Consider the following 576,716-nt stretch of genomic DNA (forward strand, 5'->3'; position numbering starts at 1 on the left):
AGGCATAGCCATGCACCACTATTCACTTTGTTTTGAGGGGTCACCTGACCGAACTCCTGTGGCATACTACTTCTCAAAGAAACTTCCTGGCCTTGAACTTCACCCTCTAATGCTGTCAGTAATTAAACAAGTGGAGGATTGTAGTTTTGTAATAATGAGGTTAGTTACTGATAATCACAAAATTAATGCAAACATGATGAGACGATTGTCCGAAGGAAAAGCAATAAAGTCTAAAATGTGTAATCCGGAAGACCAAAGAAGATGTTCATTTTTAGCTTTCGACCAGTGACATATTAAGAGAATGTTAGAAACTTTCTTCTAGAGAAGATGATGACAGATGGACACGAAGGAATAACATGAAGGCATCTAGAAAACTTGTATTAACTGCAATCAAACCAGCAGTCATAACAAGCAGGTAAGTAAGCTGATTTGTAAAATAATGATTTGTTAACTTTCTTGAAAAAAAAAAAAAAATTCTTGCAAAATAACAGAAAGCCTTGAACATGTTGAGTACCTAAATGAAAATCTTAAAGTCAGAATACATTAACAGTTTAAGCTGCACGCAGCAGAAGGGAAGATAGCGAGGGACATCCTTGCAGCTCTTTGAGGTGAGTAGCGGAAGATTGTAACACTACTGCATGTATCGAGTTCCGGCTGAAGTGATGAGGTGTTATAAGCATACCAGATGGCAATGGAGTGCCAGAATTTACCGCTTTCTTTGTCTATATCAGAGGTGTTCACACTGGGTATTCTGTACCGCAGGTACCCAGCACTGTATGTGGGCAGGCGATGAGCGTATGCTTTTCAACCACAGTGATGTTGTGGCTGTCACAGGCTGTGAAAGTTGGGCATTCTCCCAGTCACTCTCGATCACTGGTGCAATACCTGAATTGAACTTATGTTCATTGCAGTTTATGTATTTTGACCAGATACAATCAAGAGTTAGGCCAACAATCTCAAATACTTTTATAATGTAAGTAATGAATTAACAGTTTTCACTATTAGATTTTAAGTGGTGCTTTAGAAACATTTCTAATACAATATGGAGTTAAGGTGGATAAGTTGTAGCTTGTGGTTGTTTGGGTTTAAATTATCTGATAAACTCGCCAACAATGCCATCATGCTTACTGGGAATAAAATCAGTGAGGTTATTTATTTGAAGACATACTGTATATCTTTCTGGTAAACAGATTTACGCTGTTATTGTACTTAAATCTTGGATAGTAAATATCCATGTCCTCACTCGGGATGAAACTCCCCCTCGCCATTTAGAGGCTAGCTATTATCACTGGACGCCTGTTAAATTTTAAATACTTTTAAAAATTTAGCGAACAGGGAAAGTCGCACAACACTACAACAATGCGCCAAATCATTGTCGCATAATGTAATTATATTACTTTTTGCTTAATGAATAACAGGAATTTTACTTGTTTTAAATGGAAATACTGTCATAACCATCCAAGGATACGTAAATTATAACTTGTACGCTTAAACCCTGTACTTTTGCAGATTGTAACACAAAAATTATAACGTGTTAGTTTTCTTTGAATGAATGTACGAAAATAAAACTGTCTGTTTCTGTCAAGCGCAGTATAAATTAAACCAGAATATCTTGAAAAAGTCTGTTTTTTGTTGCGATTATAGAGCTTTATTTTAAATAATGTACCCCAATCAACACTTCGCTGGGTAGAGGAGGAGACTTTTGTAATCACAACCGAACGTTAATGCTTCCTTGCAAAGTGTGTTCACTCTCTCGTTTCACCGTGATGTATGCTTGCTACGTAAACTGTCCGCACTTAAGTCTCGCCAGCCCGGCTGCACTGGGCTAGCCTCAACAGGCACCCAGCTGAGCACCTCTGGTCTATACCTATTAATGCACTTTCTCAGTCGCTTTTCAGGTATACTTGTTTGCAGTTTAGAAGAAGAGGAAAGTATACTGCCCATTAAAATCGTTTCGTCTTTACGACCTCTGTATGTTCCGGAAGATATAGTGGTGTTGAAGAACAATAGTTTACACGTATTACCCCTCTAGGTGAGGAGGATGTCTGTTGTAGGTTGTAAATACTGTAGCTGTGCTGTGGTACACACTATCAACCAACAACTTGGTTTGAAATTTCAAATTTGGCACTTCCGTTTACTTTCTTTGCTTAACGTTGCACAAATACGGACAAGTCATTTGGTGATGACGGGACAGGACAGGACTACGAACAGACAGCAAGCGACTGTGGCCTTAATTACGGTATAGCCCCAGTGTTTACCTTGTGCGAAAATGGGAAATCACTGAAAATTTTCTTCAGGGATACAGAACCTACTATCTCCTAAATGCAAGCTTACAGCTACGTGACTCAAGCCATGTAGTCAACTCACTTGGTGTTTGGCACATCAACTTACCTCATGCCAGGGTACCACTGGTCAGTAATGTATGAATCACAGATGTTCCTTCTATTCTGCACCATTTATTCACCAATTAATTAATTGTTCACATGTGTGTTAGTTCTGCAACCTTCTTGAAACTATGCATGTATGCATGTATGCATGAGAGAGTAGGAGGATTGCAGAAATAGTATTTAGGCTATGTTCAGGTTAAACAATGACCAAGTACGGCTGCTGCATTGTCAAGACGTTATTTATCACTTATTTTGTAATATCTGAAGCCATCTCTTTTCAGTTTCGACTCAGTCAATTTATAACTGTTAAGACTAACTTTGAGTAAATAAATGTATAAACTACCTGAAAGAGAAAACATATGGTAACAGTACTATACCTGCAAAAGAAACAACCTAAGTTAAACTTCATATTTTATGAGTGATTCACTATCAGAGATTATGTGCCACGAAACATAAAATTTGTAATACTACACCGAGACTATTTCGGGAAGAAAGGTTTAGTCCAACGGCCATGGTGGGTAATCTGTTATGAGGTTGCAGTGATCTATTTGAAATATACGGGGAAGTACAGTTTATAGTGACATTTCACTTTTTAATAGATAATAATGTATAAAGGATTTGTTTTGTAAGGAGCTTGATGCAAAGGGCAGTTCAGTGCCTGTTAACTTGACTATGATTCTTGGCAAATGACATATTTTACTTTCCTTGGTTCCATAGACTACATCCATATCAGAATAAAATATACGGGGAAGTACAGTTTATAGTGAGATTTCACTTTTTAATAGATAATAATGTATACGGGATTTGTTTTGTAAGGAGCTTGATGCAAAGGGCAGTTCAGTGCCTGTTAACTTGACTATGATTCTTGGCAAATGACATATTTTACTTTCCTTGGTTGCATAGACTACATCCATATCAGAATAACTTGCCCTGATCATCAACTAGAAGGGGTTTTATTATGTTCTCTTTACTGCCAAATAAGTACACGCAAGACACTACAAAGTAGCTTGTGAGTGTGTGTGTAGGTTTTTTCCCGTGGATTATCATCGCAGTAACTAAGAAAGATTTTCGGCTATGATGAGATAGGAAAAGGAAAGGACTGGGTAGGAAGCAGCCATGACCATAATAACAGCCCCAGAATTTGTCTGGTGTGAAAATGGGTAAACTAATGAAAAACCATCCTCAGGGCTGCCGATGAAGCTAATGTAGAATATTTCACACCTTTTTAAGATGCTTCTGCCGCAGTTCTACATTAAAACATCAGCATCTTCTGTTGGTTGGCAATGCAATGATGTGCTCTCCACACACATTTTCAGAACTTCACAAATTTGGTTTTTAACATGAGTTTTAGACAATATTATAAAATCAAGTACAGGTACATCAACTTAGAACTTTTTACTATATCTCCCACAAGATTTTATGGATTTTAAGGACTACGTTTCCAATTCTATTAATCATTCCACAACATTTGTGACACATTCTTCCTCTCGATGTTTAAAATGCAACATTTGAACATAAATTACTTTTATTATATACGAATGCAAGATTCACTATGTAATATTTAGATATTTTACATTTTGCTCTATTGTATAATCTAATGCAGCTGAAAATGGCCAAAATAGCCTGAAACATGTCCATCACAAATTTTGTAATGTTTTTGCAATTTTGAATTGTAAATAAACCATAACTGTATTGACTAGGTGGACAAGTAAACTTCTATTTTATTATACTGAAAATTCTTACAAACTTTACCATAGGTTAAAGTCTACAGACCTAGTGAATTACACTTCTATCAAGCTGGTCGCTGATGGCTGCGGTTGCCAGAACATGAATAAAACAATCATTGGTATGCTTTGCAAGTTCCTGGCTGAAGATGCTTCTCCTTCAATAAAATAGATAACTATCTTGTTTTCTGCAGTATGGGATTAATTTATACCCCCGATAGGATTTTTGGATGAATTGAGATTGAGATTAAGAAGCAAACAACACATTACTGGCCATGAATATGTTCACATCTTTGAATCTCTTGCAATTGTGATTTGATTGGGAGAGAGTTATCCTGTAATGGACTGGAAAAAGGCAGTGTCGCACGCATTAAAGAAACCTGGTATGTGGCATTTTAAACTCAAACCCTGCAAGAGAATAATACAACCAAGATCAGAATATTGTATTTTAAAATATTTTTTTGCTATGTGCTTTTTTTTTTTTCAAAATGGCGCCCGGTAATGACAACGTAGTGTTTTATTCTCCGAGTAAATTAACCGTAAAATGTGACGAAAAGTGCGGAAAATGTCGAAAATTAGTGAAAAATTGAATGTTGTGTGATTCATGTGATCGATGGTGGCATTATAAGTGCGGAAATTGCCCTAGAGACGTAAAAACTAATGAAAATGTTGACTGGATTTGTGAGCAGTGTGTTCGGAATGTTGTTGTTGGGGACGGCGTTGACGAAGCACCGAAAACAGTCGATGAGGAATATAAAAGTGCATTAGAAATTATAAACATTCTAAAAAAGGACAATGAGACTCTTAAAGTTGAAAATCAAGAATTAAAAGAAAGACTGCGATCGCTAGAATTTGAGACTGACCATTCTTCGAGTGATATACCGGTACAAGTAACAAACTCGAGCACGTGGTGTCAAGTAGTTCGTGGATGGCCGGCTAAGAAGAAATCTACAACTGAATTTCCGGAAATAAACATTAGAAATAGGTTTTCTGCCCTAAATAATTTAATCCTGGAAGAAAGTGATCGCGCGCGTGAAACCAAATCATCGCGATCCGTTGCCGTGCCGAGTTTAAAATTTAGGCCTAGAATTCAGATTCAAGACCCAGTTAGGCCTAAATCAGCGAAGGTAGCTGTGTTTGGTGATAGCCAAGGAAGGGGAATTGCGGGAGTGATTAACGACGAGAATATAGCAGCAACCGGAGAAATATATCTAGGAGCTTCTATCAGCAGTGTTGTGGAAAACGTAGAAGCAGCAACTAGGAACTTCGGGAGCGGCGATGCAGTGCTTATCATCGGTGGGACGAACGACGTAGCTCGCGACGACGCCAAGAATGTAAGATCACAACTTAAACATACACTAGGGAAGCTGACCCACACTAACGTTTTTGTAGTGAACGTGCCCCACAGGCATGATCTGAGTAGAGACTCGTGTGTGAACATTGAAGTGGACAAGGTCAATACAGATATTGTTAAAATTTGTAAACATTTTCGGAATACTCAGGTTATTGAATGCAGCAGTTTTGAGAGATACTGTTATACAAAACATGGCCTCCATCTAAACAATTCAGGTAAACGAAAGATAGCAAATATTGTTCTAGATTTTATTAATCTTAAGATATGTACTGTAAAACAGGCAACTCCCTTGAGTTATAATACAGACCAGGAAAACTAGTAGAAAGAGCCAGCTGTACTTCAAGCTGGCTCAGTCAACTAGAAAAAGAAACTCAGGATAGTAAGGAATTTCAAGTTACCCAATTGCAACAGTCTAGTTTTAGGGAGGAAGGGGGTCTGAGATTGCTCTTGGTAAACTGTCAAAGTGTAGTAAATAAACAATTAAAATTCGGTACATTGATGGAATCTTATGAGACTGATGTGGTGATAGGAGTGGAATCGTGGTTGAAAGAAGGGGTGGGTAATAGAGAAGTATTTCCAGAAGGGTACACAGTCTATCGTAGAGACCGAGGAGATAAAAAGGGAGGGGGGTGTTTATTCTGGTGAAGGAAACTTACTGTTCACATGAATGGTTTACCGATGAAGGGGATGAAATATTAGGGATAAAATTAATTTGTGATAATATGAAGGAGGTGGGAATTATAGGAACATACAGGCCTGGAAGAGAGGAAAGAGACATGGAAATCTTTGAAAAAATAATAGATTATACTCGTAAAAACAATAATAATGATATGGTAATAATTGGGGGAGATCTAAATTTGCCTGAAGTTGAATGGAAAGGAGCTGCAAGTGAAGCCCATGAACAGAAACTGGCAAATAAGTTAATTTGGGAGGGAGGATTTACACAAGTAGTACAAGAACCGACTCGTCTCAATAACTTACTAGATGTATTCTTGGTTAAACCATGGGAAATTGTTGATAAAACTGAGGTAATTGAAGGAATAGGAGACCATAAGGCTGTAATAATGGATGTAGGACTCGTACCAAAAAGGCTTAATAAGAGGGTTACACAAGACAAGAAATTGTACAGAAAAACTAAAGTTGATGAATTTGGGACTTACCTTAAATCACAATTCAGTTGTTGGATAAGTGAAGGGAGTAACGTGGATACATTTTGGGCTAAATTTAAAGGAATTATTTGGGAAGGAGAGAAGAGATTTGTACCTGTTAAGAAGGGTAAAATGACCTCAGACCCTGTTTATTATACAAGGGAAATAAGAAAATTAAAAAGAAAATGTAGAATAGTAAACAGGAAAATCAAAGAGGGTAGGGAGAGTAGAGAAACTAGAAAACAGCTAATGAGGGAACTGAATAGAGTAAAAAAGGAAGCAAAAGAGAATTATATGAATGGCATACTTCAAGAGGGTAATGACCACAAAGGGAAATGGAAAAAGCTGTATTCATATATCAGGAATCAAAAAGGAAAAGGAATCCAAATTCCTACAATGGTGGGAGAAGGGGGTGAACACTATTTAACAGATACTGAGAAAGCAAACCTATTTAGTAGGGAATTTAGAGATTCAGTAGATGATTGTCAAGAGTTGGAAACCGAAACAGAAGATAGAGAGGGAGAGAGACAGAGGGAAACAAGAAGCTTCTCATTCACAAACGAAGATATTTTCAGAGAAATTCAACTGCTTCAGCAAGGAAAAGCAGCAAGAAGTGATCAAATTACTGGGGAGGTATTAAAGACAATGGGGTGGTACATAGTGCCTTATTTAAAATTTCTCTTTGACTATGTCATAAATAATAGTGTAATACCAAAGGAATGGAAGGAATCTATAATAATACCAATTTATAAAGGAAAGGGTGATAAAAGGAAACCAGAGAACTACAGACCAATCAGCCTGACCAGTACAGTTTGTAAAATTCTGGAGAGTTTAATATCGAAGTACATCAGAGGGATATGTGATGATAAAAATTGGTTCATGAGGAGCCAGTATGGATTTAGAAAGAAATTTTCTTGTGAGGCACAACTGGTGGGATTTCAGCAGGACATATCAGATCAGTTGGATTCAGGAGGTCAGTTAGATTGCATAGCCATAGATCTTTCCAAAGCCTTTGATAGAGTGGAACATGGAATATTATTAAAGAAGTTGGAGGGAATAGGATTGGACGTAAGGGTTACACGTTGGATAAAAGCATTTCTAAATTCAAGGGTTCAGAAAGTCAAAGTAGGAAATAATGTATCTCAGGAAGAGAAAGTTTGGAAGGGAATTGCACAGGGTAGTATAATCGGTCCGTTACTTTTCTTAATATACGCAAATGATTTAGGGAACAATATAACATCAAAAATAAGATTGTATGCAGATGACATAATTGTTTATAGAGAAATAAACAACATTGAGGATTGTTCAGAATTACAAAGGGACCTTGAAAGTATCCAACAATGGGTTGAAGAAAATAATATGAAGGTTAATGGAGGCAAATCAACTGTTACAACTTTTACAAACAGGAGCTTTAAAACTGAATTTGAATATACTTTGGATGAGGTAGTTATCCCAAAAGATGGCAAGTGCAAATACTTAGGTGTGAGATTTGAAAGTAATTTGCACTGGAAGGGTCATATTGATGACATTGTTGGGAAAGCATACAGATTTATTACATGCCATAATGAGGCTACTTAAAGGATGCAACAAAGAATTAAAAGAAAAAAGTTACTTGAGTATGGTTCGTCCATTATTGGAAAATGCAAACAGTGTTTGGGATCCTCACCAAGAATACCTAATAAAAGAAATAGATAGTGTGCAGAGGAAAGCAGCAAGATTTGTAACAGGGGATTTCAGGAGAAAGAGTAGTGTATCAGAAATGTTAAAGGAACTTGGGTGGGAAACTTTAAGTAAGAGAAGGGAGAAAACTAGACTTATAGGATTATATAGAGCCTATACAGGAGAAGAAGCATGGGGAGATATCCATGAGAGGCTTCAGTTGGAAAATAATTATATCGGCAGGACTGACCACAAATATAAAATTAGAAGGAATTTTAGCAGAAGCGATTGGGGTAAATTTTCATTCATTGGGAAGGGTGTGAAGGAGTGGAACAGTTTACCAGGGGTAGTGTTTGATCCTTTTCCAAAATCTGTACAGATATTCAAGAAGAGAATAAACAGCAACAGAGAAAATAAATTAAGTGTTAGAGGGCATTCGACCAGTGCAGGTTATTGTAAATAAAAATATGTGTGTGAATAAATTAATTCCATCCCCTGGTCTAAGGAGTTTGGACAGCCAAAGTAGGGGACTGCCTGTAGGGGTGAAGTACAGTGGGGACTTCGAGGGCCCTGGGACCGCTACGGTAGCTGTGAAGGCCCTTCAGGAACTCTGAAAAGTGGTGGCAAAAGGGGCTCTGGTTAAGACGCAGCAGGTCGTTATGCTACTTAGGATCCAGAACGGTAAAAAAAAAAAAAAAGTAAATAAATAAATGCAATGTAAATATTAATGTTATACCAGTTGTATAGTATAATTTGAAGTAATTCCACATACTGTATATCAGTTGACTATATTTGTAAGTAGTACAGGAGATATTATAAGTAGAATTTTGTAAACAATATAAATTTATTAAGGATGAGCTGTGTGTTTAATAGAAAACATTGTTAGCGTAAATTGTATAATATTGTATTATAGGAAAAATTTTCTTCTCTTGTTAATTTAATATTTAGTGCTTGACAATAATGTATTTTAGTGTACCATTTGCCACCGAGGTAGACACCTCATTTGCAAATAAAGAGATTTTGATTTGATTTTGATTTTTTTACGTCGCACCGACACAGATAGATCTTATGGCGAAGATGGGATAGGAAAGGCCTAGGAATTGGAAGGAAGCGGCCGTGGCCTTAATTAAGGTACAGCCCCAGCTTTTGCCTGGTGTGAAAATGGGAAACCACGGAAAACCATCTTCAGGGCTGCCGACAGTGGGGTTCGAACCCACTATCTCCCGGATGCAAGCTCACAGCTGCGCACTCCTAACTGCACGGCCAACTCGCCCGGTAATATTGTATTTTAAGAGGGCAAGTGATTTACAGCAGTGATCTTGAAGCGAAAAACATTTTGAAACGTGGTAAAATGCTATGTATAATGTATAACAGTGAAAAAAAGTGATTCCTCTTAAGAAAGAAAACTCAAGGACCTGAATGCACTGCTGATGAAACATTATGGCAAAGACTGGATGAAAGACTAAAACCTAACCTCCTCCAAGACATTTTAGAAGTGAAGCTTCCATGGTGTGTGGAATTATTTAGTTCTTTTTTCCGGGATGAACTGTGTTGTTTTTTGTACAATCTGTACATTTTGCCAATATTTTGAATATATTGCAGTATTCTTTGTCAAGGCAAGTGAAATACCGCTACTTGATCCGAAACAATCAGTCTCCCAGGCAGCAATCACACTACAAGAGTGGTTCCTAACCTTGGCCTTATATATCCTACCCTTTCTGGCTGACGTTAGCCCCACGGCTGTCTCATGAGAATTCTGGAAAGTATGTGCCACAGCCAGATAGTGGGACTTGCCCACGCTGTTATGTAACTAGAGGTTCGTCCTGCGTGTTTATGTTGAGATCTGTATGACTTAATCTATGTATGATAGGCATCCAAGAATTGCTGATTTTATATCCTTCTTCTAAATTCATATTGTTTGGGTGTTTCTTGATTTCGATAGCCTCATGGATTTTCCTTTCCAGATTCCAAGGGATAGCTGCTAGGATTTTGGTCTTGTCCAATGATATTCTGTCTTGTTTCGTAACAAGAGAGGGTAGGATATATAAGGCCAAGGTCAGGAACTACTCTTCATAGTGTGATTGCTGCCTGGGAGACTAATTACCTCGGATCGAGTAGGGGTATTTCAGTCACCTTGACAAAGAATACTGCAATGTATTCAAAACGTCAGCAAACTGTATGGAATGTACAAAAAACAAGAACACGGCTCAACCTGGAGAAAGAACTAAATAATTCTTCAAGACATTGTTTGGACTAACAAGAAACTTTTAGAAGTGACATGCCAGACCATGACTCAGATGTGGGAGATTTCATTGGAGAATATCACTGTTCATTAATAAAATAGTGTTAACTAAGAAAAACTTGTTATAAACGTCTTGAAAGTCATTTAGTGATGTGAATATTAAATCAAAGAGTAGGGTCTAAATATCAATAGAGATTCATACGCTTTTCACTAATTTATTGACCTTCAGAAGTGCAATTCTTCTTATTTACATGCAATAAAATAACTGTCATAAAATGCACACATAATTACGAATACTGCTATAAAATCACCACTCATCTGCATTTAGGGCAGTCGCCCAGGTGGCAGATTCCCTATCTGTTGTTTTCCTAGCCTTTTCTTAAATGATTTCAAAGAAATTGGAAATTTATTGAACATCACCCATAGTAAGTTATTCCATTTCCTAACTCCTTCCTATAAAGAAAAATTTGCCCCAATTTGTCCTCCTGAATTCCAACTTTATCTTCATATTGTGATCCTTCCTACTTTTAAAGACACCACTCAAACTTATTCGTCTACAAATGTCATTCCACGCCATCTCTCCAATGACAGCTTGGACCATAACGCTTATTCGAGCAGCTTGTCTCCTTTCTTCCGAGTCTTCCCAGCCCGATTTTGGAATATTTTTGTAACGCCACTCTTTTCGTCGGAAATCACCCAGAACAAAGCGAGAGGCTTTTCTTTGAATTTCTTCCAGTTCTTTAATCACGTAATCCTGGTGAGGGTCCCCATACACTGGAACCATACTCTAGTTGGGGTCTTACAAGAGACTTATATGCCCTCTCCTTTACATCCTTGCTACAACCCCTAAATACCCTCATAACCATGTGCAGAGATCTGTAATCCTTATTTACAACCCCATTTATGTGAATACCCCAACGAAGATCTTTCCTTATATTAACACCTACGTACTTCCAATGATTCCCATAAAAAACTTCACCCCATCAACACAGTAATTAAAACTGAAAGGACTTTTCCTATTTGTGAAACTCACAACCTGACTTTTAACCCCATTTATCATCATACCATTGCGTACTGCCCATCTCACAACATTATCAAGGTTATTTTGCAGTTGCTCACAATCTTGTAACTTATTTATTACTCTATACAGAATAACATCATCCACAAAAAGCCTTATCTCTGATTCCACTTCTTTACTCATATCATTTATATATATAAGAAAACATAAAGGCCCAATAATACCCTGCTTGGAGGAATTCCCCTCTTAATTATTACAGGGTCAGATAAAGCTTTGCCTACTCCAATTCTCTGAAATCTATTTTCTAGAAATATAGCCACCCATTCAGTCACTCTTGTCTAGTCCAGTTGCACTCTTTTTTGCCAGTAGTCTCCCATGATCCACCCTATCAAATGCCTTAGACAGATCAATTGTGATACAATCAATTTGACCTCCTGAATCCAAGGTATCTGCTATATCTTGATGGAATCCTACAAATTGAGCTTCGTTGGTATAACCTTTAATAAAACCTGAACTGCCTTCTATCGAACCAGTTATATTAGACATGTTTGCAAAATTAATATCAGAAAGAATGCTTTCCCTAAGCTTACATGCAATGCATATCAAACTGACTGGCCTGTAATTTTCAGCTTTATGTCTATGACTCTTTCCTTTAACACAGGGGCTACTATAGAGACTCTCCATTTATTCAGTATAGCTCCTTCATGCAAACAATAATGAAGTAAGTACTTCAGGTATGGTACTATATTCCAACCCATTGTCTGTAGTATATCCCGAGAAATCTTATCAATTCCAGCCGCTTTTCTAATTTTCAACTTTTGTATCTTATTGTAAATGTCGTTATCATGGGTAAATTTTAATACTTCTTTAGTATTAGTCACCACCTCTATCTGGACATTATCCTTGTAACCAACTATCTTTACATACTGCTGACAGAATACTTCTGCCTTTTGAAGATCCTCACATACACACTCCCCTTGTTCATTAATGATTCCTGGAATGTCCTCCCTCGAACCTGTTTCTGCCTTAAAGTACCTACACATACCCTTCCATTTTTCACTAGAAAACACATTCTATCCAAGCATTTTTTGTAAATAACACTTGATTTAAAAGTGACATTTTTCTGAGATATCATAATTCGATAAAAAAAATTCACCAATTTATTTTTAAAAAAATCAAACATCTAGCTGTATTCCCGAACAAATGACAGTTTTTTGCCATTCCTGAAAATTCTGCTCACATAGACATAATGAGTTTCGCAAGTGAAGGACTCAATTTCTCTTTATTTCCTCAAGTTAAATTTCCTTTATACGTTAGCATAGGAAAATGAACTGAACGAAAATTGTTCTGATGGACTGCAAATCCATATGTTACTGGAAGGCGTGACAAGTCTCAAGAAAAATAATGGATTGTCAGACATGCGCTATTATTTCTTAAGCGACAATATATTTGTTATTGTTATTACCACATTAAACAGCTCTCTGAATAACAAAATTGTTTTATATATTATGATTATCGAAGAAACTTCAGCTTCTATAAAAATATTTGCTGTGTGGATTCACCAGGGATTAACCAGATCAGCAACATTCGACCTCAAATCCAATTTGTCTAATAGAATTTTAGTTAGATGAGTGACTCAGTGACATTCTGAACCAACGTCACCTTTAAGAAGGAACTTCAGACTTCGCGGGGTATTTTGCAAAACATTCAAAATAAAAGCCACACCGTTTCCTCTCAGATCCAGCATTGGTTTGGTACTGCAGGGAGAAATAAAAGTACAGCCTAAAACATTCACGGTATCAGGCAAAATTAATAAATATACAGATTCAAATTAAACTTCGAAATAGTTTGCCTTTGTTCTGTTACATAGCTTGTTCTGCAATATTTATCACCACAACAGATAGCATCGTGTGCAATCCAAGAAGCAAAAGGTGGCATTTCAGCTTTTCCAAAAAATTAAAATATGCCGCTTAAATAAATTTGAAATATAACTTAGTTAATGTCCTCAATTGAAGGGTCAGGGGAAAAAAGCAGGAGAGTCAATATTTGTACAACTTGAGAAAAAGCAACTTTTGTGCTTGACTTCCCTATTTCTTTCCACTAACAGCAAAACTTTGAGTGCTAATTTCTCCTGACTTGCCTGCTTTTTTTTTCATTTCCGACCTCTCAATAGATGCGCATGATCACTCTGAAGCGGACTAACAATATCTCAATTTCGATGAAAAAGTGACTTGCCTGGTTTTTTCCCCCGACCCTTCAATTTATATAAATTAATACTCCGTCACAATCAGCTTTCTTTTCTAACATAGTTTATCGGTATCAGTGAATCCACAACTTACAATAAAAATTATCCGAAAGAAAGACTTTAACCCCTTAAGTGGGTATGACATCTTTAAACGTTTTCGCGCTGGGCTCCTACAGTGGGTATGACGGCATTAGTCGATCGTAAAATTTATCGCATATTTATCTTGAGGGCGAGTCCGGCCCCGCAGTGAAGGGGACAATGCGTCCGCCTGTCACCTGGCGGCCCCGGGTTCAATTCCCGGCCCGGTCAGGGGTTTTAAATTGTAAATGATTAATATCCCTGGCCTGGGGACTGGGTGTTTGTGTCATCCTTAACGTTCCTTTCCTCACATTCAACACTTTACACTTCCGCAATTTGCAAATACACGCAGGTTCCTAACATATGGTGCAAGTAGGGGCAAAAGATCTTTCTAGGTCGACGCCCCAAACAAACAGCATTTAAAAAAAAAATCTTGAGGGTGAAGGCATATGGCATTGCCATGGAATCTATCGCATTAGTTGGTATGTTTTCCACGAGATCATGCTGTGTATTGTTTTTTTAGAGCTGTCACAGCTTTGTGAAATGTATTTGTTTTGGCACCTTGCACGAAGTTCCCGCGCAACCATTTATGTTGCGAAGCATGGCTTCCAAACGTAAAGTAGATCGGCTTGATTGTGCGGGTATTTCGACAGTTTTAGAAGCGGAGAGTGATGATGAGGTATCTTCGTTATCCATGATGATGAGTGGATTCATACTGACGAAGAGGACAGTGAAAGTGATCCTGAAAGTGAAAGTGAAGTTGTTCTAGACGAAACAAGTGACGCGGACGATGTTCAAAATGTAACTCAGCTGGCTCACTTCGTTGCAAATGGTGCCCCAAGACGAAGGTTTGCTTTTACAGGTGTAAATAAGATAAATACAGACTTTAATGACATGCACAATGTTGCAGAATACTTCAGCGCATTCGTAAGTGATGATATATTCCAGTTATTAGCCGAACAGACTAATTTGTATGGTAGCCAATTTTTAGCTGCTAACCCTAACCTAAAACCAAAATCCCGAGCGAGAAGCTGGAAAGACACAAATGCTGCTGAAATAAAAACTCTCCTTGGACTTCTCCTTCTACAGGGTGTTGTTCACAAACCAGAAAACGGTCTCAACTTCACAAAACTTGCAAGTATAGCTACCTCCTATTTCTCCAAAATTATGTCCGAAAAAAATTCCACCTGGTTTTGAAATTCCTTCACTTTGTAGATAATTCCAAGTTTGATCCTCAGATCCACAATAAGAAACTATACAAAATAAAGCCAATCCTTGACCATCACCTAAACAAATTTTCCCTCATCTATACTCCAGAATAAAATGTTTGTGTTGATCAATCCCTTCTCCTCTGCAGAGGACGACTAAGCTGGGTACAGTTCATACCCTCAAAATGCAGCAGATTTGGCATGAAACTCTACAAATTATATGAGTATAATTCAGGATATATTTGAAAATTTGCTGTGCATACTGGTAAGGATACTCTATATGGTTAGAACCATCCAGGAGAGAGTACAACTGCAAGAATGGTTCTTGAACGCAGTGATGAGTTACTAGACAAGGAATATTGTTTGTACCTTGATAACTGGTATACTAGCCCGACATTGGTAGATTAGCTTTGTGAAAGGAAAACTGATCTTGTAGGACCATGAGGACTAACAGAAAGGAGTTTCCAGACTTTGTGAAGAAGGCAAAATTACAGAAGGGCGAAAGAGTTTCAGGTCATCGAAAGAAACAGATGTTAATGAAGTGGAAAGATAAGAGTGATGTCACTCTTGTAAGCACTTTCCAGGATGATTCCATGGAGAAGATGAACTCGAGAAAGGGAGTTATTGTGAAACCAGTGGTATCCCTGGACTATAATAAGAATATGGGAGGAGTGGATAAGAATGACAGTCAACCTCACAGCTATAAAAGTGCTCGGGAACATCTCAAGAAGTATTACCAAAAGATGTTCCAATACTTGATTGATATGGTCTGCCTAAATGCCTACGTCCTCTACAAGAAACAAGGTGGGAAACTTCAGAGACTCGATTTCCAATTGACACTTGGTGAGATATTGTCATTGTCTGGAGGGGTTGGGCAGCCAACAATGTGTCGACCTTCTAAATCACCAAGGCCATCTCGTCTCCTCAGCCGCTGCTTCCCAGAAGATATTCCTAGCACAGCGTCAAGGAAAAAACCTCTCCAAATGTGTGCTGTGTGTTGGTCCCAAGGGAAGGGGAAGGAAACATCATACTGGTGTCCTGACTATGAAAAGGCTTTGTCTATAACACCTCATTTCCTCCTATATCACACAGATAACAATCTAAAAAACCTATAATCATCTGGTTTCAGAACAACGTAAATAGTGTACATAATGTTAGTATCGCACTACTGAAGAATAATAATTACTATTGTGTTAGATTAAACTAATTGTGTACACATTTATGAAGGAAATAAATATCACAAAATGGGGGAAAAGTACTTAGGGCAGGTTACGCATGTGGAGAATTTAGTACACAGTTAAGGGGTTAATTACTGCACAATTAAACACCACATTATCTATCTATATATATAAAATAACATGTCCTGACTGACTGATTCATCATCTTGCAATTGCAACATTCATTCATTGATTCATCATCGCCGAGCCAAAACTACTAGACATAAAGAAATTAAATTTTGGGGATACATTTATATTAGGGTGTAGGTGCTCACTAAGGGAGGATTTTTTGATATTCTGGCGCTAAAGGGGAGAAAAGGGGGTGAATTTTTAAAATGAGGATATCTATATCTCAAAAACTTAACAGTTTACAGACATAAAAATTGGTATTTGGAATCTCCTTTAAAAACAAAGAAACACTTTTTTTTTGTTTATGGAAAATCTCATTAAGGAGGGTGAAAAATGGGGGAAATGAGTTGAATACCTTTTATGAGGACACTTAATATTTCAAAAACTGAAGATGTTACAGACATGAAAATTGGTATTTGGGATCTCCTTTGAAAATAAAGATAGACAAATTTTTGCGGAGAAATCAACTTGGGGGCGGGGGCGGTGAAAAAGGAGTTTAATTCCTTTTTATGGGGATACATATATCTCAAAATTGAGGATGTTACCAGTCGTGATAATTGGCATTTGGAAGCTCCTTTATAAATAAAGAAACAAGTATTTTTGGTTTTCAGAAAATTCACTTAAGTGAAGAGGGTGAGAGGAAGTGAAAAATGTAATTCTTTATTTATGGAGAAACTCATATCTCAAAAACTTAAGGTTACACACGTGAAAATTTGTACTTGGAATCACCTTTAAAGATGAAGGAACACGCATTTTTAGAGGGGGATGGGAATCAACTTAACGGGCTGGGGTGAAAATGGAGTTGAATTCTTTTTATGAGGATACCTACATATAAAAAACTAAAGATGTTAGAGCCATGAACATTTGTATTTGGAATCTTCTTTTAAGGTAAAGAAACCCGTGTTCTTTTGTCTTTTGAAAATCCACTGAAGGGGGTGTGAATGAATTGAAAAATTATTTGAATTCTTTGTATTAGGATAATTATATCTCAAAAACTGAAGATGTTACAGACGTGAAAGTTGGTATTTGGAATCTCCTTTAAAAATAAAGAGACACGCATTTCTTTTTCGGAAAATAGACGTAAGGGGTGTGGGGTTGAAAATAAGTAAATATAACCCCATGGCACTACAGCCCTTGAAGGGCCTTGGCATACCAAGCGACCACTGCTCAGCCCGAAGACTTGCATATTACAAGGATCGTGTGGTCAGCACGACGACACCTCTCGGCAGTTTCTAGAATGAGGCCGCTACACCGTCAGATAGCTCCTCAATTCTAATCACATAGGCTTGGTGGACCTCGAACCAGCCCTCAGGTCCAGGTAAAAATCCCTGACCTGGCCGGGAATTGAACCCGGGGTCTCCGAGCAGGAGGCAGACGAAAATAAGTAAATAAGGAGTTGAAATACGTTCATGAGGATACTTTATCTTAAAAACTGAAGCTGTTAGAGACGTGAAAGCTGATATTTTATATTCCCTTTCAAAATAAAGAAACGCATATTTTGTGTTTTTCGGAAAGTCCACTTAATGCAGGAGAGGGGTGAAGAATAAGTTGAATTATTCTTATAAGTATACGTTTATCTCAAAAATTGAAGGTGTTAGAGACGTACAGATATGAAAACTGGTATTTCGAATCTCCTTTAAAAATAATGAAACACATATTTTTTTGTTTTCTGAAAATCCAGTTAAGTGGATGAAAAGCGGGTGAATTTTTAAAATGAGTACCGGTATATCTACATTATATGTCAAAAACTTCACACGTTATAGACAAGAAACTTGGTATTTGGAAAATCCTTTAAAAATATGGGAACATGTACCTTTTTGTTTTCGGAGAAGGCACTTAACAGGGGGTGAAAAGAAGCGGAAAATAGTTGAATTATTTTTTATGATACAGACGTGAATGTTGGTATTTGGAATCTCCTTTAAAAATAAAGAAGCCTGTGCTTTTGTTTTTGGAAAATACAGTTAAATGGGGGTGGGGGAAGGACTGATCAAGGTTTTGAATTCTCTTTATGGGAATACTTATGTACTGGGTATATCTCAAAAACTGAAGATGTTAACAGATGTGGGAATAGGTATTTGGAATCTCCTTTAAAAATAAAAGAAACATGTATTTATTTTTTCGACTTGAGAGAAGACAAGTTTCTCACATGTACAGTTCTATGTCGCATGGTCGTCTTAGTCCGCAAAGGTAATACCACAAACATGGTTTACAAAGAATTTCTGGGGTAAATGAAACTCAATTTTTGGGCGTGTTTTTATACTTTATACTTTGATCACATTACGAAATCCACGTGAGTGAAGCCGCGGGTAATTGCTAGCCTATATATATAAAAAATAACTTGTGCCAACTGACTGACTGACTCATCATCGCCAAGCCAAAACTACTGGACATAAAGAAATGAAATTTTGAGGATACATTTGTATTACAATTTAGGTGCTCACTAAGGGAGGATTTTTGGATATTACATCGCTGAGGGGGTGAAAATGGGGGTGAATTTTTAAAATGAGTGTATCTATATATCAAAACTTTAAAAGTTTATACATGTAAAAATTAGTATATAGAATCTCCTTTAAAAATAAAGAAACACTTATTTCTTTGTTTTCGGAAAATCCTACTAGGAGGGGTGAAAAAGGGTGCAAAAGGGGTTGAATGCCTTTAATGAGGATACTTATATCTCAGAAAATGAAGATATTACAGACCTGAAAATTGGTATTTTTAATATCTCTTAAAAATAAAGCAACACGTCTTTTTTGTTTCGGAAAAGGGACTGAAAAAGGGTTTGAATTCTCTTTACGAGGATATATATATCCTAAAAACTGAACAAATTACAGACATGAAAATTTTTATTTGGAATCTCCTTTACAAATAAACACGTATTCATTTGTTTTCGGAAAATCCAATTATGGGAGGGGGAAATGAATTGAAAAATTAGTTGAATTCTTTGTTTGAAGATACTTATATCTTGAAAACAAAGGATGATATGGACGAGAAAATTGGTAGCCTATTTGGAACCTCCTTTAAAAATAAGGACACACACATTTTGTGGCAGGGGCGGGAGGGGGGGGGGGGGGGGTGATTGAATAAACTTAAGTGGGTGTAAAAGGAGTAGAATTATTTTATAAGGATACAAATAAGAAGTGGACTTAAGGCGGCTACACACATTACTGTATAACTGTGTGATTTAACTGCACCAACCGAACTGTGGATGGTAAATCGTTGCAGTTATTTCTGCTTGCACAGTTCATCGGAGCAAGTTCATTTTTCTAACCAATAAAACTGTGTCGATTGCGTTTACACAGTTTTATCGCAACGTGTGGACCGTGGCGGCTGCCGATTGCTCAGTTCAAGTGAGTCACTCGTTAAGATATCACATGTCTCAGGAAGACCAAAGCGGATATCGTGAGCATTTAGAAGCTTTCATTGAATGCTATAGAAATGAATCTTGTCTCTGGCAGACGAAGAGTAAAGATTATCACAATCGGAACAGAAAAGACGACGCCTACAGTAAGTTGATTGAAAAATATAAATTAATTGACTGCAAAGCCAACAGAGACGTAAAAAAGATTAATAATCTTACGAGTTCTTACAAAAAGGAGTCGAACAAAGTTAAACAATCTAAAATAACGGGGTCAGGCACTGACGAGATATACACTCCACGTTTGTGGTACTTTCATAAATTGGACTTCTTATATGAACAACACATACTACATGTAACGCTAAGAATAATCTTCTCGTAAAATCAACGTTAAGGCGGCTACACACGTTACTGTATAACTGTGCAAAACCGATAACTGGAATATGTTATCTGCAGCTGTCTTGGAGTCTTTTCCCGGAAATATAAGATGCTTAAAGGAAATTCTGCAATATACTGTAAATTTCCATGTGACAGTTGTACTTCCAATGTTACGCCCTGCCAGGAATTGAACCCGGTACCCCTCTGACCAAAGGCCAGCATGCTAACCATTAGCCATGGAACCTGACCGAACAGGACTAAGGTGCTGTTATTCTGTGGTACGAAGCGTAACTCATTTAATAAATTTACGCGTGAATATTGCTTTCTCTGTAGTAGCCAACCTTTACACCACACGCTGCGTGTCTTCTTTTGCTTTTTCATTATACACACACATAGGCCCAACACCGCTAGTACGTCATCTTCGTCCGTCGATGACATGTTGCTTTGATAAATGTCTGATGAGGTGATGAGTACTGTCGATCGACGCAGTTATCTGTACCGTGTGGAGGCTATAGGGCTTTCAGTTTTACTGCGCAGTTCATCGTTGCAGTTAAATCGCAGTTAGACCGTAACGTGTGTAGCCGCCTTTAAAGCAGTAGACCCCTAAGGAGGTTTTGACTGGGGGGGGGAGGGGTGAGGAATGATGACAAAAATATGCATTTATATGAAACCGTTTGAATTATGAATTTAAAATGATATCCTAGGTGTTAAATAACAGAAGGTTTGAAAAAAATTCAGCCACTCAGAGTTAAATGGAGGTTAAGAACCAAAAACAAAAATGTATTCATTCCTTCCTTCGAAACTGTTTAACATATGAAGACAAAATTCCAAATAGTGGTATATATTTTAAATCCTAGGTATGAAATAGGAAACATTATTTAACGTTCCTCCCCTAGAACGTTACATGAGGTTAGCTCCGTAAACAAAATTATTAATCCATCCTAAACCGTTTGACGTACAAAGTTGTTATTTTATGAGAATGGCTTTCTTTTATGCCCTAGGTGTAAAATATTGTATACTTAAAAATATTTCTCCCTCAAAAACACTCCTACACTCAATCCATTCTTCCGAAACCGTTTCAGGCACGATCTTATTTTTTTTAATGAAGGGTGATCTTCTATACTCTAGATGTTAATAAATATTTGAAAACATTCAACCCTTAATAAATTATTCTTTCTTCCATTACTGTCCAACGTACAAAATCAAAATTTCACAGGTTGGTCGCTTTTACATCGTAGAAGTTAAATAAGCTAGGGTTTTAAACATTCAAATTTTTTCATATGAGGTTCAAATGAGAGTTAGACCAGAAAACAAATAATAATTTTCCCAAAACTGTTTGACGTACGAGCTGAGGGGGTATTTTACAGCCTCAGCTGACAGTGGACTCTCCAAAATGTAAAACTCTGAATAATAACTTTCAGTTTAAAACGGTAGCAAAGCACGGGTATCTTGCTAGACTAGCTATAAAAATACAGTGAGTAGCAAATGTCTTCAATAATAAAACTTGTTGAAGACAAGTACTTTGAGTAACTTAAAAATTCTTCCCACTCAAGTTTACGAGGCAAAATTTTATGCTAAATAGATTAGACAGGAAAGCTACAATATCTAAGAACAAGATGAATGAATGAATGAATGAATGAATGAATCAATCAATCAATCAATCAATTTGCATCTATGGCTCTTGCCCAGGGAGCAGATTTTCCCACCAATGTCTTTCTTAAACGATTTCAAAGAACTTGGAAATTTATTGAACATTTTCCGTAATAAATGCTTTCAATCCCTAATTCCCCTTCCTATAAACAAATATTTACCCCAATTTGTCCTGTTGAATACCGACTTTGATATTATATTTTTTACTACCTTTTAAAGCTACACTCAAATTTATTGGTCTACTAATGTCATTACATGTCATGACAGCTTGGTACGAACAACTTAGTTGAGCAGCTCGTCTCCTTACTTCCAAGTCGTCCCAGCCCACCCAAAGTTTGCAACATTTTTGTAACACTACAGGTAATTTAAAAAAAAAAAAAAAAAAAAAAAAAAAAAAAAAAGTGATCCATCAGGTAAGAATTATGTTCATTGCATGGTCCAAAATTTTGACACTACCTCTTACCACTAGACATTGTGTTCATGTTCATACCAGGAAAGTCACTATTTTAAATCTCTTCCCATTATTTATTATGTTAAAATGTCCAAGCTTATCAAAAGAAAGAAAGAAAGAAAGAAAGAAAGAAAGAAAGAAAGAAAGAAAGAAAGAATAAGGAATGAATGAAGGCAAACCAAAAGGAAGCTGAAAAACAAGTGCTCTAAAACACAAAACAACACAGAGAAAAGGAAAATAGAAAAATTAAAACTCTTATTACTTGCACAAAAATACAGAAAGAATAGTTTAAGACTGAATAAGCTCAATACTACAAGTTATTCAATGTTAGACAATAAAAAAGGAGAAATTTAAAGTGTCATATTTTATTGAGATTCAGCTGTGAAGTGACAGAAATGATAGACATTACAAGAATAGACATACACAAATATATAAATAAGTACATTGGGTTATACAAAATACAACCAAATGACATTGTTGAAGTTACATGAACAGGAAGTCTCTCCTTTCTTCCTTTTTCTCTCTTTTTTTTTTTTCATTCCTTTTTTCTTTTTTTTCTTTTATATGGTCTCTTGGTTATACAGGCTTTGGAATAATAAAGTGAACAGCACAGATAAACACTACATTCACTGTTACATATATACCATTTAACATAAATTTGAATGCAGTTTGAAGCCAACTCCCTGTTGTGGCCCATGTGCATACTGAAACTGTTCTGGTAGCCCCTTAACAAAAGGACAACAAATAGGATACAACATGACACAAATTTTAGGTGCTAATATAATTATCAATAATTGTATCATATGGAATATTCACAAAAATGCTACAGACCACCAGATACTTAGATAATCATAGCAAAACCAAACTAAAACCAAAGCAGGCATAAAATAAAAATATTTTGGAATTTTTGTATACATATATTCCCATAACCATCAATAATTCATTTTCAGACAGAAATGGAAAGATTATATCATGAATTAAGTAGCACAACTATGTCATATATTTACAATTTCATTCACAGAATATTGTTGCTATCAGCTCTGTAGATATGAAAGTCACATTTAACAATGTTTCATTATCCTCATCATCATCAGTCAGTAAGTTTCATTACCATCATATCGTAGTAAGAATTTTCCATCTTTGATATGTGGGCACTAGGAAGGAGTAGAACTACTCTCTCCAAAACTGCTTTTAGCGAGGGACTCCACTCCTCGTGTTTTTTCATATAATATTTTATGCAAAATCTATAGTGCATGTTACAAATCCTGTTTGAAACAGAAACAAAATATAGATAGATCACATCTCTAGCTAACCATCCATGTTAACAATGATGAATTTAAGTGTATATGTGACTGGATATAAAAATATTCCCATAAAAATGTAGACTTTCAATTAATAGTACACGTATTTAAGCACCATTTTGTAAAATTCTTGTTACAATGGTTGAATCCCAACCATGTCCACAAGTTCTCAGAAATATACTTTGTTCAATACACATATTTATATGAATTTAAAATTTAAGGCTTTAAAATGTTGTAACCTTTACAAATTGTTACAGTATTATTTTATTACACATCAAATGTATTGCAAAGGCATTGCAATACAGATACTGTATTATAATAGTAATAATAATTTGTTTCTAGAATTTGTTCTTATATGGTGTTGTATCAAAACTCCACAAAATATTATTATGATGTGTATAAATACTATTCTGAAACTAGGAGCTTCATGTATTTTTAAGAGCTAAACCACCCATCCCTTTCCATTAGAGTTTAATAAGAAATGACTATGCTCTTCTCCAAACATCTGTCACATTCAAACAGTATTAACCCTGCTTTATGATGTACTTTTACATTAATGAAACTTACTTCTCTTTTTTAATCTGAAAGTCATTCCCCATGATATTACAGTGCATACCATGCAACATATTATTGATTCCCTTATTCAATTACTACTATTTTGCATTTACTGCATATAATATATATATTTCTTTTCAATACATAAATTGTACACGTTCATGAAAAGGCATTGCCACTGCAATGGAGTCCAAAAAATATACCTACAACAGTAAAACCAGTTACCATCATAAGGTATTTGATTGTGGGGCTATAATGGAGGCTATAGTATTTGGTATTTAGTGATAAATATGTAACACATACTTTCCCCTCCCAATGAGAAGTGGAGGCAATTCCAATTACATGTACAACACATACATGTACAGCGTGTAACCATACCAACTACCACTCAATAAACACTGTATCACTAAAACTACATTTACTGAGGACAACAGACATAAACTGCTTCTGTCATTCTGCATCAAATAACTAGACACAATTTCATAAATACAAAATAAAGTTCACCATCAAAACTAAAATTCTGTACATTTCAATCACTAAGAACTAAACTGGGACCATGATTTCAACACTTAGATTTTGAGTGGTTGGTTACTGAAGACAGACAAAGAAGAGAGTCCATTCAATTCATTTTACATACAGAAATATTCAACTTCTACAAGACACTTCAGTCCAGTGTTCACACTGTAAGACTGACAGTGAATGGAGTGTGCCTGGAAGGGAAGAGAACAAGAAGAGTACATGACAGTCAATCAAGAAGCATCCACTCCACATAAAACTATGATGAAAACAGTTAATGCTTGGAATTTCACTGGTCTCATACCATTCTATAACATGTAAAAGCTTACTAAGTTTCAGTTCTGATACTGAAGCTAGAACCGACTACAGTCTCTCTAACAAAAATATCGCTTTTCTTTACCTTACGTGTTATATTCTTATAGCATCTGCACCATAATTAGCATTAATATTTATCCTAAAATAAATAACAAAATATACCGCATCACAAACCAAAGGCACTTGTTAGCTGCACTGTACTCATAAGTTTATAAATTCAATCCTTCAACACTGGAATGAACATGGTATATGGGACAGAGGATGCCTGGGATGTGCGTTGATCTGAAGTGGTGGGCACACACATTGAAACAACTATGATACGAAATAGCAGTCTCGATTGAGTAAATGAATTAATGACGACATATACAGTACCGGAAATCTAACATAATGTGCATTTGTACATTATTGTTCATGTGACATTTCATTATGCCAGAAAACAAATACACAGTCTTATTAATTCTTCTTCTTCCTCTTAAAATACGAATCTGCATAATGACCACCTAGACCCTGAGAGTGCTGACCAATATAATTCCCTTCAGGACTTGGTTCAGGAGAGGGCAAAAGCCGATTGTATTTCCTCTTCTGTCCCACTGGAGTGACAAGTCCAGATGGAGGAGAAGCAACCAGAATGGGACTACCAGGATGAGACCACAGGCCTGTTACAAATCCAGAACTAGCAAATGTTCCAAACTGTGGACTGTTGGAAGGGATGGCAGTAGGAGAAGGAAGGAAAGTTCCTGGACTTGGAGCCCAAGTGTTCTGGAATGGTGATTGCCGTAACTGGCCAGGTTTAACCTCCAGGAAGCTCATTGGCTTAGGGGCAGGGACAGGAACTGGGACAGGACTTCCCATTATTGGTCGGCCAGGGGCAACTGGTGTTGTAAGAATTGGACGAGCACTAGGGACAGGACTACCCAATATCGGTCGACCATTCTGTGCACTTGTCATTGTAACAACAGGCCTTGTAGTGGGAGATGGAGCAACTGACATTGCCCAAGTACTATCCTGTGGTGGAGGGGGGGCTTGTACATTTGGAAGTATGGTACCAGGCTGTCCCATGAAAGAAAACCCTAAAGCCCCTGATATTACCTGTCTTGGAGGTGGTATATTGGAACCAGTGCCATTCGTCTGGATAGCACTTGTTAATGAACCAAGAAGCTGATTTAGGTTTTGAGCATTGCTCAATATAGTGTTAATAGTTTGCTGCAAGTCTCCTGATACTGCATCAGGAAAATTAAGCAATGTACCATTCGGCTTTAGTGGGTGGTGGATCTTAGTACTACCTGAAGCAATCTGCTGAGCGAAATGTGCACCACTGGCTTTGTCATTAAGCATAGGACTCTTGGGTCCTCCTAACCCATGGTCCAAGTAGCTGCCTTTAGTTAGGAGATTTGGATCCAGAGGGGGTAAACTCAAAGGAGGTTGTGGTGGTTGCTGATTCTGCAGTTGGCCTAGCAACCCATTCCAAAAATTGGCTTGATCTTGAACTGGCACCTGGCCAGCTATAGAAGGAATGCCCATTACACCTGCACTTGATGCATCTTCTAAAGCAGGACTGGGAAACGGAGGGTGTGGAGCAACTTCTCCTGGAGGAGGACTGATGGTGGCTGATGGATTAGGCAAAAGTGGTACCTGAAAAGGAAAAAGAATATGTAGTACATTCTATGCAAATAAAACCATCCACTATATATGCAAACTTTACATACATATATAACATTACAATATATATATATATGTCTTTCAGTGTTTAGTTTAAAGCACATCCTTTAGAATTGCAGGCTCTTTAGCTTGCATTCTTATTCTTCTTACCCTCAACTATTAAAACCTAGGTTTTTTTTTTCTGCTTCTCTAATCCCTCATGGCCAAGTACAGTACATTAGACTTCCTAGGCCACTTGTCCTACCCTCTATTCATCTTGTATAAACCCATCACCAAACTCGTTCTTATGGGCAACTTAATTTAACATGTTCCATATTTGTAACACAGTACCCTTTATCTGTGATGCACAGATAAGTCATCATATCCCCCCCCCCCTTTTTTTTTTCACAGCAGACAATGTTTAAACCTCTTCTCCCAGATCACCATTTTCAACAACATCATCATCACATTTATTCGTAAACAGAATGTGGTTAGATGTAACTCTGCCACTTACAACTAACTAAAACTTGGTCCTCTCTCTATTATGATAATTTTCCATCGAAGTTCCCACATGTAAGCAATAGACATCGTACTAGCTAATTTTGGGCCTGTTACCTCCAATTATTTGAGAAAGATTCAGAATTCTTTCACAAAACCCATTGATACTGATGACAGTCCAAAAGCTAGTGAATATTTCTAAGAAGTCCCTGTTCTGTCAAATGTAATGTGGACTATCACTCCCATAGAACTGAGGCATGCAGGAAATATTACTAGATAAGAATATCTGAAGCAGGTAGGACCAAAGTTGCTTTCTCATAAGTAAAGGGAATATTTTCAAGATACCTGAACCTATTTCGCAATACTGATATGTTGACAGTCAGACCTTCAGAACTCCTAACTGGAGCACTGTGGAGTTCTCCATGATCCATGAACTAGAACATTCGATAAGGAAGTGCACCATGTATCACTTCTTGTATCTAAACCATTTGGGAATTGGTTAGCTTCTTGTCTGACTGGTTAATACGTTTGCATTCGGTCCAAGAGCTCCTGGGTTCAATTTAGAGTTGGGATGGAATTTTAACCTTAATATGCACTTCCTCCGGTTCGGGGACTGGGTATCTGCGATGTCTTCAACATTAGATTTCATCTTAAAGAGGGCCCCCATCCTCGCTGACATGCAGGTCACTCAAGGGCATCAACTCTAAAGAGCTGCACCAAGCCTCTCTGGAACCCATACGCCATTATATATTTGAGAATTCTTCACAATATTCACCTTGACAATTAATGTCCTTGTCACTTCTTTCTGTTATTTCCTGTGCCTACACTGACCTATCATCGCAGTTATTCTAATGTGTGTTTCTACCTAAGTTCCTGTCCTCTGTATACAATAATATTCCTCCTGAAATAACAAATAAGGTGACAAATGTCTGCCATTGTAATTTCAAAACAGATTAAATCAATCTTTAAAAAATGTTTTTTAATAAGTTGACAATCTAAACACTGTCTTTAAATCAATCAAACCAAGTCTACATATAATTCATTTATATACAATTCTGATCTGTTCCCACTTTAACACCGCAAATGCTGGGGCTGTACCTTAATTAAGGCCATGGCTGCTTTCTTCTCAATCCTAGCCCTTTCTCATCCTTACGTCACCGAAAATCATTAAACAACTAAGGCTCGGTTTATTCAACCTCAGTTAAAAAAACACTAACATACTGTTTGTTAATATAGCATTAAAAATTTAGCAGCATGTTAAGATTCTTGCGCTCATCCAAACATTTCCTGGGAACTGTCAGCTAACACGGTATTAACTCTCACAAGAGTCACCATCAGTGAGAAGCTAGAAGGCAGTGGCATAACCATATAGTTTTTGTGTGTGCTTTGATGGGCTTTTGTATGAATACAGCAGTAAAACAAGGTGCATGAAGTCAACATTTATTCAAATTTTTTGTCTTGACTGTGAATTTTCTGTTGCTGTTACCAATACAACAAAAAAGCCAAAAAGAGAATTTGTGGTTCAAATTTCTCTCATTTTGGAAATTATTTCCAAGTATATACCAAGTGTTCTCCCTAGGACCTTTTTAATAGATTTTACAGACCGCCTGTCTAACATAACCTAGATATGTGTTAGTTTCATAACTTTAATACATATTTGAATCAAATTAAAATGTAAATACTGCAAAACTGCTTATTTAAATGATAAATCATTACTGTTAGCACAACTGCATCAATTACGTCCGAGCTCAAATGTTCAGCTTGACTATCATGTATATCGTGCGCGTGCAGTGTCTGGATTAGCATGCAAGCACTAGATTCCGCATGGCACTCTACAGCAACCGAGAGGTAAGTTTCAGTGTTACATGATGATGAATGAGCAGTACAACATGAGACGTTCAAAATACCGTACTCATATGTCTTGTTCGTGATAACACGAAAATAGTTCAATTTTTCAGTTAATGTTTACCTGTCGAATATTACTGTTAATGCACTGAGGGGAAAAAACTGAAATTCATATTAATTTTTACGTAGTATTTCCTGCCTGACTGCTCATTCCTACCATCTGGCTGGCGAAAATTTCTGGGGAAAACTCTGAATTATCATGTTATAGAAAGTAAGCAAACTAATGGATCCGTGCTCAAAGCTAAAAGTGATGCTTGGAAGAAAATTTGTAGTGAATTCAATCTACATACTGATGTCAGTCAACGTACGATAAAGCAACTGAAGCAACTGTATGAAAATCATCTCTTTCATTTGTAACTCTTTCTGGAAAAGAGTATGATATTCCAGATATTCCGATATTCCAGATATTCAAGATATTCTGCACCTAATGCACCTGACATATTTTAGCTAATAGAGAATGTAACTGCTTGAACCTGGGCAGTTACTTTAACTGAGAGTTTAACAGATTGTTAGTGTTAACCAATATTGATTATGTGTTAATTTCGTTAAGTTCACTGTTAAATTATTTTAACAGGCAGTTAAATGTTAACTGAGGTTGAATAATCCAGGCCTAACAACAACAATTTTTAATCTGTACATCATATTTATTCATTTGTCATATATAATTAAATGAACATTTGCATAAGTGGATTTTCAATTGTGTAACTTGTGAGTATTTAACTTTTAGAACAAAGAAACTTTCATGAAAAATTAATGAATTGTATGTAGTCCTCACTTCCTTAAAATGTCAATGTGCATTTCCTGTCATTTCCACAACATTAGACAACACCAAAGAGAAAAGATGGCTTGTATCAGGCGGCAGCAGCTGGACTCCAGCTGTCAAGTAAGCAGTGGCTGTGTGACATCAAGGTAATGTGACTAAAAACACTTGAGAAGGGTTGCATGATATTAAAAAAAAAAAAAAAAAAAAAGCCCATCTTTATCCTGAACATGAGACACACACTGCCAGGATACTCAAAAAAGATAAACTTGAAAAGAAGATACTGATGTCATATATTTATCAGACAAATTTGACACAGTAGTATCAGCAGGCAAGGTGTATACAAACAGAAGCCCAGACACCAGTCTCTTAATTTGATCCTAGTTTCATTCCCAAAATTTTCCCAATCCTATTTCTCCACAGAAGGAGGCAAGAAATGCAATGTAATGCACAATGTCCTTAATAATAATAATAATAATAATAATAATAATAATAATAATAATAATAATAATAATAATACTTTATTAATGGTAATACCATTTTTCATAACAGTAGAGAAGAATAAACAAAACAAAACACACTAAAAAGAAAGTTCAATGGAGTATAAGTAGAAAAATATGTACAGATATACACACAGGTTATATTACAAGTAATCACAGGAAAGTAATAGTCAATTCTGTAGATTATGTAAGTGATTTCTAAATTTTGACAATGAGCAGTTAAATATATCAATATCCACTTTGTTTAGAGATCTTGACATTCGTTCAATTGGCCCACTGAATGCATAGTTAGTTCTACGCCAATTTGTTGACAATGTATTCTTGAACCTTGTGCGTCTGTCTGGTACATGTACGTTAATTTTTGCAAGGAGTTGTGGACAATTCACCAAGGAATGAAGCAGTTTTAAAATGAAGAGTGTATCCAATAATTCACGGTGCAGATTTAAGGACTGTTGTAGGGATGTATAATCAACATTATCATATGAGAATCCTGCTCGAAATGAATATAAACAAAGAAATCTATGTTGTACTGAATCTAATCTATGGATAGAGGTCTGATGAGAAGGGTTCCAAACGGGTGTACAGTATTCTAGTATAGGGCGCACCATAGACACATACAGCAATCAATAGGTAGAAAGTTTGAAAATTCTCTAGAATATGTAGTAATGCAACCCAATCTTTGATATGCTTACATACATACATACATTCATTATCATTATAGACTGTTATGACTTTCAGCGTTCAGTCTGCAAGCCTCTGAGAATTTACTAAACGTCGCCACAATCCTCGATTTGCAACTAGTGTTGTGGCCTCATTTAGTTCTATACCTCTTATCTTTAAATCGTTAGAAACCGAGTCTAACCATCGTCATCTTGGTCTCCCTCTACTTCTCTTACCCTCCATAACAGAGTCCATTATTCTCCTAGGTAACCTATCCTCCTCCATTCGCCTCACATGACCCCACCACCGAAGCCGGTTTATGCGTACAGCTTCATCCATCGAGTTCATTCCTAAATTAGCCTCTATCTCCTCATTCCGAGTACCCTCCTGCCATTGTTCCCACCTGTTTGTACCAGCAATCATTCTCGCTACTTTCATGTCTGTTACTTCTAACTTATGAATAAGATATCCTGAGTCCACCCAGCTTTCGCTCCCGTAAAGCAAAGTTGTCTGAAAACAGACCGATGTAAAGATAGTTTCGTCTGGGAGCTAACTTCCTTCTTAGAGAATACTGCTGATCGCAACTGCGAGCTCACTGCATTAGCTTTACTACACCTTGATTCAATCTCACTTACTATATTACCATCCTGGGAGAACACACAACCTAAATACTTGAAATTATCGACCTGTTCGAGCTTTGTATCACCAATCTGACATTCAATTCTGTTGAATTTCTTACCTACTGACATCAATTTAGTCTTCGAGAGGCTAATTTTCATACCATACACATTGCACCTATTTTTCAAGTTCCAAGATATTAGACTGTAGGCTTTCGGCACAGTCTGCCATTAAGACCAAGTCGTCAGCATAGGCCAAACTGCTTACTACCTTTCCACCTAACTGAATCCCTCCCTGCCATTTTATACCTTTCAGCAGATGATCCATGTAAACTACGAACAGCAAAGGTGAAAGATTACAGCCTTGTCTAACCCCTGTAAGTACCCTGAACCAAGAACTCATTCTACCATCGATTCTCACTGAAGCCCAATTGTCAACATAAATGCCTTTGATTGATTTTAATAATCTACCTTTAATTCCATAGTCCCCCAGTATGGCGAACATCTTTTCTCTCGGTACCCTGTCATATGCTTTCTCTAGATCTACGAAACATAAACACAACTGCCTATTCCTCTCGTAGCATTTTTCAATTACCTGGCGTATACTGAAAATCTGATCCTGACAGCCTCTCTGTGGTCTTAAACCACACTGGTTTTCATCCAACTTCCTCTCAACAACTGATCGCACCCTCCCTTCCAAAATGCCAGTGAATACTTTGCCTGGTATACTAATCAATGAGATACCTCAATAGTTGTTGCAATTCTTTCTGTTCCCTTGGTTGTAGATAGGTGCAATTACTGGTTTTGTCCAATCTGAAGGTACCTTACCAACACTCCACGCTAATTTTACTAGTCTATGAAGCCATTTCATCCCTGCCTTCCCACTGTACTTCACCATTTCAGGTCTAATTTCATCTATTCCTGCTGCCTTATGAAAATGGAGTTTATTTACTATCCTTTCCACTTCCTCAAGCATAATTTCACCAACATCATTTTCCTCCTCCCCATGAGCTTGGCTGTTTGCAACACCAACATGATGATTTCCTTTTACATTGAGAAAATGTTCAAAATATTCCCTCCACCTCTCCAGTGATTCCCTGGGATCTATTATGAGTTCACCTGAATTACTCAAAACACTGTTCATTTCCTTTTTCCCTCCCTTCCTAAGATTCTTTATTACTGTCCAGAAAGGTTTCCCTGCTGCTTGACCTAGCCTTTCCAGGTTATTACCAAAATCTTCCCACAACTTCTTTTTGGATTCAACAACTATTTGTTTCGCTCTGTTTCTTTCATCTACGTACCAATCCCTGTCTGCCTTGGCCATTGTTTGGAGCCATTTTTGATAAGCCTTCTTTTTTCGTTTGCAGGCTGCTCTCACTTCATCATTCCACCAAGATGTCCGCCTTTTCCCATCTTTACACACAGTTGTTCCTAGGCATTCCCTTGCTGTTTCTATTACAGCATCCCTGTATGCCACCCATTCACTTTCTATATCCTGAACCTGCTTCGAAACTTCTCACTAATCATATCCATGTACTTCTGTCTAATTTCCTCGTCCTGGAGACTTTCTACCCTTATTCGTTTGCAGACAGATTTCACTTTCTCTACCCTAGGCCTAGAGATACTTAGTTCACTACAGATCAGATAGTGGTCTGTATCATCGAAAAATTCGCGAAAAACTCGCACATTCCTAACAGATTTCTTGAATTCAAAGTCTGTTAAGATATAGTCTATTATGGATCTGGTACCCCTAGCCTCCCATGTGTAGCGGTGAATAGCCTTATGCTTGAAGAATGTATTCGTAACAGCTAAACCCATACTAGCACAGAAGTCCAGCAAACGTTTCCCATTCCCATTAGCTTCCATATCTTCCCCACATTTACCCATCACCCTTTCGTATCCTCCAGTTCTATTCCCAACTCTCGCATTGAAATCGCCCATTAGCACTATTCTATCCTTGCTGTTGACCCTGACCACGATGTCACTCAATGCTTCATAAAACTTGTCAACATCCTCATCTGCACCCTCACATGGTGAATACACGGACACAATTCTTGTCCTAATTCCTCCCACTGGCAAATCTACCCACATCATTTGCTCATTTACATGCCTAAAAGAAACTATATTGCGTGCAATGGTATTCCTGATAAAGAGCCCTACCCCAGACTCTGCCCTTCCCTTTCTAACACCCGTCACGTACACTTTATAATCTCCTATCTCTTCCTCATTATCTCCCCTTACCCGAATATCACTTACTCCTAGCACATCCAGATGCATCCTCTTTGCTGACTCGGCCAGTTCTACCTTCTTTCTTCCATAAGCCCCATTAATATTGATAGCTCCCCATCGAATTCCATTTCGTTCGGCAAGCTGTTTCCAAGGAGTCCCTCGCCTGTCAAATGGGAGTGGGACTCCATTACTCCCATAGGTCCGAGGCTTGCTTAAAGTGTTCTGAGCTCGGTAAATACATGAAGCAGGATGCTGCCCTACTTGCGCATAGTCCAAGTGAGGATCTCTCCTCTAACGGGTTATGGACCACCGGTGAATTGTATAGTCCTAGCCGCCTGAGGACAAGGAGGGCCACGACTCAGAATATGTCCGAGATGCCCACTCCCATTCCATAGCAACTGGTATCCCAACTCTCAGGACCACTTACTAGGCCACTCAGCCGTTGCCCATGGTTCACGAACTCGGACGTGACTACAGTAAACCACAAACATGCTTTCTTACAAATATTTTCAATATGTTCATTAAACGATAGGTTATAACTGAATAAAACACCAAGGTCATTAACTTGTGAAACAGGAGTCAGAATGATGTTATTACTAAATTTGTACCGGTACTGAAATGATATTTTCTTCTTGTTTTTAAAAAACGATATTATTTTACATTTCTCATGATTAAGTTTCAACCCGTTTTGAATACAGTACTTTTCCAGATGATGTAAATCTTCTTGAAGTTTTAAACACTCAAGTGGACAATTAATTTGCATAAAAAATTTGCATCATTGGCAAACAAAAGCAATTCAGAATTCTTAAGTATATTTTTAATGTCATTTATGTACAGAGTAAAAAGTAAGGGTGCAAGGTGAGACCCTTGAGGAACTCCACTGGTAACAATAATAGGCGCAGAAAAATGATTCCTTATTTTAACAATCTGCAGACGATTTTTAAGATACGATTCAAACCATGAGAGGAGAGGCCCATTAATTCCCGTAGCCTGTTAGTTTTCACAGCAAGATATCATGGTCGACAGTGTCAAAAGCTTTTGAGAAGTCTGTATAAATGCAGTCCACTTGCATCCAAGAGGAACTGATAGAATAAAAGAAGATTGCTACAGATTGACCGTCCTGAAAAGAATCCACGTTGCTCATCAATTATGAGTTTTCTAAAGAGAGGTGTGATTTTGTCAAGAATTATTGAGTGAAAAATTTTGGAAATATAAGAAGAAATTATAACTGGTCTATATTGTTTTACGTCAGTTTTATCACCATTTTTGAAAACTGGACTAACAAATTCTTCCTTCCATTCCACTGGAAAAACGCCTTGGTTTAATGATAAGTTGAACAGATAAACGAGTGCTTCACATAAAATAAATGAGCAGTACTTGAGCCGGTAAGTTGAAACACCATCAGGTCCTACAGTTTTCTTTAATTCCAGAGATAACAGTTTGTTGTAAATTTCTGCCTTACTAATGTTTATAACTGATAGATTGACAGAGAAAGGATAATCATATGACATACTACTACTATTCTGATAAGAAGAATAAACAGATGAAAAGTCGTTAGCAAAAAGATTGAGAATATTTTCTCCAGTATCTGCCGTAACTTCATTAAGATTCATTGCTGAAGGAATATTATGACATGACCTTTTAGAACTTAGATATTGCCAGAATTTCTGTGGATTGGAAGTAATACTTCCTTCACAGTTGGAGACATACATTGTATAGCAAGATTTAGATTCAGACTTGCATTCATTTCTTAATTTCGAGAAATGCTGATAATAACTATTGAGACCTGATATTTTGTATCGCTTGTGTGCTTTCTTCTTTTCAATAATCAGGGACTTCAATTTATGATTAAACCACTTTGGGAATTTGGGAGTCTTAAAATTCCGTATAGGGATGTAAAGTTCCATGCCATAATGTAGTACTGAATAGAAGGTTCCTACTGCTTTATCAGTTGATACATTTTGAAACATCACCTTCCAGATGAACTGTGACATAATAATTTAGTCCATTATCGTCACCATTTAAAAAGTCAAAATAAAAACTATCAGCAGGCAAGGAATTGTACAGCTCATTTATAGGTAAAGAAATCTCTAATGCTAGGTGGTGTCTATCGAGGGGGACAATGCTTTCATTACTAGATTTTACTTCAATGTAACTGGAGTTACTGAAATCCAAATCAAGAAAGTGATTCAGAAAATTTGGGATAGCATTAAACTTATTTAAAAAGAGATAAGAAAAAGTGTCTATAACTAAACTGGACTGCATAGTGTGGTTACCTACTGACATAAGGCCAGAAGATGTTTCTTCATTTACTATCCAATTAAGATGTGGTAGATTGTAGTCACCAACAATGAGCAATAAATGGCTGTCAAGATTTGACATAATTTTTTCAACAGCACTGCAATGTTCGAAATATTTTTGGACAGGAGACTTGGGTGGAATGTATACAGCACCAATGATTAATTTTGTGGTGTTAAAAGTCAGGGACACAAACAACTGTTCAACTGTGTTAATGCACGGTATCAGAGTAGGTTTAAACCTCTTGCTAATACAGATCATTACCCCCCCATGGGATGCCTTCATACTCGTTAAAAAAGACCTATCACATCTGAAAATTGAATACATTTTGAGGCCGAGTTCCATCACTAATTTCATCATTTAAGTTTGTTTCGGTTAATACCATGAAGTCATAGTCAGCTAAACATGAAGAAATTTTAAGTTCAGTTAGTTTACTTCGAAGTCCATTTACATTTTGATAGTATCCTCTAAAGTGTTCAACTAACCTTTGTATTGATGTCTTTGGTGCGTTCTTAGTATAGTGTATCTGATCTCTGTGAAATGATTCCCTATCTACATTGTGTATTGTATTCCTGATATAAGTTATACTTTCTAAATCATTTTCTGTATCACTTAAGTTTTTGCCATTAGGATTAGCATCCCCCCCTCATTTTCTTAATTAGTTTCCCGAGAGCATTCTACTAGATATTCTATTGAGAAGTTTACCAAACTTAGAGATTCCTTTTCTGTTAAGGTGTAGCCCATCTTTTCTAAAATCACTACCTCTAAGCCAACTATTACCATGGACAAAAAGGACATCTCCATTACGGCATAACCAGTCAAGAGTGGAGTTTACAGCCTCTATATAGTGATAATCAACATCATGCCGATATAAAACACCAATGAGGCAAAGCTTTGCCACTGGAAACCTCCTTTTTATCGCAGTAATAAGCCTATCAGTTTCGGCCATTATGTCACTAGGTGTTGAGAAATTATTAAGATCATTTGTGCCAATATGAACTATCAGGGCTTCAGGATTTTCTTGAATACTGTCACTGTTTACATGTTCAGCAAGTTGGAAATATTAATGTAAGAAGAAAGAGAGGATGAGAGGATGTGTTATATTTGATTTCTGAAACTGTCACAATACATTTATGAATTCTTGTAAGTTATGTTTTATTCTAAAATGTGATTCTGAACAAGTTCAAACTGTTACAAAAAAGAAATGATTTTAAAAATATGACCTATTTCAGAGAATTATCTTCCAAGATGTTTTAAAGCTAGCAATCAAATACTGTAACTGCACATATTCCTTTACCTTCTGAGGTTGGCCTGGTTTCAAGAAACCATTCTTGCAACCATTAGCGAGTGCTCCCTTCCTAGCCTCTGGAATTCCATTGTGGGTTGGCGGGAACTGGTAGTGAGGTGCTGCCGGAGGTCCCATCTGACCTGAGGTTTGTATGGGAAGAATGTTGCCAGGAGGTGGTATGGGAGCAGGTGGTGGTGGTCCTTGCTTTATCAAATTTTGTAGTGTTGCCAACATCTGAGGATTTCCCAGCAATGATGGATGAGTATTTCCCATCTGAGCTTGCATCTGAGCTGCAAGAAGGATAACCAAAGCTGCCTGTGCATTATCTCCAGGAGGTGGTGTACTATTTGGAGGAGTAGTACTTGCACTTCCACTACTGTTAGATCCAGGTACAGAACCAGTTGTACCAGGTTTTCCTTTACCAGAAGCAGAACTAGTTCCACCACTCTTCTTACCATTTTCTCCTCCATTCTGCAAATTCTGAATTTGTGTCCAGATAATGTTCTGGAGACTTTGTGCAACTGAAAATATAAAACATGATGATGTTATTCTTTTATAATCTTACATAGGAACAGTGATTGTGATGATCCTTGTTCTAACGGAAATTGCACCACTTGACAAGTAAATAACAATAAAGACAAATGTGTACAGTAAAGAAACTGACATATGCAAAGAGAAACCCCCTGGATAAATAAATATTTAGTAACACACAGAAGATCTAGCTCCGCAAAATTGGGGAAGGGTTGAAGAAAAGAAAAAAAGCAAACAACCAAGCAAGCAAGCAAACATAGGTTACCAAGTCTAGAAAATCAGGAAGACGAAGGTTTTATTTTGAAACAGAAACAACATTAGAGTGACTGTATTCTCCCCAAGCCATTTCTGACCATTCACATTGTTTCTTCTACCATTTTCTGATTTAAGTTCTATGCTGTTTATCTAAGGAAGGTGATGAAATAGCATATGGCTTTCATTGCCGGGAGTGTCCGAGGACAAGTTCAGCTCGCCAGATGCAGGTCTTTTGATTCAACGCCCGTAGGCTACCTGCGAGTCATGATGAGGATGAAATTATGATGAAGAGAACACGTACACCCAGCCTCCATGCCAGCGGAATTAACCAATTATGGTTAAAATTCCCGACCCTGCTGGGAATCGAACGCAGGACCCCTGTGAACAAAGGCCAGCACACTAACCATTTAGCCATGGAGCCGGACTCTGAGGGAGATAAGAACACACAAGATATATTTAACATATAATCGAACTAGAAACAAATTATATGCCTCTCATTTCACTCCTTCACTGAATTAAAGAAACTGAACAGGAAGAGTTTGGAGTCTGTATTCTATACTAGCTGTTACTCGCAGCTTCGCTCGTGTGGATTTTTAAATTTAATCATTGTAATCGTACCTCGTTACTGCACTGAGACATTATTTGAAAATCCGTAAAGTATAAAAACTCACTGAAAAATCGAGTTTCATTTACCCCAAAACCTCTTTATAAACCACATTTTGGTATTGCATTTTGGGGCTAAGATGACCCCAGGCTACTGACAGAGCTAGCATCTGTAACATGTTAGGTTCTTGAGATATAGTGTAGATATACTCATTTTAAAAATTTACCCACTTTTTCAATTCTTTTCACCCCCGTAAGTGGATTTTCCAAAGAAGGAGATTCTAAATACCAACTGTTAAGTTTGTGAGATACAGATATACTCATTTTAAAAATTCACCCCCTTTTCACTCCCCTTATTGATGGTTTATCCGAAAATCCTTCCTTAGTGAGCACCTACACTGTAATATAAATGCATACCTAAAATTTCATTTCTTTATGTCCAGTAGTCTTGGCTCAGCAATGTCAGTCAGTCAGTCAGTCAGTCAGTCAGGACATGTTATATTCTCTATATCAATAGCACTCACTTCATACCACAAGGAAATGATTTCCTAGTATATAAACACTAGAAGAGCAACCTCAGAGAGTATAACAGCAGCACTGTATTGAGTTTGTTAATAACGTCTCCAGTAAGAAAACTCTTGTTCACTTAAATCAATAAATACTTTCTCTGTTAATCAACTACATGCATAGTTTACTTATTCCAAGATGCTGGAATCGAGAATGTTTGACTTCTAAGAATTAGGAAAAAAAAATTAAATTTAGTTTGTTTCAATACATCATTTAAATTTACAGAAATTATAACCATGACATCTCGAAAAGGCTCACAATTGCGTCTTTAGGACAAGTATGGAAGATATACCATGGTCCAGTATGCCATGAGTAAAATGTACAGGGTTATTACAAATGATAGAAGCGATTTCATAAATTCACTGTAGCTCCATGAATTGACATATGGTGACGAAACTCAACAGTCGTGCAGAAAAACTGAAAAGGTTTTGGTCTGCTGAATTCGCACTTCAGATTTCTGCCACGAAAGTGCAGCAGCAGTGAGCAGTGAGAAAAGATGGCGACAGGAGCTGAGAAAGCGTTTGTTGTGCTTGAAATGCACTCACATTAGTCTGTCATAACAGTGCAGACGACACTTCAGGACGAAGTACCACAAAGATCCACCAACTGCTAACTCCATTCGGCGATGGTATGTGCAGGCTTCAGGATGCCTCTGTAAGGGGAAATCAATGGGTCAGCCTGCAGTGACTGAAGAAACAGCTGATCATGTGCGGACAAGTTTCACGCGTAGCCTACAGAAGTCGATGGAGAGAGCAAGCAGAGAGCTGAACATACCACAGCTGACCGTTTGGAAAATCTTATGGAAAGAACTAAAGCAGAAGCCTTACCGCTTACAATTGCTACAAGCCCTGACTCCCAATGACAAACGCCTTGAATTTTCAGCATGGTTGCAACAATGTATGGAAGAGGATGAGTTGAGATATAAGTTTCTCCAGAAAAAAAAATATATATATTTTTTTTACTTCCTTTCACACTCCCCACTCAAGTGAATTTTCCAAAAACAAACAGTACCCATTTCTTTAAAAATAGCTTCCAAATACCAATTATCACGACTGTAAAATCTTCAGTTCCTGAGATATATGTATCCTCGTAAAAGGAATTTCATCTCCGTTTTCATCCCCCTTACGAAGTTGATTCTCCCTCAAAATGCATGTTTCTTTATTTTTAAAGGAGATTCCAAATACCAGTTTTCAAATCTGTAATATGTTACGTGTCTGAGATAATTTGCAGATATAGTCTTTTTTAAAATTCACCCCGTTTGTCACTCCTGTTCACCCCCTATTCATCCAATTATCCAAAAATACATGTTCCTTTTTTTTTCAAAGGATATTCCAAATTTCAATTTTCATGTCTGTAACATCTTCAGTTTTGGAGATATAAGACTCCTCACAAAAAGTGTTCAACCCATTTCCCCCCACTTTTCATCTCCCTTCATGGGAATTTCAAAAAACAAAAAAAATACGCGTTTCTTTATTTTTAAAGGAGATTTGAAATACCAATTATTATGACTCTAAACCTTTAAGTTTTTGAGATATAGATATCCTCATTTTAAAAATTCACCCCCCTTTTCACCGCCTTAGCGATGGAATATCAAAAATCCTCCCTTAGCGAGCACCTACATGCTAATATGAATGTATCCCCAAAATTTCATTTCTCTATGTCTAGTAGTTTTGGTACGGGGATAATGTATCAATACCAATATAATGGTCCGTTATTGGACATTACAAATTTTCCAGCTAACTCACTCTTGGCTGCCCGCGTTTTGCCCTCGTGTGCTAAGTTAGGCTCATCAGTTGGGACTTAGCACACCTACCAAGACGCAAGGCTAGTGCACACCGTGGAGGCCACCGCACAGGCTACTTGAAGCCACCAGCAGTGCCAATGCACTATGAGAGCTATGTCTCATTTCCAAAATTTGATGCCTGCCTGGCCATCAGATAATACAGATGTTGATTCCCAAAGGGAATTTAAAATATTTGTCCCGAATGAGCATATTTACAATAGCTAACTCATTCTTGGCTGTAAATTTGCTCATTCGGGACAAATATTTTAAATTCCCTTTGGGAATCAACATCTGTATTAGATGATATATCAATCGGTCGGTCCGTCAGTCAGTCAGTCAGTCAGTCAGTCAGTCAGTCAGTCAGTCAGTCAGTCAGTCAGTCAGTCAGTCAGTCAGGACATGTCCTTTTATATAGACTTCCTCGCGTGGATTTTGTAATTTGATCAAAGTAATCATTCCTCAGCATTGTACTAAGGCATTATCTGAAAATTTCTAAAGTATAAAAACATGCCCAAAAACTGAGTTTCATTTACCCCAGAAATTCTTTGCAAACCATGTTTGTGTTATTACCTGTTAGGGCTAAGACGACCATGCAACATAGAACTGTACATGTGAGAAACAGTCTTCTCTCAAGTTGAAAAAATAAATACATGTAATACCTTCAGTTTTTGAGATAAACATAAGTATACCCATAAAAGAAATTCAACCCCTTGATCAGTATTTCCCCAACCCCTACCCCCATTTAAGTGTATTTTCTGAAAACAAAATTACATGTTCCTTTATTTTTAAAGGAGATTCCAAACACCAATTTTCACGCCCTTAACATCTTCAGTTTTTAAGATATAAGTATCCTCATAAAAAATAATTAAACTACTTTTCACTTCTTTTCACACCCCTTTAAGTGCCTCCTCCGAAAACAAAAAGGTACATGTTCCTGTATTTTTAAAGGACATTCCAAATACCAAGTTTCTTGTCTCCAACATGTTAAGTTTTTGACATATAATGTAGATATACTGGTACTCATTTTAAAAATTCACCCACTTTTCCAATTCCTTTTAGCACCTTAACTGGATTTTCCGAAAACAAAAAAAAATACGTGGTTAATTATTTTTGAAGGAGATTCCATATACCAGTTTTCATGTCTGTACGTCTGTAACACCTTCAGTTTTTGAGATAAATATATACTTATAAAAATAATTAAACTTCTTCTTCTTCTTCTTCACTTATTTCCACCCCTCTGCTGCCTTAAGTGGACTTTCCAAAAACAAAAAAATACGCGTTCATTTATTTTGAAAGGAAATTCCAAATACCAATGTTCATGTCTTTAACATCTTTAGTTTTTGAGATATAAATATCCCCATTCAAAGAATTAAACTTATTTTTCAATTCATTCACGCTCCTTAAGTGGATTTTCCGAAGACAAAAGAACAAGTTTTTTATTTTACTTTGAAAGAAGATTCCAAATACAAATGTTCATGCCTCTAACATCTTCAGTTTTTGAGATATAAGTATCCTCCAAAAACAGAATTCAATTCCTTTTTCACCCCAGGCCGTTAAGTTGATTCCCCCCCCCCCCCCAACTCCATTCCTCCAAAAATGTGTCTTTCTATATTTTTAAAGGAGATTTCAAATACAAATTTTCGCGTCTGCAATATGTTAAGTTTTTTAGATATACTGTAGATATGATAATTTTAAAAATTCACCCCTCTTTCAGTTCCCCATAAGTGGATTTTCAAAAAAAAACATTTGTGTTTCTTTACTTTTACAGGAAATTCCAAATACCAGTTTTGAAATCTGTAATATGTTACATGTCTGAAATAATTTGCAGATATAGTCTTTTTTTAAATTCACCCCGTTTGTCACTCCTGTTCACTCTTATTCATTGGATTATCCAAAAGCACAAAAATACGTATTTCTTTATTTTCAAAGCTGATGCCAAATACCAATTTTCATGTGTGTAATATCTTTAGTTTACGAGATGTACGTCTCCTCATAAAAGGTGTTCAACCGCTTTTCTTCCATTTCACCCCCCTTAATGGGATTTTCCAAAAACAAAAAAGTACATGTTTCTGTATTTTTAAAGGAGATTCCAACTACCAATTATTACAACTCTAAACCTTGAAGTTTTTGAGATATAGATATCCTCATTTTAAAAATTCACCCCCCTTTTCACCCCCTTAGTGCCGGAATATACAAAAATCCTCCCTTAGCGCACCTACATGCTAATATAAATGCATCCCCAAAATTTCATTTCTTTATGTCCAGTAGTTTTGGCTCGGCGATGATGAATCAGTCAAACAGGACAAGTTATTTTATATATAGATTATTATTATTATTATTATTATTATTATTATTATTATTATTATTATTATTATTATTATTAAAGTGACTTTATTGTGGTGATGTTAGGGCTCCTGGCCCTTTCTTAAACTTAACCGCTTCATGTATATAAATGAGTACTAATTTACAATTAATTTTTACAGTTTTTCAATGTAAGAATTTCAACAATTTTCATTATAATACAAGGTAACAGTATAAAAACTGAAATGACCTAATTTAAACATATTATATCTTTACAATCTAAAGTATAAACTAAACTAACTAATGTATCATTAACTAAAATGGAACACATTACAATGAACAACCATATTCACTCATTCATGCATCTCATTCACACTCAAGACTGGAAATTCTTGTAAGATGACGCTGGCAAAGGATTTTAAACTTTGTCTTAGATTTAGCTTCCCTGATGTCATTGGGGAGTTCATTCCATCAGCTTGTGGCAGCGATCGTGAATGATCTGTTGTAGGTTGTGGTTCAATGTACAGGAATTTCTAGCATACAGCCTGACCGGGTATTGAACAGGTGTAGTAAGACGCATGCATTTTGGGCACATTGCAGTCTCATGCCTTGCTCATTAGTGATATCAATAAAAACTTTATCACAGTATTCAAGAATTGGAAACAAAAGTGACTGACTGAGCTTTATTTTCAAGGACCAAGGAAATATATTTTTAAACCGCTTCAGGGGTTGGAGGCTTTGATATATCTTTTGGTACACTTTCGTCACATGTTGCGACCAGTTCAATGTTTTAATAGCCACACCGAAATTCATAACTGTTTCACAATATGGAATAATGGTACTGTTTAGTGCTACAGGAGGAATTTCGTATTGTTTTAAGATGTGTAAGTTTTTCGAAGTGCCATTGATACTTGTAACATCTTTTTTGCATCCAAACCAGTGTCTTCCAAGTTTTGCAAAAATGTCATCAGAAGGTCCTCAGCAGTAGCATGTCCTAAAAATGTGGATGTAAGATACCTTGTTTGAACTAAATTTCTATCCCAAAATCTAACAGCCATATCCATTTGAACCTTCTGAGCAACAAAATTGAAACTTTCATCAAAAGAAATGCAAAAGCAAGGACACTCTTTAACCAAGTTTGTCAATTCTTTTTGAAAGTATGGACCCAATCCATATGTAACTAAGTATCCAAGTTTATCCTTGTGCAACATGAACTTCTTCACAGTTTTGCTGTCAGGAAACATGATTTTTAAAATGCCAAAACTTCTAGCAGAAGAATGGATCACAATTGGAGTAGTAGCCCAGAACATTTCTGAAATAATAACTTCATCCTTGATGATAAAATTGTTAAGAGTGCTTCTATGCAACCACAAGTATGCTTATCATTAATAACTGACGTTAGCACTCCACAAAGTTCAGCTTTCACTGGAACAGAGTTTGTAGTTGATGGAGCAGCATTCACAGGAACAAAGTCTGTAGTTGCTTCTTGGCAGGTATCATGTGAAACAGTTTTTTGCTGGAACTCAATGTGCTTATTTGCCTTTGGCATAAGATCGAAATGAAAACACCCCAATGTTGCTAATATCAAAACTAGTCCTACACTAAGCTCTCCACTATCTGAAGCCCATTCCAATCTGAATTTATTGTTCTGTCCAACCAGTCATCTTTGAAAGAAGTATTTCCTCTTATTTTACTCATTGTCTCTGAAAATAAGTGCAACACTATTGTAAATAAATAAATAAATAAATACAGTAACAATGGATGAATTTATTATATGCATAATATAGGCTACTTGAAGTACCGTAAAATGGGGTGAATAGGATCATAAATTATTTTATTATTGAAAACGTGCACATGCTGTGCAGAATACCATTACATTACTTTTACATTACATTTACATTACATACACATTACTTTTCTTTGCTATAAGCTACGATGGATTTCTGTCTATTCCTGCATTTTACAATATGGTATCTATCACAGAATTCCAAGCACAACTCACACACACATTCGTTATTTGGTTCGTGAAATAATTTGTTACAGCACATCTTGTGGTGGAAACCATGGATCGCCAACCTCGTCGTCACGTGTCGCATATCATGATTAGCTTCCATCCAGGTCCTGTCTTGCATAGCAGATGTTGCACAGAAGTCCTCCGGTATATTGTTTTTCTTCTCATGAAGATCATGTATAAGCTGTTTGAAGCTGGTACTAGCTGGAAGTATGAGCTCGCATCTCAGATCCTCTATTAGGAAGGTCTCCCTGGTAAGCTCATACACTAGCCTCGATCTTGCATTCTGCGGGACTCCTAAAATTCTCTTCAGGTATCTAGCCTTTACTCGCTCCAATTCTTCCAGCTGTTTGTAGGTGAGGTATTCTCCCACTATTCTAGGCCATACGTCAGAACAGGTAGTATCTTTAACCTAAACAGGTCCATAGCTGTGCTAATCGATAGTTGTGTGATGTTTCTGATTTCATTCATAGCTCTAGTGGCCGCTACTGCTCTAGATCTTACATGTAAACTGAAACTCTTTCCCGTTGTTTGAATTGTGATACCTAGATATTTAAATTTGTTAGCCCTCTTGAGTAGTTTGCCATTGCATTTGATGTTCTCTGCTTCAGTGAGTCTTCCTCCTTTCCTAAATACTACCAATTCCGTCTTCTCTTCGTTTCTCTCCGCCCATTCACATAGTGTGTTTAGCGATACTTGCAGTTTATCTATATCTGTCGCTGCGATGGCCATGTCATCAGCGTACACGTATGTGCTTGTTCCTGCCATTCCTTTGGTAACATCGTTCGTGAGAACATTAAACAGGATAGGGCTGAGTGGATCCCCTTGGAGGACGCCGTTCGTCTGTGACAGCCAGTCAGATATGCTTATTCCATCATCTATCCGTATGTAGTTTTCTGCCAGTATGTTCGATATCAGGGTCATCGTGCTCGTTCTCCCAATTAGTTCCTCCAGTTTATCTATTAATACCTTTCTGTTGACCATATCGAAGGCTTTTGAGTACATATAGTTTTCCTTTTGGTCTTTCTATCGTCTGTTTTATTCGTTCCAACAGGTTTTCTACTGCCAGAGTCGTGGACCTTCCCTTTCTAAAACCAAACTGTTCCTCTGGTAGAAGGGGTTCTAGCTTCTCTTCCAGCCTTTTGGCGAGGATTCCTGTTAGGAGTTTCAGTAATGTAGATTCCAACGCTATTCCTCTATATGCATTTGGGTTCTCTGTGTCTCCTTTTCCCTTGTATAATAGCTTGATTGTTGACTTTCTCCATTCGTCTGGTATACTTCCTAATTCTAAACATTTATTTAGAAGGGAGGTACATATCAGCAGGTATTCTTGTGCTGTCTTCTTTAAGTGTTCACTTCTTATTCCATCTACTCCTGGTACTCTGTTTTTCCTCATTTTCTGTATCGCTTTTGCAATTTCATCCGTGGTGAAGATCTCGTCAGCTTGTGGAGTAATAGGTGTCTTAATCATGGGTCTTGTTTCTTTTGAGCATATTACTATTCTTATATGATCTATCCATGTTTCCATAGGTATGTTGGGCTGTATTTTCTGCCCTTTTGGCCTCAGAGCTCGATAGGGGTCTTCTTCTGCCTCCTCTACCATTTTCTTATGTTCTTCTTCCAGGTGTTGCTTTTTCTTCTTTTTTTATTAGGTCCTTGTATTTCTTTCGCTCTCGCTGGTATTCTTTGGTGGTTGCGCTTGCCATTTGTCCTCTAGTTTTATGTAGTGTTTTCAGTGTCAATTTTCTTTGTTCATAACATTCTCTGTCAAACCATGGCCTCGCCTTCCTATTTGAATCTTGTGTGGTGGCCCCACTTATTATAGTTGATTTCAGCCATGTAGCAGCCTTATCAATACTTCCTGCTCTTATTGCTCTTTCAACCTTATCTTTTTCTTTCATTTTCCCTTTAATTTTTTCCATGTCCAGGATCTTGCCAAATGTTATATTTCGTCTTTCATCTAATTTGCTACTTCTACCGTTTTCTATATTTAATTGTACTGGAATGTGTTTACGGATGACTGCTGCTTCTTTTTTCACTGTGGTGGCAAGGTGTTTTGATCTAAAGTCCTTTGTGATTATTAGGTCTATTGTGCTAGCTCCGTTATGCCCTATGTATGTCCAGTCCTCCTGTCTGTTGTGTATTGTAAAGCCTTCGTTTGTTAGATATTCCATTACTTCTTTGCATTTTCTATCGTGCCTATTTATTGCGCAATTCAGATCTCCCGCAATGATTACCTTATCCATACTTCTACTGTGATCCAAGGCCATCCCTAGTTTATCTATTATGTCTGTCGCGGTATGATCTGGATTAAAGTAAGACTGCTACTGTAACTCCAATTCTTGTCCTGACAACCAGCATGTTTTCTTCTCTTAATAGTAGTTTGAAGGGGGCCCAGTTGTGGTTTGATGATGCATAGCACACCGCCCGCTGGTCTTCCTCTTCTCATACACTGTATCGTGTAGAATTCTGGGATGTTCAGTTCTGTGTCCTCTTTTACCATTGCCTCTGTGAGTACTCCAATGTCATAATCAGCCATAATATTTCTCGGGAGCAGGCTCAAGACTCCCCTCAGGCCTTCTACATTCCATGTTATTATATTAGTCCCTGGTTGCTGGCCCCTGAACTTCCAGGGTTGCCGAAAGGGCCGACATATTACATCTTCTGGCCAGAAGTTTCCATCGTAGACTGTTTCTAGGTCTTGCATTGGAATGCCTATTTTGAAGGCTCTGCTTCCTATTTTGTCATTCACCAGGTTGCAGTATATTTTCCCTTTTACTCCGTTTTCCTTCAAATATTCTATGATAGCTTCCTCCGTCGTATCTTTGTCCAATTTTCCCACGCATAACCAGGCGTATCGTTCTGCTGCCTTGATTTTACTTTCCCCTTGTCTCATTCCCATTTTTCTTCCATTCACTTCTTTTCCTGTCTTGTTTCCCCGTTGTCTGTTCCTGCCTCTCACCGCTGTTGACCACTCCCTATCCTGGTTCTCTAGTTTAGTTTTATCATTTACTGGTGTTCTAGGTTGCCATGTTGCTCGCTTCCACTCGTCCTCTTCTATTATATTTATTTCGGCGTCGTTGGGTCGTTCTTGCTGGCCCCTGCGCTCTTGTCTTGTTACCTTTGTCTCTGTTACGCCATGTGTTTAAGCTGGTTCCTGTCTTTGTGTCACCATTATTTTCATTTCTTCTTTTATCATCATCTTTATATTATATGTTAGATTTTCAACCATGTATTTTATCTGTTGGTTCACCTTTTCTATTATTATTCCTTCTATATCTTCTTCCATTCGTGTTTGGTGTTGTGTATTTCTAGCCAGGTCAGGTGACTGACCATTACGTGTCACCACTTTGTCATCATTTCCCTTAGTCGGTCTTTGTTCATCACTACTAGTAACCTGCTGATCTCTTTGTATCTTGGAGATGTCGTCGTTGCTGTAACCGAGAGATGTCACTAGTTGTTTTGCTGTGAAACTATTGCTGCCAGTTGGTGGAGACCGTTCCATTGCCAGCTTACTACTTGGAGGTTCATAGGTGAGGCCGGGAGATGTCGCTAGTTGTCGCGCTACGAAACTAGCATTTGTCTCCTGACCTGCGTTTGTTACATTCATAACCTCTTCGACATTTATTTCTTGAACATTATTCTTATCTTCAAAGGCATGTTTAGTTGTTTGAAAGTACTCACGAATGATCCTCACGACTTCCTGCAGCTGTTGCTTCGTTTCCTTTTTCATGTATCCTCCTGCGTCCACTAAGTCTTCAACGCTTTTCAGAGCACTTTTAAACCGTCGTTCAGCTTTGTCCGCCATCTTGTGAGAAACAAAACCTCTGTTCATTAGGGCTCCCTCCCACATAATCAGCTGAAACATCATCTTCCGAATTCCCAAAGATTTCAAAACAAGTTGCTGTATGGTTATAGCAGTTGGCTGCTAAGAATTTCGGTACTTGCCGAACTGTCTCGTATTATTCTTTCTTCTATGATGTTCTCACGACCCTGAAGGCAACAGATTTCTTTCTGTGCATTTCCCATGTCTCTGCTTAATAGAATGTCTTGTCGCATTTGTAGCATGAGATGGGAGTTTCTCTTCTGTGTGGTGTTAAATGTCTTGTCGCATTTGACGCATAAAGTGAATGCTTCACCTCTGTGCGGTGATAGAATGTCTTGTTGCACTCTTGGCATGAGATTGGAGTTCCTCCTCTGTGTGTTCTGGAATGTCTAACCGCATCTGTTACAGGAGGTGGGAGATTTCCTAGTATGTTGTGCTAGAAAGTCTTGTCGCACTTGTAACAAGAGGTGGATATTTGCCTTCTCTGCAGCCTGCGTTGGCAGCGTTACGATCTAGCGGTTTCGCTGTTCAACACACCGGCATGTAGTTCCAGCGTCCAACTAACCTTTTTGAGGTTAGAAATCCGCCAGTCTTTCGGGTATTGATCTTCGCAATTTTCCCACACTTTCGGGATTATCGGTTTTTTTTTTTTTTTTTTTTTTTTTTTTTTTTTTTTTTTTTTTCCCCCGTCACTTTTCTTCTCTGTTGTTAACAGGCACTTCCTAAGTATGTAGGCTAGTCTTTTATCACTTTTAACACATACTTTTTTTACCGCATTTTCGGGACCGTCCGACGCACGAGTGTTCCTGAAGGAATTTTCACTGACTTCACTTTTCAAGAAGTAAATGACTTTCTTTTTAACAATTTCCAGGTATATACAATTATATGCTATGTTCTCCTTGGAATTCAGTAAATTTCATGTATGGGGGTTGCCTGCCATGACACCAGTACATTTTCCTGCCATTTGTGTCACTGTGACAATATCTGCGTGTGAAATAACTTTGTCTGAATCTCAGTAACTCTTAGATTCCCAGAAATCACATTGAGTATTTTGTATTCAAAATATATTTCAGAATAATGCGTGAAATAGGCAATATTGTGCATCTATTAGTTTTCTGGAATTCATGTTAACCTCCCTTTGTAATTTTTGAAGGGGTGTTGGGTTGAATAGGATCATCATGCCAAGAACTTACAAATGAGATCCACATGCAAGGGCTTACAAGAACTATGTTCCTGAGACCATAAAATTGGCTAAGGATGCAATTAATGTGTTAGCATAAGAGCTGGAAGTAAGCAGTTTGGGATACCGTATACTGTGCTGCAGAGACATTTGAAAACTAATGTGAAAAAACAAGGGGGTCAAACGGCACTAACAGCATCAGAAGTGGAAATGCTAGTTGAAAGACTAGTGCTGTGTGGTGAATGGGGTTATCCGTTAGATAATTATGGCCTGTGTTTGATTGTGAAAAGCTACTTGGACTCTTGTGGCAGAAGGGTTAAAAAATTTAAAGACAACATGCTCGGAGAGGATTTTGCTCTTAGCTTTTTGAAATGCCATCGAGATTCACTTTTGTTCAGACTGTGCCAGAATATAAAACGTTCACGGGCAGCAGTATCACCACAGATTCTGAATGAGTATTTTGACAACTTAGAAGAAACTTGAGGGAATTCCAGCCAGTCACATCCTGAATTATGATTAAACCTGCATCTGTAACGAACCAGGCAGAAAGAAAGTTGTTTTCAAAAGCAGAACAAAGTACCCTAAACGAATTATGAACAGCTCAAAATCTTCCACCTCAGTTATGTTTTCAGCGACTGGAAATGGTATTCTTTTGCCTTGTAATGTTGTTTACAAAGCCACGAATTTGTACACGACATGGACTGAAGGCGGCCCTAAGGGCACACGGTACAATCGAAGCAAGAGTGGCTGGTTTGACAGCTTCTCATTTGATGACTGCATTGCTTCGGTAATGATCCCTGTCTTCAAATACGTTGAAGGAAGAAAAGTTCTAATAGGGGACAGACAACCTCTCTTCGCACTTATCAGTGGACTCCACAAAAGCATGCTGGGATCATAACATATCATTTGCCTTCCTTCCCAGCGATTCCACACACTTGACACAACCTTTAGACGTAGCATTCTTTGGGCCCTTGAAAAGGATGTGGAGAAAGATTCTAACTTCTTGGAAACTAGGGCTCAGAAGATAGGAAACATCTGTCCCAAAGACTGTTTTCCCATGCCTCTTGAATAAATTAATTACAGTCATGCAAGAGAAGGCGGAAGTTAACATCAGGGCAGGCCTTTCTAAATCTGGAATAATTCCACTTGACAGGGAAAGAGTTTTAAAGATGTTGCCACTCGATGAGAGGGTAAATGATCCTGATCACGTCGGAGAAGCGTTGGACTATTCTTTCAAGGCTTTCCTAAGGAGCATGTGATATGAAGAGAACTCAGTGCGGAAGCAAAAGAAGAAGCTAGATGTTGCTCCAGGCAAAAGTGTGGGACATATGTGAATTACTCAGGTAATAGGAAAACTGGATAATTCACATATAATGAGAAGGGGCCAATTTAAATTCCATGTGCACTCTCACACTCTGTCATCATAGAATGACATTCCTTGATTTAAAAAAAAAAGTTTCTCCTTCATATACGTTGTTGTCCGACTCGTTGGCTGAATTACAAGTAATAACTCTCATTATTTTTCCATATTGAAGATGACTTTAGGCATAGATATCAAGGATAATTTAATAAAAAACCACCTATTCAATACTTTCCACATTTAATGCGGTTATTATCTACATGATTTTATGTAGACTTATTTAGGTCAGGTACATGTTTCACCCATTATTTTGGGCATCTTCAGCCTGTATACAACCTTTAGGTCAAGGTTTGGGACCTTTTTAACCAATATAAACATACCAATATATACACTATATACAATATATACATTATATACAATATATACAAACATTAATGAACCAATAAGATGGGTAACACCGAGCTCGATAGCTGCAGTCGCTTAAGTGCGGCCAGTATCCAGTATTCGGGAGATAGTAGGTTTGAACCCCACTGTCGGCAGCCCTGAAAATGGTTTTCCGTGGTTTCCCATTTTCACACCAGGCAAATGCTGGGGCTGTACCTTAATTAAGGCCACGGCCGCTTCCTTCCCACTCCTAGGCTTTTCCTGTCCCATCGTCGCCATAAGACCTATCTGTGTCGGTGCGACGTAAAACAACTAGCAAAAAAGATGGGTAACATAAGTTAATACAGTTAAGTTTTTTGGTCCTAATCTATCTAATATGAAAAATGTCCAAAACTAAAATGGATCTTCTTTTTGGCAAAGAGGATTACATATCGGGGTTTATGTGACCCCTATATCATATCATGTTCTTGACGTACCGTGTCTGTTGACAGGATGTGTCGTCAACAATAAGTGGAGATTTGAAATGATTGATTGTAGGTTGGTCAAGATTGAAAATATAAATTTAAATTAAGTGTGTTTTAACTTGGCAGTTCTATTCTGGTTAACCCATTAGTGCATGAAGTTTCCTGGTTGCATTTTAGTTAATTTTCTTGTTTCTTCCTAACCATATGTAAGTACATTAAATATATATTATGCATAGAACACGGGATATTGCGTACTTTGGTAGGGAGGTGCGATCCGAAAAATCGGATCACATGCAAGGATAAAATACACTGAGGAAGAGGGAGAGGAAGAGAAGACTCAATAATAGAAGATCAGTACAACACAACGATAGTTTCTTTATTGTTGATTTTGTCAGAATATCAGTTACATATACACTCACATACAAAAAACATGCTCAAATGTTGATACAAACAATATTTTTTGCTCAAAATTCTGTACTTCTATCACACTTCTGTAGAGTTCTTCAAAGAAACTGCCTAAGTCATAATACCACCACTGTTTTCCTAGTATGAATGGTAGGCCTTGAAACATTTCGGGTGCAGGCCTACATCACATTTGTCGCACATGAATTTTGCTTTACCTGAACACTGGCGACATTTCTTTTACGTGCTCACGGAAATAATCCATTGGTTCCTTCCGTCGAAGCGACTATCTATGTTGGGATCACACGGTTGTTTTCGCCTTCTAGAAACAGTTCCATGCGTCTTCAGCAAACTAACGCATACATCCCTTCGATACTTCAGGAGACTTTGCGATTTATCATAATCCGGCAAGACTTTACGCATTATCAGCCATGCATTGACAATACAAACGTCCAGTAAGTAAACAAAGATTGGCCAGTACCACTTTTTTGAACGTATTCTGGTTCTGTATGTCGCCACTAACTGATCCATTACATCTACACCTCCCATTCCTTTATTATAGGAGCCAAAAAGTGTAGGCTGCTTGATTGTCACCTTTCCTTTCTTTTCCTTGGACCATCTAGAGCAGGTTCCTTCTCTGTTTTCACCGTGGTTTGTTGCTATGGTAACAACATTGTTATCCTTCCACCTGACGGCAAGTATTTCACCCGCAGAGCGGAAATCGCTGGATCCACGCGGCAGTTTCTTCATTTCTGCTGTGCTGATGAGAGGGCATTTCTCAGTACGGCCTTCTCGAATAGTTCTCATTGCACAGTAACCTTCATCAGACAGGTGTTTGAGCAATTTTATTGACGTGAAATAGTTATCAAAGTATAGCTTGAACCCTTTGTGTGGGGGTATATCTGCAGATTTTATTAGTGAGATAACTGTATCACCACCTAAGCCAAACTGCTTCTCATCATTTTCTTCCTTCCCTGTATAAATTTTGAAGGACACCATATAACCAGATGAAGAACAAAGTGCCCAGTTCTTGAATCCAAATCTTATTGGTTTACCTCTTATATATTGCTTAGCATAATGTTTCCCATAGTATGGTATCATACTTTCGTCTATAGACAAGTGCTCTTCAAGTCCACCATGGCTCCTGAAATTTTCGTTCAGTATATCGATGATAGGTCTCAACTTGTACAGACGATCGTTCGGGTCAATGTTGTCATTATCATTGAAATGCAGGTAGTGCAAAATACTTTCAAATCTATTACAGCGGATGCTGTTAGCTAAAAGCTTGGGAACATCTTCATCTGCTGACCAGTACATCCTTCTGTTGGGATATTTAGCATACCCTGATAAAAGCAGGCCTCCTATCAGTACCCAAAATTCCGACTCTGTTAGGCCGAGAATAAAATTTTTCTGAGTTGCATATTTATTGCTTTCCTCTACAATTTTCTGTACCAAATTCTTTGAAAAAAAAAAAACAACTGAAAAAACTGCAATGGTGTTTGGCATGTTTCTGCAGTCTCAGACACAGGTATTGGTTCGCACTGAGTTTTCAAGACAGGATGAGACTCTGATTTCCTCCACGTAAAATTTTGTTTTTCCCTCACAGGAACACGTTTCTTCTTTCGCGGGAGTCCACCATTTTCATCTATTTCAGATACCTGAGCAACTTTTGAACCAGACGCGATAGGTTCTGGTGTAAGTCCGAGAGAATTTTCGGTTTCTTCAAAGTCTGTGTCATTAGTCTATATTTCACACGAGCTAATTATCATCCTCCAACCAAGGTGGTTAAGGTTACCCTCATGTTCGTCATCTGTTTTATCACTGTCAATGTCTGTCTCCCTACCCTCAGCTGGAACTGCAGCGCATATTACATCCTCAGTGTCATCACTGTCTTCCTCGTCCTCTTCCTCAAGCATTTCAATTATCTTGGCCACAGGGAGGCTGAAACAAAATGAGAAACAAATATTGTACTCATTATGTTGAGATCAGAAACATCCTACAACAATTACAACATTTAGTTGGTATTGTATAAGGAGAACAATGTAAGACTGCTTTGCATGTGATCCGATTTTTCGGATCAACGAAAATAAACCACGTTATTTCCAAAACGTATGAACGTACTTGTCTAAAATACATATCAAACAAAAGCATGGATTCTCAACAATACTTCTACAACAAATAAGAGATCAGATATGTTATAAATAAGTGATATTTTTGCAAAATACTTACCACATGCTGTGAACAGTGCTCCTCTGAGATGCCATGTTGTCTTCTAATGAATATTGTATCAGTCTGGCCAACTGCACGCACTAACTAATGGTACTGACTTGTTCAGAAGGAATTACTGAACAGATATGAAAGTGGAAAGAAAAGGAAATCACAGAATTATGAAATTTAAAGCCTGAAATACCAAGATCCGATTTTTCGGAACATATGCACTAATGGGTTAACTTAAAATGTTCAAAATAAATGAAATGGATCTTCTTTTTTATCGTAAGTCTTGAGAAAGGGTGATATTAAAACTGGGGCTTATTTGACCCACGATTTTCATTTTCGTGTTCTTGACGTAACTGATGACAACACATGTAAATATTAAATAACAGTTTTAATATCACCCCGAGGGTCTTCTTCCACCTTCCTTCACGCAGTTGCCTGACAATGGACATGAAATTTGAATTATGAGGTTGGCAGTGATTACGGTGCCAGACTTCATAAATCAGTGTGGCTTCTCTCCTGTTGCCATCTGCTGCACCGTAGGCTAAGTGCATATCAAACATTTCTTCATTGGTGTACAGAAACAGAGCCATTCTCACCAATTTATACTGTAAACTTAGTAGCCAATATGGACAGAGCAAACTGTATACTGCCTCCTGGGGCTGGGAAGCGACTGCGCTAAATGTACGAGAAATTTGTGTATTCACACCCAGCATTATCTCTGTCTCGCCTACCATACATCCTACTTCCCTCTCCTTCTCTGAAGCACAGCAGTAGGCATCGATTTGTGCTCTGGCAGAGCAAGCATGGTGAGTCTGTCCATCTGAATCGCATGCCAGAAGTAAAAAATTAAACTAATTCTTTCAAAATGGAAAATTTTCTCCACCAATCTGATTGCACCATTGTTCTTTACATAATACGAAGAGCATCCCTGATTTTTTCTCGGTGTAATTAAAATGCATCCTGTACATTTGAGTGTGATTCGATAGAATGTGATTATTTTCTTTCAAGAACAAAACATGTCATTGTATTTTAATTAAGTTGTTTCTTTTTCAAGTATAATACTGTTACCACACGTTTTCCTTTTTCAGATAGTTTATAAATGTATTTATTAAAACTTAGTTTCAGCAGACTGAAGAACCTAACAGATATAAGTTGACTGAGTCAAAACTGAAAAGGGTTGGCTTCAGGTATCAGAAATATATATACAGGTAAACCCCATTATACACGGATTCGTTATCTGCGATTTCCCATACAGTAAAACCTGCCTTAACGGACACCTCTCACCGGCAGACACCTCTCCTAGGTCCGTAATTAAATACCATGTTGTGTATGAGTAATTTACCCCTCTTATACGGACACCCTTTATTACGGACACAGACACACCATAGCCAGGAGAAACTCCAATTAAACCTCTCCTAACAGACACTTTCTTATTTTACAAAATACTGTATTTGTGTCCTGTACAGTATGTATTCGCTTACTTATTGCACAGACGGTACTTCCAAGAATCGCAGACACCGTAACTTTTGGTCCAGGCTGTACACATTCTTGGAAGGCAACACTAAGCTATGCTATCACTTCCGGAAGTTGTGTGATCTGACATGCTCGACAGCGCTGGAATTCGTACCTTCACTGTCAGGCTACTTTTCATTGACTCATGGGCTTTTGATGTGTTCAGTTTTACGTTAGTAAGTTGGTGTAAATATGGTTCTGAGGAAGTTCTTAACTCTAAAAGAAAAGGTAGGCATAACAGACTATCATAAACGTGAGGAAGTGTGGTGTGCGTAAACTGTCCGAAGTGTTCAAGATTGGAAAGACACAGGCAGCTGAAATTGTGAAAAAGCAAGAGGAACTAGTGAAAGAATGGCATTTAAATGGCAACAAACAGCACATTAAACTGTCTCAAAGTGGTAGTGGAGCCCTCATTGACAAGGCAGTGCTAGAGTGGTTAGCTAAAATAAGAAGTCAGAATGTCCCTCTGTCAGGACCAATGATACAAGCAAAAACATTAGAATTTGCGGCAGCATTAGGTATTGGAGATTTCAAAGCCTCGAATGGCTGGCTAGAAAGATTCAGAAAGCGACATGGTATCAACTTCAGAGTGATTTGCGGAGAATCATCCAGTGTTAATATGGAGATTGTTGAAAACTTGCAAGAAAAAATACCTTCAATCATAGACGGGTATGCTGCGGAAAATATTTTGAATGCCGATGAAACTGGATTGTTTTTTCATGCTTTACCCGACAAAACTGTGTTTCAAAGGAAATTGTTGTCCAGGTGGAAAAGTTGTGAAAGAACGTCTTATGGTCTTGTTAAGTGCAAGTATGAGTGGAGAACAAGAGAAGCCCCTTATGATAGGAAAAGCTGCAAAACCAAGGTGTTTTTGAGTATGGACGTTGCAAAGTTTGGCATTGAATGGAAAGCATGGATGACCAGAGAAATAATGACAGAGTGGCTAGGACAATTGGACAGAAAAATGATTCGCCAGGAGCAAAAAGTGTTATTATTCCTCGATAATGCAGCATCGCATCTGGACACAATTAAGTAGCAAAATGTGAAGATCGTCTTTTTCCCACCAAATGTAACATCAGTTTCTCAGCCGCTTGACCAAGGAGTGATCCAGAACTTCAAGGTTATGTACAGACAGTTAATGATGAAGCACATAGTATAAGAACTTAACGGGAATGAAGTAACCCTTCAAACACTGACAAAGGGACTGAATGTTCTCCAAGCAATTTTGTGGATAACCAATGCATGGAAAAACGTTACAGCCTCAACAATTCGTAACTGCTTTTTGAAAGCTGGGTTTCCCGCTAGTGGTGGACATCCCGAAATAGAATCGGATACCCTTCCTGACAGCATGGAAACAACACAACAATTGATTAATGCAGCAGGTTACAGTGTACAAGTGAACACCTATATCGAAATTGTTTCAGATATTTCAACAGCGTGTGAGAGTGGGGACACGAAAACGATTCTTCAGTCAATCCCAGGGATGAAGGTCAAAAATGAAGCTTCTGATAAAAGCGGGAGTGAAGGTGATGCTAATGACGACTTTGAAGATTATATGGAAATTAATGTGCTGCCAATAACCTCGTACAGTGAGGCTCTCGGCTTTGTTAAGCGACTGAAAGAATTCTATTATAAACAAAACGATGAAAAGGGTGTAAATCTGACCCAGGATTTAATTGCACATAGTGAAAATATAATTGCTAAACCGAAATGGACAAAACAAACGAACATTAAGGATATTTTCAAGTGCTAATGTTTTACTGTACTGTGCTAGAGATTGCTACATCTACATACTGATTTAAAGTTTCAAAAACTCATATGTTCTTAATTTTAACATGGTGAACGGCAATAGTATACAATGTGCTCAATAGAGGTTTTCAAAAAAGTGTTTTTGTCTTTTTAATACAGTACATCGTAGCTGCAGCAGCCCATCTACAACTTTCTCATGTGAGTACAGTGCAGTATATTGTACAATACTGAATACAGTATACAATTAAAGGTACAGTTGCGAGAATTGTTAACACTTACAATACATGGGTTATTGTGCTCCAACATATGTTTAATGGTACCAGTTTCATAACCTCTCTTGGGCAGTCACCCCTTCATAACGGACATTTTTATCCGGTCCCGAAGGTGTCCGTTATAAAGAGGCTATACTGTATATACAATTCTAGTTCTTAAGTCCAGTACTGCCATCTGTTAACAGTACGTGGGAACTCCTTAAGGTGGGTACAGACACACGTTCCAGACTCTGTAACGTACACTACATTGCACGACAAGGTCAAACGTTGCAAGCCGACCTCTTTGCACATCTTCTGTCATGTTTGTCAAGACGTGAATATTCAGTTCTGATCAGTAGAGCTGTGAAGTTGCACTTGACGGGTTTCGCATTTAAAATACCGGGTAAAAGGAAAGAAACGTGTATGAAAGTTGTATTCGTTAGAAACAAAATAAGAAGTTCTGGATTGCTATGAGATAGGTAAGCGTATTATTGACATTGAGCGTGCTTTGGGACTTAGTGAATCCACTGCAAGAACTATTCATGACAATGCACAATCAACTCAAAAAACTGCTCAATCTACTAACATAAGTGTGACTAGAGTGACCAAACCACGCTCGGAAGCGATAGAAAGAGCAGAAAAAATGCTAAGGCATTGGATTGAACATCACAACCAACAGCATATGCCTCTCTCTGGAGCTGGTATTCAAGCTAACGCCAAGAGCTTGTATGCAGTTTAGTTTATTATTGTGTGTTTTATTGTTAAATCTTTAAGTGTATAAATTTTGCATTAAAATGAGTTTCAGAAACATGATAATGGTTATCGTTTGTAAAAATACTAAGAAACTCTGCTATTTTAAACTAACGCTATATTTTATATATAAAATGAATCAATTTATGCAAATTTGATATTCGCGGCAATTCCGCGGAACATAACTATCGCGTATACCAGGGTCTACCTGTACTGCTGAAAGAAAATATGCAACATCCTCAAGGACTGTGTTCTGAGGCACCAGGGTATAATATGTGCATACTGAGGGGTTGTTGTGTTACCAATTCATTTGTCACAGACATCAGCGATCAGATGGCTCTCAGGAGGCCTTGTCCATGCGCACTCTGTTTTGACTCTGCAGGTAGTACCTGTGCTGAGGTTAGAGGCGAGCAGCTTTTGCAACACTCATTCTAGAGTACAACCGTGAACCGCCGACGAGTACGTGCTCCTTTTGAACAACTGCAGCCATGTGAACGGGGTCGCATTGTGGGCCTGCAGGAAGATGGATGGACGTATCGACGGATTACAGCACACGTTGGGCACAATATATTGGTGGTGTGTGTGTCGCATCCCAGGGTCACCCCACAGTCGCACTCAGGACAGGAAAGGAGACGTCAGGTCTCGGAAGCCAAACACAGGACAGCTATTCTCTCCAAGAATCAAACCTATGGGTAGGAACGTAGGAGGAATAGTGTCTCTTAGTTAATATAGGTAATAGAATTAATATAAGGTAAGGAAATATAATAATTGGAATAATAAATTATATTCTGTATTGAGATGTATTGAGTTGTAGCAAGGCAGGGTGTAACCACAGAAGGAAGCAAACACGGAAAGTAAGAGTAGCAATGGAATGCACAAACAAGTACACTGTCCAGTATTTTGGCTGACAAATAGGAATATTACCAAAGTCACGAGTTATTGTGGTATACCGGGGCTGTTTGTGTAATCCAGCTCTGGAGCTTTCCACAAGGTTAGGATGTGGTGATTCTGAGATTATAAAAAGGACCGCAAGAGAAAAACAAGGGCCTTTGGCCAGCCATCTTCTGTCTGGAGAGCTCCGCCTCGAATCTCTGCCTGTTGAGGGGAGATAACGTCTTCATTACTAACATTCATAAGTCCAGTATTGGACTTAGTCAGAATAGGAGACTTGTAAATAGCCTAAGACTAACTTCATAGTTCTTTACTGCTGGTTACACCATAAACGATTCTTCGACTGTATATATTGCAATTAGCCAGCATTAAATATTTTGGGAGAGAATCTACGGTACTTCTTCACACATAGCTGAAATATCCAGACCTAGAGCACCATCCCTTATCGCTCAGGGAACCGACAACACTCTCAATTAAAGGTCGTGGGATCCATTCCGGGTCACGACATATGAGAAAACCCTTTGGTGTGCAGCTGTGGGGTTTGGATTGAATGCAGCCTCAGTGAAGAGAATGATTTTAAAAGCCCCACAGAAGAGGCTAGCTCAAGAAAGATGATCGACGCAGATTCCCGGTCCAGGAGTAGGTAGCCGCGATCAACGCAGAGTTCCGGTCCAGAACGAGGTAGCAGGCCAAGGAGCCAGTTCAGTTCGATTGGAGTGCCAGGAAGAAGAGATCCAGTTTATTTCGGGCAGGGGTAAGTACTCATAAGTAGTCTAAATCATGTCAGAGTTAAGTAATCAAACAGTTAGGACTACTGAGGATCAGTCAGATAATGTTTCTACTCCTGGTAGTGAAAATGAGGTTCAAGAAGGAGTGTTATATGTGTCAGTAACTGAAGGACACAGGTTAATAGCGCACGAGTTCGATGGAAGTAAACCTGATACGCTCCAAGAGTTTATAGCGAATGTAGACGCTGCACAAGGCATGATCAGAGAGGCAGATCAAGCACTTTTTTTTTTCAAGTATATTCTAACTAAAATTACAGGACCGGCTCGCGAGTAGTTATTAGCTCGGGGTGATATAGTTAACTGGAAGGCCGCTACAAAAGCACTATGGGAATACTACGGAAAGCAAGGCACTTTTGATTTGTACCTATTTCAAAATAGCCAGGGGCCCAAAGAAACAATAGCAAATTGGGCAAATAGAATAGAAGAAATAACAGTCATGTTTAGGAATGCTATATTGGAGGACGAATCTATGGAATGTAGATTCACTCAGCGCAGAGTACGGAGAAAAATCACGATAGCAGGTTTCATTCAGGGCCAACAAAGTACACAAATCCAAAGCAAAGTACAGTACAGGAACCCTAAGACATTTGAAGAGGCATTAATAAATTCACAAAGGGCGAGAGAGGCCCTAGTGAAACATCATTCAGTCGCACTGTGAAAAGGAAGCTGGACTAGTGCACCAGCTAGTAGGGCAAAAAACCAATGGCAGGGTAAGGTCGCTACGGTAAATCAGAAGTTTGCTGAGAATTCCCAGTTCAAGAGGGTTCTATTAATTTGTTGTAATTGTAATAAGGAAGGCCACATGGCTAAAGAATGTAAACAAGGAACTCGAAGGAAGGTCCTAAGGACACACAATTTCCCCCGAGGACAGAACTAGATGTAGTTATTGTGGAAAGTTTGGCCACTGGGCTAGACAGTGCAAGCGCAAACAGGCAGACAGAGAACGTAATAGGGAAAATGATAATGAGGTAAACGTACGATTTGCAAGTGCAACGGGGAGAACGTCGCCAAGACAATTGAAGGGCAGAAATCAGAGAGTGCTAACCTGTTACGAATGCAACACTAGGGGCACAAGAGGGCCGAGTGTCCGCAGCAGGACACAGAAGCCTGTACGATGTTACGCCTGTAATGAGCTTGGTCACATGAAATGGCAGTGTGAGCCAAGGCATTAGAGGGGATCAAGTAAGGTTCCAAGCGATAGGCGAGGTACTTGTGCCAATAGGGTAGCAGTGCACAAGAGAACGCAGTTCGAATTATGCAGTAAATGGTCGCACACTACCAAGGACTGCTGGTTTAATTTCAGAAAGGAGAATTTAAACTAGAGAGGGGCCGGACTAGAGGGAAGTCTGTGGCAACCCTAAAAGAAGAGGGTCCCAGTGAGGCTGAGAGCAGTAAGTGTGAGGATACCGTCTTAGTAGAAATAGCAGGCCAAAGAGACTCTCATAGACTGTTAATAGAAATGGGAAGTGATGTATCGTTATTGAAGGAAAGCGGTGTCCCACGAGGAGTGTGGATAAACCAGAAGCAAACTCTGCAGTTAAGAGGAATTAATAATGGAAGCATTTCAACCAAGGGTAAGGTGAAAATTCCTACTGGTGGAAGGCAGGCTGAATTCCACCTGGTAAGAAACAAATTCAATGTAAAACAGGATGGAATTATAGGAAAGGACGTATTGAGAGATAGCATCCTAAATTATAAGGATGGGTATGCTATAATAGCTGGGAAAAGATACCCAATGGTTGCTCCAGAAAATATGATCGTGAAACTCAAACAAACCCAGAACTAAAACTATTGTAGCGATAGAAGTGGATAAGGAGATGGCAGAAGGCCTTATCGAGAAACAGGAAATAAATACCGGCGTATACTTAGCGGCATGTCTAACAAGATCCAACGATTATATCGCTCTTGTTAGCATGCTAAATACCACAGATAAGAAATGGAGCTTGAGAAGTCCCGTTATTAGATTGGTGGACTTAGTGGATCAGTCGCCGGCTGTTGAAGAGACTAGGCTATCAGGAATCAATGGCCAGGTTCGAGACCAACTAGGGAGTAATAAAGCTCGGGGTGATAACAATCGAGTTGTTAAGCCGAGATCCCAGAGAGTAAGAGAACAGTTATGGGTGGACCATTTAGCACCGCAGGATCGTGAAAAGATATACGTGATCTGCAGGGCTTACGAAAATGTATTTCATTTATAATGGGATAGGTTGACACATACTGATATATTGCAACATGCTATCCCGACACCTGTTAACTAGCCGCCGATCAATCTCAGACAGTATAGATTGCCAGAAGCACGAAGAAATAGGGCATCGGATAAATAAAATGTTGCATGATGAAAAATAATAGCTCCTTCGACATCTCCACGGTCTAGTCCGATTCTCTTAATTCCGAAGAAAGTAGACTCGTCTGGTAAACAGAAATGGCGTGTTGTGGTCGATTTTTGTCATTTAAATTATATTACAGTTGGGACTGCGAAACCCAATCCCACTAATATCAGAACTGCTAAATGCCCTAGGGAAAGCAAAGTACTTTTCTACTATGGATATGGCCAGTGGGTATCAATGGAAATCTACAGCCTGTTTCCAGCCATTCAACAAGGTCAGGAATGGACTGAAGCCCCATCTAGCGGCGAGGATAGGAATTGTGCCGGCTGCCGAAGCCTGTCACACTCCTCTGAGGCAATGATTAGTGAATGACAGATGAAATGAAATTGTATTGGACAGTGTTGCTGGAATAAAATATGACAGGGAAAATCGGAGTACCCGGAGAAAAACCTGTCCCGCCTCCGCTTTGTCCAACACAAATCTCACATGGAGTGACTGGGATTTGAACCACGGAACGCAGCGGTGAGAGGCCGGCGCGCTTCCGCCTGAGCGACGGAGGCTCTCCAGTGGGTATCACCAGGTGTCATTGAGACCTGAAGGCAGAGAAAAAATGGTCTGCCTTAGGTAGGCATTATGAGTATGTGAGAATGCCAATGGGATTAAAAGACGCCCCAGCAACATTTACGCAATTGATGAAAACAATGTTAGCAGGTTTAGAGGTCATTAAATGCCTCTGTTACCTGGATGATATAATTACTTATGGAAGCTCTGCAGATGACCACAACCAGAAGCTTCAAGACGTAGTGCAGAGGCTGAGAGAAACCAATTTAAAATTGGGACCAGACAAATGTGAATTTTTAAGAACAGAAGTAGCTTTCTTGGGACACGTAATTACAGAAAATGGTGTCCAGCCAGACGAAAGGAAGGTCCAGGCAGTAACAGATTTTCCACAGCCTAAGAATACAAAGCAGCTTAAGGGTTTTCTAGGGCTATCAGGCTACTACTGTAGATTCATTCCAAACTACAGTAAAATAGCCAAACCCTGTATGAATTATTAAGGAAGGAGGTACCATACATGTGGACTGAAGCCCAGGAACATGCATTTCAAGTTCTGAAACAGAAATTCACCAAAAAGCCTGCCCTGCAGTAACCTGATTTTGAGAAACCCTTCATTTTGATGGTCGATGCTAGGGGTAAGGTGCTAAGTGTGATTCTATCACAGGGTCAAATAGGAAAGGGTCTGCCAGTAGCTTATGCAAGCAGAACACTTAACAAAGTAGAGAAGAATTACAGCACAATGGAGCGAGATGCTCTAGCTATAATCTTAGGTGTAAAGTACTTCTGTCCGTACCTGTTCGGACGACATTTCACAGTGGTGACCGATCATAAGCCGCTGAAGTGGGTTTTCAATGTGCAAGAACCACCTTCAAGACTGCTGAAGTTCTGGCTCAAATTAGCAGAATACGACTTTAAGATCGTATACAAGGAAGGCAAATGCAACTGTGACGTGGATGCCTTGAGTCTGATTCCGGTACTATACGAAGAGGAACCGGTAGAGCAAGGGGTATGATTAGTTGACAGTACCGCGAGTGCAGGTGACAAGGAGCAATCTCCAGCTCCGATCACAGGGTCAGAAGATATGCAAACAGAAGGACCCTGTCCTGAAACCGAGGACTTTTGGCAGAGGTGACAGAGTCTGGTAATGAGGAAGAAGAGTCGCCTGACACAAAGAAAATAGCAGGGAGAGAGCTAACAGAACAGGAGAAGCTGAACATAATTCAGGAATGTCATAATTCGCTTTTTGGAGGTCACCAATGCATAGCTACGACCTACGCGTGAATAAAGGATTACATCCAGTGGGATGGACTGCGAAAGGATGTGGAACGGTATATTCGTCCAATAACGGACCATTATATTGGTATTATATTTGTTCCTGTCAGTCATGTCAAAAGAACAAAATTACCGGACCCGAAGTAAGGGCTTCGATGGTAATCACAGACATGCCGAGCACAGTATTTGAAAAGGTCTCTTTAGATGTGGTAGGGCCAATGAATGTGACAGAGGCAGGCAGCAAATACATACTCACCTGTCAGGATCAGTTGTCAAAATACCTGGTCGTAAGTTCAATGCCAGATCAGAGTACAGATACGATAGTGAAAACTCTGATAAATAATGTAATCAGCATTTACGGGATACCTGGTACCATACTGATGGATCTAGGTGTCAATTTTAATAGCAGATTATAAATTTACTCATTCGTACAACTACGTATGCAGCTCGCAGGATGACTGGGATAAATTTTTGCCGATGACCATGTTTGTATACAACACTACTAAGCATACCAGTACAGGCTATACCCTGTTCCAACTGATTTTCGGACAAAAAGCGAATATCCCGGGTGTGCTTCAAAGGAAGCCAGAGCAGAACTACAATGAGTACCAGAACATAGTAGAGGAATTGACCAAACGTCTCCAGAAAACTCATGAAATAGCCAGAAACACCCTGATAGAAAGTAAAGAGAAGGAAAAGGAACGGTACGATAAAGAGAAAAATGAGGTTTCCTTTAAGGTTGGAGATTTGGTCTTGATGCGGAATGACGCCTTGAGACGAGGGTGCAGTGGGTCTAAATGACCCCCCCCCCCATATCAAGGTCCGTATAAGGTAACTGAAGTGTCAAGAGTGAACTGTACTCTATAGATGAACAAACGAGGAAAGCAAGTAAAAGTACACAAGAACAGATTGAAACTGTATATAAGTTAATGGGTCAGTGAAAGTAATGGGCTCTATTTTCGGCCGCGACAAGCTTAGACTTCCTCCTGTCTTGACGGCAATTAGAATGTTTCGATGACTGCTGATAAGAGTTAGTAGAAATACTCAGTCAGGTCACATGCAAAATCGAAGGAAGTAATGGAAATTTAAACCGAAAAGACTAAGGGCCTAGATTATTTTGGTACGGGACTACAACTGCTGTACGATCTTTAGTACCCCTCAGAGAGACCACAGGTAGTGAGGCTGTGAGTCCAGATGTCAACCCTCGCTATGCAGGAACCATACTTTTCAGAAGAGTAAAATTAGAATTTTAAAGAATCAGGTGCCACGTTAAGAATACTCTAGATTTATATATTGCACTGAATGGGAAGTTAGACGGAGCCAGTATTCCATTACACGTGAAAGGAGTCACGAACTAAGTACAGCCAAGTTCGACGACCAAGCTTGTAAAGATGAGTTGTGTGGGTTTGAAAAGTTCCGATAGTGCATTTAAGGCAACCTGAATGAAACGCCGTGAAATATGAGTAAGACACTACTTATCTGTACTATCCCAGTGTCTACACTCCATCAGCGAAGCAATGGATTAGTTATATCCAAGCAAATGCAGCACTCATCGTAATATATATTAACAGGATAGTTGAACTCATGGTTGTACTCCAAAGGAAGTTGACGAAGTCACTTGAAATAGATTGTTAGGATAGAAGAACCATTAGGCTGTATGTGAATGAATGAGACACACAGCTCAGTTGTGTTAGTAGATAACACTAAGCATCCGTCTTGGCTATGCAGAGGTAGGAAGGGTTAGTACAATGACAGTAATTTAAATTTAGAGCGAAGTGCTATGAGATAATGATAATAGCTATTTGCTATTGCAGGTGTACGAGTAAACCAAGCCGATAAGATGAATGGTTGGCTGTTAAGCACATTGACCCTTACGCTGATAACGCAATGGGCCATGAGTACGGGTCAATTGTTGTTGCTAGTGGCTTTACATCGCACCGACACAGATAGGTCTTATGGCGATGATGGGATAGGAAAGGCCTAGGAGTTGGAAGGAAGCGGCCATGGCCTTAATTAAGGTACAGCCCCGGCATTTGCCTGGTGTGAAAATGGGAAACCACGGAAAACCATCTTCAGGGCTGCCGAAAGTGGGAGTCGAACCCACTATCTCCCAGATGCAAGCTCACAGCCACGCGCCCATGACTGCATGGCTAACTCGCTGGTAGTACGGGTCAAATTCGACCAACGGATTTTAAGGTCGTGCAGTATGAAAATACAGGGTCATCCGTTTGGGATATCAGAAAAGTAAAACGCTATACACAAGAAACTATGCACATTTATTGCTTGTCAACGGTACATACATGTTAAGGAGAGTCTGGAGTTTGTGTTACAGCATATTAGCACTCAACATGTCCACCATTGCGCGTGTGGCACAAATGATACCTCGAATCCATGTTGTGCCATGTGGCACGCAGCATTTCTGGAGTGATTTGCTGAATGGCCGCTGTAATCTCCCTCCATAGGTCAGCCAGATTCTGTGGTCTTCGCGCGTACACTGTTGACTTGACGCAGCCCCATACAAAAAAAATCTGGAGGGGTTAAGTCGGGGCTATTAGGAGGCCATGGGATGGGTCCAACATGGCCGCGAACAGTCCCTTCCCCAAAAAAGAATGGTCCGTAGACTTTCTCAGACGTCACACCGCACCACACATTCACTCTCTTTCGAGTCCATATGAGACATATGGATTTTCTGTTCCCCAAATGATGCATTTATGCGTGTTGACTCGGCCACTCACATGGAATGTGGCTTCATCCGTGAACATCCATCATTTTAACCATTGATTGTCACCTTCCTGCTGCTCACACATCATCGTAACAAAATAGAGTCGAGCTCCGTAATTCAGCTGTGTCAATCTTCCTCCTTGTTGCTATCACACCACCTTCCACCTGTGTGAGGCATCTGCAATCCATTTTCCAAAAACATGTTGTACCACTTAACAATGTCCCGATGTGATGGGACATGCCTAACGTTGTACTGATGTCTGAAAGGTCGCTGGGTCTCCACTACACTCGAAAATCTGGCATACAATACGACACACTGAGCGTGTTGTTGTGGTGTAACAACCATCTTCACTCAACCCTGTATCAACACTGAGCACTAAGCGTGCGCGCTAACTTGTACCACCTCTGTACCTGACATCTGGTGATTGCACTATGAACTACACTGCTTCATTTTCTCGCAGAAGTCATTGTTGCAAAGAGAGTCATTGTTAACTCTCATCATTGCCACGTACATTACAGAAAATTGCATAGATATATATGCATTAACATAATAGCTATAACATTATACTTTTCTGGCATCCCAAATGGATGAACCTGTACACCTGGAGTGTACATTGACAACAAAGGAGAAACACAGTTATATTTGGCAAAATAGACATTGGTAACATGTAAATTTGAACCGTGTAGCAGATCTATGTACTATAGCCGAGAGAAATCTGCAGAAAACCCAAACACTATGTATCCAGATAGAAAAGGATATACATGTAGCTTGTGAACATGCTGTCCGACTAGTAGAACACCAGTTACAAAGAATTCAGGGAATGAAGGAATTAATTAAAAAGGTTACTAAAGTAGAGACCAGTTAAGTACAAAAAAAAACGTGGATTAATAAACATTGGCGGCACTATTGCCAAAACGTTATTTGGTACGTTAGATCAGGATGACGCCAATTATTATCAGGGCAAGATAAAAATGAGTTAGAACAAGAACAACTATCTATGATTAAGGTAGCCACAGAACAGATGACAGTAGTAAAATCCACATTACAATCAACTGAAATAATGTTAACACGCTTTATGATATGGCAAATGAATTGAAATTAGTGAGAATTTTGAGCAGATTAAGGCATACGTCCAAAATGAAACGGTAAGATAACGGAAGCCTTCAGGCAGTCCAAACTGCAGATAACTTTGAATAAATATTTCATTGAATTACAAGGGTTTCTAATGCAATTACACGAGCATTATCAGATAATTTTGGATAGTATTGTAAATGCCCAAATACGTATTGTAACTGTACAGATCTTAAGTCCTGTCGAATTAGTTAAAGCCTATAAAAAGGCACAGAGTGATTTTCCGAAAGGATATGACTTGCCGTTATGACCTAGTGGATACCTATGGGTACCTTATCTTCAAGATATCCATAGTGAGTGTATACATCACCAAGGATACATTGGTTTATGTATTGAAAGCACCATTGACAACAGGTGTAAAATATACCTTGTATCAGTGCATCCCTTTCCCAACCACTGCAAAGAACAATCCCAATCATTTTGTGTATATTTATGAAGACAAAAATTTTGTATTAATTGACCAAGAAAAACAGACTGATGTGCAATTAAATGATAAACAATTGCAAGAATCTAAGGTTATAGATGACAATCTTATGTTATGTAAACCAAGTTTTCCGATAAGAAGTGTAGTGTCACAAGGAAATTGTATTGTAAAATTGATAACAGGTAAGACTCACTTGCCTGAAGACTGTAAAAACACGTATTGCCCTATCCATGAATACCATGGATACCTGTTAATGAAAACAGATATATTTTTGTAACACCACAAGAAACAAAAGTGACATGTGTTTGTAAGGAAACTATGAGTGACATAAATTTAAGAGGTGTAGGCATAAGTTTTCAAGATTTATGTACTGTGTATAGCCCTACCAGTAAGATACAGGGCACAAAATCAGTGAACACCACAGCAAAGAGAGATTTAATTCCGGATGTAATGTTAGAATATCATTGTTGTTCACAAGTAGGCAGTGAGATAAAATTAGACCAAATACCTGAACTGAATAGGGTAACTATTGGTAATTTATTGAATCACATTAGTGACTTAAAATAGGCTAGTCAGAAAACTGAAGAAGTAGAACAGTTGGTGCAACAGCAAGAGTCAGATTTCAAACAAAAGTTAGCCCATCAGTACTCCAGTGTATGTCAGACTGTAACTGACAGTATTTTATTTTCATTACTATTTGTACTATGTTGTTGCTACTGTTATTGCTGTGGATGTTTTAGGAGGTATAAATATCTCCCTAAATGTATAAAGGATTCTAAGGAACGTTACCCCAAGTTATGCATTTACCAAAATGTGATAACCAATGATAACCGAGCTAAGGCATCAGATGAGGATGTTACGGTCCATTTTCAGCATCCAAGACTAGCTGGAAGGGCCCCCAGCCCGTCTGGATCACTATTAGAATTATAAAGGTCTGAACGCGCCTCCGGATTAAGGACGGCAGGTAGAGACTCATTGGTGAAATGTGCCCTTACTAAAGAGGACATAGCCTCAGGTAGACTATGAGATTAAAACGGAGAAATGAACGCAAATCGTGTATTGCGTTCATTTCTCCCAGGGGAGGGAGATGTTGCGTCCCAGAGTCGAACTCAGGAAGGGAAAGGAGATGCCAGGTCTCGGAAGCCTAAAACAGGACAGCTATTCCCTCCGAGAATCGAACCTATGGGTAAGAACGTAGGAGGAATAGTGTCTCCGAGTTCATATAGATAATAGAATTAATACAAGGTAAGGAAATATAATAACTGGAACAAGAAATTATATTCTGTATTGAGATGTATCGAATTGTAGCAAGACATGGTGTTACCACGGAAGGAAGTAAACACGGAAAGTAAGAGTAGCAATGGAATGCACAAACAAGTAGAAGGTCCAGTATTTCCCTGACAAATGGGAATATTACCAAAGTCATGAGTTATTGTGATATTACAAATACATTTCTTACATTCATTATTATTGTGTTATACCGGGGGCTGTTTGTGTAATCCAACTCTGGAGCTTTCCACAAGGTTAGGGTGTGGAAATACTGAGAGTATAAAAAGGACCGTAAGAGATAAACAAGGGCCTATTGCCAGCCATCTTTCGTCTAGAGCAGAGCCTCTCAAACACCCAAAATCTCATGCGAGCAACTTGAGGCACAGAGTTCCTGTGCACAGTGCATCGGCCCCACTTGGCTCGGCTCGGACCAATGCTTCGTCTCTGGGCTACTCGGCTAAGATTTGGAGCGCTACGGAGCAAGTGAGGAAGAGGGAGACAAGCGGAGTGAGCGAGACGGGCATGGGGAAAGAGAGAGACAGCGCTATTGCTCCAAATTGAGGAGTAGGGGTCTGCATTCTCGTCAACCAAGCAAAGTCGTCTTTTGCACCGTGCACAGTGCACGCACCCTGACAGGCCCTGGTCTACAGCGCTCCGCCTCGAATCTCTGCCTGTTGAGGGGAAATTACATTTTCATTACTAACATTCGTAAGCCCAGTATTGGACTTAGTCAGAATAGGAGGCTTGTACATAGCCTAAGACTAGCTTTGTGATTCTTCACTGCTGGTTACACCATAAACCAGTCTTCAACTGTATATATTGTAATTAGCCAGCATTAAATATTTTGGGAAAGAATCTACGGTACTACTTCACACATAGCTGAATTATCCAGACCCAGAGCACCATCCCTTACCGCTCGGGGAGCCAACTGACAACATTCTCGTTAAAAGGTTGTGGGATCCATTCCAGGTCACGACATGTGGTTGCTTTCAGCAGTGGTCTGTGGAACATTCCTGCACCCATAGACCAGGTTCCAGACGTCCACGTAGTACAGACACACGACAAAATAGACACATTGTGCGAGCAGCAGTGGCCGACCGAACATCATTCAGGAATGAAATCTGGTCACATGTTGCACCTGCCATGTCACCAAGGACCAGTGGGAATCATCTGCTTGCAGTAGGATCACGATCACGTGTGCCTCTGGCCAGGCCACCAGCTAAGCATGGCTACTCTCGTGTCTTGGAAGAGTAAACTGGAGAGGGAAATGGCGGTCTGTTGTCTTCAGTAACAAGAGTAGGTTCTGTCTGTATGTAAGTGATGGATGTACATGTGTACAGCGTAGACCTGGTGAGAGGCCTATTCGCCCATGACAGCCAGGTTCCACCCCAGGCTTCATGGTGTGTGTGGGGGGGATCAGTTACAACTCGCGGTAAAAGTTGTTGTTTCTGCAGGGTAATTAATATAAGTAGTGCCTGCTATATTGCACAAGTTGTTGTCCCCATGCTACTGCCAGGAAGGTGATAAGCTTTTTCAGTAGGACAATGCACATTCACATACAGCTGCTGCGACGCAACTTGCTCTACATCATGTAGTACAACTGCCCTGGCCAGCAAGATCATTGGATCTTTCGGAAACTGAACAAGTATGGGACGATGATGAAGTGGGAACTTACACGTTCTCCACAGCCTGCAAGAACCATTGCCGAATTGCACCACAAGTTGCAAGATGCTTGGGACAATCAATCGCAGGATGCCATTCGGCACCTTTGTGATCGTTTGCACGTGTGAATACACGCCTGCATTGCAGCCAGAGAGAGGAGAGTGAGGGGTACAGTGTGTATTCATGTGACTGTTTGGGCACCCTTTACTGTGACATGTTTTATTTGGTCTGTATTTGTAATGATTAACTACCTGCCTCAACACTTGTAAATAAAATGATCTTGTCCTTGAGGATGTTGCATGGTTTTTTTTCTTCAAGAGTGTATACATACATGAGAGTTGACAATGATTAAGAAAACTATAATGGAATGAAAGTAGAAATATGAAAACAATGCACAAGAAAGGAAACGATGTCTTCATACAGAGTATACAGCTCTTTATCAAAACAGCCTGCACTGCTCAGTGGTAAGGTCACCGAGATGCAGCAGGACAGCACTAGGCCTTCCACAGGAAACTATACCTATAACAAACTCCCCAAGACCTAAACTAGGAGCTGCTTCCTCATATCTCATATTTAATGAATACTAGAAGTCTATACTCTCCCTCAAAATCTGACAATAATCTGTTCTGTTTGCTGCAACATCATCTTTCTGGCATCATGTCTAATGGGCTCGGACTTATTGTTTTTCAACGAAGACACAAGAGTTTCTATGGAAAGCATAAAACAGTGTCCTTGATGATTGGAAAAGGTTAAGGTTGATAATTTGAAGACTTTTTTAACTGGCTATCTTTTACTGTGTGGCAGTTTACAACCTATTTAATCAAAGAAAAAATTCACAGGAGACTAATTCATATTCTTGATGAACTTGGTGATTAAACTATAGGATGGTGATATGATCAGGAGTGGTGTACGGTTCAGAAAATAAAAGTGAGAAAAAATAAAAGTACCAATTTTTTAAAGAAAAATGAGGAAAATTTGGGGTCCTGTACTGGAAAATAGAACATGGCAGAGAAGGCAGCAACCAACAATCCTGCAGAGACAGAAGAGCAGAAGAACCAGTGGAAAGGCCATCCAGTCCTCATTGCATGAAGAAAGACTGGTGAAGAAGGCACTCCAGGGGAAGCTAGACGCAAATTTTTTACAATTTGTTTCGTGTCGCACTGACACAGATAGGTCTTATGGCGACAATGGGACAGGAAAAGGCTAGGAGTGGGAAGGAAGCGACCATGGCCTTAATTCAGGTACAACCCCAGCATTTGCCTGGTGTGAAAATGGGAAACCATGGAAAACCATCTTCAGGGCTGTCGACAGTGGGGTTCGAACCCACTATCTCCCGGATCCAAGCTCACTGTTGCGCGCCCCTAACCGCATGGCCAACTCGCCCGGTGAAGCTAGATACCAGGAGCAACCTAATGACTACAACAATCCTGGATGGACAAACTGGTGAAAAGACCTGATAACCTAATGCCTTGATTATACTTGGATGAACTAGTCAGAGAGTAGAGGGGAATGGAAGCGGCTTGTGGAAGCAATAGGTGATCTGCAGCGCCTGTAATCACAGGTAGTGTATACTTTAAAATCCATGACAAGCAAAGTGAAATCAAAGTATTTTATGGCAGAATATTTGAACAGTGCCTCTAATATCATCAGTCATTTAGCCCTTTAATGCTGAGCTCTGAACATGAATGTTCTTATACTTTAGAGAGAAATAAATCCAGCTAAGATTAACTGTCCTAAGAAGGTTCATTGACTGGTTCCACTACTCAGGTTTTCCTGAACGTGAATCACCTACAGCTCAGCATGTACATGAAATGGCATATGGCTTTTAGTGCCGGGAGTGTCTGAGAACATGTTCGGCTCGCCAGGTGCAGGTCTTTAGATTTGACTCCCGTAGGCAACCTGCGCATCACAATGAGGATGAAATGATGATGGAGACAACACATACACCCCTACAGCCATGGAGCCAGACAGCACGTACATAAAATACAGTCTTTTCAAAGCAAATAACTTTTTTAAAGATCAACATGTATTTTGTAGTGTTAATAAAGTTTCACTTTAAAATTTCAGAGTATAAAAGTTAAAACTGATACCATAGTCAATTTAAAAGATAAAACTGCATGGAAAAGGCATTTGTTTTTAACAAGTCTTCAAATGAATTAAATAACATTTTAACAAAGTATGCAGGTTAATTGTTCTCAACAAATCTGCATAATTCAGATACAAAAGCATTAAGAAGAAAATGAAGTGGTAAGTGTTAAAATTGAAGTGTTAAAGGATTGTTGTTAAAACTTACAGACTGGATTTTGTTTTGCTAAATTCTGTAACTGTTGAAATACAGCTGGAGCTGGAGGATCTGGTAGCAAACCAACAGCCTTTCCCTTGTTGCCCTGATCAAAAAATATACAGCAAATTATTATTTTACATACCATTCAAATAATAATAATAATAATAATAATAATAATAATAATAATAATAATAATAATAATAATAATAATAATAATCATCATCATCATCATCAATTGGCTATTTGAAGCAAAATTTATTCTGCAATTCCTTCTTATCCTTTTTATATTATAATCAAGTAATCTTAACCATTAGACACACTATAGGCCTACATTTTTTTTTTTAAGTCATGAAAATGTTTCCTTTTGTCCTCTCTCTATTCCAAGTTCACACTTCACATCAAGTTTCATACAGTTGATTTAACATGAAAGAGCAGGAAAGCTGGTACTTGATAAGGAAATACCTACTTTTAAAAATTGCTTTGCCAACTAGTTACAGGTAATTGCACTTACCAACCTTCCTGCCCAACAGCAGAAACTGTACATAGCTGCATCAATTCATTCATTCATATTTCCAACTAGCAAGATACCTGTGCTTCGCTACGGTTTTAAAATGAAAGTTATTATTGAAAGTTTTACATTTTGGAGAGTCTACTGTCAGCTGAGCCTGTAAAATACGCCCTCAGTTCGTGCATCAACAAATTGTTTGGGGGAAATGATTATTTATTTTCTGATCTAACACTCATTTGAACCCCACATTGAAGAATTTGAAGGTTTTAAACCCTATCTTGTATAACCTCTAGGATGTAAAAGCGACCAATCCGTGAAATTTTGATTTTGTACGTTGAACAGTAATGAAGGAATGAATACCTTTTTAAGGGGTGAATGTTTTGAAATATTTATTAACATCTAGGATATTGTAACGGTTCCAATCCCGTTACAAAATGATATCTGTATTATTATTATTATTATTATTATTATTATTATTATTATTATTATTATTTCCATAGTATTATTATTTTATATGTAAAATTACTATTATATTATCATTCTTATTCAATTCGATTCTGCAATGCTTGCCGCTTGCATGATTGTAGTTAAATGTATGCATATATGTGTGTGTAGATTAACACCAAAGACATGTACAGTGAGAATTGTTATATATCAGATGTTGGATGTGACATTGTTACATTGTGCAATACTGCTGGTATTACTGTCAAGTCATCGCTACGTCATCGTGCGTATTTAGCACTGCGCTCACGGTCTTGGAGATACCTGGCCGCCCCAGGGGATTTCACCATTACATGTAATATTTGTTGAGAGGTGGGAGTAAATAATAACTATTTCTGGAGATTACGTAGGTACGTCAACTCAACGTCTATATAAGGTGGCTGCATCCTGTAGCGTCAGTCATTCTACTGGAAGAAGAGGCACAGTTGGCCATTAACTGAACGAGATGGAGAAGGCTCAGTGAACCATTAGTCTTTGGTCATTGAGAGAGTGAGGCTACAGTTGGTCGGTCACTTAGTTGAAGATACGGATGGGAAGGCTTACAACGAAGTCATAGAAGGATAGACCTGCAATGAGGTCATACAGTGCAGACGTACCAATAAGTCATATAATATGGAGAGGAAGCAGTCACAAGGATACATCACAAAATTAGGCGTGACATATCTACAGTAAACACCAGATCTAAGGAATACGTCGTAATTACACTCAAAGTGTTGAAGGTACAGTCAAGTGAAACAGTGAGGGGTACATTTCGTATAAGTTGTTAAATGTCCGGTCAAGAAGAATCCAAATTCATGTCTAGTTTCTTTCAGTTGCAATGTCATAATTTCATATTCTCACCTGTTTTAATCGCAGCAGTTCTCACTATACTATGTCACTTATTAGTGAGTGGTAGCTGGCGCCCTTCAAATAACGTATGTGTAAGTAAGCAGGTAAGAAGTAAGTGTGAGTACAGGGTTCGACGATTGTGTATTTTATTTAATGAATATTAATTTTCATATTTTCCATTTTAAAAGCAGATAATTTCATAATTTTCAATGAATATTAATTTTCATTTTTTCCATTTTAAAAGCAGATAATTTCATAATTTTCAAGTTAAATTCAGATTTATATATTTATAAAATTAGTAAGTCCACTAAATGGTATATTTCTCCGCTGACAGTCTTCTAATTCCGCCAAATTCAGCGGAAAATCCGCTAAGTTGGCAACACTGCAATGGACCATCATAGTATTTAGTCGCCTCTTACGACAGGCAGGGAACTCATAAATAACTGCGTGGAAGTAACGACTACGGCTACTTAGGAAGCTTGCTGTTGAATTGCTTGTGTGCAACTAATATAGTCAGTAGCAACAACTTGCTAGCTTGGGAAATCTTTAAAAATTCTGTGAAACCTGGACAGGAAGCATGATCATTTTATAAATATATACATAGACTAGCAATTACCCACGGCTTCGCTAGTGTGGATTTCGTAATTTTATCAGAGTAATTGTTCCTCGGCACTGTACTAAGAGACTATCTGAAAATTCCTAAAGTATAAAAACTCACCCAAAAATTGAGTTTCATTTACCCTAGAAATTCTTTGTAAACATGTTTGTGGTATTACCTTTGGGGCTAAGATAACCATGTGACATAGAACTGTACATGCGAGAAACAGTCTTCTCTCAAGTCAAAAATTAAATACATGTTTCATTATTTTTAAAGGAGATTCCAAATATCAATTTTCACGTCTGTAACATTTTCAGTTTTTAAGATATGACTATCCTCATAAAAATAAACTATTTTTCACTAATTTTCACCCCCTCTTAAGTGCTCTCTCCGAAAACGAAAAGGTACAGGTTCCTGTATTTTTAAAGGACTTCCCAAATACCAAGTTTCTTGTCTCTAGCATGTTATGTTTTTGACATATAATGTAAAATGAAATGGCGTATGGCTTTTAGTGCCGGGAGATCCCAGGACGGATTCAGCTCGCCAAGTGCAGGTCTTTTCATTTGACTCCCGTAGGCGACATGCGCGTCATGATGGGGATGAAATGATGTTGAAGATAACAAATACACCCAGCCCCCGTGCCAAGGAAATTAACCAATGATGGTTAAAATTCCCGACCCTGCCGGGAATCGAACCCGGGTCTCCTGTGACCAAAGGCCAGCACGCTAACCATTCAGCCATGGAGCCAGACAACATTTTTAATTTTTTGAGATATAACTATCCTCACACAAAGAATTCAACTAATTTTTCAATTCATTCACCCCCTTAAGTGGATTTTCCATAGATAAAAGATCACGTGTTTCTTTACTTTGAAAGAAGATTCCAAATATAAATGTCCATTCCTCTAACATCTTCAGTTTTTGAGATATAAGTATCCTCATAAAAAGAATTCAACTCCTTTTTCACCTCAGCCCGTTAAGTTGATTTCCTCCTCCCCTCCAAAAGTGCGTGTTACTTTATTTTTTAAAGTGATTCCAAGTAAAAGAATTTCACTTGTGCAACCTTAAGTTTTTGAGATATAAGTTTCTCCATAAAAAGAATTACATTTTTTCACTTCCTTTCATCCTCCCCCCTTAAGTGAATTTTCCAAAAACCAAAAACTTCTTTCTTTGTTTATAAAAGAGCTTCCAAATGACAATTATCCCGACTGTAACATCTTCAGTTTTGAGATATATGTATCCTCATAAAACGGAATTAAACTCCTCTTTCACCGCCCCCGCCCCAAGTTGATTTCCCCCCAATGCGCGTTTCTTTAATTTTAAAGGAGATTCCAAATACTAATTTTCACGTCTGTAACATCTTTAGTTTTTGAGATTTAAGTATCCTCATACAAAGTACTCAACTCATTTATAAAGTAATTCACCCCCCTTAAATGCATTTTCCAAAGACAAAAGATTGTGTTTTTTGTTTTTATTTTGAAAGAGAATTCCAATGCAAATTTTCATGTCTGCAATATCTCCAGTTTTTAGATATAAGTATCCTCATTAAAAGTATTCAACTCCTTTATCACTCCTCTCCCGACCGTTAAGTTGGTTTCCCCCCCCCACCCAAAAAATGCGTGTTTCTTTATTTTAAAAGGAGATTCCAAATACCTATTTCCACGCCTGCAACCTTCAGTTTTGAGATAAAAGTTTCTCCAGAAAAAGTATTCAATTTTTTTACTTCCTTTCACACTCCCCACTCAAGTGAATTTTCCAAAAACAAACAGTACCCATTTCTTTGAAAGAGCTTCCAAATACCAATTATCACGACTGTAACATCTTCAGTTTTTGAGGGTATGTATCCTTGTAAAAGGAATTCATCTCCGTTTTCATCCCCCTCCTACCAAGTTGATCCCCCCCGCAAATGCGTGTTTACGGGCTTCCTTATTTTTAAAGCAGATTCCAAATACCAGTTTTTGTTTTTAAAATCTTTAGATTTTTCAGTATGTATGTATGTATGTATACATTCTCATACAAATAATTCAACTAATATTCCAATCCTCCCACACACACCCCCCCCCCCCCCCCCCGTTAAGGGTATTTTCCGAAAGTTAAATAATATGTTTTTCCTTATTTTTAAAGGAGATTCCAAATACCAATTTTCACATCTGCAACATGTTCAGTTTTTGAGACATACTGTAGATACGCTAATTTTAAAAATTCACCCTCTTTTTCAGTTCTCCATAAGTGGATTTTCTGAAAAAAAATATTTGTTTCTTTACTTTTACAGGAAATTCCAAATACCAGTTTTTAAATCTAATATGTTACGTGTCCGAGTTAATTTGCAGGTATAGTCTTTTTAAAAATTCACCCCGTTTGTCACTCCCGTTCACCCCCTGTTAATCGGATTATCCAAAAACACAAAAATACGTGTTTATTTATTTTCAAAGGAGATTCCAAATTTCAATTTTCATGTCTGTAAAATCTTCAGTTTTTGACATATAAGTCTCCTCATAAAAGGTGTTCAGCCACTTTTCCCCCCATTTTTGCCCCCCTTAATAGGATTTTCCAAAAACAAAAAAATACGTATTTCTTTATTTTTAAAGGAGATTCCAAATACCAATTTTTACATCTGTAAACCTTTAAGTTTTTGAGATATAGATATCCTCATTTTTAAAATTCACCCCCTTAGTGACGGAATATCCAAAAATCCTCTCTTAGAGAGCACCTACATGTATCCCCAAAATCTCATTTCTTTATGTCCAGTAGTTTTGGCTTGGCGATGATGAATCAGTCAGTCAGTCAGTCAGTCAGTCAGTCAGTCAGTCAGGACAAGTAATTTTTATATATATATAGATTACATTATAACAACTTATTTTTTGTATTGTATCATGCAGATGTAGATTCATCTTGATATGTAGCTATCTTGATTCTTACAGTAGCATTCCTGATAGGAATAGGTAAGAGCGTTAACTGCCTCTCTAACTTCAGCATAGCTAAACTCAAGAATAGTCTCCTAGATTGCACATTAAGAAAAAGTCATAGTACACGTTTTCAACCAAACTCCCAGATAAATGTGCAAATGGCGACATAAATTTAAACCGCATTTTGATCTGGCTGTTGTACTACAGGCTCCAAGTAAATTTAATAACACATTTATTTTATCCATAATACTAACTGATCAACTGTTAAAATGAATTCAAACAAAATATGTTATCTCCTGAGTAAAAAATAGGTTTTCTTTGGTTTTTATGTTATTGGAGGATTTTAAAAAAAGCAATATCTCCTATTGTTTACAGCCTCAGAAAGCCACACCTTCACTCCAAGAGCTTACAGCAATTGCACAAGTAGGATACAACGCCAATCTCTTGCCTGCATTTTTGAAGGTCTTCCGTTATGAATCCAGTGTGACCTCCCTCTGTCAAACTCTATACCAACACTGATACTATTAAGGTTCCAAACTCTAGGTGTGTCTATCTTAATGGTATGTTTTTCCTTTCTCAAAATGATAGGAAATTTATAATTACTGGTAATTTGTTGGACAGTCATTATTACCAGATCCCTATCCTTGAATTTAAACCTCTTAAATATTTAGATCAGGTTTCCAGCATCATACTTTAATTCATAACAACATATAACACACACTACTGAGGATCTAATTCTGTATGGAGTTGTAGATCATGTACAGTATGCACCAAAATTATGCCAATCAGAATGTATCCAAAATCAATGATGTACCAATAAGAATGAATGAAACATTTCTAGATCATAAGAAGAAAGGAAGGAACAAGAAGGAGATTCTGACCTGTGTTTACCTTAAAAACCCTGTTAACTCTTAATATTTGACAACAAACCGGACTACTTTTGGTTTCATAACTTTTCCTGGCATTTAGTTAGTTCATTTGTGTCCTTGTCCAGATGTGGTACAGCTCCTTCCATGCAATTGACACACATTTTGGGGAGGCATAGCAGCAGCCCATAGAACAATTCAGCATATCCTACACACATTCATTGGGATTAGAGTCCAGATAATTTAGCAGTCGCAGCAGAGTGGAGAATTCATTGTCATGTTCTTCCAACCAGTCTTTAGAGACCTGAGTCAGGTGACATGATGCACTGTCCTGTTACAAGACATTCTTGTCAGGAAAGACTACCTGAAAATGTGGGTGTAGATTGCTAATAAGTTCCAGTAGTTTTCACCAGTCAATGTGTGTGGTACAATGACCAATGGCCCTAGGGTATGTCAGAAAACTGCTGCCCAGACCATGACACCACCTGCTGGGCACCAATAGTACAGGTGGGGAGGGTTGCCTCATGCTGTTTACGCCAGATGCAGACTTGACCGTCGGAACAGTGCAACAGGAAAAGGGACTTGCCGCTCCAGACAATCCTCTTCCATGCATCCAAGTTCACAGATGCATTACTTGGGCCCACATGAGGTACTGTTTCCAATGACGTGGCGTTGGTCTATGGCTCCGTAACCCAAGGTCCGCTGCATAGTCATTGCAGAAATAGGATGTACCTGCCCACTTTTGCACTGGTAGGTTAAATGCTCCACTGTGGAGCACCGCTGCTGTCATTTCAATCGTGACACCCAATGCTAGCCTCGCGCTTATCAATCACTCATGGCCAGCCGCACGTTTGATTTTCAGCTCGATGTATGTTCATGATTCCTCCAGTCTTGGTACATCCTCAATACTGTGGTAAGGGAACAGTCAACCAGAGCAGCTACTGTAGAGATACTGGCACCACAACTAGGGGCCCAATTACAGTATCTGCCCATGATCAAAGTCAATTATGTTGCCATGTTTACCCATCATGCCAAATGTTATCATCTGACATGCAGAGGAGAACTGCATGTTGTATGTGAGCTGCTCATGATGTCATCCTGTGGTATTGCATCATTGGTCACAAACTGTCACGTCCCACGTGTTCCTAATAAAGTGATCGTTAATTGTATTGCTGCCATACCAAAGCAACACATTACATCTTGTAATGGTTAGATATTAACATTAAATATTTAACATAATTTTAAATAAGAACCAAAACTTATATCAGGATCAAAAACTGATCAGTTATTATGAAGGTAGTTGAGGTAGAATTTTTCCAACAAAAAATATACAAATTATCTGCTCCTAAAGAATAAAGCCATTTGAAAATATAAAAATTAACATACAGCATGCGTAACTGTTCTGAAATTCCTCTAATGAACATCATAAAACTTACAGAATCATTTAGCAGCTTAAGGTAAAGATTAATCGCTCGAACACCTGGAATATAATAGCTGATTCTAATATTTTGTCCATGGAGACTGTAACCATTAAGGTTAACTTGCGTAATTTCTGCATCTTCACTAGAATTGAACTCAACCAAGCCCCAGTCTTGAGGACAGCCATTCTTCAAAGCAATCTGAAACAAATATAATTTTATAGAATGAAATATTTCCATTTCTACCAGATATCACCTTATATTACGTGGTATGTAGATTTTCCATTTACATATATTCAAGCACTACACTACTCCCTAGTTTCAACTTTCTCATATGCAACTCAAATAATTATGATTCTGCCAATGAGAATGTATCCACAATCAATGATGTACCAATAGGAATGAATGAAACATTTCTAGATCAAAAGAAGATAGGAAGGAACAAGAAAGATTCTGATCTGTGTGTACCTTAAAAACCCTGTTAACTCTTAATATTTGACAACAAACCGGACTACTTTTGGTTTCATAACTTTTCCTGGAATTTAGTTAGTTCATTTGTGTCCTTGTCCAGATGTGGTACAGCTCCTTCCAGGCACATCTACAGAGGTGAGATGCATGTACCATTTAACCACACACCAGTCCTCCTGCAAATCTTGAATATCTGGCAGTACCAGGAACTTAACCCAGCAACTAACAGCACTAATTGTTACACTGCAGAGGTGGACGTGTGAAGTATACATTTAGATCCACCTTTAAATATCTTCCTGTGCAGTTTTTATACAGTAGAACCTGCTCTAACGGACACCCTTATTCAGCAGACACCTCATTTTTCCACAGAACAGATTTTATTTTAGATAAGACACGTTAAAAAAAGCCTAATTTAAACGGACACCTCAAATTCCCGACAGTGGACATTGCCATTAGCCTCCCTCTTCCACTTTTCTTAAGTAGACACTTTACGCATTTGAGGACACTTTCCTTACACAGGACTAAGTCATTCTTTCTTTTAATATCATTCTGCAGACATACGGGAATTCCTTTTGAATAATTCTACTAATTCAAGTTCAAGGAAAAGAGAGATGAAACATACATAGGAACACTGAAGTAGCCATGAAGTTAATTGTTCTGTACAAGGCTCATTTCAAATCTTTCATTAGGTTTGTCTTGTGTTCAAATTAGTGTTCATTCTGAGATTTTTTTTTTTTTTACAAGTTGCTTCACGTTGCACCGACACAGATAGGTCTTATGGTGACGATGGGACATGAAAGGGCTATGAGTGGGGAGGAAGTGGCCGTGGTCTTAATTAAGGTACAGTCCCAGCCTTTGCCTGGTATGAAAATGGGAAACCAAGGAAAACCATCTTCAGGGCTGTCGACAGCGGGGTTCAAACCCACTATCCCCCGAATACTGGACACTAGCCGCATTTAAGCGGCTGCAGCTATCGAGCTCGGTCTGAGAATTTTAGTTGCCCGGGAATGCTACCAGTGACTGTTTACTCACAAGTTACCAAGACCTTCTTCATTACTTTTCACCCACCCCACCCCCTTAAGTGGATTTTCCGAAAGAAAAAAAAAAGTGGTTTTTTTAATTTTTAAAGAACATTCCAAAACACAAAAATGTTCATGTCTGAAACATCTTCAGTTTTTGAGATATAAGTATCCTCATAAAAATAATTCAATCCCTTTTTCATTCCTTTTTACAACCCCCTTAAGTGAATTTTCCAAACACAAAAAAATACGTGTTTATTTATTTTTAAAGAAGATTCCAAATACAAATTTTCATGTTTGTAACATCTTCAATTTTTGAGATATAAGTATCCTCATAATAAGAATTCAACCCCTTCCTCAGTCCTTTTTACAACCCCCATAAGTGAATTTTCTGAAAGAAAAAAATGTGATTTTTTAAAAAAGAGAGCATATACCAACTTTCACATCTGTAATATCTTCAGATTTGGAGAGATCAGTATCCTAATAAAATTAATTCAACCCACTTTCTCAGTACTTTTACACCCCCCCGCCCCCAACTAATTGTTTTTTTCGAAAACAAAAAAATACGTGTTAATTTATTTTTAAAAGAGATTAAAAATACCAATTTTGACGTTTGTTATATGTTAAGTTTTTGGGATATACTGTAGATAAGCTCATTTTAAAAATTCACCCCCTTTGACACTTCCCCTTAAGTGGATTTTGAGAAAATAAATTGTGTGTGTTCCTTTACCTTTACCGGAGACTCCAAATACCAATTTTCATGACTGTAACATCTTCAGTTTTTGAGATTTAAGTATCCTCATGAAACGTATGCGCGTGCGTAAGAGGATTTTTCAAAAACAAAAAAATACGTGTTTTCTTATTTTTAAAGAAGATTTCAAATACCAATTGTCACATCTTTAAACTGTTAAGTTTTTGAGATGGAGATACACACATTTTTAAAATTTACCCGCTTAGCAACAGAATATTCAAATATCCTCCCTTAGTGAGCACCTACATTGTAAAATAAATGTATCCTCAAAATTTCATTTCTTTATGTGCAGTAGTTTTGCCTCGGCGATGAAGAATCAGTTAGGCAGGAAGTCAGTCAGGACATTGTATATAGACTAGCAAGATACCCGTGCTTTGCTACAGCTTTAAACTGAAAATTATTATACAAAGTTTTACATTTTGAAGGGTCCACTGTCAGCTAAGCCTGTAAAATATGCCCTCACTTCGTACGTCAAACCTTTTCGGAGGGAATGATTATTTATTTTATGATCTAACACTCATTTGAACCCCGTACGGAAGAATTTGTGTGTTTTAAACCCTATCTTACTTAAAGTCTGGGATGTAAAAGCAACAGCCTGTGAAATTTTGATTTTGTATGTCGAACAGTAATAGAGGAATGAATACTTTTAAAGGGGTGAATGTTTTAAAATATTTATTAACATCTAGAGTACAGAAGACCAACTTTCATAAAGAAAACAAGTTAGTGCCTGAAAGGGTTTTGGAGGATCAACCACCATCTAAACCCCTTAGGGGAGAAATATTTTGAAGTATACGATATTTTACACCTAGGGCATAAAAGAACACCTTTCTAGTAAAATTACAACTTTGTACGTCAAGCAGCTTTGGAGCAAAGAATGATTTTGTTTACGGAGCTAACCTCATTTAACACTTTAGGGTTGGAACGTTAAAAACAATTTCCTATTTCATACCTAGGATTTCGAATTGGAATTTTGCCTTCGTATGTCAAACCATTTCGGAGGAAGAAATGAACATATCTGTTTTCGGATCTTAACCTCCATTTAACTCTCTGAGGAGCTAAATTTGTTTCAAACCTTCTGTTAATTAACGCCTAGGATATAATTTGGAATTTTAACTTCGTAATTCAAACGGTTTCATATAAATGCATATTTTTATCATTCTTCACCCCCCAGACAAAACCCCCTTAGTGGTGTATTGTTCTAAGTCCACTACTTATTTGTATCCTCATAAAAAATAATTCAAATTTAATTTGTGGGTTACTGTAGTCACGTCCTAGTTCGTGAACCATGGGCAACGGCTGAGTGGCCTAGTAAGTAGTCCTGAGAGTCGGGATACCAGTTGCTATGGAATGGGAGTGGGCGTCTCGGACATATTCTGAGTCGTGGCCCTCCTTGTGCTCAGGCGGCTAGGACTATACAATTCACCGATGGTCCATAACCTGTTAGAGGAGAGATCCTCGGTTGGACTATGTGCAAGTAGGGCAGCATCCTGCTTCATGAATTTACCGAGCTCAGAACACTTTAAGCAAGCCTCGGACCTATGGGAGTAATGGAGTCCCACTCCCATTTGACAGGCGAGGGACTCCTTGGAAACAGCTTGCCGAACGAAATGGAATTCGATGGGGAGCTATCAATATTAAGGGGCTTATGGAAGAAAGAAGGTAGAACTGGCTGAGTCAGCAAAGAGGATGCATCTGGATGTGCTAGGAGTAAGTGATATTCGGGTAAGGGGAGATAATGAGGAAGAGATAGGAGATTATAAAGTGTACGTGACGGGTGTTAGAAAGGGAAGGGCAGAGTCTGGGGTAGGGCTCTTTATCAGGAATACCATTGCACGCAACATAGTTTCTGTTAGGCACGTAAATGAGCAAATGATGTGGGTAGATTTGCCAGTGGGAGGAATTAGGACAAGAATTGTGTCCGTGTATTCACCATGTGAGGGTGCAGATGAGGATGAAGTTGACAAGTTTTATGAAGCATTGAGCGACATCGTGGTCAGGGTCAACAGCAAGGATAGAATAGTGCTAAAGGGCGATTTCAATGTGAGAGTTGGGAATAGAACTGAAGGATACGAAAGGGTGATGGGTAAATGTGGGGAAGATATGGAAGCTACTGGGAATGGAAAGCGTATGCTGGACTTCTGTGCTAGTATGGGTTTAGCTGTTACGAATACATTCTTCAAGCATAAGGCTATTCACCGCTACACATGGGAGGCTAGGGGTACCAGATCCATAATAGACTATATCTTAACAGACTTTGAATTCAGGAAATCTGTTAGGAATGTACGAGTTTTTCGCGGATTTTTCGATGATACAGACCACTATCTGATATGTAGTGAACTAAGTATCTCTAGGCCTAGGGTAGAGAAAGTGAAATCTGTCTGCAAACGAATAAGGGTAGAAAGTCTCCAGGACGAGGAAATTAGACAGAAGTACATGGATATGATTAGTGAGAAGTTTCGAAGCAGGTTCAGGATATAGACAGTGAATGGGTGGCATACAGGGATGCTGTAATAGAAACAGCAAGGGAATGCCTAGGAACAACTGTGTGTAAAGATGGGAAAAGGCGAACATCTTGGTGGAATGATGAAGTGAGAGCAGCCTGTAAACGTAAAAAGAAGGCTTATCAGAAATGGCTCCAAACAAGGGCCAAGGCAGACAGGGATTGGTACGTAGATGAAAGAAACAGAGCGAAACAAATAGTTGTTGAATCCAAAAAGAAGTCATGGGAAGATTTTGGTAATAACCTGGAAAGGCTAGGTCAAGCAGCAGGGAAACCTTTCTGGACAGTAATAAAGAATCTTAGGAAGGGAGGGAAAAAGGAAATGAACAGTGTTTTGAGTAATTCAGGTGAACTCATAATAGATCCCAGGGAATCACTGGAGAGGTGGAGGGAATATTTTGAACATCTTCTCAATATAAAAGGAAATCATCCTGGTGGTGTTGCAAACAGCCAAGCTCATGGGGAGGAGGAAAAGGATGTTGGTGAAATTATGCTTGAGGAAGTGGAAAGGATAGTAAAAAAACTCCATTGTCATAAGGCAGCAGGAATAGATGAAATTAGACCTGAAATGGTGAAGTACAGTGGGAAGGCAGGGATGAAATGGCTTCATAGAGTAGTAAAATTAGCGTGGAGTGTTGGGAAGGTACCTTCTGATTGGACAAAAGCAGTAATTGCACCTATCTATAAGCAAGGGAACAGGAAGGATGCAACAACTATCGAGGTATCTCATTCATTAGCATACCAGGCAAAGTATTCACTGGCATCCTGGAAGGGAGGGTGCGATCAGTCGTTGAGAGGAAGATGGATGAAAACCAGTGTGGTTTCAGACCACAGAGAGGCTGTCAGGATCAGATTTTCAGTATGCGCCAGGTAACTGAGAAATGCTTCGAAAGGAATAGGCAGTTGTGTTTATGTTTCGTAGATCTAGAGAAAGCATATGACAGGGTACCGAGGGAAAAGATGTTCGCCATACTGCGGGACTATGGAATTAAAGGTAGATTATTAAAATCAATCAAAAGGCATTTATGTTGACAATTGGGCTTCAGTGAGAATCGATGGTAGAATGAGTTCTTGGTTCAGGGTACTTACAAGATTTAGACAAGGCTGTAATATTTCACCTTTGCTGTTCGTAGTTTACATGGATCATCTGCTGAGAGGTATAAAATGGCAGGGAGGGATTCAGTTAGGTGGAAAGGTAGTAAGCAGTTTGGCCTACGCTGACGACTTGGTCTTAATGGCAGACTGTGCCGAAAGCCTGCAATCTAATATCTTGGAACTTGAAAATAGATGAAATGAGTATGGTATGAAAATTAGGCTTTCGAAGACTAAATTGATGTCAGTAGGTAAGAAATTCAACAGAATCAAATGTCAGATTGGTGATGCAAAGCTAGAACAGGTCGATAATTTCAAGTATTTAGGTTGTGTGTTCCCCCAGGATGGTAATATAGTAAGTGGGATTGAATCAAGGTGTAGTAAAGCTAAGGCAGTGAGCTCGCAGTTGCGATCAGCAGTATTCTGTAAGAAGGAAGTCAGCTCCCAGACGAAACTATCTTTACATCGGTCCGTTTTCAGACCAACTTTGCTTTACGGGAGCGAAAGCTGAGTGGACTCAGGATATCTTATTCATAAGTTAGAAGTAACAGACATGAAAGTAGCGAGAATGATTGCTGGTACAAACAGGTGGGAACAATGGCAGGAGGGTACTCAGAATGAGGAGATAAAGGCTAATTTAGGAATGAACTCGATGGATGAAGTTGTACGCATAAACCGGCTTCGGTGGTGTGGTCATGTGAGGTGAATGGAGGAGGATAGGTTACCTAGGAGAATAATGGGACACTGTTATGGAGGGTAAGAGAAGTAGAGGGAGACCAGAACGACGATGGTTAGACTCGGTTTCTAACGATTTAAAGATAAGAGGTATAGAACTAAACGAGGCCACAACACTAGTTGCAAATCGAGGATTGTGGCGACGTTTAGTAAATTCTCAGAGGCTTGCAGACAGAACACTGAAAGGCATAACAGTCTATAATGATAATGTATGTATGTATGTATATATGTATTTATGTATGTAAGTAATTAATTTAATTCAATAATTCCACACCCACTCCCGCACATACGTGTGTCTATATTTTTAAAGGAGATTCCAAATACAAATATTCTCGCCCATAACATCCTTAATTTTCGAGATATAAGTATCCTCAAACAAAGAATTCACCTCATTTTACAATTAATTTATCTCCCCCCACCTCCACTGGATTCTCCGATAACAAAAGAATGCGCGTTTCTTTTTTAAAAGGAGTTTCCAAATACAAATTTTCATGTCTGTGTCATCTTCAGTAATTGAGATATAAATATCCTCATAAAAAGAAATCATCCCCTTTTACAGTCCCAACCTCTTAAGTTTTTTTTCCGAAATAAAAACTACGTGTTACTTTATTTTTAAAAGAGATTAAAAATACCAATTTTAATGTCTGTAATATGTGGTAAGTTTTTTGATATACTGTAGATATGCTCATTTTAAAAATTCACCCTCTTTAACACTACCCATTTACTGGATTTTCAGAAAACAAATGATGCGTGTTCCTTTACTTTTACAGGAGATCCAATTACCAATTTTAATGTCTGTAACATCTTCAGTATTTGATATATAAGTATCCTCATAAAAATAATTCAGCACTTTCTTCATTTCTTTTCACCCACCCCACCCCCTTAAGTGCATTTTCCAAAAACAAAAGAATATGCGTTTCTTTATTTTTAAAGAAGATTCCAAATAAAAATTTTCATATCTGCAATATCTTCAATTTTTGAGATATAAGTATCCTCATAAAAAGATTTCTACTCGCTTTCCAATCCTTTTAACAACCCCCTTAAATGAATTTTCCTAAAACAAAAATGGAGGTTTCTTTGTTTTTAAAGGTTATTCCAAATACCAATGTTCACGTCTGTAATATTTCAGTTTTGGAGATACCAGTATCCTAATGAAAATAATTCAACCCCATTTTTCAGTCATTTTACCCCCCCGCCCAAGTGTTTTTTCTGAAGAAAAAAAAAAGCCTTACTTCATTTTTAAAAGAGATTGAAAATACCAATTTTCATGTCTGTAATATGTGGTAAGCTTTTTCGATATACTGTAGATATGCTCATTTTAAAAATTCATCCCCTTTAACACTTCACCTTAAGTGTATTTTCAGAAGACAAATTTTGCGTGTTCCTTTACTTGTACAGAAGATCCAAACACCAATTTTCACGTCTGTAACATCTTCAGTATTTGATATATAAGTATCCTCATAAAAATAATTTAACACTTTCCTCAGTTCTTTTCACCCACCCCAACCCCTTAAGTGGATTTTACGAAAACAAAAATACGCGTTTCTTTATTCTTCGAGGAGATTCCAAATACCAATTTTCACGTCTGTAACATGTTACGTTTTTTAGATATATCGTCGATACACTCATTTTAAAAATTCAACCCATTTGTGACTCCTGTTTACCCACTCTTAAGAAGATATTCCAAAACCAAACAAAAATAAGTGTTCCTTTATTTTTAAAGAAGATTTCAAATACCAATTTTCAAGTGTGTAACATCTTCAGTCTTTGAGATATAAGTATTCTCAGAAAAGGTACTCAACCCCTTTTTCACCTTTTTCTCACACCCCTTAAGAGGATTTTCCGAAAACAAAAAAATACAGGTTTCCTTATTTTTAAGGAAGATTCCAAATACCAGTTTTCACGTCTTTAAACTGTCAAGTTTTTGAGATATAGATACACTCTTTTTAAAAACTCACCCCGCTTTTCAACCCCTTAGCGATGGAATATATAAAAATCCTCCCTTAGTGAGAACCTACATTGTAATATAAATATATCCTCAAAATTTCATTTCCTTATGTTCAGTAGTTTTGGCTCGGCGATGATGAATCAGTCAGTCCGGACATGTTACTTTATATATATAAACTAGCAATATACCCGTGCTTCGCTACAGTATTATACTGAAATTTATAATTGAATGCTTAACGTTTTATAAATAATCCTCCGAAATTCGCGATCTGACTCGTTTTCTGAGAGATTACGGCAAAGTTCCTCACATCTTCAATCTTTCTTTTCAGCAATCGATATCGAAATTCCCGGGCTAGGTCCAGGTATTCCACGCGGTCCCTAAATCTTTGCCATCTTTTCCTATAAGCATTTTTAGTATGGATCAAATCCTGAAGGAGATCCGGTGTGGTGTCGTCTTGGGTGCCTTGGCGGTACTGAACCCGCGGCCGGACTGTATTCGTGGTCATTACCAGGCCAGGACCCGTTTCAAGCGCGGTCCGCACAATTTGATGACGGTCCAGAAAATTATTATTATTATTATTATTATTATTATTATTATTATTATTATTATTATTATTAGATGTTCTGGACCCCACAGCAAGATGCAAGACCGCTACTTGGCGGTAAATTACATCTGCTGCCATTGTCATTGTTGGCAATGTGACCAGCAGCAATGTCGCACGTAGGCAAGTGTGCAGGATTTCTGGCGATACGAATGACATACTTCCATGCATTATTGACCTTATTATAGAGGTGAACAATTTGACGGTCAATCTCATTCCTATCGTTTATTTCAAATGTGCTTAAATTATTATTTATATGCCAGGAGAGTCTACTGTTATCTAAGAACGTTCTCCCAAGGAAAAGATGGTTGCTGAAATCCAACGCAGGAAAGATAAAAACTGATAGGTTTATGATCAGAATAAGTACATCGAAAATCTACAGCCTGTTCCCAGTCATTCGACAGGGTCAGGAATTGAATGAATAAAGCCCCATCTAGCACTCCTCTGGGGCAATGGTCGATGAATGACAAATGAAATGAAATATTGGACAGTGTTGCTGGAATGAATGATGACAAGGAAAAACGGAGTATCTGGAGAAAAACCTGTCCCGCTTCCATTTTGTCCAGCACGAATGTCACACGGAGTGACCGGGATTTCAACCACGGAACCCAGCTGTGAGAGGCCGCCTGAGCAACGGAGGCTCCTTATAAGTACATTATGAACAGTAAAATCAATTGGTCTCACCTCCCTTTACACCCCACCGCCGTTAAGTTTATTTACTCCCCAACCGAAAAAAAATTAAAAGAAGGCGTGTTTCCTTTTTTTATAAAGGAGATTCCAAACACAAATGTTCACGTCTATTACCCTCAGTTTTGAGATATAAGAAACCTCATACGAATAATTCACTTTTTTCACTTCCTTTCACACTCCCCCCCCCCCAAGTGAATTTTCCGGCAAAAATTTACTTGTTTCTTTAATACTAAAGGATTTTCTAAATACCAATTATCACGACTCTAAGTTCTTCAGTTTCGATTTATGCGTCCCCGTGAAAGGAATTCAACTCTTTTTCACTCCCGCGCCGCAAGATGGTTCCCCCCCCCCCAAACCGCGTTTTTCTTTGTTATTAAAGGAAATCCAAATACCAATTTTCACGTCTGTTACAACTTCATTTTTATTAGATGTATGTATTCTCATACAATTAATTTTTCAATTCTTTCACCCCCCCCCCCCCCGCTTCATTGGATTTTCCGAAAATACGTGTTTCTTTACTTTTAAAGAAGATTCCAAATATCAAATTTCACGTCTGTAACATCTTCATTTTTGAGATATCAGTAGCCTAATTAAAAGAAATCAACACCATTTTCAGTCACTTTCACCCTCCCCCACTCCACCCAAGTGGTATTTCCGAAAACTAAGAATACACGTTCCTATATTTTTAATACAGATTTAAAAAATACCATTTTTCACTTCTGTATCATATTAAGTTTTTTGATATATACTGTAGAAATTCTCATTTTAAAATTTCACCCCTTTTTAATTCCCCTTAAGGAGAGTTTCCAAAAACAAATCACCTATGTTACTTTACATTTACAGGAAATTCCAAATACCCACTTTTTACGTCTGTAACATTTTACCTTTCTCAGATATTCTGTAGATATTGTCTTTCGAAAAATTCACCCCAATTTGTCACTCCTGTTTAACCGCCATTAACTGGATTATCCAAAAACAAAAAATACGTGTTTCTTTATTTTTAAAGGAGATCCCATATACAAATTATCAGTTCTTTAATATCTTCTGTTTCTGAGATATATGCATCCTCATTAAAGGCATTCAACCATTTTACACCCCTCCTATTGGGATTTACAGAAAACAAAAAATACCTGTTTCTTTATTTTTAAAGGAGATTCTAAATACCAGTTTTTACATCTGTAAAGTTTAACAGTTTTGAGATATAGATACACTCATTTTAAAAATTCACCCCCATTTCACCCCCCCCCCCAATGAATTGGATTTTCCAAAAACAAAAAAATACATGTTTCTTTATTTTTAAAGGAGATCCCAAACACCATTTTTCAGGATCTGAAATATAAGTAGCCTCATTAAAGTCATTCAACCCATTTTCACCCTTTTCCACCCTTCCTATTGGAATTTTCCAAAAACAAAAAATATGTGTTTCTTTATTTTTTAAGGAGATTCATAATACCAATTTTCACATCTGTAAACTTTTAAAATTTTAGGATGTAGAACACTCATTTTAAAATTTCACTCCCCTCTTCACCCCCCCCCCCATTATTTGGATTTTCCAAAAACGAAAAATGCCTGTTTCTTTATTATTTTAAAGTTGATCCCAAATATCAATTTTCAGGTCTGTAATATCTTAAGGTTCTGAAATATAATTAGCCTCATTAAAGGCATTCAACACATTTTCACCCTTTTCCACCCTTCCTATTGGGATTTTCCAAAAACAAAAAAATACATGTTTCTTTATTTTTAAAGGAGATCCAAAACACCAACTTTCAGGTCTGTAATTTATTCAGTTTCTGAGATCTAAGTATCCTCATTAAAAGCATTCAACCCATTTTTCACCCCTTTCCACCTTTCCTATTGGGATTTTCCGAAAACAAAAAAATAAGTGTTTCTTTATTTTTAATGAAGATTCTAAACACCAATTTTTACATCTGTAAACTTTCAAAGTTTTGAGATATAGATACACTGATTTTAAAAATTCAGCCCCCTTTTCACACTCCCATTAATTGGATTTTCCAAAAACAAAAAAAAATGTGTTTCTTTATTTTTAAAGGAGATCAAAAGTACCAATTTTCAGGTCTGTAATACCTTCAGTTTCTGAGATATAAGTACCGGTATCCTGATTAAAGGCATTCAACCACTTTTTCACCCCTCCTATTGGGATTTTCTGAAAACAAAAAAATACGTATTTCCTTATTTTTAAAGAAGATTCTAAATACCAATTTTTACATTTGTAAACTTTTAAAGTTTTGAGATATAGATTCACTCATTTTAAAATTTCACCCCCCTTTTCACCCCCTTAGCGACGGAATATCCAAAAATCCTCTCTTAGCGAGCACCTACATCTTAATATGAATGTATCCCCATAATTTCATTTCTTTATGTCCAGTAGTTTTGGCTGGGCGATGATGAATCAGTCAGTCAGTCAGGACAAGCTATTTTATATATATAGATGTCAGAAATTTATTTCCCTTCCACCTATTCAATACAACTCAATGTATTGAATTGTATATATACATACATACAGTATTTTCTTTTTAAAGAGATCACAGATACACTGGAATTTTCCGAGACAGGGAAATAGGTAGTGGAAAGAAGTCTGAAAACAATTATTCTTCCCTTTATGTTTTTTTCAGACTTTAGCCTCTTGTTCATTATATTAGTGATTCATGCATAAGAGATTTAAAAGGCTAACAATGTCAGACATCTGAATTATATACTTTGTTTGTGGTACCTTTCTTCATTTTTTATTCTGAGCTTATTTACATTATATTTCTTACATTCATCATAAAAATATTTAGAATGGGTTCACCAATGAAATTATTAAAATCTCTTCTTGATTAACTTGGATAAAGAAAGTTCATTCTTGAAGTTTATAAACGACAACATTAGTTAAGATCACATTGAAATAATTAGTCATTTTAAGTGAATAATGTTCATTCTTGAAGTTCATAAATAAATTAAGTTCACTTTGAAAACAAAGGTCATTCTTGATAATGGAACTAATGAAATTAATACAAGTTCCTTTCTGAAATGATCAATATGTGCGAGCAAATAAAGTTCAATCTTGATATGCCTATCAAATTTTGCGCTAAAGTTCATTCTTCAATTAGCTAACTAACATAATATGGAGGTAAACAAAGTTATAATTAGTAGAAATGTTGACGAAGTGGCTGAGTTTCAATGTTCCCACTCGTTAGCAAGTTCGCCGGTACAACTTGATATTACACTGGCTTTAAAAAGTAGCAAGTCATTTGAAAAATTGGAATGTATGAGTTCGAAATCATATAGAATGAGAGTTAAATTTGCTGGAAAGTTTTAAAGTGACTTGCTGAATTGAAAGTTACTTGATAAGACACAGTTCACACTATTCCTTAATGACACAGATGCATGTCACCTTACTGAAAAACTGGCTCCGTTTGACTGTGTCCTCACAGACTGTAGTACCATATCTACCATGGATCAGGAACACCATCACTACGTCCCTCGAAGTTACGACGTCCACCATAGATCAGGAACACCATCATCACATCCCTCGAAGTTACCACGTCCATCATAGATCAGGAACACCATTACCACGTATCCCTCGGAGTTACTATGTCTCCAACGGCAGTTCACATGACAATACGGGCGGTCGGAGTATGCACGGGGCGTTGGTTTACACACACCACTTTGAGTTATATTGCACTGTTCGTTCCAAGTAGGACGTCTAATATGCACAGTAATTTGCACCAAGTCCACTAATAAGGTGATTGACTTGTCATGAGACACTGAATTTACTAAGTTCCACTTGCCAGTTCAATGCAATTAAGTAAGTTTTAAACAAAGTTTATGCTAAGATAACTGAACCTTCACAGTACCCCGACTTCACTAAGTTCTGACTGTCAGGTTAATGCAGTCCAAACTGAGCTCGATAGCTGTAGTCGCTTAAGTGAGGCCAGTATCCAGTAATCAGGAGATAGTGGGTTTGAACCCCACTGTCGGCAGCCCTGAAAATGGTTTTCCATGGTTTCCCATTTTCACACCAGGCAAATGCTGGGGCTGTACCTTAATTAAGGCCACGGCCGATTCCTTCCCATTCCTAGGCCTTTCCTATCCCATCATCGCCATAAGACCTATCTGTGTCAGTGCGACGTAAAAAAAAAAATGCAGCTCAAGGAAACTGAAATAAAGTCTATTCATTCAACTTCACACGTGATCATAGTGTAGGATTCAGTCTATGTTCCCAATGTGTTGAGAAACAGTCTACTATCACTCTATCACCACAAAATACTAAATAGTTAATGGCACTGTCTTTATGTCTGACGATGAAGTATTAGGCATGTAGTTTCCACAAACAAAGTCCTGTAGTTTACACAAACAAAGTCCTAGCTGGTTAATTTACTCATAGAAGTGAACACGCAGACTCGTATTAATTTATACGTTAATCAACAGTCCTATCACACACAGTATTAACATGTCCAATGTCTAACACTTGTATATTATAAGTCACGTGAATGTTTAAGTATCTGAAAAAACTTAGAATGCAGGATTTACACCACTGTCGGAGTTTATGCTCGGCTGTATCTCGCAGGTACTTAGTTCAACGTTCGGACTCGACACTCGCACACAAAGTTGAACTTCACTGTCAGCACAACCTCGGGCAGCAGGTCTCTACTATGCTGTACTGTGCTGTACTGTGTCTATACTGTCCTCTCGCTCGTCTTATACACCCAGGCTTGACTCAGAGCATACAAGACATAGAAATTACTTGATATCTTGACGTCGCGATATATCCTTAAATAAGATAGTTATTAACATGATATTTGAACATGAGCTATCTGTTATTGTAAGCTACATGGTCCCATTGTCCGTTAGTCGACATCTCATCTGGAAGCAGAGATATAAAAAAGCTTCCAGATGTTTCTCTCTGAAGTGTGGGCCATGCGCTTTGTGACGTCGTAGTCATGTCTTAGCAGGCTGCCCTGAGCTCACTCGCCAGAAGCGTTGCATCATAGCCCACAATGTGCACAATTTGAATGGATGAAACAGACCGCGCAGTCACCAGTTCGATTACGGTCGGTTCCTGTTTCAATATATCAATGTATAGGAAACTGTGATATAATTAAATAGTTGTGATCATATGAATGGGATGTCAATTAAGCATGTGAGAATAACTGTACTGAAGTCCGAGTAAGAAGCATCTTTTGAGTTTCAAGCAGTTGTAATTGATTTCAAAGCATTTCTTGGAAGTAGACATATGTACAATTGCTGTTAATATTGATTTCATTCACATTAGATCCTTAGGACTTCCATCGATGGGTTGTTCTCTATTGTCAAAATATTATTGTATAATAATTTGTGTTGAGTTTTTCCATTACATCAACTTATGTTTCTCCTTTGAACTCTGAGTCTGGTTTTCTTCTGTAATTTACAGTATTCTATTTTTCTGAACCTAAAATTGAACTATAATCTATTTGTCCTGAACCTAGATCCATCAAGCCTTAATCAAGTTTTCAATTCAGTTTTGCAGAGGGAAACCAGGGTGGTGGATTATAATAACATACATTTGAACTGTTTGTACTAACGTAAGAATTCAACTCAACATTAACTTACATTCCTTACTCTGCAGAAATAGGATATTGTAACTAAAGAGTTGTGTCCCTCCCATATATTCATTAATTCTCCTGAAAATATTAAGCCATTACAAAATATCCATAGTGAATGCCATTTCTATACAGTACTGACAATTAAAATACGAGAACACATCCTTTTATTTTTCTACATAGTCTCCATTACATTCAATTAAATTAAATGGCGTATGGCTTTTAGTGTCAAAAGTGTTCGAGGACAAGTTCGGCTCGCCAGATGCAGCTCTTTTGATTTGACTCCCGTAGGCGACCTGCACGTCTTGATGAGGATGAAATGATGATGAAGACTACACATACACCCAGCCCCCGTGCCAGCGAAATTAACCTATTATGGTTAAAATTCCCGACCCTGTCGAGAATTGAACCCAGGATCCCTGTGACCAAAGACCAGCACGCTAACCATTTAGCCATGGAGCCGGACCATTACATCCAATACAAGTCCTCCAATTCTTACGAAGTTTATGGAGTTCTCTAGAAGAAAAAAAAAATCCTTTAGTTGTCTGTGCAGTCACTTGTGAGCCACCTTCATCTTTCGCCCAAACAGAATGTCTCTCCTCCCTGTGCCTCCCTGAGTGGCCCAAAAGTGGTAGTAAAATACCTAGGGTCGTGGTCTGGTGAATATGTTGGATGTGTTATTTTTTGTTTATTTCATATTTTTAAAGTCGTACCGACACAAGCAGGTCTTATGGTAATGATGTAATAGAACAGGGCTAGGATCTGGAAGGAAGATATAGTGGCCAATTAAAGAACAGTCTAGAATGAAAATGTGTAACCACTGAAAACAATTTTCAGGGCTTCCAACAGTGGGGTTGAACCCACTATCTCCAGAAAGCAAGTTAAGAGCTATGTGACCTGTCTGTGTAACCAACTTGCCTGGAAGTGGAAGACACTAAAAATGCAGCCCGTGGCTGGTTGCAACTGTTGCATGGGCAGTATAGGGCTAGGTATAGTCATGTTGCTGCTGTGAAAAATGAACATCACTATTATGAACAGACATCTGTCCATGAATTTCAATAGGATTTACACCTTCATTATTAAAATAACAAATAACAGACCGCTGTTCTTCTTTCATGTTTGTCTGAAGTGGGGCGGCCAATGTTACAAGGGATGGTCTCTGCTTGTCTGCAAGGTGCTGCTACCTCCAGGGCATTCATTAAAGTCTTTTTAACAGTACTGCCAGCGGACAGAACTGTCGCATGATATTTGGAATTTTTATTACATTTTTAAGGCTTTCATATGACTTGCCCTGGTAAAACATGTGCTATAAGGAATATGAAGCGCCTTTTCTTCTTTGTTATATGTCCCCTATCTGCATCCTCCAATTCAGCTGGGATTTCATACCTAGTTGCCAATGGCCATAGCCGTGTTGAAACACCGGATCCCGTGAGATCTCCGAAGTTAAGCAACATTGGGCGTGGTCAGGAGTTGGATGGGTTGCCATGCGCTGTTGGCGGGGGGTAAGGGAATGGAGGAGCGGAAAGGAACTGGCCACCCTACCGTACGTAAACTCCGGCTCAGGAACACCTCTGCGGAGGTTCGGACCTGCCTTCGGGCAGAATAACACTTACCTTACCTCATAGCTAGTACAGTATTTATGTAGTATTAAATTTATGTAGTATTAAATTTATGTAGTATTAAATAATAATTGTAATAGTTTCTCCTCACCTGGCAATATGGAGGATTGACTACAGAGGAAAAAACTTTCCTGAACTCCCCCATATCACGGAAATCCTTTGGTAATCTGTCCACATACAGGCACTTGGAATGGAGGGAATCAAATGTTACATGGCTTGAGTCAAGCCAATCGCAACAAAGAGTCCAATTTTCCACTTGTTTGCCATCTAGCATGTTTTTTGCCTGAAGAGCAGCTTCTTTGGTTGTGTACTCCACAAACCCATATCCTTTAGTGTCACCTTCAAGGAGAAAGAAACAAAAGAAAGTCAAATCAGAATAATATTTAATGTTCAAAAATATCTAGAGGTCAGAATTTACAAGAATCAAATCAGTGTTTTCTACATTGTTGGCAAGTAAGGTTTGGAAAAACTTCCATTAATAATCTAGAATTTGAAATACATACAGCTTTACTTGCAAATTAGTCCTTGGAATAAAATAGTATTCATTAAATCACAAAACAAAATGTGGCATCAATGGTAATTACACCTTTTACCTCCTCTCTAAATCGCTAGCATGACATTCATTCATTTACACAGATAACAAATGCGGGTATTTATCCAACCCACCTTCCATGCATTCCTTTAAATGTCAAACAGGTATATTCAACAGAGGAACAGAGTTAATAATAACAATTTAAAGCTGCAGCTCTTTCTACAATTGACCTATTTAAGGTATTTGATAGGGTGGATCATGGGAGACTACTGGCAAAAATGAGTGCAATTGGACTAGACAAAAGAGTGACTGAATGGGTTGCTATATTTCTAAAAAATAGATCTCAGAGAATTAGAGTAGGTGAAGCTTTATCTGATCCTGTAATAATTAAGAGGGGAATTCCTCAAGGCAGTATTATCGGACCTTTATGTTTTCTTATATATATAAATGACATGAGTAAAGGAGTGGAATCGGAGGTAAGGCTTTTCGCGGATGATGTTATTCTCTGTAGAGTGATAAATAAGTTACAAGATTGTGAGCAACTGCAACGTGACCTCAAAAATGTTGTGAGATGGACAGCAGGCAATGGTATGTTGATAAACGGGGTTAAAAGTCAGGTTGTGAGTTTCACAAATAGGAAAAGTCCTCTCAGTTTTAATTACGGTGTTGATGGGGTGAAAGTTCCTTTTGGGGATCATTGTAAGTATCTAGGTGTTAATATAAGGAAAGATCTTCATTGGGGTAATCACATAAATGGGATTGTAAATCAAGGGTACAGGTCTCTGCACATGGTTATGAGGGTGTTTAGGGGTTGTAGTAAGGATGTAAAGGAGAGTGCATATAAGTCTCTGGTAAGACCCCAACTAGAGTATGGTTCCAGTGTATGGGACCCTCACCAGGATTACCTGATTCAAGAACTGGAAAAAATCCAAAGAAAAGCAGCTCGATTTGTTCTGGGTGATTTCCGACAAAAGAGTAGCGTTACAAAAATGTTGCAATGTTTGGGTTGGGAAGAATTGAGAGAAAGAAGAAGAGCTGCTCAACTAAGTGGTATGTTCCGAGCTGTCAGTGGAGAGATGGCGTAGAATGACATTAGTAGACGAATAAGTTTGAATGGCGTTTATAAAAGTAGGAAAGATCACAATATGAAGATAAAGTTGGAATTCAAGAGGACAAACTGGGGCAAATATTCATTTATAGGAAGGGGAGTTAGGGATTGGAATAACTTACCAAGGGAGACGTTCAATAAATTTCCAATTTCTTTGAAATCATTTAGGAAAAGGCTAGGAAAGCAACAGATAGGGAATCTGCCACCTGGGCGACTGCCCTAAATGCAGATCAGTATTGATTGATTGATTGATTGATTGATTGATTGATTGATTGATTGATTGATTGATTGAAGGAAAGATCTTCATTGGGGTAATCACATAAATGGGATTGTAAATAAAGGGTACAGATCTCTGCGCATAGTTATGAGGGTGTTTAGGGGTTGTAGTAAGGATGTAAAGGAGAGGGCATATAAGTCTCTGGTAAGACCCCAACTAGAGTATGGTTCCAGTGTATGAGATCCTCACCAGGATTAACTGATTCATGAACTAGAAAAAATCCAAAGAAATGCAGTTCGTTTGCTCTGGGTGATTTCCGACAAAAGAGTAGCGTTACAAAAATGTTGCAAAGTTTGGGCTGAGAAGACTTGGGAGAAAGAAGACTAGCTGCTCAATTAAGTGGTTTGTTAGGCAAAAATATCTTAAAGATAATTTTATAAAACCACCTAATCAATACATACCATGTTTAATGTGGACTAAATCTACATTAATTTGTATAGACTTATCAGGTACATGTTTCACCCTTTTTTGGACATCTTCAGCCACAATAACACACAAAATTAATGGCATTTTAACACAAATTAAATCTTGTCAGTCCTATTCTAAGTTGTTACTTGTAAGTGGTATGTTCCGAGCTGTCAGCGGAGAGATGGTGTGGAATGACATTAGTAGACAAATAAGTCTAGGTGGTGTCTTTAAAAGTAGGAAAGATCACAATATGAAGATAAAAGTTGGAATTCAAGAGGACAAATTGGGGCAAATATTTGTTTATAGGAAGGGGAGTTAGGGATTGGAATAACTTACCAAAGGTGACCTTCAATAAATTTCAGATTTCTTTGAAATCATTTAAGAAAAGGCTAGGAAACAACAGATAGGGAATCTGCCACCTAGGCGACTGCTCTAAATGGAGATCAGTATTGATTGATTGATTGATTGATTGATTGATTCAATTGAATCACTATTAAGTGTTTCTGTGGTGGTTGGTAGTGTAGCGTGTTGTAAATATGAAGAGGAAAGTGTTAGGACAAACATACCCAGTCCCCAGGTCAGAGGAATTAATCAGAGGCAATTAAAATCCCTGACCTGGCCAGGAATCGAATCCGGGATCCTCTGAACCGAAGGCCTCAACGCTGACCAACTGAATGGGTGGCTGCCTTTCTGGAAAATAGAACTCAGAGAATTACAACAGGTGAAGCATTATCTGATCCTGTAATCATTAAGAGGGGAAATCCTCAACGCAGTATTATTGGACTTTCTTGTATATATCTATATGATATGAGTAAAGAACTGGAATCAGAGATAAGGCTTTTTGCGGATGATGCTATTCTGTGCAGAGCAATAAATAAGTTACAAGAATGTGAGCAACTGCAAAAAGACCTGGACAACAGGAAATGGTTGATAATAAACGGGGCTAAAAGTCAGGCTGTGAGTTTCACTAATGGGAAATGTTCTCTCAGTTTTAATTACTGCACCGATTAGATTAATGTTCCTTATGGGGATCACCGTAAGTACCTAGGTGTTAATATAAGGAAAGATCTTCATTGAGGTAATCACATAAATGGGATTGTAAATAAAGTGTACAGATCTCTGCATATGGTTATGAGGATATTTATGGGTTGTAGTATGGATTTAAATGAGAGGGCATATAAATCTCTGGTAAGACCCCAATTAGAGTATTAGAGTATACTTAGATGTTAGGCCCCTTTAAACAACAAACATTATCAAGCAGCATCTGGAGTATAGTTCCAGTGTATGAGACCCTCATCTGGATTACGGTACTTGATTCTAGAACTGGAAAAAATTCCAAAGAAAGGCAAGCTCGATTTGTTCTGGGTGATTTCCGACAAAATAGTAGCATTAGTTTAAAAATTTTACGAAAGTTAATTGAGATCAACCTATTCAATACAGTTGGGTTCTTAAAGTTAAGATTTACATCTTGTTATACTAAATTGACGGGACATGTTTCGTCCATTGTATGGGCATCATCAGCCGTATTCTCATGCTTAAAAAATAAAGATCAGGATCAGGTGAAGCATTATCTGATCCTGTAATCATTAAGAGGGGAAATCCTTTAACTTTAAAAACCCAACTGTATTTAATAGGTTGATCTCAATAAACTTTTGTAACATTTTTAAACTAATGTACATTTCAATACGGACCGATCATGAAATTTATAACATGTAAAATAGTAGCATTACGAAAATGATGCAATGGTTTGGCTTATAAGACTTGGGAGACACCTGCACAGCTAGGTGGTATGTTTTGAGCTGTCAGTGGAGAGATGACTTGAAATGACAGAAGACTAATAATTTTGAGTGGTGTTTTTAAAGTAGGAAAGATCACAATATGAAAATAAAGTTGGAATTCAAGAGGACAAATTGGGACAAATATTAGTTTACAGGAAGGAGAGTTAGGGATTGGAATAATTTACCAAGGAAGACTTTCAATAAATTTTGAAATACTTCGCAATTATTTAAGTAAAGACTAGGTAAACAACAGATAGGGTTCTGCCACCTGGGCGACTGCCCTAAATGCAGATCAGTGGTGACTGCTGATGATGTTATTTGCTTTTATGTCGCACTGACACAGATAGGTCTTATGTCAATGATGGGACAGGAAAGGCCTAGGAATGGGAAGGAAGCATCCGTGGCCTTAATTAAGGTACAGCCCCACCATTTGCCTGGTGTGAAAATGGGAAACCATGGAAAACCATCTTCAGGGCTGCCGACAGTGGGGTTCGAACCCACTGCCTCCCGAATACTGGATACTGGCTGCAGTTATGATGATGATGAAAGCAAACTGATACCGATTAAGGATTGTAAATACTATATCACAAAATTACCTACACAGAAATATTAAGTAGTTTCAAATCTATGGTCTACGTACAGTGTAAATTTTGGAAAACTGAACTGGATTAACCATTTATAGTGATTAATATCAGTGAGTAAGTAATTTTTTGATATTTACAATACAGTAGTTCAAAGGTTTCTACTGACTTTTGAATCTTGACTTGCCAAGATGCCCACTGCACAGCCTGCAGATATTATAGTTTAGTGTAGTCGGCATAACAACTTCCTCGGTCATACTGATTGGGTGCCTCTCATATCACACAGATCCTTAGTTGGTTTCACTGGGCTGACTGAACCCATACCAGTCCTCCTAAAATTAACATCCTTGGAAAAGCTGAGGATAGAACGTCTGGGTAGGAGGCAGATATGTAACCCCTTTACAATGGAGCTGGCAACTGTAATTAACCCTAATCACTTATTTTCTCAAGCAGAAACAGCTGGAAACTGCAGATGATGATGATGATGATGATGATTTATTTTCTAGAAGAAACTAGATATATATGCAGTATGGATTAACATACAATATTATATATTAAAAGCGATGAGAATCTAATTTTAATGGGAGACTGGAATGTAGTGGTGGGCCAAGGAAGAGAAGGTAATGTAGTAGAAAATTTCATATACAGACAAAAGAATGAAAGGGGAATTTGACTTTTAGAATTTTGCAGCAATCTTAATTTAGCCCTTGCTAATACTTGGTTCAAACACCACAAACAATGGCAGTTTACATGGACTGGAAGGTATCAAGTAGGTTTCATTATGATTATGCAGAGATTCAGAGACCAGGTGTTGGATTGAAAGACTTACTCAGCAACAGACGTGGACTCTGAACACAAATTGGTGGTTATGAAATGCCATCTGAAGTTGAATAAATTGAAGAACAGAAGGCTATTTGCTTTTTGTCGCACCGACACAGATAGGTCTTATGGCGACGAAGGGACAGGAAAGGCCTAGGAATGGGAAGGAAGCAGCCATGGCCTTAATTAAGAGCCCCAGCATTTGCCAGGTGTGAAAATGGGAAACCACGGAAAACCATCTTTAGAGCTGGCGACAGTGGGGTTTGAACCCATTATCTCCCAGATGCGAGCTCACAGCTGCGCGCCCCTAACCACATGGCCAACTCGCCCGGTAATAACAGAAGGAATGCAAGGAGATGGGAGCTAGGTAAGTTGAAGAAAAAGTGTGAGGGATTGTTTCAAGGAACAAGGACTAAATGAAAAGGCAGAAAGAAACACAATAGATGAAGAGCGGACAGTCGTGAAGTAAATAAGGCTGCTGAAGAAATGTTATGAAAAAAGACAAGATCAAGTACGTATCAGTGGATAACTCAAGAGAACTACACCTGATTGACGAATAGCAAGAGTATAAGATTGCAAGAAAAGAGGAGAGCAGAAAGGAATAGAGGTATTACAGGTACACAGAAAGGAATGTTACTGTAATGAGTGATCTGAATTTACCAAATGTTGACTGGGAAGGGAATGCAAAGGACAGAAAGCATGACCAACAAGATAAGATAAGGTAATACTGGATCCCATAATCTCTGAAATCATAGATCCTGGAAAGATTTTCTTACGTTTCGAAACATGCAGTTTGCAAAAGTTAATATCCTATAGCATAATTGGATAATATGCAGTAAAAGCACAAATTGTGTCTAGGTGTCTAGAAAACATAATTAACCCAAATTTTTAACATTTTTTTTTGCTAGTGGCTTTACGTCGCACCGACACAGATAGGCCTTATTGCGACGATGGGATAGGAAAGGCCTAGAAGTTGGAAGGAATCGGCCGTGGCCTTAAGGTACAGCCCCAGCATTTTCCTGGTGTGAAAACAGGAAACCACAGAAAACCATCTTCAGAGCTGCCGACAGTGGGATTCGAATTTAACATTTGTAAGTGGTTTAGAATATGAACAGAGAAGGAATGGAACTATTTTAATAACTTTATGTGTGAATTTTAATTTGAATTCACCTTAAAATTACAATAATTATAGCGAATCTGATTGCATATGGTTTTAATAATTTGATACAACAGACCCGCAATTCTTCGGCTTGTTGAGAAAGGAAGGACAAACACTATATCCTTTTAAATATACATTCATTTTAATTGTAATATTACAAGATTTTAATTTGTGATAATATTAATGTTGATAATATTTATATGATTGCCAGTTTTCCAATGCCTCTGTTCAGCTGATGACGACTCAGTATAGCATCGAAACAAATTCTGAATTGTAATTTACACAACAAACTGCAGAGTATTGAATAAGGTGGACCCTAAAACTTTTAAAAGCTTTGTAAACAAAAATTGGTAGAAAGGGTGGCAAAATTTCTAGAAAACAGAACTCTGAGAATTAGAGTAGGTGAAGTGTTATCTGATCCTCTAATGATTGACAGGGGAGTCCCACAAGGCAACATTACTGACCTTTATGTTTTCTATATGTATATAGTCATTTGGTATCACTCCTTTAAGCAAACAGTATTCAAAAATTATTTCAGATAGATATATATATGTAGTGTGATTCAGCCGCCCCTTCCAATGTAGTTATATGCAACCCACAATATTCATTCCATCCTGAAAACATCTGCCCTGCCGGCATGCTCAGACAATACAACTGGATATCTTGGTATTTACCACCTCTCCATGATAGGAGGCCGTAATGTTGTACTCGTATTAAACACTGGAAGACATGCATGAGCCTTCTAGATCATATGAACCTGACATGCTGGCAAAACACTAAATTGATATTGTGACCGCAGTAAACCTAATACTAGCTATAAGCTGCCCAGTATACTGTACGGAACCGTAGTGTAGTTGGTATAGTCGTGGTGGTGCGGGCTTGCATGTCCAGTGGGAGGTTCGAGTCCGAGGTGAAGATTACACATTTTTGAAATATTTGTTTAATACTTACCGCACGCAATGCAAGTTCAATACCCGCTTTCATGCAAAGTGTGTGTGAATGAATGTGTTTGTGGCTCTAAGAAGGGCCGAATAGTTAGCAGGCCGGACACATACAGACCGGAAAAAATAAGAACACAACTGCCCTGACAATGTATTATTGCAGCAAATTGCTCAATGTGATGACCGTTTTGGTTTATGCATATTCGGGCCCGGTCTCCAATAGATCATCTTGCGCGCTGAAGAATTCCAGGTGTAATTGCCCGGCAGGCGTCTGTGATGAGTTGTCGGAGCTGGTCAGGGTTTTCCGGCGCTTGAGTGTAAACTACGTTCTTTAAATGTCCCCACAAAAACAAATCCAAGAGCATTAAATCTGGTGATCTGGCGGGCCAAGAAAAAGGGCCTCCTTGTCCTATCCATTTCCCTGGCAGTTCCTCGTTCAGATGATTACGAACGGGTTAAGTTGAATGTGAGCGAGCTCCATCCTGTTGAACCCACATCGTGCAGTGAGATTTTCTGACGCAGAAAGTGCTGGTAGTGTGGGCCTGTCCGATGGCCCTCAAGGAAATATGGTCCAATAAGGTGATCCCCAAGATTCCACACCAAACATTCCCTCCTCATCATACTTGATGGGCCGCATGTCGCACCCAGTGAGGATTGTCTGGACTCCAATAGTGCATGCTGTGGCGATTCGACGTTCCCATTATTATAGAAGCACGATTCGTCCAACAAGATATGTGATATGAATGCTGCATTATTGTCCAGCCTGCCTAATAGCCACCGACAGAACTCCATTCGAGTTTCGAAATCCTGCCCATGGAGCTCTTTGTGTAGCTCAAGATGGTATGGGTGAATTTTATGATCATACAGTATTCGCCAGATGGACGGCCGACTGGTGTTCACCTTACAATGAATCAATAACAGTAAATTTCCACCTTTTTGATACTTATATTTGCATTAAGCAAATCAATCAACTGGTTTTTTTTTTTTTAATTTGCTTTACGTCGCACCGACACAGATAGGTCTTATGGCGACGATGGGACAGGGAAGGGCTAGGTGTGGGAAGGAAGCGGCCGTGGCCTTAAGGTACAGCCCCAGCATTTGCCTGGTGTGAAAATGGGAAACCACGGAAAACCATCTTCAGGGCTGCCGACAGTGGGGTTCGAACCCACGATCTCCCGAATACTGGATACTGGCCGCAATTAAGCGACTGCAGCTATCGAGCTCGGTCAATCAACTGTTGTCAACAACAAGATTTCGGGTAAGCTCTTTTAATAATAGCAAGATAGCAATCAGTTTCAGGCATCCTAAATTAATTGAATTCAAGAGACACTTTTATAAAATTAAAACAAACAACATTCGCCTTGGAAGGAGCAAACAAAGAGAACATTCTTGTAAAATACAGAACAGTGACAAAGGAAAATTATTTTTCAAAAACATTTTATTAGTAGACAAGCAGAATATCATATCATAGTGAAAAGTGCTGGGAACAAAAACATTTTTTAATAACATCTGTTCCAATGGATAGATATAGTTTTAAAATAGGCTAAAATTAGTAAATCCATTTCCCTCCCATTCAACCATCTACACAGATTTTTATTTATTTCAATTTTTTAAATTCACATAGATTTTAAGTTAAACAAGGTACTTATTAAGATGCTCTTATGTTCTGACGAAGATAAATACTTCGTAATTTCACCTAAGCGTTATAATACAGCGGAAGATGTTCCAAATGGAATGAAACATGTACTGTATACGATTGATTGATTTGCTTAATGCAAATATAAGTATCAAAAAGGTGGAAATTTACTGTTATGGATTCATTGTAAATATGATTTAATACGAGAAATGAAGCCGATTTCTTGAAATGGTGTTCACCTGTCGTGCAATCGCCCTTGTACTGATGAGTGGATTACTACAAGCTGCCTCCAGAACGGTTTCTCCTGTTTCACCCGATGTAACGGGCCTATTGCGGACTGGTGGCTGTTTGGAAATTTCGCCAGTTGTCCTTAGGCGTGTTTCAATACGGTGGAATGTCGTAGCAGCCGGGTGTCGCCGGGCGGGATACCGTTCCTGGTACAGACGTAGTGCCTCACACGCATTTTGTCTTGCTTCCCCATAAATGAGGAACATGTCAACATATCACTCTGTGAAAAATATGCCACATGACAGCAGAGATTACAGTACATTCAAGCTCTAACCAGCGGAGTATTCGCAGGCCACAAGATGAATAACTGCACCATTCTACTGTTTGGATGACGCAAACGTGGGCCTGTGTTTACGTATTCAAACATCATACTGATGCAAAAATATTTGAACAATGCAGGGTTCGAACCGCCGCTGGCACATTCCGTCGATTGTTAGGTGAAAGCCTAACCACATCCACTATGCTACACTGCTGAAAACATGATCGTAGTACGACAAGAGCAGAGTACATACACCATCCGGTTTGGTGTTTAAGACATATTACACCCGGTAACGAAGCATGACTCGTTAACATAGTTACATGGTAAAAGGACGTTGCTACACTATTTCAAGGCGTCATGTTTTGTGAACGGACGATAAAACATTTTTGCTAGAGTTCAGAATCATGTGCAAAATGTGCTCACTGAGCATTAGTACCATACAGTATGCCTGCAGCGGAATAGCACCCCTATAACCATGTGCAAAATAGCTGGGCTGCAGCAAACGTTACTGGAAGGGGCTGCTGAATCACGCTGTATACCTACACGTTCATAAAAACCAGAACACCTTGAAAGACTAGAGATAGGAAGTTTATATATTCACAGGACATATGCATTAGTATGTTCTGCAGAAATGATTAGCATTTGAACAATGTCGCCCTCAGGTTCATGGTCCACATCGATATCTCGGCGCACCACCAGCGACTGGTAAAATGTGCCTGCAGCTCTCGTTGTCACTATAAACCGAGGGAAATGGATCGGCGTGACTTGAGCAGACGTGCAGGATGCCTCGAAGACATATGCGAGAACCGTACTGTCAAATCGGTGAGATTGAAAGTGTGTGCACTATTGGCATGAGAAAACATGATGCTCCCATCCGGAAATTGTTGCTCGTGTGGGACAAAGTATGTCGGCAGTGCACCGGGTGTGCACAGAATGGTTCACAGAAGGCCGTAGAACACTACGAAATGGGTCTGGTCGCACGACCCAGACCAACCCCCCAAGAAAGAGACACCTCATGTGAATGGCATTGCAGAACAGATCTGTGTCCTCCTCGGTTCTGGCGCAACAGTGGAACAGTATAACACATCATACAATATCAGAAGTGACAGTCTGTCACTGTTTATTATGGTCTGGGTTACTGGTGCGCTGTCCACTTCTCCGCCTACCTTTGACTAATGTGCATAAACATGTTAGAATGCAATGGTGTATGGAACATCACTGGGGACAGGAATGGCAGCAGATAGTGTTTTTGGATGAATCCAGGTTCTGTTTGTTTGAAAATGATGGCCGCATTTTGGTTTGCCGCAGACAGCGGGGAGAGGCATCACATTGACTGCATTCGCACACGACATACAGTGCCAACTCAAGGCCTTATGAAGTGGGGTGCTATTGGGTACAACAACAAATCACAGTTGGTACGTGTCCAGGGCACTGACAAGTTTGGCCTGCGTGAATGACATCCTGCAACATGGCGACCCGTAGCCATACACTTTCTGCACGACACCCCAGATGCCATATTTCAGCAGGAAAATGCGTTACCACATGTTGCTGCACGAACACGTGCCTTCTTGTTATCACAGGATGTCAGAACGTTGCCCTGGCCCGCTCGATCACTGGACTTGTCGCCAGTCGAAAATGTGTGGGATATGGTGAAACGACGGGTGCGGCACTGTGACTCAATGCCAACCACCAAAGATGAACTGTGGAACCAGGTGAATGCAGCATTGATTGCTATACCCCAGTACACCATTTGTGCCGTATATGCGCCAATGCCATTACGCATGGAACAAGTTATCAGTGCCCATGGAGGACCCAGTGTCTAATAGGCAACAGGATACATGCTGAACCTAGGTGACAAATGCTAATCATTTCTGCAGAATATACTAATGAACACGTCTTTTGAATAAGAACTTCCTATCTGTAGTGTATCAAGGTGTTCTGTTTTTATGAACATTATTGTATATATGATATGAGTAAAGAACTGGAATCACAGACAAGGCTATTTGCTGATGATGTCAATCTGTATTGCGTAGTAAATAAATTACAGAATTGTGAGCAACTACAAAAAGATTTAGACAATGTTGTGAGTTGGACAGCAGACAAGGGTACGACAGTAAACGGCGCGAGATGTCAAGCTGTAAGTTTCAATAATAGGAAAAGTCCTCTCAGTTTTATTACTGTGTTGATGGGGTGAATGTTCCTTATGGGGATCACTGTTAGGTGTTAATGTAAGGAATGATCTTGATTTGAGCAATCACATTAACAAGGTTGTAGAGAAGGGTTACAGACCTCTTCACATGGTTATGAGGGTTTTTAGGGGTTGTAGTAAAGATGTAAATAGCCCAATTTCTGGGGGCTTTAAAATACTGGGACACCCTCTCTCCAGGGGTCAAATACGGAGGGCCCTTGCCCTGGGTTAAGACCTCAACGGCATCTACGGTGGAAAAGATGGACTTTCGGTAAGGTGGAGATGGTGGAAGCGTCTGTACTCAAGAGGCACCTGACTCCATCTTAGGGGTGGCCTAATTTGAACCTGGCAGAAGGTAATAAAATGCCTTTGGGAGTGGCCAACCCATCGTACAAACAGCCTATAAAATGAGTGCAAGTGAATAGAGGCCTTGGAAAATTCTAGGGCGTCACCCTGAAGTGACGCGCAGTTTCCGGTGCTCTGGGGGAACTGTGAGAAGTGAGCTACGAGGCACAACAAGAATCGGTATCATTAATATAATGACTTTGAATGGCAAGGTAGACGATGATGATTATGCTTGTTGTTTAAAGGGCCCTAACATCTAGGTCATCGGCCCCTAATGGTACCGAAATGGATGGGTGGGTGGATGGATGGGTCGGTGGGTAATGGATGGATGGATGGATGTAAATTTAAAACGATCAGTGGAACCGACCCACAGTGCCTCACACGCACAGAAGCTGGCATAGAACAATAGTATTACTGACCAAGGGACTGCTTCTATAGCACAATACTGAATCGATGATGCTTGCAGTCGAAAGGGGTCCAAAAACCAAGTCAGCGGCCCCTAACAATGGTACTTATCACTAGGAAAGTAGAACCATGGTAATTGTCATGATGCGGTACTACTCACAGGTAATGAAATTCGCACATGTATTACAGACCTACGATGTTTCGCACATTGCGGCGCCATATACAGGCAATGCAAACCTATGGTGTTCATCACATAAGTGTACTAACCACAGGGACTCTTACTATCCTGTGGTGTTCCTCATATAGTGGGTACTAATCATAGGCAAGCCAGAACCATGGGTTCCCTCATCCCATGGTGTCGCTCATATAGTGCTACTAATCACAGGTACCGGTACTGTAAAAGCCGTCGCGCTCTCGTTTGCTACTAATCGCAAACCTATTGGGTACCCAACATAGTGGTACTACGCGCAAGTAAAAGTGACCCATGGTGTTCCCCGCATGGTTTTACTATTCACAAGTGGTTTCATGGTTCTAATTTGATCATCCCTTGGTCACCCCTTTTAGTCGCCTCTTATGACAGGCAGGGGATACTGTAGGTGAATTCTTCGCCTGCGTCCCCCACTCACAGGGGGTTGTGCGTTTGGTCCACAAGAGGTATTTTATTTCCCTGAAGTCCGCCAGCAAGCCGGTTAAGACCCCGTTATCTGCTACCTGGGACGCGCCACATGGGAGTATCACCTCTCCCCCTGCTGCGCCAGCGTAGTAGGTTCATGAGCAAGGTAGAAGAACTGATAGAGTATATGGAGAAGAAAGACATAGTTATGACGGGAATAAATGAGACAAAATGGAAGGGGAAAGGTCAAAAAGAATTGAAGAAAGGATATAGATTATATTGGAGTAGAGGAAAGATGGCAACAAATGGTGGTGGTGTTATATTGAGAGAAGACCTAGCGTAATATGTGGTGAAAATTGACCAGATCAGTGACAGGATAATTAAAGTTTTACTTGGATTTGAGTGTGGAATCAGGGATTTTATGCATGTTTAAGCACCCCAATTGGGGAATGCAGATGAATGTTTAGAAGAGTTTCTAGAAGAACTGGAAGGTTGTATTGAAGACAAAGAGGTTATAATAATGGGAGACATGAATGCACATGTTGGAACAGACAGATAGGGGAAATAAGAGATAATTGGCCCCTATAGTTATGAAAACCAAGATGAAGAAGGAGATTTGGTAATAGATTTTTGTAAAAGGAATGGATTAATTATTGGCAATACGTGGTTTAGAAAAAATAACTCACAAAAAGTAACTAGATAATGTCTGGGGCGATATAAAGACAAAGACAATGACTGATCTTATTCTGGTGGAGAAGGAGAAACGTTGACAACTGGAAGATATGACAGCAATGCTAAGAGTAGATTTTGAAGGAGACCATAAAGTGGTCGTAGCCAAATTAACACACTGACTCCTGTAGGCGCCTTAAGGCGGATAACATTTCACCAGTGTATTCTCCCATATCTGCCTTAAGGCGTAAGATGGTAGTTAGATGAAAGTTCTGACCTTCATTAACATATGTCAAAACAGTAATTCCTTGCTATAATCACCCAGCAAAAAAAATTTATTTTCCGGCATATTCCAAGCCCCCGCTCTTGCCTCCAGTGTTGTTGTGCTAGTGCCACTAGCAAGACACAGTATGGTGAGCAATAAGTTTACATCTGTTGAGGAAGCTGTTGAAATGATGCCAGATTTTGATAGCGAGAGTGAAAGTGATTAGGACGAAACAACAGTGCGGGATAATGTTGAAATACCAGGCAGTGTTCCTCTATCTGACACCTCTTCAATCTATTCTCCCCCATTAGTAGAGTTTTTAGGATATGTGGGCCTAAATGTAGAGGTACCAAACTGTGAAGATAGAATGTGTTTTGTAAATATTACTTATCAATAACAGTTTTTTGCAAATGTTTGTGGGCAGACTAATTTATATGCACAGCAGGTTATCAGTAGAGCACTGCGTCCGTTCACTAAATATTCAATCTATCAAACTTGGAAACATGTTTCAATGGTCAAAATGAAACAGTTTATCGGTTTGATGTTAGTTATCGAAATTATAGAGAAGCCGGATCTAAAAATGTGCTGGACCAAAGTTCCCGTGTTTTCAATGCCTGTATTTACCAAGACTATGTCCATGAACAGATCTGAAAGAAATATCATGATGTTTTTTACATTTTAGCAAGAGTAGAAACTATATAAACAAAGCAGACAGGCTCTATAAAATCAGGCCAATATTGGAAAAACTTTCAGATCAGTTTTCGGTGGTTTACAGTCCCAACCAAAATATAGCTTTAGATGAGGGCATGCTTGCTTGGAGAGGCTGGTTAAGTTTTCGGGTTTACAATCTGTCTAAAATAACTATGTTATTATGGTTAGGATGGTGTGTGAATCAAAAATGGGGTATATTTGCAAATTACTTATCTATGAAGCAAGTGGAATGGCCTTAAATAGACTGTCCTCTAACTTCTCAGTCCATATTTAGGCCTAGGGTATTCTGTTTACATGGTTAATTACTACAACAGAGTTGCTCTTGCAAAAACCCTATGCGAACAGAATACTACCGTGTGTGGGACAATCAGTAAAAACAGGGGAGTACCAAAGGATCTTAAGGAGCAACAAATATCCTTGAAAAGAGGGGAAATGACACTGAAATGTAATGGGGAAATTCCTCTCTTCTCTTGAATGGACGAGAAAATAATCACAATGATTTCATGCATGCATTCTGCTGGAATGGTTTAAGCGACTTTAAAGTTCGGCAGAAAAACAATGAAGCCAGTATCCATTGCAGATAACAATCAGCACATGCATTAAACAGACACAGCTGACCAATACCTTGCTCTATATCCCTTCCTATACTAGACAATATCTCTTTATTTTCATTTTTATAGGCAATATTTCTTTCCTTTCATTTTCATTTTGCACAGAATAAGATATTTTATTTTTTATTTTCTTCCCATTATTCCGTAAATAGTGGGTAAGGAGTGCAAGTGTAGGAACTGTGGGTGTGGCCAGGCATTAAGGAGTATGAGGGAGGAGTTGGAGAGTTTGAAGGAGATAATTAGGATTCTCTCAGAAGACAGGAAGGAAAGTAGGCCTCCCTCAAATAATGTACAGGATACAGTAGGTGTAGAGGAGGGATGGGACGGAAATGGGGGAACTGTAGAAGACAGGTGGTCTAATGTTTTAAGGGGAAGGAGATTGCAGGCTAAGGGCTCTGTTCAGGATCAGAATTTAGGACAGGCGTCTGTGAGAAATCAGTACGAGTCACTGGAGGTAGAACAACCGAGGGAAGATGAGGAACAGGGAACTGTTGCTAAGATGTGTGGAAGTAGGAGGAAGGGAAAAGCTAGGAAAGAGAAATGTAGTGTAGTGGAAAGGAAAAGACAGGTGGAACAGGGTCATGGGAGGGAGAAAAGGGAGGAGTAAGTAGCTCCTGCAGCAGTGAGAGAAGATAGGGCTGACCAGGAGGGGAGGGGATCAAATGAGGTGGGTAGGGTTGAGGCTCTGGTCATGGGGGATTCCATTGTTAAACATGTGGGGAAAGGGTGTGGAGGAAAGGGAACCAGGGTAGAGTGTTATCCAGGAATTAGGTTGAGGCAGATGTTGAGGAAAGTAGAAGAGAGGGAGGAGGGGAAGGAGAAGGTGGTAGTGTTTCACGTTGGTACCAACAACGTAAGGCAAGCTGATATAAGTACCAACATAGTTGGAGATGTGTGGGATCTGGTAAATGCAGCACGGGTGAAGTTTAAGAAAGCGGAGATTGTTATTAGTGGAATACTGTGTAGGAGTGATACTGACTGGAAGGTGATTGGGGATTTAAATGAGACTATGGAGTGGGTATGTGGGAAACTGGGAGCGAGATTTCTAGATCCTAATGGGAGGGTAGGAGACAGGGATCTGCGCTCAGATGGCCTCCACTTAAACCGCAGTGGTACATGTAAGTTAGGAAACTTGTTTAGAAGTATTATATGCAGGTACATTCAGGGGAGCGGTGTTAAGCGAACAGGGAACTGGAAATAAAGTAGGGATGACATAAAAATGTTAGTGCTCAACTATAAAAGCATTTTAAACAAAGGAATTGAATTAAGTAACTTAATAGATATATACTTACCAGATATTGTAATAGGAGTTGAATCATGGCTGAGAAATGATATAATGGATGCAGAAATTTTCTCACGGAACTGGAGTGTGTATCGTAGAGATAGGATAGGAATGGTGGGAAGGGGAGAATTATTTCTGGTGAAAGAAGAATTTGTAAGCTACGAAAAAGTTAAGGATGAAAAACATGAAATTCTGGGTGTAAGGATCATCTCTAAAGATAATAGACAACTTGATGTCTTTGGAGTGTACAGACCGAGAAAGAGTAGCACTGATGCTGATTCAGAATTATTTGATAAGATGATCAGCTATGTTGGAAATGATATGGAAAGGAATGTGATAGTAGCAGGTGATCTCAATTTACCAAATGGCAATTGGGAAGGTAATGCGAACAACAGGAAGCATGAACAAAAAATGGCAAATAAGTTAATATGGGAAAGGCAGCTGATTCATAAAGTGATAGAACCAACTAGAGAGAAGAACATTTCGGATGTGGTGCTGATAAAACCAGATGAGCTCTATAGAGAAACCTAAGTAATAGATGGTATTAGTAATCACTAGGCTGTTTTTGTCGTAGTTAAAAATAAATCTGAAAGAAAGAAAGGTAATAAAATTAGGACTATTAGGCAGTACCATATGGGTGATAAAACAGGCATGAGGGAGTTTTTGAAAAGTAACTATGATCACTGGAAAATGGTAAATAAAATGTAAACAGACTCTGGGATGGGTTTAAAGCAATTGTTGAGGAATGTGAAAATAGGTTCTTTACCTTTAAAGGTGGTAAGGAATGGTAAAGATCCACTATATTATAACAGAGAAATAAAGAGACTAAGAAGGAGGTGCAGGTTGGAACTAAATAGAGTTAGAAATGGTTATGGAAGTTAGGAGAAATTGAAGGAACTTACTAGGAAATTGAATCTTGAAAAGAAGTCAGCTAAGGATACATGATGGCAAGCATAATTGGTGATCATACAAATTTTAGTGAAAAATGGAAGGGTATGTACAGGTACTTTAAGGCAAAACAGGTTCAAAGAAGGACATTCCAGGAATCATTAATGAACAAGGGGAGTGTGTATGCGAGGATCTTCAAGAGGCAGAAGTATTCAGTCCGCAGTATGTAAAGATTGTTGGTTACAAGGATAATGTCCAGATAGGGGAGGTGAGTAATACTAAAGTATTAAAATTTACCTATGATAACAATGACATTTACAGTAAGATACAAAAGTTGAAAACTAGAAAAGCAGCTGGAATTGATAAGATTTCTGGGGATATACTAAAGGCAGTGGGTTGGGATATAGTACCATATCTGAAATACTTATTTGATTATTGTTAGGTTCAAGGAGCTATACCAAATGAATGGAGAGTTGCTATAGTAGCCCTTGTGTATAAAGGAAAGGGTGATAGACATAAAGCTGAAAATTACAGGCCAGTCAGTTTGACATGCATTACATGTAAGCTTTGGGAAAAGGATTCTTTCTGATTATATTAGACATGTTTGCAAAAATTAATATCTGGTTTGACAGAATGCAGCTTGGGTTTGTGTGTTTGAGTCACCAATCTATAGACTGGTTTGATGCAGCTCTCCTTGCTACCCTATCCTGTGCTAACCTTATCATTTCTACGTAACTATTGCATCCTACATCTGCTCTAATCTGCTTGTCATATTCATACCTTGATCTACCCCTACCGTTCTTACCACCTACACTTCCTTCAAAAACCAAATGAAGAAGTCCTGAGTGTCCTAACATTCTATCCCTTCTCGCCAATTCGATTCAGTATATCTTCATTCGTGATTCGATCTATCCATCGCACCTCCAGCATTCTTCTGTAACACAACATTTCAAAAGCTTCTATTCTCTTTCTTTCTTTCTTTCTTTCTTTCTTTCTTTCTTTCTTTCTGAGTTAGTTATCCTCCATGTTTCACTTCCATACAATGCCACGTTCCACACGAAAGTCTTCAAAAACATCCTATATCAATGTTTGAAGTGAGCAAATTTCTTTTCTTAAGAAAGCTCTTCCTTGCTTGTGTTAATCTGAATTTTATGTCCTCCTTACTTCTGCCATCGTTAGTTATTTTACTAAGTTTGGGTTTAGGAAAGGTTATTCCACTGAAGCTCAGCTTGTAGGATTTCAGCAAGATATAGCAGATATCCTGGATTTAGGAGGCCAAATGGACTGCATTGCGATTGACCTATCTAAGGCATTTGATAGGGTAGATCATGGAACACTACTGGCAAAACTGAGTGCTATTGGACTAGAAAAAAGAGTGACTGAATGGGTGGCTACATTTCTAGAAAATAGAACTCTGAGAATTTGAGTAGGCGAAGCTTTATCTGACCCTGTAATAATTAAGAGGTGAATTCCTCAAGGCAGTATTAGTGGACCTTTATGTTTTCTTATATATATATCTATCAATGATATGTGTAAAGAAGTGGAATCGGAGATAAGGCTGTTTGCAGATGATTTTATTCTGTACAGAGTAATAAATAAGTTACAAGATAGTGAGCGGCTGCAGGGTGACCTCAATAGTGTTGCGAGATGGACGGTGGGCAATGGTATGATGATAAATGGGGTTAAAAGTCAGGTTGTGAGTTTCACAAATAGGAAAAGTCCTCTCAGTTTTAATTACTGTGTTGATGGGGTGAAAGTTCCTTTTGGGGATCATTGTAAGTACCTAGCTGTTAATATAAGAAAAGACCTTCATTGGGATAATCACATAAATATGATTGTTAATAAAGGGTACAGATCTCTGCACGTGATTATGAGGGTATTTAGGGGTTGTAGTAAGGATGTAAAGGAGAGGGCGTGTAAGTCTCTGGTAAGACCCCAGCTAGAGTATAGTTCCAGTGTATGGGACCCTCACCAGGATTACTTGATTCAAGAACTGGAAAAAATCCAAAGAAAAGCAGCTCGATTTGTTCTGGTTGATTTCCGACAAAAGAGTAGCGTTACAAATATGTTGCAAAGTTTGGGCTGGGAATACTTGGGAGAAAGGAAACGAGCTGCTCGATTAAGCGGTATGTTCTGAGCTGTCAGTGGAGAGATGGCGTAGGAGTACATCAGTAGACGAATAAGTTTGAGTGGTGTCTTTAAAAGTAGGAAAGATCACAATATGAAGACAAAGTTGGAATTCAAGAGGACAAATTGGGGCAAATATTCATTTATGGGAAGGGGAGTTAGGGATAGGAATAACTTACCAAGGGAAATGTTCAATAATTTTCCAATTTCTTTGCGATCATTTAAGGAAAGGCTAGGAAAACAACAGATAGGGGATCTGCCTCCTGGGCGACTGCCCTAAATGCAGATCAGTAGTGATTGATTCATGAGGAAAACTCGTAAATGGCTGAAAAAGCGTTTCTTCTACTTACTACAGTGCACCCTTCTCAATTCTTTCTGTCTCTTCCAGAAGTCCAATACCCAGACAAAAATTACCTATCTACAGTTCATACAGACAGTTTCCAGATACTATCTTGAAGGTCATAATCCTCCTGTCAGTGTCCCAGTCTCAGTCCCGACCCAAGTCAGAACAGCCTCTACAGCTCTCTCCAACACGTCATCACTAGCATCCACCCCACCGCATTCCATTCACCAGGCCACCCCACAACGAGCACCAACTAAAGATTCCTCATCAAGTCTGGATGGAAAAGTGAACGAACATGTTCAGCTCGAGTTTCCACCACTGAAAACTGACCCTTACCTGACAAGGTGTAGTTTTGCCTTCCTGTCCTTGGACTCTGATTTACTTTCCAATTTCCTCTTTCGTTTCCTGTATTGCCTGTTCTATATAAACATTGAAAGGAAGGGGTATCAAACTGCAGATTTGCCTTATTCCATTCTGCAGGCTGACTTTTGCACAGAATGTAGATAATCCTTTCTTGGTATCTAATCCTGATCACCTTAACAATCCCAAGCAGCTTGGTCCAATAAACATTGCTGAATACCTTTTCTAAATCTATGAATGCCATGTGTGTGGCCTTGTCCATCTTAATTTTAACACTCTAAAATCAGACAAAAGTCAGTATCATGAGATACTAAACTAATGGTATGGTAGTTTTCACACTTGTCTGCCCCTGAAATCATATGGCACTTCTTTTGTATATACAGTACATCTTACACACTGAATGGAATAATCTCACCATGCCAGTTTCCCATAAGGCAGTTGGTAATTCTGAGGGTACGTTATCAATTCTAGGTGCCTTGTTCCTATTTAGATCTCTCAAAGATCTCTTGAATTATTACCTCGAAATTGGGTCTCCCATTTTCCTGCCATAGTTCTGCCGTTATCTTCTTTCCCTAGAAGTGTTTTTACAATTTTTTTACGTTGCACCGACGTAGATAGGTCTTATTGTGCTAATGGGATAGGAGAGGCTGGGGAATGGGAAGGAAGTGGCAGTGTCATTTAAGAAAGATACTGCCCAGCATTTGCATGGTGTGAAAAATGGGAAACCATGGAAAACCATCTTCTTGGCTGCCGACAGTGGGGTTCGAATCTACCATCCCAGATGCAAGCTCACAACTGCACGGCCAACTCGCCCAATAGATATGTTTTATCTTCTGAGCTCATCATATTCATTCACCTAATTTTCCTTCCTACGAAGGTTTCCTCAGTTTTCCTCTGTACAGCATCTAACTTTCCTGCAGCCATACAACTTTCAACATCCTTGCACTTCCCTTTCAGCCGTTCTTCCTTTGCTGTCCTGCACTTTTTATCTACTTCATTCTTGCAATCAATCAATCAATCAATCAATCAATCAATCAATCAATCAATCAATCATCTGCAAACAGAGCTGTCACCCAGGTAGCAGATTCCCTTTCAGTTATTTTACCTAGACTTTTCTTAAATCTTTTCAAAGAATTTGGAAATTAATTGAACGTTTCCCATAATGAAATGATTCACTATTACAATCCCTTACTCCCCATCCTATAAATTAATATTTCCCCCAATTTGTCCTCTTGAATTCAACCTTTATATTATGATCTTTCCTACTTCTAAAAGCCTCAATCAAGCTTATTTGTCTGCTAATGTCATTCCACACCATCTCACCACTGACAGCTCAGAACATACCAGTTAGATGAGCATCTCATCTTCTTACTCCAAAGTCATCCCAACCCAAACTTTCCAATATTTTCATAACACTACTCCTTTGTCGGAAATCACCCAGAACAAGTCTAACTGCTTTCCCTTGGATCTTTTCCAGTTATCACACTGAGTAGTCCTGGTTTGGACTGCATACAGTGGAAACATACTCTAATTGGGGTCTTACCAGAGAATTATACACCCTCTCCTTTACATTGTTACTCATCATCATCATCTTCATTTCACGTTTCCAGCTTCCTCGGTCGGCTTATGAATCAAGGACCTTCATCGCTGCCTGTCTCTCCACTACTCTTCTCCTTTATTAAGTATATCTTCTGTTTTCCTCCCCTCTTCTCTATGAAATCGCACACTGAATCTGTCCACCTCTTTCAGGATCTTCCTCGTGGTTTCTTTCCTGTTAACTTTTATGAAAATGCCTCTTTTTTTTTCTTTTTTTTTTTTCACTCTCTCTTCTTCCATTCTCATCATATGCCCATACCACTTTAGCTTTGTTGTTTCTATCCTGTCTTGAAGTTTCAAGACTTCTGTCCTTTTCCTTATCTCTTCATTTCTAATTCTATCCTTTATGGTCTTGCCCTCGATACCTCGTAGGAATTTCATCTCTGCTGCCTGTACTCTATTCTCTTCTTGTTTTGTTGTAGTCCACGATCCAGCTGCATAGGTTAGTATGGGTTCATAATAGGTTGAATATAATACTTTCTTACATTTCTTCGGGACATCTTGGTTCCACAAAATACCCCTTACACTCTGATAGAAGCTGTTTGCTTGTTGTATTCTTTTTCCAATTTCCTCGATAATCTTTCCATCTTCTTTGATCACACTTCCCAAGTACTTGAAACTTTTAACCACTTCCAGAATGTTACCATTCAGTTTTGCCTTTCCTCTTCCTTCCTTCCTTCCTTCCTTCCTTCCTTCCTTCCTTCCTTTGTCATCACTATTGTTTTACTTTTCTCTGTGCTTACTTTCATCCCAAATTTTTCTATCTCTTGACTCCTTACATCTACTTGTTTTTGCACCTCCGTTTCATCCTCACCCCATATCACTATATCATCTGCAAGCAACATGGCTTTTGTTGCCTGTCTTCCCAATCTCTGTTTACTGTTCTTATGAATTTCATCCATGACTATGATGAATAGTATGGGGGATAGTACACTTCCCTGTTGGAGACCAGTTTCAATTTTAGACCATTTTGTTTTTCCTATACCAGTCTTCACATTACTAACACAATTTTTGTACATAGCTTTTATCATTTGCACTTCCACTCTGTTAACTTGTTTTTTTCCTTAATGTGTCTCATACCAACTGTCCGGGCACACTGTCATAAGCCTTCTCAATGTCAATGTCAATAAATGTCATCACTATGTCTTTTCCAAACTCCCATCTTTTCTCCATCATATGTCTTAATGTAAAGATCAGGTCAATGTTGATCTATCTTCCCTAAAACCATACTGTTCTTCTTCCATTTCTCCTTCCAGCTTCCTCCTCAGTCTTCCGTCCAATATTCTCTCAAACAGTGGTGGCGCGTGACTTACAGTAAGGGAAGCACATATCATAAGCTAAGAAGATACATACGGTAAAATAAATATAATAACTTGCATTGTCTTGTGCTATTTGAATGTTAATTCTATCCGCCTCTCCTTCTTGACGAATTCTTCTATGACAAGGCTGTAGAATTCTTCATTCTTTGATGACTTCAATTTTAGTAAGGTCTTCTCAATCGACAGTAGAGACAAGAATAACATATGAATAGTAACACAGTAAGGTTTCCACCTATTCAGTACTAATATATTATAGCATATTAGTACTGAATAGGTGGAAACCTTACTGTGTTACTATTCATATGTTATTCTCAGTTCAGTACGGACCAACAACATGAAATTCATAACCCTTGATGAGTAGAGACAAGTTCGAGAGTCTCTGTTGTCCCTGTGTGTTTCTAAAGTAGATGTGGATTCTCTGAAGTAACGAAAATGAACGTTCGGCACTAGCACTGGACACTGCAATAGTTGAAATCAACGCACATAACTTAAACAGTTCGGAAAAGGCAGAAAATGACAATCCACTAGTTTTTAAATAAAACAAAAGTTTTAGAACTCCCATCGTAAGATACTCATCGCAGAAATAAGCTACGCTGCGGTCGCTTTTGAGACGGGCGAGGTCAAAATGCTGACCATAACATTGTTTCAAAGAACAGAATGCTGCTTCAGGAAAACTTTTCTTCGTGTTCATTTGATCAACTAACTGTAAACATGTCAATTTCTCGAGTGCTTGCAACCAAACTTCTAGTTAGGTATGTATATTGTCATATATCTCGCAATATATGTTAGGGTAGTGTGAATTTATGTCGCAGGTTTCATTTTGACATAGCCTCTTCTTTTGGCAGCTCATAACTCTCTTGACATTTGTTCCATACTCTTTCAAATTCATTTCTTTTTTCTTGAATTATACTTTTTGTTTCCTCTACTTTGGCAATACAGAAATTTACATTCAGTGCTTTCGTTTGAAGAATTTCAAAGAGAGAATCGGTTAAGCAAAATATCTTGCTGAATACTAATAAAATGAAATTGAACTGGAATTCTGAGAGAACACTGTTAAAACCTCGAGCTTCGTGATACGTTTGACTATCCCATTGCTCTCAATTATCAAGTATATTCTCGAACAACTGAACTAATTCTTCTTTTTGTTCATGAACCGTTTCAACAAGTCTTACATTGTAATTCCATTGTGTTGGACACACTTTCGGAAATCTTCTCTTGACTTCTTTATCTAATGCAGCAGTTCTCTTCGTTGAATTAGAAAAGAAAGAGGCCAAGCTTTTTAGTCATGAAGAATATTTTACATTCCTTTATATTAGAAGTTGTCTGTGTAAGGACAAGGCTCAGTCTGTGAGCAAAACAATGTATGAATATAGCGTCAGGGTATTTGTCTTTCACTCTTTTCTGTAAACCACTGAGGCCTCCTTACATCACTGCGGCTCCATCATAACACTGAGAGACTAGTTTAGAACCACAGTGGAAATCGTCCATTACGTGAAACATGTGATCTGCAAGAGCAGGAGTACTGCGATCGGCGCTTACGTCGGTAAATCCAAGAAATCGCTCCTGTACTTCTCCATCAGCAGACGTGTACCTAACAATGGTTGAAAGTTGGGAATGGGCAGAAATATCAATAGTTTCATCAATAATAATCGTCATGAATGGTGACTGTGATATTTATTTATTTATTTATTTATTTATTTATTTATTTATTTCAGTCAATAACACACTGGCTACTCCGTCAATTAAATTGTTTTGTATTTAATGTGAAAGACCTGTGAACACCGTTGTTTCTGCAAATGATTTGCCAGTGTGTCGTCATACTCGTTCAGCAGCATTATGAGTTCTATTTAATTCCCACAATTTAAGGAACTTTAATCTTCTGCAAGCTCTCTGAAAGGAAGTTCTTGTCTTACAAAATACATTACAATGTCAATCAGTCGTTGGATCACCTTTCTATTCTGTTTTACCAACTCGTTATATTTCATTGTTTCTAGTTTACGCTGCTGATCGAATTGCAAATCTATTCTGGTCGTTCTGAAAGTTGTTAACAGAATTTCATCTCGGATATGTGTTTGTGATTGCTGATGACGCTGGGATGCTTTCAGCAAGTTATTCATGTCAACGAAGCCTACACTGTTCCACACCCCCTTTTCATTTGAAAATAGAACGCAAGGCCAGCAGTAGAGCTTTGATGTTTTGTTTTTTGACAACCACAAAACCAGCCTATTTTTCCATACTGCGCTGCATTAAAGTGTCGAACACAACGTTTCGTTTTAGTTTTTACACCCGGTAAATCAGGGATTGGTCTTCCACCAGAAATTATATTACTCTTCTCTTGAAAAGCCCTAGAACTCTCGCCCTGGATTAAGAGAGATTCTAATATGCATCCATACTCCCCTCAGCTCTCCTCACTCTCCCCGACAGTTGTCATGCTTTAGAGACTCAAAGCAGGAAATGAGCACTGTAAATGTGTTCCCTTCTAAGCTGGCAGAATCGCAGTAGTTCCTTTAATTTATATGTGTGCATGTAAATTTGGTGCAATTTTCACAAATAACACAAAGTAAATTAAAAAGTACGACTCACTGTATGATATTTCACTTCAGTTGAAAACACAAGCACAATTCAACATTTTTCTCACAAGTTTTATCACATACAAATACTCTTGAACGGAATGAGTAGTCAGATCAGTAGGGCAGAGCTTCCCGAACCCAAGTGAATAATTACAAAGGGACCAGAGTGAAGCCATGGTCGAGTTTGGCAAGCCACTTGCCTGACGAGCGGCTTTGATAGCACATCCTTGCATAGCTCTTGGAGACAAGACGTGTGTTTGCAACTCTCAACTGCCCATGCATCACTGTCATGTTAAAACAAAGTTAATTACACATTATATAAAACAACACAAAATTTAAGATAAGTACTGGCTGCAATAACATGCTTAAATATATTTTTTCTTTGTGTAATAATTTTTAAGGGAATGACTCATTCCCTTCATTCCATGGAATAACTGCCCCTGCTCTCAAATATCTTAGCTACATGGGTAATAAGGGTGATCCCTCTGTAGTTATTGCATTCATTTTTATCACCTCTTTTAAATATCAGGATAATTAAGCCCTTTCCCCACTCCTCTGGGATCTCTTCCATCCTCCAGATTATTCTAAATAATCTATACAGCCACTGTAGCCCTACTGGTCCTGCTGCTTTTACCATTTCCATAGTTACCTCATCCACTCCTGCTGCTTTACTGCTCTTCATCTTTTGTATGGCTTCCTCTATTTCTAAAATTGGTAACTCCTTTCCTTGTTCTTCTTCTTTCCCCATTGTTTCTTCTTGCTCCTTCTCATACACCAGTTTACTGTATTTAAAATTTAGCAATTCTGAGAAGTTTTCTTCCCACCTTTTTAGTATGTAATCTCTATGCATCAATATCGGCCCTGTTTCAGTTTTTACAAATTTTGTATCTTCTCTATTTTGTAAGCTATTCTTCACTAAACCATACGAAACCTTTTTACTTCCCTTTATATCCTCCTGTAAAGTTTCTGTGAAACTTTCCCAGCTCTTCTGTTCCTCTTCTTTTACTATTTTCTTACATACCTTACTGGCTTCTTTATATTTCTGCCAATTCTCTGTACTATTGCTGCCTATCTACTTCCTCCAGCCATTCATTTCTCTTTAATGGCTTTGTTTACCCTGCTGTTCCACCAACGAGTCCTTTTCCTTTTTCCTCCCTGATAATCTTCCACAGGTGTTTACTGCACACTTTACAAATCCATTTCTGAAACATGTCCATTCCTCTTCCACACTGTTCAAGTCATCTTTGGGAATTTCTTTCTTCAGATCCTCTTGAAACATTTCCCTTATTTCTTTCTCTTTTAACTTCCAACCCTTCATTTTTCATTCCCTTTTTTCTATTAACTTCATTATTTTACCAAGTCTTAATACTTTGACTACCAGGATGTAGCCAGGGCATTTAAACCTCCAGCCCAGCCATTTTTAAAAGTCCTTGCCTGCTAGTCCTGCCTTCTGCACTGTGGAACAAAAATATTTACTACTCCTATATTACTCTTTGAAATAATGTGAAAATTGGAACATATCTGGGGAAGGAATTGTAGTATGATTTCAAGGTGTGATATCTGGTGTCCCATGCTCCAGGGTGCAGAGGGACGTCACATTGTGGCGACAATGGGATAGGAAGGGGCTAGGAGCGGGAAAGAAGCAGTCATGGCCTTAATTAAGGTACAGCCCCAGCATTTGCTGGTGTGAAAAACTGGAAACCACAAAAGACCATCTTCAGAGCTGCCGACAGTGGGGTTCGAACCCACTATATCCCAGATGCAAGCTCACAGCTGCGCGCCCCAAACCGCACCGCCAATTCGCCTGGTATACATATGTTTTAGTTATCACATAATCTGTTTAATTTTTATTTGGCTAAAGATGGCCACTAAGTGGCTGAAACTAGTCCCAAGACTGATGTAATATCACTTACTTGATATATTGCACTGAAAAGGTGGACCCTCTTGTCAATTTATTTCTTATAATTGCACTTCAATACGGAACAAAAATGAAATTTATAGCTTATAATTAAGTGGTATGTTCCAAGCTGTTGGTTGAGAGATAGCATGGAATGACATTAGTAGATAAATAAGTGTGTGTGGTGTCTTTAAAAGTAGGAAAAATCACAATATGAAGATAAAGTTGGAATTCACGAGGACAAATTGGGGCAAATATTTGTTTATAGGAAGAGAAGTTTGGGATTAGAATAACCTACCACGGGAGATGTTCAATAAATTTCCAATTTCTTTGTAATCATTTAAGAAAAAGGCTAGGAAAACAACAGATAGGGAATCTGCCACCTGGGCGACTGCCCTAAATGCAGACCAATATTGACTGATTGAAAGTATTGGGTTTAGGAAACAAAGTCTTAAAGGAAGTAGACTAATATTGTTACTTGGGTAGTACAGTAAGTAACGATGGTAGAAGTGAGGAGGACACAAAATGCAGACTAGCAAAAGCAAAAGCAAAAGCAAAAGCAAAAGCAAAAGCAAGGTGGGACTTTCTTAAGAAGAGAAATTTGCCCACTTTGAACACTGATACAGGAATTAGAAAGACTTTCTTGAAGACTTTCGTCTGGAGTACGAAGTTGTACGGAAGTGAAATATGGACAGTAATAAGCTCAGAGAGGAAATTTTTTTAAATGTTATGTTACAGTAGAATGCTGAAGGTGAGATGGGTAAATCGAAACACAAATCAAGAGATAATGGATAAAATTGATGAGAGGAGAACGATTTGGTGAAATTTGACCAGGAGAAGAGATAGAATGATACGACACATCCTAAAGACTCCCAGAACTTGTTCAGTTAGTTTTTGAGGTAAGTGTAGACAGTAAGAACAGTAAAGGTAGACCAAAGCAAGAATATTACAAACAGATTAGAGTAGATGTAGGATGTAGTAGTAATGCAGGAATGAAAAGGTTAGCACAGGATGGAGTGGCATGAGAAACTGCATCAAACCAGTCTATGAACTGTTGACCCAAAGGAGGACAATAATAAACTAATTTGAAAGAACAGAAAATATTTTGGCAGCTTTCAACTAACTGAAAATCACTCTGCACCTTAGAGGCACTTCTACAGATACAAGAAGACAGTGACAATGCAAGGAGAGAACCATCGTTTTCACTAAATGACAGAGAAACCTATACTTAAACCACGAACCATCTGATGGATCTGTGTTCAAACCTAGGATCCAGTGATACAACAGTCACAGCAATAATCACGAAAACTTCTTCAAACTATAATCCCCATTTGCAAAAAGAAAAGAGATCATCAACCTTAGAAATGATTATGGGAAGAAAACTAACTTTTGTGTCTGAAAAAAAGGTGGTAAAAAGCAAGATTAATTATTCAGCTCTGTAGTCCGTCTCCACAGAAATGATTAAGATTTCAATTTTGCTACCTTTAATTCTATATATTACTTTCTTTGACTAAACCCTGGATGGAATGTAATTTTTTTCCTCCAATTCAAAATTCATTTGAAATATTCACCCATTACTATCAATGGCTTCCTCTTTGAACCATATGACTATGCCGCAGTAGGGAGGCTTGTGTGTCTCAATGAAGGAGCTAGCCAAGTTGTAGGTGCAACCATTACATGTGATACAAGTCATGCTAAGCCTGTATTGTCAATTTCGAACAATTTCATGTTATTATCAATAAAAAGTTTCACCTTTACAATACTCAAAAAGTTTAATTTTAAAACAAAGTTAAAAGAACATTTTTCATCCCTCCAGAGAGGGGCCATATCAGATGGGTATCTGTCGAGAGACCAGACTAATGAATGGTTTATCGAAAGCAGGGTAGCAGCCTTTCAGAAGTTGCAAGGGCGGCAGTCTGGATTATTGACTGATATGGCTTATAATAATATTCAGCATGGCTTCACTATGTTAATACTGTTATACAGTTGAAAACAAGGGGAAGCTACAGCCGTAACAAACAGAGGACATGCAGCTCTCTCTGCATGAATAAATGAATGATGTACTGATGATTGCTTCCTCCCAGGTCAAATATTCCACAGTTAAATAGTCCTCCATTCAGATCTCTGGGCAGGGCCAACATAAGAGGGGGATCAGGAAGATGAATCCCAACATTCTGCGAGTCGGAACATAGAATTTTAGAAGTTTAAATCCTTGTGGTAGGTTAGAGAATCTGAAAGTTAAATGGATAGATGAAAGTTAGATGTGGTTGGTATAAGTGAAGTACATTGGCAGGAAGAGCAGGATTTTTGGTCAGGTAACTACAGAATTATGAACAAAATCAAACAGCGGAAATGCAAGAGTTGGTTTATTAATGAACTAGCAATTACCTATGGCTTCGCTAGCGTAGATTTCGTACTTTGATAAAATAATCATTCCTCAGTGCTGTATTGAGACATTATCTGAAAATCCCTAAAGTATAAAAACTCGCCGAAAAAATGAGTTTCATTTACGCCAGAAACTCTTTGTAAACCACGTTTGTGGTATTGCCTTTCGAGGCATGAGATGACCATGTGACACAGAATTGTAGGCCCTACATGTGAAAAACAGTCTTCTCTCAAGTCGAAAAAAAACAAGTTTCTTTATTTTTAAGAGAGATTCCAAGTACCTATTTCCACGTCCGTAACATCTTCAGTTTTTGAGATATAAGCATCCTCGTAAAAAATAATTCAGCTCCTTATTCAGCCCCCACTTCCATTTAAGTTGATTACCCCCCTCCCCCAAGAAAATTTATGTTTCTTTATTTTTTTAAATACATTCCAAATGCCAATTTTCAAGTCTGTGACCTTCAGTTCTTGAGATATAAGTATCCCCATAAACAGAATTCAATTTTGTTTACTTCCTCCTCCCCCCCCCCCCCCCCACCGTCTAATTAAGTGAATTTTCCGAAAACAAACAAAAAATACGTGTTCAATTATTTATGAAGGAGTTACCAAATACCAATTACCAGTTTTGAGATATATGTATCCTCGTAAAAAGAATTAACGTAACATCAACAAATGCTAACCTGTTTTTTCACTAATCATGAGAAAACTACGTCTGATTTCTCCATATGTCCTAACGAGGGCTGTGAATTGGGCTTCGGTGTAAGTCAACGGAAGCCGCGCAACACATAACATCATTTCAGTAGGTGTAGGAGAAACTGGAACTCGCTGCCCACGTAACAAAAATACTCGATCACGATCCCAGTCTTCTAACATCTCTGGATCTTCCAGAAAGGCACGTGCTACACCGGAACCAGTGCCGCTCTGAAGTTGAACAGAATGCACCGGGAAATCCGAGAGTAGTTCTCGTATTTCCTAAAACAGAAAAAGAAATAATTCATATTATTAACAGCAATAAACCACAAATCATATTTTTCTACTCTTACATCAAGAATGGAATCATAATGAGCAAAACAATTTGAACATCTACTAATAGGTATTAGCAGTATAAAGCACTCTGTAATGTTGAAGATATCATTTTGGTATTCTTGCACATTACGCAATATTGAAGAGTACAAAATGTAATTAGGCAAGTATTTTATTTTTTTACAATTTGCTTTACGTCGCACCGACACAGATAGGTCTTATGGCGACCACGGGATAGGAAAGGGCTAGGAGTGGGAAGGAAGCGGCTGTGGCCTTAATTAAGGTACAGCCTCAGCATTTGTGTGCTGTGAAAATGGGAAACCACGGAAAACCATATCGAGGGCAGCCGACAGTGGAGTTCGAATCCACTATCTCCCAGATGCAAGTTCACAGCTGCGCATCTCTAACCGCACGATCAACTCGCCCGGTAGGCAAGTATTTCTGTACTTTCAGAAAATTACAGACTTTATTACAGAGAACATACTATCTTGCGATGTAACAATGACATAATTCCACACCTTTTCAATATTAACATCTCAACATCTATTTCTTCCGGTTGTTATCATCATTCAACGTTGCACTCTTATACCCAGCGGAGTGGCCACGTGTGTTTAAATGCGGCTATGGAGCCAACCTCTGCATTCGGGATAATTGTCTGTTCGAGCTCTACCGTCGGCTGTCCTGAAAATGGTTTTCTGTGTTTCCCCGTTTCACTTCCAGGCAAGGACAGTCCCTATTTATAGGCCACAGCCGATTCCTTGCACCTCCTTACCCAATTTCATTCACCATCATTTATTTATTTCTGTATTTATTGCTTCGCTTGTTTAACGTCGTACTAACACATCGAAGGTTTTCGGCGACGGAAGGATGGGAAAGGGCTAGATTTGGGAAGGAAGCAGCCGTGGCCTTAATTAAGGTACAGCATTTGCCTGGTGTGAAATGGGAAACCACAGAAAACCATCTTCAGGGCTGCCGATAGTGGGGTTCGAACGCACTATCTCCCGGATACGAGCTCACAGCTGCACGGCCATAACCGCATGGCCAATTCGCCCGGTAGAAGAAGAGAAGAAGAAGAAACAGCTTCAGTATTTTTATTACTAAGTTCTTACAACTGCAATCTTAAGTCTGGGCCACACATCATTTGCCTGCCTATGCTGCAATCTAACAGCACTAATCCGTTCCAGAAGCAATATGGCCCTTTGTCTAACTTAAAAACAAGTGTCTCAATGTGCATACAAAGAAAAGTATTTATGCCAGGGCATGACAAGGGATGGCTTTCATAAGAATAGCTGCAAGCCACATAAACAAGGAGATAATATGAAATAGCATCCTCTGACAATAGGCCTCATTATTCTCATTCTACGTATACACCAAAGGAATGTAGCGCACTAGCAGCAGCAGTAGTAGTAGTATAGTAATTGCCACGTAAGGAAATACCCCAAAAAGTAAATATCGCCGCCCGATGCTCTTCTTTTCTCTTTTTTGTAATGGCTGATCACTGCTGCTAACCTGCCTGGTTACATATTAAAATCATCAGACAGACATAACCATAACAAACTAACCTCAATGTAAACACCGATAATGAATGTTTCCCTACCCTAGTAAATGATAAAAGATAAGATGAAATAAATCAAGATAATTATGAATATCTCCTCAATGAGGAATTAAGGAAATAAACACACTTTCTCACTTAAATTATCTGTCTTTATTTTGATATACAGTAGGCGTACTATAACCATATTCTTGAAAAGAGGGACGTGTTAAACGATGCAATTTATTTAATAAGTCTTTGCAGTGTGATTTTCGAAAGTTCCAGACATCCAATGACTTCCCTTTCTTTTGCGCGAATATTTCCTTCTCTCTTCAATACCGGTAACCAGTAAGGAGAGAGATTATTGGGCATATTTTCAGCCTGCAGGCTGGTTATATCTTCAAGCTTATCAGGAAACATATAGGAATACTAATGTGCCAAGCTCCGTGAACGGAATTTAGGTCAGCTTTCGAGTTCACTGCGGATTTGAAAATAATAATGTTATAAGTTCTACTGCCAAAATTTCGTCCCGCAAGAGTTATTTCATGTACCGGTAGATCTAGACATGAGACTGACGTATTTGAGCACTTTCATCATTTCACACAAACTATGTTATTAAATGCATTATCCGAACATGCAACAATCCTACTTACCTGGTATTAGCCAAATAGATTTACAATCCCACAGAAAAAGAAAATATGCTTTAAATATTCTCGCAAATGTATCACTAGTGACTTTAACGGCGATGCGGTGGCAACACGCACTTCACGCTAGAGCAGTGATTGAACGTTGCCAACGTGCCAGATTAACGGTAAATGTAAGACGTCGTATCGGCAAGTAGGGTCCCTAAACTGTATGGTTACAGACACTGAAAAAGACCCAACAGCAAGAAAAGTAACCATAAATCAATATCTTAATATTACAGGGGAGAAAGGGTAAGGTTGCACCCTTAGGGTACGTCCTTACACGGAGTAGTAGTAGTAGTAGTAGTAGTAGTAGTAGTAGTACTTTCTTGTTGTTCGATTTGGTTTACGTCGCACCGACAGATAGGTCTTATGACGACGGTGGGATAGGAAAGGGGTTAGAGTGGGGAGGAAGCGACAGAGGCTTAATTAAGGTACAGCCCTAGCATTTGCCTGGTGTGAAAATGGAGAACGTGAACCATCAGAATTGATTGATTGATACTTGTTGTTTAAAGGGGCTTAACATCTAGGTCATCGGCCCCGAATGGTACGAAATGAAAGGACAAATTAAAAGCTCGAAAACATCCACTGAGCACAATTCAAAACGTGAGGATGGATTGGATTGGATGGATGGATGGATGGATGGATGGATGGATGGATGGATGGATGGATGGATGGCATGGCATGGCATGGAATGACATTAGTGGACGAATAAGCTTGAGTGGAGCTTCGAAAAGTAGGAAAGACCATTATACGAAAATAAAGTTGGAATTCAAGAGGATAAATTGGGGCAAATATTCACTTATAAGGTGAGGAGTAAGGGATTGGAATAATTAATCAAGGGAAATTTTCGATGAATTTCGAAATTCTTTGAAAACGTAAGAAAATTCTAGGTAATCCACTGATAGGGAATCTGCCATCTGAGCGACAGCCCTACATGCAGATCACTGATGATTGACTGAAATGAGACGGAAGGAATGGCTCAAACTGGAGAGCGACATAATAATAATAATAATAATAATAATAATAATAATAATAATAATAATAATAATAATAATAATAATAATAATAATGTGTGGAAAGCTGCATTTCTGGACATGGATCTTCCACTCAATGACCTCCAGAGACTCCAGAAGCCTGTACTCAGCACCAACATCATCTTCACATCCTGTGATGCAATTATTATATAAAATTACTATGCACTGTTATATGCACGTACTTCCGATAAACAGTAGTTCCAAGTATGCGCTTTTCACAAAGTTATTGTACGGTGAGCAAAGCTACGTATCACAAGGGAGTATGGGAAATATTGGGATTCCGATGTGTGAGTAGGTCTACTTGAAATACTTTTTTATTTGCATTAGTCCTAAACCTACTCGGTATGTCACATTCTTAACATCATAATCCTAACCGGGAGTAGCTTCGTGAAATTAGGTTACATTAAGAATCCTCTAAACTGACCATCATTGTCGTCCTTTGGTCTGCATAGTCGACAAGTTTATTTCCTTTTTCAAGGAAAAAGATACAGGTACATATGCCGGGCTGAGTGGCTCAGACGGTTGAGGCACTGGCTTTCTGACTCTAACTTGGCAGGTTCGATCCTGGCTCAGTCCGGTGGTATTTGAAGATGCTCAAATACGTCAGCCTCGTGTAGATTTACTGGCACGTAAAAGAACTCCTGCGGGACAAAATTCAGGCACCTCGGCGTCTCCGAAAACCGTAATAGTAGTTAGTGGGACGTAAAGCAAATAACATTATTATTATTATTATTATTATTATTATTATTATTATTATTTTTTTTTTTTTTGCTAGGGGTTTTACGTCGCACCGACACAGATAGGTCTTATGGCGACGATGGGATAGGAAAGACCTAGGAGTTGGAAGGAAGCGGCCGTGGCCTTAATTAAGGTACAGCCCCAGCATTTGCCTGGTGTGAAAATGGGAAACCACGGAAAACCATTTTCAGGGCTGCCGATAGTGGGATTCGAACCTACTATCTCCCGGATTATTATTATTAGTAGTAGTAGTAGTAGTAGTAGTTTTATAGCATTGCCAATATGGTGTTTGCAAACTAGTCCCAGAATAGTTTACAGATTACATTGCGTAGCTGATTTAGGCAGTCAGTAAGTCTGTTGGCACTGAAAAGTATAAAATCGAGAGATTTTTGCCAACAGGTTTACCGGCACGTTAATGAGACTCGTTTTAGAAGACATTTCCAACGCCCAGGCGTCTCAAAATCAAAAGCAATTTAAAGATCCTAAAATACATCACAATGTATGTAACCTAACAAAGCATCTGATGTACAGTTAACGCACCTGTATGAGTTAAAAGTGTAAGGAGCCAAGTAATAATGGCCGTTAAAGCGATCGTGGATTCAAATTGTCTACAACTGCGAGGATTAGGTCAAGACCCTTCAACAAATTCAACGCATTACTTTTGAAAACTATGGGCCGATTGCAGAAACGTTTTTTTTTTTCCTATTTGCTTTACGTCGCACCGACACAGATAGGTCTTGTGGCGACGATGGGATAGGAAAGGCCTAGGAATGCGAAGAAAGCGGCCGTGGCCTTAATTAAGGTACAGCCCCAGCATATGCCTGGTGTGAAAATGGGAAACCACGGAAAACCATCTTCAGGGTTGCCGACAGTGGGACTCGAACCCACTATCTCCCGATTACTGGATACTGGCCGCACTTAAGCGACTGCAGCTATCGAGCTCCGTGAAACGGTGTTTAGACGATGTCTACGGTTAAACAATGCCTAGGTATGGCTGTCGCACTGCAGAGACGTTATTTATCACTATGACACTGTCTAAAACCGATGTTCAACCGGTCATGTTTAAACACTGCCGAGAGCACTGTTTAACCTCAAATGAGAGGAGTGAATCACAATCTGGTTATGTACCATGCAACATGCAATTTGTATTATCATGTTGAGACGATTGCGGGAAGAAAGGTTAGTCCGACGGCCTCTCTGTGGGTCGCCCGCTGCTAAATCGCAGCAATTCATTTGACATGTACGGGTACATAGATCTTAAAATAAGGTTTCGCTTTTCAAGAGACGTGTTTCTTGAGACTGACAAAGGGACAGTCCGGTAAGTGTCAACTTGAATACAATTCTTGGCAACCGATATATTTTATTATATAAATGAGGTAATTTCCATGGAATTATAGGTCACTTCGACCACATACATATCCGAATTACGTGTCCCAATCGTCAGAGGGCTGTCACATACATCAGCCGGGAGGAATTCAGTTATATTTACTGCCAAGTAAGACACACATTATAATGATTTTTTTTTAATGCTATCTGCTTTACGTCGCACCGACACAGATAGGTCTCATGGCGACGATGGGATAGGAAAGGCCTAGGAGTGGGAAGGAAGCGGTCGTGGCCTTAAGATACAGCCCCAGTATTTGCCTGGTGTGAAAATGGGAAACCACGGAAAACCATCTTCAGGGCTGTCGACAGTGGGGTTCGAACCTACTATCCCCGAATACTGGATACTGGCCGCACTTAAGCGACGGCAGCTATCGAGCTCGGTATAGTAAAAACTAAAAAGTAGGTTGTATGTGGTTTATATATATATAATCGTATAAGTTGTTGGCAACTATCAGATAGGAAGTGGTGGTGATGGTGGTGATTATTGTTTAAAGAGGGGGGGCTGGGGAAGAAGAGCCGTGGCCATAACAGCCCTAGTATATGCCTGGTATAAAAATAGGGAAACTACGGAAAACAATTTTCACGGCTGCCGATGATGCGTTTCGAACCTACGACCTCTAGAATACAAGCTACATCTATATGGCCCTACAACACACTCTGTTACACATTACTATTGCTTCATCTTCTCTTCGTCGAAGCTACCGTATTTATAAGCAGATTACACTCACTGTAACGCCCGGCCCCATGGCTAAATGGTTAGCGTGCTGGCCTTTGGTCACAGGGATCCCGGATTCGATTCCCGGCAAGGTCGGGAATTTTAACCATCACTGGTTAATTTCGCTGGCACAGGGGCTGGGTGTATGTGTCGTCTTCATCATTATTTCATCCTCATCAGGACGCGCACGTCGCCTAGGAGAGTCAAATCAAAAGACCTGCACCTGGCGATCCGAACTTGTCCTCGGACACTCCCGGCACTAAAAGCCATACGCCATTTCATTTTTTTACTCACTGTAACAAAGCTATAATCAAAGCTACACTTCCCCGTACGGTGGCGTGTCGCTTTAGTGTCGATAATATTATGAGATTTAATTTCCACTGAAAGCGATACTCTTATCTGTGGGCAAGCCATGCTCATGTCTAGCCATATTTGAGTAATGTGTATGAAGACGAACAGCTGACTGGCGTTCGTCGCGCGCGCACCGACGAATGTCATTGGTTGCGACAAGCAAAGAGTTACATGAAAGATACTTCTATCTCCAATTTCAAACCAATATTGAAACTTTAAACGATTTCTAGTTAAACATCGGCTGAACATTGTTTATGCAATGGAAGATCGTGCTCGATTTAGACGTTGTTTAGGTAGACGTTGTCTAAGGTTTAAAACTAGTCATCGTTTCTGTAACCGGCCATATTCGTTTAAGAGAAACGATTGTCTGCATTTTGAAACATTAAATTACCTTAAAGTACCATACTGTTCAACCAGATTCCATACCACTAGTAGTGAAAACAGTTTTTAACCAATGGTAACGTTTTTAGCAAATCTGAGAATGAATACCAACGCCGCTCTAAATTGAATCGCTTGATGTTGAAAGAGGACTTCTGCAGGTTTTACGAAATATTCGTTTTTAATAATCATGTTATTTGCTTTAGGTCCCACTAACTACCTGTTTTACGGTTTTCGGAGACTCCGAGGTGCCGGAATTTAGTCCCACAGAAATTCTTTTACGTGCCTGTAAATCGACCGACACGAGGCTGACGTATTTGAGCATCTTCAAATACCACCGGACTGAGCCAGGATCGAACCTGCCAAGTTAGAGTCAGAAAGCCAGTGCCTCAACCGTCTGAGCCACTCAGCCCGGCATATGTACCTGTATCTTTTTCCTTGAAAAAGGAAATAAACTTGACTATGCAGACCAAAGGTCGACAATGATGGTCAGTTTAGAGGATTCTTAATGTAACCTAGACAGACCTTGCTGCTTGTTACTGTGTGGAGAGTTCTGTTTAGAGCTGGGAACGGTAGGAGCGGAGCGGAGCAGTTGTTTTGGCTCGTCCTCCGGAGACCTCCGGTAGTCCTCCGATTGAATTCACGGGCGGAAAATTCAAATGCTTTAATGTGGGCAATGTTGTAACGGTGATCTTAGGAGGAATTACAATTTAAATTTCATTACTAATTCCACAGATGCATGTGTTCCCCCAAGTTTGCCATTCAAATGCTGTAGTCGTTTCAAGATCGCCGCATTATTTGTTACGCTAAGAATAACAGATTTTGATCTGCTGACATTCAGTTTGCAATAGGTGCAGGTGGATAGAATACTGTAGATTGAATACTGGCACATATGATACCATTGCAAATGTATTTACAATATTATTAATAGTAAAACAGTTTAAGCAATAAGTATATTCCAGTGCATGTAAACACGTATTATATACGATGCTCTTACATCGTGTTATACGTGTAGCTCATTTATTACGGAAGAGCACGCCCGGCTCCATGACTAAATGGGTACCGTGCTGGCCTTTGGTCGCAGGGGTCCCAGGTTCGATTCCCGGCAGGATCGGGAATTTTAATTGGTTAATTTCGCTGGTACTGGAGCTGGGTGTATGTGTCGTCTTCATAATCATTTCATCCTCATCACGACGCGCAGGTCGCCTAAGAGTGTCAAATCAAAAGACCTACATCTGGTGAGCCGAACTTGTCCTCGGACACTCCCGGCACTAAAAGCCATACGCCATTTCATTTTTTAATGAAGAGTACGAACTGATTGGTATTGGTTATATGCTGTACCGGGCTGAGTAGTTCAGACGGTAAAGCTCTGGCCTTCTGAGCTCAAGTCTGCGGTTTCAATTCCGACTTTGCTCGGCGGTACTTGAAGATGCTGACATACGAGAGTCGCATGTCGGCAGGTGTACCGGCACATGAAAGAACTCCTGTGGGACAAAATACTGGCACCTTAACTTCGCAGAAAACCACGGAAGTGGTTATGGGAATACAATAATAATAATAATAATAATAATAATAATAATAATAATAATAATAATAATAATAATAATAATAATAATAATGTTACCGGCACAAGCCGAGCCTTCCTAAATTGATACAAATAATAATAATAATAATAATAATAATAATAATAATAATAATAATAATAATAATAATAATAATCTTTCTATCAATTTACCCTCCAGGGTTGGCTGTTCCCTCGTTCGCAGAGAGAATCCCACCTATATCGCCTCAAGGACAGTGTCCTGGAGCGTGAGACTTTCGGTCGGGGATACTTTTTTGTTTTGTTTTACGTCGCACCGACACAGATAGGTCTCATGGCGACGATGGGATAGGGAAGGTCTGGGAGTGGGAAGGAAGCGCCCGTGGCCTTAACTAAGGTACATCCCCAGCATATGCCTGGTGTGAAAATGGGAAAGCACAGAAAACCAACTTCAGGGTTGCCGACAGTGGGATTCGAACCCACTATCTCCCGGTTGAAAGTGGGTTCGGACCCCACTGTCGGCAGCCCTGAAGATGGTTTTACGTCGTTTTCCATTTTCACGTCTAGAAATTGCCCTCCTTAATAGTTCCTATCATATCGTCGCCATAAGACGGCATGACGTAAAGCAAATTGTTACAAAAGTAATCGACAAATGAAACACGAACGATAAATGAGAATGTATATATTTCATATATTCGCCTTCGTCACACGTATAAAGCAGTATTTACCATGTCGCTACCACGGATGGAATGGCAAGGGAGCACGCATTCAATACTGTTCCTCCGTCCTCCGCTCGCGACCGAACCAGCGATTGGTTTCCAAGCAACAGTGTACTACCAAAGAATACCGGAGGGAGCGCTGCACTCGCACTACCGATTGCAATCATAGGAGCAACTGCTCCGTTCCCAGCTCTACGTCGAATAACGAACCGATGCAATCTCAGATGAAACTGTGGAACATGATATAGCTAAGACGAAGACAGACTGCCTAGAGCTGAGAACAGTAGGAGCGGAGCGGAGCAATTGTTTTCGCTCTTCCTCTGGAGACCTCCGATAGTCCTCCGATTGAATTAACTGGCGGAAAATTCAAATACTTCAATGTGGGCAATGTAGTAATGGTGATCTTGGGTGGAATTACAATTTAGGCTACGGTATCAATTCCACAGATGCATGTGTCTTTCTACGTTTGTCATTCAAATGCTGCAGTCGTTTCAAGATTGCCTCATTATTTTGTTACGCTGTGAATAACAGATTTTGTTCTGTTGAAATTCAGTTTGCGTCCGCCTCTGTGGTGTAGTGGTTAGTGTGATTAGCTGCCACCCCCGGAGGCCCGGGTTCGATTCCCGGGTCTGCCACGAAATGTGAAAAGTGGTACGAGGGCTGGAACGGGGTCCGCTCAGCCTCGGGAGGTCAACTGAGTAGAGGTGGGTTCGATTCCCACCTCAGCCATGCTGGAGGTGGTTTTCCGTGGTTTCCCAGTTCGCCTCCAGGCAAATGCCGGGATGATACCTAACTTAAGGCCACGGCCGCTTCCTTCCCTTCCGATCTTCCCATCCCCCCGTAAGGCCCCTGTTTAGCATAGCAAGTGAGGCCGCCTGGCGAGGTACTGGTCATCCTCCCCAGTTGTATCCCCCGACCCAGAGTCTGAAGCTCCAGGACACTGCCCTTGAGGCGGTAGAGGTGGGATCCCTCGATGAGTCCGAGGGAAAAACCAACCCTGGAGGGTAAGCAGATTAAGAAAGAAAGAAAGCTCATTTATTACTGAAGAGAATGAAGTGATTGGAATTGTTTATATGTTGTACCGGGCTGAGTAGTTCAGACGGTAGAGCGCTGGCTAGTGGCTGGGACGGAGTGGTGCAGTTGTTGTGACGTCATCTTCCGGTTGTACCGAGTAAACTACCGAGTGAATGTACTGTAACGGCATGACAACGTAAAGGTATTTCACCCGTATATTCAATGCCCTTTTCTCACAACATAACTCTTTCACTTAATACAGCAATTTGCTGATGTTTATCATCGGTAATTTCAAAGAAATGCCATGCATCAGACGGCCTTCGTGGCATTTGTGGTACAAATTTCTGTACAAATTTATTAAATGCCTTTAAATATTCTAAAACACGAATGCCATCTAAAAACGGGATTAAATATCAAACCAATACCACGATTATTTTCTAATATACTTTGCATTACCTACACAACACAACAAGCAGAGGAAATATAGACGCAAATTTAATACGCACAGACTGAATACAGGTACAATACACTTACAAGGGGAGGCCATGACGTTCGGATCACGGACTACCTTCCAACTTTGTACACATTTAGTAGTCCATTAGGACAACATAATGTGCAAGTAGTACGGCGTACTACTAAGGCGTTCTCGAGAAAATCGCAAGATAACTTTTCGCGTCGAATATGTACCGGTGCTTTGGGTTCACTAACACGAAACGGCGGTGATCGAGTGGTTAGCGATCAAGCTACGAAAGCGCTGGTTCACTGGATCGAGTCCCGCTTCTCGCGGCGTTTTTCAACACTGCTTATTTTCTTAAAAATGCTATTGTTCGAGGCGTCGACAGGCACCATATTTTATGAACTTGCGTGTAATTGGAATGGCGGTAGTGTGGAATGTTGTGTGTGAGGAAAGGAAGATTAAGGACGTCACAAACACCCAGTCCCCAGGACTGGGATGGTATTCATTACAATTAACAAAACCCGGCCCGGCTGGGAATCGAACCCGTGGCCGCCGGACGACAGGCGGGCGCGTTGGCCCCAAGACCGCTGGGACGTACGAGAGTACGTATAGTCTATCATATATATTACACTTCAAAGGTAATATACTGAAAAAGGTCTATTCTATTTGCATGGACTTTTATCGGAAATATATATATATTATTAAACGTTAACGATAAATGCTAATGTATATGTTTCATATATTCGCCTTCTTCATACTTATAAAGCAGTATTTACTACGTCGCTACCACATCCGTTGCGCTCCACTACTGGAGGTGCAAGCGAGCACACATTCAGTACTGTTGCTCCGTCCTCCGCTCGCCGTCCGAAACCACCGATTGGTTTCCAAGCAACAGTTGACTACCGGAGAATACCGGAGGTAGCGCTGCACTCGCACTACCGATTGCAATCATAGGAGCAACAGCTCCGTTCCCAGCTCTAGTTCTGTTCTATGTACCACGTTGTTAACTCATGCAGCTTTGCGATTAAAAAGTGAACTGTCATAATGTCTTCGAGTGAAATTGATAGCTGTGGAAATGTGTCAAGTAGGAAGAGGAAGAAGGGAGTGGTTAATAATCATCTTTACCCTCGCAATATACGAAAGGAGGCTAGGCGTTCTGGGAAAGCCTTTCAAAACAGCAAAGGGGAATCTGTACCTGCCAAGTTCGTTGCTAGATCTCGTGGGTATGTTCGAGAAAATTTATTGTTTTTATTCCTACCCGATACAATTTGACTGCATTCAATAACGATAATAATATAGCATAATATAGCAATTTAGAGGCATAATGATAAACATTTCAGTAATAGAATTCTTCGTCCTTTGCTTCAGGTGCAAAACTTAACTGCCTCGACTTTTGAACAACATAAGAAAAAAGAAAGTATGCTTAATTTCTTCTCTGAACTGAAAACGAAAGATGAGCAAGACATATTTCTCCAAAAAAGTTGTGAGGTGGAAACTTCTAAAAGAAGATTGTCTTCAGACATTAACAAGCGTCCTAAAACAGTTTCCGTCAAGTGTTATATTTCGTATGGTGTGAAGAAAGCAGCTGTATGTAAGACAGGGTTTCTGGATGTGTATGGAATTACAAAGAAACGAATGGAAAGGATTTCAAAATTAACTGGATAATGATGTCCCACAAGATAAGAAGGGCAAAACTGCCTATAATTTCCTTCCAGCTAATTTGCTAGGTGATATGAATGCGCATATTGCTTCTTTTCCGTAAGAAATCGGGCACCATACCTCAAAAGAATACCGTTGGTTAAGTTCTTCATTGAACGTCAAAATCATGTTTGAACTCTTCAACAAAACATTTCCGCACCACAAAGGCAAAGTGTCGTATAGTAGTCATTATCTTTACTTCAAGGAAAATTTTGATTTAAAGTTTGGACAGCACCAGAAAGACGCCTGTTCAAAATGTAAGGAACTAGGGGTGAAAATGAACAGTGATGTGTTGGGTAATACTGCCAAGAAGGCTGCGTAAGCTGAACTTACGGTTCACAAACGACAAAGTAAGCGATTTTATACTGCTCTGAAACAATCTGAATCTGCGGATGGCCCATCACATGCAATATGCATCGATTTCATGTGGAATGTGTCTTTACCTGTCATACCTGTACAAGATTTGTACTATTTCAGGCAATTTACAGTCAACACCTTTGGAGTACATGACAAAATGACTTGCTGCGTTTACCATGAATGTGAGGGTGGGAATGGAGCTAACGATGTTTGCTCGCATATCCGACACTGTATCGATACCTTCATTCATCCCGACGTCAAACGACTTAAAATTTTTGCCGATAACTGCACTGGGCAAAACAAGAACCAGGCAATAAGTCTATTCATTATGGCACTGGTTGAACTCAAAATGTTTGAATCAGCGGAGATTATCTACCCTTTACGATGGCACTCTTTCATGCCATGTGACAGGGATTTTGTTGTCCTTAAGACAGCTCTGAGGCAAGTTGAGAGACTTTATACATTGGACGAGTACGTAGCTATTATTAAAGGAGCATCTACTAAGCGTAACAAATTTGTAATAATAACACCACATCATGACAGTGTGTTCGATTTCAGTAACTGGTACGGTCAGTATTAGAAGACCTGTCTAAGGCCCGGCTTCATCAACACATGTTAAATATATACTAACAAGTAGTTAGTTAATACGGAGTTAAAAATTTAACATCTTGTTAGGTTTCTTGTGTTTCATCAAACTTTTCTTTTGAAATGTTAACTAATCGACTGTTAACTCTCCTAATATTGCGAATTGGTGCGAATCAAGGAGGCGGTACGAACATGCTGTTTTACAGCGCGCTTCGATGCGCTTTTGTTCGAGTACAGCTGTAAAATATGGCGTGTGAAGTGAAACGGAATCGTAGTTCTATTTTTCCGCCTTCGAAAAAGAGTTGTCAATTGAATTAGTTAGTAAATATATATATATATATATATAAGTTATTGAGTGCAAGCGCACAGATGGCTTGACGATAAAAGAAAAGGACGAGGCGTGGGAGAAAGTCCGCGAGGGTTTCAATGGGGTTAACAGATACTTTCTTAGCGGGTATCCGCTGTCACCTAACAAAATCACTTCGTTCATTGTTCCCACTTCAAAATGTGCTCCGATATGCGAGTTATTAAATATTGTATTGTATTGTGCAGAACCAGACCACCTAGCAAGTATATCCCTGTGTTTCAATGATTGTTGCACTGATATTGTACTTCATTTTCATATTACTATTAAGTATTTATTCAGTGTTCATACTGAGAATTGCATTTATACATTTCAAAAGCAATAACAATGCATTTTGTAATTATGTTTTTTTTTTTTTTTTTTTTTTTTGGTAGATGGCATTCAAGCTTCACTCCATTTGATGTATCAAGGGGACTTCTGCAGTACTAACATGCCATTTTTTCATAATCTATGAACTGGATTTTGTATTTTCCTGCACTGAAGTGTGCATTACCTACAGGCGTCATGCACTGGCGGAAGCGTAAAACATAGATCGACACTTTCCATCATCTAGACAGTGTTTTCCTTCTCTTGTAAAATCTAGAAATTGTCAGAAGTCCCCTTTCTACATCAAGTGATTCAGTTTCAAACAGCCCTCCTTTCTTGGCTGGCTACAGTCAGTATTTAATGGGATATATTTACAAATACGTTTATTGCTGGAAAGTAACAATAATAAGCCAGTTCACATGTAATCTTCCTGAACTATCGAGAGGACTGAACAGCAGATTCTCAAGCATTAACACTGAACTCAAACCATGATGCCACCCTCAACACAGCCAAACTAGATTAAGATCGACTGCTCTCAGCCCGTATAATGAATATCTGTATTGTCTACTGGTGACAGTGGGTGATTTTACAGAAGCTCCAATTAAAATTGTGTTCGTGTTTCGAATTCCGGCCTAGCGAACCATTGAATACTAGCGGCTGCCGACTGAAAACGCCAAGCGACAAATAACTGGGACTAGCTGGACTGCGCCATACCTCACGAGCTTTCCGTAACTGAGCCGACTCACAAGAGCACCATATCACGCATGTCCATTCATGCTCCCCATCTGCGACAAGGTTCTATTAAACCTCCTGACCCGTAAACTTACAATATACCGACACGAGTTTCTCACATTTAGGCATAGCGGTGGGGATGGAGCGGAGCAATTGTGACGTCATCACCCGCTTGTACCGAGTAAACTACCACGTGAATGTACTGTAGCGGTACGTTTAAACACTCTATTGGTGTGACAACGTAAAGGTATTTCACTCTCCTATTCAATGCCCTTTTCTCACAACATAAGAACTGTAAATAGATGTATATATTCAATAGAACTGTTATATTCGTATGTGCTAGGAAGCAGGAGGTAGTATGTGGCGTAACTGTTAGTAACTCGTATAGTTAAATCATTCAAATAATAAAACAAACTACGATGCATGGATGAAAGAAAAGGTTTGTTAACAATGCAGATCGGTACTTAACGGAAAAGTATTAACAACATGTTCCGTAATTTCATGTGATACAAGTGTTGAGGAAAACAGCCTAAAAATGAAATGAAATGGCGTATGGCTTTTAGCGCCAGGAGTGTCCAAGGACATGTTCAGTTCGCCAGGTGCAGGTCTTTTGATCTGATGCCCATAGGCTACCTGCGCGTCGTGATGAGGATGAAATGATGATTAAAATTATTGACCATACCGGGAATCGAAGCCGGGACCCCTGTGACCAAAGGCCAGCACGCTAACCATTTAACCATGGAGCTGGACAGCCAAAGTATAAAGAATATCATCAAAAGGTAATGAACAAATATGAAGTAATTTCATCAACAAAATGGCAGAAGTAATTACGTTCATCGAAAGCTTTACTGAAATCTACCTCGTAGTAAATCTGATTAAATAACATTTTACAACGTAGTACTGCACGTCCTAATGCCAAACAGCTATCATTAGAATGCTTATATCTGTACAGTTATCACGATGTCACAAAAATAAAACAGATTAACGAAAGGGTTGTGCATTTTACTAATGATGCGATTAATATAACGCATTTCTTCGTAAAAGTAACAACAATAATTGAAATTAATAGGGGTCCTCCTATTCAATACAAAGACAAAGGGGGACCCCTATTAATTTCAATTATTGTAATTCCACTTCAATACGGATCATGATATTTCTAAATATCAATAAAAATAACAAGGTTTCGACCATTTTTGGTGACAGAGAATATCTTTTTCGGATATTACTTGGCCTGCGGCGGAGAGTACTTTCTCTGCTGGAACAGAAGTTGCCGGCACGCAGAGATAATAACCTAGAGCTAGTTCGCACAACGGATTTGCGGTACGTTCTGATCAATATTGGATTGGATCTGTTGATTGCGGCGCTGGCGGCATCTCAATATATTATATTGCCTCAGCAGTATAGCAGCCCCGGAGACTGGAGAAGACGCCTGTTTGTATTGTGCTACCATGTCGGACATGAAACAATACTGTACATCTGCTGCTTCATTGTTGCTTTGTGAAGGTGCGGGGGTAAGTTTCTCTGAAGATCTGGCTTGATGGCTTCCAGGCGTTTCAATGCGATCTTCAATTCACCTTCAATCTCTGTCAACACACTTCTCACAAAATTATCTGGTAAAAATAAATAACTTACAATGAGTTCTTAAATGACTTGCCTGTTGGCGTGCCCCTTCGGATTTTTCGGTTACCCGAAATGCGACTTTTTTTTTAGCGGGGGGGGGGGGGGTACATCGGATCCCAAAATATAGCAGCCCTGGTTGCCGACCCATCTACACATTTGATCAGCCTTTTGTTGACCGATTTCTTACAATTGATGTTGAAACACTACGGCGATTTCACTCTGGCGCTTTACTCCTGTAATCTGTAGAAAAAGTCCATGGACCAAGCTTACCATCGTAGATGATGTGACGTACTCCGTTCCCGAAAACATCACTGTAATTTTCTCAAGTAGGTTCAAAAGTCCTGCAACCTCTTTAAGAATGTGCCACTATTTCGCTGCAATTGATCACATTAATGAATCAGTTAACTATGAGAGCCTTTACCTGACTGGGTTCCCGGGGCGTTAACAAGCTCCGATTGAGCTATAATTAACTGGTCTTTAACATCCAGGAGCCGACAGATCAGCGTGCTATTCCAGCGAGTGGGACAACGTTGTAGAAGGCGCATTATTGATGTGCTCGCCAGTGTTTGCAACCTCTGCAGTGACGGTGTAAGTATCTCGAAAGCAAACATAATTTAGTGTGTTATGTATTAATTTCACCAAAACTAAATTTATTTTCTGCTGGAGAAGCCGACGTGCTCATTTCATCCTTGTAATGCCTCTTCATATGATCCCAGAAATTTGATATTGCCACCACTGTCACGTAAATACGGCCGCAAAATTTTCGTTTTGCTGATTTTTTATTATCACTTATTTCAAAGAACTGCTACGCATCAGACGGTTTTCGTGGCATTTGTGGTACAAGTTTCTGTAAAAAATGTCTTTAAATTCTTTTAAATATTCTTAAAATATGAATACTATCTAAAAATGGGATTAAATATGAAACCAACACTACAAATACACTGACTGACAGAGCAAATGCAACACCAAGAAGGAGTGGTTCGAAAGGGATGAAAGTTGGGGAAAAAACAGAGACGGCACGGACGAATAATTGATGTTTATTTCAAACCGATATGCAGGTTACACAATGCGCACGGCATCGACTCAGTAGGATGTAGGACCACCGCGAGCGGCGATGCACGCAGAAACACGTCGAGGTACAGAGTCAATAAGAGTGCGGATGGTGTCCTGAGGGATGGTTCTCCATTCTCTGTCAACCATTTGCCACAGTTGGTCGTCCGTACGAGGCTGGGGCAGAGTTTGCAAACGGCGTCCAATGAGATCCCACACGTGTTCGATTGGTGAGAGATCCGGAGAGTACGCTGGCCACAGAAGCATCTGTACACCTCGTAGAGCCTGTTGGGAGATGCGAGCAGTATGTGGGCGGGCATTATCCTGCTGAAACAGAGCATTGGGCAGCCCCTGAAGGTACGGGAGTGCCACCGGCCGCAGCACATGCTGCACGTAGCGGTGGGCATTTAACGTGCCTTGAATACGCACTAGAGGTGACGTGGAATCATACGCAATAGCGCCCCAAACCATGATGCCGCGTTGTCTAGCGGTAGGGCGCTCCACAGTTACTGCCGGATTTGACCTTTCTCCACGCCGACGCCACACTCGTCTGCGGTGACTATCACTGACAGAACAGAAGCGTGACTCATCGGAGAACACGACGTTCCGCCATTCCCTCATCCAAGTCGCTCTAGCCCGGCACCATGCCAGGCGTGTACGTCTATGCTGTGGAGTCAATGGTAGTCTTCTGAGTGGACGCCGGGAGTGCAGGCCTCCTTCAACCAATCGACGGGAAATTGTTCTGGTCGATATTGGAACAGCCAGGGTGTCTTGCACATGCTGAAGAATGGCGGTTGACGTGGCGTGCGGGGCTGCCACCGCTTGGCGGCCGATGCGCCGATCCTCGCGTGCTGACGTCACTCGGGCTGCGCCTGGACCCCTCGCACGTGCCACATGTCCCTGCGCCAACCATCTTCGCCACAGGCGCTGCACCGTGGACACATCCCTATGGGTATCGGCTGCGATTTGACGAAGCGACCAACCTGCCCTTCTCAGCCCGATCACCATACCCCTCGTAAAGTCGTCTGTCTGCTGGAAATGCCTCCGTTGACGGTGGCCTGGCATTCCAAGGCTCCTTTTATACTTACATGCCACATGCTACATGCCACATGCTTGAAGCCAGGCATGTGGCGTTCGCACTTGGAAAGGACCCTTTTATAGTTTCGTATCTGTCGAGCAGGTACAATGGCAGATTTTACATCTAAAGTATTCGCAGCTGCATACCTCTGCGAGATAATGGCAGTAAAAAAAGATGAAAAGGCATTTCAGTTTTCATCCTCTGAACATTCAAATATACAGTATATGATAGGAGCTTTCAAAACCCTTTACACTGACCTACGAGAGGACAAAACAATATTTTTAATTATTTTAGGATGACCCCAAAATCATTTAATGAATTATTTGGAAAAATAGAATGTCAGTTCCATATTACAAGAAAACACTTCCTGTCCATTCGTCCAATAGAGCGGTTCTGTGAAACTACAATCTACAGATACAAAGAACATTATATAAAATACCTTGTAAACAACTAAATGTAAATTATTTCTAACATTATGTTTGTAACTTTAGCTTTGAGTAACGTTAATGTCCTTTGTATATTGCTGACTAGTCATTTCACATTTAAAACTATTCAGAACTTGCTGATTTCCAAGAATGTGTAGATTCATCTAGGCAAATATGTGATGGCCGGCGTTGATGTGGATCATTATAGCAAATTTGGAATTGCCCTGGATCAGACAAAGATGTAGAAGGTTGGTTTGTGAGGACATCGCTCAATTGGGACTGACCCGAATCGGTTTGGTTTCGAGAGTGTGCATTATATGAATCTTTCTTCATACGTAGGGGTGATAACGCTGCAGATTTACTCCCACGCCTTATTCCGGAGATCTCGATTTTTGTAGTCTTCGTTACCTGGATCCCATAATACCGATCTACACTGCATTCGCTAATGAGCAGTTCCGTATCTAATCCAGCATCCATTGTCCTGGTTAGCACTAGACTACACCACAAACTGTACTGAACCGCCCGGCATGAAGCGTCAACTATAAACATTCCCATAAGATTTTGGTCCCACCCGCGCGGCGTGACATGTCAGGCGTGGCGGCCACCTGCTCGTCCCGACCCGCCTCAGTCACATGCCTGGCGGGAGGAAGCGACCGCGAGACGGGAGCAGGTAAGTATAAAATGGTCCCATTTAAACAATGTTAATTCACATGCTTGGCGTGTGGCGTGTAGCATGTGGCATGTAACTATAAAAGGAGCCTTAGCTATACACGTGTCCTGTGGCACACAACACGTTCTACAATGACTGTCGGCTGAGAAATCACGGTACGAAGTGGGCCATTCGCCAACGCCGTGTCCCACTTATCGTTCGCTGCGTGCGCAGCACAGCGGCGCATTTCACATCATGAGCATACCTCAGTGACGTCAGTCTACCCTGCAATTGGCATAAAGTTCTGACCACTCCTTCTTGGTGTTGCATTTGCTCTGTCAGTCAGTGTATAACATAATTTACTTTCTATTTTCTACAAAACACAACAAACGGAGGAAATAGAGAGGCAAATTTGATAAGCACAGAATAAATACAGGTACTTTCAAACCTGTGTTATGCGCAACACCAAAGGGAATGAGTACTTTCAGTTGTAAGCGGAGGGGATCGGTGGTGTGCACTCTACCGCTACAACCGGATTATTCATCGGTATTACTCGCTCCGCTCCCAGCTCAATTTAGACACTCATAATTGCCAATCATGGACAGAAAGTTGAGTACCTAACTAGCTGGATATGACTAACTAACAACAATAACGTTAGCTATTTTACGGTTTTCGGAGACGCCAAAGTGCCGGAATTTAGTCCCACAGGAAGATATTTTACGTGCCAGTAGACCTATCGAAACGAGGCTGACGTATATAAGCACCTCCAAATACCACCGGACTGAGCCAGGATCAAACCTGCCGAGTTGGGGTCAGAAGGCCAGCGCCTCAACATTCTAAGCCGCTCAACTAGGCATTAAATAACGAAGTATATACGTATGAGTAATCCAAAAGTCATGCATTAACGTGTTACCTCACATATCCCACCAGAACCTCGTTTTCTCCACTATTCGACAGAATTGAAGCCGAAGTGACTTCAAGAACGGCAAGGATCGGGAAGATATTGGAATAGTACTTTTTAATACATTGTAAGAGTTAAAATATGCATGTCTATTCTCACTGGAGTTTCCTTTCTGGAATCATGGCGGAGAAATGATATAATAGATGCAGAAATTTTCTCACGGAACTGGAGATTGTATCGTAGAGGTAGGATAGGAATGACAGGATGGGGAGTATTCATTCTGGTGAAAGAGGAATTTGTAAGCTACGAAAAAGTTAAAGATGACAAACATGAAATTCTAGGTGTAAGGCTCATCTCTAAAGATAATAGGCAACTTGATGTCTTTGGAGTGTACAGACGGGAAAATCAGCTGTGTGGGAAACGACATGGAAAGAAATGTGACTGTAGGTGGAGATCTGAATTTACCAAATGTCAATTGGGAAGGAAGTGCGAACGACAGGAAGCATGACGAACAAATGGCAAGTAAGTAAATTTGGGAAGGACTAGCTGATTCAGAAAGTGATGTAACCAACTAAAGGGAAAAATATCTTGGATGTGGTGCTGGTAAAACCAGATGAGCTCTATAGAGATACCGAAATAATAGATGGCATTAGTGATCATGAAGCTGTTTTGTCGTAGTTCAAATTAATGTGATAGAAAGGAAGGTCTTAAAAGTAGGACTATTAGGCAGTACCATATGGCTGATAAAGCAGACGTGTGGCAGTTTCTAAAAAGGAACTATGATCAGTGGAAAACGGCAACTAAAAATGTAAACAGACTCTGGGATGGGTTTTAAACCATTGTTGAGGAATGTGAAAGCAGGTTTGTACCTTCAAAGGTGATAAGGAATGGTAAAGACCCACCTTATTATAATACAGAAATAAAGAGACTAAGAAGAGGTGCAGATTGGAAAGAAATAGTTAGAAATGGCTGTGGAAGTAAGGAGAAACTGAAAGAACATACGAGGAAATTGAATCTAGCAAAGAAGGCAGCTAAGGATGACATGATGGCAAGGATAATTGGCAGTCATACAAACATTAGTGAAAAAGAGAAGGGTAAGTATAAGTTTTTAAAGGCAGAAACAGGGACCAACAAGGGCATTCCAGGAATAATTAATCAACAAGGGGAGTGTGTATGTGAGGATCTTCAAAAGGCAGACGTATTCAGTCAGGAGTATGTATGTAAAGATTGCTGGTTACAAGGATAATGTCCAGATAGAGGAGGAGACTAATGCTAAAGAAGTATTAAAATTTGCATATGATAACAATGACATTTACAATTAGATACAAAAGTTGAAAACTAGAAAAGCGGCTGGAATTGATAAGATTTCTGGGGATATACTAAAGACAACAGGTTGGGCTATAGTACCATATCTGAAGCACTTATTTGATTATTGTTTGGTTGAAGGAGCTATACCAAATGAATGGAGAGTTGCTATAGTAGCTCCTGTCAATAAAGGAAAGGGTGATAGACATAAAGCTGAAAATTACAGGCCAGTAAGTTTGACATGCGTTGCATGTAAGCTTTGGGAAGGCATTCTTTCCGATTATATTAGACATGTTTGCAAAATTAATAACTGGTTCGACAGAAGGCAGTTCGGTTTTAGGAAAGGTTATTCCACTGAAGCTCAACTTGTAGGATTCCAGCAAGGTATAGCAAATATCTTTGATTCAGGAGGTAAACTGGACTGTATCGCGATTGACCTGTCTCAAGCATTTGATAGCATTTGAGGGACAGGGAACTGTTGCTGGGATGCATGGAAGTAGGAGGAAGGGAAAAGGTAGGAAAGGGAAATGTAGAGTAGAGGATAGGAAAAGACAGGTGGAACAGGGTCATGGGAAGGAGAAAAGGGAGGAGGAAGTAGCTTCTGCAGCTATCAGGAAAGATAGGGCTGACCAGGAGGGGAGGGGATCAAATGAGGTGGGTAGGGTTGAGGCTCTGGTCATGGGGGATTCCATCGTTAGACACGTGGGGAAAGAGTGTGGAGGAAAGGGAACCAGGGTAGAATGTTATCCAGGAATTAGGTTGAGGCTGATGTTGAGGAAAGTAGAAGAGAGGGAGGAGGGGAAGGAGAAGGTGGTAGTGTTTCACGTTGGTACCAACAACGTAAGGCAAGCTGATATAAGTACCAACATAGTTGGAGATGTGTGGGATCTGGTAAATGCAGCACGGGTGAAGTTTAAGAATGCGGAGATTGTTATTAGTGGAATACTGTGTAGGAGGGATACTGACTGGAGGGTGATTGGGGATTTAAATGAGACTATGGAGTGGGTATGTGGGAAACTGGGAGTGAAATTTCTAGATCCTAATGGGTGGGTAGGAGATAGGGATCTGCGCTCGGATGGCCTTCATTTAAACCGCAGTAGTACGTGTAAGTTAGGAAATTTGTTTGGAAGGGTAATAGGGAGGTACATTCAGGGAAACGGGATGGCCTAGGGAGCGGTGATAAGGGAACAGGGAACTGGAAATCAAGTAAGGATGACATAAAATTGTTAGTGCTGAACTGTAGAAGTATTGTAAAGAAAGGAATAGAATTAAGTAATTTAATAGATATATATTTACCAGATATTGTAATAGGAGTTGAATCATGGCTGAGAAATGATATAATGGATGCAGAAATTTTCTCACGGCACTGGAGTGTGTATCGTAGAGATAGGATAGGAAAGGTGGGAGGGGGAGTTTTCATTCTGGTGAAAGAAGAATTTGTAAGCTACGGAAAAGTTAAAGATGAGACACATCAAATTCTAGGTGTAAGGCTCATTCCTAAAGATAATAGGCAACTTGATATATTTGGAGTGTACAGATCGGGAAAGGGTAGCACTGATGCGGATTCGGAATTATTTGATAGGATAGTCAGCTATGTGGGAAACGACATGGAAAGAAATGTGATTGTAGCGGGAGATCTGAATTTGCCAGATGTAAATTGGGAAGGAAATGCGAACGACAGGAAGCATGACCAACAAATGGCAAATAAGTTAATATGGGAAGGACAGCTGATTCAGAAAGTGATGGAACCAACCAGAGGGAAAAATATCCTGGATGTGGTGCTGATAAAACCAGATGAGCTCTATAGGGAAACTGAAGTAATAGATGGTATTAGTGATCATGAAGCTGTTTTTGTGGTAGTTAAAAATAAATGCGATAGAAAGGAAGGTCTTAAAAGTAGGACTGTTAGGCAGTACCATATGGCTGATAAAGCAGGTATGAGGCAGTTTCTAAAAAGTAACTATGATCGGTGGAAAATGGTAAATAAAAATGTAAACAGACTCTGGGATGGGTTTAAAGAAATTGTTGAGGAATGCGAAAACAGGTTTGTACCTTTAAGGGTGGTAAGGAATGGTAAAGACCCACCTTATTATAATAGAGAAATAAAGAGACTAAGAAGGAGGTGCAGACTGGAAAGAAATAGAGTTAGAAATGGCTGTGGAAGTAAGGAGAAATTGAAGGAACTTACTAGAAAATTGAATCTAGCAAAGAAGGCAGCTAAGGACAACATGATGGCAAGCATAATTGGTAGTCATACAAATTTTAGTGAAAAATTGAAGGGTATGTATAGGTATTTTAAGGCAGAAACAGGTTCCAAGAAGGACATTCCAGGAATAATTAATGAACAAGGGGAGTGTGTATGTGAGGATCTTCAAAAGGCAGAAGTATTCAGTCAGCAGTATGTAAAGATTGTTGGTTACAAGGATAATATCGAGATAGAGGAAGAGACTAAGGCCAAAGAAGTAATACAATTTACATATGATAACAATGACATTTACAATAAGATACAAAAGTTGAAAACTAGAAAAGCGGCTGGAATTGATCAGATTTCTGGGGATATACTAAAGACAATGGGTTGGAATGTAGTACCATATCTGAAGTACTTATTTGATTATTGTTTGGTCGAAGGAGCTATACCAGATGAATGGAGAGTTGCTATAGTAGCCCCTGTGTATAAAGGAAAGGGTGATAGACATAAAGCTGAAAATTACAGGCCAGTAAGTTTGACATGCATTGTATGTAAGCTTTGGGAAGGCATTCTTTCTGATTATATTAGACATGTTTGTGAAATTAATAACTGGTTCGATAAAAGGCAATTCGGTTTTAGGAAAGGTTATTCCACTGAAGCTCAACTTGTAGGATTCCAGCAAGATATAGCAGATATCTTGGATTCTGGAGGTCAAATGGACTGTATCGCGATTGACATGTCTAAAGCATTTGATAGGGTGGATCATGGGAGACTACTGGCAAAAATGAGTGCAATTGGACTAGACAAAAGAGTGACTGAATGGGTTGCTATATTTCTAGAAAATAGATCTCAGAGAGTTAGAGTAGGTGAAGCTTTGTCTGACCCTGTAATAGTTGAGAGGGGAGTTCCTCAGGGCAGTGTTATCGGACCTTTATGTTTTCTTATCTATATAAATGATATGAGTAAAGGAGTGGAATCGGAGGTAAGGCTTTTTGCGAATGATGTTATTCTCTATAGAGTGATAAATAAGTTACAAGATTGTGAGCAACTGCAACGTGACCTCGAAAATGTTGTGAGATGGACAGCAGGCAATGGTATGTTGATAAACGGGGCTAAAAGTCAGGTTGTGAGTTTCACAAATAGGAAAAGTCCTCTCAGTTTTAATTACTGCGTTGATGGGGTGAAAGTTCCTTTTGGGGATCATTGTAAGTATCTAGGTGTTATTATAAGGAAAGATCTTCACTGGGGTAATCACATAAATGGGATTGTAAATAAAGGGTACCGATCTCTACACATGGTTATGAGGGTGTTTAGGGGTTGTAGTAAGGATGTAAAGGAGAGTGCATATAAGTCTCTGGTAAGACCCCAACTAGAGTATGGTTCCAGTGTATGGGACCCTCACCAGGATTACCTGATTCAAGAACTGGAAAAAATCCAAAGAAAAGCAGCTCGATTTGTTCTGGGTGATTTCCGACAAAAGAGTAGCGTTACAAAAATGTTGCAATGTTTGGGTTGGGAAGAATTGAGAGAAAGAAGAAGAGCTGCTCGACTAAGTGGTATGTTCCGAGCTGTCAGCGGAGAGATGGCGTGGAATGACATTAGTAGACGAATAGGTTTGAATGGCGTTTATAAAAGTAGGAAAGATCACGATATGAAGATAAAGTTGGAATTCAAGAGGACAAACTGGGGCAAATATTCATTTATAGGAAGGGGAGTTAGGGATTGGAATAACTTACCACGGGAGATGTTCAATAAATTTCCAATTTCTTTGAAATCATTTCGGAAAAGGCTAGGAAAGCAACAGATAGGGAATCTGCCACCTGGGCGACTGCCCTAAATGCAGATCAGTATTGATTGATTGATTGATATTGATTGATCATGGGAGACTACTGGCAAAAATGAGTGCAATTTGACTAGACAAAAGAGTGACTGAATGGATTGCTATATTTCTAGAAAATAGATCTCAGAGAATTAGAGTAGGCGAAGCTTTATCTGTCCCTGTAATAATTAAGAGGGGAATTCCTCAAGGCAGAATTATTGGACCTTTATATTTTCTTACACATATCAATGATGAGTAAACAAGTGGAATCAGAGGTAAGGCTTTTTGCGGATGATTTTATTCTGTATAGAGTAATAAATAAGTTACAAGATTGTGAGCAACTGCAACGTGACATCGATAATGTTGTGAGATGGACAGCAGGCTGAGAGTGGGTTTGTGAGTTTCACAAATAGGAAAAGTCCTCTCAGTTTTAATTACTGCGTTGATGGGCTGAAAGTTCCATTTGGGGATCATTGAAAGTATCTAGGTGTCAATATAAGGAAAGATCTTCATTGGGGTAATCACATAAATGGAATTGTAAATAAAGGGTACAGATCTCTGCACATGGTTATGAGGGTGTTTAGGGGTTGTAGTAGGGATGTAAAAGAGAGGGCATATAAGTCTCTGGTAAGACCCCAACTAGAGTATGGTTCCAGTGTATGGGACCCTCACCAGGATTACTTGATTCAAGAACTGGAAAAAAAAAAAATGCAAAGAAAAGCAGCTCGATTTGTTCTGGGTGATTTGCGACAAAAGAGTAGCGTTACAATTTTTTTTTTTTTTTGCTAGGGGCTTTACGTCGCACCGACACAGATAGGTCTTACGGCGACGATGGGATAGGAAAGGCCAAGGAGTTGTAAGGAAGCGGCCGTGGCCTTAATTGAGGTACAACCCCGGCATTTGCCTGGTGTGAAAATGGGAAATCACGGAAAACCATTTTCAGGGCTGCCGATAGTGGGATTCGAACCTACTATCTCCCGGATGCAAGCTCACAGCCGCGCGCCTCTACACGCACGGCCAACTCGCCCGGTATGTTGCAAAGTTTGGACTGGGAAGAACTGAGACGAGCTGCTCGACTAAGTGGTACGTTCCGAGCTGTCAGCGGAGAGATGGCGTGGGAGGACATCAGTAGACGAATAAGTTTGAGTGGCGTCTTTAAAAGCCGGAAAGATCACAATATGAAGATAAAGTTGGAATTCAAGAGGACAAATTGGGGAAAATATTCATTTATAGGAAGGGGAGTTAGGGACTGGAATAATTTACCACGGGAGACGTTCAAGAAATTTCCAATTTCTTTGAAATCGTTTAAGAAAAGGCTAGGAAAACAACAGATATGGAATCTGCCACCTGGGCGACTGCCCTAAATGCAGATCAGTACTGATTGGACTTGCTTTACTTTGCACCAACACATAGGTCTTATGGCGACAACTGGATATGAAAGGGCTAGTCGTAGGAATTAAACAACCGTGGCCTTAATTAAGGTACAGCTTAGTGTTTGCCCAGTGTGAAAATGAGAAATCACATAAAACCATCTTCAAGGCTGCGGGCAGTGTGATTCGACCCCACTATCTTCCGAATGCAAGCTGACAACTACGTGACCCATACTCCGCAGCCACTCACTCGGTCACTGGAGTTATGGAGGAGCGTTATAAAGTAAACTTCAAAGATTAAACGTCCTAAATATAAACAAATGATAATTTCAGCCAGTCAGTTAAATATAAGTAGCCCTACAGGGTCACGCCTTGATCACTTCTCTCACTTACTAGACAATGAAAGACAAACTCTAATTTACGGCATCCTCACTTTGTAAGACAATCGTATAATTCTGCCTAAAATTCACAACATTGTACTTGTTCTATGTTTTAAGTCCATGATATATTTAATAGACGTGTTAAATTTGAGAAACTTCAACAATGAACCGACATCTCTTTTTCGCACACGGACAGCGAGTTTTGGGAGTCATAACGTGTTCTGTAGAGTAGCGTACAATGATAGTGGGGTTTCATTATGTCTCCTTGATGTTATTCAATTTTTAAAAAACTTATATTATTATTATTATTACTACTAGTATTATTATTATTATTATTATTATTATTATTATTATTATTATATTTGCCTTACGTCGCACCGATACAGATAGCTCTTATGGCAACGATGGGATAGTAAAGGGATAGGAATGGGAAGGAAGCACCCGTCGCCTTAATTAAGGTACAGCTCCAGCATTTGCCTGGTGTGAAAATGGGAAACCACAGAAAACCATCTTCAGGGCTGCCGACAGTGGGGTTCGAATCCACTATCTCCCGGATGCAAGCTCAAAGCTGCACGCCCTTAACCGCATGGCCAACTCGCCCAGTAAAACCTTGTTCTAATCACATCATATGACTTGTTTGCAACAGAGATCATTTTAATGATAAATTAGCGGGTCAGGAAGACAATGTGTTGCCGTAACATAACATCTATCATTCCACGGTGTACAAAACAGCACATTGAAATAGGAGACGTTGGGCCCAACGGGTCAGTCTTACGCCGAAGTTAGGAAGACAGGTATATTTCGGATACCTACTGTAGAATAACCAATACGCGACATTCCTACATAAGCACTTGTCTAACTTATATAATGACCCGAAAGTACCAACAAACTTCTGACTGCCGTCCGAGTTTCAGCTTAGCCTCAGGCAGGAGAATCCACAATACTTTCTTCAGCTTATACCAGTTATTTCTGGGGTCGCTGGAGCCACCCAGGCTCATTTTGGTTTTAACCGGGGATTTAAGGCCGAAAGCCCTTCCTGGAGCCACGTGATTCTTAAGATGAAAATCTCGACCCAGGATTGACCGAGATTCGAACCTCGGTCTTCTGGGTGGGAAGCCACTGAGCTAATCACGGCCCCGCAGGAGTGCCCACAATATAACATTTTATTACATACAACGTTACGACTAATCCTAGTACTCTATTGCATTAGGATGAATGAAGCGTGAATAAGGCGCATGGTAGGCCTGACAGTGATAAACTGCTTCATGAGTCAGCGATTCAGACGTTGCTTAGCAACCACTGCAATAACAGCCAGTGTGTCCACCAGTCGACTTTCAACTTGACAACCCTTAACAGAGCAACACATTCCCAGAGGTGTTGCACCTGTTACCAGAAAAGGAAATGGTAGCGATAGGTCAAATTCGCTTCAAAAACCAGCTAAGGATTTGGGTGTAAGATTTTCAGAAGCAATTCTAGTATTCATTTAGAGTGAAATAGCACTCTCTCTCTGTGCGTGTGTATAGTAAAACTAACCTTTATTATATTTAACCATAAGAATTGTTGCCGATTCCACTGTTTTTCAGATTGCTACTTACCAAGGTTAAGTCTCTAATTATTCGCACCTTCGACTGCATGTACCATTCTCTCATTCGTACCTTTCATTTTCTTTCTCTCACAAGCTTTATACAATTATCAATCATTTAGTTTCCCTGGCATTTTCCATTCTTTGATCATGATTTTAACAATAGTATGATATTCAGATTCCCTTTCAACTTTATTCCTTTCTTCTTTTTCTAAATATCCAACTCGTAATGTCCTTATACTTTCACAATGTCTCAAGAAGTTTACACACAAACACAGACAAGGGTTGGGGCATAAGTCACGGCAACCATTTTATTTTTCTCGCACGAATGCGGGATCTACCAGACAAATGGAAATATACAGATGGGAGTGGTGCGCGTAAGGTGCTGTGGAATGTATGAATAGCGCCGAGTAGGCTTATCAGGTGTTGGATATAAAGCGCGGAAACTGTCAGATATGAAATGCTTGTGCTACATATTGTTTATTCTCAGAGAGAATAGTAAACCCTCAAAGTAGTCCCCTAGATTGTCCACAACACGTTGCCAACTACGCGGGAGACGTCGGGATACCAACCATCTCACCAAGGGTAAATTTTGCAATTTCATGTCTCACAGCGATGGCAATGCCCACATGTCCCAAACCGACTCCCACTTAAGGGTTCTTTCACTTTGGAGATGAGGTCAAAATCTCATGGAGACAGGTCCGGTAAATATGGCGGGCGTTCCAGTAATTCCCACTCCCAGCGCTGAAGCTGCCTCCGTACATCCTCTGCTGCATGCGGTCTAGCGTTGTCATGGAGAACGATGACATTCTTGAGATGATCCGGGCATTTGACCCTAATGGCACGACGTAACTGTCTCTGCAGGAATGTTCTGTAGTGCGTTGCTGTTACCGATGTGCCATGTGGAAGGAAATGACAGGCAATCAAGCCTCTGTCGTCGTAAGCCACAATGACCAGATTTAGGGAGGGGAGCGTTCGAGGTGATCCTGCATGGCGCCATTCTGCGGACTGGCGTTTGAGCTCTGGTTCGTACGCCCTGACGCAAAATTCATTCGTCATATCGATTCTGCACGGAACCTGATTCACCACTGCAGTCTTATCACCTTGTGCGTGGTACCTGTCCAATGCACCGTAATCTCGTCCTATGCCCACGTACTATGAGTGTCATGCTTTTCAGGGAATATGACCACTGTACGATAGCACCGTGCAAATGTGAGGGGAAAATATAGCTGCCATGACTCATGCCCCAACCATCGCTTTTTATTTCCCAAATTCTTTAAATGCTTTAAACTCCCATCAGCCACTATATTTCCCTATATTCTCTCTCTGTTGATTTATAATAATTATTTATATTATTATTTATAATTATGGTTACTCTAATTCCTGGATATACAGGGTTATTCACCTAAAATGTTACACGAAAATAACTTCTAAACCATTAAATATATTAGCATTCTGTTTTCATATTCATAAATGGTACGGAGGGTCTTGTAAAATAACGTGCTACTTAGTCTCATGGGGTGATTAACAACCGAGATATTGATACTAACTTCATATTTTTAAATGGAACGGCACAAATTCATACAGCTGATTTAAAAGTCCATCTGCGTACAAGTTCAAATATGTACGTATTTTCTAAATCGGATAATTACTTTTTGAGATATAGCCTAAATAAGAACAGCATGCGCGGTATTGCATGCCGCATCACACGGCGTGAAGTCGGGCAAGAACATATTGAGGCGCAAGCTGCTTCCTGGTCTTGATTCCAGACACAGAACGGATACCAGGCATGTACTGTAAACATAATGTGATGTACCGTAACATACCCTGGGTGTGCAATGTTATTGTATGACTGGCGAACACACAACGGGGAAGGGAGATTAAAGTTGTATTGTTTTGTTTTGACATGTAATAGGCTGCGCTCAGTTTAACGTTTTTTCTGACGGATGGGAATGGGAAGGATTTGGAAAGAAAGTCGGCCGTGGCCTATCCGGTATTTGCCTGGTGTTGAACATGGAACACCATGAAAATCAATGTCAGGTTGGGCGAGGCAGGACTCGAACCTACGCTCTTCCGAATGCACGCTACTACAGTCGCGCTGGAGCTCTGCGGAGATTAATGCTTGTAAAATAAAACATAAATAATAGTGTTGCTGCCATCTCACTACGATCAGCTCTGAACATTTGCTTTTCTAGAAGCAGCTCTTCCGGTGTTTTCTGTTATGTTTATTTATCAACTCAAAGAGTAGTATGAACTGTACAATAAAACCAGTGACAATTATAGCTTTCGTTATGTTCCTTTCAAGGCAAAGTACTTATTTTATTCGTTTTAAACACATCAACCCTTTCTGTCCTGTCATGTGTTCGGCTGTCATACACACTTAGCAAACCCATCACATGTGTACGAGGTGCTCACATGCCTGGTACCGATTCTGTGGCTGAACTCACTCCCAGGAAACTGCTTGCGCCTCAACATGTCCTTGCCCGACTTCACGCCGTCTGATGTGGCATGCAAAACAGCGCATGCTGTTCTTACTTATATCTTATATCTCCTCCTCCTTTTTAACCTAAACCTATTTTTTATTATTCTCGTAATTGTATCCATCCTTATACTAACATACGTACAAAGCAATTATTTTAATAAATATTCTAATGATGGAATCGAGTATTGCGGTTTCTGTTCTTTGCTCCATACTTCGGACCAGGGTTTGCCTGGCCACGGCGGTAAAAGTGTGCTCGTTTCACCGGGAATGACGTGGGTTCGATTCCCCGTCAGGATGTCGAAAAATTAAAGGAAAGAGATTTCCACTTCCGGAGATGCGCACGGCCCTGAGGTTCACTCAGCCTACGGCAAAGAGTATCAGGCTAATTCCTGGGGGCAACAGCGGTCGGGCGTAGAGCTAACCACTCTACCCCACCAGCGGTTATGGACAGTGGAAGCCTTTACCTTCCACCCCTTCAAGTGCCTTCATGGCCTATATGAAGATGATTATGCTATTTTTTGCTTTTGCCTACTTCTGACCCGTGCAACATTTTTTTGACTTGACCACAGCATTTAATACAATAAAGACTAAATCCCTTAATGGTAATAACTGACTTCTACCGTTCAATTTCCCTACACTAAATTGCATTTCAAGTGAAGCTGTTGGTAAATGTTCCATTTCATCTGCATGGCAGCAGCCATAAACAGGGTATTTATGTATGGTTGTTATAAATAGTGGGCAACAACGAATCTGGCATACAAAATGGGATTTTGATGACTAGCACTATATCCGAACTTTATCTCTACGCAGTAAGCGAATAAACCCTTACACTCTAATGTCGGCTGGTGAGGCAGTTGTTAGCCTCAGTCCTATAAATCCCACTTCCTTCCTGTTGTATATGGTAGCAAACAAGTGTAATACTGATATATTAGTCAAAACGGCAAACTGAACATAAACTGTATGTCTCGTATATTATAGTGTATTTTTTTTAAATTAATAATCATAAGTAGAATGGATTTTCGCAAACTATGCACCACGATGCCGCCACATGAAATGAGGGACACCGTGATATTTTCATTCCTTAACGGTTATTACTACTACTACTACTACTACTACTATTCTTGATAAGTAGAACGGTTTTCAGCAAACTAATCCGCCGCTATGCCTCTAAATGAAATAAGGGACATAGTGACATTCTGTCATTCTTTTATCGTGAGTTTTGAAGCGGTAATCAGTCAAAGCAAGACTCAGAAGAAAAAATAACCAGCGGTAAGTGAGAGCCTTCCGTGTTTTAGTATTGTACGTTTTTTAAATGCTATTTGTTCGGGGCGTCGACCCATGTGGATCTTTTGTCCCTACTGGCACCACATTGTATGAACTAAGGGACACCGTGATATATTGTATGAACCTGCGTGCAATTGGAATGGCGGTAGTGTGGAATGTTGTGTATGAGGAAATGAAGATTAAGGACGTCACAAACACCCAACCCTCAGGCCAGAGATATATATCATTACAATTAAAAACTACTGACCCGGCCGGGAATCGAACCCGGGGCCGCCGGGTGACAGGCGGACGCGTTGCCCCCCCCCCCCTTCACCGCCACAGTGGTCTCCTAATAGATCTTAAAATGTCGTGGTCCAGCCATAATTAACCACGTAGTCCGGAAATGTGAACTAAGTATTAATATCCTGGGAGCGATTAATGGCACAGGATGGGACTCTGATCCTCGAACTGCACTTTTGCTCTATTGAGGATCTGATTCGGCCTCATTTCGACTATAGCAGCGAACGCTTTGGATCGTCGTCTGCTACAGTGATAAATGCCAGTACAAGGCGCTTTGAATATGTATTGGGGCGATGACTTCCATTCCAAACAATGCTTTGTTAGTGGAAACTTATGAACCATCACTGTGCCTACGCAGGCAGTACCTCACTGTCAAGTATATCTTCTTAAATTATACCAATTAAGAGATAGCGGCCTCCTGACAACGATTACGCGACTGGGAAGAGTGGTAAAACATCAAGATACTGGCGAAAAACGCACCTCGATGCTCACTGAAGAATTGAGGGCACAAAATTTATTAATACATTTCCTATCCTGGCTAATTTCCACACTACTTATGAAAATGCCATCAAACATCTGGACGTTGAGTTGAATATTCCGTTCCAACCCGACGCTCTCGACAATGATATAAAACTACAAATGTTTTTACATTATCGGATCAACATATGCCAAATATGCACAGTTGGCTCCAAATCCCTAAACTGAGTCGGTTGTGCTTTCGTAGACATAATAATGGAAGTGCACAGTTTAAATTTCTTCTGGCTCTGTGGATCAGTGGTAGAGTGTCGGCCTCCGGATACCAAGATAGCGGGTTCAAACCTGGCAGAGGTAGTCTGATGTTTGAAGGGCGGTTAAAAGTCCATTCGACACTCCATGTCGTACGATGTCGGCATGTAAAAGATCTCTGGTGACACATTTGGTGTTTACCCGACAAAATTAATTAAATCTCAGCCACAAACGCCCAAGAGAGTTTCGGTTTACTCGGTCTGCCATCTAGTAGACCTACAGTAAAACAAAACATCGAAATTGACGAGCAGAGAGCCAGATGGCATCAAATTGAAATGTCTGCACACGGTAGCTGAGGCCATACGATTAATAATAATAATAATAATAATAATAATAATAATAATAATAATAATAATAAATTTCCTGTTGTAACAGAGCAACAGTCTGTAAGTATAGATGAATTAAATTGCCCTGGTACCTTCTTTCAGTCGCTGAAATGTCTTGTTGAAATGCTCGTCACACAAAGTGCCACAATTGCTTGGAAAGAAGACGAGATAAGAGTGAAGAAAGTGGATCTTCAGTTCATATTACAACCCAACTCTTGGGATGTCCTCAACCAACCACGGAGATTTACAGCACAAATTACAGCAAACGTGTGGTAAGCAGGCTTTATCCGTATTTATTTTACAGTCGAAGTAATGGTAATATACTGTCTTTATTAAGAGACTCAATTCACGTTTCTGATAAGGAAAATTCACTTCACCGCCTACACAACAAGTTATCCACACTATTTACAAATCTATCCGGCATCTTGAAATTTTAAAAATCTGGATAAAAAACCAAGTAACAAATTTGCTTAAAATAATGTAGATTATGAGTGTCCGACTCGTTGGCTGAATGGTCAGCGTACTGCCCTTCGGTTCAGAGGGTCCCGGGTTCGATTCCCGGTCAGGTCGAGGATTTTATTCGCTTCTGATCAATTCTTCTGGCTCGGGGACTGGGTATTTGTGTGTGCCCCAACACTCTCCTCTTCATTTTTCAGACACCACACTACCAACCACCACACAAACACGCAATAGTGATTACACCCCTTCATACAGGGTTGGCGTCAGGAAGGGCACCTGGCCGTAGAACAGGGCCACATCCACGTGTGCGAGGCAGTTCGCACTCGCGACCCGACAGGTATGGGAAAAGCGGTAGAAAAAGAATGTGCATTATGTCTTATGCACCCTTGAAAATAAATCAAGGTTTATACTAGATGTTTTCATTTATTATTTGCCCCTGACAATTGTGTCGTCTTAGAACTCCGAACGCAGAAAATACTCTTATTTGCTTTACGTCCCACTAACTACTTTTACAGTTTTCAGAGACGCCGAGGTGCCGGAATTTAGTGCCGCAGGAGTTCTTTTACGTGCCAGTAAATATACCGACACGAGGCTGACGTATTTGAGCACCTTCAAATACCGCCAGACTGAGCCAGGATCGAATATGCCAAGTTGGGGTCAGAAGGCCAGTGCTTCAACCGTCTGAGCCACTCAGTCCGGCAAACGCACGAAATTATATTACTGAAAAATAACAGCAGATAGGTTACCCTAAGCACAACAAAACATTTATGTAATGAAAATGGCTTATCTAAGAATAAAATATGGTATACTCAGCGGTGACAACCTATATTTGTTATAAAAGTTATTTACCAAAATTAGGTAATGTCCGTCCATCATAAAACAAAAACCTGCTCCTCGAGAGAATGAGAGCTAACTAAGGGTTTCAAACATAATATTTGCTTATTTAACATCAAAATGAATAGGAATTGACTGCTTTTAATTCGCATACATTTTTACTGTTAACCAGTGTTGGAACAAGGATTGGTACAGGTGGCTCGCTTACTAGAAATGAGGAATTATAGTAGTATTCTCCAGGAATGCGGGAAACTTAGGGGGAAACCCCTCGCTCGGAACAGCCGTCGATAGATACAGTGGGCGAGTATCTAATTACCCGACGTTGGTCCCTGGTCAACACATGATATGTTAACGTGTATGGTTGTAAGTGTGTAGTGTCTACGTCATTTTACTTTCTCTTTACATTCATACCTAAGAAAAAAAGGGTAGTTACAAAAGCTCATATTTATTTCTGTAATTCTATAAGCCTCCATGCTTGGTAAGAAGGCCACTACTATAATTTCACGCGACGATATGTTGTGTCCTTCAATCACTTGGTATCGTAACAGAGTCCAGTCTGGAGGTCGCTATATTCAATGCCCATTCCATATTTAACAACCTTGATGGAAACGAATGAAGTATTATTATACATTGAACTCATAGCTCTGATAGACCACATGTACTTGAACCATACATCGAGATCTGTTCACTGCGATCACAGACCTGGTGTACTGTACCAGATGCAAACTTGAAATGCAATTAATGAAAAACTGCCCAAGTAATAGCCATTATTTTCAATATTGTTTAGCTAGTACTGTGTATACAGCAATGAACCTCTCAACTGAACAACAAAATAAAAGCAAGCAAATAAGCTTGTAGTTTTATGCGACTGTTGATATGGTTGCAATAGTCACGAGAATTCCAGTTTTACGTGGAATCCAAATCATTTCAAAAATCCCACATGCACTGATATCAACTACCCGCGGCCACCTCAGTGACAAGCCAGCGTAGATGTAACTCGGCTATCATATGTTTAACACAAATGGAAAAACAAAATTTGAACTAAAATAATTTGCAAATACATAAAAAGAGAACGAACGCATGCCTAGCCTGATTACGTCGACATCTTTAAGTAACAACGTCCTTTTATCTTATCACACAATTCTTAACATTGCTACAATTCCACTTCATGGGCTAAGTCTAGATTTGGTCATCACCGGGACTCGTGCCTGGGTACTCAAAACACATTACGTTACTACAGAGTCTCAATTCGTTCCACTTTTCCCGGAGCAGTCCCGCTGTTTGGCAAAATGTTCCGATGTCCCAAAAGTTTTACTGGGGACGCTCAAATGTCCAGCATTTTCCTGATTCCGCTTGGCCAATGCGTTTTATGACACATTTTGTTTTGTAGTTTACAGTGCAAGTACTGTATATACGCTAGAAAGCGCCACTTGTACAACTTGCTCAATATTCCTCTTACCTTTCACTGTCAATGTTTTGTGTTACTGTAGAACTAGTGCGATTTTTTTAAGTAGTATGCTTAAATAATGTTAGTGTTTTTACTTCCCACTGACTATTTTTCGACGGTTTTCGGAGACACCGAGGTGCTGGAATTTTGCACCACAGGAGTTCTTTTACGTGTCCGTAAATCTACAGACACAAAGCTGACGTAGTTAAGCACCTTCAAATACCACCGGACTGAGCCTGGATCGAACCTGCCATGTTGGAGTCAGAAGGCCAGCGCCTCAAACGTCTGAGCAACTCAGCCCGGCTGTATCCTTTAGTTTGACTGGTTACGGTTCTTTCCGTAGCTGTTGAGTTCAGATTTTAGATCTATGAAATCACTGTTTCAACATGCTGAAGCGAAGGTGTAATTTTAACAGCAACATAAATAGTGAGTTTTCATTCATCGCCGGTAGTGGAGAAAATGTAGAATGTAAGTTGTGCAAATCAAAATATGATATTAGACATGGTGGATGGACTGTATTACATTGTGAATCACGTAAAGACGAAGAAACATTCCACGAATATTCTAACGAAAAGTGCAAATCAAGGTACGATCGACTAACCGTAAAAACGGTTAATGATGTGGATAGGCAGCTGGCAGCACAATAAGCTACATTCATATACCACAGCGAAATGCATAACCATAGTTCTACGTCAATGGACTACACCCACAGCAGTTGTTACAAAACTTTTCAATCTTAAATTCACGTGTAGTCGTGCAAAATATAACGCAAACATTTCTAATGTCATTGCACCCTACGCAGCTCAGCAAGTTTTAAATGAACTGAAAAGTGCTCGATTCATTTCAATAATGATCGATGAATTTAACCATCTGAATTTGAAGTTGGTTCCTCTACTTGCGAGATGTTTTCATCCTAAAAATAGTAGCATGGTGAAAGTCCCCGAATTGGTTAATTTTGTCTGGAGAAATTTCGTATTTACTTAATACACTGGCTGACGAAAAATGAAATAAAACGAACACGTGTTGAGATGTTATGGTACTTCGGTGATTACAAAATCAAGTCAAATTTACAAAGAACTTGTCAGTACGAGCTCGCTTATCAGTATGACGTTGCACCCCCCCACCCCAACCGGACTGGATGCATGCACTGATTCGAATGGGAAGGGTGTCACAAAGCCGTAGTATCCTCTTCTGAGGCAAACTGGCCCAAAACTGTCGTACGTGGTCCTTGATATCCTGGATACTGGCACTGGAATGGAGTTGACGTCCCAGCTGGTCCCACACGTTCTATCGGGTACAAATCTGGAGATCTTGCTGGCCACAGAAGTACCTCAACCTCACGCAGACAGTTCACAGACACATGTGCCACGTGTGGACGAGCACTGTCCTGTTGAAGAACGACATCACTTGCTCCGTAGTAGCGCTCCAAATCCTAGCCGAGTTGAGCCAAGCTTACCCGAGTAGCCCAGAGATGAAGCGTTGGTCCGAGCCGAGCCGAGCGGGACCGATGCACTGTGCACAGCAACTCTGCGCGGCTGTTTGCACGCGTGAGATTTTGGGCGTTTGAGAGACCCTGCCCCACACCATGACGCCAGGAGTAACTCCACTGTGTCTCTCTAAAACACCGGAGAAATGGGACCTCTTCCCGTGTCAATGCTATACTCACAGACCATGCTCATTCGGGGTAGCGCAGAATCGCGATTCATCGCTGAAAACAATGCGTCGCCATTCATCAGCAGCCCATACTTCCCGGTCCAGGCACCATTCCAAACGCAAACGTTTGTGTTGTGGTGTCAACGGCAGCCTGTGCATAAGACGGTAATTCCCTAGATCGTTTGTTGCTAGTCTCCGACCGGTGGTGCGGGATGACGCAGAATGTTTCAGGGAGTCCATTACTTGTATTCATATGGCAAGCACAGATGTGAAGGGAAGGGGTTACGATGTGCTTGGTGCACAATACGGCGATCCTCACTTGTGCTGGTCAGACGTGGTCGAACGGAACCTTAACTACGAGTATATCTGCCCTCACGTTCCCATGCAGTCCAACATCGGGTCACTGTCACATCCGAATGCCCCGCGAATCTGGATATTGCACGATTCGACCGGCCAGCCACATGGAGACCCACAATGAGGACCCTTTCAAATTCTGTCAGGTGCTCATAACGCTGTCTTACACGAGTAAGCAGCACCTCCGTGTCCTTTACAGTGATCACTCAACATCTGACGCAGTTCACGCCCCTAATATATCCTACCAGGGCTAGTAACAACACTAAACACGAACAACATCTATGCACTCGTGTGGCCGTTCTATCCGTCACAGAGAATTTTAACTCTAAATCATTTACATACCCGCCATTGGTGTGTACGTGTACGAAGTTAAAATGACCTCGTTATGAACACAAATAGACGTAGCCTTCCTTAGGAAATACCTGACAGACAACACACACCTCTCCCCTTTCCACCACCTGCAGCTTAATTACCGCTCTGTTAAGAGAGGCCAAGGAGTTACTCTTAGCCCTCCCTTCGCTAGAACGACCTCATATTCAAATGGGTTTTACGCAAGATCTGCTCGAACCTGGAACCTTCCACCATCTGAGGTAAAATTGCTTCCTCTTCCTCACTTCCTCCGCGCAGTAAAGGAAATGTATATGTAAAGAGAAACCCATATGTGATGCATATAACTTGTATAAATTAGAATTGTAAGAACGATGGGTGCAAGTACAGTTGAAAGTGAGTGAATGTGTATGCGTGCACGTGTGGGCGTGGTTGTGAATGAGTGTGTATACAGGGGTATGAGTGAGGGTACAAATGGCTGGGTCTTCTTACCCTAATATGTATAGAATAATTCAAGATAATTATTACTCTAAGAGTACAGTGTTTGGAGTGTAAATATGTAAATTTAAAATTGTTTACATATATGTAAATATTCAGTAGAGTTCATGTACACATACATGTGGAGATGGAGGCACTTCCGTGTATGTGGGGCTTGCCCTTTCTCCATCTACCACCCCTAAATTGTACATGTACAATTTAAGGATAATAATAATAATAATAATAATAATAATAATAATAATAATAATAATAATAATAATAATAATCCGACCATTTCTTCTGGGTGTGTTTTAGGCAGTAAATGTATGTGCCGGAGTTTTTCCAGAAATATGAAATTGAGGAAAAGGTAATGGCAATTTCTGCAGATAACACCAACATCAATTTTGGTGGTAAACAGAGGAAAGGGAAAACCAATTTGTTCTATAAACTGCACCAAACTAGCAGCGACTAGTTAATGGGGGTTGACTACCCTGCACATGTGGTGCACAATTCTTTACAAATTGATTGAAACTGCTTACCCATCGACTGCCAATTAATTCTGAATAAAATCTACCACACTTTCACATAGTAGTTGGATAGGGTTGAATCTCTCAAATCATTCTGCAAGTTCACTGAAACTGAATACAAAAATGTGCATCGGCACAGCAAGGCTACATGAATACCCCTGTTGCCAGCATTGGAAAGAATTATAGAAATATTTCCTGAATTGAAATCTTATTTTCTGTCCACTGGTAAGTGCCCTAACCCTCGTTCTATTACTCTCCCTTTTGCCAGCTAACACCCATCTCCACAACAATGAAATGTATTGAGAAACAAGAAATCACACTAGTGGAAGCCTATCAAAAAATAAACAAGTTACTGAACAAATTACAATGCAAAAAACGTATAAGGTTTCTCACTTCTGTTTTACATAAGCTAAGAAAGCTGGAAGATGAGGAAATTACCCTAGACAAATTTCAGTTTGCTGACATCTATGACACTTGCATTGAGAATATTAATGAACGGTGTTTTATCATTTCTCACACCTAAAGAATTTGATTGGTCGATTTTCGAAACGGAGCAGCTGAAATGGAAGAATAGTCAGGATTATTGTGCTTCTGTTAAAAGTATTGTTACGTACCAGCCCCGTGGTAGCCCCTTTCGGTATTTCCAGGAAGGGGATAGTGACTAACGACCTGGGGTCTCCCAGCCGGCTTGTAGGATGGGACCGGCCTTTCCGTGGATTGTTCTCGTCGGCCGGCTTACCTATGAGTTTCTTGGAGATTCAACAGGAATGTTCTGCCTCTAGTGACCTCGCGAAAAGTTTAGCTGAAATCACCCGAACTATAAAAAGGGAGGCTAGCTGCGGGCAGTCAGTGACAGTTGGGCTCCGAGGTGGAGTCAGTGTGAGATTCGGTGTGTTGGGGTTCGGTGGCTGGCCTGAAGGCGACAGAGGTGTTGGCTGTCGCTAGTGTCCAACCGAGGTCTGAACCAGGAGCTGATGTGGTGTCGGAGAGACCAGTAAGTAGACGGGCTGGAGACGACGAAACGGAAGACGCGTACTGCCTGAGAGAACTGAGTGCTTGTGTATCTCTGTGGACTGAGGATCGCCGTGAGCCAGCGAGGAAACTCGCTATCGTGAGTGCGAGGATAAATGGACCTGTGTTAATGTTCGCTGTTGTGAGTATCGACCTGCTGTTGAATACTGTTGAGCTGTTTAGTTGTTCCCTGCAGATGACTGTGTGAATTTCTGGACTATCTGTGGAGTCGAACCAACGAACAGTCGTCGTGTGTCCAGTGGCCCGTAGCCCAGTGTTCAGATCCAGCGGTCTACACACAGCTGCTGTATGAAATGACTGGACTTGCGGAAGTGAAAGTAAGGATTAAGTGCCCCCAGCGCCCAGGTAGAGTAACGGGCTGGACCGCCTGCTGCGCCATAAGGAAGAGTAATTTGTAAATAGACAGTAATGAGTAAGAGTGGCCATTCATAACTGGTTAGAATATATATACACTAGCAAGATACCCGTGCTTCGCTACGGTATTATACTGAAATTATCGGAGGAGTTGGCCGTGCGCGTAGAGGCGCGCGGCTGTGAGCTTGCATCCGGGAGATAGTAGGTTCGAATCCCACTATCGGCAGCCCTGAAAATGGTTTTCCGTGGTTTCCCATTTTCACACCAGGCAAATGCTGGGGCTGAACCTTAATTAAGGCCACGGCCGCTTCCTTCCAACTCCTAGGCCTTTCCTATCCCATCGTCGCCATAAGACCTATCTGTGTCGGTGCGACGTAAAGCCCCTAGCAAAAAAAATAGTGAAATTTATAATTAAATGCTTAACGTATTATATATAATCCTCCGATATTCGCGATCTGACTCGTTTTCTGAGAGAATCCGCCAAAATTCGCAATCTGACTCGTTTTCTGGGAGATTACGCCAAAGTTCCTCACATTTTTCAATCTTTCTTTCCAGCAATCAATTTCGTACTTCCCGAGGTCGGTCCAGGTATTCCACGCGGTCAGTTCGGTCCCTAAATCGTTGCCATCTTTCCCTATAAGCATTTTTAGTATGGATCAAATTCTGAAGGAGATCCGGCGTGGTGTCGCCTTGGGTGCCTTGGCGGTACTGAACCCGCGGCTTGACTGTATTCGTAGTCATTACCAGGCCAGGACCCGTTTCCAGCGCGGTCCGCACAATTTGACGACGGTCCAGAATAGTATTATTATTATTATTATTATTATTATTATTATTATTATTATTATTAGATGTTCTGGACCCCACAGCAAGATGCAAGACCGCTACTTGGCGGTAAATTACATCTGCTACCAATGTCATTGTTGGCAATGTGACCAGCACCATTGTCGCGCGTAGGCAAGTGTGCGGGATTTCTGGCGATACGAATGGCATACTTCCGTGCATTACTGACCTTATTATAGAGGTGAATAATTTGACGGTCAATCTCATTCCTATCGTTTATTTCAAATGTGTTTAAATTTGTATTTATATGCCAGGAGAGTCTACTGTAATCTAAGAATGTTCTCCGAAGGAAAAGATGGCTGTTGAAATCGAACCCAGGAAAGATTAAAAATGATCTGTTTATGATCAGAATAAGTACATCGAAAATCTACAGCCTGTGTCCAGTCATTCGACAGGGTCAGAAATGGAATGAATAAAGCCCCATCTAGCGGCGAAAATAGGAATTGTGCCGGCTGCCGAAGCACACCTCTGGGGCAATGATCGATGAATGACAAATGAAATGAAATATTGGACAGTGTTGCTGGAATGAATGATGACAGGGAAAACCGGAGTATCGGAGAAAAACCTGTCCCGCCTGCGTTTTGTCCAGCACGAATGTCACATGGAGTGACCGGGATTTGAACCACGGAACCCAGCTGAGAGAGGCCGGCGCGCTGCCGCCTGAGCTACGGAGGCACCTTATAAGTACATTATGAACAGTAAAATCAATTGGCCCCACCTCCTTTTACACCCCACCGCCGTTAAGTTTATCCCCCCCCCCAAAAAAGAAGGCGGGTTTCTTTATGTTTAAAGAAGATTCCAAACACCAATGTTCACGTCTGTTACCTTCAGTTTTCAGATATAAGTATCCCCATAAAAATAATTCACTTTTTTTCACTTCCTTTCACACTCTTCCCCCCCCCCCCCGTAAGTGAATTTTCCGGCAAAAGAATACTTGTTTGCTTAATAGTAAAGGATCTTCTAAACAGCTATTATCACGACTCTAACTTCTTCAATTTTTGATTTATGTGTCCTCATGAAAGGAATTCAACTCCTTTTCACTCCCGCCTCCAAGATGGTTTCCCGCCCAAAACGCGTTTTTCTTTGTTAAAGGAGATTTAAATACCAATTTTCACGTCCGTAACAATTTTAGTTTTTATTACATGTATGTATTCTCATACAATTAAGTCAATTAATTTTACAATCTTTTCACCCCCCCACCTTTTCATCGGATTTTCCGAGAATACGTGTTTCTTTACTTTTAAAGAAGATTCCAGATGTCTAATTTCACATCTGTAATATCTTCATTTTTGAGATATCGGTAGCCTAATTAAAAGAATTCAACACCATTTTCAGTCACTTTTACACACAACCCCCCCCACTTCCACCCAAGTGGTATTTCCGAAAACTAAAAATACACGTTTCTTTATTTTAATAGAGGTAAAAAAATACCATTCTTCACTTCTGAAACATGTTAAGTTTTTGGGATATACTGTAGAAATTCTCATTTTAAAATTTCACCCCTTTTTAGTTCCCCTTAAGTGGAGTTTCCAAAAACAAATCACCTATCTTTCTTTACATTTACAGAAGATTCCAAATACCCACTTTTTACGTCTGTAACATTTTACGTTTCTCAGATATTCTGTAGAAATATTCTCTCAAAAAATTACCCCAATTTGTCACACCTGTTTAACCGCCATTAATTGGATTTTCCAAAACCAAAAAATACGTGTTTTTTATTTTTAAAGGAGATCCCATATACAAATTTTCAGTTCTGTAATATCTTCAGTTTCTGAGATATATGTATCCTCACTAAAGGCATTCAACCCATTATTCACCCTTTTACACCCCTCATATTGGGATTTACAGAAAACAAAATATACGTGTTCCTGTATTTTTAAAAGAGATTCTAAATACCAATTTTTTACATCAGTAAACTTTCAAAGTTTTAAGATGTAGACACACTCATTTTAAAAATTCACTCACGTTTTCACCCCCCATTATTTGGATTTTCCAAAAACGAAAAAATACCTGTTTTTATTTTCAAAGTAGATTCCAAATACCAATTTTCAGGTCTGTAATATCTTCAGGTTCCGAAATATAAGTAGCATCATTAAAGGCATTCAACCCCTTTTCCCCCTTTTCCACCCTTTCCATTGGGATTTTCCGAAAAAAAAAAAGTGTTTATTTTTAAAGGAGATTCTAAATACCAATTTTTACATCTATAAACTTTAAAAGTTTTGAGATATAGATACACTCATTTTAAAAATTCACCCGCGTAGAGGCGCGCGGCTGTGAGCTTGCATCCGGGAGATAGTAGGTTCGAATCCCACTATCGACAGCCCTGAAGATGGTTTTCCGTGGTTTCCCATTTTCACACCAGGCAAATGCTGGGGCTGTACCTTAATTAAGGCCACGGCCGCTTCCTTCCAACTCCTAGGCCTTTCCTATCCCATCGTCGCCATAAGACCTATCTGTGTCGGTGCGACGTAAAGCCGCTAGCAAAAAAAAAAAAAAAATTCACCCCCTTTTCACCCCCCACATTAATTGGATTTTCCAAAAGCAAAAAAATTGTTTCTTTATTTTTTAAAGAGATCCCAAATACCTATTTTCAGGTCTGTAATATCTTAAGTTTCTGAGATATTAGTATCCTCATTAAATGCATTCAACCCATTATTCACCCTTTTACACCCCTCCTATTGGGATTTACAGAAAACAAAAAAGTATGTGTTCCTTTACTTTTAAAGGTGATTCTAAATATCAATTTTGACACGTGCAAACTTTTAAAGTTTTGAGATATAGATACCGTCATTTTAAAATTCCACCCCCTTTTCACTCCCAGAATTTGGATGTTCCAAAAGCAAAAAAATTGTTTCTGTATTTTTAAAAGAGATCCCAAATACCTATTTTCAGGTCTGTAATATCTTTAGTTTCTGAAATATAAGTATCCTCATTAAAGGCATTCAATCCATTTTTCGCCCCTTTTCTCCCCTCCTATTGGGATTTTACGAAAACAAAAAAAAAATACGTGTTTCCTTATTTTTAAAGGAGATTCTAAATACCAATTTTTACATCTGTAAACTTTCAAAGTTTTGAGATATAGATACACTCATTTTAAAATTTCAACCCCCTTTTCAAAGGAATATCCAAAAATCCTCTCTTAGCGAGCACCTACATCTTAATATGAATCTATGCCCAAAATTTCATTTCTTTATGTCCAGTAGTTTTGGCTCGGCGATGATGAATCAGTCAGTCAGTCAGTCAGTCAGTCAGTCAGTCAGTCAGTCAGTCAGGACGAGTTATTTTATATATATAGATATATATATATACATGTGTGTGTGTGTGCGCGCGCGCGCGCGCGCGCATTTATTGAGTCATCCTGAAATAAATTAGAATAATGAAACAGATTGAGTTTTATTTGTAACAGTATTGTGCCAATTCTTTCTGTTGACGAAGACGAACTGTTCGATGAATTTTCATGCATAAAGAGCTAATTAAAAAGTGAAACTGAAGACAGTGATGCAAGAAACAATGCAACTATTTGTGAAAAGCGATGTAATAATTTTGCCAATGTCAACAGTAAAAACATTAACATTAGAAACATGGTTTATATGGTAGGTTTTCGTCTGTTAGTTCCTGGGTCAAATGTTGCTGTAGAACGTGTTTTCTTTCTAGTGAATCTGTTGTGGTCATACGAAAAGAAAAAATATGGAAGTTGCTAGAGTGATGCCCTTGTTCATTGTCAAAACACACTTTTATAACAAAATATTAGAAGAATATGCACTTCTTGATAAAATAACGACGGCGTACCTTCACTTCTGCGGCGTAAAAGTAATAATCTTTATCAGTCTGCAAAACAACTTTAAGGAAGTCGCTTGGGAGCATTTGTGTGCACAATGCAAAGATAAATTGTAAATGTTCACTATTTGTCTTTAAATTTGCTTTACATCGCACCGACACAAACAGATCTTATGGCGACGATGGGATAGGAAGGGGCTAGGAGTGGGAAGGGAGCGACCGTGGTCTTCATGAAGATTCAGCCCCAGAATGTTTGACTGCTATGAAAATGGGAAACCACAAAAAACCATCGTCAGTGCTGCTGACAATGGAGTTCGAACCCGAATGCAAGCTGATAGCTACGTGATCCAAACTACCCAGCCACTTTTTCGGTAAATGTTCACTAAATTTTCTCCCCTATTTTCCTTAATTGTACCAGGTTTTCCCCAAAAATGTTTAGTAAAATGTCCCGCTTTTATATAAACATTATATGAACACCCAAGTTAGGAGCACAGAAGGACACAAAATACAGATGCATCGAGTTTTCAATGAGGTTCTCAATGATAGTAACCAAATTCAGTTGTTCACGATGTTTTCTTCCGAAGTCGATCAGGCAACACAATTTCGACAACGACGTTTGCTACGAATTTGCCACAAACATCTGTTGTTTCGTACACTGAAACCCATATTCTCTGATTTTGTAAAGCGTCTCTTATCTGGTTCAAAGCATAATGATAACAAGGTATTCGATTATATTTTCATAGAGTGGACTTCAGGGGAACGTTCGTACCCACACATTTTCCAAGTAAGTTACCTATAAGCCTACCTTCTTGCCCGAGTATTTTTCAAGTATGTGTCTAAAATGTGTGCCTCCGTGGCTCAGGCGGCAGCGCGCCGACCTCTCACCGCTGGGTTCCGAGGTTCAAATCCTGGTCACTCCACGCGAAATTTGCGCTGGACAAAGCAGAGGCAGGACAGGTTTTTCTCCGGGCACTCCGGTTTTCCCTATCGTCTCATTTCAGCAGAATTCTCCAATATCATTTCATTGCATCTATCAGTCATTAATCATTGCCCCAGGGGAGTGTGACAGGGTTCGGCAGCTGACCCAATTCCTATCCTCACCGCTAGATGGGGGCTTCATTAATTTCATTCCTGACCAGGTCGAATGACTGGTTAACACAGGCTGTGGATTTTTCATATCTAAAACATTTCTGAAAGGGATGTTGCCGTATAACATCATCATAGACACATCACGATATTTTTGTCCGGCTCCATGACTAAATGGTTAGCGTGCTGGCCTTTGGAACAGGGGTCCCGGGTTCGATTCCCGGCAGGATCGGGAATTTTAACCATCATTGGTTAATTTCAATGGCACGGGGGCTGGGTGTATATGTTGTCTTCATCATCATTTCATCCTCATCACGACGCGCAGGTCGCCTAAGGACGTCAATTCAAAAGACCTGCACCTGGCGAGCCGAATATGTCCTCTGACACTCTCCGCACTAAAAGCCATACGCCATTTCATTTCACGATACTTTAATTTTCTAGATCTGATTTGATGTTTAAGGATCTTCTTAGGGTAATTTAATGCTTTCTTTGTGCATTTTGCCATTACAATATTTTGCAAAGAATAGACTTCTAGATGTCCTTTTCGGCGAAACTTTTCACAATATACTGTTTTCTCCTTTTATAATAAAATATCCTTTTACGAAATCCTCGACACGTTTGTACTTAAGTGAATGTTTGGTGTCCTGTATTTTTGGAATGGCTGGATACTAATGTGTGCAACTGTTGCCTATCAGCTGATGGGGTGGGGGAGAGTTCCAGAATAAGCCGCTATATATCATCTTTATGGGATGACCTACACAATGCGCTTTTGATATTTACTTGATATGCTCACAAAAATGCTAAAAAAAGGAAGGGAAAAGTTACGAAAAAATGAATCGTTTCAAATCACACAATACTTATATCGTATCTGTCAGTCCATATTTTGAAAACCCGACCCAACTCTAGCGCTTATATTTTCCAAGACTTTCCTCTTTCTCCATTAGTTTACCCAATGTAATGGTTAATGTATTCATGAGTGGACGTTGTAGGCAAACCATTGATCTAATGAAGCTGCGAAGTCTATGTACCATCCGCGGAGCTTTTAGTGACACTTCGGCTCCCTAGTGCAGATCGGTCGACCTCTTTTTATCTTCGAGATACGGATTGGCAACCTATGACACCAAAAGTGAATCGATTATGCATTGCCGTAAGACATCCGGTGGTGTAATGGCAAACTTCAATACTACTGTTATTTTTACAATAAAGCAAAGTAATATAGGTGAAAAAAGAACTTTTGAAACATATTGCAATGGCTGAGGAAAACCCAAGTACATCACATGAACACCTTAGAACTCCTACCTGGAAAAGGACTTCATGGTCTATACACAGTGAGGGCAGAAAAATAATAGCAGACTAGAAGACTGCTGTGATACAGAAGAGAAAATAAACACTTGCTCTTCCCCTCAGTAAACCGATTGAATGATCTGCCGCATATACGGGAAAATCTGTTTCCACAGTTAAAACGTTTCTTGTCTCTCCACGCACCCCTAGTAAAAAGACGTAAGCCAGTCTATTTCATTATGTTTGATATTATTACGGATAATAATGAAAAGTATCACAAGAAAACACGACATGCGTGTGCGTCCGTGTGTGACGCAATTGTGGACTTTAGATAACAAAGGTTTGGAAAATTCATATCATTCACACTATCGGTTCAATTCAGATTTCAGACCCATTCAGTTGGCAGTTCTACTGGAAGAGTTTAGTTCCCCCCTTGCCCCTCACCCCCGAAAAACGAAGTGTCACTAATACTTTCGCGGATTATACACAAGTGCGGTCACGCTCCCAGAATTCTTTGCGGCAGCGGCTATTTGGAGATTGTAGAGCTCTACACATTCCATCGTCTGTATGCCATCCAATGCAATGAGATTGAAGTTATAATAGGTTGTTTTGTCTCTCTAAACTGTAAAAACCGCTTATCAGAAGGAACTAGACTATTCAGATTTCCGAGAGATAAGAACAGGCGGGGCAAAAAAGGTGCAGAATTGCCGACGTGATAAGTAGCAGCCAACAGAATGCTGGTATAACTTTGCTTCATAACAATGAAGTAATAATCATCCAAGTGTCCGCTTCCGTAGCGTAATGGTTAATGTTAATAGCCGCCGTCCTCGAAGGCCCGGGTTCAATTCCCGGTACTGCTAGAGATTCAGGAATGCCAAGGGGGTTGGGATGTGATAAAAAGTGGTACATCCAGCTCACCTCCATTCCGAGTGTGCCTGAAAAGAGCTGCACCATCTTGGGACAAGGGCACGAGCTGTCCGTCTCCATGGTAAATGGTTGGCGTGATGGCCTTTGGTACACGAGGTCTCGGGTTCGATTCCCGACCGGCTCGGTGATTTTAACCTTCACTGGTTAATTCCGATGGTTGAAGGGGGGGGGGGTTGCAGTCCTCATCAGAATTCGTCATAAGTAGCGTCCCATTCTCACAGTCGCACAGGTTGCCTAAAAGGTGTGAACTCGAAAGACCTGCACCAGGCCTCTCCGTAGGCCACAGGCCACACGCCATTATTATTATTATTATTATTATTATTATTATTATTATTATTATTATTATTATTATTATTATTATTCAAAATGATTATATTTGCTTCTGTAAAAATCTTGTTTATCAAACTAATTTTAGTGACCATGTATTGATTACAATCTTTTCTTGCAGCTTCATTTTGAGTAATCTCAATTCGCACCAAACAGAGCAGAAGAAAGGAAGCTACTAAAGTGGAAGACCATCCCTACAATGTTTATATTTGTCATACTGTTGTTCTAGAGCTTAACATGTAGGCTAATTATTTAATTTTAACCGTCTGCACTTCTTTGAATATTACATAACTTTGTTATGTACCACAATTCAGCCCAACTGGCTGAAAAATATATGGTAATTTGATCATATAGCCTGTTTGTAATGTCATTGCAGCTGCTCACAATGTAATTATGATAATGTTATTTGCTTTACGTTCCACCAACTACTTTTACGGTTTTCGGAGACGTCGAGGTGTCGGAATTTAGTCCCGCAGGAGTTATTGTACGTGCCAGTAAATCTACCGACACGAGGCTGACATATATGAGTACCTTCAAATACCACCGGACTGAAGCATGATCGAACCTGCCAAGTTGGGTCGAAAGGCCAGCGCCTCAACAGTCTGAGCCACTCAGCCCGGCTACATTATATGAAAACCCAAGTTCTTATTGATTACAAAATAGATGTCCTATCATTATTTCACAATTATCAGGTTCTAGGGTAACTATTAATTTTATGTAACCCGTCATCTGGGAGTATATACTGAGAATCATATCATCCGAGGCAAATAAAACTAATTTTAACAGCTTCTGTGTACTTAAAACATTTTTTAAACGCTTGTAAATCAAAATCGCTTTCAAACCCGACAGGATATTGTTGCAGTCAGTGAATGAAAATCCGTCCCACCTGTCAACCTGTCAACGAGAGAACACTGCGACGGGAACTGCATGTTATGAACATCTGGAGGCTGTTACCTCACACAGGCACATAAAGCTGCGCGTCTTCATAGGCTAGAAATCATTGAACGTGGCCAGTTTTTTTTTTTTTTTTTTTTTTACAATTTGTTTGACGTCGCACAGACACAGATAGCTCTTGTGGCGATGATGGGACAGGAAAGGGCTAGGAATGGGAAGGAAGCGGCCGTGACCTGAAGATACAGTCCCATCATTTGCCTGGTGTGAAAATGGATGGGTAACCACGGAAAACTATCCTCAGGGCTGCCGACAGTGGGGTTCGAACCCACTATCTCCAAAATACTGGATACTGACCTCACTTAAGCGACTGTAGCTATCAAGCTCGGTGAACGCGGACAGTAGCTGACTTGCGGAACGTAATGTGGTCTGACGAATCAAGTTTTGCCTGTATTCCAATGACGTACGTCGTCGTGTGCACCGAAGGCCAAATGAAGCATTTCATCCTGGTTGTTTGCAAGGTCAGGTTCAAGCCGGAGGTGGGTCTGTGATGTTTTGGGGGTGTTTTTCGTGTCACGGATTGGGTCTGCTCACTGAGGTGACCACTAATATGAACCGCATATTTATTTTTAAACATTCTGGATGACCAGGTGTTGCCTATCAGTCAACATCTGCATGATGAGTATGCTATTGATACCCCGATTTTTCAAGATGACAACAGCGAAGTTCATCGGGCTGGACGCATATATGACTGGTTTTATGAACACTCTCCCACCCTATTACATCTCGATTGGCCTGCAAAATCACCTGACTTGCACCCCATTGAAAATCTGTGGGACGTGTTGGAACAGCGGGTAAAACGCCAACATCAGTATTCCAGCAATTTGGTGTAACTTAATTGCACGATCAAATCCTCGCCGAGTGGCTTGACCTGGATGCGACGTACTGAATCCAGGTGGTTATCAAGTCAGAGGCGGAGTAACACGGTATTAAACGATGCTTGTAATGATTTCTCAAGGGTGAGTATTTTTTGTTCGGTGAGCTTATGACGCAATATCACTTACTTGTCACTGAGAAAATAGCATTTTGATGGTGACCTTGTATGTAGAATTTTTGAAATGGGAAGTCGTGTTCTAGTGATCCACGTTCGACGTTAAAACAGGACGTCCCGTGGTATTTCTTTTCAAAAATCGTATATGCAGTACGTACGTCGGCATTCGCACCGCCCGTTGGACCGATGACCTAGACTTTCTCACTGTAGGCGAATTGAAAGAAGAGGTCATGAAGATAACAGGTTTCGAAGCACTAGCGACAGAGCACTATGATTCAGAGACGCAGAATCTATAGTGAAAGACTTAGCACAGACGCGATCCTCACTAGGTGATTTTCTTAGATGAAAAGGCAAGGACAGAGGATATGTAATCAAGGAACTCTGATTACAGAGTAATGGTAGGGACGACCCGAAAGTGTAGGAATGCATCGAACGACCTCTACATTTTCAACATATACGTACCAGTACTAAATGAAAATATATCTTAATATAACTACATATACGCCAACGAGCACACAGGATACGTCCTGAATACTGAACTGATCTTCAGGAATAAGTGAGCGAAGTGTTTGCTCCTATTTCCCGACGACACCCACTTCTTCCAGCGTACGAAGGGATCTATGTTCATAAAATCAAACTACCGACGATATGCCAATGAAACTTAATCAAGCAAAGTGGACCTCAATCGCTCTCAATCAATGCTGTTTATTTAATATCTAGCATGGACGCGCGTAAGAAGATTACTAAAGTGGAGTTCATAATATAAGCGAGGATCTGTCCGACAACTACGAGAATTCCAAGTATTTAAAGTATATTACCTCTTTAAAGATTTACATAACAGAGCTGTATTTAATATGTGTTTATTTAATGATAGGCTATATTTATTTATCGTATGACTTTTTTTTTTGCTAGGGGCTTTACGTCGCACCGACACAGATAGGTCTTATGGCGACGATGGGACAGGAAAGACCTAGGAGTTGGAAGGAAGCGGCCGTGGCCTTAATTAAAATACAGCCCCAGCATTTGCCTGGTGTGAAAATGGGAAACCACGGAAAACCATTTTCAGGGCTGCCGATAGTGGGATTCGAACCTACTATCTCCCTTATGACTTTTAGAGCCAGGAGTGTCCGAGGACATGTTCGGCTCACCTGGTGCAGCCCTTGAAAGGCGGACCCTCCGAAGAGGATGGGCAACATCTGCCGCGTATGGGAACTGCGTGATTTTGTAATGGAGGATAGTTTTGAGAGAGTTGCAGGAATGTCGGGGACAAAAAAACATCCCGAGCCAGAGGAAATAGTCCTTTGAACTGAAGGCGACTACGCTGACCATTTAGCCTAGGAGTCGGACAGTATTTAATAATGGCAATACTGATAGTAAATACATAAATAAATAGGCCTAAATAAATACTAAATACAGTTCTGTTATATAGATCTCTAAAGAAACTGAGGAACGGTTTCAGGGAGAACAAAATAATATCACCAAAGTCTGTACACAGAATCTGTCAAGAGTACGGTCGCGCATATCACTAGGGCGAGGGCGGAGGTTGAGAGCACACGTTTACTTTACTTTCTCCCAGCTAGTCTCGAGAAGGAATCGTAAGAGTTCTGCAGGACACATTCCAGAACTCTCACGTCATAATGCAGGGGATCTGTACAATGAGCGTGTATCTGTCAAAAGTTGTCACCAGAGTGCAGCATAACCACAACAGATCCCATACGTAATGTGGCTAATGGCGAATGTTAAGTAAATGTTAAGTAAATTTTATAGTTTATGGCATTTACAAGCGTGAATAATGCCAAGTACGTGCTGCTGTGTACCACTGTGTATAAAGAGAGGAGGGCATAGGTTTCCAAAGGATCCCAATTTGAGAAAACAATAGATAAAACAAATTCGGCGGATTAAATGGAATCTAACTGACAGCAGTGTTGTTTGTTTCCATCATTTCGCACCTAAGGATTATGTAATCTCTACTTGGCGAGGTTTAGAAACTAATGGTCCCGTAAATGCCTGATTTGTACTTAACTGCCTCAAGAATTTCCTATTTAATTCTAACCTTTAATCCTATACATATAACAGGCATGTGCAGTAGGCCTACAGTTATTGCGCTATATATTAGAAAGATCTGCAGAAGTCATAGCTACTCTCAACTTATTTACATTAAATCTTAATCCCATAATACGATCTGCAATTCCATAACATACCACAATGTGTTCATTTTCAGGAGGCAATATACCTCTTAAGAAGACCTTGCAAAAGACAGCTGTGCCTTCAGTATTTGCATGGACAAATGCAAAGGAGGGCAGTGAAACAGCAAAGAAACGAAAAGAGAGACATGACAAGAGACAATTACTGTTAATCCAAGGAGGCAAAGATAGCAGTGTCTATGTACAGACGTGCGCATTAATGGTGTCCCGACATAAACAATCAACACTGCCCCACTCCAGTACTGAAAAGAAGGGGGGAGAGTGAAGGGCAGGGGGGTGAAACTCGAATAGGGCTTCTGGTTCCAATCTGTAGCTAGCTTCAGGTAGTTTGTCTCTTTTTCTAGATGGCGCTGGAGTCATTCATAACGTGTAAATAGTTATATACACGTTCTGTAGATGGCACGCAAGTAAGCATGAAATGAGCGTTGTTAATAATTAAAGGCACTTTGTCTGGAAGTTAAGTATTTAAAGTATTTCAAGTCTAACCTCAATCAGTGGGCACTTCTCACAAATTAATTAGTCATAAAACGTCAAGCATTGTGAAGATAATATTGCTGAATTGCATCGAATTCGACTTGACCCAATCGATTAACCTTGTTCGAACTTATAGTTCCCATGATGCTACAGTATTTGTGTTGTTTGAATTCCAAGTGCTCATGTGCTTGTGATGTAAATCTTAGTTCCTTGTGCTTGTTTATTTAAAATATATCTTCGCCAGTCCTCCTGAAATCCTGTATTTCCTGTTTGAGTACACATCAGGGGCTGAAAGCTGAATGGTTCTATTAATGTAGTTCTATATATTTCCTGTCTCAGTGCATTTAATTCTGTTACTTTTATTTTCATGTGGTACTTGGATATTGATGTGATACCCCATTGTCTTGCATATGGTGTGCTCTGTTGTCTTGCTTTCGAAGGGATTTCTTATTTGTTATAATATCAGCTTTGTGTTAATGTGTCAATCATTCATATGAAGTTAAAGCTGCTTTGAGGTGTGTGGTTATGGTCTCAGTAACATACGAACTAGGGGTATCAGATCATTATTTACAACGTAGTAAGTACTTGGAAATAAAAATATATGAATTACAATGTATTGGGCTGGAAGTAGTAGAACTGCATTATTATCGCCGTATGGCGGGGGGGGGGGGGCGAGGAGCAGGGAAAGCAGGGGGAGGAGCCGTAAGCATACCCGGATGTGCGTCACTGCGCTGGACGTTAATTCTCCGCGTTATCTGTTGATAGTAATACTAAGGTATTGCACCAGAATGCACACTGTGGCGCTATCTCGGAAAAGAGACAAACTACTAGCGCCAAGTGGCTAGGAACCGAAATTTATCATTGAGTTTCATCTCTATTCTATTCTATCCTCTTTGGTGAAGGGGTAGTGTTGAAGGCCAATCCAGTACAAAACAAGGGGGAAGGGAGTGAAGAGGTAGTGTCGAAGGCACAATGACTCACCTTCTTGCTTAACACATTGCTGCATGGACTGCATGCAGAGAGCCCGCTACAAGACTTCGTTGTGATCGAAATGGGCACAGTGGCGGGTGTATTTAAGTACAGCATTAGGTTACCTACTCGTCCGGCCGCCCCGAGTTCGATTCCCGGCCGGGTCAGGGGATTTTAATTGTAAATGATTAATATCCCTGGCCTGGGGACTGCGTGTTTGTGTCGTCCTTAACGTTCCTCACATTCAACACTCAACACTTCCGCAATTGCTTGGGGGACCATGTGAGCCTCCCACATGCCAATAATACGGCCTCGATTCACCTTGCGATAGGATAGGAGCCATCCTATTACAATGTTACAGTATAACGCCGGAATACACACACTGTGTATTCAGAACTACCTGTTCACTCCCTTCCCCCTCTTTTCGGTACTGGAGTGGCCTTCAACACTATCCCTTTACTCTCCCATCCTTTTCAGTACTGGAGTGGGGCAGTGTTGATTGTTTATGTCGGGACACCATTAATGTGCGTACGTTTACCTCCTGCGAGTAGCCAGAATGATTTTGAGGTTATTGATGACATTTGTCCCTTTCCAATTGGTGAAGAATTAGAGGTTTCTACTACTGATCATCCCCCTAGCCAAAATACAGCAAGGCTACAATCTACAAGTTCAAGTCTACATGGTATACCACATTTTTCCTATACTCTGATGCAACTCTGCCTTTTTTTTTTGCTAGGGGCTTTACGTCGCACCGACACAGATAGGTCTTATGGCGACGATGGGATAGGAAAGGCCTAGGAATTGGAAGGAAGCGGCCGTGGCCTTAATTAAGGTACAGCCCCAGCATTTGCCTGGTGTGAAAATGGGAAACCACGGAAAACCATTTTCAGGGCTGCCGATAGTGGGATTCGAACCTACTATCTCCCGGATGCAAGCTCACAGCCAACTACTCTGCCTTTTAAAAATGTAAAATCGCCTTCCTGTGCCCAAAGCAAGCACAACAAATACCTCTCTTTGTACATTCTACTACCCACACCTATATCACGTTGCTCACAGTTCTTTAAATATCTTGAAAAATACTGGGCTGACACAGTTGGAAGGTCTGTACTTTTATTTACGTCCTTGTATACTACTGCACTTGGTACTTTCATCATGAAAATATCCTCCTCCTCATCCTGCCGATTTTCCACATTAAATGTGGCATCATAATCTTCGAGCCTATAAAGGATAAAACACGAAATGTTACGCGGATATTGACGATTAAAGCATCCATAAAATTGACATTGTACTAGGCCTATAGGTGGGCCGGCACAAGGTTGCACTTGAAAGTTGTAAGTCATGTTGGCACCACTACAAAAATGAAATGAAGAACGTCACCCGTCAGTCAGAATCACCAATCCACTACTTTTTATGTCAGATACAGTTACGCATTTTATTCATGTTAATTCGTATTTAATTCCGTATAGTGTTCATAATCTTTTATTTGCCTACACAAATATGAGCATTTAAAATATATTATAAGGTTTAAGCGAGCTACAAAATAAATACGAACTATTTTCAGTTGATTGTTGTTGGCAATATAGGTAGTATAGTGGTGCCATCTATAAGTAGCTTGACTACTGTATTGAAGTGTTGCCGTTTTGTCTGTCGCCGCTAGCACGTGGTCAGGTGTGATTCGCGCGTTTATGAAAGTTTTGTTTTCATTTTGAGATAATTGTGAAATTTTATTTTAACGAATGCAGTGCGATGTCTCGGAAATGACAACATAGTCATGAAGCGCGAAGTGATAATCATTTGAGCCGCACGACACATGTGTTTTTAAAAACATGGGAGAAATGTTTTTAATGTCATCGCGATGATACACATTACAAATGAAATCTGCCGACAAAAACTGAACTTACAACTCACCGATTATTCACCACACAAAATTATACGAGATAAATATACTACGATGTTCTTACTATCGCGATGTTAGAAAACACGGAAGAAATCGGCCGACAAGGATCTCACTTTATATACACCTTCACCAATAAATGTTAAAATAATATACACCGGTGCTAACACAAAATGTTTCAAGTAATTCAAGTAAATTCTATAAAATTTACGAAAATTCAGAAACCTTATTTTCATACCTGATTCACAAAGGCAGAGGCTCGATACCCTCCAGTTCACTGCCATCACTACCGTCGCCTTCGTTGTTACTATCATCATCGTCTAGACAGATCATCAACTCCGGAGAGTCACTGATGATGCCATGTATTGCCATTGCCGAATTAATGAATGCTGCGACATGGCTAAATTTCTTCCTGCACAAAGCCGCATCCATTCGAGCAATACTCTCCCGGAACAGTCCTTCCACTTCAGTAACTGTGAAGGACGTGTTATAAGTGCGTACGTAATGTTTTACTTCACCCCATACCGCAGTACCAACTCAATGAGGTTGAAGTGACAGCGGTACGGCGGCAACCTAATAACCTCGTGTCCTTGTTCCTTCGCTACGTCGTCGACTATTTTTTTTTTTTTTTTTTTTGCTATTTGCTTTACATCGCACCGACACAGATAGGTTTTATAGCGACGATGGGACAGGAAAGGCCTAGGAATGGGAAGGAAGTGACCGTTGTCTTAATTAAGGTACACCCCCAGCATTTGCCTGGAGTGAAAATGGGAAACCACGGAAAACTATCTTCAGGGCTGCCGACAGTGGAATTCGAACCCACTATCTCCCGGATGCGAGCTCACAGCTGCGCGCCCCTAACCGCACGGCCAACTCGCCCGGTGTCGACTAATTTAGTCATACACATATGCGCTGGGATATTTCTTTACTGCAGCCATTCCACTTACAGTTCTTTACGGGCGCTCGAAGAAGGGGTCTTGTCCATTATTACGGAGTGGTAACGTGCATTGTCCATAACAATGACGGAAGGGACTTTGAGCTGTAAAAATCGTACTCGTGTCTTCGTATTGCATCAGCCGTGGCATATACTAGAAACTGTCCCGGCAATCGCCCTAGTGCAAGAGAATGGAAAACCACGGAAAACCACGGAAAACCACGGAAAACCACTCTCAGGACAGCCGTAAGGTCCAGACCTGTCCCGTCTCCCGAATGCAGAGGCGTAGAGCCACGGTAGAGCCGTGGCTACCCCTCCTCCGCTCGGTTGGCCGGTCAGAGTGCAAGGTTGTTGGACCACGGACCAGCCGTGACAACATATGGGCCAAGACCCACTCTACATCTACCGACGTTCTATGCCATTAATGAATCATTTGCAATACAGCCTGCTACTGTTTCCATAAGAAAGAGAATTGGCTAGTAATGAGACCACCACCATAAGCCCAGTCACCTTATACATCCGGACAGGAAGTTACCAGGCAAATAAGGTTACCAAATTTGGACATTTTATTTCTTTTTTCAGTACGATGGCTTCCATTCACAAACCGGCAGAGGAACAAAATGCAAAGACTTACCGTATTATTTTCATACAATATTCAAGCCTCCACTTAAAGCCATGTCTTCCAAAACCATAAAACATGCTTTTAAAAGGTGTGGTGTAGTACCATTCAATGAAAAATGCAATTTCTCAAGAAAAACTTCCTCCATCCTTGTTAACAGAACGACCAGTTAGGCCCTTTTCCAGCACCTGAGAACAATTCTTCCCCAACTCCTACCATTGACCACCTTCTCAAAAAAAACCTCTACCCCAAAAGTGAGGAGCCCCAGCACCATGAAAAAAGAGCCCTCAAGCAAAACTTCTGACCACATGAAAAACACTACCCAAATCAAACGCTGAAGTAGGCGAGGTTCCATCTTCGACAACAGTGCCACTTCCAAACGAAAGATCACATGAGAAACAGCCCATCTTGGTCGTTCAAAAAGCTGGTAAGCCTACCTCGGGAAAGAGAAACACAGAAAAGACTACATCAAAACATCGTGAAAGTCAGGAAGAAGACTGGATTTGTGGTGTATGTGGTGGGACATTTTCCGAAGACAGCAAGAAACAGAATGGAAGGAAATCGATCCAGTGTTATTTTCGTAAAATTCCTTACCATGAACGTTGCCAGAATGAAACAGACTTTGATCTTGTTTTCATGTCTGATCAATGTAGTACTGATGAAAATTCAGGCTAAACATGTAACGCAGGGCAAACATGATTTGTAAATTAATGTTTTCTACTTTATCATGCTAATATTGAACTGTCACCAAATTAGTTTGCTTAGTTGTTGGGAAATTAAATTTTAATAAACCTATATTAGAGTATACTTTAATTATTTTTATTAATTAGATCATGTAGGGAAAGCATATGTGTGTGCCTTAAAACAAGCATCAACTGAGAATATCACCAACTTCGGTACCTTTACCCTACTTCCCGGCTGAGTAAAGCGCCATCTCGCTAGATGTATTAGTGCGATGTATTATTATTATTATTATTATTATTATTATTATTTTGCTATTTGCTTTACGTCGCACCGACACAGATAGGTCTTATGGCGACGATGGGACATGAAAGGCCTAGGAATGGGGAAGGAAGCGCCCGTGGCCTTAAGGTACAGCCCCAGCATTTGCCTGGTATGAAAATGAGAAACCACGGAAAACCATCTTCAGGGCTGCCGACAGTGGGATTCGAACCCACTATCTCTCGGACGCGAGCTCACAGTTACGCAACCCAAACCACACGGCCAACTCACAACCAACGCAGGAAACAGAACTTCTCCACGTAAATGAATAGCAGGGGAGTTTACTACAGATATGAAAAGTCCTACCGAGAAATTCCAACTGTCGGTGCCTTCACTCATCAACTTAGGGCAACGTGCACTGCCAAAACAAGGAAACATATCTTCTAAACTGTTACAACTTTCTATTTCTGTAGGTTATATAACGACGTCAAGTTAGAAATCTTGGCAGACGTACACATGGTACACTCCATAATTTTTCTAGGCCGCTTTAACAACGTTTATTGTTTTCATTGCATTACGGTTGCCAATTTGGCCAAAGCGTGAATTACTGTTACAGTAACACAAGACATAGTAACAAGATTTAAGCATTTCCCTCAATCTCAGATTATCATCAACCTAAGACATAAGGCTCTTACGACAGTGTGCTCATATCTAAAATACTTCGCGGAGTGCGTTCATTTCTGGCCTATGGTTATAAAGCTTCAGCACCATTCAGATGGATAAGGGACACGGATTTATTTAGATGCTCACAATAAAACACCTGTATGTTTCAACATATTATAACTAGCTGTTACCCGCGGCTTCACTCGCGTGGATTTCGTAATTTGATAAAAGTAACAGTTATTCGACACTGACCAAAGTCATTATCTGAAAACCCCTTATGTATAAAAGCTCACCGAAAAACTAAGTTTAATTTACCCCAGAACCTCTTTGTAAGCCAAGTTTGTGGTATTGCCTTTCGGGTTTAAGATGACCAGGCTACTGCCAAAGCTAAGTCTGGAATATGCGACGTGAAACTGTACATGTGACAAACAGTCCTCGCTCATGTCGAAAATAATACGCGTTTATTCATTTTTAAAGGAGGTTTCAAATACCTATTCCCGCGTCTGTAACATCTTCAATTCTTGAGATATATGTATCCCCATAAAAAGAATTCAACACCTTTATCAGTCTTTCCCCAATCTCCACCTAAGTGGATTTTCCCCTAATAAAAGAAATACTTTCTTTATTTTTGAAGGAGATTACAATTACTAAATTTCACGTCTGTGACGTCTTCAGTTTTTGAGATATAAGTATACCCCCCTTCTTCACTTCTTTCCACCCCCTTCCCCTTACGTAGACTTCCCGAAGAAAAACGTGTTTTATTTTTAAAGGAGATTCCAAATAACAATTTTCACATCTGTAACATCTTCAGTTTTTGAGATATATGTATCCACAAAAAAAATTCAACACTTTCACTTTTGTTCACACCACTCACCCACCCATTAAGTGCAAATCCGGAAACAAAAATACGTGTTTCTTTACTTTGAAAGGATATTTCAGATACCAATTTTCACATCAGGCCAAGAATAACGGCCGAGAGGTTTCGTCGTGCTGACCACACGACACCTCGTAATCTGCAGGCCTTCTGGCTGAGCAGCGGTCGCTTGGTAGGCCAAGGCCCTTCAAGGGCTGTAGTACCATGGGGTTTGGTTGGGTTTAATTTTCACATCAGTAACATCTTCAGTCTTTGAAATATAAATATCCTAATAAAAATAATTCAACTCCTTTACTTCTCTTCACCCCCCGCCCCCACTTCAAATGGATTTTCCGAAAACAAAGATGCATGTTTCTTTATTTTTAAAGGAGATTACGAATACCAGTTTTCACTTCTGGTACATGTTAAGTGTTTTTTTTTCTATTGGCTTTACGTCACACCGACACAGATATGTCTTATGGCGACGATGGGACAGGAAAGAGGTAAGACTGGGAAGGAAGCGGCCGTGGCATTAATTACGGTACAGCCCCAGTATTTGCCTGGTGTGAAAATGGGAAACCACGGAAAACCATCTTCAGGGCTGCCGACAGTGGGGTTCGAACCTACTATCTACTATCTACTGGCCGCATTTAAGCGACTGCAGCTATCGAGCTCGGTGTTAAGTGTTGAAGATACACTGTAGATATGCTCTTGTTAAAAATCTTCCGAATTTTTCAATTCTTTCCACCCCCCCCCCCCTTACGTGGATTTTACAATATAAACACGTGTTTCATTACTTTTAAAGGAGATTCTAAACACCAATTTTCACGTCTTTAACATATTAAGTTTTTGAGATACACCCTATTTGAAGAATTAATCCCATTTTGCATTAATTTTCTCCCCCACCCACTCCCACTGAAGTGGATTTTCCGAAAAAAAAAGAAATATACGTATTTATTCTTAATGGAGATTCCATGTACCAGTTTTCACGTCTGTGACATCTTCAGTTTTTGAGATATAAGTATCCTCATAAAAAATGCAACCACATTTCCACCCCCAACCCCCTCTTAAATGGATTTTCCGAATACAAAACATACGTGTTCCTTTATATTTAAAGGAGATCCCAAATACCAGTTTTCACGTCTTTACACTGTTAAGTTTTTTTAGATTTAGACATGCCCATTTTTAAAATTCACTCCCTTTTTCACCCCCTTAGTGACGGAATATCCAAAAATATAAATGTAATATAAATGTATCCCCAAAATTGTATTTTTTTAATGTCCAGTAGTTTTGGCTTGGCGATGATGAATCAGTCAGTCAGTCAGTCAGTCAGTCAGTCAGTCAGTAAATGAAATGGCGTTTAGTGCCGGGAGTGTCCGAGGACAAGTTCGGCTCGCCAGATGCAGGTCTTCTGATTTGACACCTGTAGGCGGCCTGCGCGTCGTGATGAGGATGAAATGATGATGAAGATGACATACACCCAGCCCCCGTGCCAGCGAAATTAACCAGTTATGGTTAAAGCTATCTTGGGAATTGAAAGACAACTAACTAACCGACCACGCCATTGAGATCAGTTAAGAGGATTTCTTAGGAAATTACATTAATAAAAATTCGCATTTATAAATCTCCTGACAATCAATTGTACAGAAACAGCAAAAGTAAGAGGAGCACTACAATCTACAATTTATTTTAGAAAAGTACCAGTTAGCTAGTTTTCATACAAGGAATGAATTGTAACATGAGAAGAGGTTTCAGGGAGAAAATATATCACTGAGGTCCGTAGTACGCGGAATCTGTGAAGGGTATGGTCACGCATAACATCACTAGGTTGAGGACGGGGGTCGATAGCACACACTCCTTTTATTTTTCTCCCAGCTAGTCTCGATAAGGAAGCATACGAGTTATGCGGAACACATTCCAGAACTCTGGTGTGATGCACCCTACTTCTCTTAGTCAACAGTTATTTAAACATATTAGTATGCAGGTTTTTAGTTTTAGTATGGTACAAGTTTCATTTTCGCATTTTGACATGTTCTCTGCTTGAATACCAACAGCCAAATATGAACTATCAACGTACTGTGTTGCCTCCCACGCTCAATTCCTTTCGCGCTGGGAGCATAGATGGAGCAGCCATCTATGATGCTTCCCGTGCAGAAGGCTTGCTTTCTCACTGACACTTAGGTGATTCAGTGTATAGACTTGACCTACAAGATTAGCATCGACTTCATTAAAACACAGGCAACAGTTCTCAACTGATGGGCACGATGTCAACCACGAGAGGTCCCATTCTTACGGAAGCTTCGTCACTACCTATACCTTTTTGTTCAGAATTCGCAGGAGTAAAGAATGTTTGACACGATCGAATGCTCGGACATAATCAGTGAAGCAGACATATACATCTTTAGATTGTTTTCTACAATTTTGTGTGTCCTAGGGCGAAGTAGTATATTGCCACAACAAACTGCATGCAACATCATTTTTTTCTAGTGGCTTTACGTCGCACCGACACAGATGGGTCTCATGGCGACAATGGGATAGGAAAGGGCTAGGAGTTGGAAGGAAGCGGCCGTGACCTTAAGGTACAGCCCCAGCATTTGCTGGTGTGAAAATAGGAAACCATGGAAAACCATCTTCAGGGCTGCCGACAGTGTGATTTGAACCCACTATCTCCCGGATGCATGCTCACAGCTGCACGCCTCTAACCGCACGGCCAACTCGCCCGGTGCATGCAACATCAGAACAACAGACTGACTTCAAATATGTAAATGAAAATCCATAGCCTGTTTCCAGTCATTCGACCGGGTCAGGAATAGAATGAAGCCCCTATCTAGCGGCGAGGATAGGAATTGTGCCGACTGCCAAAGCCTGTCGCACTCCTCTGGGGCAATGATAAATGACTGACAGATGAAATGAAATGTTAGTGTAGAGAGTTGCTGGAATGAAAGATAACAGGGAAAACCGGAGTACCCGGAGAAAAACCTGTCCCGCCTCCGCTTTGTCCAGCATAAATCTCACATGGAGCGACCGGGATGATGCGAACCACGGTATCCAGCTGTGAGAGGCCGGCGCGCTGCCACCTGAGCCACGGAGGCTATGACTTCAAACATATTCAATATTATTTAAAAACGAACAGTTCAATTTACACGCTTACTTACCTGTTTATTTGAAGAACAACTAAACACTGTAGCCAAATTAATAAAATGTGAAATAATCTTAAATTCTTGATGAAAAGTAAAAAGGGAAAGATGATATGAAGGCCAAAGTTAAAATTCTCTTCCACTGAAGCTAATGAGCTCCCAGCCCCTATAAATGTTTCTCCTATCAGTACACGCGCAGGATGTGGAGTACGGCTTCGGAAGGAGATTACTCTGATCATGGGACTTCTAAATATTGGTTAAAAAGAATTTGAGAAACGATCCAGTGCACATTGAGACATCTTTAAGATAGCATGTCACTGGATAATTGTACGAAAAGAAAACTAGCATCGAAGAATGTAGAGACAGTCGGCTAAGTTCACTGGACAAATAACTGAAGATTCATAAGCCAACAGCTTGGCCATATATTAATATAATAGTGTATGTTGACGATAAGCGGAGATTGGAGTGAAAACAAATCAGTCTTGACCAATTTAAGCGGAGATCGGACAGTAAAAATACTGCACCTATTAATTAACAGTGGGCCTAACAAGTAAGCTCCAAGAGGTCTAGTCTACATTTTACACGTAAAGGAGTTTGTAAGTGCTAGTTAATCTACAGACAGGTCTCTCGCATTTAAGCACACTTGGATCTCGGTCGATAGGATCAACAGTCCATCTCACAACCGTATGGGCATAACAGGCGACTCTGCGTTCTACATATTTTGGCTATTGTTAGGGTGCATATACTCTTGTAAGAATGTTCTTATACCTAAAATGAAAACGCGCAAATCTACAGGTGCCGCTAGATATGGCTATGAAAATAAAACTACGCTTATGAAGTTACCAAACCAAGTAGTCAAATTCAATTTTTTTCATAATACGTCGACTTTCATAAGCATGCGTAGGAAATCCTGAAAAAGCATTGAAACTAGCATACGACACTGAAAAAATTATAATGGACATTTTAACAGATTCAGTGACTAATTTAAATCATCACTTATACCACTGCTAAATCACGAATCGTTTAGCGTTTTCTTTCTTTACAATATTTTTCATATTTTCTGTTATCGTCTAAAACGAAAAATTTCAGAATCCGTGTGGTCATTCACAGTTTGTGAATTAATGTTTCTTGAATTATATTCTTCAAATTGATATGGAATTGTTTTATGACTGAATATCGTTCATCATGTGCATTCTCATTAAGGTATAACTGACAGGGCTACTCAGTGACGTCTCTTTATGACAACCATCACTGAATGGCAGACACTACGGCTAATCGTAATAGATACAACTAGGAAAATGAATCGCCAACACCGTGCAAACATTTATACATCACCTCAACGGTATCGTGAACGTTCCACGCAGTGAAATATCCGCGCACACATGGCCCCGCACATACTTCCGTCGCTTACGTTGATTAATTCCTTATGAAGTTTATGGCGTCATTCCTGACTCGGTCGATTGACTAAAAATAGACTGTAGATTTTCACTTATTATAATTCTCATCACACTTTTCCTAGGCTATGCACTAGCCAAATAATTGAAATATCTTTCAACTTGTTGGGTTGTTTAAAATCAGTTTATAAAAACGTACTGCAAGATTTGTCTCAAATTCACTTATTTAAACATATTTAAAAAGCCCACACAAACAGAATTCAGATCAAGCATCAGGTCATACGTCTTTACTGTGTTCTCGATTGTTCCATCCAACCTTCGGTATGCAGTTTTCCTTCCCTTTCCATCAAAATTTAAATGAGATCTCAACCGAACAGGTAGCCGCATCGTTTGGGTCACGTAGCTACCAGCTTGCATTCGGGAGATAGTGGGTTGGAATTCCACTGTCGGCAGCCCTGAAGATCGTTTACCATGGTTTCCCATTTGCACACCAGGCCTTAATTAAGGACACGGTCGCTTCCTTCCCATTCCTATCCCATCGTCGACACAAGAGCTATCTGTGTCGGTGCGACTTAAATCAGATTTAAAAAAAAAAAGAGATCGCATCTACGCGAGGGCTGAATTTTCCGCTTCTTCCTTCAAGTGAAACATTACGTCTCTGATTCCGGGACTCGATCGTCCAAGTAGGTTGTTTAGACGATCATGCCATCCTTCTAGAGCATTCGTAGTTCGGGGTTTCTTTTAGCATGTCCAAATTTCAACGGGAATATACTTTCGGTTTCCAGCCACATCTCGAGAAAATAATTTTTAAAACTCAACTTTCGACTGACGGAAGCCAGCGATTGTATCTCTAACCAACAACCTATTACAGTATATCTTCAGGTTTGAAAAAACCAATGCTCGGCACATTTGAGTATGATGACTACTTTCCTCGTTTTCTCGGTTTTCTCGCTATTCTCTCGTTTAAGACAAACTCGTGGACCTTCCGTCATAGCATTTTTTTTTAATATCGAAGTAGCAGCCATTCAATGCGACGGAAGGAAACACTTCCTTGAGGGCTGAAATTGCCGGAGCTTCAAATTCTACATTAACTACCTTGGGCTTCGATCCTGGCATGGGAATATAGTATTTAAAAAACTGTTCCCGTCTGTCATTTTAATCATTCTTCGGCAAACATGATTTCGTCCCTCCTGGTTGGCTTGTGCTATACTCCTATGTTGGTATAGGATCCTTCTGGCAGCAGACTCTCAGCACCTCCGAATAAATGTCTGGTATGGGAATACCTGTTTCTCTAGCTCTTTTCTTTGCATGTAATCAAAGGCGTTTTTAAAACGTATTAAAATTTGTCAAAATGAAAGTGGTAGAGATGCTCAATGACCAACAACTAGAGAGATACAACCTCAATTTCATAACAGTACACAGAGATTGGTAATCTACAGTTCATACACACGTGATAACTCATTCCTCAACATAAACGAAAATTATTAGTTCACCAAATGTAAACTCTTCTCTACTTCGAGGCGAGCTTCATTCGGGCGCCACATGAATGTTAAGTGTTACTTATCACTTGGCTGTCCCTACTTTTCAGCGTCCTGTAACACTTTCATAACGGGCAAAAGATCTACATAGGTCGACGCCCCGAACAAATAGCATAAAGAAACACTTTCATAGTTCACGCGAGGCTTACCTTGCTCGTTGTAGAGACTCCATTGAACCACACAAAATTAACAGCAGAAATGAATTGAAATGAAATGAAACAACTAGTTGATAGCGAAGCGCAGGTGCGCAGCAGGACCGGAATATAAGCGGAAAATTCACAATATGCCATTTTTACGGCAATTTTACTGAGTCCACTTTTCACACAACCGCCTCAACTGACATATCATTAATACCACAGTTATCACCATAAGAGTTAATTAAGAATTTCAGTCGTCGTATACATATGTTTGACAATCACGTTAAAAAATCTGAGTTAGAATGGCATGAGACGAACAGGGGAGAATTCGCAGTGCAATACCAAAAGACATTTATCTAATCACTGTCAGCTCTGTAAGTGACAGTGTAGGACTGGTATATTTAGTCGAGGACAAATCCACTAAAAGGGGTCGTGGGAACGGAGACCATACAAAAAACCAATGCTCGCACTAATGAAGCAGGTAGCAGTCGACACGTTAACACCCTCACAGCCACACACACACACACACACACACACACACACACACACACACACACACACACACACACACACACACACACACACACACACACACACACACACACACACACACACACACACACACACCGAGTATTTGATCTCGCCCAATTTAGCGGCCATTATCCGTGTCGGCCAACCAGTCGTCATTATTCTCACCTGCTTGCCAAGTTTCGCGACAACAGCACGACTAACGCTAGGCTGTCAGCGAACAGCGGTTTGAGCGCTGACAGCCTGGCTAACATTTCGACAGACAACTTCAAACATCAAGAAACGGTTTTGGGGGGTCTTGTCGTGGGCGCATGTATCCTGACACTCTTTTCTACTACTGGAGACTGGGTGGCCTCGGGTTCGATTACTGGTTTCACTAAGAATTTCAAAGTCTTACTATAATTTGGGCTTGCAATGTCGTGCGAGTACAACGGAAAAAACCTAATGACGTTGTAAGTGCAGAAGAATGGTAGGAACCACCCTATTGCAAGCAAAATTCGTTCAGTCGTCAGCAGCGGTGGTTGTGCATTTATATTTGGTGTTACGAACACATTTATTGGGCCATTTATTTGTGCTTGGTGTGTAGAAACTGTCCGATATCTTGCATGGTGGGGAGTGAGGGATGCCACACTCATAATCTGCGCTCAGATGGCCTTCACTTAAACCGCAGTGTCCGTATGAGTTAGGAAATTTGTTTAGAAGGGTTATTGAAGGTAAATACAGGGAAACGGGGGGGGGGTATAGGGAGCGGTGATAAGGGTACAGAGATACGAAAGTCAAGTAGGGATGACATAAAAATGTTAGTGTCGAACTGTAGAAATATTGTAAAGAAAAGAAAAGAACCCATTTATGAGCTTACCCCAATGAAGATCTTTCCTCATATTAACACCTAGGTACTTACAATGATCCCATAAGGAATTTTCACCCCATTAACGCATTAGTAAAAACAGAGGACTTTTCCTATTAGTGAAACTCTCAACCTGAATTTTAACCCCGTCTCGCACCATTATCGAGGTCATTTTGCAGTTGCTCACAATCGTGTTAATACTCTATACAGAATAAAATCATCCGCAAAAAGCCTTATCTCTGATACCACTTCTTTACCGATATCATTTGTGTATATAAGAAAATATAAAGGTTCAATAATACCGCCTTGAAGAGTTCCCCTCTTAATTATTACAGGGACTTCGCCTACTCAAATTCTGAGATCAGCTTTCTATGAATATAGCCACCCATTCAGTCACTCATTTCTCTAGTCAAATTGCACTCATTTTTGCCAGTAGTCTCCCATGATCCACCCTATCAAATGACAGACAGGTCAATCGCGATATAATTTATTTGACCTACTGAATCCAAGATATCTGCTATATCTTGCTGCAAAGCTTCAAGTTGAGCTTCAGTGGAATAACCTTGCCTAAAACCGAACTGCCTTCTATCGAACCAGTTATTGATTTCGTAAACATGTCTAATAAAATCAGAAAGAATGATTTTCAAAAGCTTACATGAAACACATGTCAAACTGACTGGCCTGTACTTTTCATATTTATGTCGGTCACTTTTTTTTTTTTTTTTTTTTTTTTTGCTAGTGGCTTCACGTCGCACCGGCACAGATAGGTCTTATGGCGACGATGGGATAGGAAAATGCCTAGGAGTTGGAAGGAAGCGGCTGTGGCCTTGATTAAGGTACAGCCCCGGCATTTGCCTGATGTGAAGATGGGAAACCACGGAAAACCATCTTCAGGGCTGCCGACAGTGGGATTCGAACCCACTATCTCCCGGATGCAAGCTCACAGCCGTGCGCCCCTAACCGCACGGCCAACTCGCCCGGTACCCTTTTCTTTTGCACACAGGGGCTACTAGAACAACTCTCCATTCATCTGATATAGCTCCTTCATGTTAACAATAATCAAATAAGTACTTCAGGTATGGTACTACATCCCAACACATTGTCTTTAGTACTATCTGCGCACTTTTTATCGATAGATTTGTGTACGGGTTTGAGGAGTAAGGAGGGGGCAATTCCGGTTCCAGTAGTACTGCCAACCGAATAGAAATGAAATCTGAATTGAATCGATAATATGATCGATCGATATGAATTTTGCTAAACCTTTGTTATCTTAAGCCAACAACTGTGTCAGACGCACATTATATAACATTTCTCGATGCGAATCTTATTCCTAGAGTGAATTCTATAGTTTGGCTTTGCTGTGTAAATAACAACAGTACTAATACGTAAAGTGTACGCCAGATGTCGCACAGCGATGCATAAGCGATTCATAGTTTGTGTTTGAAAGGTTTCCAGTACGAATCTCGAAGATTGCCAAGGTCGACCAATTCAGCACTAGGGTGTAAATCTATCCAAAAAAGGTGCGCAAATAGTATATCACCAGAAATGTTATCAATTCCAGCTGCTTTTCTGCTTTTCAACTTTTGTATCTTATTATAAATGTCGTTCAGCAGCGCGCTGGCCCCTCACCGCTGGATACCGTGGTTCAAATCTCGGTCACTCCATGTGAGATTTGTGCTGGACAAAGCGGAGGCGGGACAGGTTTTTCTCCGGGTAATCCGGTTTTCCCTGTCATCTTTCATTCCAGCAACACTCTCCATTCTCATTTCATAGCATCTATCAGTCATTACTAAATCACTTTGGGAGTGGCGACCCCATCGTACTAATAGCCTCTATCTGTTTCATTCATTCCATTCCTGACCCGGTCAATGACTGGAAAACAAGTTGTAGGTTTTCGTTTTCATTATAAATGTCGTTATCACAGCTAAGTTTTAATACTCCTTTAATATTAGTCACCTCCTCTATCTAGACATTATCCTTGTAACCAACAATCTTTACATACCGCCGACTAAATACTTCTGCCTTCTGAAGGTCCTCGCATACACACTAACCTTGTCCATTAATGATTCCTGGAATGCCCGTCCTGGAACATGTTTCTGCCTTTGAGTACCTACACATGCCCTTCCATTTTTCACTAAAATTTGTATGACTGCCAATTATGCTTCCTATCATTTTGTCCTCAGCTGACTTCTTTGCTGCAAGTTCCTTCAATTTCTCCTACTTCCACAGCCATTTCTAACTATTTCTTTCCAATCTGCACCTCCTTCTTAGTCGTTTTGATTCTCTGTTATAATATTGTGGGTCTTTACCATTCCTTACCACCTTTAAAAGTTCAAACCTGTGTTCATATTCCGTAACAATTGCTTTAAATCCATCCCACAATCTGTTTACATTTTTATTTAGAGTTTTCCACTCATGTCTCAAGTCCACTCAGTTCAAGTGATTACTAGACCTGGGATTTTAGGCTCTAAAAAAATAGTTTTAGGCGCCTAAAATAGGCTTTTAAAACAAGTAAATAGGCTTTTAAAAGAGAAAATAGGCACGTAAAATATGTTTTAAAAATGTGTGAATAGGCAGGAAATGGACTTTAAAATATTACAATATACACTTAAACTGTAACGTGATACTTTTTTACTTTAACAAACGTGGTGTCCTTATTCTTAACCAAAATAACTGCAAAATTAAGACAATAAAAAAGACATTTATCAAAAACAATATAAAAAGTCATGTGTCAAAAAGAGTTATGGATTATATGATATGTCATTAACAGTACTGATCTAAAACCTTAATACTAAATTCACTATACACAATTACAGCACTGTAGGCATCCAATAACGGTGTAAACGCGAATGGGTATGTGTTTATTATTTGTGAGGAACATTCCTACAGTACTTTCATTCGTAGTTTGCTTTACAGTACATAACAATAATCTTCTCCAAATTTTCCACAGTCAGGCGGTGTCTTTTGTCTGTTAAGATCATTTTGAAAGAAGAAGAAGAGCGCTCCACACTCACAGGTGTTAGAGGGGCATAGGAAAATTTACCTACATTTTTCAATGGAATTTCACTTGGTAAGTCTACCTTTTCCCCATCCATTACCTGATGTACCCTTTTCAGCACTGAATAACCTGGGTTCTTCTGCAGTACATTAGACCACTTGTCTCTTATTTTATCCCCTACCTTAACTCTAGCACTTTGTTATTCTGAGCTTCCTCGATTACAGAAAATTGCTGTTTGAGACATGTTTCTTTTTTTCCTCCGTATTTGTAATGGTGACTGGAAGAAACGAAAAAATTGCCTGAATATACGCATGTCTCTCTGAACACTGGAACAATCATTTAACAGCTCTTTGACAGACGACACACATGCAGAGTTGTCCGTTAAAGGCAAATTGTCTATCACAGTCATGATTTCCTCAAGATGTTCTGCATAATACAGGGCAGCTTCCATCCAGGAACCCCAGCGGGTGATGATTGGCTGTGGTGGAAGGGTATAGAGGGGAGTTTCTCTCGAAAGATGGCTATTCTTGATGGAGCCTTACAGAACACTTTCTTCATTGTTGAAATGAAAGTATTTACTGCTGGAAACTCGGCCCTAACTGTTTCTGCGAGTCTATGCAATGCATGCGCCATGCAAGTAACATGAATTAAAGAAGGATAGAAAGTTTTGAGGAGAGGTGCAGTGGCAATCATGTAGGAAGCAGCGTCGGGGACAAGGAGAAGGACTTTAGAATCATCGACACTCCCGATACAACAGTTGCAACCCCTTGTTGATGAAGTATGCAATGCTTAGACTATTGACTTTCTCAAGCTGTTTAGAGCAAAGAAGGTGAGCGGTAGATGCCTGATTGGGTTCCAGTTTTCCTACTATAAGGTTAGCAATGTACCTGCCCACAGAGTCGGTGGTTTCGTCCACACACAACCATATGCAAGACTCAACAATATCCTCCCTGATTGACAAAATGACCTCATTGTAACAAATATCTAAGTAGTTTTTCTTTAATGTAGATGCTGATGGGATGTGCTGCTTGGTGTATTTCTGTAAAAAAAAATTCTCTGAAAACCAGATTATGCACAGTATTCCAGGGGATATTTGGTGCAACTAGGGCTCTACACATATCAGCATAGAAACCATTATGGGTTGTAGGAGATATAGTTTGTGTGAGCAGTCTGTCTAATGTTACTTTTCATGGCTGCTTTCGCTTTGTGACTGGCAGTATCTGCATGCTTCTGAAGGTGGCATTTTTTCTCATGTGAAATCAAACACAATAAAGTGATGTCAATTAGGGACTAAGATGAGGAATAGAAAAGGTGAGGTATTGAATAAAATTTGTAATTTTGAACTATTTAAATTAAGCCAGTATTACTCTAAAGTTAATTAAGAACAAAAACACTCCAGTCCCCGAAGGGCCTTGGCTCTCAATAACGGTTGCTGCCCAGCTCATGGCCTGCAGATATTGGGTGGCATGTGGTCAGCACGATACATCCCTCAGCCGTATTGCTTTGCCTCCGTGACCCCTGCCCACTGTACTTTTCAATTGTCCTCACGATGCTGGGTCAACACCGTTCCAGACCTCAGATTTCTAAATTACTGCCAGTACTGAAAATCGAACCCAGGTTGCCTGGACTAGGTATCTACAATTAATTAGAGCCAATATCAAAACCTTCGTTTAAGATTAATATGAAATTTCAGATATATGCACATACCTGTTTATTGCAGTACTGGCAGAAAATAATCTTTCCAACAAAAGTCATCCGTGGAAATTGTACAAGCCATTGTTGTATAAGCGCACTCTTAGATGATTTCGTTTTAGGCATGACGAACTATATTTACTTAAAAAGGTGTTCTTTCACTGGCGACTTGACACAGTGTCCCTTCTTACTACCTGCTCATTGTTCTTCCTAGATAATCCTCCCCCTCACCCCGTCACTCGACACAGTACGTCCTTTACTACCTGCTCGTTGTTCTTCTGAGCTAATCCTCCACCTCCAAACTTCACTCACGTCAGTATTCCTTTGGTGACAGTTGTCTGGGAAGAGCACATTTCTGTGAAAAACCCACCCTGCTCGTTCCAGGAATGTCCATTGTGTGATTGTAAAAATTACATAAGTTGAATTTTAAATGTAGAAAATAGGCAATTTTAGGCATTAAAATAGTAAAATAGGCTCTAAAGGTCCAAATAGGCATATTAGGGCACTATAAAACTATATTAATGTAAGGGATTTGTCATGAAACGTCAACATATTTTTAAAAAATCATGTTATTTCGTAAGGAATGAAATGGGCATTTGCCTTAAAATCCCAGGTCTAGTGATTACTAACGAGGGGCTACCTGACTGAGATAGCGACCTCTGTCTAGAAAGCCAAGAATAACGGCAGACAGAATTCGTCATGCCGACCACACGACACCTCGTAATATGCAAGCCTTCGGGCTGGGCAGCGGTCGGTTCATAGACCAAGGTCCTTTGGGGCTGTTGCGCCAAGGGTTTTCTTTTCGTTTGGTTTGGTCGCACTTTCACAAAGAATCGTTGTTCTCTTCTAAAACGATTACAGAATAGTCTGCATATATACCACTCGCAGTTCGGTTTTGAACCGATTTTAAGAAGTATCACGTTATTCCCTAAAACACCGGACATATTCTCTCTGCGTGTATTGAACACATGGGCTTGTACGCCTATTTCCTCCCTCTGATTAGGTATATATATCCGAGGAGGAATGCCGGGGTGATTATTCCCTTCACGCAAACGCCGTAACCACATCGAACCTCTTCTTTTTTCATCAACGCTGTCGTATCCTATAGGATAGATCAGGCCGGGGACTGGATAGGGTTCTAAAGCACATCTGATTCTACAAGAACAACACCAAGTTAAGTGGGCTTATGCCGAACTGAATATATTGAAAGTTGGGTGAAAGTTACACAAATATATATACAGTAGCGGCGATTGGGAATTAAAAGTGCGGGGGCAAAAAATATACAGCCAACAAACAGTACCCGGGTTTGTTGGATATAGCGGAGGATGGGGGAAGGGGGTACACATATATATCAAAACGTTTTTAAAACGGCCACAAAATGGTTTGTTATGCTCTCTCAGCGAATTTCGCTACAGAAGTAAAAATTGTCAGTTTACGGAACTTAAATGCGGTAATGATAGGGTTTTTTTTTTTTTTTTGAGATTTTGATTCTATACTATACAATAAAACGTTCGCCAAAGAAACAATATTACACATTTATTACAATTAAAAAGAAATACGGCGTGATTATACAATTAAAACTATTTAGTATTTGACTATACACTAAAAAAACTAACAGACAATAAGGAGACTGCCAGACTGACGAATGCACGCGGCAAGGTGGTGAATCATAACCTCATTGTGTATGACCTTAGCAAAAAAAAAAAAAAAAAAAATGTATAGGCCTGGTACCCTTGCTGATAGCACAGGCAAAGTCTCCAGTATTTGCTGTGGCGCCATACACATCGATTAGCCGGAAAGAAGAACATTTTGTGCTTATTTTCGCTAATCATTTTGGTAATGATTAAATAATATAAAGAAAATAATTATCTGATAAGACAACAGTTGTACAAATGGCTTTTTTAAATAATTCCTACAATTCCTAGTTTCAGCCGGCTAAAATGGAATAAAAATGTAATATTTTCTCCAAAAAGTTGATGATGACGATGATGCTTTGTTGTTTAAAGCGGCCTAACATCTAAGATCATCGACCCTCTCTAAAAAGTAGGGGGCGACTGCACCCCTCGCCCCCCACCCCTAATCGTCGCTACTGTATATATACACAATTATGTACAATTCTGAGTGATAATTCTTCTCTTTTCCTTGTTAGGAAACTTCCTAACCTATTACATCCAAGCTACTAGAAAGTCTTTGGTTCCCTATTTTTCCTTCGAGAGATAGTTTTGGTTAATACTTATCTTCCGATCTGAAGGAGCTACCTGTGAAGTCTTCTTTCTTCTTCCTACGATGTTCACTGACACTAAGGGTACGTTTATGCTGCAGCTTCGCTGCTGGCACATGGATGCTCGCCCTAGCCCCTCGCCGCTGGCTATAACCAGGCTGCTCGCCATGGAGCTTTTACCCTGCAGCAGTCCCGCGTGCACGCTGCTGGCACCTCTCAGGTGTAGTCGAAAATTCAAAACAGCGGAACTGATAGTTAAAGCTGTTTGTATTTTGCATAATTTAATTATAGATATAGAAAGGGTGAACACTTATACTATGAAGACGTACTTCCAAGAGCTACCCCGTCGAGCAGAAACAACGCAGCTCCAGTTGAAGCTTTTGAAATGCGGAAAAAATTCAAAGAATTTTTTAATGAGTGAGTGTGTCAGTTCTGTTGGCGAGTGTATCTTACAATAATTTGGTGTACTGAATGTGTAAAACAGTGTAAAATGCCTCGCCTGGATTTTTCAGTGCATTTCTACTGCGGGAGTTGATTGAAGAATGAGGTTACAAATGCTTCATTTCGTAATTTAATAGTGCACTTTTGAATACCGGTAATGTAAAATAAGGGGTTATGGAGTAATCTCATTTTGACTTTAGTTAGGTCTCCTTAACAAAATGTGTTTACAGTTTGAAAAAATAACTGTCGAACTTCCCATGAAAAACGAGGTACTTCAAATAAATCACCTGCTTGTAATGACAGAGGTCACCTAAATGGCAAGAATAAAAGAACAAAGTCGACGTAATCGTTCCGCATTATTTTGCCACGTCATTCCATAGTTTGATGATGATGATGATGATGATGATGCTTGCTGTTTAAAGTGGGCTAACATAGGCCATCGGCCCCTGATGATACGAGATGAGACGAAACGGATTAAAAGTTATAATTAACCCGCTGACTAGGATTATAAAAATGATGATGAGGAAAATTATTATGAATTTAAAATAAGTAGTGGATCTAATTCGCAATGCCTTATTTTCTTCTAAAATTAAAAAAGAGTAAAACGTAATAAAATTGATAAGGCACTGACATAGAAGTAAAATAATATATTTAATTCAAATTAAAAATACACAAAGATAAACACATAGTCAATAGAAAAAAACAGTTTTTTTGCTATTTGTTTTACGTCGCACCGACACAGATAGGTCTTATGGCGACGATGGGATAGGAGAGGCCTAGGAATAGGAAGGAAGCGGCCGGGCTCTTAATTAATGTACAGCCACAGCATTTTCCTGGTGTGAAAATGGGAAACCACAGAAAACTTATCTTCAGGGCCGCCAACAGTGGGGTTCGAACCCACTGTCTCCAGGATGCAAGCTCACAGCTGCACGCCCCTAATCGCACAGCCAACTCGCCCGGTAGAGTAAACTAGTAGTTAACAATAAACCAATTAAAACACAAATAGAAACTTCACTTTTAAACACGATGAAACAAGCCACTCTCCCTCATAAAACGTAGAAAATAGGTCTACTGGCCGCTCGTCATCTCGTCACTCCTTTTAATCACATATGAACCTCTTGTGATGATCCGCATGCCGCTGGTTCCAAATCGCATTGCGTTCGAAGACAGGTTCAGATAGCAAGTGAGCGAGTGATCACTGAACGCGTGTATAGAGTGCGAAGAGAGGAAGAGTGGGAGAGCGGATGACCTTGAAAGAACCAATCACAGTCCAAGTTACAGGATAGCAGGCGATGTGCCAGGCTCGAAAATCAAACATGTTTGAGATCATGGATGTGGCGAGGATAGCAGCCAGCAGCGCAGCTATGAGCCGGGCTTCAGGGTAAAAGCACTGATTGAGATCCATTGGTTTGTTTCATCATCGCCTAACATCGAGCAGCGAGGCTTGGCGATGTGCCAGCAGCCAGGCTGCAGCATAAACGTACCCTTAACACTCGCTAGGCTTGAACACCTCACACGCTATACCCACGAAGAGAATGCAGCTCTGGTAATTCTTAAGTCTCTAGACTGGATGCCTTTCCTTATATTGAATTCTGTTGCTGTTTGTGTCTACCCCTTCCGTGGTTTCCGCTTCCCAACTGTTCTCCTGGTCGTGAGCGCCCCCCCCCCCTGCTCGAGTCTATGACCTGATGATTTTAACCTTTATTTCCTGAAAGGTTCCCGTAGTGTCTTTTCCTTTAATTCGCGATCTCCTCCATGGACTATCAAACGATCAGCTGAGGAAAGCGACCAATGTTAGCTTGCAGTCTTTGGTTAACTACTCGGAATTGTCCATATTCGGCGACTGTGTAGTTGTGATGATCAGCTCCCAACTTATTTAGGCCCACTGTTTAATTGCCTGATTAATCACTACTGCCTACTTGGCTTCCGTTTCTGCCTCTGCGGACCTTACTTGACCCGCTTAAGAGTTGCTCTCAACCTTCAACTTCCGATCTGACTTAAAGTGATTTCGCAGCAGACCGCCCGATGGCTTACTCTGGCCGTGACTTATCGAATGCCGCTCCCTGACTGCTAAGCCCTGACTCTGAGCCCTCACGTACTATCTTCCCACTATTCGCTGCCGACTCCCGGCCTGACCGATTTACGACTGCTGCGTGACTTGGCCTCACGTTAATGACTGTCTCCCTCGGACTGCCTAATTGCCTCCCTTAAATTACCTCTTGTGTTTCTCGAACCTACGATTCAGCGTCGACTTTGTTCTACTCTTGATCTTGAGCTGGCGTTTTCCTATTGGTTGACGCTGTCCCTTCTCCAGTGAAATTGACGTCATCCGTCTTTTCTCGAAGCTTTGGAAAACATGCGACTTTTCGTGGCTACGTGCGTCCTTCCGAGTTCTCATCTACTGCCCTTTGAATATGTACACTGATAAGGACAGCACAAACATCCTGTAGTGCGTTCTAATATTTCATCATGCCCTGGTTAGTTTCAACTTTTCAAGAACTGCATTGTCTTTATGGTAATTCATATATGAATTGAACTTGCTGTCAGATATGTTATTACACACTGAATTGAGTACTTTCTTAATTCGGCATTTCACTATGCCATTGATATGAATCTTGGAGCTGAGTTTCCCTTTTGCTTAATCTATGATTCTTGGTTTACCTTATTTGTTACACTGAGAGGTCGCGGTTCGATTCTTGTTCGCTCTTTGGTACGTGGGTTGTGGGATGCACCGTGTCAGCGACACGACAACGCAATCGCAGGGCGAGGGGCTAAAGACAAACGCGTTTGAAATGGTGAGATGAAATCTATATTATTCGGTGGGGAACAAAGTACTGAAGTTGAGGCGATGGCAGAGGTTTTGTTTTTCTTTTCAATTTGCTTTACGTCGCATCGACACAGATACAGTAGGTCTTATGGCGACGATGGGATAGGAGTTGGAAAGAAGCTACCGTGACCTTACTTAGGACACAATGCCAGCATTTATCTGGTATGAACATGAGAAGCCACAAATCATCTTCTGGACTGCCGACAGTGGGGATCGAACCCACTTATCTCCCAAATGCAAGCGACAGCTGCGTGATGCAAACCACGCAGGTGGTTATAGGTCCTCGATAGATGGGGATGCTCTTATTCTTAACAAATATTTGTCCTGGTTTCTTTATCAATATACCGGGTGGTACAGCTGCTCCTATTTTTTTCCGAACATATCCAACCAACTAAGAATTAAATGTATCTTAGTCCTATCTTACTCAACATCGCATAGGAATTTTATGTGTTAGCTCGATATAAACTTCCCCGCACAACGCAAAAACGGTGTAAGAGACTGTAAGTTAGGCCCATCTCAAACACACTACCATTTTACGTAGAACGGAGTACAATAATATAGTCATTTCTACGAAATGTTACTGTACTGTACAAACCATAGCCACTCCTATAGCTGTCGGTAGAGAATTGCGCACCTGATTGGTCCAAGACGCCATTTTCTTTTGATAGAAAAGGGTGGTCGCTGTATCATAGAAAACATGATAGGTTAGGACCAAGTACGGACATGACAATTCACCGCCATGTTGTATAGTCTCATCACATCGAAATTCGTAGAACCGTGTTTTTCACAGCATTTTATAATGTATGACACGTAAATGCTGCACAGCGGATGTGATAGCTCATGCTATGTAACTAGTTAATTACTACCGTTAGAGCGTCCAATAAAGGTATAAAATCAGGGGATAAGGCTATAACGCATCAGTAACTTTTCGAAGCGAGAACTTTCGGTCTCCCTGTGAATAAACAGTTATAACGGGTTGCGTTACAAACTGGAAGTAGGTGCGTGAAATTATGAATGGTACATGTACCTGGATAGGCTGCTTGGAGCAGAGTGCAGAGAGTCGTGCCTTTTTTTAAAATTTTCATTTCGTACTCGCCTAGGCGACCTCTACGAAAACTTGACTTTTCTGAACTCTCATATGTTCTTCTAAGCAAGTTATAATAAATAGACATAAATATCGCCACCCAAGCACCGACTATGGACAAATGCATTGTGAATATCACCTGAAACATTATGCAGGACTCATTCAACCAAGCAATAGGTACATCTTTATACGTAGGAAAATGGTTGCAACTATCTGGGCTTAAGGGAGACATGATCCTTTAGCACACTGTTATGTTTGCAGCAAGGTAAACTATCTGCACATTCTAGTTAAGAACTTGTAAAATATAGCAGTTTCGAAGCGATATCCCAGATTATTCCATTAGTACAGAGGTACGAGACGTACTGTTTGTTATATGATGTGGCTACATGGTACTCATCGCAGCCGGCATTTAATTTTTTGCAGGGATTCAGAGTTCGAATCTAGTTACGAGCTTTTCAATATTTTATTTTATATTATATTTGTAAAGGCATTCGTAATTAAGGTTTAACTTCCTTGAAGTCTCAAAAGACATTTTTCATCTTTACAAAGAAAACATACCGTACACAAGAAAGGAATAACAACATGCGACTTTCATACGCCAAACGGCTACAACGAACTCACGGTCTGGAACGTCAAGAATAATGGCCGAGAGGATTTGTTGTACTGACCACACGACACCTCATAATCTGCAAGTCTTCGGGCTCAACAGCGTTCACATGGTAGGCCAAGGCCCTTCATGGCTGTTGCGCCATGTTCTTTTAGAACGAACGAAGCGCACTGCACTTACTGTCAACCATATAATTATTGACACATCCATTCAACCAAGCAACTGCGCACGTTCGACTCGTATGGAACATAACAGAGCACGTCGTAATCTTTGCATCAAATTGCGAACACCTACTGTACGGCTAGCTCAAAAGCAAATATTATGGATTCACGGGATGATTGTGTGAATATTGTACTACTTTATGGGGAAGCAAGGCAGAATTCATGGGAAGCCAGACACTTGTATCAAGAACGATTTCCTGAACGAAGGCTAGCAACTGCATATACTGTACATTTCGACGTGCTGAGAGACGGTTGTGTGCAACCCCCGTTCGGGATGCTCAAGTAACGTCTGAAAATAACGAAGAAGCTGTTCGAAATGCAATTACGTATAACCCGCATACAAGCTCACGGGCCACTGGAAATGAACTGAACATCAGTCGTGCATCTGTACTACGCATATTGCACCGCCACAAATTCAACCCCTACCATCAACAACTAGACCAGACACACTTCACGGAGATGACTTTCAAAAACGGGTAAAAGTTTCGCAATGGATATTGCTAAGAGTTGAAGCTGACGCGGATTTCTTATCGGGCATTCTATTTAATGACGAATCCAGATTTCACAACGGAACTGTTAATCGTCACAACTTCCTTACTGGAGCGCTGAAAATCCTCACTAGATAATGGGATCTCGATTTCAGCTATAACGGGGCGTCAACGTGTGGTGCGGGATAATAGGTGATAAGGTAATTGGGGTTCTAGGAATTTTCGTACCAAGGACATTTCGTACCACCGGACATTTCGTACCACTTTATCGGCTGATTACCTGCGAAGAGTTAGCTAGTGATTTTAAAATATTTAGGAGAGGACATTCCGTACCATTTGAAAGAGTGGGAAGTGTTGCGAAGTAAAAACGATATCCTAATGAATGTATTCATTTGTATATTCATTGTCTCACTAACTGGCGTAGAAGCCCCCGCACGGTGTGACAACTACTGATCTTAATCTTCCGTCGGGCTCGACTGATCTGATTGGCACACAAGTTAATATTATTATGTCATATTCGTCATTCGGGGGCCTAGTTTTCCACCTTTCAGTAGTCTAGATTCCTGTTTCCGCGTGACCTTCAAACCCACATCGGCCAGTTCATGGAATCTTTTATTTTACTTGATAATGAAATAATGCAGTTGTTTATAAATATTCACAATAATAGTAATATTATCCATCCTTATGCTCGCTAGGCACATTGCGCCCGAACGAGATATTTATTTCTATTGTATTGTTTTAGGATTTATACTTCAAAAAATCGGCTTTCTTATGATGATAGTTACGTAAACATAAGTGATAAGTATAGCTTATTAAAATAATATATAAGTTTTCTTCAGCAAATGTAAATTATTTTTCTTTCTGATTTCTAAAATGTGTCTGTGGGGCTCATTACTCCCGCTGGCGTAGAAATAGAATTCCAATTTGATATCAAGTGGTACGAATTGTCCGGGCGTAAATATTTGGGGATTACGGGTAAACCGTTCGTACGTATATAACGACTTAGGTGGTACGAAATGTCCTCAAAAATCAAGTGGTACGGAATGTCCGTGGTACGAAATGTCCGGACACCGGTAATTGGACAATATTTCTTCGATGAAAAACTCACGGGACGACGCTATGCATAGTTTTTTCTTTTTGTAAATATATCCCACTGTTATTTCAGAAAGTGCCCCTTATGACACGGTTAAGGGTGTGGTTCCAGCAGGATGGAGCTCCTCCACACGGGTCGTTGGCAGTACGAAACAACTTGCATAAGACATATCCTTGACGATAGATTGGACGAGGAGGTTCTGTCACATGGCCGGCTAGATCACCCGACCTTTTTTCACTAGATTTTTTTCTTTGGGGTTATTTAAAAGAAATAGCCTATGAACGGGAGCCAGAGAGTCTGAATCATTTATGGAGGCTCATCACTGGAGCCTGCAGGCAGGTTCCACCACAAATGTTGCAGCAAGCAAGAACGTCTCTTTTTAACCGTGCTCAGATTTGCATTAGCGAAGGATCTGGTCATTTTGAACATTTGCTTCATTAATCGAATGACCATACGAGCCCTTTGCATTTCTATCATTAATAGTTAACTTTACTGCAAATAGCTCTTTTAAAAGCTACTTAGAAATAAACACAGCAGAGTACCTGCAATATGAGAGCTGATCATGATTTAGAAATGTTTTAAACAACGCGTCTCACACGAGCATTAATAACGAAATATAAACATTCGGCCTATGCAGGAATCGAAACTCCGACCAACAAACACCGGTTTCTTCAACTATCTCTTACCACGCTCGGCTAACACGCATTGTCGTTTGCTGATGTTATGTCAATACTACTACTAGTCATTCGGCCATCATACATCATCATAAAATTTTTACGAATCTTTACCATAATTGGGATTGTATCATTAATGCTGATTCGGTTGACACGTTTAAACGAATTATAGAAAGCTTAGTAAGACCAGACATTGTTGTGAGTAGCCAAGGTCAATATTTTTAGGTCAGGGTATAATCTGTGGGTTGCATAAAGCAGTGAAGAGGGGCAGATGTACCACACGGTAGAACAAGTGTATTTCTTATTTAAAATCTTTATGTCTCTGTTATGGATGAACCTTTGCTGACTTAACAGTAGATGGGCATAACATAAGTTAGGTTTTCTCAGTGTTCAATTCATGTCAGTTACAGACGCATGAACCAATGAAGTGTCTGTGTTTGTATCGTTACGAATAAAATATCATCTGGTTTATCGGTCTAAATTAATTCAGAACGACCCAATTAGTACGACTGATGAATACCAATTAGTACACGCACATATATAAACTCCACTCGGTACTCCAAGGCAGTGCATACAACGGTACTTCACAGAGCACTCCAAGGCAGTACACACACAGTACTCCAACAACATTAGGATACCCTGGCACTGAATCTGGTGGGAAACCCACCCCACCAACACTAACGACAGGCAGCACTAGTGCCGCCCCATTCCAATTACTCACTGACTATTCGCGGCTAGCCTCGTTTTAATATCATGATGGAGTACTAGAATCTTCGAAGCTCTGCTGGAGACGGAACATTTTCGTTTCGTCTTCGAGAAGGCACACGGGAATCCAGACAAAAGCACAAAAGAAGGATAGGCCGCTGTATGTCCTCGGGCCGACTGGGAAGTGCCCAGTCTGGCATACTCCAGGAAATACTGAAGGGGGCTCTCACATAAACAAAGACCGAACGCAAGGTGTTTGTACTCTGTGCTACGGCAGCTGCCTCAGCCGAACTTACGTCGCGCTCAGCCGCCCTGCTCTGAGCATATATACAATCTTATGTGGAATCATAAACTCATAAATGATGCTGGAAGTGTCATCTTTCCTCGGTTATACAGGCAGTGTATCTGATAACCACATTCTGGCTGATGCGAGTGAGTTCCGCCACTGTAATGTTTCTGATTTCATTCGTAATGTTTTCTTTCAGTTCCCCCAACGTCTGAGGATCTGTTTGATACACTTTCTTTCAGTTTACCGCACAATTAAAAATCACACACTGTTACATCTGGAGAACGAGGGGGAAATAGACTCATACTGATCACTCTGCCAACACTTCCGAGGTTAAACCATAAAAACTATCCACGTGATTTTTCTCATTCCGTTAACTGATGGAAGAACGGCGTCAAAATGTCATCTTGGTACCTCTCTGCATTTACCGTCGTCTCGAAAAAAGAAATCGGCCCAATTATTCGTCTTGCACTAAAAACGCACCAAACACCAATCTTCCTATCTTTATGAGGGACTTCATACACAACAATAGGGTTTTCTGCACACCAACAGCGACAGTTATGACTGTTCATATGATCATTAAGATGAAACCAGAACTTTTACAAATGAAAACACGGTGTTGCAATGATAACTGCCTCACCATGTTAACAGCTGAGATTCAGACTTGTGACTGATACTTGCCAGGTTGAACACGTGCAGGCTGCTTGCAAGCTCAAGAACTATGCGCGCGTCTCCCATACTGCAACTTACGGATCGGAGAGTAAAAACTCGCTTCGACGTTCTTAGTTTATATGAGAAACCCTGTATTAGACCTCTATTTAATCAGAACAGAATCTTGTGAAATGAGCTTAACATTTTTCTTAATAATTAAACTGACCGAAACATGAACGAGCGAGTGTGCCTCGCTTTAAGGTGTACGTATACACACAAAGGATCTTAAACAAGAAGCTGCGTATTTAGTATTAAGTGTCACAACATTGGCTCTAAATAAGATTGTAGTAGTAATTCGAATAACACGTTTATCCCATAAAAATCTGTTAGCAAGTGCTTAGAAATTTACGGTATACACAAGTTACATATGTAAAATGCGAGCTGGTATCTTTGTTTTGCATCAATAAATACAACTGGAAATAAAAGGAAAGAAAGAAAGAAAGAAAGAAAGAAGGAAAGAAAGAAAGAAAGAAAGATTAAATCGTAATTTATTGTAGTCGTTTCAAAATGCTATGGGTGATTATGTAGACGTCTTTCAGAGACCACAAATTTTTTTCATTTTTTGTCAAGCTTCTTCGCTGAATCGTTAGCGTAGTGGCCTTCAGTTCCGAGGGCCCCGGGTTCAATTCCCAGCCGGGTCGGTGATTTGACTTTAACTGGTTAATTTCTCTAGCTCGAGGAATGTGTGAGTTCACCTTAATAGTCTTCTTTTTTTTTTACATACAATACACCACACTACCAATCAATATAGAAACATGCAATAGTGAATACATCCCTCTACATAGGACTGACGTCAGGAAAGGCATCCGGCTGTGTTCAACTTGTTCCTGTACATCAAACTAGTTATAAATTCGTAGCAAGGCTGAGAATCGAGTCAGGGGCGACCAGTTGTAATGCAATTACATTCAAAGAGGTTTACAAAATGAATATAAAACGGTATAACAATCTATAATTGGGTTAAATCCATAGGCCTATAAAGTGCCAACCACCAGCTAATTGGGAAAAGGTCAGTAAAAATAAGATTTTCATTTATTTGGCTTTGGTTTGCTATTTTCATCCACAAATAAACATTACTATTGGCTTAAACATCACCAAAGTAAGATGCCATTGCTCGTTAATTATATAACATCATAATCTGGCCCAAATGAAGGCACATCAAAGGCATCAAAATTATTGACAGGATGAGTTCAAGAGGTTCTTCGGAGATATCTTCATGTTAATAAACTGAGTTGAAATGTTTATGATAGGGAAATCTCTTAATCACGACAATGACTACCGCATTGCAGGAACAGGCGTGGAAGAGTAAAGCATGGGAATTTTCAGGTGCTTGGTTGCATGTACAGCTTGTTAGAATCGATTGACTCCGACTTCAGAAGACTTCGCACGTTTCGTGGCGCCCTTTCCTGACTTTGCAACAGGGACTCAAGGCACGCATCCACTTCATTATTTAGGCTTACACGAATATACAATAGCGAAGAGAAATAGTAAAATAGTATACTAATTCATTTTAAGCCTTTTCGTGACATGAAGCCCAGATAGAGAAAGTGTGTGTCTCGAGAGACAGATTTATGATCAGCGTTAAATGTGGGAATTGCAAATAAATAGCGCAATGTTAAACAATGAATACAGAGAGACGAAGACAGGAAATATTAAATTGTATCCAAAGGAAAGAACGAACGGTTAAGGTTTTGGCATGTCTAGTAGCACTTACGTTAAGCGCTCTGAAGGGAATACAATTAAGACAAGCGCCCTGGATATGCGTAAAAGGAAATTTAAATCACCCACTGTTTGGTAAATAAGGGACTTATTGGAAGTACACCTCGAAAGCACAATTACATCAAACTCGAACGACTAAAACGCAAATAGTTCATCTTGGAAGATTAGATGGAAGTAGCATTTATTTTAGACAGATACGAATATCCGTGCAGCCTGAACTTTTTTTTTTTTTAGATCTTCACAGTAAGCCTCCATATTCAGTGCTTCGATAAAAATCCTTTGCATAAAGTCCTTACAATTAATATCAGTTTTAAGAATAAACTTATCTGAGTGTAGGAATGTTCTTCTGAAAGCAATACCTTAAGGCATCACATTCTCCATTTCTTTATCATCATCATCATCATCATCATCATCTGCGGGTTTTACATCCCCACAAATTGTATAGATGTTAAGAAACGTCCGAGTGCGGAAATCTCACCCAGAAAAGGGGCTCTTAAATGTAGCAATTAATCTAATTACAAGGGGCTCTCGCATTTATGACACCCGCCGACACCAAGATTCAATCACTCAACCTTGTGAGCATGGAGTGATAAGAGTTTACCCAATAACAAGCTATTAGCGTTCTGAATTACGAATACAATGAAAGCGTAACTTAACTTCTTCGTGTGTGCCAAATACACTGAAAATGAATAGCCTGTTAGCGTTCTCACTTGGTTATCCAAAAAAAGGTGGTAACATGCAACATTACCTTCATCAGTATTGCCAGCCACTACTTACAAAGTAAAGGGTTCACATCCCGGTGCTGTTGTTTGGCATTCAAAGGTGCTTAAATAAGAGAGAACCGTGCCGATAGATTTACCGGCATGTTAAAGAAAACCTTTCCAGGGTGAAATTCCGGTACTCAAGCGTCTCTTACGATGGAGAGCAGGGGTGTTAAACACAACGTACGTACAGTAATTCACGAATCGGTTGAGATCTGTATGCTGCATACCGTTCCTTTCTTACAATCTACTTTACGTCGCACCGACACAGATAGGTCTTATGGCGACGATGGGATAGGAAAGGCCTTGGAGTGGGAAGGAAGCGGCCGTAGCCTTAATTAAGATACAGCCCCAGCATTTGCCTGGTGTGAAAATTGGAAACCACGGAAAACCCATCTTCAGGGCTGCCGATAATGGGTTTCGAACCCACTATCTCCCGGATGAAAGCTCACAGCTGCGCGCCCGCGTGCCGTTCTGGAACTCATCTTAAGCAGATGGAGAAACTACTAAATATAATTTCTAGGATGATAGATGATTTTAACCCACTCCTCTATCTAAATAAATTTACCTAAGGTAAAGTTCACCTTGTTCTTATCCATCGAAGGTTAAAATCGTAGCAAAGCTGGGAATCGAGTCAGGGCCGACCAGGAGAAATTCAAATACATTCGAAGAGGATTACAGACTGAATACAGAATGGCATAGCAATCTATGAAGATGATGCAGACTGTTTAGAATATACGTGCACATACATTTTGTAACTAGCCAAGAACAAAGTTCACATTATTTAAGAATAATTGACAGATTAAAAATATCTTACTGGTTATTTCAAAGATGTACTTGAAGTATAGTCCAACGTTCGTAAAGTTAAGTTCGCAGTCGCTGTAAATGTCCCTTTTTGTTCTTTCTTTTTTTTTTTTTATGTTTTTTTGTTTTTTTTTTTTTTTTTTTTTTGTTTTTTTTTTTTTGTTTTTTTTTTTTTTTTTTTGTTTATTTGTTTTTTTTTTGTTTTTATTTGTTTTGTATTTTTTTTTTTGCTTTTTTACTCTTTTTTTTTTCTTTTTTTATTTTTTCTATCTTTTCTCTTTTTTCTGTTTTCTTTTTGTTTTTTTGTTTTTTTTTTTATTTTTTTTCCTTTTTTTTTTTTTTGTTTTTTTTTTTTTTTTCTGGTCTTTTTTTTTTTTTTTTTTTTTTTTTATCTTTTTGTTTTTTTTTTTTTTTTTTGTTTTTATTTTGTTTTTTTGATTGGTTGTTTTTTTTTTTTTTTTTTTTTGCTTGTTTTTTTGTTATTCTCTCTTTTTATGTTTTTTTTTGTTTGTTTTTTTTTTTTTTTTTTTATTTTTTTGTGTTTCTTTTTGTTTTCTTTGGTTTTTTTGTTTTATTTGTTTTTTTTTTTGGTTAATAATAAGCTTAGAATTTCGTGAATCAAAGGTATTTTGTGGATAGAATAAAATAATACACCAGTACATTAAAACATTGTCAGATGATGAGATACAAATTTAGTACTTACATGCATATCCGTGAGCACTGATAACAACAGCACATTTTCGTGGCATAGAATCCACGAACTTCTGAGAAAGTACGGATGGAAGGTTGGCCCATTCCTCTTGTAAAGCAGTAAAGAAGTACTCCTTATTTGAGTAATTCCTGCAACGTACACATCGGTTCAATTTCTCACAAATATGTTCAGTGAGGTTGAAATCTGGGATTTGGCTTGGTCAATCAATAACTTGGACTTTATTCTCTGAAACAAATTTCTCACATGGCCGGAGAAATGCTATGGATCAATGTCTTGTTGTCTGGCTCCATGGCTGAATGGTTAGCGTGCTTGCCTTTGGTCACAGGGGCCCGGGTTCGATTCCCGGCAGTGTCGGGAATTTCAAACATAATTGGTTAATTCCCCTGGTACAGGGACTGGGTGTATGTGTCGTCTTCATCATCATTTCATCCTCATCACGACGCGCAGGTCGCCTATGGGAGTCAAATCAAACGACCTGCACCTGGCGAGCCGAAGTCCTCGGACACATCCCGGCACTAAAAGCCATATGCCATTTCATTTTTTACTGTATTGTTGAAATATCCGGTTTCGTATCATATTCTTCCTTCCATGTGGTATAGTGTGTCATTCTAGAATGTTACGATACGTAAAACTACCCACTGTCCCTTTTTTCGCATGAGACGGCCAACTCCATATACAGAAAAGCAGGCCCACACAATGATGCTATCACTTCCATGTTCAATACGGTACTCCGTATCGTATAGTGTGTCTCCGGTTTGCTGGTCGACGAATATACCTGATACCGTCGGGCAACATGAGGTTGAACTTACTTTCATCACTCAATAGGGCCTTCGACCATTCTTTACTCTCCCATGCGACATAAATCTTTGTAATCAGTGATCAGTGGTTTTCTTGGAAACCGTCTAACTATCGAAACTAGCAGATGATGAACGGCGTTTTAGGGCGGAGATGTGAAAATCTAGTCCATGGTGCTCTTGTAAACAATCCCTGACATTCCTTGAAGATCACTTGGGATCAGCAACTGATTGCTTCCGAATTTTCTATCCTTCCGTAGAGTTGTTTCAGAGGCCGACTCAAACTATGTTTGCTGTGTACACTTCCTTCTTGCAGTTGACGTAGATTCCACACATTTATCAGCAGCTGAATATCCCAAACACCCTAGCAAAACAAGATTCAGACATTTCGGCAATATGTCTTAGATCTACAGAATATTGCCGGGTAAGTAGCTCGGACCTGACCAAAACTTGGCAGGTTCGAGATTCTGGCTCAGTCCGGCGGTATTTGTAGCAGCTCAAATACGTCAGTCTCGAGTCGGTAAATTTACTGGCAGGTGAAACGACACATGCTGGTCAACATTCCGGCACCTTAGCCTCTCCAAGAACCACAGAAGTGGTAAGTGGGACGTATAAACCATTATCATTATCATCATCATCATCATCATATTCACAGAATATTCCTTATGTGTTGATATGTTTACGAGAGCCTTTATAAATTGAAAAGAAAGTAGAACTGGCTGAATCAGTGAAGAGGATGCATCTATATGTGTTATGGGCTAATGATAATCGGGTAAGAGGAGATAACAAGGAAGAGATATGAGATCATAAAGTGTTATTTTGGTGTTAAAAAAGGGAGTGGCACAGTGTGGGGTAGGGCTGTTCATCATGAATCCTACTGCACGCAACTTAGTTCCTGTCGTTGGAGGAATTAGCACCATGTGACGGTGCATAAGACGAAGATGACAAGTTTTATGAAGCATTGGGTGCCATCGTAGTCAGGGTTAACAGCAAGGAAAAGGCAGTGCTAATGGGCGATTTTAATGCGAGTTGAAAACAGATCTGGAAGCTACGAAAAGGTGATTGGTAAATGTGGAGAAGACATGGAAGCTAACAGGAATGGGAAGCATTTTACTGGACGTCTGTGCTAGTATGGGATAGAAGTTACGAATACGTACATTCTTCAAGCATTAGGCTATTTACCGCTACACATGGGAGGATAGGGGCACCAGATCCACAACAGACTAGGCTATATCTTAAAAGACTTCGAATACAGGAAATCTGTGTGGAATTTACGGGTTTCCCGGAGGATTTTTCGGTGATACGGGCCACGATCTGATCTGCAGTGAACTAAATGTCGCTAGGCCGAGGATAAAGTAAAATCGGTCCGCAGACGAATAAGGGTAGAAAATCTCCAGGAAGAGGAAATCAGAAGTAAATACACATGATTAGTTAAAAGTTCCAAAGAAATCGACTTTTTTACAATCTGCTTTACGCCGCACCAACACAGATAGAGCTTATGGCGACGATGGCATAGGATAGGGCTAGGAATGGAAAGAAAGCGACCATGGCCATAATTAAGGCACAGCCCCAGCACTTGCTTGATGTGAAAATGGGAAACCACGGAACACCATCTTCAGAGCTGCCGACAGTAGAATTCGAACCCACTATCTTTCGGAATGCAAGCTGATAGCTACGTGACCCAAACCGCACAGTCACTTGCTCGGTTCAAACAACGGACAAGAAGAAGGTTCAGGATATAGAAACAGAATGGGTGCCATACCGGGATGTTGTAGTAGAAACGGCACGGGAATGCCTAGGAACAACTGCGTGTAAAGATGGGAAAAGCGAACATCTTTGTAAATTATAAAACTAGAGCAGCTTGTAAGCATAAAAAGAAGGCGTATCAGAAACAGTTCCAAACAAGGACTGATGCAAACAGGGAATTGTACGTAGATGAAAGAAACACAAAGCTGTTGAATCCAAGAATAATTCGTGGGAATATTTTGGTAATAATCTGGAAAGGCTGAGTCAAGCAGCAGGAAAACTCTTCTAGAGAGTAATAATCTTAGGAAGGGAGGGGAAAAGGAAATGAAATTTATTCATGCATGCATGCCAATTTAATTCAGTCATGGAATCATTCATTTAAAAAACTCATTCAAGCATTTATATACACATATGTATAGTGTCTGTGAAAATGGAGAACTCTGTACAGACTTATGAAAAATAAATAAATAAATAAATAAATAAATAAATAAATAAATAAATAAATAAATAAATAAATAAATAAATAAATAAGGAAATGAATAGAGTTTTGTGCAAATCAGGTGAACTCATAATGGATGCCATAATGTCATGCTCGGTTAAATGTTCTCTTTTGAAATGTTTAGATGCGAGTGCCTGTTCAGTTGATAGAGTATTCAAGTAAATGAGTTTAATGACCTGCATTCATTTGTATAACTTCACAGTGATTCACTAAGTATTATGTGTTGATGAAAACCTACAACCTATTTTCCAGTCATTCGACCGGGTCAGGAATTAAATGAATGAAGCCCGTATTTAGCGGCGAGGATAGGGAATTGTTCCGGCTGCCGAAGCCTGTCGCACTCCCCCGGGGCGATGATTATAATGACTGATGGATGAAATGAAATATTAATGGAGTGTGTTGCTGGAATGAAAGATGACAGGGAAAGCCGGAGTACCCGGAGAAAACCCTGTCCCGCCTGCGCTTTGTCCAGCACAAACCTCACATGGAGTGACCGGGATATGAACCACGAAACTCAGCGTGAGAGGTCGGCGAGCTGCTTCCTAAGCCACAGAGGCTTAATAGGCAATGATATCAACGATATGATATTAAGAGTTTCAATGTGTCTTTAGATATCAAGTAAGCGACTCGGAATTAGGTAGGTCTACGGCATTTTCCTGAATGAGAAAAGTGCAAATGGAAAATCTACCTTCAAACCGTTTTGAGCAACGGCCTATAAAGGAATGATTGCTAACATGATCACCAATGTTCACTAAGCACATATGGCATTTATACTGTAGAAGAAAAAAAATAAAGATAGATTATATCAGTGTTGAAATTCAAACTCATCTAAAATGCATTCCTTTCAGTTTTACAATGGAATGTGATTTAACGCGTTAGACTACGAATATGACACGTTATGTGAAAATACATTTTCTCCAAGAACCCATGCAATCAAGCATTCACTTGTGTCGAAAAACCTTCAACGTTCAGACGTTCAAATAATTTCAGACTCAACGTACCCGTAGCGTGATTAGTGGGTAGTGGCCAATCAATCAGTAATATAAGACCACTTACAGCCACTGTAATAAGTATCGAAACACACTGACATTTTACTCCTCTGTTTTACTTGCTTAACTCCAAACGACATGGAACCTTTGTTAACTTTCTCTGGATCTCATCACATACCGGAATCGCACGTAACGAAAACGCTGACCAATTAGACAAAAGAAGTTGCTCAAAATGGACTACAATCGGATCTTCCCATACATCCTTACACACACACATACATACATCATTATAGACCGTTATGCCTTTAAACGTTCAGTCTGCAAGCCTCTGTGAATTTACTAAACGTCGCCACAATCCTCTATTTGCAACTAGTGCTATGGCCTCATTTAGTTCTATACCTCTTATCTTTAAATCGTTAGAAACCGAGTATAACCATTGTTGTCTTTCTTTGTCTCCCTCTACTTATCTTACCTTCCGTAACAGAGTCCATTATTCTCCCAGATAACCTATCCTCCTCAATGCGCCTCGCATGACCCCACCACCGAAGTCGGTTTATGCGTACAGCTTCATCCATCGAGTTCATTTATAACTTAGCCTTTATCTCCTCGTTCCCAGTACCCTCCTGCCGTTGTTCCCACCTGTTTGTACCATCAATCATTCTCGCTACTTTCATGTCTGTTATTTCTAACTTATGAATAAGATATCCTGCGTCCACCCAGCTTTCGCTCCCGTAATGCAAAGTTGGTCTGAAAACAGACCGATATAAAGATAGTTTCGTCCGGGAGCTGACTTCCTTCTTACAGAATACTGTTGATCGCACCTGCGAGCTCATTGCATTATATTTACTGCACCTTGATTCAATCTCAATATATTACCACCCTGGGAGAACACACAACCTAAAACTTGAAATTATCTACAGTGGCCACAGAAAATATTCGTACACCTATGGAATGTGATGGGACATCATTACGGCATACGAACTGAAGTAAGATTTATAAACGGCATAACGACAGACATCAGATATACCCGCTGAACATACAGATCGTTTAAAAATGTAACATGATCGGCACGATACTGTATACAGACGGCTGATCGTACCGCCAAGAAAGTATTCGTACAGTGCGGATGTACTGTCTTTGTGATTAGTTAAACCAGTTGTCGCAAAGGTTTACGCCGCTGTGCTGCAGGAGGGGTTGTTAGCTGTTCAGTCATCACTGTGCTGTCATTGCCACAGGGCTATTTAGTAAGGGGCGAAAGAAGAGAGAACTTTCAGTGAGTCGACGAGAGAATATAGTGTTGCTGTACAAAGAAGGCAAAAATAGTCATCAAATTGGAAAACAGCTGGACATTAGCTATACTACGCTGAGTTCAATAGTTAATAAATACAAGCACAGCGGACAAACAGAAAACAAACCCAGATCTGGTCGTCCAAAAGTGCTGACAGTACGGGAGCGACGCATTATTATGCATTCGGCACGAAAAGAATCGCTCCGAAGTGCTGCATCCATTGCTACAGAACTAGCTTCAAGGTCCAACGAAACGGTGAGTGTGCAAACTATAAGGAATGTATTGCACAGTGCGTACCTGCGTAGTAGATGTCCACGAAAGAAGCCACTTATAAGTGAAAGAAATATGCAGAAGCGCCTACAGTTCGCGAAATAGTATTGTGAAAAGACAACGGCCTTTTGAACACCGTTATTTTTTCTGATGAAGCGAAGTTTTCACAGTTTGGAACTGGTAGGACCAGCAAGATATGGCGGAAACCAAACGCCGAACTTGAACCTCGAAATGTAATCCCCACGATAAAACACGGAGGGGCGAGTGTGATGGTTTGGGGCTGCATGGCGGCGAATGGAGTATGAAACCTGGCACGTATTGATGGTAATATGGATGCCAGGAAGTACATAGATGTGTTGCGCCATAATTTAAGCAGCAGTACACACAAGCTTCATCTGGAAGGAGTCTTCAACTTCCAACAGGACAATGATCCTAAGCATTATGCCATGATACCGCGTGAATTACTGTTGTAGAATGCCCCAAGAAGACTTCTCACTCCATCGCAGAATCCAGACCACAATCCCATAGAGAGCCTGTGGGATCATTTAGGCAAAGAAGTGCAAAAATGCCATCCTACTTGTAATGAGCATCTTAAAGAGATACTCTCAGATGCATGGTCCAACATATCTGAAGAGTACACCAAACGATTAGTTAACTCAATGCCCAGACGTTTGGAACAGGTCATCAGAGCTAAAGCCATGCATACAATGTATTAAGACTGTGTTTGAACAAAGACTTCGGCAAATGTTTGAATTATATGTTAGTGTACGAATACTTTTGGTTGTGTTAAAAGACGAGTTTATTTCTTTATTATGTTGAGCGCTGTAAATCTCATAGCAAATGTACAGCTAGGTGTCTTTTCTTTGTGCATATGTCTCACTGGATGTATTTGTATTACTTCATGCTGCTTAATATACAAGGTATACATTAAAATGTTGGTGTACGAATACTTTCTGTGGCTACTGTACCTGTTCCAGCTTTGTATCACCAATCTGATATTCAGTTATGTTAAATTTCTTACCTACTGTTATCAATTTAGTCTTCAAAAGGCTAATTTTCATACCATACTCATTGCACCTATTTTCAAGTTCCAAGATATTACACTGCAGGCTTTCGGCACAATCTGCATTAAGACCAAGTCGTCAGCATAGGCCAGACTGCTTACTACATTCCCACCTAACTGAATCCCTCCCTGCCACTTTATACCTTTCAGCAGATGATCCATGTAAACTACGAACAACAAAGGTGAAAGACTACAGCCTTGTCTAACCCCTGTAAGTACCCTGAACCAAGAACATTCTACCATCAATTCTCACCGCAGCCCAATTGTCAACATAAATGCCTTCGATTGATTTCAGTAATCTACCCTTAATTCCATAGTCCCCCAGTATGGCGAGCATCTTTTCCCTCGGTACCCTGTCATATGCTTTCTCTAGATATACGAAATAAACACAACTGTCTATTCCTCTCGTAGCATTTTTAATTACCTGGCGCATACTAGAAATCTGATCCTGACAGCCCCTCTGTGGTCTGAAACCACACTGGTTTTTATCCATCTTCCTCTCAACCACTGATCGCACCCTCCCTTCCATGATACCGCTGAATACTTTGCCTGTTATACTTTTTTTTTGCTAGGGGCTTTACGTCGCGCCGACACAGATAGGTCTTATGGCGACGATGGGATAGGAAAGGCCTAGGAGTTGGAAGGAAGCGGCCGTGGCCTTAATTAAGGTACAGCCCCAGCATTTGCCTGGTGTGAAAATGGGAAACCACGGAAAACCATTTTCAGGGCTGCCGATAGTGGGATTCGAACCTACTATCTCCCGGATGCAAGCTCACAGCCGCGCGCCTCTACGCGCACGGCCAACTCGCCCGGTACCTGTTATACTAGTCAATGGGATACTTCGATAGTTGTTGCAATCCTTCCTGTTCCCTTGGTTATATATAGGTGCAATTGCTGCTTTCGTCCAATAAAAAGGTACCTTGGCAACACTCCATGCTAATCTTACTACTCTATGAAGCCATTTTATCCCTGCCTTCGCACTATACTTCACCATTTCAGGTCTAATTTCATGTATTCCTGCTGCTTTATGACAATGGAATATATTTTCCATCCTTTCCACATCCCCAAGCGTAATTTCACCATCATCATTTTCCTCCTCCCCATGAGCCTGGTTATTTGTGACACCATAAGGAATATTTCCTTTTACGTTGAGATGATTTTCAAAATATTCCCTCCACCTGTCCAGTGATTCCCTGGGATCTATAATGAGTTCACCTGAATTACCCCAAGCACTGTTCATTTCCTTTTTCCCTTCCCTTCCTAAGATTCGTTATTACCGTCCGGAAAGCTTTCTCTGCTGCCTGACCTACCCTTTCCAGGTTATTACCAAAATCTTTCCACGACTTCTTTGGGCATTCAACTAATTTCTTCCGCTCTGTTTCTTTCATCTACTTACAATTCCCTGTCTGCATCGGCCCTTGTTTGGAGCCATTTCTGATAAGTCTTCTTTTTACGTTTCCACCAAGATGTTCGCTTTTTCCCATCTTTAAACACAGTTGTTCCTAGGCATTCCCTTGCTGTTTCTACTACAGCATCCCTGTATGCCACCCATTCTCTTTGTATATCCTGAACCTGCTTACTGCCCACTGTTCGAAACTTCTCACTAATCATATCCATGTACTTCTAATTTCCTCATCCTGGAGATTCTCTACCTTCATTCGTTTGCAGACAGATTTCACTTTCTCTACCCTACACCTAGAAATAGCTCACTACAGATCAGATAGTGGTCTGCAACATCGAAAAATCTCCGAAAAATCCGCACATTCCTAACATATTTCCTGAATTCGAAGTCAGTTAAGATATAGTCTATTATGGATCTGGTACCCCTACCCTCCCATGTGTAGCGGCCAGTAGTCTTTTGTTCCTCTGTTTCACGGTGTACTACAATACGCAAACGAGAACAGTACTGAACAATTTTGTTTCAATTCCTTATCGAACTCTGATGGAGGAATAACAGCCAGAGGAGCTAGAAGGATCACTCTTAGTAAAAGTGTTTAGTTTTTCATTGTTGCTAACAAATGATAATACGGTGTGCTTTACGTCAGGCGGGCGTTTAATTACTTGCGCTACAACATCTCTCATCAGGATGCCCTCTGCTTGGATGGAGTGGGCCAATGTCAAAACTGTATTTAAAGTTGAGAGTTACTTTCAACCTTTGTAACGAGGCGGTAAAAGCGTGCTCGGTTCGCCCGGAAGGACGTGGGTCCGAATCCTCGTCGGGAAGTCGTAAAATTCAAGAAACGAGATTTCCACTTCCGGAGGTGCATATGGCCCTGAGTTTCACTCAGCCTACACCAAAAATGAGTACCAGGTTAATTCCTGGGGGCAAAGGCGGTCGGGCGTAGAGCTAAACACTCTACGCCATGATGTGTCGAGGTTAACAATAGTGGAAGCCTTTACCTTCCACTCCTCCAAGGGCCTTCATGGCCTTTACGGAGGTGACTTTGCTTTGCTTGTAACGTGTATGTTCCTGCCAAAGTGAACTGCAAAGTTTCTCGGGGCCTGAAACCATGTGCTTTATTTCTTTATTTTTTTAATTTTCTTTATTTATTTTCTTTATTTTTATTTTCTTTATTATCTTTATTTCATTTATTTGTTCGTAAGGATTGTTTGAAATCACTGCTACTGATATTCAGTATCTACACCATACAAAGCAATAAAACAAGAAAATGACATTCACCGTACGAGTTGGCGGTGCGGTTCGGGTCGTGTAACCTGTCAGCTTTCATCCGGGAGAGAGTGGTTTCGAACCCCACTGTCGGCAGCCCTGAAGATGGTATTCCTTTTTCACACCAGGCAAATGCTGAGGCTGTACCTTAATTAAGGCCACGGCCGTTTCCGTCCCACTTTTAGGCCTTTCCTACCCCCCCTTGTCGCCACAATACCTATCTATGTCAAGGCGACGTAAAGTAACTAATAATAATAATAATAATAATAATAATAATAATAATAATCATAATAATAATCATAATAATAATCATCATCATAATAATAATCATAATAATAATAATAATAATAATAATAATAATAATAATAATAATAATAATAATAATAATAATTAAAGCTACGGTTGTTTCCTCCACAGTCCTCGCCCTTTCCTATTCCACCACCGCGTCGCTGTAACACGTGCCTCTGTCGGTGCAATGTGAAATGAAATAGCAAAAGAAAAATGTGTAATTCCATCTCAAAGTAATTATTCATATCAGTAAGACTTCACAACACTATACCATTTAAATACATCACATTATCCACGTTCAGCCTGTGTCAGGTTAGGGAGATGAAGCCTTGAGGTAGTGGCGAAGTGGAGGAATATGCTGACCAACACGGTTTGTTTCATAAGTAAAGGGAATTATTTAAGCAGCATTATTGAAAATACGTTATAACAAATGAGATATTAACAGGGAACTTGCTTTTCTTCTGTTTCGTTGAGCGTTAATTTCACAAACAGGCACCAAAAGTTTCACTCAGGATGCAGTAGAAAATTTCCGAAACCAAGCCAATAAGAGTCCCCGAAACACAAATAATTAACAACATCTATTACTGACCTCAAAAGGACGGGTTTCGTATTACAGCGATGAACGTAAGTGCTTCAAATTGGGATTTACTTCTAACAAGTATGTCCCTACGCAAAGCATTGTGAGGAAATGACAGCTCGAACTGTTAGTGTACGCATCCTATGAAGTCTCACAAATGATCTAAACACCATCATCCAATTTCTGAGCCAAACGATAACACTGTAATCTACCGTAAAAGAAAACAAGCGATTAAAAATTACTTCTACATAAATGTGGTGTCGTACCAGATGCGACCGTGCCGCATGCGACCCGTGTCACTAGCGACCGCATCATCTGTAATCGTGCTGGATGCGACCGGTGTTGACACCCCAGTTTTATTTAATAAGGAATGCCATCATCCAAGATAAGGTATGCTAAATTAGAACAAGAAAAGGTTAGAAAACAGGGCAAACATTTATAGCAGTGCTTACCAGGTTGGGAATGAAACTGTTCTTTGTTCTGTCCAAATAGCGAACTACTATAACTACAACCGTGCACAACATTTAATTGTGTACACTGAATTAGTCGTCGGTAAAAAAGAGGAAATGAAATGGCGTATGGCTTTTAGTGCCGGGAGTGTTCGAGGGCATGTTCGGCTCGCCAGATGCAGGTCTTCTGATTTGACATCCGTAGGCGACCTGCGCGTCGTGATGAGGATAAAATTATGAAGGCGACAGATACACCCAGCTCCCGTACCAGCGGAACTAACCAATGATTGTTAAAATTGCCGAACTTGCCGGGAATCGAACCCGGGACCCCTGTGACTAAAGACCAGCACGCTAACCATTTAGCAATGTAACTGGAGTCGTCGGTAAACACAGCCGACTGCGTGAATGGTTTGTAAATAATAATTCATGAGTACATTTCTATGACGAAAGTTCAAATAAAACCTGCATACTTTATATTACACACAAAGTTAATATCTCAAACCAGCTCAAGAACTCGTCGTTGAAAACTAAATCAGTGTAATGTATAGTTTGGAATGTCATAAGTACAGATATTCCTCCCCAAGAGAAAACGTACATTGGTCATAAATAATGAAAGGGATAATTTAAGGTCAAAAACCAAAAAATGCGGGGGGGGGGGGATGTACAATCAGGTAATTCTATACTGAATACTACAATAACACAAGTTCAGTTATATTTTAACGAAGATATGTTAGTAAATAATAATATAATATTGGATTTACGTCCCTCAAACTAATTTTACGCTTTTCACAGAAGCCGAGATGTTGGAATTTAGGCCCACATGAGTTCTTTTACGTGCCAATAAATCTACCGACGCGAGGCTGACGTATATGAGCACCTTCGAATACCGCCGGACTGAGCCAGAATCGAACCTGCCAAGTTGGGGCCAGAAGGCCAGCTGAATCACTCAGCCCGGTGATTGTATTTGTTTCACAGTTACCTTACCTACAAACACAGTTCTTGTGGATCATGAAGTTCAGTCCCTGGATTTTCGTGAAACAGAAATTACAGAGAAGCATATTCCTCAGTTGCTTTTGAAGAATTTAGTGCGTGAAACTGGTAGTTTTTTACAACACGAAATATGGTGATGCGTTTACGTTTTATCCTACAACATGCCCATACAGTATGGAGCTGCGTTTCTATATCTGGGGGAAGTTATGAAACAAGTTATCTCCGTGCATAACGGCAGTGCCTGTTAGGGCTATTTCGGGAGACGACGGCTGGGTTTGAATTCCCGTCGGTCATCCTCGAAAATAGTTTTTCGTGCTTTCCCATTTTCATGTCCAGCCAAATGCCGGGATGGTACCTTTCTGATGGCCACAACCACTTCCTTCCCATTCCTAGCCCGTACAGTTACACTCACAGACAACACCCTCACACAGAAGTCCCATGGAGTGTACCGGGGAAAGGAGCGAAAGATCCGGCGATCCGATCATGTCCTCAGACATCCCGGCACTAGAAGTCATGCGCTAAAAAGTAAAATTTGAAAACGTTCAAAGTAATCGTAGGAAGTGGTAGCATGTATTCAGATACTTTGAAGTTTCATGAGATCATGTTACATAACCAAACCACATTCCACCGGACGAGTTGGCCTTGCGGTTAGGGGCGCGCGGCTGTGAGCTTGCATCCGGGAGATAGTAAGTTCGAATCCCCACTGTCGGCAGCCCTGAAGATGGTTTTCCGTGGTTTCCCATTTTCACACCAGGCAAATGCTGGGGTTGTACCTTAATTAAAACCATGGCCGCTTCCTTCCAACTCTTAGGCCGTTCCTATCCCATCGTCACCACAAGACCTATCTGTATCGGTGCGATGTAAAACCACTAGCCCAAAAAAAACACATTCCAGTAGCGTATATATAGAATGAAAGGTAACTGATGCACTAAATTAACACAATAGAGAGAGAATCACAATGCCGTCATTTTCAGGTCTCTAGCTTGTACCGTTACGCTAAGACTTGGGAGAAAGGAGACGAGATGTTCGAGAAAGCGGTATGTTCCGAGCTGTCAGTGGAGAGATGGCGTGGGATGACATAAGTAGACGAATAAGTTTGAGTGGTGCTTTTAAAAGTAGGAAAGATCACCATATGAAGATGAAGTTGGAATAGAAGAGGACAAATTGAGGCAAATGTTCGTTTATAAGAAAGGGAGTTAGGGATTCGAATAAATTACCAAGGATTCGAATAAATTACCAAGGGAAATGTTCGATTAATTTCTAAATTCTCAAAAAAAAAAAAAAAATACGAAAAGACTAGGTAAACAACCGATACGCAATCTGCCACTTCGGTGATTCCCTAAATACAGATCGGCGGTGACTGACTGACTGACAGACAGACAGACAGACAGACAGACAGACAGACAGATTGGTCGCATGCGGCACGATGCTTAATCCATACGGTCGCTAGCGGCATGTTATCAGCGTGGTCGTCGCATCCGGCACGGTCGCTTCTGGCACGTAACCATAAATATTGCAGCCGAATAAAGAGACGAACAGTTTAAAATCTGTAAGAAATGCGAATGACCATGACAGCGCTACATGCAGAATAATAAAGACGTGGCGTTGCAGTAGCTTACTTGTGAACCTTATCTCCGAATATTTATGAGATAGGAGTGACCTCAATTCAACTCTTGCGGCAATACCTCTCCAGCTGCCTGATCAAGAACAGAGGACAAGTTTCTTTATTTGATAATAAATGAGTAATTAAGCTTCCTGCGGTTAACTGTCAAGGTTAGCTGCATATAATTGCTAGAAAACTGGCACCACCACTACCGTGGGCGGCTGTAAGAGACATCAATACGGCAAAGCACACAATCTATTACCGGGACCTGGGAACCCTCAATAGTGACTGATAATTACACACGCCTTATATTTACTGGCGACAGCTGAAGCTGTCGAGCCACGCGCTGAGTTACGTCGCATGCACTCGAGGAGCAATGCACTGGCCAAGACGCAGCGACGGATATAGCCGACAAAAACACGAGCCGCCCTACGATTCAGCGATGAATTATGAACATCAAAGTGTTCATAACGGAAGAAGGCTTTAACACTTTTTTCAGCGTATTCATGACATTAACTGAACGGGGCACGGTTGGTAGGAAAAAAAATGCAAAATGTTCACAGAATGACAGATAAGGATAGACTCCCATGCAGCACAAGAACAATTTCGCTATATATTCAAAATGACTCAATAAAAACTAATAAACATTCCTTCCAAGCTATTCCTCACATCTATATTTCGAGTCGACATCCCAACTCGAAATAAAGTGGGATGTCGAATATACTTTCATCATTGTACACTCGAAAGCGTTACCTGTTTCGGTGGCATCTGTTTTGGTGTGTATATTTTGGGACTAGCATTGGTATGGTTATCCCAAACGTATCCATCTAGTACATGCCTAGCATAAGAAGGAACTTGCCACCACCAAACATAATACTGTATATCGGGAGACTGGACTGAAAGTCATCTTCCTGGGTTTACGACATCGTCAAAAATTCTTAGTTATATTGTGAAGTGTGCAAGGGTCAATCCACACTATTAATAAAGATAACATGGTGTCTGTCAATCGTTTGTATGTACCAGACGGGCTCGAAAACTAATGGATTGACCGAGCTGACATTTGGTAAGGATATAGCTTGAAATCCCGAATCATGCAAGGGATGCTTCTGATTTTGATATATTTCACAGTTTCTAACTAATGGGGGATTTTACTGGGGTTATGTCCGAAATGGGGGCAAGTTTTGCGCTACATCAACTAAAATAACGGGTAAACGGTTGGCCCTATCAAAACATGACCGTGGCCTTAATTGAGGTACAGCTCCAGCATTTGCCTGGTTGTTAATATGGGAAACCACGGAAAACCATATTCATGGCTACCGACAGTGGGGTTCGAATCCACTACCTGCCGAATGTAAGCTACGTGACCCCAACCGCGCAACCTATTGCTCGGTCAGGTTTCTTGTGCTTTTGGCTGTGGGCCAAGGCGAAATACCATACTACAGACTCATTCACTCACTCGCTGTACCAGTATCTCTGAAATCACCTCAGGTAAGATCAAATTTCACATAATAATAATAATAATAATAATAATAATAATAATAATAATAATAATAATAATAATAATAATAATAATAATAATCCCACTGTCGGCAGCCCTGAAAATGGTTTTCCGCGGTTTCCTATTTTCACACCAGGCAAATGCTGGGGCTGTACCTTAATTAAGGCCACGGCCGCTTCCTTCCCACTCCCAGCCCCTCCCTGTCCCATCGCCGCCATAAGACCTATCTGTGTCGGCGCGACGTAAAGCAACTAGCAAATAATAATAATAATAATAATAATAATAATAATAATAATAATAATAATAATAATAATAATAATAATAATAATAATAATAATCTAGCCTTAATTAATGAATATGCTAGCTCATTTCGCGCTCAAGATCACATGAAGCCATGTTCTTCGTCATTCGTGTGAAGTCGTTCGTTTGTTAACAGGCGAGCTGAAGAATGAGCGCGCCATTCTGCGGAAAACGTTTGAAGGTTACAGTTGAATTGCTTATACCTGCCAAGTATTCCGGTTCTCCCGTAAAATGTGCGAATTTTGAGTGTGTTTTACGGTTGTACGGATGAACAACGTTATTGTACGGATTTTGAATATCCGCGCTTGGTTTCGCTTTCTGCGGTCAAATCGGATTTGTTTGACTTTCGATAGTAGCTGGTAATACGAGATGCAGTGTTTGAAATTTGACCGGTAAATGTATCGATAATCACATTATCGATTATCACCGTGCTTTTGTCACCTGTTCGACCTCAACTGCTACTTCATTCACTGAAATATTCTGAAACAAGAAGCAGGCTGTGATTTTGATGAAAAGAAATGTGAAAAGTAGCAGTCTATGAATTTATATACAACTTTAGTAACTGCGTCGTGCTTCGTAGCAGCTGCGAAAGGCTTTGTTTGTGTGTGGGTATGAGTAACACTGGCGGTAGTTCTGAAACTCGTGGGATTGTGTGACGAATTCATTGGCAATTTAGTATTTTTAGTGGTGTTCGTAATGATTTCAACTAAGAAACGATATTATCAGTCTTTTAGGGAGGCATATTCTACTTAATTTCCCTGTTTTATACGATCACGGAAAGTGTTCCCAGTGTTAAGTGGAAACAGATGAGCACTCATCAAGATGTAACTTTGTGTATTTAATTTCAGGGGTGATCATAACATATATTTGACTTGTATTAGTATTGTTTATAATCTACCCCCTTGCCGTCCTTTTTCATTACGTCTCAAGACTTTGCGACGCATGCGCGTGTTGTTAAAAGTTTTCCGCTTTAGGATCTTCCGGATTTCTTGTTTTGAATGTTGGCAGGTATGATTTGCTGAGTGTGCTAAGCGTGCTTGACCGTATTTCAGAAATGCTGCGGGCTATAGTTTATTTATTCAGCCATTTTCATTATTATCGCCATAGTACTATATTTATATTTCTTGGCGCTGCCAATGCAAATAACTTGGGCCAGGTTGTCATCTTGCCATGATCATCCACTGGAAGCCTGCGGTATATGTATAAGCGTGCTGAAGATGCATTAGCATATGTCAGACATTATGGACGGCGATACACGTTCGCAAAAACGAAAAAGCTAGGCAGACGGCGGCTGCATGGCTTAGATCAATATGGTGACCATCGGCAATAGACCTGTTGACATTGACAATGCGTGGATAGTCCCGTACAGCCCACTTCTGTGCACAATGTTCAACGACCATATAAACGTGGAATTTGCAGCTCTGTCAAATCCATTTAGTATAACTGCAAGGCAGTGACCAGACTGCGTTCTTTCATTTAAAATTCACCCCAAACTGATTGATGGCATTATAAGTGCTGAAATACCAAACCAAAACATTGACTTTGTCCTGAACGGGACCATTCTAAACGACATGGCCCACAGCAATGGACAATGTGGTCAATACAACCGGAGAGATGAAGTTCAAAGATACCAGCATGAACGCTACATTAGTTGCAATGAGGGGTTCTTGAGGATCCTTTGATTCACTGTGAACAAAAAACATCCTACGATCACACACCTGAGCGTGCAACATAAAAACTACCAACGTGTCTATTTTAACGAGGGAAACTTCCAGGAACGAATCCAAAACCCTCCTAACACAACACTAACAGAATTTCTAAGTTGTCCCAGAGTGGTGCTGTTGCAAGGACGATTTTGTACTGAAGTACCTCACAACTATATTTGGAACAAGTCTACACGACAGGAGCCTCCGTGGCTCAGACGGCAGCGCGTCGGCCTCTCACCGCTGGATACCGTGGTTCAAATCCCGGTGACTCCATGTGAGATTTGTGCTGGACAAAGCGGAGGCGGGACAGGTTTTTCTCCGGGTACTCCGGTTTTCCCTGTCATCTTTCATTCCAGCAACACTCGCCATTATCATTTCATAGCATTTATCATTCATTAATAAAATCACCTTGGGAGTGGCGACCCCATTGTAATAACAGCCTATATATGTTTCATTCATTACATCCCTGACCCGGTCAATGACTGGAAAACAGGTTGTAGGTTTTTTCTACACGACAGTTCAGTCCAAACGTTCTAGGAACGCCGATGGACGACAACCAGTTACCAAATATAGCGACGCATTGAGCCGCGCGTACACCATGTATACCAATATCTTAAGAGTGCTTTCGTCTGCGCATGCTCTTGTGTAAGACGCGTGATCCCACATCCTTCAAAGAATTGAGAGCCGTAGAGAATACGGTCAACACCGACATGGATGCGTGTAAAGCTATGGGTCTTCTGGAAAGCTATAATCACTGGGGCGCCACCTTGGAAGAAGCAGATTTGATTCCGTTATCCTCCCACATACAATACTCCTTTGCAGTTCTACTCAGTTCATGTGGACTCCATAACCCTCTACGGGACACATCCAAAGATCACATGACAGAAAATATCCTCAGCAGGTTCGGGAATGAAGCGTCGGATGTGGAAGCAAATGACATGATTTACAATCAAGCAATTCTTGGCAATGAGCAAAGAGTTATAACAATATGTGGTAAAGACCTGAGTGACATTGGGTTACCAAGGCCTCAAGAGGGCGAGTAACCCGACACACAGGTCGTAAGGGAAGTAATGTCGTATAATACAGTTCAACTCGAACAGCAAGTGCAAGGCATGCTGCCTAAGCTTCTTCCTGAGCAGCAGATTACCTTCAACTGTGTTATAGGTAAAATCTCAAGTCAGGAGAGTGCAGTTTACTTTCTACAAGCCCCATGGGGTAATGACAAAACTTTTGTCATTAACCTATTGCTGACTAAGTTAGCAAAGATAACGGTATTCCAGTAGCTCTAGCTACATCGGGAATCACGTCCACACGGTTACCTGGTGGAAGAACGGCGCTATTAATCTTTGAACTGGCGCTGAATTTGACAAGACCGAGATGGCTACGTGCAATATCAACAAAGACACTGAGCGGACGGCGTTGCTGCGTAAATCTAAAATGCCGGTATGGGATGAGTTAACCGTTACTCACAAGCGTGCTCTAGAGGCACTTGATCACAGAGTGCACGAACTGAGGGGTACCAACCAGCTGATGGGAGACCTGGTGGTCTTATTGCCTAGGAAGTTTTCCGCTGACGACCAGCAGAGAATCGTTCACCTTCCGAACTTTGGCACCCTGGTCACTTGTACCGATAACCTCATTTCCTCAGTGTTTCCTGATATACGCCACAACTACCAGTCATCAAATGGTTGTGTTATCGGGCAATACTTTGTCTAAAAATGAGCTCGTGAACTCCATCAAGAAGATCACGGACCCGTTACCCGGGGAGAGCACTACTTTTTTCACCATTTACATCATTATGGATGATGTCCACGCATTAGAATTGTCTGGGGTTTCATGCCACAAACTCCATCTTAAAGCGGGCGCCCCTGTCATGTTGACGCGCAATTTGGATGCACCCAGACTGTGTAACCGTACCAGACTAGTTGTCAAATCCATCAGGCTCAATATTATCGACCAGACGAGTTGACCGTGCGGTTAGGGGCGCGCAGCTGTGAGCTTGCATCCGGGAGATAGTGGGTTCGAGCCCCACTGTCGGCAGCCCTGAAGATGGTTTTCCGTAGCTTCCCATTTTCACACCAGGCAAATGCTGGGGCTGTAGCTTAATTAAGGCCACGACCTCTTCCTTTCCACTCCTAGGCCTTTCCCACCCCACCGTCACCGTAAGACCTATCTGTGTCGGTGTGACGTAAAACCAACTGTAAAAAAATATATTATCGAGAGCAATAATGTGACAGGCTGTGCCAAAAGTAGCCCGTTGCCTTCCCGCGCATTCCCCGGATATAATCAGACTTGTCATTTAACTTCTGAGATCGCAGTTCCCTGCAATGTCAATAAACAAGTCGCAAGGACAGAAACTTGCTTTCAACGTCAATACAAAGTAAATTCAAAACGTACTGTAACATAGTCTATATAGAGATACGATTGTTGAAGTGGATATTGGTGGCGTGAATAAAATTACACATTTTTTCATCATCCAGTATAGCATTAATTACAGCATCCGTCATACACTTGCCATTTGTGCTTTTCCTTTTTCTGTATGAACCAAAAAAGATCATCTAGACGCACGCAAAAATAAGGATGAGCCACTGTCAGACGAATAAAAGAACGTGTATGTAACAGCTTCAAAACTGGACAATTAAATTCCACAATTTTTGTGAGTTGTTTAAGAAAATGTACCGAAGCCGTATGGTGGGGAAAGTAAACTCCTTTTTTTTTTATTGTTTGTTCTTGGGGAGGACAAACAAATCCTACATTTTTCAAAGAGAAATTCATCAACGTGAATGGAGAGTGTACATGTCAAGTGGAAATAATCGCACTCAGGTGTACTTCCTTCCGTGGTTTCCCATTTTCACACCAGGCAAATGCTGGGGCTCTACCTTAATTAAGGCCACGGCCGCTTCCTTCCAACTCCTAGGCCTTTCCCATCCCATCGTCGCCATAAGACCTATCTGTGTCGGTGCGACGTAAAGCCCCTAGCAAAAAAAAAAAAAAAAGTGTACTTCCCTCTGTCAGCCGAGCAATGTGTACATTTTCGGACTGGTAAAGCTCGTCATAAACAAGCTGCAAAATAGCCCACATTTACTACACGGAGGGCGACAGATTAGTAAAAGGGACGATTAAGTGATAATTCATTCACTTGTTCACAATCAATATTATCAATTGTAAAAACTGTCCTTTTATAAAACGTTCCTAATGTAGAAAATTTTGTATTTTGATTGCTTTTATGACATGTAGTCCATAGTAATAGTAAAAGTGAATAAGTCACGTATAGTAGGGCCTATGCGAAACTTTTCTTGAGCCCTGGACTCCGTAGTGCTGAAATGGGAACTAGGGCTCAAGAAAAGGTTCGCGTACTATACTTGAAACTCTGTGAGACTTCTGCTGCACCGAAAATGATAAACATAATACAGAAAGAAAAAGTGGCAAATAATGAACACAGAAGATGTCCAGTGGTTTCGAACCCCCGCGTTTCCGCTCTGCGGTTACGCAGTGTGTGACAGTTATAAAAGGTTCTGTCAAACAGGAAGAGGACTGTGTGCGCAGACTGGCCGCTTTCGTCCGCGCGGACTCTGTAGTCTACACGGTGATATTACATCATCCTGGTCAAACAGAAGGCGGCCTATCGCAGCGGACCAGACTAGTTCGCAGCGGATTGGCGAACAGTTGTAAATTTTCACAGAGTTCGCGCGGCCAACGCTGAACAATGTCTCCAGAAATACGGAGAAATTAACTGACCTAGTGCGTGGTCATGAAAACCTGAATGAAACACGACACGTCGATTACAAAGATCGCACGTAGTCTCATGGTTCCAATGGCATCATCCCTTGGTCGCCCTTTTTAGTCGCCTCTTACGACAGGCAGGGGATACCCATAGGGTAGAACGCGATGTACAGTAGAGCGTGCCACCAAGTTCACACGCTCGTAGTTAGAACCTTGTGGCCATTTATTAAAACTGTATTGCTTATTTACTGTAACTACACTTTGCCGTAATGTGATTTTACACTCACTCACTCACTCACTCACTCACTCACTCACTCACTCACTCACCAACTGGCATGGCCGGTACTAGTAATTCTTATTACTATGCAGGAAACAACAGCGGGCGCGAACTATTTAAAAATGATCACTTTTCTGCTGTAAATACTCTTCTTATCAATATATTCAAATTACTTTTGTGTCAATGACTATTTCAAGTTATGAATATACGGATAATTTAGGGGCTGAGTACAAGTTCGAAAACTAAGTATGCTTAGTTTGATGCAGTCTTCAGGTCTTGAGTATGATGTGGTGATTACAATCACACTGTATAAATTAAGTTTTCGAGAACAAAACTTTTAGGACGTGAACACTTTTTACAAGTAGAGAGAGAATAATTTCCTACAAATGTGAAGGGATTCAAGGGAGCAAGGAGCATATAGACACCGTATTGATGACTGGTTACGATTGTTTTTTCGAGCGACACAACAATGAGACATCAGCTCTTACTCAAACAAAGCCGATGTCTTGGCAGCAATGCACGTGTACCAATTTTTGACCAATGGAGAATTAGAAAAATTAGAAACATTAGAATTAGAGAAACAGAAGGTTTTAAAAATGTGTGAAATTTCTTAAATACTGGAGGGTGCTCATGTTGGTGAAATTGATGGCGTTACTGTTGGTGACATTCCTCTTCTTAACTATGCACGCCTGACGTCCTGTGATGTCGAGCGAGCGTTTTAGCGGTATAATGCGTACTTTAGAAATAATCGGCATACAACTCTGATGGTCAGTTTGAGGATAACCTTTGTTGTTCACTGCAGTTCTGAGATTCTAGCAACTTATATTCCAGCGTGTGATTGGCGAGTACCAACTAGTACAAATGTTTCAAATCTTTTTGCAATATTTAAAGAAAACATTACTTTTTTGTTCTATCTTTCTTAATCCGTTTACCCTTCAGGGTTGCCTTTTCTCTCGGACTCAGCGAGGGATCCCACCTCTACCACCGCATGGGCAGTGTCCTGGAGCGTGAGACTTTGAGTCGATGGATACAACTGCGGAGGAGGAGGACCAGTGCCTCGCCCAGGCGGCTTCACCTGCTTTGCTGAACAGGGGCCTTCCGGGGTGGGGGGATGGGGAGACTGGAAGGCTGGAGGAGAAGTGAGAATGACAAACCACGCAAAACCACTTCGAGGATGGCTGGACCCTGTTCCAGCCCTGGTACCACATTTCAAATTTCTTGGCAGAGCCGGGAATCGAACCCGGGCCTCCGGGGGTGGCAGCTAATCACGCTAACCACTATACTACAGAGGGAGACTACTTTTATAAAAATACCAGAGTTCCTACTCCGACTTTACATACCGATTTTCATTAAATTCTGTTCACCCATTTCCTCCTACCTCGGCGCTGATATGGACTTAACAGCAAAAAACCAAATTCATTAACTTAATATCTGATGTAAAAATGTATATGACATTAATTATGTAGTATTTATCGATAGGGCCAATAATAACAAATATGTAAGAATTAAATTTTAGGCCTTCTCCTAAACTAGCATTTCACTTAGCGTAAACACAATTATTTATGGCCTCGATTGTAGCGACTTATTCCCCGACTTTATATACCTATTTTTGTTAAATTCTCTTCGGCCGTTTTCTCGTGATGCGCATACACACATACATACATACATACATACATACATACATACATACATACATACACACATACATACATTACGGAAAATTAAAACGTGCATTTTTCCTTGTTACTGTGGTCACGACCGGTACAGAAATATCATTCATTATAAATTCTGAGCAATGTACAGACACTCTTACTTTATTTATATTGAGATAAATTAAAATTAATCAGAACTGTCTCCAAATGGCTCATAAAATCTCTAGAAAAGTCACTAGTCGTTATCATTGAAAATTATATCACTAAATTACTAAAAAAGACTCCATATCTAGCGACTGGTCTCTCGAATCGACTAGACTGATGTGAACGAACACAAACAAAGCACGCGAGAACGAGAGATTGACGATCGATATACGCGTCGCTATATACAGGTTTCAAGAAAAAACGCACATTCGCGCACATGTCTCGCATTAATAAAAGGAGATATTTCGTTTGTAAGCGCCCAATGAGCGAAGGACTTCCGGTCACTCGCGTAAACAAGCTGAAATGGCGGGATTTGAAAACAAATGTTCACGAAAAATAAGCTAAAATCGGGAGAAATAATAGAATAATCGGGAGAGGGATAAACTGTCGAAAATCGGGAGTCTTCCCGCCTAATTCGGCAAAGTTGGCATATATGCCTCAACCCTGGCACTCTCGTTTAACCCTGCACCTCTTCTGCACATCATCCCTCACTCACATCTCCCTAGCCAAGAGACCCCTTCAATCCTCCTCTTCAACTGCGTGCTCTCTTACTCTACCCCGCTTCATCATTCTGCGCATCTCCCGCTTCTAACACTTCTCCCGGCCTGAGATGGGGCGTTACTCCCTAGGAGGCCCGCTCCGCCCTTCGGGCGTGAATGAAAACCTACTCGTCGTCGACTCAACGGCACACGAGAACGAGCTTGGTAGTCACAACGAGAGGACGTACGTGCTTTCCGCTGACTCACTCTCGTCGCCAGGCTATTGTACTTTCCGAGTACTAGTCAGGCAACTGTACTTGATAGTGCATCTTCCAAAAGAGCATTGTCTACTGTGTGTATTTTTAAGTACGCACTACGAGCTTTGTCAGGAAGCACTTTTCAGTGCTAGCTCTTTTCAGGTTTTATTTCAGGAGGACAAGGATGGAGTCGCTATTCATCCCAGCGAGACCGGCCGACTATCATTTCAAGGCTGCGGTGGAGGAATTCCGAGCTAGGCTGTGCTCGGAGCCCGTCCCCGACTTTCGTCTCCCGGCGCTGATGGTGTACAACTGGTGGGGGAAGTACACCAACAGGGAGACGATTGTTATAATCGATTTCCTTACAGCGATAGCGGAGCACGTCGGAGAGGAGACGATCACCGAGCTCGTCCACGAGGTGGTCGTGGGCTGGGTGGTCATCATCCGCCCTATGGACCCAAGGCGCATCCACGCCTACGAGAGACTTGCGCCTAAACACATCTAGGTTGTCTGGCTACCAAGACTCAGATAACAGCTGGACGACACAGGCAGCAAGGAGGCAGCCACGTAGACGTCACAGGGGACGTCTACCATCGAGACGCAGACTGTCAGGAAGCAGGGGAACAAGCAGGTGGGCACGGACGCACGCTTCTTGGCTCCCCCGGAGCCGAGGACCGAGGACGATGGCGGCGCTGCCGAGCGCCACGACCCAAGTCGAATTACTGTACTTCACGAAGTACACGCAGACCGACAAGGCCACCAACCTGGAACGTCCACAACATGCCCGGGCCACTCGGGGAAGACCCACCACTCGGGCGCAGACCAGTAAGGAGACCCGGACGGCGGAAGGCGGCACGGAGACGGACACCCCCGGGCGTTCAGAGGCTGCCACGCAGCCTCGGCCAGCTAGCGCTTCGTTCACGATGCAGACTTCGATGTGCGCCCCACAGGACAGGGAACGCATCACGGTGTAGGCAACGACCGACGCCGCCACCGCCAACCAGGAGGAGGGAGAAGCCGGCGCTACAGCGGAAAAACCCGCTACCCAAGTGTCACCAGGCCAGGAAGAGGGCCACCAGGACGTAGCATCTTCCCTAGCTGAGAAGAGACCACCCCTCCCAGGAACCAGACGCCGCCCCCAGACACGGAGGAAGACGCCGCTGGCCCAACAGGAGAGGGCTGCCCAGCCGCAACCCAGGACTGTTCCCAGGATAGCAGCCCACCGAAGAGTCAATCAGGAGAGGACCTCAGCGGCTAGCGGCAGCGAGGTGATATTGTAACGCCCCCTCAGCAGCTCTTGCAGTGTTTCCGCTGCCTGAGGTGGGACCACCGTCAGGATAGGTGTGGGCTCTCAGTGAGGTGCAACCGTTGTGGGGGTGATCACCACTACACGGCCTGTGCAGCACTTAAGGAGGCGCTGGTGTGCGCCAACTGCGCAGGGGGCCACCCGGCCTCTCATCGCAGTTACCCTGTTTACCGAGCTATGGCGCGGGCAGAGAGGAAGGAGGCCCGGCGTCATGTCCCACCCCCATCCAGAAGGCCCCGCCTTGGTGGGCTTGGCCTCATTCTCCGGGATCGGAGACTGGGTACGAGGGACCCCAAGGAGGTGAAGCGGTGCGGCAGTCCCTAATGGCTATTGACACACGGCTCCGCAACCGGCAAGGCCCGCGCTAGTCAAGGCAGTGCCCAGACGGACTGATCCCTTGATAACTGGACTGTCGAGATCATGGATCGTGGCTGGTGCATGATACCTTTTCTCAACAAACACAAACACATGGCCCTATCCAGAAACCACATCCTGGCATGTGCTATCAACATCTGTGCTATCAGCATTTGCCAGGTTTTACTTGTAGGCTCTTTCCTTTTCCGCCTTATGCGGTTTTCCATGACCCTTAGTACCACTCCTCAACACCACCTTACCAACACAAACCTTGCCTGGAAACGCGTCTGACGTGCATACAGGCAGGTAGGCTACTCCTGTAGTACTATTTTCCACTCCTACTGCTCTCTCTTTTCTCCTTAGAAATTAATAGCTTGTCGAAGGCAATGTAGATTAGTGTCTATTGCCACGCGGGGGAGCGGGCTTCGTCCACTTCTAAAGGACTTATTTCAAAGTTGTAGCATTCAGACACTTTAACATATTACGTTGCTTGCTTGAAAGCCCAAGTGGTATACTTTGGTCAATGGGACATATTTTTGTGCCGTGTGCTACAGAACTGTCAGTAAACAACATAACTTAAAATTTAATGAAAGGGATTTACGGATTTGAACTTCTGTAAGTGACCGACTATTTAGGACTCTCTTTCAAATTATGTGTCCATTATTTCACGTAAGGGAACAGACTATGGAACTGAGCATTAATACTTTACGGTGTGCGAGATAGGCAGTGGACTGTTTCTTCAATACTACGTGTCCATTATTTCTTGTGAGAGAACATAGATTGTGTTATTGAACATGACATTATCGTGCGCGAGGTAGAATGTACAGACTCTGTTTAGAATTCACGAACTGTATTCAAACTTACAGGCGGGAACACAGTGCATTCAGCGTACTGAACGTGTGCAGTTGGACAGTGACGGTTCGATCGCATTGTTACGTGGAACCTTGGTTCAAATATCACAAGTGAAACTTCCCTACGCCATTACACTTGTTAATCATGAACCGACAGTGTTATAACATACCAAGTGGCGTGACCAATCTGACGCCACATGCATAGACTTCACCACCCGTATCATCGTCTGAACTTCCATCGTGGGAACGTGGTAGCTTCGGGGGATACGTGGTGATGGTGTTCCGGATCGTCGGGGGACATATGGTAATGGTGTTCCTGGTCGCCGATGGATACGTGACACTGTGGGGCTGCGAGGACGTAGTCAGAGGGAACCAGCAACTTCATGATCCAGAATAACTTACAGGTGATATGCATCTGTTGTTTAAAGAACAGTCAGTTCGAACTTTATGAACAGTGACTTCCAATTTAACTTCCAAGTTCACCAGTCACTTTCAATTTTTCAAGTAACTATCAATTTCTCAAGTGGCTTTCAATTTTACAAATACCTCTCAATTTTACATATAAAGCCAGTGTAATATTAAGTATTACCAGAGCTATTCCAAAACTCAAACGAACTTGCGAACGAGTGGAAGGAACTTTGAAGGACATTTATAGAATGCAATCGAGACAGCGATTTCGCTCGATAAATTTCCAGTGAATTAGAACTTGAGTTATATCAATTTTATTCTTACCTCAAGATTGAACTAACTGATTTACGATAGTTTTTGAATTGGGCATTCAATTTAGAACATCAAGAGTGAACTTTATTTATTTTCATAATAAGTCAAACTTATTAATTATTTCAAGATGGAACTTTATTTATTTCGTTATAATTTTGAATTGAGCATTTGCTTGAAACTTCAAGAACGAACTTTGACCGTTTTACTATAACTGTCAGTCATTAGCAGAATTCAAATGTCAAGATTAAACTTGATTTGCTTTCAAATATGAGATTTTGGTGGTAGTCAAGTTCCATTTGACAAGGATTTCATGATATCACAGGGAATTAATTTACATTAGCCAACAGTTACAAAAGTTAGTGTGGCCTACTATGCAATATTTATTAAACTCCAATTCCCTCTCTGTACACTCTCCGGCTCTGAGACCGCACACTCCGTGCATATTTCTCATGCTAAATCACGCGCGTGATTACGTGCGTGTCTGTTACTTGTACAGTATGTAATGTAGATGCTATTCATTAAGTCATATTTTGAATTTGATGTCACTTTTTTATGATTTTGGGCATAGAAATCCGCCTCCTACTTATTACCTATATGAATATTATAAATTAAAAAACAGCTTTATATTTTATTTTCAATCGCATTTGTTCTAAGCAAAATTTCTATAGCATAAATTTTTCAGAATTACCTGAAGACAACTAACCAGAGCCAAATTACTACACCTGGATTCCTCTACTTCCCATCAGCCATGGTAACGTCATCATTCCGTCAACAACTGGGAAGCAGGTAGAGGATTTTCGTGTATTAAATGAAATAAACTTAAAGAGTCTGGCAGCAGACAATGAAGGGATTTTTTTTAAATGTAGAGTTGCACCGAAGTTTGTACAGTGACATTCTTGCTATAAGAGGTGATTTAGCATCACCATCATCATCATCATCATCATCAAGCGAGTTTTAACTCGTAATACTAATACTGCACAAGCTTAGAATTAAACGCAAACTGCCGTTGAATATTCAAAATAGACGTCAATTTTAAACTAAATTTCACTAAGAATTCCAAGGTGAATAATCTTGCACTTGAATAATCCAATAATATGAATTAATAGGGACTCTTTCACTGTTGGTACACAAATTATTATGGTAACGTAATTCTTCGGAAATATTCACGTGTGCTTTCACCCACAAACCTTCCAATCAAGAATCGTGAAGCAGTGGGCAGTGTTATGCCATTCTTTACTTGATTTTATTTCACTCACTATTATGTAAGATCCAGAGGCCGAAAATTGCTTGCAGTAGCCAATGGCCTAAAGTTCAACTTGTACATTTCGAAAAAAAACCCGTAAAAAACACGTAAGGCACGATAAGAATGTGAGATGTATTCGTCAGTTCAACTATCTACCCAAACAAAACGTACTAGTAAAGAGCGTCGAAGAAGAGAAGGGAAATCTCTTTCAAAGATATATTTCTTTTACACAGAGTACACAAGTGACCGACGACACGATTTTTGATTCCCAAGTGGATTTCAAACATGAAGTAAATTTTGGAAATTCTCTCCAAAGTTAATATGACAAATCTGGCTGTAAGCTGGGCAACCGAGTTACAGATTCTTAATACTACTAATAATAATAATAATAATAATAATAATAATAATAATAATAATAATAATAATAATAATAATAATAATAATAATAATTTCACAGACTTACACGTGCAAATTTATTATAAGGAAGCAAGCTGTGCAATTTATTAAGGTATATTTGTTGACTACTTGTTTAATATTAAAGAAACCTACGTCCGCAATACAAGAGAAAAATCTACGACAAAACTCAAAAATATATTCTGTTAGCTTACGTGTACCTTACGGGTCCATTCCGAATCACATTAGGAGGTGCAGTCTCGATCACTTACCTGGAATAGGAGAAAATATATAAAGAAATACAGCAATTGCATAACACTAAACATATTTTACCATAAAAAATATGGCAAAACCCAGTAAATCTATTTAAGAAGTAACAAGTCTTCAATAGTCTATTTGGTGTAAGAGTTTGGTTTTGATTGAAATCATCATTAACAAGTCATATTTGCAGTTCATCCATTCCAAACGCGTTTCATTCTCTTTAACCTTCATTTTGTATGAATTTCCGAGCTATTTTTGGTAATAATGGAAGTAGATCTGACTTTTATGTGAATGAATGTATTTTTAAAAATGGCAATAGATTCCATACAGAATAAATTTCAAAGTTTCGGAATTACCATGAATGTCAAATTTAATTCCGTTGAGTTACGAGTGCGTAATTACAAGGGTAGGATAGTAGTACAAGTTGTTCTCTTCAAGCTGACGAGGAAGCTTTGGTGGAAGATGGAAGAACCAACTTGTGGTTTTTACCACGGACTTCGAAGAAGTAAAGCAAATAACTATGTATGGATGATATGAATTCAAATTGCTTGGCAATGTGAAGTTAAACGAGCTTTTGAGCGAAGGTGTATAAAACAGAGACAGATTTTCGGCTTTAGGCAAGTTGCTTCGTATTGTGCCAGTGTTATCTGCGTCAAGTGTTTCTTGTGAGAGTGAGTTTAGTTTAATGAACCTAATAAATAACGATTTTGAGGTAATCAATGGGGTCTTTCATGTCTGCTTCCATAGCGTAACGGTTAGCACTATTGGCTGCAGTCCTCGGATGCCCGGGCTCGATTCCCGGTACTGCCAGACATTTAAGAATGGCAGGAGAGATGGTATGTGGTTAAAATGGTACATGCAGCTCACCTCTATTCGGGGTGTGCATGAAAAGACCTGCACACTCTAGGGATGAGGACTCGAGTTTACTTAAACTTCCAATGTTCATTAACATGGCATGAAGGGCCCAACAGTAAAGAATTTTGATCCATCCATAAGAGTGAAGAATTGGGATTTCAGAGCTAAAACTACAAGCTATGTGCATGGACATAAAACACACACACCCACACCCACACACACTGCTGATTTGTAAAACTTTAATTGCCTTCATTTACCGTAATCTTCGAGGGACAGAATGTAGGCCTACACAAAGTTTGTTCTTTTTACACCAGTAACTATAATTTAAGGCCAAAAGATATGCGTCACACTGTTTGTATTACTGTGGCATCTAGGGAAAAAGAAATGTTCTGCCTTGATTATAGTAATCGATCTCTCATAAATATAATACCGTGGCGCCGAATACGGGTCCGACATTGAGGTCATCAGCACCAAGATTGTCTAGAAGAAAATGAGTGCCGGGATGGGTAGCTCAGGCGGTAGAGCGCTGGCCTTCTGAGCTCAGGTTGGCGGGTTCGTGTCAGTAGATTTACTAGCACGTTAAAGAATTCCTGCGGGACAAAACTGGGCACAACGGCGTCTCCCGAAAACCGTAGGAGCAGTTGTATGTAAAATCAACATCGTAATAATCAAATGAGCGCGTCAGCGCACCAAATCATGTCAAACAGTAACGCAAGAACCGACAAGAGCTCAGTATCTCTAAAGTTAATATTCTGAAACGTGTGGTTGCGAATTGCTCTATAAGCCATTCCTAATCATTTTTAATCGTTATTTCTCGATATCAACATCGGTGCTTTCTCTTAGATTCAGAATTGGATAAATCCTCTTTCCATATTTCGTGTGTACGTCACAGGTGGAAGGGGACATTAATCATCAAGATTACGCTGCAAGGAATTTTTATAGTAAATTGGTAATTTTATACATACACACCGTTTGGTTTTCGAGCCTCTGGAATGGGGTAAAAGCCTCTACATCCCCTATTTAAAACTAGCACACGGGTCTCTTCTGTTTCTACGCCCCTCACCTTGAAATCATTAAAATCAATTGTCAGTCCCGCCATCATCTCCTTAGTAACCCTCTGCTTCTGTTACAGAGTCCTTTATTCTTTTACATATCCTATCACACTTTCCCGTATCAAGAAACGTAACCAGCCGGGCTGAGTGGTTCAGATGGTAGAGGCGCTGCCCTTCTGACCCCAACCTGACAGGTTCGATCGTGGCTCAGTCCGGTGGTATTTGAAGGTGTTCAAATACGTCAGCCTCGTATCGGTAGATCTACTGGCACGTAAAAGAACTCCTGCGGGACTAAATTCCGGCACCTCGGCGTCTCCGAAAACTGTAAAAGTAGTTAGTGGGACGTAAACCCAATAACATTATTATTATTATTATTATTATTATTATTATTATTATTATTAGAAACGGGACCGAGGGATAGACAAAAATACATCTTATCACATTCCAGTCGCCTAATAATATCCTATCACCTAAGCCTGTTAACATGCACAGTTTAATCCAAAATATTTGCTCTCAATTTCACCATTATCTCTTCATTTAGAATGCTCTCTTGACATTGTTCTCACCTGTTTGTCCTTGTAAAGATGTTCGTTTCCTTCAGGCCTATTACCTTCAGCGGAAGATACATAAGTTCTAGCCACCTGAGCAAAAGAGCCACAACTCAGAATGTGGCCGCGATGGCCACTCCTATTTCACAATAATCAGTATCCAGACTCGTGCAACCATTTACTAGGATATGGCAATATAAATCAACGCACGAATTGCCGTAACTACATTTATTATAACTTGTCTGGTATTTTGTATTCTATAGGAATCAACGCTGTACGCATTTCTCTCCTAGAGGGCTCCTCGATTTCACAATACAAAATGAACCCACATCCATCCAGGTAAATCGAGTAAGCCTTTACCGTCTCCGCTAAGCAATCCTCCTAAATGTAATACCCTCTGAAATGCTGCACTTGAGTGTCACACTAAAAGTAGCACTGGCGAACACTTACAAAAGATGTATACTTCACCACTAAACTCTCAAGATATGCTAGGGAATTTAAATCCGACTGGAATCGTGAGATAAGCTTGCGTGATCGACCCTGTTGTCTGTGTGTACTCATGAAAATTGAACTGTCGTTCTGTTTGCAGGCTGTCAACGTCCTCCACGAGAATAACGTTTTAAGGGTATAACTTGATAGGTACCTACCTTAAGAAGTTGCGTTTCATACACAGAAATAAGTTAGTGCGTTTAATGGGAAACGCAACCTTTCACTGTAGCTCACACCTCCTCCCTCCCCCGAAGTAAATTGAAATGTTATGGAAACATTGGACTCATCAATCAATCAATCAATCAATCAATCAATCAATCAATCAATCAATCAATCAATATTGATCTGCATTTAGAGCAGTCACCCAGGCGGCAGATTCCCTATCTGTTGTTTACCTAACCTTTTATTAAATGATGCGCAAAGAAATTGGAAATTTATTGAACATCTCCCTTGGTAAGTTATTCCAATCCCTAACTCAATCTTATAAAATTCCCAACACAAAACTGACAGGACTCTTGTACGGAAGAATCAACGTCAAACTTTGTGCACTTCGCTCCGTGCTAAGGCATTTCGTTAAAATACGAAGGCGCTTCAAAAAATATGGTAACCGGGGCTCGTGCGCAGAAACTATTTTACAGGCATAAACAGTATAAGGATACACCGACACTGTGATACGCATTACTATTCAACACGCCGAGCTGAGTGGCTCAGACGGTTAAGGCGCTGGCCTTCTGACCCCAACTTGGCAGGTTCGATCCTGGTTCAGTCCGGTGGTATTTGAAGGTGCTCAAATACGTCAGCCTCGTGTAGGTAGATTTACTGGCACGTAAAAGAACTCCTGCGGGAATAAATTCCGGCACCTCGGCGTCTCCGAAAACCGTAAAAAAGTAGTTAGTGGGACGTAAAACAAATAACATTATTATTATTATTACTATTCAACACAGTCACCATTCTTGTCCAAGCACTTGTTCTATCGGTATACCAAGGCATCGATACAGGCATGGAAGAAATCTGCGTCCAGTCCCTAAAGCCACAACATGGCGGCAAGCTGAACGGCCATATCGACTTCGAATCGCTTACCATTCAGGTGCTTATTCAGGGGCCCGAGATCGAAATCACTGAGTGTCAGATATCACGTGGTGGCTGTAGGGAGGATTTAGCAACACAAGGGCGAGTAAATTATCAAGTGTTGGAACTTCCATACGGCTCCGCTGTCCACATAATGTAGTTCCATACTTCAACACCACGCGCCGCATGCATCGTTTGGTCTGAACGAATAGCGGTTGAGCGCAATAATAGGTAGCGCGATACACTGTTCTATTAAGACAACGTGCGTGTTCTGACAGCTCGCAGCGTGGTAGTTCCAGTTGTCAGTTACTATGGCAACCAGTACACGCCTCCATTTAAGTCGATCCCAGCTAGTCGTGGCCGGTCCGAGTTCCACTGTGGCTAACTGGCTGCTTTTGCGTGATGACTTATCTGTCTGATCTGCGTGCGACTGTATTCCATTTTCGGGAAGTGCCAATTTTAGTATCGTTTAGTATAGTGTAGTATTTAACTTAATCCTAGTTATTTATTGCCGGGCTGAGTGGCTCAGACGGTTGAGGCACTGGACTTCTGACCCCAACTTGGCAGGTTCGATCCTGGCTCAGTCCGGTGGTATTTGAAGGTGCTCAAATACGTCAGCCTCGTGTCGGTAGATTTACTGGTACGTAAAAGAACTCCTGCGGGACTAAATTCCGGCACCTCGGCGTCTCCGAAAACCGTAAAAGAGTAGTTAGTGGGACGTAAAGCAAATAGCATTATTATTATTATTATTATTATTATTATTATTATTATTATTATTATTATTATTATTATTATTATTAGTTATTTATTGAACTTTGGCTAACTGGCTGCTTTTGCGTGATGACTTATCTGTCTGATCTGCGTGTGACTGGATTCCATTTTCGGGAAGTGTCAATTTTAATATCGTTTAGTATATGCCGTAAACAGTTCAAAGAGCCTCTAAACGACGAGGTCGACCAAGAATTCATTCAATTCGATAAAAGGTAAGTGTAAAGGAGAGGCATGGCTTCGTTATTCGTGGTCAAGCTCCCTATATGACGTGTGCCTTACGGGGATATTTTGAGGCTGAAAGGGAAAATGGAGGCTTACTGATAGATGTTAGCAAAGTTGTAGAAAGAACAGCAACAGCTTTAAAGATAGTCAAGCTACAGTAATTACAATAAGAATTTAAAAAAAGAAATGAAGAAAGAAAATGAGCGATGAGAAGAAGGGCCAGAGAGGGAGAAAATGTACCTGGACCATCACATGACGGGTTATTAACACCAGGGCATCGTAATTCAGTAAAAAGAGGTCCCATGACTTATGACCGCGAGATTAAAAGCCATACAAAACGACAAGCTGAAGGACGGAGTTTTACCGATTACAATTCTCATCTGAAATTACTGTGCCGACACCTACGGCAGGGTCCGACTGATTTCACTTTGTTATCCAAAGAAAAACATGCTTCTTGATACTTCTCCCATCCTCACCGTGTTTTAAACACGGAATATTGAACACGCCCGTCTAATTATAGTCGATGATTTCAAAGGACATATCCTCGACCGGGCGAGTTGGCCGTGCTGTTAGTAGGTGCGCGCAGCTGTGAGCTTGCATCCGGGAGATACTGGTTACGAACTCAACTGTCGGCAGCTCTGAAGACGGTTCTCCGTGGTTTCCTATTTTCATACCAGGCTAATGCAGGTGATGTACCTTAATTAAGGCCACGGCAGCTTCCTTCCCACTCCTAGGCGGTTCCCATCCCATTGTCACCATAATACCTATCTATGTCAGTGCGAAGTAAAGCCAAAACATACCCACGATAATATAAACATTACATAAATATAAAGACAGGTCGTATTTTTAAATTTGCCTTTCTGCTGCTGAAATCTACCTAAAAATTGAAACCAATCGTTCGAAAATAGACTGATAAAAGCCTGAGTGAGAGGGGAATGAGGTGTATTTCTTACGATATTTGAGCCGATAAAATTACTGCTGAGCCACCTTCGAATAATATTAACTATATTTAATATTATGCTAACGCTCTCATGATTCCTGTACAGCGCCTAGCGCAGAGCGGGAGGGGTCGATTCTTATTCTAGTAATACCAGACGTAACATGGGGCATCACCGTGCTTCCGCACATCAGCTCGGTGCCACGTGCTGCGACCTGTCAGAACACACACTTTTTTAGCAGGACTGTAGAGGGTGAAATATTGTTTAAGTGTGAATTGAGTTGTGTTATTACAGTAAATGTAATCATCATCGTGAACATGTCAGGCTGTTTTGTACCAGATTGTAAATCTGGGTATAGTAAAGGGTATGATAGTCACGTTTTTAGACCTGAGCATTTTTTTCTGAGTGAATGGGAGAGAAAAAATCCAAGGAGTGATAAACTTAACTCTGAACGGTTTTGTGTGTGTGTGTCATACATTTTAATGACTACATGCTGATCAAAGTGGACACCCTTAATATGGATGGAAAAGCAGTGGAATGGGTTCGTACCACGTGGAGAATGCTGTGCCAAAATTTTCCGGGAGTATTAAGCTACTTGAGTTTTGAACCTCGTAAGATGAACCCCGCTAAATCGCCCCCAACCAGAAGAGAAAAAAGGCTGCCTAAAGAACAGAGGGGAGTTTGACAGAATCAAACTACACTGACTGACAGAGCAAATGCAACACCAAGAAGGAGCGGTTCGAAAGGGATGAAAGTTGGGGAAAAAACAGAGACGGCACGGACGAATAATTGATGTTTATTTCAAACCGATATGCAGGTTACACAATGCGCACGGCATCGACTCAGTAGGATGTAGGACCACCGCGAGCGGCGATGCACGCAGAAACACGTCGAGGTACAGAGTCAATAAGAGTGCGGATGGTGTCCTGAGGGATGGTTCTCCATTCTCTGTCAACCATTTGCCACAGTTGGTCGTCCGTACGAGGCTGGGGCAGAGTTTGCAAACGGCGTCCAATGAGATCCCACACGTGTTCGATTGGTGAGAGATCCGGAGAGTACGCTGGCCACGGAAGCATCTGTACACCTCGTAGAGCCTGTTGGGAGATGCGAGCAGTGTGTGGGCGGGCATTATCCTGCTGAAACAGAGCATTGGGCATCCCCTGAAGGTACGGGAGTGCCACCGGCCGCAGCACATGCTGCACGTAGCGGTGGGCATTTAACGTGCCTTGAATACGCACTAGAGGTGACGTGGAATCATACGCAATAGCGCCCCAAACCATGATGCCGCGTTGTCTAGCGGTAGGGCGCTCCACAGTTACTGCCGGATTTGACCTTTCTCCACGCCGACGCCACACTCGTCTGCGGTGACTATCACTGACAGAACAGAAGCGTGACTCATCGGAGAATACGACGTTCCGCCATTCCCTCATCCAAGTCGCTCTAGCCCGGCACCATGCCAGGCGTGCACGTCTATGCTGTGGAGTCAATGGTAGTCTTCTGAGTGGACGCCGGGAGTGCAGGCCTCCTTCAACCAATCGACGGGAAATTGTTCTGGTCGATATTGGAACAGCCAGGGTGTCTTGCACATGCTGAAGAATGGCGGTTGACGTGGCGTGCGGGGCTGCCACCGCTTGGCGGCGGATGCGCCGATCCTCGCGTGCTGACGTCACTCGGGCTGCGCCTGGACCCCTCGCACGTGCCACATGTCCCTGCGCCAACCATCTTCGCCACAGGCGCTGCACCGTGGACACATCCCTATGGGTATCGGCTGCGATTTGACGAAGCGACCAACCTGCCCTTCTCAGCCCGATCACCATACCCCTCGAAAAGTCGTCTGTCTGCTGGAAATGCCTCCGTTGACGGCGGCCTGGCATTCTTAGCTATACACGTGTCCTGTGGCACACGACAACACGTTCTACAATGACTGTCGGCTGAGAAATCACGGTACGAAGTGGGCCATTCGCCAACGCCGTGTCCCATTTATCGTTCGCTACGTGCGCAGCACAGCGGCGCATTTCACATCATGAGCATACCTCAGTGACGTCAGTCTACCCTGCAATTGGCATAAAGTTCTGACCACTCCTTCTTGGTGTTGCATTTGCTCTGTCAGTCAGTGTATAATAGCATCGTGTTTCATTGTGATGATTTTCTGTAACCTAACAACTTTGGAAATGAAATGCGCAGGAATATGAAAAGCTTAAAACGCTTCATCGTTGAAAACAGAAGAAAGAGTCGTGGTCAGGTCATATAAATAGCAAATTTAAAGTATATTGTACTCAAAGACATCTGTCCAACCCTTGTCCGTTTCTCTACGGGGTCGGGTATGAAGAGAGACGAATCTTCGTGGCGATATTCTGCAACCGGATGTCCTTCCTGTCATAGACTTCATCAGAGGAGTTAATGAGATGAAACGAATGACGTGAAACATGACAGTAGGAAAGGAGGGGGTGAAACCCGGTGCCGGAACATGGTCTGCTCCTGTCGAATAACACTAAGGTGTCTGCTCAAGGCTTTACGTCTCCATCCGACAGACTAATCACCATCAACGGAGTCATACGCCCTCTATCCACATGAGCACTGCGGAGAGGTTTGTAATTGAATCCAGGCGGTTGGGACACAATCAACATCCGACAGACTAATCACCGTCAACGGAGTCATACGTCCTCTATCCACATGAGCACTGCGGAGAGGTTTGTAATTGAATCCAGGCGTTTGGGACACAATTTAGTTATTAGAAACTCAATACCACCACCTCCCTTACCCTGCCCTGTCGTCCAACATTCCGATGGTGTAAATTTATCGATGAACGGGACTCGAACCGGGTAACAGCGGTGTCAGACCAAACAGACATCAAGTCTTAACGACTATGGCCACCAGACGAACTTCATTGAAATCAAATATAACACGGACAATTTACCACACAAGTAACAACTTTTAATCCCACCATGACCGAAAGGCATTTTAAAAAATCATGTCGAGTATGCTCTGAGTCAGAATTTATTGGGGAAAGTTTGCTCTTCGTCATAATACCGAGAAAAGGATACGAACATTGCGAAAAGTACCGGCTGCTTCCATTGCCATCACTTTCATTATAAAGGAAATTATCTCGCGGACTGAAGCGCAACTAGTGTAAATCCTCATACTATGGCAGCTATCTGTAGTGATAAGGAGGGAAGGGACGAAAATCGCCGTAACTGTGTACTTGCAGTAAATTTGATGAAGTTAGGGAGGATATCAGATATAACTCTGTTATGTACAGTTTTGATGGATTTGTAAATATGGGTGAATTCACAAAACCTGAAGATAAGTGTTCCTAGTGACAACGCACTCGCGTTTATTGTTGCTCCTCTTATGAAAACCTGGTGCAACCTATTGTAATGTTTCTGAACAAGAATGCAACTGGCGGCTGTAAACAGTATTTCCCTGCGTTACATAGAACCCTAAATAATAATCGCATTAATGTGTATTTAAATGATGTACAGAAGCTCCAGTTGTTTCATGTTACGACCAACCCTCTAAAACTTATATCCGGTTTACGTTGTTTCTGACCACCCTATACACCGATGTCTAAAACCTTTTGGGTCAAATTGAAACAGTTGATAATGGGTCCACAACCGATCAAATTGGGATAGGGATCATAGTAATTGTTCAAAGTGACGACCGCCAGTGTCAATGCATGCATGACAACGGTGCATGAAGTTCTGCCGCACTCTCGAAGATCTCTGGTGTCTGTTGTACCAAGAGACAGGCAGCTTGAACCCTAACAAGCAGGTCTTTTTATCCGTTTATACGGGCGTTTCCTACCCCAACCAACGTAACCCCAGAGGAAAAGGTCCAGAGGTGTGAGACCCGGCGATCACGCTGGCCGTGGGACAGGACCTCCCCTACCAATTCAACTATGATCACATCTTGTAGGAACACCACCAGATTACGTAGACCAGTCAAATCGGGGGCAGCAAATAAGGTTCCATTAGGTTATCTTGGACAATGCCCGCCCATGTGTTGACAGAGAATCGTTGCTGGTGGCTACCGAAGTGGGTGGCGTGTGGATTGTTCTCACTCCAGACATGGCTGTTGCGGCTGTTGAAAACACCATCACGGGTGAATGAGGCCTCATCCGTGAACAATATGAAGTGTACAAAGTTCGGCACTAAAGCACTGCGGTGGATAATCCATTGACAGAAGTGAACTACTACTAATTCTTCTTCTTCTTCTTCTTCTTCTTCTTCTTCTTCTTCTTCTTCTTCTTCTTCTTCTTCTTCTTCTATGGCTCTACAGTTCATTGTGAACCTTGGCCTCTTCAACAAACTTCGGCCATTTATCTCGATTCAACGCTAAAAATTTCCGATACCTATAGCCCATTTCCCGAAGATCTTCAGTAACTCCATCCATCCATCTGGTTCTCGGTCGACCTCGTCCTCTCTATCCCCCTGGATTTCCATTTAATATCCTTTTAGCTACTTCCGTATCAATCATCCGTGCTACATGCCCGGCCCACCTCAATCTGGCTCATTTCACTATTCTTCTAATAGGTGGGTCTTTGTAAATGATGTACAATTCATGATTGTACCTCCTCCTCCATGTTCCTCTTTCACAGACTGGGCCGATGATTCTTCGAAGTATCTTTCTTTCGAAGGCATCCAGCATTCCAGTATCTCTTGCTGTTAATGGCCCAAGTTTCCAAGGCATATGTAAGCACTGGTCTTGTGTTTTATACATGGTCAATTTAGTGGTACGGGTCAAGAGCCTTCAGGAGAGAAGCCTTGTTAGAGCAAAATAGGCTCTGTTGGCTGCTATTAATCTCTGTTTAATTTCATGAGAGGTATCATTTGAGTAGGCGACTGTCGATCCCAAATATTTAAACTGCTCAACTCTCTCAAAAGTGTAATTGCCCACAGTTATTGAGGGTGGCATGTTCTCCTTACGTGGTTTCCCAGCAGCCATATATTTAATTTTCTGCTGGTTGATGTTCAGTCCCATTTTCCTACTGGCCTGTTCAAGGGCGATGAATGTCTCTTCCATTGCCTTTCGAGTTCATGCCACTATATGTATATCATCGGCATAAGCAAGTATCTGCACTGATCTATAGAAAATTGTTCCCCTATTCAGGAGGTATGCATCTCTCATCACCTTCTCCAAGGCAACATTAAAAAGGAGACATGCCAGTGCGTCTCCCTGCCGTACCCCATTTTGAATATTTAATGTCTCAGACATCATTCCACCCGTTCTTATACTACTTCGTGTCCCACTCATTGTCATTCTCACCAGCCTTACCAATTTTCCAGGAATACCCAGTTCAATCATAGCATGGTACAATTTCTCTCTATCTATACTGTCATCGTTCCTTTGTAGTCAATGAAGAGGTGATGCGTGCCAATCCCAAATTCGATTGTCTTCTCTAAAATTTGCCTTAAGGTGAAAATCTGGTCTACAGTGGACTTTCCTGGGATAAATCCACACTGATAAATCCCAGTCTCTCTCTGAACAATTGGGAGAAGACGGTCAAATAGAACGTTGGAGAATACTTTATATCCCAAGTTAAGTAGCGTAATTCCTCTATAACTATCACACTCAAGCTGATCCCCTTTCTTATATATAGGACATATAATTTCTTCTCCCCATTGGTGAGATATTTTCTCCTCATCCTATACTGAAGAACCTATTTTTAGGAAAGTCCGTCCCAATTCATTGCCACCTTGCTTGAGCAGTTCCGCTGGAATATAATCTGTTCCAGTTGCCTTGTTATTCTTCAACTTCTTCACGACAGTTATCACCTCTTCTAAAGTTGGTGGACCTACATTTTCGTCATGGTCATTTTCTCCTTGCGCATCAATTGAGTGTCTTGTTATCATTCTGAAGTTCAGGAGTCTATCAAAATGTCGCCGCCATCTTTCACATATCTCTTTCCCCTCGCTAAAAAATTCCTGTTTCATCCTTTATCAGGCTAGTTTTGCCACAGAAGGGTTTCCGTGCAGCATTTACCTCTCTGTAAAATTTCCTCGCCACATTTTGATTTCTCAGAAGCTCCATTTCTTCGATATTTGCCTTCATCCACTATCTCTTTTTCCTCTGATGGATCTTCTTTTCAATAGTAAACATCGTTTTCCACCGCATATTTCTAGGCTGGTATATGGTACAGCCGCACTCTATTTGCTGTCAGCATATCGGCAATGGATAGTGTGTTCGGCAGCGACAAATACACAGACATTATTTTAATCTGGACAACCTGGTCGGAATGCAGCCGAAGTTCCAAACGGACGTAGGCCAATCCCTTCTACATACGTATTTCACCGAACAGTATTAGTTTTTGTTTCATACAAGCAACTCTATTATCGAGTGGAATTTCTACACGTTTATGAATTAATAAGTTATTAAATGTCCTTTTCTGCATCTTTGGCGTGTTTACAAACAGTAGCGGTGATTAGGGGTTGGGGCGAGGAGGGACAGTGGCACCCTCCCCCAACTTTTTGGAGTAAACATTACATTTTTTCCACTTTAGCCAGCTGAAACTAGGAATCATTTAAAAAAAAAGATATTTGTACAAGCCTTGTTGTCTTATCTGCTAATTATTTCCTTTATTTTTTAATTATTAACATAATTATTGGCGGAAATACGTACAAAATGCCGTTCGTCGCGGCTAAACGAGTAGTATAGCGCTACGGCAGGTAGTGGAGACTTTACATGTGCTGTGAGGAAGGGTAGTAGGGGTACTGTACATATTTTTTTGACAAGGTCGTGGACACTGAGTTATAATTCACCCGCTTGCCGCGCGCATCCATCAGTCCGGCCCCCTCTTTTAGTGCCAATTAGTTTCTTAGTGTGTATTCAAATACTAAATGATTTTTAATTGTATAATCATGCCGTACTTCTATTTAATTGTACCGGGCGAGCTGGCCGTGTGGTTAGGGGCGCGCAGCTGTAAGCTTGCACCCGGAAGATAGTGGTTTTGAATCCCACTGTCGGCAGCCCTGAAGATGGATTTCCGTGGTCTCCCATGTTCACACAAGGCAAGTGCTGGGGCTGTACCTTAATTAAGGCCACGGCCTCCCTTTCCACGTGTAGCCCTTTCCTGCTTCATCGTTGCTATAAGTCCTATCTGTGTCGCTGCGACGTAAAGTCAATTGTAAAAAAAATTAATTGTAATTTCAACGGGAGATAGGTAATACCAACTTTACTTTCACCGGACTAAATTCTTTCGCTTGTGTTATATTGTTTATTATGTAAATGTAATTAACCTGCCCCGTGGTTTATTTGTAATAATACTTTTTTGAGATTGTGATTAAATGCTTTATACTCAAATTTTCACCAGGTCTCACAAACAAACCACGGGGCAGGTTAAATAGATTTACTTAATAAATAATATAACACTAAACAAATAACTTAGCCCAGTGAAAGGAACGTTGGTATTATCTCCCGTTGAAATTACAATTACAATTGAATTTATTTTACAATTGGCTTTACGTCCGCCTCTGTGGTGTAGTGGTTAGTGTGATTAGCTGCCACCCCCGGAGGCCCGGGTTCGATTCCCGGCTCTGCCACGATGTTTTGAAAAGAGGTACGAAGGCTGGAACGGGGTCTACTCAGCCTCGGGAGGTCGACTGGGTTGAGGTAGGTTCGACTGCCACCTCAGCCCTCTTCGATGTGGTTTTCCGTGGTTTCCCACTTCTCCTCCAGGCAAACGCCGGGATGGTCCCTAACTTAAGGTCACGGCCGCTTCCTTCCCTCTTAGTTGTCTAACCCTTCCGAACTTCCCATCCCTCCCACCAAGGCCCCTGTTCAGCATAGCAGGTGAGGTACTGGTCATCCTCCCCAGTTGTATACCGACCCAATGTCTCACCCTCCAGGACACTGACCTTGAGGCAGTAGAGGTGGGATCTCTCGCTGAGTCCGAGGAAAAATCAACCCTGGAGGATAAGCAGATTAAGAAGAATTGGCTTTACGTCGTACCGACACAGATACGACTTATGGCGACGATGAGACAGGAAAGGGCTACTCGTGGAAAGGAAGAGGCCGTGGCCTTAATTAAGGTACAGCCCTAGCACTTGCCTGGTGTGAAAATGGGAAACAACGGAAAACCATCTTCAGGCCTGCCGACTGTAGGATTCGAAACCACTATCTCCCGCGTGCAAGCTCACAGCTGCGTGCCCCTAACTCCACGGCCTGCTCGCCCGGTGCAATTAAACAGAAGTACGACATGATTATGCAATTAAAATCATTTAGTATTTGAATATACACTAAGAAACTAACAGACACTAAACGAGACTGCCAGACTGACGGATGCGCGCGGAAAGCAGGTGAATTATAACTCAGTGTCCACGACCTTGTCAAAACAATATGTACCCCTACTGCCCTTCCTCACAGCACATGTAAAGTCTCCACTACTTGCCGCAGCGCTATACAAATCGGTTAGCCACGCCGAACAGCATTTTGTGCGTATTTCCACGAATAATAATGTTAATTATTAAAAAATATAGGAAAGAATTAACAGATAAGACAACAGGGCTTGTACAAGTAGCTTTTTTAAAAATAATTCCTTATTCCAGCCGGCTAAAGTGGAAAAAATGTAATGTTTACTCCAAAAAGTTGGGGGAGGGTGCCACTGTCCCTACTCGCCCCACCCCGTAATCACCGCTATTGTTTGTAAACACACCAAAGATGCAGAAAAGGAAATTTAATAACTTATTAATTTATACACGTGTAGACACTCCACTTGATAATAGAGTTGCCTGTATGAAACAAAAACTAATACTGTTCGGTGAAATACGTGTGTAGGGGGCATTGTCCTACGTCTGTTTGGAGCTTCGGCTGCATTCCGACCAGGTTGTCCAGATTAAAATAATGTCCGTGTATTTGTCGCTGCTGAACACACTATCCATTGTCGATATGCTGACAGCAAATATAGTGCGGCTGTACCATACACCAGCCTAGAGATACGCGGTGGGAAACGATGTTTACTATTGCAAGGGGTGCATTAGACCTGTAACGCTGAGCAACATGCTGCGAGCGACAGGCTGGTCCTTATCTCTTCATATTCTGATGTAACCTACCCGCTGGCAGTAGTGCCCCTGTGAAAATCAGTTGGTAGACATCCCATTCATCATTTGTACATGCGGGACATTTGTAAGTAGAAAGTACGGCGTTCTTGAGCCACCTGGTATAAATCTGACTTGCGCTTTATATTTCTTTTCTTTCTTTCATGCACTGATGGTCGATTATCATTGTCCTTTTCCATGCCAAGTTTGTCTCCATTGATAAGTCTGGCTTTCTTTCGTTGAAGTTTCGCAACTTGACCTTTTTTACAGAGCGGGGTGTCAGCCCTACGTCTAACCTCTTCCGGAGGACGGGTAATTTTTAATTAGGGTTTTCTTCCCTTAGCCTTTGGAGAACCAACCCCACATACTACAAGGCAGCAGCATCTTCATCATAGCCCCGTTAGCCGCCAGTTTTCAGGGTTCCTGCTGGGCCTTCACAGCTACCGAAGCGGTCACGGGGCACACGCAGTCCCCACTGTACATCACCCCACCAGGCAATCCCTTACTTTATGACGTTGCCCGTCTCCCACGACGTGGACGAGGGGTTGGACTTATGGGAGACGACAGAAGTGAACGCGGGGCTCATAATTCGTTGGTCCCAGTGCTTGCACACGTTCTTTATGATAGCGGTGTAAAGCCTATTCTGCCAGCACTCTCCACACTGTATCCTTCGAAGTGTGCATTTCAAGGACAAGTTGACGTGTGATTATTGCTGGGTAGTCGGCCACACGATCCAACATAATTTCCTCAAAGTCTGGTGTCAGGACCTGTCTTTGGCGGGAACATTGACCGGCTCTCTGCGGTGCGAACGACCCCGTCTCCTGTAAGTCAGTATTCACGGAGATAAACTTCTTCCAAATAGGATGACGCCTGTTGGGAACGCGTTTTCTGTACATTCGCGCTACTTTACGGGTACTACATCCTGCCGCATCGTGCATTAAGTGCATGTCTGCCAACTCTCGTGACGAGTAACGTTCCATCTTCGACAACGCGTCATGTACTGTACACAGTAACATACCTCACCATGTAGAGATCACAAGCTGTCTGATGTAATGGACAACAGACACCAGGGATAGGGGTGTGCATGCGGCACAGATCAATGCGCCGGTTTGATGCATGCGGTCGTCACATGACACGTGTTAAGAGCTAAGTTGGGTAAAGTACGCCTGTTTTTTGTGGTCAGAGGTGTATGCTGTTCATCACCCGCTGCCTGTTCCAGTGTTCAACAGGCACCCGGGACCTTAGCGAGAGTGCGGCAGAACTGCTTGCGCCGTTGCAATACATGCATTGAGACTGGAGGTCGTCACTGTGAACAATTACTATGAGCTACGTTGTTATATACCGTGTACGCTGTGTATGTCCATAACACAATAAATATGCATTTCCGACCACTGGTTCCCTACCTCAATATAATCAGTTGCGGACCCACTATCACCTGATTCAATTTGACCCAGAAGGTTTGAGACACGCTGTATATTTGGAAAACTAGGAACATTATTGTCATAACTCTCGCTGAATTGGCATTGATTGTGATTGCTTATAGTAGAGAGCAAACTCGGCTACCTCATTAACGAACCTGACACACAAGCTGTCGGTAACTTTACTTCCTTACTCGAACACCTGCCTTTTGTTTGTTTTGTTTTCCAAACCGAATCCTAACTGAAGCAATAAAATAATAGAGGTAAAATATACCAGAAAGTTTTTCTTCACACACGAGATAGTTTTAATCACAGACAGTAATTCTGTTGAAATAATAATAATAATAATAATAATAATAATAATAATAATAATAATAATAATAATAATAATAATAATAATAATAATAATAATAACAATGACATTCATTATTCACAAAGGATAGAGCACTCCACAGATATATTCACACATCACAGATATCGCCTTACTTTGTTAACACACCACGCAAATAGCTTTACAACAGCACGAACTGCACTGTCACAGTGAAAACTGCATCGAGTTACGCTATGACAGCTACGTTCACGTACTGCGGGGATTTTCCTCCTACATCACGATGGAAACTAATGAAGTTTACTCTACAAGCAGAGCAATTAACTATGTGCAAGACCCGAAGTGTGCGATTCCCCACAACATCTGCCAAAAAGAGCAAATAATGCTCTTGCGATTACCGAGGAGAAGGTGAGACATATGCAATGCATGTCTCCAATGTTTTGGTATATAGGTAGATTATAATTCTTATTAATTAAATCATCCAGTAGATTGTATATAAATACATGTATCCACTGGTAGTCAATAGAGACAAGGAGGGAATCCCAAGGCACTTGAAGTGATCGTACGTTAAGAGCTGCTAGAAGAGAAAATCACGACATTGCATGATTAACTGCAGTGCCTGAGACAGGCAGACTGGCAACAGCAGAAATAACTCTAGATAAGACCAATACGCTAGCGGAACCAAGCATGCTATTTCAATGAAATAAATAATTATCTCATCCCATAGCCCCTCAAAATTCCTGAAGATATAATTTCCCCCTAATATTCCCCCTGACTCCTGTATCACCCCCCCCCCCACTTCCCCCGGGACGATTAAATCCCCCTAAATTTAGGGGTGAAACAACTAAGTTGGCAACACTACCAAACTCAAGCATGTTTGAGTTTACTGGACGCCAGAGGGCCAGTGGCAGCTATTATTGGACGTGTCTTAAAAGTAGTGATGGGTTGCGACTGGAATCGCGAAGAGTCGATTACATACGCCTGGGGAATCTGGTATCCGATTCCGGAATCGATTCCGAAGAACTAGTAGCACCATATGTGATGCAAATACGTAAACACGTGCAGCACGAATGTGTTCTGTAATGCGAGTTCGTTTTGGTTTATAACCAGGTTACTTTACAAGCCATGCCTGCTCTCAATGCCCTGCTCTGGAGTTACACACCCTAATGCGACTGTAATTTGATCAGAAAATATTATTCTCTGTTTGAAACTAATCAAACTGTATGGATTGTAAACACATCAAAAGTTGTACGGGGATTATGACATAATATAGTTCAAATATATGTACATATAGTTCAAATTTATAATATGTCATAATCCCTGTACAAGTTGTAATTTGTTTACAATCCATACAATTTGACATAATATAACACTACTATTTCAACAAAATGCAATTGTACTAAAGAGACAACCTTAACTAATGTTAAGCTGTGATGAAAACAAAAATAGTAATTCTGAGAGTTTGTCATAATATTTAGCAGTAGTATTAAAGTTCTTGTTCTTCTTCTTCTTCTTCTTCTTCTTCTTCTTCTTCTTCTTCTTCTTCTTCTTCTTCTTCTTCTTCTTATTATTATTATTATTATTATTATTATTATTATTATTATTATTATTATTATTGTACCGGGCGGTACACCTCCACTCCGCTAATTTAAAATGTGCGCCAGTTGAAACTCCTCTGCTGGAGGAAGTCTGAACTTTATCTATGCTATTAATTCTCTACTTTCTCAGAAGATGTCACCACGTGGAAAATTTTGAGTTTTTGAACTGTGTCATTTGTGATGTGTTTTTGTTTCGCTTGAAGTAAGAAGTGTGAAGTGTGAACTTTCTCTTCTAGAGGACACTACTGAAGATCAACAATAGTGCAACCTAGTGCGAAGTCAAAGAACTATTTTGTTGGAGAAATTTTTATTTCAAATGTTTGTTTCTTGCTAAATTTCTTTCTGTTATTGTTTAAGTTGGCTGTATACCCCTCTTTTCCCCTTTGTTTTAGATTTATCCAATCCTGAATTTCTTTGAGTTATTTCCGACCAATCCGATGTATCTTCCCCCAACTTGGATATGTTCCTGTACCCGAGCCAATAAAAGTTTGTGGGCGGGTGTTTTCATTCCCCTAACGCCTAGAAACTTCCGCGAGAGGATTTAAACTGCTGATTTTAGGGTCTCCGGGCCACTTCTGTTCCATCTTTCAGTGTATAAAGTACATAGCAGGAGGCGGGAAGCGCCTCTTTCCTCGGCAGCGGTCATCAATAAGGTAATGGCCGATTAATAAATTCTTTCTTTGCTAGCTCAGCAGTTTAACTCTCGGGGCGGGTGCGAAGCGTTCCACCATGTAACCTTTTCCTAAAATGTAACAATCTTTCTTCTATTCTCTTTTAAGCTACCTTCTGGGATAGAGAGTGCTAACCCTCTCGAGCTCCCACTCTTATTGTTTTGAGGTGAACTTATTTTCTCAACCTATTCTTCGTTAATGTAAAACAAATTGCTCTTTTCTAAAGTCACCTCGGTAGTATGGGATTAGCCCTTGCATTAGTGGCCTAGAGCCAGATTAGGTTTTTTAAAAAACAAGTGTATTAGGAGTGCAGATTGCCTCCTCTCAAATTGTTATTTTAGAGGTCATGTAATTGCCCCTTTTCATTTAATAGACCTCAGTAGGTTGGGTATTGTACCCCTGTGTCTATGTCCAGTGAGGACAACTTGAAGGTGGAGTTTGGTGTGGCCTGGGAGAGGCTTAAATTTTGAGAGCGAGTGGCTCTTTTGAAAATTAAGTGTTGTATGCCTCGTGGAGGCTTTTCTGTGTAATTTGGAGCAAGGGCTCCTAGGTATGAATGGGGTTTTCTGCCCCTCTGTTAAAACTCGTGTTTGGGGTAAAACTGAGCTGATTGCCCAAGCTGTGTAAAATCAGGGCGCGAAGCCCAATTCCTGTAAATATTGTAACTACCCTTTTTGACTTGCTACTATGTACCTGCCATGCTTGTTATTTCTTGTTTTTGAAAAGAAAATATAACCTTGTTAAATTTTAAATTAATTTTGCTTTCGTAGCTGGAGACCTATTCACACCCGCACCTTCTTTCACCTCTACCTACCACGGAAAAACTCCGTAACAAGTGGTAGCAGAGCGTGGTTGAATGGGTCTCAATTTAGCCCCTTTTGACGGCTAAACATTGTTTGTTCCGAACTCTAACTATTTTCCCAGTTGCTGGAATCTTTTGAGTTTTTCAAAATTGTTCTGTCACCATGCCCGGCCCTCGCGATGTTCTCCATCTTAACTATTTGCGCAAGGAGGAGTTGATCTATGAATTGACTATTAGAAATGTACAATCTGGAGGCACGGTTGCAGTAGACACAAACAAGCTTAGAGAGTCCCTAGATTTGCCCATTTCCATCCCCAATTTCGGAGAGAAAGAAATTGACGACTCTCTGTCCACGATCACGGAGAATATTACTGGGCTAACTTCTGTAGTTAGTTTTTTTGATGAAAATGATCCTTCTCCTAATCAAATTAAGCGTGTGCAAGCTAGGCTATATCATTTTTCGAATAGGGTTAACGATCTGTTGTCTCTAAAGTTGAATGACGTTCAGAAGAAGGAAGCTAGTACGCTGCTTGAAAATATGTCTGAATTATCTAGCAAGGTCACTCAATTGTTAACAGGGGAGGTTCCTCCCAAAAGCGATCTACCTACCACAGTGAATGCAGGTAGTGAGGAAGCGCCTCCCAAGGGAGAAGTTAATAGGATAACCGTTGCTGCTCAAACTATCCCTGCCCCATTGGACAACGAATCTGAACGTCGTGCATCATTGAGTAACATCCGTTCTGAATTAACTTCCTTGCCATTGAAACCTTTACCTACTATGTCACCCGGGTTTAACAGCTTGCCTCATCCATTGGCAATGTTGCTCAGAGGTATCTCTAAGTTTTCCGTTAATACCACCAGTGATGTAATTTCTTTTTTAAGATTTCTAGTTGAATTTCAGGATCATGCCCTTGTGTTTTCTCTTTCTCCATGTCAAATTTTGCAAATTATCTATCCGTATGCTATTGGTATTCTCTCAGATAAAATCGTAAGAGCCATTGCCGAGCAATCATCTATTGAGGATTTCCATGCCCATTTGCTAGCTAACTTCATCCCGGCTAGGGCCAGGTCCTCCCTTATTCAGAAGTACTATTACCGTGTACAACGCTTGGATGAAAACTTGGCTGATTTCATACAGGACATTAAGTTTTATACTAGGGTGTTTGCTCTTCATTTCCCTGAGGATCAGATTGTACAAGCTATTGTGGAAGGGATTTCACCACCCTACAGGTCATATTTGTGTTTCGCGGCGTGCCCGCAAACTTTCTCTGAACTTGAAGCATTGGCCGTCTCAGCGGAAGGAGTTAGATACGCCGATTCTTTGCGTGTCGCGAAAGAACCCCCGCCTTCCTTTAGTAATACTCGGCCTCCACCTCGCCGACCTGTCAATCCCCGTAAATGTTATGCTTGCGGGTCGCCTGACCATCTGCGCAACAAGTGTCCACTGATCAAGTCAAGTGGGACAAGGAATGGAGCCGGGTCATCACAAGGCTGTTTTAAATGTGGGGCTTTCTCACATATCGCCAAGAATTGTCCCAATTCGAATAGCACCCCCTCCTGCTCAACTTCTGGTGCAAATTCCACCTATGCCAATAATAAAAAGTGACTAGTGGCTTCGGCTGAGTCGACTAATCCATCTTCCCGAGACTCAGCCCCTGGTAAACAGGTTGTAAATTCAGGGAACGAGCAATTTTCAAATTCATCTTTTGAAGGTCCCAAAGAGTGTCTTAGGATTGCGGCGGATACCCCCGCACCGGTCCCCTTTCTCAAAATTGAGTTAAATAACGAGCCTATAACAGCTCTCTTAGATTCAGGTAGTGTTTGTTCTATTATTTCGGCTGATTGGTATTCAAAATTGAAATCTGTTTGTAAACTTCCTAACTATTGTTTGTCGGCGATCCAATACGTTTCGGCTAATTCCTCTCCATTAGAAATTCTCGGTTCCTTATATGTCAAAATTCGTATTTTTAAATTCACATGGAAAGTTAAATTGTTTGTGGCCAAGCACTTGTCTTGCCCCATTATATTGGGAGCGGACTTTATTTCTCACACTGGTCTTGTGCTCGATCTTCAGAGTAGGTCTTGCACTTTCAAATTTGCCTCTAATTGTAATATCCCTCTATTAAAGTGTAATTCTGCATCATGTTCTTCTATTTCGCCTACCCAGGATGAGATGTTGTTAGACCTTAGACATCTACCTGAGGAGCAGGCTGATAGTATTCGCAAATTGTGTCAGTCGTTTCCCGAGGTGTTCTCAGATACTCTTGGTGTTACTGATCTTATTGAATACAAAATTGAGGTCACGGATTCGATGCCTGTCCGTTTTCCACCTTATAGGCTATCTCCACCTAAAATGAAGGCTCTAAAAGAAATCTTCGATCAGATGTTGAAGGACGGTATTATTAGGCCCTCTAAGTCAGCGTATTCTTCGCCTATTTTTTTAGTCCCGAAACCCCAAGGAGGCTTCAGGCCTGTCACTGATTACAGGGCTCTCAATCGGAAGGTGGTGTTACAATCTGTGCCCCTTCCCGACCTTCATTCTTGTTTTTCATGGTTTCGTAAGGCCAAGTTCTTTACTATCTTGGACTTGAATCAGGCCTATAATCAAATTCCCCTTGCCGAAGAGTCTAAACATCTTACAGCGTTTGCCACGGACTGGAATTTATACGAATACAACCGCGTGCCTTTCGGGCTCCCCACGGGAGCAGCTGTACTCACTAGGCTACTAGATAGGGTCTTCTCCGACATCAAATTTGAGTACTTATATCACTACTTGGACGATGTCGTCGTATTTTCAGAGACTTTTGAAGAACATCTAGATCATCTGCGAGAAGTTCTCGATCGCCTTCGTAAGGCTGGGTTAACTGTTAAGTTGTCCAAGGTTGCCTTTGCTAAGCCCTCTATGTCTTTCCTAGGGCATATTGTGTCACCGGATGGTGTAGCAGTCGATCATTCTAGAACACAGGCCATCCGTGATTTTAAACCTCCCAAGGACATTAAAGGTATCGCCAGGTTCATTGGTATGGTGAATTTCTTCAGGAAGTTTATTCCTAACTTCGCTAATAGAGCGGCGCCCTTAAACCTTCTTCGTAGGAAAGGCATCAAATTCGAGTGGGGACCTTCTCAACAAGCCGCTTTTGAAGACCTTAAATTAGCTCTTTGTAATGCCCCTGTACTTGCTATGCCTGATTTCTCGAAGAAATTCATTGTCCAAACCGACGCATCGTCGTCAGCGGTAGCTGCAGTCCTTCTTCAAGAGACTGAACTAGGGAGGCGCCCCATCGCCTATGCGTCTAGGACATTGTCGGCTCAAGAAGCCAAGTATTCCATCTATGAGCTCGAAGGTTTGGCAGTCTTATTCGCCTTAGAGAAGTTCCGTCTCTATCTGGAACACGTCAAATTCGACCTGGAGACAGATAATCAACCTTAAGCTGGGTCTTAGGTAGGCCGCGTCGTACTGGTCGTATAGCCCGCTGGGCCATCCGTATTTCTGCCTTCCAGTTTGATGTTAGACATATCAGAGGTACCGAAAATGTTGTTGCTGATGGACTCAGCCGTATGTTTTCTAACGACGTCGAGACCCATGAACCGGTCGACAGTTCCTCACCTTCCGAGTCCATACTATCTAAGGTTAATGCCATCCTAACAGATGCTCCCATGCTCTTTAGGGATATCGAGAAATACCAACGTGAAGATCCGACGCTGGCTCCGATAATGGAAACCCTTTCTTCTGGGGAACATGTTGTCCCTTATGTTCTGAGGAATGGTGTTCTATGTTGCCCTTCGAGGCATGATAAGATGATGAAAGTTGTTGTTCCAGCGGTTCTTGTACCTATGATCTTCAAGTATTATCATGAGACCCCATTAGGAGGGCATCTTGGTATCTTTAAAACTCGTGAAAAGATTCGTGAAATGTTCATCTGGAAAGGTATGGACGGTGAAATCCGTGAACTAGTAAAGGCTTGTAAATCCTGTTTGCTTAGTAAACCGACCATGTCCACCAAGGTAGGCCTCTTGTCTTCTCAGCAAGCGTCGCGCCCCATGGAACGCCTGTATATTGATTATGTAGGACCATTCCCCCAGTCAAAGGGTAATGCCAACAAGTTCATCCTTGTGTGTGTAGATGGTTTTACCAGATTTTCTTGGTTATTTCCGACTAAGCTGGCTACCGCTCAGTCTACCATTACTTGCTTAAATTCTATTTTTGCTTCTTTTGGTCCGTGCCAATATATTGTATCTGATAATGCGAAGGCTTTTACATCTAACTTATTTCGTAAATTCTGTTTTGACTTATCCATCTCTCATGTAACTACTTCTGCTTATTACCCTCAACCATCTCTGGCTGAACGGGTTAATCGTAATCTCAGGTCCGCACTTATTGCCTATCATCATGAAGATCATTCCAGGTGGGACACGTCCCTGCATTGGTTAGCTTTTGCTTTGAATTCGGCGGTTCATGAATCTCATAAGTTCACTCCAGCTTCCTTGATGTTCAAGTTTGTTCCCAACACGCCGCTCTCTAACCTTTGGTCTCTGAGTGACATTCTACCCGAGACAATAGATCCGGATAATATTAAAGATCTTTGGAAGAAGGCTAAAGCCAATCTTAAGGTATCTCATGAAAAGGTTAGAGAAAAGTATGATCGTGGACGGAGACCCACCACTTTGAAGGTAGGTGACCAGGTGATGGTCAAGAATTTTGTTCCCGCGGGCAAGCTTGCCCCCAGATTTCATGGGCCATGCATCATTCTCGATTTTCTTACGCCGGTTACATTGTTAGTAAGCAATCCAGCCACCGAGAGGATATTTAGGGTTCACCTGTCCCAGGTGAAACCGGTGTAAATTTTGTGTCAACTTGCTTCATATAATTTGATAGGAATATGAAGGTTATATTTTCTTTTTTGAGTTCCACTCTTAAGGCATTCTGCTCCTTCTATTTTATTTTATATGTAAGTATTTCTGTAAAACCTCCCCCGATTTGTTAAACTGCCATCCTGTCCTTGCCACGGCCATTACCACGCTCCCGTCTCCTGCTCCACTACACACAGTGGCTGGCTTAGATGAAATGCCATGGATATCTGCACGCCGCTGGCCCCTCAATCTCTCTACATGCCTGTGCCCTCAAAAAACATGATGGTCCAACACAATTCTGCCGCCTAGCTTAAATGTTTCAGTGCCCCCGCAGCCGCGCGGCGCTGTGCCGCGACTGGGTTCGAGGACGGGCCCCCTCGGCCCCAGCGAGGACGACATGTGCACGGCGAGCCGGAGCTCTCCTCCCGGCCACGACTGATGTGCGGCGCACGACCTGCTACTTGCCCGCAGCCTGTATATGTTCACCGCGGGCGCGGCGTGTTTCAACACCTCTGCTCCCTTCATAGTGCGGGCGAGCGGTATCTCAGGGTACTTGAGGGGTCCGAGCGGCCTCCTTTGGACGCAAGCTGCAACGGCCGGTCTGGCCATCCAACTTCATCAACCTCAACTACATGGACAGTTACGATAAGCAATGACTACACTCGGGAATTCAACAGCAATATTTGGTGGACATTGCAAAATTTTTCATCACTTTTAAGTATTAAAAGTCTATCTTCGGAATTCTACTTCTACAAACTTAAAAACTTTACTTCATCTGCAACAACAAAATTTTGAAACTAAATCAAACCAAATTAAGAAAATCTTATAAATTTTTTTTTTGGCAATTAATCTCCATATCTACATCAAAACTTGGACCTTGTTTTCAAACAATTTCATGTGTCACCCCGGGAGGAACTTTGGGGGGGGGGGGGGGAGGTCTGTACCGGGCGGTACACCTCCACTCCGCTAATTTAAAATGTGCGCCAGTTGAAACTCCTCTGCTGGAGGAAGTCTGAACTTTATCTACGCTATTAATTCTCTACTTTCTCAGAAGATGTCACCACGTGGAAAATTTTGAGTTTTTGAACTGTGTCATTTGTGATGTGTTTTTGTTTCGCTTGAAGTAAGAAGTGTGAAGTGTGAACTTTCTCTTCTAGAGGACACTACTGAAGATCAACAATAGTGCAACCTAGTGCGAAGTCAAAGAACTATTTTGTTGGAGAAATTTTTATTTCAAATGTTTGTTTCTTGCTAAATTTCTTTCTGTTATTGTTTAAGTTGGCTGTATACCCCTCTTTTCCCCCTTGTTTTAGATTTATCCAATCCTGAATTTCTTTGAGTTATTTCCGACCAATCCGATGTATCTTCCCCCAACTTGGATATGTTTCTGTACCCGAGCCAATAAAAGTTTGTGGGCGGGTGTTTTCATTCCCCTAACGCCTAGAAACTTCCGCGAGAGGATTTAAACTGCTGATTTTAGGGTCTCCGGGCCACTTCTGTTCCATCTTTCAGTGTATAAAGTACATAGCAGGAGGCGGGAAGCGCCTCTTTCCTCGGCAGCGGTCATCAATAAGGTAATGGCCGATTAATAAATTCTTTCTTTGCTAGCTCAGCAGTTTAACTCTCGGGGCGGGTGCGAAGCGTTCCACCATGTAACCTTTTCCTAAAATGTAACAATCTTTCTTCTATTCTCTTTTAAGCTACCTTCTGGGATAGAGAGTGCTAACCCTCTCGAGCTCCCACTCTTATTGTTTTGAGGTGAACTTATTTTCTCAACCTATTCTTCGTTAATGTAAAACAAATTGCTCTTTTCTAAAGTCACCTCGGTAGTATGGGATTAGCCCTTGCATTAGTGGCCTAGAGCCAGATTAGGTTTTTTAAAAAACAAGTGTATTAGGAGTGCAGATTGCCTCCTCTCAAATTGTTATTTTAGAGGTCATGTAATTGCCCCTTTTCATTTAATAGACCTCAGTAGGTTGGGTATTGTACCCCTGTGTCTATGTCCAGTGAGGACAACTTGAAGGTGGAGTTTGGTGTGGCCTGGGAGAGGCTTAAATTTTGAGAGCGAGTGGCTCTTTTGAAAATTAAGTGTTGTATGCCTCGTGGAGGCTTTTCTGTGTAATTTGGAGCAAGGGCTCCTAGGTATGAATGGGGTTTTCTGCCCCTCTGTTAAAACTCGTGTTTGGGGTAAAACTGAGCTGATTGCCCAAGCTGTGTAAAATCAGGGCGCGAAGCCCAATTCCTGTAAATATTGTAACTACCCTTTTTGACTTGCTACTATGTACCTGCCATGCTTGTTATTTCTTGTTTTTGAAAAGAAAATATAACCTTGTTAAATTTTAAATTAATTTTGCTTTCGTAGCTGGAGACCTATTCACACCCGCACCTTCTTTCACCTCTACCTACCACGGAAAAACTCCGTAACAATTATTATTATTATTATTATTCATTTTCTACCACTTTTCCCACATCTGTTGGGTCGCGGGTCGAACTGTATCGCACATGTTGATTTGGCCCGGTTTTATAACCGGATGCCCTTCCTGACGCCAACCCTGTATTGAGGAATGTAATTACTGCTGCGTGTTCCTGGGTTGGTCGGTAGTGTGGTGTGTTGTCTGAATATGAAGAGGAAAATGTAGGGACAAACACAAACACCCAGTCCTCGGGCCGAAATAACTAATCAGAGGCAATTAAAATCCCCCACCCGGCCGAGATCGAACTCGGGACCTTCTGGACTGAAGGCCTCAACGCTGACCATCCAGCCAATGAGTCGGACAGTAGCACGAAATGTATATTGCAAATTAAATGTAACGGAAGACAGGTACGCTATGAAACAAGTTGTGTACTTATTAAAAACTAGCTGATGTACCCGTGCTTCGCTACGGGATTCTCAGAAAGACTGACTTTGTGGTTTTCCTAACTGAAATCAACATAGGTCATTACAAAAACGTAAGTATGGATGTAGCGATTAAGAGCAATGCTATCATATAAAATACTCGATCAAATGGAAAGCCGCACGTTTTATCACTTTTAACGAACAGTGCTGCGGTTAGATTGCGGTGCCGATCTAATAGTCCAAAGTTCCAGAGCTGGGATGACCAGGCCGCAGATTGCCATGAACACTCATATGTCATTATTCTGCTAAATATGCACACTGTTCATTCCAATCAGTACCTCAGAGTAGGGATTGAATAGCCCGAATGCTATGATGATCCAGTGTGTTACGTACCAGTAGTATCAGCAAATTCATAAACCAGGGGAATGGTATGCTAAAGAAGAAAGTTATCTAACTCACCAGCTACTTCCCATCAATATTCAGGCAGGCTGTTACACTCTGTCCGACTGAGCGAGTTGACCGTGTGGTTAGCGGTGCGCAGCTGTGAGCTTGCATCCGAGAGATAGTGGATTCGAACCCCATTGTCGGCAGCGCTGAAGATGGTATTCCGTGGTTTCCCACTTCCACACCAGTCAAGTGTTGGGCCTGTACCTTAATTAAGGCCTAAGTCACTCCTAGCCCTTTCCTATCCCATCGTCGCCATAAAACCTATCTATGTCGGTGCGACGGAAATCAAATAAAAATTACTCTGTACGCAGCAGTAATCCTATCTTCCGGAGATGAGGGGCAACAGAAGACACAAACATCACGAGAAACAATGGTCAATGTAATGTTATTGTTGATCAGTGTTATGAGCTTTCTATATTGTAGGCCTACACATTTAGTTTTCTTTCGACTCTGTGATTTGTGAAATATTTTGTACCGCAAACTGTAGTTTCTTATTCTCCGACTTTACATACCGATTTTCATTAAATACTGTTTACCCATTTTCTCGTTACTCGGCGCTGATATGGACTTAGTAACAAAAATTCAAATTCATGAATATCTTGGTGATCATAGCCAGTACGGTAACAATGTATAAGACATGAATAATAGGAAATTTAATACTATATAACCTTAGTTATCTAGCATTCACCGACTACACTTCTAATAAGAAATATTTGAGAATTACATTTTAGGCCTTCCCCTAAACTACCATTTCACTCAGCGTGAATAAAATATTTTACAGCCAAGACTATAGCGACTTATTTCCTGACTTTGCATGCCGATTTTCATCAAGATAGGACTACTAATAACAACACTATTTGAGAATTAAATTTTAGGCCTTCCCCTAAACTACCATTTTTCTCAGCGTGAATACAATTATTGACAGTCTAGATTCTAGCAATTTATTCCCCAACTTTGTATACTCATTTTCTTTAAAATACGCCCACTAATAACAAATAGTTGAGAATTCAATTTTAGGCCTTCCCCTAAACTACCATTTCACTCAGTGTGAGTAAAATGATTTATAGCCTAGATTGTAGAGGTTCATCCCCCGACTTCACATACCGATTTTCATTAAATTCTCTTCAACCGTTTTCTCGTGATGCGTGTAGATACATACATACATACATACATACATACATACAGACATTACGGAAAAGTAAAAAGTGCATTTTCTTGTTACTATGGACATGACCGATACAGAAATACCATTATTTTCAAATTCTGAGCAATGTACAGAAAAAACTCTCATTTTATATATATAGATTACATTTCAGGCCTTCCCCTAAACTACCATTTCACTCAATGTGAATAACATTATTGATAGCCTAGATTATAGCGACCTATTCCCCGACTTCGCACACCAATTTTCGTGAAGATACGACCACTAATACAATAAATATTTGACAATTAAATTTTAGGCCTACCCCTAAACTACCATGTTTCTCAACGTGTATAGCCTATATTGTAGCGACTTATTTCACATGTTTGTCTACCGATTTTCATTAAGACACGACCACTAATAACAAATATTTGAGAATTAAATTTCAGGCTTCCCCTAAACTACCATTTCACTCAGCGTGATTAAAATAATTTATAGCCTAGATTGTAGCGGTTCATCACCCGACTTTACATTCCGATTTTCATTAAATTCTCTTCAACCGTTTTCTCGTGATGCGTGTACATACATACAGACAGACAGACAGACAGAAATTACGGAAATGTAAAAAATGCATTTTCTTGTTATTGTGAACATGACCGATACAAAAATAGCATTCTTTTCAAATTCTGAGCAATGTACAGACAAAACTCTTATTTTATATACATAGATGTGGCTTAATTCCACAGACTTTATACGTTTATTTTAGCGATATTTGAAAACCACATTAGAAAAATACAGTATAAGCATAAATAACAATGTCGATTGCTACACCCAGTGTCGAAATGTGTAATGTGATTTCCAGACAACTAGGATAAATTGTTATTTCATTATTATGTGGCATAATTCATTCGTGACGACCAATAAGACATTTCACTGTATACAAAAGAAATAGTAAATATTGCACGTTCGAATTTCCCCCCGCACTTTCAAAATAAGCGCCTTAATGAACTCCTCTATTGACCAAAATGTGAAATTGCTACTACATAAAGTTGAGACTTTAATCAGAAGAGGTCACTACTGAAACATTAAGTAAGTGTGTTATTGTGAAGTTTCCTAAACTGATTGGATTTCTATTGGTTTTGTTTTTGCTGTACATCAAGAAGTTTGGACGTTCTTCCACAGATGTCACTACCAAAAAACAAAAAAACAAAATATAGTAATGCACTCTGGTGCAAGGTAAAGGAAGTTGTTATTGAAAGAAATTATGTGTTTATAGGTTTTCTCAACTTTCATTTGTTTTCTTTATGTAATTCCTTATTGTAGTTAGACCCATTCAAGCCCACACCTTCTTTCACCTCTCTGCGTTCCACAGATACTTCTGTCTCATTCCGCCAGTTTTGAATTTGGCCAATGAAAATTTTTCTGTAATTTTCAGCCTATCACAGGCTTCTTGTTCGGTTTTGAGTGTAACTTTTGGGTTCAGCCAATAAAAATGAGAGGATGTGTCCGGATTAGCCCAGAATCCTCTCGAAACTTCCCTGAGGGTATATAAGTTGCGGCTTTTCAAGTTTTCTGGTCTCATTTGATCGTCGTCTTTCTGTGTGTGTGTGTGTGTGTGTGTGTGTGTGTGTGTGTGTGTGTGTTAAGGCAGGAGGCGGGACGCCTCATTCTTCGGCAGGCAGTACATCAGCCAGGTAATGGCCACCTAAATTCTCTTTTCTGTAGTTACCTCCGCAGACTTATCCGAGGGGAAGATTCGAATTTTTAACTATGTAACAACGCTTTTCTAAATTGTAAATTTTCTTTCGGCTAATGTAAAATTTCATAAAGTCTTTAACTGTAAATCGGGGATAGAGAGCGAGTTACCCTCTCGAGCTCCCCTTCATCTTGGTTTGAGGTGACGACGACTTCGTAACTGTTTTCTTCCTGTAATGGATTAAATTAATTCCCATGCGAGTCACCTCAGTAGTTTCATCGGGCCCAGAGCACTGTTAGGGTTTTAATATTTCATTTACCGAGCTCGATAGCTGAAGTCGCTAAAGTGCGGCCAGTATCCAGTATTCGGGAGATAGTAGGTTCAAACCCCACTGTCGGCAGCCCTGAAAATGGTTTTCCGTGGTTTCCCATTTTCACACCAGGCAAATGCTGGGGCTGTACCTTAAGGCCACGGCCGCTTCCTTCCTACTCCTAGCCCTTCCCTGTCCCATAGTCGCCATAAAACCTATCTGTGTCGGTGCGACGTAAAGCAACAAGAAAAAAAAATAGAAAAAAATTCATTATCTTGGAGCGCAAGTGTACGCCTCCATTCGGTTTGTGTTCGGGCCAGTCATTTAACCTGTTCATTTTCCGCAAAGGCCCAGTAGGTTGGGTACTAGATATCCGTGTGTAAAACTATTTCCATTTGTAAATAGTGCCTTGTGAGGCCAGAGAGGTTAAATATTGTAACTTCTGGAGCAAGTGCTCTTAAATCAGAATATTTCCGTCCCTGTCTAAACATTGAGATTTCGTGAATTTTGTAAACCGGATCCGGTATCTAAGAATTTGTAAACTAAGGGCTTGAAGCCCTAAAGCTGTAAAATTCACTAAGCTTGGATTTTCCCAAGTTTTGTTTCAAGATTGCTAATTGTACCTGCCATGTTGTTATGTTCACTCAGTGAAAAAATTGTTAAGTTTGATATTCTAAAAGAAATATAACCTTTTAAAGTTTTAATTCAAATTTTTCATATTGTAGTTAGACCCATTCAAGCCCACACCTTCTTTCACCTCTCTTCGTTCCACAGATACCCCGGAACAATAATAATAATAATAATAATAATAATAATAATAATAATAATAATAATAATAATAATAATAATAATAGTCCGCCTCTGTGGTGTAGTGGTTAGCGTGATTAGCTGCCACCCTCGGAGGCCCGGGTTCGATTCCCGGCTCTGCCACGAAATTTGAAAAGTGGAACGAGGGCTGGAACGGGGTCCACTCAGCCTCGGGAGGTCAACTGAGTAGAGGTGGGTTCGATTCCCACCTCAGCCATCCTGGAAGGGAAATAAAATACCACCGTGAAAAAAAAAACTGGTCCCTTGCCAGGGTTACGGCGAAGAATGGTAAATGACCAGAAGCCAGAAAACATCTTGAGGCAACCTCTAGGGCTAACAACCCTAGTTGTAAAAGGATGGGTACCCGTCCAAAGCAAAGTCAAGTCAAAAAGCATGATGGCACAACATTTCAAGAAACATACCCCAGGGGGTAAATCTTCGGATAAATCCCTTGTCGTGAACGCCACGGCGCACGAGTCTCGGATTCTGGGGGAGACTCGACATCATGCAAGAGACGAGTCGGAGCGTCTCTGTGTACCCCGAAGATTCAAAAACTCAGGCCAAAATCTAAAACCTTTCTAGCAACTTTCAACATAAATTCACTTACACAAACTGGCAAGCTGAAAACCCTCACCAAAGCTCTTCACGAAAATCAGATATCCATAATGGCCCTACAGGAAACAAGGTACCCAGATGAAGAGATTTTTTAATCCGAAGGCTACCGATTTTTCAAGAGCAAAGCGCAAAGAGGTATCCTCAACGGAGCTGTGATGCTTGGAACCGCGTTTGCTGTTAGAACCAAGATCCTTAAATCGGTTGCAAATTTCGAACCTCTGAATGACAGATTGTCTATACTCACAATTAAATGCGCGAGCAAAACCTACGCCCTAGTTAACGCACATGCTCCTACAAACGATAAGAACAAGTCTGATCCAGACGAAGTTGATAATTTCTGGGACCTACTGGATGAAAAATTAAACAAAATCCCCAAACACCATGTCAAGCTTCTTTTGGGTGACTTCAATGCCCAACTAGGTCGTGAACAAAAGTACAAGAAAGTTATAGGAAATTACCCTGCTCACAAAAGAACCAATCCCAACGGAAAAAGACTGGTGTCCATTTGCGAAAATCACAACCTGCAGGTCATGTCGACCCACTTTCGCCATCTACCCAGAAAGCAAATGACTTGGCGTTCTTCCGTCCAAGCTCTCGGAGAGTTCCAAATTGATCATGTTGCAATCTCCAGGAGAAACAGCCCTGAGATTATGAATGTCAAGGTAAAGAAAGGCATCAATGTGGCCTCAGATCATTATATGTCTCTTATCAAATTCAAACCAATTCCCGCAAACACAAGGAAGACAACCAAACCGATCACACGCTTCGACAAAGGGTCGAGGAGTTCCAGGAGAAGGCTAGACCAAATGACCGTGACTTTAACAACGCCAAAGGTCTCCTTGTTGAGGCCGCCAAGGACGTTGCAGAAATCAAGAGAAGCAAAAAGGATGCCTGGTGGAAAGGTACCTGCGAATCAGTCCTCCAAGAAAGACTCAATGCGTGGAAACAGTACAACTCTACGAAATCAGAAAATGATTGGGAAACCTACAAAACCCAACGTGCCCAAGCAGCTAGGGTGTTCAGAACTGAGAAACGTAAATACGAAAAATCTCTCATTGAAAAGATAGAACAAAACTTTAGGAACAATGAAAGCAGAGAGTACTACAGAGCCTTTAAACGCAAACTCACTGGCTATAAACCACCATCTCTATGCTTTGAGCGAACGGACGGCACACTGGCGACGTCAAATGAAGAAAATTGCAGCATTCTGGCAGATTACTTCAAGAATTTACTTAATTGCTCTAAACCGCAAAGCGCCATTGAGACCAAGGAGCCCTTACTCAGGTACCCAGATTCCAGACCACCCGACAGAGATGAAATGAAGCGCCACATTGCCCGTCTCAAAAATAACAAAGCGCCGGGGGAAGACTCAGTAGTAGCAGAACTATGGAAATATGCCCCAAAGGAATCACTTGATATCTTGCAAAAGCAAATAGAAGAAATTTGGAACAAGGAGACCCTACCCGAAGATTGGAAAATAGCTTTGATCCATCCATTACACAAAAAAAACAGCATGAAGAACATCAACAACAACAGAGGAATATCTCTGCTACCCTTAACTTACAAAATTCTATCACTTGCCATCCTAGAGCGTTTGGAAGCACAAGTCGAACATCAAATAGGTGAATACCAAGGAGGGTTCAGAAAAGGTCGCTCAACAGCTGAACAGATCCAAAATCTCAAAACGATCATCAGATATTGTACACTAAGGTCCAAGCAGTATGTGTCTGTCTTTGTGGACTTTAAGAAAGCGTATGACTCCATTGACCGGGAAGTCCTGCTAAACATCATAAACGAATTTGGAGTTGATTTGAAACTGCTGGCATTAATTAGAGCCACCCTGACCGATACAAAATCCAAGGTGAAGTTCCACGGATGTCTCTCGCATTCCTTTGACATCAAAACAGGAGTCCGACAAGGTGATGGGCTATCCCCTATACTCTTCAACTGTGTTCTTGGAAAGATCACCAGAACCTGGCGGGTGAGATTACAGGAAACCAACTACAGTCCGTTGAGAATAGGAACCAAATCCAAGGGGATCGCAACAGACTGCTTAGCATTTGCCGATGATATTGGTGTTCTCTCAAACTACATAGAAACCGCTAGAGCTCAGGTTGAAATTTTAAAGGAAATTGCCGAACAAACAGGTTTGCAGATATCGTTTGAGAAAACAGAAGTAATGACTAACATCGAAGAGGCTCCACCAAAACTCCATACAAAATACGGGGACATCACCCGAGTAGACAAATTCAAATACCTGGGTGAGATCATCATGAAAAATGGACTGGACAAAGAAGCACTTCAGGAGCGAGTACGCAAACTGGAAATAGCCTACCAAACATCCCGCACAATCTACAACAAAAAATGCCTCTCCCAAAACACCAAGCTACGTCACTATGAAACAGTTCTGAAGCCAGTAGTTCTATATGCAGCCGAAACCCTGTCTCTAAATGCCAACAAAGGACTCCTTGAAGAACTGGAGAAAAGAGAACGCAAAATTGAGAGAGAAATCTTGGGATCAAAGTACAGAAATGGAATCCATCAAAAGAGATCCAACAAGGAAGTCTACGGCAAAATAGAGAAAATTACAGACACAATAAGAAAAAGACGGGCACGATTTTACGGTCATCTGAAAAGAATGGACGGAAGAAAGTTAACTAAAGGAATCTTTCACTTTTTTTATTCAAACCCCAAAACCACAATTCCCTGGTTTAGAAATACCAAAGAAGACCTGCAAATGCTACATATCTCAGCTGAAGACGCCCTAAACAGAGATCTCTTCCGCAAGAAAATATTGACGAACGGGCTAAATTGAGACGAGCAACCGAAGAGAACACACGGTGCCCCTTGGACAGAGGAGCGTAAGCAGGCCCACTCACAAAGAATTTGGGAAATTTGGGCTTTAAGGAAGGCCAAGTTCAGTGTCAAATGCAACAAGACTTAACGTGGTCCTTGATGGCCCCAGCGAATTATATATAATAACAATAATAATAATAATAATAATAATAATAATAATAATAATAATAATAATAATAATAATAATAATAATAATAATAATAATAATAATTGTTATGTTTTATTAGAACATAATTCCATGAACACACCTCATATCTTTCACAGCAAGACGAGCAGAATAATAAAACGCCAATGCATGGAACAAACAGACTATATGCGTCGTGACGAATCAAAATAATTTGCAATTGAATTAATTTAATTTAAAATAAGTAAATTCACCATGGTATGAAATCAAACACTGTACGCAACAACCACTGAAGTGAAAAATTTAAGTTACTCGTTTGAAAACGTTTAAGGTCACTTTCCGTGGCTTTTGCGAAAATAACTATTTTTTTAATCGGCTCCAGAATTATGTTTGGGGCATACTATTCTTGTTTTAATAAATGAAATCATTAACGATATATTTTGTACTTGAAACCGTACGAAACTAAATTCAATTTTCACATTGATACCTATGTAGAAAAGTAGTCTCTTTCAACAACAGCGAACTCAATTACTGTATTAAAATGCAAGCAAAATTAACAGAACTAATAACAGTGAGTACATTGCCATTAGTCATGGCTCACGATTATAACCGTTGTCCCATTACCAACATAATTCTTTGATTTACTTATTAAAACAGTAACATTTTCCCCGATATCACAAATGTAATTTTAGTGTGTCAATATGTAGTGACAAATGATATAGGTATATAGTCTCTGTAAGCCAACCCGCCGATCTTCTGTGCAATGAAGGACCTGTCTCTCAATCGACGAGTTCTTTTGAACGACCCAATATTGTTCCAAGCATTAAATATTATTGTGTCTGGACCATGAGGTTTTACTTTCAATGAATTCATTTATGTAAAAAAAAAAATCACCGATATATACTAAGGTGGTTACCTATATCGTAACCTTGAATTAATGGTACAGATCACTTCTCTTATCAATTGGAAATGGCTCAACTTTCTTTCGGAGCCCCCGTAAACTCTTCAAAACTTTACGGACCGAAGTCAACGAAATTCCGAATGGATTTTGATTATTAAAGACCCCTTCCATCGCACAATATGTTTAAAAATATTTTATTTTACGCGCTGTTTTTATAAAGGATATTCCCAAACATGTGGGTAGTAATCGGGGGTGGGGGATGGACACCCCAAAACAATACAAAAGTCCCTATGAACATAAGCCCTATGGTCGATCGTTTACAAGTTACAGACTTCCCAACATTTTACGGTAATCTGTTGGTAATAGCTTTACCTGAAACATCCCATCTCACGTCGAGTTGCTGTCACCATGTTGGTGTACCAGCAGGGATACTACATTCTACTACTACAAGAAATGCATAAAATATCCATGCGCCTGAACACGGCCGCCTCATTGATTGTCGGGCACAATCCCGGCACTACACGTATTCGATGGCAACCCTGTTTAACACGCTGGCGAAGTATTGTAATGTCCGTAACGGCATGCCTGACACCGAACTGATGTTGATGCTTCTTATTTAAAGGGGCGTAACATCTAGGTCATCGGCCTCTAATGGTACGAAATGAGACGAAATGTAATGACAATTTAAAAGTCCCAAATCATCCACTGGCCAGAATTCAAAACGTGATGACGAAGAATAATTGAATGGATGAATATGAATGTAAAACAATCACTGGATTAGACCCGCAATGCCCTACATTCCCAGAAACTGGCGCCAAACAATAGTACTACTGACCAAGGGACTGCTTCTAAAGCACAATCCTGAATCGATGATGCTTGCTATCTAAAGGGGTCCAGAAACCAGGTCATCGGGCACTCATAATGGTACTTATCGCTAGTAAAGTAGAACTATGGTATTTGTCATGTTGCGGTACTAATCAAAAGTAGCGTAGACTCGCGGTATTCCACACATTATGGCACTATTCAAAGGTAATGTAATACGCACATGTAACGCAGACCTATGGTGTTTCTCACATTGCGGCGCCACTTACAGGCAACGCAAACCTATCGTGTTCCTCATACAGGTGTAGTAATCAAAGTGACTCGTACTATCCCGTGGTGTTCCTCACATAGTGGGTACTAACAGGTTCTGAGAAGGACATTCCGGTAATCATTAATGAACAAGGGGAGCGTGTATGTGAGGATCATCAAAAAGCAGAAGTATTCAGTCAGCAGTATGTAAAGATTGTTGGTTACAAGGATAATGTCCAGTTAGAGGAGGTGACTAATGCTAAAGAAGTATTAAAATTTACCTATGATAGCAATGACATTTACAATAACAAAAGTTGAAAACTAGAAAAGCGGCTGGAATTGATAAGATTTCTGGGGATATACTAAAGGCAGTCGGTTGGGATATAGTACCATATCTGGTATTTATTGGATTATTGTTTGCATGAAGGAGATATATGCCAAATGAAGAGTTGCTATATTAGCTCCTGTGTACAAAGGAAAGGGTGATGCACATATAGCTGAAAATTACAGGCCAGTCAGTTTGATATGCGTTGCATGTAAGCTTTGGGAAAGCTACTTTCTGATTATATTAGACATGTTTGTGAAATTAATAACGGGTTGGGTAGAAGGCAGTTCGGGTTTAGGAAAGGTTATTATGTTATTACACTGAAGCTCTATTTGTAGGATTCCAGCAATATATAGCAGATATCTTGGCTTCAGGAGGCCAAATAGCATGTATCGCGATTGACCTGTCTAAGGCAGTTGATAGGGTGGATAATGGGAGACTACTGGCAAAAATCAGTGCAATGGGACTAGACAAAAGAGTGACTGAATGGGTCGTTGTATTTCTAGAAATTGATCTCAGAGAATTAGAGTAAGCGAAGCTTTATCTGACCTTGTAATAATTAAGAGGGGAATTCCTCAAGGCAGTATTATTGGACCTTTATGTTTTCTTATATATAAAATGATATGAGTAAAGACGTGGAATCAGAGATAATGTTTTTTTGCGGATGATGTTATTCTGTACAGAATAATAAACAAGTTACAAGATTGTGAGCAACTGAAAAATGACCTCGATAATGATGTGAGATGGACAGCAGGCAATGGTATGGCGATAAACGGGGTTAAAAGCCAGGTTGTGACTTGAACAAATAGGAAAAGTCCTCCAGTTTTAATTACTGCGTTGATGGGGTGAAAGTTCCTTACGGGGATCACTGTAAGTACCTAGATGTTGATATAAGAAAAGATAATTGGGGTAATCACACAAATGGGATTGTAGATAAAGGGTACAGATCTCTGAACATGATTATGAGGGTATTTAGGGGTTGTTGTAAGGATGTAAAGGAGAGAGCATATAAATCTCTGATAAGACCCCCTCTAGTGAAATCCAAAGAAAAGCATCTCGATTTGTTCTGGGTGATTTCCAGCAAAAGAGTAGCATTTCGAAAATGTTGCGAAGTTTTTGCTGGGAAGACTTGGGAGAAAGGGGACGAGCTGCTCAATTAAGTGGTATGTTCCGAGCTGTCAATGGAGAGATGACGTGGAATGACATTAGTAGACGAATAACTCCGAGTTGTGCCTTTAAACGGAAAGATTAGGAAAACAACAGACGGGGAGTCTGCCACCTGGGCGACTGCCCTAAATGCAGATCAGTAGTGATTGATTGTTACGCCTGAATAAGAATTACATAATCATACGCAACGCAGACCAACGGTGTCGCTCATGTAGTGGTACTAATCACAGGCAACGCCTAGACCCGTGGTGTTTCTCACATAATAGTACTAATTACAGGCAACGTAAGCCCGTGGTGTCCCGCATGTAGTGGTACTAATCACAGGTACCGTAAAACCCATCCGGATTCACACACTTGCTACTAATCACAAACCTACTGTGTATCTAACATGTGGTACTACTCGCAAGAAAAAAAAAGTGGAATCAGAGATAATGCTTTTTGCGGATGATGTTATTCTGTATAGAATAATGAACAAGTTACAAGTAGTCTGATGGTCCTAATTAGATCACCCCTTGGTCACCCCTTTTAGTCGCCTCTTACGACAGGCAGGGGATACCGGGGGTGTATACTTCGTCTGCGTCCCCTACCCATAGGGGGTGAAAATAAAATTAAGAATGAGTTTAATAGTTGTAAGTCTTTTAAACAAAAGCAGTTTCCGTCGGTCATGTGTGCAGCTAATTTCATAACCTCTAATTTGGCATAATTAAGCAATGACAAAACATTATTGTACAAACAGATAACTCCACTGCGTTAATTACTAACATCCTTCCATCTCACGATTGATGTATTTTCTGCTTCTGGTAGCTATGTCAAGCCTGGAATGTGGTGAAGTGCTATTCCCTAAACTGAAGTTATTTTCTTTCTTTCTTCTTAACCTATTTACCCTCCATGGTTGGTTTTTCCCTCGGACTCAGCGAGGGATCACACCTCTATCACCTCAACGGCAGTGTCCTGGAGCATGAGACTGAGTTGAAGGATACAACTGGGGATGAGGATGAAACTGAGGATGAGGACCAGCACCTCGCCCAGGCGGCCTCACCTGCTATGCTGAACAGGGGCCGGGGTCTTGCGGAGGGATCGGAAGATTGGAAGGGACAGACAAAGAAGAGGGAAGTAAGCGGCCGTGGCGTTAAGTTAGATACCATCCCGGCATTTGCCTGCAGAAGAAGTAGTAAACCACGGAAAACCACTTCGAGGATTGCTGAGGTGGGAATCGAAACCGCCTCTACTCAGATGACCTCCCGAGGTTGAGTGGCTCCCGTTCCAGCCCTCGTACCACTTGTTAAATTTCGTGGCAGCGCCGAGAATCGAACCCGGGCATCTTGGGGTGGCAGCTAATCACGCTAAACACTACACCACAGAGGCGGACCTAATTTATTTTATTTATCTGATTATTCAAGACTTCACTAAGTCACTTCTTCACAAGAACAATAGCCTGAACTACATCAAGGCTAATGGCCTAACAACACAGCAAAGATGTCGTAGAGATGATAGCACTTGCTAACTCATTGAAGTTAAATACAGAGAAAACATAGTAAGAAAATGTCTTGGTACGTCCAAAGCTTGACTTGATCCCGTTAAGTAATTGGATGACACATGTGTATTCCACAGCTGAAACGCGCGCAGAACCATATGACACCGCTATGCTTCAACGCTATAAAATAAACCACTTAATTTTGTATGTGCTACAACTTGTCGAACTACTACCAATATCAACCAACAGCAACAATCCTGACAAAAGGATAATGGTAAGCAATCTGCGACATGTTTAAGCTTGCTCGTCCCATATTCCACTCTAAATGAACCACATAAATACTAGAATATTACAAATATTATTACCTTAATTATTATTATTTATTATTATTTAATAATAATAATAATAATAATAATAATAATAATAATAATAATTTGCATGAGTAATTATCTGCCCAGTTTAAATACCACAAACGATCAGGTGACCTAACCGCGATACTGAAGGGAATTGCAACTGACCTAGTATGATGCCCCACAATGGACCGAAATTGAGCACATTTTTACACCGAAAAGTACGTATATTCTGTCAAGAACGAAGAAATGGAACTGAACTATTAACAACTAGCATGCATTATTTACATGCATAACATGCTAGAAATCATCTCTCAGTAACCAAAAAATGGCAAGCGTTCGAACCTTGCATTAACAAAAACCCTCCAGTCAACTAAAATAAGACATAGTTGGGAAGCTGAGTAACTCACTGAACAGAAATAAGCTCTCGTAACAACCCTAAATGATATCAATCATAAGCCAAGTAGTTCACAGAAAGGCTTCAAAAAATGTCATTGGAAATGACTGTCAAGATATCACTCAAATATTAGAGTAGGCTTCGTAGGGCTTGTACTGTGGACACATCTCCGTCAATAAGTACAGAAATCTTGTTCCAAACTTCCAGCAACATACAACAAGGCTCAACACTGAAATTGAACTGAACGAAACCCCGAAGTTGTCACCGTCATGCTTCAACACTATAAAAAAAAAAAAAAAAAACCACTTAATTATGTATAATATTTTAGAACATTTAGACAAATATAGGCCTAACTTGAACACTGACTAGGCATTATTCGAAGAGAGAAATTTTAAACACGAGATCATCTCACTATACTGAATTACATGGCCATCACCCCACCCTGGGTAACAAGCTACAGTGAGTCAAAATGAAACTCACACACGAGGGGAAAGCTGGTTTATTTGGACTCATCAACAAATAGAATTCTTACTTCATTTTGGCCCCCGTTCTGGTTTAACAAATACACATTTCTCTACTAACGTACACAACAAATCAACTCTTATTTCTTATACGTACAAAGAAAATTAATACGTTATTCTTAAGCATGCAAAAAACAGGCCCAACTCATACACCTTCAGGTGGTTCCTTACCAATATTTAGTAAGACAAATTTTTAACCGTCAATACTCTGGAGAATACCCTTTGGCACTTTTCATGGCCCTTAAACGGGTCGACATAGATGGTGCCAACTTTAGCAGTACGATCGATCTATTTTCTCCCATCCTTCACAAAATCGTTTTCAGATCATCTTTGTTTTGAATATGGTGTTTTCTTATGGCTACGTCCAAGTAATGCCGTAGATTTTCTATCACATTTAAGTCTGGTGACTGTGGTGTTGTCTCTAGTACTTTTGGGCAATTAAAAGTAGCCACACCCTTCCATTATGAGCTGTTTGCTTCGGGTCATTATCTCGGTAATATTTAAATCCATCAAGTATACCACGCATTTGAGAACGAGGTCGTAAATGTTCTTTCAGTATATTTAGATATACATTTTAATCCATTGTCCCATAAATAAAAGTCAACTCTCCAGGTCCACTAGCTGAAATCCCCCGCCCCCCTTTTCACTCTCTCGCCCCTCCGACATTTACATCACCTCGACCATGTCTGAAAATATGTTTATATATGTTTCTTAACGAAGCTCAACCTTTTCTTCCTGTTAATCTTGCTTACAGCTGGTTGGTTCATTGCCATTTTTATATGCCTGTTACTTTTCATTAGGATAAGTCGAATAGTTTATGGATGTGCTCTCTTGTTGGTATGTGTTCATCAGCCACCACGGCAGGTTTCGCAGATCGAATCACTAGATTTTTCTTCACTTGCCTTATTATCCAACGTTCGTACCTACTCACTTGTCCTTCCTTATTTTTAATGTTGCGGCTACTTTTATATAGTTGTGAGATTCCTGTTTACAATTTTGCCATTTTCTCGAAGTGATTTTCCTCTCTTATATAATGAAAGACCATTAGTTCTGTTTCGTCATTCGATGATTGTCCTCATCGATGCCCCATGATAGCACCGGAACTTGTCTGTACTTCACAAGTCTCCACAGCAAACTGAATGTGCTGTCGAAGCACAAACACACAGTATTTATACTGCCCTCTAACTTGTCCGTCTAGACCTGCTTGAATTTCATACAGACGTGCCCCGGATACAAACTGAAAAAGAATCTGTTATATCTCTGTATATTCAGGGATATGCTAACTAACCTGTGATGACATAACTGAAGAAATACCTTTATTTTTCCACACATAAAATGCGAACGTATAATTATTGTACACATATCTATTGACAAATAAACACATAGGGCCTACCAGTTGTAATGGTGTATAATCATTTTGATTCACCGTATCTGTATATCGTACAGCTGATGCATAGTCTTACCAACCTTGACCCAAACGAAACGAAACTTATCACATGGCTCGCTCTACAGGTCTCAACAAACATAGCCACTTTAAATAAGACATAACAGCAAAAAATCTGTACTTTACCTACTGTCCACAAGCTTTAAAAGGAAACCTACGGGACTACATTCGGTACAACGACATTACAGTAATATTAAAAAAAGCAACAATGAAATATAATCCTTCCAACTAATAAATACAAGTGAAATACACTAGTGTCCAGAAGTTAAGCATAATCACTAAACGAGGCCATACTGCCTGATAGGAATGTCAGACGGATTGCTGAACAAACTGAAACTGAATCACACACCATATGTCACACAACTTGTTAAAAAAAAAAAAAAACAGTGTCAGGAAGATTCTAAGGTACACCTTTGACAACAACTAACAAAACTTCCCAACGTCTTCCACAACAAAATATACTGTTAATAGGGCGTATGGTTACTACTAACGGCCACACATGCTTCGCTGCGACGTGGCATGCTCTCTATCAGACGGTCCAAGAGCTCTTGTGACAGTCGATCCCATTCCTCCGAAAGGGCAATGCGAAGGTCTACGAAGGTCTTTGGTGGAGGCTGACAGGATGCAATTCGCCTCCCCAATGCATCCCAGGCATGTTCTATAGGATTCAGATCCGCAGACCTCGCCGGCCAATCCATGCGATGAATGTCTTCCCCAGGCAGAAATCCATCTACCAGAGCAGCGCGGTGCGGTCGCGCATTATCGTCCATTAAGAGGAAGTCTGGACCAATCACACGTATGAAGAGTCGAACATGTGGTCTCTGTACCTCATCCCTGTATCTCCGAGCAACAACAGTGTTCCTCGGACCACCCATGAAGATGTGCAGGTCCATACGGCCATTCAACATGATGCCACCCCACACCATGACGCCGCCACCACAACATTGGTCCCTTTCCACGATGTTCCTGTGGTTGTATCGGCTACCCGGTTCTCTCCAGATGAATGTGCGACGGGAATCGTTCTGCAAACTAAATCGGGATTCATCTGTGAAGAGCTCATGCCTCCATTCATTCATGGTCCTGTTTCGATGTTGACGGCTCCACAGTAAACGGACCCGTCTCTGTGCTGGAGTGAGTGGGATGCACACCGCTGGACGTCGGGCAAATAGCCCTGCTGTTCTGAGCTTCCGGTACACAGTTTGCCGGGAAACGGCAACCCCTGAGACGGCTGCAAGCTCCGCCGACAATTGTCTTGCAGGTGCAATCCGATTTCGTCGGGCGGTTAAGGCCAGATATCGGTCCTACTGTGGGGTGGTTACCCCTGGTCGACCTGGTACTGGCCTACGGCTAACATCTCCTGTGTCTCGAAATCGTCTCCAAAGCCTGGAAATGACACTTTCTGGCTCATTCAAGGACACAGCGACTTCGGTCTGTGTCTGGCCTGCTTCCAGGCGGCCGAGTATTCTACCCTGCAAAACGGGGTCCAAATGGCGTCGTTGTGCCATTCTGTTGTCACGTTCACCACGAGGCTACACTCCGCACACTATAACAGGGCAAACACGACTGAGGGAATATGGGGCGTAGGCACTGGCTGTGTTTACCTTGCGGTTACGCCGCTAGTCAAAGCAGGGAACACTCCTTTCCTAAACAGAGCGAACACGTAAGACTGATAGGTGCATATGGCGTGCGATTTACGGTCTATTTCCTGTTGCCCTGCTTACTCGTAACTTATGCTTAACTTTTGGACACTAGTGTACATTACTCACATGTGTGCTCCATAGGATCTAACCTTCCTGGAGAAGGTGGCATCCTTCCAGACCAGCGTTATCCTACTTTTGGGCTTTACTTACACACGTTGTCGCTGCGGTTGGTGCATTGCAAATTATAAACTATCATTACTACCACTGGATTCACCTTTTCACTATGAATCAAAACACTCGATATTTCAGCATTGCACACGCCTCTTAATTCACTGCTAGAAATACTTATTACTGACATGACGAACCATGACCTCTCTTACCCAAATTCTTCCATCATCCTACAGACTTTCAGTACCTTAAACGTTGAGACTCAATTTGTAAAACATGAGTTCATAACATTCGCGCACAATATCAAAAGTACTGTAAAGGGCGTTCACTTGAACTGCTGACAAAATTAAAGAACGTGATTAATGAATTATGGTGTTTTTTTTAAATCTAACGATGCATGTTATTACACTTGAAAATTTTACACACGTCCCGTGATGCTTTAGCGTAAACTTCTAAGTCGCAAAAGTGGTAACTGGTAATACTTAAAAAAAGTCCCTTTGCCTTATATCAAGACACAAACCGATGCGGAGGCGTTCTTGGAGACGTACCGTTACGAGTGAATTCTGCAGCGTTACTGTTCCTTATATGCAAAACTAGCAATTACCCGCGGCTTCGCTCGCATGGATTTCGTAATTAGATCAAGTAATCGTTCCTCAGCATTGAATAAAGACATTATCTGAAAATTCCTAAAGTATAAAAACTCACCCAAAAATTTAGTTTCTTTTACCCCCGAAATACTTTGTAAACCATGTTTGTGGTATTACCTTTTGGGGCCAAGACGACCACGCGACATAGAACTGTACATGTGAGAAACTGCCTTCTTTGTAGTCGAAAAAATAAATACATGTTTTTTTTATTTTTAAAGGAGATTCCAAATACCTATTCCCGCATCTGTAACATCATCAGTTTTTGAGATATACATAAGTATCCCCATAAAAAGAATTCAACCCCTTGATCGGTCCTTCCCCCAGGGGTGCAAGGTAAAGGCTTCCACTATCCGTAACCTCGGTACTTGATGGGGTAGAGTGGTTAGCTCTACGCCCGGCACCCCCACCCCCATCTAGGTGTATTATTCGAAAAAAATACATGTTCCTTTATTTTTAAAGGAGATTCCAAATACCAACTTTCACGTCTGTAGCATCTTCTGTTTTTAAGATATGTGTCCTCATAAAAAATAATTCAACTAATTTTCACTTCTTTTCACCCCCCGTTAAGTGCCTTCTCCGATTACAAAAAGGTACACGTTATTCTATTTTTAAAGGACTTTCCAAACACCAAGTTTCTTGTTTCTAACATGTTAAGTTTTTGACATATAATGTAGATATGCCGGTACTTATTTTTAAAATTCACCCGCTTTTCCAATTCTTTTCAGCCCTGAATGGATTTACAGAAAAAAAAATGTGTTTCATTATTGTTAAAGGAACTTCCAAATACCAGTTTTCATGTCTGTACGTTTGTAACACGTTCAATTTTTGAGATAAGTTTATACTCATAAGAATAATTCAACTTCTTCACTTCTTTCCACCACTCCCCCGCCTTAAGTGGACTTTCCGAACACAAAAGTACGTATTTCCTTACCTTGAAAGGAAATTCAAAATGCCAACTTTCGTGCCTGTAACCAGCTCCAGATTTTTAAGATAAAGTATCATAATAAACATATTTCAACTCCTAACTTACTTATTCTCAACCCCACACCCCTTACGTCGATTTTCCGAAAAACAAATACGTGTTTCTTTATTTTAAAGGAGATTCCAAATACTAATTTTTCACGTCTGTAACATCTTCAGTTTTAAGATTCATAAAAATGAATTAAACTCCTTCTTCACCACCCCCGCCCACAAGTTGATTTCCCCCCTAAATGTGTGTTTCTTTTTTTAAAGAAGATTCCAAATACTAATTTTCACGTCTGTCACATCTTTAGTTTTGGAGATATAAGTATCCTCATACAAAGCATTCGACTACATATTCAATTCATTCACCCCCCCCCTTAAGTGGATTTTCCACAGACAAAAGATTATTACGTGTTTCTTTACTTTGAAAGCAAATTCCAAATACAAATTTTGATGTCTGTAACATCTTCAGTTTTTGAATATAAGTATCCTCATGAAAAGAATTCAAATCGTTTTTCACTCCACCCCCGCCCTTTAATTTGGTTTCCCCCCACCAAAAAATGCGTGTTTCTTTATTTTAAAAGGTGATTCCAAATACCAATTTCCACGTTTGTAACCTTCAGTTTTGAGATATAAGTTTCTCGAGAAAAACTCAATTTTTTTAATATCCTTTCACACTCCCCACTCAAGTCAATTTTCCAAAACCAAACAGTACCCGTTTCTTTTACAGAGCTTCCGAATACCAGTTATCACGACTGTAACACCTTCAGTTTTTGAGATATATCCTTGTAAGAGGAATTCATCTCCGTTTTCTTCCAGCCCCCCACCAAGTTGATTCCAGTTATCACGACTGTAACACTTTCAGTTTTTGAGATATATCCTTGTAAGAGGAATTCATCTCCGTTTTCTTCCAGCCCCCCACCAAGTTGATTCCCCCGCCAAATGCGTGTTTCTTTATTTTTAAAGGAGTTTCCAAATACCAGTTTTCACGTTTGTAACATCTTTAGATTTTTGGTATATATGTACATTTTCATACAAATAATTCAGCTAATTTTTCAATTCTTTCAACACTCCCCCCACCCCCGGTTAAGGTTTTTTCCGAAAACCAAAGAATACGTGTTTCCTTATTTTTAAAGGAGATACCAAATTTTCACGTCTGCAACATGTTAAGTTTTTGAGATATACTGCAGATACGCTAATTTTAAAAATTCACCCCCTTTTTCAGTTTCCTTTAAGTGGATTTTCCGAAAAAAATATTTATGTTCGTTTACTTTTACAGGAAATTCCAAGCACCAGTTTTCAAATCTGTAATATGTTGCGTGCCTGAGATAATTTGCAGATATTATATTGTTCTTAGAAATGCACTCCGTTTATCACTCATGTTCACCCCCTATTCATCGGATTATCCAAAAGCACAAAAATATGTTTCTTTATTTTCAAAGGAGGTACCAAATTTCAGTTTTCATGCCTGTAACATCTTCAGTTTTTGAGATATGTCTCCTCATAAGAGGTGTTCAACCCCCGTTCCCCCTTTTTCACCCTCCTTAATGGGGTCTTCCGAAAACAAAAAATACGTGTTTCTTTATTTTTAAAGAAGAATCCAAATACCAGTTTTTACGTTTGTAAACTTTTAAGTTTTCGAGATATAGATATCCTCATTTTAAAAATTCAACCACCTTTTCACCCCGTTAGCAACGGATTATACAAAAATCCTCCCTTAGCGAGCACCTACATGTTAATATGAATGTATCCCCAAAATTTCATTCCTTTATGTCCAGTTTTGGCTCGGCGATGATGAACCAGTCAGTCAGTCAGGACAAGTTATTTTATATACACTGACTGACAGAGCAAATGCAACACCAAGAAGGAGTGGTCAGAACTTTATGCCAATTGCAGGGTAGACTGACGTCACTGAGGTATGCTCATGATGTGAAATGCGCCGCTGTGCTGCGCACATAGCGAACGATAAATGGGACACGGCGTTGGCGAATGGCCCACTTCGTACCGTGATTTCTCAGCCGACAGTCATTGTAGAACGTGTTGTTGTGTGCCACAGGACACGTGTATAGCTAAGAATGCTAGGCCGCCGTCAACGGAGGCATTTCCAGCAGACAGACGACTTTACGAGGGGTATGGTGATCGGGCTGAGAAGGGCAGGTTGGTCGCTTCGTCAAATCGCAGCCGATACCCATAGGGATGTGTCCACGGTGCAGCGCCTGTGGCGAAGATGGTTGGCGCAGGGACATGTGGCACATGCGAGGGGTCCAGGCGCAGCCCGAGTGACGTCAGCACGCGAGGATCGGCGCATCCGCCGCCAAGCGGTGGCAGCCCCGCACGCCACGTCAACCGCCATTCTTCAGCATGTGCAAGACACCCTGGCTGTTCCAATATCGACCAGAACAATTTCCCGTCGATTGGTTGAAGGAGGCCTGCACTCCCGGCGTCCGCTCAGAAGACTACCATTGACTCCACAGCATAGACGTGCACGCCTGGCATGGTGCCGGGCTAGAGCGACTTGGATGAGGGAATGGCGGAACGTCGTGTTCTCCGATGAGTCACGCTTCTGTTCTGTCAATGATAGTCACCGCAGACGAGTGTGGCGTCGGCGTGGAGAAAGGTCAAATCCGGCAGTAACTGTGGAGCACCCTACCGCTAGACAACGCGGCATCATGGTTTGGGGCGCTATTGCGTATGATTCCACGTCACCTCTAGTGCGTATTCAAGGCACGTTAAATGCCCACCGCTACGTGCAGCATGTGCTGCAGCCGGTGGCACTCCCGTACCTTCAGGGGATGCCCAATGCTCTGTTTCAGCAGGATAATGCCCGCCCACACACTGCTCGCATCTCCCAACAGGCTCTACGAGGTGTACAGATGCTTCCGTGGCCAGCGTACTCTCCGGATCTCTCACCAATCGAACACGTGTGGGATCTCATTGGACGCCGTTTGTAAACTCTGCCCCAGCCTCGTACGGACGACCAACTGTGGCAAATGGTTGACAGAGAATGGAGAACCATCCCTCAGGACACCATCCGCACTCTTATTGACTCTGTACCTCGACGTGTTTCTGCGTGCATCGCCGCTCGCGGTGGTCCTACATCCTACTGAGTCGATGCCGTGCGCATTGTGTAACCTGCATATCAGTTTGAAATAAACATCAATTATTCGTCCGTGCCGTCTCTGTTTTTTCCCCAAATTTCATCCCTTTCGAACCACTCCTTCTTGGTGTTGCATTTGCTCTGTCAGTCAGTGTATATAGACTAGCAAGATACCCGTGCTTCGCCACGGTATTATAATGAAGTTTATATTTGAATGCTTAACGTTTTATACATAATCCACCGAAATTCGAGATCTAACTCGTTTTCTGAGAGAATCCGCTAAAATTCGTAACCTGACTCGCTTTCTGAGAGATTACTGCAAAGTTCCTCCCATTTTTCAATCTTTCTTTCCAGCAATCGATTTCGTACTTCCCGGGCTAGGTCCAGGTACTCCACCTGGTCAGTTGGGTCCCTAAATCTTTGCCATCTTTTCCTATAAGCATTTTTTATATGGATCAAATCCTTGAGGAGATCCGGCGTGGTGTCGACTTGGGTGCCTTGGCGGTACTGAACCCACGGCCGAACTGCATTACCCGGCCAGGACCCGTTTCCAGCGCGGTCCGCACATTTTGACGACAGTCCAGAACATTATTATTATTATTATTATTATTATTATTATTATTATTATTATTATTGATGGACTGGAACCCACAGCAAAATGCAAGACCGCTACTTGGCGGTAAATTACATCTGCAGCCATTGTCATTGCTGACAATGTGACCACCATCGTCACGCGCAGGCAAGTGCACGAATGATATACTTCCGTGCATTATTGACCTTATTACGGAGGTGAACAATTGCACGGTCAATTTCATTCCTATCGTTTATTTGAAATGTGTTTAAATTTTTATTTATATGCCAGGATAATCTACTGTAATCTAACTCTATGTTCTCCAAAGGAAAAGATATTTCTTGAAAACGAACCCAGGATAGATTAATGATCAGAATAAGTACAGTATGAACAGTATAATCAATTGGTCTCAACTCCTTTTTTCACCCCACTGCCGTAAATATATTTATCCCACCCCCGGAAAAAGAAGGCGTGTTTCCTTATGTTCCTTTCACACTCCCCCCTTAAGTGAATTTCCCGTTAAAATACTTGTTTCTTTAATAGTAAAGGAATCTTCTAAATACCGATTATCACGACTCTAACATCTTCAGTTTTTGAGATATGTGTCCTCATAAAAGGAATTCAACTCCTTTTCACCCCCCCCCCCAAGATGATTTCCCCCAGAACGCTTTTTTCTTTGTTTATAAAGGAGATCCAAATACCAATTTTCACGTCTGTAACATCTTTAGTTTTTATTAGAGGCAAGTATCCTCATACAATTAATTCAATTAATTTTTCAATTTTTTCACCTCCCCACCTCCCTTCATTGGTATTTCCGAGAATACGTGTTTCTTTAATTTTAAAGCAGATTTCAAATACCAATTTTCACGTCTGAAAAATCTTTCATTTTTGAGATAATAGTAACCTCATACAAATAATTCAACTAATTTTTTCAATTTCCCTCCCCCCTTTAGGTGGATTTCCGAAAATAAAAAAATACGTATTCCTTTATTTCTAAAGGAGATCCCAAAAACCAACTTTCAGATCTATAATATATTCTGTTTCTGAGATATAAGTATCCCCATTTAAGGCATTCAACCCCCTTTTCACCCCTCCTATTGGGATTTTCCGAAAACAAAAAAATGTTTATTTTTAAATGGGATCTAAATACCAATCTTTACATCTGTACACTTTAAAAGTTTTGAGATATAGATACACACATTTTAAAAATTCACCCCATTTTCAACCCCCATTAGTTGGATTTTCCAAAAACAAAAAATACATGTTTCTTTATTTTCAAAGGAGATCCCAAATACCAATATTTAGGTCCGTAGTATCTTCAGTTTCTGAGGTATGAGTATCCTCATTAAAGGCATTCAACCCCTTTTTCACCCCTTTTCACCCCTCTTATTGGGATTTTCTGAAAACAGAAAAATACATGTTTCTTTATTTTTAAAGGAGATTCCAATCACCAATTTTTACGTCTGTAAACTTTCAAAGTTTTGAGATATAGATACACTCATTTTAAAATTTCACCCCCCATTTCACCCCCTTAACGAAGGAATATCCAAAAATCCTCTCTTAGCGAGCACCTACATATTAATATGAATATATCCCCAAAATTTCATTTCTTTATGTCCAGTAGTTTTGGCTCGGCGATGATGAATCAGTCAGTCAGGACAAGTTACTTTATATACAGTACTAGCAAGATACCCGTGCTTCGCTACGGTATTATACTGAAATTTATAATTGAATGCTTATTGTTTTAGATGTATAATCCGCCGAAATTCGCGTTCTGACTCGTTTTCGGCGAGAATCCACCAAAATTCCCGTTCTGACTCGTTTTCTAATAGATTTCGGCATGTTTCCTCCCATTTTTCAATCTTCCTTTCCAGCAATCGATTTCGTACTTCCCGGGCTAGGCTCAGGTATTCCTCCCGGTCAGTTGGGTCCCTAAATCTTTGCCATATTTTCCTATAATCATCTATATATATAAAATAGCTTGTCCTGACTGACTGACTGACTGACTGACTGATTCATCATCGCCGAGCCAAAACTACTGGACATAAAGAAATGAAATTTTGGGGATATATTCACATTATGATGTAGGTGCTCGCTAAGAGAGGATTTTTGGATATTCCTTCGGTAAGGGGGTGAAAAGGGGGGATGAAATTTTAAAATGAGTGTATCTATATCTCAAAACTTTAAATGTTTATAGATGTGAAAATTGTGTATTTAGAATCTTCTTTAAAAATAAGGAAACACGTATTTTTTTGTTTTCAGAAAATCCCAATAGGAGGGGTGAAAAAGGGTGAAAATGGGGGAAAATGGGTTGAATGCCTTTAATCAGGATACCGGTACTTATATATCAGAAACTGAAGATATTACAGACCTCAAAATTGGTACTTTTGATCACTTTTAAAAATAAAGAAACACGTATTTTTTTGTTTTTGGAAAATCAATTAATGGGAGGGTGAAAAGGGGGTGAATTTTTAAAATGAGTGAATCTATATCTCGAAACTTTTAAAGTTTGCTGATGTAAACATTGGTATTTAGAATCTTCATTAAAAATAAAGAAACACGTATTTCTTTTGTTTTCGGAAAATCGCAATAGGAGGCGTGAAAAGGGGTGAAAATGGGTTGAATGCCTTTAATGAGGATACTTATATCTCAGAACCGGAAGATATTACAGACCTGAAAATTGGTGTTTGGGATCTCCTTTAAAAATAAAGAAACACGTATTTTTTTGTTTGTGGAAAATCCAATTAATGGGGGGGGGGGGTGAAAAGGGGGTGACATTTTAAAATGAGTGTATCTATATCTCAAAACTTTTAAAGTTTATAGATGTAAAAATTGGTATTTAGAATCTCCTTTAAAAATAAAGAAACACGTATTCTTTTGTTTTCGGAAAATCCCAATAGGAAGGGTGTAAAAGGGTGAAAAATGGGTTGCATGCCTTTAATGAGGCTACTTATATTTCAGAACCTGAAGATATTACAGACCTGAAAATTGGTATTTTGGATCTACTTTAAAAGTAGAGAAACACGTATTTTTTTCGTTTTTGGAAAATCCAAATACTGGGGGGGGGGTGAAAAGGGGGGTTAATTTTTAAAATGAGTGCGTCTACATCTTAAAATTTTAAAATTTACAGATGTAAAAATTGGTAGTTAGAATCTCCTCTAAAAATAAAGGGACACGTATTTTTTTGTTTCCTGTAAATCCTAATAGGAGGGGTGTAAAAGGGGTGAAAAATGGGTTGAATGCCTTTAATGGGGATACATATATCTCAGAAACGAAAGACATTACAGAACTGAAAATTTGTATATGGGATCTCCTTTAAAAATAAAGAAACGCGTAATTCTTAGTTTTTGGGAAATCCAATTAATGGCGGTTAAACAGGAGTGACAAACTGGGGTGAATTTTTTGAAAGACTATATCTACAGAATATCTTGGAAACGTAAAATGTTACAGACGTAAAAAGTGGGTGTTTGGAATCTCCTGTAAATGTAAATAAACATAGGTGATTTGTTTTTGGAAACTCCACTTAAGGGGAACTCAAAAGGGGTGAAATTTTAAAATGAGAATTTTTACAGTATATCTAAAAAAAAACTTAACATGTTACAGAAGTTAAGGTATTGTTTATCTCTATTAAACATAAAGAAACGTGTGTTTTTAGTTTTCGGAAATACCACTTGGGTGGAGGGGGGTGGTAAAGGTGACTGAAAATGGTGTTGAATTCTTTTTATTAGGCTACTGATATCACCAAAATGAAGACGTTACAGAAGTGAAATTTGATATTTGCGAACTTCTTTAAAAGAAAAGAAACACGTATTCTCGGAAAATCCAATGAAGGGGGGAGGGAAGAATTGAAAAATTAATTGGCTTAATTGTATGAGAATACATACATCTAATAAAAACTAAAGTTGTTACAGACGTGAAAATTCGTATTTGGATCTCCTTTAAAAACAAAGAAAAGCGCGGTTTGGTGGGGAAACCATCTTGGAGGGCGGGAGTGTAAAGGAGTTGAATTCCTTTCATGAGGACACATAAATCAAAAACTGAAGAAGTTAGAGTCGTGATCATTGGTATTTAAGAAGATCCTTTACTATTAAAGAAACAAGTATTTTTTTGCGGGAAAATTCACTTGGGGGGGGGGGGGGAGTATTGTGATATGAAGTGCAGAAAGTAAATTATTTTTATTGGGATACTTATATCTCAAAACTGAAGGTAATAGACGTGAACATTGGTGTTTGGAATCTCCCTTAAACATAAAGAAACAAGCCTTCTTTTAATTTTTTTTGGGGTGGGGATGGCGGTAAATAAACTTAACGGCGGTGGGGTGTAGAAGGAGGTGAGACCAATTGATTTTACTGTTCTTAATGTACTTATAAGGATCCTCCATTGCTCAGACGGGAGCGCGCCGGCCTCTCACAGCTGGGTTCCGTGGTTCAAATCCCGGTCACTATATGTGTCATTCGTGCTGGACAAAACGGAGGCGGGACAGGTTTTTCTCCGGATACTCCGGTTTTCCCTGTCATCAGCCATTACAGCGACACATAATAATAATAATAATAATAATAATAATAATAATAATAATAATAATAATAATAATGTTCCGGACCGTCGTCAGTTGTGCGGACTGCGCTGGAAACGGCTCCTGGACTGGTAATGACTAAGAATGCAGTCCGGCCGCGGGTTTAGTGCCGCCAAGGCACCCAATATGACACCAGGCCGGTTCTCCTGAAGGAGTTCATCCATATTAAAAATGATTATAGGAAAATATGGCAAAGATTTAGGGACCCAACTGACCGGGAGGAATACCTGAGCCTAGCCCGGGAAGTACGAAATCGATTGCTGGAAAGGAAGATTGAAAAATGGGAGGAAACATGCCGAAATCTATTAGAAAACGAGTCAGAACGGGAATTTTGGTGGATTCTCGCCGAAAACGAGTCAGAACGCGAATTTCGGCGGATTATATATCTAAAACAATAAGCATTCAATTATAAATTTCAGTATAATACCGTAGCGAAGCACGGGTATCTTGCTAGTACTGTATATAAAGTAACTTGTCCTGACTGACTGATTCATCATCGCCGAGCCAAAACTACTGGACATAAAGAAATGAAATTTTGGGGATATATTCATATTAATATGTAGGTGCTCGCTAAGAGAGGATTTTTGGATATTCCTTCGTTAAGGGGGTGAAATGGGGGGTGAAATTTTAAAATGAGTGTATCTATATCTCAAAACTTTGAAAGTTTACAGACGTAAAAATTGGTGATTGGAATCTCCTTTAAAAATAAAGAAACATGTATTTTTCTGTTTTCAGAAAATCCCAATAAGAGGGGTGAAAAGGGGTGAAAAAGGGGTTGAATGCCTTTAATGAGGATACTCATACCTCAGAAACTGAAGATACTACGGACCTAAATATTGGTATTTGGGATCTCCTTTGAAAATAAAGAAACATGTATTTTTTGTTTTTGGAAAATCCAACTAATGGGGGTTGAAAATGGGGTGAATTTTTAAAATGTGTGTATCTATATCTCAAAACTTTTAAAGTGTACAGATGTAAAGATTGGTATTTAGATCCCATTTAAAAATAAACATTTTTTTGTTTTCGGAAAATCCCAATAGGAGGGGTGAAAAGGGGGTTGAATGCCTTAAATGGGGATACTTATATCTCAGAAACAGAATATATTATAGATCTGAAAGTTGGTTTTTGGGATCTCCTTTAGAAATAAAGGAATACGTATTTTTTTATTTTCGGAAATCCACCTAAAGGGGGGAGGGAAATTGAAAAAATTAGTTGAATTATTTGTATGAGGTTACTATTATCTCAAAAATGAAAGATTTTTCAGACGTGAAAATTGGTATTTGAAATCTGCTTTAAAATTAAAGAAACACGTATTCTCGGAAATACCAATGAAGGGAGGTGGGGAGGTGAAAAAATTGAAAAATTAATTGAATTAATTGTATGAGGATACTTGCCTCTAATAAAAACTAAAGATGTTACAGACGTGAAAATTGGTATTTGGATCTCCTTTATAAACAAAGAAAAAAGCGTTCTGGGGGAAATCATCTTGGGGGGGGGGGGTGAAAAGGAGTTGAATTCCTTTTATGAGGACACATATCTCAAAAACTGAAGATGTTAGAGTCGTGATAATCGGTATTTAGAAGATTCCTTTACTATTAAAGAAACAAGTATTTTAACGGGAAATTCACTTAAGGGGGGAGTGTGAAAGGAACATAAGGAAACACGCCTTCTTTTTCCGGGGGTGGGATAAATATATTTACGGCAGTGGGGTGAAAAAAGGAGTTGAGACCAATTGATTATACTGTTCATACTGTACTTATTCTGATCATTAATCTATCCTGGGTTCGTTTTCAAGAAATATCTTTTCCTTTGGAGAACATAGAGTTAGATTACAGTAGATTATCCTGGCATATAAATAAAAATTTAAACACATTTCAAATAAACGATAGGAATGAAATTGACCGTGCAATTGTTCACCTCCGTAATAAGGTCAATAATGCACGGAAGTATATCATTCGTGCACTTGCCTGCGCGTGACGATGGTGGTCACATTGTCAGCAATGACAATGGCTGCAGATGTAATTTACCGCCAAGTAGCGGTCTTGCATTTTGCTGTGGGTTCCAGTCCATCAATAATAATAATAATAATAATAATAATAATAATAATAATAATAATAATAATAATAATAATAATAATAATAATGTTCTGGACTGTCGTCAAAATGTGCGGACCGCGCTGGAAACGGGTCCTGGCCGGGTAATGCAGTTCGGCCGTGGGTTCAGTACCGCCAAGGCACCCAAGTCGACACCACGCCGGATCTCCTCAAGGATTTGATCCATATAAAAAATGCTTATAGGAAAAGATGGCAAAGATTTAGGGACCCAACTGACCAGGTGGAGTACCTGGACCTAGCCCGGGAAGTACGAAATCGATTGCTGGAAAGAAAGATTGAAAAATGGGAGGAACTTTGCAGTAATCTCTCAGAAAGCGAGTCAGGTTACGAATTTTAGCGGATTCTCTCAGAAAACGAGTTAGATCTCGAATTTCGGTGGATTATGTATAAAACGTTAAGCATTCAAATATAAACTTCATTATAATACCGTGGCGAAGCACGGGTATCTTGCTAGTTTTTAATATGGATGAACTCCTTCAGGAGAACCGGCCTGGTGTCATATTGGGTGCCTTGGCGGCACTAAACCCGCGGCCGGACTGCATTCTTAGTCATTACCAGTCCAGGAGCCGTTTCCAGCGCAGTCCGCACAACTGACGACGGTCCGGAACATTATTATTATTATTATTATTATTATTATTATTATTATTATTATTACTATTATTATGTGTCGCTGTAATGGCTGATGACAGGGAAAACCGGAGTATCCGGAGAAAAACCTGTCCCGCCTCCGTTTTGTCCAGCACGAATGACACATATAGTGACCGGGATTTGAACCACGGAACCCAGCTGTGAGAGGCCGGCGCGCTCCCGTCTGAGCAATGGAGGATCCTTATAAGTACATTAAGAACAGTAAAATCAATTGGTCTCACCTCCTTCTACACCCCACCGCCGTTAAGTTTATTTACCGCCATCCCCACCCCAAAAAAAATTAAAAGAAGGCTTGTTTCTTTATGTTTAAGGGAGATTCCAAACACCAATGTTCACGTCTATTACCTTCAGTTTTGAGATATAAGTATCCCAATAAAAATAATTTACTTTCTGCACTTCATATCACAATACTCCCCCCCCCCCCCAAGTGAATTTTCCCGCAAAAAAATACTTGTTTCTTTAATAGTAAAGGATCTTCTTAAATACCAATGATCACGACTCTAACTTCTTCAGTTTTTGATTTATGTGTCCTCATGAAAGGAATTCAACTCCTTTACACTCCCGCCCTCCAAGATGGTTTCCCCACCAAACCGCGCTTTTCTTTGTTTTTAAAGGAGATCCAAATACGAATTTTCACGTCTGTAACAACTTTAGTTTTTATTAGATGTATGTATTCTCATACAATTAAGCCAATTAATTTTTCAATTCTTCCCTCCCCCCTTCATTGGATTTTCCGAGAATACGTGTTTCTTTTCTTTTAAAGAAGTTCGCAAATATCAAATTTCACTTCTGTAACGTCTTCATTTTGGTGATATCAGTAGCCTAATAAAAAGAATTCAACACCATTTTCAGTCACCTTTACCACCCCCCTCCACCCAAGTGGTATTTCCGAAAACTAAAAACACACGTTTCTTTATGTTTAATAGAGATAAACAATACCTTAACTTCTGTAACATGTTAAGTTTTTTTTTAGATATACTGTAAAAATTCTCATTTTAAAATTTCACCCCTTTTGAGTTCCCCTTAAGTGGAGTTTCCAAAAACAAATCACCTATGTTTATTTACATTTACAGGAGATTCCAAACACCCACTTTTTACGTCTGTAACATTTTACGTTTCCAAGATATTCTGTAGATATAGTCTTTCAAAAAATTCACCCCAGTTTGTCACTCCTGTTTAACCGCCATTAATTGGATTTCCCAAAAACTAAGAATTACGCGTTTCTTTATTTTTAAAGGAGATCCCATATACAAATTTTCAGTTCTGTAATGTCTTTCGTTTCTGAGATATATGTATCCCCATTAAAGGCATTCAACCCATTTTTCACCCCTTTTACACCCCTCCTATTAGGATTTACAGGAAACAAAAAAATACGTGTCCCTTTATTTTTAGAGGAGATTCTAACTACCAATTTTTACATCTGTAAATTTTAAAATTTTAAGATGTAGACGCACTCATTTTAAAAATTAACCCCCCTTTTCACCCCCCCCAGTATTTGGATTTTCCAAAAACGAAAAAAATACGTGTTTCTCTACTTTTAAAGTAGATCCAAAATACCAATTTTCAGGTCTGTAATATCTTCAGGTTCTGAAATATAAGTAGCCTCATTAAAGGCATGCAACCCATTTTTCACCCTTTTACACCCTTCCTATTGGGATTTTCCGAAAACAAAAGAATACGTGTTTCTTTATTTTTAAAGGAGATTCTAAATACCAATTTTTACATCTATAAACTTTAAAAGTTTTGAGATATAGATACACTCATTTTAAAATATCACCCCCTTTTCACCCCCCCCCCATTAATTGGATTTTCCACAAACAAAAAAATACGTGTTTCTTTATTTTTAAAGGAGATCCCAAACACCAATTTTCAGGTCTGTAATATCTTCCGGTTCTGAGATATAAGTATCCTCATTAAAGGCATTCAACCCATTTTCACCCCTTTTCACGCCTCCTATTGCGATTTTCCGAAAACAAAAGAAATACGTGTTTCTTTATTTTTAATGAAGATTCTAAATACCAATTTTTACATCAGCAAACTTTAAAAGTTTCGAGATATAGATTCACTCATTTTAAAAATTCACCCCCTTTTCACCCTCCCATTAATTGATTTTCCAAAAACAAAAAAATACGTGTTTCTTTATTTTTAAAAGTGATCAAAAGTACCAATTTTGAGGTCTGTAATATCTTCAGTTTCTGATATATAAGTACCGGTATCCTGATTAAAGGCATTCAACCCATTTTCCCCCATTTTCACCCTTTTTCACCCCTCCTATTGGGATTTTCTGAAAACAAAAAAATACGTGTTTCCTTATTTTTAAAGAAGATTCTAAATACACAATTTTCACATCTATAAACATTTAAAGTTTTGAGATATAGATACACTCATTTTAAAATTTCATCCCCCCTTTTCACCCCCTTACCGAAGGAATATCCAAAAATCCTCTCTTAGCGAGCACCTACATCATAATGTGAATATATCCCCAAAATTTCATTTCTTTATGTCCAGTAGTTTTGGCTCGGCGATGATGAATCAGTCAGTCAGTCAGTCAGTCAGTCAGGACAAGCTATTTTATATATATAGATATAGATAACGTACCGCCAATAGTAATTGCGGTATGCGAGCTTTTCCAAGAGGACTGAGTGCGGGAGATTCAAACCTGACGTCCTCACTTTTCCTCGAATTCTAAATTCCTCTTCGCACTAAACACACTCACTCTTAATCTTAATTAGATTTCACATTGCGATCCCATCAAAACCTGCCACAGAAGTCTAATTTAAATGTTTTCACGCCTCGAATGTCGGTGGTACCGCACATTTTGGCGCCGAATCGCTTCCGAAAGATACCGAGGGATATTCGAACATGAGACATGCTGCTGAAGTGACAACTGGCTAATTAGAAAAGTATGCCGGAAAGTTCATAAATGTTGTCTTTATTAATTCTTCGGTGTCTGGACAGTTCCTCACACTGCAAAAAATACCGACACGTCCCCACAGTCTTTGGACACGGCTACCGGTACCTGATTAATGACTCAGAAATAATCTCGACTGACAATTCCACATAAATCCCCCTCCCCCTCACACACACACACACACACACACACACACACACACACACACACACACACACACACACACACACACACACACAATTCCTACCATCTACTTCCCGTGCATTTATTATACATTATTTGATGAATCTATTTATTACTCTTCAGCTATATATTATTGTGTGTAGCAGTACATTAAAAATGAGAAATTTCCAAGGGCTCCTCCCCCATACCAGCCTTTGAAGTATGTAAGTATAGCGCATTTAGCCCGCCACCACTGTATGCCGCTCTGGTTATTCTACGCTCTGTGGGATCACCACCTTGGGGCTATGACCTGTTGTTGTTGGATTCCTGGATTATGCGGTCACATTCCGTATTATGGACTAGCCAATGGGAAGCACGTGCCTACGCAGTCTACTGGCATTGCCGTGTTGATTCTTGCTGTGTTAGCATCGTGACTACTATGGAGTTAGAGTTTTGTCGGACATCTAAGGGAAAGGAGTGCATTTACCACGAAGGTTACGAATACCAAGAGTTAAGAATGGCGAAAAGTGGTGTTGTGACGTATTCAAGTATTCGAAAAAGTGTTACTCATAAATTCAGTCCAATTAAACATTTTAGCACGTGGACCAAAACGTGATTATCAGTGTGATGTTCCTGGCGTTGCCCGTTTAGAGGTTTCGAAGCGCGTCCAAACTGCAGTGAAGAGAGCGCGTGAAGAAAATGCAAGCGTTAGTCAAATTTACGATGATGCCAAGGGTGACCTTCATAATAAAGGTATGTGTTCTTAGCATTAGTTTTAGTAGTACCAGTGAGTGAATTTAGTACACTCATTCAAACAGCACATACGTAAATTAAAACTGGTAATTTGAAACAAGTCATCGGGTATATTTAGTATCTACCTTCATACACGGTTTCAGCTCAGTCGGTTCAGGTTTTTTTAGTTAAATCACTCAATCACAAATTTTGGATCATTAATAACGGTGTCATTTGGATCACTATATAGCACTGTTCTTATGGTAGTAAATCCAACATGGCCGGTAGCCATTGCAGACTGTTAAATACTATGTTGGGATTCAATTTCAAGATTTTAGTAGGTCTACCCAATGTAATATTTCTAAAAAGTTGACCTTTTTCAAAGATTGTCTCCGATGATTTTCTATATTCTTGTTGGGAATACAACTCCGCAGAATTAGAGTTTTTTGTAATCCCATGGCACTACAGCCCTTGAAGGGCCTTGGCCTACCAGGCGACCGCTGCTCAGCCGGAAGGCCTGCAGATCACGAGGTGTCGTGTGGTCAGCACGACGAATCCTCTCGGCCGTTATTCTAGGCTTTCTAGACCGGGGTCGCTATCTCACCGTCAGATACCTCCTCAATTCTAATCACGTAGGCTGAGTGGACTTCGAGCAAGTCTTCAGGTCCAGGTAAAAAACCCTAGCATGGCCGCGAATCGAACCCGGGGCCTCCGGGTAAGAGGCAGGCACGCTACCCCTACACCACGGGACCGGCTGCACAATATGAGTACCCATAACATAATGTTTTAAAAAGTCAATTTATCCCTGATTTCCTGACGTGTTTGTGAAAACATAATTTTTGAAGTATTATAGAACGTTTCAGCAAAAAAAAAGTAAAAATACTTTTTTGGAAGTTCTACCGAAAGAGAATTTTATTAAGTATGGCTTGTTTTCAGGTTATGACTTCGTTACCGAAATGCCTAAGATGAGGACACTGTATCGACACCGAAGCAATGACCAGGAAAACACAAAAAGAGACGGAACACACAGAAAATAGAGTTTTTGATATGATAACGATACGTTGACTATGATTGACGGTTCGTCTTTCCTTTTGGCTGACGACGGAAATGAAGATAGAATAATTGTTTTTATTATGATAATGACCCTTCTTTAAAGGGGTCTAACATCTAAGGTCATCGGCCCCTAATGGTACGAGATGGACGACATATGATAATTTTATACAAATGAAGATGAACAATGATTGTGAATTTAAAATAATCAGTGGATCTAGATCGCAATACCTTATTTTCGGTAAAATGATGATAGATTATGGTAGAATAAGACATTGCCTTAAAATGCAATAACGCAAACTAAAAGAGTGTCAAATAAGTAAAACGTAGTGGACAATAATGCAAATACAAATACGAAACAGTACGTTTATATGCGATAAAACAAACCACTATCCCTCATAAAACGGATGACGAGGTCTGCTGACTGCTCGTCATCTCGCAGGATGAGGGAGATTGTACTCGGGAGTTTTAAACTACGGCGCAGATCGACCAAGTCCACGCACTCCAAAAGAATGTGTACCACGGTAAGATGATCGCCTCAAGTACACACCGGAGGGGGTCCTCCTTTGTGTAAATAGGAGTGCGTTACTATACCGTGGACGATCCGAAGACGACATAATACCACTGCTTCCCTCCGAGAAGCCCGAAGGGAAGTCCTCCATACCTTCGTTGTACCTTTTATCGTTCTCAGCTTATTCGGAAGTGGGAGTGGCAGGCCACTCCAACTCCCAATGGGACATAACCAAATGTCTCAGCTGAGAGCGAATATCACTTGCTGGAACCTTGTAAGGCAACGGGGGAAATGTAACAGCCTCGTTGGCAGCCTTATCAGCTAACTCGTTTCCCTCTATACGTATGTGGCTTGGGAGCCACATAAACATGATTCTGATTTTGGCGTCCAAATACCCGGTCAACAGGTCCTGGATCCGCTGCACCAGAGGGTGCTGAGGGAAACATGCATCAATAGACTAGCGAGCTCAAGGAGTCGGTACACAGCAGAAAATGCCGGCGCTCATCGGACAGCGTGCACCGCAGAGCTTCACAGATAGCACAGAGCTTTGTTGTGTACACACTACAGACTTCTGGTAAAGGGAAAAGAAACCTGCTATGGTCGACAACGAATGGGCAGCCCGCTTTCGTTTCTGCCCTCGAACCATCCGTGTAAACGACGACTGAATAAGGATATCGGCCAACAACGGACAGGGAGAGCCTCCGAAAAATAGAAGCGCCCGTGTTTTCCATCGGGCCAGAATGCAGATCCAGGATTACAGTATTTCAGGCCGTTGCATTATCCACAGAAGTACCCCAATCGGTTGTCGGACAAGACAGGGAACCGAATGTGCATAAAACAATCTGTGACTGCTATCGAAGCGTATTCCAACCGGCCGCGTTGCTCGAGGATAAGCAGCGGTCAGCCAATGGTTTACACTGTGGAATACGCAAGGATAGCTAGGGTGAGGTGGCATCTGTCGCAAATTTTCAGCATACGACAGAAGCATCGGCTGGCGCCTCAGGTGTAAAGGCGGCACACCAGATTCAGCAAGCAGGCTAGCAGCAGGGTTTGTATGAAAAGCTCCCGTTGCCTACCTAACCCCGCTGTGGTGAATGATATTCAGTTTCGCAAGGACGCATTGCTTTGCTGATCCATAGGCTGCACTGCCGTAGTCTAAACTGGATAAGATATGTGCCCTTATAAAATCGTAGAAGGACCGTGCGGTCAGCCGCCGCACACCCCCACTTAGTAAGGCTAAGAAACTTCAAAATATTCAACTTCTTAGTGCAATGCAATTTTAACTGCCGCACACGTGGCTCCTATGATAATTTGCAATCGAAAAGGAGGGCAAAAATCAGCGTTAACTACGGGAAGAGCGACATTTCCTAAATAAAGCACAGGATGCGAGTAAAGAGTGCGCTTCCGGCAAAACTGTACAACAGAGGTCTTTGCGGAGGAAATCCGAAAGCCATGTTCTACTTGCTTTACGTCGCACCGACACAGATAGGTCTTATGGCGACAATGGGACAGGGAAGGGCTAGGAGTGGGAAGGAAGCGGCCGTGGCCTTAATTAAGGTACAGCCCCAGCATTTGCCTGGTGTGAAAATGGGAAACCACGGAAAACCATTTTCAGGGCTACCGACAGTGGGGTTCGAACCTACTATCTCCCGAATACTGGATACTGGCCGCACTTAAGCGACTGCAGAAAGCCATGTTCTAAAGGCCACTGTTTCACTCTCGTAAGAGCTTGCTGTAATAGACGCTCTTTGACTGCCATATTCTGCGAGCTATAATGCAGAGAAAAATCGTCCACATATAGCGACGGTATTACTGCTGAAGCAGCAGCAGCGAGAATACCGTTTATGGCAATCGCGAACAGAGTGACACTAAGAACCGATCCCTGTGGGACTCCATTTTCCTGAACGTGGTATTGCGAATATGCACCCCTCCCTTTCTCGGACACGGAATAGACGGGGGGGGGGACAAAAATCGCAATAAATACCGGCAAGTTACCTAGCACCTTAGGTGCCACGAATGCAGTAAAAAAAAATTTCCATCCTGGCCATTCTTTCTTTTTTTACTATAGAGTATAAAATGGTGCACCTTATGACAGAAATGTACCTTTTAGTCACCTTGGGCCAAAATTGTAGTCATAACATTGTGTTGAAATTGTGGTGACACATTGGTCTCACGCGGCCACTGACACTACCTTCCAGCTGTATAGGCCGCGTGAGACCAATGTGTCACCACGTATCCTAGCACAGTTCTCACCTTCCTGACACACTGGTATACGTCTGTCTCATTAGCTCATGAATTACTAAAGAATAAAACTCTTATCTTTCGAACACTGAAATCTAATCGGAAGTATAATCCAACCGATGTTACTAAAAGGAAGTTAGCAAGAGGAAAGACAAGAGCCCGGGAAAGTAACACTGATGTGGTTGTTCAGAAATGGCACGATAAAAGAGACGTCTTAATTTTGACAACTAAACACACTGGTGAGTTGGTCACTATTCAGAGGAGGGATGGTGAAGAGCAAAAACCACGGAGTGTTATAGAGTATAACTAATACAAACCGTACATTGATTTATCAGATCATAAAAAGAGCTATAGTACTCCCCCGAGACGGAGTAAAATGGTACAAAAAATAGCTATAGAGATATTGATCGGCACAAGTATAGTAAATGCCATCTATATTTCCAATCAACTTGGGAATGAGAGTATATCTGTTACCCAGTTCAAAGAGGACATTGTTGAACAGTTAAGAGGTACCGGTATCAAAAATTTTCACATTCCCCCCACAAGCACCAAAGAAACAGGTATTACCCCACCGACTGGAGGATGTAGGCCGGCAGGGAAGACAGAGATGCAGTAAATGTTATGAAGAGATCCATCAGGAATCAAGAAGGCCATATGCCATGAGGAAGACTCTATAGTCTAAGTTCAAATGACCAACCTGTGAAAATTTCTTCTGTTTGGACTGTTTCTTCGAAGTACACAGATTTGTAGTGTGATTGTGGTTGTAAAACACAGTTTGAATCATATTTCTTCAGAAAGTCTCATTTCTTATACTTTGAATTCATATGCAAAAAGTGTACCAATTTTGTGATGTGGTTGCGAATGAGACAAAGTTACAAATATTTTCTCTAGAAAGTTCATGTATTTTTTTGTCCTATGTTTTTAATTTGTCTATAGGCCTAGACCCTGATATGAGATAATGAACAATGAGTACACTATACAGTACAATATTTTGTTATTTGTACACATGACACGATCAGAAAACAATAAATAATGCCATAATTTATTTATTGTGGGTGATGTATTACAGTGACGTACAGGCTACGTGGTGCCACATCGGACTCGCAAATGGATAGGCCAAGAATAGATTCATGACGTACTGGTCACCTATTTTCATTTAACATACGTTTACATGTCAAATGTGATGACAGTATGGCACCACGGGGCCTGAAACTTTGAGAGTGCGCGTGAGTCCACAGCGGACTCACGCGGCCCGAATGGCATTAAGCTCTGTGAGTCAACGTTGGTCTCACGTGGCACTCAAGGTGCTAGGAATCTCCACTGATGCAGGACTGAAAGGATAACATATCGCCATGTGGTGTCATAGGCCTTTTGTAAGTCAAAGAAAACAGCACCCAAATGCTGTTTGCGGAGAAATGCAACCTGGATAGAACTCTCTAGGCGTACCAAGTGATCAGTGGTCAAGCGAGCGGCTCGAAAACCACATTGATACTCTGACAAAAGTCCTCGTTTCTCCAGACATCACGCAAGTCGGCGAATTACCATCCTCTCAAATAGCTTACACAAACAGTAATACAAATAAAGACAAATAGGCCTGTAATTACTTGCATACTTAAGATTTTTGTCAGGCTTGAGGACAGAAATGACTATGCCCTCTAGCCAATGAGACGGAAACTCGTCCTCTATCCGGTTTCGGTTGAACACACGAAGGAGATGTAAGTTACAACAGACTATCCCCACTAAGTTGTTTCAACATCTGGTTATTGACATTGTCTGGAGACGTGTCCTTGCAAAGCGCCAAGGCGCTGCGGAGTTCCCACTCCGTAAAGGGCACGTTCGAATCCTCTGAAGCACGAGTGGCAAAAATGAGGTGATGAGGTTCTGCCTCCCGCTTCAGAGTGAGAAAATCACGATGGTAATTCCCGCATCAAGACACGTCCGCGAAATGACCGGCTAGATTATTAGCAATCGACAGTGGTTCAGCGACGATACTGCCCGCGATGGAAATTCCCGGTACTGGAGATGTTCCATGTATACCCGAAATACGTCGAAGTTTAGTCCACGCTTGAGATGACGGTGTACGTGACGTCATAGACTACACGTATCTCTCCCACGAGCTTTCTTACTCTGCCAAATAAAGACTCGTGCCTTAGCACGGAGTTTTTTAAGTGTTACCAAGTTGGCAACAGCAGGTTGCCTGCGATAGCGTTTATGAGCACGACGGCGTTCTTTGATGGCTGTTGCAATTTCTTCGTTCCATCAAGGAACGAGTTTTCGGCGAGGAGTACCTGAAAACGATGGAATGGACTCCTCAGCAGCAGCAGCAGCAGCAGCAGCAGCAGCAAGAATAACTTGTGTTAGGTAAGTTACATCGCTACCTACGCTCCGCCTGGTCACGTCGTTAAAGACAGCTAGTGATGTGAACTTTGAACAATCAGCATGTTTAAGAATCCATCGAGGCTCCTCCTCGGTGGATTTCTGTTTCAACAAAGTAAAAACAATGGGAAAATGGTCACTGCCGCGGAGATCATCGTGTGTATTCCACCGAAACAGCGGAACCAGCGTTCGGCTGCATAGATTTACGTCTATGCGAGAGTATGTGCCGTAACGTACACTGAAATGAGTTGGTTCACCTGTATTCAAAATACACAAACCCAGCTCCCTTACTAATGTTTCAACTCCTTTCCCCTGGGGCAAAGCTTTTCAGAGTCCCATATAGGGTGATGGGCGTTGAAATCTCCCAATAAGAGGAAGGGGGGTGGAAACTGATCTATAAGATCAGTGACATCATTTACATTACGAGGCTGGTCTGGTAGAAAATAAAAATTACACACTGCTGCTATGACAGGCAGCGGAACGCGAACTGCCACACCCTCCAGCAGGGTTCTTATTGGAACCTCTTCGCTGTAGGTATCAGAACGGATCAAAATGCCAACGCCGCCGGAAGCCCGGTTAGCATAATATCGTTCTGTCGACTATAGTCGAAAATTTCTCAAAACCGTATGGTGACCTGGTCTGAGGTTTATTTCCTGAATGCAGACTATACTCGCCGAATACTCACTAATGAGCTGGCGCAGCTCAGCAAAATGCGAATCATAACCATTACAATTCCACTTATTATTAGCGTATGGCAAGGAAATTATATGCATAATATACAATATATACACAATAACAAAAACATTGATTCACTTCAGGCATTAGTGTATTCATCGTGTTGTAATACAATTCCACTGTAACAGTGCCATAGTGTGGGTGTGGACTTCTGAGGTTCAGGTTAGAAGCAGCGATGGATTCGAACAACGAGATAACATGTGTCCGAATTGATAGCATCGCATAGGAGGCGGGATGTACGGCCTCACATCGCAACGATAGGTTGTTACCTTGACTTTCTCTGGCAACACTGACAATTTGAAGGAGATTATGAACGTCTTCACCGTTGATTCTGCGCGTGATGCGCCGGACGTGTGTCACGCCACGGTGCTTCATGTCTTCTATCAATTCATCGTCAGTGTTCAAAACGAGATCACGGTGGAAGATAACTCCTCGAACCAGATTCAAGGTTTTGTGCTCTTCCACTTTGACGGGGATTTCTCCAAAGTGGTCGCACTTAAGCAACCGATCTGCTTGGAGAGCAGTGCTCGCATTTTGCATTTTCTTAAGATCCTCAAGTTCGCCGTATACACCTTCGATGTGCCGACTGAAAATAATCTATTTGACCAGTTTGAAATCTTGCCCATCGGTTCAGGTAGCAACCAGGAACCTAGGGTAGCTGGAACGCAAACTAATACTAATAACCGAACAAGAAAAAGCAAACGCATATGAGACTGTTCAGACTCCTATCAGGCTGTGCCGGAGTGGAGACCGGAAAATATAAACGTGGATTTTGAAACTGCTGTCATTTCTTCTCTGCAAGAAGTATTTCCAACAACAAAAATAGATGTCTTATTTTCACACGACAAAATGCGTATGGAGAAAAGTATAGGATCTCGGATTGTCGGAGGTGTACCGAGAGAAAAGCAAAATCGGCCTTCACTCCGTATCTGCGCAGCACTTGCGTTTTTAAAGCCTGAAGATGTGCTCGGTGGGTGGGTGGAAATGCACTCTCCAGCTCTATAAAGTTTTCGACTCTTTGTTGAAAACTGGCTAGACAACCAAGACACTCCAATCGAGATGTGGAATTGCCACCAAGCACGGCACACGACGACGAACGCTGTTGAGGGCTGGAACAACCGACTCAACAATCTTGTCGTGAGACCTCACCCCAAATTAAAAAATGTTGTCAAAGTGTTGAAGACGGAAGCTGATTAGAAACTACGCATTTCTGAAGGCCGAGCTCAACATGGAAGGGGAAAAAGGCGAAAATATGTCAAACTAGACGGACGTATTGAGAAAATCCAGAAAAATTAGAAAATTGCGAAAAGTTTTCTGAAGGCAATTGCCTATTCACAGAAAACGGAGTACGTTAATAATTATTATTGTTGAGAAAATTGGACCAAAACCAAAAATACAATAATGAAAAATACACAAAAAATGACTAAGCCGAAAAAGTAGATTTTAAACACACCAAAATGATCAATTCTGTTATTTTGCCAGTCAACAGCCTGGATAAAATGTGATGGAAATCAAACTCTTTACATTTATTTTATTTTGATGGAAATTACACAGCATCAATGATATTTTTGAGACCGTATTAGTAATGAAGTACCTAGACCGAGCGCCTTTCTTTACTCCAAAAGAATAACATGTTAACTTTAAAGGTCAGTGGGGCGAGTCTTGATGTCACAGGCGAGCGAATCGCTTCGGCAATTCGCCAGGGCGTACTCACTGCGCTCGTTCACATCAGTTAAATAAAATATACATTTGGTTTAAACATGATATATGTTATAATACCACGGTCTAATATACACAGTCGCTCCTTCGTGATGAAATGACATCCTGTTGATAGGTGGAACGACGCCAACGCTCGCAGCGTCCAGCAAGCTATAACTGTAAGGAACAATTCTCTACCCAACAGCTGACTGCACCTTTCCACGTAAATCATAAACTGTAACCGCCTCATCAACTATATTAATCATACATTTTAAGACAACACGTTGATACACTACACTACGTATTGCTACAGCGTGGTAATAATACGGAAGGTAAACAACAATCATTTATTTTCGAAGGAACAACTGATCATACCACTGTAGTTAAGATCTTAGCCATTTTCTAAATCATATTACTGAACTGAATTTGGTAATTTCACATAAATCATAAAAATAGTAATGAACTAAAAAATTCAGTATCTCAGCAACCTAAATGACAATTTTAAGTACTTTTTTGTGACGCTGAAAATGTCATTGCAAAATTTCACCATGTAATCCAATCTTAGTTTCACAAATAATTTCAACACTAATGACTTAATGTGAAAAATATCAGGTATTAACATTGGGGAATTAACAGTATACTGCATCCAAAGTCGTGAGCATCTACTTACAGGAAATTCCCAACAACAGCCCCTGTTCTCTCAATTCTCTTCGACTTCCTACAAAATAATTTCTGTTCCTCTAACAACCGAGCAAGTGGCCGCGCGATTTAGGCCACGTAGCTATCAGCTTACATTCCGAAGATAGTGCATTCGAAACCCACTGTCGGCAGCCCTGAAGATGGTTTTTCGTGGTTTCCCACTGTCACACCAGGCTGTACTTTAATTAAGGCCACGGTCGCTTCCTTCCCACTCCGAGCCCTTTCCGATCCCACCGTTGCCAAAAGATCTATCTGTGTCGGTGGGACGTATAACTGTTTGTTGTGCCCCTTCGACACGGGTTGATAATCTCTTACCAAATAACTTTCGTTTTGAAGAAATCTGCGGAGGTATATTTGGAATTCCATACTACATTCTTCTCTGCTGACATAAACTGGCTGTCTTCAAAGTGATTCGAACATAACTTTATGTTATTGTACAAATAGTTCACATTTTTCTTCAATAAATGATCAGTCCTCATACTATTTGCAAACAATGTTGTCTTTCTTTCTTTCTTTCTTAATCCGTTTACCCTCCAGGTTTGTTTTTTTCCTTCGGACTCGGCGAGGGATCCCACCTCTACCGCCTCAAGGGCAGTGTCCTGGAGCGTGAGACTTTCAGCCGGGGGCATACAAATGAGAAGGAGTACCTCGCCCTGGCGGCCTCACCTGCTTTACTGAACAGAGGCTTTGTGGGAGATGGGAAGATTGGAAGGGACATGCAAGGTAGAGGGAAGGAAGCGACCGTGACCGCAAGTTAGGGTACCATCCCGGCATCCGCCTGGAGAAGTGGAAAACCACGGAAAACCACTTCGAGGATGGCTGAGGTGGGAATCGAACTCCCCCCTCCCCCCGCCTCTACTCAGTTGACCTCCCAGGCTGAGTGAACCCCGTTCCAGCTCTCGTACTATTTCTTCAAATTTCGTGGTAGGGCCGGGAATCAAACCCGGGCCTCCGGGAGTGACAGCTAATCACACTAATCACTACACCACAGAGACGGACAAGCAATCATTAAAGCCAAAAATAATCTAAAAACAGGAGAAAAATAATATATCAAATAATTTGATGCTACAGGATATATTCCCTCTTTAGAAAATAACTTAATTGCATCAGCAAAAGGCTGCGGCAATCCGATAAATCCGAAAATTGGAACACCGCAACGTGTTGGAGGTTTCGATTGTTTAAAACGTTACTTAATTTCATAATTGGGTGGATTTCTCTTTGAGTTACATTCCTGGATCATTGATTAACGAAATATCTACTTATATGAAGTTACATTTCTAAATCTTCACAATATTGTTCTGTTATCCGAAAATGTGAACAGTAGTTCAAGCTTTACTCTACAGGATCTTTAGAAAGCCTAAAGAATGATAACTCTAGTGTTTCCTTGTAATTGAGCAGTTTATTGCGCCACACACATCTCCTTTCGAAAACACTTTGCTAATTTAATACAAAACCAATCATCTATAATAGAATTCTCACACGCTTACCACGCAAAACGTATACCAACGTACACATCCCAGTAGACCGGTAGCTTGCTGGCCACGTGGAGCGCTACATTCGCACGGATGAAAAACTGAGCCGAGCATCGCGACTGTGAATGTTAGACTGTGGTAATACTCTGAATTAATGTGACCATGAAACGTATGCAAGAGGCCGATGACCTAGTGACAACGGAGGTACAAGCGGACAACTATATTGTAAATGAAGGGAAGAATAAGGGTCACAATGACCTGAAGAAGGGGAAGAAGAGAAAAAAAAAAGAAAAGTGTGAAGTGCCGATCCCACCAGTGAGTGGTGCTTTAGAGACTATCAGATTTGCGAACACATTCTACGAAGCTAGATAGAGTGCAGTGAAACCGCGACGCAAATTATGAAGATAGGAAACATAGGAAGTAATTTTGAAAGTGTGTATTGACCAAGAAGGAGAAGAGAGATGCAAATTACTAATTATTCCCAAATGAAGAAGCGGATGACAAAATTTTATATTAAGAGAAGAATAAGGGCCACAGTGACCATATACAGGAGGAAGAAGATAAAAAAAGAAGTGTGAGGTGCCGATCCCAAGAGTGAGGGGTGCTGTAGAGACTATCAGAGTTGTAAACATATTCTACGAAGCTAGAGAGGGTCCAGTGAATCTCCGACGTAAATTATGACATACAACGAAATTTAAAAAGTGTGTACCATCCAAGAAGGAAATGACAGATACAAATTACTCATTATTTACAGTTTGCTTTACGTCGCACTGGCACAGATAGGTTTTATGGCGACGATGGGATAGGAAAGGCTAGGAGTGGGAAGGAAGAGGCCGTGGCCATAATTAAGGTACAGCCCCAACATTTCCTTGGTGTGATTACTCATTATTATTACTAAATAAAGAAGCTTGGTGGTTACTATACACACTGTACTGTAGTGGTGAGTTTACTGTAATTCTACGGACTAAAATTCTTTATGATATTTAATACATTTCATGTACTACGTTCTTCAATTTTGTACTTTAATGTCAGGCTTAATTAAAAGTAAAATATATAGAAGCCTAATTAAGCTTCGTTCTATATAATTTTCCAACTGTTTCGATTGATAGAATAAACCTCGGTTACGACGGCACTCGCTTATAATTGGCACAGTTTATCCGCTTTCTTGGATGGCGTTTATAACAAAGTTCTACTTGACGGATAAAAGAATAAACTACAATTTCAATTTTGATATTTGAAAAGGCGGATATGCAGTGGCAATGCAGGGTAGGGAATGATTCTTTTAGCAGTCCATATACGTTCAAATCACATTAAATAAAAAGGAAATTTCAATTCATTCATATCTCTGAGAGGAAGGAGGGAAGGAGAGAAGGATGAGTCCGACTCGTTGGCTGAATGGTCAGCGTACTGGCCTTCGGTTCAGAGGGTCCCAGGTTCGATTCCCGGCCGAGTCGGGGATTTTAATCGCGTCTAATTAATTCCTCTGGTTCGGGGACTGGGAGTATGTGTTCGTCCCAACACATTCCTCTTCATATTCAGACAACATATCACACTACCAACAACGCAGAAACGCGCAATAGTGATTACATCCCTCTGTATAGGGTTGGCGTCAGGAAGGGCATCCGGTCGTAAAACAGGGCCAAACCCACATGTGCTACGCAGTTCGCACCCGCGACCCCACAGGTGTGGGAAAAAGCTGTAGGAAAAGAAGAAGGAGAAGGAGAGAAAGATGAAACAGTACATTTTACACTCAGTATCTCAGTATTATGTACTGTCCGCACACTCTATCTTGGTGCATTTACATCCTAGTGCTAAATCGGTCGACCTCGGCGATCTTCGAGATTCATACTGGCAACATTTGCAACACAAACTATGAATCGCTTAAGCATCATTGTGCGACATCTGGCGTAAACTTTACGTACTAGTACTGTTGTTGTTTACACATCAAAGTCAAAGTATAGAATTCATGCTAGGAACAAGATTCGCATCGAGAGATATGTTTTATAATGTTATATAATGTGTATGTGACATAGTTGTTGGCTTAAGATGATAACGGTTTAGAAATTTCATATCGATAGATCATATTCTCGATTCAATTCAGATTTCATTTTCATTCAGTTGGCAGCACCAGGCAGCACTATCGATACCGGGACAGCTCGCTCCTTACTCCTCACCCCGTACACAAATGCATCAAGATAAAGTGTGCGGACAGTAATGTAAAGGTAGATTCCCTGCACCCAGGAACCGACGTCGTAAGCCAGTGATTTTGTAAGCGAACTGCATGTGAAAACCGATTTTAGCCTGTCGTTTGTTTGCTCCGAGAGCTCTTAAGTCTAGTCTCGATAACTGATGTTTACTGCTTCACGTGATCTATATTTCTCCTGCTGTTTTATTACCTTTGTTCGCCTCTAGTCGTAGGAGAACTTGCGATACGGAAATACATGTAGAGGAAAGCGATATAAGTAGGCCTACAACGAAACGGAGTTTGCATGAGCGGCTTCGATTAAGGTAGCTTCTGAATTCCAAATGAATCTGGTATAGCCTGTATCACGTTATCCGTTGAACTATTTACCCACTGTCTGAGCTGCTGTGTGTAGGTCAGATTAACATTACGGACAATAGTTTGTAATGGATGTTTTGTATGTTGGCACTAGAACAACGTCAACCGAGCCAGAAAGAGAATCGTTAACTACTGGAGCGATAATCACTTGTAAACGGAACTATAAAACTAAACCTACACAAGCAGGCAGACTCAAGACCTCGTGCTATCTTTGAGATCAAACCAGTTTTCCAACCATTCGATCAGCGATGGCACGGAGCCTTAACCTCAGCTGAAATCCACCCACAAGAAAGAATACAACGAAACTGTCCATGCCGGCCAATTCGTCAATGATGAAGACAGTACAAATTTATTTGTAGACATGACCTGAAGAGATGCCCGAAGCTGGCATGGAGCCCACAGCCACCCAGACAATGTATTTATTCAGTCAGAATGCAAACATTTACTTGACGGTTAAATATGCCACGACCACCTGCTAAAACTACTACTATTGGTAACAATGGCTATTTTCACTTACATAAACATCCCACTCCACCAGACCGAGCACCTGTCAAACGCCTACATCTATCTGTGACTGTGAACAGGCATTCAATTCACTGTCTGTGGCACTTGTCCGTTAGTTTGTATACTGACGCAGTGAAGTGAGAAGCAAAATCGCCTGAAGTATGATTAAATGTGAATTATGAAGGGACATCAAGAAATGGACGTGGCAGAGCTGTACATTGAAAGAAGTAGTAGTAGTAATTCGGATATCGCCTGGTGGCAATTAATGCTTTCAGGAGGAAAACAAATGTGCTCTAAATGAAAAAAATGTTACAGAGGTGAAAAGCAGCATCATTCTGAATGTATTATCCTTCAGAAAAGGTTCTATTATATCTATGCTTCGTATATTCGGGAAATATCGACGGACGACAATAACGGAATCTATGGGAAAATACCTCCTCTGCGAACCATGTGACCTTGCCGCGGTGGGGAGGCTTGCGTGTCCCAATGATGCAGATAGCCGAGCCGCAGGTGCAACCATATCGGATGGGTATCTGTTGAGAGACCAGACTAACGAATGGTTCATCGAAAGGGGAGTAGCAGCCTTTCGGTAGTTGCAGGGGCGGCAGTCTAGATGATTGACTGATACGGCCTTGTAATAATACTCAACATGGCTTAGCTGTGTTGATACTGCTACACGGCTGAAAGCAACGGGAAACTACAGCCGTAACTACCTCCGGAGGACATGCAGCTCTCTCTGTATGAAGGATGTACTGATGATGGCTTCCTCCCGGGTAAAATATTCCGGAGATCAAACAGGGGAAATGCAGGAGTTGGTTTAATAATGAATAAGAAAATAGGGCAGCGGATAAGCTACTACGACCAGCATAGTGAAAGAATTATTGTCGCCAAGATAGACACCAAACCAATGCCCACCACAATAGTGCAGGTCTACATGCCTACTAGTTCAGCGGATGATGAAGAAATTGAAAGAATATATGAGGAGATAGAAGATTTAATACAATATGTCAAAGGTGACGAGAATCTAATTGTGATGGGAGACTGGAATGCAGTGGTAGGCCAAGGAAGAGAAGGTAGCACAGTAGGAAAATTTGGATTGGGACAAAGGAACGAAAGAGGAAGTCGGCTGGTTGAATTCTGCACTGATCATAATTTAGTCCTCGCCAATACTTGGTTCAAACACCACAAACGACGGCTGTATACGTGGACGAGACCTGGAGACACTGGAAGGTATCAAATAGACTTCATTATGATTAGGCAGAGATTCAGAAACCAGGTGTTGGATTGCAAAACTTTCCCAGGAGCAGACGTGGACTCTGACCACAACTTGTTGGTCATGAAATGCCATCTGAAGTTGAAGAAATTGAAGAAAGGAAAGAATGCAAAAAGATGGGATCTAGACAAGTTGAAAGAAAAGAGTGTGAGGGATTGTTTCAAGGAACATGTTGCACAAGGACTAAATGAAAAGGCCGAAGGAAACACAGTAGAGGAAGAGTGGAGAGTCATGAAAAATGAAGTCAGTAGGGCTGCTGAAGAAATGTTAGGAAGGAAGAAAAGATCAACTAAGAATCAGTGGATAACTCAGGAGATACTAGACCTGATTGATGAACGACGAAAATACAAGAATGCTAGAAATGAAGAGGGCAGAAAAGAATACAGGCGATTAAAGAATCAGGTGGATAGAAAGTGCAAGGTAGCTAAGGAAGAATGGCTGAAGGAGAAGTGCAAGGATGTCGAAGGCTGTATGGTCCTGGGAAAGGTAGATGCTGCGTACAGGAAAATCAAGGAAACCTTTGGAGAAAGGAAATCTAGGTGCATGAATATTAAGAGCTCAGATGGAAAGCCACTTCTAGGGAAAGAAGACAAAGCGGAAAGACGGCAGGAGCATATCCAACAGTTGTATCAAGGTAACGATGTAGATAATTTGGTTCTGGAACATGAAGAGGCTGTTGATGCTGATGATGCTGATGAAATGGGAGACCCAATTTTGAGGTCAGAGTTTGACAGAGCTGTGAGTGACCTAAATAGGAACAAGGCACCTGGAATTGATGATATTCCCTCTGAATTACTGACTACCTTTGGAGAAACCAGCATGGTAAGTTTACATCATTTAGTGTGCAAGATGTACGAGACAGGAGAAGTCCCATCCGATTTTCAGCAGAATGTTGTTATATTCCCAAGAAAGCCGGTGCTGACAGGTGTGAAAACTACCGCACCATTAGTTTAGTATCTCATGCCTGCAAAATTTTAACACGTATTATTTACAGAAGAATGGAAAAAACAAGTTGAAGCTGAGTTGGGGGAAGATCAATTTGGCTTCAGAAGAAATGTAGGAACACGTGAAGCAATCCTGACTTTACGTCTGATCTTAGAGGATCGAATCAAGAAGGACAAGCCCACGTACATGGCATTCGTAGATCTAGAAAAGGCATTCGATAATGTTGATTGGACCAGGCTATTTATGATTCTGAAGATGATAGGGATCAGATACCGAGTACGAAGAATTATCTACAACCTGTATAAAAATCAGTCTGCAGTGATAAGAATCGAGGGCTTTGAAAAAGAAGCAGCAATCCAGAAAGGAGTGAGGCAAGGCTGCAGTTTGTCCCCTCTCCTTTTCAATGGTTACATAGAACAGGCAGTAAAGGAAATCAAAGAGAAATTTGGAAAGGGAATCACAGTCCAAGGAGAGGAAATCAAAACCTTGAGATTTGCCGATGATATTGTTATTTTATCTGAGACTGCAGAAGATCTCGAGAAGTTGCTGAATGGTATGGATGAAGTCTTAGGTAAGGAGTACAAGATGAAAATAAATAAGTCCAAAACAAAAGTAATGGAGTGCAGTCGAACGAAGGCAGGTGATGTAGGAAATATTAGATTAGGAAACGAAGTCTTAAAGGAAGTAGATGAATATTGTTACTTGGGTAGTAAAATAACTAACGATGGCAGAAGTAAGGAGGACATAAAATGCAGACTAGCACAAGCAAGGAAGAGCTTTCTTAAGAAAAGAAATTTGCTCACTTCAAACATTGATATCGGAATTAGAAAGATGTTTTTGAAGACTTTAGTGTGGAGCGTGGCATTGTATGGAAGTGAAACATGGACGATAACTAGCTCAGAAAGAAAGAGAATAGAAGCTTTTGAAATGTGGTGTTACAGAAGAATGCTGAAGGTGAGATGGATAGATCGAATCACGAATGAAGAGATACTGAATCGAATTGGTGAGAGGAGATCGATTTGGCTAAATTTGACGAGAAGAAGAGATAGAATGATAGGACACATCTTAAGACACCCAGGACTTGTTCAGTTGGTTTTTGAAGGAAGTGTAGGTGGCAAGAACGGTAGGGGTAGACCAAGGTATGAATATGACAAACAGATTAGAGCAGATGTAGGATGCAATAGTTACGTAGAAATGAAAAGGTTAGCACATGATAGGGTGGCATGGAGAGCTGCATCAAACCAGTCTATGGACTGATGACTCAACACACCTTCATAATCCTTTGTAATTCCTGTGAAATTCTCACTTGTATGGCTTCCTTCTAAAACACAACATTCTAAGAGGACAGATTTCAGCTGAAAATTATCAGTCAAGAAATGACAGGTAATGGACAAAAGAACTTATTGTTTATGGAAGTCCAACAATCAGCCGTAATATACACCTTCTTAACAGATTCCATCATATTTTTTATCTTATTCAGACACTGTTCATGTAATGCAGGTATCAAAGTTTTTGAAATCGTCCGTCGATTTGATAGTACATATCCTGGATTAAGTGTTTGACAAATGCCTTCAAACCGTTGTTTTCAACTATTTGAACAGGCTGAAGGCCATACATTACCATTTGAGCAAGTAGTTCACACAGTTCCTATTTTTAGGTCACTTTTCTCGGTATGTATATTGCAATTGAACTTTGACATAACCGCGGCTGAAACTGACAGACTTCTTGCACTTCTGTCGAAGCTGTGCTGGTTGACTGAGTAGGTATTGCCGAAGCTGTGCTGATTGATGGAGTAGGTACTGTTGAAGCTGTGCTGATTGATGGAGTAGGTACTGTTGAAGCTGTGCTGATTGATTGTGTGTGAGTAGCGACTGCTGGGCTCAATGACAGTGGCTGAATAAAAATAATGAAAAATAGATTACCCATGTCATGGCATTATTGGTATGTAATTAGCCTCATTTAATTTAATGTAACAATGAATATAATATAATTACTTCATCTGTCTTACAGTACTGGTACTGGGCCTGTTGACTTCTGTTGCTCTACACGGATAAGATATAACTGGATGTTTTCTTTGTATATGTTTTGTTAAATTAGTAACAGATGTTCGGTAGGATAGTTTCTGGCTGCAGATATCACACTTGGCATATTCATTGTCAATAGCCGTGAAAAAACTCCACACAGGACTATTACGTTGTCTCTTACTAAACACATTTATCTATTAATCTATTTATTATTATTAATCAATCTATCTGTTATTTTATTTATCTGTTATAAAGAATTAATTAGAATTATTCACTACACGACGCACTTGTAAGTAAAACAGCACTGATTTAATGAAAGACCAACCACATAAAAAAAGGAATGGAAATGGTGATTCCCTTGATCTGTGAGGCAACTGGGGCATTTTCCCTAGTGTCACAATTTATTTCAACTCAATGTGAAATAAATTGGACATTAAAAGTTATTTAATAGAGAGTTTATATTCTATAAATATATTCATGAACCATAGATTTCAGTACTTAAAGGTACTTAGGTAGAAGAAATCGAACGTACAATGCCCTATTCTCATTTTAAAACGCCGCCTTGTTTTCTGTATTTAAAAAATACAATCGCTCTCTCTCTCTCGGGTAAACCCCTGAAACAGAAGTTCGCTTTACTCAAGTAGTTGGTGGTTATAACCAAGGTAGCGCTGGCTCCACATAGCTACAGCAGATAACATAGACCTGTGAACGTGATACAAGTACATGACGTAAACGATATTTTGTCACAGATACTTCCGTCACGGCGTATCTGATATATCGGTGACAGAAAAATATCGGTGACAAAGTAGCAGGCTGTGATTTATCGACCATCTCTAATCACAAGTATTCAGTCGCTCTCATGATAAGTGAGAGGGAGGTACATCCGCTTATTGCGCAACGCATCAAATTTCTCGTCCGAGAAATATTTTAAAGCCGCTGAAATTCGTCGCCGGTTACAAGTACAGTTCGGGGACAGAACCCTGTCATTGGCGCGGGTGAAGTACTTGTGTAATGAGTTCACGGACGGACGTAAGAGAATTGAAAACATGCAGCAACCAAGCCGCCCTCGCTCCGGCATCACAGCGCAGAACACTGCAGCTGTTCGAGAGGTTATTGAAGTTGATTCGCATACCACTGTGCTTCAGATCAGCCAGGAACTTTAGATCAGTCATGGTAGTGTTCTGACAACCATCGGGAAGAACCTGGGATTCCGAAAGGTGTCAGCTCATTGGGTCCCGAGACGGCTGAATGAAGAGCATAAATTTCTCGCGAGCTTCTGACAAGGCACGACGCGGAAGGTGACTCCTTTTGGAGACAAATCGTCATTCGTGATGAGACCCGGGTCCACCACTACACTCTCACGTCAAAGAGGGTCAGTATGGAGTGGCTGGGCGTGGAGCGAACCCACCGGTGAAAGCCATGGCGTTGTTGTTTGCAGGCAGGGTCATGGCCACGGTCCTCTGGGACTACCGAGGAGTACTGCTGGTTGATTTATTCGAGGAACGTCGGATCATTACTGCGGCCTACTACTGCATCTTCTTCGTCTTGTTCGCGTTGCCTACAGGTCAAAAAGGCACGGTATCCCAGTCAGATCTGTACTGCTCCTTCATTACGCCAGACCACACACCGCAAAACTAACCCAGCAAACATGCGCACAAATGCACTGGACTGTCCTGTCACATCCACCCTATAGTTACAGCCCTGCGCGGATATACAAAATAATATCCGCATCCAATCCGCATCCGCACTTCCTTCATCGGCACCCGCGTCCGCGAATTGTATTCCGCGGATATTGTAAATATTTAACTACAGTATATTACAGCCAAGGTATTGAAACTGCTCTGTTAACATAATACAGAACCAGAACCCCCAGTCACAGATTTATGAGAGCTTTTCTCTTGCTACAACTACCGACGTATTGACCTTTGTTCCTTCCTTCCATTAATTGCGGATAGATTCAAGTCAGATTTACGACTTTATGGGCAGAGATGCCAACCTTCGAGTAAGGCAAATCGTAATGCAACCGTTAGGGCACGGGGGGGGGGGACCGTAAATCCCCCCCCCTCCCCGAGATCTTACTAAATTACATATAATTGAAAATCAATTAACATACAATTCAACCAGATGTAACACATTCAATGACTGGCATATAAAGAGTGTACGATTCTAACCTGCTAAAGAAACAGGTGATCTGCAGTGGATATCTGAGTGGAGATTGAAAGATCATTTCTTTTGTCGAGTGGTGTAGTTGCTCCCTTAGGAGCTTGTTGTTCCTGTTTGATAAACGTACACTGGTGACATGCTTTTAACAGTTCGGAGTTCATATTAGCACGGAACTGTCTTGTTCTTCATCATGCGTATCTGAAAAATCGCGGCTACACACACTAAAAAAAAACCACGTGTGAATGAGATTTTGAGGAACGCAGTAAACAGGGCCATTCTTTCGAGTATTCCTCCCTAAATTTTTGAACAATTTTTCATTTATTACTAATGTCACTAGTCACGGTAACGTAATCACACGCATTTTCCTGCAATAGAAATCGCTTCATTATTTCAAACCTTTCATATTTCGTAACACACGATTAGCATATATCCTAAATTTGGCAACCAAAATCGCAATAAATACTTCTACAGTCACGCACACAGTATTCACAATTAAACGGAGTTTGTCACCACTTTGCCGCCAAAACAAACACAAAAGAACCTCATACTTGCATGGAAGTCTGATCATGTGACGAACAAAGACAACAATTCCGCAAGATATACCACTTCACAGGTGCCTATACTTCCAGTACTGGAAGCCCACACTGCGTTCGGCGCGTGAAAACTCGAAATATTCTCAAACTGAGAAATCCGAAAATAATATTCTGAGAATTCAAGCTGTAATGGCATTCCTTGTGCATCCTTTTGAACACTTCAAACACTTAGATTTTAAAATCAACAAAGAATCGTACTTTGTGGTGTGTGATTCGTAAAGGCGAAATTATGATGGGTGATTCGTAATTATTACGATTGAATCGTAATAGTTGGCATCTCTGTCTCAAGGCTCGTTACATATAACCATTCTCCCATACCTCTGTCAAGAGTCGCCTTACCACAAGCAAAAATGAAAGTATACCTGAGTGAAAATCAATAAACTTCGTTATTTAGAAATTATTAACAAAATTATCCGTACTGCCATACAGATTGTATCAGCAAAGACACTAACTTCGCGGTTATCTGCGGATATCCGCATCCGTTCAGGGCTCTACCTATAGTCCAGACTGTTACCATGCGACTTCCACATGTTTAGGCCGCTGAAATGCGCTCTTGGTGAAGAGCGCTTCACAACCAACGAGGAAATGAAACAGTTTGTGCACAATTGGCTTTAGACACGCTCGGCTGATTACTATGAAGATGGGATGAAGAAATTACCTATCCAGTGGCAAAAGTGCATAGATAGGATGGGGACTGATATCGAAAAGTAAGAACAGTGTAACATGTACGTAATTTTGATAAAGTCAATAGTTACAACACAAGGCTCGTTTATATTTTACTTACCCTCGTAACTTGCAATGAATAATTTTAATAATTTTTTGTAACGTACATGATCAACTCGAAAAGTCCCCTGAATTTTATTATCAAACATAGAAGCATGCGGTCCAAATAGATTCCGTTACTGAAGAGTTCGAAGAACGCGTCTGCAGTTTCCAAAAAATTGGAACTGTTGTGGACTATATGCCGAATCCATTCAAATCAGAATTAAAACTTAAGATACATTGCTGCTGCTATCAGTAATATATATTATATGAACAAGTTCTCTTGAAAATGAGATACTACTGCAAATTTATGCTTTTTTCTGAAACGCCGTATAGAACAAGATTCATATTAGAAGGTAAGTGTCGAGAGAAAGAAGTTCCCAACTTAAAAAGATGCAGCGAGACGCTGCACTCTTGTTCCAGTTCAACATATTTGTATGAATCTGCATTTTCGTATCTTGAAATGAAGAAGAGTAAGCAAAGTTCCAACACGACTAAATGCCATCTTTAAAACTCCCTAAAATAGGCCCTCAACCAGTACTCATCTGACATCTAACAGCTGCCAAATAACATGCACACTCTGACGTCATGCCAATCAACAATTGACGCACGACAACATTTTGAAGTGCTGTACAGCTACAACAACAACAACAACAACAACAAAAAGAAACATGACTCGCTTATTGCTATAAACGACTCGTTCTGGCGAAATGCGAATATCAGTCCAATGTACAACTGTCCGCATACCAAAACTACATACAAGAATGCAATGAAAAGGACGAGAAACTGCCATAATGTTTTTTTTTTTTGCTAGTGGTTTTACGTCGCACCGACACAGATAAGTCTTATGGCGACGATGGAATAGGAAAGGCCTAGGAGTTGAAAGGAAGCGACCGTGGCTTTAATTAAGGTACAGCCCCAGCATTTGCCTAGTGTGAAAATGGTAAACCACGGAAAAACATCTTCAGGGCTGCCGACAGTGGGATTCGAACCCACTATCTCCCGGATGCAACCTCACAGCCGCGCGCCTCCAACCGCACGGCCAACTCACCCGGTCAGTGGTTAAATAAATAAGTGCAGTGACGGACAAGCCTGGCAAGTGAAGCACTTCAAGGCGTGTCAGTATATGGAAGGTCTTTCGTTATCAACGAGGATATCCGGGGTTTGAATAATGGTATCGGCATATTTTTTCTTTAATGGGCTCCGTTGTTCTGTTGTCTAATTGCACCATACTAGCAATCTTTGTATTTCCATTCAAAATGCTTACAATGAGCGCGTAGCTTATTATCATTGGTCCCCTCGTCCGGCTCCATGGCTGAATGGTTAGCGTGCTGGCCTTTGGTCACACGGGCCCCGGGTTCGATTCGCGGCAGGGTCGGGAATTTTAACCGCCATTGGTTAATTTCTCGGGCACTGGGGTTGGATCTATGTGTCGTCTTCATAATCATTTCATCCTCATCATGATCGCCTACAGGTGTCAAATCGAAAGACCTGCACCTAGTGAGTCGAACTTGTCCTCTGACACTCCCGGCACTAAAAGCCATACGCAATTTCATTTATTTTTACTGGCCCCTCGAAGGACTGTTATAGAGGTGTAAGTAAACTGCCGGAAAATGAAATCGCAACACCAAGGCGGAGTTGTGATAGATAAACGAAATTCAGGAGGCGTGTTCGAACATCTGAAAAATAATAATAATGCACTGCCTTAAGAGTCCGGCCGCACAAGGGCCACCACAGAGAGGAAAGACCGCCGCATTCGCCGCATGGCTGTGGTGGATCGTACTGCATCTGCAGCAGCCATTAGGGCGGCACCAAAGTGACACAGCGAATTGTAAAATATCGGTTACTTGAGCGACAGCTCCGAGCCAGACGTCCTGTTGCGTTCATGCCATTAACTCCGAATCCCTGTCAACTGCGGCTTCAATTTTGTTAAGCTAGAGCTCATTGTAGGACTGCGTGGAAATCTGCTGTGTTCTCAGATGAGAGCCGTTTTTCTCTTGGTGCCAGTGATGGCCGTACATTGGTGAGGAGGAGGCCAGATGAGCGCTTGGAACCAAGCTGTCTGCGGCGTTTACACACTGGACCTACACAAGGAGTTATGGTGTGGGAAGCGATTTCCTTTGACAGCAGGTGCAGTCTCGTCGTTTTCCCGAGAACCTTGACAGCGGATTTCTATTTACCTGATCAAATTACCAAGTCCTTGGAGAAACATCACAGTGGGTGTACAAAGGCCAGCGGGGCCTGGGTGATAATGCGTCTCCGGATCAGCGACGGTGGGCTCTCGGGAGCACATTAACACGTGAACACTCGGTTCTAATGCATATTTACGCATTCATGGATAATTTAAATGTTTCCCATTTCTCGACCTGATCTCGACAATTGATGGGCAGAACTCGACTTGTATCGAAGCTGCAACACCGTCAGCTTTCATTTTGATCAACGAGCTAGACAGAAATCTGTAGTGACTAACACAGGCCTATCTCCTTCAGCGCTCTGGGTGGTGCTAGGCGAAATAGCGAATCCATAGTTTAAGCGCCATACATACAGTTTCGTCCGCGTATATTGCGTTAATTATGCCGTCTGTGAGTGCAGCAGACACCTGTACAAACCGTAGAAAAAGAATAAAGGATATATCACATTTAAAGTTAGATTTTTAGTAAAGTATTATGTTTTGGTGATTAGCAGAATGATGTCTGTGCTTGTAATACCATCCAGCATGTGTAGAGTAGGCCTACTTTTCTTTTTCTTTTGGCCAGTGGTTTAATGTCACGGTAGAACACTGAAGGTTTTCGGCGACGTAAGGATGCAAAGGGCTAGGGCTGGGAAGGTGGCCTTAATTAAGGTACAGTCCCAGCATTTGCCTGGCGTGAAAACGAGAAACCACGGAAAACCAGCTTCAGGGCTACCAATCATGGGTACTTTTCTTTTCTTGTAGGAACTGACGATATAGTGAAACGCGATGTATGATATCTTGCCTAGCTGAGTGAGTCAGACGGTAGAGCGCTGGCTTTCTGAGCCCAAGATTTCAGATTCGATCCTGACTCAGTCCAGTGGGTATTTGAAGGCGCTCAAATACGTCAGCCTTGTATCGGCAGACTTACTGACCCGTAAAGGAATTCCTGCGGCACAAAATTCCGTCACCTCAGCGTCTATGGAAATCGTAATAAGTAGTCTGTAAGACTGAAAACCATTAACACGATTTACTATTAAGTGGTATCCTACTGAGCACAGTTCCCTAGCATTTTGAAAATAAATATATGGTGAGCAAGGATGATAAAAAGAGGCTTGCTCACCAACACCACACCTACAATGTTTTCAATTTCCTAGCCACTACATCCCCTCTACCAACAATATGGAATAATAGGAGGACTTTCAGACCTGCATCACCACTACCACTAAGTGGGTTGGCTACGCGGCTCGAATCGTACAGCTGTTAGCTTGCATTCGGGATATAGCGAGTTCGAATCCCACTGTCGACAGCCCTGATGGATGGTTTTCCGCGGTTCATGTTTTCACATCAGGCAAATGCTGGGACTATTGCACCTTAATTAAAACTACGGCCACTTCCTTCCCAATCCTAGTTCTGTCCTATGACATCGTAGTCATAAGATGTCTCTGATTCGGTGCGATATAAAGCAAACAAAAAAAAATCAGCATTACCGGAGTCTTCGTCGGAAAATCTGGAGGTGAATTATTTGGGAAATATGAGATTTAAAATCATTAACACAAGAAGGACTATCGTGTTTAAAAAAATTAAACCGAGCATACAACAACTTCTCCTGTTTATCATTACTATGCGACATGTTATTGCACCAAGGTTCATTTCAATACATGGCCACTGCTCTAGAATACTTCTTTTTCGCAAACCAAACCAAACCCCATGGCACTACAGCCCTTCAAGGGCCTTGGCCTACCAAGCGACCGCTGCTCAGCCCGAAGGCCTGCAGATTACGAGGTGTCGTATGGTCAGCACGACGAACCCTCTCGGCCGTTATTCTTGGCTTTCTAGACAGGTCTTTTTCGCAAAATGGCATTATCATCATCATCATCATCATCATCATCATCATCATGGGATATGAACAATTTCCTCCAAGGTACTGTACTGTTTCATTAATATTGTATTAATTTTATTATGGGCGGTTTCATTACATTACAACATTCTCAAGTGATACGAATAATATCAATTTTGTCATATTTTGTTCGAGGTTTTAAGTTCCATATTTTCACTCTCTAAAAATAGGGCTAAATATACGGTGTTTAATGGCAATGTATTCTGATTTCCTTTGTAATTACTGGAAATGTGTTAATTTTACATCTTTATGCAATATGTAGGTTTGTAGGCCTATATCTTGTATTTTAATGTACAGTACTTTTAAAAACACATAATGCACCTTTGAGTACTTTTGTAATCAAGAAAAATGTGTAACGGATTTCATTCCTGCAGCCTGTGAACTCGTTTCATCACCACGCCCACTTGTTTTGATCGCTTAAAATATCGCAGACGCGGCGTTCACTTGGATTCAAATATGGCGGTGCAATAGCCACTCTATAGTCTTCTTTCTAGCTCGTTGATTTTGTCTTGTCTTGTCTTGATCGTATAATTTAATGGGCTTCGCTTGGGAGCGGTATACCCAGCCACGCATCCTCTAAACAAACCCAAAAGATGGAGAAGATGAAAAGGAATATGTAGAATGTAAAAAAAAAAAAAAGGGAATAAGGAATTCAACTACATATCTACCACACAGGAAAAGCACAAGGACACAAGGTACTAGACTTCACGCCAGAGTGACCGATACTTGGCGACTTCTACCAATCACAAACAAGACCAGGTCGACACATAAGGGGAAAAGGAAAAACAACAACACCGAACCTACAGTAAACAATTAGTGTCATGAAGGAAATTCGAGAGGGCAATTACCGTAGTAGGCGTGGGATCGAGTATCCAACACGTCAATTGAGTGGGTAACGCGAAGTGTGTACTAAAAAAAGGTTGTAACCATTTACGCCTACTAATTTCGAGTAACGGACATTGAAAAAGTAGATGATTAATGGTAGCAATCGACGTTCGACACTGACAGAGGTTAGACGCGACCAACTTCATCCGAAATAATTGATCCGGCGTGCACATGTGGTTAAGCCGCAAACGGACAAGATTCGTAATATGACGTCGAGTATAAGGATGTTTTGTAAACCACGGAGAACGTGGGACATTCGGGAGAATTGTGAATAAGTTCCGTCCTTTTCGACACGCGGGGTTACTCCACTCAGTCTGCCAAATCTGTCGTAGGGTCTCGCAACAGCCGCTCCAAAATTCCATGTAGGGCAACATCAAATAAAACGCCACACCCTGACCATGCGCAGCAGCCTGGGCTAAGCGATCAGCCTGTTCATTACCAGTGATATGGGAATGACCCGGAACCCAGAGAAATTTAATCTGTTTACCTCGTTGATGAAGATCGAAACAAATTTTTCTGAGATTCTGAATGTACCAATGAGAGCGGTGAGTGGGATTGTGTAAAGCCTGAAGTACACTCAAGGAATCAGAAGCAATAGTAGCAGTTTCGAGGCGGGAGTACTTAACGTATAAGAGGGCTTGACGGATGGCGAAAGCTTCAGCCGTAAAGATAGAAGTCTCCGACGGGAGGGAGAATTGTTTACCTAGGACAAGATCTGGGGAGAAAAAGGCCGCCCCCACACCTGGGGGGGTACCAATTTTGGACCCATCCGTATAGAAGACTGGTGCTAATGTGTGAACATCCTGTGCCAAAATGTGATGGACATATTTCCGAGCACTTTGTGTCCGGGCCGGGCCAAAAGATGGGACCTCCCCTGACGTGGGGAGTATCATGTCAGGGACATAGTAGTTTGCCTGAAAGGGAAAGGTGTAGTTAGCTGTGGACGGGTTACGCAGAATAGAGTTGCGAAGATAGCTAAATTTCCAATAAGCCCAAGCCAACGCGGGGAATCTGTGTAACGGAGTACCCATATCGTGATAATAGCGAACGAGTAAAGATAAAGCTCGTTGATTTTGACTGACACTGCAGGGAGCACAATGGATGTTGTGTTTCGAGCCCTTAGGCTATACGCATGCGCATGCAGATGACGTCATAGTATCCCCAATAAGTGAGGAGCGCGATAAGTTATGTGACTTTCTGTCTACAACCACCCTCTAACCAGAGATAAAGGCCCCGATAGTACAACAGTTGACCACAAGGTTCCGCCACCTCCTTGGTACTGTTAGTTGCAGCCTCACAAAAGCTACTATTGTATTACATTTGCCGGAAGACTTGGCTAGTAATTCTGAACCGGTGTTTATAATCGCGAGAATATCAATGACTTCAATCGTGAAGAGATTGTGAATTTTGCACGTTTGAAGGACAGACGGACTGAGTTCCTGTACGACTTATATGAGCATGATCGCTTGCTGTTATTCGTATTACATGCTAAATTGTTCAGACTAAAGTGCTGTCTCTTGATTTCCCAAATGAGACCGAATCGAGGGGGCTTCGGCTCAACGGCGGCTAGTTTTACTAGACTTGCTGATCTGCATTCGGGAGGCGTCTGCTGTACTGAGAATGGCTTTCAGTAGATTTGCATTCTACTGCGCTAAGGCAAACACCGGGACAGATCTTTTTATAATGCGGAGACCTGTGGTCGTTTCGAAAACAATTATGTATTTAAAAATTCGAACGGTAAATGTGGTACACATTAAATAATAATGTCATTGGCTGTGCGTCCCACTAACTACTTTTACGGTTTGAGAAGACTCCGAGGAGCCGGAATTCAGTTCCGCAGAAGTTCTTTAACGTGCCCGTAAATCTACCGACACGAAGCACCTTCAAACACCACGGGACTCAGCCAGGATCGAACCTGCCAAGTTGGGGTCACAAGGCCAGTGCCTCAACAGTCTGAGGCACTCAGCCCGGCAAGGGACACATCGTTTCTACGCTCCTTGTCATACCTACATGAACTTCGTGCTAAGTAAAACTAATAATAGTGCTCGCATCCTTTAATGTTCCGTGCAATACAGCACTGTAGCAAAGTAACTCTGAATTTTAATTTTGTTGTACACTCACAGATTAATCTCGGACAAAATGGATCATGGGTGATATTATGAGGAACTTTCTCCGCACAAACGAAGCTTATGAGGAACTGAAGTCTATTATCTACCTACAATATTATCTAAGAAATTTTCTTCGTAAATGCTCTCTGAGAAGAGTCAGTGCATCTTCATTGGCGATCTTCTGAACATAACTTGCAGGTACATGAACATAGTTTACCGTACCGCTTACGATAACTGAAGTTGAAATTGTGCGAGCTCACTGTACCAATAAAAGAAGAAAAAACAACACTACGACACTGCTTGAAGGCCATGAGCACGGCACAGCGCGAGCGATGTTATCGGCACGGCCAGTCTCAAGTTGCGGTCCCTGCCCTCGTGCGGGTGGGAGCATTGACCTCACCAGGGTCCCGCGGTCTAATCCACTCCCCAAACTGCGCGTGAAGTTTGGGAGAAGAGAACTTTATATTAAAAACTCAACACCAAAATTTACGAGTAACTGAAGTAAGAAATTATTGCATGGATTACAGATTTCATCTTCATATAATGCCGTGTTTGTTGAGCATAATGCAATGTAGTAAATTGTATGACACTAATTCTATCAGCGTCCGTAAGAAACATATTCCGCCACCAGAGAGTATATTTTGGAAATTCTAACTTTACTGTAGACGATATTAGTAAATATAAGCGTATGTGAATCTAAAAGAATTACGAGGGCTCGGATTCATAAGACATGTTATATTCTTATCCTGGATTTGTTTTACGACTAAGTTAATTTAAGCACGTTTCTAACATTTGTGAACACGTTGAAGCAGATTTTATTGGCCATACACGTTCATATTTAATCATATTTTACTGTTAGGTCACACGAGGGCTGTAAATAAAGTTGTGGCAACGTAGTCAAGACACTCGCAGGAGATCGGGAGTAGAGGAGCTGTGGGGCTCCTACGGCGGGCCAATCAGAGGCCGCGGAGCGGGTCACTTGACTGCTGATGTCATAGCGCGGGATAATTGAATTTTAGCAGGAGATTTGAATTTTGGCGCGAGATTTGAATTTGTAAACAAAGCTGCTTTTTCACAGCTGTCATCCGCCATCTTTAAACAACAACGCATCGCTGACCTCAGTGCTGCCACCTTAACGGCACTAAACCTCAACAACGCATCGCTGACCTCAGTGCTGCCATCTTAACGGCACTAAACCTCTACAACAACGCATCGCTAACCTCAGTGCCGCTATCTTGACGGAGCTAAACCTCATCCTTATGCACGTGGTGGCGGGCAATTTGAAAAATTCCACGTGCCTTTTGACAGCTGGCATCCGCCATCTTGCATCGCTAACCTCAGTGCTGCCATCTTAACGGAGCAAAATCCCCATGGATGCTACCTTAGGAACATGGGCGCGCGAAATTTGAAATTCCATGGCGCTTATCTTAGGCTAAGCTAAGTAAATGGTTATGCTTTATTGACTTCGGGGGAGTATAGAGGGGGTTTAAAGAGGTAGTCCGTCCTCTTTCCCCTATCTCCCCTTACCAAAAATAAGGGGCGGGTGAGTGAGAGATTGTATCTCTCTTTCTCTCTCTCTCGGGGTCCACCGCCCTAGTGATGGCTCCTCTATAAAAGAGATTGCCCTGGGAGCCAGGGCACGGCCGCCTCTGACGAGACAAGCAAGGACATACTGTCTTACACTCGTATTTATACCTACGTTAAGTGGGGTGGGAGAGAATGCTTAGATCAACATGTGCGCACGCACCTCCTGCTATCTACTGAGGGGAGCAGTGGACTTTTCCACTCCCAGAAATGAATCAACACTTTTTGCAGTCACCACCCGAGGTCTAGTAGTGTAGCAATGCTGGATCCATTGCAAAATCATTGAACCCTAGTATAGTAGATGAACAATGTCGATTTGCGGATTTTGCATAAGAGTGCGAGCATAACCTTACAGTCGACATCTTGAGCGGCGTAACCTCACTTTAACGGATAGTTGCCCCTCCCGACGCCTAAAAGTGCAAGCCTAACCTCACACCCGCCATCGTGAATGGGGCTATCCTTAGTTTTGCGGCAAGATGCCCTTACCGATGCAAAATGCACAAGACGGCGGCTATACACAGCCCCTTATGAGACGCCCCAGGAACGCTTGCGCAAGATGGCGGCTGCTCTTATGAGACACCTATGGGCGATTGCGCAAGATGGCCGCTATACACAGCCCCTTATGAGACGGCCAAGGGCGCTTGCGCAAGATGGCGGCTGCTCTTATGGAGTAAGCTAGCCCAGGGGCTACTGAACAAGATGGCGGCTATACATAGCCTCTTCCTCCTCCGAAGGGACACAGCCGCCCTCCTCCTCTTCCTCCTTATCCGTATAGCAAAAGGGCACCTCCTTCTAGCAACAGGGCAAAAACCTCGACATCGGTACGGTAAAAGGGCACTCTTCCGGGCAATAGGGCACCTCCTTCTAGCAAAAGGGCATATGGGCAAAAAGAACACATCCTCATCTGTAAGGCAAAAAGGGATACTCTTCCTGGCAAAAGGGCACCTCCTCCTAGCAAAAGGGTATCCCCTCTTAGCAAAAGGGCAAATGGGCAAAAAAATACTTCTTCCTTATCTGTAGGACAAAAGGGCTGCTGCTCCTCCTCCTAGCAAAAGGGATAAAGAGCTCTTCTTCCTCCCAAAAGGGCACCTACTCCTGGCAAAACCTAAGTTTTTCTACTGAGGAGAAAGCGGTAGAAGGAGGCAATAAGTAGAAGGTAATACATTTTTCAGCATGCAAAAAATATTGTACGATAAGCAAATGCTGTATCCGACAAGACAAAACATGTTGACTATTAAACAGAAAACCTTTATCGCTACTGTGCTTCGTCAAGATAAGTTATACTTAGCACACAATAGAATTGATTGTAGAACAAGACGAAACATGTTGGCTATCTGTGTTCAGAACAGAAAAACTTATAACGCAAAACATAAGATTAATCTCTCTGTTGATACAATCACACTCTTATGCGATCATAGCGCACACATAGAACTGCAAAATGTTGTGTATCTCCATCTGACATTCTTAATCACTGCAGATAAAATTACTACATAGCAGAGGATACCTATGTCCTAAGGAGATGGATTTTGTGGGATTCGAACCCATGTAACAGAAAAAATTTAGTTACCGTAACAGAATTTTAAAAATCATACTACTGTGCAGATAAAATGATTTTACTACTTAGCAGGGGTTGCCTTTGTCCTACATCATATTGTGTTAAGGAGAAAAATTATGGATTCAAACCCTGTTCTAACACAATAAAAAATCATAGGATTGAAACTGTTTACAAGAGAGGAATAGAAGTGTACTTCCTCTTAAATCAATAATCACTACTATTATGCAGATAAAATTAGCTGTTCGAAAGGACTCTTCCTCCTTACCGCGCCTTCCTCGTAGGGTTAAAGAGCTAATGGGCTAGGGTGCCTCTTCTCTCTTTATCCGGGCTTGAGACCGGCTCTACATCCAGAGGCGAAGTTAACATCCTAAGGGAGAATGTTAGAAAATAATATGTACGAATATAGGTACTCGATCGACTATATACTACAGATGGATGAGTTAGGTGAGGGTAAGCGCTGCGAATGTAGGACGGTGTTTAAGCTGTTGTACTGTCGAGAGAGAGCTATTACTCAATAGCACCTACACGACGTAATTCTTCCCCTATTTCAAAAGTATCTGCTTTATACTCTGTGTAACCAGCATCTTGATAGGCTCTTAGCAGTTGCAAACGTTTTATGAGTACGTTGGGGGTCTTTATAGTATATTATGTCTACATAGGGTAACAGAGGCTTGTTGTGAACTTTGAGCCTATATGCAGACAGTTGATGTGTAGGGACTTGTTTTGATGCAATACGTGCTTCAGCAGTAGCGTTTCCAGGTATAAACTTAACTTGCTTCGATAGCAATGAAGCGTTGAAATTTTCTTCTAATTCATCTTGCATCTCTTCTTGAGATGTTTGCACGGCGACAGAACGTGTAGTAGACTTAGAAAATGAAGTAAAATCATCAAGCTCTAATGGCAATGAAATATTGAGATCTTTTTCTTCTTCTTTTCCTTTATTATCACTATTATTATCAGCATTGTTATCCTTATCATAATCATGACCTTGCCTCTCTATCTCGAAATGTGTGCTTAGTAACAGAACTTGTAGCAGGCCTACACAACAAGGGAGATTTTAAAATCTCTCGCAGAAGTGTACTTTATAAAAATAAATCAGTGTTCGCTTGACTACGGTTGAGCTCTTTGTATTTTCTTCTCGATGAAGCTACATTACACGCGGCTTCGTGACGCTGAGCGTTGTATGCGTTTTCGAACTCTCTTCTACAATGTTTGCAATGAAAAATTGTCCTACGTGATATCTCATGACGTCTCTTTTGATAGCTTCTGGAAAATGCTTTTCCACACTCTTTGCAAATATACCTAGAAATAGGTTTTTCCATGAAGGACTTTATCTTCTGCTAACAGATTCTTCTTTAAATCTACTAGACACTTCGCTGATGTGAACAGCTTAACGATTAACAGTCAACTAACACAAAAGCGTATAACCAAGGTAGCAACAGTGGGGTTCAACCCCGTCAAGATGGCAGCAATGAGGTTGGCGATGTTTTGTTGTTTAAAATTCTACGCCCACGTGGTTAAAGATGGCAGCTGACAGGTGTCAAAAAGCACGTGGATTTTAAATTCCGCGATATACATTTTTAAGTTAGTCCACATAGAAGATCCTAAGACAGCAGCTGCCATTTTAACGACGTAGGCGTGGATTTTGAATTTCGGGTGTTGACGCAGCATACGGCGTGACCGTGGCGTCACAACCACGTGCTCTTGTTTGTAAACAAAGCCACCTGCTAAGCCACGTGCCCTATCCTCACTTTTAAGGACAATAGAGCATCGCTAACCTCACTACTGCCATCTTTACGGCGCTAAACCTCATTGCTGCCACCTTATACACGTCGTGGCGCGGAATTTAAAATCCACGTGCTTTCTGACAGCTGACGTCTTCAACTACGTAATCGCGAAATTTTAAACAGAACATCGTTAACCTCACTGCTGCCATCTTGAAGGGGTCAAACCTCACTGTTGCCACCTTGGTTATACGCTTTTTTGTTAGTTTACTGTTAATCGTTAAGCTGTTCGCATCATCGAAGTAGAGAGTAACAAGTGTGTACTAGATTTAAAGAAGAATCTGTTAGCAGAAGATAAAGTCCGTCATGGAAGTAAAACCTATTTCTATCTATATTTGCAAAGAATGTGGAAACGCATTTTCCCGAGGCTATCACACGAGACGTCATGATATAACATGTAGGACAATTTTTCAATGCAAACATTGTAGAAGAGAGTTCAAGAACGGATACAACTCTCAACGTCACGAAGCCGCGTGTAATGTAGCTTCATCGAGAAGAAAATACAAAGAGCTCAACCGTAGTCAAGCGAACACTGATTTATTTTTATAAAGTACACTTCTGCGAGAGATTTTAAAATCTCCCTTGTTGTGTAGGCCTGCTACAAGTTCTGCTACTAAGCACACACTTCAAGATAAACAGAGGCAAGATCATGATGATAGTAAGCACAACGATGCACAGAAATAAAGGAAAAGGAGAAGATAAAGAAAAATGATCTCAATGTTTCATTGCCATTAGAGCTTGATGATTTTACTTCATTTTCTAAGCCTACTACACGGTCTGTCGCCGTGCAAACAACTCAAGAAGAGATGCAAGATGAAGTAGAAGAAAATTTAAACGCTTCAATGCTATCGAAACAAGTTAAGTTTGTACCTGGAAACGCTACTGCTCAAGCACGTATTTCATGAAAACAAGTCCCTCCACCAACTGTCTGGATATAGGCTCAAAGTTCACAACAAGCATCTGTTACCCTATGTAGACGTAAGATACTGTAAAGACCACAACGTAATCGTAAAACGTTTGCAACCGGTAAGAGCCTATCAAAATGCTTGTACAGTACAACAGCCTGAACACCTTCCTACATTCTCAACGTTTACCCTCACCTAAATCATCCTTCTGTAGTACAAAGGGCACTAATAAAGTTTCGCAATGTAAGTGAACGCTTTATACTTTTTCAAAATAATTTCCACCACACTCAATACACTTCTCCATACGTCGAAACCAGTCACTGAACCAACTCCGCCACTTTTCTTCGGTTACATTTTCACACTCTTCATCCCATGCTGCCAGAAGCTCCTCGTCGGATACAAAACGCCGCCCTTTCAGCTTCATCTTCACTTCTGGGAAGAGTGCGAAGTCACATGGGGGACGGTCAAGACTGTATGGAGGGTGATCAAGCACAGGCAACCCTGATCTGGCAAGAAAATCCATTGTTACATCAGCACGATGTGCTGGAGCATTGTCGTGAAGCAAGAGCCAAGTGTTGAGCCGTATCCTTGGACGGAGCTGCTTGAGAGCCTGGGTGACCTGAGGCAGAAAAGTCTCACTGTACACTTCGCAGTAACTGGCCTTTGTGTTTGTTTTTTGCTAGGGGCTTTACGTCGCACCGACACAGATAGGTCTTATGGCGACGATGGGATAGGAAAGGCCTAGGAGTTGGAAGGAAGCGGCCGTGGCCTTAATTAAGGTACAGTCCCAGCATTTGCCTGGTGTGAAAATGGGAAACCACGGAAAACCCTCTTCAGGGCTGCCGATAGTGGGATTCGAACCTACTATCTCCCGGATGCCTTTGTGTTTCTAGCACAACCCGAGTCAGGATGCCACGTTTAGTGAATAATACTGCAATCATCCTTTTCTTCACTGACCTTGACTTTCGCACAGTCACAGGAGTACCTTCATCTTCAAACAGCCACACCTTGTTCTGGGATTTTGTTGGGACATCGTAATAATAAAGCCATATTTCGTCACCTGTAACGATGCTACTGACGTTACGCGAAGTCCCATTTTCAAACTGTTTTAGCATTTCTCGGCACCATTTCACTCGATGTACCCTTCGTTCCTTTGAAAGTCAATGGGGCACCCAAAGGGAACAAACCTTTCCAACATGGAGATGGTTGTGTAGAATTGAATGAATAGCTGGTGCAGGGATGTGGAGGGTCTCTTCCACTTCCCGATATGTCAACCGCCTCTCTTGTTGCAACATTTTCCTCACAGCTTCAATGTTTTCCTCAGTCACTGATTCAGACGGACGCTCAGAACGAGGATCGTCTTCAACCCCAAAATATCTCCTCTGGAACTCTTTGTACCAGTGGAAAATTGTTGTCCAATGTGGACAGTCTTTCCCCAGCACAGGAGTCATTTCCTCCAAGCACTGGTCAACAGTTAATCCACGAGCAAAATTGTAGTGGATAATTGCGCGATATTCACCTTTAGACCACACTGACATCTTAACTTGCTTTCAATCCCACTACTTGGTAACAACTGGTGTGAAGGTCGCGCCTTGCTGTCTTCTAGACCGGTTTTCACCCCTCTTTTCATCCCTCACCAAAACAGGTGTGTCCAGCCAACCGTTTTTGCGTATTGCAAAACTTTCCTAGTGCCCTTTGTAAATAGCCAATCGAGTAGCTATATTGGTACTCATTACTTTCCAACATTCTCCCTTCCTTAGGGTGTTAACTCCGCCTCTAGATGTAGAGCCGGTCTCAAGCCCGGATGAAGAGAGGAGAGGCACCCTAGCCCATTAGCCCTTTATCGCTAGGAGGAAGGCGTGTTAAGGAGGAGGAGGAGGAGGAGGAGGAGGAGGAGGAGGAGGAGGAGGAAGAGTCCCTAAAATCAAGGTAAGTTAACAATATACATTTCCGATCCCTCTTACAGCTCATTTCATCTGCATAATAGTAGTGATTATTGATTTAAGAGGAAATACACTTCTATTCCTCTCCATTGTAAACAAAGTTTCAATCCTATGATTTTTGCTGTGTTAAAACAGGGTTTGAATCCATATGTTTTCTCCGTAACACAATATGATGTAGGACAAATGTATCCCCTGCTAGGTAGTAAAATAATTTTATCTGCACAGTAGTATGATTTTTTATTCTGTTAGGGTAACTAAACAGTTTTTTCTGTTGCATGTGTTCGAATCCCACAAAATCCATCTCCTTAGGACAAAGGTATCCTCTGCTAAGTAGTAACTAAAATCATTTTATTTGCAGTGATTAAGAAGAAGTATGTCGGATAGAGATATACAACATTTGCAATTCTATGTGTGTGCGTTGATTGCACAAGAGTGCGATTGTATCAACAAAGAGATTAATCTTATAATGTTTTGCGTTATAAGTTTTTCTGTTCTGAACACTAATAGCCAACATGTTTTCTCTCGTTCTACAATCGATTCTAGTGTGAGCTAATTGTAACTTTGTCTTGACGAATAAAAACATACAGCACAGTAGCGATAAAAGTTTTCTGGTTCATAGTCAATATGTTTGGTTCTATCGGAAAAAGACATACAGCGTGTCAATTCTATATTTTTGCAATTGCATTCTGTAATTAGATTCAACCTGTTTTATCTTGTGGTATACAGCATTTGCTTATCCTATAATATTTTTGGATGGTGAAAATGTGTTACCTTCTCCTTACCGCTTCCTCCTCCTACCGCTCCCTCCTCAATGAAAAAACTTACGCGACAAGGACAACGCTACATAACATAAGTATATTTGTTTGTAATGTGACATTCAATTCAGGAAGGTATCTGTCCGTAGGAGGAGGGATTGAGCTAACCTCGGTAACTGTAAGAAAGAGTCCTTTTGCTACGAGGAGCCCTTTTTTCCGGTAGGAGGAGCCCTTTTGCTAGGCAGAGAAGCCCTTTTCCCTTTTGCCCTTTTGCTATACAGATGAGAAGGAGGAAGGCGGCTGTGTCCCTTCGGAAGAGCCTATGTATAGCCGCCATTTTGTGCAGTAGCCTCTGGGCTAGCTTTCTCCATAAGAGCCTGTGTATAGCCGCTATCTCGCGCAAGCGCCCTTAAGTCGTCTCATAACAGCCTATGTATAGCCACCATCTTGAGCAATCGCCCATACCCAGCATTTCTCCATATAAGCCTGTGTATAGCCGTCATCTTGCGCAAGCGCCCCTAGGCCGTCTCATAAGGGCAGCCGCCATCTTGTGCAGTAGCCTCTAATCTAGCTTTCTCCATATAAGCTTGTGTATAGCAGCCATTATGCGCAATCGCCTATGGCAGACATCTTTCTCTATAAGAGTCCATGTACAGCCACCACCTTACGCAATCGCCCATGGCCGGCACCTTTCTCCATAAGAGCCTATGTATAGCCACCATCTTACACAATCGCCCGTAGCCGTCATCTTTCTGCACAAGAGCCCATGTATAGCCACCATATTGCGCAAGCGCCCCTAAGCCGTCTCATAAGAAGCTGTGTACAGTCGCCATCATGTGCAATTACATAGCCGCCATCATGCGCAAGCGTCCCTAGGCCGTCTCATAAGAGCCTATGTATAGCTGCTATCTAGCACAGTAGCCTCTAAGCTAGCTTTCTCCATATACGCCTTTGTATAGCCACCATCTTGCGCAAGCGCCTATGGCCGTCATCTTTATAAAAGCCCATGTATAGCCGCCATCTTGTGCAATCGCCCACAGCCAGCATTTTTCTCCATAAGAGTCCATGTAAAGCCGCCATCTTGTCCAATCGCCCATAGCCGACATCTTTCTCTACAAGAAGCAGAGTATAGCCGCCATCTTGCGCAAGCAGCCCCTAGGCCATCTCATAAGGAGCTGTGTATAGCCGCCATCTTGTGCAATTGGCGTCGGGAAGGGCATCATGTCGTAAAACTAAGGTTAGGCCCCTCCATGAAGTTAGCATTGCTCTCTTGGGCATCTGGAAGGGCAACTAGCCGTTAAAGTGTAGTTAGACCCCTCAAGATAGCGACTGTGAGGTTAGGCTCGCTCTCTTATGCAAAAATCCACAAATCGGCATTGTACACCTACTGGACTAGGGGTCAATGACCTTAGTCGGTAATCGGCATAGCTACACTACTTGGTGCTTACGTCAGCAGTCACGTGGCCCGCAGTGGGAGCCCCACTGTCCTACAACTGATAGGATTGTGCTAATGGGTGATTTCAATGCGAGAGTTGAAAATGGAACCGAAGGATATGGGAAGGTGACTGGTGATTAAACTAAGATATAGAAACTAATAGGAATGGAAAGTTTGTAATAGACTTCGGTGGTAATATGGGATTAGCAGTTACGAGTACATTCTTCAAGCATAAGGTTATTCACCACTACATATGGGTGGGTAGGGGAATCAGATCCATAATAGGCAGTATATATTAACAGACACCGAATTCAGGAAATCTGTTAGGAGTGTGGGAGTTTTCCAGGCATCTTTCAAAGATACGGACTTGTATTTGGTCTGTAGTGAACTAAGTATATCTAGGCTTAGGATACAGAAAGTGAAATCTTGTCTGCGCAGACGAATAAGGGCAGAAAGTCTCCACGACGAGGAAATTAGATGGAAGTACATGGATACGATTAGTGAAAAGTTCCAAGGATTAGGCAGTAAGCAGGTTCAGAATATAGAAAGAGAATGAATGGCATACAGGGATGCTGCATTTGAAACAGAGAGGGAATGCCAGGGAACGACTGTGTGTAAAGATGGGTAAAGGCGAACATCTTGCTGGAATAATGAATTGAGCGCAGCTTGTAAAGGTAAAAAGAAGGTGTATCACAAATGGCTACAAACAAGGACTGATGCACACTAGGAATTGTACGCAGACGAAAGAAACAGAACGAAACAAACAGCTGTTGAATCCAAGAAGAGGTCGTGGGAAAATTTTGGTAATATCCTGGAATAATAATAATAATAATAATAATAATAATAATAATAATAATAATAATAATAATAATAATAATATTTGTTTTACGGCCCACTAACTACTCTGTTACGGTTTTGGGAGACGCCGGTAATATCCTGAAAAGACTAGGTCAAGAAGCAGAAAAACCTTTCCGGACAGTAATAACGAATCTTTGAAAGGGAGGGAAAATTTAAGTGAATAGTGTTTTGGGTAAATCAGATGAACTCAAATTAGATCCCAGAGAATCACTGAAGAGGTGGAAAGAATGTTTTGAAAACCTACTCAATGTGAAGGGAAATGTTCCTGGTAACATCGCGATCAACCGAGCTCATGGGGAGGAAAACAATGCTGTTGATGAAATTACGCTTGAGGAAGTCGAGAGGACGGTAAATAAACACCATTATCATAAAGCTGGAGGAACACATGAAGTTAGACCTGAAATGGTGAAACGTAGTGAAAAGGGAGGGATGAAATTGCTTCGTACAGTTATAAGATTAGCATGGAATATTAGTAAGGTACCTGCAGACTTCAGATTGGACGAAAGCGGTAATTGCACCTATCTATAAGCAAGGGAACAGGAAGGACTTTTTTGCTATTGGCTTTACGTCGCACCGACACAGATAGGTCTTATGGCAACGATGGGGCAGCAAAGGGCTAGGACTGGGAAGGAAGCGGCCGTGGCCTTAAGGTACAGCCCCAGCATTTGTCTGATGTGAAAATGGGAAACCACGGAAGAAATAATCTTAACACCGGTCTGTTTTCAGACGAATGTTGCTTTACGGGAGTGAAACCTGGGTGGACTCAGGGTAACTTATTCATAATCCAGAAGTAACCGGCATGAAAGTAGCGAGAACGACTGCGGGTACAAAAGGGTGGGAACAATGGCAGGAGGTTACTCGGAATGAGGAGATAAAGAGTAAGTTAGGAATGAACTCGATGGATGAAGCTGTACACATAAACCGGCTTCGGTGGTGGGATCATGTGAGGCGAATGAACGAGGATAGGTTACGTAGGAGAATAATGGATTCTTATGGACGGTAAGAGAAGAACAGGGAGACCAAGGCAACGATGGTTAGACTCAGAGGATTGTAGCGGTGTAAGTAATAGTAAATTCAGAGACTTTCAGACTGAACTCTGAAAGGCATGAGTCTATAATGAAGACATGTTTTTTTTTTTTTGTAACAGCAGCAATAAAAAGCAAATCTCTTCAGTGTACGAAATGGAAACAATTAGAGACATAATACTCTTCACTAAATAGATTAGAAGAATAATTATTTAGACTGCGTGAACCCGAAACAGGAAAGCGAATACTTAACATTTCCGTTTAATAATCAGCTTATATTTGCAACGGAAACTTATCTTTCACTGAGAATTACAAATTTTGCGCAAAGTAGGACACACCGATTTACTCATATCAAGAGACGCAGCCATTATTCACTTTCGTTTTACAGTTGGGATGGCGAGAGGCCTGACCTCCCAGTTCTGGGCACAAGTAGCCGTATTTGACAACGCTGTATTAAAGTTGCTTTACGTTGCGCCGACACAGATAGGTCTATTCTTATGGTGAGGATGAGGATGGGATAGGAATAGGCCAGGAGTGGGAGGGAAGTGCCCGTGGCCTTAACTGAGGTACAGCCCCAGCATTTGCCTGGTGCGAAAATGCGAAACCGCGGAAAATCATCTTCAGAGCTGACGACAGTGGGTTGCGAACCCACTATCTCCCGAATATTGTTTACTGGCCGCACTTAAGCGACTGCAGCTACAGAGCTCGGTGACAACGCTGTATTAAGCGGCACAGTGTGGTACAAAATTTGGTGGCAATAATGCAGGAAATTTAAATTTAAAAAAAAAGGAAATTAACATTAAATCTTCATGTCAATTTCATTAGTAGAGTGATCGGTGTGAGCAGAAATACCATGTCTGCGTTAAAGAGTAAATTGTTGTATATGGTGTTTGTTGTTTAAAGGGGCCTAACATCTAAGGTCATCGGCCCCAAAGAGTAAATTTGGTAGGTTTTTAATGAACTTGATGTTTGCACACAGTCGATGTTTTCGTTTTTTGAATATCCAGTGTTTAGTCATCATTGAGAAATGATATTTTCTAATAATGATTCAAATGATAATCTTTCTTTACTTGGGGTTCGGAGTGGAAAAAAGAGTACCACTTATACTGTATAATTATCATGAACGTTTACTGAAAATATGTTATATGATTGCTTGGGAATAAATTCACAGACCTGCAGTCGAACGATTCTCATATGTATGGATATGCATGTTTATTGTATAACTTAGCCGTACTATTTTGCTGTATGTAGATACACTTTCTCCATACTATCAAAAAAGAGAAAATTCTTCCATGAGCGGATTGGATACACCGTGTACAATGGTTCACACTTGTAATACGCCGTCTTTCGGTGGCCATGTTTTTATGAGATCTCCCCCCACCCCCAGCTCCATGGGGTAATTTACACTTCTGTTAACAATGATGCTTCGACCTTTCACCCTATATTCACAATGAAAGTGAAATGTGGATTGCTCGTTTTCTTACGTGCCCCGTAATGTGGACTAAATAACAAATTTTTGGGAACAAATTATATCTTAAAATCCTGGGAATAAATATATCTTAGTTTTAAAATGTTTCTCTATTATCCAATTACACAATCCAAAAAGGTAAACGCTGTATTGAGCAGCAGCCAAAAGGCTACTATTGCGTTAATGGTATTCCATGAATCCGGTCACACTTGGCTCGATCTCGAAGTAGTGTTGACAAGTCAAGAAGACATTTCAAAACAACTTAAAATTAAGGGCATGAATTCCCAAATACACCTTGCCTGTTCACCAATCTTATAGGAGATTGAATTTCTGCCACAGGTTGTGATCAACTTGAGAGGAAACTAAGAATGTGTTAATAATAGTCATATCAGAATGACGGACTAACGACCTAGAAACTTACATTACAATACCTATCGCTACGAAGAATGCGCGTATGGCTAGATGCAGTAACAAACCTGCAGACTTCTCGACCTGATCAAGATGACTAAGTTTGACCTAAATGTAAAGAGGTCATGGATTTGGATTCAGGCCCCGTAAGAAACTTTCACTCATACCCAGACTACTGAGGCTTACTGCAAGGTAACGAGGATACCTGATCTTCACTTCGGAACGGATCACGACGAGAAATTGTTGCATATAATGGTGAATATAAAATTCAATCAATTTACTAGTTTTAGGAGCAGCCAAAGTCGATAGGCTAATACGGTTGGGAAGAACTGTATTTGCTTAAAACCATGTGTGTTAAGCAATAAAATGTGGACGATTTCCTGCTCAGTCTCAGCCGATATTTCCGCTCGAGTAATACTGCAGCAGTCACAAATTTCCCATCATGGAAGATTCAGGAAAAATACCGTCGTCAGTTTGCTCAGACTGGAATTATCATCTACACGTTGATTTTCGTCTCGCTCGAATGCTCCATTGCAACGGCTTTCGCACTACCCCTGCCTGCTCTTCATTTAAAGGAACACGATAACTAGCTGTTGACAGTGCATGGCCACTTTCCTTCATCTAGTATATATTTTGCTATTTTAACAGAAATTACTCCCATGCAAAATCAATACGAAAAATAAAATGACAGCTAAGTAATTTTCCGCACTACTAATCTGTACCTTCTGTCACTAAATTTTACCATCGCTCATGAATTAATGTAAGTACCCGAAAATAACGTACAGCAGACACAGCAGGTCATTAGGAAATGTTTAGAATTTATGTTCCTCCATAGAAAATGTTGATCAGGAGTAGCACAACAAAATATGAAAATTAAGAGGTGAAACACCCATATTTGAATAAACTGGAAATTAAAAGCTCCTTATTTACACAACTGTCAATGAAACGAAGCCTTAACTATTCAGTGCAGTGAAACAAAGAGCCGAAAGTGGGTAGGTTGTGGATGCGTCACTCATGTGAAGACTTCAATTAATGTATCTTTAAGGAGTAAAAGCGACAGGCTGATGCCATGGAGGACAGCAATGCATGGCGATGTACAGTGTATACTTAACTAACGCAAACAGTAATCGGCTGAAAATTTTAATTTCTCGCGTACAACGAGTTCATTATCAGATTTATTGGCTAGCTAATACACGGAGGTTTAGCCTATCTACATTTTGCTAATAAAGTAGTGCATTTCAATGCTTTTAGAGCGAAACTAAATGAGAAAACTCGCGATAAATTGCCCTAGTTGCTCCCTATCACTTTCTTAACACAAAATACAAGTTTATTGGCAACTTCTGTATGGGAGAAATATATATTATAAGAGTAAAAGCAGGAGTGTTTTATTAAGAAAAGTCATTGCACGGGACGAGATTAAGTTTGACGCTGATTCGTTCGTACAAGAGCCCGCTGAGTTTTTATGAAGTATGCACTAGAGGTCTGCGAATCATCCAGCTCGTTAGCTCACGCTCATTCGACCCTCATACGGTCGACTTTGAACGGGTTGGCTAGTATCATGTAGTCTGAGGTAAGGCGGCTGATGCTTGAACGGACAGTATCAACGTCGTTACGACGAATAAACTTGGAGTGATGGAAAGGAGAGTGGCTGACTATAAAATGTAGGACACTGTGCAAATATTGTAACGAAATATACAATGAAGTAATGTAATTGAGGAGTGTCTGTTCAAAAGGTGCTATTTCCACTTCAAAATAAAAATCAGTACTTCTATATGCAATGCAGTTGTTGAATACTATCGAATGTCATGTGTCATGAGCAATCCAGACCATGAAAAAAGTAATTACTTAAAATTTGTACCATACCCGATCACGGTGCGTTCTATGTGCCTTTTATTCCTACGATGGCGTCATTATATTAATTATTGTGCGCAAAGTGCACAGACTGGGTCTGCCCGAAGTTTATCTCCGTGGGATTCATGCCTCATTTCAACGACGCACGATATATAGGCCTATCCGTCGACGAGATAACTCGCTCTACGGACCACGAATAGTAACGAAAGGCTTACCACAAGGTGCCATCCTCAGTCTGTTACTATACGCTCTGTTTACGGCCGATCTAGAGTTACCCAGATCAACCATCCTCTTTCGACAAAAGTACTTACCCTCAGAGCATTATATCAGCACTTACAACGGTATATTTTCCCCACTGTTGGTGACGAGTTATCATGAACTACGGTATATCTTCCCCCTTGTACCAAAAAGGGCGCCTCAGTACCTGGATTTTGCTACGACTATGAGCCCATATCCTCACCACCAAACACTTTCTCTATATCTGATGCAGTGATTTCAGGAACGAATATGAACACTACAATCAAGGCACTCTTACAAACAGCTTGGCCAGAGTTCACATGCATCTACACAGACGGCTCCAAAACTTCAGAAGGAGTGGCTGTTAGTGCCGGGAGTGTCCGAGGAAAGGTTCGGCTCGCCAAATGCAGGTTTTTTTATTTGACTCCCGTAGGCGACCTGCGCGTCGTGATGAGGATGAAATGATTATGATGACGACACCATACACCCAGCCCTCGTGCCAGCGAAATTAACCAATTATAGTTAAAATTCCCGACCCTGCCGGGAATCGAACCCGGGAACACTGTGGCCAAAGGCCAGCACGCTATCCATTTAGCCATGAAGCCGGACTTCAGAAGGAGTAGGATATGCTTACTATTGACAATTAACAGCTGATAGTGAACAACGGTCCCTACCAGAACCAACTTCCATCTACACAGCGCAAATGGCAGCAATTCAAGTGGCTATACTTCATGGTACCTCACAACAATTCCAGAAAATTCTCATCCAAACAGACTGCTTCAGCGTGTTACAACTTTTAAAACCACCTGACTGGACCACAAAGACCAATAAGTACATCCTTGATATTCTGCAAGTAGTGAGAAACGCAGAACTCCGAGGAATAACAGCCCATTTTCTATGGATCAAGGGACATGGCAGAATCGAACACAATGAAACAGTAGACCTCCACGCTAAACAAAGTAGGCTACAACTGCAGTCAACTTACGACTCTCTTTCTCCCTATTATCCGTATGAAAGCTCAAAGAAAATGGTCAACGTCCTAGTTCGTGAACCATGGGCAACGGCTGAGTGGGCTAGTAAGTGGTCCTGAGAGTTGGTATCATGCACTTACCCCAGTGATACCAATTACTATGGAATGCGAGTGGGCATCTCGGACATATTCTGAGTCATGGCCCTTCTTGTATTATATATTTTTTGATTCGTTATGCCCAACTAAGGAGCGCGTGTGAACTTATTTAGCACAAAGTTTCTTCTTGTCTTCGTTGTTCGCGACGTCACCAGAAAGATTTCCTTTTAAGTTCATAGTGACGAAGACACATTAAATACTTAAGGTACAGTCCCAGCCTGGTGTGAAAATGGGAAACCACGGAAAACCATCTTCAGGGCTGCCGATAGTGGGATTCGAACCTACTATCTCCCGGATGCAAGCTCACAGCCGCGCGCCTCTACACGCACGGCCAACTCGCCCGGTGGTTGTTAACATGATGCGCAATAAATTAACAAGCGAAATTTGATTACCCGTGTCGTGTCCCCGGGATACAAATTATTTGCAGTACTTAATGTAGGTTTAAAAATAAAAATAATAAAAATAATAAATTTATGAGCTTAATTCAAAGATTCCTTCCATATACAGGGCCATTCAGCAAAGCTGCCCACTCAAATAACTCGTGAACGGTTAATGATATTGGCATGTTGTTTTCACTTTCAGTAATGATACCACAGGGATAGTAATCGGACTTACAAAGTTAAGTACTGGGTCATGACGTTAATATTTTCTGGGATCTTTGTACTAACTTCGCTTTTTTTAACGGTACCACACTATTTTGTACATATAGCCTTAAATCTACAAACAATACAAATTCAGCACCGTGACTATTTTGAAAATCGGACAAGCACTTCTCGAAAAAATGTTATGTATTCAGACATGCCTCATTTTCCAGCTGAGGACTAAACTGTTCGATTCGCGCTACGTATGAAACATGAGCTAGCTACTAACATAGAGTTGCTGGACAGGTATTCTCTCTACTGTGCTCATAAATACACTGTAATAAAATGTATGATTTAACACCTTTAATATCGCCGTAGGTAACTGTTAAAAATGAAAAACGGATATAGCTACAGCGGATAACATAGCCCTGTGAGCGTGATCCAAGTACACAACTTAAACGATATTTTGTCACGGATACTTCCGCGACAGCGTATCTGATATATCGGTAGCAGAAAAATATCGGTGACAAGGTAACAGGCTGTGATTTATCGACCATCTCTACCTGTCAGTCTTCCCGCAAGAGAAGACGACCATGCCTGGCTAAGAAGCCGGTAATATTTTTGGTAGAGGACCGGGTTGTGGTCCTCTGGCGGGGGGGGGGGGGGTGAAGAGAGCAATCTCTCTCACCCTTCCCCTATTTTTGGTAGGGGTAGGGAGGTACGAGAGGATCCACTCCACCCTCCCCCCCCCCAAAAAAAACCCTCGGTCCCTAACCTAACCCAACCCAATGAGGTTAGGTTAGCGTCCATTGTTGCAGGTTAAGTTACGACGTCATCGTGTCGTCACAACCTTAACTACGTGAGGTTGGGCCTGCTCAGGTAGGTAAGATTTGACATCACAATGACATCATTGACTAGCGGTCAATTACCTCACCTGCACAAAAAAAAAAAAAAAAACTGACTGAGCAAAAATTCAAATTTCCCGCCAAAAGCGTGGGAAAAATGCTGACGTAGCATCCATTGTTTTAGAAAATACTTTGCCCTTCTACTAGCTGCGTTTCAAATACAAACAATATTTTTAGTTTGCTTAGTATTTGTATTACGTTACATATTTACCAATAAATTTGTTAAAACTAGTTTGTCTTGTTATTTTAATTAGACGTACGGTACCTAAAAAAATCCTTGAGGTTGTACTCTGTGGGCCAAGAGGCAAAACATTTAAAATTTGGCCGTTTGTAAAAAAATGTTGCCGACCCTGATCTATACGGTAGATATTATTTCTTTATTGGCCAAGAGTCGATGTGAGCGAATTTACGGAGACCACTTCTAGGATGATCGAGAACTTCTCACGTGTGTACCATGGATTAGTACACAAGGACGAGTGTGCCATTTTCTGGACTCCTCTACTATCTGTCTCTTTTTTGCTCGTGCCAGATCTGAGAATCCAACCTATGCCAGGGCGGTTCCAAATAATAACGAAAAGGAAAGATATTCAGGATAGATGAGTTAGTTTATGTGTCCAACGTACATCTGGCGACTAGAATCCTACACCGTATGTCGGCCAACAACACATGGTCCAAAATATATGATCAGGGAAGTCTATTAATCGCAAATACTAACCTTGCTCTATGTCTGGATGATACAACGGCTTGTATCTGTCCAGGTAACGGTTCTACCAGTCCTTCATAGCGCCTAGCATTTCGCGTAGAGGTGATCGAGATCGAAGAGTTCGATCTACCACATCCCGTAGCAGATCCCATCTGGTGTCCTGCTATCGTTAGAACTTCAGAAACTTCCGCAGTGGGACCGAGCGTTGTCCAACGTAAGGACACGCTCCCATCTGAGATCTTAACTCAGATTAAGATTAAGAACGGAGTACGTAGGCTGTGGCGCGAAAGCAGGGGCTTGTACTTGAAACGCAAGTGGAACCGGTGCAAGCGGAACCTCCAAAATGATGATTAAGAAGCCTGACTATCTAGGCTCGCGGGCTTGAGCGTGGCCGACAACTACCTCCAGAGGTTGGCGCGGAAATTTACGAATAATAGGTCTGGCATACCCACCCTCCACGGTAGGAATGGAATGAGGTATTCAAAGAATAGGCTGATGCCCTGGCGGACACGTTGGAGAGTGCACGTACCTCAAACGCAGAGCCTTGCGACGAAACTTTCGTAGAATTCGTCAAAAACGAACTCCACGAGACTGACGAGACACACCCCGCCCCCGCGGACTTTATTACGACGGTAGAACTATTCGCCTCTATCAAACAACTCAGGAAATCGCCTGGTCTTGACAATGTGTCAGGGTCCTTTCTTAAGAACCTTCCGAGAAAAGACACCGACACGTTTGACTAAACATTTCAACGCAATTTTCCGGTGCGGCTATTTCCCGACCTGCTGGAAAATTGCTTAAGTAATAATGATTCCTGCCGGGCTGAGTGGCTCAGACGGTCGAGGCGTTGGTCTTCTGACCCCAACTTAGCAGGTTCGATCCTGGCTCAGTCCGGTGGTATTTGAAGGTGCTCAAATACGTCCGCCTCGTGTCAGTAGATTTACTGGCTCGTAAAAAACTCCTGTGGGACAAAATTCCGGTACCTCGGAGTCTCCGTAAACCGAAAAAGTGGTTAGTGGGACGAAAAGCAAACAACATTATTATTATTATTATTATTATTATTATTATTATTATTGATTTCTAAACTGCTTGAAGACAAAACGTTCTCACAAAAAATGGCGTATGGCTTTTAGTGCCGGGAGTATCCGAGGATATGTTCGGCTCGCCAGATGCAGGTCTTTTGAATTGACGCCCGTAGGCGACCTACGCATCGTGATTAGGATGAAATTATGATGGATACGACATATACACCCAGCCCCCGTGCCAGCGAAATTAACCAATTATGGTTAAAATTTCCGACCCTGCCGTGAATCGAACCCGGGATCCCTGTGACCAAAGGTCAGCACGCTAACCATTTAGCCATGGAACCGGAAGTTCTCACAGAACTACCGCTCGATTTCCCTTCTTAGTATCATTTCCAAGCTTTCTGCGACCCTCTTCCTCACCAGACTAAAAATTATCATAGGAGATCTTAAGGTAATGCTAGTTGCTTTACGTCGTACCGACACAGATAGGTCTTATGGCGGCGATGGGATAGGGAAGGCCTAGGGGTGGGAAGGAAGCGGCCGTGGCCTTAATTAAGGTGCAGTCCCAGCATTTGCCTGGTGTGAAATGGGAAACCGGGAAACCACGGAAAACCACCTCCAGAGCTGCCGACAGTGAGATTCGAACCCACCCCGGATGCAAGCTCACAGCCGCGCGTCCCTGACCGCACGGCCAACTAGCCCGGTCTTAAGGTAATGAACGACGAACAGTTCGGTTTCAGGTGTAGTTATTCCACTATCCACCAGCTAACTCGCCTAGCGGAGAAGATCATGAATAATTTTAATGAACGTCGACACACACAGGAGCCTTGTTTTATTTATATTTCGCGTGCGTTCGACAAGGTTTTGTACCAGGGACTTACGTACAAATTAAATATATTACCCCCCCCCCCCACGTCCCATACTGGCGAGCTCCCTGACTGACAGAAAATTTGAGATCCAGGTCGGCAGGGCCCTATAGCGGCGGGCGTCCAAAGAGGCAGTGTTCTCTCACCTATAATTTTCAATCTCTTTATGGCTGACATACCAAAACCAACGCATGCGAAATTATATCTGTACGCGCACGACGCAGAGGACTACCGTTTGTCGATCATGTTAAATGTTTGCGCCTTTTCAAACTAATACCGATGATCAGAGCCGACATTGGGCTCACTATAGATAACGGGCTCCTACTGTATATGTCGGTGGTCCAAGAGTATACTAGCCGTATTTAGCGGGGTAATAATTTCGTGTGGCCGGCCCCGTGGTGTAGGGGTAGCGTGCCTGCCTCTTACCCGGAGGCCCCGGGTTCGATTCCCGGCCAGGTCAGGGATTTTTACCTGGACCTGAGGGCTGGTTCGAGGTCCACTCAGCCTACGTGATTAGAATTGAGGAGCTATCTGACGGTGAGATGGCGGCCCCGGTCTAGAAAGCCAAGAATAATGGCCGAGAGGATTCGTCGTGCTGACCACACGACACCTCGTAATCTGCAGGCCTTCGGGCTGAGCAGCGGTCGCTTGGTCGGCCAAGGCCCTTCAAGGGCTGTAGTGCCATGGGGTTCGGTAATAATTTCGTGTGGCTATTTCTAGCCAGCTGCAGCCCTTGTAAGGCAGACCCTCCGATGAGGGTGGGCAGCATTTGCCATGTGTAGGTAACTGCGTGTTATTGTGGTGGAGGATAATGTTTGTGTGTGGTGTGTGAGTTGCAGGGATGTTGGGGACAGCACAGACACCCAGCCCCCGGGCCATTGGAATTAACCAATGGAGGTTAAAATCCCCGACCCGGCCGGGAATCGAACCCAGGACCCTCTGAACAGAAGGCCAGTAAGCTGACCATTCAGCCAACGAGTCGGAAATTCAGTGGGGTGCAGCGATGTCACACCTGTTAACGGTACAGCGCGTACAGTGCAGAACCCGTGCGCTTCGCTGCTCGACAGCTGTCACCCACACTGCCACTAAACTATATGACCAGCTTCATCAGAGCTCCAACCCCTCAATCGCCAACCTGGGTAATTTTGAAACTTTAGGCCTTCGGTACCGGAGATATGAGGACATACTTTCCTGACCACCCTCTTCAGAGATGCAGGCCACATCCTGGCCAGTTAACGATTTTCAATCTATAGTTCCACAAACTTACCACAGCAATGTAGTCTATAGATCAAACTCAAAGAATTAGCACTCAAGGTCTTTTACAGGTCGAAGGGCTTCCCCGGTACCGATGAGAAATGCGGCTATGTATCCCGTAAGTATTCAGTGGGAATAAGTTTGCTGAACATAGGAGACACCGAAGCAACGTTAACTCGGAGTCATGCTCTGTGAACCACTGTAAGATGATATCAATTTTCTAGTAAGGCTGGTTGTTTTCACCACACTTGGAGCCTCAATTCGCAATCGTACACAGTAAACTTATTTTCATCTGACCACACAGCACTGACCCACTGATTAAAGCTGCTCGTCCACTGGAGCTACTACACGCGATTACGAGACGAGGCGACTACAGGCGACTTTGATTTATGCGACTACACGTGACTGGGGTCGTCCACTGCAGACGACTTCGCGCGGCTGTCAGTTGGCATCTGTACTCCGTACAGGTCTGCGTGTGTTTCCGTAGTAGACGTTGTCAAGTTATTAAACGTATTAAATAACCTGTGAGATGGATGAGGATTCAGTTTACATTCTGGAGAGTCCCTACCTGACGAGGTGTCGGAGGAAAAATCGCAAAAGAAGATATCGGTGTTGGGTAAACCCAATACTAGCTAAAAGGAAGCCAATGGGAGAATTCCATCATCTGCACAATGATCTGGATAGAAGTTCTTTGATTATTATCGGATGCAATTTTGAATGCAATAGAGCCAAAAATAGCCAAAACGTCAAACTTCAAGGAGACAATAACACCTCTGGAACGTTAAACTATGACTAAGTTAAGTGATATGAATAGTTATTAAAAAGTGTTCATATTTATTTATTTATTTTTAATATTTATTTTTATTTATTACAGAATCAAAGATCGAATTAAGTATGAAATTTAATTTATCAGTGTAAGATACAAAAACGAGAGAAAAGTAGCCTACACAATCCATAAGAAAAAAGTAAAAAAGGGTTAAACAGTAATATAAAACATTTAAATATAATATGAAGAGTCTCTAAATGTTGTTTTCAATCATACTGTCATTAGTACTGTTTCCACTTAAATTTGCTCTTTTCATTTCCTTTTCATTTTATATTACAACAGGGACTGCATATGTTCCCGTATTGAAATTATAAAAATAATATATTATAAATAATAATAATAATAATAATAATAATAATAATAATAATAATAAAGTTACTTGTTTATGTACAGCTAACTACATTTTAATGTTTTTTTGGAGACGCCGAGGTACGGGAATTTTGTCCTACACGAGTTCTTTTACGTTCCAGTTAATCTACCAACACAAAGCTGACGTATTTGAGCAACTTGTTATGCCACAGGACTGAGCCACGATCGAACCTGTCAAGTTGGGCTCAGAAGTCAGCGCTCTACCGTTTGAGGTACTCAGTCCGGCATACCATAAATAAATAAATAAATAAATAAATATTTATTTATTAAGAGTACTTACCATTATCACCACCCACTTCCTCTGCAACCTTCGACCATAGTTTGCGTTGTATATCTCGAGAATGATAGCGTTTATCTTTCATATTTCATAGAGGTGTTCATTCACAAACCGCACTTAACTTTTCACTATCTGCATCCATGACAAATGTAGTAATGATAAAAATAATGTTGCGTATGACAACGACAGACAACCGAATGCTTGCAGGAACTGTGGAGTACAGGCGACTACACGTGGCGAATCCCATTCGAGTGGGATCTGTCGCTTGTCGCCTATAATCGCTGCTCGAGGTCGCTTCCAGTGGACGCGGTTCCATTACAATCTTTGCTTTGGGATCAATCGCGCTAGTACGCACCTAGTCACCTGATCTCGTAATGGCGTGTAGTCCGTCCCAGTGGAGGAGTAGTCAACTAGTGCTGGAGTGATCGTCCTTGAAAAATTGAAGACTGTTTCCTGTTCGTAGCTGTTAACAGAGGAACTCTTGTAGGACGTTCGCTGCCGTAGTCCATCCTTGAAATGAAATGGCCTTTGGCTTTTATGCCGGGAGTGTCCGAGTACAAGTTCGGGTCGCCAGATGCAGGTCTTTTGATTTGACTCCCGTAGGCAACCTGCGCGTCGTGATGAGGACAAAATGATGATGAAGACGACACATACACCCAGCCCCCGTGCCAGCGAAATTAACCAATTATGGTTAAAATTCCCGACCCTGCTGGAAATCGAACCCGGGACCCCTGTGACTAAAAACCAGCACGCTGACCAATCAGCCATCCAGCCGGACAACAATGTAAATATATCTACCAGATAAATATAGTGTGTGCCTTCAAATAAATATTACGTAACTGATGTTGGTCGCGGTATGATTGGATTGTTGGCGAGTTTATCAGACAATTTAAACCCGAACAACCACAAGCCACAACTAATCCACCTTAACTCCGTATTATATTAGAAATGTTTTTAAGCACCTCTTAAAATTTAATAGTGAATATTTTAATTCATTACGCACATTACGCCTAACTCTTTATTGTATCCGGTCAAAATACATATACTGCAATGAACGTAAATAATGTATTTCTTAGAAGGTAAATTGAGAATGACGTGGATTTATGCCCTCTTTCTTTCATTATTTTCTGCCTCCATTTCAAACTCGAGTATCGCCGCAGTGATCGAGAGTGACTGGGAAAACTTCGCTCATCATTCACGGCCTCTGACGTAGCCACGTCACTGTGGCTGAATAGCATACGCTGCGCTCATCGTCTGCCAGCCCACCCATTTACAGTGTTGTGCGCCCGCAGGACGGAATGCCCAGCGTGAGCACCTCGGCTGCAGAACAAGAAACGCTTGTACCTGCCAAGTGGGCACCAATATTTATAGTCCTATCAAACTCGTGCTAAATTCTTTCGCTTAGGCAAAGCATTCACATCACATCCGGTACAGGTAGTCACAGACTACGGGAACGTGCATGTCACCGTGATTTGTGAAATTTTATGAAACGTCTGTCCTTACGAAGTGCACGCACCGTTCTATAGAGGTACTTAATTTCTTGGACTTCAGTGTACAGCGTTTCCGGTAACAGTGGCAACTACAGACCAGAAACGTTTCCAGGAATTATATTTAGTACATGCAGCAATATTGATAAGGACGATATTCATCGCCTCCAAGTAAATAAGCCCCCTCGGTTCTGGTCTCACAAAGAAACTATCAATAAGCTCACTGCTTTCATAAGACAGATTCAAGGTTCGCCTTCGGACCTTCCAGTCAGAAATCTTGTTGTTGCTTGTTGTTTTAAGGGGCCTAACATCGAAGGTCATCGGCCCCAGTCAGAAATCGCAACTAATGTTAGGTTATGAGTGTTTCGTATAGGACGCACATGATTTCAGCAAAATTTCACGATCGATTTCGATATCAGTTCATTGATAGCTCTCTTGTCAGCATGTACTTTCCAGCGCTGGTATCCTGCCTCATCATCACGAATCCAGCGGATTTCATATTCTTCCCCGCCCTCTCCATGACTAATGGAGAGTCCGCTCCAACGTCAATGACCGTAGTGGTGCCACTTTCCATACTAAAAAGGCTTATGAGGTTATGAAATGCATTCTGATTTGCGCCACCTACACCGCACAGCTCTACGCAATTGGGTGGGAATGAGAACCAAGGCACCATGCTCAGTATTTAGTATACACTCCACCCATTTGATTCCAGATCTTTTTGTTTTGTTACCTGTACTTGTTTAACACAGCTCTAACACACCGGCGGTTTTCGGTTTAACATAGCACTGACACATCGACGGTGTTCGTCGACCTAAGGAAAAGAAAGGGCTAGGATTGGGAACGTAGCGGCCTTGGCCTTCATTTAAGGTACACCCCTAGCACTTGCCTGGTGTGGAAATGGGAAACTACGAAAAACTATCTTCAGGGTTGCCGACGGTGAGATTCGAACCCACCATCACCCAAATGCAAGCTCACGGCTATGCGACCCTAACCGCGCGACCAACTCATTAGCCGCTTACTTTCGTTATAAGGAATTATTTTTTACCCGAAATTTACATGCCCATTACCTACTAAAATATTCAATGGTACAAATATCAAAGAAAACGGAACATATCTTCATAGTATTACATTTTCAATTCTTAATCGTGTATCTGCTTATCTAGAAGCAGGGTGTTATATATATTGTTGAGACAACCATTAAAGTTTCAGTAATGACTCCTTAAATGAGGATAGATCTTGATTACCACAAACTTTTCTTTCAGAACACTTAAGATTTCTTGTTGGGCGTGCTTAATGTTTGCAGATAGAAGATGGAGTTATAAAATGCTCTGATATTTTTGGAATCCTGTATAAAGAGAAAGCACGTGAATGATGCGTCTAGTTGAAGCAACATCATAGCTGCAGCATGAATAGTCAATGACTTTCATCCGCGTAAGTTAGTCATTGTCTCCCGTGATAGATAAGCTTCCGGACAAAATGAAGTACAGAGCTGATGTTCTACTGAATAAGCAGAAGTCGAAGAAAATGACAAACTCAGATGATTGATTAATAATCGCATATCTGTAGCCCAGAGCGAAACAAACGCAAGCGTCTAACAAATAACTTTGCAGGAGAGCGAGGAAACATTATTTTGCTGACATTTCCAGCAATATCTCTAAAATGATTAGTTGGATTTTTACAAAATTTTGATTGACATGCTTTATGATGTCGTTCAGCTTTGTTTTTCATTACAGCTTTTTTAATGTCAAAATGTTGAAAAAAGGGACTTACGATTGTTTGACTCTAAGGGAATTTCATTTTATGTTGCATTTTGCTCCGAGTCATACGAACGTAACTCCATGGAATGGTATCCAACCATTCAGCTTTTTATTAAATTCATACACTCGTGGAACATTTAAAAGTAACTAAAATACAAGTAAATGTAATTAACAATAATAAGTCAAAATTATAAGTAGGCGTACAATTATTACCGATACCGGTATATATCTGGATGGTTTCTTGTTCCACGTAAATACGAAATGGAAACATTTCTATAATTAAGAAAACCCCGAAAAGGCATTAGGCTCACCATTATTCACACAATATTACTGATATCAACATAATCCTACTTATTTTCTCTCTAAATCATTGAGAAGAATCAGGATAATCTGGCTCATCATCTCCATGAGGGAGCTGCATGAAGTATGGTCTGTACTCTGATATCCATGCCATCATCGTCATGAGATCATAGTACTTAGCGCTGCTGATACGCTTCCTCTCAGTCCGCAAGGTGGTTAGTTGATTAGGAAACACAGTAGGTTATCTTATGCATCATCTCAGGTCTGCCATCGTAAACTCTTTGCCGAAATCAGTTTTTTATTATAATTTCCCCAGTTCATCTTTCTTAACTTGCAACCACTCCTCTCAAGAAATATGGTATGTACTGAACATATGATTGTCGTTTCCATTTGAATAGGCCCTACCTGTGTTTTGATTTTCATGTGGACATACGGAATCATCAACAATCAGACACCTTTTCGTAGTTCAGATGCATGGGGAGTTCTTCAGTATTGCTCCGGGATTATTGTGGGTCAAGCCCTTACAAACTGGATAAAATGACCCGGAATAGTTATCAAATTACAATATTAAATTGTTGCACACAATGAGGTACAATAGTATCTACTGGTTGAAATTTTTTAGTTAATAGGGTAGGCAAAACTTACCTTTCTTTCGATCTACTATAAAATATATTTGTAAAAGTCCATTACCCTAAAGGAAAAGTTCACTTCTGCGAACGCATATTCCTCAACTGTGTTTCCTTCTGCATTCTGAAGCCAAACTGTTCGTCGTCCATTACCTAAAGGTCTTCTATAATCGGGAGGTAGTTCTGCGGGAACGTTTTACCTTCAAACTGTTTAGGAATCATTATTACTTTAGCAATTTTCCAGCAGGTCGAGAAATAGCCGTACCGGAATATTGCGTTGAAATATTTATTCAAACATGTCAGCGTCTTTCTCGGAAGGTTACTAAGAAAGGACGCTAACACACTGTCAAGTTCAAGCGATTTCCTTGGGCCGACCTCGGCTGACCTCCCAAATAGTTGGCACAACAGAACTTTACACAATCAGGTTACGGATATCCTAGGAAAAATATAGGGATCTGAAAGGATTATGCGTGAAAGGAATCATGCCACAGAGGTGCCATTCAGAGTATCTGGGGTTGCCAAATATGTCAACTGTCAAAAGACGTTTTACCAGAGACTGATGACGAAGTAAGTCACGAATGAACATCGTAAGAACTCGTACTATTTACCCTGCATAATTATTATAAATGGTTATTTAAAATTGTAGTGCCACTGTGTCTTCATTTTTCAATTTTGTTTTCTTTAGAACTCGACTCACGAGACTGTCTATTGTGACCTAAGGGACCCACTACTTCTTAAAATTATTCGGTTGAGTAATCTGTAAAGAATTTTGTCTCAGTGCAATACGTTTAACATAAAAAAACCAATTAATCCGTTTTACTTTATCATTTACCTACCTCTTAAAAACCCAACCTGCAGAAACGGCGTTATCAACAATTATTACGGGAGGACCAGGCAAAGCGAATAAGTAAAATCTACGGAAAATTACGCCAGGTGTCGCTGAGTTGCTTCTGCAGGATGTCCTTCAATCTGCTGGAGACATAAGAATCAGTGGTAGGCCCTCTACACACGGAGCTACTCATTAGAAACGTGACTGGTTTGTAACCGGGATCGCAAACTGGTTAGTAACTGAATAGCGACTCGGCTCCACACACGAAGCTACTGTACGGTGACGGATTCTTCCTGATTAGCCATCTGAAAAGTTTGCTGCGGACTCGCTAGATCGCTTTTTAACTTTGCTAGAATGTCAACCACTGACTCAAGTGACGAAGAAGACATGATTAAGATTCATTATTTCAGGAGAAAAAATAGAAGAAGGTAATGGGTTCACCCATATGTTGAAAAGAACATCCACTGCAGATTATTCATAGCAGTAAAGGAGTTCGAACAAACGCATGCTAAATTTATTTCTTTTTATCGTATGACCAAACACAGTTATTGCGCCGGCCATTCGACAGCGAAATACAAATATGAGGGAATGTGCGAGTGCTGAGGAAAGAGTGCTAATAACTCTCAGGTAAAAACAGTGAACTTTATTTTTACAAAAAAATTAAAAGCTTAGAAAATAACACCATGCTTTCTCCGTAATGTCCTTTCTTGCATAATCCTTCAGCGTACAATTATACAGTACGGGATGTCTTTCAATTTCTCCCACTAACTTTATGTTGCAAACTTGTTCGTAAAAAGGCACTTGATCACTGGGAACTGAGAAACTAAACTCGCTGGTGACTGGCTCCGCGAGTCACCTGGAACTGATTACAACTAGTTACTAACAGATTACTAACTGGTAGCGCCGTGTGTCGCTTTCCATTGAAATACACAGGAAGTGCCACTCAAGTAATCGGTCGGAAATTTGTTACAAATCAAATAATGAGTAGCTCCGTGTGTAGATGGCGGTGGCGGTGTCCGGACATTTCGTACCACGGACATTCCGTACCACTTGATTTTTGAGGACATTTCGTACCACCGAGGTCGTTGCCTACCTGCCAACATTTTCCCCGTAATCCCCAAATATTTACGCCAGGACAATCCGTACCACTTGATGTTCAATTTGAATCCCACTTCCACGCCAGCTGGCGTAATGAGCCTTACAGACACACTTTGGAAATCAGAAACAAAAATAATTAACAGCATTTGCTGAAGAAAACTATATTATTTTAATAATTGCATTTTAAACTATACGTATCACTTACGTTTACGTAAATATCATAAGTCGATTTTTTTAAGTATAAATCCTCAAACAAAGCAATACAATAGAAATATACATCGTATTCGGGCGCAATGTGCCTGACGAGCATAAGGATGGATAATATTACTATTATCGTGAATAGTTATATAAACTACTGATGAAGTGGCCGATAGGGGCTTGAAGGTCACGCGGAAACAGGAAATTACTGAAAGGTGGAAGTAGTTAGGTCCCTACGAATGACGATTACGAGATAAGAATTAACACGTGTACCAGTCCAATCAGTTGCGCCCGACGGTAAGTTAACATCAGTAGTAGTCACTCCGTGTGAAGGCTTCTGCGCCACTAGTGGACAATGGATATACAAATGAATACATTCATTAGGATATCGTTTTTACTTCTCACTCTCTCAAGTGGTACGGAATGTCCTCTCCTAAATATTTGAAAGTCATTAACTGACACTTCGCAGGTAATCAGCCGGTCAAGTGGTACGAAATGTCCTAGAACCGGCGGTGGCCTGCCAGATGCGACCGTGCCGCATGCGACCCGTGCCACTAACGACCGCATAATCCGTAACCGTGCCGGATGCGACCGGCGTTGACAAGCAAATTGTCATCTGATAAGCTTTGGCATCACCCAAGATAAGGTAAGCTAAATCAGAACCAGAAAAAGTTAGAAAAAAAGGCCAAAAATTGAGAACACTGCTTATGGGGTAGGGAATGAAAATGTCTTCGTTCTGTTTAACTACTAAACCGCAAACTGTGCACAACATTAATGCACACTGAATTAGTCATCGGGAAATACAACCTACACAGCTCTTTACGGAGAACAATTCTAACGATTGCATGAAAGGCTCATAAATAATATTGAATGAGTACATTTCTTACGAAAATTGAAATAAAACATACATTACTTCACACGCACACACACACACACACACACACGCTCGTAATATATAAACCCAATTTAAGAACTCGTTGAAATATGTCAGTGTAACGTATAATTTGGAAAGCCGTAAACCGAGGTATTCCTTCCCCAAGGAAAACACAGATGGGTCATAAATAGGCATAACGCAAGAGATATTTCAAGGACAAAATACTAAAAATTTGGGGGAAATGTACAACCAGGTAATCTTCTGCTGAATACTAGAATAACACAAGTTCGGTTATATTTTAACAAGGATTATTTGTTTTACAGTTAACTGATCTATAAGTACAGCTCTTGCTGATCATCAGGACCAGTCTCTGAGTTTTCGGGAAACATATGACAGAGCAGCATCTTCTTCAGTTGCTTTTCAAGAACTGTCCTGTGAAGTATCAGTACGGAGTGCAATGTCATTTCAACAACAGCTACTGCCCCTACTTTACGTAACACTTCTGGGGGGAAACTCGTTGTCTTACAACACGAAATATGGTGATGCGTTTACGTCTTTTCCTAAAATATGTCCATATATGGAGCTGCGTTCCCATGTCTGGGAGAAGGTACCAAGCAGGTTAGGTCAGTACGTTGCAGCACGACTAGTTACAGCTACTTCGGTAGGCTGCTGGTTTAGAATACCCCGTTGGCCATCCTCGAAAATGGTTTCTCGTGGTGTCCAATTTTTATCTTCAGGAAAATGCCTTGATGGCACCTTACTCCAATTTCTAGCCCGTGCAATTACACTCACAGGAAACACCATCACACAACATACATCCTCGGGCACTCCTGGCACTAAAAGCCAGATGCTAAAAAATAAAATGTTAATCAATCAATGATTTGTTGTGTCTTCTAGTGAGGAGTGTTGTAGCAGATATAGGACCTACAGAGAATAGCTGACATTAGAAACGTCATGCCCATGCGTGAAGCTGGTGGTTTTATGCCTGATCTTCGTACAGAGGACCTAATATTAGAATTTACTGCAGGGGTCCCCAGTAGGAATATTCGCCAAATCGCGGCAGTGGTAGGAGTGGACCGTCCTACGAACATAACGGAAAGACCGGCAACATTAGTATCATTTGCAGTGTGTTCAGAACTACTGGAAATAAATTATGCACCGCAGATAGCCTTCTGTGAATAGGTCCATCTTCAACCCAAAGACTTCGTGAATCATTTTGTTCACAAATGAGGTCTCCTTTACGAGGAATGGCAGCTTCAGTTTTGACAACACGCATATGTATTCGGAGAACAAGCCCCATGCTATGAGACGTTCCCACCACAAGGTTCGGTTTTCCCATTGATGTTTGGACAGGGATTTTGGGGAGCATTATCAGAGGATATGTGATATTACCTCATAGAATGGCCAACGTATCTTATCTACAGTTTCTAGAAGGCACTCTACTACTACTACTACTACTACTACTACTACTACTACTACTACTACTACTACTAGAGGATGTTCCACTCCATACGCGACGGCATCTGTGGTTGGAACATGATGGAGCATCCCCGCACATTACCAACGCAATGCGCCGTCACCTGGACGCCACCTATCCTCAACGATGGATTGGCCGGCAAGAAGTCCCGATCAAAACCCTTAGATTACTTTTTTGTGGGTTCATGAAATGTAAGGTTTATCGCTGAGAAGTGGAAACTCTGCAAGAGTTCCGGGAATTTGTCTTGGAAGTTGCTCAGACATCAGTCAAAACAACGAGTACTAAGGCGGGTTCATGAGAATTTTCTCCGAAGGTGCCGAGCATGTATTACCGCCAATGGTGTTTTCGAACACTGCTGCAACAATTTCCCACGGCCAATCTGGTCAAGTGTGGTATTCTCTAAAAGGTACATAAACGCTTTCTCGTTGTTTTAATGTTTTTCTATTAAAAAGTAAATACGCTTAGTTTTTCGTGACTTTTACTTTCGTGATCATAAGCCACAGGACCTCCATTTTTATGTGGAATCCGACCCGTAGGACGTGGCATTTCATTTCGTAAATCCCACATGTATTGGCCGGGAATTCAAAACCCGGGCTGCCTTGGTGGAAAGCGAGCAGTGATGCCACTGGGCTCGTTTCTATTACTCCCCACTTTATACGGTTTTTACTGCGGGTCAGTGTTTGTAGCAGATTTGGCAGACTTTTACGGCTGGATGTTTTTCTTGACGCCAACCATTAGAGGAGAAATGCTATGTGTTAATGTGCTGGTGGTGGTGATTATCAGAGAGAAAAAATGGAAGGCATCCGACACTGCGAAAAATGAAGATATCAGCAAAAGAAAGACAAGGGCTCGAAGGGCGTGAAAGTGCAAGACTCCCTAGGCCTAGAAAGTTGTAAAACGTCGGGGTTGGAAAAGAACAAGAGTTGACCAAGCGGATGGGATAGGATAGATGAAAGTGAGGACCCTGGTACAAGTGGGAACAGTGCCAGGACTCAACTCAGTGTCCCGTGGTCGCTAACCAACGCTCCCAAGTTGAGAGCCTCTTACGACAGGCAGGGAGTACCCTGGATGTTGTTCTACTGCCCCACCCACAGAGGGATGTGGAGTTAGATACCTTTCTTCCTTAGCATGACATTCCTCTGGTTCATCGATTGTCTGATACTACTGGTACGTAACGCACTGGTTTATCATAGTATTCCACGCATTTGATTCCTACTCTGAGGCGCTGATTAGAATGAGCAGTGTCCACACTTAAAGTAATAATGGCAGAGGAGTGCTCACGGCCGTCTGCGGCCTGGTCGTTCCAGGTCGGTCACTTTGGATTATTAGATCGGCAGCATAGCACTGTTCGTTAAAAATGAGAAAATGTGCGGTTTTTATTTGATTGAGTATTTCGTATGATATTGTTTGTAATCGCGACATTCCTACGGATTTCACTGTATTGACCTATGGTGATTTCAGTTGGGAAAACCACAAAGACAGCCTTTCTGAGGATGTAAAAAGGCAGGTGGAGAGTGAGTGCCATTATCATCAAACTGTTCAACGCTACTGACTGGCAGTAGGAAGTGTGCCTGTCTTCATAATGAAAGCTCCCCATGTTCATCGTGACTGATAGTAGGCAAGAGACCTGCCATTATAATTCCCTACCCCAGTCTTCACATGAAGAAAGACGTATGGTGACTTTTCCGTCGCTTTTCTTGGTAACTTTAACAACTATGCAACTTAATATAATCTTACTCACAACGTGTACAGTACTTAATCTAGAATTCTGAATACAATGTAGGATTCCGTAGCGATGCACGGACACATCAGCTAGTCATATCTACATTTGTTTCAGAATCTAATTACGCTGTACCGGGGACTCCGAAATTAAGGTGGAAACCCTTTCGGAAAACAATCGATAATGTTAGGTAACAAAACACACGGGTAGCGTTACGAAAATGTTGCAAATCTTGGGCTGGGAAGACTCAGAAGTATGAAGACGAGCTGCTCAACTAAGCGGGATGTTCCGAGCTGTCAGTGGAGAGATGGCGTAGAATGGCATTTGTAGACGAATAAATTTGAGTGGTGTTCTTAAAAGTACGCAAGATTACAATATGAAGATAAAATTAGAATTCAAGACGATAAATTGGGACAAATATTCGTTTATAGGACGAGGAGTTAGGAATTGGAATAATTTACCAAGAGAGATGTTCAATAAACGTCCTAATTGTCTGAAATTATTTATGACTTACGCCTACTTACTTATCGTGACCTATTAGTGCCGGGAGTGTCCCAAGGACGTGTTCGGCTCGCCTGGTGCAGGTCTTTCTACCTGACATCTACGTGCGGCCTCCGCTTCTGGATGTGAGATTATGATGAGGTAGGGAGTGGGTAGAACCCGGTGTCAACACGTAGCCTACTCCTCTCGAATAACACCAAGAGGTCTGTACAAAGCTTTACGTCGTGATCCGACAAACGAATCACCATCAACAGCATCATATTCCGTCACTCCATTTGAACAATGCGAAGAGGTTTAGATTTGAATCCAGGCTTTTGGCACGCAATCCAGTGATTACAAATTGTACACCACCAACTTTCCTACCCTGCCGGCCTACATTCTAATGGTGATTTTTTTTTTCATCCAGGCAAGTGGTTCAGACGGTTGAGGTGCTGGTCTTCTTTTCCCAACTTGGCAGTTTCGATCTTGGCTCAGTCCGGTTGATGTTTGAAGGTGCTCAAATATGTCAGCTTCGTGTCGGTGGATTCAATTGCACGTAAAATAACTCCTGCGTGACTAAATTCCGGCACCTCGGCTTCTCCTTAAACCAGAAACATAGTTACTGGGACGTAAAGCTAGCAACATTATCATAATTATTTTTTCGTCCAACGACACTCGAACCGGCTAACCACGGCGTCAGGCCTTTATTTTACAAAAGACTAAGTAACTGATAAGCAATCTGCCACTTGGTGACAGCCCTAAATGCAGATCAATTGTAAGTGATTGATCGGTCGCTAGTGGCACGATAATGGCCGGGTCGCATCCGGCACGGTCGCTTCTGGCACGTAACCGTAGACGGCCGTACAAAGACTGACTGCAATGGTAAACAGAGTAACACTGGAAGTGTTAGAAGATTTTTGCAATATTTCTTAAAATTTTATCAAGGAAAGAAACACACTGTTATTCATATATATTTATAACTATTTTAAAAGTAATTACATTGTATTTTCGTGTTCTTCCCAACCACTTATGGACACACTTTGCTTGCTTTTTTGCATTATATTTAAGCGTTCAGTCACGATTTCCTTAATGGAGCACAACTGGGCAAAGTGTCCGGCTCCATGGCTAAATACCGTAGTTAGCGTGCTGGCCTTTGGTCACAGGGGTCCCGAGTTCGATTCCCGGCAGGGTCGGGAATTTTAACATAATTGGTTAATTTCGCTGACACGGGGGTTGGGTGTATGTGCCGTCTTCATCATAATTTCATCATCATCACTACGCGCAGGTCGCCTACGGGAGTCGAATAGAAAGACCTGCTTCTGGCGAGCCGAACTTGTCCTCGGACACTCCCGGCACTAAAAGCCATACGCCATTTCATTTCACTGGGCAAAGTGAATAGGGCAAAGCGGATATTTATTCACTTTGCCCGGACAGGTTAATGTTGTTGAATACTCTGTCCATAATTACTTTAGAGTGAGTAATAATTTATCTTAATAGAAATACCAAACTATTTATTTATTTATTATATTTATTTATTTAGTTATTTATTTATTTATTTTACCACGCAGACCAGTGTAAACTGGTAGGTCCAGTAGGATTGTAACATGTCCAAAAGCAGATTAATTTAACAGTTACTAAATAACATGAAAATTTAACATAGCAAGTGTATCAATAATAATCTGCATATTGTAATTTTTTGTTTGCAGATGGTTTACAATTACAAACGAACCAGTGATCAGGGCAGCTGGTCCGAAGAAATGATGATGAAAGCTCTTGAGGATTGTAGGACAAATCCTATTAACTCCGTTGTTACAAAATACGGTCTCCCTTCTTCTATACTGTACCGGCACTACAAATCCGGCTCTAGCAAGAATCAGTTAGGCAGATTAAGAATAGTTTTTAGTGAGGAACAAGAACTCGAACTGTTTGACTATTTGAGAGAAATAGACAGTATTTTCTACGGACTTACAAGAAGGGAATTTATGAAATTGGCATATGATTTTGCCAATATAAATGAAAATCCCTTGTCCTTCAAGATAGAAAAAACATGTTAGTGCTAGAGCTGACTAGCTGAAGGAGGTTTCAAAGTCGACATCCCGATATTGTATTGCGGACACCAGAACCAACATCAGTTGCAAGGGCTCGCGAGTTTAATCGTCCTCAAGTGGATCGATTCTAGAGTATTCTATGGGAACAAATAAACAAAATAAATATAACGGCAAATACTCTGTTCAATATGGACATTGTGATATAAAGTTTGGATTTCACTTAAAGGAACGGAATAAGAATTATTAATTTTCAGTGTATTGAATGTGTGATTATTTTCTCGCTTTTTATCCTTAAATTAGCTATAACAGGTAAATTGTGAACGTTATAAAAATTCCTAGAAACAACTGTGTGTAAAAATGGAAAAAAGCGAACATCTTGGTAGAATGATAAAAGTGAGAGCAGCTTGTAAACGTAACAAGAAGGCATATCGGAAATAGTTCTAAGCTTGGACTGATGCAGGCAGGAAATTTTACGTAGATTAAGAAAACAGAGTCCGCCTCTGTGGTGTAGTGGTTAGCATGATTAGCTGCCACCCCCGGAGGCCCGAGTTCGATTCCCGGCTCTGCCACGAAATTTGAAAAGTGGTACGAGGGCTGGAACGGGGTCCACTCAGCCTCGGGAGGTCAACTGAGTAGAGGTGGGTTCGATTCCCACCTCAGCCATCCTGGAAGTGGTTTACCGTGGTTTCCCACTTCTCCTCCAGGCGAATGCCGGGATGGTACCTAACTTAAGGCCACGGCCGCTTCCTTCCCTCTTCCTTGCCTATCCCTTCCAATCTTCCCATCCCTCCACAAGGCCCCTGTTCAGCATAGCAGGTGAGGCCACCTGGGCGAGGTACTGATCATACTCCCCAGTTGTATCCCCCGACCAAGAGTCGGAAGCTCCAGGACACTGCCCTTGAGGCGGTAGAGGTGAGATCCCTCGCTAAGTCCGAGGGAAAAACCGAACCTGGAGGGTAAACAGATGATGATGATGATGAAGAAAACAGAGCAAAACATATAATTGTTGAATTATTCAAGAAGTCATCTTGGAAAAGATTTCGGTAATAACTTTGAAAGGTTAGGTCAAGCGGCAGGGAAATATTTCTGAACAGTAATAAAAAAATCTTGGAAGGAGAGGGAGAAAAGAAGTGAATAATGTTTTTGGTAAATCAGTTGACCTCATAAATCCTAGGGAATCACAAGAGAGGTGAAAGAATATTTTGAAAATCTTCTCAACCTTAATTTAGTCGTTTTTGAGAAATTGGCCAAAATCGCATATACTCTATGGTTGGCATGAGCAAGAAGAACTAGCACACTGGTTGGAAATGGAGTTCCAATTTTAATCAATTTTGAGAGCATTACTGTTCGTGCAGCACTTAACTTTGAACAAACAAATAAAACGCAGTTCAAACCTGCGACACACGGGGGGTCATACTCACACGGAATGGAATATACAGGATCTGTACAAATGACATCATGCCGCACTCCAAGCTAATATTCCTAACAAACCATGGTTCGACAGCATCCAACTCGCCAGACGTCACATCAATCCCTCATACGTATGCGACTCTGACACGGATGTTACGCAAACCATCTCTACCGTATAAAAGTCTAGAATGTGATTACAGTAACCCACACCACGAACTATCCTATTTAAGTAAGACCCTAAAAATTCCAAAAGTCCTATTGGGACGAGAGTTATTCGTAGAACATGATGGCATTGACAATATTAGCAACAATAGCTTAGAATGTAAATTAATTAATTTACTCTCTATATCTGAAATATGTAATGCTGACGATAATATGCAAGTGAAAGAACCTGATCTCATTTTGCCCTATACATCTAAAGTAGCCGATAGAGACGTTGATGCTTCTAGAATTTTTCTAAATTTCAGAAGACAATTTACAATCCTTGGTGGGATTATAATTAGAACAAAAAAGAAATTATCTGCATGCAGAGCTAAATTGAAGCAAGTTGAAAATAAGGCCACTGTGTAAAGTATGTTCCTTAGCAAGAAAAAAAAAAGAAAAAAAAAAGAAATTGTGGACACAATACTCAAGAAATGTAACACAGGCCCAAAAGCATGCGCGATTCTAACGAATTTATATTAGACATTTTGCTTTTGAAAATCAAATCCTTTAAGGGTTACAGACATTGAAGCATTATTTACTTCCTCTCCTTACCGAAGCTCATTTGAGGCGACTATGCAAAGGGTTCAAATGTAATTACGGTACTAATGGAAACACCATTACAGAAATTAAAGTTTTTCATTTAAACGAGCAAGACGAAAACAAGCGACTAGAGATAGTGATTTTTGATTAAGTGAAACTGAGAGAAGGCATGAAATTTAATTCAAACTATGTTGATTTAGGAGATTAAACTCCCGACGATAAAAAGAATATCCTTGCCAATCACGCGCTAGTATTTATGTTTGTACCTTCGTTGCATAGCTCCATCCAGCCTGTAGCGGAGTGTTAGCAACAATGTAACTCCTGAAATCTATTGTCAAGTCATATTCCAAGTGGAACAAGCCGGCGTGAATATCATTGGTTTTATGTGTAATAATAGTCAGTGTAATAACAGGGCATGGGTGAATTTGGAAAGAATGGTAAAATGAAGTGCTCCGTTGAAAACCCGGCAGATCATCAAAAGCGAGCGAGTGTTTCCTGATTTCGCGCATATTTTGAAGTGCTTACATAATTATTTCCACGGCAATATTCTTGTGATGCATAAGGGCAAGACGTGAGTTACAACTTTTATACACAGTTATTTCAAATTGACATCTGAGTTCGCTTGATTTCGAAGTTGTCCTAAGATAACATCCTCTCACACAGACCCAACCTCATTTCAGAGGATGAACGCGAGGTTAGCTTTTCAGTTATTCAGTAACAGAGTAGCCGACTCAAGTAAGCTGTTTAGAGAAATTATGCCTAATGAATTCAATGATAGTGCGCACACAGAAATTTTCAGAAGAGATGTCAGTAATCTTCCAGATCCCCTTACTCCAAGTTACTCGTAAAAGGGTTTTGTGAAGGTTCTCCGTCAAACAAAATATTATTTGAATTTTTCGAAAACATAACATCTGAGAAAAAGACCATTTTAATCTTCAGGAACTTGTGAATCATTACGAGTAACCTTGAAAAGTACTCTGGAAATACAGTGTTTGTGGAGCAGATGATTAGGCATATCTTAACGGCAAATTTTAATCAAGATCGTTTGGAGCGCCATTTCGTAATTTTGCATTCTTTTAATTGTGATTATCACCCTTCCGCTATGGAACAGTCATATTTACACAGGCTGCTATCTGTGTACATAACTACTAAACTCGCCCTAAATTTGACCGCAGACTCCGGATCAATGATAGGCGTTTTGTTTCTTTGGTTTTTTTACGTCGCACCGACGCAGATAACTCTTATGGCGACGATGGGCTAGGAATGCGAAGGAAGTGAGCGTAGCGTTGATTAAGGTACAGCTCCAGCATTTGCCTGGTGTGAAAATGGGGAACCACGAAAACCCATTTGCCGGGCTACCGACAATGATAAATTCCCCCTACTTCATTTGTTACGTCATATCCGTGCAACGTCTAAATAAAGTGAACGTAAGAACAAAGAAATTAAAGATTCGGCGGGGGGAAAATGATATAACTCTTCCTTACGAGGGAAAGCAAGAAGCCTCCGTGGCTCAGGCGGCAGCGCGCCGGCCTCTTGCCGCTGGATACCGTGGTTCAAATCCCGGTCACTCCATGTGAGATTTGTGCTAGACAAAGCGGTGGACAGGTTTTTCTCCGGGTACTCCGGTTTTCCCTGTCATCTTTCATTCCAGCAACACTCTCCATCAACATTTTATTTCATCTGTCAGTCATTCATCATTGCCCCAGAGGAGTGCGACAGGCTTCGGCAGCCGGCACAATACCTATCTTCGCCGCTAGATGGGAGCTTCATTCATTCCATTCCTGACCCGGTCGAATGACTGGAAACAGGCTGTGGATTTTTATTTCCACGAGGGAAAGCAAACAAAGCAGAATTTAGTGTTTCACTTAGCAGGCTACATAGGCTAGTAAGTAAAGGTGACAAATATGTCGACTGCTTAGATTGTGTTACCGGGTGAGTTGGCCGTGCGGTTAGGAGCGCGCAGCTGTGTGCTTGCATCCGGGAGATAGTGGGTTCGAATCCCACTGTCGGCAGCCCTGAAGATGGTTTTCCGTGGTTTCCCGCTTTCACACCAGGCAAATGCTGGGGCAGTACCTTAATTAAGGCCAAGGCCGCTCCCTTCCAACTCCTAGCCCTTTCCTATCCCATCGTCGCCATAATACCTATCTGTGTCGGTGCAACGTAAAGCCATTAGCAAAAAAAAAAAAGACTGTGTTAACAGCCATCTTAGCCTCCATTGGCAATATTTACAGTCATGAAAGATTATTCCACGAAGAAAGGCATCCGGTACTTGATATATCCTTGATCATGTGTGTTCAGGTTGCTATTGCAAGTAGAAGGGATCACCTCAGAAAAACTGCGATCAGAACAAAATTTATGAGGGAGGGATATGTATTTTCGCATGTTTGGACAGCACAGACTATTGTTGTCAGACCCACAGGCTTTGTATACTCAGCAGGGATCACAGATATGGCTTGTGGGAAAATTAGTTTCATTACATTTCTTCTTCCATACGAAGGTAATCAGGAAATCAGCGAATTCGTCCCGGAAGTTCTCCAAGATTTCGGACAACCTACGCCTTATGGACGAGTTAAAACTTTTTGTATTTGCCTTAGATAATGTGAAATGCAAAATAGTTTCATCTATTCAACTATCTCAACACTTTGGAAGTCATTTAAGAATTACTGATCTTCAAATATTTTCAGAGGATAACGTTAAGCCATCAAATTAGTTAACCAGCTTCCTCTATTCAAATATTCCTGGAATGCATGCGCATGAAACGTGAAAGGGAATATTCAAAGGTCATTCTGTCAAATGGAGGTCTTACAGTTTCTCTTTCCTGTACGTTTTGTTTACTGCCGCGCCCGGTCATTGTATTAATTAGTGGTGTGCGCGAGTGACGCTTGGACTCGCGAGAATCGAGTCTGGCGAGTCCAAGCCTCGCCGAGTAACCCGTGCGAAGTACTCGAGTCTCCACTGTGACGTCACGATCCGTAACTGCGACCTGTTGCCGAGCAGTCGAAAGAAATGCCCCAATCATTAAGCACTATTACAACAACTACGTAAATGATGACCATAACGTGAAACACGCGAATGTAAGACCGTAACATATTTGTTTCGAAATGCCATTCGTTTAGTTTGTCACACAATGACATCTTCCTTTTCTCCTTCGTATATATTTAGTTGGGCGCGTTCATTACAGCGCCGCTGTAGCGTAACGGGTAGTTTTTAAACTCCCATCCTTGGAAGTCTGGGTTCGATTCCCGGTACCACCAGAAATTTTAGAATGTCAGGAAGGCTGGTATGTGATTGAAATGGTACATGCACCTCACCTGCAATGGGGGTTTTCCTGAAAGGAGCTACACCACCTCGGGGTGAGTATATGACTTTGCATATTTGCATTATATCGCCCAGTAGGTTAGCCTTTGGTAATTTGAGATCCGGAGTGAAGATTAGGAACATAATTTAACTACTCATTGTAGGCTTCCTTCCCTCTTCCTTGTCTATCCCTCCCAATCTTCCCATCCCCCACCAAGGCCCCTGTTCAGCACAGCAGGTGAGGCCGCCTGGGCAAGGTACTGGTAATTCTCCCCAGTTGTATCCCCCGACCCAACGTCTCACGCTCCAGGACACTGCTCTTGAGGCGGTAGAGGTGGAATCCCTGGCTGAGTCCGAGGGAAAAACCAACCCTGGAGGGTAATCAGATTAAGAAAGAAAGATAACAATCTAGCTGTATCCCTATTTCACATTAAAAATATATTAACACAATCGCTAGTTACGTAGATTCATCTGAACACACTGCAGACAATTGACAGTGCGAGACGCAAGGTTCGGTAAGGTGTGCAATGTTCACACAATTGTAGAGATCAGATAAACCACACACAGCTTTAAAAGCTTGCGGTCAGGTATTCTTTTTATAGTCACGAGCGTACAATAATGCCCTTTAAAATATAAATAGATTAGTCGAAAATGTACTTTTGTCCTGCCTGATTTCTACAATTTCACACTGTGCGCCGGTAAAATGAAATGGCGTATGGCTTTTAGTGCCAGGAGAGTCCGAGGACATGTTCGGCTCGCCAGATATAGCTCTTTCGATTTGACACCCGTAGACGCCCTGCGCGTCATAATGAGGATGAAATGATGATGAAGACAACACACACACACAGCCCCCGTGTGGACAAAATTAACCCAATGATGGTTAAAATTCGAGACCCTGCCGCGATCCCTGTGACCAAAGGCCAGTACGCTAACCATTCAGCCATGGAGGCGGACTGTGCTTCATAAGCACCTGTGTCCACACGTTCCTTAGTTTACGTTACAATATGGTTTTGTTATGTAGGCCTATACATTCATGTGAATACGGCATAATGTACATGTTCGGCTGTATATATTTTTGTGCAGTAGAAGAGCGAATGCCCTAGTTGAACGTCCACAACGTTCAAGTGATTGAAGGAATGCTCTGGGCATTTGGTGAGGTATCCAAGAATAACAATTATATTGTTTCCACCTCCGGTATTTTGTCCTGCCGTACAATATCGTGCTTATTTTTTCGGTAAGGTACTGTGTGTATGCTTCGGGATTAACGACTGTTTCAAAGGGTGACTGTGTACACACTTTTTTAAAGTAATGTTAAGTACCGCATTGCAACATCAGTTTGTACATTATCACTGTGCATTATTGGGAAACGGACCCAATACTTGTCCTTGGTCTACCTACAATATTAAGCATCGTGTTGTTTCCATACACGGCTCGCAGATAACGCTGCCAGCGTCCTCGGCCTCGAGTCCGGACTCGAGTACCTCTAGTTTTATGATCCCAGACTCGAGTCTTCGCGAGTCCATTCGCAGCCCATCACTAGTATTAATGCGGGCAGCGCGGTGCAGCCACAGCGACACTAGCGCAGTCTGCCGACACCGCCTATTAAGTACGAGAAAGCAGTAACTTACTCTTTCCTTACGCCGTGGTTAAAGGTACCTCATGAATGGCAGAAATGCCGTATGTCCACGAAATTATTTGTTTTTCTCCATTTCAGTTTCAGATGTGATCTTTAAACTTTATAACTACACTGCTCTGCGAAAGGTACCTTAAACAACAAAGTTTAAATGTGTTGAGTTTTAGATGTAGTTTTTACCACGAATTACTCCATTTCAAGTACTCGAGTTTCAACTTTATTCGAAGTCATCTTCAGCCTTCTGAAGTGCGAATGTCAGACATCAACACTACATCTAAACCCCATCATTATGAGTAAATATTCACCTCTGCTACAACCATTAAATATTTAAATGTTATGCTACATTATACAATGATATACCAGTACTTTGTTGCTCCTGAAATAATACCCACTTCATTGGGCATGAGGGGTTTCTATATTTCGTGATTCAATTATTATTTGTTTCAACTTTATTTGCTGCCCACATAGATTCCAGACGGTTCTTTTAACATGTTTGTGGATTTTGTAGGACTCCACAACATTATATCCGAGATTAGGGGAGTTAGGGATTGGAATAACTTACCAAGGGAGATGTTCAATAAATTTCCAATTTCTTTGAAATCATTTCGGAAAAGGCTAGGAAAGCAACAGATAGGGAATCTGCCACCTGGGCGACTGCCCTAAATGCAGATCAGTATTGATTGATTGATAGATCAAGTTTTCCATACGTTAAAATAGTAGACCTGTCATTGGTACGTTGTGAACTGAACCAGCCACATGGAATTTACGTATTAAATCATGTACGGTAACGGACTTTGGATACCTAGAATTAGGACAGCGCGTGTGCAATTTTAGTTTTACATTTTCCGTAAAGTCCTCATATCTGCGAAAAACATGTTCCACCAAAAATTCTCCCTCTTCATATGAACATTATCACCGGCATTTTATGTAAACACACGTACACTGCACTGTCCAACGCACGACATCAGGCCCTCCTTTTCTTATTTCGAGCAACAAAGGAGTGGCATAGTTCAATTGGGAGGCTGTGTGCAGCAGCTGCAGTATAATAATGTGATGTCCTAATACCTAGGTATTGTAGAGCGCGATTACATCTGATGGCACAAAACCTTACTTGCGCACTAAATACAGGAGAGTCCATGTGCTGCAGCGTGAGTGAAAGGGGAGGGGAGTCAGTCGCTCAAGAAAAGAATCAGCGCATGGATTTGCATACGTTCCTCGTAGGTACACTTTTCTCAGGAAAATTACTGAACCTGTTTGTTGGGGGTATCCACATGATTTTCATCTACATGGAAGGTGAATTATATTTTGAAAATCATTAAAATTAAGTCTGATAAAAGTATGGCGTTCTAGGAACATACAAAATCACGTGCTAATTCGTTCCTGGAGCGACAATACACTTATTGACACTACAACTAAGCGAACTCTTGCGCGGAAGTACCAGCGTCAAATTTGGTGTATATCTGAAACTATGTTCTTTCGTCTTACTTTGGCACATTTTGTCAATAACTTCCGTAGTCAGAAAAGTGATAAGCATAGTTTATGACAATTTGTAGCGAAATGTGTCATTCTAACTCGTACTTAAACATTAGTAGTAGTCCCTTTACTGGCAAGTTTAGATGATAATCATTTGTGTATGAACTAGCCAAGAATCTTTATGGTAGCGAACTACTTCATTTCAGTCCTTTTTGTACTCTGGGACTAAAGACATTTTCACCCGATCATTTTTTTGTGTCAGAAAGGGTATATTTGTTTTCTTTCCATTTTAGAGCACAGCCTGCATTATACACATGTAAAAAAACCAGAAGACTGTGGTACCATACGATTCCACTTTACCTTTTCAAACTTCGTCTCAAAAATTTGGCCATCGGGGGTAGTACGAAGGATTAATGCTAAGAGCATAAACAAAACTACCCGTTAGGAATAACGGAGCTTAAACTTTGGGCAAATGACTATCGCAATTGAGCAAATAACGATATTCATTTGAGCAAATTAAAGAAGTGCAGAAATGGTACTTCCATGTTTTTTCTAAGCGAGATGTGCCAACTCTGTGTCAGTCTGTGTGCTCTCGGTTCTTCGCTTTCTACAGATTGCTTCTTTCTTATTAAAAATAACGTGTTCACCACCATTTGATAGTCAGGTCTTTAATCACCTCCATTTTCTGGGCACGTCCTGGTGACAGTATGGAAATTATTACAAAGTTTGTACTCGATTTCTATATCCTAGGGTATTAGCGTAACATAACGTAATGTATTCATCTTTCCCGAAACATAATAGATCCTATTTTTACCGGAACAATGTTTATTTACTTGAGACTTATTTTACTTTGCTTCTCTGCAGGATGCGATCGGATTGATGCGTACGTTTGAATTTTTCGTTTCTTTAAAGAATGTGTTAAAATATGAATCGATGGATGTGCACAGTAAAAATCCCGTTTCAGATGTCCGTGAAATAATTATGCCATTAGTAATTCTGAGGCCGTTTTAATTTGAAGGTTGTGCCCAAAATTTAGTGAGAACCGACTCTTCACAGCTTACGTAGTTCTCCAAGACGTAATCTAGAAATGCATTAGCTAGGGAAGTATCGGCAGGAGTGCTGTGAAGTTTTACAAATGCATCAGACAGCTGTTCTGGAGGCAAATGTGATGACTCGAAAAAGAGAACCATTTTACCATGCCCGAATGTTAATCTACATACCCTTGTTTCAGTCCTATTTCAACTATTTTTCGGAACCAAGATTGTCCGAGATGAATATTACAACAGTTTAGAAATGAATCAGGAAACAATTACAATAGCTCTGTGCGCTGCAACTTCAAAATCTACAATTATTATTGACGGACTAAAGCATCCATTGTATTTGTCTCCACAATCTTTGCGTAACACAACACTTTTGCTCTAAAGTAAACAACTTTCATGTAACCCACCTCAGAGAACACATGAATCGTATAGAGTTGCATAAAATGTTTCGCATACGTACAAAACGCCGCATCTGTTAAAACAAATTAGCTGTTTGACGTAAATACTGCAAATTGCTTTTACGTGTAAAAAGGCAGATACCTGAATCGAAGTCTACATGACAATGTTTCGCATTCCTTTGTTTGTATTGATGCTGTAAACTCGTGTCCTCATCCTGAGGTCGTGCATCTCTGTTCAGGCACACGCCCAATGGAGGTGAACTGCATGTACCATTTCAAACACATACCAGCCCTTCTTCCAGTCTTAACTTCTGACTACCGGAAATCGAACCCGGGCCATCGAAGATGGCAGGTAATACAGCTAACCGTTACGCTATGCGGAGGCGGACATTGAAACACTATGTAAATGCTCTAATGCCGCTTGTTCTGATCTAGGAGCTACTCATGTTTTTCTTTCTAGCTCTGTACACTGCTAAACGAATGTTCTTAGATTAATCTATTTGTCCGGCCCCACGTAGTAGGGGCAACGCGTCCGCCTGTCAACCGGCGGCCCCGGGTTCGATTCCCGGCCGGGTCAGGGTTTTTAATTGTAATGATTAATATCCCTGGCCTGGAGACTGGGTGTTTGTGACGTCCTTAATCTTTGACGATGACTGATAAAATAATTTTATTGGCTGGCAATGTCAATTCACTACATGTTTTTCATTCGCAACTATTACGAGCTATATGCACTTCTATTTCTCAGTCATCTAACGGCAAATGTACGCACTGTACATGATCGTCCACTTCACGTAAAATTTCAGTAACCTCACAATTAGTTTCTATCTTTGCACAACACTTAGTCACCGCCATAGAACTCTTAGGTAATACTGGAATGCTGACTGTAGTGGTAGCTCTCGCAGAAAACTGCTTCCTGTTCCTTGGCTAGTCACGCACTCTCGTGTACGGCAAACTTGACAATATACAGAGCCTGGAAGTTGGTTGATGTGTTGTGTTTGATGGGCTCTTTTGGTAATATCTGACCGTACGTCAAATTAGTGATACAATCAAGATGCCTATTTTTTGTGTAGCATACGGTTACACTAACAGGCAGCAGAAGAAAACAGATGTGAACTCACAAAATCTTAATTTCCACAAATGAAATGAAATGGCGTATGGCTTTTAGTGCCAAAAATGTCCGAGGACATCTTCGGCTCGTCATGTGCAGGTCTTTTGATTTGACTCCCGTAGGCGACCTGCGCGTCGTGATGAGGATGAAATGAAGACGACACAAACACACAGTCCCCGTGCCAGCGGAATTAACCAATGATGGTTAAAATTCCCGACCCTGCCGGGAATCGAACCCGGGACCTCTGTAACCAAAGGCCAGCACGCTAACCATTTAGCCATGGAGCCGGACTTCGTTTCCACAGGTAAGCAGTATAACCACTATCTCACTGCAAAGCAATAAATATGGTACTTTAAAACGATAATTTCCATTTTCTTCCGGCTTGGCTCTTGTCATTAAGTATTCTAGTTTTATGGAGATATCTTACATGATATTTTGGCATATTAAATGTCGTAGGCCTACGTTACGTTTTATAGGTCATAGTCAGAATTATATTGTCATAGAATTTATAACTTCAATTGAAGATTTCCGTGGAAACGTCCGGAAATATTAAAAAAGTCTGTTTTAGCTGTGAGAAGGATAGATTGGACGCTAACAAAATGGGATATGTTCGATACATTTTCAACTCCTTTGAAATCATTTCAGAAAAGACTAGGGAATCTGCCACCTGGGTGGGTGCCCTAAATGCAGATCAATAGTGACTGATTGATATCGTCGCCATAAGACCTATCTGTGTCGGTGCGACGTAAAGCCCGTAGCAAAAAAAAAAAAAAAAAAAAAAAATAGTGATTGATTATTTTGTTTATTAAGTGTATATTCCAATGTGAAGTTGTGCATTGTGGACGTATATATACACGCAATACGTATGCCGACTTTGTCCTGATAATAAATATGGCTCAAAAACTGATTACAACGTATTTTCAATTGACCATCATTCGCAGATATTTCCCGTCTAAAATCACTAGGCTACCATTTAGTATGCATATGTTTCGTTTGTATAGCGTCTATTTTATTGCCTTTCTAGTGTAGGTATCGGTCTCGAAAGGCGAGAATAACGGCCGAGAAAATTCGTCGTGCTGACCCCACGACACCTCATTATCTGCAGGCCTTAGGACTGAGCAGCGGTCGCTTGGTAGGCCCTGGTCCTTCGAGGCTGTTGCGGCAGGGGTTTGATATTGTGTGTGTGTGTGTGTTTGTGTGTGTGTGTCGATATACGCATTTACTGTATTGTGATCTCTTGAAGGAAAAATGTTTGAGAATAATCAGGCCTAGAATGTATTTTCATCTTATCCAATGTTCCTAGCCATTTTCAGTTTCAAATTGCTATTAATCCTCTGAAATATATACTTCACCGTAAATGCGGTGAAATTTGCAACACACATTCCGCCTAAATGTTTAACATTCGTGTGTCTCGTCGCATGTACGTATAAGTCAGTCATGCCTCCACGCCGTACAGCTAGTCGCCCCGGAAGCCGCACTTCGCTCCCATACAGTCAGCGTTCCAGTATTACATACAGTTCAATGGCGGTGACTAGAGAAACCGAAGTAAGAGTCCGGCTCCATGGCTAAATGGTTAGCGTGCTGGCCTTTGCTCACAGGGATCCCGGGTTCGATTCCCGGCAGGGTCGGGAATTTTAACCTTAATTGGTTAATTTCGCTGGCACGGGGGCTGGGTGTATGTGTCGTCTTCATCATCATCACCACCACCATTTCATCCTCATCACGACGCGCAGGTCGCGAAAGACCTGCATCTGACGAGCCGAACTTGTCATCGGACACTCCCGGCACTAAAGCCCATACGCCATTTCCATTTCATACAGTTCAATGTTCACCGCACATCTTCGCCATTAACTCCTGACTGCATGTCTCACTGGAATTCTAGTTAAAGTTACTGAAGAATACACACTCCGCACCAGGATCAGTAAGTCCATGTGAGGAACTGACTTGGCACAACGCGACGTAATGTATTACTAATTTTGCTCTCTGAAACCTTAATCATGCAGGCCAGGTGACCAGATTATTGCTTGTTCAAGTCACCGTATAGAGGCGGTGTTGTAGCCCAATGTCGCCAATATATGAAATAAAACATTTTATGGCCTCTAGCCCACCTCTAGCTTGGCAGTTGAACGCGGTGGCCGAGCCGTCGAAATGTATGACATAACTAGTGATTAAGTTTTGCTCAAGCGAGGTGGACATTTTCCCCTCATTTGCTCAAAAGTACGTCACCCAAGAATAAACATGCACCAAGACAAACATTCCAAAGGAGCTCAATGATTCAAGATAATTCTAAATAACTCACAGACAGAGGTCATCAGCTGTGCAGGGCAAGAGTCTACTCACCTAGAAAGAAAGAGAAAAGCAGTAGCATTATTATTCTTCTCCTTCACAAAAATCCTACCATACTAACAATTAAAATAAAAACGATTAATACGAACTACGTGAACAAGAATGAGAAAAACGTTATATTGTCAGTAAAAAATACCCCATATCAGTTAACCACTATGCACAGTATTCTCAGTTATCTACTGTTCTATTTATTCAACACAATATTTCTTATTCACCTGGATTCACGACATAATAATTGCAAGCCGGCCTGAGTGGCTCAGACGGTTGAGGCGCTGGCCTTCTGACCTCAACTTGGCAGGTTCAATTCTGGCTCAGTTTGGTGGTATTTCAAGGAGCTCAAATACGTCAGCCCCGTGTCGGTAGATTTACTGGCACGTAACTTCTCGCAACTCCTGAATACGAAGCCGGCCATTAGAGCGTGGAACCAGCCAAAGACAATACCTATCGAAAAACGCACGAATGTTACAATGCAGCTTCATAGGCGCTGGCATATGAATTTCATAATTTTAACGCTTCGTAAAATATTATCCCACTTTTAAATTTTAAAGCATTTGGAAACGCAAAATCCTTTCTTAACTCGCAGGCAAGAGAAGAAGGGTCGGGTCTGTCCCGTGGGCTATAGCTTACCGACTCACCGAACACCACAATAATACACAGCTCCCATTCACGGCAGATGCCGCCCACCCTTGTCGGAGGATCTGCCTTACAAGGACTGCAACTGGCTACTAATAGCCGCATACAATTTTAATTATTAATTTAATGTTGTTGCTGTACGTCCCTCTAACTACTTTTACGGTTTTCGCAGGCGCCGACTTGCCAGAATTTTGTTCCGAATTTCTTTTACGTGCCAGTACATCTACCAACATGAGGTTGACATATTTGAGCACATTCATCAAATACCACTAGACTAAGCCAGGATCGAACCGGCCAAGCTGGGGTCAGAAGCCCAGCGCCTCAGTCGTCTCAGCCACTCAGCCTTGGTTCGGGGAAACAAAGGATATAGCAATAAGGGATATTGTGAGACAGAACGTTTAACCACAGTCGTAGAAAGACCGTCTGGTTAGCAGCGCTCAGCAGCGAACACTGCTACCATGACCTCACGAATGAGGCATTACTACTTGACTGGACATGCAGAGACTAATACACAATGCTGGTAATTTACACGACTCCTAACGAATCGTAGATAATGGTCGTAAAACTAAATGCATTGTACAAATCAATCAATCAATCAATCAAAAATAAATAAAAAACACACACTAAAAAGCGAATTCGTTCTATTTTACATATTCAATACTGGGTATATACCGATAGGACAATGATAACAAATCCTCAGTACTGAGAAAGTAAAGCTAGAATTGGTATGAGATGATAGAGTCATTTCCAGTCCCTCTGTATCCCTGAAGGACTGTATGATCCGCAATTTGGATCATGTTTGTTCTGGACTCGCTTTCAAGAAAAAAATAAATTATCGCTAATATATTTAGTGCTGTGATCAGATAATTCGGCTAAAACTTAATGGGGATGCTTTAGAGGCGTGCAATTAATTTATCACTCTTTAACGATCATACGATGCATTAACCGCGCTTACAAGATGACTAGTTTGAAGCTCCAACACTGCCGGAAGATGTTTTTAAAAAATAGCGGCGAGCGACGGCCAGTCCTCTTAGATTATTAACAACCGGAGGCATGCATTTTCTATAGGCTCATTCATAACACACTCCTGTTCAATCACTACTGATCTGCATTTAGGGCAGTCGCCTAGGGGCAGATTCCCTATCTGTTGTCCGGCTCCATGGCTAACTCGTTAGCGTGCTGGCCTTTGGTCGTAAGGGCCCCGGGTACGATTCCCGGCAGGGTAGGGAATTTTAGCCATCATTGGTTAATTTCGCTGGCTCGGGGGCTGGGCGTATGTGTTGTCTTCATCATTTCATCCTCATCAAGACGCCCAGGTCGCCTACGGGAGTCAAATCAAAAGACCTGCACCCGGCGAGCCGAACATGTCCTTCGACACTCCCGGCACTAAAAGCCATACGCCATTTCATTTCATTCCCTACCTGTCGTTTTCCTAGCATTTTCTTAAATGATTGCAAAGAAATTGGAAATTTATTGAACATATCCCTTGGTAAGCTATTCCAATCACCAACTCCCCTTCCTATAAAACGAATATTTGCCACAGTTTGTCCCCTTGAACTCCAACCTTATCTTCATATTGTGATCTTTCCTAATTTTAAAGACACCTCCCAAATTTATTCGTGTACTGATGTCCTCCCACGCCATCTCTCCACTGACAGCTCGAAACATACCATTTAGTCGAGCACCTCCTCCCCCCCCCCCCCCCAAGTCTTCCCAGTCCAAACTTTGGAACATTTTTGTAACGCTACTCTTTTGTCGGAAATCGCCCTGAACAAATCGACCTGCTTTTCTTTGGATTTTTCCCCGTTCTTGAATCAAGTAATCCTGGTGAGGGTCCCATACACTGAAACCATACACTTGTTGGGATCTTACCAGAGACTTATATGCCCTCTCCTTTACATCCTTATTACAACCCCTAAATACCCTCATAACCATGTGCAGAGATCTGTGCCCTTTGTTTACAATCATATTTATGTGATTACCCAAATGAAGATATTTCCTTACATTAAGACCTAGGCATTTACAATGATCCCCAAAGGGAACCTTCACCCCATTAACGCAGTAAATGAAACTGGGGGGACTCTTTCCTATTTGTGAAGCTCACAACCTGACTTTTAACCCCGTTTATCATAATACCATTCCCTACTGTCCATCTCAACATGATCGAGGTCATTTTGCAGTTGCTCACAAACTTATTTATTACTCTGTACAGAATAACATCGTCTGCAAAAAGCCTTATCTCTGATTCCACTTCTTTACACATATCTTTGATATATAAGAAAACAAAGGTACAATAGTACTGCCTTGAGGAATTCCCTCTTAATTATTACAGGTACAGGGACAGATAAAGCTTCGCCTACTCTAATTCTCAGAGTTCTATTTTCCAGAAACATAGCCACCCATTCAGTCATTCCTTTGTCAAGTCCAACTGCACTCATTTTTGCCAGTAGTCTCCCATGATCTACCTTATGAAACGCCTTAGATTGGTCAATCGTGATACAGACCATTTGACCTCCTGCATCCAGGATATTTGCTATATCTTGCTGGAATCCTACAAGTTGACCTTCAGTGAGATAACCTTTCCTAAACCCAAACTGCCTTCTATCAAACCAGTTATTAATTTCGCAAACATGTCTAATATAATCAGAAAGAATGTTTTCCCAGAGCTTACATGCAATGCATGTCAAACCGACTGACCTGTAATTTTCAGCTTTATGTCTATCACCATTTTCTTTATACATAGGAGCTACTATAGCAACTCTCCATTCATTTGACATAGCTCCTTCATGTAATCAATAATCAAATAAGTACTTCAGATATGGTACTATATCCCAACCCATTGTCTTTAGTATATCCCCCGAAACCTTATCAATTCCAGCTGCTTTTCTAGTTTTCAACTTTTGTATCTTACGGTAAATGTCATTGCTGTCATAGGTAAATTTTGGTACTCCTTTAGTATTAGTCACCTCCTCTATCTGGACATTATCCCTGTAACCAACAATCTTTACATACTGTTGCCTTTTGAAGACACTCCCCTTGTTCATTAATGATTCCTGGAATATCCTTCTTGGAACCTGTTTCTACCTTAAAGTACCTATACACTTGCTACAAAAAGTATTGGCACACCCCACGTTTTTGTACTTTTGGGAGCAATGAACGACAAAGTAACATGCAATATATACACGTAGACAGAGATACCGTAGATACACAATATTACGTACGATATTATGCAGGGACACGAGCAACTAGCGATTTCGAAAGGAAAATACAGTATTAGAACCGTCAAATAATTATTAGCACAGAACACAAGGTCATGTGTCTGTATCGTCACTCAAGTCTTGTTTACCAGTCAGTTTGACGGTAGATGTGGTAGTGTTCAGTACTGTCAACATGGGACCAAAGAAAGGTGAACATTGATCCGCCGTTCGAGAGAATATTGTGTTACTGCACTCACAAGGCAGAAGTTACAGAGAGATCGGTAGAATGCTTACTATCAGCATCTCCACTGTGCGATCTAATATACACAAATATATGAAGGAGCATGGATCTACAGAAAAAAAGTCAGATCAGGTCGCCCACGAATACTCACACAACGAGAGAACGGCGCATCGTACGTTTAGTCCAAAAAGTTTCGACAAGAAATGCTGCCTCGTTAGATGCGGACGTCGCCACATCATCTAACAAGACGGTAAGTGCACAGACAGTACGGAATGTCTTGCATAGCGCCGATATACATGGCAGGTCCCCACGAATGAAACCGTGTATCTCGGAGGTAAATACGAAGAAACGCCTACGGTTTGCCAAGGAATATTGTGGAAAGCCGCTGGAATTCTGGGACACTGTCATATTCACAGACGAGTCGAAGTTCAACCTGTTTGGTTTTGACGGACGAAAGAAATTGTGGCGAAAAACTAACACCAAATTACACCAACAACATACAGCGCCAACAGTAAAGCATGGTGGTGGACATGTTTTGGTTTGAGGGTGCATGGCATCCTCGGGAGTTGGAGAGCTGGCCTTTATTGAAGGACATATGGATCAGTACAAATACGAGGTTTGTCCGGAAAATACGTATAAAAGTTGAATAATAACTTTATTTGACAATTATTCAGGTATTACAATATGGTCTCCTTCAAAGTACTCTCCCTGAGACAAGATGCACTTCTGCCAACGCCGTTTCCACTGTTGATAACATTGTTCAAAGTCTTCAGTTGTGATGCTGTTCAGTTGCCGTGTCGTTTCTCCCTTGATGGCTTCCACATCACCCATGTGCCGCCCCCGAAGCACCATTTTGCATTTCGGGAACAGGAAGAAGTCACAAGGGGCTAAATCGGGTGAATAAGGCGGGTGGTCTGTCACGGTGATTGAGCTTCGGGCCAAAAACTCACGCAGAACGAGCGACGTGTGAGCGGGCGCATTGTCGTGATGAAGGATCCACCTGCCCCCTTGTGCCAAATCCGGTCGAACTCGGGCCACACGAGCTCTGAGACTTGATGTTGATGCGCTGTTCCTCAATCAGAGAGAGCCCCATACCGACGGCAGGTGAAAACGGGTAACTTTCAACAAGCAGCCGCACACTGCTACTGACACGCAGAGCTCTCCGACTCGAACTGAGCGTTGAGAAGATTGGCGACAACAGCAGTGCCACCTGGCGGCGCCTCCACGATACGTGATACGTCACCCCGACGGATTTAAACGTATTTCCAACAGGATAACGACCCCAAACACAATTGTTTAAAAATGGAGAGTGGTTACTGTACAATGCCCCCAGACGACTTCTTACTCCACCACAGAGCTCCGATTTGAATCCCATCGAGCTTTTGTGGGATCATCTTGGAAGAGAAAGGCCAAGCGCTGCCCCACTGGTAAAGAAGAACTAAAGAGTGTTCTACAAGACAGTTGGTCGGAAGTTGCATCTGAAACGACGAGGAACTTGGTGCATTCAATGCCGAAACGTCTGGAGGCAGTCATTCGTGCTAATGCCTTGCATAAACGATACTGAAACGTACGCACAAACACCTACAGTGTTTAGTATTATACTGTGCCAATACTTTTTTTGCAGTGTTGAAGTGGATGTCCTTGTGTAACTACATACTTCATTTGTGCTATTGTTGTGATGGCAGTGCATTGCAGTTTGGTTGTGTATTATATTAACGACAACACATGGTATTTTCTTTCACGCTTCCTGTATACACATATTATGGGGAAACATAGGGTGTGCAATACTTTCCGTAGCAAATGTACATACTCTTCCATTTTTCACTAAAATTTGTATGACCGCCAATTATGCTTGCCATCATGTTATCCTTAGTTGACTTCTTTGCTAGATTCAATTTCCTCGTAAGTTCCTTCAATTTCTCCTTACTTCCACAGCCATTTCTAACTATTTCTTTCCAACCAGCACCTCCTTCTTAGTTACTTCTCTGTTATGATACAGTGGATCTTTACCACTCCTTACCACCTTTAAAGGTACAAACCTATTTTCACATTCCTCAACAATTGATTTAAACCCATCCCAGAGACTGTTTACATTTTTATTTACCGTTTTCCACTGATCATAGTTACTTTTTAAAAACTCCCTCATGCCTGTTTTATCAGTCATGTGGTACTGCCTAAAAGTCCTAATTTTAATATAGTCCTTTCTTTCACATTTATTTTTAACTACCATATAAACTGCTTCGTGGTCACTAATGCCATCTATTACTTCGGTTTCTCTATAGAGCTCATCTGGTTTTTTAGCAGCACCACATCCAGAATATTCTTCCCTCTAGTTGGTTCCATCACTTTCTGAATCAGATGCCCTTCACATATTAACTTATTTGTCATTTGTTGGTCAAGCTTCTTGTCGTTCGCAGTACCTTCCCAATTGGCATTTGGTAAATTGAGATCACACGCTACAATCACGTTCTTTTCCATATCGTATCCCACATAGTTGATTATCTTATCGCCGGGCTGAGTGGCTCAGACGGTTGAGGCGCTGGCCTTCTGACCCCAACTTGGACGGTTCGATCCTGGCTCAGTCCGGTGGTATTTGAAGGTGATCAAGTACGTCAGCCTCGTGTCGGTAGATTTAATGGCACGTAAAATAACTCCTGCGGGACTGAATTCCGGCACCTCAGCCTCTCCGAAAAACGTAAAAGAATATTCAGTGGGACGCAAAGCAACATTATTATTATTATCATCATCATCATCATCATCATCATCATCATCATCATCATCATCTTCTTCTGAAATAATTCCGATTCAGCGCCTCCGCTACGCTTCCCCGGTCTGTACACTCCAAAGGCATGAAGTTGCCTATTATCCTTAGAGATGGGCCTTACACCTAGAATTTCATGTTTGTTATCCTTAACTTTTTCGTAGCTTACAAATTCTTCTTTCACCAGAATGAATACTCCCTCTCCTACCATTCGTATCCTATCTCTACGATACACCATCCAGTTCCGTGAAAAAATTTCTGCGCCCATTATATCATTTCAAGTCATGATTCAACTCCTATTACAATACCTGATAAGTTTATATCTGTTAAATTAATTAATTCTATTTCTTTCTTTGCAATACTTCTACAGTTGAGCACTAACATTTTTATGTCATTCCTACTTGATTTCCAGTTCCCTGTTCCCTTATCACCGTTCCCTAGGCCATCTCGTTTCCCTGAATGTACCTCCCCAATAACCCTTCTAAACAAATTTCCTAACTTATATGTTCCACTGCGATTTAAGTGAAGGCCATCTGAGCGCAGATCCCTATCTCCTACCCACCCATTAGGGTCTAGAAATCTCACTCCCACTTTCCCCACATACCCACTCCCACTCATGTAAATCCCCTAACACCTTCCAGTCAGTATCCCTCCTACACAGTATTCCACTGATAACAATCTCCGCTTCCTTAAACTTCACCCGTGCTGCATTTACCAGGTTCCACACATCCTTAACTATGTTGGTTCTTATACCTGCCTGTCTTACGTTGTTAGTACCAACGTGAAACACTACCAAATTCTCCTTCCCCTCCGCCTTCCCTTCTACTTTCCTCAACATCTGCCTTAACCTAATTCCTGAATAACACTCTACCCTGGTACCCTTTCCTCATCACACTTTCCCGACATCTCTAACGATGGAATCCCCCATTACCAGAGCCTCAAACCTACCCGCCTCATTTGATCCCCTCCCCTCCTGGTCAGTCCTATTTCCACACTTCTCAGCAACAGTTCTTTGTTCCTCATCTTCCCTCGGTTGTTCTACCTGCAGTGACTCGTACAGATTTCTCACAGACGCCCGTCCTGAATTCTGATCCTGAATGGAGCCCTTAGCCTGCAATCTCTTTCCCCTTAAAACATTACATCACCTGTCTTCTACAACACCCCCCACCCCCCTTCCTTCACATCCCTCTTTTACACGTACTGCATTCTGTACACAGTTTGAGGGAGGCCTACTTTCCTTCCTTTCCTCTGAGAGAATCCTAATTATCTCCCTCACACTCTCCAACTCCTCCCTCATACTCCTTAATATCTGGCCACACCTACAGTTCCTACACTTGCACTCCTTAGTCATTTTTTACTGAATAATGAAAAGAAAAGGAAAAATAAGATAACTTATTCTGTGCAAAAAAATGTAAGGGTAGAAATATTGTCTAGGATAGTTCACAAAGATCACACGACAATACGTTAATTAATATAGGCTATTACTACACTACAATACTACTTAATTGTACGATTCTTTATTCCTACAACACCCTCACACGATAAAAATTGCTGTTAATGACCGGAAACAGGGAATAATACACAGGAATTACACAATTAGTAACTGCACTTAAGTCTACCCTAATTACAACAGAATTCTAGTAAGAGAGTTACTACAGATACCGCACATACTATAATACACAAATATTTCACAGTAATAGAATAAACACACCATTTTCTAATAAGATACTATGAAAATGAAATGGCGTATGGCTTTTAGTGCCGTGAGTGTCCGAGGACATGTTCGGCTCACCAGGTGCAGGTCTTTTGATTTGACTCCCGTAGGCGGCCTGCGCATCATGATGAGGATGGAATGATGATGAAGACAACACATACACCCAGCCCCCGTGCCAGCGAAATTAACCAACGATGGTTAAAATTCCCGACCCTGCCAGGAATCGAACCCGGGACCAGCACGCTAACCATTTAGCCATGGAGCCTGACATAAGATACTATAATACACTACAATAATTTTAAACTACGTTCAGACGTATTCTAATTACAACTGGTTATTACCAAGCACGAACAGAAAAGGAAATTACAATTAAAGTTCGAAATTCGAAAAGTTACTCAAAATAATAGAATAAGCATTAAGTTACTATACTACACTACAATAATGTTTAAACTACGTTCAGACGTAGCCTATTCTAATTACAATAGCTTTTTACTGAGCACAAATGGAAATGAAAATTCCAATTAGGCCTAAAGTTAGATATTCGCAAGAACTACCCGTACTCAAGGATTACCAACAAAGTTAAACACGTAGACAGATTAATATCAGTACTACTTTATTCTAGTATGCTGTAATAAAAATGAAACCTGCCGTTTGCGCACACAAATACACACGAATATAACAGGCACGATACTACGTAATATACTTTATCTACACTCCAATTCTCAAATGAAATGTGGTTATGTGATCATTACAGACGGTGGATTAGTATTATTTTCCCTACTAAGCGGGACGGAGAATAAAACGTGTCCTTAAATGGTGAAAAATATGAGGTTGTTTACAAAAATTTCTCAGAAGTACTTCTGCCTAAATTACGCCAGGGACTTGGATTCCAATTATTGGGATGCAGGAACTACGTTATTAGCTAACCGCTCATAAATACTGAAGATCGACGGCGTGAAATATAAATTACGGATAATTGAACTGCCTACTCGGAACTACAAATGATCAGAATACAAGAATCAGCTGATTTTGTTTATACTTTCTTGATACACTACACCATTTGTTCACTACTGTAACCAACAATGCCAATATTTGAATACGAAAAGCGACAATAACCAGTAACAATAGGACTGTTAAATATTTCGCCAGTGAAATACTGTATATTCTGTTGAAATCCTTTCTTTAAACAAAATTTACAGCATTATCGCGTTATTTAAAGAAGTCATTACCTTCGTGATAGGTGGAACCGTGGAACTTATTTGAAATGAAAAACCCTACAACCTGTTTTCCAATCATTGACCAGGTCAGGGATGGAATGAATCATATATAGGCTATTAGTACGATGAGGTCGTCACTCCCAAAGTGATTTGTTAATGACTGATAGATGCCATGAAATGAGAATGGAGAGTGTTGCTGGAATGAAAGATGACAGGGAAAACCGGAGTACCCGGAGAAAAACCTGTCCCGCCTCCGCTTTGTCCAGCACAAATCTCACATCGAGTGACCGGGATTTGAACCACGATATCCAGCGGTGAGAGGCCGAAGCCTTGCCGTCTGAGCCAGGGAGACCTTTGCTATTTGAAATATCCTGTCAAGGTAGGCAACCTTTTGGCAAGACTATAACCGCTGCCGAAGTTAAGACTCTTTTTAATATCCCGTCCTGGTAAGTATTTTATCAACAAACTTACTGATATTTTAATAATAATATTAAAAAGAAAGAGGTATTTCTTCTTTCACGCAGTCCTAAATTACAGGTTGTTATCTAGTGGACGCCTACGGAACTACTCAGTGTGAAAATTGTAAATAAATGCCACTAATCGCAGATTACTACAAACAAACAGTGAACGCCAATATTTGTGGAACTAAATGTAAAAAACACACACACACACATTTTGCTAAATTTCTACAACTATGAACTACTTTATCACAGAGATAAAACAGAGCTCTTGGAACAGCCAACCACTCGCTAGCGCATCCAACATCGCTTGCCACGACTGTCGCCACGTCCAGACCGATTAAAAGTTCCAATGTCCGAGCTCGATAGCTGTAGTCGCTTAAGTGCGGCCAGTATCCAGTATTCGGGAGATAGTGTGTTCGAACCCCACTGTCGGCAGCCCTGAAGATGGTTTTCCGCCACGACCGCTTCCTAACCACTCCTGGCCCTTTTCTGTCCCATTGTCGCCATAAGACCTATCTGTGTCGGTGCGACGTAAAACCACTTGCAAAAAAAGGTTACAATGACTTTCTGTTTCAGCCTTTCCCAACCGCCTTGACATGGAAGAATTCGTGCTTTGTCTGGCTGTGTGGAACAGCTGGTGTAACGTGCACTTTCCGTACCGAAGTTTGTGGAATCGAATCCCAGTACTGTCAATGGACATTTACAAGTAATGTCACAAAAGCTATTTCCAGCAGAAATTCGGGGACTCGAAGACGGTTAGCAGTTAAAAAGTCGTTAGACACAACGTTGTGATATGCATAAATCAGAAACTAAGTTTTCCAAATTAATTTATGGGAATTAATATGCAGTCCGCTGCAACTTATGTACACGGTGAAGTGTAGTTTCACTCGTACTGACTGGTAACTGTTCCAACGTATTCTAGCCTCAGCAGAAGTACGAAAATGGATGAACTGAAAGAAAGATCAAAAGCTTTTTTTTTTGTCGCACCGACACAGATATGTCTTACGGCGACGATGGGATAGGAAAGGCCTAGGAATTGGAAGGAAGCGTTCGTGGCCTTAATTAAGGTACAGCCCCAGCATTTGCCTGGTGTGAAAATGGGAAACCACGGAAAACCATCTTCAGGGCTGCCGACAGTGGGGCTCGAACCCACGATCTCCCGATTTTTTTTGTTAGGGGCTTTACGTCGCACCGACACAGATAGGTCTTATGGCGACGATGGGATAGGAAAGGCCTAGGAGTTGGAAGGAAGCGGCCGTGGCCTTAATTAAGGTACAGCCCCAGCATTTGCCTGGTGTGAAAATGGGAAACCACGGAAAACCATTTTCAGGGCTGCCGATAGTGGGATTTGAACCTACTATCTCCCGGATGCAAGCTCACAGCCGCGCGCCTCTACGCGCACGGCCAACTCGCCCGGTGATCTCCCGATTACTGGATACTGGCCGCACTTAAGCGACTGCAGCTATCGAGCTCGGTAAAGATCAAAAGAGAAGGTGGCATGCGACATATGAAACTGCACCTGTAATTGAGGGTATTTTTAAATCGTCCTTGGAATTGACGAAAACACCTAGTGATGATCTAGAGATAACTTAAGAACTTCGTTTTTTTAATTAGCTTTACGTCGCACCGACACGGATGGTTCTTATGGCAACGATGTCATAGGGCAAGTCAAGGAGTTGGAAGGAAGCGGCCGTGGCCTTAATTAAGGTACCGCCTCAGCTTTTGCCTGATGTGTAAATGGGAAACCACGGGAAACCATCTTGGGGTGGCCGACAACGGAGTTCGAACATACTATCTCCCGGATGCAAGCTCACAGCTGTGCGCCCCTTAGCGCACGGTCAACTCGCCCGATCTCCACAGAAAATTAATACCATTAAATTGTAGCCTACCTTCATTATTTACTTTTGGCAAAATATACTTTTATTTTGTTGAATTTATTTTGAGTCAAAAACATCCTACTCGAACAGAAACCTTTCCCTTTTCGTGTGTCCTTCCAAGAAATGAATCTGAAATATGAATTATATATTTGTTCAACTGAGTAGTATTGTAAAATTTAACCTTTATTATAAAGTACATCCAGTAAATTAATTATTGTATCCGAAGAAATTTCTCTTTCAGTTGATATTTCCGGGTTCCGATGAGAAAAACAATAGTGTTATTGTTTTTTTATATCCCGCAAACTACTTTTATGGTTCTGGAAGACGCATTGGTGTCAAAACGTTCGTCCTACCAGAGTTCTTTTACGTGCCGGTAAACCTACCGACGCCGGCATATTTGAGCACCCTCGAACACCACTGGACTAAACCACTCAACCTGGAATGTATTCCCCTCATCCAAGAAAAACCATATCTTGTCACCAACAGAATCTCAATTTTATTTAATTTACAGTACCTTCGTGACGTACAAAGAGAATTCTGCCTTAACGTTGACTCGTTTGGAACACTACGAATAGCAATTTCTTTAAAACTTCGTCTCAAGTGTATATTTCGTAATTTTTAACACGATGTTTAAACATTTGACCGACATTTAAACCTCTTAAAATTTCGATCCGACGTTCGACGTACACGAAGAATTAAAATAATGGTTGTTTACAAGCAATAATACTGCGTAGTCTCTTTTGCACAAGTATCCTTAAATAGTTAACAAGCTTCGAAGTATTACAGAGTTGCTGGACGTTAAACAGTTCTTCGAGAGTAACATTTACTTCATGTGACCAATAACTGGTACCACCGCCACTATATTTCTATCACCAAACTCTAGTATTTCCTGCCACTTCAGTTCTTCACTTTACCCACAATGAAATTAAACTCAGGAGTATGAAAACTACCCGGATGTATAAGATTATGACAATGCAGAGCCGTAAGAGAAAAATAATTCATAACCATATTTCATAAAAAGCGAGGACCAAAACACTTTCTCATTGAATTTTCTACGAGAATAAGCGGGAATTGTACTGTCCAGTGAGGTTAAAGTATTCGAGAAGATCATATGATATACATGAACTTTTAGATAATTGGATTGTAGGAGGAAGAAGAGGAGAATGTTGCGACGTGAAGTTTTTTTTTTTTTTTTTTGCTAGGGGCTTTACGTCGCGCCGACACAGATAGGTCTTATGGCGACGATGGGATAGGAAAGGCCTAGGAGTTGGAAGGAAGCGGCCGTGGCCTTAATTAAGGTACAGCCCCAGCATTTGCCTGGTGTGAAAATGGAAAACCACGGAAAACCATTTTCAGGGCTGCCGATAGTGGGATTCGAACCTACTATCTCCCGGATGCAAGCTCACAGCCGCGCGCCTCTACGCGCACGGCCAACTCGCCCGGTGCGACGTGAAGTACACATGCAAGTTAATGAAATGGGAGCTCAGCTGAAGTGATAATACTTGCTGCTGCTCACTATAGTTTATAATGTTGTATGGAGATATTACGTATGGATTATCTCTACAGCAATAGATATCCCTGCTCATATTTTAGTAGACACTTGAAGGTGGCTTGCAGACCTATCACTGTTAGCCATTCAGTGACTAGGAGGAGTGCGCACGCGCGCGTGTGTGTGTGTGTGTGTGTGTGTGTGTGTGTGTGTGTGTGTGTGTGTGTGTGTGTGTGTGTGTGCGCGTTTGAATAAGTTACAGTTGCAGTTTGCAAGTTCCTCGCAGGTACACTTTTTCGTTTGCTTTACGTCGCACCGACACAGATAGGTTTGGCGAATGAAGGTGGAAAGGCCTAGGAAAGGGAAGGAAGAGGCCGTGGCCTTATTTAAGGTACAGCCCCAGGATTTGCCTGGTGTGAAAATTGGAAACCACGGAAAACCATCTCCACAGCTGCCGACAGTGGGGTTCGAACGCATTATCTCCCGGATGCGAGCTCACAGCTGCGCGCCTCTAACCGCACGGCCAACTCGCCCGGTGTGTTGTGGGTTTGTATCAACATGGGAAGTGAATTATATTTTGTTACTTACTGTAAACTAAAGTCTGATAAAATATTAAATGTGAGAAACATACAATACCATGCGCTCATACTACTATTTTTTTACGTGACTACAATTTGCCCATTATTAGTAATAGCAATGCCTCATGCCATTACAATTAGCATAAAATATGAATAAGGTGATCACTCTTCAGTATATTTTGACCGTAGTCAAGTGTTTGAATAACAATGCAGATTGTGTACTGTAGTAGTAGATGCCAGAAGGGAGTATTTTCTTTTACAGTAAAGTATGAGCTAGTGTGTGTGAAAGACAAGTTTTCCTTTAAAATGTTACTTTTAGGCCTTGGTTTGCTACAGTCAAGTTCAATTTGTATGTATCATTTGAATCATGTTGCAAAATATTCTCAAGAATATGCACCGCTGCTTAGATACATCGATAATAGAACACACGGTGCGCGAAATGCGGGTGTATAATAGCGAAACAGGACAAACGCCTTTATCCGTGCTCATACTCGAACTGGCAGCAGATACATCGCACGGTTTAACAGTTTTATACATTGACCCTGAGCTACGTTTGCCGGCTAGGGGAGGGTTTCACAGAGACGTAGAATATCTGAGTGAACGCGATGGTAAGCAAAGCAAGTAGGAGCAAGGAGATCGTCGACCGCATCGGAGAGCGGAGCCGGCAGTGACCCAACGGCCATTCAACTCTCCTGTTCTGTAGCTAGTCGGCAACTGACCTTCCAAATACACAGTACACAAAGCGTCCACACATCTCTGTTACTCTGCCGTCATGTAACAGCAGCTTGCATTCCAGAGATTACGGCAATTTGTAAACAATTTAATAAAATTTAACAACTGCATATACAACAATATATACAAGTTGGGACAAAACCAGCAGCCTCTTCGTTCCATTGTATTACTACTGAAATATTATTTTGGTTGTCAATATGCGACAGAAGTGGGATATGAGAATGGGTGATAATGAACTAGTTCGCAGTTAAAGGATAAAAATATTATTGATCTTTGGAAACAGTATAATGTAAATTCCAAGTTAACGAGAAGAACCACATATACGTTACGTGAACCGGAGTTCATAAATAAAGATAACTCACAACGTGAAAAAAGGACTACAATATCTGCAAGCAAACACGTATCTGAATTTTTGTTATGCGAGAATGAAATCACAAACAGGTCTATATTCTCGATGGGGAAACCAATGGACCGGCAACTCCAAACTCTTATGCCATTGGAGAACTTCATAAAAATAAAACATGACGTAATTTCTAGCTAGACAAGAGTATTAGAATGTACGCGTTTTCCAATTCGAGAGAGAGAGAGAGAGAGAGAGGGGGGGGCACGCGTGTCTGTAGATTTACTGCATGATAAAGAAAGTTTGTTGGGAAGGGTATTAAACTCCGTACGGCTCTACTTCTAAATTGACGTTTTAGCACATTTTGGCTCTGTCTGGTGGTTATGCGCTGAAGCATAGACATCCAACCAATCCCAAGCTGCCATTCATATCGATTTATATCGGCAGAGCACGATCTCGAAACCCAGTTGCCAACTCTAATATTTACATTCGCCATGTGGTTAACCTATCTCGCTCAGCGTGTATGGTATTCGGTACTATTCGCGATCTTTTGCATTTTCCTTCAATATTTAGTGTGTTTTTCATATTGTTGGGGGGTTCCAGTGACTCTGAGATCAGTAGAGTGTTCCCTTTGTAGACCACAACCTCCTTTCTGTGCCAGCTATTAGCCGTTAGTGATGTATTATTTCCTCATTCTCTTTTATTGTTAATAATATATTCTCTTTTATTGTTAATAATATATTCTCTTTTAGAGCCAGATATTGTTAGAAAGTATAGTTCTTGTGAATTTGTTTTCAATCCATATTCATTCGTTTTTCTGAGTACGGTATTACAATTTAAAAGGGCTTTTTACCGCGGTCATATTGCATCAGCTGTTCTCGCAGGCGTAGCGCGCTGGCAACAGGGGGAAGGCGATGCTCATTTGTTTTGCGAAACTTCAATTTAGAAGTAAGGCCGTGCGGAGTATAGGGAGGTACGTTCAGGGAAACGGGGTGGTCTAGGGAGCGGCGATAAGGCTACAGGAATCTGGAAGTAAAGTAGGGATGACTTAAAAATGTCAGTGTAGAACTGTAGAAGTATTGTACAGAAAGAAATAGAATTAAGTAATTTAATGGATATATACTTACCAGATACTGTAATAGGAGTTGAATCATGACTGAGAAATGATAATGGATGCAGAAATTTTGTCTCACGGAACTGGAGTGTGTATAGTACGCGAACCTTTTCTTGAGCCCTGAGCTCCATAGTGCTAAATGGGAACTTGGGTTCAAGAAAAGGTTCGCGTACTATATAGAAGAGAGATGATACGAATGGTAGGAGGGGAGTATTAATTCTGGTGAAAGAAGAATTTGTAAGCTACGAAAGAGTTAAAGATGACAAACATGAAATTCTAGGTGTAAGGCTCATTTCTAAAGAAAATAGGCAACTTGGTGTCTTTGGAGTGTACAGACCGGGAAAGTGTAGCGATGACGCCGATTCAGAATTATTTGGTGAGATAACCATGTGGGAAACGACATGGAAAGGGATATGATTGTAGCGGGAGATCCTGATTTACCACATATCAATTAAATTGGGAAGGTAATGCGAACGACACGAAGCTTGACCAACAAATGGCAAATACGTTCATATGGAGTGCACGACAGCTGATTCAGAAAGGTATGGAGCCGACGTGTTGTTTTTTTTTTTTTGCTTTACGTCGCACCGACACAGATAGGTCTTACGGCGAAGATGGGATAGGAAAGGCCCTAGGAATGGGAAGGAAGTGGCCGTGGCCTTAAGGTACAGCCCCAGCATTTGCCTGGTGTGAAAATGGGGAACCACGGAAAACCATCTCCAGGGCTGCCGACAGTGGGGTTCGAATCCACTATCTCCCGGATGCAAGCTCACAGCTGCGCGCCCCTAACCGCACGGCCACCTCGCCCGGTGATGGAACCAACTAGAGGGGGAAAAATTCTTGACGCGGTGCTGATAAAACCAGATGAGCTCTATAGAGAAACTGAAGTAATAGATGGTATTAGTGATCATGAAGCTGTTTTTGTCGTAGTTAAAAATAAATGTGATAGAAAGGAAGACCTTAAAAGTAAGACAATTGGGCAGTACCATATGGCTGATAAAACAGCCATGGAGTTTTTAAAAAGTAACTATGATCAGTGGAAAACGGTAAATAAATATGTAAACATACTCTGGGATGGGTTTAAATCAATTGTTGAGGAATGTGAAAATAGGTTTGTACATGTACAGGTGGTAAGCAATGGTAAATACAAATCTTATTATAATAGAGAAAGAAAGAGACTAAGAAGGAGGTGCAGATTGGAAAGAAATAGAGTTAGAAATGGCTGTGGAAGTAAGGAGAAATTGAAGGAACTTACTAGTAAATTGAATCTAGCAAAGAAGTTAGCTAAAGATAACATGATGGCAAACATAATTGGCAGTCATACAAATTTTCGTGAAAAATGGAAGGGTGTGTATAGGTACTTTAAGGCAGAAACAGGTTCCAAGAAGGACATTCCAGGTATCATTAATGAACCAGGGAAGTGTGTATGTGAGGATCTTCAAAAGACAGAAGTATTCAGTCATCAGTATGTAAAGATTGGTCACAAGGATAATGTCCAGGTAGAGGAGGTGACAAATGCTACGGAAGTATTCAAATTTACAAATGATAATGACATTTACAATATAGATACATAATTATTATAGACCGTTATACCTTTCAGCGTTCAGCCTGCAAGCCTCTGTGAATTTACTAAACGTCGCCACAATCCTCTAATTGCAACTAGTGCTGTGGCCTCATTTAGTTATATACCTCTTATCTTTAAATCGTTAGAAACTTAGTCTAACCATCGTCGTCTTGGTGTCCCTCTACTTCTCTTACCCTCCATAACAGAGTCCATTATTCTCCTAGGTAATCTATTCTCCTCCATTCGTCTCACATGACCTCACCACCGAAGCCGGTTTATGCGTACAGCTTCATCCATTGAGTTAAATTCCTATCCGGGAGATAGTAGGTTCGAATCCTACTATCGGCAGCCCTGAAGATGGTTTTCCGTGGTTTCCCATTTTCACACCAGGCTGTACCTTAATTAAGGCCACGGCCGCTTCCTTCCAACTCCTAGGCCTTTCCTATCCCATCGTCGCCATAAGACCTATCTGTGTCGGTGCGACGTAAAGCCTCTAGCTAGCGAGTTAATTCCTAACTTAGCCTTGATTTCCTCTTTCCGACTGCCCCCTGCCATTGTTGTCGCCTGTTTGTACCAGCAATCATTCTCGCTACATTCATGTCTGTCACTTCTAACTTATGAATAAGATATCCTGAGTCCACGCAGATTTCGCTCCCGTAAAGCAAAGTTGATCTAAAAACAGACCGATGTAAAAATCGTTTCGTACGAAAGCTGACTTCCTTCTTACAGAATACTGTTGATCGCAACTGCGAGCTCACTGCCTTAACTTCACTACACCTTGATTCAATCTCACTATATTACCATCCTGGGAGAACACACATCCTAAATACTTGAAATTATCTACCTGCTGCAGCTTTGCATCACCAATCTGACAATCAATTCCCTCAGATTTCTTACCTACTGACATCAATTTAGTCTTCGAAAGCCTAATTTTCATACCATACTCATTGCACCTATTTTCAAGTTCCAAGATTTTAGACTGGAGGCTTTCGGCGCAACCTGCCATTAAGGCCAAGTCGTCAGCATAGGCCAGACTGCTTACTACATTTCCACCCAACTGAATCCCTCCCTGCTACTTTATACGTTTCAGCAGATGATCCATGTAAACTACGAACAGCAAAGGTGAAAGATGACAGCCTTGTTCAACCCCTGTAAGCATCCTGTATAAAGAACTCATTCTACCATCAATTCTCACTAAATCCCAATTGTCAACTTAAATGCCTTTGATTGATTTTAATAATCTACCTTTAATTCGATAGTCCACCAGTACCGCGAACATCTTTTCCCTCGGTACCCTGTCATATGCTTTCTCTAGATCTACGAAATATAAACACAGCTGCCTATTCCTCTCGTAGCATTTTTCAATTACCTGGCGCATACAGAAAATCTGATCCTGACAGCCCCTCTGTGGTCTGAAACCACGCCGGTTTTCATAAAACTTTCTCAACCACTGATTGCACCTTCCCTTCCAAGATGCCAGTGAATACTTTGCCTGTATACTAATCAATGAGATACCTCGATAGCTGTTACAATCCTTCCTGTTCCCTTGCTAATAGATAGGTGCAATCACTACTTATGTCCATTCTGAAGGTACCTTACCAACACTCCATGCTAATCTTTCCACTCTATGAAGCAATTTCGTCCCTGCCTTCCCACTATACTTCACCATTTCAGGTCTAATTTCATCTATTCCTGCTGCTTTATGACAATGGAGTTATTTACCATCCTTTCCACTTCCTCAAGCGTAATTTCACCATCATTTTCCTCCTCCCCGTGAGCTTGGCTGTTCGCAACACCACCAGCAAGATTTCCTTTTACGTTAAGAACATGTTCAAAATATTCCCTCCATCTCTTCCCTGGGATCTATTATGAGTTCACTTGAATTACCCAAAGCACTGTTCATTTCCTTTTCCCCTCCCTTCCTAAAATTCGTTATTACTGTCCAGAAACTGACATTTACATTTACAGTACGATATACAAGTTGAAAACTAGAAAATCAGCTGGAAATTATAAGATTTCTGGGTATATACTAAACACAATTGGTTGGGATATAGTACCATATCCCAAGTACTTATTTGATTATTGTTTACATGAAGGAGCTATACCAAATAAATGGAGAGTTCCTATAGTAGCCCATGAGTATAAAGGAAAGGGTGATAGACATCAAGCTGAAAATTACAGGCTAGTAAGTTTGACATGCGTTGCATGTAAGCTTTGGGAATGCATTGTTTCTGACTACTGTATATTAGACATGTTTGCGAAATTAATAACTGGTTCTATAGAAGGCAGTTCGGGTTTAGGAAAGGTTACTCCACTGAAGCTCAACATGTAGGATTCCAGCAAGATATAGCATATATCCTGGATTCAGGAGGTCAAATGGACTATCGCGATTGACCTGTCTAAAACAACTGATAGGGTGGATCATGGGAGACTACTGGCAAAAATGAGTGCAACTGGACTAGACAAGAGAGTGACTGAATGGGCTGCTATATTTCTAGAAAATAGATCTCAGAGAATTAGAGTAGGCGAGGCTTTATCTGACCCTGTAATAATTAAGAGGGGAATTCCTCAAGGCAGTATTATTGGACATTTATGTTGTTTATATATATATACACTAGCAAGATACCCGTGCTTCGCTACGGTATTATACTGAAATTTATAATTGAATGCTTATTGTTTTAGATATATAATCCGACGAAATTCGCGATCTGACTCGTTTTCTGCGAGAATCCACCAAAATTCCCGATCTGACTGGTTTTCTATTATTTTACGGCTCGTTTCCTCCCATTTTTCAATCTTCATTTCCAGCAATCAATTTCGTACTTCCCGGGCTAGGCTCAGGTATTCCTCCCGTTCAGATGGGTCCGTAAATCTTTGCCATCTTTTCCTATAATCATTTTTAATATGGATGAAATCCTTCAAGAGATCCGGCGTGGTGTCATATTGGGTGCCTTGGCGGCACTGAACCCGCGGCCGGACTGCATTCTTAGTCATTACCCGTCCAGGAGCCGTTTCCAGCGCGGTCCGCACATTTGACGACGGTCCGGATTATTATTATTATTATTATTATTATTAGTATTATTATTATTATTATGTGTTGCTAGAATGGCTGATGACAGGGAAAACCAGAGTATCCGGAGAAAAACCTGTCCCGCCTCCGTTTTGTCCAGCACGAATGTCACATGGAGTGAACGGGATTTGAACCACGGAACCCAGTTGTGACAGGCCGGCGCGCTGCCGCCTGAGCAACGGAGGATCCTTTTAAGTACATTAATAACAGTAAAATCAATTGGTCTCACCTCCTTCTACACCCCACCGCCGTTAAGTTTATTTACCGCCACCCCACCTCCAAAAAAATTAAAAGAATGCTTGTTTCTTTATGTTTAAGGGAGATTCCAAACACCAATGTTCACGTCTATTACCTTCAGTTTTGAGATATAAGTATCCCAATAAAAATAATTTACTTTCTGCACTTCATATCACAATACTCCCCTCCCCCCAAGTGAATTTTCCCGCAAAAAATACTTGTTTCTTTAATAGTAAAGGATCTTCTTAAATACCAATGATCACGACTCTAACTTCTTCAGTTTTTGATTTATGTGTCCTCATGAAAGGAATTCAACTCCTTTACACTCCCGCCCTCCAAGATGGTTTCGCCACCAAAACGCGCTTTTCTTTGTTTTTAAAGGAGATCCAAATACGAATTTTCACGTCTGTAACAACTTTAGTTTTTATTAGATGTATGTATTCTCATACAATTAAGCCAATTAATTTTTCAATTCTTCCCCCCCCCCCCCTTCATTGGATTTTCCGACAATACGTGTTTCTTTACTTTTAAAGCAGATCGCAAATATCAAATTTCACGTCTGTAACGTCTTCATTTTTGTGATATCAGTAGCCTAATTAAAAGAATTCAACACCATTTTCAGTCACTTTTACCACCTCCCTCCACCCAAGTGGTATTTCCGAAAACTAAAAACACACGTTTCTTTATGTTTAATAGAGATAAACAATACCTTAACTTCTATAACATGTTAAGTTTTTTTAGATATACTGTAAAAATTCTCGTTTTAAAATTTCACCCATTTTGAGTTCCCCTTAAGTGGAGTTTCCAAAAACAAATCACCTATGTTTATTTACATTTACAGGAGATTCCAAACACCCACTTTTTACGTCTGTAACATTTTACGTTTCCAAGATATTCTGTAGATATAGTCTTTCAAAAATTCACCCCAATTTGTCACTCCTGTTTAACAGCCATTAATTGGATTTTCCCCAAATCTAAGAATTACGTGTTTCTTTATTTTTAAAGGAGATCCCATATACAAATTTTCAGTTCTGTAATATCTTTCGTTTCTGAGATATATGTATCCCCATTAAAGGCATTCAACCCATTTTTCACCCCTTTTACACCCCTCCTATTAGGATTTACAGGAAACAAAAAAATACGTGTTCCTTTATTTTTAGAGGAGATTCTAACTACCAATTTTTACATCTGTAAATTTTAAAGTTTTAAGATGTAGACGCACTCATTTTAAAAAAATCACCCCCCCTTTTCACCCCCCAATATTTGGATTTTCCAAAAACGAAAAAACTACGTGTTTCTTTACTTTTAAAGTAGATCCAAAATACCAATTTTCAGGTCTGTAATATCTTCAGGTTCTGAAATATAAGTAGCCTCATTAAAGGCATTCAACCCATTTTTCACCCTTTTACACCCTTCCTATTGGGATTTTCCGAAAACAAAAGAATACGTGTTTCTTTATTTTTAATGGATATTCTAAATACGAATTTTTACATCTATAAACTTTAAAAGTTTTGAGGTATAGATACACTCATTTTAAAAAATCACCCCCTTTTCACCCCCCCATTAATTGGATTTTCCACAAACAAAAAAATACGTGTTTCTTTATTTTTAAAGGAGATCCCAAACACCAATTTTCAGGTCTGTAATATCTTCAGGTTCTGAGATATAAGTATAAAGGCATTCAACCCATTTTCACCCCTTTTCACTCCTCCTATTGCGATTTTCCGAAAACAAAAAAGTACGTGTTTCTTTATTTTTAATGAAGATTGTAAATACCAATTTTTACATCAGCAAATTTTAAAAGTTTCGAGATATCGATTCACTCATTTTAAAAATTCACCCCCTTTTCACCCTCCCATTAATTGATTTTCCAAAAACCAAAAAATACGTGTTTCTTTATTTTTAAAAGAGATCAAAAGTACCAATTTTGAGGTCTGTCATATCTTCAGTTTCTGATATATAAGTACCGGTATCCTGATTAAAGGCATTCAACCCATTTTCCCCCATTTTCACCCTTTTTCACCCCTCCTATTGGGATTTTCTGAAAACAAAAAAATACGTGTTTCCTTATTTTTTAAGAAGATTCTAAATACACAATTTTCACATCTATAAACGTTTAAAGTTTTGAGATATAGATACACTCATTTTAAAATTTCATCCCCCCTTTTCACCCCCTTACCGAAGGAATATCCAAAAATCCTCTCTTAGCGAGTACCTACATCATAATGTGAATATATCCCCAAAATTTCATTTCTTTATGTCCAGTAGTTTTGGCTCGGCGATGATGAATCAGTCAGTCAGGACAAGCTATTTTATATATATATAGATGATATGTGTAAAGAAGTGGAATCTGAGATACGGCTTCTTGCGGATGACGTTATTCTGTATAGAGTAGGCTAATAAATAAGTTACAAGATTGTAAGCAACTGCAAAATGACCTCGATAATGTTGTGAGATGGACAGCAGGCAATGGTAAAATGATAAACGGGGTTAAAAGTCAGGTTGTGAGTTTCACAAATAGGAAAAGTCCTCTCTGTTTTAATTACTGCGTTGAAGGGGGTGAAAGTTCATTTAGCGGATCATTGTAAGTATCTAGGTGTTAATATAAGGAAAGATCTTCATTGGGGTAATCTCATAAATGGGATTGTAAATAAAGGGTACTGATCTCTGCACATTGTTATGAGGGTGTTTAGGGGTTGTAGTAAGGATGGAAATGAGGGGTCATATAAGTCTCTGGTAAGACCCCAACTAGAGTATGGTTCCAGTGTATGGGACCCTCACCAGGATCACTTGATTCATGAACCGGAAAAAATCCAAAGAAAAGCAGCTCGATTTGTTCTCGGTGACCGGGTGAGTTGGCCGTGTGGTTAGGAGCGCGCGGCTGTGAGCTTGCATCCGGGAGATAATGGGTTCGAATCCCACTGTCGGCAGCCCTGGAGATGGTTTTCCGTGGTTTCCTATTTTCACACCAGGCAAATGCTGGGGCTGTAGCTTAATTAGGGTCACGGCCGCTTCCTTCGAACTCCTAGGCCTTTCTTATCCCATCGTCGCCATAAGACCTATCTGAGTCGGTGCGACGTAAAAGCCACTAGCAAATGTTCTGGGCGATTTTCGACGAAAGAGTAGCGTTACAAAAATGTTGCAAAGTTTGCGCTGGGAAGACTTGGGTGAAAGAAGACGAGCTGCTTGACTAAGTGATTTGTTCCGAGCTGTCAGCGTAGAGATGGCGTGGAATGACATTAGTAGGCGAATAAGTTTGAGTGATATCTTTAAAAGTAGGAAAGATCACAATATGAAGATAAAGTTGGAAAACTTGGGGCAAATATTCGTTTATAGGAAGGGGAGTTAGGGATTGGAATAACTTACCAAGGGAGATGTTCAATACATTTACAATTTCTTTGAAATAATTTAAGAAAAAGCTAGGAAACAACAGATAGGGAATCTGACCTAAATGCAGATCAGTATTGATTGATTGATTGTTGTTGTTGTTGTTGTTGTTGTTGTTGTTGTTGTTACTCAACTTCCTCCGGCATTTCGTAAGCAAAGCAAGCAAAGTCATTTCCGTAGAGGCTATGAAGGCCCTTGGAGAGGTGGAAGGTAAAGGCTTCCGCTATCCGTAACCTCGGCACTTGATGGGGAAGAGCGGTTAGCTCTACGGCCGGCCGCCTTTGGCCCCAGGAATTAACCAGGCAGTCATTTTTGGCTGAGTGAACCTCAGGGCCACATGCACCTCCGGAAGTGGAAATCCCATTTCTTAAATGGTACGACTTCCTGACGGGGATACGAACCGATGTCCTTCCGGGCGAACCGAGCACGCCTTTACCGCCTCGACCAGGCAGCCCCTAACCGGCATTTCGTAACGACTCGAAAACTAGACATTTTCAGTAAAATTGCAAAAAATCTGTAACGACCAAAGATGCGCTGAGTACACTCTGCTTCTGAAGCTGAAAATTTCTGTACGAAGTACAGGACATGAACACGTTCTAGCATCAGAATCATCATCATTTGTTGGAGAATGACGGAATAAGCAATGTTAAACACGCGAGAGGTCGCACCCGCGGCAATTTGTCGCACTTTTTAAATATTTGTTAATAATTTCGTTGCTAGCTGCTGTAGGGCTTAAGGCGCTCGTTTCATCCCTCCCCTCCCTGTCTCCCGCCTGACGTCGATTATCGTCAGTGTATTGCGTGCTGCATTCCGGAATAGTTTAAGTTTCATTCACCCTCGGGTCTTCTTCTTCTTCTACTTCTTCTTAATCTGTTTACCCACCAGGGTCGGTTTTTCCCTCGGACTCAGCGAGGGATCCCACCTCTACCGCCTCAAGGGCAGTGTCCTGGAGCTTCAGGCACTGAGTCGGGGATACAACTGGAGAGGATGACCAGTCTCTTCGCCCAGTCGGCCTCACCTGTTTTGCTGAACAGGGGCCTTGTGGGGGATGGGAAGATTGTAAGGGATAGACAAGGAAGTGGGAAGGAAGCGGCCGTGGCCTTATGTTAGGTACCATCCTGGCATTTGCCTGGAGAAGTGGGAAAAAACGGAAAAACACTTCGAGGATGGCTGAGGTGGAAATCGAACCCATCTCTACTCAGTTGACCTCCCGAGGCTGAGTGAACTCCGTTCCAGCCCTCGTACCACTTTTTCAAATTTCGTGGCAGAGCCGAGAATCGAACCCATGCCTCCGGGGGTGCCAGCTAATCACACTAACCACTACACCACAGAGGCGGCTCACTCTCACATCTGCCGCGGCAAATTGCCTTCGAGCGACCCCTCGAGTAGTGTATTCTTACATGACCATTTCCAAGAAAGTTTCTTAGGTGAAGTACATGAGGTTTTTGGTGGCTTTCAGTGAAGTGTGGTGCTGTAGTATTATCTTGAACTGTGACCAAATCATTCATTGAAATGTACAAATGCAAACGTTGAGGCAATTTGTTCACGCGCGACCTCTCGCGTTCTATAAAAACTCACGTAATTTTACCAGATTTTACATTTCATTAATTTTTTACATTGAGAAAATATTGTTATTGGGTAATTATGTTAGTACTAGTTGAAAGGCAGTTAAACAGGGTACATATTTATATTTTTATCACAGCATTCACTGCAAAAGGAAAATAGCAGCTCATTAGAATATATACATGTGTGTTTTTTGCTATTTGCTTTACGTCGCACCGACACAGATAGGTCTTATGGCGACGATGGGATAGGAAATGCCTAGGAATGGGAAGGAAGCGGCCGTGGCCTTAATTAAGGTACAGCCCCAGCATTTTTCTGGTGTGAAAATGGGAAACCACGGAAAACCATTTTCAGGGCTGCCGACAGTGGGGTTCGTACCCGCTATCTCCCGATTACTGGATACTGACCGCACTTAAGTGACTGCAGCTATCGAGCTCGGTCATTAGAATATTAAGCGTGAGCAATTTGCCTTCGTGAGACCTCTTGCGTGTTAATAAGCTACGTTTACACTAAGTGCAATTTCCTCGCGGAATAATTTCGCGAGGGTATTGAGCCTAGTGTAGACGCTCCCTCAACCCTGAGTAATTGCGTAGTAAGGGCCCTCACTGCGAGCCGGAGGTCAGTCTGTTTTTGTCCACGCATCAAAGGGTTTCGCTCATCGAATTTTTCTCAGTGTAAACGTTGTCCCCGTAGTTGCGCGAGGGATGAATCAAGAACAGTGCTTGCAGCTCATCGAGCTCTACAATAACAGAGATTTTATGTGGAATCCGAAAAACAAACTATTTCAATCGCAATAAAAGAAGATGCGTGGAAGGAAATTAGTTCTTAACTAAACTACTGGGATCATATCGAAGCGAAAGATCGAAAGAAAATAAGAGCAGAGTCACTGGATCAGGTGAGCAATTACTATTGGTTTATACTGCAAAATTGTGTCTTCATTACTTTTATGAGCCTACCGGTACCTATTTTGAAGCATTCTTCGGTCATTGTGAGGAACTTACACTGACCGGCACGAAAAACGCAACACTTCAATTTCTTACAAAAACTGAAATGTATTTTAACTTTACGACGCTTTTATGACACTAATCTACTATATGATGAAATATTGTAGTACGGTCCCATGTAGGTGCCAAACAATGAAAAAACAATGATATAAGAGTGACAATGGCGATTTTAAACAAATTAACTCAAAGGTAATGCACAGCTGCAGCGGCTGGAGGGACAAAACAATTTTCCACGTTGGCTGCAAAACCAGGCTTGTAGAAGGCGGCTCGCTCCACTCGGCTATTTTTCGCTATGAATTGCGCTCTGTTTTGGGTAGTGCGAAATTTCACTCGAAGTGAGTAAGTTTCGCCCGAGAGACTTTCGCGAGGGAGTTTAGCTAGTGTAAACGCAGCTATAAAGTACCGAATGGAGTGGCCGCGCGTTATCGCACTGCGGCTATAGAGCCAAGCTCTGCATCTGGGAGACAAGTGGGTTCGAATCCCACCGTCGTCTGTCCTGAGAATGGTTTTCTGTGGTTTCCCATTTTTATTTCCAGGCAAATGCTGGGACAGTTCCTATTCATAGGCCACAGCCGAATCGTTCCATCTCCTTAACCAGTTTCATTCACCATCACTCATTTCATCTCCATTAGCTTCTCAACTGCGATGGGCGTCAGGAAGGGTATGCCATGCCAAACATGCCATATAAATTCATCTCATATCATCCCCGACCCCATATCAAGAAACGGGACTAAGGTGTAAACATGCAGTAAGGATTGAAAATGATATATAACGATCTCGCTGATAGTAAGTGTCGACGAGTCTAATGGCCAAAATGTTATAGATTACAACACACAGAAATGTTCCATACAATATATATAGATACAGTCGAACCTCGATATCTCGAACCTCCATTACTCGAATTTTCAGTATCTCGAAGTAAATGAAATGTTCCGGCCGTTTGTCCTATTCTTCAAGTGTATTTATTTCTCTATTCGGTTACACGAATTTCTCGGTTTCTAGAAGCAAATATTTCCTCCCTAGAAGCAAAAAATACTCGGTAACTCGAATTTTGTGCAACATTAACTGTGCAATAGGGCATTTGTGGTTTGTGAGGAACAGTTAGCAAGTACAGAAATAGTTACAGTGATGATGGGAGGTAATATGACTGGTACCGAAAACCTAAAACTTCTAGTGATCGGAAAATCGGCGAAGTCTCGGGTGTGAATTAATCACCGGTCACGTACACGAAAGCAACCCCCGAAGTCGCGGATGACAAGCTCCATTTACGAATCTCGGCTGCGTGGTATTGACGAGAAGTTTCAACGTTAAGGCATGAAAGGTTAACATTAACAAACAGAAGAGAATAACGTGTTTTTTTTCCAAAGGTGTTAACGAAGGTATGTTTCTTTTTTCACTACTGTATGTACTGTATCCTGGCTTCTAAAAACTTACTTTAACCCTTTAATTGGCAGTTACCTGAATTTTGCAGGAAACATTTTCAAAGAATATTTCCTACACGAATTGAACTCTCTGAATGCTCTGATGTGTTCACAAACATTTATTTACATTATGTACAGAAGTTAGGGAATTTTTCTTGAGTGCAACACTACCGAAAAGTATCAATCAGTAATTTCGATAAAAATTCTTGTTGCATCAGAGCAACACTGCCTATTAAAGGGTTAATAAGGGTTATAATTAAAGTGATGCTGTAAAATAGATTTTGTATATTTTAAATACTGTTAATAATAATGTATACAGTATAAGTCCTTAGATATATATGATTCAATTACGTGCTGTACATGCTCAAAAACGGTTTTCTTTATATCTCGAAATTTCGATAACTCGAAATAAAATTTAGTTCCCGAGGTGATTCAAGATAACGAGGTTCCACTGTATATCAATAACAGTGTAGCCAACTTAGCGGATTTTCCGCTAAATTTAGCGGAATTAGAAGACTGTCGGCGGAGAAATATATCATTTAGCGGACAGCGGATTTTTTGGCAGAATTCTAAATTTATTACAGCGGAATTTAGCGTTTTATCCATTTGACTTTTTTAAAATTTGTACTCCAGTCTTTCTCCAAGCTATTCCGTATTTCTTATCAGGAGCTAGCAATCACATTAGGAAAACATGTTATTTGGAGTTGATATTATGAGATCATGGCATCATGAATTTGCAATGCATGGGGAAAGGGTACTTTTCTCTTAGTTGACGAATGACGACAGATAATGAAACTGTGAGAGAGCAACATTTATATTTATGCTATGAAGGAAGACCGTTTAATGAACTGGCCTGTTCTGTGTGTGGCCCTTGAGGTACGGGATTCACCTAGTTTGCACCCGGCACTAAAACACCTACAAGTTTTAGCTCGCCGGCAGGGGGTTAATTCCAGTGAAACTCATATCAGGTGAGTGCAGACGTTTATTATTATTATTATTATTATTATTATTATTATTATTATTATTATTATTATTATTATTATTAGAGATTGGATTTCTTGGCGGAATTTTAGCGGATTTTTAGTAGTATTTAGCGGATTTTGAACATATAAGTTGGCAACACTGATCAATAAGACTTAAGATTTGCTGCTTATACTTACGTGCCGTAACGGTACAGCATCCGGCTTCCAAGTTAGACAATAGTAGCTTGAATACGTGAATGACATCCAGATGTTCACACAAACGAGCACAAAACTTCAGCAGTGCATTCCTGAAGGGGAAGGGGATGCGACACTTCAGGTAACTGTACTACGCACGAACAAAATGAATCAGAAATGCTCTAAAACTGAGAGACAAGTTAAATAAGAAATCCTGCATTTCTTCGTTCTTTTCCTCCATTTTAAGGGAAATTTCTACAGGGAAAATTATCATGTTATTCAAATACCTACATTCGTAGAGCTGAAAAATATTCCCCGTATAACTCTTTATTGTTACGAAGACGACATAGGCATATGAAGTCTTCTTAGCAATACCGCACCCGTGGCGGTATTAATTACATTCATATATTTCAAAATCTTCCACTGCACTGAACATACCGACCGATTATTTCAAAAGAATTCAATATATTCGTATGAAATATATTTTCAATGAATAAAGTTGAACTACTGAATGTCCTTGTGCGTACGTAGTTTTCATGGATACTTAGGCGTACAGCCAATTCTGGGGAGCTATAAAGTTTTCTCCCAGCCAATAAAATTTACAAATAGGAACAATAAACCTCATGACGCTACAGGTCCGATGGGCCTGGGCCTACCAAGCGACTGCTGCTCAGTCCGAAGGCCGGCACATTATGAGGTGACATCGCTATCTCACCGTCAGATAGGTCCTCAATTGCAATCACGTAGGCTGGATAAATCTCGAACCCGCTTCATATCCAGGTTAAAATCGCTAATCTGGCCGGAAATTTAACCCGGGGCCCCCAGGTGAGAGGCACGAATGCTACACCTCCCCACGGGGTCGGCCACTAAAATTTACACCGATCATATTACATCATTCAATACTATAATTAACTGTTTATAACCTGTGTCGGTGCGACATAAAGCCAACTGCAAAAATAAAAAATCTTATAAAATGTCAACTCATTTTGAAAGTTCTACGATACCGTGATATCTTGCTAAACAGCTGAATTACCAAGATTTCACTGTTTAATCTGGTCACAGACAAAAATGTATAACGAATCAAAATTGCCCTTAATACATAGTTCAAAAAATTTAGGGGAACATGTTTTGTAACGTCTGGTACGTGAACGTTAATTTGGTAGATGGGGTTCCAATAGCCGTACAGCATACCTTGAGACCTTAGCTACACAGGGTATGTCAAATCGAAGTTATACTCCATCTGTATGCGTAGCCATGCATTAAACTGTCACGTGATCCCTCAAAACAAAGTGGACAGGGGTACATCCGTGTGTCGTTGTGAGGTACACAAACTACTGCGGTCATTTCAGCACGTTGTACGTCAACCAGCACATTCCATGAGACATCTTAACGATGTTGAAGTCACAAGGCCCGTCACTTTGATCCAGGAAAGATGGACTCTTCATCGTGTTGCTGTGGATTTCAATGTCTCTCGGTCAGTTATTCACTGCTTGTTGAATAGCTACAATGAGAAAAGCAGTGTTGGGCAAGGTCGTGGATGCATGACAAGCCCACAGGATGACCGATACCTGCCCATCTGTGCGTTGCGGCGTCGTTCAGCAACTATCACAGAACTGCAACAAGACCTCAGGAGGGTCACCGGAGTCATGGTGTCTGACCAGACATTAAGGAACAGGTTAAGAGAAGTGTCCTTACGACCCAGACATCCTGTTCGAGTGCCCCGTTTAACGCAGCAACATTGCGCAGCTCACCTTCTCCTTGCCCGTACCCACGTCAACTGGCAACTTCACGACTGGAGACCTGTGTTGTTCAAAGACGAGTCCTGATTTCCCCTGACACAGCGTGATGGACGTCAACGTGTATGGAGACACCGTGGTGAGCAGTACATGCCAAATGTTGTCCACGAAGGCGACCGATTCGGACAAGGTTCAGTGATGCTGTGGGGTGGCATCAGTATAGATGGCCGTACGGATCTTCTCGTCGTCCGTGGTAACCTTACCGCTGCGGGGTACATCGAGCAGATACTGCTACAGTATGTGTTGGCTGCTGCATACGGTGCTGACTCTGAATTCGTACTCATGCACAAAAGTGCCAGGGCTCATGTGGCGAGCATCACCAGAGCTGTCTTGCGAGAACTGGACATTCAAGAGATGAAATGGCCAGCAGTGAGTCCTGAAGTTAATCCCATCGAGCATAAGTTGAATAGGCTTGGTAGAAGTGTTCGTGGGCGTCCTGTTCCACCACAGACTCTCCAAGACCCCGAACAGGCTCTCGTTGAAGAATAGGACCAGATACCGCAACGTGACCTCCGTCGACTTATGCGAAGCAAAGCCAAGTTGGTGCCAAGGTGTGATAAATGCTCGTGGAAGACATACACCATAGAGAAGCTCTCCGACTGTGACAAAAATCAACCCTGGAGGACTGTTATCACTGTTTTCGCCCCTATTAGGACATTACCGTTTGTGTTCTGAAAACGAACGCGAATCCATCGATGTTCTTTTGGATACTTCAACGGTAAATAATGAAGGTTTAGTTGGTAATATACCTGGGTGTGAGGTATTGTTTTGTGTAACCTGGCATACGTTCGAAAACATCTTCCCGTAAGTTTTTTTGAACTGTGTATATTGTCGTTATGTTGCTACTGTTCCTTTAATTACTAACGGTTTAAATGACACTGGTATGAACGAATTTAGGCTTCCGTTCCTTTGGACAGAGAACGAGAAAACTAAACCAGCTGCGGCATACCCTCTTGGAAAGATTACACATTACACGTGACTGGCAATTTATTAAAAAAGTTACGTTTGGGAGACTAAATGAATACTAATATTTTAGTAAGAGTTGGAACAAGCCAAATTATGTTTAACATTCCTACAATGCCACTTATTTGCGCCCAGGCCATGCTCCCAAGCGATATCCACACCACAGCTTCGAAAATTTGAACGACTGTCACCGAGTTTCAATACCCACCAGACTCTGGTGGAAGAGCATTTCGGTAGCTGACACAGCAGACTCTTCATGTATTTACATAAATATCGGCTGGTGCATGTTAGTAACAAAACTGCAGCAGATTTTCCTTGAAGTGACCGAGAGGGACTTGTCATACACTTAAACAGATTTGAGCAGGTCACGGAATCGTGAAATAAAGACCAAAACTGACTTACAGTAAGACGCCAAGGAGTTCTCGGGCAATTTATAAAGCACTTACATTCTTACAGTTCACCAAATGGAGGTCACAACTATGCAACATTCTGTATTATATTCTTGTAGCTTCTGATTGTGCGATATGAATCGTCAAGCTTTGCCAACTGGCATTGTGCGCGAGCCAAGAAAAAACACGGGGCTTGTTGACGGCGATTGATATTAATGTGGAGGGAAGCATGTCCACAATCAGCCGCGAGCTCTGCGAACACAACTGTATTCCACCTGTGGCTTTTATCAACTGCCAACAGCAACCGTAGAATAACAGATAGCACGGAAAACAAACTAAATGTGGAGAGTTGGATACCAGTCCAGGAATAACAACTCACTGTGAACCATTATCCCATGCGTCTCTTTAAAAAGACAGCTGCCATTCATTACTGCAAAGAACACAACGCAGCACAATAACTGACAGTTCAGGTTAAAGGATGAAGGAAACATTATCTACCACTCTGTTATCCACATTCATTTTCAAGAGCAACATTTAGGAGGAAAATAATTTAATATACACTGACTGACAGAGCAAATGCAACACCAAGAAGGAGTGGTCAGAACTTTATGCCAATTGCAGGGTAGACTGACGTCACTGAGGTATGCTCATGATGTGAAATGCGCCGCTGTGCTGCGCACGTAGCGAACGATAAATGGGACACGGCGTTGGCGAATGGCCCACTTCGTACCGTGATTTCTCAGCCGACAGTCATTGTAGAACGTGTTGTCGTGTGCCACAGGACACGTGTATAGCTAAGAATGCCAGGCCGCCGTCAACGGAGGCATTTCCAGCAGACAGACGACTTTACGATGGGTATGGTGATCGGGCTGAGAAGGGCAGGTTGGTCGCTTCGTCAAATCGCAGCCGATACCCATAGGGATGTGTCCACGGTGCAGCGCCTGTGGCGAAGATGGTTGGCGCAGGGACATGTGGCACGTGCGAGGGGTCCAGGCGCAGCCCGAGTGACGTCAGCACGCGAGGATCGGCGCATCCGCCGCCAAGCGGTGGCAGCCCCGCACGCCACGTCAACCGCCATTCTTCAGCATGTGCAAGACACCCTGGCTGTTCCAATATCGACCAGAACAATTTTCCGTCGATTGGTTGAAGGAGGCCTGCACTCCCGGCGTCCGCTCAGAAGACTACCATTGACTCCACAGCATAGACGTGCATGCCTGGCATGGTGCCGGGCTAGAGCGACTTGGATGAGGGAATTGCGGAACGTCGTGTTCTCCGATGAGTCACGCTTCTGTTCTGTCAGTGATAGTCACCGCAGACGAGTGTGGCGTCGGAGTGGAGAAAGGTCAAATCCGGCAGTAACTGTGGAGCGCCCTACCGCTAGACAACGCGGCATCATGGTTGGGGCGCTATTGCGTATGATTCCACGTCACCTCTAGTGCGTATTCAAGGCACGTTAAATGCCCACCGCTACGTGCAGCATGTGCTGCGGCCGGTGGCACTCCCGTACCTTCAGGGGCTGCCCAATGCTCTGTTTCAGCAGGATAATGCCCGCCCACACACTGCTCGCATCTCCCAACAGGCTCTATGAGGTGTACAGATGCTTCCGTGGCCAGCGTACTCTCCGGATCTCTCACCAATCGAACACGTGTGGGATCTCATTGGACGCCGTTTGCAAACTCTGCCCCAGCCTCGTACGGACGACCAACTGTGGCAAATGGTTGACAGAGAATGGAGAACCATCCCTCAGGACACCATCCGCACTCTTTTTGACTCTGTACCTCGACGTGTTTCTGCGTGCATCGCCGCTCGCGGTGGTCCTACATCCTACTGAGTCGATGCCGTGCGCATTGTGTAACCTGCATATCAGTTTGAAATAAACATCAATTATTCATCCGTGCCGACTCTGTTTTTTCCCCAACTTTCATCCCTTTCGAACCACTCCTCCTTGGTGTTGCATTTGCTCTGTCAGTCAGTGTATAAGAAACGTAACTACCCAAAAATGGAAAATAACGAGGTTGGAGTCCACCGGTACGATTCATGTCCAATGAAACCACGTGTTTCACGTCTTATGATGAGATAATGACTGTATCAAGGGGCCAAACACTAAGGTCATAAGTCACGAATGTCTTCAGAAGTCATTTCGTCCGTATGGCTCTTGTAGCAAATAATCGAAGGTCGTTATGTTCATATTATAGTTTTCTTCAAATCCTTCGTTACAGTATGTGGGGTTAGCGTAACTGATCACCCAATTAGAAGCCTTTTAAATGATCGGTGTAATGTTATTGTTTGATATAAAGGGTTTGGGATATGGATGCAAACAGATCTTAACGCTTACTACGAGTGTAAATTGTCTGGCAATTTGTGTTACCGAGCTGTATATTCAAACAGGAGTGTATTGTGGTTAATGATGACTAATAAATACACATTTGTCAGACATACTTTTATTTCAAAGTACCATGAGGTAACGATAACTTAAAGGGAGATAAACGGAAGAATTTTTTTGAACAAGGACTCTCAATTACATAAAGAATATTCAGATATAACAAACACTAATCCTAAATTCACTTCACATCCATTAATTCTTGAATTGTCATTAGATGTCTCCACCATATACAGTACTCCCTCTCCAGTGACAACGGAGAGATATCGTAATGGAAACCGAACAGCTCTTCCAGAGTAGGTGTAAGACTTTTTCTGTTGAGTCTGGAGTGTGCAGTTGTCCCCTATGAATCTGTTGTTGGCCACTAGTAGAAGTTATGGTAGCCGTGCCAGTATAATCACTATCTAGTAGAAAATCTGGTTTACGTCTGTCAATACAAATAGTATTGAGCGGTAATAACCACAGAATGATTGTCAGAACGAACTTCTACACGGAATGGTGTATCGCAGATAGGCCGCAATGGTTTATGATGAGTCATGCCTCATGAACACAAGGGAAGAACGCAAGAGTTCAGGATGTATAAATGGTCATTTCGCAGCATGATGGTTTGATTGGACTGGGCGTACGGACTGAACATGGTGTTCGAGCTTGGGGATGAAAACAGGAAGGTCCGTCACTGGTGATTCTTCAAAGAAGTCTGCTGGCAGGCGAATAGGCTCTCCATAAATAATTGCAGCTGATGAGGTATTCAAATGCGGTGTGATAAGTGATCTGAGGCCTAGCAGGACTACTGGAAGTTGGGGTACCCAGCTGTTTGTGTCAGTTGAGACCGAAGTGAGCTTTTGAGCTGGCGGTGCGAACGTTCTATTTTCCCAATTGCTGCAGGGTGGTAGGCTGTCGTTTTAATGTGACGGATACCCAGTAGTTTCATTAGGCGACTGAATAACGAACAGGGAAACTGCTTGCTACGGTCAGCTGTGATGACGGCTGGTACACCAAAACCACCTATCCAAAATTACAGGATGGCAACATCTACTGTTTCTGATGTTATGTCCTTTAATGTCACAACACCTGACCAGCTGGAAAACCGATCAATGATGATAAGAAGATATGTGCATCCTTCAGAGAGGGAAGGGGGTCCAATATATCCACATGTATGGAAAAGAATCGTCGTTCTACTGGACGGTACGTACCAATAGCACTGTTGGTATGTCTGGTAATCTTGAAGCGTTGACAAGCTACGCAGGTTCTAGTCCAGAGTTTGACATATGCCTCGAGTGATGATTGAACATCGTTTTTGTATTCGCGTGGTGTAGGGGTAGCGTGCCTGCCTCTTACCCGGAGGCCCGGGTTCGATTCCCGGCCAGGTCAGGGATTTTTACCTGGACCTGAGGGCTGGTTCGAGGTCCACTCAGCCTACGTGATTACATTTGGGGAGCTATTTGACGGTGAGATAGCGGCCCCGGTCTAAGCCAAGAATAACGGCCGAGAGGATTCGTCGTGATGACCACACGACACCTCATAATCTGCAGGCCTTCCGGCTGAGCAGCGGTGGCTTGGTAGACCAAGACCCTTCAAGGGCTGAAGTGCCATGGGGTTTGGTTTGGTTTTGGTGGCAGATATATTATTTCGTAGATGAGTCATAGTATGAAGCATTTCAAATGCAAGCTTGCGGAACTGGATTGATAAATATGGCCACAACTCTCCTGTTGAAATAGTCAGTTCTGCGCCAAATGGTAAAATGATAGTCTTGAAGGGATGTGCTGGTTGATTGCAGCACAGCATGTAGTTCCTTGTCGGATTCCTGTGATTTATCTACATCAAATGACAGCTGTGATGGAATGAAGAGAAATGAGATGCGGGAGACAAATCATCTGCTGGAATGTTGTCTTTGTGCGGTAGGTACTCCATGTCATTTGGATACGGATTTATGAAATCCAACTGTCGGAGTTGCCTTGGAGACGCTTTATCTAGGCGTTGCTCGAATGAGAGAGGTTTGTGGTCTTCGAAAAGTGTATCATCTCTGCCTTACAATAAATGGCGAAGTACGTGACTGCAGAGTAAGCAACAAAATAATCGCGATCATAGGTGCTGTACCTCCCTTGTGTGTAATTTATAGTCTTTAAGAAAAATGCAAGAGGCTCTGCTGTTCCATCTCTGATTTGATGCAGGGAGGCTCCCATCGGAATGTTAGAAGCGTCAAACATCAATGCAAATGGTAGATCACTTGAAGGATGTGTAAGTAGGGTAGCATCAGCAATTTGTTTCTTGAAGTTCTTAAAAGCTTGGACTAACTCTGGTGTCCAGGTAACTTCTCTGCAGTCACGCCTGCGTGTCCTTACAGAGGCAGAAAAGAATCTGCAGGGTCTTTGCAGCATTGGGAAGTGAGCTAAGATAAATGTTCACCAATCCTAGGAATCGTCTTAGATCAGCAATTGCACTAGGTTGTGGGTATGAAAGAATGGCTTCAACTCTACCAGGTAGTGTTTTGATTCCTCAAGACGTGACGGAGTATCCTAAGAATGAATTTCAGAAGCTCCAAAACTGCATTTCGAAAGGTTTGCCTTGATAGAATATTTATCTAGGCGTTATAGAAGCAATTTCAGGTGAGTCTCATGCTGTTGCTCATGGACAGAGGCTGTGAGAATATCATCCAGATAGAAAACAAAGTCGAAATCTCTATTAATGATGTAGATATACATTTGAAATGACTGTGTTAAATTGCGGAGTCCAAATGGAAGTTTAAGGAATTCAATTATGCCAAAAGGAGTTTTATGTGTATCATCTTCAGCGACTGGAATGTCCGACTCGTTGGATGAATGGTCAGCGTCCTTGCCTTCGGCTCAGAGGGTCCTGGGTTCGATTCCCGGCCGGGTCGGAGATTTTAACCTTCGTTGGTTAATTCTAATTGCCCGGGGGCTGGGTGTTTGTGCTGTCTCCAACATCCCTGCAACTCACACAACACACATAACACTATCCTCCACAACAATAACACGCAGTTACCTACACATGGCAGATGCCGCCCACCCGCATCGGAGGGTCTGCCTTACAAGGGGTGCAGTCGGCTAGAAATAGCCACACGAAATTAAATTAAATTAAAACGACTGGAATATGGTGAAAAGCTCGAATCATATCTATTTTTGAGAAAACTGTTTTCCGAGATATACGGCTGTTGAAGTCCTCTAGGTGTGGAATAGGGCACCGGTCCGAAATAGCTTTTTCATTTGGGGCACTGCAGTCTCCACAAGGTCGCCAGGAACCTTCACGTTTAGGAATTAAATCAGTGGGCCGGACCAAGGGCTCTTGAAAAGCCTACATGTACCTAGAATTTTTTTAATTTTCTGAAACTCCATCTTTGCTTCGGCTAGCTTACCTGAGGGTAGTCGTCTAGCTTTGGCCGAAAGTGGGAAACCTACCTCTGAAATGCTATGAAAAAGTAATTTCGGGTGCACAATAATTTGGACTGTCAAGAAATACACTGGCGGAAAAAATATCCAAACGCCATGGAATAAGGAATGTAGAATACGGAAATTTTGGCAATATATTTGTCGAGGTAACACATTTAATTGATTAAAGCTAGAAGACTACAGGTTCTTATACGCGCTAGAAAATCCAACGCAAATGTGCCAAGCTAGTCTATTAAAAACCGGTGTAATCGCCTGAATGTTAAATGCAGACATGCAAACGTGCATGGAGTTCCATGCCTGTTGCACTTGGTAGGTCAATACAGGGACGGTTAATGCCGATTGTGAATGACGCTGGAGTTGTCGTCCAATGATGTCCCATTCGTGCTCGATTCGGGAGAGATCGGGGGATCGAGCAGGCCAAGGCAACATGTCGACACACTGTACACCACATTGGGTTACAACAGCCGCATGGGGGCATGCATTATCCTGTTGGAAAACACCCCCGGGAATGCTGTTCATGAATGACAACACAACAGGTCGAATCACCAGACGGACGTACACATCTGCAGTCAAGGTGCCTGGGATAACCAGGAGTGTTCCTGCTGTCATAGGAAATTTGCTCCCCAGACCAGAACATCCGGAGTAGGTACAGTGTGTCGACGCCGCAGACAGGTGGATTGCAGGCGCTCACCCGGTCTCCTTCTAACCAACACCCAGCAATCACTGGCGTCAAGACAGAACCAGCTTTCATCGGAAAACACAACGGACCTCGACTCCACCCTCCAATGAGCTCTCGCTTGACACCGCTGAATTCACATGCGGCGGTGGTTTGGGGTAAGTGGAATGCACGCCGCAGGGCGTCTGGCTCGGAGCAGTCCTTCAAGTAACCGATTTCGAAAAGTTCGTTGCGTCGCTGTGGTATTAACTGCCACTCGAATTGCTGCTGCATACGCAGTCCACTGCGCCACAGCCATACGCCGAATACGGCGGTCTTCCATCTCGGTGGTGCCATGGGGACGTCCGGAGCCCGATCTTCTCGCGCGCATACCTACTAGTGACCACTGCTGCCAGCACGCATGCACAGTTCAGATATTCCTGCCAAGTCCTTCTGCAATAGTACGAAAGGAAACACCACCTTCACGTAGCCCTACTATACGGCATCGTTCAACCCGAGTGAGCTGTTGATACTGGCCTCTTCGTCGTCGTACAGGCATTCTTGACCAACTCACAATCACTCCGTCCAATCTTACACGCAACTAACGCTCTCGCACAGTACAGTCCGTATTTTAAAGCAAACCTGATGTGCAACGTCATGGGCCCGCTATTAGCGCCACGCTAATGCGATTTGCGGGAAATTTGAATCAACGTCAACTTTCAGATGTACAACCTGTGACAATAAAGTTCGGTAAATAGTCCTGTACTATCAACATAGATGAACAATGCACGACAGTGACATTGCTGTCCTTCGAAATAGTTCCCTCCCATAACCATGCACTGCTGAGATAGGCGATACGTGTCCTGGAAACTTTGCAAGAAGGCTTCCTTTGGGATGGTATTCAAAAGCCTCGTCACGTTTCGTTGGATGTCAGGAATATCGTCACATCTCTTTCCTTTCAAAGCGAGTTTGAGTCGTGGGAATAGGAAGAAGTCCGGAGGATTGAGATCTCGCGAGTATGGGGGATGTTCAAGTTGAACCACCCCCTTTTTGCCATGAACTGTTTGACGATATTGGCTGTGTGTGGGCGAGCGCTGTCATGGACACAAAGAAAACCATGAACCTTGTTGTGCGTACTGGGGTCGTACCCTGCGTAGATGTTTCATGAAACGGGTCAAAATTTCAATGTACCGTGCAGCATTCAACGTCGCTTCCTCAGGTAGAAATTCCTTGTGGATAATGCCTTGACTATCGAAAAAAGGTGATGAGCATCATTTTGATGCGTGACGTTTCGGCTCTGAGCTTTTTCCGACGAGGGGATACCGGAGAACGCTATTCCATGCTTTGCCGTTTCGTTTCAGGGTCGTACCTGAGACACCAGGTTTCATCCTCAGTGACAATACAGTTCAAAAAATTTGGCGTCGCATCCGCCGTTTCGACAAAATCATGTGAAGCCTCTAAACGTGCCTGCTTCTGATCGTCAGCCATGTAATGTGGCACAAGACGAGAACACGCTTTCCTCTTCCCTAACTTCTGAACAACGATTTGTCGCACGGATTCACAGTTATCTGCAGTTCATCCGCTATCATGCGCACAGTTAATCGACGATCGATCGTGATTAATGTCCTCACCTTCTCAATGTTTTCGTCACTGATGGCGTTCGCCGGTCTTCCGCTACGAGGGTTGTCAGAAACACTTTCCCGGCCTCATCGAAAACGGGCGAACCACTTGTACACACACTTCAAGGACAGTGCTTGATCTTCATAAACACGTACCAGCATCGCATGCGTTTCTTTCGGTGTCTTGCCAAGCTTAAAACAAAACTGTACATTGATCTTTTGGTCGTTCATATTCCTGTTAGCAGTTCAGAACCAACGCACTAAGCACGCACTGTGTCAAACAGGTCTTACACGGCACACACACGATGCTCAACTGAACAACGTTGGGAGCAGGTGGCCAAAACCTGCTGCTACGCAGGTGTAGCGTTATATCTCACCAGTGTTGCCGGATCGACTGTTCTGACTTCATTCACCGAACTCTATTGGCACAGGTTGTATAAACACGCCTACCTACGTTCGTTAATCTAGCACAACCCCTTCTTGTGTTTGGATATTTTTTCCGCCAGTTTATACCGGGTGGTCCAGCAGCCCTTTGCGATCCAGTTTTATGCATCCCTTCACATTTACTACAATTCTGAAAGACATCGGTCCCTCTCCCTAAACCGGGGTAATATAACGAAATGTGTGTTTACGGGCTAGAAGACAGCAGGAATCGTGAGCACCACTATTAATTCATTATGGGTACCTCGAATGAACCCGTAAAACGAGTACAGATATGCAGAACATGTACTTTAAAACAGGAGGTGGACGCACAGACAGGGAGCACGGTACTGTACTGTATAGGCTGGGAAGTGGGCGCCGTAGGTCAAGTGTCGCAATATCTCACATGGTTAGCGCGCGGTAGATTGTGTGATAGTTGACAGTGCTCGAGGGTTAGAAGGTTCAAGTCCCATGCATGAAAAATCGGAGTTGAAAAGAAAGGAAAAATTCTACCAAATGTTGCAAGATGCCAGTGGCGGTTTCTGGTATAGCGCAATGGAGCAATGAACCTCCAGTTTATATCAAATTGTACTCAACTACGTAATTTTCATAACTCCCTTGTCAATCTCGAAGCTCTTGCTAAGTCCCTCTATCCGTAATATACTCGTACTGGCTTTCAATTCATGTGAGCTGCGCAAGGTCTGTGGCTGGATACTTGTCTGGAATGAACCCCCTTGCAAAGGCGATCTCTTCGTCCGTACATAGGCGAAGGGAGTGGCGAGGTGCGGGGGGACGAAAGCCAGCACTAAGGCAAGACCCGGATATCGCAGAAACGGATCTCTGTTCTTTACGCATGCGCAATGGGCCACTGTCTCAAGACTAGCTAGTCGTGTTGTTGGGGTTGGGGTATGTGCCTGCCATCTGTTGGCCTTACGGGAATTTGACTAGCAAACAGAGAATAGTGCACGTAACTAGCGCTAGTGTTGAAAAGCATCGTTACTACCAAAAGTCACATTAAACTGTCAAATTCCAATTAATATCTTGTCCCAAATATATCATTACTTACTAAACACCTATTAATTTGCCTTCTTTGGAATAATTACCTTTGAAGAGAAACTTAACTCAAAAATCATTGAGGCAAAGAATAGCGGCAAGGTAATACCAATGAAAACTTTTAAATATAGTTGTTACTATTCCCATGACATCGGAAGCAGAAAGGTGTTTCTCTACCCTGAGGAGAATAAAGACTTTCTAGCGCAGCACAATGACCGAGGATACACTTATTGCTCTTGCTATGTTGTCAAATGAAAGGAACTTTGTTCGAGGCTCTGCGGACTTCAATGAAGCAGTTATTTCTTATTTTGCATGTGGTAAAACTCGACATGTAGGCCTACCGTATTTTCTGCTCCTCTCGTATTTGATCACATTTCTAGAACTTATGTCATCTTAGTTTAGGAGGTTAAGGCCCACGATGGAAGAGAAGCTGGCGGAAGATGGGGAGAGGAGAGGTTGGGGGGGGGGAGGCAATTTTTTCTTCTTTTGAACCTCCAGTGATGAAAGTCACGCGCCGCCACTGCAAGATGCCACAATGAAAAAAGTAAGGGTATTCTCATAGTTATGGGATACTTCAACGCGAAAGTTGGGTCAAAAAATGAAGGATTGTAGCACATCATGTGTATACACGGTCTTGGCCAGAAGAATGAAAACGGGGAAAAGTTTACGGAATATTGCGCCAGCCAAGACTTGGTGATAGGTGGCACGGTGTTTCCGCATAGGTAGTGTCACAAGGTCACGTGGTTGTCTCCTGATCAAGTCACGGAAAACCAAATTGATCACATTGCGGTGAGCAAGAGGTCCAGAAGTTTGGAAGATGTTAGGAACAAGAGAGGAGCGGACATTGGCAGTGACCACCATCTTGTTGTCGCCAACTTCCGTATAAAGATCGTGGCAGTCCACCAAAAGTTCAACACTCGGCACAAGAAGTTTGATATTGGCAAGCTAAAGAATCAGCAAACGTTGGAACAATTTCAACTGGAACTTACCAACAGATTCCAGGTGTTGGATTCTGAGATAGAAAAGGATATGGAGACTGTATGGAGCGAGGTAAAGAACATTTGTGGAAGGAAGTGAGGAGCAGCTCCGGTACAAAAACTACCTGAGGAAAGAATGGATATCTGATCAGACCTGAGACAAGATAAATTACAGGAAGGAGATAAAGGCCAAGCTAGTATGTGCAAGACTAGACAGCAGAAGGCTCAAACACAAGCTGAGTATTCAATAGCAAATAGGGAAGTAAAGAGATATAAAGGAGCTTTATGGCATCACAAAGATGCTTTCGTAGAAAGATTTTAATAAAACAAGGCATGTGAAGAGCAAGACAGGCGAGATCCTCACTACGTCTGAAAAACAGCTGAGTAGATGGAAGGAATACTTTGCGGAGGTTTCTAATAGAGATGTGGGACTGGATAATGAGCAGTAAGGGAGAAGATGAAGAAGATGCAGAAAGTGATCCAGGCATCAGCCCTGACTCTCCAACCAAGGGTGAGATGCGGACAGCGTTGAAGCAGGTGAAATATGGGAAGGCAACAGATCTGGACAACATTACAACGGAAGTACTGGAAGCAGACCTTGATACTACAATCAGACTGCTGCACCTGCTGCTGGAGAAGATATGGAAATAGGAGAAAATACCGACCGACTGGAAGAAGGGGCTGATAGTCAAGTTACCGAAAAAAGGGGATACAACAAACTGCAACAACTGGAGGTGCATCACCTTGCTCTCCATTCCAAGCAAAATGCTGTCGCGAGTCATTCTGAATCGCACAAATTATTCAGTAGAAAGAAGATTTCGAAAGAAACAGGCGGGATTTCGGCAACATCGCAGCTGTGTGTATCTTATCAATACACTCCAAATCATCATACAGCAGAGTGTGGAATTGCGGAATACCCTCTACCTGACATTCGTGGACGTAATATGCCTACTCCGCAGTTAATAAATGTCATAAACACCATTACAAATACACCAAAAAGTATACTGCGCTACACTATCACCTGCGTTTTAACATAGGTTTGCTCCCATGGACCCTGTGGACGACACACTACAGCGGCATGGAAGGAAGGAAGGAAGGAAGGAAGGAAGGAAGGAAGGAAGGAAGGAAGGAAGGAAGAACAACACCGAGCAATGACCTAGCCCAACAGAACCAGAAACTCGGACAGAGTTTATGAATTCCCTCTCGGTTTTCAGATGGGATGATTCGGGCGTCGAAGACCTAGTTGTACTTCCTGTTAAAAATAATCACCACCACCAACTCGTCCGTAGGCGTAGTCTTGGATAGGGAATCCCATGTTATCCAGTGTATGGTGAAAAACGACCCCACGATTAAAGTACCCACATCATGAGCTACTCAAATGAACAAAGCCTTGCGATAGGCGCCATCTTGCGGTGAATGCAACGCAACTGAAAGAGTTTTGTGCATAAATGCACGGTGAAGGCACTCTCGTTTACGCAGGCCAATTTGCATCCTTCAGTTAAATAATGTATTAGATTTTTTCAATTTGGTTTACGTCGCACCGACACATACAGGTCTTATGGCTAACGATGGAATAGGAAAGGGCAAGGAGTGGGAAGGAAGCGGCCGTGGCCCTAATTAAGGTACAGCCCCATCATATACCTGGTGTGAAAATGGGAAACCACGGAAAACCATCTTCAGGGCTGCCGATAGTGGGGTTCGAATCCACTATCTCCCGAATGCAAGCTTACAGCTGCGCGACCCCAACCGCACGGCCTCTTGCTCGGTCTAATGTAGCACGGTACGTATATCAACGATAAAAAATGTGTATAAAATAGTAGGGAAGAGGTGTGATTTGTCATCAAAAAAATCCTATTATGCAGTACATTTTTTGGAACAGTGACAAAAGAAAACTGAAATTAACATTAACTGACGGAAGATGGTAGGTGTCATTAAATCGGTTGTATTATTTCAGTATCCCCGCCGTTCTAAAGTATACTCTCAGTTATGGCGAAGTTTTACAACAATGAAGTACTGTATAACAAAGTGCAAAAAGGACAAATCACATTTTGGTAGACACCATACAGAGTTGTACACTACGAACTGAATTATAAAGTTGCCGAATTTAACTATTATTAAGTTAACATAAACTTATGGTTGTTGCCCGGTTAACCATCAACCCGTGTGCAGATTCACTGTCCGGCTGTTCACGGAGGCTCAACGCCTTCCTTGGCGTTTCTGAATGACGTTTTGAGTTTTCTTTTCTTCTACAAAACCCTTGATCAAGCAAATTTACAACAACGACAACCTAAAGGTTTATTAGGATAAAAGCAGGATGTAAAAACTCTTATGGATAAAATTAACAGTCGAGTGGCATAGTCACTGGCTTCTCACCAAGGTGATCCCGGTTCGAATCCCGATCAAGGCATGTGGAATTTTTAAAATTTAAAATATCACGTTCCCGTGGTTCGGATTTCAGCTTAAAACTGGCGGTCCTGCGGCTACTAACACGGCATCGAATGCATTACATGGAGGTCTTATTACACATTTCTTCGCTCTTTCAAGTCCGCACTAAATATGGGAGCTTTGAATTGCACGTAAGGCAGTCATGTCAAGGTCACTGACAGCTCTGCGTGCACGAGGATAGTTCAATGGGAACAGCTGTCACGAGCGCTAGCCCAGGACGTTATTGTTATTAGATACCGCAAGCCTGAAGGGGTGTACATAACACTTGCATAACTACGGTAGTCCGTGCAATACATTTTTATATTCTTTCATATAAGGTCGTACATAAATGTGCTCAACACGGGAGTTAGTACAAAATGCGCGAAACAACATGCTTTACATCAATCAATCAATCAATCAATCAATCAATACTGATCTGCATTTAGGGCAGTCGCCCAGGTGGCAGATTCCCTATCTGTTGCTTTCCTAGCCTTTTCCGAAATGATTTCAAAGAAATTGGAAATTTATTGAACATCTCCCTTGGTAAGTTATTCCAATCCCTAATCAACGTGTACCAGGAAAATAAATCATTACTTTAAAGGTTGCCATAAATAATGAAATACACAATAAAATTGCATTTATTTTTTAGGTACCGGTACTTAACATGCTCAACTCTCCTATGAACAACACTGTGAAGCAGAACAATACCGAATACTATGCCGCTACTATATCGCTTCTGTAGCTTTTCCAAACTTAAAAGAAAATAGGCTATTATAAAAGTAGCATCTCTTTGAACAACCGTGTTGATACAGAAGTACACAAACACACACTAACAAATTAGTATGTCAATCCTCATGCCGCTGCCTGTGCAGTTGAATGTTTCAACCATTACTTGTAGACATGAACAGGTAACTGGAGCCTATCACAGGCGTGCACAGCCCTGAGTCAGCAACGTGGGGAATACAAGCCGACTGAGGGAAAGCGTCTTGCGTCCTGGTATTTCTACTTTGAGCACTGTGCTTACGGTGGCCGAGATTTGATACATGTGGCAAAAGACATACACATATTATGAATAGGAAGTAACTGATTATGTAATAATATGTTTTTAGTGGATGCTTACATTTTTAAATTTTTGTTTATTTAAACCTAAACAAAAAAGACACACATGGATGTAAGAAGAACTGAACATTGAGAGCACATTCACCATCTATTTATGGAGTCCGATATTCACTTTCTGAGAGAATTCACTGTAAAACTTCTGCAAAATAAGGGACTTGTTTAATCTACCTTTCAGTTTGGTATTGCACTGTATTTCTACGAGCTACAATTACAAGGAATGTGCAACGTCTTCCTCTGGCAAAGGAAGAAAAGTCCAAAAAATAAATCAGGAGTAGGCAAAAGCCCAGTAAAATCAATAAACCGAGTAGAAAATATCTCTTACACGTCGAATGGTTTCTGTGTTACCGATTATAATGGCACTCCGGGAATGTTTCTTTAAATTTAAAACAACACCTTACAAAAGACATTTAGCGTTTCAGCTATGTGAAATGAGTATCCGGTTCCTTGGCTGAATAGCCAGCGTACTGGTATTCGGTTCAGAGATGGCCCCGGGTTCGATTCCGGGGAGGACCGAGGATTTCAACAGCGTGTGGTTAATTTCTCTTGTTTTTGGACTAGGTGTTTGGCTCTTGTTAATATACTTCTCTTCATATACATACAACATATCACACCGCTATCCACCACAGAAACACGCAATAGTGAATACATCCCTCCACATAAGATTGGCGTTGGGATGGAAATCAGGTAAAAGAGCCACATCTACATCTAGTGCCGACCCCAATAAGTTGGGAAAATGCCAGGTAGAAGACTATGTGGAATGAGTAAGTTCAGTTTCCTCCCAATCTATTTGATGATCCACGACTCCGCTTATCCGTTTCTTTCCAAGACTGGTCGTGGCTGAAATGCTGTCATGAAACACACACGTTACTCCCTATCGCAAGCACTGAGAAAATACCCGTAAGCAAGGGAGAAAGAGACTTTTAGCCCGACCCGTGCAAATCTTGCACACCCGCGCGGTTTCTGCCCGCGACGGACCGCGCTGCTGCGTAGAGGGTGCTGTTTGGACATCTCTAACGTAAAGCAACAAGGTGGCTTTTCTCGGTCATTTTAACGTTTAATTATATTCCAGAAATTAAACAGCAACGTTTTAATGTTCCCCGAGAGACAAGGGGTGAAAACTTGACACCAGAAACGAGATGTTCTAGGGTATGAAGTAAATTTGCCACTTACCGAGCGACTGACTGCGCGGGTTGTGTCATGCAGCAGTCAGCTTGAATTCGGGAGATAGTGGGTTCGAACCCCACTGTCGGCAGTCCCGAAAATGGTTACGCGTAGTTTCACAGGTTCACTCGAGGCAAATGCTGTACGTTAATTAAGGCAACGGTCGTTTCCATCCCACTCCTAGGCCCGTTCTTCTCCTATCGCCGCCACAAGTCTTACGGGTGTCGGTGCGACGTAAAGAAAACCTACCAAAAAAAAACCGCCTGCGTGATGGGTGTTTAGTACAGGCCGTGTGTGCATGCAATCTCAACACGAAAATGCGAATACAATTAAAAGTAAGACAGCTGAGCTACCGCGAGCACGCGATAAACGAGCGTGAGAACGACTTCGATGATATATGTACCGGGAGGTACACCTCAACCCCACGCATTTTAAAGAAGCGCCTTAAGGAACTATCAAACAAAATGTGAAACAGCTGCTGAATAAAGTTGGGACATTGACTAGAAGATGCCACTCATAAACAACAGAGTAATGTGTTATTTTGAAGTTGCCTAATCTGACTGGATTCATTTATTTTGTTTTGGTGTAAAGCAAGAAGTTCGAACTTTTTTCCGTAGATGTCCTTACAAAACCTGTGGTCATGCACTCTAGTGCACGGTGGAAAAACTAGTGATTTAAAGAAGTTTGGTGTTCTTATGTTTTCTCAACTAAATTAATGTTCATCTATTTTGTTATTTCAAGGTTTGCAACACTTCCTTCTCATCCCGCCAGCTTTTGCATCTGGGCAATTGGAAAATTTTGTATTTATTTTTCAGCCTATCATAGGCTTCTTGTAACTTTTAAAACTATCCAATAAAAATGAGAGGGTGTGTCCGGATTTAGTCCAGAGCCTTCTCGAACCGTTCCCTCGGGTATATAACCTACGGCCTTTGAAGCTACCTTGTCTTACTGATCGCCGAATTACTGTGTGTGTGTGTGTGTGTGTGTGTGTGTGTGTGTGTGTGTGTGTGTGTGTGTGTGTGCGCGCGCGCGCGCGCGTGCGCGTGTTAAGACAGGAGGCGAGGCGCCTCATTCTTCGGCAGGCAGTACACCAGCCCAGGTAATGGCCACCAGTTTTCTATCTCTGTAGCTATCTCCGCCAACGTATCAGAGGGGAAGGTTCTAAACTTTAACTATGTAACTGTTTGATTTCTAAAATATAAATTACTTCTTGTTAATGTAAAATTTCATATAGTCTTAAACTGTAAATCGGAGATAGAGAGTGCGTTACACTCTCGAGTTCCCCTTCAATTTATCTTGAGGCGACTACGATTTTGTAACCGTTTCTTTTCCTGTAATGCATTAAATTAAACCTTCATTCTAGTCACCTCAGTAGCTTGGGATTAACCTCTGTATCATCGGGCCGCGAGCCCAATAAGGGTTTTATACCTGGTTTTCTAGGAGCGCAAGTATACGTCTTCATCCATTTCGTATTTGGGCCAGTAATTTAACCTGTTCTTCTTTCCACAAAGCCGGGCTGAGTGGCTCAGAGGGTTAAGGCGCTGGCCTTCTAACCCCAACTTGGCAGGTTCGATCCTGGCTCAGTCCGGTGGTATTTGAAGGTGCTCAAATACGACAGCCCCGTGTCGGTAGATTTACTGGCACGTAAAAGAACTCCTGCGGGACTAAATTCCGGCACATCGGCGTCTCCGAAGACCTTAAAAAGTAGTTAGTGGGACGTAAAGCAAATATTATTATTATTATTATTATTATTATTATTATTATTATTATTATTATTATTATTGTTGTTACTTTCCACAAAGGCCCAGTAGTTTGGGTAATATATGCCCCTGTGTAAAAAAAATTGTAAATTGTAGGTTGTGCCTAGAAAGGCCAGAGATAGTAAGGTTTTGTGTAATGTTGCCTTGAGTAGGCTGTAAAAAAATTGGGAGCCAGTCTTCTTTGTTGAATTCGAAGAGCTTGTAAACTCTTTCTGGTTTTTGTGTTATTTTGAGTTGGCCTTTGGAAGGCCAAATTTGGAACCTTTGGAGCAAAGTGCTCTTGAATTGGGAGATTCCTCTCCTCGTCTAACTGAACGCAATATGTGCGATGTTGTAAACTTGTAAATTTGGAGCTGGAAGCTCAGCAACTGTAATTTCCAAACTTTGGGTAGCTGCAGTCGCTTAAGTGCGGCCAGTATCCAGTAATCGGGATATAGTGGGTTCGAGCTCCACTGTCGGCAGCATTGAAGATGGTTTTCCCTGGTTTCCCATTTTCACACCAGGAAAATGCCGGGACTGTACCTTAATTTAGGCCACGGCCGCTTCCTTCCAAATCCTAGGCCTTTCCTATCCCATCGTCGCCATAAGATCTATCTGTGTCGGCGCGACGTAAAGCAAAAAAAAAAAAAAAAAAAAAAAAAAAGAAGCAAACTTTGGGTTTTAATTCTTGTACCAAAATGTTATTTGTACATATAACCTTGTTATTTCACTAAGTGAAAATTTTGTTAAGTTTGAGATTTGAAAAGAAATATAACCTTTATTTTTTTTAAGTTTTAAGTTAATCTTTGATATCGTAGATAGACTCATTCCAGCCAGCACCTTCTTCCACCTCTCTCTGTTCCACTGAAACTCCGTGACAGTAGGAAATAATGAAAATCTCCATTCTACTTAGGATAGTATGATGATGATATACAAGAGATTATGGAAGATTATAAACAGGGGAAACAATCATGAACGCTGTTGGTTAGTGTTCATTAACAAAGTTGAGGAAATCATCTTGGTTTTAATAATATTCCGTGTGGCTATTTCTAGCCGAGTGCAGCCCTTGTAAGGTAGACCCTCCGATGAGGATAGGCGGCATCTGCCATGTGTAGGTAACTGCGTGTTATTGCGATAGAGGATAGTGTTATGTGTGAGTTGCAGGGATGTCGGGGACAGCACAAACACTCAGCCCTCGAGCCACTGGAATGAACCAATGTAGGTTAAAATCCCCAACCCGGCCGGGAATCGAACCCGGGGCCCTCTGAACCGAAGGCCAGTACGCTGACCATTCAGGCAACGAGTCGGAGTGGACGCGAAGTAACTCGTTTCGCGCTACACCCATGTGGCTTGGGAGCCACAAGAACGTAATTCCGGTGCTGGTTCTCCAACACCCGGCCAGCAGGTCCTGGATCCGCTGCACCAGAGGATGCCGAGGGAAACATGCATCGATAGATTGTAATGAGCTCAAGGAGTCGGTTCACAGCAGAAAGTGCTGGCGTTCATTGGAGAGCGCGTACCGCAGACCTTCAAGTGTAGCATAGAGCTCTGCTGTGTACAAACTACAAGTTTACAGTAGAGGAAATAAGAAACATGTTATTATCGACAAGTAACGCACAGCCTACTTTCGCTTCCCTAGAACCATCCGTGTAAACAACTACTGAATCTGGATACCGGCCAAAACGGACAGGAAGAGCCTCCGATAAATGGAGGGGTCCGTCCGTGTTCTCTTTTGGGCCGGTGTGCAGATCCAGGATTATTTCAGGTCGTCGTATTAACCACGGAGATACCTTACTTGAGCGTCTGACACAAGACAAGGAACTGAAGGTACATGAAACAGTCTGACTGTCCAAGCGTATACCAACCGGCTGCGTTGCTCGTGGATAAGCAGCGTACAGCCGACGGTTTCCACTTCGGAATACGCACAGCTTGGATGAAGTGGCCACCTGTCGCAAATTTGCAGCATAGGTCAATGGGCTAGCAATGGGGCTTGTACGGAATGCTCCCGTTGCTAACCAAACTTTGCTGTGGTGGATGTTATTCACTTTTACAAGGACGCTTTTCCTTGCTAATCCGTATGCTGCACTGCCGCAGTAAAATATGCGCCCTGTAAAATCGTAGGAGTACCGTGCGGCCTACCCCACCACAAGTAGGGCCGCTAAGAAACTTCAAAAATATTAAGCTTCTTAGCGCATTTGGCCCTTAACTCACGCACGTGTGGCTCCCATGATAATTTACTATCGGAAAGAGCCCAAGGAATCGGTAACTGCCAACTGCAGGAAGAGCGACCCCCCCACCCACCCACCCACCTACCTAAATAAAACTCAGGATGGGGGTGAAGAGTGCGCTTCTGGAAAAAGTAAACAACAGAGATCTTTGCAGTTAAAAACCAAAAGCCATATTCTATGGTCCACTGTTCCACTCTCCTAATAGATTTCTGTAATTGTCGTTTTGCGACTGCCATACTTTGTGCGGTATAACGAAGAGCGAAATCGTCTACACACAGCGAAGGTGTTACTGCTGAACCAGCCGCAGCAACAACAATACCGTCTACGGCAATCGCGAACAGACTGACACTGAGAACCGATTACTGTGGAACTTCATTTTACTGAAAGTGGTATTGCAAATATATACCCCCCCCCCCCACTGCTCGGACACGAAACTGACGGAGGGACAAAAAAGTTCGCATTAAAAACCGGCAAGTTACCTCGGACTGAAATGATGCCATATCGCTTCGTGGTGTCATATGCCTTTTCTAATTAAAAGAAAACAGCCACCAAACGCTGTCTTCAGAGAAATGCGTCGTGGATAGAACTATCCAGACGTACCCAATCATCAGTGGTAGAGCGGGCGGCTCGGCGGAAACCACATTTGAACTCTGACAAATTTCCTCTTTTCTTCAAACACCACACAAGTCGGCGATTCACCATCCTCTAAATAGTTTACCAGACAGGTCTGCAACTTACTGCACACTTACGGTCTTTTTCAGGCTTGAGGAGAGGAATCACTATTCCCTCTCGCCACTGTTACCTAAATTCGCCCTTTATCCAGATTAGGTTTAACACCCCAAGAAGATATAAGACGCTAACCTCGCTGAGGTGTTTCAACATCTGGTTGTGGACATTATCTGGTCCGGGAGCCGTGTACTTGCAAACCGTCAAGGCACTGAGGAGTTCCCACTCTTCTGAAACTCGAGGAAAAAACTAATACGATGATGTTCTGCCTACCACCTCAGAGCCATGAAATCACGATGGTAATTCCCGGAACCAGACACATCTGCGAAATTACATGCTAGATGGTTAGCAACGGTGGTTGGGTCAGTGACAATACTGCCTGCAATGGAAATTCCGATACATAGCATGGTCCTGATACTCCCGAAATGCGTCTACATTTAGTCCACACTTGAAATGACTGTGTGTGTGTTACGTCATAGACGACACATTTTTCCCATGAAGCTTTCTTGCTCTGTCGAATAAGTCAAAGAAATTGCTGTGAACAACAAAAGGTCATCTCCAAATTGTCCATCACAAATAAATGCCTATTATCTCTGAAAAACGCTTTATACTGCGAAAACGTCAAAGGACGTCAGACGTGCATAGTTAAAGAGAGGAATGTCACCAACACTAACGCCTTCAATTTCACCTACATGTGCACCCTCAAATACTTCAGCAACTTCACGCAATTTTTTAATCACTCTGTTTTTACAAAATAAATTTTGATATTTGGTCTTTAACAGTCCCTGCACCTGCGAAGCTGAGAGTGAATCTAATTTATTTTCAACAGCATGCACTTCCTTCACTGTTTCGGACAACAGGTTAGGGGAATTTTCAAAATATGTCTATGGTTTTAGACAAGAGGCTTAGACTGGCAGATAGAAACGCTAAATCACTTTTCAAAGAGCTGTCTTTCTGTAACTCTTGAAGAATATCAACTGAAGACGCGTCGTTTTAATCTAGTGCATTCATAAAGGATGCGAAACTTTCAAAATTGTCTACGTAGTATACCACTGCGCTAAGCCAGTTACCTCACTTCGTGACAATAGGCAGAGGAGAAAGTGCAAGACCTGGGTTTTTATCTTTAAACAGACAGGTTTTTGAGGGTGCTTTTACAAATACTTTTTTTGCCATTAGACACTAATTTATCCACTTTTATCCCGTTTCACATAACCTGTGTAGAGCATGAACTACGCAAGTTATATGTATGATTTTCGGAAAGCTTTCAGAAAGGTCTTGACCGAGTTCGATAGCTGCAGTCGCGTAAGTGCGGCCAGTATCCAGTATTCGGGAGATAGTGGGTTCGAACCCCACTGTCGGCAGCTCTGAAGATGGTTTTCCGTGGTTTCCCATTTTCACACCAGGCAAATGCTGGGGCTGTACCTTAATTAAGGCCACGGCCGCTTCCTTCCCAGTCCTAGCCCTTTCCTGTCCAATCGTCGCCATAAGACCTATCTGTGTCGGTGCGACGTAAAGCCAATAGCAAAAAGAAAAGGTCTTCGGCTGCGTTTTTCATGTAAGCTGCACTATCAGTAACTAGAAGCAATACATTGTGGTATTTTACACCTTTTGGCCAAAGTAAGTGCATGGCTTCATTAAACAACCTAGCTACAGTGACATGGTTTGCAGCAGGCATTTCTTTACACGTTAACAAATAAGAATGTTCACAAAGAGTTGTGTCATTCTTCAACACAGCAACTACAACATTTCCAACTTTTTGCCACTTGAATCAGTGGTTTCGTCAATGCTCACCCACAGTTTCTCGCTATCACATACTGCCCGAATTATTTGTAAAGTTTCTTCGTAACATTTTGATAGATAGTTTTTCCTTAATGTGCATTCGTCTGGAGGCTCAAAATAAATGCATTTTCTTAGGAAACTTCTCAGTCCCTGATTATTTATTTTGCCAAGAGGAATGTCGGCGCAAAGCAAATACTCCGCATAAATATAATTAATGCTGGGAGTAATTGGATGGGCCTACATTTGAAGTAGCTGGTTCATCTATTAGTATTTGTCGCGAACGCACACGCGAAGCTGCCGCAAGGTGCTTATTTCCAGACAAATGCTGGGTTCCTTGAGAACGTTGATCTGTACTTACTGTTTTACCACATGGTTGACAAAACAATACGTTTCCATCGGTAGTGAAAATGTTTATAAATTCCTCTACAGACTGTTGAAGACGCGATCTTGTACTCGACTTCACTTTCGGCATTTTTCTGCAGGTTACGCACGCATTTAGGGTGAATCACTGTCAATGAAAAAGAACAGCAGCGGCCACTGAAAGATTTCTTCTCTCTTGGAAACTCAGAAAATATCACACCGCTTACTATACACATCAACTGTGTCCATGTAGTCTCAATGTTAACAAGAAGACTCTGTTACCCCGCGTAGATATAAGATACGGTAAAGACCCCAACTTTTTCATGGAACGTTTGCAACTCTTACGAGCTAATCATGATTCTGGTTACACAGAGTATGAACCAGAGATTCTAGAAATAGAGCAAAAATTACGTCGTACGGGTATTATTGAGTAATAGCTCTTATAAGTAAAGACCCCGCCTGTAAAGACAAGCAGTGCTCATAAGTAACATCAACGAGCTCATCGCACCTACCGTGTCATCACATGTAGAAAGGATGAACTATAGCAAGCTAACTTAGTAAAACTAATTCCTTATGCCTCTAGAAATATGGGGTAGGCTTAAAAGCATCTATTCACTGACACCGATACAGCATGAATAAAATCATTTATAATCTACACGATTACACTTTATTCCTGACCTTTACATTCTGTTCAACCATCATCTTGCAGCTCGACAATATAAATTCACGATTATCTCTGTTATTATAACCTATACAGAAAAAACATTTTTAGACAAAAAGTGATTAGAAATGTTATTTTCTACAACTTTCGTTATGTAGTATTTTTTCGTTAGAACTGCTACTAGCGCGGATATACGAGAATGCAATTTTAGACTCCACCCACTAAACTACCATTTCAGCTAGCATGAATAAAAGTAATTTATATTCTACGCAAGGGCGGCTTACTCCTAACCTTTACATTCCAAGTTTTATTATGTTTGTTCAAAAAAAAAATTCACAACTCAGCTAAAGTCTAAATTCATGATTATCTCCATTGCGATGATCCCTTTGCAGTTTTCAAGACTCAAAAGCCTAGCGCTTTTCCGCCCGAGCTACTCAGCCTAAGTTGCTTTCGAACTCGGAAGAGGACAGGGTGTTAGAATTAGGTTTCTAAATTAGGTTTCATCTCTAAATGTGCAGGTCGTCTATATAGCTTTCCTCGGTTCTGAAAATTAAGTTTTAATCTGTGATGTAAACATTACGGTAGACAATTAGAAGTCTCTAAACGTTATATCTATCAGCTCGAAAGGTTAAAATCAAAAATTCAGTGTTCCAGACACTAAAAACAAAAGAGCGTTCCACATCAGCACAAACGCTAGCTCAGTTGACTCTTCAGTCGCTCAGTTCCGAGACACTGAGATCACCCTCCAACGTTACATCCATATAAGCAATGCAAGCCTATTAGGCTTCACACCACCTCCCTAGTCCAATACAATGTACTGTCACCATATTTTATTGGAATTTCAAGTTCAGCTCCAAGCCCCTGAGGTTGCATTCCGACGTTAGGCATCTATGAATACATCAGATACTTATTTTTTTATTTTTTTCCTCCAGACCTACATTATATGTGTATGACCCATTAATGGAGAAAATATAAGTCTGACCTAAACCAGCTCACAAAAAGAAAAGGAAAAGAATACCACCAGATAGGCGGACATGAACAAAACCAGAAATAATAATAATAATAATAATAATAATAATAATAATAATAATAATAATAATAATAATAATAATAATTCAATGGCAATGAAAATAAACACTGTCGTATGGCCAAGGATCAACCCTTATTGGTGGTCTATTGGCAATGGCAGAAGGCAGTATGATAATAAGAAACTAAAATAATAACATATTTACTGTGTAGAATACAATAATATAAACTCCATTATCTAGCTACAACTCCAAGTATTTTGATTTACCAACCGAACATAATCATGATACCTCGCTATTATTTACAAGCTCACCAAACATACCCTTGTGTCACCGATTCACAATCATCCTCCACCTCAGATTATACCACCTAGTCTCATTCTTCCACCACATATCAATTACGTCCTCAATCTCAACCAAACTTTGTTTCATTCAAAATTTCAGGCCAATCTCCATATTAAATTAAACCATCACACTTACCATTCCATACTACTCCAACCATGCATCTCTGCCTCCCTTTTCATTCGCAACCTTATCTCCTCACAATGTTACAATCACTCTATTAGCTTCCTTGCTAACAATACACAATAATATGTACCAGCCATCTCCACACATTAACTTCCTCCCTCCAGCACAGTTTTGTTCATCAACCGCCATCTCATAATTTATATACCATATACACAATCACTCTTGGAGGTCTTCACACAATACTATCATCTTTACCCAATTAACTTCCTCCAATACCATTATATCCATCAACCACTTCTCATAATTTACATACCATATTATATCATAATCACATACTCATGATACCTCACTATTATTTATTGACTCATCAAACATACCATCGTATCACTGAACCACAGCCAACTTCCATCTCAACTTATACCACCTGGTCTTATTCTTTCACCACATATCGATTTCGTCCTCAATCTCAACCATACGTATTCTCTTAACATTTCAAATCACTCTCCATAATTAATTAAACCATCTCACTTGCCATTCCATACTTTACCAACCAAACATCACTATTTCCATTTTCATCCGCCAGCCTTAACTCATCGTCGTTTTTACAGCCACTCTACTACCTTATTCACTAACAATTGACTTAGTCCTTAAGATCATATACCAGCCATCGCCACACATTTAACTTAATCACGAAACCTCGTTATTTACAAACTCGGCAAACATACCATCGTATCATTGAATCACAATCATCCTGAAACCACTTGTATTCACCAACCATAATATCTCAACTATAGTCACATAAGCCTCTCACCATATTAAATTATGCCACTACATTTTACCATTAACCTTTACCCTTATCAACTAGCCATTTTTTTTACAATCACTCTCTTCCTTACTTACTAACCAAATACCCACCTCATCTTAATTACAGCCTTCCAATACCATCTAAATTCACTACCTCTCCTCTCATTCCAACATAGCAACTCTGATCACTCTATTGCATTTTCGATACGTTTGACACAAATCAAGATCACTATACATTTCAAATACAATGACAGCAATTAATATACACACTTCACCACCTACCAGTTTAACTACTTAATCACTCTTATCTCAACTACAAATAACACACACACTCCACTATTCTCATGTACATAAACAATTTACTACTGCTACTTGTATTTTTTTTTAAATTTTTTTTACTTCTCGTCACTACGCCTTCGTCCGATTTACTCTTCTTACCCCACAGCTCCTTTAGGCTCAAGCTTCTCCCTTTACCCAAGGCACCTATTGCTTCTGCTTCATCCCTCAAAGCAGTATTTTCACTACGTTTATGAGCTCTTGCCATTTCTTGTGCCCCCCCCCCCCCCCTACGACATTCACTCCCTGTATCTTCCTTTCTTCTCTCACCCTGTCCTCCATCCTCAGCTCCTTAACTATTGCCCTGGTCTCCCTCCTCATCTCATTTGCTGCTTCCCTGACTCCTCCTGCGATCGCTTTGAAGATAGTATGCGCACCCTCCTCTGCCCTACTAACTTCTTCTTACTGCAAGCTCTGTTCCAATGCTTTCAGATTCGTCACTGTCCAATTTCGGGACCAATTTACGTAACTCACCACCAGTATATAAGCTCTCAACCCTTGCAGTTTTGCCCTCACTAAATGTTTCTTCAAAATTTTGAAATTCATGATCTCTCTTCCCACATCCCTCTTAATCCCAATTTTCTCACTCCGTAGATTACCGGCGTTCCTTATCACTATATCCTTCATCAATGAAGATAGCAACGACACTGTTATGGGTCTGCGCCCTCTCACCTTGCCTACTCCACACTGTCTATGTCGACCTCACTAAAGTTGATTTTCATTTTCTGTTGACTGGCATCCACCACTTTGTAGATAAAGTCTACTTTCGTTTCTGCCTTGTCTTCCTCCACCGCATGAACAAATATGGATTTCTTCTTGCGGTCCCGATTGCAAGACTGCCATTCTTTCTTCAAATTTACCACCTGCTCTTCCATTTTTTTTTAAATTCTTTCCTTTAGTGACACCAGTTGTCTCTCGCTGTCCTCCATCTTTGCCTTAGTATCTCTTGTGTATTCCTGGATCCACTGTCTCGTCTTTTCGTGCTCCTGAACTAGCTCCTGTAGTAATTTCTTTAGCTGCTCACACGGGCATAACTCCTCCACTACCTCCTTTACCACCTTCCTTATAATTTCAATGTCTTCCCAACTCATGTTGCTACTACTCTGAGGCCCCGGATTTACCTCCACTCCTCCAATAACCAGCAGCACAGTAACCATTATTGCCGCAAGAAGCATCTTCTCCTTCACTGCCATCTCCACCTTACATTATTTTTTATTATTCGTTCCCTTCCTCATTCTTCCCTGCCATCTCCCGATAGTGACCCTGTACTGCTCAATACCGATCATCTTCCGAGCTTCTAGCAGATGTATTAAGCCTTACGCCATCTCTCTAGACCCGTGCCGCCATCTTGTTCCATCGATTGACACCTTGATATAGGGTGTAGCTGCAATTGTTTAGAAGTTAACATTTTGGCACTTTGAAGGCTGATAGCCTGTCCGTTATGGTTCATATGGGCAATATGTTGACATATTTCTGGTCAAATCGAGCCTCCTGCGTTGACTGACACCTTGATATGGAGTGTAGCTGCAATTGCTCGGAGTTAGTCTCATAAGAGCCCTTGTATAGCAGCCATCTTGCGCATTAGCCCCTGCGTCAGCCTTCTATTATTATGTTACGCCCCTGTGAATAAAACATACGGATTAAGCCTTATAGCCGCCATCTTGTTTCATGTTCACCTCCAGGTCCTGGGAGGTTATGTTAACGCGTCGTCAGTGTATCGTTGGGCCTGCAGTAGCCCTGGTATCGAACATGAAGTCTGTTAGGTTAAGCTTCTACTCTTATGCGGTTAGCCCGTGAACTGAACTTTGAGTGTCTTAGGTTAAAGCTTGTACCCTTAGGCTTCGAACTAGGATCTGTACTGTTAACGCCCTTAGGCAGGGAGTCGAACCCGGGATCTGCGAGGTTAAATCTAGACAAGGCCCTTAAGCCTAGGGTCGAACCCGAGGTCTGTAAGGTGAAGCCTGGACATGTAGCTAGTGTAAGGTCATGTAAGGTTACGAGCGCGCTCTTAGCCAACCGCTCTAGTAAGGTTATGCGAGGTTAAGCATGTACTCTTAGGCCCGGTTATACAGTATACGCTTAAGCCTTGGATCGGGCTTAAGCGGGAGCTTAAACTCTGGACGAGTTTCACAGTGGGGAGTGCAAGTGGTAAGCCGAGCTTATCTGTGACTGGCTTAAGCTGTATGAAACTGAGGTTTAAGCTAAGGATTCAGATCAGATGGTAGAGCGCTGGCCCTCTTGTAGCCCAACTTGGCAGGTTCGATCCTGTCTCAGTCCTGTGGTGAAGGTGCTCAAATTCATAGTTAGTGGGACGTAAAACCAATAACATTAATAAATAACTTATATTTCTGAATATATTTAGAGGCTCAAGAGACAAAAATGTCGGTCGGTCACTTGCTTTCTTGGCTTACGCTGCGTGAACCATCAACGATAGACCCCAAGTGTAAGTGTACGAATTGTAGAGCATAGAAACCTCTACAAAAAAGTCCGCGATGGTATATACCTATTTCCAACCGTTTGCCCTCTAGAAACGATGTATAACCTACAAGTCAATCAATCATAGGCTACGGATGTAAACAAAGATGAGAACTGAATCACTGCGCATGCGCAAGCATTACCAACTTCGGAGATGTTCAGCTTAGTAAAGCTGCACATGGTCCCCCTACTGTGAAACTCGTAGTGTTTAAGCCAAAGAGTAAGCCTTGCTTAAGCGGCGTGCGTGGCTTACTAAAGCTTCGGCTTAAACTCAAACTGTGAAACCGGGCCTTAGTCAGCACACTCATTGAGTTGGAGGCCTCTCCCGGGTGTCTGGTGGTGGTGGTGGTGGTGGTGGTGGTGGTGGTAGTGGCGGCGGCGGCGGCGGAAGGACTCTCCAAAAATCACTACTCCTAAAACCACGTGACTTCTGGTTGTGGGGTGTTTGAAGGATCGTGTCTATGAAGGACATACGCGGTCTCTGCCTGAACTAAAGCTTAGCATACAAAGACATGTCGCTCGGATTTCATTCGATATGCTGAGGGCAAGTGTCGACCATGACGTGTTACGATGATGAATGATGAAGAAAATGTTTTATTTAAAGGTGCCTAACATCTAGGTCATCGGACCCTAATAGTACAAGGTGCAACGAAATGAAAATTAGAACATGAGAATGTGTCCACTAACTAGAATCTAAAACGAGCTACGATAAAAAGACTATAGTGAAACAGAAACTATCAGTGGATCACACTCACAATGTCTACATTACTGGAATGATGCTTATTATCTAAAGGGGTCCAAAATCCAGGTCACCGACCTCTCATAATGGTACAAATCACTGGTAAAGCAGAACCATGCTGCTCCTCGTATAGTGGTACTAATCACAGGTAACTTAGGCTGATGGTGTGTCTCGCATGGTGGTATTAATCACAGGTAATGTAGACTCGTGCTATGTCAAGCACAATGGCACCACTCACAGGTAAGAAACCCATGGTGGTTCGCACATAAGGGCACTACTCGCAAGCAACGAAGACCATGGTGTTCCTCACATAGTGGGACAAATCACGGGCGCCGGTATTCCCGTGGTGTTCCCCACTTACGAGGGAACGGTACGAAGTCGGACGGCGAATTTCGATTTGATTTTTACATATTCGTGAAGGTCCTTTTAAGCTGAAACAGACAGTGTAAGTCTAATTTTTCGCGGGTCCTTTTTAAGGGGCCATTTGGGAGCTCAAAGTTGCGCGCAAAGAATTGTCCAGTACATGCCGGCACACGTCAGCGCTCACAGCCAGCGGCTGCCTTGCCTTGCCTTCCCTCTCCACTCCTTCGGTTCTCCTCTGTCCCCCGCCGCATACGGCTGCCTACAGTTGTGTACACGGGATTGCGGGTGAAGACTGACGTTAGTTGGGACATTTTATTTACAAAGATAAATTCATTATGGAATAAATAAACAATAAAAATTGTTTACAGATCACTACTTAACAAACAAATAATACATAATCAAATATCATATGCATCATCATGGCAATTCAAAGTATTCAAGAAATGACTTTATTCTAACACAGTCTGGCATTGGTTCATTGTTCATGGCATGATAGTGGAAATCTAACACAAAATGTGAATAACAAAACATAAGACAACAATATGCGCACCTTATAAACGAAAAAATGGTACAGTCATTTCCAGCACACATTTTATCAGTCAAATCGTTTAAATTCGTTTGCGAGACAGTATGAAATTGTGGTATATTGTCATTAATGGAATAACCACACGCTTTCCCACCATATTTCAGCATTGGTACAAAACAATCAGCTTGTAATTGGTTATGCGCTAGTATTTGACTAGTTATAATGAAAAGTCTGGTTTTGGGTTTTAATTTTGACTGGCCGTGTAAATTCCTTTCCCATTCGACGGACTAAACATTTTAGTTGTCGGAAGAGTCCAAGATCACAGATACGTAGTTCCTTTCGGTACGTATTCAATTTGTACATATTTATTGATCAGGGATTCAAGTTGTGCATTTTTGCCCTGGCCACTGAATGAATCTATGAGAAGAAGATTTCGTAATTTCCTGTAATTGCGGATGGAAGACGTTTTGAAACCAGTCGCGTACTTGCCCTTTCCCCATTTTTCTGGAAGATGAACAATCAATTACGACATATTTAAAGGCATCCAAGTAGGATTTGATACGTTATTGTACTCTAGGTCCAAACTTTCCATTAATTTATTGAAAAACCATCAAGAACAAACATCCCATTTCTCCGGGTTCAGAAATGTGATATTGCACTGTGTGGGAGTGCGTAAAATTATTTCGGCAAACAAGCGTAGCATGAACGTCTTTCACACCACGAAAATCATAACTTCACTGTGTTGCCATTTCGTACTCTAACCGGGACTGGCCCGAATTCCAGATATTGGCATGCGGGATCTCTTTCTTTTCTTGTAATTCATTAATGAATGTTACAAACTTTTTAGCCACTTCGTGCCGCACTTCTTCGTCTGTTTTGAACGTTTTACTGACTACTTAGGTTACTTTTCGGAACCGAATTTTCAAACGCCTTTTAACGTTTGTCAAGTATGAATCGCTTTGGAGAGAGTGTTTGAGGCAAAACAACGCTCTACCCTCACCAATCCAACGCTCAATGTCCGATTTTGTGACATATAAATAACGCATCCTTGCCTTGATGAACTCTTCTTTCACATAAGCTCGAACCCTTGCACATTTCTTAATTTCTCCATTGTGTTCAACGTGGTTGACGATTCCATAAATTTGTCTCCGAGTCTTCTTATACTTCCGTACAGCGTACATAGGTCCTCGTTCCTTTATTTCTTGATACATGTCCAACAATGATTCGGAATCATAATCTTCTACTTACTTACAGGGTCTTCCTCGGCCATCACACGACATGTTATCTTCGTTAAACTCATCTCCGTGTTAGCGGTTTTTTTTTTCGGTGATGTCCCCTCCCCAACGCCATCTTCGTCTTCTGAATCAACGAAAACGGCTTATTCCTCCTGAATAAATTCGCATTTTCCCTCCAAAATTGCATCAAACATTGTATTTATCTGTATATACATGATTTGCTCTTCATCAGAAAGCTCTGTAGCTTCCTGAATATTAATACCGTAGGCATTAACAAGAGCTGCAATAATGTTGCAAGCGGCCATAACAAATTAAATAATCCAGTGCGATCTCCTGTATGTGGAATAGCCATCAGTCGTGGAGAACTTGACCGAATAGAATAGGACTCGCCGTCCCATATACACAACTGCTGGCAGCCGTATGTGGTGGTGGACAGAGGAGAACCGAAGGAGTGGAGAGGGAAGGCGAGGCAGGGCAGCCGCTGGTAGTGAGCGCTGACGTGTGCCAGCATGTACTGTACAATTCAGGGCGCGCACCGCCAAATTTGAGCTCCCAAATGCCCCCTTAAAAACGACCAGCGAAAAATTAGACTTCCACTACCTGTTTCAGCTTAAAAAGACCTTCACGAATATGTAAAAATCAAATCGAAATTCGCCGTCCGACTTCGTAGCGTTCCCTCATTAGTGGAATTAATCACAGGCCACGTACCCTCGTGCTGTTGCTCACTTAGTGGTACTAATCATAGGCAATGTAGACCCACAGTTTATGGAACATCATGGTAACGCCCACAGGTAACAAACCCCATGGTGTTCTTCACATAATGGAACTAGTCTCAGGTAACGCAGGCACATGGTTTTCTTCACATAGGGGTACTAAACATGGGCGCCAGCCAAACCCGTAGAGTTTCTCACATAGTGTTACTAATCACAGGCAACGTAGACACATGGAGTTTCTCAGAAAGTGGTACTACTCGCAGATAGCGCAGATTCATTTTGAACACAGGGGAACACACACATTCCAGTGCAGCGATACGGCACATGGACATTAAGTCCACGCAGCCGAATGCCCGACCCCCCTCCCCGACTCGGTGAAATACACACGATACCACTAACCACAGGCAACGCCCAGACCCGTGGTGTTCCTCACATAAGGGTACTACTCCTAGGTAACGTAGATCAATGGTGTTCCTCGCATGGTGGTACTAATCGCAAGAAAAGTCGACCCATGGTGTTCCTCACGTAATGGTACTAATCACAAGTAGTCTCATGGTTCTCAAATCATCATCCCTTGGTCGCCCCTCTTAGTTGCCTCTTACGACAGGCAGGGAATACCGTGGGTGCATTCTTCGTCTGCGTCCCACGCCCACAGGGTGTTGTGTGTTTGGTCCGCGAGAGCTATTTTATTTTGCTCAAGTCCGCCGGCAAGTCGGTTAGTACACCCCTATCCGCCACTTGGGACGCGCCTCGTGGGAGTATCGTTTGTCTCCCAGCTACGCCAGCGTAGTAGGTTCGTAGCGACGTGTTACGCTTGCAGCATGTTGCTGATTTGGGAGGCTATAATGAACAGTGTTTGTAACCATAAATCCTAATAAACGTGCCAGAACCACAGTTATCATTTGTTTGATATTTCCTGCCTTTTTTCTGCTTACAGTGCCATATTTTCTCGTGGTGGCAAGACTTGGGGCTAACATTCTGTGGCATAATTCGCGAGCGTATCGCTTAGTTAGCACATCTGCGAAATTTCAGACTCCTGCGATAATTCTAGTCCATGCTGTGCTGCGCTAAACACCTTGTCAGACTTCGACCGGTCGATTGTAGAGTTTTACGGAAAAACGACCAATCTCCACCGTATTCAGAGGTGCGTAAATTACAATTACCTATAACCCAATTCTGGTGCTCTTTTATTTTATTTTATTTTATTTTCTTCTTAGTAATTTGTTTCTTTGCATGACTGACAGCTATGGAGATGCAGTAATAACTATTCTGGCCTCGTTCAAATTTCAATTATAATTTAAGCAGAACAGTATGGAACGTAATCACTGTACTGGGATCCAAGAAGTTTCTATCAGCCTAGGAGGTAAAACGAAATTCCGTCAGCATGTCTTATTTCATTATATCGATTACTCTACAATAAGTTTCAATTAGCAAAGAAAGGGAACATGTAGACACACAGACCGCCGCCATGGGACTGTTTCATTGTATTCTGGACAGCAATTTATTTCTCGATTTTCTTCGTAACCTTTCATGACTTATGCTATGAAAATACCACACTGTAGTCACCGAGATTCGAGTATCTACCACCTGAATGGCTAGCACGATGTTAGGCCATGTTATCTCTTGATAATACGACAGCTATAAAGTTTGAAATTTCCTTTCATTGAAATATTTACATACCCTTTAAACAGAGTAAGGTATGGGTGTGTTCTTCCCGAAGGCAGGTCCGAACCCTCCGCAGAGGTATACCTGAGCCGGAGTTTACGTACGGTAGGGTGGCCAGTTCCTTTCCGTTCCTCCATTCCCTTACCCCCCACCAACAGCGCGTGGCAACCCATCCACTTCTCGACCACGCCCAATGTTGCTTAGCTTCGGAGATCTCACGGGATCCGGTATTTCAACACGGCTACGGCCGTTGGCTTTAAAACAGAATAGTGTAGAATATTTAATTAAGTCAAATTAATTTCATTGTTGCTCCTTACATTATAAGATGTTTCGGTTGTTTCTCAATACAAACTGATCATAGAAAACGAAAACACAGCTATTAAGATGATGTTGAAAAGTCATAATCGTTAGAAAACACGAGTTTTTAAAAATTCTGAAAAATATTCGCTCTTAAAAGGACATAATGCAGAAAGAAAAACGTGCTTTGTTGGGAGTTTGATTGCATGCCTTTATAAAACTAAACTTCTTCAATTGCACAACCTTGTCTTTTACTTCTGGGTTGTAATTCAACAGTACCAGACTGTCTTACTTTCTTTGTGGATTGTGGTGTTACAAGTCCATCAGCGCTCAGGATATTTCAGTCAATTTTCCCATGGGATCAATACATGTGAAGTCTCGTTTCATACCCATATACCAACTTAGTCCGGCTCCGTGCCTAAATTGCTAGCGTCCAGAGGGTCCCGGGTTCGATTCCGGGTCGGAGATTTTAACCATAAATGGTTAATTCCTTGGCTCGGGGAATGGATGTTTGTGCTGTCTCCAACATCCCTGCAACTCGCACACCACACATGACACTATCCTCCACCACAATAACACGCAGCTGCCTACACATGGCAGATGCCGCCCACCCTGCCTTACAAGGGCGGCACTCTGCTAGCAACAGCTACAAGAATTTTTTAAAAATTCTGTGCTAGTGTGTGTTTGTAAGGTGCAGTTATAGTGGGAGCAGTCATCGCTACATGTATGTTAGGTACTATCCCGATGTTCGCCAGAGTTGTAGGTGAGTAGATGTGTGTGTGGGGGGGAGGGGGGAGAAACCAGAAATACTACTTCTAGGAGGCCTGAGAAATGAGATTTAGAGTAAATCTAACTCGGTTGTCCTCCCAAGGCCAATCCTAATTTTGAGATTCAAGTCATCCGTGCGAACACTCAATCGAAATCAACGACAACCACAGCAGTAACAGCTTCTTACATGTTATGTAACCCACATCACGGAACAAAGAATGACGCTACTTACATGTATTTGCTCTTTTTTTTTTATCTACTCGCACTTAAAATTGCCGAATACGGTCTACTGACTATAATCGAAGCTATTTACAAAGCAAACACAGTCACCTGAACTCAAGAACTAGGCATACCCTTCGGAAAGATAAAACCAATATTCTTCCTAATACTGGCTATCAAGAAACGTTTCTTTCTACCGCTGAGCACACGAAACTTTTACTCTTGAAGTCATACGCAAGGGAGCTGGTGACGCCATCAATACCAAAATAATTTCCGGCAACAGCTGCACTTGCAGGAGTTTATAGCAGAAGTGGCAGGAAGTCAGCACAAGCACAGCTACTTTGTTTCTCTTTCTCAATTTCATGTGCTTTTCGTCCCATTACACAGTGTTCCACATTCTTCCTTTCTCTATTTATGAGCTTACGGCGTTAAAGACAAGAGTTAAGGCGGATTCTGAAGCTAAATAAATTCCTGCCAACACTTCTTATATGACACAAGAAATTTCGAAATAAAAGTTTCTTCTGGTGTTGTACCGAGCGAATTGGCCGTGCGGTTATAGCTCGCAGCTGTGAGCTTGCATTCGGGAGATAGTGGATTCGAACCGCACCATCAGCACTCCTAACGATGGTTTTCTGTGGTTTCACATTTTAAGAAAGCCACGGGAGCTACCTTCCCAATCCTAGACCCTTCCCATCCGTCCGATGCCGAAAACCTTCGATATGTTAGTGCAACGTTAAACAAGTAGAAAAAATCCTAATGTTGTCTTATGTTTTATGTATCTAACAGTTTCGTAAAATATTACTGCTAACGAAGACTGTGTTGAAAGACGAAGCAAAATACAGTGAAACACCAATATACGCGCCCGCTTAATACACTTGTGGCTACTTCAACCACTACTCTTATACCTTTATCTCCTTCACACAATATACATAACATTTGTTTGAGCGCCAGTTGCTTTTTAAATAAAAACAACAAAATTTGGTAGAGCATACCTCTTATATCAATTATCTCAAGGCGTTAGGTGATAAACTCACATATTTGGCAATATACAGGGATATGGATCAGGACAATATTAAATTACTGTTGCATTTCCACAATTGAGGATTGTACATGGAACTGGAATCACTTATTATAATTAAAATAAAACTGAGTTTATGACTATAATTTACGTCACAATGAACAAGCATTAACGTCTTTTAATTTAACAAAAAAAATATATCTAGTGAGATTTGCGGTAGTATGAAAAAGAAAATTTAATCTAAACAAAAAAAGCTATTGGCATGAACTTGAAGTGAGATGTGATATCGCCGCTGATTACATTCTTCTTCATGTTATGAATGCATAACATGTCTGATGCTTTAATTACCTGATGTCTGCATACACCGCTGTTGAACTTGAAATTCTTGGGAAAACCTATGAGCTGAAGTCGGGAGCCGTCTGCTGTTATCTTCTTATATAACAAGGAGTTGGCCTACATACCATGTACGCGGATAGAGAGCTCCAATGTAATTACGTCCACTCAATATATTATAAGTAATTGGAAAATATTATTGAAGCATCTTGTGAAGTCCATCCTCACAAGAAGATGATGATTCTTTATCAGCATAGAACCCGTCTCTGCTCGGATACAACCACCACTTGTAGACCTCCTCGATTATTATAAGACCTCTTGAAAACACAACTCTGAGCTCTGACCATCACTCTAAGACCACTTCTTCCATTTGATACATCTGACTGTTACATATGATCTGAACGATATGATTTGAATACCTCTCACCACCGTTGCATCGACTTTTATAACCTCGCGATGACGACTCATTTCCCTACTCTCTGTTCATCCCTTCCACTTCAACATACAGTAGCTGGCGAATACTGACGCTTGGTCGCAATCACGTGCCCACGCACTGATGTCATCAATCAAGTGTTGTCTAAGCTTGCCCAAGCGGATTGCAGATAACTAAGTTTCATGCGTCACCGGGAAATCTACATGCACATAACATTCTCAGTTAAACATAGCCTCGATTGCAAAATACTAGTGATGGGTTGCGACTGGAATCGCGAAGAATCGATTCCATATGCCTGGGGAATCGGGTACCCGATTCCGGAATCGATTCCGAGGAATTAGTAGCACCATCTATGATGCAGATACGTAAACACGTGCAGCACGAATGTGTTCTGTAACGTGAGTTCGTTTTGGTTTATAACCAGGTCTGTTTACAAGCCATGCCTGCTTTTATTGTAGTTTCCTGGAGTTATATACTCTAATGCGACTGTAGTTTCATCAGAAACTATGATCCTCTGTTTGAAACTATTCAAATTGTATTAAATCAAAACTTGTACGGGGATTATGACATAATATAACAGTACTTTCTCTACAAAATACAATTGTACTAAGGAGACAACCTTAACTAATGTTAAGCAGTGATGAAAAGAAAAATAGTAATTCTGAGAGTTTCTCATAATAATATTTAGTAGTAGTATGAAATGTTCTTATTTTTCTACAACTTTTCCCACACCGATGGGGTCGCGGGTGCGAACTGTATCGCGCATGTTGATTTGGCCCTGTTTTACAACCGGATGCCTTTCGTGACGCCAACCCTATGTGGAGGGATATAATCACTATTGCGTGTTCCTGCGGTGGATGGTAGTGTAGTGTGCTGTCTGAATATGAACAGGAAAATGTTGGGACAAACACAAACACCCAGTCCCTGGGCCAAAAGAACTAATTGGAGGCGATTAAAATCCTCCACCCTGCCGGGAATCGAACCCGGGACCCTCTGAACCGAAGGCCTCAGCGCTGACCATTCAGCCAGTGAGCCCGACAGTGGTACAGTATGTTCATTGCAAATTAAATGCAACGGAAGCCAGTATGTTAGGAAACAAGTTGTATACTTATTAAAAATGTGACTTAATTCCACATATTTTATACGTTTATACTAGCGGTAATTGAAAACCACATTAGGAAAATACAGTATGAGCATAATAACAATGCCGATTGCTACACCCAGTGTCGAAATGTGTAATGTGATATCCAGACTACCAGGGTAAATTGTTATTTCGTTATGTGGCATAATTCATTCACGACAACCAGTTACACATTTCACTGTATACAAAAGAAATAGTAAATATTACACGTTCGAATTTACTCCACTTATATACGGAAGATTCACTCTATTGAGTGCGACCGGAACACTCTCGTGACGTCATCGGGAACCGATTCCTCGCATGCGACATTGAGTGCGACCGCGGAGTCGTAGGAACCGATTCTCGCGATTCCAGGCGTCATTCGCGCACATCACTACAAAATACTATGCCAGCTCATCTAGCCAGAGTTACAAGCCACAGCCTGACTATATGAAATCAACAAATCTCACTTACTACAATACAGAATAATTACAAACAAATTTCACTTAACCTATGATTAAATACAATATACGTGATACCTAATTATTACAGTCTAAGTGATGAGAAACAGAATATAAAATCTAATGAATCGGGTTAATAATAATAATAATAATAAAAAATACTGAATGGAATCTGTAACCCTGTTGTACGGTTACACACTATCCCACATGATACTCATCACCTTCAGCTGCCCACATCGAGCCTTTCGCGGAACTAGCGACGACCTTCTGACAAGTTCAACAACTGCTATTCGATGGATGCAACAACTGGACATCCGAGATTACTTTTCATTTTTCATCTGTTAATTTATGTATTTACTTATATTTTGCATCATTTCTGTGTTTTTGTACTTTTACTACTTTCCTGTATTGTACATATCTCTCTCGATTACTGCTTAATGTTTTACCTTGACTTTTTGTATTTATTCTGTTTTGTAAATTATTTGTTGCTTTTACAATGTTACTCAATTTGTGCGCGGGTTAACTTGTACCATAAGCTTAAAAATCTCAGGTCCCTGGACATCTGATATCGAAAGCCGTTCAAATTTACCCCATACGCAGCGTTCGAATCCTGCCTACAACAGTTGGTTGTCTTCAGCTGAATACCTGGTTAATTTCAGATTCCTTTAAATGTGTTTTACTAGCAGTTTAATGTAATAGTAAGACACGTCTTACCCTCAATGTTTAAGAATCCTATTGAGGGTAGAAAGTTGGAGAAATACTGCCTTTATTATTACTGCCCGTGTTTCACTCGAGAGGAGGAACGAATCGGCCGCAGTTACGTTCCTTATCAGCGTTTAGTAGCAAATGAAGTTTAAAAAAGTCAGGAAATGATTCTGAATATTATTTAAAGAGGGAGGCACACGCCCTTCCACGTCCAGATTAATGGACAATGGACACCATAAGGCACTGAGCCCTTATGATCAGACTTAAAAATTGTGACTCATTACATGTACACTAAATATCATAGATGCTATGAAATAGTGCAACAGTCAATGACTGTAGCCCCCTCATTCTTCTACAACGAGGCATTAACCCTGTGTTGTGCTGATAGCATAAGAGTATAAGTAAGAGAGGAAGACTGCATGAATTTCATTATAGATGGTTATACGTGGAGTTTACTTCTGAAGAGGAATCTAGCGTACAGTGAGGCCTTAACCCTGCGGTTCTGATCCCACGTTCATCTGGATGCCCCTTGGCCATGATCAAGATATCAACTCTCACGTAAAACTACAAGCTTAGTTGCTTCTTTTTTTTCTTTCTTTGTTTAATGTATTATGTCAAACATGAAACAATGGATTGCAAATTTTAGGCCAAAACTGGAAGGCTGTAACAATGGCTAGTATACGAATTTCATGAAGCCACGCATTGTAATGAAGGCAAATTGGTAACTCTCAGCTGTTACGATTGTTTGTAAATATGAAGCATGTTACCTACTCATCGTAGTGTTACGTAGAAAATTAAAAATAGATAAATACACATACATTGTCATTTTAGACTGTTATGCCTTTCAGCGTTCAGTCTGCAAGCCTCTGTTAAAAAAGGAATTAAAAAAAATAGCTTCTTATTATAAATATATGAGTATAGCATTACTAATAGTATAATTTCTCCGTAAATAGTGACAACAAATACATGTAAGTACGAAATTAAACAGCAATATGAACCTTACCAACAACATGTGCAACCGTAATCACATTTTCTTATAAATGGACGATAATTAAGTCGTATCATTCCACTGATAAGGTAGGTCATACTCAAAAGAGCAATTTCCAACGTAACCTCGTTAGCCCGTCCTTCCGGTCAACGGAGATTCATCGCCCACATCAAAATCAGCCGTACCACGCACATGACATTTTTTTGCTAGGGGCTTTACGTCGCACCGACACAGATAGGTCTTATGGCGACGATGGGATAGGGAAGGCCTAGGAGTTGGAAGGAAGCGGCCGTGGCCTTAATTAAGGTACAGCCCCAGCATTTGCCTGGTGTGAAAATGGGAAACCACGGAAAACCATTTTCAGGGCTGCCGATAGTGGGATTCGAATCCACTATCTCCCGGATGCAAGCTCACAGCCGCGCGCCTCTACGCGCACGGCCAACTCGCCCGGTCCCACAACATATAACCTACAACAAAACATAAATCATACAGCTAATCGGCATTGGTATAAATTGTCTGCTGGCGACACCTAGTGTTTACAGTGCACTGTCTATTCTGGTATGGACTAGATCAAATGTGTTACTTTCATTAATCTGTCTCAGTCTCATACTTGGCTTTGACGATATGAAAGTAACCGAGGTATGAGCGATGCTATTAATGCCATCCCTTATGCAAGCCAGTCCCTGTTATGAGTAGAGCGAAAATGTCGCTCATAGGGTCGGTAGGAGCGTGCATTTCAGCGGGCTTTAGCAATTTATGGCTAGGTGAGGAAAACGAGAAACTACCTCATTCATGTCCCTGCATGTCTCTTCAAAGAAGCCTAGGCCATCTATGGTAGAGTTATTGATGATCAAACCAGCCTTCGGACTAAATACCCAACACCCATAGGAGTTCGAGGACTTTAAATATTTCGTTTCTGTAATTAACTGGAAAAAAGAAAGAAAAAAGAACATAATCAGGTTAGCCAGTGGAAGTCCCTCTAGCCACAGACAATTTATTTCGGCTCCCTCGTCCTCTCGTGCACGGAGATCTGCAGGTAAGAAATTTCATGCCCACTGATTAACTTCACTTCTGACATACTACAGGGGAAACGAATTACTTTATAGGACAAAACGTTACATGCAATATTCTCAATACAAATGGAACTGGGATGAAAATACTCTCCCCTCCCCACCCCGCATCCAGTTTACCGACTTTTATCAGTTATGTTATTGCTAGACCATGGAGAAGACCTCTATAAATCAAATCTGCATTACATAATGCAGACGTCATCAAGTAGTTGCTCAAAGGAGCAAGGCCGACTTGCTCCGCTCGGAACGGCTGCTGCCGCGTGAAAAGCGAGCAGCGGACAGGCGGGTTGCATACCGTGCAGTAACCGCACGGAGATGTTACCATATGAACAAGAAAAGGAAAAACCAGCAATAATAATAATAATAATAATAATAATAATAATAATAATAATAATAATAATAATAATAATAATAACTGTACCGGGAGGTACACCTCAACGCCGCGCATTCAAAATCAGCGCCTTAAGAACTCCCCTATCGGTCAAAAAGTGGAACTAATAACACAACAAGTTGGAACTTTAATCAGAAGATGTCACCACTGAAATATTAAGTAATTGTTTTGTTGTGAAGTTTTCTAAACTGACTGAATTTCTCCTTGTTTTGTTTTGATATACATCAAGAAGTTTGGACATTTTTCTACAGATGACACTACTAAAAACTATGATCATGCACTCTGGTTCAAGGTGAAAGAACTTATAATTTAAAAAAAGTTCTGTATTTCTAGGTTGTCCATAACTGAATCTATGTTCATTTATTTTTGGATTGGCAACAATTCCTTTTCTTTCCGCCAGTTTTGAATCTAGCCAATCACTAATTTTTGTAATTAATTTTCAACCAATCCCGCTTTTCTTGTTCACTTTGAATCGGCCAATAAAAATTAAGAGGGTGTGTCCTGATTAGTCTTGAATGATCTCGAACCTTCGCTGAGGGTTTATAAACTGCGGCTTTTCACGTTTTTTTGCCAATTGATCGTCGTCTTTCGTGTTTAAGTAAGAGGCGGGCGGCCTCTTTCATCGGCAGCTAGAACATCTACAAGATAATGGCCACATAATTCCATCTTTCTTGCTGTATCCGCAAATTATTCCGAGGGGAAAGTCCGAATCTTTAACTATGTAACAGTACTTTTCTAAAACGTAATTTTTTGGCTAATGTAAATACTTCATAAAATCTTTAATTGTAAATTGGGGATAGAGAGCGAGTTACCCTCTCGAGCTCCCCTTCATCTTGGTTTGAGGTGTCTGCGATTTTGCAACCTTTTTGTAATGGATTAGGCCTATAGTAAATTCTATGCGAGCCACCTCAGTAGTTTGGGAATAGCCCCTGTTTCATCGGCCTAGAGCCCTGTAGGTTTTAAGTTTTCATTATCCTGGAGCGCAGTGTGCGCCTCCATTCACTTTGTGTTTGGGCCAGTTATCTAACCTGTTCTTTTTTCATGAAGGCCCAGTAGGTTGGGTATTAAATACCCCTGTAAAAGTAAGTTAAATTTGCAAATGGTGGCTTGAGAGGCCAGAGATTGTAAATTTTGATGTACTGTTGCTCTGAGTGGGCAGTAAGAAACTGAGAACCTGTTTGCTCTTTTTCAAAGTTTTGTAAGTTAACCAGTGCCTCTGGAAGGCTAGATATTGTATTTTGGGAGCAAGCGCTCTTGAAGGAGCGGATTTCCCGCCCTTAACTAAATAATTACTGATTTTCCATTAAGGTTTTGTATACTGGATCCAGTATCTCTGGAATTGTAAATCTAGGGTCTTGGAGCCCTGAATCTGTAAAATTCACTATCTTGGATCTTCCTTGTCTTGTTTCAAGGTTCCTTTGTACCTGAAATGTTATGTGAAAATTTGTTGAGTTGTTGTTTTTGAAGAAATATAACCTTCAGTTCAAGTTTTAAAAATTTTGGTATTGTAGATAGACCCATTTACCCCGGCACCTTCTTTAACCTCTTTCTGCTCTACGGGTATCCCCGTAATAATAATAATAATAATAATAATAATAATAATAATAATAATAATAATAATTTGGAGCATGACTCATGTGGAACGACTAGGACACAGATTATTGAGTATAATAGGGCAAGAACATTATATTCATCGACAAGGGAAAAACAACAATGTGCAATAAGTCCTGAATAAATAAATGTTCACGATTTACTAACTAAAGGTTTGGGACACTTTCATTAATTGAAAGAAAACACAATTGATGGGATTTGTGCACTTTCCTTGCACTTGCTTTAAACAACATTTCAATCTGTGTATGACATTTATGACTATGACAACAAACTAAACACACGAAGTGAAAGATATAGGTGTATTGCTCCTCCACGGAACCTTTTTGGGCTCGTTTAGATAATATTGTGTCATTGTTAGTACCATATTTTGTTCTTAATGGCAACGAAAAGCACATTTCAAATTATGATCGGTGAGCCTACTTCTGTGCCTAGATTTACAAATCTTCATTTATGAATATAGCTGTTCGCTATTTGTTGATCCGAAAATCTATATATATAAAGTAGCTTGTCCTGACTGACTGACTGACTGACTGACTGACTGACTGATTCATCATCGCCGAGCAAAAACTACTGGACATAAAGAAATGAAATTTTGGGGATATATTCATATTATAATGTAGGTGCTCGCTAAGAGAGGATTTTTGGATATTCCGTCGCTAAGGGGGTGAAAAGGGGGGTGAAATTTTAAAATGTGTGTGTCTATATCTCAAAACTTTAAAAGTTTACAGATGTGAAAATTGGTATTTATAATCTTCTTTAAAAATAAGGAAACACGTATTTTTTTGTTTTCAGACATTCCCAATAGGAGGGGTGAAAAAGGGTGAAAAATGGGTTGAATGCCTTTAATGAGGCTACTTATATCTCAGAAACTGAAGATATTACAGACCTCAAAATTGGTACTTTTGATCGCTTTCAAAAATAAAGTAACACATATTTTTTTGTTTTTGGAAAATCCAATTAATGCGAGGGTGAAAAGGGGGGTGAATTTTTAGAATGAGTGCATCTATATCTCGAAAGATTTAAAGTTTAGAGATGTAAAAATTGGTATTTAGAATCTTCATTAAAAATAAAGGGACACGTATCTTTTTGTTTTCGGAAAATCCCAATAGGAGGGGTGAAAAGGGGGTGAAAATTGGGTTGAATGCCTTTAAAGAGAATACTTATATCTTAGAAACTTAATATATTACAGACCTGAAAATTGGTATTTGGGAACTACTTTAAAAATAAAGAAACAGGTATTTTTTCGTTTTGGGAAAATCAAAATAATGGGGGGTGAAAAGGGGGATGAAATTTTTAAAATGAGTGTATCTATATCTCAAAACTTTTAAAGTTTATAGATGTAAAATTTGGTATTTAGAATCTCCTCTAAAAATAAAGAAACACGTATTTCTTTGTTTTCTCTAAATCCCAATAGGAGGGGTGTAAAAGGGTGAATAATGGGTTGAATGCCTTTAATGAGGATACATATATCTCAGAAACTGAAGATATTACAGAACTGAAAATTTGTACATGGGATCTCCTTTAAAAATAAAGAAACACGTATATTTTTGATTTTGGAAAATTCAATTCATGGCGGTTAAACAGGAGTGGCAAATTGGGGTGAATTTTTTGAAAGACTATATCTACAGAATATCTGAGAAGAGTAAAATGTTACACACGTAAAAAGTGAGTATTTGGAATCTCCTCTAAGTGTAAAGAAACATAGGTGATTTGTCTTTGGAAACTCCACTTAAGGGGAACTAAAAAGGCGTGAAATTTTTAAATGAGAATTTATACGGTATATCTCAAAAAACTTAACATGTTACAGAAGTGAAAAATTGTAATTTTTTAATTCTATTAAAAATAAAGAAACGTGTATTTTTAGTTTTCTGAAATACCACTTGGGAAGTGGTGGGAGGGGTAAAAGTGACTGAAAATGGTGTTGAATTCTTTTAATTAGGCTACTGATATCTCAAAAATGAAGATGTTACACACGTGAAATTTGATTTTTGGAATCTGCTTTAAACGTAAACAAACACGTATTCTCGGAAAATCCAATGAAGGGGGTTTGGGGGGTTAAAGGATTGAAAAAATTAATTGACTTAATTGTATGAGAATACATACATCTAATAAAAACTAAAGTTGTTACAGACGTGAAAATTGGTATTTTGATCTCTTTTAAAAACAAAGAAAAGCGCGTTTTGGGGGGGGGGGAAACAATCTTGGGGGGGGGGCGGGAGTGAAAAGGAGCTGAATTCCTTTCATGAGGACACATAAATAAAAAACTAAAGAGGTTAGAGTGGTGATTATTGGTATTTAGACGATCCTTTACTATTAAAGGAATAAGTATTTTTTGCCTTAATATCACTTTGTGAGGGGGGTGGGAGTGTGAAAGGAAGTTAAAAAAAGTGAATTATTTTAAGGGATACTTATATCTCAAAACTGAAGGTAATAAACGTGAATATTGGTATTTGGAATGTCCTTTAAACATAAAGAAACACAAATTCTTTTAATTTTTTGGGGGGTGGGGGTAAATAAACTTAACGGCGGTGGGGTGTAAAAGGCGGTGAGACCAATTGATTTTACTGTTCATAATGTACTTATAAGGAGCCTCCGTTGCTCAGGCGGCAGAGCGCCGGCCTCTCACAGCTGGGTTCCGTGTTTCAAATCCCGGTCACTCCATGTGACATTCGTGCTGGACAAAATGGCGGCGGGACAGGTTTTTCTCCGGATACTCCGGCTTTCCCTGTCATCATTCATTCCAGCAACACTGTCCAATATTTCATTTCATTTGTCACTCATCGATCATTGCCCCAGAGGGGAGCTTCGGCAGCCGGCACAATTCATATTGTCGCCGCTAGATGGGGCTTTATTCATTCCATCCCTGATCCTGTCGAATGATAGGAAACAGGCTGTTGACTTTCGATGTACTTATTCTGATCATTTTTTATCTTTCCTGGGTTCTTTTTCAACAGCCATCTTTTCCTTCGGAGAACGTTCTTAGATTAGAGTAGATTCTCCTGGCATATAAATAAAAATTTAAACACATTTGAAATAAACGATAGGAATGATATTGACCGTCAAATTGTTCACCTCTATAATAAGGTCACTAATACACGGAGGTATGTCATTCGTATCGCCAGAAATCCCGTACACTTGCCTACGCGCGACAATGGTGCTGGCCACATTGTCAACAATGACAATGGCAGCAGATGTAATTTACCGCCAAGTAGCGGTCTTGCATATTGCTGTGGGGTCCAGAACATATAATAATAATAATAATAATAATAATAATAATAATAATAATAATAATAATAATAATAATAATAATAATAATGTTCTGGACCGTCGTCACATGTGCGGAACACGCTGGAAACGGGTCCTGGACGGTTAATGACTAAGAATGCAGTCCGGTCGCGGGTTCAGTAGGCTATCGCCAAGGCACCCAAGACGACACCACGACAGATCCCCTGAAGGATTTGATCCATATTAAGAATGCTTATAGGAAAAGATGGCAAAGATTTAGGGACCCAACTAACTGGGTGGAATACCTGGACCTAGCCCGGGAAGTACGAAATCGTTTGCTGGAAAGAAAGATTGAAAAATGGGAGGAAACTTGCCGTAATCTATTAGAAAACGAGTCAGATCGCGAATTTCGGCGGATTATATATCTAAAACAATAAGCATTCATTTATAAATTTCAGTATAATACCGTAGCGAAGCACGGGTATCTTGCTAGTCTATATATATAAAGTAGCTTGTCCTGACTGACTGACTGACTGACTGACTGACTGACTGACTGACTGACTCATCATCGCCGAGCCAAAACTACTGGACATAAAGAAATGAAATTTTGCAGATATATTCATATAAAGATGTAGGTGCTCGCTAAGAGAGGATTTTTGGATATTCCGTCGCTAAGGGGGTGAAAAGGGGGGTGAAATTTTAAAATGAGTGCATCTATATCTCCAAACTTTTAAAGTTTGCAGATGTAAAAATTGGTATTTAGAATCTTCATTAAAAATAAAGAAACACGTATTTTTTTGTTTTCGGAAAATCGCAATAGGAGGAGTGAAAAGGGGTGAAAGAGCAGTTGAATGCCTTTAATGAGGCTACTTATATTTCAGAACCTGAAGATATTACAGACCTGAAAATTTGTATTTGGAATCTACTTTAAAAGTAAAGAAACACGTATTTTTTCGTTCTTGGAAAATCCAAATATTGGGGGGTGAAAATGGGGGTGAATTTTTTTAAAATGAGTGTGTCTACATCTTAAAACTTTAAAATTTACAGATGTAAAATTGGTACTTAGAATCTCCTCTAAAAATAAAGGAACACGTATTTTTTTGTTTCCTTAAATCCCAATAGGAGGGGTGTAAAAGGGTGAAAAATGGGAAAAATGCCTTTAATAAGGATACATATATCTCAGAAACGAAAGATATTACAGAACTGAAAATTTGTATATGGGATCTCCTTTAAAAATAAAGATACACGTATTTTATAGTTTTTGGAAAATCCAATTAATGGCGGTTAAACAGGAGTGACAAAATGGGGTGAATTTTTTGAAAGACTATATCTACAGAATATCTTGGAAACGTAAAATGTTACAGACGTAAAATGTGGGTGTTTGGAATCTCCTGTAAATGTAAAGAAACATAGGTGATTTGTTTTGGGAAACTCTACTTAAGGGGAACTCAAAAGGGGTGAAATTTTAAAATGAGAATTTTTACAGTATATCTCAAAAAACTTAACATGTTACAGAAGTGAAAAATGGTATTTTTTATCTCTATTAAACATAAAGAAACATATATTTTTAGTTTTCGGAAATACCACTTGGGGTAAAAGTGACTGAAAATGGTGTTGAATTCTTTTAATTAGGCTACTGATATCTCAAATATGAAGATGTTATTGACGTGAAATTTGATATTTGGAATCTGCTTTAAAAGTAAAGAAACACGTATTGTCGGATAATCCAATGAAGGGGGGGGGGGGTGAAAGAATTGAAAAATTAATTGAAATTCACTTGGGTAGGGGGGGGGGGGAGTAGTGTGAAATGAAGTGCAATAAGTAAATTATTTTTATGGGGATACTTATATCTTAAAGCTGAAGGTAATAGACGTGAACATTGGTGTTTGGAATCTCCCTTAAACATAAAGAAACAAGCCTTCCTTTAATTTTTCTTGGGGGGGGGGGAGGTGGCGGTACATAAACTTAACGGCGGTGGGGTGTAGAAGGAGGTGAGACCAATTGAGTTTACTGTTATTAATGTACTTATAAGGAACCTCCGTTGCTCAGGCGCAAGCGTGCCGGCCTCTCACAGCTGGGTTCCGTGGTTCAAATCCCGTTCACTCCATGTGTCATTCGTGCTGGACAAAACGGAGGCGGGACAGGTTTTTCTCCGGATACTCCGGTTTTCCCTGTCATCAGCCATTCCAGCAACACGTAATAATAATAATAATAATAATAATAATAATAATAATAATAATAATAATAATAATAATGTGCGGACCGCGCTGGAAACGGCTCCTGGACGGGTAATGACTAAGAACGCAGCCCGGCCGCGGGTTCAGTGCCGCCAAGGCACCCAATATGACACCACGCCGGATCTCCTGAAGGATTTTATCCCTATTAAAAATGATTATAGGAAAAGATGGCACAGATTTACGGACCCAAGTAACCGGGAGGAATACCTGAGCCTAACCCAGGAAGTACGAAATCGATTGCTGAATAGGAAGATTGAAAAATGGGAGGAAACGTGCCGTAAAATAATAGAAAACGAGTCAGATCGGGAATTTTGGTGGATTCTCGCAGAAAACGAGTCAGATCGCGAATTTCGGAGGATTATATATCTAAAACAATAAGCATTCAATTATACATTTCAGTATAATACCGTAGCTAAGCACGGGTATCTTGCTAGTATAGTACAAAATGTGTGCGTTACGTGTGTGAAATCTAGGAAATCTCTCCCGCGGAAAACGAACAAATAATTCAGTCAAACGGTTTGTTTCCAAACTTACCCTTCGAGTTCGCACTGCAAGTCAATCAGCTCTAGCGGCAGATCTGGTCTAACAGTTAGGACATCCACTGAGAAGGATATAGCGAACACCAGCAAGTCGTTTTAAAATGCTTGAATATCGTGGAACATATTCTAAAATTTGTCATGTGGAGTGAAATTAAGGTGCATCCCCAGTGGCCTTCAGTGTTTATTTCGTTATGCACTTCCCCTCCATGCTCGTTCAGCTGCTCTCGTTCCGTAACAGCGGGGAGCAAACTGGCTCCGAAGTTGTTTCGCTCCGAGTTGACGTTAGCTGTCTTAATGAGTACAGTTTTATCTCACCAAGCCAGTTCGGTGTCGGGTAAATAATATATCCCAGTTTATTAGAGGTCTTCTGTATTAATGTCTTGTAGTCTCCGTCAAACCAGCCCTAATGATAGAATGTTAAATGTTTGCACAGAACCGTGAAAAGCGTACAAAATTATAGTTCCGTGTAGATCTGAAGAACGCTGGTCCCGTGGAGTTGGGGTAGCGAGAGGCCCCGAGTTCGATTCCCGGCCAGATCAAGAATTTTTACCTGGATCTGAATGCTAGTTCGAGCTTCACTCAACATACGTAATTACAACTGAGGAGCTATAGACTGAGATAGTGGTCCGGTGTAAATAGCCAAGAATAACGGTCGAGAGGATTCGCCGTGACCACATGGCACATCGCAATCTGCAGGCCTTCGGGCTGAGCGGCGGTCGCTTGGTAGGCCAAGGCCGGTCCGGGCTATTGCACCATGCGGTTTGGCTTTTGGTACTTCTGAAGATGGAACCAAAATCCCAATGTTGTGAGAACCTACGAAGGATGCGTACAGAATGTTCTGCATTTTAAACATCGTGCCCATCGATAATTTTTATTCTCTGATAGTCAAGTGGCAGAGCCTGTTCCTGCAACGCAACTGTCGGTCAGGATACCTACCCTCCAACTACCCAGCCGGACTGTGTGGCTTCGATGGTAGAGCGTTGGCTTTCTGAACCCAAGCTGGTGGATTCGATACTAGCACAGTACAGTAGAATTTGAAAGTGTTCAAATACGCTATCTTTTTCGGCACGTAATAGAACTCCTGCGGAACAAAATTCTGGTACCTTAGCGTTTCCGAAAACCATAAACGCAAAACATTATTATTATTATTATTATTATTATTAAATTTCAAATTATAAGCTATATCTTTCCTACCTTGTATAGAGGTTCTTGTCCTTCAGCTATTTTACTATTACCTTAACGACTAACCTTTTTCCCAGCAAGAAATACTGACACAAGTGAGGTTAAAACCCTTAACTGTTCTGTTATGATATCTATATTTGACATTTTGGAGGGGATTATAGCAACAGTAGAGCCTCCGTGGCTCAGACGGCAGCGCGTCGGACTCTCACCGCTGGATACCGTGGTTCAAATCCCGGTTACTCCATGTGAGATTTGTGCTGGACAAAGCGGAGGCGGGACAGGTTTTTCTCCGGGTACTCCGGTTTTCCCTGTCATCTTTCATTCCAGCAACACTCTCCATTATCATTTCATTGCATCTATCAGTCATTAATAATCACCTTGGGAGTGGCGACCCCATCGTAATACTAGCCTATACAGGGTGTTAGGTGTATACCTGCAGATATTTCTTCTAGCAATAGAGAACGATGTGACGAACCACTATATATCAAACTTTTAGAAATTCTCGGAAGTTATTTTCGAGAGCAAAGAGACACGATGTTTTTAGAATAGGTAGTATGCCTTGTTCTTGTGAATGAATAGCTTCCCTTTGAGAACAGGCGAGTCACGCGCCATGCGTGCCAAACTGGTTTCTGTTTATGTTTACGTACAACAGCTGAACGCTTCCTATGCAGTGCACGAGATGTTACGTAACATACTTGTCAAACTGGTTTTATGTTTAAGAGCAACTGAGCTACGATAACAGCTGAAGGTGGCTACTACAGTAGCGTATGCCTTGTTACGTTACATTCTCGCCAGAGTGGTTTCGTAGTTGTCAGTATTCAGTTTCCGTCTTAGGGGCTTCAGACAACCCTGGTCATCGGTTTCGGACCCTGGATGTTCCGAATTCTCAGCGTTAATACTGGTTCATTTGCTGTTATGTCCTTTACGGGATTGGGATATGTGTGGTCATCAGCCCCGTGGTCTAGCGAGTATGGAAATGACCTGAAAACCTGAATCCGTGCGGGACCTGTACGAGCGTGTGATATAATTATTGGTTGGTATAGGCGCGCCGGGACGTGAAATACAGTAGATCCCCGTTGTGCATTGCGTAAAGGTACAAGAAAGATGGCAGGTCCTTACGCCAACGAAAGCAGTTATGGGATGCCCAAGTGAGTAGCATCGGAATTGAATTATCGAAACACATCGAACGTTTAGTTTCAAAGGAATATTGGACATGTTATACAACTAAATAAATTAAACGTACCTACATTTCATGCCTCCTTCCGGGCTGAGTTGCTCAGACGGTTGAGGTGCAGGCCTTTTGATTCCAACTTTACAGGTTCGAACCTGGCCCAGTCCGGTGGTATTTGAAGGTGCTCAAATACTGTAGGTCAGCCTCGTGTCGGCAGATTTACTGGTACATAAAAAGAACTGTGCGGGACTAAATTCGGGCGCCTCAGCGTCTCAGAAAACCGTAGAAGTAGTTAGTGGGACGTAAAGCACTTAACGTTATTATTATTATTATTATTATTATTATTATTATTATTATTATTATTATTAGGTCATTAAAAGCTGAAATACGTGGAAGAAAATAGTAAAATATGCGTGGTTTAAGAGAAAACAAGATGAAATGTATGTCACGTGAGTTAGCATCGGTCGCAGTAGTTACCTACAGATTACTATGCGTAAAGCGAGAACCAGGTCAAGCTCGTGGGGATGAGTCAGCTGTAATCTCGTATTGTGTATAAACATCAAACATACACATCAACAAATATAAGAAACATAAACAAGGTTACACGTTAGAGACATGTAGTTATTAACCTGAACGCCAGGCCGACGGTCGCTTTCATGAGTACAGATGAGTTATCAAATTATACACAATCCACAGATGTCGAACTTATCTAAGAAGATTCCGCCACAACTATATTACATTTTACTATGATGGTGCTAATAACAAATCGCAGCAGCAATTGGCTTTACGTCGCACCTACACAGATAGGCATTATGGCGACGATGGGACTGGAACGGGCTAGGACAGGGAAGGAAGCGGCCGTGGCCTTAATGGTACAGCACCAGCATTTGTCTGATGTGAGAATGGGAAACCACGGAAAACCATCTTCTGGGCTGCCGAGAGTGGGGTTCGAACCCACTATCTCCCGAATAATGGATACTGGCCACACTGAAGTGAAATGTCGTATGTCTTTTAGTGCCGGGAGTGTCCGAGGATAAGTTCGGCTCGCCAGATGCAGGTCTTTTGATTTGACTCCCGTAGGCGACCTGCGCGTCGTGATGAGGATGAAATGATGATGAAGATGGCACATACACCCAGTTCCCGTGCCAGCAAATTTAACCAATTAAGGTTAAATTTCCGACCCTCCCGGGAATCGAACACGGTACCCCTGTGACCAAAGGCCAGCACGCTAACCATTTAGCCATGGAGCCGGACTTAAGCGACTGCAGCTATCGAGCTCGGTAAATCGCAGCAGATTACGCTACTGCGTGTTGAGATGATGTCGGTAGAATACAGTATACCTGTTAAGACATAAGGCTGCAGTAGAAGAAGAGGAAGAAGAAGGTAACGAGCCACATAGTCAAGCAGCACACAGCTGAACAAAGTGCACATTAGTGACACAGACATAAGAGTGGCGTGGTCGCGGGTACTACAGTCGCATTCGTAACACTCTGTTGTAGAAAAATAATGAACTAACATACAGTACGGGCTCCGTAATTCCAGGTGGACGGTAACAAGACTATCTCGAATAGAAAAGTACGGATTTACGAAGTACACGAAAACGCCTGTGAACAACATAATATACCTATGTTAAACATTACAGTACAACAGTTTAGAAAACAAAACATACAGATTGCATTAAAAGAAATGTTAAACTTTCCTTTATAAATTAACAAAACACTCTAGGCAATCTTCTTAAGTTAAATGTTAACTTATAGTTCCCATTTCAGTAATGATGAATATAAAACGATTATTTTATTGAATATTTATTCGTGACGACGACGACCACGATGATGATGATGATGATGATGATGATGATAATTGCTGTCTTAATGTCATCGGCCCTTAAAACGCAAAGCACGGACGATAATTCGCATCTCTGACAGCTGTTATTCAGGTCAAGGTCAGACAGACCGGTTTCATGTAGGGGTGGGGAACCCGTCCAGCGACATCCCCGTCGCTAAGAACAGCAGACAACCAGCATGTGACAGGTCTAGTACTTTTGTCGAACTGCTTACGTGGAATATTCTCCCACAGTGCGATTTCAATATCATGGTCTTTTGGGAGTCCTACTCGCCGTATGCAGAAACAACCCGTGTTGACGTGTACGTAAATAAAGTTTATTACGTCAACGAAAGAATGAATGGGATAGAATTTCAAAGTGAGTAGTATCGGAATTGAAATGTCAAAACACATCGAACGTTTTACTTCATACCAGTAAGGGACATGTTATAAACATAAATTAATTAAACGTACCTTCCTTTCGTGCTTCCAACCTAAGAGAACATGTTTAAATGTAAATGAGAACCTTCTAGCTTACTGCTGATTTTGCAGTGCCTATTCAACGTATCAAAATAAACGTTGCCAGGCTGAGTGGCTCAGACGGTTCAAGCACTGGTTTCATGAACTTAGCAGGCTCGATCCTGGCTCAGTCCGCTGGTATTTGAAGGTGCTCAAATACGACCGCTTCTGATCGGTAGATTTACGGGCACGTTAAAGAATACCAGTGGGCTAAATTCCGACACCGCGCGTCTCCATTGGCACGTGAAGATTTATTATTATTATTATTATTATTACTATTATTATTATTGGGCGAGTTGGCCGTGCGATTAGCTTGCATCCGTCGAAAAGCCACTAACAATATTATTATAAAAACTGTGTTAGTCTATTATTACTGACTATTATGAAAATAAAAGTTAATCGCCCCACTCAAACTTCGTAGCTCGTAATCTGTCAGAAAACACTAAAGAAAATAGTGAACTTTTAACATGTCCGAATTATTATTAATATAATTGCAGACATGTCTCCGAAATTACCGAAGCATGTACTTACAAATTGTTTTACGTCGCACCGACACAAATAGGTCTTACGGCGACAGTGGGAGAGAAAACGGATACAAGTGGGAAGGAAGCGTTCGAAGTCTAATAAAGGTACAGTTCCAGCATTTCCCTGATGTGAAAATGGGAAACTACGGAAAACCATCTTCCCGGCTACCGACAGTGGAGTTCGAACCCACTATCACCAGAATACAAGCTCACAGCTGCGCGCCCCTAACCGCACGATCAACTTACTCTAAGCCCCAATGCCGGTCTGCGTAGCTCGGACGATAGAGCGCTGGTCTTCTGATCCCACCTTGGCAGGTTCGATAGCGGCTGAGTTCGGTGGTATTTGAAGGTGCTGAAATACGCGAGTCTCGTGTCTGTGGATTTACTTGCATTTAAAAACGTACTGCTTTACAAAATTCTGGCACTTCAGTGTCTTCGAAAACCGTGAAAATTAGTTAGTGGAACGTAAAGATAGTAGTAGTAGTAGTAGTAGTAGTAGTAACAATATTATTACGGACGTTTTAATTAAACGGGTCCATTACATTACCTATCGGCACTTACTGCCCGGTAATTAGCCTTCTGTCCACCTCTGTGGTATAGTGGTTAGTGTGATTAGCTGCCAACCCCCGGAGGCCCGTATTCCATTCCCAGCTCCGCCACGAAATTTGAAAAGTGGTACGAGGGCTGGAACGGAGTCCACTAAGCCTCGGGAGGTCAAGTGGGTAGAGGTGGTTCGATTCCCACCTCAGCCATCCTGAAAGTGGTTTCCCGTAGTTTCGCACTTCTCCAGGCAAATGCCGGGATGGTACCTAACTTAAGGTCGCGGCCGCTTCCTTCCCTCTTCCTTGTCTATCCCTTCCAATCTCCCCATTCCGCCGCAAGGCCTACACAAGACCCCTGTTCAGCATAGAAGGTGAGGCCGCCTGGGCGAGGTACTGGTCATTCTCCCCAGTTGTATCCCCGACCCAATGTCTCACGCTCCAGGACACTGCCCTTCAGGCGGTAGAGGTGGGATCCCTCGCTGAGTCCGAGGGAAAACCAACCCTGGAATGTAAACAGATTAGGAAAAAGAAGAATAAGCCTTCTATTAGAAATGCCCGGTGGCAATTCCATAGTAGACCGAGCTCGATAGCTGCAGTTGCTTAACTGCGGCCAGTATCCAGTATTCGGGAGATAGCAGGTTCGAACCCCACTGTCGGCGGCCGTGAAGATGATTTTCCGTGGTTTCCCATTTTCACACCAGGCAAATGCTGGGGCTGTACCTTAATTAAGGCCACGGCCGCTTCCTTCCCACTCCTAGCCCTTTCCTGTCCCATCGTCGCCATAAGACCTATTTGTGTCGGTGCGACGTAAAGCATCTAGCAAAAGAAATCCACAGTAGCTATTGTTCCTTCGAGCAATGTTCACGCATGGCTGCAACTACGGTTTTTGAAATCTGTCTCATTAATAACAATATGACTGAATGCTTACAGCCTTTTCTTTCAGTGTCCACCGTTCTTTCATTGACCTGAAAAGTTTATGAATAAGCATAGACAACTCGCATTGTTTATTGTCAGAAATTCATCGTAGACTGTCGCAATAACAGCACAGAAATGTTGCGCTCATTTTTCATTTACTTATTAACTATTTCCTTTCATTTTGTCAGGTTGGATCACTGAGTAATGCCATTGACGTCTTATAAATCACACACAACTACACAATACTTTATTCGCACGTATGTGCTGGTGCGTATCTTCGAGGTCACTGTAAGGATCCTGTGTACATTTCACACAGAGTACCCTAGACCGGTTTACGAGTACAGCAAGTGGCCTGGCACGTGAGTCATCCTCTGCTACTTGCCAAGCCTTTAGGGGAAGTGCACAACAACATGTGTTGGCCTGCGATAAGAAATAGGTTCAACAAGCCCTAGACTCTGCTACTGTACTTCCACTACGCGTGGACAGAATGACGTAACCGGCATATCCTGCTACAGCCGTTCAAAACACATTAGGTCCTGAAATATTTGGCTCAGTTATGGGCAAACTAATAGGACAAGATAAAAAGTACATAGCATATATTGTGAGATGTCTTTTTCTTTGCCGACTAGCTTAATATCTGCACGTATACACCTAACACCCTGTATATGTTTCATTCATTACATTCCTGACCCGGTATAAGGCTGGAAAACAGGTTGTAGGTTTTCATTTTCATATAGCAACAGTATCCAAATATACACCAATACAGGTGGATATCTAACTAGTAATAAACTAATTTACTGTCCAATTCCAAGGCTCACAGAGCAAAATTTTCTTCAGGAGGATATTACAAAGACTTAGATTGTACGCCTGAGCTCATTATATAGAGGAAATAAGTTATGAACATAAAATAACGCTACCACGAGATGACAATCCAACACACTTATTTAATTCACGAGTTATAGACAAACCTCTTCTCCCGGGTGAGTTGTAGCTAGTTTCATCATGCAGGTAATTGAGCAGGGAAAGGGAATAAATAATAAATTAGCGAACTTATTACATTGCAAGGCTACAAAACACATACGGGGGACTGTATCGAAGGAATGTTCTTTGTGAGAAATTTCGCGACAAATTTCAGTTTTTATCATCCGCTTCGACTTATTATATACAGCCTATGGTCTACATCGCTGCACTCTTCATGAATTGTTTAAAGCGTCAGTACAATTCTAATTACTTAATTCAATGAAACCGAGCTCGATAGCTGCAGTCGCTTATGTGCGGCCAGTATCCAGTATTCGGGAGATAGTAGGTTCGAACCCCGCTGTCGGCAGCCCCGAAGATGATTGTCCGTGGTTTCCCATCTTCACACCAGGCAAATGCTGGGGCTGTACCTTAATTAAGGCCACGGCTGCTTCCTTCCCACTCCTAGCCCTCTCCTGTCCCATCGTCGCCATTAAGACCTATCTGTGTCGGTGCGACGTAAAGCAACTTCAAAAAATAATCAATGAATATCTACCACCGTAAACTAGACAAGATCTTTCTCTATATAACCGTACGTACTTACCTCCATACCATGAGAGTAAAGGTTTATTGGATTTCATCTTTGGCCACGATGAAACTGCGGTGTCAATCCAAAGTGCGTTTCCTTTTCATCTCTCTCGGGAAGAATTCCCGGTTGTCAGAAGATATTTAGAAATCGAAGTTCCATACTACCTTGATCTTCGGTACTGGATATGACGATGAACCAAATATTATTGTGGAATGTTATTTAATTTTCGGCACTGACAACTTTTTCAATCAATCTCTATTTTGAGACAAGCAGCAACACATTTCTATACCGAAATGAGTGGAAATATATTCGGCCTGGGTACAGTTATCTACCGATGTTCTAGATTTGGAAGATCAGATGGTTGCATTTGTTCCATTCTAGAGGCTTGACGCATCGTGATCATAGAACCGTATACTTTCCTACTGTTCGTAAATTCAAACTGTTTTGTACCGACCATCTTTTATTCGTATGGATGTCCTGAAAGGAAAATGTGAAAAGATAGGACGGAGCTCCAATACCTAAATCAAATGGTCTTAATGCATAAGGGAGCAACTCTGAAATATGATTCGAAGAGATGGGCTAAACTATCCTTCAACTTGTCGGTTTTTGAAACTGATTGCTTCCTACTAAACAATGTCTATAAAAAGTCATAGTATTTCGAAGGATCTTTCAAAATCTTCCATCCCCCACCCCCACACACACAATGGAGGGGTCGCGGGTGGGACTGGGTCACACATGTAGACTTAGCTGTGTTTTACGGTCGGATGCCCTTTATGACACCAATCCTATATGAAGAGCTGTATCGACTATTGCATGTTTCTGTCGTGGTTGGTAGTGTGATGTGTTGTGTTGCATTTAATCATAAACACCCAGTCCTCGAGCCCGAGAAATTAATCAGAGGCGGTTTAAAACCCAGATCAACCCGAAAAACAAACCCTGGGTCCTCTGATCCGAAGGCCACAGCATCGACCATTTAGCCACGGAGGACGACTTCGAAGAAATCTTGCATCTTTTTCCAAAAGTTTCTAAACTATAGTCTAATTTACAAAATTACACAAATTTCTAATATATGAAAGGACCCTAAGTTATCTACATTATATTAGCTTTACTTGGGAAGTATACTTCTAATGTTTTCAGATATATTTTACGTCCCTCCATCTGAAAGAAACCGTACCTCATTTTCCCGGGAGTCACCGCGAAAGGATTACAATATCCAGCAAAAAAAAAAAACAGTATATTGCAATGCTAACTTACCCACATAACACAGCCGTTAACCCCGGTTCGTATGTGGTATTCTCGAAACTTACCTAAAACAGAAAAAGAAGAAATATGAGCATCAAATGAGGCGATACCCCAAACAACACATGCAATAACAAACGACCACCGTCAAAGTAGCCATGCCGTCGCCGTGCCGTGTAGCAGCCGTGCCTTGCCACTGGAATGAACGGCTTTTTTAATCGTACGGCAGCACTCGAGCAGCTATAGAGGAGATAACGCGAGGGTATCTAGACACAAGTTACACGTATTAGTATCGTAGTGTTTTATTTTATACTGTGTTGTTGATATGTTCAGTGCATTGCTTTGTAGGATTTATGGTTGGTTTTTTTTATATTGCTGACGAAGTATTTAAAATTCTAATTACTCTTGCCCAAGCCAGACCTGCGCTGTGGGACAAAACTCCAGACATTTATACAGTAGCGGCGATTGGGAATTAGAGGGAGGGGGGGGAGGGGGCAAAAATGTACAGACAACAAAACGTACCTGGGTTTGTGAGATATATCGGCGGCGGCGGAGTATAGGCCTATACGTTAAAACTTTTAAAAAGGCTACAAAGTGGTAAGTTTTAATGCTCTTTGAGCGAATTTCGTCAGAGAGGTAAAGGCTGACAGACTACCACCTGAAGTGCGGTAATATATTTATTTTTAGATTTTGATTCAATACGATACAATAAAACTTACATCAAAGGATCAATTTTACACATGTACTAAAAATAAATAGAAGTACTGTGTGATAACAAATTAAAAATCGTTTAGTATTTGACTACATACTAAGAAACTAACACACTAAAGAGACTGCCAGACTGACGAATGCGCGCGGGTGAATCCTACCACAGTGTCCATTAGTTTAGCAAAAAAAAAAAAAAAAACACCGGGCGAGTTGGCCGTGCGGTTAGGGGCGAGCAGCCGTGAGCTTGCATTCGGGTGAGTTAGAACAACATTTTCGGCAGCCGTGAACCACTGCCTTCCAATTCCTAGACCTTTCCTATCCCATCGACGCCATAAGACCTATCTGTGTCGGTGCGACGTAAAGCAAATTGTAAAAAAATAAATATATACCCCTGCTACCCTTCCTCACAGCACATGCAAAGTCTCCATTACTTGCTGTGGCGCTATACAAATCAGTTAGCCGCGACGAACGACTTTTTTGCGTATTTCCACTAATAGTTTTGTTGATAAAATAAAATAAAGTATTAGCTTGCAAGACAACAGGGCTTGTACTAATTGCTTTTTTTAAATAATTCCTAGTTTCAGCCGGCTAAAATGGAAAAAAAATGTAATGTTTTCTCCACAAAGTGGAGATCGGAATGCGACAAGAAATGCCTAGCGTTATGTTTACTTAGAATTGAAACCAGGTTTTGACGTAATTGAAGACAAAGAAAAATGCGTTTGGTAAGTGTATTTTCAGTTATACAATATTATTACATATACATAGTCACAAAAATATACTTATGATACAATTTCACAATTTCATTTTTAGCCAAAATATACTAATAAGAGGAAATCATCCTATTATTAAAACGACTCTCTTGTATGACTAGCACCCAGACATACAAGAGAGTCATTTTAATAATAGGAATAGGATGATTTCCTAGCATTAGTATTTTTGGGTAAAAACGAAATTGTGAAATTTTATCCTAAGAATATTTTTGTGAAACTGTATATGTAATAATATTGTATAACTGAAAATACACTTACCAAACGCATTTTTATTTGTCTTCAATCGCATCGAAATCGGGTTTCAATTCTAAGTAAACTTCACACCAGGTATTTCTTGTCGCATTCCGATCTTTATAAATGCAGTAGCATTTCTAAAGATCCACTTGGTGGAGGAAACATTACATTTTATTCCATTTTAGCTGGATGAAACTAGGAATTATTAAAAAAAGCAATTAGTACAAGCCCTTTTGTCCTATCACCTAATAGTTCATTTTATTTTCTTTAATTATCAACAAAACTAATAGCTGAAATAAGCAAAAAATCGTTCGCCGCGGCTAACCGATTTGTATAGATCCACTGCAAGTAGTGGAGGCTTGCTATGTGCTGTGAGGAAGGGTAATAGGGGATATATATATTTTATTTTACAAATTGCTTTACGTCGCACCGACACAGATAGGTCTTATGGCGACGATGGGATAGGAAAGGCCTAGGAATGGGAAGGAAGCGGCCGTGGTCTTAATTTTGCCTGGTGTGGAAATGAGCAACCACGGAAAACCATCTGCAGGGCTGCTGACAGTGGGGTTCGAACCCACTATCTCCCGGAAGCGAGCTCACAGCTGCGCGCTCCTAACCTCACGGCCGACTCGCCCGGTTATTTAAAAGTTTAGATGTACTGTATATACCCCGCCGCCGCCGCTATAGTCACAAACCCAGGTACGTTTTGTTGTCTGTACATGTTTGCCTGACCCCCTCCCCCTCTTCTAATTCGCAATCGCCGCTACTGTATAAAGTTCTGGAGTTTTATCCCACAGCACAGGTCTGGCCTGGACTAGTATCAGAATTTCAGAATCTACGTCAGCCATTTCACAAAACCAACCATAAATCCTACAAAGCAATGCACTGAACATTTTAACAACAAAGTAAAACAATAAAACACTACAATACTAATGCGTATAACTTGTGTCTAGATACCCTCGCGTTATCCCCTCTACAGTTGCTCGAGAGCTGCCGTACGATTCAAACACCGTTCAGTGTGAAAGCACGCATTTAGCTGTGTGCGCCACTGAGTCAACGGCAGCCGTCCATTCCAGTGGCAAGACACGGCTGCTACACGGCACGGTAAGGGCACGGCAGCCGTGCCGTGTAATGTGAAAGGTCTAATGCTGTTCTTCACGCCACTAAAGGAATGTGCCGTGCGGTTTTTTTTTTTTGCCGTACAGTCGAAACCTTGTAGTGTGAAAGGAGCCTAAGATGCATATAATGTAATTATAATAAAGTAAAACAAACTTGTGTCATTCCAATCCTTGAGCTGGTGCAACACTTTTCAGGCATACCCACCAAAGGAAGGTAATCTACATTTTTCAACCACATACTAATCCCTCTGATAATCTTGAATCTCTCACAGGACTGGAAATCGAACCTGTGCCTCCAAGGACGGCATGTACGAGTACTAACCGTTATACTACGTACGTAGACAATAGGGAACATGCATAATTTTCAAATTTTTTTTTTTGAAAAGTACACCAATGAAATAGTACGTAAACGTATTACATTGTAGTAAGTTGCCTTGTTTTCTACCATTCAAAAAATATTTAATAGTGCCTTTCCGCAAGGCCAGTGAAACGGCCTCTGACGTAAGCGGCGCGCTATGACGTCACGATCCAGTACCGCACGAAGCTCTACCAGCCGTTGTGCATCAGCCGTTACTGAAAGCCGATTGTTTATTATTCATGATCGCGAATAACTTCGAAATGACAGAAGAAAGGTTCAAAACAGCACAGTCAGACAATCTACCATGTGCAAATGTCATCATTCTTGAAAAATAGTGACTTTTGTGGCCGCAGAAATTCGCGGATAAAAAGCAAGTTTGTAAGTGGCGTCTTTTATATACGTGCAATGTACTGTAACCCATAGTATTAGGATAACAACGAACCTGGATAGATATCACATCACTTTCAACATTTCCTTCTAGACTGATTCCCATATTAAAGAATAGCATTACATTTTCGGGCTTTCAGCATTAGTAAATTAAGAAATCGGATTTCAGCACTAACAAACATATCGGTAGCATTATAGTACTAGTCCGCCTCTGTGGTGTAATGGTTAATGTGATTAGCTGCCACTCCCGGAGGCCCGGTTTCGATTCCCAGCTCTGCGATGAAAGTTGAAAACAAATAGTACGAGAGCTGGAACGGGATCTACTCAGCCTCGGGAGGTCAACTGAGTAGAGGGGTTTGTTGTAACCAAGGTTGAGATTTACAAAACACAACTTTATTATTCGCTTCAAATGCAAAATACACTATTTACACAAATAAAAATGAAATTTAACTTGAAGCAAATGAATTAGGAATCTTGAGAAAGAGTCTATTTTTTTTGTACACTATATACAAGTTTGCAGTATTTACATCCACTACTATCTCGAAAAGATAGTCCTTGTGATAAGAAAAGTCGATAGTCGAAAAATATCCGAAGTACTGACATAAATGTTTTGGAAAGTCCTTCCTTGCTGAGTTCATAAAAGCAAGTTCAATGTTGGAAGAATTCTTACTTGGCGAAACCAAGGGAGCTTGCATTAATTAGGGAAATATAACGGTATGTAATAGTATGACTGGATATGGGCAGCGGAATAAGAGGAGCGGTGACCAGAGGTGAGACCTCGTACTGCCAGAAATTCAGTCCACCTGGCCGAAGCACATTTTCAAGAGGAGTAGCCTCCGTGCTCGACGTAGGGTGTATTCTGGAGCTGGACACCGGGGCAAGTGGGCATCAGGACAGGCTGGGAGTTCCTCTTTATAGTACACACACGACTGTTCAGGCACGCGCACTGAGGGCTGCGCGTCGAGGCTAGAAGAATGACACTTGGCGCGCGTGTAGCTGGCTGGCGGAGCGAGAAGGGAGCGCCGGACATACAACAGGGTTTCGAATCCCACCTCAGCCATCCTCGAAGTGGTTTTTCGTATTTTCCCACTTCTTCTCCAGGCACCTAAGGCCACGGCCGTTTCCTTCCCTCATCCTTGTCTATCCCTTCCGATCCTCCCATCCTCCAACAAGGCCCCTATTGAGCATTTGCAGGTGAGGCCGCCTGGGCGAGGTAATGGCCCTCCTCACCAGTTTCATCACCATACCCAAAGTCTCACGTTCCAGGACACTGCCCTTGAAGCGGTAGAGGTGAAATCCCTCGCTGAGTCCGAGAGAAAACCAACGCTGAAGGATAAACTGATTAAGAAAGAAAGAAAGAAAGAAAGAAAGAAAGAAGGAAAGAAAGATCATAGTACTACAGGGCTATAATCTATAATTCCCAAAAAAATATATATTTATGGTTTTGACAGCTGGCCTACCCACTTCCGGGACCCATGAAAGAGAAACATTAAATATCTTTGTGGAGGGAAAAAGTTAAACATGATAAAGATAAATATGGCTTCATCTAGTTTTCACAAGTCGGGCTGAGTGGTTCAGACGGTTGAGGTGCTGGCCTTCTGACCCCAACTTGGCAGGTTCGATCCTGGTTCAGTCCGGTGGTAGTTGAAGGTGCTCAAATACGTCAGCCTCGTGTCGGTAGATTTAATGGCACGTAAAAGAACTCTTGCAGGACTAAATTCCTGCGCATCGGCGTCTCCGAAAACCGTAGAAGTAGTTAGCGGGGCGTAAAGCCAATGACATTAATTACATTTGGCTTTTTAACAAGCTGAGCATATCAGGCGAGAAAAGTGTCCTGATGACATTTTAGTCGTTCAATACAGGAATGTCTTTGGGTGCTGTGAATTTTGCTCTTTTTTTTTTTCTTTTTTTTCTTTACGTCACACCGTCACATACAGGTCTTATGGCGACGATTGGACACTAAAAGCCAGGAATGGGAACGAAGCGGCCGTGGCCTTAGGTACAGCCTCAGCATTTGCCTGGTGTGAAAATGGGAAACCACGGAAAACCATCTTCAGGGATGCCGGCAGTGGGGTTCGAAACCCACTATCTCCCGGATGCAAGCTCACAGCCGCGCGCCTCTAACCGCACGGCCAACTCTCATTTGCAATCTCAAGCGAAGCTGCGCACTTACAAATAGCGACAGACCTTGACATTTAATCCAGTAATGAGGTTGTAAACTTCAGTGGTATGATGATTATACCTAATCAGGGAACAAGTACAGAACTGTGCAAAGAAAATGGGAATTCCTTTCAAAACTGTAATATAGGCCTTTGATTAAATTCCTTAAATTAATCCCCGGAAACCAAATGAGCTAATGTTAAAATAATAATTTACTGATAGTTATCTGCTTACTGTTCCTCAATGTGATAGCAAGTAGTCTATTTCTTCCGGTGTAATGACCCCTCTTACAGTTTTCGTAGGAAGATTCTCAATATCACTCTTAATTGCCGAGACCAAAATGAAACTGATTTCTTGTTAATCGAAAGAAATTATGAGACTTACTCTCATTATCTATGATACGGTATATGTTGAAATTAAGTTCGAATTATATCCTTCGCCATGCCTCCTTAAATATACGTATTAAGTTCGTTTCCTTTTCCGGTTCTCCAACCTTCTTTCTTTCTTTCTTTCTTTCTTTCTTAATCTGTTTACCCTCCAGGGTTGGTTTTTTCCCTCGGACTCAGCGAGGTATTCCACCTCTACCGCCTCAAAGGCAGTGTCCTGGAGCGAGAGACTTTGGGTCTGGGGATATAGATGGGGAGGAGGATCAGTACCTACCTCGCCCAGACGGCCTCACCCGCTATGCTGAACAGGGGCCTTGTGGAGGGGATAGAAAGATTGGAAGGGATAGACAAGGAAGAGGGAAGGAAGCAGCCGTGGCCTTAAGTTAGGTACCATTTCAGCATTTGCCTGGAGAAGTGGGAAACCACGGAAAACTACTCCCAGGATGACTGAAGTGGGAATCGAACACCCCTCAACTCAGCTGACCTCCCGAGGCTAATTGGACCCCGTTCCAACCCTCGTACAACTTTTCAAATTTTGTGGCAGAGCCGGGAATCGAACCCGGGCCTCCGGGGGTGGCAGCTAATCATGCTAAGCACTACACCACAGAGGCGGACAATCCCCCTATATACTCGTAATTCTTGCTGTTTTAAAAAGGACAAATTTTTCTCCGTACTCATTCCGTTGTAGACTGCTGCTTAGCAGCCGTCATCGCACACGCCAACTGCATAAAAGAAACTGCCCGACTCCTTGCATCGGTTCCTTGCGTCCGCTGCATGCAGTCAACGAATCCAACAGCCGCACAAACGAAACTCCTACGAAATAAATTTAATATTTGAGAGAACGTGAAGATTAAAATGCGAACAAGAATATTACGCAAAGTGCAGTACACTTTATTTTCTACCTGAAATTAATATTACTACAGGCCTAAACGTTCGCACACTTACTGATGGATGGATCTCTCTCTCTCTCTCTCTCTCTCTCTCTCTCTCTCTCTCCCCCCCCCCCCCCAGCCCCCTTTCTCTCTACCCTCTATGTTAATTTGTAGAAAATAAAGCTCACTGAAGTTTACCTAATATTTTTATTCGCAATTTTATCTTCACGTTCCCTAAAAGAATTATTTTTACAAAAAAGGTGCGACGAGAATCGAATTAACGTCGTCGAGGTTCATAGACAAGTTCGGTGACCACTCAGCTACCGTTCAGGTTGACTGCGATGTAACTCTCCAAGTATATTGTATGTGCGTTGCGTTGGAATCGGGTATTCATAATTTTTTGGAAATTATTAGGTTGTGGACCTGTCATGTTTAAGTAAATTTGGTTCGCATCGTAGTGTTCTATCACCTTCACTTGGTCGGAAACGGATCCCGCGTCATGACATCTGTCCTCAATGTTTTCGAAAACGAAAGCATAATGACCTAAACCCTTACACACGACTTACTGTTGATTGTCCCGTAACAGGTACACTGAAGCTCGTTGAAATCGGTTGGACGCAGGGTCGGGCCTCTCCTTGTTAGCCGCTTTTCCCGGCCTAGTGCCAGTTTTCATCGTGAGTTCTCAGGCAGAGGAGTGTCTCTTGCTGCTCTTGTTATTGTCGAAAATAAAGAAGGAAAGAAAGCTTCGTAAGATGCATGCCAATCCTATGTTGAAATATAGTTTGAAAAAAAGGACTCTTCTATAAACTATTCAATGATTTATGTGATGATGGTATAAAGTTTCTTAGTTGCTTCATTTTACTCTGCAAGTATGAAGGATGAGTTCTCCACCTAATCAATACTTTATTTTACATAGTGTCAATAATTTACATAAAAACAGTACCGCTTTCGACCCGTAAATAGGTCATCTTCAGCTCACAGAGAACTTACTTAATAGCGACTGTACAGAAAAAACAGTACTAAAATTCGAACTAAACAAAAATGCCATTAAATAAACATGATACCACTATTCTAAAATTACTTAATATTAGCATATATACATATGGTACACTTTTGGGGTTAAGGGTGTTATTTTCAAATATTACATATACTGAGGCTGGAATCGGATACAGTTATTGGAGTTGATCAAGAATCACTGGCTATTCAGATGTCAGGTTATCTGTGTTAAGGCCACTATTATGTCCAACGGTTTATGAGATCTTTGAAGTGCATTGTTGTGCCAAAAATATTCGGGGGTGTCGTGTTCCTTAGAATAAGAGGTTCAGGGACCAGTTCACGGACACATAGCTTATACCCAGTCTACATCACTGCTGAAAAATACGTTAGTGAGTGCCACTATTTTTTTTTTTTTTTGCTAGTTGCTTTACGTCGCACCGACACAGATAGGTCTTATGGCGACGATGGGACAGGAAAGGGCTAGGGGTGGGAAGGAGGCGGCCGTGGCCTTAATTAAGGTACAGCCTCAGCATTTTCCTGGTGTGAAAATGGGAAACCACGGAAAACCATTTTCAGGGCTGCCGACAGTGGGATTCGAACCTACTATCTCCCGAATGCTGGATACTGGCCGCACTTAAGCGACTGCAGCTATCGAGCTCGGTAATAGGCCACCACTATTCTAAAAAATACTTAAAATATATACATATGGTACAGTTATGGGGTTGAAGGGTTTTACACTGGCCCCATGATTACCACATATTACAAAAGTTCCGTTTGCTGAGGTTGAAATTGGATACAATTCTTAGGGTTTATGGAGAATCATTGACATACTGGTGTCAGGCTCAGATATCCATGTTAAATGCCAGTACCATGTCCAACGGTTATTCAAGGTGCATTGTTGGGCCGCAAATGTGCGGGCACGTCGTATTCATTAGAATGAGAGGTTTAATAACCTGTTTACAGGTACATAGCTCTTACTCAGTCTATATCAATGATAAAAAAAAAAAGCTAGTTTATATTAGACTTCCTTATTGAGGTTTACGTTGCTGTGCGTGACATATTGAAATCAGTGAAAGCTAGTTGTGGGTGCTCCTCTCTTCATACTTGCGTTCCCTCATGTAATTTTAGAAAATCTGAGAAAGAAGAAAAGGAAGGTAGGTATTTTACTCTGTAGACTACTGAGAGGACGGTGCTGTAGAGTTGTTCGTACGCAGAGCCGCATTTTGAAAATGATTGGTCGATTCCCTTCAACACTCATTTTTAAAACAAAATCAAGAACGCTCGTAGCAAGATGCCTAAATATTTTTCTCCACAACTTAATAATTAAAAAAGTGTCTGCCTGCCCACCACTGTAATGGTGAAATCATCTCCTTATATCATCATCATCATCATCATCCTGCCTGGCCTTTACCGAATCAATTGTGGTCAGCACCTTACGTGTATATGATACAATTTTACGGAGCGATGTATTCATTATTGCGCGTATCTGTGATGGTTGGTAATGTGGTATGTTGTGTGTACAGACGAACAAGAGGACCCAGTCCCCGAGGCAGTGGCATTAACCATACGTGATTAAAATATCCGACCGAGCAACTGGCAGCGCGGTTTGGGCCACGTAGCTGTCATCTTACGTTCGGGAGATAGTAGGTTTGAACTCTACTATCTGGAGCCCTGAAGATGGTGTTTCGTGGTTTCCCATTTTCACATCAAGCAAATGCTGGGGCCGCACCTTAATTAAGGACAAGGTTGCTTCATTCCGACTCTTAGCCCTTTCCTACACCCTCGTCGCCATAAGACTTCCTAAAGCAAACTGTACAAACAAAAATCCCCAACTCGACCCGGAGGCGAACCCGGGACCCTCTGGACCGAGGAACGCTGCGCTGAACCTACAGCCACACGAGCAGGACGACAAAATCTCAATTATAGTGAACACTTAACAGAAGTGGGGTCACTTGTATTTGTACTTTACAGTAATTACTTTAATTACAGAGCTCGTTTCTTTCCTGCGATGTACACTTGCCACAAAAAGTATTGGCGCACACTATGTTTCTCCAAAATATGTGTATACAGGAAGCGTGAAAGAAAATAACATGTGTAACCCTTAATATAATGTACAACCAAACTACGATGCACTGCCATCACAACAATAACACAAAAGTATGTAGTTACTCAAGGATATCAACTTTAACACTGAAAAACAAGTATTGACACGGTATACTACTAAACACTGTAGGTGTTCGTGCGTACGTTTCAGTCTCGTGTATGCAAGCCATTAGCACGAATGACAGCCTACAGACGTTTCGGAATTGATTGCACCAACTTCCTCGTAGTTTCAGGTGCAATTTCCGACCTTGTAGAACCCCCTTCAGTTCTTTAGCAGACGGGCGGCGCTTGGCTTTTTCTCGTCCAATCCACAAATGCTCCATGGGATTGAAATCGGGGCTCTATGGTGGAGTACGAGTCGTCTGGGGGCAATATACAGCAACCACTCTCGAGTTTTTAAAGCAGTGTGTTTGGGATCGTTATCCTGTTGGAAATGGAAGACCCCGTCCAGACCGAGCATGTGTACACTGTTGGATAACGGTTTTCCACAATATTTCTTGGCAAACGCAATGCGGTTCTTCCTATTTATCTCCGAGATATATAGTATCTTTCGTGGGGATAGGGATCTGCCATGTATATCGGCGCCATGCAATACATTCCGTACTGTCTGTGCACTTACCATCTTGTTAGATATTGTGGCGACATCCACAGCTAACGAGGCAGCACTTCTTGTCGAATCTTTTTAGACTAAACGTACGATGCGCAGTCTCTCTCGTTGTGTAAGTTTTCGTGGGCGACTTGACCCGACATCGTTTTCGGTAGATCCATGCTCCTTATATTTGTGTATAATAGATCGAACGGTGGAGAAGCTGATAGTAAGCATTCTACCGATCTCTCTAACCGCTGCCTTGTGAGTGCAGTAACACAATGTTCTCACGAACGGCGGATCCTTTCTTTGGTCCCTTGTGGACAGTACTGAGTACTCCCACTGTCGGCAGCCCTGAAGATGGTTTTCCTTGGTTTCCCATTTTCACACCAGGCAAATGCTGGGCTGTACCTTAATTAAGGCCACGGCCGCTTCCTTCCCATTCCTAGGCCTTTCCTGTCCCATCGTCGCCGTAAGACCTATCTGTGTCGGTGCGACGTTAAGCAAATAGAAAAAAAGTACCGAGTACTACCCTATCTACCCTCAGAATTACTGGTAAACAAGCCTTAGTGACGATACAGACACATGAACTTGTGTTCCATGCTGTTTACACCACCGATGCGTACGAGGGCTCCACTGTGCCAATAATATTGGAGGTTCTAATACTGTATTTTCCTTTCGAAATTGCTCGTTGCTCGTGTCCTTGCATAATATCGTACGTAATATTGTGTATCTACCGTATATCTGTCTACGTGTATATCCTGTATGTCGCCTTGTCATTCATTGCTCCCAATTGTACAACATGGAGTGTGCCAATACTTTTTGTAGCAAGTGTACTTTCTTCAAAGTCGCTGAAAAACTGGGTCATTACTTCAGACCATGCATTTCTCTTAATTTTATTACTATATTCGTCACAGAAAGGGGATCGAACAAACTGCAGTAACTATCGGGGGATATCCTTACTGTCGTGCCTGGGAAAGCTTATTGCTCGAATCTTGGCAAATCGTATTGTACCCCTGGTGGAGAAAATACTTCCAGAGAGTCAGTGTGGCTTCAGGCCTTCTAGAGGAACCACAGATATGATATTCACAGTTCGTCAACTCCAGGAAAAATGTAGAGAACAAAATAGACCTCTTTATATTGCCTTTATTGATCTTACTAAGGCATTTGACTCTGTGAACCGAGAAGCGTTGTGGAAAATTTTAGCTCTATATGGCTTTCCGCAGAAATTTATTGCCATCTTGAAATTGCTCTACACTGATATGATGGCAGCTGTCATTGGCAACGGCTCTATTGGAGAGTCATTCCATATCAATACCGGTGTTAAGCAAGGCTGTGTGATAGCCCCCACTTTGTTTTCCTTGTATGTTGCCACTGTCATGGAACTTGTCAGAGATGATCTCCCTCCAGGAATTCATATTACTTACAGGATGGATGGTAAACTTTTTAATTTGAGCCGTTTAAAGGCAGGAACTCGGACATCGTCTGCAGCATTAGTTGAGTTACAGTACGCTGATGATAATGCTGTCGTAGCTCAGACACAAGAAGAGCTTGTGAGAATCCTGAATGCTTTCCCTGATGCGTACAACAAGATCGGACTCAAACTGAATACCAGCAAAACACAGATCCTATACCAACCAGCCCCTGGGGAAGGTCAAAGAGATATCAATATCACAATTGATGGAGTGAGCCTTCAAGTTGTAAACACCTTCCCATACCTTGGCAGCACCCTCTCATCAAGCGCAAATATAGATTCAGAAATCCAACACAGAATTAACCGTGCAGGAGCATCCTTTGCTAAGTTAAGATCTCGAGTTTTTGACAATCACGATGTCAATATCGCAACAAAGATTCTTGTGTACAATTCTGTTGTAGTTCCAACCTTACTCTGCGGATCTGAATCCTGGACATGCTACAGTCGACAAGTTAAGAAGCTGGAACAGTATCATCAACGTTGCCCGAGGAGAATACTGCAAATAACTTGGCAAGACAGGCGCACAAATAACAGCGTTCTTGAAGAGGCACACACCACCAGTATAGAATTGATGGTTTTAAGACGCCAGCTACGATGGACAGGCCACGTAGTTCGCATGCCCAATAATCGCATTCCCAAACAAGTGTTTTACTCTGAGCTGTCAGTAGGTAAACGCTGTGTAGGCGGTCAGAGGAAGCGATTTAAAGATGTAATCAAGGCTAACTTGAAGAGATGTAACATTGATGTTGATAACTGGGAGAGCTTAGCGCTTGACCGTTCATCCTGGAGATCACTAGTCCATTACGGCACACTGTCTTTTGAAGAAAACCGCCGACGTACAGCGAATGACAAGAGGCAACGTAGGAAAGAAAAAGAAATGCTGAGAAGACATAGAAATAACATGACTGCTCTACCTGGGACTGCCTGTCATCACTGTGGCAAATTGTGTAACTCCCGCATTGGACTGTATAGTCACCTCCGAACACATAGATGAAGAGACATCCTACCTGGAAGACAAACCTACTCGATTACGAGTGTTTGCTATCATCATCATCATCATCATCATCATCATCATCATCATCATCATCATTCGTCACAGTTCAAGTTCCAGATGGACGCTGCTCAGTTTGTATAATTAAAGTTTCCGTGTTTATTTGGTTCACTTGTTTAGATCGATCATTCATACTGAATATATTTAGTACAGTTATTGTGAAACTGAATACGTAACGAGAAGGAACTTGAAATGCACAATGACACGGAAGGGTGCTCCGAACGGAACGCAACTGAAGGCGAGTAACTGGGCTACACAGAAGCCTAATGTAAAGATCTCGATACAAAACGATTAGTACGTTTACATGGGGATTGAGATAGATTTGAGTACACTTTCCGTATTGAATACGATCCCCGTTTACATGTAGTATTTGAGTATCGTATTGAATCCACCAGGCAACATCGACGTACACGAACAATGCAGAATTGTAGCAACATCGAGATCACCTCTTAGAATTTAAAAACGCCAAATGCAGTAGAAGCCGAAGAGATAATTTTCGGTTTTGAAAGTATGTGTGGTATTCCAAACGTAATTGGTGCAATAGATGTAACGCACATTCCAATTTTACCCCCAACAGAAGGTTATCGTGATTTCGTTAATCGCAAGGGCTGGCCGTCTTATTAATGGCAGTTGTTGATCATTTATACAGGTAAATATGTTTACTGGCTTATTATATTTGTTATTCCGACAGAACAAACATGGAGTGTGTGCGCAGTCGTTTTCAATACGATCTCAGTACGATCCGCGTTTACATGGAACTCAATTCGAACCGAGTACGATACGATCCCAGATTTTACCGTATCGACCTTGAAACTCAATCCGAACTGAGTCCCCGTTTACATGGCGTTTTCAATACGGGAAGTGTACTCAGATCGATCTGAATCCTGCATGTAAACGTACTAAATGGTCTACCAAATGTCGCCAGCCGGGTTGCGAAATCTGTCTCGGCTACCGGTAGCGGGAGTCGGCTTCTGCAAGGTCGGTCGCCGGACTTCTTTCTGTAGCTCGGCCACCGAGTAGCGCAGTGTGGAGAGCTCCATAAAAAAACTGTTTCATAAGCACGGGCGGCTGGTAGCCGATTCCGGTCGCCGATTCCAGTTCCCTAATGTGAAGCGACCCTAATACGCGAGTACTGAGTAGCATGCGAGTTTCTTTAAAATGCGTAAGTGAGTTGTACTTTTTCCTTCATAGTTTCATGGTTCTTTCTATGAGTTAGAGACTAGTTCTGTGGTGAATAGCTGCTTACTTATTCCAATATTATTCTTTGTTCGACATGACTTGATTTAAGTCTCGGGTTGCATACCAACATGCCTGGTATGAGGTGTACGGCTGCTGTCTGCAATAAAGCGGTCCGAAAAATAAGTAAAAATCCCTTCAAACGTCGCATCAAATACTTCAGTTTCCAAAAAAATTAGGAGCTAAGAAATCAATGGATCCAAAGATGAAAGCGTGATAGAAAATGGAACGCGGGTTAGTGAGGGTGTGTTCCAAACATTTTTTGATAGCGATTTTGAACAGGCTCTAAACAGCGAACTGTTAGGGCTTCCTCCCAAACTTATAGTAAACAAAGACTGTTTCTTCTATACATTTCGGTGTTTTGTGTAACATAGAGCAAGTGTCACGCGATAGAGTAAGAAAGAAGGCAAGGAGGGATATAAAACACCTTCACCCAGATTCTGTCTGAAGAATTGAGGGTCACAAATGGATTCATGAAAATTTTAATACATTTCCCATCCTGCCTAATTTTCACACTGCTTGTGAAAAAAACATCAAACGCCTGACTGTTAAGGTGAATATTCCCTTCCAACCTGACGCTCTCGACAACGATATACTAGAAAAGTTTTTTACCTTCCAGTACCGACACATGCCCAATATACAAAGATAGCTCCAAATCCCTGAATTCAGTCGGTTGTGCTTTCGTAGACATGACAAATAACAGAAGAACACGGTTTAAATTGCCTGGTGCAGCCTTTATATACACTGCAGAGCTAACTGCTATACTTGCTGCATTATAAAATGCGTTAACAGTTCAACAATCTATCATTATAGTTTTATCATTGCCGGGCCGAGTAGCTCAGACGGTTAAGGCGCTGGCCTTCTGACCCCAACTTGGCAGGTTCGATCCTGGCTCAGTCCGGTGGTAGTTGAAGGTGCTCAAATACGTCAGTCTCGTGTCGGTAGATTTACTGGCACGTAAATGAACTCCTGCGGGACTAAATTCCGGCACCTCGGCGTCTCCGAAAACCGTGAAAGAGTAGTTAGTGGGACGTAAAACCATTATTATTATTATTATTATTATTATTATTATTATTATGTTTTATCAGACTCAAAAGCAGCACTGGAAAAGTTGAAACTATCAACCAAAAGTACCCACAATACCTTACTGATTTATTAAATCATAGACAAATCAGCCGCCTTCAACGTGTAAATCGACTGGATTACAATACAGTTTCCTCTGCTGATTACATACAGTAACTCTGGTTAAGTATTCGTATATATGAAGGGAGAGGAGTTATTTTACCTGTTGCACAGAATTAAGTGAAGGTAGAAAGACGGGACCAAGTACATGATAGCTGCTGTAAATTCTATTATTATTCTTGCTCACGTCCGCAAAATAACATTTTTGTACAGAAAACAACAACGTCGTCGTCGTCGTCGTCGTCGTCGTCGTCGTCGTCGTCATAAGCAGTAATCCAAATTTCTGATGCATCAAAAGTTTTCGAACACCTTTACGACAGCAAAAACATTTCAAGAATGCCCTTTAATATTTCGCTGGGTTTCCTTTCGCTTGAATGATAGCTTTCATGCTTCTTGGCATTGAGTCCACAATCTTCTGGTGATCGCTGGAAAAGAGGCCCATTCTTCTTGACGCGCAATTTTTAATTCACTCCTGTTGGAAATATGACGTTCTCTAATTCCTGAGTCAAGAATGTTCCACAGGTGTGCTACTGGGTTGGTTTCCGGTGATTGTGGAAGGGTGGGAAGCTGTTTTGGGCACTGTAAAGCATAATAATACTAATACTAATAATAATAATAATAATAATAATAATAATAATAATAATAATAATAATAATAATAATAATAATAATTGTTATTCACTTTACGTCCCATTAACTACTTTTACGGTTTTCGGAGACGCCGAGGTGCCGGAATGTAGTCCCGCAGGAGTTCTTTTACGTGCCAATAAATCTACAGACATGAGGCTGACGTATCTGAGCACCTTCAAATACCGTAGCCAGGATCGAATCTGCCAAGTTGGGGTCAGAAGACCAGCGTCTCAACCGTCTGCGCCACTCAGCCCGGCTATTGTAAAGCAGCCACATGTTGGTGTTGTGTGTGCCGTATGTTTGGAGTCATTGTCGTGCTGAAATATGAAAATCACCTTCTAGACCCATCCCAGAAGCGCTAAGCTCCATGTTTTCTTTCAGAATTTCAATGTACATCCGATTGTTCATGATACCGTCGATAATGTGTAACTACCCAATCCCCGCGGCGCTCATACAGACCCACACTAACACACACTCACCTCCGTGTTTAACTGTCGGAAGCAAGTTCTTTGGATGAAGCCGCGTGTTCTTTCTCCATACCATTTGTCGTCCATCGGACCCAAACATATTAAATTTACTGTCGTCCAAGAAAATGACCTTCCAAAACTCCGGACTTATGAACGTACTGTTTTGCAAATGTCAGGCGCTTCTTCCTGTTGGTCTCGGCCACGAAGAACTTTTCCCGCGCCGCACGTCCATGATACCCTGCTTCGTTAAACACACGCCGGACAGTACTCTCTGATACTTGCACTCCGTCATTTCGCAACTCTACCACAACTTTAGGGGCACATAGTTTTGGTGTTTTCTGAATTAATCTGACCATACGTCGTCCTGTTCTTATAGTAAATAAGCATGGACGCCCACTTCGTGGCATATTTAGCACTGTGTTTCTCTCACCAAATCTGTCTATGATGGACTGCACAGTCGATTTTGCTCTTCCGACAAGCTTGGATCTCTCTCCTAATGTTTTTGTCTCATTATGGAGCTTTATTATTAACTTCCGCAACTCGGTACAGCTTTCTTTGCTTTTCCGACCCACGCTGACTGGGGAATCCCACAAAATGACTGCAGACGCACTGGGAACAGATTCGACTGTTCGACTAGTAAGCACTGCATGCAAACGACAACTGTGTCCCTAGACGGACAATGTTCCGGGTGTACGAATACTTTTGATATGCGAGGTACAGTCAGAGACGATTCCCACATCTTCACCGCGTACGAGATCTACCGACACCTCTTCACTCCAAATGTCAGGCCGTAAGAAGGGGATATGAATCCTACTCGTTTCAACTTCATCCACCATTTTGCCCAGTCCACTTGTTTACTCAAGAAATTCGCCTCAATGGATTAAACATTTTGCTACAAGACTTCCATCTCTACTCGCCGGATCAAAGAAGCGAACATATGAACTTTTGTGCGTGTTTTTACAAGACGTTCATTTATCAGTTTGAATGATTCCATTTAGTATTTGGTTTACTGGTTCAACTTCAAAGGACGGACTCAATTTTCTAATACTTGAAAGTCTTCGATGCCGGCCGGGAATCGAATCGGGGTCCTCTGAACCGAAGCCCACTACCTTGACGTACAACTAAGCAGCTGCACTCCATTAAGGCGGGTACTCACTAGGAGGCTGCAACATGCAACGCAACGGTTGCTGCAACCTTGTATAATGTGTACGTTCTTCAAACATCAATGCGAACACCAGTAGCTCCGCAGCGTTCGTTGTGACACATGCAACATATCGTCCAGTGTACTCGTCATAAGTGCTGTGTATATTCTGCTAAATTACGTAATCGAGGTCCGGCTCCATGGCTAAATGGTTAGCGTGCTGGCCTTTGGTCCAGAGGGTCCCGGGTTCGATTCTCGGCCGGGTCGGGGATTTTAACCTTAATTAGTTCATTCCAATGGCTCTGGAGCTGGGTGTGTGTGACGTATTCAGCATTAGTAATCATCCTAGGTCATCTTCATAGACATGCAGGTCGCCTAATACGCCGTCTACGAGAAAAAGACCTACACTAGGCCTCTCCGGAGGCCATACGTCATTATTATTATTACCTAATCGAGGACTATAAACATTCCCGTCGTTGGTAGCAAGGTGACTTTTACAAAGGTAAAGTTAATTCCAATTTGCTTCTGGATTTGAAATCGCAAGAAATAAGTGGATATTTTAAGAATTTCACTCGCATATCACCGACCGATTTCGAGTACTTATTATATTTGGTTGAACCGAAAATAAAAACAAGGGACACGAAATTTAGGAAAGCTATATCTGTTCAAGATAAATTGACACTTACTTTGAGATTTTGGCCACCGGTGACAGCTTCACCAGCTTGCAGTATCTCTTCAGAATATTCAAGCAAGTCATACGTAATTTTTTCTGCTATTTGCTTTACGTCGCACCGGCACAGATAGGTCTTATACCGAGCTCGATAGCCGCAGTCAATTAAGTGCGGCCAGTATCCAGTATTCGGGAGATAGTGGGTTCGAATCCCACTGTCGGCAGCCCTGGAGATGGTTTTCCGTGGTTTCCCATTTTCACACCAGGCAAATGCTGGGGCTGTACCTTACTTAAGGCCACGGGCGCTTCCTTTCCACTCCTAGCCCTTCCCTGTCCCATCGTCGCCGTAAGACCTATCTGTGTCGGTGCGACGTAGAGTAAATTGTTGGAGGTCTTTTGGCGACGATGGGATAGGAAAGGTATAGAACTGGGAAGGAAGTGGCCGTGGCCTTAATTGAGGTGCAGCCCCACCATTTGCCTGGTGTTAAAATGGGAAACCACAGAAAACCATCATAAGGGCTGCTGACAGTGGGGTTCGAACCCACTATCTCCCGGATGCAAGTACACAGCTGCGAGCACCTAAACGCACGGCCAACTTGCCCGGTAGTCATAAGTAAAATTGTACCACAAGTGTGTCAGGCAATCATCAGCGAATTAAAAGATCACATAGAGGTAAGGTTCATTTAATTTTATTTCATTTCATTTAACTTACATTTTTTTTGTATGAGACGTCACTGATATTGAAATCATTTGGCACTTCAGTGAAGGGTCCCATAATAACGAAGAATTGCGACATAATTCTGTTAAATTTAAACAGGATTCCTCAGTCCACTCCATGACTTCTGCGCGTCCTGACTACGAAATGTGCCTGGAACACGTCAACGAACACACTGCGCGCAGCTTTGTGTTCGCCGGAATACCGACAACCAGATGGATCACAGCGCGCCCTACTGCGAACGGTTGCAGCAACGAAGCTCAAGGCGTACTCATTAGAAAAATATGGTTGCAGCAACCGTTGCGTTGCATGTTGCAGCCTCCTAGTGAGTACCCGCCTTCAGATGCGTACGGGTAAACTGTATACACAGAGCGTACTACTACTACTACTACTACTACTACTACTACTACTACTACTACTACTACTACTACTTAATTCCGTAACGGTAACCCCGTCTCTCAGGCCAGGGAAATTTGTAATGGCGATGCGATTTGCGGAGAATGTGCGGTGGATGCGGCCATGGTCTATAACAGGAACTGTCCCGGCATTCGCCTCAGCGCAAGAAAACGGAAAACCATTCTCAGGATAGCAGACGGCGGGGACCATTCTCTCCGCCTCCCGAATGTACAGCTGCAATGCTAATTAGCCACTGTTAAATCGAAGCCTCTCTGGAGAAAGGCAAAATAACTAGGACCTCCTGTGTACAGGAACACGGGTTATGTAGGTCAGCAGCTAATAAGGGGTAATACACATAAAAACACTTAAGCAGCAGCAACAGCAGCAGCCACCCTCCTTATTTGCCAGTGCAGTGAGCAGTCATAATGTCTTCAGCCACGTGCAAATTTAGGAACATCGCCTCTCAAGGCCCATTTGAATCGCCCGCGAAGCGTTCTGATAGGCTAACTTCAGCAGCTGATAAAATCACAACGGAGGGAGACATTTAATTACTTTTTCAAATTATTTATCAGCATGACCAACCCTCGAACGCTCATACACCCGGTTCACGTTGTTTCCAACCACCCCGTATATAGACTGAGGAGCAGTGCTATTTATTGAAACCTTGTGCTACGTCATTCCGTTTTAAACGTTGGGCATAAAAGGCAAAAACATAGACAAATCAATGACAGGCTGTACAGCTGGCAAAGTGCATACCTTCTCTGCTGTAGAGTAAAATTATAGCATGTTATAACGCTGGTTATAACCAAGTTTTGGAGGGTTCGATCCTGGCTCAGGCCGGTGGTATACGAAGGTGCTCAAATAAGTCAGCCTCGTGTCGGTAGATTTACTGGCACGCAAAATAACTCCTACGCGCCAAAATTGCGGCACCACGGCGTCTCCGAAATCCGACAAAATTATTTAGTGTGATGCAAAAGAATATTATTATAACAATGTTTATGTACGATTATCTCTAAATGCGCGGTGTGAGAATGTAACATACAAAGTAATTTTTATATACGTAAGTTTCTTACCAAACAGTAAGCTTACTATTTAGTCATCCTATGAAATCGCATACCAGCCAGTAACATAGTTACGCTCTTAGTTGAGGGCGTTAGAAAACATTACAGTATCCTGAAGGGGTTTTCTTCTCGGGAGCGTGTGTTTGCAACCATAGGACCCCTACGCGAGTCTGCCTTTACATCCACGTACTTGCGCCAGGCTCCTTCATTTCGTCTCTCCTATCTGATCGCCTTTTGTTAACTCATGCTCTCTTCTGACATCTATGTTGTTAGGTTTACGAGGCCTAGCGAGTCATTTTCACGCCCTTTGTGGTTCTTCCCTTTCTTTTGCCGATGTCCTCATTCTTGAAGGGTTATACTACGTAAACTGTTGTAAACTGTCCTCTGATTAGTCTTAAAGCGAACATGGCTGCCCAGTTGTACTTCGTTTTGAAACAATCACCACCACCATCACTCTCATCAATGAACCGTAGATGGTACTAACAGTCAGGCTGGACTATAGATGGGCCGGCGTAAGGTTGCACATGACAGCTGCGCACAATATTGGTCACACTGCAATGGCGCACGAAGCGATGTTGCCGCCGTAACAACAGCTGATTGCACGAGACATGGGTTTTTAAAAACATGGGAGAAATGTTTTTAATGTCATCGCGATGATACACAATACAAATGAAATCTGCCGACAAAAATGGAACTTTCAACTCACCGATTATTCATCACACAAAATTATACGAGATAAATATACTACGAAGTTCTTATTATCGCGATGTTAGAAAACACGGAAGAAATCGGCCGACAAGGATCTCACTTCAAATACACCAATAAATGTTAGAATAATACACACCGGTGCTAACACAAAATGTTTCAAGTAAAATCTATAAATTTTACGAAAATTCAGAAACCTTATTTTCATACCTGATTCACAAAGGCAGAGGCTCGATACCCTCCAGTTCACTGCCATCACTACCGTCGCCTTCGTTGTCATTGTCATCATCGTCTAGGCAGATCATCAACTCCTGAGAGTCACTGATGATGCCATGTATTGCCATTGCCGAATTAATGAATGCTGCGACATGGCTAAATTTCTTCCTGCACAAAGCCGCATCCATTCGAGCAATACTCTCCCGGAACAGTCCTTCCACTTCAGTAATTGTGAAGGACTTGTTATAAGTGCGTACGTAATGTTTTACTTCACCCCATACCGTACCAACTCAATGAGGTTGAAGTGACCGTGGTATGACAGCAACCTAATAACCTCGCGACCTTGTTCCTTCGCTACCTCGTCGACTATTTCCTTTTTTTTTCTTTTTTTGCTATTTGCTTTATATCGCACCGACACAGATAGGTTTTATAGCGACGATGGGACAGGAAAGGCCTAGGAATGGGAAGGAAGTGACCGTTGTCTTAATTAAGGTACACCCCCAGCATTTGCCTGGAGTGAAAATGGGAAACCACGGAAAACCATCTTCAGGGCTGCCGACAGTGGAATTCGAACCCACTATCTCCCGGATGCGAGCTCACAGCTACGCGCCCCTAACCGCACGGCCAACTCGCCCGGTGTCGACTAATTTGGTCATACATATATGCGCTGGATATTTCTTTACTGCAGCCATTCCACTTACAGTTCTTTACGGGCGTTCGAAGAAGGGGTCTTGTCCATTATTACGGAGTGGTAATGTGCATTGTCCATAACAATGACAGAAGGGACTTTGAGCTGTAAAAATCGTACTCGTGTCTTCGTATTGCATCAGCCTGGGAAGAATTAATTCCTGTTACAGGAGACAGCTTAATTCGTTTCTTTCCCGGAGTGCTGTGAAACAAGTCCCTACTATCAGCCCCGTTTTTGCTACTGCTATGTACCCCAGTCACTTTTACCTTCTGTTCTTGGAGGCGAACATCTGTTTGAATGACAGTACGCTTTGAAAGCCCTAATGTTTGAGATATGCGATCCACATGATCTACAGCAACGGAGAGACGGCTATACAAGCGTACGAATTTCGTCTCCCTCTCGTAAAACCTTTTTTTTTTTTTGCTAGGGGTTTTACGTCGCACCCGACACAGATAGGTCTTATGGCAACGATGGGATAGGAAAGGCCTAGGAGTTGGATGGAAACGGCCGTGGTCTTAATTAAGGTACAGCCCCAGCATTTGCCTGGTGTGAAAATGGGAAACTACGGAAAACCATCTCGTAAAACTCACGAGTTCTCCGCACTAATTCTAATGCCTGACTATTAAGGGACACTCCGCGGCTCAAAGGATTATTACTTCGCGCTTCATGACTATGTTGTCATTTCCGAGACATCGCACTGCATTCGTTAAAATAAAATTTCACAATTATCTCACAATGAAAACAAAACTTTCATAAACGCGCGAATCACACCTGACCACGTGCTAGCGGCGACAGACAAAACGGCAACACATCAATACAGTAGTCAAGCTACTTATAGATGGCACCACTATACTACCTATATTGCCAACAACAATCAACTGAAAATAGTTCGTATTTATTTTGTAGCTCGCTTAAACCTTATAATATCTTTTAAATGCTCATATTTGTGTAAGCAAATAAAAGATTATGAACACTATACGGAATTAAATACGAATTAACATTAATAAAATGCGTAACTGTATGTGACATAAAAAGTAGTGGATTGGTGATTCTGACTGACGGGTGACGTTCTTCATTTAATTTTTGTAGTGGTGCCAACATGACTTACAACTGTCAAGTGCAACCTTTTGCCGGCCCACCTATAATGATGATTTCACTAACGTTCTGGTGAAATCAGCGAGGATTGAGGTAAACGATATTTCCCTAGTAGAGAGAGAGAGAGAGAGAGAGAGAGCAGATGGAAGGACTGAAAAAATGCATGATTCACGTAAGATATGGTTGCTTAGGAATATTTTCAAAAATACAACATAAAAATCCATAAATGTAGCATTGCACAAGCTAGTACCACACATTTGTACCTTTTACTTACAACGTTCGTTAGTAAATTACGCATACATATTGATTTCACAATGAGTTAAAATTTTGCCAAATGTAAGTACGGAGATAACGTCTAAGTACATACCTGTAGTTAATTTTCATATGGAATCATGAATATCTTTCTGATATTTCTTGAGAGATAGAGATAGAGAGAGAGAGAGAGAGAGAGAGAGAGAGAGAGGGTTGGGGGGGGGGGGAGAGAGCACCGTTTCGGAAGCAGCAGGTGAAGATTCAAGGTGTTCCACAGTCTCGACAGGCAGTGATTATAAAATAAGTTGAAATATTTAGTTCTAGGGTGTGTATCTGTATCTGTCCACAGTGAAAAGGGGTAAATCTAATGCTTCAGTTGTGAATAGAGGTCATACCCATAACAATGAAATGGTAACAAAGATGCGCCGTAATGAGAAGTGTTGTTTGTAAGGCGGAGTTACAAGACTATCGCGACTTAGGTCCAGTACGAAGTGTATGCATGCATTCTGTCCCCGAAGAAGAAGAGGAAGAAGAAGAAGAAGAAGTAGAAATAGAAGAAGGCAATACTGACCGAGCAAGTGGCTACACGGCTTGGGTCACGTAGCCCACGTGGCCATCAGCTTGCATTCGGGTGATAGTGGGTTGGAACCCCCACTGTCAGCAGCTCTAAAGATGGTTTTTTGTGGTTTCCCATTTTCACACCAGGTAAATGCTGGGGCTCTATCTTAACTAAAGCCACCGTCCCTTCCTTTCCCCTCTTAGCCCTTTCCCATTCCATCGTCGCCATAAGACCTATCAGTGTCGGTGCAACGTAAAGCAAATTGTAAGTGCCAGTACGGCAACACTGTGGAGGTCCGCGGATGTTCTGAGCGGAAGTAGGGAAGAAACCCCACATTCCTGGCACGAGGAAGCCCCCTCCTTCCCCAGCTGGAGCCCTTCGCAAGGCCAGCTTCTCAGCTCTTTGCTTGCTTGACTAATTGCAGTTTCCACACAGGCAGTATTGAAGCAAGCCTAGCCTATATTATAATTTACGAACGCTAAAAGAAGTTGATAGATTACCGTGACTGATGTTATAGTGGTCATAGTTTTGGACCTCAGTTTTAAGTGGAATTCGAACCAAAGCGATGTGACTTTCAATTTCAAAAATACCATATGAAGTGACCTGGATTCGAACTGCGGTCGCATTGGTGAGAATTAAGTGACGATTCCACTCGACTATCATGCGGCAATTTAAGAAGGCTATCATATTAAATGCGACAGTGAGAATACAAATCTATTTCAAGGTACGACGGAAATATTAAATGTGTAATTGCATACAACTGTTATTTCATTTAAAGAGTACGGCCATTGTGCAGTAATTCAGTAAGTAATTCGGTAACCTGTTACAGTGATGACTGCAGTGTTGCATGTTTATTTTGGCGACTGGACGTTGGGAGGGGTAGGCCTACGTGTCCTGCTAGAACTGATATATTTTGACGTAAATGTAGAAACTACTGGTCACAAACCCCATTCAGGGTCGCCGCGGTCAAGTCAACTTGAATTTGGAATTCGGAACGCATGGCACATTTAATTATCAGCCATCGTGCCCATTTGGGTAAGATTTGCCCACAGTCCGCACCACAACAGGCATGGGAAGTTGTTTTCACGTCTCAGCGCAGAGAGCACTCCCGTGTACAGTTTTCAATAGTTTGACACTCCAGATAAATGCTACTTTAGTCCACGGCCTTAAGCCCCAATCGAATCCCATGTAATCCAATCCAAAACTTAAATCAAACCAAACCAAACCCCATGGCACTACAGCCCTTGAAGGGCCATGGCCTACCAAGCGACTGCTGCTCAGCCCGAAGGCCTGCAGATTAAGAGGTGTCGTGTGGTCAGCACGACGAATCCTCTCGGCCGTTATTCTTGGCTTTCTAGACCGGAGCCGCTATCTCATCGTCAGATAGCTCCATTCTAATCACGTACGCTGAGTGGACCTCGAACCAGCCCTCAGGTCCAGGTAAAAATCCCTGACCTGGCCGGGAATCGAACTCGGGGCAGAGGCAGGCACGCTACACCTACACCACGGGGCCGACCCAAAACTTAAATAACCACAAATATTAATTTTATTACAGTCCACAGTGATACAAGTTATCAGATCTTACATGAATGGGCATATTTTTAACATTGAAAACTACGCCTAGTAGTATAAAATTAATCTCCCAGGAACCAGATTTTATTTAGTTGTGTTATTGCTCCACGTAAGGAACTCTCCAATTATTTTAACTTCATTATAAGTGTTTCTGATAACGTATATGGCTGCAGTGTCTGCTGTTCGGGCCACCAGTCCATAGAATGGTTTGACGCAGCCCTCCAACACACCCTATCCTGCGCTAATCTGTTCATTTCTACGTAACTACTACATCCTACATGTGCTCAAATCTTTTTGCCATGCTCATATCTTGGTCTACCCCTGCCGTTTTTACCGCCAACACTACCCTCAAAAACCAACTGAACAAGTCCTGGGTGTCTTAAGATGTGTATTCAACGTCGTTAGATGGATTGACAACAACAACAATAATAATAATAATAATAATAATAATAATAATAATAATAATAATAATAATAATAGCAGCAACAAATCTTGCGGTAACCAATACTAATCATGAATTTCCCCGGGGTAAATGACTAATAGAATTTGCTAATGCTGAAACAATGTGTTTACTAAACGAAATAATAAATTAGTTGGGATCAAAGTTTCAACACTGTATTAGGAAATACTTCTGAGCTAATGAAAATAAGTGAAAGTGATACAGAATTCTGACACTGACTAAATCCATAATCTGGGTGCAGCGATAGGTGAATGATTGCTGACCAGGACGCCATAATCAATCTGTTAATCTATACATTTAAGAACGTTGCTTGTACTTGTAAATACATACATACATACATACATACATACATACATACATAATCATTATAGACTTATGCCTTTCAGCGTTCAGTCTGCAAGCCTCTGTGAATTTACTAAACGTCGCCAAAATCCTCTATTTGCAACTAGTGCTGTGGCCCCATTTAGTTCTATACCTCTTATCTTTAAATCGTTAGAAACCGAGTCTAACCATCGTCGTCTTGGTCTACCTCTACTTCTCTTACCCTCCATGACAGAGTCCATTATTCTCCTAGGTAACCTATCCTCCTCCATTCGCCTCACATGACCCCACCACCGAAGCCGGTTTATGCGTACAGCTTCATCCATCGAGTTCATTCCTAAATTAGCTTTTATCTCCTCATTCCCAGTAGTCTCCTGCCATTGTTCCCACATGTTTGTACCAGCAATCATTCTCGCTTCTTTCGTGTCTGTTACTTCTAACTTATTCATAAGATATCCTGAGTCCACCCATCTTTCGCTCCCGTAAAACAAAGTTGGTCTGTAAACAGACCGATGTAAAGATAGTTTCGTCTGGGAGTTGACTTCCTTCTTACAGAATACTGTTGATCGCAACTGCGAGCTCACTGCATTAGCTTTACTACACATTGATTCAATCTCACTTACTATATTACCAAGCTGGGACAACACACAACCTAAATACTTGAAATTATCGACCTGTTTTAATTATGTATCACCAATCTGACATTCAATTCTGTTGAATTTCTTACCTACTGACATCAATTTAGTCTTCGAAAGGCTAATTTTCATAACATACTCATTGCACCTATTTTCAAAGTTCCAAGATATTAGACTGCAGGCTTTCGGCACAATCTGCCATTACGACCAAGTCGTCAGCATAGGCCAGACTGCTTACTACATTTCCACCTAACTGAATCCCTCCCTATCATTTTATACCTTTCAGCAGATGATCCATGTAAACTAGTAAAATAATTGTAGCTAGTCGACATCCGTTTCGATAACAGTGATGATGATGCTTCCTTGTAGCAATTTAGCTAAGTTCCATTTACTTTACCGTCAGTTTATTTTGCTTTGTTTCATTATTGAACAGTGATGTCAAGTATTCAAGATCGACATATTCTCCACTTATTTGCCCGTTTTAAAATCAACTGTATACTGAGGACTTCTCGTCTCTTTCTCCCATTATTCCACGTAGAATATCTCACCACCCGTATACACGGACACATTTCAACGCTAAGAGTCCATCATACGACTCAACATCTCTCAAATATCACCTGGGGACACATCACTCCTCATATGCAAAAAATAGACCATTGTATCCTCATACAACATCTGCTGAGGTAGCTCTCTAAACTTAGGTTCATAAGAATAGTGTATAGCCACCACCTTGCGTAACAGCCCTTGCAACAGTTTCCAAATATTAGCCGATAAAGCTAATAGGTCCTGAGTTACAAGTTGTAAGCCCCTGGGGTAGTTCTCTGAAGTTAGGCCCATAATAATGGTATATAGCTGCCATATCGCCTACAGAGATTAAACTTGAGATCGAATCCGAGCCCGTAAGGTTAAACTTGTTCCCTTATGCGGTTAGCCCGAGTGTCGAGCTTGAAGTCTGTTAGGTTAAACTCGAAGTAAAGCTCAGCTCCGAAGCCCTAAGGTCACCCGCAACAATTATAGCAGCCATCTTACCTAGTTAGGTTAAGCCTGTACACATGGTCAGCGTAACGTCATGTAAGGTTAAGCCTGCAATCTCAGCCACGTAAGGTTAAACCTGCACATGTCGTCAGTGAGAGGTTATGTAAGGCTAAATATGCACTCGTAGCCAGCAGCTCACATTTCAGATTGCCTGCGCTGAGACGTCACAGCTCTGTAAGGAGCCGGCCTCACCCAAGCGCGTGAGGGGAGGGCGGCCACCGAACCTGTGAAAAACCACTACTGAAATAATTATACCGGGTGGTCGACCAGCCCCTTGCGATCCAATTTTATGCATCCCTTCACATTTACTGCAATTCTGAAAGACATCGGCCCCTCTCCCTAAACTGGGGTAATATAACGAGTGCGTGTTTACGGGCTAGAAGACAGCAGGAATCGTGAGCGCCACTATTAATTCATTATGGGTACCTCGGATGAACCCGTAAAACGAGTACAGATACGCAGAACACGTACTTTAAAACAGGAGGTGGACGCACAGAGCAGGAGCACGGTACTGTATAGGCTGGGAAGTGGGCGCCGTAGGTCAAGTGTGGCAGTAGCTCACATGGAAAGCGGGCGGGGAGATATGTGATAGTGGGCAGTGCTCGAGGTAGGAGGTTCGAATCCCACTTAAGATTTTTTTAACAGCCAGTTGCCTGGGATGTGGTAAGGTTGCATACTTGATAGTTTCCAAGGACTGATTTGTTTATTTGACCCTGTAAAAGACCGTATGTATCGTTGCATTGGGTATGGTGCCGGGTTGGACGAGGATATGGAGATGCATAAAACTTGATCGCAAGGGGTTGGTGGACCACTCGGTATAAAGGCACTTCTTCTGACACACAAAGCGAACTACTCGAATGCATTACGGAAGTAGGTAAAGAACAGATTTTTATTGAACTTGAAAATAGTCCGTTTATTTCCATACAGGCTGATGAAACCCCGGATGTTATTCCAATAACGAATCGAGAGTTTGAAGAGAGATTCGTCGGACTATATGACGGTTCAAAAGACCGAAGCGTTGAAGGATTATGCATGGTTTTGCTTGACGTCCTCAAAACATCGAAGGTCTCGAAAGAGTATAAAATAATATCCCAAACGCACGATGATTGCAGTGCAATGGCAGATAAATTGCTAGTTTTCGCTGTATTGTAAAACAAGAATATCCTCATGCCCTCTTTATCCAGTGTTACGCGCATCAATTAAATTTAGCTCAGATTAATGCTTGTAAAACAATTAAGCAAGTTACGGTTTTTGTAGCAAACCTCCCACGACTTTCATGCTCTCTTTGGCCGTTCTAGTAAAAGAAGCGATCTTCTTACAGGAAGGGATTTAAAATAGCCAAGCCCATTTGAAAGAAGATGGAACTATCACTGGCGCGCTGTTGCAACAGTTATAATTCACTACGCGAAACTAAAAGCCGCATATCATTGTACAGGGTCTTTTCTTTAGCTCGTTCCGTGTGTCAGGGAAACACGCATGCAAGGCGATAGCGCAGCCGGGTGACTCATTTGCCGAGAGATATACTGCTTCATGACCGGCTAAGATGATCTAATGCAGTACGGTAGCGATATCCATTGCTTCAAAACAATAGTTTAGTTTAACATCTGTGGTATTGGTAGCCTGTTCAATGTGTTCGCTTTAAAATAGCGTAGTTTCTGTAGGAATACTAATCGTGTGTTTAACGAGTGATGTATATAGTAGAATAGCGTGTATTCATTGTACTGTGCTATGCGAAGCATTCTTCTTATACAGAATGCCGCTTTCGATTCATTTGCAAATTTCCTGGCATCCTCCCTCCCCATAGGAGTACGGTACGTAAATTAGTAAAGAAGTTCCGCACCACTGGGTCCATTCTTAACAAGAAATCACGCAGGAGACGCCGTTTTAACAGAGGAAAAGCTTGACGAAATAGGAGATCTCTTGGAAAGAACTCCATCAAAATCCCCGTCGCGTATCGCCGTACAAGCTAATGTGCCATTATCTTTTGCCCACAAAGCAACAAAACTATTAAAAGCAAAACCGTACAAATCCACCCCTGCTCAATATTTAAGAGGACCTGACAGTTTCGCTAGGATTCGGTATTGTGACTGGTTGCTTCAGTCAGTTCACGATGGGTATGTTGACCCAGAACTTGTATTTTATTCAGATGTCGGTTACAATTGTAATTTGTGTGTGTGATACAGTACGATATTTTGCTGTCTCAACTCTTTACTTGAGGTTTACATGGCGTTTACTTAGAGCGAGGCACCACAGGACTACCATAATAGTGAAAAAGCCATTCGCATTGCTCTCTAATATGGTGTGTGATCACCTCGGACGGCCAGTACAATTGCACACCTGCGTGGCATGGACAGTATGAGGTTATCAATCAGCTCTTGAGGGATATTTGGCCATTCTTCCATGAGTGCAATATCCAGCTCTGCAACCGTTATGGGAGGTGCTGGTCTGGCTGTAATGCGTCTGCCAAGTGCATCCCAGACATGCTCAATCGGGTTTAAGTCCGGTGAACAAGTTGGCCACTCCATTCGTTCAATTCCCTCAGCTTCAAGCATGTTGTCCACCAGAGCAGCTCTGTGGGGACGAGCGCTATCGTCCACCAGAAGGAACCGATCTCCTATGGCACCAGCGTAGGGCACAACGATAAGGTCGAAGGATCACGTCTCTATACCTCTGAGCAGTCAAAGCACCATTTTGAACGACATTAAAGTCCGTACGTCCACCAATACTGACTCCTGCTCACACCATTCGTCCACCACCATAATATGGTGATGTTTCCTGCACATAAGCAGCATTGTTCCGAGTTCCACGTTCTCTCCAGATCAGGGAACGACGATTGTCCGGCTACACACAAAATCTTGACTCATCTGTGAACAGAATCCGGCGCCATTCGTTACGACTTAAATCCTGATGTTCCTCCGCCCAGTTTCTGTGGGCTACACGGTGTCGTAGTTTTAATGACACACACGCACACACACACACACACACACACACCATAGGTCTCCGTGCGTAGAGGCCACATTCGCGAAGGCGATTTCGGACTGTGCGTTGATATTGCGCGTCCTCTTGCTGCCTGGAGGGTGCGTTGGCAGCTGAGTTGCATTCAGCCTCCTGCTCGACGAGCTGTTAACCGGAGATAACGGTCATCTCTTGCTGATGTTACCCGTGAACGACCTTGGCCTTGCCTTCTTTTAACGCTTCCTGTTGTCTGAAATCGCGTCCAGGTCCTGGAAATTACACTTTGGAACACTCCAACAGCTGCAGCCACCTCCCTCTGTGTCTGTCCCGCTTCCAACCTTACTATGGCTCTCCATGCCATAGCTTCGAGTGAGTCACACTGTTGTTACGTTGCACTACTTGCTCACTACACTATATGAACCCAACTGCTTGTGTAATTCGTTTGGTAGTGTAAACACAAGTCACACCAATCCCCTCTGCAGCAACTTTCTGTTATTACCACTATCTCGGTTACCGTGAAGTTGTTGTCTCCACTCCGTAGAACCGACAGCAAGACGTCGAACCATTTTAGTTCATTCTGCCAATGACAATACTTCAGAACCTAGATATCTCAACTGATCCCCCTCTTGTTTTGACCAGTGTAGTTAAAACAATCGCTACTGGTGTGCAGAAAATCGCCACCAGCTGCATGTCCGTCCACTTCATGATGTAAAGATAGGAGTTTGGTGCACAATAAGTGCTCGCAGAATTCTAGAGCCTAGAGCTTATCAAGGGTCAATTCTTGTATATTCGCGCACGTAATAATAATTTTGACATCAACGCTCTGTTGCTTTCCGAAACCGGTGGAGAGGTTCAATTCTGAAGTGACGGTGCGGGCTATGGGACGTAAAGGAGGGTGCACTAGGCGTGTGGCTATGGGAAGCAAGAAGGGAGGCCGAGAAGTAGTCGTTGGTGAAAGGACCAGCGACAGACACGGGCTACGTGCAGCAACCTCGAAATCAGCCGAAGCACAGTCTCAGAAGGGGCGGTTATATTTACCGTATGTGGTAGTTTCTGAAGGGATTTTAATTTCAAAATTTTGCGTTTTTGATATAATTAACTGATATGAACCAGAATATGTAGGTAACTGCGATGTGTTCAGCATCAGTAGTCTAATTTGTTTATGTAATTAATGTAAACGTTGTGACTTACGACTTACGAAAAGTTGATAAGAAAATTCGTCATAAATAACACCAAGTCTGCCTAAACCTTTCTTGAAGCGGTTATTTCAATGCCAGCAACGTCTTCAACATCAGACGAAACTGGATCAGCTGAAGGTAATTACACCTTATATTCTCTTTTAATTTCTCTTTCTCTTTGGTAACTTCAAGTTGCAACTGTGTGCCTTCAGAGGAATGTCGCGTTACTAATCAAGCAATGTCGCTATTTTACATCATGTTATTTTTCAAAGCGGTGAACCCCCAGATGTGTTATCCACGCACCGCCACTGAGCATAGGCAAACTATTACAATTTAACTCTCCATTAATCATTCTTATTGATAAGTTCGATCCTTCTGTCCTTTTTCTGGGCATAGACGTCGATAACTCTAGAAATGAATTCTTGACTTATGGAAGAAGATTTAGGGTTCTCTACGGGCAAAATGGGTTGAGGCGCATTTTTTATTTGCTAATTTCCATCGGACATTACATACTGTAATACAGTAAGACACCGTACCTTAGGTCACATGTATCCTACATTTACAACATTTTGTTACGCTGAACACAACAAATACTTTGCTAGGCCTACTGGTAACGTAAGGCCCTAACGAAATGTAATGGACCTGAACGAGGCAAGAATAATATTTGGTACCTAATCTATGATGTCCGCCTCTGTGGTGTAGTGGTTAGCGTGATTAGCTGCCACCCCCGGAGGTCCGGGTTCGATTCCCGGCTCTGCCACGAAAATTTGAAAAGTGGTACGAGGGCTGGAACGGGGTCCACTCAGCCTCGGGAGGTCAACTGAGTAGAGGTGGGTTCGATTCCCACCTCAGCCATCCTCGAAGTGGTTTTCCGTGGTTTCCCACTTCTCCTCCAGGCGAATGCCGGGATGGTACCTAACTTAAGGCCACGGCCGCTTCCTTCCCTCTTCCTTGTCTATCCCTTCCAATCTTCCCATCCCTCCACAAGGCCCCTGTTCAGCATAGCAGGTGAAGCCGCCTGGGCGAGGTACTGGTCATTCTCCCCAGTTGTATCTCCCGACCAAGAGTCTGAAGCTCCAGGACACTGCCCTTGAGGCGGTAGAGGTGGGATCCCTCGCTGAGTCCGAGGGAAAAGCCGAACCTGGAGGGTAAACAGATGATGATGACCTAATCTATGAGACTATTGGAGGAGGGCACAAAGAAAAGAGGTTTCGCATCTAGTATATGAAGTGGTGCGAATGAAAGTGGAAAGGGCATCTTTCAAAGCTGACCGATGAAAACGAATGTTCGTCCATTTCGAGGATAGTAGTATGTAAGTGAAAATGGTGTCTAGAGGACCCGCTGCAATCGCTGTTGACGATTAAGATGACAGATACCATACCACCTGGACTACATTTACGAAATAAAAAATAAACCCTTCAACCCAGGATCGACCCCTCGACCTCCTGCATGCTAACCCAAAACTCTATCCACTGCACCAACTACACAGCACGAATAATACGTGCTGACAGAGGTAGTTACCCTACATGAGGTTACAGTGTTGCCAAATTGCTACTCTTCAACGTCCTTTTTCTGTCTGATATACTCGCAGGGCCAACTTTTGTGAGAGACATTTTTTTTATTGCTGGCATGTGAGGAGTTGCGCTGCGACGCCCGAGTGCGCGAATTTCGCTTCACCCTGTATAGAGTATACAGATATAATTCCATATAATTCCGATGTTTAGTGATTCGTAGTCGTTTTAAAACAGTGTTGTCAGAAAATAACCTTAGTTACAATCATGTGGTCTGATGACAGTGTTCAACATAAATTAAAATTAAGGACTACAAACCTTGTTAGTTAGAAAACAATTAACAGAATGACAGTTCCTTAGCGATTAATAGCATAGCCTGATGTTCTTCAAGCAAAAGGTTTCCTGGATTTATACAGCATAGTAATTCTTCAAAAAATAGGAACTAAGAAACTCCGTTTCCAAAGAAAATTCGCACCTAATTCGTAATGAAATGTTAATTACAACGCAACTACTAGTAGACACCTCCAATTCAGAAACATAATTACAGATCTACCATGGCATATGTTTTTCTACATAGTGCTATGATGGTAGGTTCTGTATTATTTAACTCAGCTAAAATAATAGCCCTAACCTAAGCGCGTTAAAGAAAAGGACTACCTCAAAAGTGGTCTACGGATAGCGAGCCTAACTCGAAGCTCTATTTCCGGCCATGTCAGGGATTTTTATCTAGATCTGAGAGCTGGTTCGAAGTCCACTAGGCTTATATTAGAACAACTGTGGAGCTATTTGACAATGAGGCAGCGTCTCGGTCTAGAAAGGATCAATCGAAAGGATTAACAGAAAGGATTCATCAAGCTGAACATATATCACCTCTGCATTTGAAGGCCCTCGGATTGAGCAGCGGTCCCATGGTAGGTCAAGACCCATCACTAATTCAGCGTCGTGAGGTTTGATAATGAATTTGGTAAAGATGTAGAGGAGAGAATTTCGAAAAGAGGGCTCTTAAGTTCATATTTCCCAAGCGCCTTCAAATTCGTTGCTTTTCTAAGTACAACGTAAAATTCGATCCACCATTAAGCACTGCACACTATAAGTATTTATGTAACGTAGGTATACTGTTTTTTACCAAAAAATATGTGAATAAATTCAGGTTACAATATTCAAATACCCAGAATGTTAAAACAAAGTACAGGGTATTTCGAAAATGTAAGACACTGAAATTCAAGCAGATGAGATATAAGTACAAAAGGACCTACCTTAAAAGTCACCGCGAGGAGTGGAAACGGTCCCAGCGCAAAAGAGTACCATGTACCTCTTTGTAGTATGCAGGAGAAAAGTTTGGATCTCAGCTCGTATTAATTCACCTGAACATGTTACTGCCTTAGAATGTTAAAATAGCACAGCAAGAAAAGGCGATGACGAGCAGTACTTCTATGATCGGTTTCAGAACTGGGAAGAAACTCGCTATGAAATTTTCCATTCACACCACTCGAGGATGGTCCGTGCTCATGCCTTCGAAAGAAACTTTTTTTTTTTTTTGCTATTTGCTTAACGTCGCGCCGACACAGATAGGTCTTATGGCGACGATGGGACAGAAAAGGCCTAGGAATGGGAAGGAAGCGGCCGTGGCCTTAATTAAGGTACAGCCCCAGCATTTGCCTGGTGTGAAAATGGGAAACCACGGAAAACCATCTTTAGGGCTGCCGATAGTGGGGTTCGAACCCACTATCTCTCGGATGCGAGCTCACAGCTGCGCGCCCCTAACCGCACGGCCAACTCGCCCGGTAAACAAATTTATTCATTTATATGCTACCAATTAACACAACTGCAGTACTGTATGTAACAAAGTTCAATCCAGAAGGCCTAGGACGTACACAGGTGGAAAATGAAATTCCAAAACTAATAAGGAGTTGTGTTAGATAAACGAAATCGGGAGGCGTGTTTGCACAATGAAAGATGACGCCTATTCAGATTTGCGCGCTAGTGGACGAAGAGTGGTGCTAGTAGCGCCCCTATGATCTCGCAAAGCAAGTTTGCTTTTAATAAGCGCTGTACACTTCGTGAGCGTTAGTAATCGTCCAGTGTTAACGTTGTGAGGTAGGTGAGAGTCAAATATGTCTTTAAAGAGACAAAGAACGCAGTATTAGCAGCATACTGAGTTTGAACAAGGTCGTGTAATAGAGCTACTAGAAGGTGGATGTTCTCTCCGCGAAACTGCAGAAAGACTTGGCAGGAATGTATCCACAGTGACCGGTGTTGGCAACACCGGTCACGGGAAGGCACTGTCTCAAGAAGACTGTGCTCCAGCCGCACATGAGGCACTACGGAGAGGGAAGACCACCGTAATCGCCGTATGGCTGTCGTGGGTCGTACTGCATCTTCAGCAGACATTAGAGCTTCAGTTGGCACCAGAGTAACAAAGCGAAGTGTAACAAATCGATAACTCGAGGGACAGCTCCGAGCCACACATTCTGTAGCGCTCATGCTACTAACTCCGAATTAATGTCATCTGCGACTTCAGTGGTGTCAAGGTATAGCTCAATGGAGGGCGGAGTCGAGATCTGTTGTGTTCTCAGATGAGAGACGTTTCTGTCTTGGTGCCAATGATGGCCGTAGTTTGGTAAGGAAAAGGCCATGTGAGCCCTTGGAATCAAGTTATCTGTCACGTCGACATACTGGACGGGACCGACATAACGAATTATGGTCTGGGGAGCGATTTCCATCGACAGCAGCAGCAATCACCTGGCCAGTGGCTTTGTACGTCAGGCTGGTGATTGAACCGGTTGTGCTGCCATTCATTCGCAGTATTTAAGGGAGTGTTTTCCAACAGGATAAACTCTCGACCTCATACCACTGCTGTTACTCTACGTGCTCTACAGAGTGTCGGTCAGTTGCCTTGGTCGGTAAAATCACCCGACGGCCGTTGTTTAAATCACAACAAACGCACTTTGGATTTTTTATATGGAAAGTCACGTCTCTGTGCTTTGGAGTCCACATAAAAACTGAAGTTCCATATTCGCCGTATTCGTAGTGAGCCCCTAGGCTATGATCACGATATCAACAGCCATGTAAATCTGTAAGCTTCTTTGCGTGTCTCCTTATCCAGAAGTCGTCGTGGTCCAGGAACTAGTATAGTAGTTCCCGTTCGCATGGTCGGTTTTAATTCCCGGCTGTAACACGAAATTAAGATTAGTTGGAGTGACTGGAACGGGGTTTTCAACTATTCTAAAGTTGCTCAGCTTGACGCCCGTTGATGCTAGCCCTGTGCGGCCCGGCTCGCTTGTTCTTTATTTTTTTCAATGAAGGTATGGTATTCGGTATGTGTAGACCATATTGCCAACAATATACCTACAAACACGTACATTACATAAAGGCAACAGGGTTCATATCACACAGAAAATGAGCCGAACTGAAAAAAAAGGCTGAGAGGAAAGAAACTACAAGCTGACATGAATTACTTAACAAAAGGTTAGGCTCGCTTGTTTGAAATTCGAGCAGTTTACGTACCAAACGAACGTCACAATGAAGCGAGAGAGTGAAGACACCCGGCATGGGAGAGGAACACCGACATTCGATTGTGACAACGAAGCTCTTCTCAAACTGTCCGGCTCAGTGGCTAAATGGCTAGCATGCTGGCCTTTAGTTACAGGGGTCCCGGGTTCGATTCCCGGCAGGGTCTGGAATTTTAACCGTCATTGGTTAATTTCGCTGGCATGGGGGCTACGCCTACGCGCTTCAAATCAAAACTACCTGCACCTGGCGAGCCGAAGATGTCCTCGGACACTCCCGGCACTAAAAGCCATACGCCATTTCATTTCTCCTCACACTATTCAATGAAATGTTGGAGTACAGTGTAATCGCAAGAAAATCCGACCTTTTAAAAATATTCGATATACTCGATATTAATAGGCATGGTTTTATTTTCCTATAATTACAAAGAAAACTAACACGTTACAAGTCGCTGTATGGACAACTTAATTTGCATCCCTGATCTGCAAAATACTGTGTTAATGTAGTTCAAATGGGTGTAATTTTGATCGGAAAAGTGTGTTTTGACTGCTTATCATCACAGTTGTTTTGGAATTAGGTGGCTAAATATTTAGTCATTTTCCATCAGGTTCAATGTGTGAAAAGTTGTTAAATATTTATGTACTAAAAGTCTACATATGTAGCCGCCAACCACCCGAGCAAGAAGGGCATGAAGAAATGTGAACGTTACGCGATTCGCTTAAGAAGAGGAACTAGAATTGCCACTGGCCATTGAGTGTTCATTCACAGAAGATCAACTTCTTGATTACTCTTCAATGGATCTACTATTCTTTACATTGGATTTCTAGAAACAATTTCCTGTGCTAATATGGGGTACGTGTTAGAGTTTACAAAAACTCGCATCTAACCGTGATGCGAACTAATGAAAAACCAATTAAATCACTTATCTCGCGAAGCGCACAACGCTGAGGGGCGTACAGTCTGCTCGTGTCGAATTACACAGATAAACAATGTGGAAACGCCCCTCCCTCCACCCCTTAAACACACAGACCTGGTGTATATTATGTTCCCCGGCTAAACAGATATATTATATACACATTAATGTCCGATTAGGTCACGGTGCCAATCTCGATAATGTTGACACGTTTCACATCACTCTCACTAACACTATTCTCTTTCTAACTCTGCGTTAGCCGATATAACAACTTCGTCCCAATCATTTTTCAAATCCTAAAGTCAACTGAGAGCACACGGAAGTAATGTAGCAATATATATATTTTTCTAATAATAAACTGATCCAAAATACGCTGATAACATGTGCAAGTCGGTATTTCTCTCCAACAGCACATTTACTGGATAAAACACAAAATAATATGTCAGCATAACAATTCATATACAGTACCAGCAAGACAGTTAGCAAATAACGTGGTCTAACTCTTTAATAGCCGTGCGCGCTAAAAGGAGAATCATAAAACCAATCGATAACCAGAGCTGCGAGAATAGATCTTATGCCACGGTAACTTGATATTCCATATTCGCTGCTGATTGATTCTGAGATCTTGCTGTAGTTGAAGTCCAGACTTACGCATGAAAGGATTACAGCAACATTTCTTTTCAACATTAACTTCCTGCGTTTTATATGAAATCGAGAGTCCAGGCTCTATTTAGGATGACTGGAATGGAAGGGCAGGGCAGGTCTGAATCCGTGGCTCGTATCTTAGAGAAGAGATCAACGAACTAACTCCCTACCCGACTGGCTCAGTTTCTATTCCAGCCACTGAAGAGTGGTTTTCGGTGACTTTCCTCTTTACTTCACTGACATGATGGTATCTGATAAAGTGGTCACGGTCATTTCCTCCCCATATCTCGTCCAACGTAATTGAAAAAAAAGAAACAACGTTATTAGGTTTTACAATGCCCAAAGCCTCTAATTAGAAGCAACAGGAACAAAAGAACCACGGCCCCTGAAAAGCACGGTTCAAACTGGCCTAATGCACAAATTGCATCACGCATGTTTCAACTGCTTACATTAGTACACAGAACCTTAAAGGAAATTGCACTCAAGTACTAATTACAACTGTGTACTTAAATGATAAATGCAAATATTTAAAATATTGTCCAATGCTATAATAATAATAATAATAATAATAATAATAATAATAATTGTTTTTAAATAATGCTGTCTCTGAAGCTTCTTCACCCCCGAGGACGTTACCTACTATGTCACCCGGGTTCAGTAGCCTTCCTCACCCTTTGGCTATGTTACTTAGGGGAATTTCTAAGTTTTCTATTGATTCTACTAATGATGTCATTTCATTTTTAATATTCTTAGTTGAATTTCAAGATCACGCTCTAGTGTTTTCTCTTTCTTCTTCTCAAATTCTTCAAATTATTTACCCTTACTCCATAGGTGTCCTCTCGGACAAAATAGTCAGAGCCATAGCTGAGCAATCTTCTATAGAAAACTTCCATGCACACCTTCTGGCGAATTTCATTCCGGCTAGGGCAATGTCCTCTCTAATACAGAAATACTATTACCGAGTACAAGGACTGGATGAAAATCTCGCTGACTTCATCCAGGACATCAAGTTCTACACCAGGGTATTCGCTCTTCATTTCCCTGCAGATCAAATAGTGCGGACAATTGTTGAAGGGATTTCCCCACCCTACAGGTCGTACTTGTGTTTTGCGTCGCGTCCTCAAACTTTTGCTGAATTAGAGGCTATGGCGTTCTCAGCCGAAGGAGTTATGTATGCCGACAACTTACGAGTCGCTAAGGAGCCCCCCTCCGTCTTCGAACAACTTTCGGCCTCAACCTCGCCGAACTTTCACCACCCGCAAATGCTATGCTTGTGGGTCGACAGATCATCTGCGTAACAAGTGCTCTTTGATTAAATCCAGTGGGACAAAGAATGGAGCAGGTTCATCACAAGGATGTTTAAAGTGTGGCTCCTTTGATCACCTCGCCAAGAATTGCCTTAATGCCAATAGCACCGCCTCCTGTTCAACTTCTGGTGCAACCTCCACCAACTCGAATAATCGAAAGTGACTAGTGGCATCGGCTGAGTCGGCAAATTCATCTTCCCAAGGCTCAGCTCCGGTTAAAACCACCGAAAGCACGGAACAGGGTAGAAGTTCTTCTAAGCCCGCAATTGAATGCCCTAAAGAATGCCTTAGGATTGCGGCGGAGTCCCACGCACTTGTACCTTTTCTCAAGATTGAGTTGAATAGTTAACCCGTTACCGCTCTATTAGACTCAGGGAGTGTTTGTTCCATTATTTCGGAAGAATGGTACTCAAAATTAAAGTCTGTTTGTATATTTTCTTACTATCGTTCATCTTTGGTTCAATGCATTTCGGCCAATTCCTCTCCCTTACTAATGTTAGGTTTCATCTTTGCCAAAATTCGGATTTCTAAATTTACTTGGAAAGTATAACTGTTCGTGACTAAGCACTTGTTTTGCCCCATAATATTAGGAGCAGACTCCATGTCTCATACTGGTCTAGTGCTCGACATTCAGAGCAAGTCGTGCACATTCAAATTTGCTAGTAACTGTAAAATTCCTTTGCTTAAGTGTAATTCTGCATCATGTTCATCTGTTTCGCCTACCCAGGATGAGATGTTGTTAGACCTTAGACATCTACCTGAGGAGCAGGCTGATAGTATTCGTCAATTGTGTCAGTCGTTTCCGGATATATTTTCTGAAACTCTTGGTGTTATTGACCTTATTGAATATAAGATTGAGGTTACCGATTCGATCCCGGTTAGATTTCCACCTTATAGGCTATCTCCTAAAATGAATGTTCCCGAGGAGATCATCGATCAGATGTTAACGGATGGTATCATTCGACCCTCTAAGTCAGCGTATTCATCGCCCATTTTCCTAGTTCCGAAACCTCAAGGTGGCTTCAGGCCTGTGATTGGCTATAGGGCTTTAAATCGGAAGGTGGTGTTACAATCTGTGCCTCTTCCCGACCTTCACTCTTGTTTTTCATGGTTTCGGAAAGCTAAGTTCTTCACCATCTTAGACCTTAATCAGGCGTACAATCATCAGATCCCTCTAGCTGAAGAATCAAAACATCTAACAGCTTTTGCCACAGATTGGAACTTGTGTGAGTACAACCGCGTGGCTTTCGTGCTCCCCACGGAGGCAGCTGTGCTAACTAGACTGCTAGATAGGGTCTTCTCCGACATCAAATTCGAATATTTGTACCATTATATTGATGATGTCGTCGTATTTTCTGATACCTTTGAAGAACACCTTGATCATCTAAAAGAGGCCCTTAATCGTCTTCGTAAGGCAGGGTTAACTGTGAAGTTATCTAAGGTAGCTTTCGCTAAGCCTTCAATGTCATTCCTAGGGCATATTGTGTCGCCCGATGGTATATCCATTGATCATTCTAGAACACAGGCCACCCGTGATTTCAAACCTCCTAAGGACATCAAAAGTATTGCCAGGTTCATCGGCATGGTGAATTTCTTCAGGAAATTTATTCCTAACTTCGCTAACAGAGCGGCGCCCTTGAACTTACTTCGTAGGAAAGGTGTCAAATTTGAGTGGGGGCCGCCTCAACAAGCCGCTTTCGAAAATCTGAAATTAGCACTTTGTTATGCCCCTGTCCTTGCTATGCCTGATTTTTCGAAGAAATTCATCGTTCAAACCGACGCCCCGTCGTCGGCGGTGGCTGCTGTGCTTCTTCAAGAAACTGAACTCGGAAGGCGACCCATCGCCTATGCATCTAGGACACTATCGGCTCAAGAAGCCAAGTATTCCGTCTATGAACTTGAGGGTTTGGCAGTCTTATTTGCATTAGAGAAGTTCCGCCTCTATCCGGAACATGTTAAGTTTGACCTGGAAACAGATAACCAAGCCTTAAGTTGGGTCTTAGCTAGGCCGCGTCGTACTGGTCGTATAGCCCGATGGGCCATCAGAATTTCGGCCTTCCAATTTGATGTTAGGCACATCAGACAATCTGAAAATGATGCTGCGGATGGACTAAGTCGCATGTTTGCTAATGATTTGGAGGACCCTGAATTGGAAGATAGTTCCTTTCTTCCCGCGCTCATACCTTCGGGTGTAAATGCCATTCTAACTGATGCCCCCATGTTGTTTAGGGATATTGAAAAATGTCAACGCGAAGATCCTGTGCTGGCCCCTATTATGGAATCCCTTTCTTCTGGGGAACATGTCGTCCCTTATGTGTTGAGGAATGCGGTTTTATGTTGCCCGTCGAGGCATGAGCAAAAGATGAAAGTAATGGTTCTAGCTGTGCGTGTACCTATGATCTTCAAGTACTACCATGAGACCCCATTAGGGGGGCATTTAGGCATCTTCAAAACTCTAGAAAAGATCCGAGAGATGTTTATCTGGAAGGGTATGGACGGTGAAATTCGAGAATTGGTAAAAGCTTGTACATCTTGTTGGCTTAGTAAGCCCACCTTGTCCACTAAGCTAGGTCTATTATCTTCTCATCAAGCGTCGCGCCCCATGGAACGCCTCTATATCGACTACGTAGGACCCTTCCCTCAATAAAAGGGGAACGCCAACAAATTCATTCTAGTGTGTACAGATGGTTTCACTAGGTTTTCCTGGTTATTTCCAGCTAAGCTGGCTACCACTCAGTCCACCATTTCTTGTTTAAATACCATATTTGCTTCCTATGGTCCGTGTCAATATTTAGTTCTGATAATGCTAAGGCATTTACATCCAATCTCTTCCGTAAATTCTGTTTTGACCTGTCTATATCACATGTAACTACATCGGCGAATTATCCTCAACCATCTCTGGCTGAGCGGGTCAACCGTAATCTTAGATCAGTTCTCATTGCATATTATCATGATGATCATTCCAAGTGGGATACGTCCCTGCATTGGTTGGCCTTCGCTTTGAATTCGGCGGTTCATGAGTCCCATAAGGTTACTCCAGCTTATCTGATGTTTAAATTTGTGCCTAACACGCCGCTCTCTAACCTTTGGTCACTTAATGATATTCTACTATGGACAATAGATCCCGATAATATTAGAGATCTATGGAGAAGGCTAAGGCCAATCTTAAAGTTTCTCATGAAAAGATTAGGGAAAGGTATGATCGTGGACGGAGGCCCACCAATTTAAAAGTAGGAGATCAAGTCATGGTTAGGAACGTTGTTCCTGCGGGCAAGCTTGCACCCAGATTTCATGGGCCGTGCATAATATTGGATTTTCTGACACCGGTTACCGTATTAGTAAGCAATCCAGCCACAGAGGGGATCTCTAAAGTTCACTTGTCTCAAGTGAAACCTGTGTAATGTCATTGTTAACTTAGCCATCAACGTTTAGCAGCAGTTTGAAGGTTATATTTTTTGGGCGGCCTTCTGAACCAAATTATTTGATTTTGTTATGTATATATGATCTGTATGTACGATCTTCCCTTCTGGTTTTTCTGCTGTCAGTTCCTTTGTGGCCATTACCAGGTCCTCGTCTCCTGCATATCCACACTATTGGCATAAAAAAACCTTCCACGCCGCCCGCCCCTCAGATTCACCAATAAAGATCGTACCCTCTAATCTCAAGTCTACTACAACACCTTTCTGTCGCCGAGATCTTGCTGTTTCAGTGCCCCGCAGCCGTTCGCCGCCGTACTACCACAGAAGTGGGGTACGGGCCCACTCCACTCCCGGGAAGAATCCTTGTGCACGGCGCGCCGGAGTCCATCTCCCGGCAAAGGCCGAAGTGCGGCGCCCCCACTGCCAACTCATCTGGGGACTGTAGATATACTTCTAATCTGCGGCGTCCTTCACCACGACTACCCCTCTCATAGTACCGGGAGAGGTGTATCTGAGGGTACTTGAGGGGTCCGGGCGACCTCAACTGGGCATCGGCAGCGGCGGCAGGACTCGCCGTTAATCGTATCAACATGTATGTCAAATTCTACGACAACAAGGACACTCTAAAGCTGGAGATTAACAAGTTTCTACTCATCAATAAAACAAACAAAAAACACTTAGAAAATTTTCTTCAACTGGAAATAATTTTTTTTTTCAAAATTCTTCTGTGTCACCCCTTGGAAGGACATTGGGGGGGGGGGGGGTCTGTACCGGGAGGTACACCTCTACGCCGCACATTTAAATCTTGCGCCTAAAGGAACTCCGCCACTGGAGGAACTGTGGACTTGAAACTAGACCTACTTAAACCTTTGCTCACAAGATGTCACCTCTAAAATCTGATGGAATTTTGTTATTGTGAAGTTTCCTGTACTGTGTGAATTTCTACTTGTTTTGTTTGCCCTTCATCGGGAAGTCTGGGCATTCTTCCATAGATGTCACTCCAAAAAAACTATGATCATGCACCCTGGTGCGAAGTGAAAGAACTTATGATTTAAAGAAGTTTGGTATAAGTTTTTTTTATTGTCTATCAAAACAGCCCTGAAATTATTTGACCTCAAAGTATCACCAGTGATCACCTATGGATTAGAAATTGTATGGTCGCATCTAAAAATGAAACAGTTCGAACAACTAGAAAAAGTGAAAGCTATGTTTCTGAAAAAAGGCACTGTGTGTCTCGAAGTATACGCCTTCAAGGCTTGTATATGAGTTAACTCGCGAACTTTTCTACGTAGAGGATCTCCGTTGTCACCTACCGCTACCAACTACACCAACATATCTACAGTTCATAGAGAAATTAAGAGCAAAAAAGAGAGACATATGGAGCGAATTTTACTCGACGGACGCAATGATTTACAAAGACTGGCAAGGAGGAGGATATGAGCTCGGACACTTGATCACACGCTTTGCAATACACGGATTTCATTATAAGCTGTGTAAAACAAAGAAATTCCATCAACCAGACACGGACTGTGTATGTGAACGCTAAGATAGGAGCTGTGAACGTTATTATGCCATGATTTGTACTTGTCGGCGCGAATCGATGATAGCCTTCTGCAGAGATGACTAATGCTGTGTATTAATGTAAATATCTTTTGGCCATTGGCTGCAATAAAATATATTATTATTATTATTACTACAAGTTTTTTTTTTACTAATTGATGTTCATTTATTTTTGGGTTGGCAATATTGATCTTTTCTTTCCGCCAGTTTTGAATCTAGCCAATCCCAAATTTCTGCAATTCATTTTCAACCTATCACAGCCTTCTTCGATTGTGAGTGTAAACTAATAAATTGAGAGGGTGTGGCTGGTTTATTCGTGAACGTCCTGAGGATTTATGAACTGCGGATTTTCACGTCTCTTGGCCAATTGATCGTCGTCTAACCTAGTGTGGGTGTGTCAAGCAGGAGGCGGGCGGCGCCTCATCAGGCAGCAGTTCTTCAGCAAGGTAATGGCCACATAACATCTTACTTTCTTGCTAGCTCCGCAGCTTAACCTGAGGAAAAGGTCCGAAACATTAACTATGTAACCTAGTTTTCCTACACTTTCTGTCGGCTAATATAAAACTTCATAAAATCCTTAACTGTAAATCGGGGTAGAGAGTGATGTACCCTCTCGAGCTTCCCTTCATATTGGTCTGAGGTGACTACGTTTTGTAACTGGTTTTCTTCCCTTGCGTAATGTTCTAATTTATTCTGATACGAGTCACCTCCATAGTTTGGGAGTAGCCCCTGTTTGTTCGGCTTAGTGCCCTTTATGTTTTTAAAGTGTTCATATCTAGGAGTGCGAGCATTCGCCTACTTTCATTTTGTGTTCGGGCCATTTATTTAACTTATTTCTCTTTACACGACGGCCCTATGGGTTGGGTATGAGATACCCCTGTTTCAATTTGTAAGTTGGGCCATGGAAGGCCAAAAGGTGTAAGATATTTTTGGTGTTGCCTTGAGTAGGCTTGAAAACTGAGAGCCTGGTGGCTCTGTTCCAAAGTAATATTACTGTATGCCTCTTGAAGGCTAGTGTTTTATCTTGGGAGCAAGTGCTCTATGAATTTAGGGGATTTCTGCCCTCGGAACAAATTTATGTCTGTAAAATTTGAGCTGGGAGCTCAAAAATGTTAAAACTAGGGGTTTGTAGCCCAAGGGTGTTAAAGTTCTGAAATCTTGGATTTTTCTAAGTCTTGTACCTGAAATGTCATTGTTATCTCACTGAAAAGTTGTTAAGTTTGTTGCTTTTCGAAAATATAACCTTCAAATTAAGTTTTTAAATTATTTTCTTGACATTGTAGTTAGACCCATTCATCCCGGCACCTTCTTTCACCTCTTCTGCTCCACGGGTAACTCCGTAATAATAATAATAATAATAATAATAATAATAATAATAATAATAGAGAATAAGGCTGCAAAAACGGGTATCGGAATCAGAAAGGGAGGAAGTTCAAAATCGTCAGAACAGAATGAGACAGTTCACTTTCAAGACAGGCATACAAAACGTATCGGAAGTTAATAATTCTCGTTAAAAATACATAACAAAAAAGAGTGAGGAAATGCGCATAAACTACTGTGGAAATTCTAGCTTGATTTTAGAAGGAATGGATAGAAAGGGAAGAGAAACTTTGCTACCGGTACTTATGAAGCATGGTCAGCCAGGATGGAGGTGCTTTTAGAGATGGGGTGAGTCGTATAAATAAATCTAAGGACCTTTTGCATAGTTACAACCAAGGGTGAGATAAGGTAACTCCGTGATATCGAGTAATGCCGTGATAGTTTGTATTTCCTTTATCCCGGCATAGTTTGAAAGCTAATGTCCCCAAACTTCACCACCAGAAGGCAGAAGAATGCCGGACTCCTACAAGGTACTTAGAACCCTCTGTGAGTGCCTGGGTGAGATTTTACAGTCATTTGTGAAAGTTTGAAGTGTCATTATAGTGCAGCGCACATTCAGGGAACACATCGAGAATCTCCGGAGTGTGTCCGAGAGACTTCGAAGAATCTCGCCTGAAGCTAAATCCTGGAGAGTGCCAGTTGCTCCAAAAGGAGGTGAATTACCTGGGCCATATCGTGCCGTCGGAAGGAGGAGCCACAGATCCAGAGAAGTTAAAAGACGTAAGGGAATGGCTCGTGCCGAAGGACAGGCGGAAACTCAGGAAGTTCCTTGGCCTTTGCACCTACTACCGCAAGTTCATAGCTGGCTACGCTGATATCTCGAAGGGACTTACGCAACTCACCTAGGACAGAAGGCCGTTCCAACGGTCGCCATAGGCGGAGGTTGCCATCTGTGCCCTGAATGAGCCCCTGTGAACAACACCCATCCTTGGATACCCCAAACCTGCGGAGAAGTCAATCGTGGACACAGACGCTAGCGATGTGGGAATTTGTGGGATGCTATCATAGGTGGAGAACGGCCAGAAGAAGGTGATCGCCTTCTTCAGCAAGACGCTGTCAAAAGGCGAGCGGAATCACTGCGTGACGCGTCGGGAACTGCTAGTAATTGTGAAGACCTCGGAGCATTTCCACAAGTACCTGTATGGGAAATCACTCCATCTGTGCACCGACCACTTTACCCTGACCTGGCTTCTGAGTTTCCGTAACTTCCTGGGGCACACAGCTCAGAGGATACGCCTTAACGACCACGAATTCACCGTCAAGCACCGACAAGAAAGGCGACACTGCAACGCCGGTGCCATGTCCAGGAGTCCGTGGCCCGGGAATTGTGCACATCGCGAGAAGGTGGAGAACAGGCGGGCACCGTGGACGTAAAGGCCGTGAGCGCCGCCTGGGATCGAGCCACCCTGAGGAAGTAGCCGGAAGGACGACGATATCGGGCAGATTTTTTGGGATGTGGAGTCGGTACAGCGACCAGAACGGAAGCACATCGCCGAACGCAGTCGATCATACAAGGCGTACTGGGTCCAGTGGACATATCTGAAAATGATGGGGTGCTAACCCGCGTGTGGGAGTCTACCGATGGCAAAAAGAAGATTGCCCAGCCTATAATCCCCAGGAGCATGAGAAAAGAAGTGCTGACCGAGTTGCATACGAGCACTACTGCCGACCACGTAAGCGGGAATAAGACTTAATACATCGTACGACAGCGAAACTACAGGGTGAACTTAAACGATGTCGCGATGACATACCAGATATGTGACACCCGCACTGCGAGCAGAGGCTTACGTAGTAGGTGGTGCAGTACAACGCCGGAGCACCATTCGAGAAGATCGCCATCGAATTCGCTGGGCCATTCCCCGAATTCGACGTTGTGAACAGTTACCTACTTCTGGCCATGGACTACTTCAATAAGTGGCCAGAGGTCTCGCTATCAAGAGACATTGATAGTAGCCGACGTCTTGGTGAAAATTTATTCTGTCGCTTCGGTGTACGGACGAAACTACACAGCGATTAGGCACGAACTTCGATTCGGGGCAGATGCAAGAGGTTCTACATCATCTGGAAGTTCGCAAAATCTGAACAACTCCTCTCTACCCTGTTGGATGGCATGGTGGCAAATTTCGTGAAGACTGACGAAGTAGCACCTCAGGAAGGTGGTTTCGACGCGCCAGAGGGACCTGGATAAGAGGGTCCTATTCTTTTTGATGGTTTATCGAGCTTCCATCCAAGAGACAACAGGCATAACAATTGCCAACAAAGTCTTCAGAAGGGAGCTATCGCTGCCATGCAACCTGATGTTTGTATTGGCATCGGATCAGGAGCAACCAGCGACATACTACGTGTAGGAATTGGTGGACCAGCTCAATGATATCCAGGATTATCCCCGACAACACCTGAAAGTAGCCAGCGACAGGCTGAAAGCCCGCTACGACATCCTGGCGAACTCTGTGGGATTCCAAGAAGGCGACCGGGTTTGGCTGTACCATCTCGTGCGGACGAAAGGGAAGTCGCCGAAGCTTCAGTCACCGTGTGAGGGGCCCATACATTGTAGTCACTAGGATCAACATCATCTACAGGATCCGGCGGCCCCCCGAGGGAAGATTATGGTTGTCCATCTGTATCTCCTCGCACCGTATCGTGGAGCAGCTCGGGACGAGCAGTTTTAAGGAGGAGCAGTGTGGTTGGTCACCATTTTGTATCATTAAGCCTTTACGAGGAACGATCCAATCTAGCTTCCTATCGCAGAGGACGTGACCGATCAGATCCCGACCCGCTTGCTTTAGCTACAGCTAGTCATAGGCGAGGCCAACCCGATGACCACACTCCGTGACCTCCTTTCGGACGCTTCTTTGCGGCACCAGAGCCTTCGATTTCCCGAGAGATCCAGGGACTTCTCGTCCGAAGAATGAGAAAGGGCTGCCCCCCCCCCCTCCTATAAAAGGCATGCAGCGTAGTCTCTACGGCTCAGTTCTGTGAGGACAGCACCGAGGAGTGAGTGCTTCGGAGCACTAGAGTGCTTGCGTGTGAACTGACGGACCAGTACAGCTGATCGACGTTAGGTAGTCAACAGTGGACTCTCGTGTGTGAGTGCAAACTCTGTACCACGAACAGACTTGCGATTGTGTGACTGTTTTGCGCACGCGTAAACTATTAAATACGCGGCCGCCGAAGTTCTTCAGTAAATTTATACGTGAACTACTCTAGCGTTAAGAGCGATAGTGCACAGTGCGTGTGTATGTGAACTGTGTCGTGGAACCGTTTTAGCCCGGAATTGTTAGACCGAAATACTAGCGTGACTTGAGAGAGAGAGATAGCGAGCGCTGACTAGTGTAATTGTGTGCCCGTGTGTTAGTGATAATTAGTTAGTTAATAAATCGTAGGCTAACGCTACCATTCATCTTTCACCCCGCCAACACGTAGCATTATTACAGTCTGCAGTGCAACATGCCTGTGCTATAGTTACTCCAGCTGGATCACAGTGAATGAAGTAGAAAATGGATACAGGCAGCAAGCCACGATTATCTGGAATTCAGAGGTCAGTAATGGCAAGGTGATGGCATTGAAAGCATATCAGAAAATTCGAGGACTCTTAAGATATAACCGAACTTCGAAAATACCGTGCAAATGTGAATCTGTACATCTTCCCTCTTGCAAATATGCCTTTAATTTAATGTATTTAAAACAACAATTGCTTAAATATTTATACTTCCTCTGACAAACAAACGACGCAAACAGACGGCACAAAAAATATAACTCAGACTAATTGGCATAAAATGTATTTCCACGATTCACGACAACAAGAAAACATTCGATACTCCATAAAGTAATGAAGTGGGTATGAAAACGTACTAATTAAGGTAAGTGAACTGAGTTTTACGTAACTATTGATATCCTGATATAAGATTGTATTAAAAATTACCAACAGGGCGAGTTGATCGTGCGGTTAGGGGTACGCAGCTGTGAGCTTGCATCCGGGAGATGGTTCGAACCCTACTGTCGGCAGCTCTGAAGATGGTTTCCCGTGGTTTCCCATTTTCACAACAGGCAAATGCTGGGGCTGTACCTTAATTAAGGCCACGGCCGCTTCCTTCCCCACTACTAGCCCTTACCCATCCCATCGTCGTCATAAGACCTATATGTGTCGGTGCGACGTAAAGCAACTAGCAAAAAAGAATACTGAGCGAAGTGCTGCGTGCCACGATAGTGAAGCTTTAAACGTGCATCAGAAGATGGTCAACAGCCTCCAAGAGGGTTTTCGGTTGCATTCCCCATTTTCATTTGAGGCATGTGCCGTGGTTGTATTTGTATTCAGGCCACGACTGCTACATTCTTAGTCCTAGCCCACAGAGAACAGAACTATTATTTCTAAAACATTTACAAATGAATAACCACGTTTCTATATTTCACCCCTATGAACCAATTTTTTTCTTTCCCAAGTTACTTTACGTCGCACCGACACAGGCCGGTCTTATGGCGACGATATGAGCCAATTTAATAATGAAGTTCAACTATGAGGGAAATAATATAAACATGCGCACTTAATTCTAAACACTGTAACTCCAAACCCGAAGTATAATTTAAATATTCTTTGGGACTTCAGCGCCTGGCATGAGAGATACGGAATTGTCAGGAACAGGAGGAATACTGGTCTTTCTGACGAGAAGTGGGTCATGTAAACTTCAGTTAATGCTGTCCCACTGCTCTTCACGTTCAGATCTTAAATTAACACGGCCATGGTCAAGCATTAAGCATAAATCTCAGTACAGGTGAACACTGGCTGTAACGGATGCCTAGTACCATAACCTGATTCATTTGATAAGAAACACGAAGTTACCGTCCCCAAAACAGTATATTTCGAAATACATTTGGTCAATGGATAAACCATAAAGAAATAACTTAACCACTTTCATGAAATCCAATAAATGCCATTTGAAATCCTGAAATATGCGTCCTCCTTTGACTTCCTCTTGTAATTTATATTGAACGACGATGTGCTCAACGCACAAGCAGCGGGAGCGGACGTGCTGAGTGGCGAGTGCCGAGTAATATGATCGGAGTAGAGCAATATCGGGTGGTGATTGGAAGATGGCAATGGAGAATGAAGAAGAAAACAACCAAAAGGAATGGAGTGTACGGAGGATCTCGGGAAGATGGGACAGGTGGTTTTGGTGGCAGCTGTGATAACTGTGCTACGAGTTACTGGGGCGTGGAATTAAACCCCGGCCCGAAGACAAGTGGCAATATTAGCTGTGATGACGTCGAAGTTATTAAGGAGGTGGTGAAGGAGGTAGTGAAAGAAGCCTGTCCATTAGACCAGATCAAAGAGATGATCCAGGACAAATTTTAGGAGTTCGAAAATATGAGGAGGTGGATTCAAGAAGAAACGGAGGAGTCAATGACTAAGGCGGGAAGCAATTAGAAAGAAATTGTGGTACTGAGAGAGAAAGTTAAAAATCCGGAAGAGGAGGTGTCGAAACTGAAGAAAGAAGCAGAAACCAGAAGTCAGGAACGTATGAGGAAATGTATATTTTATATATGGTGAGCAGGAAGACGTGAAAGAAAACAAAGTGGACATAATTTATGAAGTGGTGGAAGTTATTCAGAACAAAACGAAGATCAAATTCGGTGAAGTGGATATCGATAATGCAGAAAGGGTAGGCAAAGTGAGAGGGCACAGACCAATGAAAGTGAAGCTGTTATCTACCTTGATGGCGGACTGTTTTGAGAAACGCGGGAAATTTACAAGGTGAGAAAATACGGGTTAAAAGAGACATGGGAAGCGAAGGTAGTAAGAGTTTGAAAAGTTTAAGGAGACATTTAATTAAATACAGGCACCAAGGACTGAGGGCGCACGTCAGGGGCCAACAGCTGCTGGTATCCAACGGCAGATGGGTGCTACCGTCGCCAGTGACGAAGCTGCAATAAATGGAAGAGAAGCTCAAACAGTAAGAAGTCATGGAGACGAGGCAAGATGGCAGGCAGGTCGCAGAGCGAGCGGTGGGACGCGGCGATGTAACAGAAGAGTTCATGGCAGGAGTCAGTGGCCAGTGTAGTGCAGGAACAGAAACAAGGATCCAGGTGGTGTTGGTTGAGGGAGAATCTCAAGAAGTGGCAAGTATAGTTTGCAGTGGACACGTGCATAGCGAAGGTGAAGGTTTGCGGGATAAAACAAAAGGAAGTGAAGCTATGAACAAAGGGTGAAATCTGAGTTCACGAGATCTGTGGGGAAGGAAAATTAAAAGTGCTGAGGACAAGGACGGCAAAGAGCGTCCCAAAATGTCAAAAAAGAGGGAATGGAAGTAGAAGGAGAGGGGGCCATAGTAACGAGAAGTAATAAATAAGGGAGGAAATGGAGATGCAAGGAAGGGTAAGTTGTAACTAGACTGGAAGATAGGGTTTGTAAATACTGAAGGATTATAAAGTGAGTTAGGTAATGAGGAGGTTAAAAAAGTGCTGGGAAGCTTTGACATTGTGGCACTCATAGAGACGTGGTTAGAAATAGGAAAGGAGATAACACGGAGGGGGTGTGTGGTCAAGCAAAACTTCAAGAGGAAAGAGCGTAACAAGGGAAGAACACCGGGCAGGATAGTGGTTTTAATAAAGGAAGAGATTAGTGAGTTAATAGAGGACATCGAGAACGAGTTGGACGAGGTGGTCTGTGTTTAGGTTTAATACGGGGAGGGAGAATGGGAGATAAAAGAAGGTATGCTTGGCTTTTATATACTGTCACCCCAAGAGCTCCTTACACGCCAATGAAAAATGTTGAGGATTTATTAATGGAAACTAGTATCATAGGCGGGAAATTTGAAGATGGAATGCTGCTATTTGGTGACTGGAATGCTAGGATAGGTGAGCTGTGTCCAATATACAGTAAAGAGGATCAGATGAAAAAGAGGGGAGGACGACGAAGCGAAGATAAAGAGAGAAATCGTTACGGGGCAAAACTCTTGGAATTTTGTGCCGCAGGCAAATTCTATATTCTAAATGGTTGGTGGGAAGGGGATACGGAAGAGAAGTTGATGTATATTACAGCTCAGGGTACAAGCGTTATAGATTTGGTAATTAGCTCGGAATACATGTTGGGGAGAATTAAGAGGATTGAGATTGGAGACTGGGTTGAATCCCACCATGCACCGGTCTGGGCTATGATAGAAAGAAGCGAGGGAGAGGTAAAAAATTGAGAGAAAAGGGATTGTTGTGCAGGGTAGGTTACATAAAATATAAATGGTCAGAAAATATAAAACGGGAATCAGATGCCCTTATAGAAAACGAGCTGCAATTAATTAGGTGGGGATGGGAAGAAGCTTTGAGAGAAGACAGTATTGACAGAGCGTTGGAATTAATTGAATACCCAATTAAAAGTATAGCACAGACAGACAGAGGCAGGAGAAGGAAGACGAGACGGGAGGAATGATTGTACAACAAGGAGTGCAAGGAATTAAGTAAAATAATCATGAAAGCGTTAAAAGAATATAGAGAAACCGGAGGGAGTGCAGAGAAAGAAGTTTTTATGTAAATTAAGGAAAGAATACAAACGTAAAATCGTTGAGAGAAAGGAATTTTGGATGAGGGAACAGAGTTAATAAATAGGGAGTGTAGGATGAGTCAACCCGAGAGAGTATGGGACAGAATAAATGGGAAGGGGGTGGACTAGTTCCGCGAATTATTAGGAGAGAAGGACAAATGGAATGATGGAGAAGGGGGAAAAGGTCTTATGGAGAGGTATAGAGGTACAGATATATGAGTTTGATAAAGAAATTTCAAAAGAAGAAGTACTAGGGGTGTTAGGTAAACTTAAGGGTAGGTCGGCGGGGGGAAGAAACGGTATAAACAACTTGTTTTGGAAAGAAATAGGTAAATACAGACAGATGATAGAGGACATAGTAAAACTATTCATCAGGATCTCCGAGTGCGGTAAGTTTCCAAAAGAGTGGGAAATAGGGATTATATGCCCAATCTATAAGAAGGTAACAAACATCTAGCGAGTAACTATAGAGGGATTACTGGACTCCTTGAGTAAGATTTACACAGTACTACTAGCGAATAGACAGAAACTGGGCGGAAGATAAGTCGGTACTGTCCATTTTTCAGGGTGGTTTTAGGAAGGGTAGAAGGACGACAGATAATATGACAGTGAAGATGATCCTCGAAAATTATCTGAATACAGAAAGAGGTAAAGTATATCTACCTAACATAGATTTCGAAAAAGCGTTCGATACAGTGAGTAGAAGAGCGTTAATAGAAAAATTAGGAAGGATGGGGATGTCAAGAAAGATTATCCGAGCAATTGAGCCGATATACGAGAACGTCTATTGTTGCATTAAGCTAGAAAACAATTTAGTAAGTAATCCGATAAATTGGAAGGTGGGATTAAAACAGGGATGCAAGTTATCGCCGACCTTATTTTTCCTATTCATAAACGACATACTGCAAGGTCATGGAGAAAATAACTGGGCGGTGCCGGTAGTAAACGAGTTAGAGATCTCAGGTTTGATCTTTGCAGATGACGTGATTTTACTGACCTTAACAGGGCGGGAGGGGGGGGGGGTGTTTGCAGAGAAGCTTGAATGCGATTTCGGAATATGCACAGAAAGTGGTCCTTGAAAATTAACAGTAATAAATCGAAGGTGATGGTAATGCGTAAGAATAGAGGGACGAAGAACGAAAGGAAATAGGTGGTCCAGGGGGAAGAGGATTGAAGAGGTAGAAAAGCTGGAATATCTAGGGATGCTTATAAATAGAGCGGGTGGATGGGAGGACCAAATTAAGAGAGCGAAATGGAAGGGGACGGCGGTTCTCTCAGTTGTCAAAATTCCTAGGTATCAGTTGGTTATGAACATGTGTCTAAATGGGATTGGAAGAGACTTAATTCGAATTGCTTGTCTAAATGAATGATTTAAAACAGTGTATTCATCATGGTGGTGTTTATTGTAAGTGTTTGATTGCAAAACAAAATACAGTATTCCTTGTTTTTAAGGAAATGCGTGAAAAATGCATAAGAATATTTTACAGTCAGTAATGACTTACGGACATTTATTTCGAAAACGGGTTCGTCGGTAACTTAATAACTCAAACGTTTATGTGCTTAGTTGAGCTGAGTGACCTTTCAGAAATTCAAACGAAATTGACTTCATATCAAACTCGGTTATAACCTTTCAAAAAGAAATGAAATTGCGAACTGCTTAAGCTACGCAATGTATCGTTTACCTCTGAAGGCGTCCGACCACATGGCTAAATGGATTTTGGCGTTCATTATGTGAACCAATTGCCTCCGAATTGTTTCGCAACGAACCGATAAACGTTGCACAGTCGGTCACTTTGCTTGCATGTTTAACAAGATATTTTGGAACCAAGTCCTAAGCATCTTCACTACAGCAACTTAGTCCATGAGAAACAGTAATTATAGGTAAACTATCCAGAAAGTATTGAAATAATTTTTCCCATAATGCTCCTAGTACAATAAGATCTCTCGTGATAACTTCCTCTATATAAGAAAGAGTCAATAACAATGCATTTGATGGCTAAATGAGATAGTTGGACGATTTGCTGCATTTTTGGCTGAATTGTTAAGGCCAAAAATTGACTTCCTTTCGCCTCTGGATTGTTTTGCAGAGAACTTATCCACGCTGCACATTCAGTCACTTTGCTTGCATGTTTAGCAATATATGCACAGAAGTGATGAATTACATTCATTTTTGAATTGCTGAAAGAAACTATTGATTCATCTTTCGAACTGGAATAACGTTCGACCACTTGGAAAACAGTGGAATATTTTGGGGGTGAACAAAAATATCGTGTTTCATTCGTCTGTTTGTCGTAACCCGACTTGCAACCCAAGATATACCAAATTGTAAGTTAATTGGCAAGTGGTAGTACTTTGAAGCATATGCCGAAGTATATACATTACAGCTTGCTTTACGTCGCACAGACACACATAGGTCTTATAGCGACGATAGGAAAGGGCTAGACGTTGAAAGGGAGCGGCCGTGGCCTTAAGGTACACATTTGCCTAGTGTGGAAACGGGAAACCATATTTAAGTCTGCCGAGAGTGGGTTTCGAACCCACTACCTCCCGAATGCACGCTGACAGCTACGAGACCCAAACCGCGCGGCCACTTGCTCATACGTCCTACTTGTTACACACTTAATATTTTTCACTTTTCAGTTTACGCATTTACAACTACCGAAAAAGGTCGGAATATATTAACGCACTGACGCTTTAAGCCGATATAACGCGCGCCTGCTTGCTTATAGATCTACAGGAGCGCTACAGGAGGCGGAGAATATTCACGTCGTGCCTGTCAACACGTGATTCAGTGAGAGTTATTTCTGTTCGTCCTGGAACAAGTAAAAATCAAATAGGTCTTGGTAACATTAAAATACATTCATTCGTTAATCTAAACTCGAACAGCGCAAGAAACGAGGCAATGGTAGAAATACTACGAAGAATAAAACGCAGCATGTCATTAAGATTACGTCAACATGGAAGTCAACGAAACAACCCTACTGATCACAAACGTTTGAGATTTCTCAACTTCGAAATATGGGTCCTGTGCACTTAACCCGAAAAGCCCCCACCGCTAGGTACGCTAGACACAAAAGGTGATGGACTGAAAATTTCTGTACACCTGAGAACAAAAACGGCCGAAAGGAAGGAGCGCATTATCACAGGTTTCTTGTCTAGTTAATACATGGAAGTTTATATTGTATATACTTTAGCAATAAAAAGGTGTATTCACTATTGCATATTCCTGTGGTGGATGATAGTGAGGTGTGTTATAATGTACATGAAGAGGCGTGAAGTGTATTAAAACTAACAAAAATTGCCAGTCCTCGAGCAAGAGGAATGAACCATATTGTAAAATATGGTTACGCATGTACTGTAGTGTTTATTATACGCATACTGTAAAATATTACTACCGAGCTCGATAGCTGCAGTCGCTTAAGTGAGGCCAGTATCCAGTATTCGGAGACAGTGGGTTCGAATCCCACTGTCGGCAGCCCTGAAAATGGTTTTCCCTGGTTTCCCATTTTCACACCACGCAAATGCTGGTACTGCACCTTAATTAAGGCCATGGCCGCTTCCTTCCCAGTCCTAGCCCTTTCCTGTCCCATCGTCGCCGTAAGAACTATCTGTATCGGTGCGACGTAAAGCAAATAGCAAGAAACGAATATTACTGGGAGAGAGTACAGTTTTACAGGCAACCAGAAACAGTTTACGTTTATGTCAATACCAGCAATTAATTACTCGCGGCTTCGCTCGCGTAGATTTCATAATTTGATAAAAGTAATCATTCCTCGGCACTGTACTATGACATTATCTGAAAAACCGCAAAAAAAAAAAAAAAAAAAAAAAAAAAAAAAAAAAAAAAAAACCAACTCTTTGGAAACCACGAGGCTAAGATGACCATGTGCCAGAACTGTACGTGTGAGACAAGTCTTCTTTCAAGTTGAAAAATAAAAACATGTTTCTTTATTTTTAAAAGAGATTCCAAGTATCTATTTCCACGTATGTAACATTCAGTTTTTCAGATATAATTACCCTCATTTAAAAAATGAATTATGTTTTCACTTCTTTTCACCCCCGTTAACCCTTTCAGTCCCGAATTATCTTCTGGCGTCGAAAAAAATATTTTTGCTGCCTAGCAGACCACTTGGGATTCCTATAAGCCATATTTGAACAAAAAATGTTTGTTGCCATTGCTTCAAAAATATTTTCTTGTCCAATATATTGGTTGTAAGACCATGAAATCTTAAGTGACTAAAATGCAGGTTTAAAATAGTTTTTATTGCAGAATTGTTTGTATAAATAGTTAATATCAATGACATGTATAAATAAATCGCGAATTAATTTAGACTGACTTTCTACTTCAAAAGAAATACTCCCACGAATCAACATAATCTGGATTGACTTCACATTTTTACATTTCTTCCAAGAAATGAAACCAATTTGCAGTCTGTAATACCTGTAAAAAAGAGGTACCGGTATTTCTCTTTGGGAAAATCAAATCATCATAAATATATTTCAATAAAATGTGTACTGCAATGTTACCTAGCAACCCTGCAGGCTGTGATGTGAAATATTGATGGATTGCCATGATGTACAGATCTACGGACTTTGCAGCTACGTTTATACATATCCATGGCTTATTTCCTACAGTTATGTGTAGGCAAATCAATGCTTTTGTTTCACTGGCACCGATACCTTTGAAATTTGTTTTAGCAGACTGCAGGGCATAAAAATTTGTGTATTTTTCAAAATTTTTAAAATCATCATACTCTTCAAAACCTTGAACATCACTGTAATCATGTTGGAAACGAATGACACCTCTATTGACTATTTTCTGGGATAATAATACAGGTGGCCATCGTTTGTTACAGTTGTCACACCAGTCCCTAACTGTGCAATTAAACCAATAACTTCTTCCCCAGCTTTCTGCCAATAGTTGATCTCTCACAACACTTTAACATCCAAGGACATCTGAGAGCCCTGTGAATCCCATTTGGGTTTTCATGTCTTCTTTAAATGATAGCTTTATACGTCCTATCCTGACGCTTTGACCAACTGCAGCTGGAATATCTTCAAAATTATCCTTTTCATCTGTAATATCAATATCGAACAGATCTCCAGCTTCGAGCATGTCCAGGATCCCCTTGGCATGAGTTTCATTCAGAACATTTATTTTTTTCTGCATCCTAGAAGTAAAACAAAATATCTCATTTGTACTAAAAAGAACCTCACATTTTTAATGCTGAAGGGCATAACCTATGTATACATTTTGGAAGAATTTATGTGTAATTTAAGCCAGTAATGCCTTGCAAAACATTCAGAAGTTACGAAATCTCATCAGCATACATTTCATGTACTTCAGAAGAAGTATTACCATTGTGACCTAATGTCCAAAATTTTGGACGTTGAATTCCATCGCTTAGGCAGCTCAAGTAAACTTGTTTATTCAGTTACCATATTATAAAACTGATACGTTACTCTCTTTGGCACACACAATTTTATGAAGTCACATGAAGCAAATTGCTCAAGTAATGAACACAGAAATCAGACTTGCCAGATGATCCTGGCAATGAGTCTGCCTTCTTGCTTGTTTTGATGTTTACTTCAGAACTCTAACAACAGAGGGCTGAGATATTCGATCCCTTGCACTAGCCAAACGTCCGGAATAACGGTCACGAGGTTTGAAAGGTAGTTGAGACAGTTTACTGCATTTAAAATAAGATATAATTTAGTTAGTTAGTGCACATAGATAAGACATGCTAAGATAGCAATGACTTCTTAACGACGTACGCGCACGAAATTTACAAAATACGTGCTTTTTGGCAAGTTCTAATCACATCGGCGTGGATTATGAACTTCGGGTGCCGGCGCAGCATACCACGTGACCGTGACGTCACGACCACGTGCTCTTGTTTGTAAGCAAAGCCACGTGCTTTTGTAGCTGTCACGGTGACAGCTGTCATCTTGACGGACCCAAGCCTCACTTTTAAGGAGAATAGAGCATCGCTAATCTCACTGCTGCCATCTTTACAGCGCTAAACCCCATTGCTGCCTTATGCACGTCGTGGCGCCGAATTTAAAATCGACGTGCTTTCTTGACACCTGTCAAGATAACAGCTGCCATCTTTACCCACGTGGGCGCGGATTTTTAAACAACAGAACATCGCTAACCTCACTGCAGACATCTTGACGGGGCTAAACCTCATTGTTACTACCTTGGTTATACGCTTTTGTGTTAGTTTACTGTTAATCGTTAAGCTGTTCGCATCATTGAAGTAGAGATCAACAAGTGTCTGGTAATTTAACTTGTATCTTTTACAGAAGAATCTGTTAGCAGAAGACAAAGTCCGTCATTGAGAAACCTATTTCTAGCTATATTTGCAAAGAGCGTGGAAAAACATTTTCCCGAGGCTATCACAAGAAACATCATGAGATATCATGTAGGACAATTTTTCAATGCAAACATTGTAGAAGAGAGTTCAAGAATGCATACAACGCTCAACGTCACAAAGCCGCGTGTAATGTAGCTTCATGGAGAAGAAAATATAAAGAGCTCAACCGTAATCAAGCAAACACTGATTTATTTTTAAAAAGTACACCTCTGCGAGAGATTTTTAATTCTCCCTTGTTGTGTAGGCCTGCTACAAGTTCTGTTACTAAGCACACATTTCGAGATAAAGAGAGGCAAGATCATGATTATGATAAGGATAACGATGCTGATAATAATAGTAATAATAAAGGAAAAGGAGAAGAAAAAAGCTCTCAATGTTTCATTGCCATTAGAGCTTGATGATTTTACTACATTTTCTAAGTCTACTACACGTTCTGCCGCCGTGCAAACATCTCAAGAAGAGATGCAAGATGAAGTAGAAGAAAATGTCAACGCTTCACTATTATCGAAACAAGTTTGTACCTGGAAACGCTACTGCTGAAGCACGTATTACATTAAAACAAGTTCCTACACATCAACTGTCTGCATATAGTCTCAAAGTTCACAACAAGCCTCTGTTAGACGTAAGATACTGTAAAGACACCTACTCGTAAAACGTTTGCAATTTCTCTAAGAGTCTATCAAGATGTTGGTTACGCAGAGTATAGAAAATATATTTTCGAAATAGAACAAGAATTACGTTGTGCAGGTATTATTGAGTAATAGATCTTCAAAGTAAAGTCCTCACCTGTAAGCTCTCTCTCGACAGCACAACAGCCTAAACACCTTTCTACATTCCCAGCCCTCACCTTCACTCTCACCTAAATAATCCTTCTGTAGCATATAGTAGATCGATTACCTATATTGGTACAGACTCTTTTCCAACATTCTCCCTTCCTTAGGGTGTTAACTCCGCCTCTAGCTGTAGAGCCGTTCTCAAGCCCGGATAAAGAGAGGAGAGGCACCCGAAATACTTCAAAAATGTAAGCCCTTTGGCTCTTTAGACCTTTCGCCCGTTTGCCCTTTAGCTCTTTAGCCCATTAGCTCTTTATCCCTAGGAAAAAGGAGGAGGAGGAGGAGGAGGAGGAGGAAGAGTCATTTTACCTTTCTGCCCTTCTAATAAGATGTGACCCCTGAGTTCCATTCCCTATCATGTGTGTAGCATGAATTTTTCCGGCTATTTCGCTCTTGCATAAGCTACACGCTTATGACCTATGCCAGCAGACTGAAATGATACGTTTCCGAACCGATATTTCATGTTACATGTTTATGCGATAATTTGTTCGACTGCTAGGGGCTTATATGTAAGCCATATATTCCTTATTTGACTTTCCGCATGAGCTACATGCTTATAACCCATGCCAACAGATTCAAATAGTATATTTCCGAACCAAAATTTCAAGTTACATGTGTATCCGATAATTTGTTCGACTGCTAGGGGCTTAAATGTAACCAATGTATTTCTTATGGCACTAGGCGTTCTGATAACAGCCCATGTATAGCCGAGTATATGTATAGCCGCCATCTTTCTCCATAAAAGCCCGTGTATAGCCACCATCTTGTGCAATTGCCCATAGTCGTCATCTTTCTCCATAAAAGTATGTGTATAGCCGCCTTATTGCGCTAGCGCCCCTAAGGCGTCAATGTATAGCCGCCTTATTGCGCAAGCGCCCCTAGGCCGTCTCATAAGAGAATATGTATAGCCGCCATCCTGCGCAAGCGCCCGTAGCAGTCTAATAAGAGCAGCCGCCATGTTGCGCAAGCGCCCCTAGGTCATCTCATAAGAGGCTATGTATAGCCTCCATCACGCGCAAGCGCCCTTAGGCCGTCTTTGTATAGCCGCCATCTGGCGCAAGCGGCCCTAAGCCGTCTCAAAAAACTGTGGATAGCCGCTATCTTGTGCAATTGGCGTCGGGAAGGGCAACTAGCCGTTAAAGTAAAGTTAGGCCCCTCGATATAGCGAGTGTAAGGTTAGGCTCGCTCTCTTATGCAAAATCCGCAAATCGACATTGCTCACCTACTATAGTAGGGTCAATGACCTTGCATTTGAACCTGCATTGCTACACTACTACACCTCGGGGGCTGACTCAGCAAAAAAAAAACTCATTTCCGGGAGTGGGAATCCCACTGCTCCTCTACTCTTGTACAAAAGGAAAAGCGGCATTTCAAGTAGCGGAATCCAAGTTTGGGAAATAATCAAAGCAGATGACGTTCACAGCTTCCTAACTGCAAATATTTCACTATAATTACATTTAAATATTCAGAATACTCAAGGAATATATATATATCCACACATAAACTGTTAACACACGATAGTTTTTCTGCGAAAATTTCCACTCGCAACAATATATCACATATACTTTTCGATGCACAGATGTATCGCACTTTTCGATGCAGAGATGAGGTATGTATCGCACTTTGGTAAAGCCATGATTTTTCATCAGTGTTAGCAAAGCAGACACGTCATTAGGCACAAATATTCTAACACATGTAAAGTGCCTTCTACAGTTAATCTTACGGATTCCAGCGTCTTTGTGTGTTTGTTTGTTTGTTTGTTTGTTTCAAAAGTGAATGTATTGTAATCATCTCAGAGGATATTCTGCCACGTAATTTAAGTTCCACGTGCCTCTGATCCCCTATACTATTATTATCGAAAGAAACGAAAGTCCGTAAGGTTGTTTTTTCACAGAGGAGTTAAGAATTTTTTAAACTGTCTTTGAAAAATATCTGGGCAGATTATGAAATATGGGGGGTTGGGGGGCTGCTTCTTACTTTAATTTCCACTCTTGCCTTGGAATGTCTACTCTTTCATCATTCATTAAGGAGTCTACCAAGCGAGTTGGCCGCGCCGTTAGGTTCGCGTGGCTGTGAGCTTGCATTCGGGAGGTGGTGAGTCTGTGAGGCTAAGGCTGTATCGTAATTATGGTTACGGCCGCTACCTTCCCAATCCTAGTCCTTCCATATTCATCCCACACCGAAAACCTTCGACGTGTTACTGCGACGTTAAACCACTTGCTCTCCGTCCCATTAACTACTTTTACGGTTTTTGGAGACGCCGAGGTGCCGGAATTTAGTGCCGCAGGAGTTCTTTTACGTGCCAGTTAAGCTACCGACACAAGGCTGACTTATATGAGCACCTTCGAATATCACCAGACTGAGTCAGGATCGAACCTGCCAAGTTTGGGGTCAGAAGGCCAGCACCTCAACCGTCTGAGTCACTCAGCCCGGCTAGCTATCAAAAAAAGAAGTCTCATTTTACTAAGAAGTTTGAGGAAAAACCAATATCACACACGAAATAATTACGAATCAAATTTCTGGCCTTTCTAGTAACTAATTTCGTTAAAAAATGCTATTTCAAGGTGGTCTAAAGAAATGTCTACCTGAAGAAGAACTGTCACATCTACATATACATCTCAATATGAAAAACGCAGACGTATCCCAGCACCTAGCGTTCCCCTCTTCAAACAATAGATTTTACATCTTAGAAGTGAAGCTTCCACGGTGTGAAGAATTATTTAATTTAATTTCCGGGTTGAACCGTGTTGTACTTGTACGCATATCACGTACAGTTTGCCGACGTTTCGAATACATTGCAGTATTCTTTGTCAAGGCGACTGAAATACCCCTATACTCGATCCGAGGTAATCAGTCTCCCAGGCAGAAATTACACTGCTAGAGTGGCCTTGATCTTGGCCTTTTATATCCTAGCCTTTCTGACTGACGTAAGCCCTGGCTGTCTCGCGAGACTTCTGGAAAGTATATGTCACAGCCAGGTAGTGGGGGCTTGCCCGCGCTGTTATGTAATGGGGTTGCGGCCCGTGTGTTTATGTTGTGGTCTGTATGTCTTAAACTATGAATGATAGGCATCCAAGAATTACTGATTTTGTATCCTTCTTCGCAACCCCATTACATAACAGCGCGGGCAAGCCCCCACTACCTGTCTGTGACATATACTTTCCAGAAGTCTCGCGAGACAGCCAGGGCTTACGTCAGCCAGAAAGGCTAGGATATAAAAGGCCAAGATCAAGGCCACTCTAGTAGTGAAATTTCTGCCTGGGAGACTGATTACCTCGGATCGAGTATGGGTATTTCAGTCGCCTTGACAAAGAATACTGCAATGTATTCGAAACGTCGGCAAACTGTACGTGATATGCGTACAAGTACAACACAGTTCAACCCGGAAATTATATTAAATAATAGATTTTACACATAATGTTCATGAACTAACTGAAAAATAAAGTGGCAACAACACCTAGATGTTTTCACACTGACAATGAATAGCAGCAAAACAATCAGCGAATGATCACGAATAGTGAGATAACCGTGACAGCTCTCTTATGGCAATACTCGCATTCCGCCGTCTCAAACGATAGTGCTGCCGCTGTGTGGCGGGGCCACAACTCTCTTCAGTTGGCTTACGAGTAAACGCAGAAGAGCTCACATTAGAAGTTATGGCCAGAATTTACGAAATTACCGGCTGCCGAGGCTTGTCGCACACCTCCGAACGACAACGAATGATCACGTAGGAAGAGGAAAACTAATATTCAGAGAAAACCTGCCGGATCTACATTGTCGAACAAGAAGTTAAAATGCAATCCACGAGATATGACACCGGAATTAAGGTGTGAAAAACTGGATCGGTAGATGCAGAGTGAGTCTCTGCCCATAAGTGGCCACGGCTGGTCCGTGGTCCAACAGCTCTGCACTCTGACCGGCCAACCGAACAGAGGAGGGGTGGCCACGGCTCTACCGTGTCCCTACGTCTCTGCATTCGGGAGACGGAACAGGGCTGGCCCCAACTGTCAGTTTCTTGAGAATGGTTTTCCGTCGTTTTCCATTCTCCTGCACTAAGACGAATGCCGGGCCAGTTCCTAGTATAGGCCACGGCCGCCAACCCCCTCACCTTCTCCGAGCATCTCCTCCACTTTAACAAATCTCCCCGCCTGAGAGACTGCGTCGCCGTCTAAGAAGCTCGCCTCCCCCTTCAGGGGAGGAATGAAAATACTTTTGTAGCAGTTGAAAAACTGACGCGTTAACAGTTTCGATCACGAAGATATCCAGAGTAAGTTTCCACACGCACTGAAAACATACACAGGCGTAATGCAATTTTTCTATTAAATAAGTCACGTAAAATGACGGAATATTTATTGCCGTAGATTTCTCGTATTCAAGTGCCCTTAAATGCCAACTGACTTCAAAAACAGTTGACCAGACAAAGATGCATATTATTTTAAGAATATGTTAGCTTATTCAATTAGATTGCTATAGTTTTACTGAAACTACTGTCCGACTCGTTGGCTGAATGGTCAGCGTACTGGCCTTCGGTTCAGAGGGTCCCGGGTTCGATTCCCGGCCGGGTCGGGGATTTTAACCTTCATTGGTTAATTCCAATGGCTCGGGGGCTGGGTGTTTGTGCTGTCCCCAACATCCCTGCAACTCACACACCACACAACACTATCCTCCACCACAATAACACGCAGTTACCTACACATGGCAGATGCCACCCACCCTCATCGGAGGGAGCCTTACAAGGGCTGCACTCGGCTAGTAATAGCCATACGAAATTATTATAATTATTACTGAAACTACTTAATCTGAACCAGGACCTCTCAGTGTGCATGCACTAGTGCACTGCGCGGTGCAAGGTGCAAAAGACTACTTCGCTTGGTTGACCAGAGAGCAGACCCCAACTCCTCAATTTCTAGCAATAGCGCTATCTCTCTCTTTCTCCATGCCTGTCTCGCTCGCTCCGCTTGTCTCCCTCTTCCTCACTTGCTCTGTAGCGCTCCTAATCCGAGCCGAGGTGAGCCGAGCTTAGCCAAGTCGCCCCGAGACGAAACGTTGCTCCAAGCCTAGCCGAGTGGGACCGATGCACTGTGCACTGCCAGGACCTCTGCGCCTCAGTTTGCACGCGTGAGATTATGGGTGTTTGAGAGGCCCTGCTCTGAACAATGATGAAGCATAATTTACTGAAGTTCCCCTTTATTTCGTAGAAGTAGGAAAAACCAAACCAAACCCTATGGCACTACAGCCCTTGAAGGGCCTTGGCCCATCCAAGCGACCGCTGCTCAGCCCGAAGGCCTGCAGATTACGAGGTGTCGTGTGGTCAGCACGAATAATCCTCTCGGCCGTTATTCTTTGCTTTCTAGACCGGGGCCGCTATCTCACCGTCAGATAGCTCCTCAATTCTAATCACGTAGGCTGAGGACCTCGAACCAGCCCTCAGGTCCAGGTGAAAATCCCTGACCTGGCCAGGAATCGAACCCTGGGCCTCCGGGTAAGAGGCAGGCACGCTACCCCTACACCACGGGGCCAGCATGCGAAGTAGGAAGTGAAATAAAATAAAGAATGAAACATCTGGCGACGAGGAACGTACGAATTTGGAAAAACACCGAGACAAAATAACAACAGTGAAGGGGCAGGGAAGGGAACTACCTACGTAAATTCTTAATGGCTGGCAACCAGGTATTACTTAATTGATAGCCGGTGTCCCTGTTGAAATTGTTCGGATTTCTACGTATTTCCACAGCTTCCCGTATAATTCTGGACCTGTAGTGTCTAGTGTGGGTAAGAGCTCGAGCATCTTGGAACATGACATGACCCGACGATAGAGCGTGCTCAACTATTGCCGATTTGTCAGGTTGGTTGAGACGAATATTACATTCATGTTCTTTGATACAGGTACCAATGGACCTGCATGTTTGGCCGATGTATACTTTACCGCACGCACAGGGAATTTCGTATACCCCAGGATGTACAAGTGGGGACAATTTGTCCTTGGTTTTACTCAGACTGTGAGCAATTTTCCATTATAACGTTCCAAATTCAAAAGTGTCATTGTTTAAGAAGCCTTTCTCGTCGACAGTCGAGAATTCTTCTGAGGACGCAGAACAGTTTTCTGCGAAACGTTAAGAACTTCACCTTATTTTCTTGACAATTGGCTTTACGTCGCACCGACATAGATAGGATTTATGGCGACGACGAGACAGGAAGGGGCTAAGCGTGGAACGGAAGCGACCGTGGCCTTAAATAAGGTACAGTCCGAGCACTCGCCTGGTGTGGAAATGGGAACCCACGGAAAACCATCTTCAGGACTGCTGACAGTGGGATTCGAAACTACTGTCTCCCGAGTGCAAGCTCATAGCTGCGCGCCCGGAACCACACGGCCATCTCGCCCGGTATAATTAAACAGAAGTACGGCATGATTATGCAATTAAAATCATTTAGTATTTGAATACTCACTAGGAAACTAACAGACACTAAAGAGGCAGCCAGACTGATGAATGCGCGCGGCAAGTGGGTGAATTATAACTCAGTGGCCACGACCTCGGCAAAAAAATATGTACCCCGACTACCCTTCCGCACAGCACATGCAAAGTCTCCACTACTTGCCTTAGTGCTATACAAATTGGTTAGCCGCGACGAACAGCATTTTGAGCGTATTTCCGTCAATAATTATGTTATTAATTTTTTTTATATTTGTTTTACGTCGTCCTTTGGCGACGATGGGATAGGAAAGGCCCAGGAAGTGGAAGCAAGCGGCCGGGACCTTAATTAAGGTAGAGCCCCGGCATTTCCCCGGTGTGAAAATGGGAAAACACGGAAAAACCATCTTCAGGGCTGCCGACAGTGGGGCTCGTCCCACTATCTCCCGATTACTGCATGCTGGCCGCACTTAAGCGACTGCAGCTATCTAGCTCAGTGTTAATAATTAAAGAAAATAAATGAAGGACTTAGCAGATAAGATAACAACGTTTGTACAAAGAGCTTTCTAAAAAATTTCCTAGTTCCAGCTGGCTAAAGTGGAATAAAAATATGTTTACTCCACAAAGTGTGAAGGGGGCGACTGTCCCTCCCCGCCCCACCCCCTAATCAACGCTACTGTTTGTAGACACGTCAAAGATGCAGAAAAAGGAAATCTACTAACTTACTAATTTATACACGTGTAGACATTCCACTCAATGAAAGAGTTGCTTCTATGAAACAAAAACTAATACTGTTCGGTGAAGTCGTGTGTAGAAGGCATACGTCTGTTTGGAGCTTTTGTTGCATTCCGACCAGATTGTCCAGATTAAAATAATGTCTGTGTATTCGTCCCTGCTGTTCACACTAGCCATTGCCGATATGCAAACAGCAAATATAGTGCGGCTGTACCATACACCAGCCTAGAACTATGCGGTCGAAACCGATGTTTACTAATGCAAGGTGTGCATTAGACCGGTAGTGCTGAGTAACATTCTTCAAGCGACACTCCGTTTCTTATCCCTTCATATTCTGACGTAACCTGCCCCCTGAGAGTAGTTCCCCTAAGAAAATCAGTTGGTAGACATCCCATTCATCATTTGTGCATGCGGGGCATTTGTAAGTAGAAAGTACGGCGCTCGAGAGCCACCTGGTATATTTCTTAATTCCACCCCGTTTGTCACTCCCGTTCAGCCCTATTCATTGGATTTTTCAAAAAATACGGGTTTCTTTATTTTTAAAGGAAATTCCAAATACCAATTTTCATGTCTGTAACACCTTCAGTTTTTGATTGATTGTTTGATTGATTGATTGATGTTTGTTGTTTAAAGGGGCCTAACATCGAGGTCATCGGCCCCTTCAGTTTTCAAGTATCCTCATAATAGGTATCCAACCAAGTTTCCCCCTTTTTTCACCCACCTTCATGGGATTTTGCGAAAACAAAAATATACGTGTTTCTTTACTTTAAAAGAGATTCCAAATACCAAGTTTTACGTCTGTAAACTTGGAAGTTTTTGAGATATAGATATCCTCGTTTAAAAATGTCACCGCCGGGCTGAGTGGCTCAGACGGTTAAGGCGCTGGCCTTCTAACCCCAACTTGGCAGGTTCGATCCTGGCTCAGTCCGGTGGTATTTGAAGGTGCTCAAATACGACAGCCCCGTGTCGGTAGATTTACTGGCACGTAAAAGAACTCCTGCGGGACTAAATGCCGACACCTTGGCGTCTCCGAAGACCTTAAAAAGTAGTTAGTGGGACGTAAAGCAAATAACATTATATTATCAAAATGTCACCCCCTTTTCACCCCTTAGCTACGGAATACCCGAAAATCCTTCCTACACCCTAATGTAAATGTATCCTCAAAATTTAATTTCTTTATTTCCAGTAGTTTTGGCTCGGCGATGATGCATCAGTCAGTCAGTCAGTCAGTCCATATTATTTTATATATATATATATATAGTCAACGTAGACTGCTGAAGTTGGTGTCAAAATGTAGTGAAAATTTACTCATGGCAGAGAAACTTTGTGCCCTGAGCTTTGAGGAAATGAACAAACTGCAAGGTTGTTTATGATGTTGGAATGGATCTGGGTCCCCATTCAAAAGTTGAGGTAGCACTAATCAGAGGACTGTGTGCTGAGCGGAAACAGTCTGTATTTTGATTTCTTGTGTCCTCATCCCGAGGTGATGCAGCTCTTTTCAGGCACACTCCCAATGGAGGTGAGCTGCATGTACCAATTCAACCAAATACCAGCCCTGCTACCAGTCTTAAATTTCTGGCAGTACCGGGAAACGAACCCGCGCCCCCGAGGACGGCAGCTAATAACACTAACCGTTACGCTAGGCTCTATGGCTAAATGGTTGGCGTGCTGGCCTTTAGTTACAGGGGTCCCTCGTTCGATTCCCGGCAGGGTGTGGAATTTTAACCATCACTGGTTAATTTCGCTGGCACAGGGGCTGGGTGTATGTGTAGTCTTCATCATCATTCCATCCTCATCATGACGTGCAGGTCGCCTACAGGAACCAAATCAAAAGAAATGCACCTGGCGAACCGAACATGTCCTCGGGCACTCCCGGCACTGAAAGCCTTACGCCATGCCATTTCATTTCACCGCGGTATAATCTTCATGAATTAAAGTATTTGCCACTGTTTCTGATTTAGACGGCTGCGGGACACAGCGGAAGTAACTTAAAATATAAACACAGAACATATATTGTGTTAATACTGCAGACCCTGAAAGGAAGGTATATATTTTCTTAATCCTGCGGACTCTGAAAGGAAGGGATGGGTCTTGCGGACATGGCTCACCGTATCAAATTTCTAAGCAACCACTTTCTGGATGAAAGGATCGTAGAGGAAGATGGTACGAAGACAAATGCGGGAATTTTGATTGATGTGCTGATAAAAGGCATTGGTGAAATGAACCTGTCACAAAACCTGATCCTCCTTTTCTTACTATAAAAGGGAACGAAAAAAAACGTGTTCGACCAAAAGTCTATTCTGTACGTTTATGTACAGCTTTTTGAAACAGCTATTAGAATGAAGGCTTTGGTATCATAATTCGTTATCAGTATAGTAGGATGATGTGACAATAGGACGAATTAAGCTAGACCAGAAGGCATTGTACCTGGCTTACATTACATAAGCGCTGCATACTATCTGGCTTATGACGTCACGCATCGCTTCAGCCGAGGCGATACATTCCAGGCCACAGCGGGCCCTCCCTTACCATATAGTCTTCGGTTCAAACTCACTATCTCCGGAATGCAAGCTGATAGCTACGTGACCCAAACCGCGCGGCCACTTGCTCGGTGAAAGATGATGATGATGCTTGGTGTTTTAAGGGGCCTAACATCGAAGGTCATCGGCCCGCTCGGTAAACGAATAGCTTTGAATATCACTTTTATTAGTATGAGTGTGGCAGTGGAAGAATGTCAGCCCAGCATTATTCTAGGTACGAACAGTGGACTGGCGTAAAATAATACTGGTCTGAAAGTTAGGTACACCAACCTATAGATGAAAATTCATTTTATACAAATAAAATTAGGAATTAGCTATTATGTACGACTACAGAAATGAACGAAGGATATATCAATATTTTCACCTTACTTCTGTTCTGGTGATAAAACTGTTATAATACAGTAGTGATTATGCAAGGGTGCGGCGGCCTCCTCCCCCTTCTCCTCCTCCTCCACACGGATGTGCTGGCTATGAGAGCATGCTTAACCCCACATGCCTACGAAGTTATAACCTAACGCTGGCTACGTGTGGAGGCTAAATCTAACAGGGTTACTAACCTCACAGATCAAATTTCGATGTCCAAGAGTGCAAACTAACCGCCGACGTCAACACGGGACCTTACAGATACAAAGTTCGACTCTTGGGATAACCGCATAAGAGTGAAACCTTAACCTTGCACGCTTGCATTCGATCCCAGGCTTAACCTAACCGCTCTACTAGGCAACATGGCTGCTATATATTACTCTTAAGGGACTAAGTCCGGACAGCTACCTCAGGGGCTCAAAACTTGTACATTAGGACCTATTGTCTTATCGGCTCGAGTTAAACGCTCGGCTGAAGTAATTTACTGGTTAGCGCTTTCTGCGCGAGAGTTTAAGGTTCGATTCCTACATGTTTGAGCTGGGAGGGAACACCCAACCCCCGAGCCATAGGAATTTAATAATAAAAGTTAAAATCCCCGACCTGACCGGAAATCGAACCCGGAACTCCCTTGGACTGAAGACTAGCATGCTAACTACTTAACTGTACGCTAAAAGACGCAACCCCCAAATCATAGGAATTAACTAATGAAATTTAAAATCCCCAACCCGACTGAAAATCGAACTAGGGATTCCCTTGGACTGAAGACTAGCACGCTAACTACTTAATCGTGCGCTAAGAGCAGCTTTATCGCGAGGTACGATAACTTTGCAAGAATTTGTTTAGCCTTTGCTGATAAGTAGAGCGAGTAAAAATATGAAGAAATTTTTTACCAAAATATGCAATTAAATGTATGAAAATATGAAAAATATCAAGTTTAAAATGAAATATGAAATTATATGAATTTATTCGTGCTGGTTTTAATTTTGATACTTGAAAGTTCTGGGGAGGAATGCATTAAAAAATTCAATATGATAAAAGTATTAGATTGAATTTTTATTTTAAAATTATTAAATACGTTTACAAGGCAGTGTTCTCGCCCCTATGCTCTTTTAATATCTATACGAATGACCAACTTCTTCCAGTTGGCACCAGAAGCTTCATATATGCGGATGATCGAGCTACTGCTACTCAAGCAAACTGCTTTTAGGTTGTAGAAGAAAAGTTATCAGAGGCTCTTTCTGAACTATCCTACTACTACAGAGGGAAACCAATTGAAGCCTAACCCATCTAAAACGCAGGTATGTGCTTTCCATTTAAAGAACAGACAGGCGTCAAGGAAATTGCAGGTAGTATGGGAAGATACTCAACTAGATCACTGCCCAACACCTAAATATCTAGGTGTAACATTGGATCGTGCTCTCACCTACAAGCAACACTGCATGAACATCAAGCAGAAAGTGTCGGCTAGAAACAACATCCTTCGCAAGTTGTCTGGAACCAATTGGGGTACACATCGAAAGACGTTGAGAACTACAGCCCTGGCTCTGTGTTACTCCGCTGCAGAGTACACTTGCCCTGTTTGGTACAGATCATGCCATGCTAAACAAGTTGACATCTCTCTAAATGAAGCATGTCGACTCATTACTGGCTGCTTGAGACCAACTCCACGAGATAGAATCTACTGTTTGGCTGGAATCGCCCCACCAGATATAAGAAGAGAAGTTGCATCCATGAATGAGAGAACTAAAGCACTTGCCTCATGTGCACATCCACTGAATGGATAAGAACCTGCCCACCGAAAATTGATGTCTAGGAGTAGTTTCCTGAATACAACCGAAGATTTAAACGAATCTGCTCAATCCACAAGGTTGAGATGGATGCTACCAATTGAACATCTCCCTCCAGGACACGAGGAACATTGGTCTACGTGGAAATCGTTGGACAGGCTTCGCACTGGGGTTGGTAGATCAAGAATCAATATGGCACATCCAGACAATGTGAATGTGATGACGACCAAACCACAGCCCATTTCATGAACTGTAGTAAATGTCCTTTAAGTTGCACAATACAGGACTTGATGGCTGCGACACCTAATGCCCGTGATTTGGCAAAATTCTGGGCAGACAATTTTATATGTATGTCATTAAGCACCATTATGCTATGTAAAATGTATGCTTCTGATACGAATAAATAAATAAACTTTAAGACTGTGTTTATTTAATCGGCTCCCATTAATTTACGAAAAGTAATGAAGTAAATTATAATTATTTGCAATCAATATGTCATTTTGGAATTGGTCAATGGCCAAAACATTGAAGTGGACAAAATTTGCATACATAAATTAACAATATTCTATTTGATGCAATATACAGCAAACAATTCTGCTTAATTTTGAGGAAGCAAACTGTAACGTCTATCTGTCAAGATAATATTGTGTAATGAGAAGCTTCGTTCCATATCACATGATGCAATGGGAGCATATTTGTAGCATGCTACATCATTTACTGCAATGTTCGCTGGAATAATATTTGTCATACCTTCAATAACTTTACTTATTTCACTCAGTAGCTGGTAAGACTTGTTTTTATCCAGCATAGATTCAAATTTTTATGACCCAATTCTCCCCTTCGGTCCAGGAATATCTGCAACAGGCTCCCTCGGGTCTTCCACTTTCTGAATGGCAGACATTAGTGTCAAATTGCTGCATTCCGGATTCTCAATGACTTGTGGTATCATGCTGAAATGAGCAAGGATGTAAGCAAAATCGCCCTTAACGCCACCGCTTCTGAATCCCTTCTTTGCCAGAGCCACACAGTGTGCTGAATTGGCCTCAAAACTGCCTACCGCCTGCAAAGAATACTAAAATGATATTACAACATACTAGATAATTAAATTTAAATACAAAATTACCAGTATTTAAAGGGCACTAAAATCCCCCTCAACATTTTTCGTTTACAAAAACCATAAAAGAAGACTTTCTCAATGGGAATGCTCATTTCAGTTCACATTTCAATATTTATATTTTTATAGTAGTAGATAAACTGGGTGGTTCTGCCGCCCCCGCCTCCGCAGGGCTCCCAGGGGACCGCTCCTCCGCCGCCACCCGGGGGGGGCCTTCCCAGAGCCCCGCTCCTCCTCCCCCGGGAAATTTGAATTTGTAAACAAAGCCACGTGCTTTTTGACAGCTGTCATCGACAACAACGCATCGCTAACCTCACTGCTGCCATTCTCACGGGCCTAAACCTCAGTGCTGCCAACTAAACCTTAGTAGCGCGAGATTTGAATGGGTAAACAAAGCCACGTGCTCTTTTGACAGCAACGTGCTTTTTGACAGCTGTCCTCGACAACAACGCATCGCTAACCTCAGTGTTACCATCTTGACGGACCTAAACCTCTGTAGTGCCAACTTAACCTCACTAGCACGAGATTTGAGTCAGTATACAAAGCCACGTGCTTTTTTGACAGCTGTTATCCTCCATCTTTAATCACGAGAGCACCGCGCTGCCCTCTTTAGCTACATATCTTTGATATGCGGCGGCGGATAATTTGAAAAATGCTTTTTGACAGCAGCCATCTTTAATCGACACAGCACCGTGCTGCCCTCTTTAGGTACATGCCTTTGAAATGTGGTGGCGGATAATTTGAAAAATGATTTTCGAGAAGCTGCCATCTTTAATCAACAGATTACCGTGCTGCCCTCTTTAGCTACTTACCTTTGAAATGTAGTAATGGGCAATTCCGTCAGCTGTTATCCGCCATCTTGCATCGCTAACTTTAGTGCTGCACTCTTTAGGTACTTACCTTTGAAATGTGGTGGTGGATAATTTGAAAAATTCTACTTGACAGCAGCCATCTTTAATCAACAGAGCACCGTGCTGCTATCTTTACGACTACTACATCGCTAATTAGCACTTAGAGGCTACTACACAAGATGGCGGTGGCTGTTATAGCCTCCTCCTCTAACTCCTCTGTTAAGGCATAGCTTTATCGAACAAGTTTAAACATGCATCGGGATAGCTAGAGTAAGCACGTGCTGCAGTGATGGCGCCATTTTGCATATTTAGACTTGATCCTTTTCTTAAGAGTAAGTAGGTGTAAGGAATGCAAGAAGTATGCACCACGAAAGCAAGAGTGTGCATGTGCTGCAGTGATGACGTTATTATAGGTGTGAATGTTTAAACCTGTTCGCTGACTAAAAGCTTTAGTCTTCGAGATACAGTGATAGAGAGTGGAGCGCAAACATGAAGAAAACATTAATAGTTGATGTACCGGGCGAGTTGGCCGTGCGCGTAGAGGCGCGCGGCTGTGAGCTTGCATCCGGGAGATAGTAGGTTCGAATCCCACTATCGGCAGCCCTGAAAATGGTTTTCCGTGGTTTCCCATTTTCACACCAAGCAAATGCTGGGGCAGTACCTTAATGAAGGCCACGGCCGCTTCCTTCCAACTCCTAGGCCTTTCCTGTCCCATCGTCGCCATAAGACCTATCTGTGTCGGTGCGACGTAAAGCCCCTAGCAAAAAAAAAAAATAGTTGATGTACAAGGCTTTAAAGTAAACGGCAGCAAATTTGTGTTTAAAGAGGTGCCTGTTTTAGATTGAGGTGTGTTGGGGGCACCAGAACTTGTTAGTTTAGTATTTAGCCCACGTTACCCTTACTGTTTGCAAACAGATGCAGATAAACAGCAGACTCACTGGATCGAAAACAATTTAGGTTTGAAGTGGGAAGAAAAAGGAATACCTTATCATTTTCTATCTTTAATGATGAATGCACATTTGTCAAGATAAGATCTTGTTCTTTTAAAGGATTGTGAAAAGAAAGAATGGTTGCGTGATTATCTACCATCATCGTGTGAAATTATCGACATGCATGAATTGGGGTGTGCATCATTTAAAACTCTTCCGAAGGTGCATAGTAGAGAAACAAGTAAACAGTCTTTACAACATGTATGCATGCTCTTTGATTGGTTGTGTTCCAGTGCATGCCGGGAAGTGAACAACATATGTAAACTGCAGTGTCGAAATAACCTTAGTGTAAAAGAAACATTTGTAGAGTAAATACATTATGCCATTTCTAACAGATACTAAGTGTAACGCAGTTGAAAGGGCAATCGTAAAGTTTTAAGCATGCAAAAAGAAACTAAACACTTTTACTGAAGAAGAGTTAAATGCATTACCAAAAGTATTTTTGGTTAATGTAGCTGCGAATGCTATAAAGAAGATTTGGTATAAGGTGCCTCGTGAGTGGACTCAAGATCCTGTTTTGTCAGAGCTTCAATCGTGTAGTTTACATCATGAACACGTGAGTTTAGGTAGACCACCTTCTGTGAGACAGTGCCGTACATGTCAACTAATTAAACTGTATCACGGACCTAAAACTAACGAGTTGTCTTCGCTTATAAACACTTATCATGGCTGCAAAGAGAGTAAACAAGGAAAAGGTGAAGAAACGTGCTGGGAAAAAGATGAGGAAGCATGTTGGGCATGGGCTCATCAATAAAGTGATTGATCTTCCTTTCTTCGAGCTTCACCTTCCCCGCGGCCCTAGAACACGTTCACCTGACACGTAGTTACATGCTGCATGCAAAGAGTATGTCGACAAAACAATCCTAAACTAAGACGTGTAGCAGACAAAAATCTGCTTCGTAAAGTTATGCTGTGTGTGTGTGTTATTACCTAGTGCTTCAGCTGCTCAGAAGATAGCAGCACTTGTTAGTGCGATAAAACGAAAACTGAGTGACAAAGACAGTAAAATAAACAAAGGATAAAAATGTATATATTTTCTAAAATAAATATGAATTGTCAAAACATATAACAGGTGTTGTTTAATCCTACAGCATGTCCTAGTGACTTAGAAGAAAGGAGAGGTAGAGGATTAAAAAACACACACAAGATTTAAAGTACATCCTCTTTATTAATCCAGGAATTAAAGCTGTTATTAAAACCAAGCCATTTAACATACAGTTTATTCCCAAGACGTCGAATAACACGTTCAACTAAATAGTGATCAGGATATTTTGTTTCTGCAGGTCTTCGATGTAGAATCCTCCTTCAATAGGCTGTCCTCTGAGATCGTGAAGTAAATACGTAACTGGATTAGTAAGCTTAACACTTCTGATTTGAAAAATTTCAGTGCTCCAGTTAGGTGTGTATCCTTTTGCAAAGATAGACTTGTGCTTGCTGATGCGAACAAAATCACCTTTAAAGCGATGGCGACGTGGATCAGCTGTTTTAATTACAAGATGAATAGCATCTATACGGGGGGTATTCCTTGTAACAAGACGTGGCTTTGTTCCGATAGTGCGATGAGGTGTATCGTTGTAGGTAGATAAAAGTCTAGATAGCAGGATCAATCCAACGATATGAACCTTGTGCTGTAAATTCTCGCCACATCATTGTTTTGAGTGTACGATTAAAGGGTTCTACAACACTTTCCTTGGGATTGCTGAACGTAGAGTAGTGTTGAATGCCAAGTAACTTGAGGCAAGAAGGAAAATCCTTGTTGTAAAACTCTTTACCTTGATCAGTTTGAAGAAGTCTTGGGCAGCGTTTCGATTCTTCAACAATATGTTTAAATGCTTCTTTAACTTGAGCTGCTGTTTAAGAACCCACGGGAAGTTCTAATCGTTCAACTAGTAAGTTTGGGTCATTCCAGTATCTTACATCCACATACGGCAACAAAAGCTGGTAGATAACATCAAGAATACGTGCAGTCGGAAACAGCTTAGAAATAAACTCACGATACTTGTAACTCTTATTTGCATTTACAGCTTCTGTTCTCTTGTAATTACGTCGTGTTGCGTCAGTAGCAAAAATTATTGCTTTATATATTTCAAGATCATCTTGTAAAATTATATCCTTGTCAGGTATTCGTGAGAAAAGAAGTTCTAAGAGTACTTCGCAGGTTTATAGGCAACTCCTTTTACAATAAGTCTGTTGTTATTAATCTTAACATTTGAATTTTCTATCCAGAAACAGTCATCTTCGTAGCGAATACCGTAGGTAGTGTCAGTTTGTCTTGTAAAAAGTTTTTCTATATAAGGTGCAAAGAGAGATCCATAGGTATCCTGAATAAAAGTTCTAAACTGATTGCGATACTCTGGTGTTATCATAACATCAGACAAAGATGGTAGATCTTGCGTCGATGTAGTAGGTGTTTCAGCAATAACTTCTGTAGTTAAAAACTCAACACGCTTAGATGGTGATGTATCATTAAGTTCTTCTTCCTTATCCTCGTCTTCCTCTTCTTGATCTACATCTTGCTTCTTCTCTTCCGTATCTTGTTCATGCTTTCCTTCTTCTTCATGCTTCTCTTTATTGTATGATGTTTGCATAGAACCAAAACTTGAAGTAGACTGCGGTAATGAAGTAGAATTAAAAATTTCTTTGAATGGTGTACTTAGTTGTGCTTTTAAAAATAAATCCGTGTATGCTTGAATACGTTTAAGCTCTTTAAATTTCCGTCGAATATTGTTTCGAGCTTGGATGATATGTTTTGTAATCTCCTTGCTAGATGTTAACATCATGATGGTTTTTAATAAAGTAGTTACTGTAATTCTGTGTTAATGCATATAAAATGATCGAAACCCATGCGATACCGTCCGTGCTGAACATCACTTTCTTTATCAATAACTAAAAGGCTGTAACGGTGTAATGACCAACATTTAGCACACATACGTTTAAAGTCATCGAATGTCATATCAGTGTTAACATGGTGGTTATACACATGTCGCATGTTGCGCTCATCTTGCCGAAAAAGCACAATAACATTTGCGTTGTCGCGTATCAACTGCTTAGGCACACGAGAATATGTTTGACACAAATAGATGCAATCAACATATTTATGCCGTCCCATACTAAAGAATGCACGAATAACGTTTTGCTGTTCTGTTGCGACATCATCAAAGATCATAAGAGAATTAGGAAGGACATCGTCTGGTGATGGTACTTGCTCATGCGAATTAAATTTAAAATATCTTATTCCATCTATAACTAGATCGTGCATTACAGTTTGTAGAATAGTATATAGCGGTTGATAGAGTGACTTTGCAAAAACGTAAATATTCTCGAAGCGTATACCATTTACAGAAGTAATAAATGTAAGTAAAACATTTGTTTTCCTGCATTCAAATGGGCCTGATATAATACATCGAACAGTAAAAGGAAACAATGTTCCATGACGTTTTCTTGCAGTTTTACTAGAACTAGGTAACCGGGCGAGTTGGCCGTGCGCGTAGTGGCGCGCGGCTGTGAGCTTGCATCCGGGAGATAGTAGGTTCGAATCCCACTATCGGCAGCCCTGAAAATGGTTTTCCGTGGTTTCCCATTTTCACACGAGGCAAATGCTGGGGCTGTACCTTAATTAAGGCCACAGCCACTTCCTTCCAACTCCTAAGCCTTTCCTATCCCATCGTCGCCATAAGACGTATCTGTGTCGCTGCGACGTAAAGCCCCTAGCAAAAAAAAAAGAGAACTAGGTAAGAGATGTGGTACAATGTCGGTAACAGGTAGTGTGTCTTGCTGCTTTATAATCTTCATAACTAGCCTAAATCATGAAGTAGGTAATAGTAATCTATATATAATAAGAGTTTTGTCTGTACATTGCTCAGAATTTGAAAATGGTATTTCTGTATCGATCATGCCCACAGTAAGAAGAAAATGCATTTTTTACTTTGCCGTAAAGTCAGTCAGTCTGTCTGTCTGTCTGTCTGTCTGTCTGTCTGTCTGTCTGTCTGTCTGTCTGTCTGTCTGTCTGTCTGTCTGTCTGTCTGTCTGTCTGTCTGTCTGTCTGTCTGTCTGTCTGTCTGTCTGTCTGTCTGTCTGTCTGTCTGTCTGTCTGTCTGTCTGTCTGTCTGTCTGTCTGTCTGTCTGTCTGTCTGTCTGTCTGTCTGTCTGTCTGTCTGTCTGTCTGTCTGTCTGTCTGTCTGTCTGTCTGTCTGTCTGTCTGTCTGTCTGTCTGTCTGTCTGTCTGTCTGTCTGTCTGTCTGTCTGTCTGTCTGTCTGTCTGTCTGTCTGTCTGTCTGTCTGTCTGTCTGTCTGTCTGTCTGTCTGTCTGTCTGTCTGTCTGTCTGTCTGTCTGTCTGTCTGTCTGTCTGTCTGTCTGTCTGTCTGTCTGTCTGTCTGTCTGTCTGTCTGTCTGTCTGTCTGTCTGTCTGTCTGTCTGTCTGTCTGTCTGTCTGTCTGTCTGTCTGTCTGTCTGTCTGTCTGTCTGTCTGTCTGTCTGTCTGTCTGTCTGTCTGTCTGTCTGTCTGTCTGTCTGTCTGTCTGTCTGTCTGTCTGTCTGTCTGTCTGTCTGTCTGTCTGTCTGTCTGTCTGTCTGTCTGTCTGTCTGTCTGTCTGTCTGTCTGTCTGTCTGTCTGTCTGTCTGTCTGTCTGTCTGTCTGTCTGTCTGTCTGTCTGTCTGTCTGTCTGTCTGTCTGTCTGTCTGTCTGTCTGTCTGTCTGTCTGTCTGTCTGTCTGTCTGTCTGTCTGTCTGTCTGTCTGTCTGTCTGTCTGTCTGTCTGTCTGTCTGTCTGTCTGTCTGTCTGTCTGTCTGTCTGTCTGTCTGTCTGTCTGTCTGTCTGTCTGTCTGTCTGTCTGTCTGTCTGTCTGTCTGTCTGTCTGTCTGTCTGTCTGTCTGTCTGTCTGTCTGTCTGTCTGTCTGTCTGTCTGTCTGTCTGTCTGTCTGTCTGTCTGTCTGTCTGTCTGTCTGTCTGTCTGTCTGTCTGTCTGTCTGTCTGTCTGTCTGTCTGTCTGTCTGTCTGTCTGTCTGTCTGTCTGTCTGTCTGTCTGTCTGTCTGTCTGTCTGTCTGTCTGTCTGTCTGTCTGTCTGTCTGTCTGTCTGTCTGTCTGTCTGTCTGTCTGTCTGTCTGTCTGTCTGTCTGTCTGTCTGTCTGTCTGTCTGTCTGTCTGTCTGTCTGTCTGTCTGTCTGTCTGTCTGTCTGTCTGTCTGTCTGTCTGTCTGTCTGTCTGTCTGTCTGTCTGTCTGTCTGTCTGTCTGTCTGTCTGTCTGTCTGTCTGTCTGTCTGTCTGTCTGTCTGTCTGTCTGTCTGTCTGTCTGTCTGTCTGTCTGTCTGTCTGTCTGTCTGTCTGTCTGTCTGTCTGTCTGTCTGTCTGTCTGTCTGTCTGTCTGTCTGTCTGTCTGTCTGTCTGTCTGTCTGTCTGTCTGTCTGTCTGTCTGTCTGTCTGTCTGTCTGTCTGTCTGTCTGTCTGTCTGTCTGTCTGTCTGTCTGTCTGTCTGTCTGTCTGTCTGTCTGTCTGTCTGTCTGTCTGTCTGTCTGTCTGTCTGTCTGTCTGTCTGTCTGTCTGTCTGTCTGTCTGTCTGTCTGTCTGTCTGTCTGTCTGTCTGTCTGTCTGTCTGTCTGTCTGTCTGTCTGTCTGTCTGTCTGTCTGTCTGTCTGTCTGTCTGTCTGTCTGTCTGTCTGTCTGTCTGTCTGTCTGTCTGTCTGTCTGTCTGTCTGTCTGTCTGTCTGTCTGTCTGTCTGTCTGTCTGTCTGTCTGTCTGTCTGTCTGTCTGTCTGTCTGTCTGTCTGTCTGTCTGTCTGTCTGTCTGTCTGTCTGTCTGTCTGTCTGTCTGTCTGTCTGTCTGTCTGTCTGTCTGTCTGTCTGTCTGTCTGTCTGTCTGTCTGTCTGTCTGTCTGTCTGTCTGTCTGTCTGTCTGTCTGTCTGTCTGTCTGTCTGTCTGTCTGTCTGTCTGTCTGTCTGTCTGTCTGTCTGTCTGTCTGTCTGTCTGTCTGTCTGTCTGTCTGTCTGTCTGTCTGTCTGTCTGTCTGTCTGTCTGTCTGTCTGTCTGTCTGTCTGTCTGTCTGTCTGTCTGTCTGTCTGTCTGTCTGTCTGTCTGTCTGTCTGTCTGTCTGTCTGTCTGTCTGTCTGTCTGTCTGTCTGTCTGTCTGTCTGTCTGTCTGTCTGTCTGTCTGTCTGTCTGTCTGTCTGTCTGTCTGTCTGTCTGTCTGTCTGTCTGTCTGTCTGTCTGTCTGTCTGTCTGTCTGTCTGTCTGTCTGTCTGTCTGTCTGTCTGTCTGTCTGTCTGTCTGTCTGTCTGTCTGTCTGTCTGTCTGTCTGTCTGTCTGTCTGTCTGTCTGTCTGTCTGTCTGTCTGTCTGTCTGTCTGTCTGTCTGTCTGTCTGTCTGTCTGTCTGTCTGTCTGTCTGTCTGTCTGTCTGTCTGTCTGTCTGTCTGTCTGTCTGTCTGTCTGTCTGTCTGTCTGTCTGTCTGTCTGTCTGTCTGTCTGTCTGTCTGTCTGTCTGTCTGTCTGTCTGTCTGTCTGTCTGTCTGTCTGTCTGTCTGTCTGTCTGTCTGTCTGTCTGTCTGTCTGTCTGTCTGTCTGTCTGTCTGTCTGTCTGTCTGTCTGTCTGTCTGTCTGTCTGTCTGTCTGTCTGTCTGTCTGTCTGTCTGTCTGTCTGTCTGTCTGTCTGTCTGTCTGTCTGTCTGTCTGTCTGTCTGTCTGTCTGTCTGTCTGTCTGTCTGTCTGTCTGTCTGTCTGTCTGTCTGTCTGTCTGTCTGTCTGTCTGTCTGTCTGTCTGTCTGTCTGTCTGTCTGTCTGTCTGTCTGTCTGTCTGTCTGTCTGTAAACGCATCACGAGAAAACGGCTGAAGAGAATTTAATGGAAATCGGAATGTAAAGTCGGGTGATGAACCGCTACAATCTAGGCTATAAATGATTTTAATCACGCAGAGTGAAATGGTAATTTAGGGGAAGGCCTGAAATTTAATTATCAAATATTTATGTTATTAGTGGTCGTGTCTTAATGAAAATCGCTAGACAAAGATGGGAAATAAGTCGCTACAATATAGGCTATACATGCTGAGAAAAATGGTAGTTTAGGGGAAGGCCTAAAATTTAATTGTCACATATTTATTTTATTAGTGGTCTTATCTTCATGAAAATTGGTATTCAAAGTCGGGGAATAGGTCGCTATAATCTGGGCTATCAATAATATTATTCTTACTAAGTGAAATGGTAGTTTAGGGGAAGGCCTGAAATGTACCGAGGTTTTTTTTTTAATTTGCTTGACGTCGCACCGACACAGGTAGGTCTTAAGGCGACGATGGGATAGAAAATGAATAGTGGTGTGAAGGAAGCGGCCTTGGCTTTAAGATACAGCCTGGTGTGGCTGGTGTGAAAATGGGAAACCACGGAATACCATCTTCAGGGTTGCCGGCAGTAGGGTTCGAATCCACTATCTCCCGGATGCAAGCTCACAGCTCTGCGCCCCTAACCACACGGGCAACTCGCCTGGTCGTACCGACTGAAACAGCCTGCCTGTATATTGGCGGGAAGTAGCTGGGGAGTAAACTTTCTTCTTTAGCATGCTATTCCTCTGGTTCATACATTTTATGATATATCTGGTACGTAACACACTGGTTCATCATAGTATTCGAGCTATTCAATCCCTACTCTGAGGCACAGATTGGAATGAGTAGTGTGCATATTTAACGGAACAATGACAGAGGAGTGTTCACGGCAGTCTGCGACCTGGTTATTCCAGCTCTGGAACTTTGGACTCTTAGATCGGCACCGTAGTACTGTTCGTTGAAAGTGAGAAAGTGTGCGGTTTTTCATTTGATCGAGTATTTTATATGATAACATTGCTTTCAATCGCCACATTCCTACTGACGTATTCGTAATGACCTATGTTGAATTCAGTTAGGAAAAGCACCAAGTCAGTCTTTCTGAGAATCCCGTAGCGAAGCACGGGTACATCAGCTAGTATATATATATTAAACGAAACAAGAGGTAACGGTTAGTTTATGATTTGCTCTTGACCAGTAAAGTCGTGTACAGCATGGTGAAACAACGGTATCCAAACGACATGTAGAAGAAGAAAGCAAAAACTGTTGGATGGAAAGATGTTATAAAGGCTGCGCAAAAAGCTATTCGAGGGGAATACAATCCTCGTGTAGCTATTACTAAGGCATTACGCGCAGCAAGAGCGAGAATTTCTCCAAAGTGCAGAGCAATATTTAGTAGACGTGCACGAATTATTCCTGTACCAAAACGAGGAGGATTTCTTCCTGCGCTGTTTGCTGGCCTAGCAGCTTTAAGGTCATTGCTGGGTGGTGCTAGTTGTTAAAGTTGTAGAAGAAGCGAAACAACAGTGAAAGGGAGTGAACGTCATAACAAGACGATGGAGGCAATTGCATTACGAGGCAAAGATGAGCACATGAAGCTAGCGCCATACAAGAAAGGGCTTGGTATCTACATTTCTCCAAAAAACGTCTACTGAATGCACTGCCACATCGAGCTCTAAAGCAGGATGAAGTTTTTACGTTTGCCAAACAACTAGGAATTCATTATTTTCGAGGTGTGTATATGCGCGATCAATTACCAGCGCGCCCACGTGAACGTGGAAGTGCCGTAATTAACTTGGACAACAGTCGTGGACCTGGAACTCATTACGTTGCTTATGTAAAACGTAAATCTAAAGTATGGTATTTTGATAGCTATGGAGAATTACCTCCTCCTTTTGAGCTCATACGTTATTTCGGAAGCAGTGCGGATATTGTTTACAATAAAAACCGTGTGCGAAACCTTAATACACGCATGTGCGGACGATTATGTCTTATCTTCTTATATCAAACCCAGACAGTAGAGAAAGAGCATTAGGGTCTACGTGATAATTAACAGTGAAAGAACGTTTGCTGTATGTGGAGAAGGACCTGAAACAACCGTTTATTTTAATCCGCCAATCGAACTTGCCTATCAGCCGCATAATCTTGGACTAGTATCGTTTGAAAGGTACAATAAAATCTATAATGTGCGTAATGGTGTAAACAAGTTCTATTACGATGAGTATGATCTAACACTACCCTCAGGTAGTTATTCAGTAGACGATATTCATGACTATATTGAAAGTAAGTTAATTGAACAGTTTGGAGAAGATAGTTTTAGTAATCATAATTACAAGTTCTCAATCACTATAAGCAACATTACACATAAATGTGTTATTGAATCATCATTTAAGATTGACTTCAAATCACAACTTGATTCGATTGGACCATTGCTTGGATTTTAATCAAGGGAGCTCCTACCGAACGTACGTTACGAGTCTGATCAACCTATAACACTCTTCGATGATTATCATGTGAACATTACTTGTAATATTATTACAGACTTTAATAGTAACCTACAAACTTCGCACGTCCTGCACGACTTTATTGTTACAGAGGAACGTGGATATACTATTTGTGAGAAACCAGCAGTAGTTCTTTATCATCCTGTGTCTGTAAAACACATTAGCAACATTACTCTTAGACTTGTAAATAAACATAATCAGCTTATTCATTTAGATCGGCACGCGTACGTAGCTTACAAACTTCATCTCAAACCAGTATGAAAAACATTGTACATTCTGAAGACACACTACATGTGTGCAGAGACTCATCGAGTTAACAGATACCCATAAGCAGATACTCCAAGATTTACGATATACGCTACTACAGCAGAATGGAAGAAATGCTAGACATTACGAATACAGTAGAAACTCGTGAAGGTGTAGTACGAAGTGAGCTTCATTCCTATCAACCTTTTACGTTTGGATTAAATAACAATGATGAAATTCATTTTATTATTAATCAGCAAGATGTATACACCTTACCACACGAAAGCTACCTCTATATTGAAGGACGACTAGAAAAGTCGGATGGAAGTGGACCGAGCACATCACAACTAAACAACCATGCTCTAGCTTTTCTCCTTTCTAAAGCGCGATATGAAGTAAATAATGTTGAAATAGATCGAACGAAGAATGTTGGTATTACAAGTGCAATGAAACTATACCCTTCTTTCTGTGATGAAGAAGGTAATCTTTTGCTAATGGCAGGATGGTGTCCAAAAGCTACAAACAACTGGATGATTAATGAGTATGGAACTTTTACGGGTATGTTATCACTGAAACATATTTTTGGCTTCGCAGAAGACTTTACACGTATTATAATCAACGCAAAACAAGAGCTTATTCTAATCCGTGATCGAAGTGATTACAATTCTCTTAAAGCAGCAGAAACACCAGTGGAATCGAAAATTACACTTCATCGTATACTGTGGAGGATTCCACATGTAACCTTATCTGATCGTGAAAAACTTCGATTGCTCAAGAATGTAGAAAATGATACACCATTACCTATACGTTTTCGAAGTTGGGAACTGCATGAATATCCTGTGTTACCACCTACAAACAAGCATAGCTGGGCTGTTAAAACATCACGTTTTAGTGAGAAGCCCTTGTATATTATTTTTGGATTTCAAACCAATCGTAAATTCAATCACGAAAAAGGTAGCTCACTGTTTAATCACTGTAAATTAAGACACGTTAGACTATATCTCAACGGAATTACGTATCCCTACGAAAAAATAGACATTAACTTTGATAAAAGTAAATTTGGGATGCTCTATTACATGTTTTGTAAATTTCAATCATCGTATTATCAGAAAGAAGATCGTCCGCTATTTACACCTCAAGAATTTAAAAAAAGCACCGATTGTAGTTATAGAATGCTCTTATCATGAAGAATCTATAAAACAATCTCCAGTTGATATTCGTTTAGAATTCGAAAAAATCTGAAAACATTCCTGCTAACACAGCAGCCTATTGTCTTATTCATATAAGTGATGTTACTTACCATTCGCTAACGAATATTGTTACGAGACTATAAGTAAGGATAGCTCTTTATCATCAACATTAGTGTGTGCTTCGACATCGTACGCTATGGAACAAAACTGTAAATGTGCGTGCTGTTTGCATACTCATACGCAACATCTTATTTATCTTATACGAGTAAGTGAGGCTATTAAGATGTTCTATAAACAAAGAATGTCGATGCCAAAACATCTTATTCAATACTTACCACCAGGATTTTTATCTACGTACGCTGCCTCTTACGTACATAATTTTTGGGACATCCTTCCTCTACACAGTAAGATGTCGATCGAAGTAGCTTTATGCAGAACTTGTCAACGACATTTAAAAAAATCGAGGAGAAAATGGTGATAATGACTGGGATGGACCAAATCCGAGGACTGAACACTGTACACAGTGTATGAATGAACTTTCTCTAGTACCTCATGATGATGATGATTCAGAAAAGGAATAACAACAAGGCAAGAAGTGTATAATCTTCTGTGTAAAGCATAACATACTTAGTATAATATATTTCTAAATGTTTTGTTTAATTTGAATGTTGCAGGAGGCATTTCAGAAGCATATTGCAAAACGTTGTTAAGAAGCATACGAACCTTGTCAGCAACAAAACGAACACTGTTGTAGTGCATTGTAAATAAATATTTGATCGCATTAAAAATGTTGTACTTATTGCATTCCTTACACATACTCTTAAGAAAACGATCAAGTCTAAACATGCACAATGACGTCATCACTGCAGCACGTGCTTACTCTAGCTATCCCGATGCATGTTTAAACTTGTTCGATAAAGCTATGCCTTAACAGAGGAGGTAGAGGAGGCGGCTTGCATTCCTTACACCTGCTTACTTTTAAGAAAACGATCCAGTCTAAACATGCACAATGACGTCATCACTGCAGCACATGCTTACTCTAGCTATCCCGATGCATGTTTAAACTTGTTCGATAAAGCTATGCCGTAACAGAGGAGTTAGAGGAGGAGGTTATAACAGCCACCGCCATCTTGTGTAGTAGCCTCTAAGTGCTAATTAGCGATGTAGTAGCCGTACAGATAGCAGCACGGTGCTCTGTTGATTAAAGATGGCTGCTGTCAAAAAGAACTTTTCAAATTTTCCGCCACCACATTTCAAAGGTATGTACCTAAAGAGTGCAGCACTAAGGTTAGCGATGCAAGATGGCGTATGACAGCTGACTGAATTGCCCACTACTACATTTCAAAGGTAAGTAGCTAAAGAGGGCAGCACTAAGGTTAGCGATGCAAGATGGCGGATGACAGCTGTTACGTAGAAACTGCCCACTACTACGATAAATATAGCAGCACGGTGCTCTGTTGATTAAAGATGGCAGCTTGTCAAAAATACTTTTTTCAAATTGTCCGCCACCACATTTCAAAGGTATGTAGCTAAAGAGGGCAGCACAGTGCTCTGTTGATTAAAGATGGCAGCTTGTCAAGTAGACTTTTTTCAAATTACCCGCTACTACGTGCGTAAGGTAGTAACCGTAAAGATAGCAGCACGGTGCTCTCTTGATTAAAGATGGCAGCTTGTCAAATATAATTTTTCAAATTGTCCGCCACCAGATTTCAAAGATATGTACCTAAAGAGGGCAACACGGTGCTCTGTTGATTAAAGATGGCTGCAGTCAAAAAGCATTTTTCAAATTATCCGCCACCACATTTCAAAGGTATGTAGCTAAAGAGGGCAGCACGGTGCTCTGTCGATTAAATATGGCTGCTGTCAAAAAGCATTTTTCAAATTATCCGGCACCACATTTCAAAGATATGTAGCTAAAGAGGGCAGCACCGTGTTCTTTTAATTAAAGATGGCGGTTGACAGCTGATGGAATTGCCCACTACTACGATAAAGATAGCAGCACGGTGCTCTGTTGATTAAAGATGGCAGCTTGTCGAAAAGCATTTTTCAAATTACCCGCCACCACATTTCAAAGGTATGTAGCTAAAGAGGGCAGCACGGTGCTCTGTGGATTAAAGATGGCTGCTGCCAAAAAGCATTTTTCAAATTATCTGCCATCACATTTCAAAGATATGTAGCTAAAGAGGGCAGCACGGTGCTCTCTTGATTAAAGATAAGATGGAGGATAACAGCTGTCAAAAAAGCACTTGACTTTGTTTACTGATTCAAATATCGCGCTAGTGAGGTTTAGTTGGCAGCACTAAGGTTTAGGCCCGTCAAGATGGCAGCAGTGAGGTTAGCGATGCGTTGTTGTCGATGACAGCTGCCAAAAAGCACGTGGCTTTGTTTACAAATGCCAATTTCCCGCGGGAGGAGGAGCGGAACCCTGGGAAGCCCCCGGGTGGCGGCGGAGGAGCGGGCCCCTTGGAGCCCTGCGGAGGCGGAAGAACCATCCAGTTTATCTACTGATATTTTTAAATAGTTTTTTATATTTGATATTTATTGCGCATATCTGTTACAAAGGGAACAAGATCTAATAGTTAATACAGTGAAACAAGAATGAAGAAATACACATTTAATATAATGTTTTAAATAAAATAAGACAGAACAACACTAGGAGTCTCTATTTTTTTAATTGGGATGTTTGATGATATTAGCGCCTGACATAAATCCTCAGAAAATTGTTTTTTTGACTCTGTTGGCTTTTGATTAGCCAGCAAGGTCTGTTTGGAAGTCCTTTGCCTCAGACAAAAAAAAAAAACTTATGCACTGCGCTTTTTTGATGCTGCTGTAGTTGGAATTTTGTTTTAGCACTCGCCTAAATACATTTTACAAATTTAATGCCAATAATGTAAGCCATATATGGTTATAATTTTGAATATCTATGATTCAATAAATGAAATATTATCTTTACATCGGTCTGTTTTCAGACCAACTTTGCTTTACGGGAGCGAAAGCTGGGTGGACTCAGGATATCTTATAAGTTAGAAGTAACAGACCTGAAAGTAGCAAGAATGATTGTTGGTACAAATGGGTGGGAACAATGGCAGGAGTGTGCTCGGAATGAGGAGATAAAGGCTAATTTAGGAATGAACTCGATGGATGAAGCTGTACGCATAAACCGGCTTCGGTGGTGGGGTCATGTGAGGCGAATGGAGGAAGATAGGTTACCTAGGAGAATAATGGACTCTGTTATGGAGGGTAAGAGAATTAGAGGGAGACCAAGACGACGATGGTTAGACTCGGTTTCTAACGATTTAAGGATAAGAAGTATAGATCTAAATGAGGCCACAACACTAGTTGCAAATCGAGGATTGTGGCGACGTTTAGTAAATTCTCAGAGGCTTGCAGACTGAACGCTGGAAGGCTTAAGAGTCTATAATGATTATGTATGTATGTACCTCTTTTTTACAATAGGTGCAGAAGACGACTGTTTCATCACTTGCGTAGCACTTAAATTCCGATAGCCAAACTTCCATTCCTCTTTTCGACATCTTCACGACTCGATAACCACAGTATCAATGCAGAAAGTAACTGTAAGCCAGGCGTCAACAATGGATGCGCGAGTGGCTCACAATGTTACCAACTCAGCAGCCAGAAGCATATTAAACAGTGCCATCTACAGTTAAAGCCGAAAGGTACGTTTGGCTACGCTGAATCTATCTGTCAAGCGGAGGCCGAGAAAAAAGGGGGCGTGTCCGATTTTGAATGACTTCACCCATATTCACTACATGTAGACCAACACGATGATTATGATTAATGCACGCTCTTCGTAAAATGGCACTAAGAAACGCATGCATCAGTAAATGCATTCACTGAAGTTAGAAATATATATTTTACATGAATAAAAACAAAACACTTCATGAACAATACTCAGAAGCTCAATTAATGTGGAGCGTTGACAGCTTCCTCCGCTTAGTGTTTTATCCTCACTGCTGACATAACTAGTGTTCTTCATCTGCTTTCAGCACTTATTTAGCACGACATTGGAAAATATGAACAATAAACAATCTGTATGCTGTATGCTTAGTCATCAGCCCGAAGGCTGGTTGGATCCTCAACAGCTCCGCCATCAGCTATCATAGATGGCCTAGGCATCACTGAAGAGGCGTACTAGGGAAATGACAAGTGAGGTAGTTTCCCGTTGCTTTCCTCACTGAGCCAGAAGTTGCTATTCCATATCAGTCTGCCAAGCCTACTGAAATGCATGCACCAACCGACCCTATGAGCAATTGTTTCACACCATGCATAGCAGGGACTGGGTGCATAAGGAAGGGCATTACTAGCATCGCTCATACCTCGGTCACTTTCATATTGTCAAAGCCAAGTATAAGACAGAGACAGATCAATGAAAGTAACAAAATTGGTCTTGCCTATACCAGAAGACATAGAGCACTGTTAACACTAGGTCCCGCCAGCAAAGGCACAATAAACAATCCATCGCACCATTATTGTCACGCCCACAATTACGGCGTTCAAACCAGAACTGTTGATTGTCATCTCTTCCTAAAGCACCTCACGATAGAGAGAACAAAAATTCTTTATAATGTTCACAATCCAGGTAGTCTTCGTATACCACTGTTCTGCAGACACACACAACAGAATGTGATGGCACCACTAACCATCTCCTTGAAGTTCTTCAAAATAGAGACCACCTGTTTCATTACTGTGCAGGAGACCTAAACAAGTGTCACAGCTTATTCTTCTGGATATTGTCCTTAGTGTATACCCAGAAATGTACAGCATATTACCCCTGACATCTAAAAATGCCCACAAAAAAATTCACGTGATGAAAGTGAGTCTAACTTGTTTATCCATATTGAGCCCAATAATATCTGTCTTGATGGAATCAGACGTTTCTAACTGGCTACAGCCAAACCTCACTTTTCCATACCACCACCACCACCGCAACTCTAGAAGACCCTTAATCCGAATTTTCATCTCACTTTCTAGGACTTGAAGTGCGGTAACGTTGTAGTTACAACCAATAAGGTATAAGTGCTGACTAAACCTTTTTTCTAAGTTATAACTTTGAAACTTTCTTGACAGTAAATAATTTGCTTTCACAGTTCCAAACGAAACTTTTTGAATAGGACCTAACTCTTCTTCCTTTTAGTGCAAATAATAATAATAATAATAATAATAATAATAATAATAATAATAATAATAATAATATTTGCTTTACGTCCCACTTACTACTTTTACGGGTTTTGGAGACGCCGAGGTGCCGGAATTTAGTCCCTCAGGAGTTCTTTTTACGCGCCAGTAAATCTACCGACACGAGGCTGACGTATTTTAGCACCTTTAAGTACTACCGGACTGAGTCAAGAGTCGTACCTGCCAAGATGGGGTCAGAAGGCCAGCGCCTCAACCATCTGAGCCACTCAGCCCGGCCCTTTAGTGCAAAGTTCGAATTGTTCCGTTAAATTGTTCCCTTAAAAATATGCTTACCTCACGATACTCTATGAGACTGAAGCATTTTAATAGATTTATTTGTACACATTTAACACTAACACTGCAAGAAGTGATTCCTATATAATTTAATAAATATGCATTTAGTTGAGACCTCTTTGATAGTTTACCATCTTCTAAACATGTCATTTCTTTTACCAATACCTGATAACATATAGGCCTACAGTGGCATACATATCTTGGTGAATTTTGAGTAAATGTGTTACATTTGGCATATCATCCATCTTCTTGTTTACCCTACTCTATGTTTCCAGACTCCTACCTTCAGGATCTTTTCTTTTAACACTTCTCGATGACAAATATTTTGGCAAATTTGAGAAAATTGGATATGCATCAGGGAGAAGCTTATTAGGTTTAGGAGTAGTATAGTTACGTTGACTTTACTATCACACATATTATCCCCTGTTGAAAAACTTTCGTGTGCGACATGTTTTATGCATACAGCTGCATCCTTTCCAGGTTCCCAAATATCCCGTTTAAAATAACAAATCCGTTTTTGTTTTAATTCCTCGCCTGAAGTAAAACTAAACGAGGTAACAAAACCTTTTTTTAATGCTGTAGTTGTTACGATACATGGGAACACATTTTCTGGGCATCTGCAAATACACGAAGCATTTTATTAATAAGCTAAATTTAGACCGCATTTTCCGCATGTTAACGACCCACTGACTACTTTTACGGTTTTCGGGAGATGCCGAGATGCCGGAATTCTGTCCCGGAGGAGTTCTTTAACGTGCCAGTAAATCTACCGACACGAGGCTGACGTATGTGAGCACCTTCAAATACCATCGGACTGAGCTAGGCTTAGAAAATTCCAAGCTACTCAGCCCTGCTTAACCTTCACATTATTTTGATAATAGGCTCTACGTATGCTTATTCTATTACTTATCTTGTTATATGTACTCGAACCTATCCGTGAAAAATTAAAAGAAACACGAGACGAAGTTCACTAGACATCAACATGCACGGATAGATCCCGTGCTTTCACCCTGGCCTCAACTGGACGTTGCCAAACTTACATAACTCCGGCTTGTAACTATAGTCGGCTATGATATTAAAGCATACAAGCGTGTACCACAATGAATCACGTTTCCTTTTAATTTTCATATATAAGTAGCAACATTATAATATGCTTCAATACGTATATTGTTTTTAAGTATATTATGCCATCCAGTTTTATACATGCATATGTATTCAAAACAATGAATTGATTCTTCAGTTTCTATGAAGCTTTCCAATACGACTTAGCATATAAAGCTGCCTTTACTTGTGCATGGAATCATGCTATTTTCAAGTTAATACGAAATCAAGGGAAATACTGCTTGACATTAAATGAATTTTAATAGGTTTATTTAAAGAAACGGGATTAAAGTGTATTACATTTTCAGTATGCTTTAATAAGCTTTCAGCTACTGGGATCTATACTGAAACAGGGTATGTTATTTTTAAGTATAGTATGTCATACGATTTTATACCCGCAACTGTATTCAAAATAGAGAACATGAATATTTAGTTGTGACATAGGTTTTAATATGACATGGCATATACAGTTTTATTGATATATGTACTAAATTATGCCTTTGCTGGCAGGACTTAGTGTTTACAGTGCACTATGTCTTCTGGTATGGGCTAGAGCAATTTTGTTACTTTCATTGATTTGTCTCAGCTTTATCCTTGGCTTTAACAAATGAAAGTGACTGAGGTATGAGTGATGCTAGTAATGCCATTCCTTATGCAGACAGTCCCTGCTATGAATGGTGTGAAAATGTTGCTCATATGGTCGGTTGGTGCATACATTTCAGTGGGCTTGGCAGACTGATATGTAATAGCAACTTCTGGCTCGGTGAGGAAAGCAACGGGAAACTACCTCACTCGTCATTTCCCAAGTACGCCTCTTCAGTGATGCCTAGGCCATCTATGACAGCTTATGGCAGAGCTGTTGAGGATCCAACCAGCCTTTGGGCTGAGGACTAAACATACACACGTACGAAATTTTGTTATCCGTGTTAACAGATATAATAAGTATTATTTCAATTCTACATTTCGTAATTGGAATGAATTAATACTAAATTTATACAAATTAACATCGTTCTGTAATTTATTTTCTTATTTATTTCATAATGTACGGCTTACAACAACACGAATGAAAAGACACGCCTTTTCTGTTTTTACTTAATGTATAATTATACAGAATTGCATAAATGCCAGAATATGAATAAATATGAAAATTTTCGTAAATTATGATGATTTTATCAAAATATTATGAAATATGAAATTTTTCATTGGTGGATTTTTATTGCTGAGTGCATAAAACGTAAAGATATCTGGTTTCAACCTCAGTATTCTTTATAGTTTAGAATATGAAATTTCATATATTTACTCGCTCTACTGATAAGTAATACATACTGTCTCGACCTTGCAAGATAACTACCATGCTTCACTCTATAAGACAAACTTGAAGTTGAAGTTCACAGCCTATTTCTTACAAAAAGTATTACGTGTTAATGGCGAACTCATAGAAGTGTGACAAGTCTACAATCGAACACAGGTCTACAGGAAAACAAATGAACAGAATGTAATAAAACTCGCAATGTAAATATTAGGAGCAAAGTGCTATCGCGTAGGCTGGTACAAACACCCAACGCTCTCCTGAGTTGGAAAGTGGCCTATCTGAGGGGTCAACCTCTTGAATTCTGCAGGGTCATCATCCTAGAAAGCTGACCTAAGAAAGACAGACAGAGGTTAATATATATTATGAGGCTGAAACTTAGCAGCATTTCAAGTCTATGTAGACTATCACTGAGGTTAGGTTGAGTAGCTCAGGCGGTAGAGCACTAGCCTTCAGAGTTGACGGCTCAGTCCATTAGTATTTGAAGGTGCTAGCGTCGTGTCGGTAGATTCGCAGAAGAGAAACTTGCATCTCCGAAAACCGTAAAAGTAGTTAGTGAGATGTAAAAACCAATAATGTGACTATTATATTCTACTGCAATAACGCACAGTGACGTATACATACTGTTCTCTCTTCGGCAGGAGACTTATTGTCGCGGCCACGAAATTAGGCGTGTCAGAGAAATTACGCTGTTGCCAAGGTTATGTAGCAACTGGCGAAGAAATGTCTAACTGAACACATCATTTCGGAGCGCGAGGCAAGTTGTTCTCTCTCAAGCTCCTGATGTTACTTCATACAATGCTTCGATACAAATTATACTACAAGCTTCAGAAAAGATTGCTGATTTCAGTGGTATAACTATTTTGCATATAAACCACTTCAAATAATTATGAAAAATAAAATCTTGAACGAGTAAGTTTAAATCCGTAGAATCATGTATTGAAAATTTCAGTAAGCGGCCAAGTTTTTATTTCTTCAGCCAATAAAATTTTGTCTGCGGGAAAAATGTAAAAAATCGCCTGACTTATATTTTTTTATCTGAAACATATTTCTGTGAGTCTTGTAATTTTCCCGGAAAATGGCCCGAAAAGCGATCGTGTAAATGTCGCAAGCTGAGGCAGCTCGGGACGCGCGCGCCAGCACAGGCTGCAGGACCCCGTAAATATTTTCGGATTACATATTAATCCGTATCAGTTTTTTACATTATAACTTTAAATATTTGAATACTGTATATTGTACCGAGTAATATAGAAAAAGAACTACTTTAAAGAATAGGTTAACATTAATTTACAATGATGTAAGAATCGGTTTCTGGCTTCTAGGTAGTCTTAGTCACTGTCGTCACTCATCTCACTATATGTCGAGTCGTCTTTTACACTAATTATGAATGGCTCCATTTTTTCGTCCCTTACTATTTCCTTGGCCCAATCGTCTGTTTGAACATTTTCCGCGCGATTGATGCACTTTTCCCAATCTGAAGCAGTCACACGGTCGATGGCTTCTGACGTGAGTTTTTCTACGCCCTTTATTTTCAATGTCTTGTTCCTCTCTGCCACTTCTCTCTTGACTTGAGCCCAAATCAATTCACATTCACTATCCATCTTTAACTGCACTTACGATCCGAGCTCAACAGCTGCTTGACAGGGAATGACTCGGGTAACGTGGCCTGGAGCGGATTGGCTTCAGTTTGACAGCACTGCACGATCAGCGTTGCCAATCCGTGCCCAGGGGTAATCGACTCTCGACCATCTGTCGCTTCGCCGTTCCCATTTCTGACGACAGCGCAGTTTTCCTCACCCGCCTAATTTGGTGGCCGCGACAATAATAGTGAAAGAGCTAGCCTGCTTGAATTTATGGAGGTACAACTCTAAGAGAAAATTCCTTTCAGTTAGTATCAAGAGAATAAATATAACTAGATAACTGCTTGCTTTGGAAAGTTGCTATGATACCGTGAGGAAGACAGTCTTGTCTTCCAACTCCAGAGGGCGTGCGATGACCCTAACCGTGTTCTGAAGAGAGTAAATGACACCTAGCGTATACAATAGAGACTAAGACGCAAGATGGAGGTTTTCATCTGGACCGATTGGCGCCTTACCAAGGAACAGCTGAAGAAGATAACTGATCGTACCGATCAGTTCTCGAAGGGCGGCAATGCTATGTGGTAATGCGACCGTCAGTTCTCTGGAGCGCCCCTTCGGTGGTTCCTGAAAGGGATGAGTGAGCGTGCGAGTGAGTGAGAGAGAGAGTCAGTCAGTCAGTCAGTCAGTCAGTCATTCTAGAAGCTCCCGATCTGCGGTGCGCGCCGACAGCCTCCGACTGTATCGTCCCCACTGATCTCTCTATACATGGATCGCTGATGCCAGCTCTCCGCTGCAGGAGAAAGTACGCCAAGTTGAGTGCGCGGTTCGCCATGTTGGTGTACCCATTCTCGAGCTCTCCTTATGGGGGAGCAATGATAATATAACAACTTCAAACCGCAATTAATGGCGCATTGGAATAATTAAAAATATAGAGACATGTTCACTCAAAGCATAAGGACATTAATAGTGTGTCGCTTCGGTTCTTTTCCTCTTACCTTGAAAATCGCTGGCAACGTGTGACAGTGGGAAATATGACTTCAGGGTGGCAAAGTAAGACCCTCGGTGTCCCTCAGGGGTCGGTCCTGGGACCACTGTTATTTATCATCCAAATTAATGATATATCGAAAGCTCTTAAATTCTGCAAAATGCAAGTGTACGCAGATGATGTACAAATTTACTGTCATTCAAAACCGAGTGATATAGATACTGCAATTACTAAAATA

The 576,716-nt window shown here is 41.2% G+C and overlaps 1 protein-coding gene across 1 annotated transcript; it reads right to left on the reverse strand.

The window, feature by feature from the left end:
- Positions 1–22,588: 22,588 nt before the first annotated feature.
- LOC136863578 (ribonucleoprotein PTB-binding 1) lies at positions 22,589–456,928 on the reverse strand. Its single transcript, XM_068226204.1, has 7 exons — positions 456,906–456,928; positions 130,467–130,758; positions 99,518–99,765; positions 82,440–82,622; positions 74,807–74,900; positions 37,333–37,844; positions 22,589–26,562 (listed from the first exon to the last, which is right to left on the reverse strand). The coding sequence occupies exons 2-7, from the start codon at positions 130,657–130,659 to the stop codon at positions 25,384–25,386; spliced, it is 2,409 nt and encodes an 802-aa protein (XP_068082305.1). The 5' UTR covers positions 130,660–130,758; positions 456,906–456,928; the 3' UTR covers positions 22,589–25,383.
- Positions 456,929–576,716: the final 119,788 nt, after the last annotated feature.

This window comes from Anabrus simplex, chromosome 2, assembly GCF_040414725.1.
Source record: "Anabrus simplex isolate iqAnaSimp1 chromosome 2, ASM4041472v1, whole genome shotgun sequence".
NCBI lineage: Eukaryota > Metazoa > Arthropoda > Insecta > Orthoptera > Tettigoniidae > Anabrus > Anabrus simplex.

Excerpts from the sequence above, each read along its gene's own strand:
- LOC136863578 (XM_068226204.1), bottom strand. The coding sequence starts at position 130,659 with ATGTTAGAAGACTGGGATCGTGATCGAGTATTTTTGTTACGTGGGCAG. Across the intron at positions 99,766-130,466 it reads CATGATTAGTGAAAAAACAG|GTGACACTAAAGGATATGGG; the intron begins GTTAGCATTTGT and ends TTCTCCTTGAAG. Across the intron at positions 26,563-37,332 it reads AACCAGGCCAACCTCAGAAG|GTACCACTTTTGCCTAATCC; the intron begins GTAAAGGAATAT and ends TTTCCTTTTCAG.